Source organism: Ovis canadensis, chromosome 19 (assembly GCF_042477335.2).
Source record: "Ovis canadensis isolate MfBH-ARS-UI-01 breed Bighorn chromosome 19, ARS-UI_OviCan_v2, whole genome shotgun sequence".
In the NCBI taxonomy this organism is placed as follows: Eukaryota; Metazoa; Chordata; class Mammalia; order Artiodactyla; family Bovidae; genus Ovis; species Ovis canadensis.
The window spans coordinates 41,725,753-42,302,468 of NC_091263.1; the positions used below are offsets into that span (position 1 = coordinate 41,725,753).

The window sequence follows — 576,716 nt, forward strand, 5'->3', positions numbered from 1 at the left end:
AAATGGCACATAATCAAAAGGAATTTTAGAAATTTGCCACTTGATACACATTCATTCAATGAACATTTTAATGATTTCTGTGTGTTAGACCCTGTGAGAGGTCCAAAAATGGTTATTAGAACCTTAGGAATCAGCTGCTTTTACTCCAGTGTCTGGAGGAAGGGAAGGTTTCCTTGCATTTTGGTCAGTTGTGACTAGGTGTGGAAGCTACTCCTCCCCCCCAAGACAATGCCCAGTTATTAGCAAATAGTGGAAATGGATCTTTTTTTAATATATTTTTATAGATCAAGTGGCTATGATTAGAATTATGATAATTACTTTGTGCTATTTTTAGTCTGGTGGGCTCCAGTCCATGGGGTTGCAAAGAGTCAGAGGAGACGGAGCAACTAACACTGCTCATTTTAGTGTTACATTAAGTTCATAAAGAAAAAAGCATTTCAATGGGGTAAACTGGCTGAAATGTAAAACAATTTCTTACATTTCCTTTTTCAGAGCCTAAAAGACTCAATTCATACAGATGGCTATAAATGTTGTCAAAATATTATTCACCATATTACTGTGTAGGCTTATTAGGATCTGAGGAGAGCAAATAAAGCGACACAAACTTCTTCTTCTTCTCCTCTTTTCTATACAATGGTTTCTATATCTAGCATAGCACTTACTTCATGTCATTGTGATGCACTGGATGTGTCCTCCCAAAATTCATTTGCTGAAATCATAACCCCCAATGTGATGATACTGTGCAATGAATGAAAGAAACCTCAACTAAAACTGGAGTCTGTGCAGGTTTGTAGGGGGAGCTCTCATGCCTGCCATGCATGGTCATTTCCTACAAATAGGAAAAGACACATGCCTGCATCTCAGGGAGAAAGGCTTGCCTACTTTACTGTCTAACAGGGAGGAGACAAGTGAACTCCACCCTAAGACAGCCCAGCCAATCAGAAGGTAGCAGCTTAACCCATGTAAAGCCTCCATACTTTGTACTCCCAGCTTCTCCCAAAGGACCATTTGTTTATTACCACCCCCCTCCCCCAACAATTCCCCATTAAACTGACTTCCTCTTCCTTGTTCTCCGAATTTGTCTGTTATCTTCCATAGTCGAGGCATTCTGAGTTGTAATTTCTCTATTCTTGAATAAACTCACGTTTACTGGTGAAGTAACTGCCTGTAACATTAAAAATTTGACATTAAGAGGTAGAGCTTTTGGGAAGTACTTAGGTCATTAGGGTGCGCCCTCATGAATGGGATTTGTGCCCTAATAAGAAGAGAACAGAGAATTCTTTCTCTCTGTGTGTCAGGTGAAGATACAGCAATAAGTCATCATCCACAAACCAGCAGGAGGGCTTTCTAGAACCCAACCATGCTGGTATCTTCATCTTGCATTTCTAGCCTCCAGAACAGTGAGAAATAAATGCCTGTGGTTTAAGCCAGCCAGTCTCTGGTAATTTGCTTTAGGACACAGAGCTGACTAAAGCAACCTTTGCTTTCATTCTTTATTCTGCATCCAAGATACTTTTTCAGTTAATACTAGTCATCCTCTATTCATTAAAAAAGTGTTTTTCATTCTCAAATTCCCTGTAAAGAACTTTATTTCACCATAAGTTTAGAAAAACACCCTTTGTCTTACCACATTAGCTAAGCTTTTTAGACATATAAAATATTTCAAAGATACAGACAGAGAAGAAAGCCATTTTTAACATCAAATACTTATTATTGTCAAAAATTTGCATCATAATAATAATATGAGCAGAATTAAAATATAAAAGGATGTTTTTCTATATTTCAGCATGTGAAGAAAATCATTTTATCCAAGAAATGTTGGCAGTCTTGGGGAAAACATTTTAGATAGATACAGTGATAAAATATTTATTGAAGCTCATAGTTAAAAAAAAAAAAGGATGAGGTAAATTAATGAAAGGCAAGTTACTTTGTGCAAAAGCCCATATTTTCAATGAAGGGACATATGTACAAAAGCTCCTTTTTGAAACATGATCATATTTAAATATTTAAATGTATGCCCATTAATATAGGGGCAAAAACCCCCTATAAATAGAGTTACTAAGTGGAGAAGGCAATGACACCCCACTCCAGTACTCTTGCCTGGAAAATCCCATGGACGGAGGAGCCTGGTAGGCTGCAGTCCGGGGGTCTCGAAGAGTCGGACACGACTGAGGGACTTCACTTTCACTTTTCACATTCCTGCATTGGAGAAGGAAATGGCAACCCACTCCAGTGTTCTTGCCTGGAGAATCCCAGGGACGGGGGAGCCTGGTGGGCTGCCGTCTGTGGGGTCACACAGAGTCGGACATGACTGAAGTGACTTAGCAGCAGCAGCAGAGTTACTAAGTAGGCAACTTATAGTTATAGTATAACTTATATTTATAAGTAGGCAACTTATACTATTTGTGTATAGTCACACACATTAGGGGGAAGGGCTTTTATATGCAGTAGTCTTTATCATGCTATGTAATAGGTTATCAATTCAAGAGCTCTGAACTTCAAATGGCCTCATTTCTTCCTTAGGGTGCAACAACCTCATCTCTACCAAAGTGCAATTGCTAACTACATTTGTGCATACTCTCTTCACCAACTCTCTTAACCTTGTCAGTCTGTTGCTGTTTCAAATTTCCATGCAATCTACTTTTAAAAAACTGATCAAGAGGAGTCAGGGCTTTCTGATCAAAAACAGGACAGGTGGTTGCCATTTCACCTCTGCCACCAGTGAACTGGGAAAAGTTACATAATCTTTCTGTGCCTCCGTTTCTTCTTCTGTAGATAGCTCAGTTGGTAAAGAATCCGCCTGCAATGCAGGAGACCCCGGTTCGATTTGTGAGTTGGGAAGATCTCCTGGAAAAGGGATAGGCTACCCACTCCAGTGTTCTTGGGCTTCCCTTGTGCCTCAGCTGGTAAAGAATCTGCCTGCAATGTGGGAGACTTGGGTTCGATCTCTGGGTTGGGAAGATCCCCTGGAGAAGGGAAAGACTACCCACTCCAGTATTCTGGCCTGGAGAATTCCATGGACAGTCCATGGGGTTGCAAAGAGTCAGACACAACTGAGCAACTTCTTCCGTATAGGAAATTAATATTCTTTAAGATTTTACTTTGGACTAGTCACTGTTAACCTAGATGAAATAATTCTCAGTAGAACTCTGTGATTTCATACCTATTTAAGGAATTCCAATATTGTTTTTTAACTTCCATTAATTTCCATCCCTAAGGTTTGAGATGTGCCAATTGGATGGTATGTTAACATGAAAACATAGTTGTTCAAAGTATGGTTTCTGGATCAGCAGCACAAGCATCATCTGAGAACTTGATAGAAATTCAGTCTCAGGTCTTATTCCAGATGTGCTAAGTGAGAATCTGTGTTTTAACCATACTTCCAGTTGCAGGCACATTAAAGTTTTACAAGTGCTGGACTAGAATAGGTAGCAAAATCCACTAAAACTCATAGGAATGTACAGAAAGGAGAGTCTAGCACCAGACCCCCTCAATTCAAGGCCAAACCTTGCTACTTTCAGCTTGTATAATCTTCAGACAGCGAGCTTCCAAGTATATGAATTCATTTTTCTGTCTTAGTGCCTTCATCTGTAAAAAAGAGGTTAAAACAACAGTTACCTCCTGGGGTTGTTTTAAGAGTTGCAAGGTACGGGGTATAAGCAATGAATACCTGGCACAATGGAAATTCTTCCAGTCATTAAACATTTATGGTACACGTATCAGGTATAGGTCAGATATGTACTGGGAGCAGTGAATGCCACAGTAAACAAACAAAAAAAGACCCTACTTTTGTGCATCTTACATTCTATCGAGGGATTCTGGCAACAAAAAACATGTAAAAAAAAGTCACATAGGGCTATTTTGTGAAGTAAACACAATGACAGCATAGCTATTACAGAAATTTTGGCAATCACCTTCAGAGGAGAAAAGTGAGTTGTTGTTGTTCAGTCCCTAAGTCGTGTGGCTCTTTGTGACTCCAGAGACTGCAGCATACCAGGCTTCCTTGTCCTTCACTATCTCCCAGAGTTTGCTCAAACTTATGTTCATTGAGTCAGTGATGCTAATCAGCCATCTCATCCTCTGCCACATCCTCCTCTATGCCCTCAATCTTTCCCAACACCATAGTCAAATGAATTAGCTATCTTAACCAAACAGAAGCTTCAGGTATATTGATAGGCATTTTTATATGCATTCATGTTTTCAGAATCCTCCAGTTTGACTCTTCCAATAAAAGTGGAGAAATTGCTTGAATAAGACATTTAAGGTGAAAGTTTCATGGAAGAATGTTTGCTTGCGTTATCCAGTTATTGTGACAACTAGTTTTTACTCTCATTTGGAATGCTGAAAGCTCTTTAGTCTGACTCAAGGAATTTCCTAGAACCACCCACCTCAGCCCTAGAGATGACAATTCTGTATACTCAATAATACAATCTCTATATCTAGCTCTTTACTTGGGGACAGTATCATGGGAAAGTTCATAGGACTTATCTTTCCACCTATGGAAACTAGAAGACTCCTCATCTCTTTTTACCGAAATGGATGTTTAACATGGGGCTTTCCAGGTGGTTCAGAGTTAAAGAATTCACCTACAATGCAGGAGCCTCAGGAGATGCAGATTGGATCTCTGGGTGGGGAAGATCCCCTGGAGAAGGAAATGGCAACCCACTTCAGTATTTTGCCCAGAGAATCCCATGGAAAGAGGAGGCTGGTGGGCTACAGTCCAGAGGGTCACAAAAAGTCAGACACAACAGAAGTGACTTAGCACGCATATGTTTAACTTAGTAACTTGGCTACATTCCGATTTACACTTTTCCCTCAGAATGTCAATCTCTGGGTTTAGTAGGTATTTTTCTTCATTTCCTTCTGCTTCACAATAAATAGGCAAACAAATAAATGTTACGCAGTGTCAGTGGCATGAAATAGCTTCTATATTCCAACACAGATGGGGTATCTTAATAATGGGAAGATGATCTCACACTTTAAAGTGCTTTGATATAAAAGGTGCCATATAAAAAGGAAGTTATTATTCTTAGTTATAATCCCCTAAAAAAGGGGGGGGGGCTTGCCATATAAATGGCTGCTGAAAATTAACTGCAGAATTGCTTATAATGCTACAATCAGTTGAGGCCAAATTCAATAAAAACTCCATCCGGCATTCACAGTGAGAAGACCCACATGTGCCTTTAATTTTTTTTTTTTTTTTAATTTCCTGGGCTTCCGGCCCAGAAATTGGATGGAAATTTTATTTAAACCTGCTCTTGTGTATCAACTTTTGGTAAATATCAGGTTTTCAGTTGACTCACATTATGCTTTACATTTTGAGCAAAGGGAGGAAATAAAATGATGCATATCTCTTTATATACATATATTTACACACCTCTTACCTCTTCTGATTATGAAACTGTGGCTCACACAAAATGCTCATCATTTCTCCTGCAAATTTAGGGTGTCCCCCTCTCTGCTGCAACCATAGTTTCAAAATTCCACTAAATTTCTTTCCAGCGCTAATCAGCTTTCCCCAGCACAGGCAATGTAATCTGTGTTTGGAAATGACTAATTATTTGGAGACAGCAGTGGAGGGTTCAAGTTTGGATTTCTCTCCGTCTAATTTAAAGCAACTTCTGTCTTTTCCCCATCATTTTGCTGCCTGGGGCCAGCTCCCCCTCCTTGATAAAAATGCTCTTTCCCTTCCCATTAGACAGGGTCTGTGTTTATGTATGTATGAGAAGGAAAATGCATTGTGAGACATCAACTTGAAAATATTAAGAGAAGAGGCACTCCTGTGATGGATGTGGGCCTGGCAGTAATTGCACCTGCTAGGTGAAGGCATGAACATAATTTGCATGGAAAGTTTCCTCAGTTCCTTCCAGAATACACCAGTTCTACCCAATAAAACATGCTGTCACACTCAGGGGGTTTGCCAACATGTTCCCAGATTGCAAGCAAAAAGATTATTTACAGTAACCAATAACAACTGAAACGACCATAAACCACCATTGGGTAGCTGTTCTATTTTTTTCTTTTGCTAAGTAGAGAGACCTTAAGGAGTCCAAATTTACTGCAATTTAATTCTGATAGGGAAAAGCACATTATTTTTATTTATAGCAGTGAGCTCTATCTATGCTTGCCTCCCCTCTTTTGAAGCATAAATAATTCCATCTTCTTTTTTTTTTCATTCAGCCATTTCTTTGACAGGGAAGAATAGTTTTCCTCATAAAGTGAGAGACAGGGTTAAAGTGGGCACGATCAAAGTTACCCAGTATATCCCAGGACCCTGCTGTGTGCTCAAGGGGAAAGGAGGCATAGCTGCTCAAATAGTTCTGGGGTACACCGTCTCACTTTGAAGCAGTTTCTTTCTGCCAGCAGGGAGGACTGGAGCCCTGCGTGTGGGCTTCACTGAAGGGAGCAGTGCCCTGCATCTTACTGACCTGGGTTCTACCTGTTGTCTCGTATACCTCCTGAAGGAGTTTTCCAAAAGCTTAAATTACTTTCTGAGTTGTAGGGGACTAAACAGAAACACATATTTCTGGGAGAAGTAAGCAAAAATGAGAAAGAACAGCCGAGCAGCCATTTTCCTTAAACCCCTTCTCAGGTCTTTTTGGCCCAGGTCACTGCCCTTGACTGGAAGTTGTGTTCCTCTGACAGTAGGGATCAGAGAGAGGAAAGGACAGGAGAGGAGACAGGGCTCATTTAAGTGTAAATTTTTTAAATAAATTTATTTATTTTAATTGGAGGTTAATTACTTTACAATATTGTATTGGTTTTGTCATACATCAACATGTATCTGCCACAAGTATACATGCGTTCCCCATCCTGAACCCCCTCCCTCCCCTTACCATCCCTCTGGGTCATCCCAGTGCACCAGCCCCAAGCATCCAGTATCATGCACTGAACCTGGATTTTTTTTTTTTTTTACTATAAAGGAAAGCAAATTTATGCTACACTTTAAAAACAATGTCAAATAATTATAAAATTCAGTCCCAGTTTCAGTTTTACTCACAAGGACTCTTGTTATCAGTATCTTGGGACATCCTTCCAGAAATGGTGAAGGCATAAATATGCATGCACACATGTATTATGAGCAAAAAACTGAAAATACTTTTCCTGAACCCTTTTTCTCCTAGTAATACCTCTTGAAGGTCATTTCATGCCAATATTGGTATACGTACTTCCCTCTCTGTAGTTGCTGCATTATATTTTACATCCTATGCCTCCACTATGTTTTAACTAGCTAGTCTCCTAATCATGGTAGGCTGTTTCCTACAGTTTTTCAATTAGAAGTAAAGCTACACTGAACAACCCTTGCACAGGTAGGGAAGTAAGTCTAGTCTAGCTGTTCAAAGCACGGGTTTAGGACTTCAGTAGGCTTTCATTCAAGGCCAGGTTCTCCAAACACTGCTATTTAACAAAATAAAGGTGATAAGACCTACCTCACAGGGTCCTTGGAAAAAGAAACCGGCCCCCCCAAGGGGGGAATTATTTTCATAACTGAGTCAATGAAGCCTTAGTCAAATTATTTCCTCATCACTAAAGCAGGGAATAATAATAGATCCAGGGGTGCTCTGGGGACAAGCAATAACTAATTCACTTCAACCGCGCAGTCTACTACCTGGTACAGAGAACCCTGAGTATATTACTGACTTCAATATTAAAATTGTCCATCTTTGTGCACTTGTAGGAGCGAAGCAGCAGGAACCCCCTACCTTTAACCCCGTGCTCCCTGGAGCCCAACTGTGCGCGCAGGAGGCCACCCAGTGGTGACACGTTGACCGCCTCCCCCCCCTCCGGCGCCGCGCCCAGGGCCCTGCGGAGGGCGAACGCACGCGGGCGCACGCGGCCCGAGCGCAAGGCGACGCGGGGTCCGGCGGGGCGCAGCGGGGAGAGCCGGCGGCGCGAGGCGCGGGACCTCGTTGGCTGCTCCGCAGCGCTCCCCGCCCCTCCCGCCCGCGCGTCTCCCCTCCTTCCCGCGCCCGCGCGGAGAGGCGGAGGCGCAGGCAGCGCTTGCTCGGCGCCGGCAGCAGCCACAGCAGACTGGCGCGCGGCGGCCGCGGCTGTCGGGCGGGCGCCGTGGGCTCGGCTGGGAACAGCGCGGACCGGGACACTGCGGCGGCGGCTCGCGCGGGCGCGCACTGCTGCCCGGCGGGCCCGGGCTGTCGGTGGCTGGCAAGTTGGCGGGGCTGGCGCCTGGTCAGCTAGCTGCAGGGGCCAGGTAGGTTCTGGCATGCCCGGCTCCTCGCGCCGTCCGCGTACTGGGATGAGCCATCCGCTAGGGCAAACTTTCCTCACTGGCTTCATGGCTCCTCAGCTCCAAAGTTTGTTTGCGGAGAAATACACCTGAAGGGTCGAGAATAAAAGCTGCCTCTCCTGGCTGCTTTGCTTCAGGGGGGTTATTTTGCCTTTTCTCGGGGGAGGATTGATTTCCGGATAGGAAGACGCCGCATCCCTGGCAGGAGCGTGGCGAAAAGCGAGGTGGGTTCCCCTGGCTTATCCTTTACGGAGCGGTTTTGGCCAGTGAAAGTTGGGAGGAAAAGTTATGAACCATGAGGGTGCAGAGGAAGAACCCCAGGTCCATGGTGCAGACAGTGGAAATGGGAAACCTTTTTTTTTTTTTTTTGCCAGAACCCTCCTTCTGGCTTCCAGCTCTGAGCAAGCCAGGGTGGAGGATGCTTCTATTAGCAATCAAGTTTTCCAGCTGCATTCTGTTTGCACTTTAAAATCTGCAGTCTTGGACGGAATCCTCCGTTGCGTTCATTTGCCAGGTTTTCTCTGATGGGCAGTGATCCAGTGTAATTGAGATTGGGCCGCTCGTCTTTGGATGCTTCTCAGTTCTCTGAGGAGCCCTGCGAAGCTCCCCAAGCAGGTACCAGAATACTGAGATCAGAAAACTAGGAAGTGCTAACCGGGCAGTCCAAGTCATAGCACCTTGGGGGATATTTTGTTTGTTTGTTTGTTTGCTTGATGTGAACAGGTTCTGGGCTCTGCTTCTGCAAAGCTCCACGGCCCGCCAGTCCTATCCTTCCCCGTATCCTTCCCTGTATCGCATTTGTTTATTGATTTACAACACAGAGATGCGCCCGGAGGAATGATTTAATAACAAACGGTGCCCGCTATGGGAAGGAGAGCAAATCTCCGTTCTGAGCCTAAGGGAGGAACACAGACAGAGCTCTGGGAAAGGGGTGGCTAAATCTGTTCATCTCAAACCAAGATGTGCGGAAACAGCTAGAGAAAGCAACAGACAGGAGATGTGTCATGTGCAGGAGGGAGGTCAGAAACCCCAGCTCATATGGTGACTAGCTAAATGCAGAAATAATTTAAAGATGATTAAGCAAGAATAACTGGGGGGGAAAAAAAGTAGGAAGACTGAGTGCTGTGGTCTCTGTCTACCCCCACAGAGATGAATATCATACCAGCTGAAAAAGAATTCTGATCTGTAAATAGATTAAAAACAGGAATTAATCAGAACAATGAATCAGAGCCCTTCTGAGATTGAAAGGAGGAGTAATTGCTTTTGAAACAGCTGTTATGTCTCAATACTGAAGTCAGATGTGTTACTTTTTCCCTGTTAGCCCTGTTTACTAACAGTAACCCGACTTTGGCTGCTGTAACCTGGCATCTGAGTTTGTGGTTTTAACCCTTTGTGGGTCAAGGTACTAGCGACCAAGTTGTCTGGGGTTAATATCCATATCTGTTTGAACAGTGCTTGCAAAATGCCTACTATGTGCCAATTACTAAGTGCAATAAGAGGTTCTCCCAAGTATTATTCATAAAAGATGTCTGATAGGTTCAGCTTTCTTAATGGGAAGACTGCAAATTATAAAATTAGGGGCTTCAGGGATTACTCATGTTTGAATGCTTGCTTGTAATCTGTTGAGAGTCAACATGTGGTTTGAGGACCCCTGAAAGAATCCATATCCATCAGGAACATAAAGCCAATTGCTGCACATTTGTTTTTACATGATTGGTGGGATTATATGCATGGGCCTCCTGTCTAAAGATGGGCTATTGGAGGCATTGAGTGGCTAATTGATTTGCAGCAGAATAGATTCAGGCACTGCCTGCCTCAGCAGACAATAACATTCAGCCCCATGCCCTACTTGCTATCTGGATGTCGTTAATGGCAGCCTGAAGACATGAAGGCATTAAGTTCATTTCTGCAGGAGAACGCTAACTTTTAAATATCCTTTACAACACAACCAGATAGCCCAAGTGTTCCTTCAAATGGGAACAAAACATTTAATAGGATCAAAGTGCTGAGCAGTTTCAACTCGAGCAAAAGATTAGCTGCGGACAACAAGCTGTGGCCTTTCTGTTGCTGATTTATGTTCAATTTTATCATTGTCACATTTCATATATGCCTACTTATTACAAAACAATAACCTCTTCGCTCTGCTGGCAAGGTATGTCTTTCTCTTTTATAAGTTCCTAACTCCTTCTCATCCATTTAGTACACATTTTCCAGCTTTGTTTTTACTGCATAATTTAAGTGTCCAATTTGAAGTTCTCATTAACTCTTAATATGTTTTGTGCTGAAATAGTATATAGATATAATTGCCCCTTTCAAACTGCCAGATCTATATATAGCTCAGTGCATTGTTGCAATGCCACCAAGCAGAGAGGCTCTATTTCCCAGTCACCAGTTAGTAAGTTGTTGGCAGTCAGGTAATGTTATCTTCTGCATTAGGAGATACGCAGATGGCAGGAGAATTTGTTGATGCTGTGCATGTTTGCTTGCCATCTCTGATTTAATCATTACCAGTCCAACTTTAATAACCCTTCTGATCTTAGGGAGGTACTTTGTTTCCCTGAAGATGGGCGTCTCTGAGGTGCTCCTATAGTTTTATTAGTCACTTAATGCTATTGGGCTACTCCTTTCTTACGCTTGAGATTAATGCATTGGATAACACCCCTTTTTGCAAAGATGTTTGGCAGTAATTAGCATGCTGCAGCCACAGAATATTTTAAAATAGAACATTGCTTGAGATCGATGGGTTACAGATCTCAGTCTCAGATCTAATTTGTATAAAAAATTCAGAATTGAGTATCGGATCATGTGTGTGAAATGACTTTTGTGTCCACTCCCCTCAAGTGTTCTTTGCCCCTTAGTCCCTTTCCCCATTGCAGCTCAGTATGTCTCCTAAACACGATGGAATATTCCTTTTGAAAATTTGCTACAGGAGAAACGCACTTTCTCTTTGAAACTTTGTATGCCAAGTTTCAATCCACAGTACAGTTTTATTTCCCCCCCTTTTTATGTACATGTTATAAACAAGAAATAAGGCTTTGTAATAGAAGTGCTGGCAGAACTTTATTGCATCTCAAACAGCTCTGCTACTTGGAATGTAAATATTTGTAGAATCTTTACTGTGCAAGAAGCTGCCTTGCGAAAAAAAGTGAGAAGAAATGACTATTTTATTAAGTAGGATAAAATAATTCAGAAGGTATGCATATTCCTTATGGCAGACACATTGACATTTTAAGAAATAGATTATGTATGTTATAGCAATTCCATAGCACTCTCTTAGGTGCCTTTAGAACTCAGACTATAAATTTTCTGTGTTCTAAAATAGAACAGATTTGTTTTTCTAAATCGTGACTCTGAATGCCTTGCAAATGTTAAGAGATGAGCTCTGTAATTCAAAAAGCACTTTGATTATATAGCTGATAAATGAGCCTGACAGTATACTATTTTTAATAGAAGAAAGAATTATTGGGATCACAATACTTGAAAAACTCTTATTTTGGGAACTAGTGCAACTCAGTTCTCATGTGTCCTTTTGATTATAACTCTAAAACATTTCTCCAATTTGCCCACTTCCCTCCAGTCATATCATCCTACTCCAACTCACCATCTTCTCTCCTGAGACAACTACACTGCCTTCCCTGCCTTCTTTCTTGATTCTTTCCCCCAATTCTTCTCACACAGCTGTCAGGGCAGCATTTTTCTTTTTTCAATGTAAATTAAATTGGTACTTCTCTCCTCCAAGCACTTAGATGGCTTTCTGTGGTGTTCAGAGCTGTTTGTGATAAGAGAGTCCTGTAGGATTCAAACACTACCAGTAAGAACTTACTAGGCTTAATTTTTTATGTCTGTGGTTTTGTTGACCTCTTTCCTGCCTTAGGGCTTCATCTGTCCCGTTGTCTGGTAGCTCTCTTTAGCCTTTACCCCCAACACACAAACACATGAAGACACACACACACACTCTGAAGATTTTGCCTGATGCTCATTCCTTAGGTCACAGTTCAAATACCAATTTCTAAGAGAGGGCTCTTTTACATTTCCTTTCTTCTCTAAATTAGGGCACCTCTGTTAGTCTTTTCCTGTTCATATCCTCCATAACTTTCTGTTCATGTCCTCCTTATTGTTAACTTGGAACTGTTTCCTCATCTAATACCTGTTGACTGTTCTGTGAGCCATCTTTTTTTTTTTTTTTTTGTGAGCCATCTCATAAGCAGTTGTTGTTCAGTCGCTCAGTTGTGTCCAGCTCTCTGTGACCCCATGGACTGTAGCACGCCAGGCTTCCCTGTCCTTGACTGTCTCCTGGAGCTTGCTCAAACTCATGTCCATTGAGTCGGTGATGCCATCCAACCATCTGGTCCTCTGTCATCCCCTTCTTCTCCTGCCTTCAGTCTTTTCCAGCATTGGGGTCTTTTCCAATGAGTTGAGTCTTTTCAAGTGAGTTGGCTCTTTGTATCAGGTGGCCAAAGTATTGGAGCTTCAGTATCAATCATTCCGATGAATAGTCAGGCTTGATTTCCTTTAGGATTGACTGGTTTGATCTCCATGCAGTCCAAAGGACTCTTAAGAGTCTTTGATAGCACCCAAATTTGAAAGAATTGATTCTTCAGCACTGAGCCTTCTTTATAATCCAACACCCACATCCATGTGTGACTACTGGAAAAATCATAACTTTGACTCGACAGACATTTGTCTGCAAAGTAATATCTCTGCTTTTTAATACGTGGTCTAGGTTTGTCATAGCTTTTCTTCTAAGGAGCAAGACTCTTTAATTTCATGGCTGCAGTCGCCATCTGCAGTGATTTTGGAGCCCAAGAAAATAAAGTCTGTCACTGTTTCCATTGTTAACCCATTTTTTGCCATGAAGTAATGGAACCAGATGCCAGGATCTTAGTTTTCTGAAAATGGAGTTTTAAGATAGCTTTTTCACTCTCCTCATTCACTTTCATCAAGAGGCTCTTTAATGCCTCTTTGCTTTCTGCCACAATGTTGTCATCTGCATATCTGAGGTTATTGGTATTTGTCCCACCAATCTTGATTCCAGCTTGTGCTTCATCCAGCCCAGCATTTTGCATAATGTATTCTGCTTACAATCTTAATAAGCAGGGTGACAATATACAGCCTTAGTGTAGTCCTTTCCCAACTTTGAACCAGTCTGTTTTCACATGTCTGGTTCTGACTTGCTTCTTGACCTGCATACAGATCTGTTAGGAGCAGGCACATTATTCCCATCTCTTCAAGAATTTTCCACAGTTTGTTGTGATCCACAGAGTTAAAGGCTTTAGTGTAGTCCATGAAGCTGTGGTAGATGTTTTTCTAGAATTCTCTTGCTTTTTCTGTGATCCGATGGATGCTGACAATTTGATCACTGGTTCCTCTGTCTTTTCTAAATTCAGCTTGTACATCTGGAAGTTATCAGTCCATGTACTGTTGAAGCATAGCTTAAAGGATTTTGAGCGTTACTTTGCTAGCATGTGAAATAGGTGCAATTATGCAGTAGTGTGAACATTTTTTGGCATTGCCCTTCTTTTGGATAGGAATGAAAGCTGAGCATTTCCAGTCCTGTGGCCACCGCTGAGTTTTCCAAATTTGCTGGCATATTGAGTGTAGCACTATAACAGCATCATCTTTTAGAATTTGACATAGCTCAGGTGGAATTCCATCACCTCCACTAGCTTTGTTCATAGTGACGCTTCCTAAGGCCCACTTGACTCCACACTACAGGATGTCTGGTTCTAGATAAGTGATCACACCATTGTGTATATCCATGTCATTATGATCTTTCTTGTATAGTTCTTCTGTGTATGCTTGCCATCTCTTCTTAATCTCTTCTGTCCATACCATTTCTATCCTTTATTGCGCCTATCTTTGCATGAACTCTTCCCTTGGTATCTCAGATTCTCTTGAAGAGATATCTAGTCTTTCCCATTCTATTGTTTTCCTCTATATTTTGCATTGTTCGCTTAGGAAGGCTTTCTTATATCTCCTTGTTATTCTTTGGAATTCTGCATTCACATGGGTATATCTTTCCTTTTCTCCTTTGCCTTTTGCTTTTTTTTCTCAGTTTTTGCTGAGACCTCCTCAGACAACCATTTTGCCTTTTTGCATTTCTTTTTCTTGGGGATGGTTTTGAACAGTGCCTCCAGTACAGTGTTATGAACCTCCATCCATAGTTCTTCAGGTACTCCATCAGATCTAATCCCTTGAATCTGTTTGTCACTTCTACTGTATCATTGTAAGGGATTTGATTTAGATACCTGAATGGTCTAGTAGTTTTCCCTACTTTCTTCAGTTTAAGTCTGAATTTTACAATAAGTAGTTCATGATCTGAGCCACAGTCAGCTCTTGGTCACTTTTTTTTTTTTTTTTTTCTTCTGACTGTATAGAGCTTCTCCATCTTTGGCTGCAAAAAGTATAATGAATTTGATTTCAGTACAGGCTTCCCTGATGGCTCAGATGGTAAAGAGTCCAATTTTGGTATTGATCACCTGATAATGTCCATGTGTAGAGCCATCTCTTGTGTTGTTGGAGGAGGTTGTTTGCTATGACCAGTGTGTTCTCTTGGCAAAACTCTGTTAGCCTTTGTCCTGCTTCATTTTGTACTCCAAGGCCAAACATGCCTGTTACTCCAGCTCTCTTTTGATTTTTTACTTTTGCATTTCATTTGCCTATGATGAAAAAGACACCTTTCTTTGATGTTAGTTCTAGAAGGTCTTGTAGGTCTTCATAGAACCGTTCACCTTCAACTTCTTCACCATTACTGGTTGGGGCATAGACTTGGGTTACTATTATGTTAAGTGGTTTGCCTTGGAAATGATCAGAGAGATTCTGTCATTTTTGAGATTGCACCTAAGCACTGCATTTTGAACTCTTTTGTTGACTGTGATGGCTAATCCATTTCCTTTATGGGATTCTTGCCCACAGTAGTATATATAATGGTCATCTAAATTAAATCTACCTGTTCCCATCCATTTTAGTTCACTGAGTCTGTCGATGTTCACTCTTGTCATCTGTTTGACTACTTTCAATTTACTTTGATTCATGGACCTAACATTCCAGGTTCCTATGCAATATTGTTCTTTACAGCATCAGACTTTACTCCCACCACCAGACACATACACAACTGGGTGTTGTTTTTGCTTTGGCTCTGTCTCTTCCTTCCTTCTGGAGCTATTTCTCCACTCTTCTCCAGTAGCATATCCAGCACCTACTGACCTTAGTTCATCTTTCAGTGTCTTATCTTTTTGCCTTTTCATACTGTTCATGGGGTTCTCAAGGCAAGAATGGTGCAGTGGTTTACCATCCCCTTCTCCAGAGTACCACATTTTGTCAGAACTCTACACCATGACCTGTCCATCTTGGGAGGCCCTACATTGCATGGCTCATAGCTTCATTGAGTTAGATAGAGCTGCAATCTGTGTGATCAGTTTGGTTAAGCAGTTACCGCATCTGTTTTCCTTGCTACTGCAAGGCAGCTTCTGTCATAGTACCTGGCTCACAGTGAGTTTGATCCACCCATGCAGCCTGCTGTTGCTGTTTACTTTCTAAGTTGTATCTGACTCTTTGTGACCCCAAGGACTCTATAACCCTCCAGGCTCCTCTGTCCATGGGATTTTCAAGGCAAGAATACTGGAGTGGGTTGCCATTTTCTTCTCCTGGGGATCTTCCTGACCCAGGAATTGAACCCCTGTCTCCTGCTTGGCTAGTAGATTCTTCAGCACCGAGCCACTAGAAAGCCCTGATCCCACCCATGAGAACTGTGCTTTGGGGGCATCGAGTTTGCAACCTGTGACTGAGCACGCCTCTGACCAAGGATTCCGTGAAGATTCTCCCTGTTCAGCAAAAGTCTGCAGCTGGCTTTCAGAGTATTCTCTCTGTGGCATTGTGTATAGTCTCTTAGATCTCCTGATATCTACTACTTCAGACTTATTTTGTCAATATGGCAGTCATCCTTTTTCTTCTCAAGCTGGTTCAGATTTGGATGATGTCTTCTTTCTTTGACTCTCATCATGGTCCTCAAGGCATGTGGCACCAGAGGTCTTTGGCATCATCTTCTTCCTTTGTTCCTGCAGGTAGTCAATTGTTTAAAAATACAAGAACTTTCATTCAGGTTATTATGCACCAGTGTAGTGTCCGAGGGCTTCCTTGGTGACTCAAGTAAAGAATCCGCCTGCAATTCGGGAGACCCAGGTTTGATCCCTAGACTGGGAAGATCCCTTGGAGAAGGCAATGGATACCTACTCCAGTATTCTTGCCTGGAGAATTCCATGGACAGAGAAGCCTGGTGGGCTATAGTCCATGGGGTTGCCAAGAATTGAACACAACTGAGTGACTAACACCTTCGCTTTAGGGTCCAAGCACTTAATTTCCTGTATACGTTTTACCTAAATACGGCAGGTTAAGAAATGATCTTCCTTCCCACACTCCCTTTCTTGCTCCAGTCTTTCCAACCCATGGTGTTGTGTTAATCCATCTTGTGTCATTGGACACTCACTGCTAGAGAAAAAGTGCCACTGATGCAGCCTGTCTACGTGAGACTTCTTCCCCTGGTTCCCCCCACATAGAGCATTCCCACTACAGGCATCTTTCCTTACAATTCACTGTGACACGACTTCAGGGTCTCTGCACCCAGGGGTTCCATCTCAAGCCCCTCATTCCCATTTCAGTTCATCTCTACCCTCAATTCACTGTTACCTCTGACAGGAAAGCTCTTTACTTTCAGTCCTACCATTTATCCAGTCATGCCCATCCATGTCTCTTCAAGAAGTCTTTCTTGTCCTCCCAGACTAGATGTGCCCCGTGCTGTCTGCTCTTTCCTGTGTTTTAAAATGTTCTTTAGAGAGACAATGGATTAGAGTTTAACACTGTTCATTTTTTAACATCTGCCTTTCCTGATAGGCTGTGAGTAGAATGAAACCTACATATTAGGATTTTGGTAAGTATTTGTGGAAGGAAAAAAAAGGTAGATTAGTTATATTAGGGCTTCTTTTTTTGAACTTAAAATTATTTTAGTGTATATGTAAATATTTTATTTTACTTTACACAGGGTGACAAGCCATTCGTTGACAGTAGATGAATATCTTGATAATGATCTGAATTTAGAAAATTCTTTTAACAGACCTGTACCCTAAAAGAACCATAAGCTAAAGGTTGTCAGTATCATGGATTGGTCCTTGGTGTAATTGGTTCATTTTAGTGCAAGGGGATAATTTGGAATTCTCAAATTTCATTTTTTTATTAGAATAAAACATTCGGATAAGAAATAACTAAATGACTACATTGCAAGAAATCAAAAGCATTTCTTCCTGAGCTATAAGTAATTGCTTATAAATGGATGAAAGCTTTATGAGCATTAAGCAGTCTCACCAGTTATCCTTCAAACAGAAAGCCCCTTTTATTGTGCTGAATATACTCTTTTTTCACTGCTTCCCAGTTAATTATCTTTCTAGAAACATGGACTGTCCTTCTTGAAATAATGGAAATCCCTTGGCTCTTACAGGACTTTTGGAGTTACCTGTGGGAGTGAGTCTTGGTAACCTACATCTTAAAACTTTTTGTTTTGAAGTTATTTTACTCATAGCAAGTTGCAAAGATAGTACAAAGAGTTCTGAATATCCTTCACCATCTACCCGTGATGGTGACATTGCCTATAGCTGTAGTATGATACCAGAACCAGTAAATCGATCCTAGTATGTTACATTAACTAGACAACAGATCTTATTCTGGTGTCACTATTGTTTTAACCTGATTGCAATAATGTGTTTATACCTCTGTGCTGTTTTATGCCATATATAGGTTCATGAGTCTAGAATTTTAATTTAAAGGACAACTATCCTGAGAGCTGCGGTTTCCATGTGAGCTTACACTGATGTAATATTTTTCAAGTTATCTTTGAGGTGTCAAAAGTTCCACTTCTATAGACCTTTTTCCATGCAAATATTTGTCTTCTTAAATATCATGCAGTTCTTTACCTTGGAGTTGCCTGTATGTTAAAAAAAATAAAAAAGTTGCTATGGAAATGGAAATCTTGGCATTTTATAAACCAGGATATGACATTTGGCTGGTTCTCTGTGGTCATTGGTTTCGGAATCTGTGTTGACTTTCAGTACTACTTTTAACAAGACCTGCAGGTAAACGTGTTTGTTTAATCAGAGTTGGATAGCACTTTTATGCCACCAGGATGAAGACCCAGCTGAATGCGTTCTTGTATTTAAAAACTGAATCAGAGTCCATTTTTATTTCTTACATAGAAATAGTCACTCTTTAAAATAACTTAACACGTTGCAGTAGACGGTAATGACCCTTTACAGGCAATTAAAATCAACCGAACAGTGTAGCTAGGGATCTAATCTTACGGCTGCTACTCACTTGGGCTGGCTGCCTCTGTGAATGTAAAGCAGCAGAAAGTTGCTGATTACCATTCCTTGTTACTAATTCTGATGAATATTCTGAGGCCTCTAGAATATAGATAAGGCACAGTTGTACCCAAGTTGGGTGCATAGAGCAGTAGACAGTACCTCCTTACCCTCACCCATTCCCTATACCTACAAAGGCGTTCACATTTATATATTAGGCAGTTTGCCATTTTTCTCAACTATTCTCAGTGACTCTTTACTGGGACTTCTTTTAGTTTTGACAAGCAAAACCAACTAAGTGCTGTGTATACCTGCTGTGCAGTTTGGAAACTTGAGTCTTACGTGTCAAATATTTTCTCGCTCATATTCTCATGCCATTAAATAAAATGTTTCTCATATGCAGTGGAAAGATAATACATGTTTATATTTAGTGCTAATTTACTGAATTGTTATTTCACTAATATTAAGCAGTAATTGCCTCTGTGGGGTTGTTGTTGTAGTACTCATTAGAAATATTAGTTTTTAAAAATAACAAAAAGGTCTTAGTATATAGGTTTTGTTGTGTCATGAAACAAACCATATATTCTGTAAAGGTTCTTATACATGGAGGGTATACATATCTCCAAAGATGAGAAATGCTAGATTTACAGGCATTATTTCTTTTTAATCTAATAGGGTTATAATTGTCTGTTGCTGTAAATGTTTTTGCATTACAACTAGCTTGGGAATACCTTGTCATTTTTCCAGAAACTTCTTATGGAGTTTTCTTTCTGAATCTTGATTTTCTTTTTTTAAATTATGATTCCATCTGATTATTAGTAATCTGATTATTTCTTTGTCATTCTTCCCACCCACTTTGATTTATCTACCCAACACACCTTACCCAAGACATAGATTAGAATAGGGAATAGATTAATCCCAAATCATAAAGTCATAGGACTTCCCAGGTGGTACTAGTGGTAAAGAGCTCACCTGCCAATGCAGGGAACGTAAGTGATGGAGGTTTGATTCTTGGGTCAGGAAGATCCCCTGGAGGAGGGCATGGTTACCCACTCTAGTATTCTTGCCTGGAGAATCCCATGGAGAGAGGAGCCTGGTGGGCTGCAGTTCATAGGGTTGCATAGAATCTGACAGGACTGAAGCGACTTAGCCTACGCGTGTGCGTGCGCGCGCGCGCACGCACACACACACACAACTTCATAGTGTAAGAAATGCATCCATTTTTTATGCGTTCAAGCAGAAGAGAATAAAATCTAATGATGGGGAGGCTTTTGCAGTTTTATATATAGGGTTAAATGTCAGTGTTATTTAAAGTTAGTATCTTCTTCCTCCTTTCTTTTTCATCTCCCCTTCTCTTTATTTCCTTTTCTTAGTTTTATTTCTTGCTTTAGGGTCATATTTTTGAACTGACTCTTCTATACTGACCCCTAGTAGGTAAATTTTTTCAGTTGTCTGTAATTGAAAAAATTACATATGTTTGTAGGTGTCCCCCACCCCCCACCCCCAGGGTGGGGAAAGGAAAGTCTAAACTGTGTCTGTCAAGTTTGATTGTCAGAGAAAAATAACTTTAGAAAAAGATAAAGCACACATCAGCCCTGTGGGAGACTGTCTGCAAAGATGGCTGCAATAACACTGTCCTTGGTACTCTGCTCTTTCTTCCCTTTAAGCAATGAATCTATTTCCCTTCCCTTTGGGCTAAGTTATAGTATTTGAGCAATAAAATGTGGATAAAGTGAAGTGTAGGTATGAATGTAAATGCTGATCCTCAATCTTAAGACACTGGGAGGTTCCATTCTTGCCATGAGTTGTTGTTTTAGTTGCTAAGTCACGTCTGACTCTTTGCAACCCATGGACTGTAGTCCGCCAGGCTCCTCTGTCCATGGGATTTCCCAGGCAAGAATATTGGAGTGGGTTGCCATTTCCTTCTTCCAGGGATCTTCCAGAACCAGGGACTAAACCTGTTTCTCCTGCATTGGCAGGCGGATTCTTTATCACTGAGCCCCCTGGGAAGCCCATCTCTCCCTGAGACCACCATGTAAAAAGTCCAGGAAAGCCTTGTAACAGTGAGTAGCCAGATAAAGGCAGAGCCAATAGCCAAAATTGGTAATCAGTCATGTGAGTGATCAGGTAAGCCATCGGAAGATTAATATTACATGAATGACCCCAGGCATAATGGCAAACCAATTGCTCAGGTTAACTCATGTCAAACGCATAATAATCAGCAAATACATGTGGTTAAGTGATTCAGTTTGGGGGTAGTTTATACAGCAATAAAACACACATTCTAATTTTTAAAACATATTACAAAAGATACTGCTGCTAAGTTGCTTCAGTCGTGTCCAACTCTGTGCAACCCCATAGATGACAGCCCACCAGGCTCCGCCGTCCCTAGGATTCTCCAGGCAAGAATACTAGAGTGGGTTGCCATTTCCTTCTCCAATGCATGAAAGTGAAAAGTGAAAGTGAAGTCACTGAGTCATGTCCAACTCTTCGTGACCCCATGGACTGTAGCCTCCTAGGCTCCTCCGTCCATGGGATTTTCCAAGCAAGAGTACTGGAGTGGGGTGCCATAGGTAAATGTTAAAAACAAAAACTGGTCACATTTTAAAAAAATGTGGGATCTTATCTCTTTTTTGTTATTTTATAAATATTTTTAGTCAGCTTTTCTTTTATAACTATCTGAAAATCTCAAGGGTTTCTAACGATAGAGTCCCCTCCCCTCTGTTCCCTGTGAGCAGAGGGTTGGCTCTGGGACGGTCTGGCTCCCTTCCATTCTGTGGAGTGACTGTGCTTCTGCCCGAAGTTGCTTTCCATTTTGGAGTCCAGGTTGAAGGCCCAGCTGTAGTGGATACTGTGGTGCTCTCCCCAGGTCCACCTCTTCAGGGCCGATGTATCTACCCATGTCTGCTTTGAAAACCAGCTATCAATGGCCCTCAGCTTCCTCTCTCACCTAGGAATTTCTTTTTGTGTAGGGAGCTGGCTCAGCCAAGTTTATGCCTTTTCTTGGGTGGTGGCTCATACAGGTGACTGGCTGATACAGGGACAACAAACCCTGGTTCCCAGGTTTTGGCACAACTCTGAAGGATCATCCCAACTCCAAAAGCCTTTTAGGACCAACTGATGCCTCCATTGCAGCTACTGTACCAGTTCCCCTCTGGCTGTTCTTGCCTTTTTTCTTTTTTTAACTTCCTAATACCTCCCCCCCCCACACACTTTTTTCACAATCATTTCTCCGTTAAACCTTCTTCGTCTCAGATTTTGTTCCTAGGGAATTCAAGTTAAGAAGGGTCCTTATTTCGGCTATATTGTCATGGAAGGGAATAGAAACCCAAGGGGCTTACCTGAACTGTGCAGTTGCTTTCAAAACTTTGGTTAGAACTGGTCATATATCTGGTTTTCTAGCATTTCATTGGCCAGAAGCCACCATATGGTCAATAAAAAGATAAAGTAAATGTTTACAAATAATAGTAAGTCTACCATATTGTACCTCATGCACACAAAGTATGCTTTTAATCACATGTATACAAATTTTGCTCACTCCCTCTACAAAAACTATACCCCCAAAGTCTTATCTAATCATATCATCAGGCTAGAAGTCTAAGATTTTAGTAAAGTCCCAACATCTTATGAGACTAAACCAGACCCTTCCTAGCACATTACAGTTTCTTCCGGGTCCTGGTGTATGTCTCATTTCTTAATATTCTATCAAAAAACTGCATGGGCAAGACAATGGGCAGAAACGCATTCCACATATAGGTCTGGGGGTGAAGAACTATTTGTGAATCATGAGTACAGTTTACATGTATGATTGATTTATTGCCACAATGATTCTACATAAATAGCAACCAGAAAATTTCAGTAGCCTCAAAGAGAAATTTATCTAGTTTTCACGTTTGCAGGTTGGCTGGGGTGGCTCTGCTGAACTCAGCTACGCTTGCTCATGTTTTTGTGGATGAGTTGAGGGTTGGCACATCTTGACTGGGCTTTGCTCAAGCTGCAGGTCTGGCTGATTCAGGTGTTTCCACACGTTATTCCGGGGTGCAAGCTGAAGGAGAAGCTCCGTGGTGGAAACTATTCTCATGCCAGGTGCATGAATACAAAAGGATAAGTAGAAACACAGAAGGTCGATTACAATCTTGGCTTGAAACTAGCATGTCACCTTTGTATGTTCTGTGGGCCATAACAAGAAACACGGCCAAAGCCAAATTCCAGGGAATGGGACTATCCTCTGCCCCTTAAGTGGGAGGAACTGTCACATGGCCAAGGCACAGGTAGGGAGGGTTGGAGAATTCTGCCGTACCAGCAAGCCTCATATCCATTAAGCATTGTAAATGCCCTCTAGATTTTAGTTGCTTTTCAAATAAGGAACAGGAAATGTAAATGGCAGTTTATTGCCTTTGAATGAATTATAACTCTTTAATTGCTGCCTGAGTGGAAGAGTTCAGTATGAGGTGCAGTAATAGAAAATATAATGAAGGCTCTAAGGGAGCATACAGTCCAATGGGAGGAACTGGCATGTATTTAGAAACCTAGTGAACAATATTATGAAATTGTGCCTGTCATAATGCTTGTGCGTCTTGATCCAGGCAAACTTTGTTTACCACTTAATAGTCTGTGACCTTGGCTACATCTTTAAAGTTGGAATATTGATTCCAACTGTGTAGATTTGTTGTAATAAGTATAGGAGGTAAGGACCTTAGGGGAGAGTCAATAGTTCTGCTACCTATCGATATTTGTCTTTGTACAATATTAGTGGTGGTGTCCTTAGTATTCTCTATTTGCATTCTCTCTCTCTATATATATAAATTCATAGAAAAATGGAAATGTGATATATGTGAAAAGACAAGGGGGTTCAGAAGATAAGGAATCTGAGCTGACTATCAAGCAGAATGATCAGGGAAGGCCTCCTGATTGTTGGGAAGAGCTGTCCTGGCAAGTTCTTGAACCAGTAGATCATTTCCATGCTTGTTGCAGTGGAGAACATGTTAGGTGGATAGTTGGCAGGTTGTAAATTGTGACAGGGGAAGATTTTGCTTTGGGTGGAGTGTCAGGTATGAGAGCATGGAAGTAGATTGGAGGTTGTGTCCTGTTGTGAATCTCAGGTACTAAGAGACCAAAGGGAGGGGTGGATCTAGGTAAAATCCCTCTTTGTATTGCTTTCATGTTAGGTCCAAAAATGCTTATACAGCTTAGCATCTTAGATTATATTTTACTAGTGAGACCAAAAAGATTCATTGAATACCTTAGGTCAAATAACAGATTAACAGCCTAACCAGAAATGGAATCTGCCTGTCCCATGTCCAGAAGCAATGCATATTTTACCCCAGAACAGCCTCCACTTATAAGAAAAACTATATATATATATATATATATATATATATAACTGTAAATGAGAGCTATTGCCTTGTCTTCCATAGTGATAGTGAGTGAACTTTTCTACTCATCTCAGACCCCAAGTAGACTCATTTTTCTCTCTATGTAAAATTTCATCTCTGACTAAAATTAACTTTATTTTTCAGGACCTATTTCAGCTTCCTTTCCCAACTTCCCTTCCCAGCTTAACCCTGTCATTTCCCTTCTTTCCAAGGTGGTCTGCTCTTTCCTCTTTTGGTCATGGAGACTTTGATTGGCTCCTTTTCCTTCTCCCTCAAATGAATCATTTACTTTTCTCTCCCCTCTTTTCCCCCTTCATTGTAAAGAGAGGTATGCAAAATCTAATGAAAACTTTCACCTGTCACTGGTGCTTTCCTCTCCATCATCCCGCATTAATATCTGGAATCCTCTTGATTTTTTTTTCTTTAAGATTTATTTATCTATGGCTACGCTGGGTCTTCTTTGCTGTGCAGGCTTTTCTCAAGTTGTGGCGAGTGGGGGCTGCCGCTTGTGGTACACGGGCTTATCATTGCAGTGGCTTCTCTTGTTGCAGAGCATACGCTCTGTGGCACACAAACTTCAGTAGTTGCAGTTTGCAGTCTCTAGAGTACTGGCTCAGTAGCTGTGTTGCACAGGCTTAGTTGCTCTACAGCATATGGGATCATCCTGGACCAGGGATCAAACCAGTATCCCTTGCATTGCAAGGCTGATTCCCAACTAGTGGACCACCCAGTAGCCCTTAATGATTTTCCTTCTTCTGTCAAAATAATGTGCTATGCTGATGAGCACAATTATGAGTTGCTCAGTCATGTCTGACTCTTTGCAACCCCATGGGCTGCGGCCCAACAGGGTCTTTTGTCCATGGAATTTTCCAGGCAAGAGTACTGGAGTGTGTTGCCATTTCCTGCTCCAAGCAATCTTCCCCACCCAGGGATTGAACCTGCATCTCTTGCGTCTCCTGCGTTGGCAGGCAGATTCTTTACCACTGTGCCACCTTGGAACCCCCTTGAAAATCATACCCATCTTTTAAACAATTCACCTTAACATCTCCCTTCTCACATCTCTGTCTCTCTCGCTCTCTCTAGTTAGTTTAATCTAAAAGTCTAAACCTATTTATCTTAATTGTTTGCTTTATTACTGTAAGAAGCTATTGATAATCGTTTACCCCTTCTGAAGGAAAGGATGATTTCTTTCCTGCCCCATTGTTGATGGCAGGCTTGGTCCCTTGACTTACTTTGGTCAAAGGAATGTGAACATCTCACATTTAGTCCCTCCCTGCAGAGACTCCGGGAGCCCATCTGTGGTTCTGTGTGTCCTCATCTGCTTCTGCAGCCATGAAAGCCTGAGCTTAGATGGAGTTTCCGTGAGCCTCGGAGCTGAGTGGCTGCCCTGAGCAGAGCCCCCTGTGGACTTGCAGTGGACATCAAATATGAGCACGAGTTGCCATCTACAGAGATTTGCAAGTTGTTTGTTGGTATAGCATAGCCTCCTTTATGCCGGTCAGTATACAATGTCTACTTGGATGTTTCAGAGCCCTTCAGCCTTGATATGTAGAGAGCTGACCTTGTCAAGCCAGAGTCCTGGCCAGAGTTACTTTTCTACCAATGTGTTGTCCATTGTGCCCACAGGAAAACAACACCAGAATCAAGTCAGTTGCTCAACCCGAAAACCTAGGATTTCCTGCTGACTTCTTCCCCTTTTTTGAGGCATAAATTAGCAATAAGTCCTGTCTTTCCTATGTCCAGAACATCTGCTGAAACTGCCCAGTTCCCTCCACCTTTAATGCCAACAACTTCAGCTAAACTACCATCATCATTTTTCTCAATTATTGCAAAAGCATACATTCTGGCTTCTGTCTCCAATATCTATTCTTGACTGTTCTGATTCTGTTTTCACACTGCATCATGTGTTTTAAATACAAAACCCTGTTGAGATGCTTACCAAAACTCTGATAAATTTCAGTTGATCTTAAGTTAAAGTCCAGGTTACTTGACATGAGTCCTGAGGACTCTGTGTGATCTCTCACCCTCCTGCCCCCTCTGGGCTTTATTATGGGGGAGGTCCTCCTTGTGCTTTTTGATTCTAACAGTGATGGATGTCTTCCATTTCTTTTTTTTTTTTATTTTTTTTAAATTTTTTTTAATTTTAGTTTTTTATTTTTTAAATTTTAAAATCTTTAATTCTTACATGCATTCCCAAACATGAACCCCCCTCCCACCTCCCTCCCCATAACAACTTTCTGGGTCATCCCCATGCACCAGCCCCAAGCATGCTGCATCCTGCGTCAGACATAGACTGGCGATTCAATTCACATGATAGTATACATGTTAGAATGTCATTCTCCCAAATCATCCCACCCTCTCCCTCTCCCTCTGAGTCCAAAAGTCCGTTATACACATCTGTGTCTCTTTCCCTGTCTTGCCAGACCTTTGCATATACTGTTACAAATGGCTGGGTTACACTTCCCATTGCTTCTGCGTCACCTTCACACATATCAATAGGTTCATACATACATACCCAGCAGCCATTGCCTGACTTACTCCTCCTCCTCTTAAGAATTTCAAATTAAACAGCATTCCTGAACAGGTTATGATCTTTTGCTCTACCTTTTGTATCTCTCATTATTCTTATTTGGTGTGTATTTTCCAGATTGAGTAGTTTGAGAGAAGGAAACATGTCTTTATTTTGGCCCCTCTGGGTTATACTCCCAATGGGCAGAGAGTACCCTCTCAAAATTATTGAATCAATTAGAAAAAAATCTGCAAATAACCTGCAAACCACTCATGAGCGTTCCCTGTTTGAATTCTCGTAACTCTTTGTATAGTTGAGATTTTTCAGCACTGTTTAATGTGGACTAATTACGTGCTAAGTGCTATGCTAACCACTTCATTTAATCCTTACAAAAAATGAGCCACTTTTCTTATGATGCTTATATTGCTTCAACATAGTTATTTCTAGATTTAGAAAAAAAATCTCCATACCTTTATTTTAACTTTGTTATTTTGGGCTTCCCAGGTGGTGCTAGTGGTAAAGAACCCCACCTGCCAATGCAGGAGACTTAAGAGACATAGGTTTGATCCCTGGGTAGGGAAGATCCCCTAGAGGAGGGCATGGCAACCCACTCCAGTATTGTTGCATGGAGAATCCTGTGGACACAGGAGCCTGGAGGGCTGGAATCCATGGGGGTCACATAGAGTCAGACACAACTGAAGCAGTTTAGCAAAGGGCAGCACATGATAGCATTTGGCATTATATATTATCATTGGCTTTTTTTTTTTTGAGTTTTTTTGAAAAGGTTTTATTTTTATTTTTATTTTTTTTAGTTTTTTATTTTTTAAATTTTAATATCTTTAATTCTTACATGCGTTCCCAAAGCTTTATACCCCTCTACACTATAAAATTTTCTACCTGCTGGTCACCTGTTTGTGGCATACAATCGGTATCTTTGTAGCCATTCCATATTCATTTAATGAATTAATAATCATGCTTAAATGCACATTATATTGTTGATATTACATGATGAAGAGGTCTGACAGAATGTGGTCCACTGGAGAAGGGAATGACAAACCACCTCGGTATTCTTGCCATGAGAACCACATGAACAGTATAGGACAGGATAGGACACTGAAAGAGGAACTCCTCAGGTTGGTAGGTGCCCAATAAGCTAATGGAGATCAGTGGAGAAATGACTCCAAAAAGAATAAAGGAATAGAGCCAAAGCAAAAACAACACCCAGGTGTGGATATGACTAGTGATAGAAGCAAGGCCCCGTGCTGTAAGGAGCAATATTGCACAGAAACCTGGAATGTTAGGTCCATGAATCAAGGCAAATTGGAAGTGGTCAAAAGGAGATGGCAAGAATGAACGTTAACATTCTAGGAATCAGCGAACTAAAATGGACTGGAATGGGTGAATTTAACTCAGATGACCATTATATCTACAACTGTGGGCAGGAATCCCTTAGAAGAAATGGAATAGCTTTCATAGTCAACAAAAGAGTCTGAAATGCAGTACTTGGATGCAATCTCCAAAATGACAGAATGATCTCTGTTCGTTTCCAAGGCAAACCATTTGATATCACGGTAATCCAAGTCTGTGCCCTGACCAGTAATGCTGAAGAAGCTGAAATTGAACGGTTATACGAAGACCTATAAGATCTTTTAAAACTAACACCCAAAAAAGATGTCCTTTTCATTATAGGGGACTGGAATGCAAATAGGAAGTCAAGACACACCTGTAGTAACAGGCAAATTTGGCCTTGGAGTATGGAATGAAGCAGGGTAAAGACTAATAGAGTTTTGCCAAGAGAACGCACTGGTCATAGCAAACACCCTCTTCCAACAACACAAGAGAAGATTCTACACGTGGACATCACCAGAAGGTCAAGGCCAAAATCAGATTGATTATATTCTTTGCAGCCAAAGATGGAGAAGCTCTATACAGTCAGCAAAAACAAGACCAGGAGCTGACTGTAGCTCAGATCATGAACTCCTTATTGTCAAATTCAGACTGAAATTGAAGAAAGTAGGGAAAACCACTATACCATTCAGGTATGACCTAAATCAAATCCCTTATGATTATACAGTGGAAGTGAGAAATAGATTTAAGGGACTAGATCAGATAGACAGAGTGCCTGATAAACTGTGGATGGAGGTTTGTGACATTGTACAGGAGACAGGGATCAAGAACATCCCCAAGAAAAAGAAATGCAGAAAAGCAAAATGGCTGTCTGGGGAGGCCTTACAAGTAGGTGTGAAGAGAAGAGAAGTAAAAAGCAAAGGAGAAGAGGAAAGGTACACCCATTTGAATGCAGAGTTCCAAAGAATAGCAAAAAGAGATAAGAAAGGCTTCCTCAGCAAACAATGCAAAGAAATGGAGGAAAACAATAGAATGGGAAAGACCAGATATCTCTTCAAGAAAATTAGAGCTACCAAGGGAATATTTCATGCAAAGATAGGCTCAATAAAGGACAGAAATGGTATGGACCTAACAGAAGCAGAAGATATTAAGAAGAGATGGCAAGAATGCATAGAAGAACTGTATAAAAAGGATGTTCATGACCCAAATAACCATGACGGTATGATCAGTCACACTCACCTAGACCTGCACATCCTGGAATGTGAAGTCAAGTGGGCCCTAGGAAGCATCACTATGAACAAAGCTAGTGAAGGTGATGGAATTCCAGTTGAGCTATTTCAAATCCTAAACGATGATGCTGTGAAAGTGCTGCACTCAATATGCCAGAAAATTTGGAAAACTCAGCAGTGGCCACAGGATTGGAAAAGGTCAGTTTTCATTCCAATCCCAAAGAAAGGCAATGCCAAAGAATGCTCAAACTACCACACAATCGCACTCATCTCTCATGCTAGAAAAGTAATGCTCAAAATTCTCCAAGCCAGGATTCAGCAATATGTGAACTGTAAACTTCCAGATGTTCAAGCTGGTTTTAGAAAAGGCAGAGGAAGCAGAGAACAAATTGCCAACATCCTCTGGATCATCGAAGAAGCAAAAGAGTTCCAGAAAAACATCTATTTCTGCTTATTGACTATGCCAAAGCCTTTGACTGTGTGGATCACAACAAACTGTGGAAGATTCTGAACGAGATGGGAATACCAGACCACCTGACCTGCCTCTTGAGAAACCTGTATGCAGGTCAGGAAGCAATAGTTAGAACTGGACATGGAACAACAAACTGGTTCCAAATAGGAAAAGGAGTACGTCAACACAATATACATCAAGTATATTGTCACCCTGCTTATTTAACTTATATGCAGAGTGCATCATGAGAAATGCTGGGCTGAATGAAGCACAAGCTGGAATCAAGATTGCCGGGAGAAATATCAATAACCTCAGATATGCAGATGACACCACCATATGGCAGAAAGCAAAGAAGAACTAAAGAGCCTCTTGATGAAAGTGAAAGAGGAGAATGAAAAATTTGGCTTAAGCTCAACATTCAGAAAACTAAGATTATTGCATCTGGTCCCATCACTTCATGGGAAATAGATGGGGAAACAGTGAGAACTGTGTCAGACTTCATTTTTTTTGGGTTCCTAAATCACTGTGGATGCAGCCATGAAAATAAAAGACACTTACTCCTTGGAAGGAAAGTTATGACCAAACTAGACAGCATATTAAAAAGCAGACATTACTTTGACAACAAAGGTCCGTCTAGTCAAGGCTATGGTTTTTCCTGTGGTCATGTATGGATGTGAGTGTTAGACTGTGAAGAAGGCTGAGCCTGAAGAATTGATGCTTTTGAACTGTGGTGTTGGAGAAGACTCTTCAGAGTCCCTTGCACTGAATGGAGACCCAACCAGTCCATCCTAAAGGAGATCAATCCTGGGTGTTAATTGGAAGGACTGATGTTGAAGCTGAAACTCCAGTACTTTGGCCACCTGATGCGAAGAGCTGACTCATTGGAAAAGACCCTGATGCTAGGAAAGATTGAGGGCAGGAGGAGAAGGGGGCGACAGAGGAATAGATGGTTGGATGGCATCACCGACTCATGGACATGGGTTTGGGTGGATTCCGGGAATTGGTGATGGACAGGGAGGCTTGGTGTGCTGCGGTTCATGCAAGTGCAAAGTGTCGGTATGCCTGAGCGAGTGAACTGAGCTGATTATGATTATTATTAACTTTTTTTTCTCTGTGCCTTGTAACTAGTAGATGTCTCACTGGAAGGAAATATTTGTTCATTAATTCTTTTGTAGAATTAATGTGCGTGGAAATGACACGGTGTTGAATTCAATTATAAATGTATCGGTTACTTTTTGCAGGGTAACAAATCATCCCCAAATTTAGTGGTTTTTAAAACAGTCACTTTATCATTTACAGCTCTGTAAGCGAGATATTCAGTCAGGGTTCTTCAGGCACAGCGCATCTTTAATCTGCGTCTGGGTCTGGGAATCTAAGATACCTTTACCCCCAAGTTTGTTGCCTCCTGGGGTAACTGGACTGACTGGGACCTGGACGGGTTGCTTTGTCATTGTTACTGTTACTGAACCTGTCATGGTCAGTAAGCTAACCTTGGTTTCCTTTACTTCCCGTGAGAGTGAAAGTGGAAACCTCTCAGGTCTAGCCCTGGACGGAGCAGAATGTCCCTTCTGCTGTGTTCTGTTGAGCAAAGCATGTCACCAGGCCAGTCCAGAATCAAGAACAGGCGATACATACTTGATGGGAAGAAGCAATGTGGCACACAGCATTCGGAGGAACTGTTCTGCTTTAATTAGTTATTTATTTATTTGTGGCTGTGCTGGGGCTTTGCTGCATTCATTCTTTCTTTAGTTGCAGCAGGCGGGACCACTCTATAGTTGTGGAGTGTGGGCCTCTCTTTGCGGCGGCTTCTCTTGTTGCAGAGCACGGCTCTAGGGCTCATGGGCTACAGTAGCCGGGGCACTCTGGCTTAGTTACTCCTAGGCATGTGGGATCTTCCCGGCCCGGGAGTTGACCCTGTGTTCCCTGCATTGGCAGACAGATTCTTAACCACTGCACCACAGAGAAGTCCAAGAATTGTTGACTGCTATATTTTCAGACGATTTTCCACTCTAAGGGAACTCTGTATCTTCTAAATTTTCTTCTAGAAGTTTCCAAGGTACTCTTAAATGATATGGGGTGTGGGAAGTCTATTCTGTTAAATTCAATGTCTTGTAATTTATTGAAAGTTAATATTTCTTTTTTGTAAAACCTGAGGTAATTTCTAAGACTTACCCATTCTATTTCTCTCATTACCACATTTATTTTTAGTATTGCTAGACGTGTCTAACTTTTATGATTAAGAACAATATACAGAAATTAATCCTGGTGAGTGAATTAGAATGAGAAGTGTCACCTGCGAAGATAGCTTTGAACATGGTAAACTTGTTTCAAATATGTTGTGATGATATTTGATTGGTTTTAAAATTTACATATGCAAAGTGCAAACTCTGGAAAAAGAAACTCCCAAGTCCATTGTCATGTAAGTATGAAAGAAGTATTCTTCCTCTATGAGCGCTACTCTAACTTTATCTATTTAAAAAAATAAATGTACTGATCAATGCCATGAATAATTAAGTGAAAGGAGTTGTGGGATTTGGGGCTCTTTTCTTTTTAGTAATTGTAAATTCCATTTCACTAAGCCGCAGCTCAGTAAGTAGGCGGAACAAAGTCTGGGTTACTCCTTAGCCAAAAAAAAAAAAAAAAAGAACCAACAACCAACTCCCCAGTAAATTTTAGTTGTAGGCAGATTTTCGCTTAGAAAAGAGTTTTGCTTATAGATATTTTTCCCATATGATTTTAAATTATATGAAGAGGTTTATATATCTAATGAAATTATTCTTCCATGGATAACGATGAAGTCTTTCTTTCTTAAGTGGTTATAAACAGTGGTTTTTTGGTTCAGGACCAAACCTAGTATAAGTCTAATTTATCAGCCCTTGTATACAGTCAATCTGCACTGATGATTCCCGTCAGACCTTTGAACTGATGAGACGGTGAATGGAGTCCTCTTATCCTTCTCATTACTTTGCTGCTTTAAAATTCTCTGTAAATGAAATGGATGGTATATTTAAATTGTCTGCTTCTCCTGCAAGTAAGTATACCTAGGAGGATGGGAGGAACATTAATTCCAGGGCAACATTGCTCATGCATCCGTTGAAGGGAAAAGGATTAATTCCAGGTCCATAAGGTTCATATTGATGCCATGTTGGAGACAGAACTCTGCCTCATAAACAGTAATACCTTGTAGTGAAAGAATTATAGTTTTTCCAGCTGGAAGGACCTTTGGTACTCAAGTCCATTTGCTTTCTTTATTTTGCATTCATTGACTTGCTCAGGATATGGGATCCATGGATTTCAATGTTGATGCTATTAATACATTGTAGGGTTTTCTGCTGTTGTTTTGTATACATTGTTTTAATGCTTTTTTGAAATAGGAGAGGTTGTTTAGAATATGTAACTACAGTACTATTTTTTTTTTTCATATAAGTGTAGGCACTGATGGAATTGCCCACTGCAAACATCCCTATAACCTAGCACACCCACGTGGAGTGCACTAGGATATTTCCAACAAACCAGATGCTGATAGCCTATTGAGAGGCTGCCTGTGCTTCTTAACTCACCCTCATCTCTCATTTCAGTTCAGTTCAGTGCGGTCGCTCAGTCGTGTCCGACTCTTTGCGACCCCATGAACCACATGCCAGGCCTCCCTGCTGCTGCTCCTGCTGCTGCTGCTATGTCGCTTCAGTCGTGTCTGACTCTGTGCAACCCCATAGACAGCAGCCCACCAACCAACTCCCAGAGTCCACCCAAACCCATGTCCATGAGTCGGTGATGCCATCCAGCCATCTTACCCTCTGTCGTTCCCTTTTCCTCCTGCCCTCAGTCCCTCCCAGCATCAGGGTCTTTTCAAATGAGTAAGTTCTTCTCATCAGGTGGCCCAAGTATTGGAGTTTCAGCTTCAACATCAGTCCTTCCAATGAACATCCAGGACTGATCTCCTATAGGATGGACTGGTTGGATCTCCTTTCAGTGCAAGGAACTCTCAAGAGTCTTCTCCAACACCACAGTTCAAAAGCATCAATTATTTGGCACTCAGCTTTCTTTATAGTCCACTTCTCACATCCATACATAACCACTGGAAAAACCATAGCCTTGACTAGATGGACCTTTGTTGACAAAGTAATGTCTCTGCTTTTCAATATGCTGTCTAGGTTGGTCATAACTTTCCTTCCAAGGAGTAAGTGTCTTTTAATTTCATGGCTGCAGTCACCATCTGCAGTGAGTTCGGAGCCCAGAAAAGTAAAGTCAGCCACTGTTTCCACAGTTTCCCCATCTATTTCCTATGAAGTGATGGGACCAGATGCCATGATCTTTGTTTTCTGAATGTTGAGCTGTAAGCCAACTTTTTCACTCTCCTCTTTCACTTACATCAGGAGGCTTTTTAGTTCCTCTTCACTTTCTGCAATAAGGGTGGTGTCATCTGCATATCTGAGGTTATTGACATTTCTGCCAGCAATCTTGATTCCAGCGTGTGCTTCTTCCAGCCCAGCATTTCTCTTGATATACTCTGCATAGAAGTTAAATAAGCAGGGTGACAATATACAGCCTTGACTCACTCCTTTTCCTATTTGGAACCAGTCTGTTGTTCCATGTCCAGTTCTAACTGTTGCTTCCTGACCTGCATACAGGTTTCTCAAGAGGCAAGTCAGGTGGTCTGGTATTCCCATCTTTTTCAATATTTTCCACAGTTTATTATGATCCACACAGTCAAAGGATTTGGCATAGTGAATAAAGCAGAAATAGATGTTTTTCTGGAATGCTCTTGCCTTTTTGATGATCCATTGGATGTTGGCAATTTGATCTCTGGTTCCTCTGCCTTTTCTAAAACTGGCTTGAATATATCTTGAACATACCTCTTATTGGGCAGCATAAAATGTTCCCCTGAGAGTTTCATCTCTGCTCTTCCATGTGTCTTTGGCCTTTTCTGTCTTCTCTGTCTTCTGAAGTGCTCTCTCTCTTTCTCCTCTTCTAGAGAGTGAACTGTCAGGCACTCTGTTCATGTTACCCTACTGTATTGTGGCTTGGTTGTGAGAGGATTTGTGAGAAGCTATATAATATTTGATAATTCTATTTTATAAGGATTTTTAAGTCAATGACACAGCTTTTACTCTCCAGGGCTTCCTCTTAGCAGATGCTCAAATAATAGAAATAGATGCTAATATTGATTCTACTGGTAAAACAATACCAACCAGCGAACTGGGTCAAAGCAAGGTTTTTGCATAGGTTCACACCCCCAAGTGTGTACACACACACACACACACACACACACACAGACACAGACACACACACACACATATATGCACATACACACATGCATTGTGGGTGTGGGGGCTTTCTTGTGTGTGTGCGTATATAGATATATATGAATATAGTCTTTAAAGTCATATATGTGTGTGTGTGTGTGTGTGTATCCTATAAAATCTCCTTGTCCAAATTAAAAATAATATGGTTTCTGGCACAGAGTTAATATTGGCGCTTGTAACCACTCTGCTTAAATAGCAGTAGTATTTTCTTAGCATTAATGAAAATACTTTCTCTTCCTATGGGCACATAGACTTTATAACACCACTAGGAATTCTGGACTACTGTGTTATATTTTTGGAAATTTAAAGTCACATATAGTAATCTTCTTTAACCTTCGAAGTCTCTCTATTGTTCTTTGATGTTCAGTAGCAAATCACCTTTGCACCAGAAGTTGTTGTAAAAGAGAAGAGAAACTGGAGTTTCTGTTCTTTCAGCCACTTACATGCATTGAAATTTGAGAGCAAGAGATGGTTCAGTAGGATATGAGGAGAAGCTATCACAAGGGTAATGTATTATGTATGTGAAACCACAAAAAAGTCATTAATTAGCCACAATATATTTTGGACTCCTTGTCATAAATTGTTCTAAAGTAAAAACAAATTTGCCAGGCTATGAAACTCTCAGCTAATTTGCTAGTCAAAATTTGTGAGACTTCTAAAAACAAAAACAAAATTCAATAATAATAAGTGTTAGACTATTGAGTCAATATGCATAATCATTTACTTTTTTGGAAGCTAAGTTATTTTAAAGCTCTATCTATGCCTGAAATCTACTAGCCACTCAATGGTTCCTCCTTTTATGAAGTGATTAAAGGTAACAATTGTTGATGTAGTAAATTATACATGTTTTTTTCTGTAACCTTACTAGAAAGAGATTTCCTAGAGAGAATTTATGAGCAGTGAGACATATGGATCCAGAGTTTTGTTTAAGCTCTTTGAAAAATAAGTTTATTAAGAACACTGGAGAGGTAAAGCTTTAGTTAGGTGTGACCCACAATCATTTGCTGTGAACAAAATTGCTATTAAGAATCTGTGTTTTACCCTCATTTTTGTTCAGGAAAGCAAGGGAAACAGTGATCCAGAATGTCAGTCCATCTCACAGCTAAGCCACATGGGGCAGCCACTTCCTGAAGTCTGAACGCTTTGAAAAAGTGTGTGTGTGTGTTAGTTTCTTTGAGAATTATTGGATATGATTTGTATATGTCTCATTGTGTTTTTCTTTTTGCCACGTGATGCATTTTCGAGTAGATGCATTTTTCCCCTGAGTTCTCAGTTTTGGATTAAAGTCCCTGTCTGTACTGATCAATGTATCTTTTCATCTTCCGTGTGGAAATCAGTAATCAGTGACTTGAGGTTTCTTCCTGTTGCCCTCTTGTACACTGCTGAGCTTCTAGAACGTGTGCCCTGTATGTGCCCCCTTGATTCCTTGTCCTCTCTGGACTTGGATAGCCTTCCTGTCTGCCTTCTGATCCCACGCTTGTACAAGTGGCATTTCTGTAATCACAGGTAGCTTCTTTAGGTCAGGTTCAGTGGTTGTGTCTCAGTGCTTGTTTCCAAGCTCTCAGTGCTATTTGCTGCTGATCTCTCCCATCACTTTACTTCTTTTGACTTTCATACCACTGAACTTTTGGAGTTCTTTTCTGTGTCTGCTCCATCTGGCTGATTTTTATCCTTTCCTTGCTTGTTGTGGATGCTCTCTGAGCCTCAGCTGTTGGCAGTCTTTTCTCTTTCCTCCCCCTCTCTTCCATTAGAGTCCTTCCATCCTCTCTGTAACTCTGTTTTCCTGTGTGCTGATTAGGTCTTGTCACTCTGGTCCCAGTTTCCCCAACCATTAACCACCATTTCCATCTGAATGTCTTACTGTTGATTTAAACTTGAGTATGTCTGAACTTGAACTCCTGTTTCTCCTCATCTTATGACTTCTTGACTTATTCTTCCCTATTTCTGTCTCTGGACCATCAGTCTTCCCTGCCAAAGGAGCCAAAAACCTTGGATTTCCCACTGATTCTTTCCTCACCTCCCCACCTCCCTAACCAGGCACAGCATGCTGGAGTCATCTTTGCATTGTTCCTCAGATCCGTCTCCCAAGCCATTGCACTGGTTTAGGCTTTTATTTTCATGTTGCCATGACCACAACAACGGCCTCCTGGTTTCTTCTCTTCTGCTGCCACCCTTTGTGGTACCAGATCAGTTATCTTTGAGCATAGCCGTGTTCATTCAGTTTTTTCACGGCGTGACTGTAATACCTTTCTGCTGCTTGTAAAAGTCCTTAACCTGGTATCCAAGGCTTCCTGCATTTTGGCAACAGTATTATTCTTTCAGTTGCTCTCCTCAAAATCAGTGGTTCTCAACAAGCATACATATGAACTCGTATTTTGTAACATCCCCTTTATATATTGACATGACATTATGGTTAATACAACAGAATTATTCACATGGTTTCAAAAAGGCCAGTGTAAGACCTTATGTATGATTAAAAAAGAGAAATACAAGGAAATTGATTTACAGTTTGTTGTTTGAAATTATAATGGTTTTCTATTTGTAATTTATTTGTTGAAATTGATTCATGATTCTCTTGTTTTAGTCTTCCAGTGTTTTGTCATGCCCACCCCAGAAGATAAGGTTGTCTGTGCTTGCATGTCTTATAGTCATTAAGCTTGGATTGAAGAGACACTAGACAGTAGTCAGCTAAACTTTAGCATTGTCTTCATATTTGACATTAACGTGATAACTAAGTATGTATATGTGAATATAATCATAAAATCACTGAATGTGGTGGCTCCAGCTGCAGACCGGTTACCTGTGAGTCAGATTGTTGACTGGGCTCCCGTTATGGATGTTGCCCCTGGTGATGTGGTAAATGATATGAGTGACAATTCTTGGTATCATCTGAACATTCATTGCAAATTTGATCTTCCTTTGATTCACACAGTATTTGCATCCTTATATATTAAGAGCATGCAGATTCTTCTTCATAAGCTCAGGTAATGATGGATAGGTTTTTCCTTACATAACCTTCCCATATGAAAACCCTCTGTGAATTGCATTACAAAATATCTAGCTTTCATGGCCTCTGCTTTCTAAAGACCCTGGTATTCCCCGGTGAGAGAACCAGAATGCCCCCAGATGTTTTCCAAAGTATCCGCACAGTAAGGTGAGGGATGGTGCCAAGAGCCACCACTCTGGTCTCTGCACAGGCATCTCTACCTCTGTGCTATGCACTCACCTTTACCTGTGTGTGCCCCTCTCCTGGGAAAGTCTGCACTCCTCTGGTTGCTTCTCAGAATCAAATCCATGCCTAAACCTTACACTCTGACCTCCCGTCTGCTTAAAAGTGCGTTGTGGTAATTTAGCACCTGTTGTGTATGCTTATTTATTTATTTTTTGTACATGAATGGTACCTCATTTGTAGTAGAAGGTATATATTTGGTTGCAAAAGTCAGATTTGCAACTCAGACTGGCTCAAGCCTCTACCCTCTACCCCCTCTAAGTGCATCAGCCCTCCTTATTGAAAAGTCCAGGACTCATTTACTGGGCAGAGTGAAACCAGAAGTTTATCCATGGTTTTTGGCTTGCTCTGCCTGTATCTCCCTCTCTTCTTTTTGCTCATGGATTCATCTGGCAGGCTAAGTCCTCATATTCACTATAGCTTCATACAGTTGCAGCTTACGTCTTGCTCATGCTACATATCTAACCTAAGCAGCAGATGGAGTCTGCTCATTGTGGTTACTTAGGGACCCATGTTGACAGAAACGCAATTCTGACTTGTGCCTCTGTTCTCACAATGACGTGGAAAATGGAGCATGGCAAAATGTGTAGTTGTCTCAAAGCCTACAGGAAGTACAGGTCACTTCTGCTCACATCTCACTGACTAAAACCGGGCAGATGGGCATGTCTGTATTCAGAGTGGGAGTGCAGTCTTATCCTGTGCCTGAACTGAAAGAAAAAGCATAGCATCTGTGGACAGATAAGCCCTGATTTGAACACGTGGGTTTCTTTTGCATTGTTGTTATCTGCCTGCACTGTCTCTACATACATACTCCTTCCTCCATGCTTTACCTGACTCCACTGTTATCTTTTAAATGCTTTTTTATTTCTCCGTGGGAAAAGAGGTCATTATCTAATTAATAGAGACCAAGTTCTGAAATAGACTTTTTGGAGCCAAGTCTGGGCCATGTGTGTATCCTTGAATCTTTTTTGGGAACCAAGGAAGTGGGAAATGCCCCGCCTGAATTATAAATGGGGAGAGTAGCTGCGGAGGGAGGAGAGGTCTGGGGAGAGTAGCTTGGGGGTGCTACTCATCACAGTAAACTCGAGGCAGAACACATGCAAGACAAAGGCAAGCAAATGCCGTGGCACTCCTGTGTTCCCTGTTAGATTCATCATTTCTTGAACAAAGATGCTTAATGCTTTTTTTAAAAATATGCCATGGGAAGTGTTTAAGATAGTCTCTTTCTTAAATTGTTGCTTATTTATTCATTCATTTTAATATAATTATGTTAGTATTATTTGTTATTGTTGTTTAGTCACTAAGTTGTATCCAGTTCTTTTGCAACCCCATGAGCTATAGGCCACCAGGCTCCTCTGTCCATGCAATTTCCCAGGCAAGAATACTGGAGTGGGTTGCCATTTCCTCCTCCAGTGGGTCTTTCTGACCCAGAGATCCAACCTGGGTCTCCTACATGGCAGGCGGATTCTTTACTGACTGTGCCAGGGTTTTAAACCCAGTAAGTGCAGCTCTGTGTTCCACCAGTATGATTATTTATTGAGCGGCCACTGGATGTATTTTGATACATTTTCCCTCAAACTGTGCAGTATATCTCTCATCATTAATGCAGATTGAAAGGCAGAGAAGGACTGTTAATTCCACAAGATCAAGGGGAGTGTTTCTGTCAGTCAACCCAAGGAGAGAAGTTAATGGTGTGTGTGTGTGTGTGTGTGTATGTGTGTGTATAGTTTAATATTCTCCTTCCATTCTTCCATGTTATTAATGACCTCTGTATGTTTTCTTGATGAAATACCCATTCCATGTTTGGTTGAAAACCTCCTCTATCGCTAAGAGGAGCAAATATTTTGATAAGTGGTTTTCTCAGATCCTGAATCTCTACAGAGAAACCATTGCCCGAGGCTACATGCCCTACTTTGTTTGCTGTCTTGTCCTGTGCCAGCCAAGATAAGGGTATTTTGCTTTCCTTTGTAGTTTGAAGACATCTAGCAGCTTGTCATAACTTAGAGAATCTTTGAGGAAATGAAGTCTGAATACCAAGACAGTAATTTTACCATTATCCCAGTGGGTCGGTGTTCAACTTGATACATTGTAATTTTAACAAGGAAGTTACGAGAAAAGAATTTCATACTGTGCCTCTGTAGCAAGGTGAAATAAAATAGAATGCAATTCCCATTTGTTCTTCTGTAGCTCATTTTGACAGCTAAAAGAACTCTTAAATGGGCACAGATAGATCCCCTTTTAATCTGTTTATCTGATATATTAAAATTACATTTTTAGTTTTGTTTATTTCAGACAGTACAATCATTAGGTTTTGTTAAGAGGGCCATTTAGTATTTCAAGATGATAGGTACTATAAAGGTTTTTAACTTAAAGAGTTTTAATTTTACACTGTGTTTTAAAATGTATATATACTTAATGTTTTGGAGAAGGCAATGGCACCCCACTCCTGTACTCTTGCCTGGAAAATCCCATGGACGGAGGAGCCTGGTAGGCTGCAGTCCATCGGGTCATGATGAGTCGGACACGACTGAATGACTTTACTTTCACTTTTCACTTTCATGCTTTGGAGAAGGAAATGGCAACCCACTCCAGTGTTCTTACCTGGAGAATCCTAGGGATGGGGGGAGCCTGGTGGGCAGCTGTATATGGGGTCTCACAGAATCGGACACGACTGAAGTGACTTAGCAGCAGCAGCGTACTTAATGTTTAATGATCAAGTCAGTATGTAATGTTTTTGGTATGTCTTACAAAAGGCAAATGTTATTCTATAAGAGATTTTGGGTCAATTGCAAATATGACATTTAATTCAGCTTATTATACCGTAAAGGGTGGTCAGTTGTATGTAGTGTTCTGCCTGTCTAAAACCTGACTTCAAAATAAGAAATCTAATGCAATATAAGCCCACAAATGTCAGTAAATGATTAATTCTGTAGTTTGCAAGAACTCAATTTCCACAGTTCTTTTGCAGAAAATCCAGGGAGTTTAGACTTATACACCATTATTATTTAACATTGAAAGTAATGTGAATTAGATACTCCAGTTCTGTTTCAATCATACATAAGTGCAGTCTGGGATTTGCAACTTTTAATTTGATTCTTCCGTTGCTCCAGCTTGGATTCATTTGTGCAGGTCCTCACTTGTGACTTGCAAATATGGACCCATCAGAACCCTTCAATCTAATGACTCTCAATGCATGTAAAAATCTCAGCTACAATATTTTTTTTTAAAGCAAGATAGGAGAAGGAAATGGCAACCCACTCCAGTGTTCTTGCCTGGAGAATCCTAGGGATGGGGAGCCTGGTGGGCTGCCGTCTCTGGGGTCGCACAAGAGTTGGAAACAACTGAAGTGACTTAGCAGCAGCAGGCCACTTCCTACCTTCTTCCTTTCAAAGGAATTTGAAAATGGGGAAACCCTCTTTGTGTGAGTAATTCAAGTGGTTGGATTAAAAAAGAACAAAACAGAATGGCCCTCTTTCTTCCTTCTGGACTTTGGATTCTATATAAAGATGTGATATCCAATCAGAGACAGCCATCTTACGATCAGGAGGGGGATGAACTGTTTTCCTGAGGCTGTCAGGATGGAAAGATGGAAAGTATCTGAGTTCTTAATGAGAAGGTTGAAATTCTTACTCTACCTCTTATCCACTTGCCATCTTTGAGCTTGGTACTTGTTTGAGCCTCAGTTTCCTCAAATGTCAAATGAGAATAATGATAGGATCTATTTAACTGGCCTGTTGCAAGGATCACATGCAATAATATACATAAAACAGATTGTAAGTACTGTGCCGCAGTTCATAGCTTTTGAGAAACAAGATAATATAATGACATGTTATATTCCTGTATATTGTCTCATTTGGATGTCAACAAGTGTATCAGGTGTCACATTCTATTATAAAAAGTAAAATACAAAATTTACATATTACATATAATAATCATATATTACAATTTTATTACCTCTAATTATCCATCCTGGAGACATGTTTGGTAAAGGTTTTATTAACAATATAATCTTTACTGTGACTGTGGTTATCAGCTATCACCTCTGTTGCATTGTTGCCAGAATATTTATGTAAATTAGAAATAAGTATTGTTATCCTTTTTGTCAAGTGAAAAAGCTGAGGCTTTCAACGAATAAGTACCTTGGTAAAAAGTCACAGAGATTTTTGGATAAGAACCAGAAACAAGAGCCAGGACTGGAAGTTAAAAGTCTGGAAAACCTCCACTTAGAACTACTGTAATTGCCTCGTGCGTGCATGCGTGCTCAGTTGCTTCAACCTTGTCTGACTCTTTGTGAACCTGGGAACTCTAGGTCTCCAGGTCCCTCTGGCCATGGGGATTCTCCAGGCAAGAATACTGGAGTGAGTTGCTCTCTTCCAGGGGATCTTCCCTATCCAGGGATTGAACCCGAGTCTCCTGCAGCTCTTGCACTGCAGGCAGATTCTTCCTGCTGAGCTAGTGGGGAAGCCCTTTATTGTCTTCTTCAGTTCAGTTCAGTTGCTCAGTTGTGTCTGACTCTTTGTGACCCCATGAACCGCAGCACGCCAGGCCTCCCTGTCCATCACCAACTCCCGGAGTTTACCCAGACTCATGTCCATTGAGTCCGTGATGCCATCCAGCCATCTCATCCTCTGTCGTCCCCTTCTCCTCCTGCCCTCAATCCCTCCCAGCATCAGAGTTTTTTCCTGTGAGTCCACTCTTCGCATGAGGTGGCCAAAGTACTGGAGTTTCAGCTTCAGCATCATTCCTTCCAAAGAACACCCAGGGCTGATCTCCTTCAGGATGGACTGGCTGGCTCTCCTTGTTTTCTTATTGGACTCTAAATAAGGATACACATGAAAAGTAAGCGATAAAAATAGGGCGATTCTGTGCTTTAGATTTCTCATCTTCCTTAACAGATTATGTTCATTTTAAATAGTTGAAGCATAATTAACATGCAATTAAATGTATAGGTCTTACATGTTCAAATTGATGCCTTTTGACAATTAATTACCCTCAGGTTGTCACAAATGGATACCGACAACAATATATAGGACACTCATGGCCCTTCCTAGTCAATCCCAAGCCCCTCGCCCCCTGCCACAATAGATTTTTACCTGTTCTTAGACTTCTTATAACCTGAAGCATCATGTATATATTCTTAATAATACGGCTGTTTTGTTCAGCATCATGTTTTTCAGATTTATGTCAAGTAGTGTTGCATCTACCAGGTTTTTTTTTTTTTTTTCTTCGATTGAGTAGTAATCTTTCACTACAGGGATATACCATAAACCATTTATTCATTGGTCTCCTGATAGACATTTGGTTTGCTTTCCATGTTTCCAGTCTTGGACTATTATTATTCTAACTGTGTTTTCTTAGGTTCTGTTATTTGTCTCTTTGACATCTGTTAATTACAGAGCCAAACTTCTGGCCAGAGTTGTTTATAACTCCCCTGTGATCCACCTCCTTTATCTACTCTGAACCACCTCCTTTATCTACTCATGCACCAAGCCAGTATTTCCATGGCCCTAGATCAATCCAGATTCAGGTGCCAGGTACCTGGGGACAGTCCCTATTCCACAGAGTCCCCCCTTAATTATTCAAACCAGCCAATCCTAAACTGATGCAGCCCTGCCATGCCCTCTCCCCAAAAAGTTCAGTTCAGTTGCTCAGTTGTGTCCGACTTTTTGTGACCCCGTGGACTGCAACATGGTCAGCCTCCCTGTCCATCACCAACTCCCAGAATTTACTCAAACTCAGGTCCATTCAGTTAGTGATGCCATCCAACCATCTCATCCTCTGTCCTCCCCTTCTCCTCCTGCCTTCAGTCTTTCCCAGCAAGAGGGTCTTTTCAATGAGTCAGTTCTCCGCATCAGGTGGCCAAAGTACTGGCGTTTCAGCTTCAGCATCAGTCCTTCCAATGAATACTCAGAATTGATTTCCTTTAGGATGAAATGGTTGGATCTCCTTGCAGGCCAAGAGTCTTCTCAGTCATGTCTTACTCTTTGCGAACCCGTTGACTGTTGCCTACCAGGCTCCTCCGTCCATGGAATTTTCCAGGCAAGAGTACTGGAGTGGGTTGCCATTTCCTTCTCCAGGGGATATTCCTGACCCAGGTATCAAACCCATGTCTCCCACATTGCAGGCAGATGCTTTACTGTCTGAGCCACCAGGAAAGCCCTCTACTCCAACACCGCAGTTCAAAAGCATCAATTCTTCGGCACTCAGCTTTCTTTATAGTCCAACTCGCACATCCGTACATGACTACTGGCAAAACCATAGGTTTGACTGGACAGACATTTGTTGGCAAAGTGATGTCTCTGCTTTTTAATATGCTGTCTAGGTTGGTCATAGCTTTTCTTTCAAGGAGCAAGAATCTTTTAAAAGCATGGCCACAGTCACCATCTGCAGTGATTTTGGAGCCCCCCAAAATAAAGTCTGTCACTGTTTCCATTGTTTCCCCATCTATTTGCCATGAAGTGATCGGACCGGATGCCATGGTCTTAGTTTTCTAAATGTTGAGCTTTAAGCCAACTTTTTCACTATCCTCTTTCACTTTCATCAAGAGGCTTTTTAGTTCCTCTTCACTTTCTGCCATAAGGGTGGGCCATATGCATATCTGAGGTTACTGATATTTCTCCTGGCAATCTTGATTCCAGCTGAGTGCTTCATTCAGTCCAGCGTTTCTCATGATGTACTCTGCATATAAGTTAAATAAGTGAGGTGACAATATACAAGCTTGGCATACTCCTTTTCCTATTTGGAACCAATCTGTTGTTCCATGTCCAGTTCTAACTGTTGCTTCCTAGTCTTATACAGCTTTCTCAAGAGGCAGGTCAGGTGGTCTGGTATTCCCATATCTTTTAAGAATTTTCCACAGTTTGTTGTGATCCAACAGTCAAAGGCTTTGACATAGTCAATAAAGCAGAAATAGATGTTTTCCTGGAACTGTCTTGCTTTTTTAATGATCCAATGGATATTGGCAATTTGACCTCTGGTTCCTCTGCCTTTTCTAAGACCAGCTTGAACATCTGGAAGTCCATGGTTCACATTCTGCTGAAGCCTGGCTTGGAGAATTTTGAGCATTAATTTGCTAGCGTGTGAGACGAGTGCAGTTGTGCAGTAGTTTGAGCATTCTTTGTCATTGCCTTTCTTTGAGATTGGAATGAAGAGCAACCTTTTCCAGTCCTGTGGCCACTGCTGAGTTTTCCAGATTTGCTGGCATATTGAGTGCTGCACTTTCTCAGCATCATCTTTTAGGATTTTTACAGCATCATCTTTTAGCTCAGCTTCACAGTGCTGGAGCGGTGGCTGTGCCACGCTGGAGCAACTTTGAGGAGATACCCCATGTCCAAGGGCAAAGGAGAAGCCCCAGCAAGACAGTAGGAGGGGAGAAATCTTGTTTAGAATCAAACCCAATACCTGCCAGAGATGCTCAGAGGGCTCAAACAAACCTTGTGCGCGTCAGGACCCAAAGACCCCACAGAGACTGAGACAGAACTGTGTTTGAGTGTCTCCTGTGGAGGTATGGGTCAGCAGTGGACTGCTGCAGAGGTAGGGGCCCTGGGTGCTGCAGACTTGAGTATGGCGTAAGCCCTCTTAGACGGGGTTGCCATTAACCCCACCATAGAGCCACAAGAACTTACATAGGACTGGAGAAATAGACTTTTGGAGGGCACAAACAGAACCTTGTGCACACCAGGACCCAGGAGAAAGGAGCAGTGACTCTGCAAGAGAATGACCCAGACTTGCCCATGTGTGTTCAGGAGTCTCCAGGGGAAGTATGGGTCGCAGTGGCCTACTGCAGGGTCGGGGCACTGAGTGTAGCAGTGCCTACATGGGACCTTTTGAAGGAGGTTACCATTGTCTTCAGTATCTCCACCATAGTTTGCTGCTAAGTCGCTTCAGTCGTGTCAACTCTGTGTGATCCCATAGACGGCAGCCCACCAGGCTCCCACGTCCCAGGGCTTCTCCAGGCAAGAACACTGGAGTGGGTTGCCATTTCCTTCTCCAATGCATGAAAGTGAAAAGTGAAAGTGAAGTCACTCAGTCTGTCTAACTCTTTGCAACTCCATGGACTGCAGCCTACCAGGCTCCTCCATCCATGGCATTTTTCAGGCAAGAGTCCTGGCCTGGGGTGCCATTGCCTTCTCTGTAGTTTGGCCCCAGGTAAATAACAGGGAAGGAACATAGCCCCACCCATCAACAGATAATTGGATTAAAGATTTACTGAGCATGGCCCCGCCCATTAGAACAAGACCCAGTTTCCCCCTCAGTCAATCTCTCCCATCAGGAAGCTTCCAATAAGCCTCTTATCCTTCTCCATCAGAGGGCAGACAGACTGAAATCCACAATCATAGAAAACTAACCAATCTGATCACATGAACCACAGCCTTGTCTAACTCAATGAAACTTAAGCCATGTCCTGTAGGGCTACCCAAAACGGACGGGTCATGTGGAGAGTTCTGAGAAAACGTGGTCCACTGGAGAAGGGAATGGCAAACGACTTCATTGTTCTTACCTTGAGAACCCCATGAACAGTATGAAAAGGCAAAAGGATAGGACACTAAAGATAAACTCCCCAGGTTGGTAGGTACTGAATATGCTACTAGAAATCAGTGGAGAAATAACTCAAAAAGAATGAAGAGACAGAGCCAAAGCAAAAACAACACCCAGTTGTGGATGGGACTGGTGATGGAAGTAAAGTCTGATACTGTAAAGAGCAATGTTGCATAGGAACCTGGAATGTTAGGTCCATGAATCAAGGCAAATTAGAAGTAGTGAAACAGGAGAAGGCAAGAGTGAACGTCGACATTTTAGGAATCAATGAACTAAAATGGACTGGAATGGGTGATTATAGGGGACTGGAATGCAAAAGTAGGAAGTCAAGAAACACCTGGAGTAACAGGCAAATTTGGCCTTGGAATGCGGAATGAAGCAGGGCAAAGACTAATAGAGTTTTCCCAAGAAAATGCACTGGTCATAGCAAACACCCTCTTCCAACAACACAAGAGAAGACTCTACACATGGACATCACCAGATGGTCAACACTGAAATCAGATTGATTATATTCTTTGCAGCCAGAGATGGAGAAGCTCCATACAGTCCACAAAAAAAAAAAAAAAAAAAAAAGACCAGGAGCTGACTGTGGCTCAGATCATGAACTCCTTATTGCCAAATTCAGACTTAAATTGAAGAAAGTTAGGAAAAACGGTAGACCATTCAGGTATGACCTAAATCAAATCCGTTACAATTATACAGTGGAAGTGAGAAACAGATTTAAGGGTCTAGATCTGATAGATAGAGTGCCTGATGAACTATGGAATGAAGTTCGTGACACTGTACAGGAGACAGGGATCAAGACCATCCCCATGGAAAAGAAATGGAAAAAGCAAAATGGCTGTCTGGGGAGGCCTTACAAATAGCTATGAAAAGAAGAGAAGCGAAAAGCAAAGGAGAAAAGGAAAGATATAAGCATCTGAATGCAGAGTTCCAAAGAATAGCAAGAAGAGATAAGAAAGCCTTCTTCAATAATCAATGCAAAGAAATAGAGGAAAAGAACAGAATGGGAAAGACTAGAGATATCTTCAAGAAAATCAGAGATACCAAGGGAACATTTCATGCAAAGATGGGCTCGATAAAGGACAGAAATGGTCTGGACCTAACAGAAGCAGAAGATATTAAGAAGAGGTGGCAAGAATACACAGAAGAACTGTACAAAAAAGATCTTCCCAACCCAGATAATCATGATGATGTGATCACTAATCTAGAGCCAGACATCCTGGAATGTGAAGTCAAGTGGGCCTTAGAAAGCATTACTACGAGGAAAGCTAGTGGAGCTGATGGAATTCCAGTTGAGCTATTTCAAATCCTGAAAGACGATGCTGTGAAAGGGCTGTACTCAATATGCCAGCCAGTTTGGAAAACTCAGAGTGGCCAGAGGACTGGAAAAGGTCAGTTTTCATTCCAATCCCAAAGAAAGGCAATGCCAAAGAATGCTCAAACTACCGCACAATTGCACTCATCTCACATGCTAGTAAAGTAATGCTCAAAATTCTCCAAGCCAGGCTTCAGCAATACGTGAACCGCAAACTCCCTGATGTTCAAGTTGGTTTTAGAAAAGGCAGAGGAACCAGAGATCAAATTGCCAACATCTGCTGGATCATGGAAAAAGGAAGAGAGTTCCAGAAAAATATCTATTTCTGCTTTATTGACTATGCCAAAGCCTTTGACTGTGTGGATCACAATAAACTGTTGAAAATTTTTAAAGAGATGGGAATACCAGACCACCTGACCTGCCTCTTGAGAAATCTGTATGCAGATCAAGAAGCAACAGTTAGAACTGGACATGGAACAACAGACTGGTTCCCAATAGGAAAAGGAGTATGTCAAGGCTGTATATTGTCACCCTGCTTATTTAACTTCTATGCAGAGTACATCATGAGAAATGCTGGGTTAGAAGAAACACAAGCTGGAATCAAGATTGCTGGGAGAAATATCAATAACCTCAGATATGCAGATGACACCACCCTTATGGCAGAAAGTGAAGAGGAACTAAAAAGCCTCTTGATGAAAGTGAAAGTGGAGAGTGAAAAAGTTGGCTTAAAGCTCAACATTCAGAAAACAAAGATCAATGCATCTGGTTCCATCACTTCATGGGAAATAGATGGGGAAACAGTAGAAACAGTGTCAGACTTTATTTTTTTGGGCTCCAAAATCACTGCAGATGGTGACTGCAGCCATGAAATTAAAAGACGCTTACCCTTTGGAAGAAAAGTTATATACCAATCTAGATAGTATATTCAAAAGCAGAGACATTACTTTGCTGACTAAGGCCCATCTAGCCAAGGCTATGGTTTTTCCAGTGGTCATGTATGGATGTGAGAGTTGGACTGTGAAGAAGGCTGAGCGCCGAAGAATTGATGCTTTTGAACTGTGGTGTTGGAGAAGACTCTTGAGAGTCCCTTGGACTGCAAGGAGAGCCAACCAGTCCATTCTTAAGGAGATCAGCCCTGGGATTTCATTGCAAGGAATGATGCTAAAGCTGAAGCTGCAGTACTTTGGCCACCTGATGCAAAGAGTTGACTCATTGGAAAAGACTCTGATGCTGGGAGGGATTTGGGGCTGGAGGAGAAGGGGATGACCGAGGATGAGATGGCTGGATGGCATCACTGACTCCATGGATGTAAGTCAGTGAACTCTGGGAGATGGTGATGGACAGGGAGGCCTGGCGTGCTGCGATTCATGGGGATGCAAAGAGTCAGACACTACTGAGCACTGAAGTGAACTGACCATTATATCTACTATTGTGTGCAAGAATATCTTAGAAGAAATGGAGTAGCCATTCGGCAACAAAAGAATCCGAAATGCAGTACTTGGATGCAAACTCAAAAACGACAGAATGATCTCTGTTTGTTTCCAAGGTAAACCATTTAATATCACAGTAATCCAAGCCTATGCCCTGTCCAGTAATGCTGAAGAAGCTGAAGTTGAATGATTCTGTGATGACCTACAAGACCTTCTAGAACTAACACCCCTAAAAGATGTCCTTTTCATTTTAGGGGACTGGAATGCAAAAGAAGGAGGTCAAGAGATACCTGGAGTAACAGGCAAATTTGGCCTTGGAGTACAGAATGAAGCAGGGCAAAGGCTGACAGAGTTCTGCCAAGAGAACATGCTGGTTATAGCCAACACCCTTTTCCAACAATGCAAGAGAAGACCCTACACATGGACATCACCAGATGGTCAATACCAAAATCAGATTGATTATATTCTTTGCAGACAAAAATGGAGAAGCTGTATACTGTCAGCAAAAACAAGACAGGGAGCTGACTGTGGCTCAGATCATGAACTACTTGTTGCTAAATTCAGACTGAAATTCAAGAAAGAAGGGAAAACCACTAGACCATTCTGGTGTGACCTAAATCAAATCCCTTACAATTATACAGTGGAAGTGAGAAATAGATTCAAGGGATTAGATTTGATAGACAGAGTGCCTGAAGAACTATGGACAGAGGTTCGTGACATTGTACAGGAGGCAGGGATTAAGACCATCCCTAAGAAAAAGAAATGCAAAAAGGCAAAATGGTTCTCTGAGGAGGCCTTACAAATAGCTGAGAAAAGAAGAGAAGCAAAAGGCAAAGGAGGAAAGGAAAGATACCACCATTTGAATGCAGAGTTCCAAAGAATAACAAGGAGAGATAAGAAAGCCTTCCTCAGTGATCAGTGCAAAGAACTAGAGAACCATAGAATGGAAAAGACTAGAGATCTCTTTCCCTGGAGAAGGCAATGGCAACCTACTCCAGTATTCTTGCCTAGAGAATTCCATGGACAGAGGAGCCTGGTGGGCTACAGTCCATGGGGTCACAAAGTGTTGGATACGACTTTGCCTCTGTGTACTGAACTGTAACTTCCTCCAATTTTAAAGTAAAACTGGAGAAGGAAATGGCAACCCACTCCAGTATTCTTGCCTGGAGAATCCCAGGGACGGGGGAGCCTGGTGGGCTGCCGTCTATGGGGTCGCACAGAGTCAGACACGACTGAAGTGACTTAGTAGTAGTAGTAGTAGTAGTAGTAGTAGTAGTAGTAGTAGTAGAGATCTCTTCAAGAAAATTAGACATGCCAAGGGAACATTTCATGCAAAGATGGGCCCAATACAGGACAGAAATGGTATGGACCTAACAGAAGCAGAAGATATTAAGAAGAGGTGGCAAGAATACACAGATGAACCGGACAAAAAAAGATGTTCATGACCCAGATAATCATGATGGTGTGATCATTCACCTAGAGCCAGACATCCTGGAATGCAAAGACAAGTGGGCCTTAGGAAGCATTACTATAAACAAAGCTAGTGGAGGTGATGGAATTCCGGTTGAGCTATTTCAAATCCTAAAGGATGATGCTGTGAAAGTGCTGCACTCAATATGCCAGCAAATTTGGAAAACTCAGCAGTGGCCACAGGACTGGAAAAGATCAGTTTTCATTCTAATCCCAAAGAAGGGCAATGCCAGAGAATGCTTCCTTAGAAAGGCTAAGTCCTATGCCTTCACCACCATCCTGCTTCTCCTTCCTGTCCAAAACTGGTTCTTCCCCATGTGCGTTGTGTGGCCTGGCTTGTCCCCTTCTCTTGGAATATGTAAGCTGTGAGTTTTCTTTCAGTGGCATTTCCCTCTCTGTGTCTTCGCTCAGTCACCTTCATCATTTAAAATCCCACAGGTACAAATGGGACAGTTTGAACTATGTTTTGGGCTTCCTTTTTGACTCAGACAGTAACGAATGTGCCTGCAATGGAGGCGACTTGAGTTTGATCCCTGAGTCAGAAAGATCCCCTGGAGAAGGGAATATCATCCCATTCCAGTATTCTCGCCTTGAGAATTCCATGGACAGAGGGGCCTGTCTGGCTAGAGTCCATGGGCTTGCAAGAATTGGACATGACTGGGTGACTATCACCATGGAAACGTGTATATCATTCATTTTGAGTGCTTGCTTTAATTTCTCTGAGTTAAATACGTAAGTGTAGAACTTCTTTGTCCTTGGGTCATGCATGCATGAATGCACAAACACACACACACTTAGTTTTCTAAAGTGGTTGTACCAATTTGCACTCCCATCAGGACTGTTTAAAAGTTTCTATTACAGTTCTTGTTTGGGATATTTCTGTCAGTCTTTTTATTTTAGCCATTTTAGTAAAAGAAAAATTGTGTAGTAGTATGATTTTAATTTGCATGACTAATTGCTGTTAAGCATCTTTTCATATGCTAGTTTATCATTTATACATCTCCTTCTGGGGAGAGTTTGTTCAAGTCTATTGCCCATTTTTACAAGGCTTTTTATATTTTTATTTTTTACTTACTTATTCAACATACAAGTTGACTACTAGTGTTTTTCCTGACTGGCTTGTCTAGTAATATTTTAAATGACATTGTGATGAGAAATTTTTAATTTTGAAGAAATCCAATTTTTAATTTTTTTTTAAGTTGTTGAGCTTTTGTGTATCCTGCCCATGGTCAGAAAAGTATTCTCCTATATGGTATTCTTGAAGCTTTCTGGTTTGATGTTTTATGTTTAGATGTATGCAAGTGAAAGTGAAGGTCACTCAGTCGTGTCCGACTGTTTGCAACCACATGGCCTGTACAGTCCATTGAATTCTCCAGGCCAGAATACTGGCGTGGGTAGCCTTTCCCTTCTCCAAGGGATCTTCCTGACCCAGGAATCTAACCGGGGTCTCCTGCATTGCAGGCAGATTCTTTACCAACTGAGCTATCAGGGGAGCATGAGCCATGTTAGGTCTATAAGCCGTGTCAAATAAGAGTTTGTTGATGCAATGACATAGGTTTTGAGGATTTTTAATATATAGTTATCTGTTTCTGCAATAACATTTATTAAAAACACTTCCCCCGTGAAATGCCTTGGTACCTTGTTTTAATAACAAAAACGTTGACCTAACATATGGGGTCTGTTTCTAAAGTCTGTCTTCTCTTTAATGATTTATTTGTCTATCCATGTAAATTCAACACTGTCTTAATTGTAGGTTGAAATCAATTAGTGTTTTTAAAATTTGTTCTTCTCTGAAATTTGTTTTGGCTATTCTAGATCCTTTGCAGTTGCATATAAATTTTAGAGTCGTCTTATCTGTTTCTTCAAAAGGGCCTGTTGGGATTTTGAAAGGAATTGCATTGAATCTATAAGGCACTTTAGAATGAATGGACTTCATAACAATGTTGAGTCTTTAAATCAATGAGCGCTGCATAGCTTTTTATTTAGGTCATCATTAATTTAACTCACCAATATTTGTGGTTTCCAGTGTAGAAATATTACATATACTTGTTATATTTCTTCCTGGATATGTTGATGGTTTTACATGCTATTGTAAGTATAATTTTAAAATTTCATTTTCCAAGTTGTCATTGTTATATTTAGAGATACAATTAATTTTAGTATATTGACCTGATATTCTGCAACATTGCTAAATCACATTTTAATCTAAGCAGTTGTGTGTGTGTGTAATGTGTATGTATGTGCCTGTTTTGTACATTTATGGTGTTTTCTAAAACACAGTTACAATGTCTGTGAATGAGAGTTTTATAAATATTTCCATCTGAATGCCTTTTATTTTCTATTTCCTTTGCTTGCTTTATTACATTGTCTAGGATCTCCAGTACCATGATAAATACATGTGGTTACAGAAAATATACTCTCCATCTCCTTGATGGTATGGGGAACGGGTTTAATTCTTACCATTAACAAAAGTGCTGTGGGTTTTTGTTATAGATAGAGGTTTTTGTCCGTGGTGGTGGTGGTGATACTGAGTGTATTTAGATGATTGCTTAGTATTCCTACTTTGTTGAAGGTTTTATTGTGGTGATCATGGCTTTTGTTTATATGCATTTTCTTCTTACATTGAAAGTGTTTATTTTATTAACATGGCAGTATTACACTGATTAGTATTTTGAATGTTAAACCAATCTTATCCTCGGAGGTAAACCACATATTTTTCATGATATTGTACTTTTTTATATATTGAATGTTTGACTTGCTAGTACTTTTAAGGAGTTTTGCATTTTGTAGAATCTTAAGGGATTTTTTTTTTTTGTATGAGAAAATATTGGTCAGTACCTTATAGTATTTCCAGATATTTTTAGTAACATGATAATACTACCTCATAAAATGATTTAGGAAATATTCTTCTTTCTCCTATATTCTGAAACAGTTTGTACAAAATAATTGTTATTTTCTTGATATTAGAACTCCTCAATGAACTTATCTGGCCTGAGGCTTACTTTGTGGGAAGGGTTTTGATTTCTGGTTCAATTTCTTTAATAGATACAGGGTAACTTAGATTTTCTGCTTCAGCTTGCATCAACTGGTATATTTTTGTTTTTGAAGCAATGTATCGTTTTCATCAGATTTTGTGAATTTATGGCATGAAGTTGTTTGCAGTATCTTCCTTTATTATCATTTTAATATTTGCAGGATCTGTTGTGATACTGTTCATTTCATGTCATGTTATTGAACTTTGTGTTTTCTCTTTTTTTTTTTTTCATGTGTTGAATTACTGGTAATTTGTCTATTTTATTAGTATAGTCAAAGAAACAGTGTTTTACTTTGTTGATTTTCACTGTTGTTTGTGCCTTAAAATTTCATTTATTTATGGTCTTTTAAAAACATTTTCTTTGTTACATTCATTTTGAACTTCAGTTGCTCCTCTATTTTTGCTTCTTAAAGTAGGCTCTCAGATGATTAATTCTGAATCTTTCTTCTTCTCTATTGAGACTTAAAACTATATAGTTATAAGGATGGAATTCTCTATAATACACAGTTTTGATAGGTTAATTTTTATTTTTTATTTTAAAGTATGTTCTATTTATATTTAATTTCCTCTTTAAATTTGTGGTTTATTTTAAATTATCATGTTTTTTTCCTGATATTTGTGGATTTGTCAGTTTGTCCTTTTAAATTAATTTATAATTTAATACTTTAATTGTCAGAGAAGGTAACTACTTATTATTTCAATTCTTTGATGTTTTCAAAACTTAATTTATAGAGCCATGTGTGGCCTGTCTTCATGTATGTTCCAGGTGCTCTTGAAAAAGATGTATTTTATGTTGTTATATTAGAGATACATACAGACTGGTTAGGTACAATAGGCTGATTTCTGTTTTTCAGATTTTCTCTGTCTCTAGGAATTTTTCAAAGAGACAAGTAGGGTCTACTTGTTCTACCTATAACTGAGAAGGTTCATTTAAAATCTTCAACCATTACTATAGATTTTTCTATTTCTATTTTTGATTTGCCAGTCTGTGCTTTTCTATATTGAAGCTCTGTTATGTGCTCACTTACTCATTTAGGACTGTTCTATCTCCCTAATGATGTGATCTTTTTATCATTGTGGAATGCTTTTTATTTTTAGCAATAGTCTTTGGGTTAAAGTCTACTTCGTTTGCTATTGGTTTGTCACATTAGCTTTCTTAAGTTTGAAGTTTGCATGGTAACCTTTTTTTTTACCTATTTACTTTCAGTCTGTCTGCCATCTCTATCTAAAGTGTGTTTCTTATAAGGAGCATATAGTTGCTTCATTTTTATTTAATATAATGGTCTCTGCCTCTTAATTAAAACAAGTAGGCTGCAGTCCATGGGGTCGCGAAGAGTTGGACACAACAGCAACTTCACTTTCACTTTTCACTTTCATGCATTGGAGAAGGAAATGGCAACCCACTCCAGTGTTCTTGCCTGGAGAATCCCAGGGACGGGGGAGCCTGGTGGGCTGCCATCTATGTGGTTGCACAGAGTCCTACATGACTGAAGCGGCTTAGCAGTAGCAGCAGCAGCAGTCTGCCTACATTTAACTGTTGATATGATTAGATAAGAGTGTCATATGTCGATATACATGAATTCACTCCTGATTCCTGTTGAGGAAGGGGACAAAGTCACCATTTTAATTTTCAAAATTTACTTATTTAATTCATTAACTTTGTTGAGATATAATCGACAAACTTGAGATTTTTAAATTAAAGCTGCTGCTGCTGCTGCTGCTAAGTTGCTTCAGTTGTGTCCGACTCTGTGCGACGTCATAGATGACAGCTCACCAGGCTCCCCCGTCCCTGGTCCCTGGGATTCTCCAAGCAAGAATACTGGAGTGGATTGCCATTTCCTTCTCCAACGCGTGAAAGTGAAGTCGCTCAGTCACGGCTGTCTCTTAGCGACCCCATAGACTGCAGCCTACCAGGTTCCTCCATCCATGGGATTTTCCAGGCAAGAGTACTGGAGTGGGGTGCCATTGCCTTGGTAACCCTTTTAAAACCAGATAAAGCTTTTGCAACTAGTGATTAAAACCTTGTGATTTTTCTCCCCTCCCCTATGTCTTTTCCAGAACACATAGAAAATGTAATGAGTCCTGGGGCCCTTTATGGAAGGGCCCTACATTTTAACCTTTGTGGAACATGCTGCTTTAGCCAACTATGAATTGTTAATGATTCCTGATTTCTTGATGGAATACTCTGAGGGTTAATGAATGCACTTGTAAATGAAGTTGCAGCACTGGCTTATAGAGAACAGATGTCCGCATTCCACTCTGTGGAAGAACAGTACTTTAGTTTAACTCTAGATGACCTGCCAACCTTTCATAGAACATGATTTCATTAATTCACTGCTGGAAGTGATGCATTGCATGAGAATCTCTTTTGTGTGTGATTTGTAATTTTTTACATGAATTTCCAACAGTGGAGAAACCTTTAACTGTGGTATCTGGTAGTTTAATACTGAATTTTATTTTATGTACTGTTTTCTGTAGTGTTTTTATAGTTTCAACTTTTTCTTTCATATTTTACAACCAAAATCTGGTTATAAGGCTGTTTGATATTCTACCTCTGTTGATAACTTGCTTAACACAAATGGGAATTTTAAGTATACAGTCATTTAGGCTTTCTTTAACAGGAAGTTCATAAATAGCATTAACTTTACCTTATAAGGAAGTTGCTATTTTTGTTGTTTAATTTGCAAATTGGTATGGATTCATCAGAAGTTTATTGTAGTAGAAATATGGAAAATTTAAATATATATATCCTTTTCTTAAAAAACTCTAAAATGAAACTTCCATCAGTTAGGCATTCATTAGTAAAGTTAACAAATGTGTGTAAAATTCCTACCTTGAGCCAAGCATGTTTCAAGATTCTGCAAACTGCATATGTATTGATAACGTAATTAATATTAAAATATCTAATCATAGGTTTCTGTCAGTAACATCCATCAGTGGTTCAGGAGAAAACTTTTGCCTAAAATTAATGCTAGCATTTGACCAGGTCTTCAGCTTTCGCCAATGTTATAATGCTTATTTTTTGAAATACTCGACCTTCTTTTATTGTAAAGAAAGGTGATGGGTTACAAATGCTACTAATCAAGAATGGAAATGGCTTTTCTTTTTTGGGTGAGTGGGAACATATGGATGGTACTGGTAAGGAGTGATCATGAATAATTTAGAATAACTTGAGCTCTTGTGTGGTAGTAAAAATGAAATATGCATTGGTTAAATGAGAGAGAACTATGCTATTTGGGTTTGAGGTCGTTGCAGTAACATACACGTACTATAATTCTTTTTTTTCCCTCCACTGTTGAAAATGTGTAATAGAATAAGTAATGCTGTGAAGCCAATCGAGGAATGAAGCCAGATGCATTTTAATGCAATCACTTGGGAAGTTTGAGCAGTTAGAAATCACAACTTCCAAGAAAGAAATTGCTGATATCCCTTAGATTAACGACCTGTTTTAGTGAAGGATCTCTTCATTCTTATAGTGCATGGAAGCATTTGATACTCATTTGATATTAGTTTATCCATTCATCTAAAACATCTTTGGCATGGTTCCCTGCATGGCTTTTCTCCTGACTTTAGGTCATGAGGACTTGACTTTGTACTCTGACTGTAGTAACCACATCGTTTTCTAGGAAGCAGTGTGCTTCCTGAATGAAGTAGGGACACAATAAACTTCCAGGAGGTGTTCATTTACGTTACCCCGCACAGAGTCAGACACGACTGGGGCGACTTGGCAGCAGCCGCAGCCGCAGGTATAGAAGAAGTCTGCTTTCAGTTGCTCTCCTGCTTCTCCTTAGAAGGCCAAGGATGGTCTCTGAGATTCTTCAGGAATTGTTGGTTAATCTGAAAAGTAACATCACCCTAAAAGTGGGAGTTAGGATTTAAGGGTTTCTTTGAATTTGTTTCATTAAAAGCATGAGGATGAGATGGTTAGATAGCATCACAGACTCAGTGGACATGAATCTGAGCAAACTCTGGGAGGTAGGAAAGCCTGGCGTGCTACAGTCTATGGGGTGACAAACAGTTGGACACGACTTAGCAACTAAACAGCCACAACATTAAAAACATACACTTGTTAAAGGAATTCCCTGGTGGTCCAGTGGTTAGGACTCCATGCTTTCATTTAGGGGACCTAGATTCAATCCCTGGTCAGGAACTAGAAGGATCCTGCCAGCTGCACAGTTAGCCAAAAACAGCCACACACACACAAAAGCAAAAAACCATACACTTGCTTAAAGCCAGTACTGTGTAGGATTGCTTTTTAATTTTTCTAAATAGGAAAAAACATCATTAAGCATTGGGGTGTACCCCCCCTTTTTTTTTACTTAGTATAAGTTCATATCATGAGGAAAAAAATTTTTAAAGAGTAGGTACAGTTTAAAGATGTCAGTTTAAGGATGTTATGATAGAATCAGGTATGATTAGCTTAATTTTTATCTCAACCATTAAAAAACCTTTTTTGTTTTACAATAAATGATTAATGCAATTTCAGTTTCTATAGATTTATGAAACTGTTTCCTTTTTGCTTTTGGCTAGGTTAAGGATTATTGGTTTTGTACATTCAAAATATGGTGTTTTGTCTTGTTAGGTTTTGGGGATAAAGTTTTCTTGTTCCATTTAACTAGACATATTGTATGTGATACTGAATTTTTTTCTTTTTTAAATGGGAAGGATGAGGCTAGGCAGGTTAGCTCTCCAGCTTCTTTCATTTTATTGATGAAAATGTTGGAAGCTTATTTGTATGCTTAGATCAGAGACCTGTGTTTATCTTCACATACCCGGATGGCAGGATAATTTCTGAAGATACAGATTTGTGTGTGTATTCCTACTGTTCCTTTGCACTGTCTCTCAGGGAAAACGTCAGATTCTGGCAATGATGGAAGGATGAAAAGGAGAGAAAAGAGAGTAGGGAGGGGAATGAGTTGATAAGAAGCAGGAGAAGGACGCTTAACATTAGAAGGAGGTGGAGGTCTGGGGTGTTGGAAGGAGCAGTGCCTGTGGCCAGTCCTGCGCAGGTGGTGGAGTCTCCCTGGGCTTGGGGGTGCCTTGGTTGAGACAGCAGTACAGATGGGGGCCTTAGGGAAGCTGGGCTCTGGGTACCACCATGGCCACCCTAGAGACAGTTTACCCACCCAAGCTCGGCTCTGAAAAAGTAAGGAGACGTGCTGGCTTCTCAGAGCCCTGTGGGCTGAGATAGTAGGTATTTCCATAGTAACTCAGTGAGCTGAGAAGCCGCTCAGAAAGATTTCACATGGTTTAAGTCAGGGACACCCCAAACTGAAGGAAATTAGGGGAACAAAGCCAAACACTGATATATCTCCTTAAATCAAGGAGCCACAAAAGATAAGGCTGTACAGTTTGAAACACTGTGTGTGTGTGTGTGTGTGTATGTGTGCATATGTGTGTGTTGTGGAGAGACTGAAGGGTCAGTGATTCACAATTACATATCTTAAAAATTAATCACTTTATTTTTAATAGATAAAAATTCTGACAAAACATCTATTTTTATCACGATTATCAGTATGCTGTCTAGTATCTCATATTCACTTTCTCACCAGCAGTTTTAATCTTTTTTCAGAGGTAGAACTAAGTATAGGGAGGTATTGTTCCTCCTTCAGGAAATGTCTGGTATAAGCTGATTGTTCCAAAAATCTTACAAAAATAGGTTAATCTAATTTGGTAGCATCTGATTCCCCAAATTATTGGTACTGTTGGAATGATTGAAAACATAGGTGTGACACTGGGAAAAAGAAAAAGCTTGTTAAAGAAAAGTGACATGAATTCTATTGGAAGATCTTGAAGTTCAAAAGCCTAAATGGCTTTGGTTTCATCACAATGAAACATAGCCAGGAATTAAAGAACTTTATTTAGCTTTGTAAAGACGTTCTAAGCAGTATTCTTTTCTTTAAATGTAAATCACATATTGTTTAATTCCCTGAAGTGTCCACTTCTGTGGGTTTCAGTATACCCAAAAGGAGGGAAATTGTAAGAGTTGTGCAACCATCACTACTATTTAATTCTAGAAAATTTTAATCACCCTGAAAGAATCCTATACCCATTGCAGTTACTTATTCTCCCTTTCCTCCAGTTCCTACCAATGACTAATCTGCTTTCTCTCTTTATGGATTTCCCAACACTCGAAAGTCCATATAAATGGAATTATACAATAAGTGGCCTTTTGTGTCTGGCTTCCTGTACTTAGCATAATGTTTTCCAGGTCCATCCTTGTTGTAGAATGTATTGGTGATTGTTTTTATGCCATGCTATGCTATGCTAAGTCACCTCAGTCGTGTCCGACTCTGTGTGACCCTATAGACGGCAGCCCACCAGGCTCCCCTGTCCCTGGGATTCTCCAGGCAAGAACACTGGAGTGGGTTGCCATTTCCTTCTTCAATGCATGAAAGTGAAAAGTGAGAGTGAAGTCGCTCAGTCGTGTCTGGCTCTTAGCGACCGCATGGACTGCAGCTCACCAGGCTCCTCTGTCCATGGGATTTTCCAGGCAGGAGTACTGGAGTGGGGTGCCACTGCCTTCTCCAGATTGTTTTTATGGCTAAATAATATTCCGTTCTGTGCGTATAGTTCTGTTATTTTGCTGATTCTTTAGGATTATCTGCATATAAGAATGTGTCATCTGAAAATTCTGTTTTCTTAGACTTATGATAGAAAACAAAAAATGGCATGATGCTTTTAGGTCTGGCACATATATTTAAATCATTTGATCTTCAATAATCCATGTGGCATGTTAAATAAATAGTATGATTTTTAAATAAGTATTGCATGCTTATATAATATAAATATAAACAATCTTACCTCTTGACATATGAGGAAAACTGAGACCCAAAGAAATTAAGTGAATTTCCCAAGGTCACATAGCCAACAAGTAGTCAGTCAACCCAGAAACTGAACATTAATAATCTGGCTTGACAGCCCATGCTTCTAACAATTGTGCTCTTCCAATTAGCAAAGAGAGGAAATAGAGTATTCAGTAAATTTATGTTTCAGTTGTTTCTGTATCATTAAAATTTGATACATACATATGTTTTGTGTAGTTTAGCTATTTCCATGTCAATATAGATTGTGTATAAATTTATATGCTTTTTCAAAATGAGAAAATATTTCATTGTATTATGAACTTTTTGTATCATTTAATGGGGATTCTTGATTAATGATAACATGAATAGCAGTAGTTGTTATTTACTGAAGATTTACTCAGACCCAGGCAGCGTTCTGAGGTGTGCATGTATGTAGTTTAATTCTCACAACAGCCTCCAAAAGTCTGATGCATTATAATACTGAGACACAGCTTAGGGGTACTGCTAAATTCTTAGCTAACAGAGTGGGTGGGAGATTTGCTGATATTTCCACAGATCACAAATGCAGTACGCTAGACTCAGTCCTAGGCTGTCTGCTGCAGGATACCTCTGTTGAACTTTATCACTTCTTGTCTCTGTTGAGCAGTTTTCTATGTTGAACAATCTATATCTCCACTACCCCTTTAAAAGGCACATAATACTGCAGTGGTGAGTATACTGTAGTCTATTAATCAGTAGATATATATAAGGGTATATAAGTTGGGTATAATTTTTGCATGCCTTGAACCTTTGAAAACATTTTCTTGTGTAGGTAGGCCATAACTCCTAGACTTAGTTTTTATGGCTTGGCTTAGGCATTAACTGTTCTAAAGTTTCATTCCCATCAAAGTTATCTTTGATAATCAGAATACCAGTGGTGATTTGTGACTTATCGTGTAGATTCGGAAATATAAGTGCAGAGGAAATACACTGACCTAACTCTGTGGCCGCCTGGTATTTTGGAATGGGTGCTTATGAAAGCGTGCACAGTTAACGTCTTTCATTTATTTGACCTGCCCTATCACCCACCCCTATCTCATGCCACCGTCAGACATAGTCTGCTGTGTCTGTCTCTTTATGTCCTTTCCCTGAGACTTGGGGTGTCCTGCAGGTTGAATAGGTCCTTCCCAACTTAGTGGTGTGCTGATGGATCCCCTCCATTGGTCTGGGTAGAAGGCGAGCTGCTCTGGGTTTCAGGCATTTAGGCAGGGAATCGTGTGCCCTGTGGAAACTGCCATCCCAGCTTGCTCTGTGAAGATAAAAAGGAACTTCCATTCTCTTCAGTCCATCTAAGACTAACTGTATTCCAACATGGTGATTTAAATATGGCTCTTGGAGTCCCCCGTAGGTACTTTTGAGGGGAGCTACTTAAAAGGTAGAATAATTTAGACTTTTCTCATTCCCCAGATTACAGATATCTTTCCATACATGTAGACAGGTACCTCGTACCTTGGCTTCTCCTAAAAGTTTTCACTTATCACCAGTTTAAGTGCTGCAAGGGGAAGAGAAAAATAGAGGTCAGTTCTTATTTTAGAAATAGGAATTAGTTCTAATTTTAGAAATAGGAATTAGTTCTTATTTTAGAAATAGGAATTTAGAAATAGGAATTTTATAAATATATATGTAATTATATAATTAATATATATATCCTTTAATCAAATTCAAGTAGTATAGATAAGATTACCCACCATTCTAGGGACAGTCAGATTTAAGGGTTTCATTTGTATATTGTGGGCCTTTTACACATATACACTTGCACACACACAGAGTAGTGTCCTATATTGTTTTAAAAAGAGTAAGTTCATAATATGTCCTCTTGCATCATCCTTTTATCACTTAATATTATGTTGTGTTGTAGGTAGATCTGACTCTTGCTTTTATTCCATAGTGGAATGTATCATGATTTAATTAGCCATTCCCTTTCTGCTAAACATTTGTGTTGGTTCCAGATTTTTGTTATTGGTCCCAGAGCTGCAGTGAATGTCATGGGCTGTGCCTCTTTCTTCAAATGTGGGAAGATTTCTCTTACATTAGATATTCAGAATTAATTGTTGGTTCATCAGTAAGTGTATCATGCAAAGATAAGTCCATTTTAAATTTTGATAATTTCCAGTTGCTGTTCAAAGCGGTAACCCATTTCATTCCCTCAAGCAGTTCAAGAGACTTCTTATTGGCCTCCTTTCTACCAGTGTTTGACATTACCAGGTTTTGAAATGTATGTTAACCTGATGGGTGAAAAGTGGCATTTTCTTTTAGCTTAGCCTTCCTTGGAGACCCAGGGAACTAAAATTCATTATGTGCATTGGTTGGTGACCTTTGGGTATGGCCGTTCTTAGTGAAGAAAGTAGTAAAGCAAGGCATGCCGCTTTCCCTTATTTAGAAGTAACTCAGAAACACTAAAGAAGTTGATAAGATTTGCAAAGACTTGGAGCCTGTGGCAGGTGGAGCACAGATGGTGGGGCAGTCAAGACAGGTCAGTATATGACCCAAAGCCACCAGCGAAATGCTTGATATTATACCTTATTTGACAGCTGTGAAAGACTGCAAAGCTAGGAAGAGAAAATATGAACTTGGGCAACTAATAGTTGGACAGGAAGAAGTGAGAAAATATATTAACATGGGATTTATAATTGGCATTAGGCAAAGAGAGACTTGAGTTCTATAAGTTTTGTTTCCTAGTTTCAGACTGTAAAATGATGGTTTCTAATGTGTATTATCTTAAGGAATGACTAGGTTATTTTGACAAAAGCCATCAGTAAATATCTAAGTTCATGTTTCCTGTTGTTGTAGGTTTGTAATATGTCTGAACAATAGCTACCACTTTAGATCATAGAGGGCAGGTCCTTTGCTAAGTGCTTTATGTATATGGTTTTCCCTGGTGGCATAGTGGTAAAGAATCCACCAGCAATGCAGGAGACCGAGGTTCAATCCCTGGATTGGGAAGATTCCCTGGAGAAGGAAATGGCAACCAACTCCAGTATTCTTGCCTGGAGAATTCCATAGACAGAGGAACCTGGTGGGCTACAGTCCATGATGGGCAAAGAGTCAGACACGACTGAGTCCTGGTGGGCAGAGTCAGACACGAATGAGTGACTCACACTTACATATATTAAGGTATTAAGAGGTTTTGAACTTCCCTGGTGGGTCAGATGGTAAAAGTGACTGCCTACAGTGTGGGAGACCTGGGTTCAATCCCTGGGTCGGGAAGATCCCTTAGAGTGGGATCCCACTCCAGTACTCTTGCCTTGAAAATCCCATGGATGGAGGAGCCTGGTAGGCTGTAGTCCATGGGGTCGCAAAGAGTTGGACACGACTGAGGGACTTCACTTTCATTTTCAAGGCATTAAAGCTTCATCATAATCCTATTATGGAAGAGTTCTGTAAAACAGACAGTAAAATTGTACCCATATTACCATGCATCAGGGTGACATAACAATGAAAGGCCAAGTTGTAGCTCTGAACCACCAAGCTAAGCACCATCTTCATAAAAGTCCAGGCCACATCCCAGGTCAGCCACATTAAAATCTGGGTGCATGGAGTGGGTGTGAGGAAGCAAGCATGCCCAGGTAATTTAAAGTTCCCCAGATGATGGAATGGTCAACCCAGGGTGAAAGTCACTGATTCCAGTGCTACTGCTGATAGAAACATTGTTTAAAATACAGCAATGCTTCTTATATGCCAGAGACCACATTAAGCACTTGAGATGTATTAAATGGCTTTCAAATTGCTTTTGCTACAATCTGTATTATGAAATGGGCTTCTCTGGTGGCTCAGACAGTAAAGCATCTGCCTGCAGTACGGAAGACTTGGGTTCCATTCCTGGGTGTGGAGATCCCCTGCAGAAAGGAATGGCTTCCCACTCCAATATTCTCATCCAGAGAATTCCATGGACAGAGGAGCCTGACAGGCTGTACAGTCTGTGGGATCACAGTCAGACATGACTGAGCGATTAACACATAGGATGAAATGTATTTTATATTGTAACCAAGCACAAATATACAGATATACAGTTTCTAAGTTACACTTTCATGTGAAAGCAGTTATCCATGCAGATGTGACACACGGTGATGTTATAAATTATGTTAAGAATGCCTTAAATTCAAATATGAATAAATGCTCCAACATCCTGTACCCAAGGAAAATGTTCATTATACAAATCAAATCCTTCTCAGAAGTAAGAAAATGTATTCAAGTTCAACTAAATTAAAATCTGCAATCAAATTCCTTGTCTTTCAGTTACAATTTCAAAATCTTAAGTAACAGTTGACTCCAATTCCATTCCCTCTAATTCATTTTATGCGATGCCTCAGAAAATTGGTAATCCTTGAGCTCCTGCAGTCTGAGGAAGACCTCAGAAATTGAGGCCAAGACTTTGATGCCTTTTCCTTTTTAAGAACCAGAGAGTTAATGTGATACACAAAATTATTACACAACATTGGCTCCACTACAACATAAGCTGAGTTAAGAAAAAAACAAAAACCTGTCTCTAGTCTCCAGAGCAGTTATCCCAGGCAACATATGTTTGGAGAACCCAGCATTTAATGTTGCCAGAAGTCCAGTGCTCCACTGTCACAAGGGGCTAATAGAGAGTATCTTGATTTCACCTTCCTTTGCAGAATCTTCCTCATGAGAAGAAACTCTGTCTTCATGAGAGCTTAATATTGACGCTATCCATTTGCCATACCTGGGAGAAAAATCCACCTTTACATACTGTTTTCAGAGAATGGTATTTTAGACTTAAGCCTGTTTTGCAAAGTGTAGTAAGCAGGATTGCAAGGTAGCCCCAAGACTCCTGAGCCTCTGCTTTATTATATCATCTAATTGAATATGGATGGAGCTCTGTGAATATAATGAGATCTCACTTTATGCTGCTGGTACTTTATAGGACAAAGAGATATTATCTATGTGCACCTGATCTAATCATGCAAGCCCTCTGAAAGCAGAGCAGTTTCTCCAGCTGGCTGTAGAAAGATGTGCTTCTCTTGGCTTGGAAGGAAATACCCATCTGTGTTTTGGACTGTCCTGGGTTTCTATGTGTCAAGGACTCAGGTGCAAACTCTAGGAGCAGAGAGTGGTCTAGTTCTACAACTTCAAGCAATTAATTGTGCCATCAATCCAAGTCACTGTGGAAGAAGTCTCAGAATCTCAGGTGAGGTCACATCCCCTTCTGACACCTTGAGGTCAGCCTGGTGAGACCCTGAGCAGAGGCCGCAGCCAAAACGTGCCTGGACTCCTGACTCACAGAAGCTATGAGAGCCTAAATTTGTATTGTTGTAACCAGTGAATGTATGGTCATTTGTTATGCAGCTACAGAAAATTAATAAATAAATAATAAAGGTTGCTCAGTCATGTCCAACTCTTTGTGACCCCATGGACTGTGGGGTCCATGGAATTCTCCAGGCCAGAATACTGGTGTGGATAGCCTTTCCCTTCTTCAGGGGATCTTCCCAACCCAGGGATCAAACCCAGGTCTCCCACATTGCAGGCGTATTCTTGACCAGCTGAGTCACAGGGAAGCCCATGGAAAATGAGTGAAAAAAAGCGCAGTGACGGTAGCTCTGATTAGTAGGTCTTATTTATCTTACCCACTAGATATGTCCATTTTCACTCCACCCACCCCTGAGTGGAGTGTGGGCTTTATCTTCTGACGTATCATCTCTTGTGATATTATACATTTTCACTTCCCTACCCCCATAGCCCTCCTACTGCCCCAGTGTCTCCTGGGGAAGATTTTTTCTGCATCTTCTCCTGCGAACTTCCTCTAAGCTGATCCTAGGACTGGAGGCTGCTGTTGATGCTGCTGAAGCTTGTACCTCAGGAGCTGTTGAAAACCAGTACTTCTGTTTGAAGACTTTATTTTGAAGTTCTATTTATTTCTCCATCATGTTCCCTCAGGGTTCAGACCTTACTTATTTACCCACCTCAGAGGTCATAATTAGGTCATCACTTAGTCTCTGAGTGATTTAAAAGCTCTTTATTCTTGAATCCATGGACCAGCAAAAGGACTTTATCTCAACCTTACTAAGACTTCCTGCCTGCGGCCCAGAATACAGAATGGTTTCTAGGGCTCTTGACTTAGTGCAGCTGTCCTAGGTCTCGTGCTCTAGTTCTGTGTGGCAAGTGGAGCAATGCTATTAAACATTGTAAAAATTGTTGTGCCTCTCAAAGCCTACAAATGCTTTTCTTCTGCTCAGTAAAATCTTGACCGCAACCTTGCCTGCAGACAGTGGTGTCTTCTTAGTCAACTACAGCAGCTAGCCCTTGAGGCTTGAAGCTACCCACCTCTCCTGGTTAAGAGACAGTGCTGCTTTCCCCACCCCCGCTCCCCAAGCCCCTGCCCTCAACCCCCCCACTGCTGTCAGACTTGGCTTACCTGCCTCTGTACTTGTGCTTAAGACCTGGGCTGTGCTTTAGTTCCTGTCTCCATGTACACAGCTACTCACTTGGGTCAAAGCTCTGATGTCTCTTAGGCTGGACACCCTGACGCTGACTCCTAGGTGAGTACTTTTGTATTAGTGAGTTTTTGAGGAAATGCTTCCAGAAGGGGCTGGTAGAGAAGTAAGGGTCAGAGTAAGAAAGGGGAAGCAGCCAAGCCATGGGCAGATCCAGGCCAAGTCCTGGCTGATCTTGCTCCTGCAGGGAACTTGGGGTGTAAATTACCCCTTGAAGTCTGTCCTATGTTAAGTGGAGGAAGCTGGGCCATTTTTTCTCCCATGCTTCTTGGCTTTGGGTTATGCCATGTGATATAATTCCCAGCCATTTTTTGTTTTGTGCTTAGAAAGGTGATCCATCTCTAGGAATACAAGGAGAGATCTTTAATGGATGTTACAGGTAAGAGGAATGAATATTTATAAACACAAAGCATATAGAAACTGGGAGTTAGATACGCAGGACCTGTCACATGGATCCAAGCGGATCTTGGTAGAATATCAGTTATTTCCCCTAAGTCTTCCAAGTTCAAGATACCACAAGCCCCAGTCATGAATCCCCTTTCTCAAGGCATGGCTGTTTAACCCCCTCTTGGCCTTACATAAGGTTTATCCCTCTTTTTTTTTTTTTAACCCATAGTCTAAAGTTTAAGACCCAGCCATCAAAATGTATTTCCTTTACCCATATGATAAAATCAAGACTAAAAGCCACAGGTTTTAGTGTCTGATAGCACCATGTGCTTCACCAACTTTGACACTTTGATGTGTACTTCACAGTACCTGAGATAGTTCCCCAAAGCCTGAAGGCACTGAGAGGGTCCTCAATAAATAGAATCCCATTCACCTACTTACATTCTGAAACAGTGGAAAATAACGACGTCTATGGAGCAGTTTTAGTGCTGTGGGCTAAGTGGGCTTGTTAAGGCTGAACCCTACAACTAGCGCAGTGTGTCCATACTCTTACAAGCAAAGATGGACAGGGTCTCACTTCTCAGACTCTTGTTCCAGAAGAGCAGGAGAATGAGCATGGAATCATAGGATAGCAGCATGGAGTGAGCTGAGCATGTTCAATTTGTTTCCAGCTGGATCAGGCACTTGAATCACTCCACATCTCCGGGAGCAGGGGAATAAGAAGGTGCAGTGTTAGTAAGATTGTGTCCACATAGAAAGAGAGGAGGAAATTGTTTTCCCCAAACACGTATACATATGCTCCCATTCAAGTGCAAACACATGTATTTAGAATCTGTACTAGACTTTCTGTAAATGCAGATGAGAAAATTTCCATTTGCCATCATCAAATCACTTAGGAATCACTACTCAAATGTCACATAACTTTTTTTTTTTTTTTAAGTTGTTAGATACATGAGTTTCTTTGTTGGATAGCACTGAGAGAATATTGCCTTTCAATCATTAAGAATTGATATTGATGATTACTAAAATGCTTAACAGTTTCTTTCTACTTTGGTTTAGAAAGTTACGAGGCTGCCGTGAGGAATGTCCCTGAGAACAGTCACCAAATGGGCTTCAATTGCTAACTCCTAGTTTACAGAGAAAGACCGAGAACTACAAGAACTGTTCCAATTTTGCTAATGCAAATATTCCTCTAGTTATTTTTCATAGATTGACAATTTTTCAAGGAGAGGAAATCCAGTAAATTATAACCAACGATGAACTGAACCCAGCTAATTGTTCTCTCATTTGTATTCTCTTAGCTCTTTTACATACTCTTAAATTTCCCATCAAATTGTTTTTGTTTAGCTGTGTGTCTCCTCCATGCAACTCTAAGCATCTTGAAAACAGATACCCAGAAGCAATTGTCAGGCTATCAGCAGAGGAAAATTATCTTGTGAAAAAAGCCTACACCCTTTATTGTCTCAAGATTCAAAAGGGTCTACCTTGTGGAAATTAGGCAGGTGCCTTCTGTTTCCCACCAACAAAGTCGCTGCAGGTGCTGTATTTCGGATTTTGTCATTGCTCTAGTGCTTATCATGGTATGTGTTGCACAGCAGGAATTCACACATGCTGAACTGCTTTCTACTAATACACATTTATCAAATGTTCAGAAGCCACTCGAGGTGCTGTGTTGCTGAAGGTCCCTTTGGCAGAGACTTTAAGTGCCCCCTAGTGTAGATTCTGTTTCCTTCTTCATCCTACTCCAGTCTGCTCTATGCCCTGAGGGATTAACTTGTATGGATTGGTCTAATGGACTTTCTTGCTGCTCATTCCCCCATTTCAGTTGACACCAATTAGTCCGTTGACGGCAGGACATCAGAGGGTGAGGAGAAGGTAGTCACAGTGGTTGTTCCATCATCTGTATCCGTGTTGAGTCATCATACATTGGCTTTGTTCCTATACTGGAGGCTACAGCTTTTCATATGCTGTGTTCTCTTAAGCTGGAAGCCCTCTCCAGTACCTGGTAACCTCCCCTTCTATTGAGGGTTGGATTATGTTCCCTCAAAAACAAATTAAAGTCCTTACTCCCTGTACCTATGAAGGTGACCTTAGTTGAAAACAGGATCTTGGCAGAGGTAATCAAATTGAGATGAGGTCATGCTGGATTAGGATGGGGGCTCCTAAATAACCCAAGGGCTGGTGTCCAGCCTCCTTATAAGGACAAAGAGAGTGATGTAAGTTGGAAGCAAGGAATGGAGTTATGATGGTACATACCAAATAAGGCTGAGGATTGCCAGCAACAACCAAGAGCTAGAAGTATGGGAGGGTTCTTCCCTTGAGCCTTTAGAGAGAGCCTGGTCCTGCCAGCACCATAATTTTAGATTTCTGTCCTCCAAAGCACTGAGAGAATAAAGTCATTATTTTAAGTCAGCTGATTGGTCGTGTTTGATTATGGCAGTCCTAGGAGACGTTCCTCCTTTTGCCCCTCCCTTAGGCCTAAGAGTGGTAAGCGCTCTCCATTGTTGCTAATCTTAAGATAATATCCCATAATAACTTCCTCTATCCTTATTCATATTGTGGTTGTTCAGTCGCTAAGTCGTGTCTCTCTCGTTAACGGCCCCATTGACTGCAGCAAGCCAGGCCTCCTTGTCCTTCACTATCTCACAGAGTTTCCTTGTTCATACATTTGTGACTAGTCTGTCTATTGAACTCAGTCCATTTATTGAACTCAGTTACAGCTTTTGAATTTGCCCTCTCCTACTGAAACAACCCTGACTGACACACCCAGTTTCCATTCTGCTCATCTTCCTTTTAATTATAGAAACCCTTACCCTTTACCATTATTATTAAGTTTTGGCCAGGCACATGTTCACAGGGTTTTCTGAAATGTCCAGGATCCCTTGCAGCTATGGATAGCTATGTGGCTAATTTTAAGTTGGTGAGATGTGAGTGAAAATGATAGGTTCTGCTTCTGCGGTCCATTCTGTAGTTGCTTGAATGATGGTCAAGTGTGTCTATGTCCTAATCACTGGAATATGCATCTTGCTTTCTGTGGCAAAAGGAACTTTCTATATGCAATTAATTTATGGCTCTTTAAATGGCATCCTGGTTTATCCCAGTGGGACCGATTGATGACAAAAGTCTCTATAAGAGGGCTGCAGAGAATCAGAGTCATACAGATGTGTTATGGAAGCCGATATTAGACTGTTGGTTTTGAGATGAAGTGAAGGGACAGAAGCTGAGGAATGCAGGCAGACTCTAAAAACTGAAAGAGCCTCCAGAAAGAAGACTTTTGGCACCGTTAGTTTAGCTTGTAAGATCCATTTTCCACTTCTAACCTCCAGAACTACAGGATAATAAGCTTATGATATTTTAAGCCACAAAGTTGGGGAGTCTTTTATAGCATTAGTGGGAAAAAGATCAAAAAAGAAAACTACTCATATTCCACTCAACTGTTTTTCCTTTTCCTCTGGTTTGAACTGTAAAAATAGTGGCAATTGAATTGGACCTTGCAGAAGAAGATGATGGAAAAAGCTCTAAGGAACCCAGATCCCCAGGTGACCTCATGGCACAGAGCTGTTGATGTCTGGATTATTCAGGAAAAATAAGTGTCTGTCTTATTTGGGTCACTGTATGATGTGTTTCTTTGTACCAACCTGTACTCCAACCATCATATATCATTGTTCTCCTCTGGCCATATTTGTCAGGATTCTTAATTTGTAGGCAATATAGGTTAACTCCACCTCTTTAAGCAGAAAGGGGAATTTATTTAAAGGATGTTTGATAAATGAAGGAGAAAATATCTGAGATCCGAGAGCTAGGCCAATAATTTACACAGACAAAAACCATGGACCTCACACCTTGTGTCATAAATATCATGACCAATATAAGCTCCAGTGCTAGAATCACTGCTGTGTGTTCTCTGGGAAATGATCGGACCTACCAACATAGCCCTCACTCTCCATTGAGAGGTGACTGTAAAGTGGGTTTCATTCTTACTTAGCAGTAGCACCCTGAAACTTGGCACTTGCAGATGTAACCTTTTCAGTAGACAGTGATGTGTCTGTTTTTAGCTCCCACTGTTTGAAGAGCTACTGTGGATTTTTTTCCCCTTTGGGCTTATTTGATTTCAAATTTAAAAAAAGGTATTCTGTAGAGGGGAAATAAGAAGACAGAAACATCTGCAACTTGGCAACCAAAAGGAGAATGAAGAAGAGGTGGGTTGAGTAGTGGAATGTGTAGAAACAAATAGATGGAACCCAGCAGCTGGTGGTGGGTATGCTGCTTAAAGCCATTCCCCCAGAAGCAGAGCAGGGGGGCAGACTGTTATGGAATTGCATGATGCATTGGAACGTTGAGCTAATCAGGCAATCTAATTGACTGAACATCTGCAGCTGCCTTATCATTATCCTCAAATGGGCGTACTGTCTTTGCATGCCGGGGATGCCTCAGTATCTCCTAGCTTTTCTAATAGAAGCTCACTGTGGGGTTTACATTTCAGCTGTTTTTAACTGCACTGAAATTCAAGACATGAGATTTAAGGTCAAATACAGTAATTTTTTTTTTTTTTTCTTTCTCTCATCTAAACTGCTTTGAAGGAAAGGATTAGAAAAGTTAAAGTGTCCTGAAGGGAAAAGTACTCCCAATGACTTGAGTGATAGTGCTCTGGAATTGTTACTATAAAGCATCCAGAGTTCAGTGCTGAGCCAGGGTCTCAAAGGGAGAGGTAGAGAGGAGGAAGCATTTACAGCCGGTGTTTTCAAGATTATAGACACCTTCACCAGTTTATGTTGAACTCATTAAAAAAAAAAAAAAAAGAGTTTACCTTCCAAGGCCCATCATTAGCCCTTTATTTTTTTTCTTTTGAGTTTATTATCTGAATATAATTTGTGTTAATGCTCAAGTCCTAATTATTTTCAATAATCGTGTTCTGGGTGCTGTTGCCATAGCATTTAATTCTTTGGCAAACAGAGAAGAAATAACAATGATGCGTGAGCTTTCCCTTTAGATACCAAAAGAAATATTAAAAACGGGAAGTAAACACACAAAAATGAGAAATTTAAAAAGAGAGAATGGTATTATTTTGGGAAATTATGACTCTTAATACCAGATGCAAGAAAAGCAGGTCTTCATTTATTTCAACTTGGATCTGACTTTGTAAAACTGAATGTTTATTTTCCTAGCTAGTCATACATTCTAGAATCCATTACCTGCAAATATGTTAACAGTTTTTTTGTTTGTTTGTTTGTTTCGTGTTGTCAATCATTGCTGCTGCGAATGAGAATAAAAAATGATGTGACTGGTTGGAAATACGGGGGAAATGCCAAGAGGCTTATAGGATCTCAATCCCAAGGGTTTAGGTGAATTACTGTCCTGGATGAGTCAGGTTTGTGAGAATAGCTTACTTCATATTTTCTGGAAATGTTTTCTAAGGATCATGCAGAGGTGCATTTTGAATGCTAAATCCAATAAACTCTTTCTTACTTGTGCAATAGATGGTCAGTAGAAATAAAAATAAAATGCATTTCTGTAACAAATATGACTATAGGTTCTCTTGGTGTGTAAGTCATTTCCTCTATAAAAATGATATAGGGAAATTGTTCATTTACAATGTACCTGATTACTGTTAACTGTGCCTGAAGTATGGTAGAAGGTACTGAGGATGCGATGGCTGTTTTCAGTCCCTTTCTCATGGAACTTCCTTGCTGATGGAAAGGAGGTGAACAATAAGTGTAAAAATAGATGACTTATGAACCCAGGGAGTGATAATGAATAGGAGGATGATACAAGGTTTTGTAATGGGAGAGCTGAGGGACAGAGGACTCTTATGGAAGGAGGCTTCTCCTAATTGGAGGCCAGAAACATGAGAAGAAAAGCCAGCTGTGGGATGCTGGGGCAGAAGAAATATTCTAAGACCTAATGTAGCAAGTGCAGGTGCTTTAAGGAAGGAATAAATCTGTCTTTTAGTCAAAGAGTAGAAAGAAGACCACTGTGGCTGGAGTGTAGTGCAGGAGCCTGAGGGTAAAAGAGGAGGAGGTCAGAGGGAGAGACAGGGTCCAGATGTGAAGGCTCTTGTAGCCCAAGATCAGGAGTCTGGATTTCATTCCGTGGACAATGGGAAGCTGTTGGAGAGTTTGAAACCAGGTACTAAGTGCCAATTTGGGTTTTGAGCATTGGCTTCTAGAAGAAGAATGAAAAGAAGGAGGGCAAGAGTAGAAGCAGATTAGTTAAACGTCCTTTTCAGTAATCCTTTTAAGAGATTAGTTTGCACAGGGATGATAGCCTGAATATGGGAGTCATTGATAAATTATTTATAAGTTTCTATAAATCTTTGTTTGCATACATGTATACACATAAATGTATACATGTGTAAGGAGATATAAGTATCATTCTGTATTTTATTTTATATATAAAATTTAAAATTGCAATGCATTTATACAAAAGTGAGGCATTGGAGGCATGTCTGAAAATATGTGACTTATGTTGAGGTTGTCATCAATAATAACATCACACATAATAAATAATAACCCTTTTTTATTATTCTAGGAGTAACAGGAGTTTAGGAGTGGACCCAAAAATATATTGCTGTGATTTATGTCAAATAGTCTTCTGCCTAGGTTTTCCTCAAAGAGTTTCATAGTAACCAGTCTTAGATTTACGTATTTAATCCATTATGACTTTGTTTTGGTGTATGGTGTTACAGAATGTTCTAATTTCATTTCTGTACATGTAGCTGTCTATATTTCCCAGCACCACTTACTGAAGAAACCGTCTTTTATTGTGGCATATTCTTGCCTCCTTTGTTGTAGATTAATAAGCCGTAGATATGTGGGTTTATTTCTGGGCTTTCTATCCTGTGCCATTGACCTATATTTCTGTTTTAGTGCCAGTACTATACTGTTTTGATTACTGTACCTTTGTAGTAGAGTCTGAAGTCATCTTTGTTAATCCACCTACTAAAGTAATGAAAATAAAGAGAAACAAATGGGACCTTAAACTTAAAAGCTTTTCTCAACAAAGGAAACCATAAATGAAATGAAAGACATCCCAGAGTGGGAGAAAATATTAGCAAACAAAGGGACTGACAAAGGATTAATCTCCAAAATATACAGCCAGCTCAGAAGCTAAATATAAAAAACACACCAAAAAACCCAACCTAATCAAAATGGACAATTATCAAAATAGACATTTCTCCAAAGAAGACATACAGATGGCCAAAAAAGCACTTGAAAATATGTTCAACATCATGAATATTGGAAAAATGTGAGTCAGAACTACAATGAGTATCACACCATACTGGTCAGAATGGCCATCATTAAAGTCTACAAGCAATAAATGCTGAAGAGGGTGTGGAGAAAAGAGGACCCTCCTACACTGATGGTGGGAGTAAATTGGTACAGCCGCTATGGAGAACAGTATGCAGTTTCCTTAAAAAACTAAAACTAGAACTACTCTATGATCTAGCCATCCCACTCTGGGACAGATACCTGGAGAGAAATATACTTCTAAAAGATACATGCACCCCAGTGTTCTTTGCAGTCCTATTAACAATAGCCAAGACATGGAAAATGGGTAAACAATGGAAACAGTGACAGGCTTTATTTTGGGGGGCTCCAAAATCACTGCAGTTGGTGACTGCAGCCATGAAATTAGAAGACACTTGCTCCTTGGGAGAAAAGCTATGTGGACATCATATTAAAAAGCAGAGACATTGCCAACAAAGGTCTGCCTAGTCAAAGCTATGGTTTTTCCAGTAGTTATGTATGGATGTGAGAGTTGAGCTGTAAAGAAAGCTGAGCACTGAAGAAGTGATGCATTTGAACTGTATTAGTGGAGAAGACTCTTGACAGTCCCTTGGGCTGCAAAGAGATCAAACCAGTCAATCCTAAAGGAAATCAGTCCTGAATATTCACTGGAAGGACTGATGCTGAAGCTGAAACTCCAATACTTTGGCCACCTGATGCGAAGAACTGATTCATTGGGAAAGACCCCGATGCTGGGAAAGATTGGAGGCAGGAGGAAAAGGGGATGACAGAGGATGAAATGGTTGGATGGCATCACCGACTTGATGGGCATGAGTTTGATTAAGCTCCAGGAGTTGGTGATGGACAGGGAAGCTTGGCATGCTGCATTCCATGGGGTTGCAGAGTCGGATGTGACTGAGTGACTGAACTGAAGTGAAGACATGGAATTAACCTAAATGTCCATTGATAGAGAAATGGATAAAGAAGATATGGTATATATGTACAGTGGAATATTATTCAGCCATAAAAAGAATTAAGTAATGCTATTTGCAGCAATATGGATGGACCTAGAAATTTTCATAATAAAGGAAATAAGTCAGACAGAGAAAGACAAATACCTTATGATATTGCTTATATGTGGAGTCTAAAAAATGATACAAATGAACTTATTTATAAAATAAAAACACTCAGATTTAGAGAATAAATTTATGGTTACTAAAAGGGAAAGGTGGAGGGGATAAATTATGGGATTGGGATTAAGGTATACACACCTCTCTATATAAAATATTGATCAACAGGGACCTATTGTATAGCGCAGGGAACTCTACCTAATATTCTATGGAAACCTATATGAGAAAAGAATCTGAAAAAGAATGGATGGATATATGTATAACTGGATCACTTTACTGTACACTTGAAACTAACATTTTAAATCAGCTGTATTCCAATATAAAATTAAACATACATTAAATTTTAAAAATAGCCCTTATCAGGCGATCACCCTTTATTGGGTGCTCTGTTCAGTGCTCCATAGCTCATACAGTTCTCAGAAGGGAGGTGCTGTTGTAACTCCTGTTCTAGAGGAGGAACTGATGATAGCTGGCCAGTGAGGTCACTGCTGAGATCTGTACCCAGGGATTTCCGTCTTTAGAGCCTGGATGGTGCTGACACTATACTTGCATCATTTATAGTCATCCAGTCCACATTAAGTGAGAAGAAAAATAACAGGCTTATTGAATTTCACTCTTTGAGTAAATGATACAAGATCTTACTTTTCTTGGCTATGCACGTTTTAGACTAGGGGATTGGACTTCCAGATAATTTGAGTGCCCCAAGGTCTTGGACTCTAAATTCCATCATAATTGAGACAGTTGTCTTCATGATTCTGGTAATGGATCCCTGAAATATACTTTGTGGAGCCACAGAATCTCTGTATTATTACATCAAATAATTGCACCATGTGATCAGGAAGCCATCTAAAGAGAAGAAAAAATCAAAGTAAAATTAGGATGACTTCGTTTCTTCTAAGGAGGCAGACTGCTTTCTTTCTTTTCTGTTTTTCTCCTTTGTTTTTCTGTACAAGTGCTAAAATATTGCTCACTGTTGGTTGTTTTTTTTTTTCTTTTCAGTTCAGGTTGGTTGTATGTGTGTTTGTCTATTTTAATCTTCTGTGTTTACCCTCCAGTTCTGTCAGGATGGGCTATCAGCCACAAAGCTCCCTGCTGGCCTAGGTATGTAAAGTCACAAGCCACTGCCACACGCCGAAGTCCCTGAGAATGAGGGGTCCTCTGAGTTCCTGGGGAGCCAGGCTCTAATGAGGCCCCAGAGGAGCAGGGGTCGCCAGTGCCTCTCCTTGACTGCCATGGAGTCAGCAGCATCCCCAGGGTTGTTAATACTGAAAAACCCACTGATGCAAGTCATTTGGGTCTATGTATCCAAAGAATCATGGTGTTTTTATTTTCTTTTTTTGGAGAAAATAGCTCAACAAGTCTTCCTCTGCTTTCTTCATATTGCATTTAAGGAAACTGAGGTGTAGGCTAGACAAAGAAACCTGATTAAGCTTTAACAGTGTCAGGATTGGAACGTAAACTCACTTCTATGAGTTTTTTTCCTAGTAATTTTAATTATGAAAATAATACATAATTTTTATTTAGCTCTGTTGTTCATTACCTTTTGTGCCAGGGATTGTTTATTTCTTAAAATGACTCCCTGAGCACAGTTCCTTTTATTTAATCCCATGTTATAGGTGAAGAAAATAGCATATGTGTAGTAAGTAATTTACCTGAAGTCAGAGACAGTAAGTAGCAGAGTAAGGACTCAAATTCAAGTGCCTCATATCAGAGACTATGCAAATCATCTGTAGGCTGTTCATTTTTTTTCCTTTGATTTTGAAATGATATATATCTGATTTTTTTTTTTAAAGAAAAGGACAACTCAGATCATCATTTTTAATATATCGCTTAGGAATATAGGGATATGTCAGTCACTGTTGTTGAGTTGTCTCACTTGTGTTTCCTGCAGTTGGGGTCATGAATGCTTCATTCTGAAAGAACCACTGAATCCACTCCTTGTGTTGAATACATCCACTTGGTGCTTTCTAATAGGTTTTGGAAACAGATTTTCCAAGATTCCTGTTGGCTTTATTTTTGAAGAAATTTACCAAAACATTTGGTCTAATTAGGGGACAGCCAGTGGGACAAAATGCATTGTTTATCTCTGCATTTGGCCTCTAAGTATAAAATCTGTATATCATTATACAGATAATATATTAAAAACACTAGATTCTCTTTGAATGGCATTTCCTTCTCTACCGCCTTTTATTATAGGCCATCTGGCATGAGGACCCTGAGGTGACAAGGTGCAAACTGTAAGTTAAAGTTCAGTGGGACTCTGGTTTTGTCCTCTGGCAGAAATGTTCCCTCTCTAGTAACAGATTCTTAAACGATCAGTTTCAGAAAATCTAAAGAAGAAAATTTTGATGTGAGTTCGAGTCACGAGTGAGGCTACTTCTGCTTCCATTCATTGGTTCATAAATGTATGTGTTTTCCTTATTAAGGACACAGCACCATAGGGTGGTCATTGATTTAGGGTATATTCTGTGCACTAGAGAATTCTTATACACATTCTTGCAGGGAATGCTCTACAAGCTGATGCTGCATTGGACCTTGGAAATGCGATTGCAATGCTGGGACAGCTGGGTATCCATATGTAGAAGAGGTTAGACTGCTACCTCACTCAGCAGGCCATGCTATTTCAAAATAGGTGATAGACCTAACTATAAGAGCTAAAACCATAACATTCTTAGAAGAAAAGTATAAATACTCATGGATTTGAAATAGGGCAATGGTTTCTTAGATAGGTTGTCTAAGTGTAAAAAAAGACACCGGTTGAGTTCAGTTGCTCAGTCATATCCAACTCTTTGCAAGCCCATGAACCGCAGCACGCCAGGCCTCCCTGGCCATCACCAACTCCCGGAGTCCACCCAAACTCATGTCCATTGAGTCGGTGATGCCATCCAGCCATCTCATCCTCTGTCATCCCTTCTCCTCCTGCCCTCAATCTTTCCCAGCATCAGAGTCTTCAGATGAGTCAGTTCTTTGCATGAGGTGTCCAAAATATTGGAGTTTCAGCCTCAGCATCAGTCCTTCCAATGAACACCCAGGTGTGGTCTCCTTCGGGATGGACTGCTTGGATCTCCTTGCAGTCCAAGGGACTCTCAAGGGTCTTCTCCAACACCACAGTTCAAAAGCATCAATTCTTTGGCACTCAGCTTTTTTTATAGTCCAACTCTCACATCCCTACATGACTACTGGAAAAACCATAGCCTTGACTGCTGCTGCTGCTGCTAAGTCACTTCAGTCGTGTCTGACTCTGTGCGACCCCATAGACAGCAGCCCACCAGGCTTCTCCATCCCTGGGATTCTCTAGGTAAGAACACTGGAGTGGGTTGCCATTTCCTTCTCCAAAGCATGAAAGTGAAAAGTGAAAGGGAAGTCGCTCAGTTGTGTCCGACTCTTAGCGACCCCATGGACTGCAGCCCACCAGGCTCCTCTGTCCATGGGATTTTCCAGGCAAGAGTGTTGGAGTGGGGTGCCATTGCCTTCTCTGATATAGCCTTGACTAGATGTACCTTTGTTGGCAAAGTAATATCTCTGCTTTTTAATATGCTATCTAGGTTGGTCATAACTTTCTTTCCAAGGAGTAAGTGTCTTTTAATTTCCTGGCTACAATCACCATCTGCAGTGATTTTGGAGCAAAAAAAAAATATATATATATATATATATATAAATAAATCAAGTCTGACACTATTTCCCCATCTGTTTCCCATGAAGTGATGGGACTGGATGCCATGATCTTCGTTTTCTGAATGTTGAGCTTAAAGCCAACTTTTTCACTCTCCTCTTTCACTTTCATCAAGAGGCTTTTTAGTTCCTCTTCACTTTCTGCCATAAGGGTAGTGTCATCTGCATATCTGAGGTTATTCATATTTCTCCCGGAAATCTTGATTCCAGCCCAGCGTTTCTTCCATTCCAGCTTTTCTCATGATGTACTCTGTGTATAAGTTAAATGAGCAGGGTGACAATATACAGCCTTGACGTACTCCTTTTCCTATTTGGAACCAGTCTGTTGTTCTATGTCCAGTTCTAACTGTTGCTTCCTGACCTGCATACAGATTTCTCAAGAGGCAGGTCAGGTGGTCTGGTATTCCCATCTCTTTCAAAATTTTCAACAGTTTATTGTGATCCACACAGTCAAAAGCTTTGGCATAGTCAACAAAGCAGAAATAGATGTTTTTCTGGAACTCTCTTGCTTTTTCCATGATCCAGCAGATGTTGGCAATTTGATCTCTTGTTCCTCTGCCTTTTCTAAAACCAGCTTGAACATCAGGAAGTTCATGGTTCATGTATTGCTGAAGCCTGGCTTGGAGAATTTTGAGCATTACTTTACTAGCATGTGAAATGAGTGCAATTGTGCGGTAGTTTGAGCATTCTTTTGCATTGCCTTTCTTTGGGATTGGAATGAAACTGACCTTTTCCAGTCCTGTGGCCACTGCTGAGTTTTCCAAAGTTGCTGGCATGTTGAGTGCAGCACTTTCACAGCATCATCTTTTAGGATTTGAAACAGCTCAACTGGAATTCCATCACCTCCACTAGTTTTGTTCATAGTGATACTTTCCAAGGCCCACTGGACATCACATTCCAGGATGTCTGGCTCTAGATGAGTGATCACACCATCATGATTATCTGGGTCGTGAAGATCTTTGTTGTACAGTTCTTCCATGTATTCTTGCCACCTCTTCTTAATATCTTCTGCTTCTGTTAGGTCCAGACCATTTCTGTCCTTTATCGAGCCCATCTTTGCATGAAATGTACCCTTGGTATCTCTGATTTTCTTGAAGAGATCTCTAGTCTTTCCCATTCTGTTGTTTTCCTCTATTTCTTTGCATTGATCACTGAAGAAGGCTTTCTTATCTCTTCTTGCTATTCAAAAGTAGATACATGTTAATGTGCATTTGCCAAAACCCATAGAAGGTACAGCACCAACAGTGACTCGTAAGGTTAACTATGGATTTTGGGTGATAATGATGTGTCAGTGTAAGTTCATCAGTTGTAAGAAATGTACTACTCTGGTGTGGGATATTTATAGTGGAGGAGGCTGTGTGTGTGTGTGTGTGTGTGTAGGCAGGGAGTATGTAGAAAATATGTTAAAACTTCTAAAAAGAAAGTCTCTTTTAAAAAGTGGCTATTATATCACTTTATCAGGCTGACAGCTTCTTGATATTGTGGAGTGTGTTAAGATAGTGGCTTGGGTACCATTGTGCTCTCTTGGCATCTCCATGGCTTCAGAGTATTCTTTTTCACCTTATGTGCTGTATGTGATCTCATGTTGGATGATTTAGATACCCTGTAAGCGCTTTTATAGTGGTGCTAGCCAGGACACATGGGCAGAAAAGGCAAATCTGTATCTGGTTAGTTACTTAGTTCAGTCGCTCAGTCGTGTCCGACTCTCTGCGACCCCATGAATTGCAGCACGCCAGGCCTCCCTGTCCATCGCCAACTCCCGGAGTTCACTCAGACTCACATCCATCGAGTCAGTGATGCCATCCAGCCATCTCATCCTCTGTCATTCCCTTCTCCCCCTGCCCTCAATCCCTCCCAGCATCAGAGTCTTTTCCAATGAGTCAACTCTTCACATGAGGTGGCCAAAGTACTGGAGTTTCAGCTTTAGCATCATTCCCTCCAAAGAAATCCCAGGGCTGATCTTCTTCAGAATGGACTGGTTGGATCTCCTTGCAGTCCAAGGGACTCTCAAGAGTCTTCTCCAACACCACAGTTCAAAAGCATCAGTTCTTTGGTGCTCAGGTTTCTTCACAGTCCAACTCTCACATCCATACATGACTCCTGGAAAAACCATAGCCTTGACTAGACGGACCTTTGTTGGCAAAGTAATGTCTCTGCTTTTAAATATGCTATCCAGATTGGTCGTAACTTTTCTTCCAAAGAGTAAGCATCTTTTAATCTCATGGCTGCAGTCACCATCGTATAGATGAATTTCCATCCAGATAAATTACTGCGCCTTCCAGTAATAGAAGGAGTTTGATGTAATCAGCTCATTGCCAAGTTGCTTGTTGTTTGCTGGTGGGATAGTGCCATTTCGGGGACTCATCACTGGTTTCCTGATGGCACGGTGCCCTGACTTTGATGAGTGGGGAGACCATGGTTTTGGGCCCATCCATAGCCTCTCTCTGTGCTGCCAATCCATTCATACACCTGGTGTGCCGGCTGTTTGGTGGATGATGGCAAAAGTGGCTGATAGCGTCAGGCAAGCTGTTCTGCCTGAATTGGGTATTAGGTGTCTCTCTGTTATGTTCCTGGTAGCTCACCTGGTAAAGAATCCACCTGTATGCAGGAGACCCTGGTTTGATTCCTGGGTCGGGAAGATCCGCTGGAGAAGGGATAGGCCACCCACTCCAGTTTTCTTGGGCTTGCCTGGTGGCTCAGCTGATAAAGAAGCCACTTGCCATGCAGGAGACCTGGATTTGGTCCCTGGGTTGGGATGATCCCTGGAGAAGGAAAAGGCTACCCTCTCCAGTATTCTGGCCTGAAGAATTCCATGGACTGTATAGTCCATGGGGTTGCAGAGAGTCAGATACGACTGAGCGACTTTCACTTTCACTGGTATGTGTGAAATTGTAAGGTCTTCACATTTTATTTTCACTCCTATTTCTGTTCACAGGACTGTTCCCCAGGTTACCTTGTCTGTGGCCTATGATTTTTTTTGTTTTTGTTTTTTCAGGCTCCTGACCATCTTAGCCAAACTATTTACCATTGCTTGTCAGCATATTTCTTCTCACCTTGGGATACTTCTCTTTTAACAGAAAATGGATGCTCTACCCATTGTGGAAGTTTTCCTTCACTGCTTTCTTTCAGGGTGACCTATGATATGAAGATGTGGTACAACGGTTTACTTTTGGTTTGTACCCATGTACACAACTGCCTGGTCTGGCCCTGTTCATGCCTGACCCCAGGAATACCATTTTCTTGTTATGATGGGTTTCGAATGTGCCTGCCTGACTCTTTGATTTAGTGGGTTTGACTGAACCCAAGTTGTGATGGGCAGTTCTGTTGGAATGGTCATATCATGTCCCATATAATGTCAGACATCTCTCTTTACTGGAGCTTAGTGGCATTCCAGGGACCGTTGTTCAACTGGTGTATCATTCTTCACTGCAGATGGCATGTACTTGTTCCTGGACCTGGAGGGGATATGCTGTGATTCTCTTACTGGAACTTGCCAGAAACTTTACAGTGCATCTACCCGCCACTGATATCTCTAAACCCATAGCATCTGCCAGGTCATTTGGCCCTAGGAGAAGGGCTTGCTGCAGAGTCTTTTACTACTCTGGGCCTACTCAATGTTGGCAACCTTTGTATTACATGACAAATAGGTCAGAGTAGTAGTCCTAAGACAAAGAGAACAAACTGGTAGTAGAAGATTTGACATATAATAATTTGTCCTTCAGTCTGGTGAAAATGTCCTCACTTGTCCCAGATCATTGAATCATTAAAAAAAAAAAAATTACAGTTCAGCTATGAGTAAGACCCCTGAATGTTGATGAGATTTTCCTCCCACCTCCTGGAACACATGTATTATATCAGGGCTTTTAATATGCTTGACATATCTTGCTCGTTTGGTCTGATTAACATGATTTTATTGACTTAACATCATTTCTGCAGAAGATCCACATTGTCTAGTTCCCTTGAAACTATACGGTGCCAATAACTAGAAGAGTTACTGTATCTTAGGGCAAGACCATAAATACATACATATGGTTGTCTATCCCAAGCAGATGCCCTAGAAAAATATAGAAAGCTCTGCAGTTCATGTTGTGAATCCTATATAGCTTTAATGTCAAAAGCTGTTGAAAGAAAGTGAAGTTGCTCAGTCGTGTCTGACTCTTTGTGACTCAATGGACTTTAGCCTACCAGGTTCCTCCGTCCATGAGATTTTCCAGGCAAGAAGACTGGAGTGGGTTGCCATTTCCTTCTCCAGGAGATCTTCCCGACCCAGGGATTGAACCCGGGTCTCTCGCAAACATTATTATGGTATATTAAAAGGAAGCTACCAAAATACATGTGATTTTAGGAAAACTAATTCTAACTCAAATGTAAAAATTAGAATTGAGATACTAACTGCTGGAATTTAGTAGTATGTTAGAGAATAATAATTCTGACCAGGGAAGGTTTCTTCAAGGAAAGGAAGAATATTTTACTATGTCATCAAAGTCAACAAGTTATTTTGGAAAAATCATGTGACCATGGTAAATATATAGTGAAAAGCCATTTGATAGGTTTCGGTTGTGATTCCTCATTTAGTACATAGATAAAAGAGAAGAGACAGTATTTAGATACAGTAAAAGCTATATAGCAAAAACTATGAACAGTGCGTATTTTGGCCAAAATGGCCAACCATTAATGCTAAATTAAGAAATAGACAACAATGCCTTTTGATCACATTATATCTGAAAACTTTTTTAGGGATTCCCTGGTGGCTAAAATGATAAAGAATCTGCCTGCAATGCAGGAGACCTGGTTTCAATCCTTGTGTCAGGAAGACCCCTGGAGAATGGCAACCCACTCCAGTATTCTTGCCTGAAGAATTCCTTGGACAGAGGAACCTGGTGCGCTACAGTCCATGGAGTTGCAAAGAGTTGGACATGGCTGAGTGACTAACACTTTTACTTTAACGAATCTGTAGGATTTGACATAAGAATAGACAGATAGATTTGTGGACTATAATATAGAATCAGAAATAGATACTAGTATGTGTGGGGATTTAATATATACCAAAGGTGGCATTTTAGTGTAATGGTATATGGATGATTCCTTTAGAAAGTAGTATTGGCACAGGTGACTATACACCTGGAGTAAAAATTAAGGTGGGGCCCTTATCTTACTATATGGGGTGTGTGTGTGTGTGTGTGTGTGTGTGTGTGTATAAGATAAATAATTAGATATGAATTCTGTATGGATGAATATGGACATTTAAGAGGCTCCAAGTTTAATTTAATGGTGAGAAAACAATCCTTAGTGAAACAGCAATCCAGAAAAAAAAAAAAAACATTTTCTATGTAACACTTAAGACAAATTACTTACATAGAAAATATTAGCTATCTGAATCAACAGCTTATCAGAGATTAGAGAAATGTTTAGGACAGATTTCTATTTAGAAAACTTTAAAGTAGATAATAGAGATTTAAATTGTAGTTTGGGGTAATAGACACTAATAGCTGTCAGTTAACTAGTGAGTATTTGAAACAGTTGTCCTACAAGGCAAACACCCCAACAGTGTCTTGGAACTTTTGTCACTTTGTATATGCTCTTTAAAATAAGCACTCCAAGGGATTCTGAAGGGGATAGTTTAAGACATATCTTTCTAAAGGCACCATACATTCTTTATTTTAGAATAGAAGATTGTCTATATTCACCCTCTCAACTTTAGAAAATTCGCCATGGACTTATAAATAGCTATTCTTAGAAAAATGATGATGTCTGACCATCATTAAATAACTTTTAGTTCAAATACTAAAAACCTGTATTGCAAATACTATATTAGAAGCAAATATTCAGGCATATGTTCAGTGAAGAGTTCAATAAGATGATCTGAAAATGAATAAAGCCTCCTTTAAGCTTCAAAGTTTCTCAGAGTTAACCAGATTATCCTCTTGAATGTCCAGTGTGTATTGTTTTATCATAAGGTTGTGAGTTCATATTATAATCTATCAAGAAGAAATTCTAATAATGCCTTTCCCCTTTCAATGCCAGCCTGACCTCCCATGTTAGTTGCTTCAATTTATTTCCTACCTTGTGGTCTGTGATCAATATAGAAAAATCAGTCTGTTTTCTTTCTGACTTTTGAATTCCTAGAGTTGCTGATGAATTTATCCTCAATGGCTCTACAAACTCCACCACTGCAAACTGAAAGTTTAACTTGAACTTCCCAGTCAAATATGAGGAACAACCATTTGCAAAGAAACGTTAATGTTCTTTTGTGTTCTTTGAGCTATCTTTGTACTTGACCTTCCTTTCCTCTGGAAAAACTCTTAAGAGGACTTGATGATCACATGCTGCTCTGTCCAGTTACACTCCCCATATTGTCTCAGTTGTTCTGCCCGTCCTTGGCATTTCTGTGATCTTCTGATTGGAAGAGTGAGGCAGTGGCTATCAGGTCATTGTTAAGGTAACCATGGTCCAATCACAGGTTTGACTGTACATTGCCTATGCTTGTGCAGTTGCTATGATGGAAATGTTCCTCTAAATTTGGGGGAGGGATGGAAATAAAAAGAAGTATCTGTGCATAAGATATGAATGATAACAATATCTTCCAGGTTAAATTATGTAACAATTTTGAAGGTCTAATGTGTAATACTTATGACCTTCTACTATATTAATTTATATCATTCAGTTCAGTTAGGTTCAGTTGCTCAGTCGTGTCCAACTCTTTGCGACTCCATGGACTGCAGCATGCCAGGCCTCCCTGTCCATCACCAACTCCTGGAGTTTACTCAAACTCGTGTCCATTGAGTCGGTGATGCCATCAAACATCTCATCCTCTGTTTTTCCCTTCTCTGCCTGCCTTCAGTCTTTCCCAGCATCAGGGTCTTTTCAGATGAGTCAGTTCTTTGCATCAGGTGGCCAAAGTATTGGAGTTTCAGCTTCAGCATCAGTCCTTCCAATGAATATTCAGGACTGATTTCCTTTAGCATGGACTGGTTGGATCTCCTTGCAGTCCAAGGGACTCTCGAGTCTTCTTCAACACCATAGTTGAAAAGCATCAATTCTTTAGTGATCAGCTTTCTTCACAGTCCAACTCTCACATCCATACATGAATACTGGAAAGACCATAGCTTTGACTTGATGGACCTTTGTTCACAAAGTAATGTCTCTGCTTTTTAATATGCTGTCTAGGTTGGTTATAGCTTTTCTTCCAAGGAGCAAGTGTCTTTTAATGTCATGGCTGCAGTCACCATCTGCAGTGATTTTGGAGCCCCCCAAATAAAGTATGTCACTGTTTTCACTATTTCCCCATCTATTTCCCATGAAGTGATGGGACCAGATGCCATGATCTTAGTTTTCTGAATGTTGAGCTCTAAGCCAACTTTTTCACTCTCCTCTTTCACTTTCATCAAGAGGCTCTTTAGTTCTTCTTTGCTTTCTGCCATAAGCGTGGTGTCATCTGCATATCTGAGGTTATTGAAATTGTGGCAATTTCAGTATCTTGATTCCAGCTTGTTCTTCTTCTAGCCCAGCGTTTCTCATGATGTACTCTGCATATAAGTTAAATAAGCAGGGTGACAATATATAGCCTTGATGTACTCCTTTCCTGATTTGAAACCAGCCTGTTGTTCCATGTCCAGTTCTAACTGTTGGTTCTTGACTTGCATCCAGATATCTCAGGAGGCAGTTCAGGTGGTCTGGTATTCCCTTGTCTTGAAGAATTGCATGGTTGTCTGAGGAGGCCTTACAAAGAGCTATGAACAGAAGAGAAGTGAAAGGCAAAGGAGGAAAGGAAAGATATATCTATTTGAATGCAGAGTTCCAAAGAATAGCAAGGAGAGATAAGAAAGCCTTCCTCAGTGATCAATGCAAAGAAATTGAGGAAAATAATAGAATGGGAAAAACTAGAGATCTCTTCAAGAAAATTAGAGATACCAAGGGAACATTTCATACAAAGATGGGCTCAATAAAGGACAGAAATGATATGGACCGAACAGAAGCGGAAGATACTAAGAAGAGGGGGTAAGAATACACAGAAGGAGTATACAAAAAAGATTTTCATGACCCTGATAGTCACGATGGTGTGATCACTCACCTAGACCCAGACATCCTGGACTGTGAAGTCAAGTGGGCCTTTCGAAGCATCACTATGAACAAAGCTAGTGGAGGTGACGGAATTCCAGTTGAAATGTTTCAAATCCTAAAAGATGATGCTGTGAAAGTGCTGCACTCAATATGCCAGCAAATTTGGAAAAGTCAGCAGAGGCCACAGGACTGAAAAAGGTCAGTTTTCATTCCAATCCCTGAGAAAAGGCAATGTTAAAAAGAATGCTCAAACTACCACCCAATAGCACTCATCTCAGATGCTAGCAAAGTAATGCTCAAAATTCTCCAAGCTGGGCTTCAAGAGTACATGAACCATGAATTGCCAGATATTCAAGCTGGTTTTAGAAAAGGCAGAGGAACCAGAGATCAAATTGCCAGCATTTGTTGGATCATTGAAAAATCAAGAGAGTTTCAGAAAAACATCCACTTCTGCTTTATTGACTATGCCAAAGCCTTTGACTGTGTGGATCACAACAATTTATATCACTAAATCTGAAAAATCTTTTAGTTTATTCAAATTAATTCATATTTCCTGTGAATGAATTTTTTATATTGTCCCTTTTGGATCTCAGAATGTTTTCAATTTAGCTACTTCTTGTAGAAAAACAATGTGTCATAACCAACTCTTTGCCAGGAGTATTATCTCCATAGTCTTAGGTTGACTACATCAATTTTGAAGTATCCTCAGATCTGTTACCCTTAGAGTTCATTGTTCCCAGGCAGTAAATTGTTATTTTAAACTTCTCATCTGATAACATTGTCTTCTTAAATGCCCATGTGTTCTTTTTATCTTGAGAAATGTGTTCCAGTTTTCCACACATTTCATGTGTTTTCTGCCTGTTGAATACTGTGAAACTTAATACACTATTTTCAACTATCAAGTCAACTTCCGTATCACTGAAACTGTATTCTTTTAATTAGTACTTTTTATTTTATGAAGAATACATAAAGCCATCAAACAACCTTTGCAATTTTAAAAGTAGAAATAAATAGAATTGAAATTAGTGAGTCTTTTGCACGCTATTTAAACAGTGTGTATGATTGACACATTTAAACTGCTAGCTACAGTGAAGATTATATGATTACTACTGACTCATATCAAATTGGAACAGTCACTGTTTCTGGTTCATCATATTATCTAGTACTACTCAGTGCATTTTAGATGAATAATTAATGATAAATAGGTGATTCTCAAATAGCTATATGGATCAGAATTGCATTAAGAACTTTTTCAAATGTATGTTCCCAAACCTTAGATTTTTCTTGGATAGAGCAACACATATGGATTGCAAAAACTGTGCCTCACAGTAATCTTCTGATTCCGTGATCTGATTTATCTTATTATAATCTTGCAAGTAACTACCAGGTTGATTTCCCTAAAGCACTTCATTATTTATTTATTTGTTCATTTTTGGCTGTGCCATATGGCCTGTGGGATCTTAGTTCCTCAAGCAGGGATTATACTCAGGCCCCAGCACTGGGTCCTCACCACTGGACTGCTAGGGAATTCTAAAATCACTTCTTTAAATAGAAGACCTTTAAATACATCTTTATTCCAAGGCCTGTGTGAGTCCCCATATTTATAGGAGAATATTTGTAGATTGCTAAAGAAGGAAATGGCAACCCATTCCAGTATTCTTGTCTAGAAAATTCCATGGATAGAGGAACCTGGTGGACTACAGTTCATGGTGTTGCAAAGAGTTGGACACGACTTAGCAAGTGAGCACATTCAGATATTGTAGTGCTTCCTTTATCCACTCCTCACCCTAGAGAAGGCTAGAATGTGCTACAAATGCAGCCTTAATTCTAACTGATATCAAGCAACAGAAATCCCTGGCACTAAACTCTTGGGTTCCACTTGAACCCATGGTGTACATTGGCAATGAGGCATGACCTTCCTTCCAGATGAATTCGGTTTTGGTCTGAGCATCTTTAACATAGTTTGACAGAAAGCTATAGCCAAAGAGTAAGTTGGCATGTAAAAGCAATTTTCCATCACATTGTACACTTTACACAGTGAATTTATATTATTAAATTAAAACCAAAAGCTTTGAATATTTTAAATGGAAAAATGTAGACTATAGGACAATCCATATGTTATCATTGCAAACATATAAATTATATGTACCAGCTATCTGTATATATGTGTATATATAGTCATACACACATAAAAATTTTTCCATGAGGTCACAAAGAGTTGGACTGAGCAAATTTCACTTCACTTCACACTTGTAAAATAGGTGAATGCTTAATTATTATTATTTGATTCAGTAGAACCACTTGGCAATGTCCTTTATTCTCTGTATCCTTTTTGTCCTAGGGATTAATTTTGCAGTTTGGGTACAGAGAAGCAGAAGAAAGTCTTGGGCAGATTAGGAGCCAGTGTAAAGCAGTGGGGATAGGGAGATAGAACTTTGGGGATTGCCTACCAGTTATGTCACTAATTAGCCAAGTGCAAATTGCTTAATCTCTCAAACTTAAATTCCTCAAAACTCAAATTCAAATTCCTTAGTGTAAGGAGGACCCTAATAATGACTGCCTTATGTGTCTGTGTGAAGTTTAATTGATAAATCTGTATAAAACACTCTCTGTAGAACACGGTATGGAGTCAGTGCTCAGCAAACTTAGGTGAGCATCTGCTTGGAGGATCAGGATGTACCTAAAGAAAATAACAGTACAGGAAAACAAATACTAACTATCAAAAGCAAAATGGTACATCATTTATGATCTAATCAGTGTTCATAGAAACTCATTTTTAAGGATGCAAGTATTAACTGTTAAGCAGTACATGAAGGGGAATCCCCCAAACTGTTCTTTATTGTTTATTTGTGCATAGCTTTCCCCATTCCCCCATCCCTTTTATTGAATAACCAATGAGGGGAATCTCTGAAGACAATCTCCGGAAAAAATATGAACAGAAATAGAAACCAGAGAGGAATTACGATGTTCAGAAAGCTGGCCTTCTAATTCAGGTATCTACTTCTTGGAGCATGGATGGCTGCCAGATCTCTGCGAGAGAAGCGTTTTGCTAGCCATGCACTTCCCTAGTTTTTAGAAACTTCAACCGCTGGAGTGGTAACCTTGTGGAAGATGAGCTTCGCTAATGCTGGTGTGACTGGTCATGCTGGTCTGGATTTTATGTGCAGTGTGGTTCTAGAAGGCTCTCTGCCAGGTCATTATTCTGTCACCTCTTAAAGCAAAATGGAGCCAATTTTCTGAACAAATGCATTGTGGTAGTGGGGAGTAAAGCCTTGATGTTTAGACTGTGGCGAGGGGCTTTGCATTGTTCTGATATGTTCCTTTATTCCTACTTCTTTCCCATCTTAGTTCACCCACCACCCCCATCCCTTGCTCAGAGTCACAAATGGGCAAGGAAAGTACAAGCATGTCAGTGAACTCAAATATAAAAATATAAAGAGGTGGTAGCCATTACTTAACAAAAAAGCAGCACCAGAATTCCACAGTGGAAATATCTGTGCAGCAACTGCCTGGAGGATGATGTCTTAAATTACGATTTTGTTGCCATTCTATCCCAGAAGGAACAGATGTTTTAAAGAGACACATGGCTGTTTCAGGAAGTGGAAATTTAGTAGCTCAGTCTTAAAATTCCACTGGAGTGGACTCCAAACCACTTTTCTGTAGCTGTGTGATGATGGATATATTACTTTACTCTCTTAAGCCTTAGTTTTTCCTCTCTAAATGGGAATAGTCAAAGCCCTTCCCTGAGAGGGCTACTGGGAGGATTAAATAAGCTCAGTGCCAGGCACATGGTAATCATTAAGTGACAGGAATCACTATCAGTATTTGCCAATTAATACATAAAAACATCTCTTAGGACCACTATTCAATATTAAATATTAATACAATAAATTGAATTCTGAAATTTCAAATTGACAATCCTGCCACAAAGAGCACATTAAATATCTGGATCTCACTGTTACCGTTCATTCTGCACTTGGTGTTTCTTTCATGTCAGACCCATCGCCATGGGAGATGCTGTACTGAGAGGAGAACACTGGGCTCACCAAAATATTCATTCAGGATTTTCTAGAATATCTTATGAAAAACCCAAACTAACTTTTTGGCCAGCCTAATATCTTGGTGCACATTGAAATTAATGGGCAGCTTTCTTTTTAAAACATTAGGAAAAGATCATTTGTAAACTCCCATGTAATGTGAAAAATCCACTAAATTATTTTTTAATGTAGTGAGAGTGATAGTCAAAATATTAGGAAGGGTGTGGCATTTCCCTATCAGAATGCACAGCAACTCCATATAATACAGCTACGGCTGTACTGTGCACACCTGAATTAAACAGCAACCTTGAACCTGGCTTGGAGAGTTTGGGTTGTGGCTGCAAATCTTTAGCCATTTCCATTTCCAGTCTTTTAGTAACTAGTCCCTATAGAGCCAGCAGTTTTGTTTTTGATTTGTTTCCACCATTCCTGCCCCAGGGAAGCTCCTCTCACAAAAAAAAACATACCATCTACCAAGGAGCTGAGTATCCACACATCCTTTGTATCGTTTATATCATAAAGTATGTAAGTTCTCAAAATGGCCAAATAACAATAAACATTATCTATTCAAATACATGTGCTGCAATATAATAGAGAATCCCCCAAATGAAAATAAAACAGGAAGGTTTTTATTATGATACACCAGAATCTTTCTTGTTGTTCCTTGAAACTGTGTTTCAGAGCACCAGTTTTGCTAAATAAAATTATAAATGTCTGACCCTACAGATAATTGGGCTCAGGAGGAATACATGGGGAGAGAACTTTCACTGAAGTTCAGCCTTCTCAGCTTTTGTAGCTTGTGATAAAACCTTAATCACTTTGCTTTCCCGCTGCAGAATTAGTAGATTACGTAACCAAAATAAGGAACATTCTTATTGCACCAGTCAAATTGTTTCACAGTTACTAATTAATCTGTGCAAACTCCTTTCAACTAAGCATCACCCCTGAGTTTATATAAAAAGGCTATTTTAGACAGGTGTTAGGGGTTGATAGGGATTCCCTGGTGGCTCAAACGGTAAAGCATCTGCCCGCAATGTGGGAGAGCTGGGTTTTATCCCTGGGTCAGAAAGATCCCCTGGAGAAGGAAATGGCAACCCACTCTAGTACTCTTGCCTAGAAAATTCCATGGATGGAGGAGCCTGGTGGGCTACAGTCCATGGGGTCACAACTGAGCGACTTCACTTCACTTCTTCACTTCAGGGGTTGAAATCTTGACACCCCTCCCACCCTTGCACCCAGGTTCATATGCTACAAAGAACTCTGCTTCCTATATTTTTGTAAGTCAACTTCACTGTTTGCCTTTTTTTTTTTTTTTTAATGGCATACTCCATTCTGCCTCCCCAGGTATTGTCTTATATTTGCCAGAGTCATCACAGAGCCCGTAACTTGTGAACTGGGTGAGAATGAGCAAGGCTTGGAAGGATGGATCGTGGGTCATTTATCCATTGAGGCTGTCTCTCTCCACTGTCAGTTCTGGTCAGGCTGCCTGTCCCAGCTCCCGTTTCTTAGAATCTTTTCCAAATTCACCTCCCTGAGAGCTCTAGGTAACTGTTTCTCTCTTGAGTCCAGTCACCCTCCTGTGGACTTCCAGACCTCCATAGCTGGAAGGTATTCATGTATTTCTATCCTTTTGTTGAATCGTCTCAATATTTTCTTGGGAACAGCTTGTGCTTTTGGAAACAGTTTGTTGGGAGGACAATTTTAACTTTCCCTCCTGCCTCCTCCTTCCTTGTGATAAAGAATCACAGAGCTAGCAAAAGGGGGAGATTCAGGGGAAGCAAAGCAAGTTAAAAATATTAATAACAGCCCCAGAACTGAAGATACCTTTCAATCTTGTCTCTGACACTAGGGCTAGAATGTGGAGGCTCGCTGAGTCCTAGGCAGCGGTTCCTGTATGCATGGATGACCCTGAAGCAGCATTACTTTGTGAAGTTAAAAAGAAACAAACAAACAAACAAACAAACAAGCAGTTCTGGGCCTGGTGCCTGGAAGTTCTGGAGCAGTGGGACCAGGGGAATCAGCATTTCTACACAGCTCCCCCAGATGGTCAGATATGTAGCCAAGTGTGGCAGCTACTGCCCTAAATCTGACGTTCATTATTTCCACACATATTGTTTTGAGTGTCTTCTGTGAACCAAGCACTGCGGTAGGCTTTTGGGCATGCAGTGGGGCTGTGCACAGAAACAGGTAGGCAGACAGTATGCACAACAGAGCTCATCTCTGTGTGAAGAAGAATGTCTCTCTTAAGAGGATTTTTGTTATTTTTCTCCTCCCCCCTGCCCTCCCCCCCCCACCCCCCGCCCCCGGAACTGTATCCAGAGGACTTATGTTCCTGGCCTAGAGGCTACATCACATATACAGTTTTCTTAGGACAGTCCCATGTTAAAAACAAAAAAAAATCACCAACATGAAAAAACAAAAAGATTAGCAGCTATTTTCTAAAACTGAGAAGCAGCTGTCCCTTTTATTGGGTAGCCTTTCAGCAGCTCCATGCCAACCCCACCTGGCGTTTTCACTAACTTATAATGTCTGCCTGTTCTTTAATATCCTGACATTATGAGGATATTAAGAAAATTGTATATGTGTTCATGAAAACTATCACTTGTTATTTTGAAATGTGAGGATTCAGTGAACAGAATTTGTTCAGGATCTACAAAATGAAATGTGTCCTCAAATGTCCACGTAATGCGACTTTATATGGAGGATCTAGAGAACCAGTCAATCCTAAAGGAAATTGTTGCTGAATACTCATTGGAAGGACTAATGTTGAAGTTGAAGCTCCAATACTTTGGCCACCTGATGCGAAGAGCCTACTCATTGGAAGAGACTTTGATGCTGGGTGGATGGAGGGCAGAAGAAGGGGGCAGCAGAGATGGTTGGATGAGATGAGGTGAATTGTTGTACGGCATCATCGACTCAATGGACATGAGCTTGAGCAAACTCTGGGAGATAGTGAAGGACAGGAAAACCTGGTGTGTTGCAATCCATGGGGTCACAAAGAGTCAGATAGAGAGATTGAACAACTAGAGAACCAGGAAGTAAGCATCTGTGCTCTGAACAAACCAGAAATCTCAGAAGTCCATTCCTAGAAGCATATGTATTATAAATGTATTCCTCCAGGCAGAATTCTCGGTGCTGAAGATAAGCAGGATCGGTATTCAGAATTGTACCTTTACCTACAGATCTGCATGTAGCCTTTTGGTAAATTCACTTCCATCTCCTAAATCAAACCGTGTGGGGAAATGAAACTACAGTGATGACTGTTGCGTGAACTAAACTGTATCAACTCTTAGCTGCAGCTCATAGTCTTCATTAAGGTCTTCAAACTTTTCCTGCCAGTGGTTATAAATGCTTTCCTAAGATCTCCTGTGTGGCATGCATAGAAATGTTAGTATCTATGTGGAGCATCTGGGTAGAAAAAGGAGTCTCCTTGTGACAGAGGTAGCCTGGGTTCACAGAGCTGAGGAAATCTCCATTGAGGGCACAGTCTTTGGGACACTTTGAACTTTTCTTGCAAAGTTTTGGTTCTTAGGCTTGAGGTCATTAGTGGGTGATTGAGAACCATCTCAGTGAAGAAAACAGGAGAGTTTCTACATAACAGAGATCTCCTGCTCTGGAAAGTTGGGGAGATGTAACCTCTTCATTGTCATACTTTCCCCAGTGGGAATAGGAGACAAAATTTTTTGAAAATGTGTTCCTCGTTAGAAAAAAAATATTAAAGTGTTTTTGGTATGCAGTGTTGTATATTTCTCTGGGAGCAATAGAGTGATCAATTATGCTTTTCAGAATTTTAATCAAGAGCATGCAGTTTGGTTGGAGGTTTCAAGATGGATTGTATCTAAATTGCAGATATATTTTGTTTGGTCAACACAAATGTTTTGACGTGATGGTTTTAAATAGTTGCTTGCTAATATTTGAAAACTAGGAGATTTTATCGAAAGCTCTGTCTGTACAGGGTTCTCTTTGCACCAGTAGGCAGCCCCTGAGGCTGAGTTAGATGAGCACATGCATTCCTGTTCTCCAGCTCCACCCCTCCTTATGACTTTATGTGTGTACGGTCCAGATTATTCCATACAGGCAGTCAGTTTGTGGTTTATGGGCTTCATGTGAACCATAATTTACTTGTTTGATAACAAATAGAGGTTTGTTGCAGTGGAGGAGGGGGTCCAGGATGCTTTTCCTTTGTCTCCTCAGCTGAAAATGATACTATGGATGTAAATTCAAGCTTCTATCACAGTTTGCTTCAGTTTAGATTTACACTTCTGTGTTGATAGAGTGGATGTTTTACACACCTAAATACAGCCCCTTGTAGGTGTGAATGCTAAGCAGATAACTATTCATAGCCACGATTAGCATTTCCAAAAGGTGTCAAAATCACTCCTTTCCTTGGTTGTGATAAAGCAATTTTAAAAAACACAGTTAAGCAAAACAAGTGTTTAAAAAAAAAGATGTAAGCAGTCCATGAGGTGTTAATGTCTCTTTAAAATGATTTAGAAACCTATGTTTGAGTTAGTACTTTATTTAAGTCTTTGATTTCAGTGAAGGTGTTAATTATATTTAATATCTTTGAAATAATAGCAGTAACTATCATGTCTTGCATACCGAAAGTTGGTTCATCATATAATCACAATCATATTTAATTCTTATAGTAAACCAATTATGTGAATATTTGCCACTACCATTTTACAGCTACAAAATTCAAAAGCAAAAGAGGTTTAAGTAACAAGTAACTTGCCTGAGGTTATACAGCAGAGTGTGTATATACAGATATATTTATGTCACATATATGTGCACACACAAATACACATATACTGTGTTTAACCACAGTTAATTCTGCCTGTCATGTTTTTTAACTTGTTTTGACCTCCATTCATAGTAAGAAATACTAGTTATTTCAGAGTTTAATGCTTAATATGTCACCCTTCCATAGTGTCCTTATACAAACCAGTTCTAGTCCTTCTTTAAATTTAGTGCGTTTTGATCATTTCTGTTTTATTCTGTTCTCTCATTTGCCCCTATAGCAAACACACGGATGTTTTAAAAGCCCTGTGTCTAGTCCTCCAAATGGGATGCAACCTGAAGTTTATAAAACACTGACTTAGAAGGTAGATGTCGTGGAATCAATTCCTGATGACGAGAATGAGATGCTTTTAAACTGAGGGCAAATACAAGAGGTTTTGCGGTTCAGTAACTTATCAAGACATGCATTTTCCTCTGTATATGTGTTTCATTTACATTAGAAAGGTCTTTGTTTTATTTTACAATCGAGTAATTCTATATTAAAATATTTCACAGTGGTTTTAATGTATGCAAATTATACCTTAAATAAATAAAAAGTAATAATCAGGTGGGGGTAGGGTGAGTGGGGCTATAGAAGAAACAAGAATGGCAGGTTATTGATATTTGTTTGAAATTGAATTGTTATATGGGGGTTTATTATCCTATTCGCTTTACTTTGTATGTGATTGAGATTTTTTCACAACAGAAGGATCTTTTGACAAAGTAGGAGGGCCTCCAAGACCTTTTATTCTGTTTTCCCACAGGCTCATGGTTGTATGAGAGCAGGACTGTGTTGGTTGAAGGGTGACCTTTATTCTGTAAAGTTTTGTGAACTTTGTGTAGCCAGGCTGGACAGATCCTGGTTTTAAACTCTTCTGCTGCCAGATTGCTGTAAAGTTAGGCTTCTAATTTTGAGACGATTGACATTCCAAGTTGGATAATTCTTTGTTGTGAGGGACTTTGCTGTGCACCTTAGAATTGTAGTGCACCCTTCCCCCACCCCCCACGCAGGCAGGTGGTACGTGCACGCCCCTCCCCTTCCCAGCAGTGACAACTGAAAACCTCCTCACACAGGGACCAGTGATGTCCCCTGCAGGGGGCACAGTCACTCCTGGTTGAGAAGCACTGCCCTAGAGCCTGTGCCCACCTTGTATATATGTCTAGCTGAGCTTTGAGCAATGGAACAAAACTTCATAAAATTACATTCTGCCTGTGTCTTAGGTAAATGAGGAATCCATCAGGCAGAATCATCACTACTAGGGATTGACTTAAGAGATACCAGATTCAGGAAGGATCACAAGTGTGAATGGACACTTTGCTTAACTCTTCTCTACCTTAGTTCCCTCATCTGTAGAATAGGGATGGGTGACAGACAGCTCCTTTGTGATATTACATGAGTCTTGCCTGGAATACATTAAGGGCTTGCTGTTATCACCTACCTAGAACTTGTGCTGGAATTGTGGTTTGGGTAGTTGAGGAATGAAGGGATTCTCTGGAAAGTGAAGGGGCTTCCCTAGTGGCTGAGACTGTAAAGAATCTCCTGCAATGCAGGAGACCCAAGTTGGATCCCTGGTTCAGGATCTGTATTAATATCATATTTAGGTACTAGTGTTGCTCCGTGTATCTCAGTGCTTTGAGACTGTTTACTTAGAGTGTTTAGTCTGAGTCATGCTCTGCACCCTCTGGAGACACTGATAAAAAACTCACAGTGATGAGCCTGAAATGCTCCAGAAAGTGTCTCCACTCCAGAAGTTCACCTTTTGGTCACTGAATAGTGGTGAATCATTGCTCTTTCCTTTTCAGCATCTATTTTGAATCTTACTCATGTGATTTTTGGCTGAGGTAGAGTCATTACCATGCACGTTCACTTCAGAAGAGTCTCTCCTCTGGTAAAATATACCTGTCGTTTTCTGTAGTTTAAATTCTTCCCCTCAGTCTATAAATATGCCCAAGAATTTTTCAACTTAAAAATATCCTTCATTGACTCTGTATCGATCGACCCTCCAGCCATCTCCAACCACAGTCCCATCTCTCTCATTCTAAATTATTGAAAGAATAGCTGATTCTAGCTATTTCCGCTTCCTCACCCTCTATTCACACTTCTGCCACCACAGTGAGGCTGACGCTCCCCCAGGACTCTGCTGAAACTGGGCACGATGACATCACCAGAGGCATTAGGAGTCCTTAATTTATAGCCTCTCTTTCTCTTTCCCCTCCTGTCTCTCCTTCTAGTTTTTTCTTGCTCTCATTCTCTTTTTATTTCTGCCTTTTTTCTTTAAATAGCTTTATTGAGGTAAAATTCACATACTATAAATTGTACTCATATTATTGTGCAACTCAGTGATTTTAGTAAATTGACAGAGTTGTACAGTCATTTCTACAGACCAATTTTAAAATACTTTCATCATCCTAGAAAGAACCTCCCTGCCTATTGTCAGTCATGTCTGTTCTATTTCCAGCCCCGAGCAACCTGTTTCCTTCTGTGATGTCCATCAACCCCTTGGAAAACAAAACGCTCTGCGTGCACCCTTGGCTTTCCTAACCCAGACACGCAGGAGTTGCGTGGGACCTCTAGGCATGTTCCTTTTCTGTCATCCTCAAGAATTTGAACTTCTGCCCACGTCCTAAACACTGGACTTCTTCATCCTGCTGTTTCAGCCCACTGCTGTCTGGATTTTCCGTGAGCCATTTCTCTCACTCCAGTGAAACTAATCCATGGTGTTAGATTTTGCCAGTGCTGTTCACTTCCTCGTACTCATCTCCTTCCTTTCCACCCAGATAAGCCCTCACTTTTCTTTTAAGAATTACCTCAGGTGCCACCAATACTGTGAAGTCTTCCCATTTTCTAGCCACCATCCCTACTTCTTATCTACAGCTGTACCTAAAGAAATACAGCTCATGAGCTGTGACCCTCAGACAACTGTGTTGTCTCTCTTTGTGCTCTTAGAGTCTCTCTTTGGATTTCTTTCCTTCGTTCCTGGCTTGGCCCTGGAATAAAACCCAAGCAGCCCTGTCCACTCCACTTTTGATGATGCTTTAGGTATCTGACATCATTTCAATCAAAAAACTAATGTTCTTGTCCTGTATAATCATTACAACTTAGAACTTCCCTTAAAGATAAGCCAAATCTCCCTCCCCAGTGCCTCACTGCTGGAGAAGGGAACTCTGCAATCAGAGAAAGAATGTTTTGGCCTCTTTTCTCACCTAATATGTCTACACCTTCTCCTCCTAACTTGTTTCCAATTGTGCTTACTGAGTTGCAGAAGAAGAAAAAGGGAACTGCGCCTTTAACCTGACTGATTCCATTGTTGTGAGTTAGGATCATGATCAAGGGCTAACCAGGAATGTAGAACTGGTTTCTTTTAGTGGTTCTTCCCCTAGATGCCCTAGCTTCCCTCTGGAAGGTTTTCCCGTACCCCTCCCCGCCAACACACAGTGGTTCTCTTGCCTGGATGATTGACAGCTGTGTCCCCTCTAGGTACTCCCAGGTGTGGGGGGTGTGTCTGGCTCACAGAACACACCCTGCGTTCTGTGCCCTTAATGTCTGAGGACCCCTCTCTTCATAATTGTGATCTTCCCTTAGCCTAGTCTTTTCCCTTAGTGTGACGCTATAGCCCTGCAGTCCTCAAAATGCAGCTCACTGTGGTCTCCATAGAGCATGTCCCCCCTCAGCAGGTTTAGAGGAATGCCTTCCTTTTCCCCTTGAATCAGTGGAACTCACAGGATTTCTCTCCAAAGGAGCCTTTTTTCAAATCCTCTACTCAGTCTCCAGACACCTCTGATGTGAGCGAGGGTCTCCAAGGCAGACAGATGGTTTTGCTGTATTTCCTTTGAAAATTTGTTCCTCCTTGTGTTCTGGCACCTCTGTTACCTTTAGGGTATAACACCTGCTGTGTCTTCAATGCGACGGAAGAAATTTCACATTAACATCCTGCTACAGGCCTCTCTCCTCTGGTCTAGAAGTTTGTGTTAAAATATTTCTGGGTCAGTTTGCTTCTTGAGACTGTAAGTACCTGGAGGTCAAAGATGATGATTTATTTTAAAATATTCTGTCTGTGCCTGTAACTGACATGCTTGCTGTAAGCATTCAGTGAATGTGAGGTTTTTCACCAAGATTATTCTCCATTCAAAATTACAAGATAAAAAAAATAGAATGGCCTTGCCAGAATTAGACTGCCCCCTGAGTACTGCTTCATCTGGGCCAGAAAGTGCTTTTTAAGCCCTTCGCAGCCTCTTGACCCCTTTCTCCTCAGTCCCCACAGAAGAATTATTTACATATTTTGGAACCTATCGTGATGTTAAAGGATGATTTTTTTTCCCTGTTCAAAATGTTTGGTAGTGTTTTGAGAAATCAATATGTGGACATTGTATAAAATTTAAAATATGTGTAGAATGTAGAGAGAAAAGGATTTTGTCTGTTTTCTGTTCTGAAGTGCACAGTTCTCCTCCCCAGCGACAACTGTTTCCTCCAGTCCTCAAATATTCTTTCGAACTGTTCATTGTGCTTGTAAATGTATATAGGTATATATATTTGTCTCCATAAAAAAGGCATGGTACTTATCACACTTTGTGTTGAATCTTTTGTTTGTGACTTCGTGTGTCTTTGAGCTTTCTTGGTTTAATCCCAAATAGAGTTGCTGCATTCTTTTTGATTCTTTGCTACAACAGGAATGATATGTGATTGCAGTGTATATGCTTGAAATCAAGCGGAAGGATTATTCATTTAAATTGTCCAGTGCTTTCCTGGAAGAGGAAATGGCAACCCACTCCAGTATTTTTGCCTAGAGAATCCCATGGACAGAGGAGCCTGGCGGGCTACAGTCCATGGGGTCGCAAAAAGTCGGACACGACTGAGTACTAACAATTCCCTTTATGAAAGAAATTTAATTTGTTAAAATGTAATGAAATTAACAGTCTTGGGTGTTCATTGGTAGGACTGATGTTGAAGCTGAAACTCCAATACTTTGGCCACCTGCTGCGAAGAGCTGACTTATTGGAAAGACCCTGATGCTGGGCAAGATTGAGGGCAGGAGGAGAAGGGGACAACGGAGGATTAGATGGTTGGATGGCATCACCAACTCAATGGACATGGGTTTGGGTGGACTCCGGGAGTTGGTGATGGACAGGGAGGCCTGGCGTGCTGCGGTTCATAGGGTCGCAAAGAGTTGGATGCGACTGAGCAACTGAACTGAACTGAATGAAATTAAATGAAATTTGATGTATTATCAGTTATCACACTAGTTTCAACTTCCAACCATATTAATAGAAACTTTTAAAGGTATATAAAAGATTAGGTTATACCTTATGTTTCCCTATCAAACTGATTGCTTAAATATTCCATTTGCTACATACTCAGTGAAAAAATTGAACATATAAAGGGTCTGTTTTCATTTATCTTGGATAAATGTCTTAACCCATGTTTGTCTTTATTTCTTTACCTGAAAAATGGGGTAGTAATAGAATGAGCCTCATGGATTGTTGTGAGGATGAAGTGAGTTAACGTTTGAAACAATATCTGGCAAGTTACAAACAATAAAACACAGTGATTATTCTATCAGAAGTCATTTTCCTTCCTGATATTTGGAAAAGCATTTGTATCATGTGATTATTGAAATATTTTAAAATTCTAAGTAAATATATGGTGGCAATGAATGTTGTGGTATAGACTTAAGAAAAATCCGTTGTTCCTCATCACCATGTCATGAGGTCTGCAGTAATTTCCCATCCAGTAAGAAGTGAAGAAAACCCATGCAGCATTTATAATTACAGAAATTTGTCTTTCTTCATTTTGTTTCTTGTTTAATTTGGATAATGTCAAGGATAAGTATATGCCACAGAATTTGCTTGTTATTTAGTTTTCCTGTTACCATTAAATGGGGTAGGACCCAGAAGTCTAAGGCCCTTTCTTGGGACAAGGTTCTTTTCACTGGAAGAATTAAATTTTAAAAAAAAAATCCCCGCAAGAGCACATTCACTCTGATTACTTTGGAAGAACATGAGTGTGCCAGTCTTTTTCAGGGATGAAGATTCCATTAGAAGATGCTGTAACTTTACTGAAACTTGGACTTGCTCCATAGCACAATAGTCTTCAAGGGTCATTGTTGCAGGCCAGCCCTGATTGGAGAGATGTTTGGAAAACATTGTGCCGTGGAAATGGCCACATTATTCTGAGACTTATAGTAAAGCCAAAAATTGAACTAAACCCTCTGGCAGGGATACAGAGGAGTATCAACATTGTGTCTAATATTTTGACACAGAAAATTGCTTGGCATGATTTGGTAGCTGTGTCCTCTTTAGCTTGCACTTGGATGAAATTAATGTAACCAACTGAAAAATGGAATTGTAATTTTTTTTTCCTCTGGTGATGTCGATGAGACTGTCTTTGAGTTAAGGATAGAGAGATCTCTTCAGTTGCCAGAGAACTCTCTTGAGTTGCCAGAGAAGACCTCTTTGAGGACAAAGTAAAAAGAGGCTCTGAAATCAACATAAGGTGTCTCAGAGTGTTCCGGTAGTATTTTTATATAGCTAATTAATATACTGCAATGTGCACAAAAAGAGCTCTGATGCGCTACTGCCTGTGTACACTGATTGCTAAAAGATCAAACAAAAAAAGTTAACTGGATGTGAGAAATAAGATGCCTCTCTCCATCCCAAAGACTTTCCTGATCTCAGCCTGTCAAGCTTTTCAACAGTGGCCTTTTCAAGAGCATTTATTAACAATTTTTTTTCTTTCCAAAAGAAAAGAAATTCATGTTTTATATTAACCTCCATTTTGATTTATTTTTCATTGATTTTTCATGAAAAAAGAAAGAAGAAATAAATCTGCAAAAAACATACACACACGTACACAGATACACACCCACACACATACACATACATACCCCATCTCTGTGTAATAAATATAAACATGTAAAGGTACACACAACACACACAGACAGATAACATCAATGTAAAAGAAAAAAAATCCGATGTAATAAAACAAAATGTGTACGAAACAAAAGTTATCTTATGTCAGTCTATCTGTATTTGGAATAGAGAGGTAAGTGGGTCCATAGATTTGATTTATCTCTCAAAAGGTACCTTAACCTACAGAAGGTAATCAATCATTGGTTTTTGCAGATTGTAGTCTAGGTGGAGAGAAAAGCCATAGTCTTTCTAACTATGATGGAAGGTGTTAAAAGTGTTGAGGGTTGGGGAAGGATGATAAAGGTCTGTAAGTGTTCTTAAGAACAGGAGGGGGCTTGCAGCTGTCACTTGCCTTATTTGCTGATTTTGCTCCTGTAAGCACAGAACTGTTGGTGTGAAGATAACATCAAGCTGGGCTCATTATATTCCCCCCACTTCTTAGCTGCTGGACACTTAGAAATTGTAGGGAGAATATATGTGGAATTGTCAAGAATCTTGGACGTAGAGCCCAATGTTCATGTAAATTTCATCCTCTGCTTGTTCATTTTCAGCAGGAAAGAGGTTGAGCATGCAGAGTGGATCAGATACATTTTTGGAAAATGTAGAGATCATGAATGAATGAATAATTATGAATGTAAACCAAGTGGTATATGAAGCCTAATTTCTGAACTGGCATGATATGCAATCTTATCAAGTAGTAAACTCATTTACTAGCTGACTACTGTGGTCGTATGTTGCACACCACAATGGTGAGGTAATTTCTCTATAAGACTCAAAATACAACACCATATTCATCAGACTTTTATGTATTAATGATTAAACATTTTGGTCTGCTAAACGTCTGTAATCTGCTCAAGGTTTTTTGTGGAGGCTTTTGATATGGGTTGGAAATAATGTATATTCATGAATAGACTTTGTTTCTCAAATATCAGAGTTGGAGGTGATTTTTTTTAGATGTGAGAAATGTGTTAAGCAATGTTTCTCAACAAAATTGCTATAGGGTTTGTCTCTTTGAAGAGGAGAATAATCGTTCGGTATCTATTACTCTGATAGAAATGGAGTCAAGTCATTCTCACACCAAAACTTTCCACTGCATGGAGAAACTTAACTGAGCATTTGTGACGACTGCATTCAAAGTTGTGTGTATGCATTTAATATTATCAAATATATATCAGTATTTCATATCCACAAGCTTAGTAGTAATTTTATAAAGTGTATGACTAAAGTCACAAATTGTCTCTTCCTTTAGAGCATTCAGGAACTACTATTTAGGGCATTTTTGGTTTTTAAGTCCAAGGTCTAGTATTTTTAACTCAGCTGACAATATGAATAGATAGTGCAGTTGTTAATATATATGAATTTGGGGGGCCTTTTAAAGACCACCATGAGAAACGTGCTATGAATATATTAAACTTAAGCCACCAGATGCAAATGTCTATTAACAGAGAAAATTCTAAAGGGTATCTCTTTTTTTTTCCTTGATTTAAAACATTTCTGTGACTAGTAGAATGTTTTTATTATAGCAGATGACATTTTGATTTGTATTTGCCTTGCTTTATTAGCTTCCTTTGTGTTTATTTTGACATGGTGATTTCAGAAGGGAAATGAACTTTTGTATGACCCTCCTCTCTGTGACAATACTTGGCAGCACTGACAAGTCAGGTCATGATTGTATTAATTACCTTCATTATTTATAAAGTCAGTGCCCCACTTAGCAATGATTAAAAATGAGCAACACAATTTTTAAAAATAATATTCTTGAATGAGGTTTCTTTTTATCCTCAACTTTATACAGTGTGTGCCTATGTATGTATGTGAGCATATATAAGAATAATGGAATATACTTATTTCTTCTCTTAAATCAGATAGTTTGGTTAGTATGGTCTAGTTTCTGATTTCTATGAATCTGCTAGAATGAAATTGGTGTCTTGCAGAATGTATTGTCTTTTTACCCTTTTAAGCCTGGTACAGATTATAATATGTCTGATTCAAATGTTCATTATAAATCTGATCATGTTAGCTCCTGGTTAAAATTGTGTCTTGTATTCTAAGAGCTTTATCTTGATACTAATATTCTTAGCCAGACACGGAAGCTTGACCCTTATTATATATCTGCTGTCTCATTTCACCCCACGGTGAACTTGGCCATCTGCATTCCATCTCATCAGTCTTCTTTCTGTTCTTACAAGTCATGAACGCTGAAGCCATGGGGCCTTTGCATATTCTATCCTTTACAGTGAGAGTTGATTGCCAGAGCGTTTAACCAGCAATAGGGCACGGCCACTGACCAACTGAGAGAGAAACGGACTAAAGCAGGGTTCTGGAAGGCCCCTGCTGAGCCAGTCATTAGTCTTTTAGGTGATGCATCTCGGTTTGTGGGCTGGGGTCCTGGTCCAGCCTGGGAGGCAAGGTGATAGTTGATGGGAAAAGGTCCAGACAATGGCTCCTCACCAGCCTACTTACCAACTGAAGGCCATACTAAGTCTTTGTGCATACCTGGAAAATTTCTTTCTGTCTTCACCTTGCAATACATAGACAGTCTGATTATATCATATCATATTTTGTTTTCTTCCATTTCCCTTCACTTCTTCAGAGGAGCTTCCCCTGACCTTCCTGATGAAGGTGATTCTCACTGAGGTTTTCATTAGAAACTCTTGTCTCTTCACATTGTACTTTTCACAGTATCTTTCACAGTGGTCAGTTTACAAATAAACCTTGTAAGTAATTGAATCATATGTCACTTCTGTTAGTTTGTATAATCCAGGAGGGCAGGGGTCATCCGTTAACTGACAGTCCCATCTCCTCCAGAGTTAAAATTTCAACACCTAATAGGAGGTAAATATTTATTGAATGAATGCTTAAAAAGACTTTAGAAATTCTTTGAGCATGTTTATATTTTGCAGATGCAACTGATATGCATGTTACTTGTGGGATGCATTGTTGAGTAGATAACATTTTTTTTAAGGGGCCATATTCTTAATGCCTTCTTGCACAATTTTCTGAAATAACTTTTTAAGTAGTGGTGGCTATATCCCATGCTGTTATTTATCTTTTCTTTTCAGTAGAAATGCTTCTCACTCACTTGATGTCCGGTGAAATGATTTAATCTTCAGAGCTGATTTATTCATTTTCCTTAAAGCTCAGCAAGAAAAATTACTTAAAAGCCTACAATAATGTACAGGGTGTTGGGAACATTGGAACAGCTAGTGGTGGATTGGCTGTGGTCCTACCTTCAGAGACACTTCAGTCTAGTAATTTTCTCTTTATCCCATTTATAAGCATTTATAATACTTCGTTTTCCCATTGCTGTATTAGCATGTAGACCATATATTTTGCTCTCTGCAGACCATAGAGCAAACTTCGTGTTTATTTGGATGCATTTTAATGATTGTGATAATCTTTCCAGAGGCTCTTCTGCTAAAATTTATCCTTGTTTTCTTCTTGAAAATTCCAATAACCTGTTCTTTTTAAGTCTACTATTTTGTTATTAACAAATTCTTTGTAAGTACATTTAATGTATAAGCTGGATAGCTTTAACTTCTCAAAGAAGGAAGTATTATTTCAATCATTGTTACATTCCTCAAGGCTTCCTGTGTTTGAGACTTAACCGTTGTCCCCAGACTTTAATATTCCTTGCAACTGTTCCCTAACTTTTTATGAAGATTTGACATTTCATGTATCATATTGTTGCATTTACTGTTTCCAATGCCTTTTATGAATAACTGTCATTGTATTTATTTGAAATGTTATTTTTTTTTCAATTTTCTACTGTGTATATATTTGTATAGTGCAGAAATTGTGAGAAGAGTGACATACACACTATACTATCCTCACCTACATGATTGTTGTTGTTCAGTTATTGAGTTGTGTCCAACTCTTTGCAGCCCCATTGACTGCAGCACACCAGGCTTCCCTGTCTATCACCATCTCTTGGAGCTTGCCCAAACTTATGTCCATGGAATCAGTGAGGCCATCCAACCATCTCGTCCTCTGTCATCCGCTTCTCCTCCCTCCTTCAGTCTTTCCCAACATCAGGGTCTTTTCTGGTGAGTCAGCTCTTCACATTAGGTGTGAAAAGTATTGAGCTTTAGTTTCAGCATTAGCCCTTCCAATGAATATTCAGCATTGATTTCCGTTAGGATTGACTGATGTCATCTCCTTGCAGTCCACAGGACTCATGCAAGGCTGTCATAAGTGTAATGTAGAATCATTAAAGTTATTATTCATGTTAATGGCTGAAAATAAACAACACAGGGACTTCCCTGGTGGTCCAGTGGCTAAGACTCTGTGTTCCCAGTGCAGGAAGCCTGGGTTCAATCCCTGGTCAGGGAACTAGATCCCACATTTCAGAACTAAAGATCTCACAAGCTGCAGCTAAGACCCAGCACAGTCAAATAAGTAAATAAGATATTAAAAAAATTAAATATCTTACTGATTGAGCAGAAAAAATGAAGGCAGCCTAGGTAACTGAAACCCTTTGGTCCAGGTAGGGGAAATCAACCACTGGAAAGCTTTGAGAAGCAATGATTGAATGAGGTAGAATATGTGTCCTTCTTTCTATACTTAAATCATTTCATGATTTTGGGCATAAATCTCTTGGAACTGAATGCTATTGAAAATAGCTTCAAAACATCTCAGCTTCATATGCACAGTGTGACAGACACCACATGTGACTCATTCATATTCTCTCCTTTTTTGCTTCAGTAGACACATCACTTCCAGTTGCCACCTAATGCCTTTTTTGATTGGACCTAATAGCCTTTTTTGATTGGACCTAATAGCCTTTTTTGGGGGGGAGTGGTTCTAGGGCCATTTTGCTGCCCCTTTGAGAGGCTAGAAGTGCTGGGTCATTACTATTCCCTGAAAACAGCCTCCAAACAGTGACTCCTGGGAGCAGGTGTATAAATACCTCAGCTCCCTTGCCCCTTGACAAGAATAACTGGACAACTCAAGTGTACCTCTGACATTTCTCTGAGGCATATATTCTACACAAGCTGGACTTCAGAGTTTCCCCAGAAGGAGTAACCTCTGCTTAGCTCTCACATCTTACCCTTTATTGGCTGTCTTCCTTTCTCTTTCACTTCTCCATGTCCCAACTGATTTTATTGTTCACCTCTCATGTAAACTGCTTGCACTTGAATTCTCTTTTGCAGTATCTGCATTAAGGGGAACCTTAATAGTGAAAAATGGTCACAGATCCCGTGTTGGTGTAAGTTGTCAACCTGCAGTTCTTAGAGGAGTAGTGCTCAATTGTATTTCCATCTATCTCAGATTCCCATAGGCCAAGTCAAAGTTATGCCTAAATTCCAGAATTCTGCTGCAGTTCAACCTCTGCCTCCCCCAAGAATTGTATTGTAAGTGAACAGGAGCAACGTCATATAGCAGTAACTGATTTAATAACTTGTTTCAAGTATGTAAGTTGCAAGATATCATGTTTTTACTCTTGAAATTATTATTTGGGATACACAAGTCTAATTGAATACATCACATGTCATGGCAAGATCCTATAGTTAAGCACTGCTGAGATTGCTTTCCTTTCTTAGCAACAACTAAGATAGCCCAATCCATAGCAGCTGCTGACTGAAAGTTATACACATTCTCCGCTAAAATGGCTGACATTAGAATCATTAATTCTCCTGTGTGGAACCAGTTTGAGTTTCGGCAATCGAAAAGTGATTCTCTGATTTGATGCGTGTGTGCATCTAGCCTACTTGATCGTTAACCATGCAGTTGAGGTAGTTTCAGATGGCCACCAAAAATGACACAGGATATTCACATACTTATCTACTCTTAGCCAGCACATGCAAGTTTATGAAAATCCAAGAAAGCAAAAAATAAGGTAGTTCCATTTGCAAGATTATCTGACTGAACAATTTTCATTGTTAGATTTTTATCTCTTTTATGAAGCATATGTAATTGAGGGCTTTCTACAGTTGTTCCTGAAAAAAAAAAAAGGCTTAGGATGATCGTTGACAATGTTATTTATATGCCTTATGAAGGATTAAGAGACTATGAAAAGCAGTGCTGCAAGATATCTACTGATTTGACTCATTTAGTTTAACCAAAATTATTATCATGAAAGAAAATGAGAAAAGCTTTAATTTCAAGGCCATATTTTATTTGTTATGACTACTATCAAGCAAAGTTTTAATGTTTAATATTTTAGTTTTGTTGGACATTTCTAATTTTGTGAAGCTTCCTCCGTATGCCTATCAGTTATGTAAAGAGCTTTTTAAGTATCTACATATCATATATATTTATTTGCATCAAAAAGATTCATTTCATTTGGGGATTTTGGGTGTTGTGAATGGTACAGTTTTATGAGAAGAAGAAAATCTACGTTTTAAAGCAATTCATTTTTTTAAAGTCTGACTTCTTTGTATATATATTTTACAGATTAAAGGATTTACCTGAAGACTAAGCATTCTATTCATCAGAAACTGGACAAGAGTTACTCTTGCTTTTGGAAGTTAAAGATGTTGTTGTCATGGAAGCATTTGATCCTCCTCCCATTCATTGGCTGCCTAGGAGGTAATAATAAACTGTATTTTCTAAGTTGAAGTTAGAACTACACTTGAGTCATATGTTAAATAATTTTTAAATGTTGAACAATATTCCACAAATCTTTTTTTTTCCCAGAAAGAAACTACTTTTCTGATAAATGGAATCTTGTTTTGCTTCCTAATTTTTGCAAGCTATTTTACTTTCATCACAAATATAGTGTCACTTACTAAAACAGATCTAGTTTAGTGTTATGAATATAACAATCAGAACTTGAGAATAGTAGTGTATGGCATTTTTTCCAAAAAGTCTCAATCTTGTAAACTTTAGTATAAAGGAAGAATATAGATTTTTAGGAATTTCAGTATTTTCATGTCTAATCTTAAAAGCAATACAGTTTTTCTTCTCCAAATAACTTATTTAAGGGAGTAAAAATAAAGATAGAATTTTAAATTTTCAAAATTTGAAAATTTGTAGCTTGGAACAAAACAGAAAAGGGAAAGATTCTCCTATATCCACCATACAAAAGCAACTCATAAAATGTGTTTCATTTTGTTCGTTTTGTTTCATTTTCTGGAACAGTAAAGGAGTAAAGACAAAGATTGCTTTAAATGAAGTAATATATGTACAATGATTAAATTTTTTTTGCTTTTTCATCTTATTGCTTTATTTCTTTTTATTATAAAATTTCTCTGGTACCTAAGCAGTTGAAAGAATGGTACGATGAATACCCACATACACACCATTTTATTGTATCTTTAATTATTCTATCTATATACATATGTGTATGCATTTTCCATTTATTGATAGATTGAGTACACCACTTGAAAGTAGGTTACAGAAGTTTTCACCTCTCACCCCACACAATTTAAGCATCTGTCTCCTGAGAAGATGACCTATTTTCTAGACGAAGAAGTTCTTTTTGATACTTAGGGAAAGTGGCCTGTCATTTTTCTTTTCTAAGAGGAGGAAATTGGTGTGGAATGAGGCCAAATGCAGTGTCAGGTAAAACATATGTTACTTGAAGACATGTTTATATTGGAGTAGATTTCTGAGCCCTTAAGTCAAATTTTAAACATTCTTAAAGTATTTAAATGATACTTAAACCTCCAACTTTTAAAATAAGCTTTTTTTTTTAAGCAGGTTTTTCCCTGATGCCTCAGTTTTGTTTCCTAAAAGATTTTCTTTGCCATTAACCTAGCACTGAGCAAAAAAGGAATAATTATTTTAAATTTTTACTGTTTTAAATAGTCTTTGGAGATGATCAACACAGATATGAAAGCAATCTTTTTCTTGCGCTATTTCCGTCATTTAAAAAAAATTAAAATTTGATTTCTGTTGTCAAAGGAGAAAAATGAAAGGAAATATACTTAAGCAGTATTATTATTCACAATGTCAACTTTCATAGAAACAACATTGAAATTTTACAGTTACTTAGAAGCAGGTAGATATACTGAGAAAGTAGAAATATAGCTAAAGGGAGTGAGATTAGTGTGTCAAAGGTTTAAAATTTTAAATTGTAATTTGGCACTATGTACAAACTGTATTGCTTGCTTTCAGTAACCTAGAAATGTGTTACACTTACGATACTGCTTTCTTATAGAGAAAGCAGTAAAAGCAGTATTCATTTACAAAATATTAAGACATTATTTAAAAAGTTTTAAAGGAACACTTGATTGTCTAGGTATGTTAAAAAACTATAAAAGTTGGTAAAGGAGAATTGGATTAACATATGATAAATTACATATAGAGTATTACTTATAGAATTGGTAATCTTTACAATTACAGTATGGAGAAGAATTTGTCTCTGACCAATTTTCTAAAGAGTATTGATTGCATTACAGTTCTTTATATACTGAATATTGGTAGTCTTTTTGCATTTATATAAAATTTAGATTCAAAAGCTAGCTTGTGAGTATGATATTCTGTTAACCAATATTGGGTCACTTTTTAAATATTAAATTTAAAATCTGTTCATGATGTAGTAGGTATCTATAAATAAATACCAAGTAAAGACATATTATGTGGATTCACTACCTAGAGTTTATCCCAAGACATTAACTCAATAATTAGAGCAAATGCTTGATAATTTTGACTTTCTGTTTTCTCAGACCTAAGCTTTCTGTCATCCATTATTTTGTGCATTTTAAAAATGATTTCCTTCTATTGTTTTGTCTCTGCATGTTTCTCTCTGCAGCAAAGAGGCAAATTGCAATTTTGAGCTGGCATTTTTTCCTAAGATGAACATGAGCACTTTTTCCTCAAGAAAACCAGGCTGCATTCATTCTTTAAAAAAAATATTTATTAAGCATGTATTATATGTTGTACATTGTTTCCAGTGAAGGAAAGGGACAGAGATCTGTGTCATGTAGGTTGTGGTAAAGAATCACACTGAGTTAGTAGATGATGGCGCTATGAGGAAAAATAAGCCACATAACATGAAAGTTTGGGGGGCTGGGACATGAGTTACCATTTTAAATGAGGTCTTCAGATTCATCCTCATAGAGAAGATGATGTTTGGCACAAAGACTTAGCAGTGAACGAGCTGACCTTGTGGGTATTTAGGGAAGAGAGCTTCAGGCAGAGTCAGCAATCCATGCAAGTGTTTAATATATGACATGCTGAGTATTTCTTGAAATAGCAGGAAAGTTAGCCTGGTTGGATATGGAAGAGTTATGGAAAAGAAGTAGTAGGTGAAAGTCAAGAAGTAATGTGGAGATGGATGCAGCAGAAAATGAAGGCCTTGTGTATCACTGAAAATATTTACTGCTCTTGCTTTGAATGCCCTCAGGAGCCATAGTGTGATTTGATCAGAGCAGTGATGTAATTTGGCGTATTTTTTTTTTAAGGACCTGGCTGGATGTTGTGTTGCAGATTGATTGTAGAGATACAGGTGAGCAAGCAGAGGCCGCAGTAGGAAGTTAATGCCGTAATCAGGGACGGGATGTTGGTAGCTGACTTCAGGGTGGTAGCAGGGGTTGTTGATGTTCAGTTGCTAAGTTGTGTCTGACTCTGTGACCCCATGGACTGCAGCATGCCAGGCAGGCTTCCCTGTCCTTCACTGTCTCCTGGAGTTTGCTTAGACTCATGTCCATTGAATTGGTGATGCCATCCAACCGTCTCATCCTCTGTCACCTCCTCCTGCCCTCAGTCTTTGCTAGCCATCAGGCCTCGGCTCTTCTCATCAGGTGGCTAAAGTATCAGGGTGGTAGTCAGATTTTGGGTATATTTTGAATGTATGTTCGTGAGGATTTGTGGATGGGATGTATGTGGGATATGAGAAAAAAGAAAGGCTTGAAGGTGACCTCAAGGCTCAAGTGTCACCTTGAGTCCACTTGAAGAGGTTTACTTTGTGAATGAAATGAAGAACCGGCAGAAGACAGGGATGAGTTTTCCAAACTGAAGGTCGTTATGAAGTAAGGGATTAAAAGATCAATTCTTTGGATCATGTCAAGCATTTTTATTAGAATAAGTGAAATAAGCATAAAGTATAATGTATCAGCATTCACTGTCATTTAGTAAATATAGTCTGCTGAGCACTTCTAGGCATTTGGGAGATGCCTGTGAACAAAACAGACAGCATCCCAGTCCTCCTAGAGCGTCCCTGTCCTCTTAATATATGTGAGTTGAGTCTTGTTCTTACATACGTTTCTTACTGAGTTGCTCTGAAAAAGTTGAGAACTATGTAGAAAACAGAGAGTTAGAGATAAGAACCCTCCAGAAGTCTAAGAAACCAGAAAAAGAAGCAACCCTCAGATGAGGAAAATAATAGTGAAGACTTCAAAATTAGTAATACTAACAGTACTCATTAATGGATGCTTAGGCACTGTGGAATATATTTACTTAGGTCATCTAATGAACAAAAATACAGTGAGACAGATATTATTTCTACTTTGGAAGTGAGGAAATAGTCCCTATGAGTTTAAGTAACTTGCCCAGTGTGTGTGTTTATACACACATACATAGGCTTTCCTGTGAGGAGACAGTCCCTATGAATATAAGTAACTTGCCCTGTGTGTGTGTGTGTGTGTGTGTGTGTGTGTGTGTGTACACACACATACATAGGCTTTCCTGGTGGCTCAAACAGTAAAGAATCCACTTGCAATGCAGGAGACCTGGGTTTGATCCCTGGGTCAGGCAGATCCCTTCGAGAAGGGCATGGCAACCCTGTCCAGTATTCTCACCTGGAGAATCCCATGGACAGAAGAGCCTGGTGGGCTACAGTCCATGGGATCACAAAGAATCAGAAACAACTTAGTGACTTAACACACAAGTTCCAATCTTTATGGTTATCTCAAGATTTCTTTTTATCTTTCCAATCAAAATATAGCTCCCTAATCACTAGAATTTATCACTTCAGTAGTTGGTCTTTTAGAATGAAGTCAGAGGTATATGCCATGGGTTAAAAATTACCAGGACCCAAGGAAATCATTGTTTTCCTCCTTCATTACCTAGTAATTCATTGCTTAGCTGTTTTAGATACTTTTTTATGTTCACTGTCTGCCAAGCCACTAGCCACATATGCTAGCTGAGCACTTAAAATGTACCTAGCCCCAAATGAAATGTGCCCCAGTGGAGACTGTAAAATGCATCCAGAATATAAAAGACTTGTTACTCAAAATATTGAGTTAAAATAAATTATTTAAATATCTCAATAATTTATATTGGATTAGATGCTGCATTGATAATAATTTAGTTATATTTGGTCAAGTAAAAGCATTATTGAAATAAATTTAACTTGTCTCTTTAACCTTTTTAATGTGATTACTAGAAATTATTATATTTATATGTATAACTTGTATTATATTTCTGATGGACAGCACTGCTCTCGATATTTTTAAAATAGAAACTTGACCATCTTGCAAAGGTCTTCCAATATCTAATATCTCAAAGTAGCTTACATCTAGGAAACTAATGAAAGCTTTCTAATTTCCCATGAAAAGTTATAAATATTTCCTGAGTGTTAGCAGCAAATACTCAATCCTTTGTCAGATGAGTTCAGATTTCAGGTATCATTGCTTCGTGAGAGTAGATAAGATAAATCCTTCATCAGTGCATGTGAAAATTCTAAACTTTGCAGAGAATATTCCATTTTGTTTTTACTTAACCTTCCAATGGGTCTAGCAAGGTTTATAGGTGTTTTGAAAAGAGAAACATCCTTGGATAATGGAAATTATTGTTGATGCCTAGTTTAAAATACCACCCTGGAAAATATCATATTTCTGTAAAAGTTCTAGTGTTCTTATCTCATCAGATTATTCGCTTAGATTTGTAGTCAGCAATCAACATATTGGAATCTATTATTATTTTGATAGTACCTAGAAATTACCTAAGTAGTAATTAGTGAATGAATGTAAGAAGCCATCAGTCCTAGAAGGGATTAGTCGTAGAAGGGAAGATGATATTTAGTTGTCCTTAACTTTCTTGTAGTGGATATTCTGTTGGTGTCTCCAGTATCAACTGTTCGCTGCTGTCATGAAACAGCCCTGAAGCCTGGAGAATAACCCATGCAGAGCTCTACAGATAGATCCCTCTGATTTGCCCCAGTGATTGGCCTAAGCCGCTGAGCTTAAGGGTTTTTTTGTTTGTTTGTTTGTTTGTTTTTTACATAAGATTTGATTAAATCAAGGACATTTTGTTCAAACTTTAGGAAAAGTGCCCTTTCTCCTAGTGTATCTGAATGAGGAGTCCTGGCATCCTGGCTGCGTCAGGTGTCCAGCCTACAATCACCTGGGAAGCCAGTCTGAGGGCAAAGCTGACTCTGTGCATTCAGATCAGAGAAATCAGAAGGCACCAGCCCCTTGATGAAATCATGTTGATATGCCCCCTCTGGCTTACACGTCATCCAAAGCAAAAAACACCCCTTCTCTAGCCCCTGTGACCTGGCATAACCCTTTTGCCACAGAGCTGCTTGACCTATGAAATGTATGTTTACCTCTTCAGGACCTACCAAGGCAGTGAAGGTTGTGTCCACTCACAGGTATCCCTGAATGCATTATAAACTGAGAGAAGACTTCAGCTTTATGAGAAGATTTAGATCATCTAGATTAAATCATTTTAAAAAATTGTTGGTATTATAACCAACAATTATAGGCTGAGGCTAAAATGTGTGATCATTAGGCATGAGCCTTGGCTTCCTTTAACAGTATAGATTTAATAATGGACAGCATGTACAAAGAAAATTCACATGTTTGGGCTGCATTTGCACATCATAAACTCTGCCTGTTTTAAAGCCAATAGTTTGTGTGCAAATACAAACCAAATTGAGCTTCTTGGCAAACATCGTAGAGTGCCCTCAGTCATAGATTCCATCCTGTTCTTTGTCATCTTAACATGAAAACTTTCTGCACTAGTCTTTCATCCAAATAGTGATTAAGGAAAGTTTGGAAACAGAATACACATTCCACGTTCTCTTTGAGATAATTGAGAAATATTGTTCAATTGGTTTAATAACTGCCACCCTTGAAATCATTGAGAAAATGAGTTTGTGGTATTGGATGTGGTGCTTCTAGTAAACTGTTGCCATAAACTCAAATAGCTGTCGTTTTTCTGTGTGTGTAATATGACGTTATAGCATTGATACTGGTGAAACGGAGACGTCACTGATCTCTGCTTATAAATCTTGACGTCGGCCATGATTTCACTAGTAAACTTATTTCAGATCATTCCCTCGGTTGCACCATCCTAGATCTTGAATTGCTTTTCATTTGTACTATTTATATCTTGACAGTTTATCAGAGTATGCATGTGAAAATCAAGGAGAGGAAAGCAAGCGTCACTGGTGTGTTTTGTTCCTGTAATCTTGATCTCCAAATAATGGATTTTTGTAAGCTTTGTGGTGACTGAGAAGGCTTTGGCGGGGGGTAGGGGGGGACTTAAAAAATAACGTATGTTGGAAATGCTGTTAGAGTTCAACAAGCACATAAGGTTAAATAAAACCCACAATTTTATTTAGCTGTTAAAATAGCTATTGTCTCAAAAGTTTCTGTTGATTAGTTCACTGACTCCTGCAAATAAAGTGCTCATTCAAACCAATTTAATTGACTATTGCCTAAGTGGTAAGCAGTCTTAAAGTACTCATCACATAAAAGTGTTTTTAAGTACCCCTGTGCAAATTATGTCTTCTATGAATTGTGTTAGCAGAGCTAAATGGTCTGGGGATGTGAGAGTGCATTCTTAAGTATTAGCTCATGAATAATGTTGAGCTTTGAGTATAAGACAGTCACACATGTATGTATACATTTATACAAACCACAGCAAAAGGAATCTTGATTCTAGTCAATAACACATTTCTTTTTTTCTTTTGCAAATATGCCTGTAAGCAGAGAGAAGGCAGGGTTTATGCTGTTATACTAAATTATACTTCCTCTTCATTGTCCCCTTTTCTCACCTTATCCCTACTCCCACTTTAGTATATGTTACCATGGACAGCTCTTGTCTTTATTATCTCTCATCTCAACTATTGCCCTGGCCTTGCTCCTCCTCTCTGTGCCTGCTTTTCCTTCCTTTCTGCAGTGCGTCTCATACAGTGCAACCAGAGTTCCCTTTTTGTGCAGCCATCCTGCAGGCATTTACGGAGTGTCTGCTTTGTGTGAGGCATTGCGATAAGTGCTTTGGAGGAGTCCAAGATGAATCAGTCAGGTTGCCTTCTGTCTGAGACTGAAAGAAGGCATATGCAGACAATGAGAGGAGAAAAAATGCCAAGATTTTTGTTCTTCAGTCACTCAGTCATGCCCGACTCTTTGCGGCCCTGTGGACTGCAGCACGCCAGGCCTCCCTGTCCTTCACCATCTCCCAGAGCTTGATCAAACCCATGTCCATTGAGTCAGTGATGCCATCCAACCATCTTGTCCTCTGTTGTCCCCTTCTCCTCCTGCCTTCAATCTTTCCCAGGACCAGGGTCTTTTCTAATGAGTCATTGTCTTTTCGCATCAGGTGGCCAAAGTATTGGAGCTTTAGTTTCAGTATCTGTCCTTCTAATGAATAGTCAGGATTGATTTCCTTTAGGATTGACTGGTTTGATCTTTCGGTCCAAGGGACTCTCAAGAGTCTTCTCCAACACTGCAGTTCAAAGCATCAATTCTTTGGCGTTCAGCCTTCTTTATGGTCCAACACTCACATTTATACATGACTACTGGAAAAACCACAGTTTTGACTATATGGACCTTTGTCGGCAAAGTGACATCTCTGCTTTTTAATATGCTTTCTAGGTTTGACATAACTGTTCTTCCAAGAAGCAAGCATCATTTAATTTTGTGGCTGCAGGTTTAGGATCCTATTTAAGAAAAGTGGGCTTTCCTGGTGGCTCATACAGTAAAGAATCTGCCTATACTTCAGGAGACCTGGGTTTGGTCTCTGGGTTGGGAAGACCTTCTAAAGAAGGGAATGGCTACCCACTCCAGTATTCTTGCCTGGAGAATTCCATGGACAGTGGAGCTTGGTAGGCTACGGTTCACTGGGTTGCAAAGAGTCAGACATGACCGTTGAAATGAATGGACAGAAAGTGTTGCCCTAGAAAGACTGGGCTGCTGAAAGGAAAATGATGCCTGTGACATAGAGCCACTTTGAATTCAAAAACTGTGAGGCTTAATTGGTATTAGCTTGCTTAGAATTGCCTTGATGGGCCAGCTGGCTGAGGGATCACATTGCTGTTCCTAATAAAATTCTAGCCCTGGCCTCTGTGTTTATCTCCTTTGCTTTCCCTCTTGAGGACTGTCAAGTGCTTTCCTGGAATAGACTGTAGACACACACTAATGTGTATTGCTTCAAGTGACTGCTGATTCATCCCACCCATCGCTGAGTGTTGGGAGCTGGGTTCTTGAGTGGGCTGTATGTACCCTCTATACTGTGCCTGTACCGTCTTGCTAATCCGTATATGAGCCTGACTGGAAATGCCCACCAGTGTGGAAATCAGCTGTTTCCTCACAGATATCAGTTGTCAGTGCCTCTGAGCTTACCTAAAAATTATGACCGTCATTGCTTGGCTGTCCTCAGTGCTAGGCACTGTGCAAGGTATTTTACTACGTGTTTCTGTAATTCTCACATCATTTTATTTATTTGTGACTGTGCTGGGTGTTCATTGCTGCCTGCATGTGGGCCTTTCTCTAGCTGTGGCAAGCAGAGGCTACTCTAGTTATGGCGTGCAGGCTTCTCATGGTGGTGGCTTCTCTTGTTGTGGAGCACTGGCTGTACGACCCATAGACTTCGGTAGTTGTGATACATGGGCTCAGTGGTTGCGGCACTTGGAGTTAGTTGCTCCATGACAGGTGGCATCTTACTAGCCCAGGGATTGAACATCTGTCTTCTGAATTGGCAGACAGATCCCACTCCAGTACTCTTGCCTGGAAAATCCCATGGACAGAGGAGCCTGGAAGGCTGCAGTCCTTGGGGTCACTGAGGGTCGGACACGACTGAGCGACTTCACTTTCACTTTCATGCATTGGAGGAGGAAATGGCAACCCACTCCAGTGTTCTTGCCTGGAGAATCCCAGAGACGGGGGAGCCTAGTGGGCTGCCGTCTCTGGGGTCGCACAGTGTCGGACACGACTGAAGCGACTTAGCAGCAGCAGCAGCAAGCCATGAGTGAAACCTTCTCATATACTTTCTGTCTTTCGTTTTACCTCCATTTTAAAACTTCTTTTTCTTTTGCTTAATATATCATTTGGATCCCATGGCAGTGAAAAAAATCACTGACAGGTATTCCATGGGGATCCTTTTCTCCACTTCATCTTTTCCAGTGACACCCACATCCTAGTACCCTCGCTGTTTCCATACATGCATAGCTTGGTCATAAGAAAATGTCCATGCAGAGGGACTGTTTTTTCATCCATATTACTTTCAAGGGAAAATTCTCACACAAAAAACTGCTGCATATTTTAATTGGGGAAGTGGCATGGCTGCTTGTTCCATTTTGTTAGTGAACCCTAAGGTACCCTGTCTATACTTCCTCCTCACCAAAGATCATACAGATCCAATTTATCTTCATGTCGCAATTTATTTTGCACGTCACTTTCTTTGAACACCAGTCCTCACTTTAAGTTTGAGACAGTGTCAAGAGACAGAACTCTGAGTAGACATGCAGCACTGTGTGCTTACTTGCTCAGTCATGCCTGGCTTTCTGCCGCCCCATGGACTGTAGCCCACCAGGCTTCTCTGTCCTTGGAATTCTCCAGGCAAGAATACTAGAGTGAGTTGCCATTCCCTTCTCCAGGAGATCTTCCCGACCTAGAGGTCGAACCTGGGTCTCCTGCACTTCAAGCAGATTCTATACCACCTGAGCCACCAGGCAATGCATGCAGCCCTAGAGGTTATTTTACAAAAAAATAGTTTAAATTTAAAATTATTTAATGAGAACAGTATGTGGTAGGGAGCAATTGAATTATGGATACATCTTTACATGTATAAGTATCTGTGTGTATAATTTGAAGAAACTATAGGAGAAGATAGATTTTTTATCTGTTTGTTTGTTTTTTTTTTATATATAGCTTTCCATGAGCTTAAAGCACTATCACATTATTGAACAACTTTTGGACGTTTTATTTGCCAACTGTGGAGGTTTAGCTTTTTTTTGTGTGTGTGGTTGGTAATTGTCCAGTGATTGCCAGTTTTCTTTTGTTTTTTTACAGAAGGGTAACTAACAATGCCCACAAGAAACACCACATTTATTGCTTTGAAGGTTGTCAGTGAAAATAAGAAGGCAAATGACATTTGTAAATGGCTGAAATGTTAGAATTTATTTTTCCCTCAGTAGATAAATATAATTGTTCAACATCCTTTTTTATTTATTATTTCTTTTATCTTTCAAGTAAATGGCATAATAATTGGAGCCTGAAATAACTGCCATTGCGTTACCAAAGAATTGTGCAGTTTTGCATCACTGTGATACTTCTACTTATAAAATTTCATGTTAGAAGGTTAAGATCAAAGTATTTCTGATAATAAAATGTTTGTTCAATGTTCTATTCATTTTGAAAAGCATCTGGTGAATGTGAAGTACTGCTTTTTGGTCAGACTATATTTTGGGCATTTATTGTGTAAAAAGGAGGAAAACAACAAACTTGATCTTGGCAAAAAAGGGAAAGACAAAAAAAATCTACTTTATCCCTACTAGATTTACCAATGCAAATGTGCTTCCTCTTCCAACTTCTGCCTGGCAGCTGAGGAATTAAGCTCTTATCTTAGTAGGATAAGAGTCACCAGTTAGGTTTACTTATTTATAAGATTGCTGGAGACAAAGGTAACGTTCCCACCTGTCACTTAAACAGGCAACTTGTTCCTTTTAGCTAAAAGAACAGTTTGGAAAAAAAAAGAAAGAAAGAAGTGAGGGCTTTCTCAGGTAGATCTGATGCCTGGCTTGTGTTGAGTGACCTTGGGAGGCTATTTCAAGGAAGAAGTGGCTCTTTTCTTGGACTTACTGTATAGTCACTGAGAGCCTCATCATCTGTGGTCAAGAAAGAAAATTCAAGGGATGGTGTGAGATGGTCTGGTGGCTCATGAATTCACATTCTCTGAACACTTGACTTAATTCACTTTTTTTTTTTTTTAACTTGAGAGTGGAATTTGTAAGCTGCTATTTTGAGTGGCTCTGATGACTAATTTAGTTAATTCCAAGCATGTGAACTTTATTTGCTCCTCTGATCTTACAAGCAAGGAGGGGTGGTGAAGGATACTGTTGGCTGGACTTAAGGCATCCAGCAGTGCTGGGATTGGTCACTACCATTGTGACATTGATTGCTACTGCCTATGGACATGGGCTTCCCTGGTGGCTCAGATGGTAAAGCATCTGCCTGCAATGAGGGAGAGCTGGGTTTGATTCCCGGGTCGGGAAGATCCCCTGGAGAAGGAAATGGCAACCCACTGCAGTAGTCTTGCCTAGAAAATTCCATGGATGGAGGAGCCTGGTGGGCTATAGTCCACAGGGTCGCAAAGAGTCGGACACGATTGAGGGACTTCACTTTCACTTTCATGGACATGGGGCATTGGTAAGTTTCAACAGTTGTTCAGAGAATACATGAATACTGGGAAGAGAATTTCCCTGTTCTTCCCTCTTCACTGTGGCAACATACAGTCTCTTGTTCTAAGAATCTGCCCACTCAAAGGGCAGTCTCATGTGCCACCCAGGTAAGTTTAAAGAAGAATGGCAGTTTTGTGTTTTCCTGTGTGTGTGAATTTTTATACTAGCATTAAGTTTTCGTAGCAGGATTCCTGGAATTTTAGTCTACACCTACTTGCATAACTACATGTTCTTTCACAGGATATTAATATGCTTTGATTTTTTTGACTCTATAGGAAAACAGCTTTTCATTCTGATCTCATGAGTATGTGTGTGTGCGCACACTTAAACATGATATTTAAACTCAAACATTTGTGTAAGAAATATAGAAAAGTGGTCCATGCAGAGCATAATTATGTAGGTAATTATGAAATATTGGATATTGAACAATGTGATGCATGGGTTTCTGAGGGCCCATCTATCTTTTAGTTAAGAAATAATATTTACTACAGCATATTCAATGCCACACAAGTCTTTTTTATGTGCTTGATTACACAGCAAAGTAAAATGAGGATCCTCAGTGCTGTGGCAGTTGTTTCTATTATGGGAGAAGAGAGAAGATACACATCCTGCTAACAGCAATATAAGAGAATCCCGTGGTTTTTTTCTGCTTCACGGGGTTTTTGAATGCTCTTTGCTGTTACCTTGTTGAGTTTTCCATTGACACTTCATTGGTGAGTAATTATTTGAAGACAGAGTGGAAAGTAAATACTTGTTGGAGAATTGTCTCTCAGTGAGAACTGATGTCATGCATGTCATGAAGATTCCATATTTTAAAACTTTTTGAAGTAATCACCCTCTGCAGGCACCTTTTTTCTTTGGAATAATACTTGCAATTATTTGCTCAAACCAGGTAAGTGAACAGAGGTGCCAGTGTTCACAACCATCATGAAAATAAGGAAAATTTCATCCTATTTTTCATGCCATGTAGATATGAGACTCTAATGAATGAAGTCATTTATTAGGCTACCTTCTCATAAATTACTAGTCCTCAACCAGAGATAATTAAACATTTGACATGAGGGCTAGGCAAAAATATGCAGTAACAATACCATTTATGATACTGCTGCTTGCTATATTAAAATTTTTTGCTTATCTTTGCATCAAAAGCCCTATAATATTGGTATCATTCCTGTAGAACAGTAGAGAATTCAGGGACTCAGAGAGCTAAAATGACTTCCTAAACCTAGATAGAAGTATTATAAAATAAATCTTGTTTCTCACAAGGCAAAGTCACTCTTCTGCTAGCAGACGTGGCTTTTCCTAAAGCTGTGGTCAGCATACTTTTTAATAGAATGTTCAGATAGGATGTATTTTGGGCTTTGCAGTCCATATGGTCTCTGTCATGACTACCCATCTCTGCCACTGTAATACGAAAGCAGCCATAGATAGTACCTGGCTGTGTTCCAGTGACACTTTATTTATGGACATTGAAATTTGAATTTCATATATTTTTCATGTGACATGGAATATTATATTTTTGATTCACAGGCCATAACATAACAGATGGCTGTTGAATTTGACCAATAGGCCGTAGTTTTCTGATCCCAGTTCTAAAGGATGTTTTTTTTTCAGATCATTTTTTTATCAAGCACTTATTATGCTATCATGGGCAAGGTATTTTGCTGTGTGCTCTAAGGGAATAAAGGAGAAGGAAATGGCAACCCACTCCAGTACTCTTGCCTGGAGAATCCCATGGATGGAGGAGCCTGGCGGGCTACAGTTCATGGGATTGCAAAGAGTCAGACATGACTGAGCAACTTCACTTTCTAAGGGGAAAAAAAGGCAGTCAGTTGAGGAAAAAGAAGGAAACCTTCATGGAAATTACTAAAATATAGATGCTTTGGGAGAGGTATAATCCAGTAGACTCCATTGAATTTCTGATAAAGTGGAGTTAATTTTGGCTGGACTATCAAAATAAGACTCTGTGTCTTGAAGGACAGACTGGGGAAACATTCCAGACAGAAGAATGGCATAAATCAATTAAAGATAACTTATTTAGTAAACACAGTTATTCTGCATATAATTATAGATGACATTCTTACTGACAGCCCTGAATGTGTTACTGCCTGTAGGACTGCCTTCAGGGGAAGCTGAGAATGTGCTCTGTCTCTGTGACAGTGCCCAGACAAGGAGGGCCAAGAGACAGAGAAGGCCTAGTATTGGCTAGACCTCCAATTTTTTTCAAAGGTGAATTTTGAATTTAAACCTAATACATTTCAATTTTTAAATGAGGTCAAACTAAAGATTCCAAGTATATATGATGGGTCACATCATACAAGCTCCATATAATTAAAGAATCACAGATTTGCTGAACTCCGGAAAGACGATCTAGCTCGGGTTCTATCTGAAAAGCAAACATGACTTCCTAAGTCAAGCTCAAATTCTGAGGTAAAGAAAAATGTGGAGCATGTTCAGGCATTCAACAGGTGACTGAAATCCTAACATTCCACCCTAACCTTAGAAGCTTTAGACTAAAGTACATCAAGGCTGTATACTGTCACCCTGCTTATTTAACTTATATGCAGAGTACATCGTGAGAAACACTGGGATGAATGAAGCACAAGCTGGAATCAAGATTGCCAGGAGAAATATCAATAACCTCACATCTGCAGATGACACCACCCTTACGGCAGAAAGTAAAGAATTAAAGAGCCTCGTGATGAAGGTGAAAAAGGAGAGTGAAAAAGTTGGCTTAAAACTCAACATTCAGAAAACTAAGATCATGGCATCTGGGACCATCACTTCATGGCAAATAGATGGGGAAATAGTGACATACTTTATTTTGGGGGACTTCAAAATCACTGAAGGTGCCGACTGCAGCCATGAAATTAAAAGACACTTGCTCCTTGGAAGAAAAGTTATGACCAACCTGGACAGCATATTGAAAAGCAGAGATATTACTTTACCAACAAAGGTCCATTTAGTCAAGGCCACGGTTTTTCCAGTATTCATGTATGGATGGACTATCAAGAAAGCTGAGTGCTGAAGAATTGATGCTTTTGAGCTGTGGTGTTGGAGAAGACTCTTGAGAGTCCCCTGGACTGCAAGAGATCCAACCATTCCGTCCTAAAGAAAGTCAGCCCTGAATATTCATTGGAAGGACTGATGCTGAAGCTGAAACTCCAATACTTTGGCCACCCGATGTGAATAACTGACTCATTGGAAAAGACCCTGATGCTGGGAAAGATTCAAGGTGGGAAGAGAAGGGGTTGACAGAGGACGAGATGGTTGGATCCATCACTGATTCAATGGACGTGACTTTGAGTAAACTGTGGGATTTGGTGATGGACAAGGACGCCTGGCATGCTGTAGTCCATGGGGTCACAAAGAGTCAGATGTGACTGAGGGACTCAACTGAACTGAACTGAAAAATTTAGCCTGAAGATTTAGACTAAAGGCTGATTATGTGTTAAGGAAATTTGTGATTCACGTGTGTCACAGATACATGTATCAATGTATCACAGATCTGGGGTTGTTCTGCAGAGAGATCTGTCCCATAGAATGGTCAAACTTGTGCAGATGCTAATGTTTTGAAATTCTCTTGAAACCTCTCTTAAAAATAACATAAAGCATAAAAAACTTCCTTAGATATCTGTGTAATAAACAGTCCACCAAAAGCTCAATTAAAAAAAAAATTCTGGTGGCTATTCAAACGAGTCATTAAAATTCAGAAATGGGACTTTGCTTCAGCACTCAGAGTTTATAAATGAGATTACTAATAAAGTGTTGTTGCTTTTAAAGTGATCATCATGTGTGGCTTTAGGAAAACAACTCCTGTGTAGTATTTGTATTCTCAATACTGCAAAGGAGTGTGGGTAACGTCGATGGCCAAGCTCCTACAAATTGCCCAAACAGAAATAGCCACCCAATAATAGTGAATGCTTCTACTATAAGAAAGGGAAAGATACAAGCAACTGAAAGAAGAGTTCCAGAGAATAAAAAGGAGAGATAAGAAGCCCTTCTTAAATGAACAGTGCAAAGAAGTAGAGGAAAACAATAGAACAGGAAAGATTAGAGATCTCTTCAAGAAAGTTAGAGATGCTAAGGAAATATTTCATGTAAGGATGGACACAATAAAGGCCAAAAATGATAAGGACCTAACAGAAGTAGAGAAAATTAAAGAAGTGGCAAGAATACATAGAACTATACAAAAAAAAAAGTCTTAATAAGCTGAATAACCACAATGGTGTGATCATTCACCTAGAGCCTGGAGTGTGAAGTCGAGTGGGCCTTAGGAAGCATTACTATGAACAAAGCTAGTGGAGGTGATGGAATTCTAGCTGAGCTATTTAAATTCCTAAAATATGATGTCATTAAAGTGCTGTACTCATTATGCTGGAAATGTGGAAAACTCAGCAGTGGCCACAGGACTGGAAAAGGTCAGTTTTCGTTCCAATCCCAAAGAAAGGAAATGCCAAAGAATCTTCAAAGTACTGGACAATTGTTCTCATTTCACATGCTAGCAAGATTATGCTCAAAATCCTTCAATTTAGGCTTCAGCAGGATGTGAACCAGGAATTTCCAGATGTACAAACTGCATTTAGAAAAGGCAGAGGAACCAGGGATGAAACTGCCAGCATTCGTTGAATCATGGAGAAAGCAAGAGAATTCCACAGAAACCTCTACTTCTGCTTCATTGACTACATTTAAGCCTTTGACTGTGTGGATTATAACAAACTATGGAAATCTCTTCAAGAGGTGGAAATACCAGACTACCTTACCTGTCTTGGGAGAAACCTGAATGAGGGTCAAGAAGCAACAGAATTCGATATGGAACAGTTGACTGGTTCCAAATTGGAAAAGGAGTGCAATGATCTATTATATTGTCACCCTATTTACTTAACTTCTATGTAGGGTATACATCTGAAGTGCTGGGCTGGATGAATTACAAGTTGGAATCAAGATTGCTGGGAGAAATATCAACAACCTCAGATATGCAGGTGATACCAATGTAATGGCAGAAAGTGAAAATGAACTAAAGAGCCCCGTGATGAGAGTGAAAGAGAAGAGTGAAAAAGGTAGTTTGAAACTCAACATTAAAAAAAACTAAGATCGTGGCATATGGTCCCATCACTTTATGGCAAACAGAAGGAAAAAAAGAGGAAGAAGTGACAGATTTTCTTTCCCTGAGCTCCAGAATCACTGCAGATGGTGACTGTAGCCATGAAATTTAAGACACTTGCCTCTTGAAAGGAAAGTTATGACACTATACAGAGCGAAGTAAGAAAGAAAAACACCAATACAGTATATTGATGCATATATATGGAATTTAGAAATATGGTAACGATGACCCTATATGCGAGACAGCAAAAGAGACACAGATGAAAAGAACAGACTGTTGGACTCTGTGGGAGAAGGTGAGGGTGGGATGATTTGAGAGAATAGCATTGAAACATGTATAGTCCAGGTTCGATGCATGAGGCAGGGTGCTCAGGGCTGGTGCACTGGGAACACCCTGAGGGATGGGATGGGGAGGGAGGTGGGAGAGGGGGTCAGGATGGGAAACACATGTACACCCATGGCTGATTCATGTGAATGTATGGCAAAATCACCACAATATTATAAAGTAATTAACCTCCAATTAAAATGAAAAAAAAGAAAGTTATGACAAACCTAGACAGTATATTAAAAAGCAGAGACATCATTTTGCTAACAAAGGTCTGTATAGTCAAATTGTTACATATGGATGTGAGAGTTGGACCATAAAGAAGGCTAAGTGCCAAAGAATGAATGCTTTTAAATTGTGCTAGAGAAGACTCTTGAGAGTTCCTTGCCTGCAAGTGGATCAAACCAGTCAATCCTAAAGAAATCAGCCCTTAATATTCATTGAAAGGACTGACACTAAAGCTGAAGCTCCAGTACTTTGGCCATCTGATGAGAAGAGCTGACTCATTGAAAAAGACCTTGATGATGGTAAAGATTGAGGACAGGAGCAGAAGGATGTGGCAAAGGATGAAATGGTTAGATAGCATCACCGCCTCAATGGACATGAATTTGAGCAAACTCTGGGAAATAGTGGAGGACAGAGGAGCCTGGTGTGCTGCAGTTCATGAGTTCTCAGAGTCAAGTTGACTTTGTGACTGAACAACCACTACTGTAAAAACATAATGATGGTATTTTTAAGAGTCACAGATGTAGTCATTCAGTTAGCTTATAGGAATAAGCTCCTGTTTTCACAAAGTGAATTACTTTTCAGTTAGACATACATATTCCAGGTGGAGATAGAATATTTGCTTATAGATTTATCTGAGAATGGCTATATTCTTTCTTTTGATCCTCTATTAGCATTTTGTAAGTTAAAGCCCTTTGCAATGAAGCGTAAACACACACATTTCCTTTCAAATACTAATTTTTCAAATTATCCAATATATACAATATGATAGGGTTGCTTAGGGGGTAAATATATATGTTGAATATAGTCATTGTCTTCTAAAAGTTTAAAGACTGGTGATGGAGAAGTTATGAGTGGAAAATAAGTGTAGGTAATGTGTAGTATGCTACAGAAATTGTGATGAATAAAATATAGAGAAATTGTTCTAATAATTCACAATGGGAAAAGATTGCTACTAAATGGTTACATGGAAGAAGAATTAATGAAATAATTTAGTGAGTTTCTTTAGACTTCCTAAATGACTGTAGCTTCTCATGTTGTTTTTTAGTTGCTAAGTCGTGTCTGACTTTGTGACCCTATGGACTGTAGCCCACGAGGCCCCACTGTCCGTGGGATTTCTCAGATAAGAATTCTGGAGTCGGTTGCCGTTTCCTTCTCTGTGTTATTTTCCCAGACCAAGGATCAAACCCACGTCTCCTGCATTGGCAGGCACATTCTTTACCACTGAGCCACCTGGGTAGCCTGTAACTTCTCATGCATATCAGCAAGATGTTCTTCAGGATGGTGGTACCAAAATTCTAGAGAGATGTAACTCATCCTTTCTAGCCCTTAGGTTTATTATTTATAATCTGTATCAGTATTAACAATAACAGTAATGTTCAACTGAGTACTGTTTTTTATTCAGTATTTAATATTCACTTATAATTAGGTGACTTGGTGGATGTAAAGTGTCTAGAGTAGGGCCTGATCCTCAATGTTTATTTTTTTCTTTGTTAACTTTTGAGACTGTGCATGTGTTTATATGAAGTATTTATGATGAGGGATTTTTCTCCATATTATACAGAACTAAGGAACTATGTTTTTCAGAGTAAAATTTGTTTCCTTCATTTGACTGCCATTAGGACACAATATTGTTTGTTCTTCCCAAGCCTACAGATATAATAATTTTGCCGATTTGGAGAAGGCTCACTTGTCACCACTACCTCTTGGGACCACAGAAATTCTTTCCATGTTGAATGTGGTTTGTTCTTTTCTTCATTGCCAAGATTCTTAAGTGAAGGAAATGAAAGAAATACCTTGCATTCATTACAATTTTACTCCCCTCCCCTAAAATAGTAATCTTGGACCCTGGGGACAAGAAAGGATGGTTCTAGACCATGGATTATCAAATTGGGAGTAGAAAATGAATAGAATAAAAAAAAAGTGCTATGATTCAGCATGCAGTAAGAATCAGTACTATTTCAAGAAACTTTTTAATCAGTTGTATATGTGACTATATATACATGCACACTGTATCTACAATAAATCATGATGAAAAGTGAATCTAAGTTGTAGGTCAAATGAAAAATAATTTGAAAAATTATTTAACTATTCATGTTTCTGCAACTCTGAGACTCACCCAAGAGTACCCCATAGTTCCAGATACAGTTTTGGGAGTGGTTATTCAATGTCTTGCTTTCTTTGATCTCTATACCTACCCAATAACCTAGTTTAGTTCCCCACTTATGGTCTAGAAATATACAAGCGAGTGCCTGTTTGGGAAAAGAAGTGGGAAGAGGGAACTAGATGGCATCTCATCTACTCAGATATTTACAGACACGATTCCTGCTTCTGCTTGCTGATGTGCAGGCAAGAAAAGAATATCTTCTCTTCTGCTTTATGAGATTACAGCTGCAAAAATACTACAAAATGCAATCACTGTTTCATATTACTTCTTAATAGCTTCTCCTTTATAATCATTTTATAATAGGGATTTTTTATTGTATAATTATTTTTTCATAGAAACAATAGCCTTCAACTAGAGTTTGATATGAAACATCCTTATTAAAATACACAAAGAGAATCATGCCTGAGCCCCAGAGAGCCTTGACCCAATCTCTTTGGTAAAGAATAGAAACCACAAATACAACCAACTCTATTAAACTCTCCAAGAGAAGTTTACTAAAGAAATTTTTTAAAATTGATTAATGAAATAATGAAGTCTTTTCAATTCAACATGGTTGGAGAGAACCTTGTGAATTTGCATACTTCAAAGATATTCAGTGGAAGTTGGTATAATAGAAAGCGGGGATATAAGTGTTTTTTTTTTTTTTTCATTTTGAATAAATGAGCCATGAATTGGGTACTCCTGAGTGTATTGTACACATTTCACACTGTATCTTTCAATAGCATTGTAACATATTTATCATGTTGAGTTGCTATTAAGCCATCTATCAAGAAAGGTATAATTATGGGTTGGGTATTATGGAACTATGTCAGAGACATTCAAAAGCACTAGAATTCACATTCATAGAAGATAATAACGTATTTAAGTAAATAAAGGGACAGTATTAGGAAAACATTTTAATCTACAAAGACTTCGACCTATCTCCTCTATGTTTGTTTTGTTCCTAATACATTATTTCTTGTCATATGACTCTAAATTGTTTAAACATCTTTCAAATGTAAAGAATATTCCACAAATCAGAAATACAGCCATTGGATTAAAAGCATCAAGATAAAATACCATACTCTCAGAGATATACCCAAGTTCTCTAATATTACTTGGCTATATTATATATTGAATATTAATCCATCCAGTGAAATAGATAGTATCTTTCATTAAAATCGGTGATTGGTTTACTAAAGTGCCAAAATCCAGATATTTAATCTTAAACATGACTGTTACGTATATAAATGTATCTGTGTGTGAGCCTTATTACTTTTTTTTTAAGGCAGGTTGCAGTGGGAGGAAAAAATGCAATTTTTGTTGAAAAAACTTTTTGCTGCATTGAAAGGTATCTGCCAGTTTATGGAAGAACGTTCATTTATGTGAACATTTATTTCCAGTACTTGTAAAACTCAAACAGCTGCTTTCAGTTCTAATTCTCTAACTATTGAGCACTGCTTCCCTTGCAGTTTTTCCATTTTGGGGTATGAATGAAGCATGAAGTAAAGATTGAGCAAATCATGTAGTAAGCTGTTAACTTACAATTTAAAGAATTTTTATCAGTTTCTCTGTCATGCTGTACTACACCAAATATATGTCATGCTCCAACATTTTTCCTTTTAACCTAATTGCTGGATAGCATTTCCAATATGGAAAATGGATGAATTGGCTATTCTTCATAAGCATTTTATTGGCCTTTCTCATCTAAAGTATGCTGTATTGTCTTACCCCCCCTTTTTTTAGTGTGTGGGTGACAGTAAGTTCAGCTCCAGGTGGCAGCAATGCATTAAAGGCTTATTTTCCCAGCACACAATGTTTAGAGTTAACGTAGTTAACTTGTTGCTTGTTGCTCTTGTTGCTTCAAGAGCTCAAGGATGTGCGGACTCTTTTCTAGAAGATCCTAGCAGATTGTCCTCCACCTCTTGTGGCTTAGCTGGTAAAGAATCCGCCTGCAATGTGGGAGACCTGGGTTCGATCCCTGGGTTGGGAAGATCCCCTGGAGAAGGGAAAGGCTACCCACCCCAGTATTCTGGCCTAGAGAATTTCATGGACTGTATGGTCCATGGGGTCACAAAGAGTGGATACAACTGAGCAACTTTCACTTCACTTGTTACTGGTTGAATTGTATTGCCTGAATATTTGTTATGTTGAAGCTCTAATCCTTAGGACCTCATAATGTGACCTTATTTGGACACAGGGTCATTGCAGATATCATTTTTGAAGATGAGACCTTCAGGGCGGACCCTAATCCGTTATGACTGTATCCTTATTAAGAGGGGCAGTGTTTGAATTCAGGCATAAAGACTCACTCAGAGGGAAGATGTGGTAAAGAGACACAGGGAGAAGGTGGCCAGCTGCAAGCCAAGGAGATGGGCCTGGAACTCATTTTAGGGCCCTCCAAAGAATTCAGCCCTGCCCACGCCTTGATTTCAAAATCCTACTCTCCAGACTGTGAGATGAGTTAAGTTCTGTTTATTAAACAACCCAGTTTGTGGTACTCTGTTACGGCAGATGTAGCAAACTAACGTACCCCTTTGTCGTTGTTCCTGGTCTCATAAGTTAATCCCCGCTGTCTGCCCTGCTCCCCAGTCAGAAACTGCAGAGATCTGGAAAGGCAACATATCTGGTGCTTTTCATATCTCAGGTGAGAGGCAGGTTCTGTTGGCGGGGAAAAGAGTTGCGGAGGAACTGTTGAGTAGACAGCCGACATTATCGGCCACAGCTAATTTTTCATGTGGAGCACATGTCTGGCATTCAGATATTTGTTAAAGAAATAAATTATCTTATTGAAATTTTTCACCTTTCCTGACTTTGGAAGAATATTATTGAGATTGTATTTCAATCATTTTTTGCCTTTTTCCCTAGCATTTCCTAGCTGTAAGCCACCAATGCCAAAATCAATGGTGATGTCCCACTGCTACAAAGTGCTGCTTTCCATCTTAAATTCCCTTCCCTGTGGAATAATAGAGCTTGTTATAGATCTTGTATCGTTGGTGGCATATATTTTTTTTCCTTTCTCTGACTTGCACTAGACATCCTTCTCTTTGGGTTGGGTATCTCTTTTAAGTACATTGAAAATTCCTTTCTAGATCTACTGTCTCTTAAATTCTTCCTTAAATAGCACTACCATCCTAACTCCCTGTTGGATTGACCTTCATTTCCTCCTGTATTGTGCTGTGTAGCTATGGTACAAGTCTGCAAGGGGAAATGGGGAATATGCTTTCCTTTTCTGTGTGAATTTCAGGAGTAACATTACAGTCTTTTAGGATTTTCATTTCTTCTAGTAAAAGTAATGCAACTGCCTGCAAGCCTTTGTCTGTTTCTCTCTGTCATTCTTCATAAAAATTGTATAGAGTATGACCATTAGAATTGATTTGCCACAGTTTGATCTTTTAGTGATATTACCTTAGGAGCTCATAAAGCTTGTACTTACATTCAAAGGCAGTTATTCCTTGTAGCCTCTGGGTGTTTGGGGAGAAAAAAAACACCCTAGGATTAGATTTTTCGACTTATTAGTCCCATTCGGAAATGTTATATGCCCTTTATTTTAGGTTGTAAACTTAAAATGGAGCTTGGAAGCCAGGCCAACATATCAAAAAAAATGCCCCGTCACAAAAAGTAAAGTTTAGCATCAATCCAAATGTTACATTGAATCCCTTTAGTTAGGCATGAAGCCCCCTTCTGTTTTCAGTCAAACTGCTTTCTGCTGGTTACGTGTGAATAGTCAAGGTTTTGTCCTTTGGAGGATCAAAATTAGCTTTGAAGAAATTGTTGGATAATTTCCTTTAGGTTAGTGAAGACCTCAGAATTTTTTTCGTTTTAAGCTTACATTGCCAGCGGGAGACTAGAATATTATAACCCAGCATCTCTCATCACCGATTTCATTCCGGGGAAACAAGATTGAGTAGCCTTTGTCTCTTTTCTGAATGTAAAGCATGAACCAACCTGTCATGTTTGATTATTATTTGCACTTACGTTTTAGGAGTCATTGGAGACTCTGGAGTGGCTGCTGGTGGTCTGAAATGCCCTTAGGAGCCTTAAATTTCAAAAGTGCCTGGCATGTGCCTCAGAAGCTTGTAACTCTTGTGTGTCATCAGGAAATGTGTGCTCAGTTGCTCAGTTGTGTCCAACTCTTTGTGACCCTATGGACCGTAACCTGCCAGGCTACTCTGTCCACGAGATTTCCCAGGCAAGACTACTAGGGTGGGTTGCCATTTCCTTCTCCAGCAGATCTTCCCGACCCAATGATCGAACCCATGTCTCCTGCATTGCAGAAAGCTTCTTTACCACTAGCACCACCTGGGAAGACCACCATCAGGAAATACTGAAGTTGACAAAGCAAGCTGATGGTTAGTTTTCACCTTTGACCCTATTTAGAACAGTGTAGTTAAATGGAAAGAGAAACAAACCAAGAATATGATCACCCAGCTGTGATCCCAGGTTTCTCAGCCAAAAACTGTGTTACCGTGGTTGGTTATTTACCCTCTCTGGGTTTCATTTCGTCTGGGGAGGCTAAACAACTATAAGGTGAGAATATAAGCTATGGAATTAAAACCTTAACTTTATCATTCACCAGGTGTAAAATAATATCTGTCTTATGTTGAGTTATTACGAGAATTTCTTCATCTTAATCATCCGTTCAGCAGACAGATATTGAATAGCTGCCATGCTCTAGGAGTTGGAGGAGCAGCAATGAATTAGATACAAAATAAACAGCAAGCACTTATATGAGTGTGTCTAATATTTATAGATAGTGAGATACACAGCTGATGTCTGTGACTGGTGGAAGTGAGGGGTGACTCATGACATAGTTGGGGGAGGGGCAGTCTTATTTAAGTTGAGAAGATGACATTTATGCTCTGTTCTGAATGACTAAAGGAAACCAGACCACAAGAATAAGAAGAAAGGTCAACCCAAAGCTCAGGGTGTCTGAGAGCCAAAGACAAGGATGATGGTGCAGCTGGACCTCATAAAGTAGGCAGTGGGGCAAATACAGCCTGGGAGTAAGGGAGACAGGCTTGTAAATGTCTGAGTACAGTGCCTGGCTCATAAATGTTAGCAAATTTGCTATTGTCACCCCTCTTTCAAAAGGGTCTCAGAAAGAAATGCTTTTAATTATTTAATACTGTCACCTTAAATTAATAGCAGTCTCTGGAGCAAAATTAGAACATCATTTGGGAATTTGACTTTTACTAAATTACGATGTTTGTGTTTTCATTGTGGTCACTTGTAGGAAAATTAAAAAAAACAAACAAACCTCTATTTATCTTTCTTTAGCAGTATGTCCTTGTTGGTTATCTTTTTAAATATAGCAGTGTGTGCATATCAATCCCAAACTCCCAATCTATTCTTACCCGTCTTCACCCTAGTAACTGTAAGTCGATTCTCTAAAAACACCTGTCTTTTTCATTGAAATCACCCTTTTGGTGTATACCCAATTTTCCTTTTGTTGGTTTCCTTCCCCAACTTACCTGTTGGCTTCAAACATACACTATTATGTTAATAAAGTATTGCTTTCAAGCCCTGCCAACATCAGTTGGTCCGGACAACACTGCTATACCGTCTTCTAAATGAGTAAAATATATGCCACTCAAAATATTCAGAAGCCATTGCGCTGGAAAAAATACTATGAAACAATCTATCTTTTTTGTAAATATTTATAGGCAGACTTTGTAACAGACGGAAATATATTCAAATTTCTAAGACAGTAAATATTAATGATACACTTCTTTTTTTTTACTTTTATGCAATAAACTGAGGGGGAAGATTCAAGAAAATGACAGCATTGGCTCTTTTTAATTAAGAGCTATTTGTTTAGTACCTGTTTCAAAATCCCTTTCTTCTGGAGATTGTCCAAAGGAAAAGTAAGACTTTTTTCCCCCTTGTGACATTTTCCCCTTATATATAAATAAAAACCAGGGACTTCCGAGGACAACCCATGACTTTCTTAAATCATTGTGAGCCATGCTGCTGCTGCTAAGTCACTTCAGTCGTGTCCGACTCTGTGTGACCCCATAGATAGCAACCCACTAGGCTCCCCTGTCCCTGGGATTCTCCAGGCAAGAACACTGGAGTGGGTTGCTATTTCCATCTCCAATGCATGAAAGTGAAAAGTGAAAGTGAAGTCGCTCAGTCGTATCCGACTCTTTGCGAGCCTATGGACTGCAGCCTACCCAGGCTCCTCCATCCATGGGATTTTCCAGGCAAGAGTACTGGAGTGGGGTGCCGTCGCCTTCTCCGTCTTACAGGTTAAACTATCTGAAACATTGGCTTGAGCTCTGCCCACTTCCCACAGACACAGCATCTGATGTGCTCTTTCTATTGACCATTTAAGTAGTAATCAGTAACTATTTCCTCAGGGTGGGAAGGTTCTTCTCCAGCCACTTTATATTTTTGGATATGATTTCCAGAATAATTTGAAATATATTTCGATGTGATCCTTGGGCCTTAAGAGATTCAAAGAACAGTTCCACTTCCTGCAACTCATCCTTGGAAGAAAAATGAGGTGTTGTACCAGAGATGGTCATTCTTTGTGGGCCATAGTAAGGGTTAACTGTGTGGTTTTGTTTCCGTAGAAGAGGGCTCAGAGTTAGCCAGAGTTTGAAGTTTGACTGCGCAGTCCCCAGACTGCCATTTCTATCATCAACTGCACATTCTGAACAGCTGTGTGTACTTTCCTGTTTCATGTACCCACTTTTGGATTCAACACTTCTCTTCTGTACATTGGGAATAATTACAGTACTTACCTCACAAAGCACTGTGAAAGTTAAAGAACAGAGGTGGACACATGGAATTCATATGGTGGCTTTCATTGTGGCTTTTTCATCATTTCAATGATTATTTTCAGTACTGTGTTATTTTACTATTCCTGTTAATATGGGAAATGTTTTGTTAATGTTATAATGCTATTACTTCTTAGGTAGCCTAAATTGTTTCTAGGCTTGAATGCTTTTCCATTTAATTTTCTTTGTCACCTCTTCAGAGGTTCTCTTTGTCTCCTAGTCTGGTTATTTATTTATTTTTTCCTGCAGTTTTACTGAGCATTTCAAGATAGGAGTAAGGAATTTGGTTGTGTTTTTATTTTTTCCTGTGAATGTCTTTGTTTTCAGAATGCTCTGCCAGTGATTATACAATTGCAGTGGCATAAGCTGTTGGTGATGGCATTATTTCTTTCCTTTCTGAATTCATCATACAAAGACACAGGTTTCTATTTGTGTATATGTGGAAATTCTTAGAAAGTTCAAGTTCTCTTAACAAAAGTAAAAGCACTTTTTAAAGGACACTTGTTCAGTGTTGTATCCTTCTCTTTAATTTGCTAGTAATCAAATGGAAATCCTACCAAATATTGAGCATTTTGAGGTCGGAATGCAAAATAACATTGTCAACACTCAGATTTGCATGCATGGCAAGTATTATGAGAAAGACAATACTCAGGGATTCAAGTGGTTTTGAATACAGCTTTAGTTTTGTAAAGAGGCTTATGATAGAAAGACTTCCTAGACCAGGTAATTCACCAATGATCATTTAGGTAGAATTTATATTATAAAAAGTGATTAGTACAGCCTTATTTATTCTTTTAAGTAATCTTATTAATATGACAGTGGTTTTGATAGTAATTTTCATTTTCTTAGAAGTGTTACTAGGTTGCAAGGACAGCTTCAGTGATGCCTTGTAAACAAAGTAGTGCCTACAGAGCATCTTTGTGGAAAAGGGAAGAAGCAGTGTCTGCTTCCCTTTTTTTAAAAACAGCACTAGAGACACTGGTTGGTTGCTTTTCTTCTTTAATTCTAGTGTGCAGCTGGTACAGTACCTTTTACTTATTATGATTATTTTTTGGATGTCTTCTACCCATATAGGTGAGCTGCTCTTACAGGGCCCAGTGTTTGTCAAAGAACCCAGCAACAGCATTTTTCCTGTTGGCTCAGAGGATAAAAAAATAACTTTAAATTGTGAAGCACGAGGCAATCCTTCACCTCATTACAGGTACAGTGGAAAGTTTGAAAATCCATGTTAAAAAAAATCAATTTGGCAACTATGAACTTATTTTTTTGCTTCAGTATACTTGTGCTATCAGTAAGTTATAGTACATGAAGCTATATTCAACAGTCATACCTAAACATTTGGGTCCATATTTTGTATATTTGATTGATTGTTTCCTTTACAGTAAGAATTATTGATTAAAGAAAACATGATAGAGTCTCTTAAATAAGCAATGTCTTTTCATTGATTTGTGGTAGAAATTAATGTATAAACTTGGATTTACATGTAGTTTTTGGGAACACATCCATTGTAGGGATGAAATTAAATATGTTGTAAAAGTATGTAGCAATCACAGTTTTAGAAAAAGGTAATAGCATCTATTCTTCTTCCTTTATTATTTTACTGAGTATGCATTAGAAGGTTCATACAGTGTAGAAGAATAAAATACATCCCTACTAAAGTCATACTATTTTTGAAGGGAAAATAAATTTTATTGTATTTTGCTCATGTGAAAGTATACATTTTTCAAACAATATAAATAATAACTTTTCACTAGAAACCTTCCAGCAACACAGAAAGGTATAAGGAAAAAAAGAAAGAAAAAAGAAAACTGAACTCTCATCACCTTAAGATAAAAATATAATATTTGGTGAGGTGATGATAGTTTATTTGGACGTGATGGGTATATACTTTATTAAATAATACAGGATTAACAATTTTTAACTTTTAGGGTTCTCAGGGGACCCACATTAATGAAGACATGAATTATTTATAAACAGGATATGCTGCTTTTATTTAAATGGTTATGAGAAGGTGCCTGAGGCACCTTGAAAACAGCATGCTCTTTTGAGTACTGCAAGCATTTGTCTCAAACTCCCTGTTTGCAATCAACTTCGCCTGGCAAAACCTTTTCTATAACCTGAAGAGCAAGCAGACTTCAGCCTTTATTAATGAAATTCTTAGTGTTTTGAGTAGTGATGTAGATCCTATTGAACTCCTGTTGTTCTCTTAACCCATGTCGATAATAGTAGCGAACAATCATTATTAACTTGGGTCAGTCTTAGGTTAGAAGGTTAAGTTGACTTCAGTTCAGTTCAGTCGCTCAGTCATGTCCGACTCTTTGCGACCCCATGAATCGCAGCATGCCAGGCCTCCCTGTCTATCACCAACTCACGGAGTTCACTCAGACTCATGTCCATCGAGTTGGTGATGCCATCCAGCCATCTCAGCCTCTGCCGTCCCCTTCTCCTCCTGCCCCCAATCCCTCCCAGCATCAGAGTCTTTTCCAATGAGTCAACTCTTCGCATGAGGTGGCCAAGTATTGGAGTTTCAGCTTCAGCATCAGTCCTTCCAATGAACACCCAGGACTGATCTCCTTCAGAATGGACTGGTTGGATCTCCTTGCAGTCCAAGGGACTCTCAAGAGTCTTCTCCAACACCACAGTGCAAAAGCATCAATTCTTCGGCACTTAGCTTTCTTCACAGTCCAACTCTCACATCCATACATGACTCCTGGAAAAACCATAGCCTTGAGTAGATGGACCTATGTTGGCAAAGTAATGTCTCTGCTTTTGAATCTGCTATCTAGGTTGGTCATAACTTTCCTTCCAAGGAGTAAGCATCTTTTAATTTCATGGCTGCAATCACCATCTACAGTGATTTTGGAGCCCAAAAAAATAAAGTCTGACACAGTTTCCACTGTTTTCCCATCTATTTCCCCTGAAGTGATGGGACCAGATGCCATGATCCTGGTTTTCTGAATGTTGAGCTTTAAGCCAACTTTTTCACTCTCCACTTTCACTTTCATCAAGAGGCTTTTTAGCTCCTCTTCACTTTCTGCCATAAGGGTGGTGTCATCTGCATATCTGTGGTTACTGATATTTCTCCCAGCAATCTTGATGCCAGCGTTTCTCATGATGTACTCTGTGCATAAGTTAAGCAGGGTGACAATATACAGCCTTGCCATACTCCTTTTCCTGTTTGGAACCAGTCTGTTGTTCCATGTCCAGTTCTAACTGTTGCTTCCTGATCTGCATATAGGTTTCTCAAGAGGCAGGTCAGGTGGTCTGGTATTCCCATCTCTTTCAGAATTTTCCACAGTTTATTGTGATCCACACAGTCAAAGGCTTTGGCATAGTCAATAAAGCAGAAATAGATGTTTTTCTGAAACTGTCTTGCTTTTTCCATGATCCAGCGGATGTTGGCAATTTGATCTCTTGTTCCTCTGCCTTTTCTAAAACTAGCTTGAACATCTGGAAGTTCACGGTTCATGTATTGCTGAAGCCTGGCTTGGAGAATTCTGAACATTACTTTACTAGCATGTGAGATGAGTGCAATTGTGCGGTAGTTTGAGCATTTTTTTGTCATTGTCTTTCTTTGGGATTGGAATGAAAACTAACCTTTTCCAGTCTTATGGCCACTGCTGAGTTTTCCAAATTTGCTGGCATATTGAGTGCAGCACTTTCACAGCATCATCTTTCAGGATTTGAAATAGCTCTACTGGAATTCCATCACCTCCACTAGCTTTGTTCCTAGTGATGCTTTCTAAGGCCCACTTGACTTCCCATTCCAGGATGTCTGGCTCTAGATGAGTGATCACACCATCGTGATTATCTTAGTCATGAAGATCTTTTTTGTATAGTTCTTCTGTGTATTCTTGCCACCTCTTCTTAATATCTTCTGCTTCTGTTATGTCCAGACCATTTCTGTCCTTTATTGAGCCCATCTTTGCGTGAAATGTTCCCTTGGTATCTCTAATTTTCTTGAAGAGATCTCTAGTCTTTCCCATTCTGTTGTTTTCCTCTATTTCATTGCATTGATCGCTGAGGAAGGCTTTCTTACCTCTTCTTGCTATTCTTTGGAACTCTGCATTCAGATGCTTATATGTTTCCTTTTCTCCTTTGCTTTTTGCTTCTCTTCTTTTCACAGCTATTTGTAAGGCCTCCCAAGACAGCCATTTTGCTTTTTTGCATTTCTTTTCCATGGGGATGGTATTAATCTCTGTCTCCTGTACCATGTCGTGAACCTTCGTCCATAGTTCATCAGGCACTCTATTAGATCTATTCTCTTAAATCTATTTCTCACTTCCACTGTATGATCATAAGGGATTTGATTTAGGTCATACCTGAATGGTCTAATGGTTTTCCCTACTTTCTAAGGTAGACCTTTGTATTTTTGCACTTGCAAGTAAAGGTCAGTTTCTGTCAACAGTACTCAACAGCATATATGTTGAGCACCTGTTGAGTATTTTCAACACAGTAATTGTAATGATCCTGGTTACTGGTCAGAATTGGCTGAGGTGATAGAAGAGTTTCTTCTCTCTGCCTGTTCCTTAACCTATAGAAATAAGAAAAGTTGTCAACATGATTAAAATCAAACAAAAAGCTATTTTATGAGCTTCTTCAGTTAATCAGACACAGTACATGCAACAGGTGGAAATATTTTCTTCTTTGGAGGGAAGATGAACAGATCCACTTAATAGGAAATTATCCTGGAAACATTTTCACCAGCGTTTTTGTAGGACATTCTAACACTTTCTAAATGCATCTGTTTGTTTCTCTGTGAAGTGGAATATTATCCTTTTAGATATGACTGTAAATATTTTAAAGAATCAATGTGAATGACTCATGTGTGGGCTGGTTTTTTTTGGTTGTTAGTAAAGTTATTTCCTGGCATTTTATCTTGTGAATAATTTGGTGATGAATGTGTTGAGCTGAAAACTTGTCAAGATGTAACATATAGTCACATAGGATTTTATTTTTAAATGAATAGATTAATTATGTTGGTAAAGTTTAATCAAACCTCAAGAAGTCTTGAGCTTAGAAATTCAGAAATATCTTTTTATTGTGTTTACTTATGAGATACTTATTTTAATGTCAGTGTATTACAATTAGAGTAAATACAATTAAATACCAGGTATTTACAAAATGCTGTTGTATAGACATGATATATGTGTTTAAATCCTGATAACATATATAAAATGTTGATAAAGTTCTGCCATTTATACAGTACTTTTTATGTTTTATTAAATGTCCTGAGATACTATATGTTGCATTTAAAAACAAATCTGTACCTGAAAATAGCTGTATAACTGAAATTAATTAATCAGTTTTAAGTTTGAGAAATGAAGAAATTTTACATGCTAGGTATTGTTTTAAAATAGTTGGTTTATAGGGAAATGGAAAACACTTTATAGCTCTAAAGATACTCTGAAGGTAAGACTAATGACCAGTATAAAATTTCACTTTAGAGTTATTAGAAATTGAGACCTGGAAGAAGCATGAGGAAACCTCTTTTCACTGTGAAAATATTAGGTTTTCCTATAATAAGCAATGATTCCTTATTATCCATGTTATCTGAATCAGTAATTATGCCGATGAGTAGATGGGATTATAGACTACAGTGGGTTGTAATTATAACCTCATCTATTTAGATAACACCTTCACATATGGCCTGATTTTTCTCCTAGTTTTTGATTTTAATAGTCAACCAGGTAATAATATCCTGCATTTTTCCTTTACCTGTTCCAGAAGAAAATAAACTTGCTGGTTCTTATTTTCTGCTGTCCTTTAAAAATTATGAATAAATAGTGCAAATAGGTAATGACTTTGAAAGTGAAAGACAGTGTTGGTTGCTCAGTCGTGTCCAGTTCTTAGCCATCCTATGAACTGTAGCCTACCAGGCTCCTCTGCCCATCAGATTCTCCAGGCAGGAATACTGGAGTGGATAGCCATTTCATTCTTCAGGGGATCTTCCCAGTCTAGGGATTGAACCCAGGTCTTCTGAATTGCAGGCAGATTCTTTACCATCTGAGCCATCTAACATGGGGATAAATATATATTTTACATTAATTTACAGAAAGGATATGTTTTTGTAATTATTTATAAATAGAAGCACATAGATAAGAAAGAGAAAAAGGAGGGAGGGAGGAAAGAATGAGGGAAGGGAGGCAGGGAGGGGAAAAGAAAGTTATCAAGGAGGAAATTAACAGTTCATTTGAAAATGTAAATTAAAAGCAACCCAAACACATTCTCTAAGACTCAGAGTAAAGTCTAAGAGTCTTGTAAAGGAATATCCTTTTGAAAGCCCAGATCCTGTCTTGTAGACTGAGGCAAACTTTTCTGATGAGAGATCTTGTCTTTGTTATTATACCACTGGGTAAAAAGAACTCTTAATTGGCCATATTAGAAATCTAAAAGTTCAGAAATTCTCAAGAGAAATTACCCATCTTAGGGTTTAATTGAGAATTTTATTCTTTCTTTTGCCTCTTCCCGCCTGAGCCCCAAAGCTTGTATTTAAAGGTTAATTAGTATTCAGTCTGGTCGTAATTGCTGATGATGCTGAAAGAGGTTGCCCTGAGGAAGTATTAATAACATTTTTTTAAATGGGAAGGATTTTCTCTAACTTCTCATAGGGTTAAATATGCCCATCATTTGCTAAGATGAAAGACCCCAAATAGGAAGTTCCCTGGTCACTTCAACTAATGCCTTTCAGCATTACAAGGCTCATATTGGACTGACCAGGGTATAATATGCAAATGTCAGTGGGGACTAGGCAAGTAACAGACCAAAAGAGGCGGCCCTTAATAACATGTAGACACATCGAATCATGACGAGAGACTGTCCCACATTTAGCCAGAAGTCCATCCAGGGGCCATGATTGCTTCTGAGCACTGGCCAGTTGTTATCATCCAGGAATCCTGGTCCACTACTACAAAACCTTTTCAAGAGATGTTTAAAATTGAGAAATTTTCTTTTTTTGAGTCTCTGTACTTCTATTGTTGACTCTCGCTTTTTAAACATAGTAAAGGCCAAAGATGATAAGCCTTAATTGTGAATGTGGGCCAGGTGGGTTTTGTGTTTACAACATTGAGTCTGGCTCAAGACTTAACAGGTTGTGCCGTCGAGTATGGTAGCCAGAAGCCAAGTGTGTCTGCATATGTTTAAATCAGTTCAACTAAGAATTCAATTCCTCAGTCATAGCAGCCTCATTTCAAGTGCTCAGTAGCCACACGTAGCTAATAGTTACTGTATTGGACACACAAATGGACATTTCTGTGCTTGCAGAAAGTTCTGCTGGACAGCAGTGCTCTACTTTGATCCTTACTGGATCCACAGCTTTTCTATAAATGTTCTGTTTTATTCTCAGCACAAGGAAGCAACCAGAATATAATTCTTTTCCAGCTTTATATAATAAGTAGCAGAGACATTACTTTGCCAACAAAGGTCCATCTAGTCAAGGCTATGGTTTTTCCAGTGGTCAGGTATGGATGTGAGAGTTGGACTGTCAAGAAAGCTGAATGCTGAAGAATTGATGCGTTTGAACTGTGGTGTTGGAGAAGACTCTTGAGAGTCCCTTGGACTGCAAGGAGATCCAACCAGTCCATTCTGAAGGAGATCAACCCTGGGATTTCTTTGGAAGGAATGATGCTAAAGCTGAAACTCCAGTACTTTGGCCACGTGATGCGAAGAGTTGACTCATTGGAAAAGACTCTGCTGCTGGGAGGGATTGGGGGCAGGAGGAGAAGGGGACGACAGAGGATGAGATGACTGGATGGCATCACCGACTCAATGGACTGGGAGGAAACAGAGGCAGTTTGGGGTTAGGTTTTATTTCAGGAGTCAAGAGTGTCATGAAGCATCACAGGAACAGAAGCAATCTATAGATTGTTCTATAGGATATTCTTAAATTTGGATTGAGCCCTTCTTTATGGCTCCATTTTAAGACAGATTGCCCCTGAAGTGGCAAAAATGACTGCCTAGGTCTGCTTATATCCTCCACAGAATATTAACTGGAAGAAGAGGAGATCTTTCCTATTAATGTGTTACCAAAAGCTCTGAATGGTGTCAGAAAAACATGAAATAAAAACACAGCTAATACTGTCAGTAGTCAGAACCCAGGAGAAATGTAGAGGTTAGATTTTAGATATTAAAGGTGGTAGTTGAAAAATTAACATATTTTTGTTATTGTTATGTTTTTGTCATGAGGGAAGAAGGAAGGAAAACACATACTGATCAAACACTAGTTAAATCAACTGCATCACAGTTGTATTCCTAACTAATCTCTAAGGCCTGAAATGAGGAATGGTCCCAGTGGCCATGCCTGGGTCCTGGGAGGTGTGGCCTCTCCAGAGGAGAATGAGAATGATGCTGCCAGTAAAAGCTGAAATGGAAGCAGAGATGGCAGAAAGAGCAGTCATCTTCTTTGATTCTTCTCAGAATAATATAAAGATAATCGCTGGTCAATATGAGCTAGGGTTTACCTATATAAACTGAAGAGTTAAATTGTTTTTAATCCCAGTGTAGGTCTAATCTCTTTTTATGTCTTTTTTTATTATATATGATTAAAATTTATCAATGAGTGGGAGTCTCTGTCATGAAACACATTTTAGAAACTTGATTTTTAAAAACGCAGCATCACAATTTAACTCATTTGTATCTTCACTAATTATTGCTGAAGCCTAACTAGTTATTTTTGGATAAAGTATTGAATATGCAAATTCAGGCATTCATTCTTTCAAGGGCTGCAATTATTCTCATCACTTCAGTAAACATATTAACAAACATTGCATTTGAACACAAATGCATTTGCTTATTAACTTGAAAGCTGCATCCAAAACCACAAATTGCTTCTGTGATTAAATTCCTAATTTTCCTGTCAAACCCTAAATAAAGTATTGCCTGTTGATTTAACAAGTGTTTAATGTAGGCATATTTTCAAAACCCAGCCCCAGCTTCTTAAAGAATTTAGTAAATTATTTTGCCTTTTTCTTGGTTTTTCATCGAAGTCTAATATGTAGCATTTGGTTTTCTCTGGAATATTGTTTATGTTTCCATTTTTCCTGACCAAACTTTATAAGTTAGTGCAGATACCTTGAAGGATAATACAGTCAACCATGAGATGAATTACATCCTGAGATTATTTTGAAACTCCCTGATTGTCACTCAATTTATTGTCACTGAGTTTTGTTAGTTTCGATTTCAAAGGGTGATATTCTCTAACCTTTTATTACAGAGTTTTAGTGGAAGATCCAAGTTAGGATTTAGTGCCTTAAATTAAACTGACAACAAGATACATCTATGTTTATCTTCATGATTCTCATTCCATACTAGTGTGGTTTTTTGTAAAGAGGTTGCCATATCCAGTAATAACTAGTGTGGTAAATAATAACTAGATGGGAGTAAAAATAATTATACATTCATTCCATGTCTTTGAGATATTTATTGATAATATGTTTGACCACAGTGAGAGGGGTGACTGTTGAAGGTTGGAAGCTAGGAGGCTAGGATGGCTAGGTTAGAGGGTAAAATAAGATTACTTCATTCAGGAAACTTCTGTGAGCACCTAGTATGCTCACCTGCCTGTTATGACTGATGGAAGGAATTCAGCAGAGATTGATAGTGTGAGTATATGGCTTGAAAATACCTTTCAACACTTAGAATCTAGCTTTTTATGTTAATTTAACTCATTGTTACATAAACTTCTGTTGGCACACAAACATACACAGAATCTTACACATAGTTTCTTCTCTGTATTGGAAGGCAGTGATTCATATACTCCCCATGATTGATGATTATGTTATTTCTTAGAAGTCACAATTACTGTTTCCATCATTTAAAACTGATAACTGCCAGTTGAAATATCCCCGCCTTATGCTTTATACTTAAGATTCAAAAACTGTTAACCCAAGGGCCTGTACAATATCTTAAAGAAATTGTAGGCCAGTAAAAGCTTCCTGTTGTATAGAGTGTGTAACTGAAATTTAGAAATGGACCAATCTAATCCATGCTACCTCAGATCAGCTGGCAGAGTAAGTAGCCCAGGACTTCTTCTGGAACTGCAACTTCTTCCAGAATCTGAACCTTGAGTTATTGACCTAGAAACAAGTTCACATATAAGCTCCACACCAAGCAGTTTAAGGGGTTGAGAGCCTATTGCTTGAGAATCAGAGTTGTGAAATATGAAAATTAAACCATTTCTCACTTGTGGATTCTAAAAGCAAATCCTAACTCATGTAGAATGAGCGTTTGAACACTGAAAGCTGACAGTGATCTTACAAGATCATTCAAGAGCGTTACAAGATGATGATTATGCAAAGGCACTTAATCTTGTGACATTTACCACTGAACTAAAGCTACAAGGTTAGTCTGCTCCTAGAGCACAGTGTAAATGTTATATGATTGAAATGCTTGTGTACATCACCCCAAGAGCCCCAGAGATGTCTTCTTTTGCTCCAAATCACTGCATGAAGCTTCTCGGAATGAAATTGAAATATGCAGATTTTACTTTTATGAAGTTTTAAATGATTTCCATATTTCAAAAAGTATTTCATTCTGAGACTTTAAAGTCCTAAGGAACTTCAAAATTCCTTCATAAAAGTAGACATTTTTAACTTTCACAAAGGATTCTGCATGTTCAAAGCTAAAAGGCAGTGTCTGCTTCTGAAAGCTTCCCAAATTTATGACCTAAATGCACCATTTACCTGTCACTGTCTTACCACTGGGCATGATGTTCATGAACTCTGGACAGTTGGATTACAATTTACTGCAAAGAAGTGTAGTCTAATTTGTAGATTTATTGGATGCATTCTTTGTGGAAAGAGTATGTTTGTGTGCCTTCAACTTTCCTGATTATTTCCTATACAAAAGGTTGTATTGAAAATATTCAGAAATAAATTTCTATATTAGGAAGTGAAGTGCACTGTTTTCTCAGAATAAAATAACATTTGGATGCCCAGGCTCACGGGTTGCTTACACATTGCAGAGTTTAAAAACAACCCTTTTGAATCAACATAGTTTTAGCAAGAAGAAAAGCAATCCATGTATAATAAGATATTGAGAAATTTTATATCACCTGGGGATGAGTTCCATTTAATGATGAATAATATTAAGAAGGAGAGAAATATATTGCTTTGTTAAAAGAAAATTAACTATCTTCAGAGTATCTCAAGTATATCTTCACTCTGATGAATTTACTAAAACAAATGCAGTTATAATTTTGTTACAGCAGAAACATATGTACAAGAGCAGTTTTGGCCTTTTTGCACAGTAAAATAATTTAGAGATTGTGTCTATATGACAAAGAGTGAGATAACATAAGTAAGAAACATTCATGCATAATGTAAGAAATGTTTTCCATTTTGGCTCTTCAGTCAGAACTTAGAGATATGATAGCTTTTACATCTTAGATGCTTACAGAAATAAGATGTTTTCCCACATATTTTATGATCTCTTAAATCTTTCCAGCTATTAAATAGACAAGAAGAAGTGCTTCTATATATTTTTATTTATTTTTACAATTTGCCACATAGCCATTGTACCTTTATTATTCATCAGCTAAACACAAAAACAGAAATTTTCAAATGAAGCCATCAGGCATGCTTCATCAGGCCATAAACATTCTAGACTTTGGAGCTGAAACCTTTTTTCCTTGATACACACTGTTCTTTGTAGATAACAAAGCCACAAGTACCATTTGTCATGAGAGTTCTCTATTCAAAAGTGTGTGAAATTAACTGCATTTTTCCTGCTTTGCATTTAGAGGAGTTCTCCCTTCTTCCTCCACAAGCCATCAAATAACTTAGTAACTAGCAAACCGTTTGCAGCTTAAAAATTCAGCCCACCTACTAGTGATTTACTGTCAGATTTATTCTTTGAAGGTCAAGCCCAGCATGTGTTTTGTCCCACGTTTCACTGACTTCTAAGTCAGGTACAAATGCAGACAAACCATATGTGGAAGACACAGTTCATTCCGCATGAGAGGAGATGACCCAAAGCATTGAATCAAACAGGTTGCATTTAACCAGCATACACTCTATGAGGATGGAAGAAAAGGAAAACAAAGGAAACGGACAGACTTGCAGATTTGGATGGAAACCCCTCCCATGTTAACACTTGTGCCTACCTATTTGTTAGATGACTACCATGAGCCACTGGTTTTATATACATTGTTTAAATAAATTGATTGATTGATGGTTGTTGTTGTTCAGTCGCTCAGTTGTGTCTGACTCTTTGCAATCCCATGGATTGCAGCATGCCAGGCTTCCCTGTCCTTTACCATCTCCCAGAGCATGCTCAAGCTCATTGTCCGCTGAGTCAGTGATCCCATCCAACCATCTTGTCTTCTGCCATACTCTTCTCCTCCTGCCTTCATTCTTTCCCAGCATCAGGGTATTTTCTAAAGAGTCAGCTCTTCGAATCAGGTGGCCAAAGTATTGGAGCTTCAGCTTCAGCATCAGTCCTTCCAATGAATATTCAGGGTTGATTTCCTTTAGGATTGACTTGTTTGATCTCCTTGCAGTCCAAGACACTCTAAAGAGTCTCCACTAACACCACAGTTCAAAAGCATCCATTCTTTGGTGCTCAGCTTTCTTTATAGTCCAACACTCACATCCATTCATGGCTACTGGAAAAATCATAGATTTAGCTATATGGGGCTTTGTTGGCAAAGTAATATCTCTGCTCTTTAATATGCTATCTAGGTTTGTTATAGCTTTTCTTCCAAGGAGCAAGCATCTTTTAATTTCATGGCTGCAGTCACCATCTGCAGTGATTTGGGAGACCAAGAAAATAAAGTTTGTCACTGTTTTCATTGTTTCCTCTTCTATTTGCTGTGAAGTGATGGGACCCAATGCCATAATCTTTGTTTTCTGAATGTTGAGTTTTAAGGCAGCTTTTTCACTCTCCTCTTTCACCTTCCTTAAGAGGCCCTTTAGTTCCTCTTCCTTTCTAACATAAGGATGGTGTCATCTGCATATCTGAGGTTATTGGAACCTCTCCTGGCAATCTTGATCCCAGCTTGTGCTTCATCCAGGCTGGCATTTCACATGATGTACTCTGCATATAAGTTAAATAAGCAGGTTGACAATATACAGCCTTTACATACTCCTTTCCCAATTTGGAACCAGTCTGTTGTTTCATGTCCCATTCTAACTGTAGCTTCTTGACCTGCATAGAGGTTTCTCAGGAGGCAGGTAAGATTGCCTGTATTCCCATCCCTTTAAGAATTTTCCACAGTTTTTTGTGATCCACACAGTCAAAGGCTTTGGCATAGTCAATGAAGCAGAAGTAGACGTTTTTGTGGAATTCTCTCACTTTTTCTACAATCGAACGAATGTCGGCAATTTGATCTCTGGTTCCTCTTCCTTTTCTAAATCCAGCTTGAGCATCTGGAAATTCTCAGTTCATGTACTGTTGAAGTCTAGCTTGGAGAATTTTGAGCATTACTTTTCAAGCCTGTGAAATGAGGGCAATTGTGTGGCAGTTTGAACGTTCTTTGGCATTGCCTTTCTTTGAGATTGCAATGAGCAGTGACGTATTCCAGTCCTGTGGCCACTGATGAGTTTTCCATAATTGCTGGCATATTGAGTGCAACACTTTCACAGCATCATCTTTTAGGATTTGAAACAGCTCAGCTGTAATTCCGTCACTTCCCCTAGCTGTTGGTAGTGATGCTTCCTAAGGTGCAGTTGACTTTGCATTCCAGGATGTCTGGCTCTAGGTGAGTGATCACACCATCATGGTTATCTGGGTCATGAAGATCTTTTTTGTATTGTTGTTCTGTGTATTCTTGTCACCTCTTATTAGTATCTTCTGCTTCTGTTAGGTCCATACTGTTTCTGTCCTTTATTGTGCCTGTCATTGCATGAAATGTTCCCTTGGTATCTCTAATTTTCTTGAAGAGATCTCTAATCTGTCCCACTCTATTGTTTTCCTCTATTTCTTTTCATTGATCACTTAGGAAGGCTTTCTTATGTCTCCTTGCTATTCTTTGGAACTGTGCCTTCAGATGGATATATCTTTCCTTTTCTCCTTCACCTTTGTTTTACTTCTTTTCTCAGCAGTTTGTAAATAAATCGATAGAACAACCGTGTGGGGAAGATGATACTGTCTTCATTTTACATTTTGAAATCTTAGGTTTAATGGAGTTTGGTTAATTGCTCATAATCACATGATGAGTTCAACCCATAAACCAAGGAGCACTTGGTTATGAATCTCATTTCTGTTCATTCTACTGTTAATGGTAGGGTTGGATAGAGACTGGGGCTAGGCACGGGGGGAGGGACAGGAACTGAGAAACAGAAAAAAGGCTTCTAGCACAATGTAAGCTCCATGAAGGAGCTTTTTCACCCCTTCCTTAGAGCCTGGAAACATAGGCACTCAGAAGTGGCTCAGATGGTAAAGAATCTGCTTGCACTGTGGGAGACCTGGGTTTAATCCCTGGGTCTAGAAGATCCCCTGGAGAAGGGAATGGCAACCCACCCCAGTATTCTTGCCTGGAGAATCCCATGGACAGAGGAACCTGGCGGTCTACAGTCCATGGGGTTGCAAAGAGTGGGACACGACGAGCAACTCACACTTTTCTCTTAAGTTTCAAATATTTTTTTGCTAAGAAGGGATGAAGGGAAAGAGGGAGGAAAGGTAGAATGAAGAAGGAAAGAAGGAAGGAGGGTTGATTTTTCTAATAAGAGTTCTTGAAAATGAAATAGGATAAATCAAGATTGGATAACTCTTATTTCTGTCCCTCATAGGCAGTCCATGGTTACTTCTTGGGGATATTATAGACCAGTTTTTCCAAACTGGAATGGGCCTATTAAACGCTGGCAGCTCTCAGATGCCCATTCTGTTTTAGTAGACCTGAATAGAGTCTAAGATTCTGCTTTTTAAGCATACTCTTGGATGATAACGAGGGTGCTCATGACCTTGGTGTGCAGACCACCTTGTGTATCAAGAGTGCAGAGTATTAAGAAAGAATGTAGATGAACAGTTTTCCTTAATTTCCTTTTCTGAGTTTCCATAGTTCTAGGATTAGGGCAGGAATCAAATGAAGAAGGATTAACAGGTGTTTACAGTCCCACTTCAAAATTCTAAGGGCAGGATTAAAGTCCTAATAGAAGAAAGTAATCTAAAAGACACGTGCAAATATAGGCTTGCCTTGGGAAGGATCATAAGAGAGTTACTGTACAAGCCAAGCCAAATCAAACCAATAGCAAAAATCTGCCACAAATGAGAAAGCAGTTATGGTGTTTTTCTATTTCTTTATCATTTTCTTATTTTTAGCTCAAAAGAAAAGACTTGAGGCCTCCAGATTTTCCTCTTAATTTCAGAATGTTGCTTTAAACCTAGGAGTCTTGTATGTGAATATAGAAAGAAAAATCAAGGAAGTCTTAATTTTTAAGATGAGCAAATGATACAATGCTACTTTGATCAATAGAAACTAAACTTGTAAATTTATTCATTTCTTAGCATTAATTTTTTTTTATACCTACTCTTTCAGGTATAGAAAATGATACAAACATAGAGGCAAGTGTAATGATGAATATCCATGTAAAAACACTATTCGGTTTAGGAAATCAAACCTAAAAAGCTCAGTTTCCACTGTTTGCCCTGTAACCCTTTCTCACTTTTCGCTCCGTGAAAGCTCTGCTGCTGCTGCTGCTGCTGCTGCTAAGTCGCTTTAGTCGTGTCCGACTCTGTGCGACTCCATGGACGGCAGCCCACCAGGCTCCCCCATCCCTGGGATTCTCCAGGCAAGAACACTGGAGTGGGTTGCCATTTCCTTCTCCATTGCATGAAAGTGAAAAGTGAAAGTGAATTTGCTCAGTCGTGTCCAACTCTTAGCGACCCCATGGACTGCAACCTACCAGGCTCCTCTGTCCATGAGATTTTCCAGGCAAGAGTACTAAAGTGGGGTGCCATTGCCTTCTCAGGGAAAGCTCTAAGATACCTTAAACTTGAAGTGTTTTGTTTTTATACATTTAAAAACATGTTTAATACTTCTTTAATATTACTTTATGTCTTTAAAAACTTTATGTACATAGTATCAAACTGCATTTTGCAAAAAAGTTTTCACCTTTGCAAGGCTTTTCTATGTTTATAAAATCTCATACATTTTTCACAGCTATGTGATATTTCCTTTAACTTTATGTACTTTGATTTGTGATAATGTTCACATTTCACAATACTTTATGTGCTTTCACAATGCTACTATTTCCAGGTTAAATATTTGGTGTATTAATACAGTTTTTATATGACCCAGGACATGGTTAAAAATCTCTGGGCCAGCATTCAAATGAATAGTTCTGATCTGTAACTAAGAGTTTGGAGAAAGTTGACAACAGTTCACTCAGCTGTTTTACTGAAATTCTCATCTGTGAAGTGGGTGTTTTATTACCCATTTTCTGAAAGTTAATATAAAGAGGAATTGAGATGATTGTTGCCATAATACCCTTAAATTTATAGACCGGATACCAGTGTAATTTTCTTATAAAATCAAACTTCTGGCAGGTCGATGGCTTTATACAATGGATGTACTCTTGAGATTGTGGGATATTCAATGAGTTTTTAAACATAATGTCTACTTTTAACTTTGATGTGTCTGGTGTGCTTACTGTTTAAAAAAAATTCTGGTTTTTCTGTTTAAAAACTCTTATTTAAAAACCGACTACTTTGTTTTTCTCTTTTGGCTTCCCATTGATAAATATGACTCTCAACTTAGTGCCTTTACTGTTTCTGACCCTCTAGGTGGCATTTAGGGTCTTTTACCACAGTGTACCATTTAGTAAATAGCTCTGTGATGGCTTAGACGAGCCGAAGGTGCCTCGGGGACAGGTTTTTACCCAGACAAATTGAAATGGCTAGTTGAACACTTACCCAATTAATTTATTAAATGTGCTCAGTCAGTCTGGATAAATCAAAGAAATGTGCTTCCCCCTCCTTCATCAGCAGCATGAGACTGGCCTGAAGTGTATGAGATAATGACCTCAACTTTCTACTCCATCTTTGCCTATGCAGACCTAGACTAATTTTCCCCCTAGTGAACAAACTAAATTATTTTCACCTCTTCAGAAAATCTTGAAAACTTTCAGCTTTTAGACACTACTCTATTGTGCTTTCTACTATAATTCAACCTTTTGTTTCTGTTTTTTAAAAAAAAACAACTGGGACATCTTTGATTTCCAGTTATATAACAATTGAATGATATATTTGTCCCCTTTTATTTATAAGAGAGCTGATGTTTAAAGTAGATTCTATAAGATAGGTTGTTTTTTAAAAAAATTATACTAAGGGAGAAATCCTGGACATTTGTTTTACAGATGGCAGCTGAATGGAAGCGATATTGATTTGAGTATGGAGTATCGTTATAAGCTGATCAGAGGAAATCTTGTGGTTATGAACCCCAACAGAAATTGGGATACAGGAAATTATCAATGCTTTGCTACAAATTCAGTCGGGACAATTGTCAGCAGAGAAGCTAAGCTCCAGTTTGCCTGTAAGTGTATGTTTACACATGTAACAAATCCAACAGTTAAAAATATATAACTGACTTTGTGTGGTCATTTTGGATTTCAGAAACAGTATGAGGATTTTTATTAATTAAAGAAATAGGCTGAGAAATTAGAGGCAGTCTTTCTTCCTACTTCCATTTGGTCCTCCCATTTTTATGCTTAAAACTTTTAGTAGGTTAAAAAGCAAATTTTGTCCAAAGTCAGCCTTTATACACACATGTCAGTTGATTACCCTGAATTTGCAGAGGTCAGATGTACTCCTTTGATCTACAGGGGAAGGTGAAGTTTCCAGTCTTAATTTTGTATTGCCAGGAGTCTTTCACAAAATACATTATTTCTTCTAACTGTATTTAAGTAGGGGTTTCCTTGGTAGTTCAGCTGGTAAAGAACCCGCCTTCAATGCAGGAGACCCCCATTTGCTTCCTGGGTCAGGAAGATCTGGAGAAGGAATAGGCTATCCGCTCCAGTATTTGGGGGCTTCCCTGGTGGCTCAGCTGGTAAAGAATCAGCCTGCATTGTGGGAGACCTGGGTCCAATCCCTGGGTTGGGTAGATTCCCTTGAGAAAGGAACAGCTACCCACTCCAGTATTCTGTCCTGGAGGACTCCATGGACTGTCCCTAGGGTCACAAAAGAGTCAGACACTGAGTGACTTTCACATATTTAAGTATATTTCTTAATACATATAGAAATACTGGAGTATATTTTTACTGCATGCTATAATTTTCCAATATCTGAAAAAGTATCATTAACTTACAAGTTTTTCCTTAGTCTGTTCTTCCAATATCTGAAAAAGTATCATTAACTGAAAAGTTTTTCCTCAGTCTATACTTCCTGGAGAATGTAACTTGTTTGGAAATAGTTCTGAAAGTATGCCATGCCTCTTGCAGTCTGCCCCTACTTCATGGCCAGTAATTTATAGGCAAAGTGGGATAAAGTGGGATAAAGTTGTTGAGTCTGGGATTTCATTTTACCCCACTTAGAAGCTAATAAGCTAGCCTGTTGCTCTTTTATGGATGCTACCAGAAGACATGATTTCCTGGATCAGTAACGAAGAGGTTTATTATTCACCACATAGCAAGCTCCATGCTTCAATTCCCCTTGCCCCCAGGTCCCACAGAGGTGATAGGCTTTAGCCAGGATGGATTCTGCATTCTAGGAGGAGCATTGAGATTAGGGAATCCACCTCTTTTATAGCAAGCAGTAAGCAAGCCTGCTTTTCCTAGAGGGAGAGCTTGTCTTATCCCTCCTGGTTGCTCTCTGAAAACATATTCATGAGAAATGGGCCTGGTAAAGAATGATTGGGCCTTTCATTCTTGTCAAACCCAGAATATCTTACAAGGAAGCAAGAGCACATGGAGTGGATGGCTTCTCCCAACCGAGTTTTTCTATTTTTGGCTTGGTACTACTGTCCTTGAGTTTCTCTTTTGGGTGCATCCCTTCAGGATAAGTGTGGGGAGTAAGGTAGAGAATACCTTCATACTTCTGTTGGGATTTCTCTCTTTCATAAAGAAAACCCAGAATGTATCATTTAGTCCCTTGGGTTTCCCTGCAGTTTATCCTCATCTGCCTCATGAGTTTTATTTGCTCATATGCTTGGCATGTGATTGCTCTTGTGGTTTTTGACATATAGTGAGATTCTTTAGTCTTGTTTGCTTTGTAATTTTTTTGATGGTTTCACATGTGGTTTTTGGAAGTTATGAAGAGCAATATTGGGTATTCTTAGCCTGATGTCTGATTGAGCTAAGAAGATAAAAATGATTTTTTTTTTTTAAATTCTCAGCCTAAGGTACAGGCTGAGATACAGGTTTCTGGTAAAGAAGCCAAAAAAGGTGGCAAAAAGTGGAGAATATTTAATACATCAGAGTTCCAACTTACAAGGCATTGGAAAGCATTGCTTTCACTTGGAGGCCTTGAAGGGATGTAATACATTCACTGAAAGAAGGGGTTAATAAGGAGACTTGTATTTCTCCAAGTATATCTTTTTAGGTGCTTATGACTCCAGGGGAGCCGTAACTGGTTTTTTCACAGGTAAACAATTAATGAAGTGTTGTTGTTGAAAAATGTTCTAATTGTTCTGTGTTTGCAAACTTAGTAATACTTCTTTGTTTCTGTCAGCCATGGAAAAATATATTCCAAATGTTCTTTGTGGAGAAATGAATAAATAACATTATCTTCAATGCACCACTTTTAACACTGATGAAAATGCAATGAAATTTTATCTTAGTGTTCCAGATGCTTAAAAATAGTATTTATAATGAAATGAAGGTGAAAAGCTCATTCATAGTTTAAGCAGCCTGCTTTATGTAAGCATTCTTTATTCCTTTTAACAGATTCTTTGTGGAATAATCACAGAATTTAGAGAGGGGAAAAATACATGAAGTAATGCAGTGTTTGAATTGTAGACATTTTCTTAGTGATTTGCTGTTATGTTGCATGTGTATGATTTTTGAAGCTTTTAAAATATGTTTCCAGGTGTTTTTGACAGAATTTTAATTCCAACCACAAAATGTTAGGACAGTAAATCCAAAACTTCTTTGTTGACAATTAGTTTTACTTCTCTTACTCTTGAATTTCCTGTTATTCTTCATTAAAATGTTTTCATTTTACCTATTTCAAGGTGCAATACATTTTAATCATGAATTATATTAGACATGCAAATGGTATGGAGAAAAGTATAAAGAATGCCTATGTAGCTACCACTTAAGATTTAAAAATTCAGAGTACAATTAAACTTACCTGGTAACTCACCTTGATGACATTTCCTTCTCTCTTAAGCTCCCTCTGAATAGGTGGTCACTGTTCTGAGTTATATGTTTTTTTTTTTTTATTGTTTGAATAAATATGTATGTGTTTTTTAAGCAACAGATAAGATTTTTACCTTTTTAATTTCTAAACTTTTATGTAATGACATCAAGCAGCATTCTTACATCTATACTGCTTTTCACATCAGCATATTTGTAAATATCTGTTGATATTTGTCAACATTTGTTATTGTTCTATATTTTAAATTGTGTGAATATTGAATACAAAATTGTATTTCACTTTTCAGTTTGCATTTTTATTTTTAAATTAAAATGTAATTTTGGTTTTAATTTGCATTTCTATAATTACAGTGAAATTAAGTTCATTTTAAGATATTTGTTGACCACTTTTATGTTTCTGTTATTTAAATACTTTTTCACTGTAGGGTAGTCTTTTTGTTTTTAAACTTAAGAGTTCTTTGTATATTCTGGATTAATCCTTTGCCAGTTATATATGTTTCTCCATTTTAGTGGCTAGGTTTTTTACTTTTCCTTGATGCTGTCAAATGATGAGCAGATGTTCTTAATTTTACATTAAAGTGTTGATTTTTTTTTTATAGCTCATGTTCTCTCATGAGTTGTTTAAATTTTTTTTCTTCCTTACCCTGAAATGGTAAAAACATTTTCTTAAATGTACTTATAAAAGTTTAATATTCTCCTCTTTGCATTGAAGTCTTTAATTACCTAGAATTGGTTTTGTATATCTTGTGAGCTAGATTTACTTGTGTATTTCATTTCAGAGGGGAAATCAACTCTACCAGCTCAGTTGATGGCCATTCTTAACCAGCTGGAAAGCAATGTGTGGTCATGTCTCTGGCTTTTTTGGAATTTTGTGTCTGGAAAATCATGTTATTTGAAAATAGTGATAGTGTGAGTTTTTGGCTCCTTTTATAGCTTTTATATTAGTGCACTTTCTCTCACCTAGTACAGTGTTGAATAGGTATTTTGAATGTGAATATACCTATCTTGCTCTTGATTTTCAAGAGTGAATAAGGTTAACATTTCACCATTTGGTATAATGGTTACTCTGGATTTCACAGATACTCTTTATCAAGTTAAGGCAGTTCTTCTCTGTTAGTTTTTAATCAGGAATTCTTTATTATTGTAAATGCTTTTCCTACATTTACTGAGATGGTCATTCTGTTTTTCTCCTTTAACCTGTTAATACAGTGAACCATTTTTAGTATTAACCAACCTTCTAGTCCTGGGATAGTTTCAGATTGGCTTTTATGCTTTTTAATACTTGGATGTTATTATCTGTAAGTATTTTGTTTAGTATTTTGCACATATATCAATATAGGAGATTTTCTTTCCTTCTCTCAAACTATGCTTTTTTGGCTTTAGTATCAAAGTCATTTGTCTCTATAAATGAATGAGGATTACTTCTTATTTTATATTCCCTATAAGATTTTGAAAAATATTGGAATTATCTACTTCTTGAATAAGAAGTAAAACATACAAATAAGACTATCCGGGCCTGGAGTTCTCATTCAGGAAATATTTTAACTATTGATTAAATCATTTGAATAGTTGTAGGACCAACCATACTATCTCCTTCTTTGTGGTATGTTGTATTTTTTCTTCTCGGAATTATATCCATTTGGTTTTTGTTCTCTAATGAATTGTCCAAAAGTTGTTTCAAAGCATCTTCTCAATCTTCTTGTCTGGGCTTTATCAATAGATACATTCCCTATTTCATTCTAAGTATTATTTTAGTATCTTACCTTTCAGAATTTGATGTTATTCCTTGCTTTTGAATTTTTATACTGTATCTCATTCATTTCACTCATATGTTTACTGTTCTTTCCAACTTCTTGGATTATTTGACTGTTCTTTTCTTAGTCCCTTAAATTGTGTAGCTAATGTCTTTCATTCCTACCTTTCTTCTGTTCTTATTTAAATATGTATGACTTTAAGCTTTCTCAGAAGCACAGCTTCAGTTGTAAACCAGTGTCCTGACTTGGAGCATATTTAGTGGTTCAGTGTTACAGCTTTCCTGGTGGCTCAGACAGCAAAGAATCTGCCTACAACGTGTGAAACCTGGATTCAACCCCTGGCATAGAAGGATCCCCTGGAGAAGGGAATGGCAGCCCACTCCAGTAATCCTGCCATGAGCAGAGGTGCCTGGGGAGCTACAGTCTCTGGGGTTGCAAAGAGTTGGACATGACTGAGCAACTAACACTTTTCACACTGTCTATAAATTTTATGATTTCATTATTACTTTCTCTTGGATCCATGAATTGTCAGATGTGTGTTTTAAAAGTTCCAAACATATGGAATTTTTCTAGCCATCTTTGGTTACTGATTTCTAACCTAGTGGCCTATTGACAAGAGAGGTGTCTTCCTTATGTTCTTTGAATTAAAGTTGGCAATTGTGTTCAAATCATATATATCATTAATGGTGCTTTATCTAATTAATCTATCAGTTTCTCTCACGGTGATGGTAGATTTCTGTTTATCCTGATATTTCTGTTTATTTTGCTTTTTGTAATTAATAAATTATTGATGTATGAAAGTTTAGAATGAGTATATTTTTGGTCAGTATGAGATGACCCACTATCTCTCATAAAGCATTTTATAGATAAGTGGTGACCCACTTATCTCTAATAAGGCATTTGCCTTATAGTTTAAATATTAACATATTAATACAGAAATGTTAATATTTGTGTTCTTTCCTTGGACTGATTGAGAATTTATTTTTCCTTCAGTAACATCAATGTAACAATGTTATATACTCTACTTATTTTCTTATAGTAATCACCCTAGAAAATTTACTAAGGATATTTAACAAATTCTAAACTTAATGTCTCCAACAATAGAAAAATTTCCAATATTTTAAACTGTATTTCCCTCCTCCTGGATGTTATATTAATATTATTGTTATCCAGTAGTTTAGTTAAAATTTTTAATACCATTAATTAGATATTACTGCTACTGTTCCTTTTATTTTCTAGTTTTTCTTTTATATCTGAAATAATGTAAGCCTATGCAAACTTCTAAATAGTTTGGGAGTTTCTTGTTTGTTTTCAAGAAAAATGTCAGACTTCTGCTCATATCCTTTTAATTTCTCCTTTCCTAGAGGGAACAACTTTCAACTTTTTGATTGGTTCTTATCTACTTCATGTTTTGAAATAGTTTGCTTATTTGCTACCTCTTGATTTTTCAATTTTAAGTATTACTTTTGGCCACCAAATTTGGTAACTGAAGCTCTAACACTTTCATACTACCACCTTGCCACCACAGAAATGTAAGGTTGCCTTTCAATGAGGTTTATGAAAATAACAGCATTTTTTAATGCACAGCTTGTACAAAAACACAAAAATTAAAAATAGGGAAATCCACACTATATTCCATTCACTGTACTTTGATTGGATAGAGTGATGACAAGCCCATTCTTCAATCCAATCCCCATTCAAACCTCCACAGAGAATAAACATTTCACCTGCCTCCAGTTTCCAGTGGTTAACATTTGAATATGCATTAATTCAGGGCATTTTATTACAGGCGTTTATTGGGTCAGAATTTGAATTAGGTCAATATTCAGTATTTATATTACTCTGAATTTGTAAATGATATTCAGAGCTGACTTTTATAGCACACTGTAATTATGATTGCTTTTCCTTCCATGCATAATTATTTTCCTTCAAATTAGTAATCTTACTTTTTAATTTTCCATTTTTCTATGGTCTGATATTTATGTCTGGAGAAGGAAATGGCAACCCACTCCAGTATTCTTCCTTGGAGAATCCTATGGACCGGGGAGCCTGGCAGGCTATAGTCCATAGGGTCACAAGAGTTGGACATGACTTAGCAACTAGAAAGAGAAAGAGAGAGAGATACTTACATCAGCCAAAATTTTGGACAGTTTTCTGAATCTCTTCTCAAATTTTTGAGAGGCGTCTAGTATTCTATTTTACCTTCTTGGAGGAATCCTTTTTTTGGAGGTTTGGGTGCTCCAGTTTGGATTTGGTTTTCCTGCACATTAGGGGCAAGGCTGTATTTCCAGGATCTTCCTTCAGCTACAATCCTGTTCTTGGTGTTCAATATCTTAGAGCACTGTGTCCTCAAGTATCTCAAGAAAGGATGAAGGATAGCTGTGATTGTTCTGGAGCATATGTTCTGAAAGTTATTATACCGGCATGCTTGATTGAGAGACAGTCCAAACGCCCCCTTGGATGATGAAAGGCTCCATTGGCATTTGGAAGCCTGATGGGAGAAGAGGCTTAAGAGACTGCAGCATCCAGTGTGTGTACATAGATATTTACTTAAGCCACCTGTTTCCTCACAAGATCCTCTATAAAATCTGCCTAGTGACCTGTTGTCATCCTATGTTTTACCCTCTTTAGAGAGTTAAGCCTGCGATTCATGAGGTCACAAAGAGTCAGACACGACTGAGCAACTGAACTGAACTGAACTTGGGGAATCTCTCAGAGGAAGAGAGAAAGTATAGATGTGTGTGTTTGCCCTAGGAGACTTATTCTTGTTTCATATCATCAGGGTGTGTGTGTTTTTTTTTTTTTTTCAGATTTACCCACATGTATCATTTCCTTTGTGCACTCTCATTCATGCATCTATGACCTTTTTTATATTCTAGAAGTTCATTTTGTGAGTTTCTATTGATGGTCAGTACTCTTTTGTTTTTCTTCTCTTCTTTCTTTTGGTCCCAGAGAGTGTGTTACTTGCCCTTATTCTTCCAAAAATAATTCTGCTATAAAATGTAATTTTAAAGATGCAGAGACTAGAGCCAGGCTGCATGGATTCAGATCCTTCCTCTTAACGGCCATGTAACTTTGGACAAATATTGAACCTATTTTTCCAACTTTTCAGCTGTAAATCAAAGATAACAGTAGAATTTACTTCATCAGGTGTGAGGGTTAAATAAACTACAATATTGTTCAGCATCTGGAGCAGTGCCTGGCACACAGTGCATGCTGTTCAAAGATAAGCTGTTATCATATTTAGACAATTCTAGGTTATGATTCCTAGATCTTGAAATACATGTCTTATGGTAACTGATGGTTTCATAGCTGTTATCTCTTCCAGTTGTGTTTGTCTGCTACTTTTACTCCTTTTGGTTTTCCTTTGTAAATGTATACTGAAATTTCTCATTTCTCCATGTCTGGTAACCTGTCTTTCATGTTTTCTATCTCTAATTACTTAGTTCTTGTCTTCAGTTCACTAATCTTTCTTCTCTGCCTAATTTACTATTTAACTGTCCTTTGTGTTTTAATTTCAGTGGTTATGTTTTTCTTGTCTAAACTTTCTGTCTGATTCTTTTCCATATGTTTCTGTTCTCTCCTTAGAGCATCCTGTTTTTTTTCTGAGGATTTGACACCCATCTTCATTTTCTTATTACTCCAATTGTTTAAAGTTTATTTAGGTGTTCTTTCGTTGTGTTGTTCTGTAAGCTCAGGATACCATTGATGTTAACCTGTGATTTGTTGGTCTGTTCACTCTCATTTGTAGAACATATTACCATTTTTGTAATGTTTGATGTGAATCTGATTTTTAGGAGAATTTCCCCCTCCCATGTCAACATGAGTTTGTTCTTAGCCTTGGTTGAAGAAGTGTCCATACCCAGCAGCTTTTGTGGTTTTCCCCAGGAACCAGGGATATAACCAACCTGGAAACTGTATCGTGTTAGTGTATTGGCTCAATGTGGCCTACCATGTATAGTCAGTTTTTCTTATCAGTCACCTGTAAAAATGAATTTGTAGATACTACAGCATCACTTTTAGGAAAAGTAGGGTTGGCAGGTTCCTGCAAACCTTGGGTCATATGGTTTTCGTCCACCATTCAATACCTAACCTTGTTTTATGGATGTTTCTGTTTAAAGGCATCTTATGTCATAAATATTGTTGGTTTGCTAACATTAACCTCATGGTCAGGAACTCTGTAACTCAAGCCTGAACAAAACTTTCCTAACATGGGTTTTTCTCCATAAGGCCAGCACGGCCTCCTTGTGGTTGAGATTAGATAACATTTCAGTGTTATACTTGAGTTCTGATTTAAACATCAGAGTCAACAGAAAGTACAAAGATGCCAAAAAAACAAAAAAAAAGGCACCAAGTGTGTAGAAAAAGGGACCATTTTTTACAGTTAGAGCACTGAAACAAGGCAGAGAGCATTGCTGCCTTGCGCCTCAGCTGGAAACGTGCACCTGGAGTGATTTGGACTTTTCACCACTTTGAGCATATTTGAGAGTGACCACAAAAGTGCACAAATACTAATTAAGGCTTAACAAATACATTTTAGGGAACAGGTGAATTCACAAATATGATATCCACAAGTGAGGGTCTATTATATGTAAAATGCATATGAAACCCTGAATCATATGAGATATATGCCCCTACTCATAAATTCTCCATTGAAGTAGCTGTTCCCTCCAAGTCTCCTACCTAACTGCAACCTCACTCCAAAAAGTAAATGAAGGCCAGAATAACCCCATAGCCTTCTCTCTAGGTTTGTGGGTGGGTTTAAGTGTGAGTGCAGCCCTTAAAGCATGCATGTGTGTTCAGTTGCTCAGTTGTGTCCAGTTCTCTGCAATGCCATGGACTGTAGCCCACCAGGCTTCACTGTGCATGGAATTTATCAGGCAAGAATCCTGGTGAGTGTTGCTATTTCCTCCTGAAGGAGGTTTTCCTGACCCAGGGATCAAACTTTCATCTCCTGCATTGACAGGCATATTCTTTACCTTGGAAACCCAGCCATGTGCGAAAGGACTCCTTTTCAAATATCCAGCCCCTAAGCCCAGGACTTCTTCATCTCCTGTTTCCACAAGGGCAATTAAACCTACGCTATCAGATTGCCGAGACTGATCTCCCATTCCCTCCCCTTCCCACTGCCCTGGCTGTCACAGCCTAGGTTCTAGAATTAATCATTCTGCTTTGCAGCTTACTTTGTTTGCTCAGCTTTACATTCAGCTACATTTTTGTGTTATTTTAACCAGCATTGCAGAGCAATTTTTGGAACTCAAGATCTCCTACCATTTTTTTGTGCTTCTTTATATTTCTACTCAGTTGGATTACTTAGGAAGATAATGTTCATGGGTGAAGCCATCTTTGCGTAAGCACTAAGGATAGTGAGATCTGGAATGGACCAGAGACCATGACGTGCTCTTCCTATAGGGGGTGCTCACTGTACAGCCATCCAGTCTTTTGTAAATAATGGATTCTGGGTTATTCTGAAAAGCGATCAGAATTTCAATCATTTGGTATTCATGAGTGAAATAATGAATAAAATAATGAATGAATTATTCATGATTTCCTGAGTGAATTAATGAGTGAAATAATGAGTGAGAAATGCAGAAAGAGTGTTACTGTTGGGCTGCAGCCCACAGGTCTACAAATCCTATGCTTGCCCAGATTCAAGACCCAAGAAAGAGCCTGGAGTCAGTGACAGAGACATTAGTAGTTTACTGAATGGGGGATCTGACATGTCTGAAGCAAAGTCCTGGAGTGATACCCGCAATGTGCTGCAGAAGGCAAGCAGGACTTGGTGGGAGTCTTTACTCCTGGTGAGAAGAGGAGATTGCCAGTTATAGGGGAAATTGATGCCAGGTTGGCTTTTCGGTCACCAGGGAGACTAGCATAAGAGCAAACCCCTCATCACTTCTTTGATAAGTGCAATCTCTAGTTGGGGCCTGGGCCAGAGATGTCAGTCAGGAGGATATAGGAGAATCAGGCACTGGTTGAGCTGGGTCTGTACAGAGAGCAGGAGAATAGCCTGACCGTACAGTTACCAAAGCTGATCGCTTTTTAGAATAACCCAGAATCCATTATTTACATACAGTGTTTTGACCTTTTATGTATTAAAGACTAAGTTTAATTTTTATGAAAATATTGCATGGGTCAACCCTATCTGCAGCAGACAAGTGAAAGTCAAATATAGCCCAGGGGTTGTCATTAATGACTTCCAACCTAAATGTTGAGAATAGATGCTCTCATCACATAAAAAATGTTACACAGGATTATGAAATGTTCTTACCTCTGTCTCTTTAGAAGATATCTAAGAGCTCATTTCTTCGGCCCAAAGCTTCTTTTTTCCTTTTTTATTCCCTTTTAGCTGCTGTCCATTTGCAGTCTTTGTATAAAACATAAATTGACCATATTCCCGCTACAAAAGGTTACTTCTTCCTCTTTAAAAACACATAGAAACTTAGAAAAGTAAATTTGAAGAAAGATGAAAGAAGTACAGAAATTTTGAGGGATGAATCTCAGAGTGGCTGGCTGTATCTGAAAAGAAAAATTACTAAAGACTAATTAGCTAAAATTGTTCTGTTATAATTAGTAGGAGCTTAGTTTGCTGTGAGTTACAGGCAGTGCTATTTCTTGTAACTAAAAGTGAAGCTAAAAAAATAAATTTCATCTTTGAACATAAAGACTTTGATGAAGTTCAAAGCTACTTTGCTCTGATGGTTTAACAACAAGTTAAATTTCAAACAGAAGGCTGTAACTTTATCAGTAGTATGTTCATTCTCTGTGAGTTTGAAGAGCAAAATGTTTTAGTCAAACACAATACATTTCAACCTAGTCACACAGGAAGGTTGTGAGTTTTAAAACTAAGATTCTCTAAAAGTCAGTGTTTTTTCAGTAACTTCTCAGTCTGTTTTATGTTTTTCCATGTAAATGGAATATATTTGTTGTTTGCCTTTGAATCATAAAAAGGTTTCAGTTTATAAAATAACTGCTGATATCTTAGGACATTTTTGAAAATATTATTTCATCTCTACATTTTGGGCCAAAGCTAGTTGGAAGATTGCACTGACAAGTGTCTTAACCTAAGTTTCCACTGGGTTTGCTGTGTTTGCAATTCAGTTCTCTTGTTTTTGAGGAGCTTAATGTGAAAATGTTTACCCCTATACCACCAACACAGGAAAGCTATCACAAACCTAGACAGTGTGTTGAAAAGCAGAGACTTTAATCTGCCGACAAAGGTCCGTATAATCCAGGCCATAGTCTATCCAGTGGTCATGTATGGTTGTGAGAGCTGGGAAGGTAGAGTGCCAAAGAACCGATGCCTTCAAACTGTGATGCTGGAGAAGACTCCTGAGAGTCCCTTGCACAGCAAGGAGATTGAACCTGTCAATCTTAAAGGAAATCAACTCTGAATACTCATTTGAAGGACTTATGCTGAAGCTGAAGATCCGGTATTTTGGTCAACTGATGTGAACAGCCAACTCATTGGAAAAGTTCCTGATGCTAGGAAAGACTGAGGGCAGAAGGAGCAGAGGGCATCAGGGGACAAGATGGATGGATGGCATCACTGATGCAATGGCCATGAACTGGGGCAAACTCCAGGAGATGGTGAGGGGCAGGGAGGCCTGGTGTGCTGCAGTCCATGGGGTCGCAAAGAGTTGAACACGACTATGTGACTGAATAACAATGTGAGAATGAGTGAAATGGAGCAGGTGGGACATATCTGATGAACATTCTTGATTTAATCAGAATGTTTCCCAATCCATTTTATCCTAAAAGCATGTTGATATGAATTTTCATCCCAGAACATTCTTTTGTGTTGGAATACTGCATTGTAGCATTATCTGTACCACTGAGGTTGAGTTGGACTTGGAATCTTCATCACTGAAATCTTTGTTGCATGAGAATGGCATGATTTATGATTCAATCAACTGACTTGTGATAGATAGCTTCCCAGTTGTAGATAAGGTGTTTTCACTGAAAAGTTGTAATAGTAAGAGTGAGCTGCCAAAACAGGTTACATATATGCCATGGCTAAAGTTCATTCGTCTATTCAGTGAGCATTTATTGAGTATTTGCTATTATTAGATATTTTACAAGTGATCAGGCATTCTGGAATGAATCTTATTTTCCTGGAACTGAGGATCTAACGGAGAATAGAATTGCATCAAATGAATACAAAATATGTACCAACTTTGATACTCTAAAGGAAAACAGTAGCCTCACCTTTCCCCATAATCTGTCTTTAGTACTTGAAGTTCTATACTTCAGTCTTCATTCTTTAGCCTTAAAGAACATGAGGTCAGAAAGAGCTTAGTATGATGTAGATTTGAATGAAGATCAATTCAATGTAACTGGTGAAGGGGAAAATGACATGAGATGATTGGACAGAAGTATTCATAGACTGGATCATTCTTGTCTATGTAAGTTGTCCTTTTCCAAGCACTTTAGAGGCCAATAAACAAGATTACATGTTTTGATGTATAAAGATCAAATGGCTGGCTGTTTTGTAGCAATTAGATCAAAGGGTGTCAAGAATGCAAATCTAGACTCAGGAAATGATTACCTATATTTACACAGCCTACGAGTATTGAAGGAGACCTTGCATTTAGAAGGTTTGAGATAAAAATTATATAACTTGGTAAGAGATTGGATGTGGGGCTATGGAATATTTTTCTCATAGACTTGAGTGGCTGGAGGTACACTTCACCAAGATCAGTGACATTAGAGGACCAGGATATTTTGGGTGGTAGGAGGAGGTCTCCAGGGAAATCATGTGTTTGTTGTTAAACATATTAATTTGACTATAGCTCACATCATGAATACCTTATTGCAAAATTCAGACTTAAATTGATGAAAGTAGGGAAAACTAAGAGGTCATTCAGGTATGACCTAAATCAGATCTCTGATGATTATACAGTAGAAGTGACAAATAGAGTCAAGGGATTAGCCCTGATAGAGTTCTTGAAGAACTATGCACAGAGGTTTGTAATATTGTACAAGACACAATGATCAAACCCTCCCAAAGAAAAAGAATGCAAAAAGGCAAAACGGTTGTCTGAGGAGGGCTTACAAATAGCTGAGAAAAGAAGAGAAGCAAAAGGCAAAGGAGAAAGGGAAAGATATACCCATTTGAATGCAGAGTTCCAAAGAATAGCAAGGAGGCATAAGAAAGCCTTCCTAACTGATCACTGCAAAGAAATAGATGAAAACAATAAAATAGGAATAACTAGAGATCTTTTCAAGACAATTAGAGATACCAAGGAAATATTGCATGCAAAGATGGGCTTGATAAAGGACAGAAATGGTATGGACCTAACAGAAGCAGAAGATGTTAAGAAGAGGTGGCAAGAATACACAGAAGAACTAGATAAAAAAAGATCTTCATGACCCAGATAATCATGATGGTGTGATCACTCACCTAGAACCAGACATCCTGGAGTGTGAAGTCAAATGGGCCTGAGGAAGTATCACTATTAACAAAGCTAGTGGAGGTGATGGAATTCCAGCTGAGCTATTTCAAATCCTAAAATATGATGCTGTTAAAGTGCTGCACTCAACATGTCAACAAATGTGGAACACTCAGCAGTGACCACAGGACTGGAAAAGGTCAGTTTTCATTCCAGTCCCAAAGAAAGGCAATGCCAAAGAATGTTCAATGTACTGCACAATTGCACTCATCTCACACACTAGCAGTGGCAACCCACTCCAGTATTCTTGCCTGGAAAATCCCATGGACGGAGGAGCCTGAAAGGCTGCTGTCCATGGAGTCGCACAGTGTCGGACATGACTGAAGTGAATAAACTGCAGGAGCAGCACACACTAGCAAAGTAATGCTCAAAATTCTCCAAGCTAGGCTTCAATAGTACCTGAACCGAGAACTTCAAGATGTTAGAGCTGGGTTTAGAAATGGCATAGGAACAAGATATCAAATTTCCAACATCCTTAGGATGATAGAAAAAGTGAGACAGTTCCACAAAAGCATCTACTTCTGCTTCATTGACTATGCTAAAGCTTTTGACTGCGTGGATCACAACTGGAAAATTCTTAAGAGATGCAAATACCAGGCAACTTTATTTGCCTCCTGAGAAACCTGTATGCAGGTAAAGAAGCAACAGTTAAAACCAGACATGGAACAATGGACTGGTTCAAATTGGGGAAAGAGTATGTAAAGGTTGTATATTGTCACCCTGCATATTTAACCCTCTTCCAGCAACATAAGAGAAGACTGTACACATGGACATCACCAGATGGTCAACACCGAAATCAGATTGATTATATTCTTTGCAGCCAAAGATGGAGAATCTCTATACAGTCAGCAAAAACAAGACTGGGAGCTGACTATGGCTCAGATCATGAACTCCTTATTGCCAAATTCAGACTTAAATTGAAGAAAGTAGAGAAAACCATTAGAACATTCAGGTGTGACCTAAATCAAATCCCTTATGACAATACAGTGGACATAGGAAATGGACTTAAGGGACCAGATCTGATAGACAGAGTGCCTGATGAACTATGGATGGAGGTTCATGACATTGTACAGGAGACAGGGATCAAGACCATCCCCAAGAAAAAGAAATGCAAAAAAGCAAAATGGCTGTCTGAGGAGCCCTTACAAATAGCTGTGAAAAGAAGAGAAGTGAAAAGGAAAGGTATGCCCATTTGAATGCAGAGTTCCAAAGAATAACAAGTAGATATAAGAAATCCTTCTCTGGCAATCAATGCAAAGAAATAGAGGAAAACAATAGAATGGGAAAGACTAGAGATCACGTCAAGAAAATTAGAGATACCAAGGGAACATTTTATGCAAAGATGGGCTCAATAAAGGACAGAAATGGTATGGACCTAACAGAAACAGAAGATATTAAGAAGAGGTGGCAAGATTACACAGAAGAACTGTACAAAAAAGATCTTCACGACCAAGATAATCACGATGGTGTGATCACTCCCATTCATCTAGAGCCAGACATCCTGGAATGGAAAGTCAAGTGGGCCTTAGGAAGCATCACTATGAACAAAGCTAGTGGAGGTGATGAAATTCCAGTTGAGCTATGTCAAATCCTAAAAGATGATGCCGTGAAAGTGCTACACTCAATGTGCCAGCAAATTTGAACAACTCAGCAGTGGCCACAGGACTGGAAAAGGTTAGTTTTCATTCCAATCCCAAAGAAAGGCAATGCCAAAGAATGCTCAGACTACCACACAATTGCATTCTTCTCACACTAGTAAAGTAATGCTCAAAGTTCTCTAAGCCAGGCTTCAGCAATACATGAACCATGAACTTCCAGATGTTCAAGCTGGTTTTAGAAAAGATAGAGGAACCAGAGATCAAATTGCCAACATCCGCTGGATCATCAAAAAAATCAAGAGAGTTCCAGAAAAACATCTATTTCTGCTTTATTGACTATGCCAAAGCCTTTACTGTGTAGATCACAATAAACTGTGAAAAATTCTGAAGGAGATGGGAATGCCACACCACCATCCCTGCCTCTTGAGAAACCTATATGCAGGTCAGGAAGCAACAGTTAGAACTGTACATGGAAAAACAGACTGGTTCCCAGTAGGAAAAGGAGTATGTCAAGGCTGTATATTGTTACCCTGCTTAATTAACTTATATGCAGAATACATCATGAGAAATATTGAGCTGGAGGAAGCACAAGATAGAATCAAGATTACCGGGAGAAATCTCAATAACCTCAGATATGCAGATGACACCACCCTTATGGCAGAAATTGAAGAAGAACTAAAAGCCTGCTGATGAAAGTGAAAGAGGAGAGTGAAAAAGTTGGCTTAAAGTTCAGAATTCAAAAAAACAAGGTCATGGCATCTGTTCCCATCACTTCATGGCAAATAGACGGAGAAAGTGGCTGACTTTATTTTGGGGGGCTCCAAAATCACTGCAGATGGTAATTGCAGCCATGGAATTAAAAGACGGTTACTCCTTGGAAGGAAAGTTATGACCAACCTAGACAGCATATTAAAAAGCAGAGACATTACTTTGCCAACACAGGTTCATCTAATCAAGGCTATGGTTTTTCCAGTAGTCATATAGAGATGTGAGAGTTGGACTATGAAGAAAGCTGAGTGCCGAAGAATTGATGCTTTGGAACTGTGGTGTTGGAGAAGACTCTTGAGAGTCCCTTGGACTGCAAGGAGATCCAACCAGTCCATCCTAAAGGAGACCAGTCCTGGGTGTTCATTGGAAGGACTGATATTGAAGATGAAACTCCAATAATTTGGCCACCTCAAGCGAAGAGTTGACTCATTTGAAAAGACCCTGATGCTGGCAGAGATTGAGGGTGGGAGGAGAAGGGAACGACAGAGGATAAGATGATTGGATGGCATCACCGACTCAATGGACATCATTTTGGGTGGACTCTGGGAGTTGGTGATGGACAGAGAGGCCTGGCATGCTGTGGTTCATGGGGTCTCAAAGAGTCAGACACGACTGGGAGACTGAACTGAACTGAACTGATGTAGAGTACATCATGCAAAATATGAGGGTCGATGAAATACAAGCTGGAATCAAGATTACTGGGAGAAATACCAATAACCTCAGATATGCAGATGACTCCACTTTTAAGGCAGAAAGCAAGGAGGAACTAAAAAATTCTCTCTATGATATTGAAAGAGGAGAGTGAAAAACCTAGGTTACAACTCAACATTTAAAAAATGAAGATCATGGCATCCAGTCCCATGTCATGGAAAACAGGTGGGGAAACAATGGAAACAATGACAGAGTTTATTTTCTTGGTCTTCCAAATCACTGCAGATGGTAACTGCAGCCATGAAATCAAAGATGCTTGCTGCTTGGAAGAAAAGCTATGATCAAACCTAGACAGCATATTAAAAAGCAGAAACATTACTTTGCCAACAAAGGTCCATATAGTCAAGGCTGTGTTTTTTCCAGTAGTCATGTGTGGATGTGAGAGTTGGACCACAAAGAAGGCTGAGTGCCGAAGAATTCATGCTTTTGAACTGTGGTGTTGGAGGAGACTCTTGAGAGTCCCTAGGACTGAAGGAGATCCAACCAGTCAATCCTAAAGGAGATCACTCCTTAATATTCATTGGAAAGACTGATGCTGAAGGTGAAACTCCAATACTTTGGCCACCTGATGCCAAGAGCTGACTCATTAGAAAAGACCTTGATGCTGGGAAACATTGAAGGCAGGAGGAGAAGGACGACAGAGAACAGGATGGTTGGATGGCCTCGTCGACTCAATGGACGTAGTTTGAGCCAGCTCTGGGAGATGCTAAAGTACAGGAAAGCCTGGTGTGTTGCAGTCCATGGGGTCACAATGAGACAGACTCTACTGAGCCACTGAACAGCAATAACAAATTTATGACATCTTCTGTAAGTAACTTGAAAAGTATCTCTTCCATCTGGTGTGATAATAGAGCAGTCTATCAGCCTGATTGTCATGCATGTTTGTTCAGGCCAGGCCTTGCCCAGAGGCACTTTGATGAAGTCTAACTAAGGCTTCCTTTTCCACTGAGACAGGCTGCTCTTGATCTGGCTGGATCTGCATGGAGGACAAGGTGACTTATTTTCTTGTCCAGAAGAGGGAGCTTTGTAGAGTTCTTAGACAGACACTGTATATGCTGGGATGGTTCTGTCAATAGCTAGGGGTGTTTTGAGTTGAGACAATGGACAGATTTAGTTGATATTATTGTATAACTGTTTCACTGAGATATAATTCACATTACCATATAATTTCCCATTTAAGGACTATAATTCAGTGAATTACAGTATATTCACAGAGTTTTAAAATATATAATTGCATTCATGTGTTGTGTGTGATATACATGTTCACCACCAGCACAGTCAATCTTAGAACATTTTTATAATCCCCCAAAGAAACTGTACCCTTTTAGCAGTCATTCTCCATTTCCTCCCAAGGGTCCTCCTACTGGTAATCACTCATCTACTTTCTATCTCCATGGATTTCCCTGTTTTGAACATTTTATATAAATGGAGTAATACTATACATGCTCATTTTTCATTGACTCTTTCTATCTGGTATAATGTCTTGGAGCTTCATCTATATTGTAAAATACATCAGTCATTCATTCCTTTCTGTTGCTAAATAGTATTCCTTATGTGGATATACCACTTGCTGTTTATTGTTTCAGTAGTTGATGGTCATTAGGGTTGTGTTCACTTTAGGGATATTATACCTAATGCTGCTGTAAACATTTGTGTACAAGTTTTCTTGTAGACAGTTTTCATTTCTATTGTATTTGTAACTAAGACTGAAATCACTACACTATATGATACCTCTATATTTCACCTGAAGGAGATGTGCCATACTATTTCACAAAGTCACTGTAGCACGTAACGGTCCCATTAGCAGTGTATGAAGGTTCCAATTTTCCCCAAACTAGCCAACATGTGTTATAATTGTCCTTTGGATTACAGTGGTCCTAGTGGGTATGAAGTCATATCTCACTGTGGTTTTGATGTTCATCTCCCTGATGACTAGTGATTCAAACCTGCTTTCGTGTATTTATTAGCCATTTCTCTGGCTTGGGAAAAGGTCTATTTATAGCCTTTGCTCATATTCTAATTGGGTTATTTGCCTTACCAAGTTTTATGAATTATTTATACATACTAGATATAAGAAGTCCTTTGTCAGATTCATGTAATATTTCCTAATATTCCATTGATGAATTTTTGAGTCACCTCTTTATTTTTATTTTTCTGTGTTAATTCACTTTAGTTTTTAATTTATTTTTAATTGGAGGATCATTGCTTTATAATATTGTGTTGGTTTCTATACATCATTAAGTTTCTGAGGTCAGTGGTAGAAATGTGTAATTAGTAGGCTGAAAAGGTTGAAAGTCATCAGCAGGGTTAAAATGAGATATTTCAGATACTATAGTAATCAAACAATGTGATAAAATAGAATTAATTCAAGATTAGATGTGGAAGATCTTGGTTCTAGTTCTGGCTCAGCCACTATGTGGGAGTCGCTTGACCACCCTGGGCTTTAATTGCTTTATTTGTAAGGAAGAATGTAGCCCCTAAAAGACTCTCCTTCTTTTGTATAATTCTAAGTTTAGAAGTTAAGCTGAAGAGAATGAACCTAGTTTTCCTTTCCAGGCAAAGATTCTAACTTCGGGATTTTGAAACAACTGAGAGTTTAGATGGACTATCTTTCACCTCTTCTTTTTTTGTTGAGAACTCTCCAAATCTCAGGGTACTACAAGGGTTCTTAGAATCCCCTGGCATTTCTCCCTTCCAGGGAGTCTTGTTGAAACTAAGAACCAAATAATAGGCTTATAAACTGTTTCTATAAAATGATTCACAGTTTGAACAATAATGTTAAATTCCTCCAGAATCTATGGTCTCAAGGAGACTCATCTGTCATGTGGGGGCTGACTATTGGAAGTGGCTCTTGTTTGCTATAACCACAGGTTGTTACTCTGGAAGGTCTAGGTAATTCTCTCTTCCTGTATTGAAATTTAGTAGCATTCTTGGAAATCCAGTTGATGGTTAATATATTTTTCTTTCTTTCTTTTTTTTTTTTTTTTGCTTTTTTCTCAGCTGTGGTTTGTCTTATCCAGTTAGTTTTGGTTAATGCCATCATTAAAAAATTTGACCAGTTAATTGCATGAATTCAAATAGAATATTTCCGTCAGACATGTTACTATTGAAATAGAGTCATCTCATCAGCATGGGCCAATCACTGGATGTTATATAAAATTCATTAAGTTAGACTCTTTGATAATGATGAAAATATATCTCATGCGTGAGCATCTAAAAGATTTCTAATCTCTTAATTACATATACAGTTTAGTTTTTATTACATTTTCTAAAAAAATAATTTAAATCTTTTATATTAAGCCTTGGTTGGACTTTAGTCCCCTTCCCTTTTTTGTCCATTATCTGTCATGGAAAACTTCTAGACCCAAGATTTTGCTTGAGTAGCAATAGCATTTTAACTTGCTATAAATATTTTTGAATGCAAAGCATGTTGATTACATCATGGTAGGGATCAAAGAAAAAATGCTGCTTAACTTTAAATGAAGCTGATTCAAATTGCTTTCAAATTAAATGCAATATATTCATTATATAGATGCTATATATATATATATATATGTATGCTGTAATATATGTGCATATGCATATGAAATCCTGTCTTGTCAGAATGCAGTATCCCGGAAACTTGGAAATTTTTCAAAGCTGGCAATATCATCAGCCCATTTGGCCATTGGATTAACTGGCATTCTTTCATATGATTTTTTTTCTGTTCATACAGTACCATTACGGTAGGAGTAGATTGGATATTTCTCTGGATAGATCAGTTTTATTTCCTTGAACCTCAGAGAAGTGCTTGCTTAGAAATCATCTGCCTGTGGTTTTGTTTTACTTGCCCTCTTTGGTCACTATAGGAGAGTTCCTTTATTGCTGCTCTGTTGGGATTTTTTTTTTTAATCACTTCTTCTGAAGGACTCAGAGAGCAATTTCCTGTCTATAGTAGAACTGTTATGGTTTGTCTGCAAAAGAAAGTGTTGCCTGGTGAAGGAAGCAGCTGCTTGGGTGGTGTATTTAAAGTGAAAACCAAATGGCTTGTGAAAAGACTGGAATTGAACTCATTTAATTTAGGATAAGGCACTATTATATGTGTATGGTGTTTCATAGTATATCGTGTACTATAATTTTTAGGCTGTTGTATTTCCTTGCTGCAGCATGCTAAAAATATTCTATAATTTCGTCTTCTACAGGAGCATCTATTTAATTGAGTTCTGGTTTAATGCTCATCCATTATACTGCTGTGATTCTGTTTTGCAAATGTTGAAAAATGTCTTTAAAATCATACCTGAAATCCTGTAATTTTCAGAGTAATGATCTCTTTTGGAGGATTTTGCTCTTCTTCCACCTTTCATTTATTTTTGTTCAATTTGGAGTTATGGCTTTAAAAATCAAAATAGCTTTTATAAGCATATAATTCTTCACTGTACATATCTTTATTATTCTAGTTTGGTAAATCATCTCTTGTCAGTTTTAAAATGATTTGATTTGCAAAACACATTATTTTTTTTGTTTTGTGAATTTTCTGCCCTAATTTTTCTGTGATAGAGGAAATAATATGCTATTTAAGAGTTGATTATATCTTTTTAAAAATTTATATTTGCTTATAAATCATACTTAAGAATGTTTTATTTCAAAATCTCAAAGGATAGTACTTTATAAAATGTATTATTTTATCACTTCAGTTATTTGATTTGGTAAAACTATTGATAAAAATTTCCTACTGTGAACATTGATCAGTTTTTCTTTCTTATATGTGCAGATTATGATTAACAATGCTGTCTGTCACTTTCACACTAAATTTGTATCCCTTTCTTCTCAAAAACACTAATATGTTAATGGTTTAATATCAATAGGTAATGTTCATTTCTTTAGCATATCTTTTTTATCCATAGTATCTTGATTATGACTTTATCAAGTTCACATTTTTTAATGGTAACTAACTTCTCATATTATTAAATGTTTTAATGTGTACACTGAAAATGTTTCCTAAAAATCTATAGCTCCAGATTTTTCAGTAGATAACTTATTAATAAAATGTCTCCCTCAACCCAGGATTTTTAGATAAGTTTTCCCCCATGACAACTCATTGAGACTTGAATCTCCTATCAGAGGAGATATTAATGATAAGGTATATAACTATACATATTATAATTTTCTCACCCATCAAAATAGTTATGTCTCCTAATGAATAGTAATAGTTACACAGCATAAATTTTAGGAGGTGATCTCAATTTCATTATTATATTTCCCTGTCTTTCTTGATTATGAATTCTTTGTTAGTAATGTTTTAATCATGGATTTTTTTTTTTTTAACATTGTGTTTTGCTAGTGTCAGCAATTCAAAATCCTTTTGCCTTGAGAAGATCCTGAGTTCCTCTGCAAGGAGTTCAGTGTCCAGTAAGACTAATACTATGCCTCTTACCATGTTTATCTTTTCCTGTGTCTCGTGTGTGTATGTGCGTGTGTTTCTGCTCAGTCATGTCTGACTCTTTGTGACCCCTTGAACTGTAGCCTGCCAGGTTCATCTGTCCATGGAATTTTACTTGAAGAATCCTGGAATGGGTTGCCGTTCCCTCCTCCAGGCAATCTTCCCAACCCAGGGATTGAACCCGCCATCTCCTGCGTCTCCTGCATTGCAGGCAGATTCTTTACCACTGAGCCACCAGGGAAGCCCCTGTTGTCTATCACTGCTCCCTAACTGGCCTCTGCTCCTGCCAGGAGTCTCTTGCCTTCCCACCAAACTCACTTGGCACTCTCTATCATTCTCTCCTGCTGCCAGTGTCTTTCTATTTCTTTTCAGACCCCACTTATTTTAGCTTGGACTCTTTCAGTGACAAGTGGTACAAACTCAAATCAGAACTGGCTTAAGCTCTGAAGGGGATTCTTGGCTCCTGCAGCTGAAAAGTCCTAAGTAAATTGGCTTTAAAAAGTAAACCCTTTTTAAAGGTTTCAAATGATGCCCTGCAAGCCTTGGTTTGCTCCAATGTCGCCTTTCCTCTCTGTTGGCATCACTCTGGGTCATCCTCTGTCTACTCCATGTCAGGATCACTGTCAGAATCCCAAGCTTAGCGATCTCAGGAGAGAGGATCCCAAATGTAAACCTTACCCACCTTGAATAGGAGGCCTTTCTCTCTTGGACCAAATCTGACAAGGTGGCTGGAATATACCAATGGGTAAGCCTCCTTCACTCTTTTTACAGTGAGGCATGAGAGAGTGCAGGTTGGGAAATGATTTGAAAGGAAATTAAAGGTTCTGTTACCAAATGAGGGACGGAGGCTGCAGAGGCTAAAATGAGTGTACCATGGTAACCATTTTCTTGGATGGAAATGTATTTTGTGTGTGCAAAGATGGTTCCTGGACAAGGATAAGAAAGCATTTAATGCCCTGGAAACAATCACCACTTTACAGTGCTTTCTAGATTCTTCCTTTTAGAGAAGCAGCAGGAGAAAACAATTTCAGAGGTAGTTGGTTAATTGAGGCTGTAGTCAAGTTGTTTGCTTTTTCCCCTAGAACTTTTTTACTATGTAGTTATTTTTTCTTTCTTAAATAATGTACCAGTCACCACCCCCGCTAACTGATTGATGAGCCTAATAGCAGTATAAGGACCTTTATTTTTTTGTGCTTTTTGTCTCTATGCCCAGCACTTAGTACACTGTGTGGGATCGTTTTATAGACTTTTTGTCCTCAGAATGGTACACAGTGCCTGAAGGAAAATAATTTTGATAGCTTAACAGTTATGAGGGCCTTCCATATACCCATTGCTTTCTTAAGTATCTGGGAAAGCATTTTAGGATCAATGGGATTTCATAGGAAACTGATGTCAGAGGATGTTCTTAGAGAACATGTATTTAGAAACAGTAAAATGTGGTACGTATGTGTTCTTGACTGGAAACACCATTTTCCTCTGTGGACTGTTTTCAAATTCAACAGTTTTATCATATGGATTTACCGAATAAGATAGGCTTTTCCCCTGACTTGGCACTTTTCACATACTGTCCTCTGGGTTCAGTGGTTCCTCAGTAAGTGGTTTTGGTGGGCCTCCTCTTGCCTGAGGTATAAGTGCTATGGTCTTTGACAGCTGATTTTTAAGCTGTCAGCAGGTTCTGCTACTGTCGTTCTCTCCTTTAAATCCCTCTTCTTATGTCATGCTTTAGCACCATTTTCTACACCTCTGCTGTTATATCTGCATATACCATCAAGTATTTCAGCAAAGAAGAAATCACAATACATTAGTTTGGGTCCCATAACCAAGTTTACTTGGGGGCCAATAGATAATATGTTCACTTGAGAATTTTCAGTGCTAGTTAATAAAACATAGTTTATGGTTTTTTTTCCTTTTGTGTGTTTGAGTACACATATGTAAAGCATTTATTGTGAACTTGCATCCTGGTGACTCAGGCAGTAAAGAATCTGCCTGCAATGCAGGAGACCTGGGTTTGATCTCTGGGTCAGGAATATCCCCTGGAGAAGGGAATGGCTACCCACTCCAGTATCCTTGCCTGGAGAATTCCATGGACAGAGGAGCCTGGTGGGCTATAGTCTATGAGGTCGCAAAGAGTCAGACATGACTGAGTCACTACCACTTGCACAGTTCTAATGAAGTCATCTGTGTGGTCCTGTCATTTAATTCTTATAACAACTCTATGAGGTCACACAGCTTGCAAGAGGAGAGCCACATTTTGAAACCTAATACTTTTCATGCAAAGTCCATGCTTTAACCACTAACTAGATTGACTCTAGGGGAGAAAAAAAAAAGAACAACTATGGAAGACATTTAAGGCCCAGCTAGGTTTAGTGGGAAACATTGTGAAGGGATTCTTAGGGAAAGTTTGTTTAGCCGTTTCAACTGGATCAAACGTAATAAAAACAGTAAAACCAGACACATATATCTTTGGCTGGAAACTACTGTTTCTTGTCCCTGTGGATTTTTGTCTTCAGATTCAACACTTGTGTAATATGGATTGATTTAAAGATGCTAGTGGACAAGACAGACGATTATTTAGACAACAGCATCGTTTCATTAGAGAGAAAGTGAAAGGTGTGAATAAGACATGCTAGCTCTCCAGGAGATGTTGACCTGAGAACAAAACAACAACACAAGACATGTTTTCTCAGCTTTCCCTAAAGGACTGACCAGGAAACCAGCTAAAACAGTGTTAAACTGGAAACATGTAACATTTCTGAGATAGTCTGGTCCCTGCTGTGAGATATGTCTGCATGAGGTGCAAACTCATTTGACATCTTATGTAGGAAATCTGGAATCCAGAAAACCAATTAGTTCCTCCTAGTGGCATTCAGGAAGGGAGTCGGCTTTATAATGAGAGAAAGAACCATGCATTCTAACAGCAGGCTACCAGGATAGGTATGCCTCACTCCCTCTCTACTCTGCCGAGAATCCTACAGAGTGAGCTTTTAATCGTCTACTTGGTAACTGAAATTCGTGTCTAATTGTATTGATGCTAGCTATCAATCATTTGCAGGTATTCAGAGATATTAAACATTATAGGCGAGACAAAAGGGACATGGCACATACTCATGAGGTTTCCAGTCTTTTGCCATAAAAGGATATACACAAAATGCAAATCAGCTAAGTCAAGACATTGTAGAATCTAACACTTAATGGATCAGAGCTGTTACAAATCTTCATTGAAGCAGTGATCCTGAGCACATTTAATGCTTTATATAAATTAATAATTCTTTATGAGCAAGTTCTATGTGCCAGTCTTTATGCGAAATATGTGGGATATAACGGCATGCTTCCATGCCCTAAATTGACTTATAGCTTACCAGAAAAGATGAACTTATCTGCAGGTAGCAATTTGAAGAAATTATTGAAGTACAGACTAGGGAGAAATTAACTAATTCATGAAGGTCTGGAAGGTTGTACTTCAGAGATGCCAGTTATTCTTGGACTTCAAAGACTTTGCAGGTCTTTCTTAGATAAATAGAGCACAGGCTTTATTATAGGCATGGTAAAGACATTAAAGGTAAATCTGAGAGCTCTTAATTCAGGATATTTACATATTAAAAGGGAAAATGACATACGCCTTAACTATTGAAAATGGAATGAGGTGATACTTTAAAGTCTACACAGGGCTCTGGGAATCTGGAGGAATAAATATACATTTTGTAGAGGAAGTAGCTCAATACATAGTTTCCCAAAGAATGCTGAGACTTGGCAATCAGGCTGCTCTAAAACTTATACCAACTCTCTCCTCCTCTGGACTCTCCTTTTTCTCCACCAGGTGGCCTCTGTCTTTTTTCTCCCCCATCTCTTCTCTATCCAACTCTGTGAATCTCTGTGTGTTCCAGACGGTAGAGAACACCTAAGGAACTGGTTACTGGCAGGATTTGTCTCTATCCTACTCATTCCTCTCTCTTATCCTCCTGGTCACCTCTGTCCACTTCCTCCATCTCCTCTTCCCCGTATAACTCTGTAAATACCTCTGAGCGGTCCAGACTATAGAGCGCACATAAGGAAGTGACTACTGGCTAGCTTGCTCTCTCCTCTCTTGATCTCACCGCATCTCATTCCAGTTACCTCTAACTACCCCCTCCATCTTCTCTTCTCCTTGTAACTCAGTGAACCTCTCTGAGTGTCCCTCAATGTGGAGAAACTTTTCATCTTTAACCTAGATGTTTTATCATCGGTGCTGTATAGATGGAGTAGTCTAGAGGCTACTGTAAAAATAAAACTGAAAACCAGAAGCAGGAAGCTTAAATCCAAAGCCTGAAAACATTAGAGAACTCTTGAATTCAGGGAACATTAAGCAATAGGAGCTCATCAAATGCCTTCATACCTACACCGAAACCAAGCTCCACCCAAGGGCCAACAAGTTCCAAAACAAGACATACCACGCAAATTCTCCAGCAACACAGGAACACTCCCCTGAGCTTCAATATACAGGCAGCTCAAAATTATCCCAAAACCTTTGATGTCTCATAACCCATTACGGGTCACTCCACTGCACTCCAGAGAGAAGAAACCCAGCTCCACCCACCAAAACTCCAACACAAGCCTCCCTAACCAGGAAACCTTGACAAGCCACTGATAGAACCCCACCCAAAGTGAGGAAGCTCCATAATAAAGAGAACTCCACAAATTACCAGAATATAAAAAGGCCACCCCAAACGCAGCAATATAACCAAGATGAAGAGACAGAGGAATACTCAGCAGGCAAAGGAACAGGAGAGTTGCCCACCAAACCAAACAAAAGAGGAAGAAGTAGGGAATCTACCGGAGAAGGAATTCCGAATATTGATAGTGAAAATGATCCAAAATCTTGAAATCAAAATGGAAACACAGATAAATAGCCTAGAGACAAGGATTGAGAAGATGCAAGAAAGGTTTAACAAGGACCTAGAAGAAATAAAAAAGAATCAAAATATAATGAATAACGCAATAAATGAGATCAGAAACACTCTGGAGGCAACAAATAGTAGAATAACGGAGGCAGAAGATAGGATTAGTGAAATAGAAGATAGAATGGTAGAAATAAATGAATCAGAGAGGAAACAAGAAAAACGAATTAAAAGAAATGAGGACAATCTCAGAGACCTCCAGGACAATATGAAACGCTCCAACATTCGAATTATAGGAGTCCCAGAAGAAGAAGACAGAAAGAAAGATCATGAGAAAATCCTTGAGGAGATAATAGTTGAAAACTTCCCTAAAATGGGGAAGGAAATAATCACCCAAGTCCAAGAAACACAGAGAGTTCCAAATAGGATAAACCCAAGGCGAAACACCCCAAGACACATATTAATCAAATTAACAAAGATCAAACACAAAGAACAAATATTAAAAGCAGCAAGGGAAAAACAACAAATAACACACAAGGGGATTCCCATAAGGATAACAGCTGATCTTTCAATAGAAACTCTTCAGGCCAGGAGGGAATGGCAAGACATACTTAAAGTGATGAAAGACAATAACCTACAGCCCAGATTACTGTACCCAGCACGGATCTCATTCAAATATGAAGGAGAAATCAAAAGCTTTACAGACAAGCAAAAGCTGAGAGAATTCAGCACCACCAAACCAGCTCTCCAACAAATTCTAAAGGATATCCTCTAGACAGGAAACACGAAAAGGGTGTATAAACCCGAACCCAAAACAATAAAGTAAATGGTAACGGGATCATACTTATCAATAATTACCTTAAACGTAAATGGGTTGAATGACCCAACCAAAAGACAAAGACTGGCCGAATGGATACAAAAACAAGACCCCTCTATATGCTGCTTACAAGAGACCCACCTCAAAACAAGGGACACATACAGACTGAAAGTGAAGGGCTGGGAAAAGATATACCACGCAAATAGAGACCAAAAGAAAGCAGGAGTGGCAATACTCATATACGATAAAATAGACTTTAAAACAAAGGGTGTAAAAAGAGACAAAGAAGGCCACTACATAATGATCAAAGGAACAATCCAAGAAGAAGATATAACAATTATAAATATATATGCACCCAATATAGGAGCACCGCAATATGTAAGACAAATGCTAACAAGTATGAAAGGGGAAATCAACAATAACACAGTAATAGTGGGAGACTTTAATACCCCACTCACACCTATGGACAGATCAACTAAACAGAAAATTAACAAAGAAATGCAAACTTTAAACGATACATTAGATCAGTTAGACCTAATTGATATCTATAGGACATTTCACCCCAAAACAATGAATTTCACCTTTTTTTCAAGTGCTCATGGAACCTTCTCCAGGATAGATCACATCCTGGACCATAAATCTAAACTTGATAAATTCAAAAAAATCGAAATCATTCCAAGCATCTTTTCTGACCATAATGCATTAAGATTAGATCTCAATTACAGGAGAAAAACTATTAAAAATTCCAACATATGGAGGTTGAACAACACACTTCTGAATAACCAACAAATCACAGAAGAAATTAAAAAAGAAATCAAAATATGCATAGAAACGAATGAAAATGAAAACACAACAACCCAAAACCTGTGGGACACTATAAAAGCAGTGCTAAGAGGAAAGTTCATAGCAATACAGGCATACCTCAAGAAACAAGAAAAAGTCAAATAAATAACCTAACTCTGTAACTAAAGCAACTAGAAAAGGAAGAGTTGGAGAACCCCAGAGTTAGTAGAAGGAAAGAAATCTTAAAAATTAGGGCAGAAATAAATGCAAAAGAAACAAAAGAGACCATAGCAAAAGTCAACAAAGCCAAAAGCTGGTTCTTTGAAAGGATCAATAAAATTGACAAACCATTAGCCAGACTCATCAAGAAGCAAAGAGAGAAAAATCAAATCAATAAAATTAGAAATGAAAATGGAGAGATCACAACAGACAACAGAAATACAAAGGATCATAAGAGACTACTATCAGCAGTTGTATGCCAATAAAATGGACAACGTGGAAGAAATGGACAAATTCTTAGAAAAGTACAATTTTCCAAAACTGAACCAGGAAGAAATAGAAAATCTTAACAGACCCATCACAAGCATGGAAATTGAAACTGTAATCAGAAATCTTCCAGCAAACAAAAGCCCAGGTCCAGACGGCTTCACAGCTGAATTCTACCAAAAATTTCGAGAAAAGCTAACACCTATCCTCCTCAAACTCTTCCAGAAAATTGCAGAGGGAGGTAAACTTCCAAACTCATTCTATGAGGCCACCATCACCCTAATACCAAAACCTGACAAAGATGTCACAAAAAAAGAAAACTACAGGCCAATATCACTGAAGAACATAGATGCAAAAATCCTCAACAAAATTCTAGCAATCAGAATCCAACAACACATTAAAAAGATCATAGACCATGACCAAGTGGGCTTTATCCCAGGGATGCAAGGATTCTTCAATATCCGCAAATCAATTAATGTAATTCACCACATTAACAAATTGAAAAATAAAACCCATATGATTATCTCAATAGATGCAGAGAAGGCCTTTGACAAAATTCAACATCCATTTATGATAAAAACTCTCCAGAAAGCAGGAATAGAAGGAACATACCTCAGCATAATAAAAGCTATATATGACAAACCCACAGCAAACATTATCCTCAATGGTCAAAAATTGAAAGCATTTCCCCTAAAATCAGGGACAAGACAAGGGTGTCCAGTTTTACCGCTACTATTCAACATAGTTCTGGAAGTTTTGGCCACAGCAATCAGAGCAGAAAAAGAAATAAAAGGAATCCAAATTGGAAAAGAAAAAGTAAAACTCTCACTGTTTGCAGATGACATGATCCTCTACATGGAAAACCCTAAAGACTCCACCAGAAAATTACTAGAGCTCATCAATGAATATAGTAAAGTTGCAGGATATAAAATCAACACACAGAAATCCCTTGCATTCCTATACACGAATAATGAGAAAGTAGAAAAAGAAATTAAGGAAACAATTCCATTCACCATTGCAACGAAAAGAATAAAATACTTAGGAATATATCTACCTAAAGAAACTAAAGACCTATATATAGAAAACTATAAAACACTGATGAAAGAAATCAAAGAGGACACTAATAGATGGAGAAATATACCATGTTCATGGATTGGAAGAATCAATATAGTGAAATTGAGTATACTACCCAAAGCAATTTACAAATTCAATGCAATCCCTATCAAGCTACCAGCCACATTTTTCACAGAACTAGAACAAATAATTTCAAGATTTGTATGGAAATACAAAAAACCTCGAATAGCCAAAGCAATCTTGAGAAAGAAGAATGGAACTGGAGGAATCAAGTTGCCTGACTTCAGGCTCTACTACAAAGCCACAGTCATCAAGACAGTATGGTACTGGCACAAAGACAGACATATAGATCAATGGAACAAAATAGAAAGCCCAGAGATAAATCCACACACATATGGACACCTTATCTTTGACAAAGGAGGCAAGAATATACAATGGGGTAAAGACAATCTCTTTAACAAGTGGTGCTGGGAAAACTGGTCAACCACTTGTAAAAGAATGAAACTAGATCACTTTCTAACACCGCACACAAAAATAAACTCAAAATGGATTAAAGATCTAAATGTAAGACCAGAAACTATAAAACTCCTAGAGGAGAACATAGGCAAAACACTCTCGGACATAAATCACAGCAGGATCCTCTATGATCCACCTCCCAGAATTCTGGAAATAAAAGCAAAAATAAACAAATGGGATCTAATTAAAATTAAAAGCTTCTGCACAACAAAGGAAAATATAAGCAAGGTGAAAAGACAGCCTTCTGAATGGGAGAAAATAATAGCAAATGAAGCAACTGACAAACAACTAATCTCAAAAATATACAAGCAACTTATGCAGCTCAACTCCAGAAAAATAAACGACCCAATCAAAAAATGGGCCAAAGAACTAAATAGACATTTCTCCAAAGAAGACATACGGATGGCTAACAAACACATGAAAAGATGCTCAACATCACTCAGTATTAGAGAAATGCAAATCAAAACCACAGTGAGGTACCACTTCACACCAGTCAGAATGGCTGCGATCCAAAAATCTGCAAGCAATAAATGCTGGAGAGGGTGTGGAGAAAAGGGAACCCTCCTACACTGTTGGTGGGAATGCCAACTAGTACAGCCACTATGGAGAACAGTGTGGAGATTCCTTAAAAAATTGCAAATAGAACTACCTTATGACCCAGCAATCCCACTGCTGGGCATACACACCGAGGAAACCAGAATTGAAAGAGACACATGTACCCCAATGTTCATCGCAGCACTGTTTATAATAGCCAGGACATGGAAACAACCTAGATGTCCATCAGCAGATGAATGGATAAGAAAGCTGTGGTACATATACACAATGGAGTATTACTCAGCCGTAAAAAAGAATTCATTTGAATCAGTTCTGATGAAATGGATGAAACTGGAGCCGATTATACAGAGTGAAGTAAGCCAGAAAGAAAAGCACCAATACAGTATACTAACACATATATATGGAATTTAGGAAGATGGCATTGACGACCCTGAATGCAAGACAGGGAAAGAGACACAGATGTGTATAACGGACCTTTGGACTCAGAGGGAGAGGGAGAGGGTGGGATGATTTGGGAGAATGACATTCTAACATGTATACTATCATGTAAGTATTGATTCGCCAGTCTATGTCTGACGCAGAATGCAGCATGCTTGGGGCTGGTGCATGGGGATGACCCAGAGAGATGTTATGGGGAGGGAGGTGGGAGGGGGGTTCATGTTTGGGAACGCATGTAAGAATTAAAGATATTAAAATTTAAAAAATAAAAAAACTAAAAAAAAAAACAAAAAACTTATACCAACCAGTGGGATTTATTGGCTGACAGTCAACCTGTTTGTTGGCCCCCATGTCACACAGCTCATCAAATGCTTTGAATATTGACGAAGCTTTCAGTTTTTAGAGATAACATTATAGGCAGTAGTCCTTGTTAAACAAAGTACAGACATATGGATGCAAAGAAACAGGGTTTTTTGTTTGTTTCTTGAGAAAATTTCGCACAAAGGAGACTAGTGAGAAATAAGATTAGATGACATAGGTCTTATATGAAATTGTATGGAATTTGGGGCTTACTTTATAGTCAATGGAAAGATATTAAATGTCAGAGTTGACAAGGTGACCAGGTATGTGTTTTTAGATGTGTGATCTGTGGTTTGGAGGTGAAGAGGTTAGAAAAAGGAAGGCTGATTAGATTGCAGTTAGACACAGCGGGCGGAGAAGGCAATGGCACCCCACTCCAGTACTTCTGCCAGGAAAATTCCATGGATAGGGAGCCTGGTAGGCTGCAGTCCATAGGGTCGCGAACAATTGGACACGACTGAGCGACTTCACTTTCACTTTTCACTTTCATGCATTGGAGAAGGAAATGGCAACCCACTCCAGTGTTCTTGCCTGGAGAATCCCAGGGATGGGGGAGCCTGGTGGGCTGCCATCTATGGGGTCACACAGAGTTGGACACGACTGAAGTGACTTAGCAGCAGCAGCAGACACAGCAGGAAAAAAATTGATAAAACACGTTCAAGATAGTCTGGATTAGATCTGAGTAATGAATGAAGAAGCAAGATGACTCTGAGGCTGATTCTTTGCTTTTACTTTTGTGTAGGGGAAGAATGAAGAGTGCTGTGATAGCCTGAGAGGACTGGGTAAAAAATCATTTTTTTTTGAGAAGTTTATTATTGATATATTATTCAGCTGCCAGTGTTTTAGTTATGTGCTAGGGGAGAAAAGTGTTTATAAGCAAAGTCCTTCTTATTGTTGCTCTCCCCATTACATTCTAGATTAGGAGGATAAACTATACTAGAAGAGCATGGGAGATTGATCATTTGAAGGATAGGATGCCTTCTCAATAGGCAAGTTGTCATTATCTGATTTCTTATAGTTAAGAAGTACAATTGAGTGGCAAAGTGACTTTAAGAAGAAAATATTCATTAATAAATTCAGTTCAGTTCAGTTGCTCAGTCATATCCGACTGTTTGCGACCCCATGAACCACAGCACGCCAGGCCTCCCTGTCCATCACCAACTCCTAGAGTCCACCCAAACTCATGTCCATTGAGTTGGTGATTCCATCCAACCATGTCATCCTCTGTTGACCCCTTCTCCCCCCTCCCTCAATCTTTCCCAGAATCAGGGTCTTTTCCAATGAGTCAGCTCTTCAGTTTCAGCTTCAACATCAGTCCTTCCAATGAATACCCAGGACTGATCTCCTTTAGGATGGACTGGTTGGATCTCCTTGCAGTCCAAGGAACTCTCAAGAGTCTTCTCCAACGCCACAGTTCAAAAGCATCAATTCTTTTGCACTCAGTTTTCTTTAGAGTCCAACACTCATACCCATACATGACTACTGGAAAAACCATAGCCTTGACTAGACGGACCTTTGTTGACAAAGTAATGTCTCTGCTTTTCAATACGCTGTCTAGGTTGGTCATAACTTTCCTTCCAAGGAGTAAGTGTCTTTTAATTTCATGGCTGCAGTCACCATATGCAGTGGTTTTGGAGCCCAAAAAAGATAAAGTCAGCCACTGTTTCTACTGTTTCCACTGTTTCCCCATCTATTTGCATGAAGTGATGGGACCAGATGCCATGATCTTTGTTTTCTGAATGTTGAGCTTTAAGGCAACTTTTTCACTCTCCACTTTCACTTTCATCAGCAGGCTTTTTAGTTCTTCACTTTCTGCCATAAGGGTGGTATCATCTGCATATCTGAGGTTATTGATATTTCTCCCAGCAATCTTGATTCCAGCTTGTGCTTCCTCCAGGCCAGTGTTTCTTATGATGTACTCTGCATAGAAGTTGAATAAGCAGGGTGACAATATACAGCCTTTACATACTCCTTTTCCTATCTGGAACCAGTCTGTTGTTCCATGTCCAGTTCTAACTGTTGCTTCCTGACTTGCATATAGGTTTCTCAAGAGGCAGGTCAGGTGGTCTGGTATTCCCATCTCTTTCAGAATTTTCCACAGTTTATTGTGATCTACACAGTCAAAGGCTTTGGCCTGGTCAATAAAGAAGAAATAGACGTTTTTCTGGAACTCTCTTGCTTTTTCAGTGATCTTGGACTGCAAGGAGATCCAACCAGCCCATTCTAAAGGAGATCAGCCCTAGGTGTTCTTTGGAAGGAATGATGCTAAAGCTGAAACTCCAGTACTTTGGCCACCTCATGTGAAGGATTGACTCATTGGCAAAGACTCTGATGCTGGGAGGGATTGGGAGCAGGAGGAGAAGGGGACGACTGAGAATGAGATGGCTGGATGGCATCACCGACTCAATGGACATGAGTTTGAGTGATTTCCGGGAGTTGGTGATGAACAGGGAGGCCTGGCGTGCTGAGATTTGTGGGATCACAAAGAGTCAGACATGACTGAGCGACTGAACTGAACATTAATAAATTAAGCACTTATAAAAGCATTCCACATTGAAATATCCCTCCTTACTAATACCCCTAGTGTCAACTATGACCTCTCCTATTTTTTTCAAGCCATCTCAATGATAATTCAAGTATCCAATAATATAATGCGGATTAAATGCAAAGAGATTGAAAAGTGGAATTGCAGTTTTATCAAAACTCCAGAATGATGGAGATTAATGCATCTAGGTAGAGAAACAAATAATATCTGAACCTACTGATCAATTTTAACATCCACACAAAGGAGTATCCAGAATTATGTGCCTCTCGATGTGATCCTATGGAAAATACATAGTAAAATCTATAAATGATAGTTAACTCAAATAAGTGAAAAATAGTGACTCTAATTAAGTTTCTAAGTCAAACTACCAGTTTAGGGGTAGAAGTTGAAGTTAAAAGAAATCACAGGGATGCAATTAGTCTGTATTATAATCATTTCAGCAGCACACATGACTCATTTCCTTCAACATATAAATGACACGAAGAAAAAGAGAAGGAACAGGAAGAAGGGGAGGTAAAACACATCAGTGAAACAAAAAGCTTGTTATTTTAGTTCATTTGGGCTACTATATGAAATAACAGACTGGGAACTTATAAACATTAGACATTTATTTCTCACACTTCTGGAAATTGGAAGTCAAAGATCGGGGTTTCAGCCTGGTCAGTTGAGGGTCCTCTTCACAGAGGGTCACAGACTTCTTATATCCTTACATTGTAAAAGAAGTAAACATCAACCAGTACATTTAGCAGCATGATACACAAGAAAAGTCATATGATCATGTCACATATTTTATCACCCATATGTGATAAAATCTCTCACCAAGTTAAAAATACAAGGGAATTACCTCACTGTAGTTAGCAGGGTATTTAATGGTGAAAGATTGAATGGTTTCCATTTAAGATCAGAAATGAGGCCAAGATGTTTATTCTCACCTTTCTTATTCAGTATAAGGATAATAAAGTCACTAAGTCATGTCCAACTCTTTGTGACTCCAAAGACTTAGCCCGTTGGGCTCTTCTATCCATGGAATTCTCCAGGTAAGAATACTGGAGTGGGTAGCTTTTCCCTTCTCCAGGGGATCTTCCTAACCCAGAGTTCAAATGCATGTCTCGCTCATTGCAGGCAGACTCCTCACCATCTGAGCCACCAGGGAAGCTCCTATATAGTTAACAATGTATTTAATGGTGAAGGATTGGATGGTTTCCATGTAAAGACAGATGAGGCAGAGATGCCCATTCTAACCTTTATTATTGAATATAGTACTGAAAATTGTAGCCCCTGCAATAAGTAAGTCATGGAAAAGAAAAGGCATACATATTGGAAAGTAAAAAGAAAAAAAAAACCCACACAATTGTATTTACAGATATATGTAAAATCCAAAGGAATCTACAAAAATTTCTGAGAGCTAAGTTTAGCAAGATCAAAGAAAACAAGTTCACATGAAAAACAATCATGTTTTTATATGATGACAAATGAACTCACTAAAATCAAAATTGTTACAGGTGCTTCAAGGAAAATGAAATCCTAGAGACACAGACTTTGCAGAATACATTCAACATCCTTATGCTGAAATTTGTATAATGCTAATGAAGGAAATTATATACCTAAATAAATGGAATGAAATACCATGTTCATAAAACAGAATACCATCATGTCAGTTCTCCCCAAACTGATCTGAAGGTTTAATTACATTCCAAAAGGAAAAAAAAGTGAATTTTATTTTGATTTGTTTTGTTTTATATAAAATATATAAAATTATATATATAATATAGAAAAACTTCCTCTAAAATTTATATGAGGCACAGACTTTGAAAGCACTCCTAAAAAGAAGAATAGAGTGTGAGTAATCACTCTGATTCCTGGTATTAAGGATTTTTTTTTGAACTTTTAAAAAAAAATTTTTATTTTTTATTTATTTTTTATTTTTTTAACTTTTTATTTTTACTTTATTTTACTTTATAATACTGTATTGGTTTTGCCATACATTGACATGAATCCACCACGGGTGTACATGCGATCCCAAACATGAACCCCCCCCCCACTTCCCTCCCCACAACATCCCTCTGGGTCATCCCCGTGCGCCAGCCCCAAGCATGGTATTAAGGATTAATATTTAACTACAGTAAAGAAGACCATTGTATTGGAAAATGGGTAGCTCACAGAAGAAGGAGTAGAATAGAGGATCCATACCTCGATCTACACATATATTCTAAACAAAGATGCTGAGGCAATTCAAGATAATATAACCTTTTAATAGATTGTGTTGGAAAAATTGGATATGTCTAAGCAAAACAGTGACTCGATAGAAACTTCATACTTTTTACAAAAATTGACTCAAAATTAATCATGAACGTCAGTGTAAAATGCAAAAATATAGAACTTATAAAAATAGGAAAAAAAATTCTTGAGACCAAGGACTAGCTAAAGTGTTCTTAGGCTTGGGCCCCAAAGCATTATTCATAAAAGGAAAAATTTTAAATTAGACCTCATTAATTAAGAATCATTTTTTGCCCTATCAAAGACCATGGGAAGAGGATGAAAATCTACCCTATGGACTAGAAGAAATTATTGCAAACATTGTGTGTGCTAATGGTAAAGCTCATATGTTAACTGAATGAAATGGGTTGTAGCTATTAGAAATAATACTACAATACACTTGTGTCTCTGTTTCCAAGGGGATTGGTTCCAGGATACCTCCCCACATACCAGAATCGCCCCATGTTCGAGTTTCTTATATAAAATGGTATTGTGTTTCCATATAACCTATCCACATCCTTCATTATACTTTGTCATTTCTAGTTTGCTTGTAATACCTAATACAGTGTAAATGCTATGTAGATAGTTGTAAATACAATGTAAATAGTTGACAGCTCAACGCAAATTCGAGTTTTGCTTTTTGGAAGAAACCTGGTAGAACTTTGTTTTGAATATTTTCAATCTGTGGTTGGTTGGATCCCAGGATGCAGGAGCCATGGATATGGAGAGCTGACTCTATTTAAAATAATGAGCTGTTCGGATTTGCTTTAAAGTACTCCAGGAAAATATAAAAGTAGAATGCATGAAACCTCAGTAAAAATGTGATGAAAGATGGACGTGATCTTGTTCACGAACTAAATTTAGGCAGGCTACCTTCAAGGTTAAAGACAGCTTTTAACTGACGACTAATGGATGAATACAGGGTGAAGACCCAAGTAGAATGATTGAAGAAAAGTTTCAACAAAGGGAATGGCATGTATAGAGTCTTAGTGGTTGGAAAAGCAGCAAGCATAGGACATGCCAGGGCCTGAGAGTACTTTGATGATTGGACCCTAGAATTTATAGAGATTGCTGGAAAGAGATGAGGCATGCAGGGCTCTCACACGCCTTGGTAAGAAATCAGTCAGTGGGAAGACATTGAAGTGGTGTAAGCTGGGAGGTAGGAGAGTGAGATTTGCACTTGGATGATTGTGGAGGATGTTTGGTAGAAGAGATTGATCATGGTGGCTCAGATAAGGATCATAACCCTGGAGGTTCATGAGGTAATTAGAAGTGTCAGAACTTGGTGATAGATTGAGTGTAAGGAAGTATAAGTGGAAAGTAGTAGCAAGATCTTTCTGGGTCTGGCAAAACAACGGGGTATGAAAAGGCAACATGGAGTAAAGAGAGCAAGCTCTACAGAGGGAACTTTGCACAACCCCCTGTTACAAGGCAGAGAGCTGAAGATTCGAGGAACGCTGTGCAGTCCAGTCAGTGTAGGAATGGCTGTGGGGTTCTAGGTCAGTCAAGTGGACAAAGGCTTTGGCTGATCTTCACATGAGGCAGATGCACTTCGCAGTCTTTAACTGAATAAAATATAGCTCTTGCATTAAATGGTATGTGAATAGAGACTGCAGATTTACAGCTGCTCTGTAGTTTCCAGCTGGAAGAAAACAGAACTGAAAAGACACAAAACTGTGTTTTATTGAGTCTGGATGGCTGCAGAGTTTGGAACCAAATAGATCTTTTTTCTCTCCCTTAATTATGTAGATCGCACCATTTGGTGTATATAGATGTACAGGTGTTGACAGCTGCATGATGGCACAGTGAAGCACATTTTCTCCAGCTTTCCATTCTAGTCCAATTTCCAGTATCCCTTACTTTTGGCAACCTCTGATCTCTTCTCTGTGTATATTGTTGTGCCTTTTCCATAAAGCCATATAAATGGGATTTAAAGTACATAAGCTTTTGAGCCTGGCTTCTCTGTGGACTATATTGGTCTCTGTCCATTCATACTCAGTTCCCCCTTTGTAGTAGATACAGCCATAGAAAATGTATAGATAAAATGGATTTAGCTGTGTTCCAGTACAACTGTCTTTTGGCACTGATTTTTTTTTGTTTATTTGTTAAATGTCATGAAAGAGAAGTCTTCTTTTCATTATTTTTTAACTAATATAGCAAACAATAATAACAAAAACTAGGTGGCACGCTGGATTTGGCCTTTAGGCAGTAGGTTGCCAAATCTCATACCATTAACCTCAGACACACTGTAAATCCTAGAAAATGTTAACTACTTTTATTATCGATGACTATATAAGTCTTATGATCTCCATTGCTGATTAGAAGAGGATAAGGTATATATTAACTCCATCAGAGAGTTGTGTACCTGGACTTCATCAAAGTACTAGCCACTCTCTTCCTCCGTCTCTGAAGAATTAACTTACTGATAAATTCAGCAAGGATGACCACTGATGTCAATTTGCCTGGGGCATTTTTAACTTAGATCTATTTTCCCTTCTTGGTACGTTTTTGTTGTTATTCAATTGCCAAGTCGTGTCCAACAGTTTGCCACTCCCATGGACTGTAGCCCACTAGGCTTCTCTGTCCTCCACTGTCTCCTGGAGTTTGCTCAAATCCATGTCCAGTGAGTCAGTGATGCCATCTAAACATCCCATCCTTTGCTGCCCCCTTCCCCTTTTGTCTTCAATCTTTCTCAGCATCGGGGTCTATCCCAGTTAGCTCTTCACATTAGGTGTCCAAAGCATTGGAACTTCAACCTCAGCAGCAGTCCCTCCACTGAGTATTCAGGGTTGATTTCTTTTAGGGTTGACTGGTTTGATCTCTGTACAGTCTGAAAGACTCTGAAGAGTTCTCTCTAGCACCACAACTCTAAAGCATCAATTGTTTGGCACCAAGCCTTCCTTACGGTCCAACTCTCATCCATATATGACCTCCAGAAAAACCACAGTATTGACTGTATGGACCCTTGTTGGCAAAGCGATGTCTCTGCCGTTTAATATATTTTCTAGGTTTGTCATAGCTTTTCTTCCAAGGAGCAAGCATCTGCATGGGTATTTAGTGCCTATTTTCACGTTCAAAATTGTCTTGAGGTGGGTGATGTTATGTGGTCAATCCAGAGCTCATCAGCCTATGTGGAAGATGCTGTGAGAAATAGCTGTGAAACACTCAGAAATACCAACCGTTCTCTGTATGGGAACATTTAATATCAGCTACAGTTGTGTTTCACTTGTGGAATGAAAAAAAAAAATCTTTCTGGACATAGTACATTGTTGAACCGAACAAATGTTTGCTCTCTTCATAATCATTAGAAAGCGCAGAATGAAATTTATGACTAGAATGTAAGAAGGTAGGACTTTATGCAGTTCCTAATTCTCCATATTTTATACCACTGCTTTTTCCTTTTTGCACTTTTTAGATCTTTCTTATTATTTTTTTGTCTTGTCCTTCTGAGTTATACAAAACTTTTCTTAAAAAACGCAAGGCATTTAAAATTTAATGCATTTTAAGTTTTGTCATGCTTTCTTTATACATAATAAGTGTAAAAGATTTCTTAGTTTTGATAGTGAGTGTAAGAAGTCAAAGTAAACATATGGAGTGAAAGTAATTTTTATTGGCCTAATTATTTTTAAAGCCAGTAGGAATAGTGTTCTTCCTACACCTACACCTTGTTCTACAAATAATGTTTAAATTTGAATAGTGTTGTGTTTTTGTTTTTTGTTTTTTGGTTTTTTTTTTTGATTGGGAAAATTCTCAGAGGGCTATCTTACTTAATTTGGTTATGGTAAATGGTATTATTCTCTTATTCCTCTTTTCCTGATGAGAATACTGAGTCTCAAAGACTTCAGGTGATATGCTTTAGGCATACAGATTATGATAAACCTCGGCTACTTACCTGTAGCTGAAAGGCTGTTATGCATACCTAACTTGTAAATTTTTGTCTTTATGCGGAGTTATTTTCTGAAAACTGTTACCCATTTGGTGTACATTAAACCTTTGCAAACAATTAAAACAGTTTTTAATTTTTCTCACTCTTAATGTTAAATGATGATTTTTTCCACTAAATTCAATTGTATAATTTTATCATAGGCTTCTGCAAAAATATCAGATTTTATAATATTAAAATAAAAGACTATTAACTACTAGAATATTAATTTTACCATAGGTATTTACAAAATATAATATTTTATGAAGGTAAAGTAAACTCTGCCATTAACATGGCATATTTGTGGAAGGAGAATTATTAATATCCTTTGTGTTTATTGGCCTTAAGAATTACTTTGTTTTATTTTTATAGTATGCAAAGATAAAAATTCTTCATAAGTTGATTTTATTTTTCCCTTGAATGTGTCCTAATTTGCTATTTCAACATAAAAGAAACATTGTAAATGCTCAACCAGATGAAATGAACACCACGTGTTCATCTACCAAGAAAGTTTTAACCTAAGTCATGAAAAGGGAAATTGAAAAAGTTTTGTGTTTTATTTAATGGCAAATGCAAAATCACCTACAGTGTAACTTCCTACCAGTCATTGGCTTCCTATATAGCAAAACATTCAACAACCCAACTGTTTTTAATAATTTACTTTCCACCTCTTGACACCTGCATGAATATCAGGTGCTTTTACCAACGCATACCGCCTAATGCTAAATGAGCAGATTATCTCTTTCAGTGTTTTCATCTGTTCCTACATGCTGACATTATGTTCCTATTTTAGTAGTGTACTTTACTGCTCTAAAAGAAACAAATCACTTTTTATATCTATACCACTCATCCTGAACCCATTAATGCAATATGATTCTAACACGTTGCCAAAAAAGTGTATAAGTGGCTTTAGGGTTCTCCAGATTGCAAATTTTATGCTACTGCAATAACTTTGAAGTAAGATGCTTCTAGGCAAGAAAGATGTAGAGGGGCTTTGTGAGTCAGTGGAAAAGTAATTAAATTTTAATATTGTTAATTTTTTTCAATCAATAGATCTTCATTTTTAAAAGTAGCCTGCATGCCTGCTAAGTCACTCAGCCATGTCCAACTCTTTGCAACCCCATGGACTGTAGCCCTCCAGACTCCTCTCTCCATGTGATTCTCCAGGCAAGAATGTTTGGGTAGGTTGCCATGCCCTCCACCAGGGCATCTTCCTGACACAGGGATTGAACCCTAGTCTCTTATGTGTCCTGAATTGGCAGTTGTTACTGCTAGTGCACTGGGAAGCCCTATAACATGTTAAAGGTTTGTATTGATAAGAATGTCTCTTTCCTACCTCCATAACTTCGGTTGCCAGGCAACAATTCCTGTATGACTATTCAAGCATACATAGGTTTAAAATAGTAACACCCCGTTGTTCAGCACCTTACAATTCCTATTTAGTATATATTGGATATTGTTTCCTATCAGAATATATGGCTTTCCCCCACAGAGCTGTGTAACAGTCCACGCCATAGACCACTATATTCAAAGCATAGTTCTTTCCGACCAGCAGTATCAGCTTCACCTGAAAACTTATTGCAAATCCAAATTCTTGGGCTCTACCTCAGACCTACTGCATCAGACAGTTTTGGGTCAGACCTGAGAAGATCTCAGGAGATTCTGATGCCCATGAAAGCTTGAGATGCAGGGCTTCAGATGAATCATCTTCTTTATAGAGGTGTCTATTAAAAATCACTTAGAATTTTTCTAGCCTTTTCCTTTCATGAATAGTACTGCAGTGAAGATCCTTATATATAGACCTTTTAAGGAGATTGATGGATCTTTGTTAAACTGCTTTTCAAAGTTATACCAATTTACATCCCCACCAATAATGTATGAGATTTTTCTAAGCATTTCTAAAACAGTCTTTCTTGAGGTTTTCTTCTATTTTTGTAACTTTTAAAAATTAGTGTTGATAATAAATGAATGGCTAAGAGGGCTAGATAAAGGATCTGTCGGGGGAAAAAGCCACCGAAAAAGACTGAGAAAATATGATCCGATAGATAGGTAGGTGATTACAGTAGGAGAGAATGTTAAAAGGGCTGTGGAAGATTGTATGTTTCAGGATGGCTGACCTACAGTGTTATATTAACATTCCTCCCGAAGAGAAGTAGTAGTATCTGTGCAACCTTCTTGAATCTGGGCAAGCCTATAACTACAGTGGAAGTGATCATATGTGATTTCTAAGGATGAGGTCATCAAAGGCAATATTGCCTGTCCATCCTCCTTTGAACCGAGCAACTATGCAAAAAAAAAAAAACAAAAAAAAACAAAGCAAAACAAAACCATGTCATCCATTGAGAGAACCAAGGTTCTTTGCTCTCAGCTCTGACTTAGCTCCCTACTGACTGTCAATGTCAGCTTGCTCTCTTTGAAGAAAACCTTCCAGTCCCAATGGCTGCCCCACCTGATGTCACATGTAGCAGAGATTATTAGAGTTCCTTGCTGAACCCTGTCCTGGTTACGTATTTGTGAAGAAACAAATTATTATTGTTATTTTAAGCCACTGATTTATTTGGAATGATTGTTACACAGCAGTAGAAAACTGGAACAAGGGCTCTGTAAGATCTAATAGGCTTCTAGCACTCTTAGAGCAGTGAAGGTAGAGGCAGATGCTTAAAAACAATAGGTTCAAAATTAAGTATTTCTTGTTCTGCGTTCTCCAGTCAAACAAGCTTGGAACTGAGCTTTTGGAATGAGCAAGTTCTTAAATTCAGAATAACTTATAGACTGCACACATGTATAATTAGTCTACAATATTGGGTTCCTGGTATGCATAGGTAATTAAACACATGGTATATGTCTGTATGCTTATAATTGGAAGATTCAATGGTTTTTAAAAACTGTATGTCAAAGAATTGTACATATGTAAAATATATTTCAAATAGTTATAAAATAGAATAAAAATCTTCCCTACCATAGAGTAAGATGCTTTTGTAGAAATGGGGTAACTTAATTTTCATAAGCTTTCAAGTGAAGGGTTTTCATTCTTAGATAAGGGATGAGGGAAATATGCTCAGTATATTTCATTCTCTTGTGACTAAATTATTATGTAACTACTTAAGATCACAGAAATTATCGTGAAAGTAAGAAATGTATTTTTAACATGCTCTTTTGAGAAATAGGGAGTTAAATTGCCTTATGTGTCCAGAATTTTCAAACACTTCTTATGTTTAATGACAGTATTCCAAAGATATTCCTATGGATCTTAGGGTCCTGGGTACATATATTTTACTTACTCTATAATGGAGTAGTCTTCTATTCTTTTGGACATTTGGGAAAAGACCAATTAAGGCCGCATAGCTTTTGGTAACTGTCAGAATCAAAATGACATCAGTCAACCCAGGCTTACATTTTAATGAAGGGTAAGTTCTGTCAGCAGGTTTTGCTGCCTGTCAAGTAGATTACCCCTTTGTGCAAAATATTAAAATGTGTGGCCCTCAAATCACTAACCATATGTACCTATTTCATATTTATATTTGTATTTGTGGTTTCGATCCCTGGCAGGAAGATTCCCTGGAGGAGGAAATGCCAACCCACTCTAGTATTCTTGCTTAGCAAATCACATGGACAGAGGAGCCTGGTGGGCTACAGTCCTTGGGGTTGCAGAGTCAGACACGACTGAGCATGCATGCGTGCACATGTTTTATATTTATTAATAATAAATCCAAAAGCCTCCCCCCCGCCACTGGCAGAATCAGAATCTTTAGAGTTGGGGCCTGGGGATCTTAACTTTAAGCATACTTCTCTGCTGATTATTATATACCAGAGTGAATTTTATTCTTCTCTCTATTAAAAATGATGGCTGGTTTTCTTTTTAATTGAGCACAGATGACTAAAGAGATTAGTGTTCTAAAAGAGCATATAAATAATTCAGGTTTTAAACTCTTTGCTATAATGGTATGATTAACTTAAAACGCAGAACCTCATCCAAAAATGATTTTTCAGTCCTTTTCTCTTACTTTGTCATTCTTGTGGTAGGATGTCCGTTGACAATGAAATGGCCTTAGAGCAGGTGCAATAAGCAGCCACAGTGGATCTCCATTAACTTTTATTATAAATATGTAGATATTTCTTCATGATTTATACTGATACTTCTGAAAAGACTAGAGTTGGCTTGCAGAATAAAGTTAGTATGAAACAGGACAGCCACAGATAGTAATGGATGGAGACCATTTGAAAGACAGAGGCATCTGGGAGATGTTGATTCTAACAGCTGGAAAGTATCCTGATCAGTGCCACCAAATGAAACATGCTGGATTATACATTTTTAGTCATGGTTATACAAAGCATATATGACTGTCAGAAGAGGCTAACTTTTTTTTCTTTGAACTAAATAAGCAAGTGTGAATGTGGGCTGTATAGTGATGGATATTGTATAACAGAGAAAATAAGAAATGTTTTGCAAAATATAGAGAAAAATATTTGTGAAATGTATCATTCTGGTTACTCTGAGAGCTTTGCATTAAATACAGCCATTAAAGACACTTCTTGTTTGGCTAATAGTGAAGCAAAGTCACTCAGTTGTGTCCGACCCTTTGTGATCCCGTGGACTGTAGCCCACCAGGTTCCTCTGTCCATGGGATTTTCCAGGCAAGAATACTGGAGTGGGTTGCCATTTTCTTCTCCAGGGGATTTTCCCGACCTGGGGATCGAACCCGGGTCTCCGGCATTGCAGACAGACACTTTACCATCTGAGCCACCAGGGAATTTGGCTAATACCTTATAATAATAGATAACATTTGGTGTTTGTCCTGCCCTGGTATGTGGTTTTTCATTTAATCTTCAAAAAAATAAAAGCCAGAAGTGTGTATAATATTGTTCTTCTTGTTTTACATCTTAGAACCTTAGGTGTGTGTCAGGAGGCTGAGTGATTTGAGTTGCTTGGGTTACCAAGTGTCACCCTGACTTGAGAGTCTCGTATTACACTTTATGTGCTTATCAAATTCATCCAAGTGGTTTACCTTCTGCTGTCCTAAATTAAAATAATAAATTGTGCATATTGGAGAATAAGGATGAATAGTTTGTAGTTTCATTATTTCAGCCTTTCATTTTCTAGACCAAGACAAATTACCTTAATCCCTTTATCTAGTGTCCTGAGATGAGAATGGTGTCTAAAGATTCTGTTGTTACTTTATATTGTAGGTTAAAAGAAGCCCATCTATTTATGTGCTTCTTATGGCAATATACGTGGCAAATGTATGTGTTTGGAATGGATATAAGCAAGGAAGGAAAATGAATTTGCCCTCTTATTCTCACCTAAACTCTGGGCTTACCAACTGCAGTGTGGGTGTGTATCATGGGATTCATGATGGTAGTATAGTGAAAAGATTCTTTGTCCAGAGGAAATCCATGGATCATACTGAGTATGTGTGCAAGCAATTCATTAAAAGCCCTGGAGTTCTGCCCCATGTAGTATAGAAGACAAAACTTTAACCTGGAAAATCTTAAAGCAGATGTTCCCAGCTGAGTGCCTCATCCATAAAGTGACATCCGGCAGTGGGCTGCAGTGGATCATCCAGTTTGAAGCTAGGCTGCATCCTGATGGATCTGCCAGAATGAGTTATTCTCCAAGTAACTGGAAAAAAAAAAAAAAAGACTTACTGAGATTGCTTTCCTCTCTTCATTATATACTGCATCATGTTTTTCAAATAGAACAATTTAATTTGAGATCTAAATTATTTTCCTCCTTTAAAAAACCCAGAGCAGTGAAAGTCCTACACTCTTCACCTAAAGGATAATAACACCTGAAAAGTAGATCATTTATCCTAAGAAAGTTAATGGTAAATCTTGAACTTGAAAATAGGACAGGTGGTGAGAGTATTATTGTGACCTCACTTGTGACAAAAATGCCAGAGCCTTTAACTAAATTCAATTTCAAATGTTTGGGGGAGCATCTTAGCATGTCTTAGTTTCCCTGTAATTACTAATCTCTTTATTTAATTAATTGACCAGAGAATAATGAAAAAAGAATAAAAACAAGTTGTGCTAGTTGTCTTCCATCTGTCCTTCCAGATCCATCTTCCACCCTGTTTTCTGCCCCCAGGAGACCCATATGGACCACATCAGAGGGTTCCTTTGCCATTTGGCTTTGGGGGTAGGTTCTGGCTAATGAGAGACAGTGTAGGAAGTTGGAGAGTGGGAAGAGGAAAGGTCGGGGTATTTACTAACCCAGCTCGCTGGCTGCTAGATCATGGTATATTGTCTAGGAGTCTTCCTACTAGAGGCTACAGCTCCGAACAGTACCTGTCTCCATATGGTTGCCATCTCTGGGTTTTGGAAACCTCCAGTCCTCTCACTGTTCAAATCTAAGCATGTTCTTGTTCCCCACTGTCACCAGCCCTGCAGTTCTGCTTCATGCTTTATCAGCTTCCTTATACCCTGCTCTTTGCCAAACTCTCCTCCAGTTGCCCCAGTGAAGTGTGCCCCCTGCACGTTGCAGGAGGCTTTATGAATACACATTTATGAAATAATTGTAAATAGACCCAAATGGAAAAAAATGTCTTTGGAACTTTCAAACTACTTATATTATATTCATATAAATAAGACCTGGTGTGGAATATTTATGTAGAGAATAGTAAGGTAAGATTTATTGGCATGCCCTATAATGCAGGTCTTTCTGACTAAAAGTCAAAATCCATACATTCTGACCCTAATTTCTGGAAATGCATTTGTATTTTGGCTTCCAGATGAAAAATACTTTTAAGCAGCACTGTCGAATAAAAGTATAATGCAAGTCACTCTTGTAATATAAAATGTCACAGTAGCCACATTAAAAGGAAAAGGAAATGGATGAGATTAATTTTAATAATATATTTTATTGAACACAGTATATCCTAAGTTTTGTTGTCAACATGAATTCAATATAAAAAATTATTAGTGAGTTATATGATGTTATACCAGTAGATTTTATTAATGCTGCTGCTGCTGCTGCTGCTAAGTCGCTTCAGTCGTGTTCGACTCTGTGCAACCCCATAGACAGCAGCCCACCAGGCTCCCCCGTCCCTGGGATTCTCTAGGCAAGAACACTGGAGTGGGTTGCCATTTCCTTCTCCAATGCATGAAAGTGAAAAGTGAAAGTGAAGTCGCTCAGTGGTGTCCGGCTCTTAGCGACCTCATGGACTGCAGCCTACCAGGCCCCTCTGTCCATGGGATTTTCCAGGCAAGAGTACTGGAGTGGGGTGCCATTGCCTTCTCCGGATTTTATTAATGAGGCATCTAATTTTTTTTTTAATACAAAATCTTTGAGATCCAGTTACAGTATACCGCAGTCCAGACTAGTCACATTTCTAAGGCTCAGTAGCTGCATGTGGGTAGTGACTGCTGTACTGGGCTGCAACAATTAATGTTTGTGAAACACTTAAAGCAGTGCCTGGCGCTTAGTTGTTGTTCAGTCTCTTAGTTGGGTCTAACTCTTTGTGACCCCATGGACTGCAGCATGCCAGGCTTCTCTGTCCTTCACTATTTCCGGGAATTTGCTCAAACTCATGTCCATTGAGTCAGTGATCCAACCACCTCATCCTCTGTCACCCCCTTCCCCTGCTGTCAGTCTTTCCCAGCATCAGGGTCTTTTCCAGCCAATCTTTTGCATCATTTGGCCAAAGTATTGGAACTTTGGCTTCAGCATCAGTCCTTCCAGTGAATATGCACAGTTGATTTCCTTTAGGATTGACTGGTTTAATCTCCTTGCTGTCCAAGGGACTCTCAAGAGTCTTCTCCCCAACAGCACAGTTGAAAGCATAAGTTCTTCAGTGCTCAGCCTTCTTTGTAGTCCAACTCTCACATCCATACATGACTACTGATAAAACCATGGCTTTGACTAGATGGGCCTTTGTTGGCAAATTGATGTCTCTGCTCTTTAATATGCTTTCTAGGTTTGTCATAGCTTTTCTTCCAAGGAAACCTGGGTACATAGTACAACTTTGTATATTTTTTTTTCTTGTTGTTACTGGTTGTCATTAAAATCTTCTTACGGTATTCTACGGAGAAGGCAATGGTACCCCACTCCAGTACTCTTGCCTGGGAAATCCCGTGGGTGGAGGAGCCTGGTAGGCTACAGTCCATGGGGTCACTAAGAGTCGGACATGACTGAGCGACTTCATTTTCACTTTTCACTTTTCACTTTCATGCATTGGAGAATGTGCAGGATTCTCACTTGAATTACCATCTGTGCAGCCGTGGGTGGCAGCCCTGAATTCAGGTGCATATGTACCCCAGATCAATAGGCAAATTACTAGAGTTCCCTCTCTTAAAAAAAATAATAAAGCACTAATGAAGAATATACTCTGATGCCATCACAGAGGCCCTGACTTTTCCTGTAATTCTTAATCACGAGGAAACACATCTTTCTCCACTAGCATGACTATCATATCCCTCATTTTTGTTGCCCTTGTTTTGGCAAGACACATTAAGGAGCTGCATAAAATGTATTGCTTTCCAAATTCATGCCTTAGTAGTGCTGCTTTTGCCTACTGTCAAAGTTAAACACATATCTTACTAAAACATTTCTCTTTAATTTCATTGATTCTAATAGAAGGCTTTCATAAAACAAGAGTAGTTTTTAATGTTTCCGTATGTTACTGTCAGAAGACTGTGACATTCTAGAAAGTGTTGCGTTGAAAACATCAGCTAACCTCCTAACTAAAATATATCATGAGTGCTTTAAATATTATGAATGCTGTTAGAGGCATCAAGCATACTGAAACACAGTATTCATCACGGAGTAATACTACAGTAGCTGTCTAGACAATATAGACTTTATTGAATCTGTTCTGTTTGTTGACTTCAGGAAAGATAGCTATATTTAATTTCTTCTAGGTATGGTTTTTATCATGTTTCTGTATTAACATGTATCACAGGTAAGATATCTTGGTGGTATGTGAAAATATTCAGAGTCATCTATATTCAGTATTACCTAGTTTTAACCATTTGTGGATTTCAATTAAAATTAATTGTTTCTGGTTGATAATGTCCCTTTATTGAGCAGTAAAGAAATAGGCTATATTCCGTTAGTTCCTGATAGGTTTATAATGGAGAAAATTTTAATTGTTGTTATAATAAAAATACCTGAATTAAAATTAAAATGGTTTTCTTAGAGTGTATCAAAATTTAAAGTAGTAATTTAAAAAAAGTTTAAGTGAAGTTATGCTGCATTTAATGTGCCAGTTGTGTTGGAAGTAGACACCACCAAAAAAAAAGAGTATTTGCTAAAAACTGGAAAGTTGGTTCTGTTTGACATAAAAAGAATCTAAAGAAAACTGTCATGCACTTGAAGCTTGTGATTAAACATACTTCATTTTCTGAGAGGTGAAGAGTTCTGGGAAGAGACATAAAAAGTGTGGCTTTCAGTAAGATATCCACTGAAATATGCATAAAAGAAAAATACCCAAGTCTCTATTCTTGAATACCCTTTCTGCCCCAGACATAACATTTCTACTTGCTGCATTTATTATATTGTTCACTACCTGTTGTGGGTTGAATTTTGTTCTCTCAGAAAAGCTACATTGAAGTCTTAACCCAGTACTTCAAAATGTGCCCATATTTGGAAATAGGGTCACTGGAGATGTAAATAATTAAGATGTGGTTCTGATGGCTGAGATGGTAAAGAATCTGTCTGCAGTGGGTTCAATCCCTGGATTGGGAAGATCCCCTGAAGAAGGGAATGGCAACCCACTCCAGTATTCTTGTCTGGAGAGTTCCACGGGCAAACACTACAGTCCACGGGGCTGCAGAGTCGGACATGACTGAGTGACTAACGCTTTCACACTTCCTATGCTGGAGTAGAGTGGGTTCCTGATCCAATGTGACTGATGTGTTTATAAGAAGACATCCTTGTGAAGACAGACACATACAGGAAGAAGGCATATGACTATGAAGGCAGAGATTGGGGTGATGTATCTACCTCCTACCTGATTATGTAATCATTAAACAAGAAATGATTTTAATTAGAACAGAAACAGAGATCTCTGGGTTTGAAAAGTAGAGCTTATAGAATATATGGGGTCCCAAGTGACACTGGTGGGAAAGAACTTGCCTGTCAATGCAAGAGACATGAGTTGTGGGTTCAATCCCTGGATTGGGAAGATCCACTGGAGGAGAAAATGGTAATCAGACAAGCACTCTTGCCTGGAGAATCCCATGGACTGGTGGTACAATCCATAGGGTCACAAAGAGTTAGACATGATTGAGGCGACTTAGCATACACTCAAGCATAGAATATATACTTAGGGAAGAATGGTAGCCTAATGTTTCATATTGGTTAAATGCAAGAGAGGGCTTATTTATGGATAGAAACATCATCCACAGCATTGATGGAGTGCATTTCTTCCACCAGCTTCATGATTTCTGGCACCTTTAATAAACAGGTCCAAAGGGTAATATAACCCATTAAATAAGTTGTCCCATTTATTCTAACAGTAATATATATACATTTGTCCCATTTTCACTTTATTTTACCCTCTGCATCAGCACATTTGCCCTAATTGCATTCTAATTTGTATACACATTTGTGCTTTAAAAATTTAGACCAATAAAACCTTTTTCAAGAAGTCTTTAAGTACTAAAGTGTATGTGTGTGTGTTGGGGGGGGAGTGTCTAACAGACTAATGGATCCTTATGTCACCTACTATCCTGTGTAATGGATTTCTGTAGCACAAAATTGCACTGTTGTTCTTTCCTTATTCTTGAATTCAGATATAACTTACAAAGAAAACAAGTAGTATAAATTCATGCTTGCTTTCTTCAGAGAAACATAGGCAAATGCATATTCAGAGGTTGACTGATAGTGATGTTTCCATGGCAACAAGCAGACTATCATAATATTTATATCATCTATTATGCTTTAGTTTATTTTAGGGTTCAGTGTTTAGGGTACTATGACAAAATAACATATACCCTTATTTTCTTAAATAACTTTATATTAGGTTGCCTTTTTCTGTGTTAAGTGGTTTTGAAGACATCATGAAAATTAAGAAGTTATTACATGTGTAGGTTTTTTTAAATTAATTTATTTTTTATTGGAGGATCATTGCTTTACAGAATTTTGCTGTTTTCCGTCAAACCTCAACATGAATCGTGTAGATTTTTATTATTCTCTATTTTAAATTATATACATTTATTTGTTTACAAAAGTTTTCAAATAGATGTACACAACACAGTAAGTCTGACCTGTATGAAAATTAGGGAGAAATACATACATAACTTTAGATTTCACAATATTTGGGGGGAGTTTTTTTATAGCTATTTTGCTTCGTAAGCTTTAACTTAATCATTCAGGAGATACGTAGCAGAACAACAGAAGTCAGCTGTGTACAAGGTATTGATCTAAGGTATTCTCAATCTTGCAGCAACATACAGGAATTAGTTTAATTGTGTTGTTAATATAGGGGCATGGAAAATGAGAACTTCTATTGTAATCCTATGATAACATTGATTTATGTACTTGACCCATAATATATCCAAAACACTGATCTGTGTGCCTACTATTAAAATTAAGCAGAAGAAAGGCTTCCGTTTTGTAAAGTTTACTTTCTACCCAGGAGTGAGGGATGGTTGGGCAGTAAATGAAGAAACAGTAAATACATTCTACAATATTGTATAATGACTTCGAAGAAACAGAAAGTACAGAAGATCAAGAGATTGATGGCAGATGGGCGCATTTACAGCTAAATATGTTGTTATCATTTACACTTTGAAATCTGTTTCATTGATCATCGCCTTTGATCAGTGTATCAAACCCCAAGGGATTCCTGGGTGGGTGTTATCCCTCCTTGTTTTGAGAGAGAAAACCAAGGTGCTGCATGGTTAAAAACTGAGTTGGCAAGGTCCACAGGGCGAGCACATCTTCTTCAGTGTCTTGTTGGCACATAGTAACATTTGTTGAAGAATTAAATGAGCGATTGAAAGAATGAACATACCTTATATAAGGCTTGTGAATTATCCATTTCAGTTTTCTTTGGTAGAATTTCTAAAGACTGAAGAGAATCAGAAGGTACACTTTAATTTGGATGTGATATTCCTCCTTTTTTCTCCAAGTTAGAAATCAGAGGATATGTCATCTGTCTGGCCCTGATGCTTAATTAGCAGTGTGACTTTGGGTGAAATCTAACCTCTCTTGGACTTGGCTTGCTCTTGTAGAAATTGGGAATAATGATATATGCGTTGCCTGTCTCACAGATTGTTTCTGAGAATCTTGCGATAAGATGTGTCAACCTCAAGAGGTCTGTGCACATGCAAGTAATTTTGATTCTTTAGAAAGTAATCTTCATTTAGCTTGAATTAAGTATTTTTTTCAGGCACTCCCTAACTAGTCTTTGATGTCTCTCTCTTTTTCTCACTTTGATGAAAATGGACAGTATGAAGTGTTCATACAATTAAAGAAAAATAAACCTAATTAGCTTCTTTCTGTGTTAAAAAAAGGTGATCTTTAAATGCCAGACCATAGGAGTTCTTATCACCTGTGAGACCTGCTATTAGTCTGCAAATGTGCTGCTGAGTGACTCATTAAAAAACAATAAGCTATTTATAAATAAGGGTAAGAATTCAGTATTTTATATTTTTTCTTATAATGTTGGAGGGTTATTGTATTATGCTAATTTATTTTTATTTTTCTTTATTCCTATAATGGATAGAAATAAGCATATAATATAACACTATATATTCATTGCTAAAATCACATGTGTCTTAATGGCAACTGTTCCATGAAATGTATAAACAGTCTCAGTGACTCAGCCAATTTAGCAAATAACAGGAGCTTTTTAAAAATTCACTTCATGTGTTGAATTTCAATAAATACTACTTAGCAACTACTCTACTAATTGCAGGAGAAAAGAGTAGAAATTATTATGTTCCTGGAGAGAGAGAGACATGCCTGTTAAAAGCAAGAGACCAAGTATAGATAAATTGGAATATTGTTAAAATCTTCAAAAGAGAAAGGAAACTTTTAGCTGGGCTTGAATGACGCAGGTCTGGGCTGATGAGTATGTAGAATTTATCCTTGGCTGGGGAGGGGAAGCAGCTTGGTAATACTTACTGAGCACCTAATAAATTCCAAGAATTTTGTATTTATTTTCTCATACAATCCTCTTAGCAGCTTTCTAACACAGGTCATATTATCTGGATTTTTCAGAAGAATCTGCTTATCAAGAGCCTGAGTAAACTGTCTAAAACCACAAAACTTATTTTAGTAGCCAGAGACTCTAACGGAAATCTAACTTAGGTTCTTTGCTGAAGAAGTCACTAAGCCATTTTAATCTAGACTGTTGAAAAGCTTTTTTAAAATGTTTGTGATATTATTAAGATAACTGCATTGAAATTATGTGATTTGTTCCGATTTTCAGAATATTGTCATTTTATGTGATCTTTTTATTTCCAAATTGGCAAGTAGGTGTTTCTAAGTGAAAAGATCAAGCACATCTTTGTATAACTAATCATTAGAATTCCTCTGTGACACACCCCAAAATGGTTAGTTTTTGAAATATAACATTTTTTAAAAGTCTTGAAAATAGTTTTCTGTATTTGGTACTGTTTTGTATAAGAGCACTGGCTTCAGTGGCCCTGTAAAAATCAAATTATCTTTTAAAGGATGGTTCTCATGCAGATTTTCTGAATTATCTCAAACCTCTGGCATACCTGGAGATCTTAGTTTCACAGAAAAGGAAAATGATTTATAATATTGCCACACACATTTTTAAAAATGTGGTTTTAATGACAAAGCTAGCTTTTTAAATTATACATGAAGCATAAGAGGAAAAAATTTTCAGAAAGTAAGATTTATATTATTCTTCAGTTTACATTAAACTGTTCATGTTTTAAAATATAGTATTACAGGTGAAATTAATATCCACAGTCAACTGGAAACAGTTTTTTGATTTTCTTTTTCTTAGATTTAATGTACTAGAAGAGTAGAACTGTTAATATCAAAAAATCATAATTTTTCTCGTTTGATTTAAAAATCTAACATTTACTTTTCCCCAAATACATAGGGGGCTTTGATATAGTCAGGACCAGTAGTTGGACTATTAGTTGAAAAACTCCTTAATAAATTAAAATAGATAATCATTTCAAGAAAAAGTATCTGTTTATTATAAAAATTTTATTCCTGCTTCAAATATGAATCTATATATGTCTTCTGCTTTCTGTTTTTAGTTTTCAGTGTGGTGCCAAGCACTATTCTTTGATGGAAAGTATTATTCATTACATTATTTGTATAAACCATACCTCTTACGAATTTGCTATGGTTTCCAGCTATTGTTTTTCTTTGAATTTAAGTGATAATTTTAAAAATATTTCTTAAGAAACCTGGGTATGGAAATAGTCTACAGATTTTTATCTTGTATTTATAAGCTTCTATGGTATTTTACAACATGTATTCCATCTATTTTAGCATCAATCTTGGGAAAGGGTGAGTTTCTTTATTGAGTTTTTCAAAAGTTAAAAATTCTCTTTATAAGCAACAGTTCTATTTTTTCATACACTTATGACATCAACATTTTTAGTGTTTCACGAGTAATTTAATTTCAGCAACAGCAAAGAAATGTAACAAGGGTGATCAGTTCTGTTAACAAATATAAGCAGTTCACCTGGTGGAAGCAGAAGGGCATGCTAGCAAGTACCTACTAGGTACAAGCATTCTGCGTGCTCTTGACAGCGGACAGTATCTTTCTTAGAGGGGAGTAAATCATACTGCTTGAGTGGGAAGCCATTTGTGCTGGATAGGTGCTCTTTGAGGTCTGCAGAAAGCAAAAAGAGCAGGTGGAGGAGGGCCTAACCAAAATCCTTAGTCTGTGAGAGCAGCTGATCTAAAACACAATTACTGTATAGTTCAGAACTATCTGAGAACTCTTCTGTCACAAAGGATGAGTATTTTTAACTGGACCAAGATGATGGTATTTAAGTGCTACCCTCAATATGCCAGCAAATTTGGAAAACTCAGCAGTGGCCAGAGGACTGGAAAAGGTCAGTTTTCATTCCAATTCCAAAGAAAGACAATGACAAAGAATGTTCAGAATACCGCACGATTGCACTCATCTCACATGCTAGTAAAGTAGTGCTGAAAATTCTCTAAGCCAGGCTTCAATGGTACGTGATCTATAAAATTCCAGCTGTTTAAGATGGATGTAGAAAAGGCAGAGGAACCAGAGATCAACTTGCCAACATCTGTTATATCATAGAACAAGCAAGAGAGTTCAAGAAAAATATCTTCTTCTGCTTTATTGACTATGCCAAATTTGACTGTGTGGATCACAACAAACTGGAAAATTCTTAAGAAAATGGGAATACCAGACCACCTTACCTGACTCCTGTGAAACCTATATGCATGTGAAGAAGCAACAGTTAGAACTGGACATGGATTAACAGACTGGTTCCAAATTGGGAAAGGAGTACATCAAGGCTGTCTATTGTCACCCTGCTTATTTAACTTATATGCAGAGTACATCATGTGAAATGCAGGGCTGGATGAAGTACAAGCAGGAATCAAGATTGCTGGGAGAAATATCAATAACCTCAGATATGTAGATGACACCACCCTTATGGCAGAAAGCAGAGAAGAACTAAAGTGCCTCTTACTGAAAATGAAAGAAGAGAGTGAAAAAGCTGGCTTAAAACTTAACATTCAGAAAACTAAGATCATGGCATCCAGTCCCATCACTTCATGGCAAATAGATGGGGAAACAATGGAAACAGTGACAGACTTTATTTTCTTGGGCTCCAAAGCCCACTGCAGATGGTGACTACAGCCTTGAAATTAAAAGTCTGTAGCTTCTTGAAAGGAAAGTTATGACCAACCTAGACAGCATACTAAAAAGCAGAGACGTTACTTTGCAACAAAGGTTCATCTAATCAAAGCTATGGTTTTTCCAGTTATGTATGGATGTGAGAGTTGGACTACAAAGAAAGCTGAGCACAGAAGAATCTATGCTTTTGAACTGTGGTGTTGGAGTAGATGCTTAAGAGTCCCTTGGACTGCAAGAGGATCCAACCAGTTAATCCTAAAAGAAATCAGCCCTGAATATTCATTGGAAAGACTGATGCTAAAGCTGAAACTCCAATAATTTGGCTACCTGATGCAAAGAACTGACTCATTGGAAAAGACCCTGATGCTGGGGAAGATTGAAAGCAGGAGGAGAAGGGGACGACAAAGGATGAGATGGTTGGATGGCATCACTGACTCAATGGACGTGAGTTTGAGCAAGCTCTGGAAATTGGTGATGGACAGTTAGGCCTAGTGTGTTGCAGTCCATGGGGTCGCAAAGAATCAGACATGACTGAGTGACTGAACTGAACTGAACTGAGATGTGGAAACTTACCATAAGTTAAAAGAAGGATGGGGAATAAGTAAAGTTTTAGAATCAGAAATACTCTGAATGACAAACCATGCTCTCTTATCCCAATACCGAGAACACAGGTACATATTTCACACATGCATACAGACACACACACATATATTTACGAATATAAACATGTCTGTCTAATGAATGGCCAAATGTTAGGACAAGAAAACTGACTTCATCATCTAGGCAATGAGAGACTGATGTAAAATTTTGAGCAGGTATTAAAAACCGGAAACGTGTTTTATGAAGAAAGCTAAAACTCCAATACTTTGGCCACCTCATGCAAAGAGTTGACTCATTGGAAAAGACTCTGATGCTGGGAGGGATTGGGGGCAGGAGGAAAAGGGGACGACAGAGGATGAGATGGCTGGATGGCATCACTGACTCGATGGATGTGAATTTGGGTGAACTCCAGGAGTTGGTGATGGACAGGGAGGCCTGGCGTGCTGCGATTCATGGGGTCGCAGAGAGTCGGACACGACTGAGTGACTGAACTGAACTGGAACTCAACTCTATGGGCACATAGATGGATTGATGAGAGGGTGAGACCACAGCTGGGGAGACCAGCCCAAAGGTTAGATAAGCTTCTCACATGGTGTAAAGATGAAAAGAACTGGGTTTGAAATCAGTGCAAGTGGCTCTGCCACTTACTGTGTCACCTTTGTCAAAGTCCGTAACTGCTTTGAGCCACAGCTTTTTTAGAAAATGGAAAACTATTACATTTAAATGGAGCTTTTGTGAAAATTAATGAGTTCAATTCCACAAAATTCTGTCACACAGCCTTGTAAATCCAGTCATCCATTAATCCCTTCATGTATCGATTTAGTGAGTTTTGATAGAGCATATTCTTATGACAGTGGGGCTGCTGAGATATAAAAGACAGACTTGGCATATTGGGGCCGTATGCTTTGTATACCCCAGGTGAATTTGCATTCTAAAAATTTTCCAATAAAATTAAAATGGCGATGGTAAGAAATTAAAGAAGAATGCAAAGAAAGAGGATGACCTTAGAAAAACATGAACAGGATAAAATTGAATGAATCAAACAAATGTAGGAATGATGATTAGCAAATTACATGGGCGTTTTAGTAACAACACAGTACAGAAGTTGTAGGGTTTTGTAACGGTCACTGTAAGAACAGGAAAATGAAATGTTGACTATGAGATGGCATTTAGATTTCCAAAATGTATCCAGAAGGCAAGCAGAAAATGCATGTTTTGAATCAAAATTTTGTTCAACACAGCATTGCTATAGGCACAGTGGTAGAAGCATCACGAGTTCTGAGAAAATGTAAAGAAAAATGATAGTTATCACTTCTGAACATTTCTATGTTATACACTGTTTTAAGTGAATGATACGGCATATCTTATTTCTTCCTCAGGACAATAGCAGAGATAATTTCTATTATTATCCTCAATTTACAGATGATGAAACTGTGGATCAACAAGTGAAGGAATATACCATAGGTCAGGCAGTTTCAGGAAAGGGATTTGTGGCTGGGTTTGTCTGACTCTTGAAGATACAGACTTGAGTTTAACCCAAGTTTAACAAGTGGAAGGAAACAACGAGGTGGTCAGTGGGAAAGGGAGCTTATTTAAGAAAAGTGGAGCATGGGAGTTATTGGAAGATGTATTTTGCTTTTGTACATATGATCTTTGCATGTTTGAAATCATATATGAGATGATGAAAGAGACTGAAGTACAGATAGTTGTAAAAACAGAGAGGGAGAGGACATATGTATACCTGTGGCTAAGTTGATGTGCGACAGAGGCCAGCACAATACTGTAGAGCACTTGTCCTCCAATTAAAAGAAATAAAATGCAAAAAAACCCAAAACAGCAATATGAACGCACCAGCAATTTCCGTACACGGTGATGGACAGGATGCCGCAGGAATAAGCCCTCCTGTGATTTCTGCCCTGGCACCTGGTTTCAGGATCTAGAAGAATGAGAGCTATTGTCTTGGGTACCTCATCAAGCTTTCTGATTGTGAACATTAAAATAATTGTGAACATCTTAGATTGTTATTGAATAATTTAAAATATATAAGTGCTGGAATATTAGGGGGAAAAGAGATTCAAAAGGAAAAAGGGAGTCTTGCACTTCTAGAATTCTTTTTATTTGTCAAAGGGCTTGCAGGCCTGTGATGCTGGAGATTCCCTCTCAAAAAGCCTGTGAGGTTCAGAGGGCAGGTGTTGTCCACAGTTTACAAATGAAAAACTGGGAGGTACAGACTAATCCCAAAAATAGGCAATGCCAAAGAATGTTCAAATTACCACAAAATTGCACTCATCTCACATGCTAGCAAAGTAATGCTCAAAATTCTCCAAGCCAGGCTTCAATAGTATAGGAACTGAGAATTCCTAGTTGTTCAAGCTGGATTTAGAAAAGGCAGAGGAACCAGAAATCAAATTGTCAACATTGGATCATAGAAAAAGCAAGAGAATTCCAGAAAAAAAAAATTTGCCTGTGTTTCACTGACTATGGTAAAGCCTTTGACTGTGTGGATCACAACAAACTGTGGAAAATTCTTAAAGAAATGGGAAACCCAGACCACCTTACCTACCTCCTGCAAAACCTACGTGCACATCAAGAAGCAACAGTTGGAACTGGAGATGGAACAACAGACTGGTTCCAGATTGGGAAAGGAGTATGTAAAGGCTCTATATTGTCTGTCACCCTGCTTATTTAACTTACATGCAGAGTACATCATAAGAAACGCTGGCCTGGAGGAAGCACAAGCTAGCATCAAGATTGCCAGAAGAAATATCAGTAATCTCAGATATGCAGATGATACCACCCTTATGGCAGAAAGTGAGGAAGAACTGAAGAGCCTCTTGATGAAAGTGAACGAGGGGAGTGAAAAAGTTGACTTAAAGCTCAACATTGAGAAAACTAAGATCATGGCCTCCGGTCCCATCACTTCATGGCAAATAGATGGAGAAACAGTGGAAACAGTGGCTGATTTTATTTTGGGAGGCTCCAAAATCACTGCAGATGGTGATTGCAGCCATGAAATTAAAAGACACTTACTCCTTGGAAGGAAAGTTATAACCAACCTAGATAGCATATTATAAAGCAGAGACATTCCTTTGCCAACAAAGGTCTGTCTTGTCAAAGCTATGGTTTTTCCAGTGGTCATGTATGGATGTGAGAGTTGGACTATAAAGAAAGCTGAGCGCCAAAGAATTGATGCTTTTGAACTGTGGTGTTGGAGAAGACTCTTGAGGATCCCTTAGACTGCAAGGAGATCCAACCAGTCTGTCCTAAAGGAGATCAGTCCTGGGTGTTCATTGGAAGGACTGATGTTGAAGCTGAAACTCCAATACTTTGGCCACCTGATGCAGAGAGCTGACTCATTGGAAAAGACCCTGATGCTGGAAAAGATTGAGGGCAGGAGGAGAAGGGGACAACAGAGGATGAGATGATTGGATGGCATCACCAACTCAATGGACATGGGTTTGTGTGGACTCCAGGAGTTGGTGATGGACAGGGAGGCCTGGGGTGCTGTGGTTCACGAGGTCACAAAGAGGCAGACATGACTGAGCGACTGAACTGAACTCAACTGACCAATATTGCTTCCGTTTTATGTTTTTATTTTTTTTTCATTTTTGGGGGACCATGAGGTTATCGATTTTTAGCTCCCCAACCGAGAATTATACCCATATCCCGTGCATTGGAAGGGGAAGTCCTAATCGTTGGACATCCACGGAAGTACCCCCCTTCCCCATACATCTTTCAAACTGACAGTTCTAGGAGGCATTTGATACACTTACCAGAGGTTCATGCACAATCAAGCCCTCATTGACTGTAGTAAGTAATGTACCACGTAATGATTTTTCCTCCATCCCTTTTTTACTCACCTCAGACTCTTACTTCCTGAGATAATCATCCATATACACTCAGTCACTCAAGTCTTTCTTGGCTCTGCTTTTGGGGAAGAAAAACTAAGATACTGTTGACTTTGTTGAGTAAGCCGTTGTTTTTACAGAAGGAAACACTTATTTTCCCAGGACATTCATATTGCCTGCCATGATAGAATTTTCCCTTAGAAACTTCAATGTTGATTAAACATTTTGAGAATTTGACTAACCTGTTAAGTAGGAAAGGGAGCAAAAGAGGAGGAGATGCTTTAAATTTGGAGGTTGGCATATAGAGCAGAAAATAATGGTTAAGTTTATGTCCTGCTGATACTGATGATGATTAAGAGTCAGTGGGTTCTGTGTTATATGCACATTTGGGCAGCCTTCCAGAAGCTTCAGCTTTTGTCAGGAAAAAGGAAAAGTCGTGATCATCCCCTGAACCCTAGTTTTCTTTTTCTTTTTGTAGTAGGGCATCCTTTACTGAGATTTTTCAGCTAATTGTAGTTTTACCTGTGATCGTGGAAGCTGGATCATTGCATGGGATTCTTCTTTATTTATAACATCTGATATCAGAGAGATTCAGACCAAAATCTTCACTGAACTGCAGTTTTGATCTTTATTGTCTTTTTGGATGTGTTCATTGTGTTTTTTTTTCCCCAGCTTTTTACTAACACGGACGACTTCTCTTAATGGAAGCTTTGTGATTCCTTCAAAAGCAGTCTTGTCATTGACACTGTTCGGGTAATGATTTAATTTGGTAACTGTAAACCATTAAGCATTTCAATATTAAACTTTAAAGGGATTTCAGGAATTATATGTAGATTTCTATTATGTTGCTAATATCTGTATTCCATTTGCAATTTAACTATCACTATTGGACAGTATTTTGCATTTTAATTGAAAAAGCAACATGTCACCTCATAGAATACAGTAGGGTTGTGTTATACAAGTAGTAAAGCTCACATGCAGTTTTCAGTGATGCTGATTTTATTAGCTTCTGGTGTTTTAATTGCAAGTGATCACAAGGTGTTTTGAGACTGAACTCTAAAATTTTAAACTTTAGGTCCATTTAATCAGCTGGCCACAGTTTCAGATTTATTGCTACTTGTATGTTCCATTTTAATCCTCTTAGAGGAATTTTTTTCCCCTTGGCATCTCTTATTGTCATTTTTTTGTATTTATGACATACTCAACTGCACATATGTATATCCAGTTCAACATATGACCTTTTCCACCATTTCTCATAAAATTATCTATACAGAATTCTTTGGTCAAAAATGTATAGGCCATTCTGTAACATCCATCCCACCATAGTAGACCTTACCAGTGCATATTTTATTTTATTTTCTGTCTGCCGTATTGTACTTGATGTTTCTCATTTCGCTTAGCTGAACACATCTTGTTGCTCAAGAAACAAGTGCTTTTTGTTGGGAAATGGTAGTCATTCTTTGGCTAATTTTAAGTCCTACAGCGGTAGAATTATGTACTCTAAGCCTATGAATCCACATAGAGAAACCAGCATCAGTGATATGTAGCCAGTAGACTCAGACTCCAAACTGAGCACGTGCGTGTCAGAGGAAATCGGAGTCACCCCTCACTCCTCTCGGTGGGCACTGCTCCTGTCTTGTGGCCTTGTCTTCCTCTCTCTGGTGTGGTGAGATCAACTTGAAAGTGAAGTGTGCAAGCAGCCCTTAGAAAACCTGACCCAATATAGAAAGTTAACATGTGTCAGGGTGAACTGCTTTATACACCAAGAACGGCCCACGTGCATATTCACAGGGAAAGCGATTAGAATCCGGAGTGTATCTCTCCCGGCTCTGCGTTCCTGCCTTTAATGTCAGTTTGGGAGTTACTGTCTCCAGGGTGTGATTAGAACTTGAGATGTCTTAGAGCTGCAAAGCGCGTGGCCAGAAAGGCAGTCAAAATGAGCCACTTGTGGGCTGTAGGTGGTGTGGAAGAAGGCGAAAGAAAGTGAAAAATGTGGAGAGGTGGCTTTTATCTTTGTTGTGGTATCTTAGTTCCTTGACCAGGGATCAAACATGCACCCCCGGCGCTGGAAGCGTGGAGTCAACCACTGGACTGCCAAGGAAGTCTCTGTCTTTGATTTTTAACTCAGATTTCCCCAGTTGTATATACACTAATTTTGTGTGTGTCTGTGTATTTAGTTTTATACAGTGATCACATGTAGTTTTATATCCACCTCATGGTCGAGATCCCTCACAATGCCCTTTTATAACCACTCCCATAGTCCTGCCCCCAACTTCCCTAAACACTGGCAACCACCAGTCCATCCTCTTTCTGCAGTTCACATTCAGCTTTGGTCCTAGGTATAGTTCTTTTTAGGTGCTCCTTATCACGTTGGTTTCTTGAAATCTGGCTTTGGAGGCTTCAGAATAATGTCAGAGTTTACAAGAATTAGGAGATAGGAAGAAAAATCTGAGAAGTTTCTACCAAATAATGTCTGGCATGATTTCTTATTTATTTTGACTCCTAGACAGGCCTTGTTCTAATACAGTTCTTGTCAAGATTGAACCATATGAAGCTTTGACTTGAGTTTGGGGTTGTATGTGTAATCTGTTGGGATATATCAGTAATCTGAAACTTTGGATGTTTATACTGCTTTTATCTCTATACTCCCTAAGATTCAAAAAAAAAAAAAAGAAAGAAAAAAAAGAAAAAAAGCTGGGAAAACACTTACAGTGCTACAGTTATTTTTTCTTTGCTCTTCCTGGTGCATATTCTCCATGAACTGGCCACCTCAGGTTTCCACAAATAATGTACCTTGCCCTTACATACTGTGGGGCTTCCCAGGTGGTGCAGTGGTAAAGAATCTGCCCGCCAGTGCAGGAGAGGAAGGAGACACAGGTTCAGTCACTGGGTCCGGAAGATTCCCTAGAGGAGGGCATGGCAACCAACTCTAGTATTCTTGCCTGGAGAATCCCATGGACGAAGGAGCCTGGCCAGCTACAGTCCACAAGGTCTCAGAGAGTCAGACACACACACGCCTTTATATACTGTAGAGACAGTGTCACTGCAGAGCAAGGGACGGACATAGATAGTGTTTAGGCAAAAGAGATTTTCACCTTTGGAGGAGAAGAGACATTAGTTTCTGTAGGAGTTTTATCTTTTTTGGTGTATTCTAGGTAAAATCAGTGGTGAATATGTTTTCTGATGTGAAGTTATATGTAATAGGAGAGAACAAGGAATTGGACAAGAAATCAGTAAAAATTATGATACATACTTGGTTGTCAGAAAATAACGATTTGAAACTTTTTCCATGTATGGGCTAACATTCTGATATGATGTACTCTTCTATCTAGTCTTCAGAAAACATTCCGGTAATGCAGTTTCAACTCAGTTACATTTCAAGAGCCTTACTGTTTTGGTAATGCTGCTTTGGGTTATAGATTTAAGATGATATAATGCTATGTTATATGATGTTTGTAGGGTAAACTCTGAATAAGTCCCTGAACACTATATTTTCTCCTTCTATAGTCACACATATGATGAGTTTTGCTGATTGTTTTATTCCATGTGTATAATCTAACAATTCAATACTATTTTTGGTAAAAATAAAATGAAATAATGTAGGGTTCTTATTTCCCTTTGATGTGTTGATTTACAGTGCTTAGAATATTCATATGTGTCTACAGTTTGTAGTTTTAGCAATTTGAAGGTAGTTGTTTCGGTTTTTGCATTTTTCAAGGCAAAGTTGAAATTTTTGAAGTTGTATCTTAAAATTCATGCTCTGCCTTACTTTTCATAGTCACCACATAGGCAATTTATATCAACCCTTAAAAGCTATGAAGTAAGTATATTCTTTCACAAATTGACAGTGCAATTGCGCTGATACAGAAAGTGACACCTCATGGTGTATTAACTGTGGAATCTACAGTATTTTTTTTTTAATCAGAGTTTAGAGAAACAGATTTTTCTTCTCTTTCCTCATAGTCTTAAGCTTTGTTCAAAATGAAGCCCATAAATTTTCTCCATGCTATAAGCTGAAGAATATGAATTAGAACTTGCTATTCTGGATTATTATTAGAAGAAATCAAATGGTTTTTAAAAATAATCACTGGTGGTCAAAATAGTATTTGCCTTAGTTGCTTTATTAAATACTTAAAAATAATTATGTGGGCAGTGATAAAAGCAGTTTGTATTTTTTTCACTATAAATAAAAAGAAATATGTGAATTTAATTTACTGGATTAGTGAGAATAGTTTTTATTTTTATTACTGACTTTCTAGAAACACTAATAAATCAAAATCCAAAGTTTCCTTCTCAAAGCAAATGCTGAAAGTTCTAAGGTTCCTGAGAGGGATTTTTTTTTTTTTTAATTTTCCTATAAAAAGAAAGGAATGTCTCTTGTACGAACATTTTAAATTTATGGTCCTTTCTGAAATCCTGTTTTGTTTGTTTTCAAATCAGATCTTGAAAATTTTAAAACCAAAATGAGAAGCGCAGTGTCGGTGCGCGAAGGCCAGGGAGTCGTCCTGCTCTGCGGCCCCCCGCCACACTCTGGAGGTAACAAGTGCTATGTTTTTGCTTCTTATATTTATTAAATAAGTTTAAGGGCAAGACCCACAGCATATGTGCTCTTATTGCTTCCATAAGTTACTTTGAGAAACTTGATAATCAAGCATTGTTCTGTCGGCTGAGTTGGAATATAAGAAACTCAGCAAAACATTGTGTATCTAGAGAAGTTTACAAACGTGATTTTCTCATTCCAACAAAAAAGGTCTAAAGGCAGGCAAGATCAAGTTCATTTCAGTTACCTAATGGTGCTGAACAATGCTTCATCCTTACACTATTATCATTTGTTATTCAGTTTTAAACCATGACATACATTGGTGTCTGTGGGGTTTTTCCTCTCTTTCCCTCTCTTTCTTTCTGTCTCTCCCCGCTGCCTCATACACACACACTTATTGATATATGCTGTTGGACCTCTTGATATATATGTAATATGTATTGAAAATGAAATATGTTTATATATCATATCATTTTTATTGAGGTGTTGAAATTGCAAATTTTATGCTACATTGGTATAAATTGAAATATCGCTGGAAATTCAGGACCTTAATGAAATAGCTGCAAGAGTAAAAATGAACTTCTGCACATATGAAAGTAATTTAATAAGCTCTGTTCCCCGTTAAGAGCTTGGAGTGCTGGTTGGATTTTCCTCTCATGCTCCTGACCAGAGGGGAGACTGAAAAGTTTTCTCCCAAGAAAGTAAAGCTTATTTAAATGAAAATATGCTAGACTTCATTTGTTTCATGACATCTGAACCAAAGTCCTTGTGGCCCTTTGGTGAGCTGGCAGTTTAAATCACAAAACCATCAGCCCAGTAAAACAGACATTTCCCATCTTTAGTATCTGATCATTTGAAATGTCTAAGCCAGCTGCACACTGCAAATTTGGGGCATATCTGCCTTGCCTGCACTCGTGTTGGTGGGTATGAGTTTAAATTGGGCTCCCCAGTCTAATTCAGCAGTATATATTTTGCTGACATTATGAAGTTCCATCAGATCTTTGACTTTGAAGGGAAGCATAGGTTCTTTTGATTAGCAAGAAAAGTAACTGATCTCAAAATGACTTGAAGAAAATAGGGGCATTTACTGGCTCATATAACTGGGTTGATGACGTGCTATCTATAGAGCTGTGTGGTTAACATGGAGATGCGCCACCCAGAACAACTCGCTGCCTCACTGTGGGTAGTGGGGTCAGCCAGTGGCCTCCTGCTCTCAGCTCCTTCCCAGTCTCCTTGGCTGCAGGAGCCACTTGCCTGTGGTCTCACCCTTCCAGGTGCTGTGTGCATCTGGTGTCTGAACAAGGAGAGGATGTCTTGGGCTCAGCCACTTCTGCCTGTTAACACTGGGCAGTTCTGGTGGCCAGTGCTCTATCCAGAGCTACTTGCCAGGATGACCATGGCTTTTTTGGATGACCCCAATTTGACCTCTTTCTGATCTCAGATCCTGCTTCTGCCTCCTTGTTTTCACAGGATTTGATCATTAATCAAAATCTTTTATCCCAGACTCTAGTCTTTGCTCCCTGAGAACCGAAACTACTGAACCTACTCGTTTAGCCAATTTCATAAGCAGTTTATCTTTCTTGGTATTTTTTGGCTCTGCTTCCCTCCGTGTTGATTCTGTTGTTCTGTAGACTTCCTGTGTAGCACAGGTGGCCCCTGGCAACTCGGCTCGCCTGAACCTTGATGCTAAAGATCCTCTTGGACCAGGCAGCCTGTTGCTCAGTAGCTCCTGATTTTAATTGGACTGGCCTTGCTTATGAGAGTTTTCCCTCCAGCAAAGGGCGGAAATCAGCTCCATCTAATGACAAGCACTGGGATAAGAAAGACATAGTTTTCAAAGGAACAGTGTTTCATTATGAGAAAAAAAAAAGAAAAACAAGGGAGAGGGATGTGTTAGATACACACTAACCACTAAAACAGTGTTAGAATTACAGCTAGTAAGCAAGTATCAAAATAACTAAAATTTACTGTTTAAATCAACATAAAATAGTAGCTGGGCAGTCTTGTTTATGATGTATTTGGGAAATGTTGACCCGATTTTTGAGCCTGCCTAGATGATCTTCTTTCAGTGCTTTTATGATGTACTCTCTGATGACAGAGGAGGGGCTTTTTTAGTTGCACACAGTGAGGATGTCTTAATAAGCTGTTGGATAAAACCTATTACAAAAGATGAATCATTTCTATTGTCATAAAATTGGAGAACTGCCCGCCAATCACAGCTCTTCTCATGTAATGACATCCTGATTTCTCTCTGCCTTTGGTGACTTCATATAGTTCTCCTTTCATTTTTAAAGCTCACAGTCTGGGCTGACCATGGAAGTCTGTAGAATTGTTGGCAAAGAAGGAAAGAAATCTGCCTGGATATGGTGCATCAGCTCTTAAGAACTCGGGGCATGCACGGGAGAACAAACAACTGAACAAAAGCATACTTTCCTTCATGCTAGGTTGTGCAGGGAAATGATAGGGACCAGAGCAACAGATTTAGACACCGAAAACAGGATTGTCATTGATCTAGGTCTAGCTAATGCTGTGCCTGCCAAAACGCAATTTATATCCACTGCTCTGCCCCTTGGTTTGGGAGCATCTTGAAGACAGAGCCTATGTTCAAGTTTTCTCTGCACCCAAGTGCCCAGCACAAGGCTGGTTTATAACAAGCAGTCAGTAATTAATAGTTAACAAATGAACATATTCATGAAATGAATAGAGGAATCTTTTTAGATTTGGCCAGTGATAAATGCTCTTTGAGAATGTACTACAAATCCTGTTTCTAGAGATAGACACATTTAACAGCTGATATGCCCTGGGCACTAAGAAGACAGGTGCAGACACGGACAGATCACAGCAAACTCTGACCACAGCAACTCTATCTGCCCTGCTTCATTTTCTTGTGGACTGGGAGACTTCTAATCCAGGGGAGGATATGAGGCAGCTTAGAGCAGCTAAAGCTATGACCTCAGGGTTTATCAGCACGCATGATGTGGGGCACTGGCCGCCCCACTGTGATCCATTTTGTCTTTTTCCCACAAAGTCCCATTGTCCCTCCAGGACACGAGTTTCCCTTTTCTGTCTTCATCACTGTGTTATTTTTATTTACTTTGCCATGTTTCTTCCATTCTGCTTGGTCTCTTCTCATTGGTCAGGAATGTTTAATGTCATTGTTACTTTCTGATTACCGAAGATCCCCTCATATTTTATTCATCTGTCATATGCTCTAATAGAGTCATAGCCTGGCAGAGTAGACACAGGGGCAAAATAATAATAGAAGTCATGACAGTAATAATAACAGCAACAAATAATAGTACTCCCTATTTACTGAGTACTACTTAGTTGCTAAGCAGTTTGCTGGCTCTTGGTGGAAATATATCAACTTCTAGGAGATTCTTTTGATTGAAAGTGTGAAGAGGAACTGGATAAGTGACAGGGAGATAGATATGCAAGGAGAGAGCCTCAGCAGGAGTCCCAAAGTGTGGACACGGCATATGTTCCTCCTACTCCCTTAATGAATTCATGTATGCAGATAATTTATAGGAAAGTAGCAGCAACCTGGAGCTGCTTTGCTGAAGAGCAGTCCCCATTTATTTGATGCCATAAGAAAGAAAAATTGTTTCACGATGGGTGACAATTAGAAATGTTTCTTGGGAGTCCACATGATTCCTAAGCAATGCAGGCTACTGTCATTTGACAAGACTCTTATCTCTCACTCATTGTGTGACCTTTCTGCCACTTCCTATTCATCATCATCTCTGCAGAATAATCCAGTACTTCTTTAAGGCGAAAAGGATTTGTATACTCTTGAAAATTAGTTGGAAGATCAGGAATTTAGCAAGCCAAAAATAAGGTACCAGCCAGGGATTATCTGTGGCTTAATTATTATTCTAGTTACCAGTAGTGTGAAAAGCTGGGAATTAGTATAATTACCTGTCAGTTACTGATTTCACTACAAGATCATTAGAAATTCAAATGCACACAAAAAATTATCCTAGTATAAATAAAGATACAACACTGGTTTATGAGTCCTTTATGCTAAGTACTAATTAGACAGGAATTCATAGGTTAATCAAATTATTGCATACACACATGTTAACAAAGACTTGATTTTTGTCCAACCATGGCTGATGAGATTTATTCTAAGTAAATAATAGACCTGAGTGTTTCCCAGTGTTTCATAAGCAAATGACTTTGGTGTCTGATTCAGTTTCCCATGTCTGTGCTCTGTGAATATTCTTGCAATAACAGCCCTGGACACTGTCATCCACTTACAGCAACACAGCCTCTGAGATGTGAAAAGGAGAGTGTGAGATGCCAAACAACAAGTAGTGGAGGTTAAAGCAACTTCATCCTAAAAATTGCTTTGTAAATCCTGGTGTGACAGAGGTGAGAACTGTCAGTAACATAACCATATGGCATGGGATTTACACCCTCTGTAGCAACATCTTTCCCCCCCCTCACCTTTACTGAGGACCAAAACCCAAAAGCTAACTCAGATAGTTTAGCTGGGGGGACTTAAAAAAAAGTTTCCAAGTAGTAATGTTCTGGAAAGATTCATCCAGCTACTAGACTTTGTTTCAAGGGAATGAGATATTGCCAAGCATTTTCAATGTGATTTTGACCCCAAACAGTAATTTCCCTAAATACCTTAATGTGTACACTCAGCACTGTCTTGTCTCGGGCACTCATTTTTCCTTGAACTACACCTCTCTACTGTTCAGGTTCCTAATTTATGGAAACTTAGTAGCTGGATCCCAGGTGGCTCAGTGGCAAAGAATCGCCTGCCAGTGCAGGGGATGTGGGTTTTATCCCTGGGTCCGGAAGATCCCCTGGAGAAGGAAATGGCAATCCACTCTAGTATTCTTGCCTGGGAAAGAGGGGAGAAAGAGTTGGTCACAAAGAGCTGGACACGATTTAGTGACTAAACAGCAACAATAGCTTTTTACAAAACTTTGAGGTAAAGAATACGTAGATTGCTCATGGGCAAGATGTGCTTTCTGCCTCCCATGCTATTTGCATCACTGGTCACTGTATAAAAGGTTTTTCTGAGAACCCAGCAATTTCCCATTACCTAGAACAGTGTATCTGAAAGTTGCGCCATGCACGCCTTTATACTGTCATAGTTTGTGAAATCAAAATACAACGGATGATTGGTGGGTTACTGAGGAGTAAGCCTCTATCTACACCACAAAATATCACTCCTCATTTAATGCCCCTAACCCTGAAAAGCAGAGGTATGTTAACATGTCATGACAAAGAGTTAAGAGAATCCATCTCTAGACTGACCACATCATATTTTTCAATTGTAAAAGTGTTTTTTGACTGTATGCTAATGTTGATGTGACTGTCGACATTTATAGGAGTCCAAATGTTAACAAATTCCTAGCGACATTTAGACCAGTATGTTCTGAATCTGTTGACACAAAAGCCTCAGTCACTACTTATGTGGAAAACAATGAAATATTTTGATCTCTCAAGGAAGTGTCTATTGTAGTAAATACGCTTATTCCTGGACATTCATTTTGTAGTTGGAAATGAAAAATGCCCAGTTTCTCCAAATTACTTAAACACAGAAACTGTGAATTAAAAATATTCCTTGAGGGGGGTTCAGGATGGGGAACATGTGTACAGATTCATGTTGATGAATGAATTTATGTTGATGAATCCTTGGCATATTCATGTTGATGTATGGCAAAACCAATACAATATTGTAAAGTACTTAGCTTCCAATTGTAAAGTACTTAGCTTCCAATTAAAACAAATAAATTTAAATTAAAAAAATATTCCATCCAGCCTTCCATCTGTTCACCTACCCATCCAACTATTTTATTCATGTTTTGATTTATTCATGCGTTCCTCAAGTATCTGTTGATGTAGGAAAGGTATTTATATCTTATAATACTACTTTAACAATAATAAATATAGCCATTTACTCGAACAATTTTAATATTAAAGAGAATAAAGTAGAAAGCATTACTGATAAGCTTGATAGTTCAGTTCAGTTCAGTCGCTCAGTCGTGTCCGACTCTTTGCGACCCCATGAAGAGGAGCTGAAAAGCCTCTTGATGAAAGTGAAAGAGGAGAGCAAAAAAGTTGGCTTAAAGCTCAACATTCAGAAAACGAAGATCATGGCATCCGGTCCCATCACTTCATGGGAAATAGATGGGAAAATAGTGGAAACAGTGTCAGACTTTATTTTTGGGGGGCTCCAAAATCACTGCAGATGGTGACTGCACCCATGAAATTAAAAGACGCTTACTCTTTGGAAGAAAAGTTATGACCAACCTAGATAGTATATTCAAAAGCAGAGACAAGACTTTGCCGACTAAGGTCCGTCTAGTCAAGGCTGTGGTTTTACCTGTGGTCATGTATGGATGTGAGAGTTGGACTGTGAAGAAAGCTGAGTGCCGAAGAATTGATGCTTTTGAACTGCGGTGTGGAGAAGACTCTTGAGAGTCCCTTGGACTGCAAGGAGACCCAACCAGTCCATTCTAAAGGAGATCAGTCTGCGGTGTTCTTTGGAAGGAATGATGCTAAAGCTGATACATTTGTATCAGTTCAGTCGCTCAGTTGCGTCTGACTCTTTGCGACCCCTGAATCGCAGCAGCCCAGGCCTCTCTGTCCATCACCAACTCCCGGAGTTCAATCAGACTCATGTCCATTGAGTCACTGAGGCCAGCCCGCCATCTCATCCTCTGTCATCCCCTTCTCCTCCTGCCCCCAATCCCTCCCAGAATCAAAGTCCTTTCCAATGAGTCAACTCTTTGCATCAGGTGGCCAAAGTATTGGAGTTAGCATCATTCCTTCCAAAGAATACCCAGGAGTGATCTCCTTTAGAATAGACTGGTTGGATCTCCTTGCAGTCCAAGGGACTCTCGAGAGTCTTCTCCAGCACAACAGATCAAAAGCATCAATTCTTCAGCGCTCAGCCTTCTTCACAGTCCAACTCTCACATCCATACATGACTACTGGAAAAACCATAGCCTTGAGTAGATGGACCTATGTTGGCAAAGTAATGTCTCTGCTGTTGAATATACTATCTAGGTTGGTCATAACTTTTCTTCCAAGGAGTAAGCGTCTTTGAATTTCATGGCTGCAGTCACCATCTGCAGTGATTTTGGAGCCCAAATAAATAAAGTCTGACACTGTTTCCACTGTTTTCCCATCTATTTCCCATGAAGTGATGGGACCGAATGCCATGATCTTCGTTTTCTGAATGTTGAGCTTTAAGCCAACTTTTCCCTCTCCATTTTCACTTTCATCAAGAGACTTTTTAGTTCCTCTTCACTTTCTGCCATAAGGGTGGTGTTATCTCCATATCTGAAGTTGTTGATATTTCTCCCGGCAATCTTGATTCCAGCTTGTGTTTCTTCCAGTCCAGCGTTTCTCATGATGTACTCTGCATATAAGTTAAATAAGCAGGGTGACAATATACAGCCTTGATGTACTCCTTTTCCTATTTGGAACCAGTCTGTTGTTCCATGTCCAGTTCTAACTGTTGCTTCCTGACCTGCATATGGATTTCTCAAGAGGCAGGTCAGGTGGTCTGTATTCCCATCTCTTTCAGAATTTTCCACAGTTTATTGTGATCCACAGTCAAAGGCTTTGGCATAGTCAATAAAGCAAAAATAGATGTTTTTCTGGAACCCTTTTCCTTTTTCCATGATCCAGCGGATGTTGGCAATTTGATCTCTGGTTCTTCTGCCTTTTCTAAAACTAGCTTGAACATCAGGAAGTTCACGGTTCACATATTGCTAAAGCCTGGCTTAGAGAATTTTGAGCATTACTTTACTAGCATGTGAGATGAGTGCAATTGTGCGGTAGTTTGAGCATTCTTTGGCATTGCCTTTCTTTGGGATTGGGATGAAAACTGACCTTTTCCAGTCCTTTGGCCACTGCTGAGTTTTCCAAATTTGCTGGTATACTGAGCGCAACACTTTCACAGCATCATCTTTCAGGATTTGAAATAGCTCAACTGGAATTCCATCACCTCCACTAGCTTTGTTCGTAGTGATGCTTTCTAAGGCCCACTTGACTTCACATTCCAGGATGTCTTGACAGGAGTGTATCAAATCAATATTCTTTGAACCCCAGCCAAACTGCTCCCCAAATGAAATGCAGTGCACTCATACTATAGGAAGTAAGAATCCATCTGTCCTCAAGGGCTTATGGCTCCACTGGAAGGGAGAAAGATGGGGTTGCTGGTGACTGGTTAACCCTGTACTGACAATAAGTGCTGTTATTCAGCTAGACACTGAGCTTATTTTTGATAGCATCAAGGAAGGGAGTATCACTCTCTGCACCAACCAACTGAGCCTCAGAGCAGTCAGGTGATTTGTCCAAAGACACACAACAGTAAATTTGACTTCAGACCCAGGTCTGTTGCTTTTTAATGGAAAATTTTCTTATGCTTACAGAAATTGCAGGCTTCAGTTTTCCGATTTATATACTGTCTGCATTCTGGGACATCATTCTCCAAACCCTTTTCATAGATCCACTGATATAATTAAAATATTTGTTAAGCACCACCACCCAGTGTACACAGATGCATACACACTGAGACAGATGTGCAGGTGCAGGGAAGTCAAACCAGGCATCTAAGAACTAACGTCTGAATCTCTGTTTCTTATGTGTAAGGGAATAATCACAGAACTTATAGGGTGGTTGTGAGAATTTATGAAAATAATGTATATGAATTTATGTCTGATTTATTTATATAGATCAAAATATACTATAATGCTAATATGTTTACTGTGGAGAAAATGTGAAATTAAAATATCTAAGTACATTTATAAAGAGGGTTTATTTTTATTTTCTTCTTATACCCCAAGGTACATTTGTACATTTATCTGGAATATTGGTAACCCGTTTTAGAAAGCATGGTTCTAGAGAGTGGGTTTCCTGCTTCCAACCATCAGGGTCAGATTATCTGTGGTTGGAGACTTTAGACTTGCCTGCGTGTTGCTTACCAACACAGTGATACTTAGAGGATTAGAGATGACTTTGAGGTGCCCGGCCTGTAAAAACATCAGTGACTGTCTCTCCTCCTGGGGATTCCCTCCTTCACCTCCACAGCCTAGACCTGCACCTAGTCTGTTCCAGCTAGTCTCAGCTGGTTAGCCCAGAGAAGGGCCAATCAGCTACTCTCTCCTAGAAGTTAGAAAATTGACCTGACAGGCTACCATGTTTGAATTTGGAGATTTGAGGCAGAACTTCCCTATCATGCTGAGAAAGCTGATGCACATAGAACAGAGAAGCAGCCCTTCAGAGACTGAAAACAGAGACCAGGGACAGAGTGAAGGCTAAAGACTGCCTGGCTGCCGGCCTCCAGCCTTCCTACCTTAGCAGCTGCTCTCTTACCCTTTGTCGCCATGAAACAGCCCCAGTCTAGGGATATGTTTTCTGTTCCCTTTATTATTTTAAGCTGAGTCTACTGGGTTTCTGATTTTGACATCCAAGGGCTCGAGCTAATACAAAGGGCATTATGGTTAGGGCTATGCCAGTGTAGAGGTCGAGAGGTAATATAACTGATGCAAGGAGAAGAGGAAATTTAATGTAAAAAGTAAGGGAAGAGAAGTTACATGTCTGCACAAGAGCCCCTGCACTGTTCTAGCATCCTTTTGTGATTGAAGTCAGCACAGAACATACCATAAGTGGTCCTGGAAGGAGATAGGTCACAGAAGACAATTTGAAGAAACTGCATTTAGGGTTATTTACCTGTTCATTCTATGAGTAGGTTCCCTGAAAATTTTAGGACTATCTAGGACTGCTCTGCATATATTTCATCACAGCAGCATAAATTCAGGCTCACTCCACCTCCCATTTCATTCTCAGATCCCATAAATGGTCTGCTATAGTCAGTGAGAAATCATTTTCTCCCACAGGAAAGACCACATAGTTTTCCTTGCTGTAATTCCATCCACTCACGAAGAGAAGTCAGAAAGAGCATTATGCTCATGAAAACAACAAAAAAGTCACATGTGTAAGCTGGAAGTTTCTTCTATAAGAACTTAAAGATAGCAGAGCTCTGACGTTTTCTGCTTTAAGTGAAAAATGCATTATTACTTTAGTACAAATCAGGGATAGTAAAGGCTTTGATTCTTGCCAGCTTAAGCAGAAATTAAGGATAATTACTACTTGGTGGGTTTTGTCAAAAACAAAAACACAGTAACATTAGGTGAAACCTAAGAACTAATTTGTGTGCTAGCAAGAGAGTTAAATGCTCATTGATATGCCATAAAAATGCATTTGTATGTACTAATGTTTTAATTAAGATTACATGAGCTACTGTAACAAAAAAATCTGAAAATATATTAGCTCAAACCAAATCATATTTCTTGCTCAAAGTCCACATCAAGTGTTTTTGATCGTAGGCCCCTGGCTCCATCTGTTTGTGCCTCTCCGTTTCAGTATATAAAATCCATGGTCACTACCTCTGTCTTTGTAGAGTTGACAGAGAAAAAAGGAGGGGAAAGTCCCATGGATGGTTTTTATGGACCTCTGACCCCAGGAGATGGCACGTCACTTAAGTGTACTTTCTGTTGACTGGTCCCCAGTCACACAGTCAGAGCGAGATCAAAGGAGGACCACTGTATGTCCCTGGGAAAGTGGAAACAGGTCTCTCTGCCACACTTAGACACGTACTTTTGAAAATAAGCACAACCATGTTAAAGACACATGAGGTGCAGAGTGTCTCAAAAGTCTGTATTTCATGAACTCTAGTGGCAACATAAGAAGCTCATTTTTGAGAACTTGTTAAAAATGTATATCCCACGATCCCACTCAAAGATTCTCACCCCTTAATGTGGAGTCTTTCCAGGGAATCTCCACTCTTTGGAGCTTCCCAGATGGCTCAACAGTAAAAAAAAATCTGCCTGAAAGTGCAGGAGATGCAAATTGGATCTCTCGGTTGGGAAGATCTCCTGGAGGAGGAAATGGCACCCCCACTCCAGTAATCTTGCCTTGGAAATCCCACGGACAGAGGAGCCTGGTGGACTGCATTGAAGCATTTCAGGAGTTATATTTTGTTAAGTAGGACATGTTGGACTTTAAAAGGAAAGTGGAATTTTTGCTTTGTATAGGACAGTGATGTTCATTTATTTATAAGCTGGACAATTCCTATCTCAGCTCAATTTGTCCTTCATTAACATTGATCCTCTTAGAGAGTACAGCTGCCAGCATGCCTAGGTGCATAGCAGAATATTCCCTGGAGCTCATCCACTTTCCCACGTGTGGAGCAGTTGATAGGTGCCAGGCAGTCAGCTGTGCTTGTTGATAATCACAGGAACTGTGCATCGGTTAAGTCTGCAGAGCTCTCAATCCTTGAGCATCTTATTCTTGAGCAGTTTAGATTCGTTTATTGTTGTTATTGTCTGTGTTTGTGTGTGAGTGTTCATCTCAAGGGGATGTGCCCATCTGGAGTAGAACCTAGGCTGATCTTATCAGGGAGGAGTTTTAAAATCCTTCACCTTCCTTTTCCCTTTTAGGTCTGGCTCTTATTTAAAACCTATTTTTCCCTATTAACTTTAGGAACTTTGACTTTAGAGTGATACCAGGATTGAAAACCAGGAAATTCTAAAATGATTATTGTGAAGTTTTCAGTTAGATTATAAGAATCAGTAGATAACTGCATCCAAAAAAAAAAAAATCACAATGATCTTTGTATATTCTCAAAGATCTACAGGGACCAGCCAAGTGGTTCAGAGGAATGGGCAGGGCCAGATTTTGAGACTTGGACAATTTTTTCCCCAGTAGCATATTTAAATCACTTAACAGCATCATTTATTTTATATGCAGTTTTAAAAACAGAAAATGCAGTTCTTTTCTGAGTTTATGGTTCCAAATAGGAAAAGGAGTACGCAAGGCTGTATATTGTCAGCCTGCTTATTTAACTTATATGCAGAGTACATCATGAGAAACACTGGCCTGGATGAAGCACAAGCTAGAATCAAGATTGCCAGGAGAAATATCAATAACCTCAGATAATGAAGATGACAACACTCTTACGGCAGAAAGTGAAGAAGAACTAAAGAGCCTCTTGATGAAAGTGCAAGTGGAGAGTGAAAAAGTTGGCTTAAAGCTTAACATTCAGAAAACGAAGATCATGGCATCTGATCCCATCACTTCATGGCAAATAGATGGGGAACAGTGGAAACAGTGGCTGACTATTTTTCTGGGCTCCAAAATCACTGTGGATGGTGTTTACAACCATGAAATTAAAAGACGCTTGCTCCTTGGAAGGAAAGTTATAACCAACCTAGACAGCATATTAAAAAGCAGAGACATTCCTTTGCCAACAAAGGTCCATCTAGTCAAGGCTATGGTTTTTCCAGTAGTCATGTATGGATGTGAGAGCTGGACTGTAACGAAAGCTGAGCGCCAAATAATTGATGCTTTTGAACTATGGTGTTGGAGAAGACTCTAGAGAGTCCCTTGGACTGCAAGGAGATCCAGCCAGTCAATTCTAAAGGAGATCAGTCCTGGGTGTTCATTGGAGGGCCTGATGTTGAAGCTGAAACTTCAGTACTTTGGCCACCTGACGCAAAGAGCTGACTCATTGCAAAAGACCCTGATGCTGGGAAACATTGAGGGCAGGAGGAGAAGGGGACGACAGAGGATAAGATGGTTGGATGGCATCACCGACTCAATGGACATGGGTTTGGGTGATGGACAGGGAGGCCTGGCGTGCTGCAGTTCATGGGGTCACAAAGAGTCAGACATGACTGAGCAACTGAACTGAACTGAACTCTGAGTTTATGGAGAGTTTATCAGACATACTTTCCATTTTCTGCTTATAGTTCTTACTGTGGCTTTTTTCCTAATGTCCTCTTAAGTTAAAGTCATTAGATACAGACACACTTGGCATATTAAACACATAAAAATATTTTTTCTTTATTTATTTGAAATTTGCTCTATATCAGTCAAGCTTTTACTAAGTTCTGTTGCAGTAATACATGACTCCAGAGTCTCAATGGCTTATAATAATTTAGATTGATTTCCAGTTTTGTAGGCTCTATGCTGGGGGTTGGATGCCACTATATTCCATGAAACTGAAAGTCGCTCAGTCATGTCCCACTCTTTGCGACCCCATGGACTGTACAGTCCATGGAATTCTCCAGGCCAGAATACTGGAGTGGGTACCCTTTTCCTTCACCAGGGGATCTCCCAACCCAGGGATCGAACCCAGGTCTCCCACATTGCAGACGGATTCTTTACAAGCTGAGCCACCAGGGAAGCCCAAGATTACTGGAGTGGGTAGCCTATCCCTTCTCTAGTGGATCTTCCTGACCCAAGAATCAAATCAGGGTCTCCTGTATTGCAGGTGAATTCTTTCCTAGCTGAGCTATCAGGGAAGCCCATGGGACTTACTTAATTTGGGAGAAAGCAGCCCCCGTCTGACATTTGTCTTTTTTTTTTCTTTTTTTTTTAGCTGTAGCAAGTCTTCATTGCATCATGCAGGATCTTTCTTGGCAGTACACCGACTGTCTAGTTGTGAGGCAGGCTTCAGTAGTGGTGGCACGTGGACTCTCTAGTTGTAGGTGTGGCACTGGAGCTTAGTTGCTCTGAGGCATATGGGACCTTAGTTCCCCAACCAGGGATGGAATCTATGTCCCCCACATTGCAAGGAGGATTCTTAACCATTGAACCAACAAGGGAAGTCCCTGGGATATGTCATTCTCATGGGAGAAAAAAGAAAATTGTAGGACCCAATCTTCCTGTTCACAGGTGGTATATACATCATTTTTGCTCCCATTCTGTTTTGCAAAGCATGTACTATGGCCAATACTGATCAAATGGGCCAGAAACCATTCTGTCACAAAAGGAGCAACAGATAACTTTACTAACAATGTAATTGACCATATGTTCTTATTGTTTTCTTTAGCTTTTTGGCCTTGTGATCTCTCTTTCAGTTTCCCCAGATGTAATGACACCTAGATCCAACAGCCAGTTTAAGATACCCACTTTTTCAGCATGAAAATGTTTAAGTACAACAATAAGTCATGATGAAAAATGACACACGAAAGGCTCAAGCCACCCAAAGTATTCAAATCTTGCTCATCTCCAGTTGATTATTTCCATGGGGAATGCAAGTATGGCTAGAAACTATATGTTGGCAAAATTTTCCAAAATGTTAGCAATGTGGATCAAACAGTACTTGGTCTGAGTGTGCCTTTAGCCTGTGGGTTGTAGTTAGAACTCTCTTCCTCAAGGACATTCAATTAATGCTAATTTTTAAAATGTCTCATTCACTCAATAGTCCAAGGGGATGTATGTCTAAGAGAAAGTTGAAAGTATTGTTTATAGCCTTTAAATATTCATCTTTTATGAGATTTAGGAGTACATAAAACAATTTCAAACATGGCTAATTAAAACAGCTAATTATGGGCTCCTGGAGGCCTGCAGTGTTGGAAGTAACACCTCAATCCTTCTTTAAACAGTTTTCCAAATTCACTGTATATCCATTTTCTGAAGCACTTGAGCATTCTTCCCTTCTAGTTTGTTTACATTATTACATTTATTAGCAAATGTTTTATGCCCCCAAAGTGGGGATAAACCAATCAACTATACACAGCAAAGTCATGAGGGTCTAATGTGTGAGGTTTTATTAAAGTAGAAATTTTGTAATTTTTGAGATTCCATTTGGTTTTATCTGAAAAGAAATGAACTTGGAAAGTCAGTGGTAGATGTCAGCTAAAGTTCAGTTGCCATATAGAAGCACTGGGTTCCCAAGAGTAAACATGATAATTCAGCAGTGTTTGTGTGCTAAGTCGCTTCAGTCTTGTGTGACTCTTTGTGACCCCATAGACTGTAGCCTGCCAGGCTCCTCTGTCCGTGGGATTCTCCAAGCAAGAATACTAGAGTGAGTTGTCATGCCCTCCTCCAGGGGATCTTCCTGACCCAGGGATTGAACCTGTGTCTCCTGTGTCTCCAGCGTTGGCAGGCGGGTTCATTACACTAGTACCACCTAACTAGTTCTTCTGTTGTAACTATGAGTATATCATTTTTATTCCTAATGTAAATTTTTATGTACATGTAAAAAGCTAAGAATTTTTCAGGCATTCCCTGACAGGACGGTGGTTAGAACTCCATGCTTGCACTGCTGAGATCCCTGGTTCAGTTCCTCGTCTGGCAAACTAAAATTCCACCAGCTGAGCAAAGTAGCCAAAAAAAAAAGGAAAGAAGACATTTTTTTCTTATGTTTCTAATACGATAAATGTTTTTAGTGATATTAGTGCACTTGAAAGTATTATGTATTTTGCAGCCCACTTCTATCACTTCTTTTAATTTTCCCTTTAATTTTCGTACCACATTACACATGCTGTCTGCTCTCCCTAGTCTTGATCACCCATCTCAAATAAGGAACCTTCCTGTGCATTGCCCCCCTGCCACGACCATCTGATGTGTAGCTTGACAGATTATATACACTGGGTAGAGGTACTTTCTGTGTACCTGCTATAGACTCCTTATTTTCTCTTGTGGTTTTATATTTTTACTCATAGACCATTTGTTTGACACTGAGCAAACATTTTTCACCATGTGTTCTTGTGGAACAGGAATAGGCATCAGATAAAAGAGTGAGGCAGTTTACAAAAAAAAACCACAACAACAACAGAAGTTTGCAAAAATCCTAGGAAAAGCAAAAGAAAGTATCTTTTATTTCTCAGAGCTTTTAATAGCACAGTGTTGATTTTATGTAACCTAGAGGAGGAGTCTAGCGTGCATCTTCTCCCAAACTTACTTGACAAGAGAACCATTTATGTAGCATCTTACAAGACCAGTTATTCTGAGAAGTACACTTCAGGAACCACTTACGTAGCCTAAAGACCATATATACCAGAAAAATTTTCAAAATATCCTCTGCAAAATACTCTATGGGTTTGTGAAAGTTTGGGATAGCTTAGTGTACAGACCTCACATTTCCCCAAAAGGGAAAGTGAAAATCACTCAGTCATGTCTGACTCTTTGCAACCCCACGGTCTATACAGTCCATGGAATTCTCCAGGCCAGAATACTGGAGTGAATAGTCTTTCCCTTCTCCAGGGGATCTTCCCAACCCAGGGATCAAACCCAGGTCTCCTACATTAAAGAATAATTCTGTCTTTACCAATTTTAAATGTTGTAGTTACACAAGAATATTCTTTAAAGATAGAATTCTGTACTGACATATTTTAAAAGAAAGGGAGGGAGAGAGAAAAGAAGGGGGAGAGGAGGAAAGAAAAGAGAAGAGCAGCGGTAGACGACACGTATATCTTATCAGTGAGCAGGTGCAGTCAGTTCCCTGAATTTTTTCTGATTAATCTTGGCTGTAGAATTGTTAATGTACTAGGGGGCGGAGTCTTCATTATATCATTATGAAAACTGGGGGAGAAAAATAAGGGTTGCTTTGACTAGTTAATATACTGCTAGCATTTAATAAATTCGATTAATTATGTGTGGATCACATTACATCTGTTACAGTAATAACAACAGGCTGGTGTTTTCTGGTGAGAAAACGAGTCCATCAATCATCTCTAATCATTGATCTTCAGATAAGGGGGTCCATGCTGGCTGGCTCGCAGTAACCATACTATGTTTTGAAGACTACTACCAAAACATATTGTATTCCACAAATCTCTTAAGAAGGCCTGTTCTGTTTCCACTTGTGATTTGAAATGACATTTGAAGTGGTGATGTATGTAGACTTAAAGCAATCTTTTTCAATCATTATGCCTTTAAGCACCACTAGCGCCCCTCAGGATTCTTTGACCTTTTTTCTCTGTATTATGCTTTTTTGACAGCTCAGAGAGAGAAGTGGTGTACCTGACATCTGGTGTAAACATGAAATGTTAATTCATAGCACATACTTAATATTGCCAACTGCTTTCCAATACTCGTGTGAAATATTTTGCTTTTTTCCCATGGCTATAACACATAATCTATATGAGTTTTCTTAAACTAATGCTGGTATGCAGTAAAAGTTATTTCTTGGTTTTCCTTAGCTGTGGTTCGGAATCTTGGATTCCTTAGTGTAGATGAGTTGAGTGGCAGAGGTTCGAGAGTCCTTAGCCATACAATGAGAGAAGTTTGTACTTTACAGTACTAGAGTGGCTGGTGCATGCGTGCGTGCTGTCACTTCAGTTGTGTCCGACTCTGTGTGATCCTGTGGACTGTAACCCGCCAGACTTCTCTGTCCATGAGATTCTCCAGGCAAGAATACTGGAGTGAGTTGCCATGCCTTCTCCAAGGGATCTTCCCCACTCAGGGATTGAACCAGCATCTCTTGCATCTCCTGCCTTGGCAGGTGGGTTCTTTACTACTAGCACCATCTGGAAAGCCCCAGAGTGGAGAATAAGGAAGGTTAAAGGAATATTAGAACAAGATGCAAAAGAGGGTAAAATCAAGACATTCCTGATCTTTCTATTATGGAAGTAGAACAGAGGCACAATTACATATCTCCAGTAGGCATTGGAACGTATCAAGTGATGTGAAGTCGCTCAGTCGTGTCTGACCCTTTGCGACCCCATGGACTGTAGCCTACCAGGCTCCTCTGTCCATGGGATTTTCCAGGCAATAGTACTGGAGTGGATTGCCATTTCCTTCTCCATAGGATCTTCCCGACCCAGGGATCGAACCCGGGTCTCCTGCATTGTAGACAGACGCTTTACCATCTGAGCCACCTAAGTGCTCATGATTTCTTTCTGATTCTCAGTGAAGTATTTTGGAGGTATATATTCCAAGCTACAAAGAATCAGTAAGAATCTTAAGCTTAATTGAAAGAAATGCTGATTTTCTAAAGCCAAGTCATTATGATCAGCCCATTGTAATATAATGAAGGAAATCTTGAGCAAGTGAAAGGAGTAGATGAAATGCAAAACTCGCTGAAAATCCAGGTATCTGCAAGTTGGGAGAACTTGAAAACAATGCACAAATTGGCTAACTAGTCAAAGGAAGGAAGCATTAAAGAGATAGCCTGGGAATTTCCATTGGAAATATTATGTAGAGAAAATTTAGAACTGAAAATGTGAGAGAGTTTTGTCCAAAGAACAGCATCTGTGTATATCTGCTGTTATATTTGTGACCCCCTGAGTCTTATGCACATGATAAGAGACTAATTCCTTGAATCTCTTTTAATAGGAATTGAGACAACTAGCAGTGGGTTGGGCTTCCCTGGTAGCTCAGACAGTAAAGAATCTGCCTGCAATATGGGAGACTTGGATTCAATCCCTGGGCTGGGAAGTTCCCCTGGAGGAGAGCATGGCAACCCATTCTAGTATTCTTGCCTGGAGAATCCCCATGGACAGTGGAGCCTGGTGGGCTACAGTCCATGGGGTTGCAAAGAGTCGGTCACGACTGAGCGACTAAGCACAGCACACAGCACAGCAGTGGTTACTAGGACTATGATAAGACATCCTAATATAGGATATAACTTAAAACCGTATATATATATATATATATATATATATATATATGCACACAAATTTATTTAAAAATTTGTATCATATAAAACTGATTCTTCTAAGCTCTGTGCAAGCCAAATGAATGAGAACCTTTATACCTGGAATTGAAAAAATATAATGGAGATGATAAATGTATAGACAATCATACTCTATCTTATTGCTAGTAGAATCCTAGTAAGAGCTTAGGGAAATAACCTTCAAATGGTCTTTTGAACAATGGGGTGTTTCACTGGAAAACTGAAGGACAGATGAGTTCTATGAAAATTCTTTTGGAATCGGAGAATGCAAGAGCCTGCTTTGCCGGATAATTGCCCTGGCAAAGGGAAAGGAATTCTTTAACAAAGTCACGTACACAATTCCACGTGGGAAATGAGGGACATTCTCCAGAGAATTGCAAGTCTGTTTACAGAGGTTCAGCATGATCTCTGTCAGGATAGGGGTGCGCGGTTTGAATGTGCCTTTGGGAGAATGTGTCCAACAATCTGGCCCAGTTTGGAAATGTGTTGAGACATTCAAATTGCAGGTTGGTTTCAGGCCTCAGTTGTGTCCCCTCCAAGGACAGGCAAAACTTCCAAGTACAGTTGAAAGAATAACATGCACTGCCTCCTGAGCATGCCCTATTATTGTCTGTCTTATTTCTGTGATACCCTTTAAAAACCAGCCAGTTACTGTACTAGGGAGATAATCCAGGGATAAGACTTACTCAGTGCAAACCTTTTATTAAAGGCCTACAGTGCTTCATTCTAGAGAATTTTGTTTTCCTTTTTTTAAACTCTTAGATCAGATTTTCAAAAGCACATCAGAAATATTCCTAGTCTTAAATCCAGGGATTTATATAACACAAAGTTGCAAGACCAGTGGGAAATTAATTTCCTTTGAAGTACATGAGCTTGAAGTTTGCATCTTCCCACCATGGAGCGAAATTTATTCAGGCATTGTTGATGACCTCTTAAGGTCCTTCCTACCCCAAGTCATAAGCTGACTGCAGGAAGCCAATGATTGCCTGGGCCATTCTGGCTAAGCTAGAAAACATCAGGTCAAAGAAAGGTTAACTAGAGACTGGTCACGTTGCTCACAAACACAGACCCAGTACACAAACACAGTACATTGGAAAACGTGTCTTGTATGTACATGGCATCTATAATATGCATCCTCTATAGTTAGGAGGGAAAATATGATTCCTTTAAATGTCGACAAGGTATTATATTTTATCAAGCTGTTGTTGTTCAGACCCTAAGATGTGTCTGACTCTTTGTGACCCGTGGCTGCAGCATGCCAGCCTTCCTGTCCTTCTCTATCTCAGAGTTTGTTCAAACTCATGTCCATTGAGTTAGTGATGCCAGGCTTCCCTGTCCTTCACTGTCTCCCAGAGTTTGCTCAAATTCATGTATTGAGTCAGTGATGCCATCCAACCATCTCATCCTCTGTTGCCTCCTTCTCCTCCTGCCCTCAGTCTTTCACAGCATCAGGGTCTTTTCCAATGAGTTGGCTCTTCACATCAGGTGGCCAAAGTATTGGAGCTTCAGTTTCAGCATCAGTCGTTCCAACAAATATTCAGGGTTGATTTCTTTTAGGATTCACTGGTTTGATCTCTTTGCTCCAGCACCACAATTCAAAAACATCAACTTTTTGAAAGCCATCATTTTGACTATAGGGACCTTTGTCAGCTAATTGATGTCTCTGCTTTTTAAATATGCTGTCAAGGTGAGATATTTTGTCAAGCTGAGATATCTTTAAATGGATATCTTTGAATGGATACGATGTGTGTTATATTTTACCATCAAGTATTTATTTATTTGTATTCCAAACTTGCTACTTAAAAATCTTCTTTGGGCACAAAAAATGCTGGGTCTTTTGCAAAGAACATTTGGCATGTATTATTCTTCAGTTTATTGTTTCTCTGAAATTCCATTTATCTTGAGCTTTACATAGAAAAGTATAACAAATTCCAGTTGACCACTGAAACTGAAAAAAGACATCCGTGTTTAGTTGTAAAGCAGAATACAGGACTCCTTTCACTCTACCACATTTTTCTGTAAACCTCAGATCTGAGAATGGGATGCTGAGCACAGAACTTTCATTTTTCTTTTGTGCCTTTGTATGTTTTTCAAGATACACTGTAGGAAATGAAGTAGAGTTGTCATTTTAGCCCTGAAAAAGAATTAATAAGTACGTGTTCACTGCTAAAATTCTATATATCTTTTCTTTATTGCTTTCCTCCTCTGGCAGAAAAAAAATAATTACTAACGATAAGAAATAATGTAGCTGTTATAGTTCAGCTATTTATTTTCTTCCTATGTGCATGTGCACACATCACTTTTTTTTTTTGCAAAATTGTAGATTTGCTAAGGAAAGGAATTGTCTGGATGCAGGAGAATGGCATGCATAGAGAAAAGGAGGTATTTATTGACATATAGTCTCCACTAAATATAAACTAAGGAGCATATTGAAAAGTAAGATTTTTAAAGTAAACCCAATTTTTCCCTTGAAGATACTTAAAAGAATTTGTGGGGTTTTTTTTTTTTTAGGTGTTAAAATCAATGGTGCTTGTTATAGAACACAGGAAATTCAGCAGGTTTAAATCACAGAGGTAAAATTACCCATATTACCAAAATAGCCATCATTTTGGTCTATTTATTTTATTTTCTCTTAACATATTTTGTTTCATAATAGAGAGCAACTGCACTGACTTATTTACATTTTTTATTAATGTAACATTTCCGTGTTAGTACGAACACTTTAGAAACAGTATTTTCTTATTGAAAATCTTTAATATAAAAATAATTATTTAAATCATTCCTTATATTTTAAGATGAATATCATTTTATTTGTCATAGACGGCACATTTTTGTACTTATCTGATTTGTTACCTTTTATTATTTTATTTAGTTGGTTTCATTTTTGTTTCCTTATTTTGCTTTATTAGAGTATCAAAAATTTTATATAGTAAAGCCCCTTTGGTTTACATACAGTGTTCTGCCTCGAGTGTCATTTTTGATAAAGTCTCCACGTTATAAGTGTGTTCAACTAAATATCTATTTTTTCAGATCTTTATGCTGTTTTTAACTGTAATACGGATCTATCTAGAATTTCTTTGATGCAGTGTGTGAGATAAGGATTTAGCATCATTTTTGTCACACAGACAGCTATTAATAGTTATCTCAACACACTTCAATTTCTAATCCATTCTTTCCTCTACATCTTGGAAATTCCATCAAAATTGTATTAAAATATCATGTAGATTGATACATGCGTATATACATGCATGAGTCAATTTTTAAACTCTTTATTCTACGTTACTGTTCTATTCCTACAGTATCACCATGGTATTTAAATGCTCTATTTTAATTTCATAATGTTTTAATAATTTGTGGGACAAATGCTATTATACAGTTAGCCAAAAAAGGAAAAAAAAACACATTTTTCAAACACATTCTTCTAAGTGCACATCAGAATCATTACATTAAAATTTTTTTAATTAACATATTAAAAAAGAAACATGGTGACTAAATTAAAGAAGGCTACCTCGTCTTCCATATTTATTTACAAATTTTCTGGCCACTAAATTGGTGTCAGTGAATTCTTGGGTGACACTCTTGTGTTCCCAGAAGATACTATCAGAGCCATCTTTGAAATACACCTGGAGGAGAATTCCATTGCTCTGGAGTAACTAGGGCTACGCTTTCTTTTGTTCTAATAGATAATCTCATCACGGTTTTGTTTGGTCATTTAGATTGTTTGGACTTCTGCTGTTATAATGCTGTGATGAATAGCTTTGAGTGTAAAATTTAGTTCATATTTAGGGTTATTATAAAAGATTTTTCTATATTTGAATTCCCTTTCAAGACCACAAGTAATGAGCCTGATGATACAATTTTTGTAGTTGAAATACGAACCATTCTTGTCTAATCTATCTTTTTTTCTCTTCTTTTCCACTAGTTTAAAAACATCCCAACAAACAAGCAAAAAAAAATCAATATCTCAAGCAAACTATATTGTTTCACAACCACATCAATATTTTGCAGGGGTATGCTATAGAAAAGTCTAGTTACAGATGAGGAATCTTGAGATCTTTATAGACTGATTTGAGCAGTTACATAGTGTATGTCAGAGCCCTAGTCAAACTCAGGTTTTTTGATAACTCTGAATTATTCTTTTCAGTACAAGGTGCTGTCTCCTGGGTTCTTTTAAGAACATGATGAGTACTGTAAGGAAAAATGTGTGTTAAGCTTTTCTTAAAAGGAAACAGACTTCAATTTTAGTTGGGAGGAAAAGGTAACATTATAGTCAAAGAGAGTCAAGCATGGAAATGATTTATCATATTCAAGGTCCCCCAGTTAGAGAAACCAGAATAATGGACATTGAGGAGGCTTAGCCATCCTCCTTTCTTTTATCTGTCCAATGAGTACAGCATCTCTGTCTTACTGAAAAGGCGTAATAAATAATTACTGAATTAACAAATGTTTGTGAGTTCACTTTCACCAACTTCAATTAAGAAAGAAAATTCCTGATCCCTTGGCATCTTTTCTAAAATGGAATGGACCTCTTATAGAGTAAACTTAGCTTAAAAGTTAGGTAATTGTTTACTTTGTATATATTTATTTTTTGCATTTTGTGTGAGGGGAAAGGATCTTATCAAAAAGATAAATTAGAAATAGTTTCTAATGTAAGCAGGAGGCTTAGACATTGGTCTAAATAAGGAAAGACAGAGAATGGTGAGCCCATCAGAGCCAACTGAATGAAAGTATTGGGTTGACCAAAACGTTCAATTGGTTTTTCCTATGAGAAAAGGAAAAACCCAAACGAAGCTTTTGGCCAACCCCATATTAGGAGCTGAGAAGAGGGAAGATTTCAAGAAGGAGGCATTTTGTGAAAGATTGTTTTACTTGATGAGAAGTAGGAGATTCCTAGCAAAGTGACCTTGCAGAATTAGGGCATGGAGTATCAATAAATCTAGACAGAGAGAAAAGAGAATCAGAGAATTAATTGAACTCCCCACATTAATGGGTTTAATGGCAAACAAGAAGAAGGAAGTCAGAATATTTCTGAAATCCCAGGAACTTCTGTTTGATTTCATGACCACCTAAACAGGCTTCTATTTCCTGTGACATTTTTCTGAGTACATGTTTTTTGAAAAAAAAAAAAAAAACAAACCTGAAATTATGTGATATTGAACACCCACTGCTTTGTGGTGTGTTGGGGATGGTGATAGAGGACAGTCAAACATCAGGTTAAGATTGAACTAGACTTTTGAGTTCTTTCTGATTGTATTGCCTTGCTTTCTATTGAAGAACTAGAATTTTTTAACTGATCAGTTGACCTCAAAAAGTTTGTGGGTGGAGTCAAAATTCTTTCAGTCCTGATTAAACCTCCTAGCACCTTATGACCTTGCATGAGGTCATCATGGGACCTCCAGACTCCTCAGGCTGAGAGAATGCATGTGAGGTGTGCTATGTTCTTCTCTACCCTTCATCTGACCTTAGCAATTCCACTCAACAATGGCTTGGTCATCTTTTAAGTTCTCCAATTCTGGAAACTGCCAGTGTCTGCACCTGAGGAGTCTCCTCTCAGATTTCCCATTTCCACCAGAGCCTCTCCCTACAGTCCTTGTCCACAGTAGCCAGTTATGGCTTTAAAATGTAAATTCAGTCACCTTACTCTCTTGTTTAAAGCCCTTCAGCAGCTGCTTATCACAAAGTCAAGTTCAGATTCTTGTCTTCCCCATGCAGCGTGGAACATCTATCAACCCAGGTTAGGACCCTCTCCCATTCCCCTCTCCAATGTTACCTTCTGCCCAGACCTGCTGTCCTTTACTCCTCAGAACCGCCAGCATTTAGGGCTGCTCTTTCTGCCTGTAATGTTCATCTCTCTCTCTCGCTCTTTCTGAAAAGAGGAGAGGAAAAAAAGCACAGACCTGAGGGGTTCCGGGACATAGCCATGGGAAAGCAAGCATAAACCCAAGAATCCTTTGAAGTCTCAGATCTTACTTTGAAGATTCTTGCAGCTTTTGCCTCCTGCGCCAGAGTGTATCCACATAGTAAAATAGATACCCTTGGAAGATGTGCAGCGTGTGCCCCAGGGCCTCACGTATCCCCAGAAGCCAGGTTTCTGCTTCTGAGGAGCATACCCTTCAGTCTAAGAAAAGATCTTGTATCTTTTGCAGAGTTTACCCTTAGGAGATGAGCTTGCTTCATAAGAGCTTCCCAACCACAGCCTGTTGCTTAAAAGTAAATACAGAATGCTGATTTATTGTTGTTCAGTCACCGATTCGTGGCCAGCTCTTTGTGACCCCATGGACTGCAGCACACCAGGCTTTCCTGTCCCTCACCGTAGAAAGATGATACGAAAGCTTAACTATTGAGGAAAGATGAGCACGGTTAGAAGAGTGGGCTCGTCTGGAAAAATGACTCTGAGTAACAGAGTTGTGGGGTGTGTGGACATGACAGGATGAGGGACAGGATTAGGGAGCATTGGGAACATTCATCACAGCGACTTCAACTCTGTCCCTGTGGCTCCCTGGAGCATCTCTTAGCATCAGTTTATTTCATTATGTTAACTAATGCTTTTGCTATAAGAGTTGTGTTCCTCAGACTCAGTATACTAAGAGAGAGAAGCATGTCATACATGTTAGAATGGTTCTTACAAATACTGTAATATTTAATTAGGCTCCTAAATCAGCTTGTTTCAAATAACTGCGGTATAAGATTAAAGCATTCAAATTCAGCTAGATGGATTAATGACCTGTGGCTTAGAGGTAAATTGGTTAAAAAAAAAATTCTTTAAATACTGGTTTCCTATCTCTTTTTGATCTTGAGCACAAGCTTTTATGAAAACTAATTTGGTTACAGTAAGGACAGTTTGAGTCCCTTTTTTAGTATAAGCAGTTTAAAAAGTTGTGATTAAAGAATGCATCCTGGGTAGTGATTGAGCTTCAAGAATAAATTAAGTTGAATCTTTTTTTAAGTAGTGGAACCAAAATACATGAAGCCTTTGTTCTTGATATTTTTGTTAATAACTGAGTTGGTCTCATGGTAGTCAGGCACAAATAACCTTGGAGTTAAGATTTTTTGTTTTCTTTCTATTACAAGGTCAACAATTAACCCTCTTGAGTTTTTCTCCTCTCCTCATCTTACATGAACACTAATAGATCTTTAAGAGAAGTGTTCAAACGTCTGGCTGTCTTCTGATTTGGAAATTCAAGGTAGAAGGAATCTTCCTTTGCTTTGTTCTCATAACAGGCACTGAATACTGATCCATAAACTTATGGAAACAAATATTATAATAAGGTTCCCTTTGGTATGTAGATCAGTCCTTAAAATATCATTGTCATTGCTAGATTCCTATAGGAATCTATATCTAATCTAATCTAATGTTTCCCAAGGAATTACATTTTTATGTATACCTATGTAATCTGAAATAATCACTAGCACTGATTTACAAAGCTGAGTACCCAGAACTTCTATCTTCTTCTTTGTAAGGTCATTTGGTATAGCATACATGGTAATCTGAATCCTTCAATAGTGTCTAATTCTTTAAGAGTAAACAGCTAGAAAGGGACACATTGTGTTGTCATGGTTGCAGAGAATTGTTGATCACGATTACACTTTTAAACCTGAAATGGCATGGTGATTTTCACAATGGCCTGCGATTACACGTTCGTATAAAACTTCCCAAAATAAATCTTTCTTGAATAAAAATTTTCCACACTGGAGCAGTACAAAGGATTATTATTTTGTAAGCTAAAGAAAATGTGTTAATTACTTGGAAGCAGATTCTAACTGAAAGAGCAATGGAAGGTATAGGACTTCTATCATGACCCCAGCTGGGATGGTGCTCTTGTTTGAGAAAGCAATTTCACAGCAGCTCTGAACTTCAGTGTTCCCATCTGTTAAATGGATATGATTGTGAACACCTCCTGTTTGAAGATAAACAAATGGGAAAGTTAAAAGAAAAAGTAATGGGATCTTTGAAGGAGAAAGGAAGAGCCTTATGTTAAATTGGAGAATCTTTGTGTAAAATTTACTTTCAAATTTTAATTAGATGCTTCATTCAGAAATTTATGTTTAACCATTTAAACCCAGTTATAAGTCTCTGTCCAGAGCAGGTTAACTTTTCTGGTTTTGTGATACAGTCAGGCATAAGCAGATGAGTCAGGAGGTTTTGAGATTTCTCCAATATCACTTGTTCGTTTAATTCAGCAAGTGTTTTTTGCTCTGTGCTGGGTTCAAAGGATATAACAGTAAAGAAGACATAATTGTTGCATTGATGCTGCTCATAATCTAGGGATAGAGAAACATGTTAAAAAGAGACCTTTAAGCCGCATGATAAGCAGTGAATGGAGGCATTTACGAATTGCCCTAGGGGTGGACAGGTGGGACTCACAGGTTAGCAAAGGACTAAAGTTTCACCTTTACACAGCATTCTGTAAAACCTCTCATTGTATGACTCTTCATCATAGAAACTCACTATACCAAAAGTTAATTATTTAAGAATAAATTTAGAGATGCACATTATAGCAGTCCAGCTAGATCACTTTTTAAAGGGTAGACAGCAGCAGTAGGGAAAAAGAGGTAGTGCTTTTTGAACCTGCATGCTAAATACTTTTTTGTTCATTTCCATATTTTACTCCTGACAAAAACCCTGTTAAGTAAGAAGTATTCCATTTTTCAGATATAGGAAACCCTGGCTCAGAACAGTAAAAAAAAGTTGCCCAAGATTGACAAGGTAATAGCCACCATAGGTCTGGCCTAGCTTGGCTTTTGTTTGTTTTTAAATAACTCAAGCACTTATGTAAGCCTTACTAAACACCGGACACTATCATAAATGTTTAATAAAAATGTTTGTATTTATTAGGAGTCAGACTCATATGTCTTGCTCTGATTTCAGTGTCTTTCTAATTTCCATGTATTTGGGTTTGTGTGTGTGTGTGTGTATAATAGAGTAGGCAATGATGGATGCTTAGCATACTGACAATTACAGAAAAACTGAATCAAGCCAATTTTGGTTTTATTTTTCAAAGCATGTGTGTTTCCCTCAGTTGCTCATTGGATAGAGCAGTTCAAGTGCATGAGTTCATATGTTTCCCGACCTCTTACCCCATCCCATGCTCTGGGGCCACAGAGGTGAGGATGCTGCTCTTGATCTGAGATGCTTAGAGTCCAATAGGAGAAACAGAAAAGGACATGAACAATTTTCAGGAAAACAGAAAAAAACAAGATAAGCCTGTGTAAGCAAGTGTATCTAATCTAGACTTCTCAGGCCACTCAGTTACTTACAGTTGTTTTGATCATTATATCAATTTAGATTATTTGCATTTTTATCTTATTACATTATTAACATATATTTCATCTTCATAGTACATTAAACATTTTCTTTTATTATTTGAAAGAATGAGAGTTCTATATTTATAGATTCTTTTTTTCTATGAGTTCAAAGCACTTCCATGCATATCAAATTATTAATCATCACTGCAGAGTTACAAGGAGTGATTAAAATCATATCTTCTTTTTAAAATTAGAAGCCACTGTTAAAGATGAGAGAGGAATCAAAGGTTTTCTTAATCGTGATGGTTATTTTAACATTTATTGCAAAGGCTTAAACACTATCTTCACCCTTTATTATTCCACACCATCTTTTCAAATCAAATAGCTATACAAGAGAGATTAACTTCCCATTTAATATTTGAAAAAAATGATTTATAAAATAAACGTAAATACGGGGGCTTCCCTCATGGCTCAGCGATACAGAATCTGCTTGCCAATGCAGGAGACGCAGTTTCAATCCCTGGTCTGGGAAGATCCCCTGGAGAAGGAAATGGCAATCCACTCCAGTACTCTTGCCTGGGAAGTCTCTCAAGGAGCCTGATGGGCTACAGACCATGGGGTCGCAAAGAGTCAGACACAACTGAGCAACTAAACAACAAACATAAATATGCTTATCTCCATGTTTACTCTTCTCTGATTCTTCTTTTTTTAGCCATGCTTGTCATTATCTTCATAATGACTTTTTACTGTTGGCCAGACATATTGACACCCCACTCCAGTACTCTTGTCTGGAAAATCCCATGGATGGAGGAGCCCAGTGGGCTGCAGTCCATGAGGTCGCTAAGAGTCGGACACGACTGAGTAACTTACTCTCACTTTTCATTTTCATGCACTGGAGAAGGAAATGGCAACCCACTCCAGTGTTCTTGCCTGGAGAATCCCAGGGATGAGGGAGCCTGGTGGGCTGCCATCTATGGGGTCTCACAGAGTCGGACACGACCGAAGTGACTTAGCAGCAGTAGCAGCAGCAGCAACAGACATATTGAGGTTACACGTGTCCCAGTGTCAAACAACAAATTCTTTGTTACTTTATTCTCTGCTGCTGCTGCTAAGTCGCTCAGTCGTGTCTGACTCTGTGTGACTCCATAGATGGCAGCTCACCAGGCTCCCTCATCCCTGGGATTCTCCAGGCAAGAACACTGGAGTGGGTTGCCATTTCCTTCTCCAATGCATGCATGCATGCAAAGTCGCTTCAGTCGTGTCCGACTCTGTGTGACCCTATGGACAGCAGCCCACCAGGCTCCTCTGTCCACAGGATTCTCCAGGCAAGAATGCTGGAGTGGATTGCCATTTCCTTTTCCCGTTTCACTCTCTACCAGATTAAAATAATAAATCTTCTATTTCTGTTCTCCAGGAGCCTTAGAATACATTGCTTCTGAATCACATTATTTTTATATTGCTAGATGCTTAATTAACATCTGAAAAGTTAATATATTTTATTAAGACTATATAATGTTCTCACTAATCAGTCCCAGGCTTGTTTATTTTTTTTAAATAGCTATTAACTTACTACCCTTTAGTACCCTTTGAGTTTTTACTTAAAAATGAGAACAGTTTGTCCTTAAATTTAAATCTCAAAATCCCTTACCTTGTGTAGACTCATTTCAATAGTAATTTGAGGGGAACATCTCCACAGACTGGTCTAATGAAATAAGTGTATTATTATTATTATTTTCAGCCTTTCCTGTGAGGAGGAAGCAATTTTCTGAGCTCTCTCGGTGGTGTGTCTTAGTCTGCTACACAAATTCTCCTCTACCTGATTTGGAATATTTTTATTATTAAGATTATTTTAGAATGCACTTTTATGATGTTCTAAATGCTTAGAATCACAATTGTTTTACTGGGCTTCCCAGCTGGTGCAGTGGTAAAGAATCTGCTTGTCAGTGCAGGAGACACAAGAAATGCAGGTTTGATCCCTGCATTGGGAAAATACCCTGGAGGAGGAAATGGCAACCCACCCCAATGTTCTTGCCTGGAGAATCCCAGGGACAGAGGAGCCTGGTGGGCTGCCATCTAAGGAGTTGCACAGAGTCAGACAAGACTGAGCAACTAACACAACATTTTTATTACTATTAACCTCTTGAAGGTATATCAGCTGCAGTTTTGCTTGCCGTATTCCATTCATTGATGGCAACTAAAAGGTTAGGTTCAACATTAAAAATTCTGCAAGTGGAACAGGAAAGCTGCTCTGTCTGGCATATTTTGAATCACGTGACTATTTCCAGCCCTTTCTCCATCTCTGACCTCATCTGCTTTCCTTCCCCCTGTTCCCAACCCATTCCCACTGTGTTTGAGCCACACTGGTGAACTTCCCTGTTCCTCTACACAGCGGGCCTCCGTCCTGCCTGAGGGCCATTGTCCTCTGCCTGCTCCTCCCCTATCTTTTCAGGGTCTGCTCCTAGGTGTTAATCACACCTCAGCTTGTATTACCCCAATAATACTCTTACAAATCATCACGAAGGGGACAGCCACGCACTTTGAAAAACATACCCCAGGAAAGGAGTCATGAGTTTAAGGGAGGAAATTCAGAGGCTTTAGAGTTATGTGAAAAATTTTCTAAATTCTGAGATGTCAGGGGATGTAAATATACAAAACAACAGTCAAACGTGCGGTGCTGGTGGGAGTGCAGAGTGGTATGTGTTCTGGAAAGTAGTCTGGCATTGATCAAATTATTCTTCCTATAGATGCTTCTACTCATGATTTCTCTTTAATGTTTGAGGATGTGTCTTTCCGTGTTCTTTAGATGGCCGGAAGCAACCTTAGACCTGTTACCAGGTTAGAGGATGAGTAGAAGTTCAGTTGATGCACAGCACGGAGTATGTACAGAGGTTAGAAAACATAGGTAAACAGTGTAGTAGAGAGGTCTTAAAATAGTGCCTGGTGAAAAAAAAAGGGATATATAGCATGCTACTTCTTGGAAGAAAAGTTTTGACCAACCTAGACAGCATATTGAAAAGCAGAGATATTACTTTGCCAACTAAGGTCCATCTAGTCAAGGCTCTGGTTTTTCCTGTGGTCGTCTATGGATGTGAGAGTTGAAGAAGAAGGCTTAGCGCCAAAGAATTGATTCTTTTGAACTGTGGTGGTGGAGAAGACTCTTGAGAGTCCCTTGGACTGCAAGGAGATCCAACCAGTCCATTCTGAAGGAGATCAGCCCTGGATGTTCTTTGGAAGGAATGATGCTAAAGCTGAAACTCCAGTACTATGGCCACCTGATGCAAAGAGTTGACTCATTGGAAAAGACTTTGATGCTGGGAGGGATTGGGGGCAGGAGGGGAAGGGGATGACAGAGGATGAGATGGCTGGATGGCATCACTGACTCGATGGACGTGAGTCTGAGTGAACTCCCGGAGTTGGTGATGGACAGGGAGGCCTGGCGTGCTGCAACTCATGGGGTTGCAAAGAGTCGGACACGACTGAGCTACTGAACTGAATATCATTTATGAAAAATGAAAATACATGAACCAAATCTCTGGACATGTTCTGGACTTTGATCTTGGTGATAGTGGCACAGATATATATAGATATAAAATGCACCCTGCTGTGCATTTAGAATGCTGCACTCTGTAGGTGAATGCTAAACCTCAGTTCAAACATTAGGGAAGTAAACCCTGTTCCTGACCACCCTGCACCCTCTGAGTTCTCTCTCTCTTACCTTCTGACACTTTCTTCATAGTAGCTCTCATCAAATGATATTCTGATACAGATTTTTATGTCTGCTAGGAAAATACAGGCTCCCTAAGAGCAGAGTATTCCTCTAACTTGTTAGTCACCATACACTCACACTTCTGTTGCCACTGAATTTCTCTGTCTTCATGGACTTTGCAATATCCTCTCTACCCGATACCTACCTAATCTTTCTGCCTATGTTACTGAGGTTTATGTAGTGTGTATTTTTATGATGTTCTGAGGGTTTAATGATTCCCGAATAAATGTTTGTTGGTTGAATGGGAGGAAAGAAGGAGAGAAGGAATGTGGAAAGGATGGAGGGTAGGGGGAAGTAGGAAAGAGAACGGAGTAAAACAAGGAAGGGAAGAAAGAAAGGATGAGAAGGACGAAGTGTCAGTAGGACAAGCAGAGCTGTGGGCCTTCTACCCTCGCCTGCTCACCGCTAATTCTCTTCACCAGCAGCTCTTCTTTGCCTGAGCACAGCCCTTTCCACTGGAGTAATGCTTTCTAATTAATGTCTCCTGAATTTAATATTCCACGTTACTGGATCCTGATGTAGACTCTCATTTTTTCCCCCCTCGGTCCTTCCTGAATTCCCCTTCCTCTTACTTTGTCTTCATCCCTTTTTTCCATTCCTTCTCATCTCCTCTCTGTCATTCCACACCCCATCTCTAATTACATGAGTAAAGTCACTTAACAATCCTCATGAAAATTAGAGGGTGTTGTTCTTCTCACCAATCGAAGTAGGAGAGTGCAAAATAATAATGCAAAAAAATAGGCTAATAGCTACAGTTTATTGAGCATTTAATTTGAACCACTGAAGTACATTATTTAATCTTCACAACAACCTCATAAAGGTCAGGTATTATTTTCTTCATTTCACAGTTGGGCATGGAAGCTCAGAGGTAGTTGATGAGCCGCAGAGTCAGAGTTGATGCTCTTCAGCGCTACTTAAAACTGCCTCCTAACCCAGGAAACAAATATTTACTGTTTATAGAAACATCCACATTCTTTGCAATTTTATGCCCGTGATATGATATGCCTCCGTATGTTCTTTAATCTGAACCCATATCACCCTATGGAGGAAACATGTAGTTAGGCGAGCATAGATTATTCACGTGCAGCCTGTTTCCATTAAGCAGGACTGCTAACTTCAGTGTAAATCCCAAGATGATCATAATGTTTTATTGGGCTGCCAAACCCAAAGTCATTAAAACACCTTCATTCATATCACAGGCTGTTACGTGTTTAATTCCTCTGGTAAGACCCATCTCCGGTAATTCATGACCACGAATGGGCTCTTATTATACTTTAATAAATAGCGTTGTGGCAGAGAAGCTAATAAATGTGAGAGGAAATGCTTTCAGAGCACAGGATGCCTTTATAATCCTACTTGTTCACCTAAACTAGCATTTGTATCATATCTCTGATTGCTCAGTTACGTTTACCCATTTGTCTGAACACTACTAAATTCTGACTTTTATTGTTAGCCCATTACCAACTTTACAGTGGGGTAATTTGTGTCAGGAAGACGTCTGGAAGTGTTAAGTGGGAACCTGAAGAACAGGTGAGCGGGTGGATACTGTGCGCTAGGAGCCCATCAGGCTGGCCCAGGTCGCCTGGTAGGCGGCGGCTGGTCTGATCCAGACAGTGATGACCGTGCTCAGTCGCTTCAGTCATGTCAGCTCTTTGTGACCCTATGGACCATAGCCTGCCAGGCTCCCCTGTCCATGAAATTCTCCAGGCACGGAATACAGTGCTGTGCTGTGCTTAGCCGCTCAGTCCTGTCCAACTGTTAGCAACCCCAAAGACTGTAGCCCGCAGGCTCCTGTATCCCTAGGATTCTCCAGGCAAGAATACTGGAGTGGGTTGCCATGCCCTCCTCCATGGGATCTCCCAAACCCAGGGATCGAACCCAGGTCTCCTGCACTGCAGGCAGATTCTTTACCGTCTGAGCCACCAGGGAAGCCCCAGAATCCAGTGACCTTGTGCAATTCTCAAAGGAAGGACTCGTCTTCTGTGACTTCTGCTTTGTTTCCAGTGCCTGATTTTCCAACTGGGCTGGAGCTTCTAAATGGGTTAAGTCTGTATCCTGATTTCCACCCCCCCCCCAACCCTACCCCAATGGAGCTTAGAGCTTTCTGAGGCTTCATGGAAGAAAGAACATTGACATAGAAAACTGTGGAATCAGAACCAATTATTCTGTCATTAAATGGCCCTTTCTCTAGAAAGAGCAGACTCTCAGTAGAGAGGGAAAGTATAAAACGGCACGCTGTTAGGGTTGTTTAACATTTTTCTTCTATTTAGTCAAACACTTTGACAAAAGCTGGCGTTCTCGGCCCCTGTGCCACCCTAGTCAAATACTTCAGGATCTGGAAATCCAGCCCTGTTAGAGCTCTTAAGTTGACAGCTGGAGTAATGCTCCTTAATGAGATCGCTAGGCTAATAAATGCGAATTTTGTTTTGAGTACTTCACAGAGTACTTTTTGAAGACCATTGAATGTAATTCTCAGTACCGTTTAGCTACAGTGAGAGGTGAGGGAGACATGTGAATAGGGGATCAATTCAAAAGAAGAGATCTGAAGAAAGGCAAGGGTATATGTTGACTCCTACAAGTCATTATCATGCTTGTTCCCCAGAATCTTAATTACATCTTCCAGGAGTTCATTTTTTATTTCAGAGAGAATAATAAGGTTTCCTTCCAAGTCGTTAGGCTTGGAATCTAACTTTTAGGCCTTCATTTTCTCTTTTATCTTTGGCATATGGAACAGAGCTTGGATTAAAGAGGGAGAAGGGGTAATGATGACAAGCCTGAATTAGTGGATATGGAGCAGCTTAGATTTTGAGAGCAGGGTCTCGGGGACCAGGCTGGGTTCAAGTTTACTTTAGTCCCATACTACATATGAGAACTCATTTAATTTGGGGACCTCAATACTCCCCTCTGTAAAATGGGATTAAAATGATAAGACTCTCTTCTCATTTATGTAATACTTCTCAAACCATAGCAACCAGCACAAAAATAATGTCATGGTCCTTATGTGAGTTTTTATAATGTTTGTGAGAACTGGGATTTTTTTGGTTTGGGGTTCTTTTTTTAATATTTATTTATTTGGCATGCAGGATCTAGTTCTCTAACCAGGGATAGAACCTGGGTGTCCTGCATTGGGAACATGGATACTTAGCCACTGGACCACCAGGAAAGTCCCAAGAAGTATTTTTTAAATAGACTATAAGAGTCAGAAATATTCTTCCCATAAGAAAAGGGGATACCTGTTTCCTCTCATGTAACTCGTAAACTCTTACTTTATTAAGCAGCATGTTGATTTCCCAAATTAATCCAACCTGTTGATTCAGTGACAATATGAGATTAACTTAGTCTTTCTGTAAATATATCTGATTCCATAGGTTTGTCTGTAGATTATCTATTTGAACATACAATAGTTGAAAGATAAGGCTCAATAATTAAAATTATATTTTATATGCCTTAATTTCTTCTAACAATAACTTGCATAGAAAGTCACTTGCTTCATGTTCACAGACTGAATCCAAACTGAAAAATTAATCAGTTGTTTAGAAAAAATGCCAGGAGTATATATATATTGACCTTTAATATGGAAAATTGTGAGAATTAGCTTCAGTGATCAAATTAAAACTTGGTAACTAACCTAAGAGATGAAAAAGAAAAAAAAACAAAAGAAGAGGGTCTAATGGAATAGCCATCTTTTCTCTGAAGTAAGTATAAGGATCAATCCTTATAAAATTTGATTTCCTTGATTTTTATCCAAGACTTTCTGCCAAGTGGCCTACAAGAGTGCCTTCTTTGTTAAGGTTATAAAGGCCAGTCAATTTTCTCTTGCCTGTGTGCCTGTAGGCAATTTTGTGAGATGTACTGTGAAGAAAAATGTGTAACCTATGTTGTATATCCAAAGACTATTTTAGCTTCCCCTTAGAATACAACTTTAAAGGAAAAAATTTGTTAAATGTAATAATTAGGAAATTAGGATTTATTTGAAAACCTTTTTTGTGGGATAGGAAAGTTTTTAATAAAGATAAACTTTTGCTGGGTTTTAAAAGCTATTTTCTGTTTTTCTTTGTTTCTTTTTTTCTTTTAAGCAATTATGAAACATCTCTGAGCATTCATATGCTAGAATTTTTCTGGTACTAATTTTTGAGTCATATTTAAGATACTTACCAAAAGTTAATGACTTTATAGCCACTCAATTTGAATATATCTGATCATAATATTATGTAATTAATAATTCTAAGAGGCTTTAAATACTTACCTTTCTGGCACATTAAACTTTCATAAATATTTACAATGTAGAATTTTATTTAAATTCATGTTCCTTTTAAAATTTGTCCATATTAGCTTATTAGGGACTATTCATTAGGTGCCTACCTTTTGAGAAACACTCAGCTAATTTTACTTCAGTGATATAGTTTTTATCAGAAGTCACCCTGGCACTGGAATGGGCTATTGTCTGGCTATTCAGAGAGCCTAGAATAAACCATCCTGACTCAGCCATCAGTCAGGAGAGCTAATTTGGGCTGATCATCTGCCTTTAAACTTTCTCCCCTTAACCCCAGGGTAAGAATTCATCAACTAAAGAATAGTAGAGAGCATTCTTAATTACTGGGGTCTCATTTTATGTCTGTGATATTAGAATGTTAAATATAAATTGTTTCTTTTCCTACCTGTGTCATTATGCCATCATTAAGGTTCACCAGTTGAGTGGGATGGAGATCTGTTCTCTGTTTCATTTAATATCTGTATGCCTCCCAAAACAATAGCACACATGTGAGCATTTAATTAACAGCCCTTCTAATTTTAAAGGCAAATCCTCTCTCAATATCCTCACAGAAATGTGAGGAGATATTTCTATGACTTAAGATAACAGAGAGTCAGCTGACATTTAGAAATGATTATTCCCATTTGGAAATAACTCCAAGAGCAACTTAGAAATAGAACTGCAAATCATTGCTAGCTTTCAGTGCTGAGCAGAGCAGGGTACCCACTCCCCAACTCACTTGGCACCATCTAAACTGTGAACCCCTGCTTTTGTGGCATACTTAGTTCATCTGATTAATTGTACAAAAAGGATGCTGCATTTTGTCTTGCTTGCATCGTGACTGTTTCTCAGAATCAATGTTCAATCCTATCACCTTTGTTTTAAAGTGAGACCAGTTGATTTTTTTCAGAATACTTAGCTTAGCTTGTATTTTCTCTTAAGAGTGACTTCCCAGGTGGCCCTTGTGGTAAAGAACACATCTGCCAATGCCGAAGACATAAGAGATGCAGGTTCAGTCCCTGGGTTGGGAAGATGCCCTGGAGGAGGGCAATGCAACCCACTCCAGTATCCTTGCCTGGAGAATCGCATGGACAGAGGAGCCTGGTGGGCTGCAGTCTACAGGTTTGCATAGAGTCAGACATAACTGAAGTGACTTAGCACGCCACAGACAGAGTGTGGCCCATCTCAGAATCTCTCTTTCTCTCTCTCAAGAGTAAGCTGTAATCTTGGTTGTGCTGTATAATGATTTTAATCTGCTCTGTCCAGTTCTGTCAGTTCTTTTGTTTGCGAAGTTTATTGCCAAGGTCTTGTTCTGTTTTTCAAGTGTGATTGTAGTTAAATATCCAGAAGTACATATCTCAGTGTCTCCTTAAAGTGCATCAAAACACCATCAAAAGCAACTCCCACCACTCAACCTAGCTGGTTATAGGAGTCAAGTATCTTCATGCACACCATCGTCTTAGAGCTTGACATCTGCTGCCCGCATCTTAAGCTCCTCCAGTAGGTTTGGTCTGCTCCCTAGGTCTGCCAGTGAAAATTGTATCTTTACTCTTTGAATTTGGGTGGGCTGATTCATTGCAGTCTCTGAGCTGTGCAGTCCTGCCTTTCTGTTTCCTCCACAAAATCTGAAGTTTGCATATTTAGCTTCTTTGTAGGATCCCCACAGAGGACAATCAAACAAGAGGAAAACAACAAAAACAATAAACACAGACATTTATTGAACCTTCACTAATTATCATGCATGACTGTAAATACTCTGTGTTTTCTTAATTAATCCAAACACCAAACCTATGGGATATCTCTATATTACAAATAGGAAACTGAGGCATTAAGAAGAAAAAAGCCTTGCCCTGGGTTACATAGCTATAGGGACAGAACTAGGGGTGGACTCTAGTCATGGTTTATGGTTTAATTTACCAGGAACTTTTGTTTTTAACCTCTACCCTAGATTCTCTTTTGTTGAGATAAAACTTATAACAGAGGATATTTAAAGGATAAAGGGAATCTGAAACACAAATAGTCCTCAACCCTTTTGAATTTATGGATTCATCTTGACCGTGAAAACTTTACTGCTGTCACGTGATTTAGACACCACACAGAGAAGACAGCCCTGTATCATGGGATCGTCTCTGTTCCACATTGTGCTGTGCTTAGTCACTCAGTCGTGTCCGACTCTTTGCAACCCTCTGGACTGTAGCCCACCAGGCTCCTCTGTCCATGGGGATTCTCCAGGAAAGATTACTGGAGTGGGTTGCCATGCCCTCCTCCAGGGGATCTTCCCAACCCAGGGATCGATCCCTGGTCTCCTGCATTGCAGGTGGATTCTTTGCCGTCTGAGCCACCAGGGAACCCCCTGTTCCACATTGGGTGCTGGGTGCTAAGTCACTTCAGTTGTGTCCCACTCTTTGTGACCCCATGGACTTATGGTAGTCCACCAGGCTCCTCTGCCCAAGGGATTCTTCAAACAAGAATACTGGAGTGGGTTGCCATTCCCTTCTCCAGGCCTTTCCACGTTGCATGGATTCAAATCCTTCTAACACTGTTTATGACTTGGAACTTCCTTCATTGTCCTGGTTACCAAGTCTGTGTAAAAAGTATGTAGACTTGCCTTATAGACTTTTGTGAAAATTAAATAACGTAATATGTTTAATTTGCTAACATCAGTATCGGGTTCAAAGTAAATACTCAGGTGATTTTATTACTTTTTGTATTTCTGAGAGAGAGAATGCATGATACCCAAAAGTCACAATGACTTCAGTAACACTTTTTAATTGAATGTATAGTTTTGTTAATTACCATATAACTCACATTTTAAATAGCAGAACCTTTTTATATATTTTGTAGTACATCATGTGTCCAGTCTCTCCATCATGATGATGCATATGTATTTTCTAGTCTTATGGCAATTCCACAAGTCCCAAAGAACCCATATCCTATAGGTTAGCAACCAGAGCAATCTCATAAAACCTACAGGTTGGCAGGCAGGGCAATCTTATGCAACCCTCTCATTTTTCATGTAAGGGGAAAAAACAGGCCAGATATTTTAAGTGAATTTACCAAAGGCACATACCTAGAATGAGAGAAAGTCAGGTATAAATCCCCATCCCATGATTCCAGTTCAGAAATCCTTTTCTTCCAAAGATGCCTCACACAGTCAAAGCTTATTTCAGGTTCGTTTCACAATCAAAGACATAGCTTGGTCAAAATTTGTGTCATCCTTAAACAATATTTCAAGCTCTCTTAGTTTCCATTATCCGTGTTATATTTACTCCTTCTCCTTGCTAAGCAGTAGAAAAGCTTCCCTTTGTATCTTCTTGTATGAAGCTGAAAGGAAATTTGGAGAAAAGACAGAACAGTTTCCATCCTGTGTAACTGTTAACCATTGTGAGTCTTCTGACTCCTAGGAGTTGATGACTGAATCCTCAGTGTTAAGATCTTGCCTTCTTACATGTTCTCTGTGAACAAGTGGTGCAGAAAGAGAATTCTGACTGGAATTCAAAAATCTTTTTCTAAAGAGAAGAGATAAAATTTATTTTTTTTTTATTGGAGCCCAAGTAATTTAAGTGTCTGTGAGCAACAGAAATAAAATATAGCTCTGATCCAAAACATGGCATGTTAAATGTTCTTTGATTTAACACATTCACATTGGAAGCTAGGAAAGTCGTTCATTGCATGCGAGCTGAAGGTCAACTAATTGAATTAATACAGTAAAGGAGTGAGAGAAATAACCATTCTTATAAATTTCCCAGAAGATATGTTGTTAAAATAAAATGTGGTATAAAACAAATATAAGCTGTTTGAATAATTCCCAGAGCATTAAACAAATGGTCTCAAATAAGACAGCAAACCTTTCTAGAAGCAGAGGACTAGAATCCTACAGGGTAACTAAAATAAATGTATTACTCTTGCTTATAAGAGAGTATTAACTGCTGAAAAAATAATTGACAGAAGAAATCTTTATATCACCTCAGGTAATGTGAAAGGAAAAGAATCAAAGAAAGCTGGGTAAATCAGCAGGACAACTTGTTTAATATGAATTTATTCTGAAAATAAAAATGTAATATTGTTAGGGAAATAAATAGAAGACATAATATTGAATTAGAAGTTGAAGGAATGAAGCTCGGTATCCTTCTCAGTGAAAGAGGATCAGTGAACATTTATGTCAAACAGATTAAAATTTTTAGATATATTTATTCTTGACTTTGATCAAGGCCAGATCTAATACTCTTATACTGCAGATCTGCATATTTGCTTCTTAGAAACAAACAAGCAAACAAACCAAAAAAAAAAATTTTTTTTCATTATATCAGCTGAAGAATAGCTTACATGATTGCTGCTCTTCCTTTTCAAAAGGAAACCTCTCTCCTTTATTAGAAACATTTTGCAACAAAATGTTTGAAAAAGTGAGCAGGTGGTGGTTTTGTTTTGCATTTCTTTGTATTGTTTCAGTTAAATATATTGAGCCAAATAAAAGAGTCAGTTGCTCTTAAAGCTTTTATTATAATTGTTTCTTCTTTGAAAAAGTAAAAGGAAAGAAATTAATTAAAATAGTAAACATAAAATTTACTTCGTTTTGGAGACAATTGTCGGTAGTACCACTAGCGGCAGACTTCAGAGATACTTGCAGGTTCAGTTCAGATCACAACAATAAGCAAATACTGCAGTAAGGTGAATCACATGATTTTTTTTATCTTTTCAGTACATATAAAAGACTTGTTTATACTAGACAGTAGTTTATTGAGTGTGAAATAACTTTATTTTTTGAAATGAGTGTTTTAACCTTAATTAACATTATTGCTGGGAGTTCCCTAGTGATCCACTGGTTACAACCTGGGGCTTTCGTTCTGTGGACTCAGGTTTAGTCCCTGGTTGTCGAGCTAAGATCCCATGAGCTGAGCGGTGTGGCCAAAAATAAGTAAATAAATAAACACCTTGTTGCTAAAAAATTCTAACCTATCTATGAGGCTTCAGAAAGTTGCAGTCTTTTGGCTGGTGAAAGACTTGCCTTGGTGTTGATGGCTCCTGACTGATCACGGTGGTGGTTGGTGGAGGTTGAGATGACTACAGCAATTTCTTAAAATAAGAAAACAATGAAGTTTGCCTCATCAACTGGCTCTTCCTTTCAAGGATGATTTTTTGTAGCATGCAGTTCTGTTTGATAGCATTTTACCCACAGTAGAACCTTCAGGATAAGAAAACCTTCTGAAATCTTCTGAAAAGGCAGATTTCTCAAATATTACATGTTAAAGTATGTAATATTCTAAATCTTTTATTGTTGTTTTAACAAAATTTACAGCATCTTTACCATGAGTAGGTTTTGTCTCAAGAAATGACTTTCTTTGCTTGGCCATAAGAAGCAACTCTTCATTTGTCAAAGTTTTATCACGAGATTGCAGCAACTCAGTCACACCTTCAAGCCCCACTTCTAATTCTCTTACTGTTTCTACCACATCTGCAATTACTTCCTTTACTGAGGTCTTGAACCCTCAAAGTCATTCATGAAGGTAGGAATGCACTTCTTCCAAATTCCTGTTTGTGTTGATATTTTGACTTCTTAAATCCCATGGACAGAGGAGCCTGGTAGGCTGCAGTCCATGGGGTTGCAAAGAGTCTGACACGACTAAGCAACTTCACTTTCACTTTTCACTTTCATGCCTTGGAGAAGGAAATGGCAACCCACTCCAGTGTTCTTGCCTGGAGAATCCCAGGGACGGGGGAGCCTGGTGGGCTGCCGTCTATGGGGTCGCATAGAGTCAGACACAACTGAAGCGACTTAGCAGCAGCAGCAGCAGGAATCATAAATGTTCATAATGATATCTAAAATGGTGAATTCTTTCCAGAAGATTTTCAGTTGACTTTGCCCAGATCGGTCAGAGGAATCACTATTATGGCAGCTGTAGCCTTACAGAGTGTATTTCTTAAATAACATGTCTTGAAATTTGAAATTACCCCTTGATCAGTGGGCTGCAGAATGGACATTGTATTAGCAGGCATGGAAACAGCAAGACTCTCATACATCTCCATCAGAGTTCTTGGGTGCCTTGTCAAGAAGCAGTAATATTTTGAAAGGAGTCTTTGTTTCTCAGCAGTAGGTCTCAGAAAGTATTAAAGTATTGTCAACCCTTTTGTCAATAGACGTGCTGTCGTCTAGGCTTTGTTGTTCCATTTATAGAGCACAGACGTAGCAGATGGAGCATAATTCTTAAGGGCCATAAGATTTTCAGAATCATCAGTGATTGTTGGCTTCAACCTAAAGTCATCAGCTGCATTAATCCCCAGCAACAGAGTCAGCCTATCCTTTGAAGATTTGAAGCTGGGCATTGACTTCTCTCTAACTATCAAAGTCTTAGATGGCATCTTCTTCTAACATAAAGCTGTTTCACCTACAGTGAAAACCTGTTGTTTAGTGTAGGCAGTTTCAATTATTATCTTAGGTAGATCCCCTGGATAACTTGCTGCAGCTTCCACATCAGTCCTTGCAGCTTCATCTTGTGCTTTTATGTTTTGGAGATGGCTTCTTTCCTTAAATCTCATGAAACAAGCTCTTTTAGCTTCCAGCTTTTCTTTCTGCATCTTCCTACTTGACTCAGCCTTCTTGGAAAGAAAAGAAGTTAGGGCCTTGCTCTTGGTTAGGCTTTGGCTTAAAGGAATGTTGTGGCTGGTTGATCTTCTATCTAGACCACAAAAGTTTTCTCCATATCAGCAATTAGCTGTTGGGCTTTTTTATTTTTAATAATCCATGTCTTCAGTGGAGTGGCACTTGTAATTTCCTTCAAGAACCTCTCCTTTGCCTTCGCAACTTCCCAACTGGCACAAGAAGCCTCACTTTCTGCCTGTCTCAGCCTTCCACAAGCCTTCCTTGTTACTGTGTGTGTGTTAGTCGCTCCGTCTTGTCTGACTCTTAGTGACTCAATGGACTGGAGCCTCCAGGCTCCTCTGTCCATGGAATTCTCCAGGCAAGAACACTGTAGTGACGTGCCATTTCCTTCTCCAGGGAATCTTCCCGAGCCAGGTATCAAACCCTCGTGTCCTGCGTTGACAGGCAGATTCTTTACTGCTGAGACACCTGGGAAGCCCTCTTGTGGCTTGACTAATAATTAAATTGGCACAAGATAGATTAACCAAAGGAAAAGAAACACATTTTAATTCATGTGCACAGAAAGTGAATTCAGAAATGGCCAAACAGGCCACTGTTATACTTTTTAGAAATAGAAACAGTACATTTGTGAAGATTTGACAGGACAAAGAAACTGAAGCTTTGGGTTCTTAATAAGTGAAGAATTTAAACAAAGTATGGGCTCTGGGTAGTAAAATAAGGAAATAACAAGGTTTGTTTATATGAGCTTCTTGGCCCCAGATTCCTATCTGTGGTGATAAGGATGTCCTTCTACCTCCAGACACAGGGAGCACATCTTTCCCAGGAGACATTTCTTTCTTTCTTTCAGAGAGACAGAAACGAGGGTCAGAGTGTATCTCCTGCATTGGCCGTTTGAGTAACTTTAATTCAAAATAATCAATATACCATTCAGTCATATTTTGGGTAGCCTTTCCTGGCCCCCAGCAATTTGCTGTCTTAAGTGGATGCTCTGAACACTTACAGCAGTAATGTGAAAGGTCAGTGATCACAGTTCCCCATAATAAATATAATAATAATGATAAGTTTGAAATATTGATTGCAAGAGTTACCAAAATGTGACACAGAGACAGAATGTGAGGAAATGCTGTTGGAAAAATAGCCTCAATAGACTCATGTAACACAGGGTTGCTGCAAACTCTCAGTTTGGAAAATAATAGGGTATCTGCAAAGCAAAATAAAGTGAAACTCAATAAAGTGATGTATGCCTTTATACATGTGTTAGGGAGCAGAGAAATGTGAGGTGGTCTAAAAGCTATTTTTCTGACTCTGTGTTCTATCACTTTTCTGAAAGCCTGCAAACTTCTATCTATATTTGACTTGAACCTGAGGCTGCTATGAAATCTCCAGAGCATACCCTTTAGTGCCTACAGAAATTGGCATTTATAGAGCCCTGCAGATTTGAAGGAAGGGAATTACTTTTGGTGATTGATTTCTTTGGCTCTTGGTTTTTTGTTGTTGTTGTTATCATGTTTATTTAACTTATTCAGGCATAATTGCACATCTTGCCATAATCAAATATTTATTTGATTTGGATTCATTTGATTTTCATTTGATTTTTTTTAATGAGATGACTTAAAACTATTTTAGTAGTATAATTTATCATGGAGCTACCACTTTTTAAAATCTGTCACTCAGAAAAGCTAGACCAGGAAGGGTGAAGATCCATTTTAAAATGTTTTTTTTTTAATGGTATTCACCCTATTTTGATGAACAGTTTGATATGTTACTAATGATAAGTAGTAGTACTGTTTGTGTGTGTGAGAGAGAGAGAAACATTAATGTCTTTACCTTCCTAAGAACTCATTTATTGTCTTCTGTACGAAGACCCTTGTGATTTGACAGAATGACTTCATCTCCTACTAATAACCTGGTTTCTATTTACCAGTGAAAATGAACATTTATTCTGCTTAAAAAAAAAATCACCTAGATGGTAAGAAGAGAAATATCAAGTCCTCAACACATTCCTTAAGAAAATCATTTTAATTTTCATAAAAGAAAATGAGACTTGATGAGGAATGGACAGAGTTATTGTGATGCTGCTCCTTTGTTAACTAGCCCTTAATTATTTCATTTATTTTATTGTACATTTTCCTCCTCCATAGACTTCTTTTGTATCATTTGCAATCCCATGAAATCCCTGTCTGGAATTAGCTTCTGAGGTTTGATGTGGGAATTACAGCCCAAAAGCACCACCTTTAGATTCATTAAAAGGCGGCCTTCCCATAGATAGCTTGTACTAAAGACAATTTCCATTTTGCAAAGGCAGTGTAAATTTTGCATATCATTTTAATAAGCAAGGCAGGTCAATCAAACTATAATTGGCTCCAATTAGCACTCCCATGAGCTGTAGGACTCTTTACCTTCTCTTGGGCTGCACTTAAAAAGAAAATGTTATTTACTGTCACTGAAGTCATTAAAAATATCCATTATTCAGTGTAAGTGATGAAGCAAGTGCAAACCTGGGCAAAAGGATATGGCATATATTTAAGATCTGTGCACCAAATGCACACTATATCAAGCGTGTGTGTGTGTGTGTGTGTGTGTGCGCGCGTGCACGTGCGCGCGCGCGCTAAGTTGCTTCAGTTGTGTCTGACTCCTTGTGGCCCCATGCACTGTAGCCCACCGGGCTCCTCTGCCCATGGTAGTTTCCAGGCGAGAATACTGCAGTGGGTTGCCATGCCCTCCTCTAGGGGATCTTCCCGACGTAGGCTTTGACTCTTGTCTCTAATGTCTCCTGCATCGGCAGCAGGAGTTCTTTACCCCTGGCACCACCTGGGAAGCCCGTATCAAGTGTAGCAGTGTTCAAAAATGTGTTTGTTACAAAGCATTTTCTTTTAGCATGCACAAGCAAGTAATGACAATGAAACTTCCATGTCATAGCATTTGAGCTAATCATAAAATCACTTTTTAACATTTTCAAAGTATCTAAACTCTCTGAAAAGGTACATTTTTATAATAAAGATGAGGGAGTCAAGAAGAAATGAATTATATTCCCCAAAGTCTCTTTTTTCTTAACTTCTGACTACCATTTTGTGACTCTCTTCCTGAGTGTCATTGTAATACCAGCAGTTCTCATACAAGCTGGGGGATGAGTAACTGCTGATTGGGTTTGTGGCATGAGAAGTCTTGTCATATCCTCATAAAGCATCATGATGACTCCATCCTGTCCTTGTTAGATCTCATTTTCTATGAAAATCTGAACCACTTTCTGTAGCAATATCCTTTTTCTTTAGCACCCTTGCAAAGGAACTATGTCAGTAAATGCCTTGCCAGTGTTTTTGCAAATCCATCTCTAAATCTGTCTCCTCTTTTACGCCAGCTCATTTCTGGACATTAAGTATTGAATGTCACTGCAGTTGACTCCCACTTGTATTACCTCTTGAGATTGCCTTGTAGCAAGGAGAAAGTCTCACCAAAATTAACTTGAACTAAGGATGAGAGAGAGGAGGTTCATTGAAAAAATAAATAAATAAATGTTCTTGAGAAAAAGGAAGAATGCATATATAGAAGCGGGCTTCCCTGGTGGCTCAGATAACAAAGAATCTGCCTACAATACAGGAGACCTGAGTTCATTCCCTGGGTCAGGAAGAACCTCTGGAGAAGAGAATGACCACCCACTCCAGTCTTCTTGACTGGTGAATTCCATGGGCAGAGGAGCCTGAAGGACTGAAGTCCATGGGGTCACAAAGAGCCAGCTGCCACTGAGCTCCTAGGCACACACATGTATGTAGAAAGAAAAATAAAAAAAATAGCCTCTAGAGAGGGCAGTGCACATTTCTGCCTCAACAGATATGGAGGAAAGAGTGTCACTTTGGCACCAAATCAATTTTAGCAGCCATGATACCCAGAAGGCATTTGTTAGGATATGAGCTTCCCTAGCAGAAGCAATAAAAATGAAGACAAGGATGGCAATGCCTAGTCAAGTCAGAATCTGATGGAAGATACAGGTACCCACTGAAAATACTCCCCGTTCCTAAAAGAAAATAGTAGAGTCAAAAGTAGTGGTCACAGAACCACATTATTCCTTGGAAGTTATTACACAATGGAATGGCTGGTATATGCTTCCTCATGGTACTGACCAAAGCAAGAGAGAGAAACAAAGAAATGTGAAGTACAGGGGGCTAATGGGCTAGCATGAGCTCTGTGATTCTTTTTTTTTTCTGCTAAAGAAGAACATGACAGCCCTATAAAGAAGGGAGGAGTGAAAATAAATAAGACCACTAAGAGGTCGTCAAACTCATGAGTTTGGTCTAGAGATAATATTAACCTAAAACAAGAGTCAACAAATTAAAGAAAAAAAAGATCAGATAAATCTTTGAAGCTTCCTGAGCCATGTAGTCTTTGCGTCAGCTACTCACTCTGCTCTTACAGCCTGCAAGTGGCCTTAGACGATGATGACTGAATAGGTGTGAGCATGTTCCAGAAGATGTAGTTCACAAAGCAGGGAGCAGTCTGGGCTTGACCTCCTAGCTGTTCCTTGGTGACCTGTGGCCACCTGGTATGAGAGGAGGAAAGAAATGTCACCTTCAGTGTTTTTCCTCCCTGATCATTGTTCTAATCCTGGGACCTTCGCAAGCCAAGCCTGTAAGCCTGTAAATCAGAATGGATTGGAAACCTGTATAAGTAATATTGTCACCAAAAGATATTACGAAACAACTTTTGAAAGACAAGATATTGAAATGTTAGGAGTGGCCATAGATGCCTTCTGCTTCAAGGTGCAGACTTTTCTATCCTAATCCTCGATCCTTTGAAACTCAGATTTTCACTTGTCTACCATTGCTTTAGATTTTTATATATGGTATTTGCCCTAGATCCTCTGTCATTGTGCTGTCATGTGTAAACTAGCAAAATTTCCTTCTCAACTGCATGAATCAGTGTTAAAAATCTTGAGTGACATCAAGCAAGCTCTCAGACCCTTTTAAATGTCTTATTTTAAAGTAGGTCACACTTTCCACTTGGCACCACAGAAAATCACCTAAGTTACTTGCACAGACCTGCTCAACTGCAATTCTGTTTGACAGAATTTCTTCTAGAAAATGCCTATACAAAGGATTGGATATCTCTCATAATAGAATTTTATAATGGAACCGGAAATAAACCCTTCAGTGTCAGTAATATGGGTATTAATGTATCTCCAGGTAAACACTGAGGTGACATATTTCATGGTAAGTTGACTGGCCTTACACTTAAGTGACTCAGGAAGGCATGTGATTGGAGGAATGATGTCATTCATCAAGTGTTACTTTTTAGAAAGCTGAGGTTCAGTACAGCATTTTGTTAATTTATGGCTTTGATTGGTAAAACCTCTTTGTTCTCTAATAAGAAATATTTCTCATTCCCAATATTCATGTAACATTGTTAATAGAAAGCCCAGAGGCCAAGAAGTTTTGGCATAATGGGCTTGTGATTTACACAAGAGGTTGGGAAAGGTTTCATAAAGCCTAGCTTGTTTGAGTATATAAAATTATCATTTTTATTATAGCTTTGTATTTATCATCATGCATAAAATGATGTTGAAAAGTCTCCAAAGAATGCTGATTTGATATACATTTTACTTTGCAGTATGCAATTAACATTTATTGCAAATGCAGATTTTTGTGATGAATAAAACTCTGAGAGTATTATGCCATGCCAGGTACTTTTTTTTCTTTTTTCAGAATACAGTGAACTGCATAATTTTCTAACATTTTTAATCAGAGTGGCACCGTATATATTTTAACATAGACATACAGGCAACAAATGAAATAGTGCAGATCTTCTTTCTCTTCATTCTAAGACATAAAAGTTATATTTTGTTCCATTTCAATGAGAAAGTCTGTAAAGAAAGGTAGGTTGGTGCTAGAAAATTCTGTGTACCACTCATGACAGTATATACCATAACTATAGGTTTGATTTCTTTCCATAAATCTTTGAGGGACTGAATCTTTATATAGAACACTGACTAATTCACTTGCCTTGTGGTTTCATTGTAGCTTAATATCTCTTTTGGAATTACCCCTCCCTACTTGTATTGATCATATAAACAGATTGTGTAAAAGCTATTTCTTCCTTAGTCATTAGCCAGGTAGGCTTTCTCCACTCTTTGTCCCTGGTTGTTTGCTTTTCTTTGAAAATTGTATCTGTAGCATTGAGTGTGCCTAACACATAGTGAACACTTCATTGGAACTGTCATCATCATTTGTATTAGTTTCCTGTTGCCACTGTTACAAATTATCACAAATTTCATAGCTCAGAATGTCACAAATTTATTATCTCACAATGCTGCAGGTCAGAAACCTGTGGAGAAGGAAAAATAGTTTTCCTTCCAGCCTTCCAGTCTCTTGGCTTAGATACCCCCCACCCATAATAAGAGACCAATGAACAGAAGAAAAGCAAGCAGAATTTGAATATAAAACACATATATTATATAAACACACTATATGATAGCCCAGGTGGTGCTAGTGGTAAAGAATCCGCATGCCAATACAGGAGATATAGGTTAGATCCCTGGGTCGGGAAGATGCCCTGGAGAAGGAAATGGCAACCCACTCCAGTATTCTTGCTGAAAAAATCCCTTGGACAGACGAGCCTGCTGAGCTACAGTCCATAGGTTTCAAAAAGTCAGACTCGACTGAGCATACATGCATATATCTCATATGTATGTTGAAGAGACCCAAGAAAAATGAATAACTCCCTGTAATGGCCAGAGTCACCACCTTCACTAACATTTCCAGATGAAAGACAGAAGGAAATGTGGTTGGGGAGGAGGACAGCTGTTGCGGGAGGTGGTCAGGAAAAGTATGGAAGTATGGTCAACAAGATGAAGACCGTTATGTAGATTTCAGTTCTTAAATTCCACATTGATTAGAGCTTAGTCATCCTTTTCTTCCTGGCACAGAGAGAGATTCCCCTTATCAATGTAAACATTTCTTACAGAAGGATAATTTCTACTCAGTTTTCAGAGCTTTACCTAAGTACTGCTTCTTAAAAATGACCAACTTAAAGTGATCCTTATGCCAAACAGACACATTGTGAGGTGCTATATTCTTCTCTCCTTCAAGTCCAACACAGGTCTCACTGGGCTAAAATAAAGGGCTGCGTTCACTTGCTTCTGCAGTTTCTAGAGGCTACCCACGTTTGTTGGCTCTTGGTGTCAGCCAGCAATCCCATCACTGTGTTCTCTGCTTTCCTGGTTACAGCTCTGACCCTCCTGTCTCCCCGTTTTGCTTGTTAGGATGTTTGGGATTACATTTCAGCATTCCAGATCCATCTAAGAGTCTCAGCTTGATCACATCTGCAGATTTCCTTTGTTGTTTGTATTATTTTCCCTCTTGCTGCTGTAATGAATCACCATGAATTTAGTGGCTTAAAACACACAGATTTCTTCTATCTTAGTTCTGAAGGTCCAAAGTCCAAAGCCAGTTTCACTTGACTAAGAATCAAGATGTTGGCAGATGTGCTTTGCTTCCAGAGGTCCAAGGGAAAAATCTGATTTCTTGTCTTTTCCTGCTTCTAGAAGTCATTGCATTCCTGGACTTGTGGCCTCTTTCTTCATTTTCAAACAAAAAATTTAGCATCATGAAGTAATCTTTCTCTGACTACAACTTCTGCCTCTGACATCACACATCCTTTCAATGACTCTGACCCTCCTGCTTCACTCTTATAAGGACCCTTGTTGTGACAGTGGGCCCACCCAGATAATCTGAAATAAATGTCCCATCGCAACACCCTCAATGTATTAACATCTTCAGAGTCTCTCCTGCCCTACCAGCTAGCATAATCAGAATTTAAGGATTAGGATGTAGACATGTGCCAGGGTCCAGCCTGGGTGGATCCAGGGTAATTCGAAGGGGAGACGGAATCAGCGTCCTAGGAAAAAATTTATTTAATTACAGATATAGAGAGAGATTAGAAACGGATAGTGTAATGAGAAATATTAGTGGAGAAAAAGAGGCTGAATAACTTGGTTTACGTGGGATACCAATAAAGCTTTGAGACAAGAAGCTTGCACCACCTACGTAGGCCACTGGTGCCCACTTGAATATCGGAGAGTGCCCTACCTTGGGCTCCCTCTCACGTGGAACTTAAATGCCAGGGCAAAGTTAGCAGGCTTGGTGAGCACCCACGCTCCAGATGGGAATTCAGCCAGAAAAACAGGGAACAAGAAGGAACGACACGGGGGAATCAGTCTTTCCAGAAACTGATCCAATTTCTTTATTTTTAGATTTGCTTATATACCTTTTGTTACACATAGAGACAAATGGAAATTTTAAAGTCACGCGGGGGTCAGCAGTCCTGACCTTTGTCAAAATCAGGTGCTTCATATAAATGTATACAAAAAGGTCTTAGGGGTTTTACATCATCTTCTCGCCATGAGGCCTGCTGATATTTTATGATCCTTTCTTTCTGATAACGGTCAGCCAAAAAACTTATTTTCCAGGGGTGATTTTTCTTAAACCAGGCACTACCCTCTGAAGGTACCAGATAAAGTTGCATTCCTATAGGGTGAGGGTGTAGTGGGTTACAATCAAGAAAGGAATTTACTTAGCCTAAAGTTTAACATGATTAATCTTAAAATACTTATTTCTCCTATATGCTAGTTATATTCATTATAAGGACAGGGAATATGGAGATTTAGCAGCAAATATTGGCTCAACAAATGAAAAACCCTTCACCAATATAATTTCTAATCAACCCACTATACTATACTAATAATTTTCTGACTTCTCAAAAGATTCTGTGTTTAGAAAGTTTTAAAGCATCTTGTGCCTCTCACGGTTGGGAGGCTGTAAACAATCACATGTGGCTTGACGAACCTGCTCAGGCAGGCTAGAGAACCTTCAGAGGAGTTTATAAGTTGAAACACTCTTGTCACACCCAGGAATTTTTATTAACTGGAGCTGCAAATTAACTCCTTCTCCGAGAGAGGTGGTGGCGGGTCAGCCCCCCGTAAAGTCCAAGGTATAGGTGAGAGCATAAAACAGTAAAGTAGGCACTCTGGTTTTGGGGGTAGATGCTCGGGAACAGGGGGTCTCCTGAGGCTCAATCTCACCTTTGCGTAATGCTGAGCCTCCTTCCTCATGACCCTTGCCAAGGGCGGAGTTCCTTACGCTGGCTCCTGGCAGACATGTTCTAGAGTAAAAGTATATAAACTCAAAGAATGCAAACTATCCTGTCTACCATTATTAAGCCCGGGCTCTCTTTTTAAACTTTTGTTTACTAGGTTTCTGCCCATGTGTTAGGCATTTGCTTCTAAGTTATCTTCCTAGAGTCTCAAAATCTTTTCTTCAGGACAACCTTTTTCCTATCTCCACAGTGGTATTTCTTTCTGATTTTCCTATTTCCTCTGCTTATTCCAGCTCAAAACCTTAGCGTTAGTATTTTGTGTTGTTAGATTTTTTTTTTTTAATCCTTCTTAATTTTCTGAGGATGTCTTTGGAGGAAGCAGTGGAGGAAAACCACTGTATTATTCTAGTTACATCATATTCCAATAGGTGGGTTATTGTACAGTGGTTTAAGGCTACCAAAATCAGACTGATTATGTTCTTTGCAGCCAAAGATGGAGGCACTCTATCCAGTCAATAAAAACAAGACCTGGATCTGCTGGTAGGTCAGATCATGAGCTTCTTATTGCAAAATTCAGGCTTAAATTGAAGAAAGTATGGAAAACCACTAGACCATTCACATATGACCTAAATCAAATCCCTTATGATTATATGGTGGAGATGACAAATAGAATGAATGGATTAGATCTGGGAGACAGAGTTCCTGGAGAACTATGAACGAAGGTTTGTAACATTGTACAGGAGATGGTGACCAAAACCATCCCAAAGAAAAAGAACTGCAAGAAGGCGACATGGTTGTCTGAGGAGGTTTTACAAATAGATGAGGAAAAGGAAAGAAGTGCAAAGCAAGGGAGAAAGGGAATGATATATGCAGCTGAATGCAGAGTTCCAGAGAATAGCAAGGAGACACAAGAAGGCCTTCTTCAATGAACAGTGCAAAGGAAAGCAATAGAATGGGAAAGACTTAGACATTTCATCAGGAACATGGGAGAGATCAAGGAAACATTTCATGCAAGGGTGGGCACAATAAAAGACAGAAACGGCAAGGACCTAACAGAAGCAGAAGAGATTAAGAAAACTAGGCAAGAATACACAGAAGAACTATACAAGAAACGTATTAATGACCCAGATAACCAAGATGATTTGGTCACTCACCTAGAGCCAGGCATCCTGGAGTGTGAAGTCAAGTGGGCCTTAGGAAGCATTTCTACAAACAGCTAGTGGAGGTGATGCAATTCCAGCTGAGCTACTTGCAATCCTAAAAGACGATGTTGTTCATGTGCTGCGCTCGATACGCCAGCAAATCTGGAAAACTCAGCAGTGGCCACAGGACTGGAAAAGGTCAGTTTTCATTCCAATCCCCAAGAAAAGTGATGCCAAAGAATGCTAGAGCTACCACACAATTGCACTAATCTCACATGCTGGCAAAATAATGTTCAAAATTCTCCAGCCAGGCTTGAACAGTATGTGAACCATGAACTGTTGCACTCGTATGTAAGAAAATTTGGAAAACTCAGCAGTGACCACAGGATGGGAAAAAGTCAGTTTTCATTCCAATCCCAAAGGAAGCAATGCCAGAGAGTGTTCAGACTACCATACAATTGCACTCATTCCACATGCTGGCAAGGTTATACTCCAAAGCCTTCAAGCTAGGCTTCCACAGAATGTGAACCAAGAAATTCCAGTGTACAAGCTGTGTTTCAAAGAGGCAGAGGAACCAACATCCATTGGATCATCAAAAAAGCAAGAGGATTCCAGAAAAACATCTACTTTTACTTCATTGACTACGCTAAAGCCTTTGACTGTGTGGATCACAACAAAATTGTGGAAAATTCTTAAAGAGATGGGAATACCAGACCACATTACCTGTCTCCTTAGAAACCTGTATGCAGGTCAAGAAGGAACAGTTAGAACCGGACATGGAACAGCAGACTGGTTCCAAATTGGGAAAGGAGCACATCACGGCAATACGTTATCATCCTGCCTATTTAACTTATATGTACAGTACATCATGTAAAATGCCAGGCTTGATGAACCACAAGCTGGAATCAAGATTTCTGGGAGAAATATCAACAACCATAAATATGCAGATGATACCGTTCTAATGACAGAAAGTGAAAAGGAGGTAACGAGCCTCTTGATAAAAGTGAAAGAGGAGAGTGAAAAAGCTGGCTTAAAACTCAGCACTCAGAAAACTAAGATCATGGCATCTGGTCCCATAGCTTCATGGCAACTAGAAGGAGAAAAGTGGAAGCAGTGACAGGTTTTATTTTCTTGTGCTCCAAAATCATTGCAGACAGTGACTGTAGCCGTGAAATTAAAAGACACTTGCTCCTTGGAAGGAAAGCTATGACAAAGTTAGACAGTGTATTAAAAACCTGAGGTATCAGTTGCCAGCAAAGGTCCGTATAATCAAAGCTATAGTTTTTCTAGTAATCAAGTACATGTGTGAGAGTTGGACCGTAAAGAAGGCTGAGAGCCAGAGAATCAATGCTTTCAAACTGTGGTGCTGGAGAAGACTCTAGAGATTCCCTTCTACAGCAGGGAGATCAAACCAGTCATAAAGGAAATCAACCCTGAATATTCATTGGAAGGACTGTTACTAAAGCTGAAACTCCAATACTTTGGCCAGCTGATGTGAAGAGCTGACTCTTTGGAACAGACTCTGATTCTGGGAAAGATTGAAGGCAAATGGAAAAGGGGGCAGCATGGAAGGAGATGGTTAGATAGCATCAGTGGACACGAATTTGAGCAAACCCAGTAGAGGACAGAGGAGCCTGGCATTATGCAGTCCATGGGATTGCAAAGAATTGGACACAGCATAGTGACTGAACAATAAGAAATCAATAACTAAGCCCAAAAAGATTGCATAAATGGTGGAAATTTTTCTTCTTTGAGGGGGCATGAGTTAGGTATCGAGATAGGCTTACACTGACTCTGGGATACTGATTTGTCTGGACTTCTCTAGAGGACGGGTACTAAGAGTATAAGTGGAAAAGTGAGAGAGAAAGTCACTCAGTTGTGTCAGACTCTTTGCAACCTCATGGACTATACTCTCCTTGGAATTCTCCAGGCCAGAATACTGGAGTGGGTATCCTTTCCCTTCTCCAGGGGATCTTCCCAACCCAGGAATCAAACCCAGTCTCCCACCTTGCAGGTAGATTCCTTCCCAGCTGAAACTCTAAGAATAAACCAAAGATCAATTTGTAAATTTGAAGAGCTTGGGGGATGAGGAGCAGGACTCTCTTGATGGAAGTTGTGGAGAGGGATAGTTTCCTGAAAGAAAGTGAGTGAATGGAAATGTTTCCTCCAGATCTGACTGGAGAGGCAGTTTTTAAATATCCCTCAATAAAGGAAGATAGTGTGTTGCTCAATTTCAGCTACACTGTGTGAATTCACGTTTCCTAAGAGACAGACTACAAGATGGGATCAGAGAATCAGACATTAAAAAAAAGCATAAACAAGCAAACAAAACAGAAAAAGTGCCTGTGAAGGATAAGGAGGAAGGGAGCAGCAATGGGTCAAGGGAGATTCAGCCTGAGATTCAGCTCTGAAAGCTTTGAACAAAGATAGGGAAGGAAGACTTGGGCAGGCAGAATGCCAGAGCACAGTTCTGAAAACATCGTGGCCGTTCTGGTGGGGAGTCCTCAAGCCTCAGTCGCCCTTGTGAGGAATCCTGCAAGGATGGCAGCATTAACACCCTAGGGGAACTTCGTTAGCTGGAAGCAGCCTGTTCTGTCAGGGAGCAGTAGAAGTTTTACTCTCTCTGGATTAAAGAGAGAGGTACAATCATATTGATTTCATGAATAAAACATTTCAAAAAGCAGAATAAGATTGCTTTGCTTTGCTTTCTTTAAAACAAAGAAAGCCTGATTAGTCATGTCATGTCCTGATTCTTTGAGCCCCCATGGTCTGTAGCCCGCCAGGCTCCTCTCTTCATGGGATTCTCCAGGCCAGAATACTGGACTGGGTTGCCATTCCCTTCTGCAGGGGATCTTCCCAACCCAGGGACTGAACCCAGATCTCCTGCATTGCAGTGGATTCTTTACCCACTGAGCCATTAGGGAAGCCTACAACATTGTTTAGCTCTGTAGTTTATTTAGTACTAGTACAAGAGAAAGCACCATCAGGATAGGCAGGAGACCAAGTGTGGAGTGGGTGTTGGAGATACATTTTTGTTTTCATACAATTTAACAAACAAATCACATGACTGAGTAGAATTTCATGAAACACTCTGCTGATATGATAGCCCGATGTAAAGCTCACTCAGTTCACGATTACAAATCAATGTTTCTGAACATCTGCACAGTTTGACATTGAATTACTAAGCTTTAGAATCGTCCAACATTCCCAGTTGCTTTGAAGGCAGAAGAGAGACAGTCATTTTTCATTTTCACCAGGTGCTTGCTCTTCACCCTGTTTGCCTTTTACATGCTCTTTTCCCTCCCTCAGGAGCACTTTTATCCCTTCATGTCAGAATATTCTCCTGTTTTTTAGGACCTGTTCTTCAGTTATAAGAATGTCATCTCTCCTTCCTCTGAAACCCATAGTAACTCTCACCCAGTCTCCCTCTAACAAGTGGAGAGACCCTACACCATTGGAATTATGCCTTTAATACATTTCTTTGAGTTTGTTATTCATTAAAATTGATTTTTATTGCATCTGGTCTTTAAAGATGCTTTTGGAAGGCATTACAGTATGAAGCAGTGCTACAAAGTTAGTGAAACTGTAAAAGAAAATACCGCCACAGAAAGAAAAAACTAAATAAGCCAACTACAATAACTATACTTACATAATGACTTGCTTCTGAAAAACATGAGCATCTAGAACAAAGCAGCATAATATTTAGCCCTTATTATCACAGAGGAGGAGAACAACAGTTCCTTTAGGGAGAGTTGCCTTGTTCCCAAAGTTCAGGAAAACTAATGTTGGACTTGATTTAGATATTAGTAACATAATTTTATCTTAATTAACTCAATAAATATTTATCGAGGACAGTTAGAAGTTTTTGGATGTTTCCATTTGCTAATTTTAGAAGAGGAAGGCAAGCAGGATTAAAATTTGACATCTCTTTTTATTTGCCAAGTGGTGGGAGGACAGATAAGTAAATAGATCATTATATAAAAGTGACAAGTAATTTAAGTAATATCAGCATAGAGTTGCTCTGTATAGAAGCACTTACTCAGAATGAGAGATAAGGAAGACTTCTCTGAGTAGGTGATTCATGATGTTGGAACCAATCTTCGAAAAACAGTTATAAGTTATTTCGACAGAATGAGCTTTGGGTGTTGAAAGGGGAGGAAAGCCTTGAACAGAGCAAAAGGACAGTACAGGCTCTGAGAGCAGCATGTATAAAGGAAAGACCCACAAACAGGAGACATTCATAGGCTTCTCAACTTCTAAGGCAATAAGCAGGGGCTTAATCATGCATGGTCTCATTTTCAAGGTAAGCAATTTTTCATTATTCCAAAGAGTACCGAGTAATTGCCGGAAGTGTTATAGCAGGAGGTGGCATGATGAGATTGATAATTTTGAGAAATCATAGAGCATGTAGTGTGGAGACACAAATTAAAAGGGAGCAAGACAAGCCAGAGAAACTTGTTAGGAAGTATCTAGAGTAGTGATAATGAGGCCAGTGATAATATTGCTCCCACAAGAATGTGGGTCGACAGTGACCTCCATAGAATGCAGAATGAACACAGCATCATGTCATGTAATGGTTTCTCTCCATGACCTGCAAGAAAACACTAAGTGTTGCTTTGCAGTAAAGGTGATTTCAGATATTTTAAATATATTATAGAAGGTTTTCCTTCTTGATGGAATTTCTTTGCTCTAAAAATTTTACTAGAACTGTCATATGCTTGGATCTTCAACGAATATCCGTCATTTGTCGAAGAAGATAGTCGGAGATTTGTCTCTCAAGAGACAGGCCACCTCTACATAGCCAAAGTGGAGCCGTCTGACGTGGGCAATTACACGTGTGTGGTGACTAGTGCAGTGACAAATGACAGAGTGCTGGGCTCCCCAACGCCTTTGGTGCTTCGTTCTGACGGTAGGAAAAATTTCAAGGGGCAAGTCTAACTGGAAACGCCGTTGCGAATACAAGACAAAACAAATTAGGAAAAGTGAAAAGTATATCCTGCAGAATTATTTTTATTTTTTCAGAACAAAAAATATTTATGAGTATAGTAGCTAAAATGATTCCATCAACCTGTAATGTAATTCTTACTCAGAATTGGCTTCCCAGTTTGCAGGGGCTGGTACTGACTGAAAGTGAGGAACTGCTTATAAAATTTTTTAAAGAATTTCAAGATGGTGGCACTATGCCTTTAAACCAAATATGAACCCTCCAAGCCTGGGGGTCACCTTGTATTCTCATGATGTCACCCATCTTGACTTTCGCCAGCCTGAGATTATTAAAGTTCTAGATATTTTGTTATAGGTTAAAAAGCATCTATAAATAAAATTAAAGGGGAAAAAATTGTACATTAGATCCCTAGAATTTATTCATCTTATAATTGAAAGTTTGGTCAGTGTATCTGACCAACATCACCTCATTTCCCCTACCCCTACCAGCATAGGGATTATAGTAATGCTGTGTTGTGTACTTGAAATTGGCTTAGAGAGTAGATCTTAAATATTCTCACTAGAGAAAAAAAAAATATTTTTAAAAATTGAAAATAGTAACTATGCGAGGTGTTAAATATGTTAACTTGACTGGTGTTATTATTTCACAATGTATACATGTATGAACTCATCATTTTGTGCACCCTAAAAAATGACATTATCCAGTCTTTATTTGTCAGTCATACCTCACTAAAACTTGAGGGGGAAAAAGGAAAACATATGTTTCTTTAGCCCCTCAGTGATTGTTTCAAGGGAGCCCATGAACTGCAAAGCAGATTTATAAGCCTGGGTACTGTCCCAGTTACACAAAACAATATCTGATACAGCACAATGCCATGAACACAAAGTATCTAAGTACTTCTTTCCAGTCAGGTATAATTGAATTTGACCTTTCTTGTTTATTACATTACCATTTCTTGACTTCAGGGAGCTATTTAATAAGTTTAAGGTTGGTGTCTGTGCTACCAGGGTACCATTAAGTAAATTTCCTCCCATAATTTTTGCTCTTTAGGATATTTTAAGAAGTCATAATATATTGTATATTGAAGTTTGACTAGGAATTTCCAAATTGAATACAGAATAAAAAAGCCTTCCATTTTATATAATGTAAAAAAGGTCTAGTTGTTTTCTTGAAACTCCTCTGTAAGCTGTAACTTATAAATCATGGAATCCAAAGTTTCCACATGTTTAATGATATTGTATATTTGGCCCAAGGTAACACAACTTCTAAAGGTACCTACCAGATGGCAAGTCAGTAATTTAAATCATTAGGAGGAAGTACTTCAAAATAGAGCAAAAAATTTTTTATTTAAGAAAAATGGGAGAATTCCAAAGGAAACATTGAAACCACTAACTTTGTATTGTGTGCTTACAGGTGTCATGGGTGAATATGAGCCAAAAATAGAAGTTCAGTTTCCAGAAACTCTTCCAGCAGCTAAAGGTTCAACTGTGAAATTGGAATGTTTTGCCCTTGGAAAGTAAGTTTTATAACATTTACACCGATATGCAGAAACATTTGGTTGCTGTGAGAGATCAAGATAGCTTTTGACAGACTCTTCTTTTCCTTATTTTCTAAACATTTCTTTCATTTAGAAGTAAAGGAAAATTAAAATAGAGGGGAAATTCACATATATAATTTAGTTTGAAATTTTAAAGGCAATTTGCAGTAAATGACTGTGCCTGCCTAATTTCATAAACTAAATTGGTGTTATTTTTCTTTCGCTTGTTCATTTGTTGTATTGTAATACTGTGGGAATGCATTTTCTCTAAATTATTAATTAACTCGAGAAAATGCAAAGTTTATTTTATTAAAATATCGAGTTAAAGAGTTTGCATTTGCAGGTTTAGTAATTGATAGCTGACTGTTTCTACATTTGAAAAATCTGTGCCATTTTTATTCTATCCTAACAAAACTTTTATTTTGTCAAGCCTAAAAGGCTTCCAGGCATTGCTTAAATAGCAAATAACTTGATAAATTTCTTCATAGTCCTGTACCCCAGATTAATTGGAGAAGAAGTGATGGACTGCCTTTTTCCAGTAAAGTTAAGTTAAGGAAGTTCAGTGGTGTGCTTGAAATTCCCAACTTCCAACAGGAAGATTCAGGTTCCTATGAATGCATTGCTGAGAATTCACGAGGGAAAAATGTTGCCAGGGGGCGTCTCACTTACTATGGTAAGCCCTCACTTTCAGCATATTGGATTTTTACCTTTTGCTCTCTCTATAAATTATTAGTATTGGGGTTGGAGGCTGGGTAGAAGATTTTAGCAGAATCTCAATGTCCAGCTTGTTCTGTTCTATATTTTGTTAAATGGGGATAAATATTTATCATAAAAGGAATTAAAAAGAAAGAAAATTTTGCAATGAAGTTGGAGACATAATATATTCTTACTGTATTTTAAACTGATTCATATGATAATGAAATATTCACTTTTTTTGGGGGGGTTAAGAATAGCAATTTACTTACTTAACCGAATCAAGGAGAGATCTCCTTTCTGTCTGCTACTACCTCTAGAAAATGGGATTTTATATCTTTCTCTGTGATCTTTACTAAGCAGAAAGAAACTGTCTACTGGGAAAACTTGCAATTACTGCATTAGTCCAACCACATAAACTCAGGCTTGCTGGACCTCTTCAGTAGTATTCTATGCTTTCCAATAATAAAAATATACCATGTTTGCTGCCTTTAATTTGTAGTCACATTTATTTTATGTACTGTTAAATTTGGGTAAGAAAGGTTAATACAATTACCTTTGTTTAGAGTCTATTTTTAGGAAAATTCAGGTCAGTTCAGTCACTCAGTCGTGTCCGACACTTTGTGACCCCATGGACTGCAGTGTGCCAGGCCTCCCTGTCCATCACCGACTCCCAGAGTTTGCTGAAACTCGTGCCCATTGAGTGGGTGATGCCATCCAACCATCTCGTCCTCTCTCGTCCCCTTCTCCTCCTGCCTTCAATCTTTCCCAGCATCAGGGTCTTTGGAAAATTAGATTATCTTTTTGTTCCCAAACTTGTTTTCAAATCACTTTTATTTAAAAAAATAATATTAAGTATTGTTATGAAAGTATGATTTAGAAAGTAGAAATAAATCATTTTATAAAATGTACTATAAAATATGTGAAGATGTAAACTCAGTGAATGTATTTTTGCAGTTTAACCATTAAAAACATTGTAAAATGAATGAAAATTGATCACTTCTGTGAACGGAAAATGACAATATAGTCTATTTATTTTAAAAACTTAAAATTGAAATAATTTGCAATGCTAACTTGTATAGTGTACATAAATATTGCAAAGAGGAAAAATTTTGCCAAGACAAGTATACAGACAAGTAAACCCTCTTCAAAAGGATGTGAACTTTGTAAGTGCATTACATCTGATTAGATTGACACTTGTTTTATTGTAAGTTTATAGGATCTGCCAGGAACAAAACGGAGGTGTGGATTGATAGCATGAGCCATTCTGTGTTGTAATTCTTTCTTCTAATTATGAGATTTGGTTAGAATACACAGCACCAAGTTGCCGTTTCCCAGATGCCATGTTCTACATATTGGTGGGATGATATGGATATGTGTTGGGGGCACCTAAACCATGTGGTTATATGGCTCTAAGTTGACCACAAACAAGTCCAAGCTTAATTTCTCCTTTCTAAACGGCCAGTACCTGGCCCACTTAATGTTTTAGTAGGAATGTTTTTAGCTCTGTGGAATGGCAGTCCTGCACTAATAATAAACCCTTGTTTGCTTGTTTGGCAAGACATTCAAAGCTAAGCTGACATTTAAGTGTCTTATAATCAGGCCCTGGCTCAATTTCTCTGTGGTGTTTCTTTCTGCCCTTACCTTTCCCCTTCCTCTGCATGTTGATTTCCCTGACAGTCATAGAATGGCTACCAGCAGTGACCAGCACATTAGTTCTTGTGCATGCTTCCTTTCTCTAAAACATCTTGCAGCTCACTTCTCAGATCTCATTGGCTGCGTGTTCATTCCTAAACCAATCACCAACAAGGCGAATTGGCTTAAACAACTTACGAGCCTTTTTTGGAACACAGAATATGGTCAGGTTTCCCTCGATTTTGTAGAAGAGAAGATAATTCAATAAAAAATTAGGGCATCTTAGGAATAAAGAAGAGAGAAAATGGATACACGTAGGCAACAAACATCATCCGCTATACTTAGTAAATGACGCAGATGGTTGCTTTAGTCCATTTTTATATGTACCTAAGAAATAGAGGGAACTCCTGGTGGTCCAGTGATTAGGACTCTGCACTTTCATTGCAGGGGTCACAGGTTTGCTCCCTCATCAGAAAACTAAGATACCATATGCAGTGCAGTGTAGCCAAAAAATAAAATGAAAAAAAAAACTCAATTAAAAAAAAATCAGAAATCAATTAGAAAGTTTCATGAAAGTTACTTTAAAATTCTGTCTGAAGTCTAGTATATTCAATAAATGCCTTGCAGTTCTCTGATTATCTGCTCTGATATTTCATGTAAAAAATGGTCCAGTAGAATATTTGAATCTCATATGATGGAATAAGGGGATAAATCACATTATGTGGCAATTGCAATCTTAGGATTTGCTTAGTCCAGCAAATTATCTTTCCATTTGAAGAACAGTACCATGAGAAGCCAGTGGACAATTTTACTAGAAACTTGAGCCTCAGTCAAGGGATCATATGTGAGTCTATTGTCGTCTCATCCCACCTAGGCTGATTAATTCCTGAAAGAAGACAGTGTGTTTCAATATAGAGTAGAGAGGAGTGATTTGGGACTGAATTATCCTTCAGATTGGGCAAGCCATTTATATTTTATAAAAAGACAAAATAAGGTAAAACTTCGATGGGTACATTTTCTCTAAAAGCTGAATAGCTGTAGTTTCTGTTTCATTTATAGAAAAGGCAATTTTATGAGATATAAACAGAAAGACAAATCTTCCCATGGTTGAAATTAAATAGAAATAGATAAAATCTTTCTTCATATGGAGGATGCAAATGTGAACCCCGAAGTACACATCACATGTATAATGCAATGTGGAACCGGGAAGACATCTCACCTCCTAGTCTCAGAGCTAAAACATAGACTGAGATTTGGCTGAATATACTTTGAATGTTGAGTGACTTTCATTGTGAGTGGTATGTTGCTTTCATCTGTAAAAGGACTTCCCAAGTGTCTTCAAAATGTAAGTAAAAATGATAAATCCACTTGATGCAACTGATTTGCATACATAATTTAAAGTTGCATGAGTTACTTCTTTTTCATAAAAAATCGTTTGATTCAAATTGAATGAATTTATCCATCTTTCCCTGCTTTCATTTTAATTTGCACAGAGGTTCATAAGATGTTCACTGGTTTGTATTTAATTAAGAGTTATTTCTAACTTGAAGGAAATATTTTTTTTTCTTCTGCTATACAAGTTTCTCTTCTATTGATGCTGATTTTTAGTGCATAATTAAGACTGGTATCTGCCGTCATTCACATATTAAGTTGTCATCAGTTGTGAGCTCATAATTCAAAAATGTACTTGGACAAGAAAATCTATATAGTTTGTGTACCTGCATTTTTCTGCTGATATCTGAAGAACGTAATACAGTGCCCAGAATTTTGAAAACAGAAAGCATAATGAATTTGACTCAGGAAAGGGCAGATTGTAACATCCATTCTCAAATCTAGAAATGTTTCACATACCAACTTAGTAAATACCTAGTGAATTAAATACAATTTAGCCACTTACATTACATTAGTTTACATTAATCTGTTATTGCCCATAGTCATATCCACTTATATTTATGTAGATAAAGTATTTGTTTTTTATTGTGGAGTGGTTTGAATTTCTTTTTTTTTCATTGCAGCAAAGCCTCATTGGGTTCAACTCATAAAAGATGTAGAATTAGCAGTGGAGGACAGTCTTTACTGGGAATGTCGGGCTAGTGGTAAGCCCAAACCTTCCTACCGATGGTTGAAAAATGGAGAAGCCCTTGTGCTTGAGGTAAGGTCATGTGCCTGGTTAATACGCCTTTTTCCCACTTTGTATAAATGCCTTTTCTGGTACCAACTGCCAGAGTAAACTGGTGAGTTTGCACACATTCATCTGAAGAGTTTTTATCACATTCATCTGAGAAGTGGTGCAAGGGAAAAAAGGATAAAATCAAGTACCCAGTCTTCCAAGGAGGAAATATTTTCAGTATTGAATTTCATTGGAGAAAGATTATTTTATGAATTTAGTTCATGATATAAAGTCAACCTATGAACAATGCAAGTGTTAGCTCTTGTATAATTTATAATCAGTTCTCTGTGTCCCTGATCCATGGATGCAACCAACCAGGGACTGTGAGGTCCTGTAGTATCTGCAGTTTTCAATGAAAAAGTATGCAAGTAAGTGGACCCCCCCCATAGTTCAAACTTTGTTGTTCAAAGGTCCACTGTACTTTTTTTTTTCATTTTGAAATTAGAGAAGGCTTTATTTTAATCATACATAGAATGTGATTTCCATTTTTCCTGTTTGATAACATGGATGGCCTCTGGAGAATAAGTGTATCAGTTATATCCTTACCTTGTTAAATGAGTATTTTCTCAGTCACTTCTCAAGCCACGTAATTTTTGCACTTTTTAAAAATTGTTGTACTAAGTCACTTATGTTCCTTCAAATTTCTCCACATAACCATTCATAATACCTACAAACCTTAAATAGATATATGTTTTCCAGCACCCTTTTTAATACACAGAATTTATTATGTCTTCAATTTGCATGATTTTATTTTTATTTTTTAAATTTTTTTTAAATTTTACTTTATTTTACTTTACAATACTGTATTGGTTTTGCCATACATCAACATGAATCTGCCACAGGTGTACATGAGTTCCCAATCCTGAACCCCCTGCCACCTCCCTCCCCATACCATCTCTCTGGGTCATCCCAGTGCACCAGCCCCAAGCATCCTGTATCCTGCATCGAACCTAGACTGGCGATTCATTTCTTACGTGATATTGTACATGTTTCAATGCCATTCTCCCAAATCATCTCACCCTCTCCCTCTCCCACAGGGTCCAAAAGTCTGTTCTATGCATCTGTGTCTCTTTTGCTGTCTCGCATACAGGGTTATCGTCACCATCTTTAAAAACTGGTGAAAACCTTTCCAGTTCATGGGTTGGAAACCTGGTACATTTCTTAAAATCTGCAACTTTATCCATAGGGAAAAATGAAATAGTTGCAATATTTTCCATTTATGCTTTGTTATTTATTTTACTTATATACTTTTTGACTGCAGTAGATTTATGAGTATTTTTAATGTCTAGCTGTTAAGTCATTCTCAGCATTTCAAATAAGGGAATCATTTAAATTTCAGGTCAGATTGCCTAATACTATGAGGGAAATTAAGGACACTGTTGCATGATTGAAACAATATTCAGTGGTTATCATTTTTCATCTAAAATGGTATATACATTTATATGCAAGGCATTTTTATTATTGTCTAGGAGAGAATACAGATAGAAAATGGTGCCCTTACAATATCAAACCTAAATGTGACCGATTCTGGCATGTTCCAGTGCATAGCAGAGAACAAACATGGTCTCGTCTATTCTAGTGCTGAGCTCAAGGTCATGGGTAAGACCAACTTTCTCATCTTAATTTATTTTTCTTAAATCCTCCATTTTTGCCAGAAGCAGAAATATTTACCTTTCATATTAGATTCCTACATCTAATAACCTTTTCAGTATCGCAGCAGAATCATGCAGAGTTTTTAATCGAGGCATACAATTTAATGATTTCTAAGGAAAAGCAGCAATTACGGCCAGAATTAAACCCAAAGTTGGAAATAGAGAAACAATAGGGAGAGAGTGTTGAGCTAAAACATCCTTATCCAGCACCAATAGTATGAACTAATTAGTACCTTTTAGGAGAATAAGTGACTCTGGTGTTCTCAGTTGCTGGTCCATAAAATTAAATATCAAAATTCAAATCAATAGTTTATTGATCCAAAAGGAGTTGTTGTCTTTGTCTTTAATAACTCTGCTGGAAGCTTCAAGTTTGGGGCACACCAGAGCTTTAACTAACCGAGGCTCAACTACTTAAGAAAGAAAATGTTATGTTTAGACCCATTGTCCAGAAAAGACACTGTAAGGTGCAAATGACTTCAAGTCCAACCAAAATTGTCAGGGCATAACATATAGTATAGATAGGAAAGAAAGAGAGGAGGAAGAAAGGAAGGGTAGGAGGGAAGGAGGAGGGAAGAGAACAAGGAAGAGGGTGGGAAAGAGGGAGAGAGAAGGGGAGTGGGGAAATTTATTGTTCATTGTAATTAAAATAGAGAATTTGGATTTCAGTTTGATTTGACTCAGGGTTCTAACATCATCACCACTCTCAGGCCTCATATGATGATCCCCAGGACATTCAATTTTCATTATCAGAGTCAATCTAGTGAAAGAAGGATAGCTTTCTTAATTGCTTAAGTGCAAGTCACAGTCCTGATTGATCTAACTCAGTGCTTCCCTACTGGGGACGGTTTTGCACCCTGGAAATAGTGGGAAATGTCTGGAGACATTTTTGGCTGCCACAGTGTAAGGGTATAATAACAAAGGATGGAGCCTGCATATGCTCCTGGCATCTTGCAGACAGATGCCAGAGAGACTGCTCAATGTCCTTCAGTGCCCAAGATAGCCAAAATGTTATATGTTTCATGGAAAAACACTGGTTTAAGGAAAACAGGTGTCTCTTGGTGCCTGGAAGTTAGAAACACATCACCTGTACCAAGAAGACTAAAGCCTGGGAAGAGCAGATCATCACCTGAAAATCTGGCTGGTATTATCCATGACAGAGACATATGGTATTACAACAGACAGGAGGTGGAATGTGCACATATCTGACGTTGAAGCCTGCTGTACTCTTAATTAGTCTTATAAACCATAGTTGATTCATCTTAAACCAAATCAATCTCTGCCTAGTGTTGCATGGGGTTTTTGTATGGGAAAAAAATATGACCTATGTTTAGAAAGAGATTATACTAATATATAAAGATATTTTTGGCTTGTTTTAGTAAAAATTATTCTCTTAGACTTGGAGAAGGCAATGGCAGCCCACTCCAGTACTCTCATCTGGAACATCCCATGGACGGAGGAGCCTGGTGGGCTGCAGTCCATGGGGTCGCGAAGAGTCAGACACGACTGAGCGACTTCACTTTCACTTTTCACTTTCCTGCATTGGAGAAGGAAATGGCAACCCACTCCAGTGTTCTTGCCTGGAGAATCCCAGGGATGGCGGAGCCTGCCGTCTATGGGGTCACACAGAGTCTGACACGACTGAAGCAGCAGCAGCAGCAGCAGCATTCTCTTAGAATCTTAATTTTTAAGGCCAGCAACCTCCAAGATAACATATCTTCTTTATCTGCAATCACATATAGGTATCATATAATTCATTGTATGATATCCAGTTATTAAAAAATAAATTATATTCCCTGGGATATGCCATAGGAAAGAAGATTAGATATTTATAGAAATGTACTGAGTTCTTAACTTTTTTCCACATTTGCAGTAAAAGGAAGATGATTTTCTGATTAACATATACTTTCCTTCAAATGATATATCATTTTGTCTCTTGAATGTTCAGAGACATTGTTTCAAGATAAGCATTCCATGCATTATTAGCAAACGTGTTTTCTACAGATGATAGTATTTAATGGAATATTGTAACATAGTGTAATAATGCATGTTATACTTCTCCAACTTTGAAGTAAAAGCTAACCACATGAAAATTTTATAATAGATCTTAATAATGTTTATAATAGATCTTGATAATGTTTATACAAGAGAATAAGTGTTCAGCACTCAGCCTTTACTCAATAAACATTGCTGAGTACCCACTGACTGTCAGGCACTGCGCCACACACTGTCTTTGAAGTCACGAGAGAGACTGACCCTGTTATCTTTATGGAACTTTCAAGAACATTCTATGATAAATGTTTTTAGTGTTATTAAATTTGTGATTGAGCTATTTTAAAAGCTCATGGTAAACTTAAAATTTTCATATAAAGTAACTGTCTCAAGAATTAGGACTTGCCAGAAAACACAATAGTAGGAATTAGCTTTTGAGCATTGAAAACATCTTGTAAGTGGTCCCCAGTCAGTCAAATAAATCATGTAGTAATAGCTCACCTGTCAAGAACCTTTAAAAAAAATCATTATAAAGTCAACCTTTGGAATTTATGGGAATTTAAAGAAATAAAATCAAATTCATATTCTTTCTTCTTTTTCAGCTTCTGCTCCAGATTTTTCAAAGACCCCAATGAAAAAGTTGATTCAGGTGCAGGTGGGCAGTGAGGTCAACTTGGATTGTAAACCCAGAGCTTCCCCCAGGGCACTCTCCTCCTGGAAGAAAGGAGAGGTGATCGTTCAGGAAAGTGAAAGGTATTCTGTTGCCCATAAAGGTGGTGATTTACCTGCTTCTTGCCTTCCATAGCAATGCTGAAGGAGGCTTTCAACATGAAATGAAATACAGTAGCATTTCAATAAAATGTGAGGTGTTCAGGAACCACAATAGCAGTATTTTTGTTTGTGATACTCTTGAGATGATACTAATCAGGTTTTGAAATATAAAAACAGATGTACCTCACCTCTTCCAACATAGAGTATTTTAGAAATGAGTTTCTTCCCCATTTGACTGGTAAGACTCAAAACTGGAATGACAAAAGAATGCAGGCCCTGGACCCAGGCTCTCTCTCAGCTCCTGGTGGCCCAACGTCTCAGGGCAAAGAAAATAGAAGACAGCAGCATACGCCCGATGAATATCAATCTTGTTGCCCTATGTTGAAGTAATTTTATGGGTATTAGTTTAAGCAAAGGCTCTCTTGATTTCCTGACTGCTATGATAACATTTAAAATGAAGAAGCAGAATAGGGCTTAGTTAAAAGCACAGATTTTGGAGCAAGACTGTCGGGTTCCAATCTGTATTCTTTTACCAGATCAAGGAAGTGACTTACTCTTTGTGTGTTTTGAGTCCTCATTTGTTAATTAATAGAATTAGCACATATATCACATTATGAGGGTTGGTATGTGGATAAAACCCATAAATATCTATACTGCACTTAGGTCAGAACCTGGCAGAGAGTAAACATAAGTATTGGGTATTGTTATTATTGATTGAGTACTTCCCCTTGGAACCTTGTGCTGAAAGCTTCTGATAAGTGGAATGATAGCCACAAACATGTCCATGTCCTTCTTCTGGAGAATTTGATTATATTATGTCACATGACAAAAGATAATGAAAGTTAAAGGTGAAATTGAGGTTGCCAACAACTTAAAATGGGGAGATTATCTTGGATCCTCTGGTTGGGCACTTGAAAGGGGAAGAAGATAGCACAAGTGTTTGAAAGAAATGTATGATAATGAAGGAAGGTGCAGGAGAGATTTCCAGCATGAGGGAGACCCTAATTGGGACTGCTGACTTTGAAGATGGTGGGAGGGGGCCAATGTGCAAAGGAATTCCAGATTCCTCTATCAATTGGGAAAATCCTCAGTTGACAGTCAGCAAGGAAATAGGGATATCAGTCCCACAACTTTAATGAAGTGAATTCTTCCAACAATATGAAGGAGCAGAAAATGATTTCAGAACCTTCCAGAGTAACACAGGGCTTCCCAAGTGGCTCAGTGGTAAAGAATCCACCTCCCAATGCAGAAGACATTCATTTAATCCCTGGGGGATGGCAGGGGCTGGGTGTGGGGTGGGGTCGGAGATCCCCTGGAAGAGGAAAGGCATCACACTTCGGTATTCTTGCCTTTGGAAATCCCAGGGACAGAGGAGCCTGGCAGGCTACAGTCCGTGGGGTTGCAAGAGTCTGACATGACTTATCGATTGAACAACAACGATGACAGCAAAAAGTAGCACAACACTAACAACACCTTGATTTTAGCCCGCTGTGACCCATACTGGACCTCTGACCTCCAGAACTATAATATAATACATGTGTGTTGTTTTAGGCCACTAAGTTTATAGTAACTTGTAACTGGAGAAAAAGGAAACTGATACAGAATGCCACACATATTATTTCCTTTAAATATTTCTGCAGCTCTGTGCTATTTATATCATATTATTATCTCCTTGTCACTAATGAAACAACTAAAGCTTAGAGGAATTATGTAATTTGCCTAAAGTCACATAGCCAGAGTGAATTCCATAGCTAGGGCATAACCATGAAGCATTTTCAGGGCAACATTGTGTATAGAAAACACAGAATCTGAGAGGTGGTCTCAGCCTTTGAAGTCATGGGGTCCAAATTATTCTTTTTGGAGATGGAGGAAAACAAGAAAGCAATTTCTTAGACCAAGAAATGTAAATTTACTTTTCCAAAACTGCTAAGGCTTACTGCAGACAGCCAGGTTGAACTGCTTTTAGATTATAGTCCCAAAGTTATTTTTGTGAGTTGGTTAGGATAACACAATCTGCTATTTCTATGATACTTTGTGGGGGACTATATGATACTTTATGCCTCAGGCAGCCACAGCAGGATGACAAGGCAAAATTGTGAACTGAGCCATTAGGAAACACAATCTAACCAAGTGCTAGGCAGTACAGAATAGATTTCTGGAACAGAAAAGTAATTAGTGATTTTGAATTTAGTTGTCCAAGCCAGTTTAAACAGGTCAAGATACAAACTATTTAATTTTTACAATGCTGCAAGTTAAACCTTTCTGTATAAATGTTGACATTTTTGTTGTTGAAAGCATTTTAAGGACTTCTAATTGTATACATAAATTAAATAGTAATTATGTTCCAAGGACTTAAATGCTTTGCACAATAATAAACACACTTGTTCTCACAGTAGTGCCTATAGTAGGCAGAGGTTTTAATCTTAACATTAAAAGAGGACAAAAGATTAGCAGGTTTAGCTGAAGGCACACAGGAGAGATTTACTCCCACTTTAGAAAATGGTGGGCTACCCTTGTGGCTCAACTGGTAAATAATCCAACTACAAAGCAGCTGTAGGAAATGGGTACCCACTCCAGTATTCTGGCCTGAAGAATTCCATGGACTCTATAGTCCATGGGATCCCAGGAGTTGGAGATGACTGAGCAACTTTCAGTTTACATAATGATGGGATGATGTACAAAAAAAATTAAGGTCTAGAATCTCACCTGGTATTTCTTACTTGGCCACTTGCTACATGAGTATCACTAGGTCACTTCTCTAATACCTATAAACATTAATATCCTCATATATAAGAGAGAGATAATAATTCCTACCTTCAGTTCAGTTACTCAGCCATGTCTGACTCTTCATGACCCCATTGACTACAGTATGCCAGGCTACCCTGTCAATCACCAACTCCCACAGCTTGCTCAAACTCATGTCCATCGAGTTGATGATGCCATCCAGTATCTTATCCTCTATCATCCCCTTCTGCTCCTGCCTTCAATCTTTCCCAGCATCAGGGTATTTTCCAATCAGTCAGTTCTTCCCATCAGGTGGCCAAAGTATTGGAGTTTCAACTTCAGCATCAGTACTTCCAATGAATACTCAGAGTTGATTTCCTTTAGGATTGACTGGTTTGATCTTCTTGCAGTCCAAGGGACTCTCCAACACCACAGTTCAGAAGCATCCATTCTTCAGCGCTCAGCTTTCTTTATAGTCCAGCTCTCACATACATACATGACTACTGGAAAAAACATAGCTTTGACTAGATGGATCTTTGTCAGCGAAATAAGGTCTCTGATTTTTAATATGCTGTCAAGGTTGGTCATAGCTTTACTTCTAAGGAGCAAGTGTCTTTTAATTTCATGGTGGCAGTTACCATCTGCAGTAATTTGGGAGCCCAGTGTTTCCATTGTTTCCCATCTATTTGCCATGGATTGATGGGACCAGATGCCATGATCTTAGTTTTCTGAATGTTGAATTTTAAGCCAGCTTTTTCACTCTCTTCTTTCATTTTCATCAAGAGGCACTTTAGTTCTTCTCTGCTTTCTGCCATAAGGGTGGTGTCATCTGCATATCTGAGGTTATTGATATTTCTCTCGGCAGTCTTGATTCCAGCTTGTGCTTCATCCAGCCCAGATCTCACAGGATATACTCTGCATATAAATTAAATAAGCAGGGTGACAGTATACAGCTTTGATGTACTCCTTTCATGATATGGAAAGTCTATTGTTTCATCTCTGGTTCTAATTGTTGTTTCTTGACTTACATACAAATTGCTCAGGAGGAAGGTAAGGTGATCTGGTATTCCCATCTCTTGAAAAATTTTCTACAATTTGTTGTGATCCACACAGTCAAAGGCTTTGGTGTAGTTAATAAAGCAGAAATAGGATGTTTTTCTGGAACTTTCTTGCTTTTTCAAAGCTCCAATGGATGTTGGCAATTTGATCTCTGGTTCCTCTGCCTTTTCTAAATCCAGCTTGAACATCTGGAAGTTCTCAGTTCATGAACTGTTGAAGTCTGGCTTGGAGAATTTAGAGTATTACTTTGTTAGCATGTGAGATGAGTGCAATTGTGAGGTAGTTTGACAATTCTTTGGCATTGCCTTTCTTTGGGATTGGAATGAAAACTGGCCTTTTCCAGTCCTTTGGCCACTGCTGAGTTTTCCAGATTTGCTGGCATATTGAGTGTAGCACTTTCACAGCATCATCTTTTAGGATTTGAAATAGCTCAACTGGAACTCCATCACCTCCACTAGCTTTGTTCATAGTGATAATTACCTAAGGCCCACTTGATTTCCCATTCCAAGATGTCTGGCTCTAGGTGAGTGATCACACCATCATGGTTATCTGGGTCATGAAAATCTTTTTTGTATAGTTCTTCTGTGTATTCTTGCCATCTCTTCTTAATATCTTCTGCTTCTGTTAGGTCCAACAATTTCTGTCCTTAATTGTGCCCATCTTTGCATGAAATGTCCCCTTGGTATCTCTAATTTTCTTGAAGAGATCTCTAGTCTTTCCCATTCTAATGTTTTTCTCTATTTCTTTGCACTGATCACTGAGGAAAGCTTTCTTATCTTGCCTTGTTATTCTTTGAAACTCACATTCAGATGGGTATATCTTCCCTTTTCTCCTTTCCCTTAGCTTCTCTACTTTTCTCAGCTATTTGTAAGGTCTCCTCAGACAACCATTTTGCCTTTTTGCATTTCTTTTTCTTTAGGATGGACTTGATCACTGCCTCCTGTACAATGTCACGAACCTCCATCCATAGTTCTTCAGGCACTCTATCAGATCCAATCCCTTGAATATATTTGTCACTTCCACTGTATAATTATTAGGGACTTGATTTAGGTCATACCTGAATGGTCTACTGGTTTTCCCTACTTCCTTCAATTTAAGTCTGAATTAGGCAATAGGACTTCATGATCTGAGCCACAGTCAACTCCTGGTCTTGTTTTTGCTGACTGTATAGAGCCTCTCCATCTTTGGCTGCAAAGAATATGATCAACCTGATTTCAGTATTGACCATCTGGTGATGTCCATGTGTAGAGTCTTCTCCTGTGTTGTTGAAAGAGGGTTGCTATGACCAGAGCATTCTCTTGGCAAAACTCTGTTATCCTTGGTCCTGCTTCATTCTGTACTCTAAAGCCAGATTTGCCTGTTACTCCAGGTATCTCTTGACTTCCTACTTTTGCATTCCAGTCCCCTATGATGAAAAGGACTTCTCTTTTGAGTGTTAGTTCTAGTTGTAGGTGTTCATAGAACATTTCAACTTCAACTTCTTGGGCAGTAGTGGTTGGAGCATAGACTTGGATTACTGTGATATTGAATAGTTTGCCTTGGAAACAAGCAGAGATCATTCTGTCATTTTTGAGATTGTACCCAAGTACTGCATTTTGGACTCTTTTGTTGACTATGAAAGCTACTCTATTTTTTCTAAGAGATTCTTGTCCTCAGTAGTAGATAAAATGGTCATCTCAATTAAATTCACCCATCCCAATCCATTTTAGTTCACTGATTCCTAAAACATTGATGTTCACTCTTGCCGTCTCCTGTTTGACCGCTTCCTATTTGTCTTGATTCATGGACCTAACATTCCAGGTTCCTATGCAATATCGTTCTTTACAGCACTGGAATTTATTTCCATCACCAGTCACATCCACAACTGGGTATTGTTTTCACTTTGGCCCTGTCTCTTCCTTCTTTCTGGAGTTATTTCCAGTCTTCTCCAGTAGTATACTGGGCACCTACCCAGCTGGGAAGTTCACCTTTCAGTGTCACATTTTTTTGCCTTTTCATATTGGGAGCAAGATGGCATAATAGAAGGACATACATTCATCTTCTCCTGTGAGAACTCCCAAATTACAAGTTGCTGCTGAACAACCATCAACAGGAGAATGTTGAATACCAACCAAAAAAAAAAAAAAGTGTGTCCAAGGCAAAGGAGAAGCCCCACAAGACGATAGGAGGGGCACAATCATGTTTAGAATCAAACCCCATACCCGCCAGATACACTTGGAGGGCTCAAACAAAACCTTGTGTGCGCCAGGTCCCAAAGACCCCACAGAGACTGAGCCAGACCTGCCTTTGAGTGTGTCAGTATCTCCTGTGGAGGCACGGTTCAACAGTGGCCTGTCCCAGGGTCAGGGGCTCTGGGTGCGGCAGACCTGGGTCACAAAGCATGTGGCATAGGCCTTCCTGGAGGAGGTCACCATTAACGCCACCATAGAGCCACCGAGCAGATGACCCACAAACTGCAGAACAATTGTACCAAATAAATTCTCACACTGTTAAGAAAGTTCTAGGACCCACCACAGATTTCCCATCCTGGGGATCTGGCAAAGGGACTAAGAATGCCCCCAGGGAATTTGACTTTGGAGGCCAGTGGATTTGATTACAGAACTTATGCAGGACTGAGGAGACAGACTTGGAGGGCACAGACAACCTTGGGTGCACCAGGACCCAGAAAAAAGGAGCAGGGACCCCACAAGAGACTGACCCAGACTTGCCTGTGAGTGTCCAGGTGTCTCTGGTGGAGGCATGGGTTGACCGTGGCTTACTGCAGGGTCAGGAGTGCTGAATACAACCGTGGGTGCACAAGACCTTTTGAAGGAGGTGACCATTATCTTCATTACTCCTTCCATAGTTTGGTCTCACATCAAACAACAGGGAGGGAACACAGCCCTGCACATCAATAGATTAAATATTTACTGAACATGGCCCCACCTATCAGAACAAGACCCAGTTTCCCCCACAGTCAGTCTCTCCCATCAGGAAGCTTCCATAAAGCCTCTTATCCTTATCTTTCAGAGGGCAGACAGAATGAAAACCACAATCCCAGAAAACTAATCAAACTAGAACTATAGCCTTGTCTAACTCAATGAAACTACAAGCCATGCCATGTAGGGCCACCCAAGACTGACAGGTCATGGTGGAGAGTTCTGACAAAATGTGGTCCACTGGAGAGGGGAATGGCAAACCACTTCAGTATTCTTGCCTTGAGAACCCCATGAACAGTATGAAAAAGCAAAAAGATAGGACACTGAAAGATAAACTCCCACCTTATACAGTTGCTATAAAGTAAGCATTTACCATGGTACCCACTGTCTGTAGATACACCGATCAATAGGAATGGGGTAGTGGTTGTTGTTAGCATTGTTCAGTTGCTAAGTCATGTCTGACTTTTTGCAACCCCGTGAGCTGCAGCACACCAGGCTTCCCTGTCCTTGACGGTCTCCCTGAGTTTGCTCAAACTCACATCCATTGAATCAGTGATGCCATCCAACCATCTCATCTTCTGTCACCCCCTGCCCCTGCCCTCATACTTTCCCAGTATCAGGGTCTTTTCCAGACAAATGGTTCTTCTCATCAAGTAGCCAAAGGGTATTGGAGCTTCAGCTTCAACATCAGTCCTTCCAATGAATATTCAGGGTTGATTTCCTTTAGGATTGACTGGTTTGATCTCTTCGCTGTCAAAAGTCTTCTCCAGCAGCACAGTTCAAAAACCTTAGTTCTTGGGTGCCAGCCTCCTTTATGGTCCAACTCTGACATCTGTACATGACTACTGGAAAAACTATAGCTTTTACTATACAGACCAATGAGGTTAAGTCAGTTCAGTTCAGTCACTCAGTCGTGTCCGACTCTTTGTGACCCCATGAACTGCAGCACGCCAGGCCTCCCTGTCCATCACCAACTCCCGGAGTTTACTCAGAGTCGCATCCATCGAGTCAGTGATGCCATCCAGCCATCTCATCCTCTGTTGTCCCCTTCTCCTCCTGCCCCCAACCCCTCCCAGCATCAAAGTCTTCTCCAATGAGTCAACTCTTCGCATGAGGTGGCCAAAGTACCAGAGTTTCAGCTTTAGCATCATTCCTTCCAAAGAAATCTCAGAGCTGATCTCCTTCAGAATGGACTGGTTGGATCTCCTTGAAGTCCAAGGGACTCTCAAGAGTCTTCTCCAACACCACAGTTCAAAAGCATCAATTCTTCGGCACTCAGCCTTCTTCACAGTCCAACTCTCACATCCATACATGACTACAGGAAAACCATAGCCTTGACTAGACGGACCTTAGTCGGCAAAGTAATGTCTCTGCTTTTGAATATGCTGTCTAGGTTGGTCATAACTTTTCTTCCAAGGAGTAAGTGTCTTTTAGTTTCATGGCTGCAGTCACCATCTGCAGTGATTTTGGAGCCCAAAAAAACAAAGTCTGACACTGTTTCCACTGTTCCCCCATCTATTTCCCATGAAGTGATGGGACCGGATGCTGTGATCTTCATTTTCTGAATGTTGAGCTTTAAGCCAACTTTTTCACTCTCCTCTTTTACTTTCATCAAGAGGCTTTTTAGTTCCTCTTCACTTTCTGCCATAAGGGTGGTGTCATCTGCATATCTGAGGTTACTGAGATTTCTCCTGGCAATCTTGATTCCAGCTTGTGTTTCTTCCAGTCCAGCGTTTCTCATGATGTACTCTGCATATCAGTTAAATAAGCAGGGTGACAATATACAGCCTTGACATACTCCTTTTCCTTTTTGGAACCAGTCTGTTCTACATTATAAATAAAACTTTGGAAGAAGCAGTGGCTGAAAGACATAGAAGTTTTTGTTGGTAGGTTGGGCTACTCATTGATTGGTTGGTCTCTTGAAAGGTTGGCAGTTAAGGCTACCCAGAGTCCACATTTATCAAAGATACATACCTTTTTTATCTTGTTGCTTCCAGCTTCCCATCGTGAACCAGGCTGGCTGCTGGATGGCTTCAGCCTTTCAAAGACATTCTTTCCAGTGTCATCCCCTGATGACAGGAGAGAGGAAGGTAGAAATCAAGGTCTTCCTTTTAAGAAACTTTCCAGAAGTTCCATCCAACAATTTTCCTCATGGAAAATTAGTTCCCTGACCCAGTTTGTCAAAGTTAGTTCCCTAGCCAAATGTAGCTACCATAGAGATTGGGAAATACAGATTTCTTTCCTGGATGGGAATATGCCCAATGAGAAATTGAGATTATGATTTAAGAGGAAAGGGGGGAAAGTGGTGGTCACTCCAACCCTGTCTCATGTTTATTAATGTTTCTCTGACCTCTGTATCAAACCTGGCTTTCCTGCATTGCAGGTGGAATCTTCACCATCTGAGCCACCAGGGAAGCCCCTTTAAGCCTTCTAACCTTCTACTTTGTATGATGTATTTCTTTTTTTTAGTTGTTTTATTAAGTGCCTTTATTTTTAACTGGAGGATAATTGCTCTACAATATTGTGCTGCTTTCTGCCATACATCAACATGAATCAACCATAGGCATGCATATGTCTTCTCCCTCCTGAACCTCCCATTTGAAGTACTTCTAACATCTCCTCAGTGAATAAGGAAACTTTCAGGTATAAAAATGAGGTTAAAAAGAGGAAACACATTTAAGGCAAGGGCACATTTGGTAACATTTAAGGCACTTTTTCACAGGTATCTTAGTTTGAGATTTTACAACAAAACGCCATAAACTGGATGGCTTAAACACTGGAAATTTATTTCTCACAGTTCTGTAGGATGGATGCCCAGAATCAGGGTGCCAGGATGGCTGAATTCTGGTAAGGACATCTGCCTTCTCATTATCTCCTTGACAAGGCAGAAAGAGCCAGAGAGCTCTCTGAGGTCTTGTCTATAAGGGCACTAATCCTGTTCATCAAGGTTCTATCTACCCTCACGACCAAATCCCCTCCTAGAGGCCCTGCCTCTGAACACCATCACATTGGAGACTAGGATTTAACATAAAAATGTTGGGGAAACACCAAAACTCAGTGTATGGCACCGGGGCTGGTGGTTTGGATTTTACTTTTATCTCTTTGGACAGCAACAGCACTGATAAGCCAGGGCCTCGATGCTTAGGGGAAAAGCTGCTCGAAGCAATTATGGAACAAGTTGCAGAGCTGAATCTTCTCCAAGTTCATGTGAAATTGGAGTGGGTCTCAGCCATCACTTGGCAACAGAAACCCCATATCTATCCCTCTTGGTCTGCAGCCTTAAGCCAAATTGGGGAAGCACTTTAAATGATAGATTTATTGTGGTTGTTCAGTCATGGGCTGTTCCAGCATAATACACGCAGATTCAGATCTCATCTTGGGGACAAATGAATTCACTGATGAATTTAAAAATATAAGATAAGGCAAAAATTTTTTTGGTAACATATTTATGGCAAGATTTTCAATCCATTTCTTACTTAGTTACTTTGGTTGTACTTTGTTTTTTGTTTTGTTTGGTGTTTTTAGGTAAATTACGATGGGTTTGTCAGTGAATAAGAAACTTAGGTTAAATAGGAAAGCTTTCCCTAGCCTAGCTCAGGGATTGTTGACAGTTGTTCTTTCATTAAACCTCTATATACATTCTGAGGTGATGCTAGCGGTAAAGAACCTGCCTGCCAATACAGGAGACATAAGAGACACAGCTTCAATTCCTGGGTTGGAAAGATCCCCTGGAGAAGGGTAAGGCTGCCCACTCCAGTTTTCTTGCCTGGAGAATCCAATAGGAAGAGGAGCCTGGTGGGCTACAATCCATGGGGTCGCAAAGAGCCAGACATCACTGAAGTGACCAAGCACACACACACACACATGCATAAACACATGTCTATATTTATATCTAGTTTGCCGACTAAGGTCCGTCTAGTCAAGGCTATGGTTTTTCCTGTGGTCGTGTATGGATGTGAGAGTTGGACTGTGAAGAAAGATGAGCACCGAAGAATTGATGCTTTTGAACTGTGGTGTTGGAGAAGACTCCTGTGAGTCCCTTGGAGTGCAAGGAGATCCAACCAGTCCATTCTGAAGGAGATCATCCCTGGAATTTCTTTGGAAGGAATGATGCTAAAGCTTAAATTCCAGTATTTTGGCCACCTCATGTGAAGAGTTGACTCATTGGAAAAGACTCTGATGCTGGGAAGGATTGGGGGCAGGAGGAGAAGGGGACAACAGAGGATGAGATGGCTGGATGGTATCACTGACTCGATGGAAGCGAGTCTGGGTGAACTCTGGGAGTTGGTGATGGACGGGGAGGCCTGGCGTGCTGCAGTTCATGGGGTCGCAAAGAGTCGGACAGTACTGAGCGACTGAAGTGAACTGAACTGATGCTATAGAGACATAAATGTAGATATCTGTGTATTTATATAGGTACATAGTATCATTCAAACCCTAACCAGAAAAATAAATTCAAGGATTAAATGGAACGCATGTAGGAATTAAAGATTTTAAAATTTAAAAACTAAAAAACTAAAAAATAAATAAAAAAATAAAAATAAAAATTGCATAAATTGATAGATATACCCAATGAAAACCACACAATATGTTTGAATAATTATAGTTTATGTGGTGTGAAGGTTTTTGTATTAGCATAGTAACAGCTTTGTAGTTTTGCATCAGCCATAGTATTGTGGATCTAAGTGAGTGAGACACCTGAATTACAGAAAAGTTTTAAAGAAACCAGTGTTAGTGCTTTCAAGTAGAGAGAACCTTTCAAACTAAGGTAATAAAGAGATTACTTCACAACAGAGGTCTTAGTGAAGCTGGTCTGAATAGATAATAAGGGCTTATAATGGAAATAATGGTTCCTGAGCTCTTAAAATTAAGTGCTCATTCATTCACTTGAAATATTTTGAATACCTACTATGTGCTAGGCACTAGGTTTAAATTTCATTAGAGAAGTCCATCCCATTATTTGTAGCTTTACAGGGTATGAAGACAGATATCAGAGGACAGTTATAATAAAACTCAAATGGCAAAGTACAGAATGTTCAGTGATTAGCTGAACAGGCCCCATCTTCTAATTAGAGGGTAGAGCAGGCTTTCTGGCAGATGTAATATGTATAGCAAGACTTGAACGATGACTAGGATACACTGGAGAACAGTGTTCTGGGCAGGAGGAACAGCATGTGCGAAGGCACAAAGGCCATAACAGCATAGGCATTTGATATTCAGTGAACCTGTTCAAGTGTAAAGTGATTTAGGAGAGAAGGCTGTGGAGAGAGGCCGTGGAGGTGAGCAAGGACTTTATTGTGAGTGGCACAGGAAACCAAATGAAATAAACAGTTCCAGCTTTATTTCTGATGAAAGCAACAAGATAAAATAAAATAGTAAATAAAATATCATATTTATTTATTTTTAAAATTTTCATTGAAATATAGTTGATCTACCATATAGTGTTAATATCTGCTGCACAGTAAGGTGATTCAGTTCGCATGTATACACGTCCTGTTCATGTTCTTTTCCGTATGGCTTATCATAAGACACTGAATTTAGTTCCCTGTGCTGTATAGTAGGACCTTGTTGTTTATCCATTCTGTTTGTAATAGTTTGCGTCTGCTAATCCCAAACTCCCACTGCATCCCTCTGCCCCTCTCCTCTACCTTGGCAAGCACAGGTTTGACTCTGTGAGTCGGTTTATGTTTTGTAGATAAGTTCGTTTGTGTCATATTTTAAAGTCCACGTACGTATGGTATGGTATATATCTTTCTCTGTCTGACTTACTTTGCTTCGTAAGATAATCTCTAGGTCCATCCATGCTGCTGCCAATGGCATTATTTCATTCTGTTTGAATGGCTGAGTAGTGTTGCATTGTGTGTGTTTGTGTGTGTTTATGTATGTATACATATGTGTGTGTGTATGTATTAAGAATTCTTCTATTGATGGACATTTACATTGCTTCCATGTCTTGGCTATTGTAAATAATGCTGCAGTGAACATTGGGGTACATATATCTTTGAGAATTACAGTTTTCTCTGGATATTTGAGGGCTTTCCAGACGGCACTTGTGGTAAAGAACCTATCTGCCAAAGTAGAAGATGTAAGAGACTTAGGTTTGATCCCTGGGTCGGGAAGATCCCCTGGAGGAGGGCATGGCAACCCACTGCAGTATTCCTGCCTGGGGAATCCTATGGACAGAGGAGCTGGAGGGCTACAGTCCATAAGGTCAGAAGCAGTCAGACACAACTGAAGTGGCTTAACACACATGTACCCATTAACTGGGTATATGCCCAGGAGAAAGAGAAAATTTACGTTCTTAAAAAATCACAATGGTGGCAATAGAGAGCATGAATTGAAATCATTGCAACCTAAGGCAACAATCCCAGTTAGCAACAACTGAGCAGTCTGAGCAAGAGAGAATTGGAGCCCAAACTAAGAAAGAAATAGCAAAGAGAATAGAGAGGGTTGTGAACCAGTTAAATTAACAGGGCACAGGATTTTATTCAATTAAAGATGAGGAGGGAATATGCTAGTAAAAGTCAAATCCTAGATTTCCATTTCAGATATCAGGATTGTGTTAGACCTAGTTAGTAATATGGGGATCAATACAGAAAGAGTGGAGGTGAGGGCAAATGTGATACATTCAATTTGAAACTTTCGGTTTGATCTGCTTGTTGACAAACCAACTGGATATATCTATGTGGGTTTAGAGATTGACTGTTTGAATCTGGAACTCAGCAATGAGGCCTGAGCTATAGACAGAAATTTAGGTGTTGTGTGTGTATAGATGGTAGCTGAAAGCATGGCAGTGGATAAAAGTTTCTAGGCAGGTACCTATCATTAAGTAGTAAATCATTTACTTAAAAGAGAGCCTGTATCTTTAATTCTGAAGCTGATGGAAATTAAATGTAAGTAGAGGATGCCTAGTTTTACAACATCATTTAAATGACTAACAATCACAATTGATTTATATAGTAATTGATTTGTTAAGTAAAGGTCTACTTGTTGATTGGAACACAAATATTCTAAACTTTTAAATTACTAGTATTAATTCTGATAAAGTTTTTCCCCTTCTTTTTTTTTTATATTTGTATCATCCAGTACTAAGAAGAACTATTCTGCTTTTTACCCTGTAAAATGGAGGTTTTCTTTATAAACAGAAATGCTGTACCCTTTCAAGCATACAGTGGTATTTCAGTAAATGTCAAAATTTTAGTGCTTTTATATTCATTTACTTAAATTCACATATTTTCAAAAGATTTCAATTAAAACAGGATGTTTTGTCTCCTTTCAGCCAAGAAGAATTGTAAAAGATGCTTGAGAATGTGAATAGGCATGGTATGCAAGAAGAGAAAGCCAGCTGGCATATTTTAGAGAATGTTTAGCTTTTTTGTATCACTTAGTGGTACTTAAAACACATTAGCCAATTATCTTTAAAAATGGGGTTTTCTCTTGAATGCTATTGCTTATAACAGTAAATATTTTATTACAATAGCCTCAGTTCAGCAGAGAGTCTAAGAATGACCCATTACTTCTAATTAAACACATTAAAGTTGTCTCAGAGGTTTTAGGCAGCATTTAATACTATAGAAATTTAAATGGTTTCTAAAGAAAGAAATAAAGATTTCCCCAAATATTAATAGCTATAATCCAGTGTTTTAAAATATACTAGCCAATTTTAGTGTATTTTTTTTTGCATGTAGTTAGAAGCTGGCTTTAAAAGACAGTTAGCCTTATATGCTGTATGATTCCATGTATACGTAATACCTGAAAAAGTCTGCTTTACAGACATAAAACAGTGATCACTGCTTGTCCAGAGCTCAGAGTGGGAGGAGAGGTTGTCTCTTTTGGGTCATGGTAGAATTTGGAGGGTAAGGGAATTGTTCTAGACCTTGATTATAACAATGGTTACATGACTGCATTCCTTCTTTAGAAGTCACTTAACTCTGTGCCAAAAAGGTTAATTATTTTGTCTATAAATTATACCTTAATATATTAAGCAAAATTTTTCATGCAATTTTAAATACATCTCCTGATTTCATGAGTAGCTTAATATAGGAGTTTTAGAGTTCAAGAAATGCTCCCAACTGGTCACTTTGCCCCTTTGAGGACACTGAATAGTTTGATGATGTTACTTGGAAGTAGCATCTAAACTTTTACCAGTAAACAAGAGAATTCGTCAGAGCAAGAACCACTTGGCCTTTCTGCCATTAGTACCACTAGTCGCCACAATCTTGTTTTGTAAAGATGTGTCTGGGGACTCTGTTACTATCCAGCAACTCTGCTAGATGGTATTTCTCTTGGCTGGAGCTTTTAGATGAAGATGAAGAATTTGTTTGCCAAATCATTTCTGTCTCCATTCCTTTCCTATTTCCTCACATTTCTTGGCTCCTCTGTCTCTTATCACACTGGAGTCGATTTTTCTTCATACTATTCAAAAATGCTGTTCTCTCTCTGCCTGCCATTGCTCCTTTCACAAAAATCCAGACTGGATTGTCTTCCTCGTCATCCTTGGTGTCCCCATCTCAACAGCGGTTCCCTCACACTGATCAGATAGGTAATGAAGCTCGGAGAATTTCAGTTCATCTACCCCTGGGCACATAAGCCAGGACCTCAAGGAACCTGCACTCCTGTACCCTTCAGTTCACTCTCTCAGTTGTGTCCGACTCTTTGTTATGCCACGGACCGCAACACGCCAGGCTTCCTTGTTCATCACCAACCCCCAGAGCTTGCTCAAGCTCATGTCCATCAAGTCGGTGATGCCATCCAACCATCTCATCCTCTGTCATCCCCTTCTCCTCCTGCCCCCAATCTTTCCCAGCCTGAGGGTCTTTTCCAGTGAGTCAGCTCTTCGTATCAAGTGGCCAAAGGACTGTACCCTTAACTCCAGGTTAATTTCTTACTGGTAAATTTACAGTAACAGAGGAGAATTTTATTTATTTAACACATGTGATGTTGCCAACTTTCAGGACCTGGATATTAGTTGTTTCGAGATTGCTGTCTCTGCTTCATGTCTGCAGGGAAGGTCCTAGGCTGTCCACTAGTTTCTCTTATCTTTTCAACATTAGGGACTAATGGGCTGGGAATATAAAGATAAACCCTCAGGGAGTCCACACACATTCTGTTTAGAATGTGGAGAATTTACCCATAAGTTAATTTGGGAGAGACTGTATGATAAAGGTGACCATACATAGTTTATTCTACAGTATGGGGCATTCTGGTGAGTAAGGGGGCCCTGTTGGTAATTCCTGCCAAGACAACACATAGAAACCGAGACTTGCCCAAGGAAATGGGACATTTCCACCCTGTCTGTCATGGAGATGTTTGTAAGACAGTAAGATGCACAGAGAAGAGTTGTCTCAGCCACTATCTCGGGGGAGTGGGCAAGCAACTCCATTCATAGAGGTATCTCAAAGGAAGTGATGATGAAGCTCCATTGTGAAGGATCTTTGAAACCAAGCAAAGCAAAAATAGTAGGGAAAACACCATCTGAACAAAATCATTGCATGGACAGGAAGTGAAGCTGCATATATATTCCAATTATGTCCAAAGTAAAGTTCTCATATAACTAGGAAAATGAGAAAGGCTAACCTGAGTTCCTTCCCAGATAGAGAACCATCTTTCTCCTTCAGAGGATGTGAACCCTGGAGAAGATAATTTTTCCTGAAAGGGAGGTTGATACACCTGGGTAAATACACAAGAATCTCAGAAAACAGAGAACATTCCTCTCCTGTCGCTGGGTTCCGCAACCCATACCTCCGTTTCTCTTATGCGTCCAGCTGGGAAAAGAAGAGGACGAAGGTCCATTTGCCACATAATCCCCACACCGTAAGAGCATAAACTACTATTTAAGAGAAGAGAGGAGACGGTGCAGCCCAAGACTAGGTTTTGAATGGGACTCATAAGAAGGGATCATAATCACTTCTCTCCTCCTTCCCATTCTCCAGCCACAAACAAGACCTACAGATCTTCTCCTCTTAACTGCAGTCAGCTTAATTTTCTGCCTATTTGTATCATTATTTACATACATACTAATTCTGTGAATATTACTCATTGTGTCAGATGAAGTTAAGTGTATATTTTATTTGCTTCTTGATTTAATTTTAGTAAGTGGAAAGAGCAGAGCATTGAAGTCAAAAAGATATTGGTCAAATTGTGACTCTGCCATTTACAACACAGGTGTGGTATTAGTCAAGTTACTTAACCCCTGAGCCTTGGTTTCCTTATTTTGTGCATTAGGGCCAGAAATTCTTACTGTGCAGAGTCAGAAGCAGTCAGTATATTAGGTGGCTTTTGCTTGGTGGCATAGCCAACTCTTTGGAAGAGGTTGGCTAAAAGACTCATCTTGGTTGACAGGTAGAGAAAGGACAAGTTACTTCCAGCTCTGTCCTGCCCCATTTCTCTTACAAACTTTTTTTTTTTAAATTTTTATTTTTACTTTATTTTACTTTACAATACTGTATTGGTTTTGCCATACATTGACATGAATCCACCACGGGTGTACATGCATTCCCAAACATGAACCCCCCTCCCACATCCCTCCCCACAACATCCCTCTGGGTCATCCCCATGCACCAGCCCCAAGCATGCTGTATCCTGCATCGGACATAGACTGGCGATTCGATTCTTACATGATAGTATACATGTTTCAATGCCATTCTCCCAAATCATCTCACCCTCTCCCTCTCCCTCTGAGTCCAAAAGTCCGCTATACACATCTGTGTCTGCTGGGCATACACACCAAAGAAACCAGAATTGAAAGAGACACAGGTACCCCAATGTTCATCACAGCACTGTTTATAATAGCCAGGACATGGAAACAACCTAGATGTCCGTCAGCAGATGAATGGATAAGAAAACTGTGGTACATATGCACAATGGAGTATTACTCAGCCGTTAAAAAGAATACATTTGAATCAGTTCTAATGAGATAGATGAAACTGGAGCCGATTATACAGAGTGAAGTAAGCCAGAAAGAAAAACACCAATACAGTATACTAACACATATATATGGAATTTAGAAAGATGGCAATGATGACCCTGTATGCAATACAGCAAAAAAGACACAGATATATAGTGGACTTTTAATTTTTATTTTTACTTTATTTTGCTTTACAATACTGTATTGGTTTTGCCATACATTGACATGAATCCACCATGGGCGTATATAAATTTATTTAAATTACTTTACAATATTGTAGTGGTTTTGCCATACATCAACATGAATCTACCACAGGTGTACACGCGCTCCCCATCCTGAACCCCCCTCCCACCTCCTTCCCTATACCATCCCTCTGGGTCATCCCGGTGTCCCAGCCCCAAGCATCCTGTATCATGCATCGAACCTGGACTGGTGATTTATTTCATATATGATATTATACATGTTTCCATGCCATTCTCCCAAATCATCCCACCCTCTCCCTCTCCCACAGAGTCCAAAAGACTGTTCTGTACATCTGTGTCTCTCTTGTTGTCTCGCATACATGGTTATTGTTACCATCTTTCTAAATTCCATATATATGCATTAGTATACTGTATTGGTGTTTTTCTTTCTGGCTTACTTCACTCTGTATAATAGGCTCCAGTTTCACCCACCTCATTAGAACTGATTCAAATGTATACTTTTTAGTGGCTGAGTAATACTCCATTGTGTATATATACCACAGCTTTCTTATCCATTCATCTGCTGATGGACATCTAGGTTGCTTCCATGTCCTGGCTATTATAAACAGTGCTGTGATGAACATTGGGGTATGCATGTCTCTTTCAGTTCTGGTTTCCTCGGTGTGTATGCCCAATAGTGGAATTGCTGGGTCATAAGGTAGTTCTGTTTCCAGTTTTTTTAAGGAATCTCCACACTGTTCTCCATAGTGGCTGTACTCGTTTGCATTCCCACCAACAGTATAAGAGGGTTCCCTTTTCTGCACACCCTCTCCAGTATTTATTGCTTGTAGACTTTTGGATAGCAGCCATTCTAACTAGCGTGAAATGGTACCTCACTATGGTTTTGATTTGCATTTCTCTGATAATGAGTGATGTTGAGCATCTTTTCATGTGTTTGTTAGCCAGCTGTATGTCTTTTTTGGAGAAATGTCTATTTAGTTCTTTGGCCCATTTTTTTTATTGGGTCGTTTATTTTTCTGGAATTGAGCTGCATAAGTTGCTTGTATATTTTTGAGATTAGTTGTTTGTCAGTTGCTTCATTTGCTATCATTTTCTCCCATTCCGAAGGCTGTCTTTTCACCTTGCTTATATTTTCCTTTGTTGTGCAGAAGCTTTTAATTTTAATTAGGTCCCATTTGTTTATTTTTGCTTTTATTCCCAATATTCTGGGAGGTGGGTCATAGAGGATCCTGCTGTGATTTATGTCGGAGAGTGTTTTGCCTATGTTCTCCTCTAGGAGTTTTATAGTTTCTGGTCTTACATTTAGATCTTTAATCCATTTGAGTTTATTTTTGTGTATGGTGTTAGAAAGTGTTCTAGTTTCATTCTTTTACAAGTGATTGACCAGTTTCCCAGCACGACTTGTTAAAGAGATTGTCATTACTCCATTGTATATTCTTGCCTCCTTTGTCAAAGATAAGGTGTCCATATGTGTGTGGATTTATCTCTAGGCTTTCTATTTTGTTCCATTGATCTATATTTCTGTCTTTGTGCCAGTACCATACTGTCTTGATGATTGTGGCTTTATAGTAGAGCCTGAAGTCAGGCAGGTTGATTCCTCCAGTTCCATTCTTCTGTCTCAGGATTGCTTTGGCTATTTGAGGTTTTTTGTATTTCCATACAAATTGTAAAATTATTTGTTCTAGCTCTGTGAAAAATACCATTGGTAGCTTGATAGGGGGAAATATACCGTGTTCATGGATTGGAAGAATCAATATCGTGATAATGAGTATACTACCCAAAGCAAATGTACTACCTTACATTCTTTTTTTGTCTCCGTAGACTCTAGTTGCAATAATAAAAATAATCAAATGAAATATATGAAGCACCCACTATGGTGGTGGCTTCTACATAGGCTCTCAAAAAAATGTATCTGCTACTGCTGATACAGATTTTTTTAATTTATTTGATAGAAGTATGTTTGATTTACAATTTTGTGTTAATTTCAGCTGTACAGCAAAATGATTCAGTTACTATTGTTCTTTAGTGGCTAAGTGAAGTTCAACTCTTTTGCAATCCCATAGACTGATTCCTGCCAGGCTCCTCTGTCCATGGGATTTTCCAGACAAGGATACTAGAGTGGGTTGCCATTTATTCCCCAGAAGACCCTCCTGATCTAGGGATCAAACCTATATCTCCAGAATTGCAGGAGGATTTCTTACCACTGAGCCATCAGGGAAGACTGACTCAGTTACACACATACCACACACACACACACACACACACACACACACGTGTGTGTGTGTATATACATATGTATGTTCTTTATATATATTCTTTTTCATATTCTTTTCCATTTTGGTTTATCACAGGGTATTGAATATAGTTCCCTGGGCTATACAGTAGGACCTTGTTTATCTACCCTATATATAACAGTTTGCATCTGCTAATCCTCACATCGACATTTTTAATACTATTTTTTCCATCATGTTACTCATATACATTAAGAGTAATAAGACTGGGTTAAAAAGAAAGATGAGCAAAGACCTTTCTTAAAACAAAACAAAAAAGACCTTTCTTTTTTAACAGCAACTTGTTTTGAGTTTTATGTTATTTAACCTCAAGTGAATAAATTCCACCCACATATTATTAAAGAATTGGCAGCTTTCTATTGTCTTCCTAAAATTATATCAACTAAATTTTGCCTATGACTCTGTGGTTCTTAAATCCATAATTTAAATTTGATTTTTATGGATGTAAAAGTTAGGGTACCTTTAAAAATATTTTGTCAGTTTATGATTTTGATAGGGGAAAGCTGGTTAATGAGTTTGAATGTGCTGGGCATTGGAATTCACTTCAGCCAGTTCTGGGTTAGAACTGGGTACATTAATTCATAACGATGCTCGGCATAGATGTTTTATTTACTGGGTGCATCTCCCCATGCCACATCTGTATGGTCATATAGATTTTCTCACTCTAGCCTCAGAATCCCATGTGCATTTGCCTACAGCCTAATCATGTTCTATATCCCTGCTTTCACTGAAAATTTAAAGAAAAACTGTTTTGTCATAGAATCCTGTCATATCATTATGTACTAACTTTGCACATTTTCTGATAATAATGTTTAAGATAGAAAAAAAGAGGAACTTTCTCTCAGAATAAGAATATTGACTCCTTTAACATTATCAAGAGTATATACCATTGCCTTTTTTATAATTCTTATTTTTTTTAAGGAGGACAAAGCAGAACTCTTATTGCAGTCTGCATATATATTCCTGAATTTATAACTCTGTATTTCCTTGGCTGGAATGTCTTTTCCTCCCAGCCCAGCAAACCCCTACTTATCAAGCAAGGCCCATCTTATTATTACTCACTATGGGAACCCTTTCCCAAGCCCAGTAGGTGAGATTCATAGCTCTTTCTTCTGCTTTACCCTTGAGACTTCTTTAGGCCCAACTGTGTCATTTAACACAGTGTATTATGGCTCTTCATGTAGGAGGTGGTCTCACCTGGGTTCTCATCTTCTCTGTCTTTGTAGCCTAATCACCGTTCCATACATGTTTATTCATTTTAGCATTCATTTACTTACCAAATATTTATTCTGCTCCTGCTTTATTGACTATGCCAAAGCCATTGACTGTGTGGATCACAATGAACTGTGGAAAATTCTGAAAGAGATGGGAATACCAGACCACCTGACCTGCCTCTTGAGAAACCTGTATGCAGATCAGGAAGCAACAGTTAGAACTGGACATGGAACAACAGACTGGTTCCAAATAGGGAAAGGAGTATGTCAAGGCTATATATTATCACCCTGCTTATTTAACTTATATGCAGAGTACATCATGAGAAATGTTGGACTGCATGAAGCACAAGCTGGAATCAAGATTGCCAGGAGAAATATCAATAACCTCAGGTATGCAGATGACACCACCCTTATGGCAGAAAGTGAAGAGGAACTAAAAAGCCTCTTGATGAAAGTGAAAGAGGAGAGTGAAAAAGTTGGCTTAAAGCTCAACATTCAGAAAACGAAGATCATGGCATTTGGTCCCATCACTTCATGGCAAATAAATGTGGAAACAGTAGACACAGTGCCTGACTTTATTTTTCTGGGCTCCAAAATCGCTGCAGATGGTGACTGCAGCCATGAAATTAAAAGACGCTTGCTTCTTGGAAGGAAAGTTATGACCAACCTAGATAGCATATTCAAAAGCAGAGACATTACATTGCCAACAAAGGTCTGTCTAGTCAAGGCTATGGTTTTTCCAGTGGTCATGTATGAATGTGAGAGTTGGACTATAAAGAAAGCTGAGCGCTGAAGAACTGATGCTTTTGAACTGTGGTGTTGGAGAAGACTCTTGAGAGTCTCTTGGACTGCAAGGAGATCCAACCAGTCCATTCTAGATGTGTATAACGGACTTTTGGACTCAGAGGGAGAGGGAGAGGGTGGGATGATTTGGGAGAATGACATTCTAACATGTATACTATCATGTGAATTGAATCGCCAGTCTATGTCTGACGCAGGATGCAGCATGCTTGGGGCTGGTGCATGGGGATGACCCAGAAAGATGTTCTGGGGAGGGAGGTGGGAGGGGGGTTCATGTTTGGGAATGCATGTAAGAATTAAAGATTTTAAAATTTAAAAAAAATAAAAATAAAAATTAAAAAAAAAATGAAAAAAAAATAAATAAATAAAGGAGATCAGTCCTGGGTGTTCATTGGAAGGACTGATGTTGAAGCTGAAACTCCAGTACTTTGGCCACCTCATGCGAAGAACAGACGCGTTGAAAAAGACCTTGATGCTGGGAAAGATTGAGGGCAGGAGGAGAAAGGGACGACAGAGGATGAGATGGTTGGATGGCATCACCAACTCGATGGACATGGGTTTAGGTGGACTCTGGGAGTTGGTGATGGACAGCGAGGCCTGGCATGCTATGGTTCATGGCGTCACAAAGAGTCGGACATGACTGAACAACTGAACTGAACTGAACTGTTCGCTTTAACTATTGCTGCATAACAAATCACCTTCAAACTTAACAGTATAAAACACCAATCATTTTATTATCTCTTGTGGTTTCTATGGGTCAGGAATTGGGGAAAGGCTTGGCTGGGCAGTGTTTGTTCAGAGCATCTCACATGGTTGTAGTCAGGCTTATGTTGGGGCTCCAGTAGCTGGGGGCTGGCTGTTCACTGCTCTCTCTGGCCAGCCCATGGCTTCTCTGTTGGGCTAGTTTGGGTTCCACATGGGCTAGTTTGGGTTCCCTCAAAACATAGCAGCCTCAGGGGAAGCTGAAATATTTTATGCCAATAAGAGCTTCAAGAGTTAATATTTAAGCAAGCAAAGTGGAAGTTTGATCACCTAGGCTTCAAAGGAGAGCATTTAGGATGGGAAGTCCTTCTGTGGCCACTTTGAGAAACGCAGTCTAGCACACTCACCACATGCCTTGCGTTGTGCTGGAATGGGAGGAAACCGCAGTGAACCAAAAAATATGGTCCCTTCCTCGTGGGACTTGGAGAAGGAGAGACCGTATTTAATAGGGTAAAAATGCAAATATATTAGCCACCAAGGGGAAAAGTTATTTAATTATATAGAATATTTCAAGAAGGCCTCTTTAAGGAAGTAACTATTGGATAAGAACTAAATAGTAAGAAGCACTGGGTCATGCCAAGATGTGCCGTTCATGAAGCGGCACTGACAAAAACAAAGGCCAGGAGATGGGAATGAAATTGAGTTATTTGAGACTCAAGAGCAAAGCCAGTGTGACTGAAGTATCATGCATAGAGAGGAATAATAATTAAATATGGGGTCCCAGAGATGGGCCGACTCGTTGGAAAAGCCCTTGATGCTGGGAAAGATTGAAGGCAAAAGGAGAAGGGAGCGGCAGAGGATGAGATGGTTAGATAGCATCACCAATTCAATGGATATGAATTTGAGCAAACTCCAGGAGATAGTGGGGGACTAAGGAGCCTGGCGTGCTGCAGTCCATGGTGTCACAAAGAGTCGGACACAACTTAGCAGCTGAACAATAGCACCAGAGATGGGCGGAATCCAGAAATGAGATCATTGAAGACCGTAACGAAACTGTTAGGTTTTATTTTAAATGGAATAATAAGTCACTGGAGATTTTAACACAGAGGTGTGTCATGCTCTAGTTAAGACCACACTGGTTATAGTGTGGAGAGTGGGTTGAGGAGAGAAAGAGGGAAAGCATGATGACTCTAGTTAGGAGGCAACTTGGAATTGTCCAGGCAGTATTTACTAGAGGCTTGATTTCAAATAAAGTGTAGGAATTGGAGAAAAGGTTACTGTGTGTATTGTGATCGAGCTGGATAAATTTGTACCTCAGATACAAAATTTCTTACCAGACCATCAGATTTCATTGGTAGTTGTGCATGAACTAAATGTACCCCCTTCAGCCATTAGATTGTAAGTGTCTAAAGAGTGGGAGCCAATCCTTACTCCTCTGTGAGTTTTTCAGCAAACTGTGTTGTAAGTGCTCAACATGTATTTGTTGAAACGAATTTTATTCTTTTTTTGGATAGTTTCCCATATCTTTAAAGTACCTATAAGTTTTTTATTTAATTTATTGCAACCATTTCTTAGAAATGGATAAAATTGATTTTTTTATAGATTTATACTTGAAGCTTCCTATTAAAATATGAAAAGTGCTGTATTTTGGTTTATTCTTCCCCCCTCTTGAAGCCCATAATAGAAAGAGGGGTGGAATGGATAGGATGGTTGAATGAATGATTAGGTGAGCTGGCCTTGCACTTCTATCAAAAAAGAAATAAGCATGTAAACAGGCACTGATGGTTGCTGCCTCCTGCATTCTTATGCTGGAAAGGAGTTATTCATAATTTATAATCTGTTACATAAATTCTTTATAATCTGTTATATAAGTTCTAATCAGTTGGTACACAGAGTTACATTTCTTACTGCCTAACAAATTTTTAAAAATTAAAAAAAATCATTTTGTAGTTTCACCTGTTTCTCATTTACTGATATTATTTGCAATGTTTTATCTTAATGTAGACTACATTAATATCTTAATGTAGACTTAATTGCTGAAGCAGTTTTTGTTGGGGCACGAGAGTATTTGACCCTTTGTGAGTCATGTAATTCTGAGAAAAAAAATCTGTAATTGAGGTTGAATATATATAATCTGTCTTGTTTTGAAGAAGTCATTTTCTTACCTTTTACATTCAAATGCTAAAGAAGGAAGCCCTTTTAACTTGAAGATTGTACCAGGTACTTGATTTTCTACAGTATTTCTTAATTTACATAATTGGCAAAATTGTTTTTAAAGCTTGATATAAAGTATGTTTTTCTAGTTTAGGTTCTTGAAACACCTTATACCTCACTAAATTTATTATTTGCTTATGACTCTACTGATTTAATGACTTTATATTTTCTAGTTAATTTCATTTCCTGACATCATGCCTCATGAGTTTGAGGACAGTTTATGAAAGTACTCACAAAGTGAACACTGAGGAGAAAAATCATGCCAGAGTTCCAGTTTCCAAGAACACAGGTTTCATCAAGACAGAAAAAATTTTTCCCAGTAAATCCTTTTTGCTTATCACAGAGCATGGTCTATAGTCCACATTCATTAAATACTTACAGAATGAATGTCTGAGGTTGATGTACAAAACATATGCCAACAGATTAATTCAGTTAGTTGAGATCCACAGTGTTGACCCAGAGCTTTTAACAAATGAGCAAAGACTAATACTGCTAATAACAGAATCCATGCTGTCTGTAAGACTGAATGAAGCCATTTGATGAGGAGATATGCAGCTCTTCCTAGGCAAAAATATGCAAATGGATATGTCCAAATTCAGTGGATTGTGATGGAGATAGCATTGAGGAATGTATAAATTAATGTACTTAAGATGAAATATGACTTTCAAAGTTTTTTTTTTTCTTTCCCATAATCCAAAGGTAACCTTGAGTTTTAAGGCTTAAAACTCTTGAGGAATAGATAGCCATTATTTTTAGCTAATTTTCCATGAAGCTTATTTGTCACATGTATGTTTTAATCTGCTTGAGAATAGGAATTATTCCAAGGTGATGTTCAGTGTCCAGAATCTTGGAGAAAGAGAAGGTGATGCTGTGAAAATGCAGAGTCAAATGCTGAGTCAGTTGGATTAATGTTAAAGTCTATATCATCCAATTAAGGGTTGATGGATTACCAGATACTGTGTCAAGATAGATAATGACGATTAAACCTCTGTGTGAGGAGGGAAAAGCAAGTTCAGGTTATTGGGGCTGAGATTTTTCTCAGAAAACTCTGCGACCTACTCCAGTGTATGAATGAACGTGGGAGCTAAGACTGTCCCTCTGTGTAATATCAGGACTCTCTTTTGTGCAAAATAATTTATAAGCAGCCAGTAATCAAATGTACATAGTCATTATAAAAAGAAAACCTCCATAAAGCACAGCTTAAAAGACTCACACTGAAATGCCTAAAACAAAGAGATTCTAAACACACCTGTGTCATCAGATGAGTTGAATTTCTTTTTTTTTTTTTATGTTTCATTTTTTGCTTTACTGTGAAATATATACATACATACACACAAAGTACAGGAAACATATATTTACAGTTTAACAACAAGAAAAAAACACTATATAAAGTGAAATTTATATAGCTACTACTCAGGCCAAGACATAGAACACTGACAAGATACTAGACATTTCCCTCCCCACCCACTGTATATTCATCTAGCTGGAGAAAATTACTGGCCTGACTTTGGAGATAATCCTTTTCTTACTTTTCCTTGTAGTTTTAACACTGTGTTTATTTTAATATTTGCTACATGAATGGTGGCATAATTTATGTGTAACATAATCACCATTGGAGAAGGAAATGGCAACCTACTCCAGTATTCTTGCCTGGAGAACCCCATAGACAAGGACCCTGAGCTGCAGTCCATGGTGTCGCAAAGAGTTGGACATGACTGAAGTGACTTAGCACGTGTACACCATATAAAGAATACAGCTTAGTGAGTTTTGCACATATATGTACCTATGTTATCACCACCCCAATCAAGACACAGAATTTCCATCACTTCAAGCTTCCTTGTGTCCTCTTGCAATAAATCCCCCCAGTCCTAACCCCCGGCTGCCACAGATTTGCTTTCTTTTTTTTTTTTTTTTAATTTATTTATTTTTTTAGTTTTAAAATCTTTAATTCTTACATGCTTTCCCAAACATGACCCCCCCTCCCACCTCCCTCCCCACAACATCTCTCTGGGTCATCCCCATGCACCAGCCCCAAGCATGCTGCACCCTACGTCAGACATGGACTGGCGATTCAATTCTTACATGATAGTATACATGTTAGAATTCCCATTCTCCCAAATCATCCCACCCTCTCCCTCTCCCTCTGAGTCCAAAAGTCCGTTATACACATCTGTGTCTTTTTTCCTGTCTTGCATACAGGGTCGTCATTGCCATCTTCCTAAATTCCATATATATGTGTTAGTATACTGTATTGGTGTTTTTCTTTCTGGCTTACTTCACTCTGTATAATTGGCTCCAGTTTCATCCAGCTCATCAGAACTGATTCAAATGAATTCTTTTTAACGGCTGAGTAATACTCCATTGTGTATATGTACCACAGCTTTCTTATCCATTCATCTGCTGATGGACATCTAGGTTGTTTCCATGTCCTGGCTATTATAAACAGTGCTGCGATGAACATTGGGGTACATGTGTCTCTTTCAATTCTGGTTTCCGTGGTGTGTATGCCCAGCAGTGGGATTGCTGGGTCATAAGGTAGTTCTATTTGCAATTTTTTAAGGAATCTCCACACTGTTCTCCATAGTGGCTGTACTAGTTTGCATTCCCACCAACAGTGTAGGAGGGTTCCCTTTTCTCCACACCCTCTCCAGCATTTATTGCTTGCAGATTTTTGGATCGCAGCCATTCTGACTGGTGTGAAGTGGTACCTCATTGTGGTTTTGATTTGCATTTCTCTAATAATGAGTGATGTTGAGCATCTTTTCATGTGTTTGTTAGCCATCCGTATGTCTTCTTTGGAGAAATGTCTATTTAGTTCTTTGGCCCATTTTTTGATTGGGTCGTTTATTTTTCTGGAGTTGAGCTGCATAAGTTGCTTGTATATTTTTGAGATTAGTTGTTTGTCAGTTGCTTCATTTGCTGTTATTTTCTCCCATTCAGAAGGCTGTCTTTTCACCTTGCTTATAGTTTCCTTTGTTGTGCAGAAGCTTTTAATTTTAATTAGATCCCATTTGTTTATTTTTGCTTTTATTTCCAGAATTCTTGGAGGTGGATCATAGAGGATCCTGCTGTGATTTATTTCTGAGAGTGTTTTGCCTATATTCTCCTCTAGGAGTTTTATAGTTTCTGGTCTTACATTTAGATCTTTAATCCATTTTGAGTTTATTTTTGTGTACGGTGTTAGAAAGTGATCTAGTTTCATTCTTTTACAAGTGGTTGACCAGTTTTCCCAGCACCACTTGTTAAAGAGATTGTCTTTACTCCATTGTATATTCTTGCCTCCTTTGTCAAAGATAAGGTGTCCATATGTGTGTGGATTTATCTCTGGGCTTTCTATTTTGTTCCATTGATCTATATGTCTGTCTTTGTGCCAGTACCATACTGTCTTGATGACTGTGGCTTTGTAGTAGAGCCTGAAGTCAGGCAAGTTGATTCCTCCCGTTCCATTCTTCTTTCTCAAGATTGCTTTGGCTATTCGAGGTTTTTTGTATTTCCATACAAATCTTGAAATTATTTGTTCTAGTTCTGTGAAAAATGTAGCTGGTAGCTTGACAGGGATTGCATTGAATTTGTAAATTGCTTTGGGTAGTATACTCATTTTCACTATATTGATTCTTCCGATCCTTGAACATGGTATATTTCTCCATCTATTAGTGTCCTCTTTGATTTCTTTCATCAGTGTTTTATAGTTTTCTATATATAGGTCTTTAGTTTCTTTAGGTAGATATATTCCTAAGTATTTTATTCTTTTCGTTGCAATGGTGAATGGAATTGTTTCCTTAATTTCTTTTTCTACTTTCTCATTATTCGTGTATAGGAATGCAAGGGATTTCTGTGTGTTGATTTTATATCCTGCAACTTTACTATATTCATTGATGATCTCTAGTAATTTTCTGGTGGAGTCTTTAGGGTTTTCCATGTAGAGGATCATGTCATCTGCAAACAGTGAGAGTTTTACTTCTTCTTTTCCAATTTGGATTCCTTTTATTTCTTTTTCTGCCCTGATTGCTGTGGCCAAAACTTCCAGAACTATGTTGAATAGTAGCGGTGAAAGTGGACACCCTTGTCTTGTTCCTGACTTTAGGGGAAATGCTTTCAATTTTTCACCATTGAGGATAATGTTTGCTGTGGGTTTGTCATATATAGCTTTTATTATGTTGAGGTATGTTCCTTCTATTCCTGCTTTCTGGAGAGTTTTTATCATAAATGGATGTTGAATTTTGTCAAAGGCCTTCTCTGCATCTATTGAGATAATCATATGGTTTTTATTTTTCAATTTGTTAATGTGGTGAATTACATTGATTGATTTGCGGATATTGAAGAATCCTTGCATCCCTGGGATAAAGCGCACTTGGTCATGGTGTATGATCTTTTTAATGTGTTGTTGGATTCTGATTGCTAGAATTTTGTTGAGGATTTTTGCATCTATGTTCATCAGTGATATTGGCCTGTAGTTTTCTTTTTTTGTGACATCTTTGTCAGGTTTTGGTATGAGGGTGATGGTGGCCTCATAGAATGAGTTTGGAAGTTTACCTTCCTCTGCAATTTTCTGGAAGAGTTTGAGGAGGATAGGTGTTAGCTCTTCTGGAAATTTTTGGTAGAATTCAGCTGTGAAGCCGTCTGGACCTGGGCTTTTGTTTGCTGGAAGATTTCTGATTACCGTTTCAATTTCCGTGCTTGTGATGGGTCTGTTAAGATTTTCTATTTCTTCCTGGTTCAGTTTTGGAAAATTGTACTTTTCTAAGAATTTGTCCATTTCTTCCACGTTGTCCATTTTATTGGCATACAACTGCTGATAGTAGTCTCTTATGATCCTTTGTATTTCTGTGTTGTCTGTTGTGATCTCTCCATTTTCATTTCTAATTTTATTGATTTGATTTTTCTCTCTTTGCTTCTTGATGAGTCTGGCTAATGGTTTGTCAATTTTATTTATCCTTTCAAAGAACCAGCTTTTGGCTTTGTTGATTTTTGCTATGGTCTCTTTTGTTTCTTTTGCATTTATTTCTGCCCTAATTTTTAAGATTTCTTTCCTTCTACTCACTCTGGGGTTCTCCAACTCTTCCTTTTCTAGTTGCTTTAGTTGTAGAGTTAAGTTGTTTATTTGACTTTTTTCTTGTTTCTTGAGGTATGCCTGTATTGCTATGAACTTTCCTCTTAGCACTGCTTTTATAGTGTCCCACAGGTTTTGGGTTGTTGTGTTTTCATTTTCATTCGTTTCTATGCATATTTTGATTTCTTTTTTAATTTCTTCTGTGATTTGTTGGTTATTCAGAAGTGTGTTGTTCAACCTCCATATGTTGGAATTTTTAATAGTTTTTCTCCTGTAATTGAGATCTAATCTTAATGCATTATGGTCAGAAAAGATGCTTGGAATGATTTCGATTTTTTTGAATTTATCAAGTTTAGATTTATGGCCCAGGATGTGATCTATCCTGGAGAAGGTTCCATGAGCACTTGAAAAAAAGGTGAAATTCATTGTTTTAGGGTGAAATGTCCTGTAGATATCAATTAGATCTAACTGATCTAATGTATCGTTTAAAGTTTGCGTTTCTTTGTTAATTTTCTGTTTAGTTGATCTGTCCATAGGTGTGAGTGGGGTATTAAAGTCTCCCACTATTATTGTGTTATTGTTGATTTCCCCTTTCATACTTGTTAGCATTTGCCTTACATATTGCGGTGCTCCTATATTGGGTGCATATATATTTATAATTGTTATATCTTCTTCTTGGATTGTTCCTTTGATCATTATGTAGTGGCCTTCTTTGTCTCTTTTCACAGCCTTTGTTTTAAAGTCTATTTTATCGTATATGAGTATTGCCACTCCTGCTTTCTTTTGGTCTCTATTTGCGTGGTATATCTTTTTCCAGCCCTTCACTTTCAGTCTGTATGTGTCCCTTGTTTTGAGGTGGGTCTCTTGTAAGCAGCATATAGAGAGGTCTTGTTTTTGTATCCATTCGGTCAGTCTTTGTCTTTTGGTTGGGATGTTCAACCCATTTACGTTTAAGGTGATTATTGATAAGTATGATCCCGTTACCATTTACTTTGTTGTTTTGGGTTCGGGTTTATACACCCTTTTCGTGTTTCCTTTCTAGAGAATATCCTTTAGAATTTGTTGGAGAGCTGGTTTGGTGGTGCTGAATTCTCTCAGCTTTTGCTTGTCTGTAAAGCTTTTGATTTCTCCTTCGTATTTGAATGAGATCCTTGCTGGGTACAGTAATCTGGGCTGTAGGTTATTGTCTTTCATCACTTTAAGTATGTCTTGCCATTCCCTCCTGGCCTGAAGAGTTTCTATTGAAAGATCAGCTGTTATCCTTATGGGAATCCCCTTGTGTGTTATTTGTTGTTTTTCCCTTGCTGCTTTTAATATTTGTTCTTTGTGTTTGATCTTTGTTAATTTGATTAATATGTGTCTTGGGGTGTTTCGCCTTGGATTAATCCTATTTGGAACTCTCTATGTTTCTTGGACTTGGGTGATTATTTCCTTCCCCATTTTAGGGAAGTTTTCAACTATTATCTCCTCAAGGATTTTCTCATGATCTTTCTTTCTGTCTTCTTCTTCTGGGACTCCTATAATTCGAATGTTGGAGCGTTTCATATTGTCCTGGAGGTCTCTGAGATTGTCCTCATTTCTTTTAATTCGTTTTTCTTGTTTCCTCTCTGATTCATTTATTTCTACCATTCTATCTTCTATTTCACTAATCCTATCTTCTGCCTCCGTTATTCTACTATTTGTTGCCTCCAGAGTGTTTCTGATCTCATTTATTGCGTTATTCATTATATTTTGACTCTTTTTTATTTCTTCTAGGTCCTTGTTAAACCTTTCTTGCATCTTCTCAATCTTTGTCTCTAGCCTATTTATCTGTGATTCCATTTTGATTTCAGGATTTTGGATCATTTTCACTATCAATATTCGGAATTCCTTCTCTGGTAGATTCCCTACTTCTTCCTCTTTTGTTTGGTTTGGTGGGCAGCTCTCCTGTTCCTTTACCTGCTGAGTATTCCTCTGTCTCTTCATCTTGGTTATATTGCTGCGTTTGGGGTGGCCTTTTTATATTCTGGTAATTTGTGGAGTTCTCTTTATTATGGAGCTTCCTCACTGTGGGTGGGGTTCTATCAGTGGCTTGTCAAGGTTTCCTGGTTAGGGAGGCTTGTGTTGGAGTTTTGGTGGGTGGAGCTGGGTTTCTTCTCTCTGCAGTGCAGTGGAGTAACCCGTAATGGGTTACGAGACATCAAAGGTTTTGGGATAATTTTGAGCTGCCTGTATATTGAGGCTCAGGGGATTGTTTCTGTGTTGCTGGAGAATTTGCGTGGTATGTCTTGTTTTGGAACTTGTTGGCCCTTGGGTGGAGCTTGGTTTCGGTGTAGGTATGAAGGCATTAGATGGGCTCCTATTGCTTAATGTTCCCTGAATTCAAGAGTTCTCTAATGTTTTCAGGCTTTGGATTTAAGCCTCCTGCTTCTGGTTTTCAGTTTTATTTTTACAGTAGCCTCTAGACTTCTCCATCTATACAGCACCGATGATAAAACATCTAGGTTAAAGATGAAAAGTTTCTCCACATTGAGGGACACTCAGAGAGGTTCACTGGGTTATAAGGAGAAGAGAAGATGGAGGAGGTAGTTAGAGGTAACTGGAATGAGATGCGGTGAGATCAAAAGAGAAGAGAGCAAACTAGCCAGTAGTCACTTCCTTATGTGCGCTCTATAGTCTGGACCGCTCAGGGGTATTTACAGAGTTATACGGGGAAGAGGAGAGGGAGGAAGTGGACAGAGGTGACCAGGAGGATCAGAGAGAGGAATGTGTAGGAGAGAGGCAAATCCTGCCAGTAACCTGTTCCTTAGGTGTTCCCCACCGTCTGGAACACACAAAGATTCACAGAGTTGGATAGAGGAGAGATGGGGGGGAAAAGAGACAGAGGCCACCTGGTGGAGAAAAAGGAGAGTCCAGAGGAGGAGAGAGTGGTCAAGCCAGTAATCTCGCTCTCAGGTAAACTTGGGTAGTGAAGTTTGGGTTTTTAAATGTACAAAATTGGCAATAAACACCTAAGAGCAAAGATTAAAAATCTAGAGTAGAGGTTGGATTTTCAAAGATACAATATTAAAGAGAAGCAGAAGGAAAAAGGAAGAAAGAAAAAAAAAGAAAGAAAAAGAATTATTAAAAAACAAACAAACAAACAGACAAACAATCAAAAAAAAAAACCATCAACAACCATCCAAAGACTATATATGGTGTTTGCCTTAAAAAAAAAAAAAAAAAGGTCTTAAAAAAAATAGTAATAATAGGTTATAGAAATAAAAATTAGAGGAGAAATAGAAGACTTAACAATTAAAAAAAAAGTTAGAAAAAAAAGCAAAAAAAAAAAAGGAATGCTTTTAAAAATATTAAATATATATATATATATATATATATATATATATATCTGGCCCTTTCTGGTGTTATGGGCCGTGTGGGATCACTTCCAAGGTGGTTCCCTCTGATTAACTTCTTCTGTTTGCTGGTTTTTTTAGGCTCACTAGTTCAGTCGCGCTGTGGGGAGGGGGGATGCTGCAAACAAATAGCACTGTCGTGTGCACACAGTATCTCTGCTCCGCTTGACCTGTCCTTTCTCGCGGCGCACAAACCGCTCCGGTTCTACGATGCTCAGCCGGGAACCGTCTGGGGCCGGCCCTAGGCTGCGTGCACTTCCCCGGTCCAAGCCGCTCAGGTTCGGCGCTCAGGCAGCCCTCAGAGGCACAGATTCGGCTGGAACTGCGCTTTGTGCCCTTCCCAGGTCCGAGTAGCTCAGGAGTTTGGCGAGCGCGGTCGCCGCGGCTTGTCACCTTTTCTGCCGCTGCCGCTCAGCTCTCTGGGTGGACCGCTGGCGCACCCCGTGAGGCAGATTGTGACTGTCCAGCACCCCCAAAAGTCTTAGCAAAGGAGCCTGCTTGCAGTTAGGTAAGTAAAGTCTCTCCGGGTCTGCAATTGCCCCTTTCCAGACCTTATGGCTCTGGCTGCCTGTCCCCGGCAGGGGATGGTCTGCAGCCGGCTTTTTCCATTCTGTCCTTTGTTCTGTGCTCGGTCCTGGCGGGGTCTTATGTTCGAGCTTTTCGCGTGGTAGCTATCCCACAGTCTGGTTTGCTAGCCCAAGTTAGGTCGTTCTGGTTGCACGTGGGGCGTTCCTGCCCGATTCTTGCAAAGCTCTGCAGCCCGCGCCTCCCGCGCGTCCCTGCCCTGCCCCCACTTCCCAATGGCGGATGCAGGCGTCTGTGCTGCTTTTCCGCTGGGGGAGTTACTGGTGGGCTTGTAATCTGTTGGTTTTAATTATTTATCTATTTTTCCTTCCTGTTATGTTGCCCTCTGTGTTTCCAAGGCTCGCCACAGACTCGGCAGGGAGAGTGTTTCCTGGTGTTTGGAAACCTCTCTTCTTAAAATTCCCTTCCCGGGACGGGCTTCCCTTCCCAGGACGGTGCTCCCTCCCCACCTCCTTTGTCTCCTTTTTCGTATTTTATATTTTATCCTACCTGTTTTTGAAGACAAAGGTCTGCTTTTCTGGTTGCCTGATGTCCTCTGCCAGCCTACAGAATTTGTTTTGTGAAGTTTGCTCAGCGTTGAAATGTTCTTTTGAGGAATTTGTGAAGGAGAAAGTGATCTTCCCGTCCTATTCCTCCGCCATCTTTCCCTCCCTCTACCTGAGTTGAATTTCTACCAAGAGTTGCTAACCTGGTGTCCACAGAAACATAAATGATGCATCCTAAATTGTATCAGATCTGTTATTATTATAGTTGTTTATGTGTGTGTGTTTTCTGCAGATGGAGTCCTCAGATTTTTCAGATATTCAAAGAACTTAGTGTCCCAGATAAACACTGCATAAAGTTGTAAATGAGCCACTTAAACTTGGATGGACATCTCTAAAAGAGGATGACTTTAGAACTGGAATAGCAGGGTCACTCAATTTGTACAAAAACCTCATTCTCTCTATGTAGAAAACTGTTTCTGAACCCTTCGCATTGGTTAAGACAGAATTTTACTGAACAGGTACGACGTGCATGGCACTGACTTCCAGGAACTTGTATGTTTTAGGGATTTGGGCACTCTAGCTGAGAAGCAATTCAAAGAATATGAACAAATTGTTAAGTAAGCTGTAAGAACTGACTTAGGAATGGACAGGAATTGAATGGCTCCAGGAATCCTGCATTGCAACATCTTGTCAGGGCAAGTGCTAAAATGAGTCAACTAATCATTATTTTCATCCTTATGTTACAAATCAAAGTCTGAAGTGGGTGAGTCCAAAGGACAGAGCCTACATGACTGTTTTTAAAAGTGTAGCCCCAAATTAGTAGCACCAGAACCATCTGGGAAATTAGAAATATAACTCCTTGGCCCCTAATCTGATGGTGGGCTCAGGAGGGGGTATTTGAAAGACCAAGTCCTCCAGGTGAATGGTGCAAAATTAGGTTTGATATGGGCAAAATAAAAGACAGAAATGGTATGGACCTAATAGAAGCAGAAGATATTAAAAAGAAGTGGCAAGAATACACAGAAGAAATATACAAAAAAAGATCTTAATGACCTAGATAACCACAGTGGTCTGGTCACTCACCTAGAGCCAGACATCCTAGAATGGGAAGTCAAGTGGGCCTTAGGAAGCATCACTACAAACAAAGCTAAGAGGTGATGGAATTCCAGCTGAGCTAATTCAGATCCTGAAAGATGATGCTGTGGCAGTCATACACTCAGTATGCCAGCACATCTGGAGGACTCAGCCGTGCACACAGGACTGGAAGAGGGCAATTCTCATTCAAATCCCAAAGAAAGGCAATGCCAGAGAATGCTCAAACTACCGCATAATTGCACTCATCTCACATGCTAGCAAAGTAATGCTCAAAATTCTCTAAGCTAGTCTTCAACAGTACACAAACCAAGAACTTCCAGATTCAAGCTAGATTTAGCAAAAGCAGAAGAACCAGAGATCAAATTTCCAAAATCCGTCAGATCATAGAAAAAGCAAGACAATTCCAAAAAAACATCTACTTCTGCTTAATTGACTATGCTAAAACCTTTTACTGTGTGGATCACAGCAAACTGTGGAAAATTCTTAAGGAGATAGGAATACCAGAAACCTCTGCCTCATGAGAAACCTGTATGTAGGTCACGAAGTGACAGAACCAGACATGGAACAACGGACTGCTTCCAAATTGGGAATGAGTATGTCAAGGCTCTCTGTTGTCACCCTGCTTATTTAACTTACATGAAGAGTACATCATGCAAAATGCCAGGCTGGATGATACACCTACTGGAATCAAGATTGCCAGAAGAAATATCAATAACCTCAGATATGCAGATGACACCATCTTTATGGCAGGAAACAAAGAGGAACTTTTCGTCAAACAAAGACCTCTTGATGAAAGTGAAAGAGGAGAGTGACAAACGAAGATCATGGCATCCAGTCCCATCACTTCATGGAAAATAGATAGGGAAACATGGAAACTGTCACAGGCTTTATTTTTTTGGGCCTCCAAAATTGCTGCAGATGGTGACTGCAGTCATGAAATTTAAAGACACTTGCTCCTTGGAAGAAAAGCTATGACAAACCTAGACAGTGTTTTAAAAACAAGAGACATTACTTTGCAAACAAACGTCCCTATAGTCAAAGGTATGATTTTTCCAGTAGTCATGTATGGATGTGAGAGTTGGATCATAAAGAAAGCTGAGCGCCAAAGAATTGATGCTTTTGAATTATGGTGTTGGAGAAGACTCTTGAGAGTCCCTTGGACTGGGGTTTCCTAAAGGAAACCAGTCCTGAATATTCATTGGAAGGACTGATGTTGAAGCTGAAGCTCCCATTCTTTGGGCACCTGATGCAAAGAACTGACTCATTGGAAAAGATCCTGATGCTGGGAAAGATTGAAGGCAGGAAGAGAAGGAGACAACAGAGGATAAGATGGCTGTATGGCATCACTGACTCGATGGAAATGAGTGTGAGCAAGCTCCAGGAGATTGTGAAGGCAGGGAAGCCTGGCATGCTGCAGTCCATGGGGTCAAAAAGAGTCAGACGTGACTGAACAACTGAACAGCAACAAACGCTTGAGGAGGGCTTCCTAGGTGGCTCGGTGATAAGGAATCTGCCGTTGTAGGAAACACATTCGATCCGTGGTTTGAGAAGATACCCTGGAGTAGAAAATGGCAACCCAATCCATTATTCTTGCCTGGAAAACCCCATGAACAGGGAAGCCTGGCAGGCTGCAGTTCATAGGGTGGCAAAAGTCTGACACGACTGAGCATGCACACGAAGTTTGAGAAACGCTGCAGCCCTGTGTTCCATATTTCCCCTTTGGCTAGGATAGGATGGGGACCTTAGTTAATATTCCTCCAAGACTGCATACAGTCTTCTTTGAAGAGAATTCTTCAAAGAAAGATCAGTGTTGGCTACTTAAGAAAGGTAAGTAGATTGTGGGCAACCAAAAATTGCCCAGCACCTTCTACATTCCTTGAGTCAATGACATTTCTCTTTTGCATACACGGTATCTTGCTTCTATAGTTATTGTTGAAGGTAGGCTCCATTCCAGGACTGCTCGTCTCTAGGAAGAAGAGCATTCATTTTCATAAAACTTGTGTCTCTCTTCAATACCTTCCCAGAGAAACCATCTGACTCCTAAAATTGGGTGGAAGACCTTGAGATTGTAGCTCAGATCTCCTCCTTCGTTCTCTGTGGGTCTGTCTGCCTGTAGAGAATGAATATATTCTGCTGTTTTCTTTACTGTACAGGAAGGGAGCTTGCCCTTACAGGGAGGATCTGTGCTCGTATACCTGTGCCAGGAAGTCTCAGTTCAGTTCAGTCGCTCAGTCGTGTCCGACTCTTTGTGACCCCATGAATCACAGCACGCCAGGCCTCCCTGTCCATCACTAACTCCCGGAGTTCACCCACACTCATGTCCATCAAGTTGGTGATGCCATCCAGCCATCTCATCCTCTGTCATCCCCTTCTCCTTCTGCCCCCAAACCCTCCCAGCATCAGAGCCTTTTCCAGTGAGTCAACTCTTCGCATGAGGTGGCCAAAGTACTGGAGTTTCAGCTTTAGCATCAGTCAGTCCTTCCAAAGAACACCCAGACTGATCTCCTTTAGGATGGACTGGTTGGATCTCCTTGCAGTCCAAGGAACTCTCAGGAGTCTTCTCCAGCACCATAGTTCAAAAGCATCAATTTTTCGGTGCTCAGCTTTATTCACAGTCCAACTCTCACATCCATACATGACCACTGGAAAAACCATAGCCTTGACTAGACAGACCTTTGTTGGCAAAGTAATGTCTCTACTTTTGAATATGCTATCTAGGTCGGTCATAACTTTCCTTCCAAGGAGCAAGCGTCTTTTAATTTCATGGCTGCAGTCACCATCTGCAGTGATTTTGGAGCCCAAGTAAATAAAGTCTGACACTGTTTCCACTGTTTCCCCATCTATTTCCCATGAAGTGATGGGACCGGATGCCATGATCTTAGTTTTCTGAATGTTGAGCTTTAAGCCAACTTTTTCACTCTCCTCTTTCCCTTTCATCAAGAGGCTTTATTTAGTACCTCTTTACTTTCTGCCATAAGGGTGCTGTCATCTGCATATCTGAGGTTATTGATATTTCTGCGGGCAATCTTGATTCCAGCTTGTGCTTCTTCCAGCCCAGCATTTCTCATGATGTACTCTGCATATAAGTTTAATAAGCAGGGTGAGAATATACAGCCTTGACGTACTCCTTTTCCTATTTGGAACCAGTCTGTTGTTCCATGTCCAGTTCTAACTGTTGCTTCCTGACCTGCATACAGATTTCTCAAGAGGCAGGTCAGGTGGTCTGGTATTCCCATCTCTTGAAGAATTTTCCACAGTTTATTGATCCACACATTCAAAGGCTTTGGCCTAGTCAATAAAGCAGAAGTAGATATTATTGTGGAACTCTCTTGCTTTTTCGATGATCCAGCGGATATTGGCATCCAGCTAGTTCCTCTGCCTTTTCTAAAACCGCTTGAACATATGGAAGTTCACAGTTCATGTATTGCTGTAGCCTGGCTTGAAGAATTTTGAGCATTACTTTACTAGTGTGTGAGATGAGTGCAGTTGTGCAGTAGTTTGAGCATTCTTTGGCATTGCCTTTCTTTGGGATTGGAATGAAAACTGACCTTTTCCAGTCCTGTGGCCACTGCTGAGTTTTCCAAATTTGCTGGCATATTGAGTGCAGCACTTTCACAGCATCAGCTTTCAGGATTTGAAACAGCTCAACTGGAATTCCATCACCTCCACTAGCTTTGTTCATAGTGATGCTTCCTAAGGCCCACTTAACTTCACATTCCAGGATGTCTGGCTCTAGGTAAATGACCACACCATTGTGATTATCTGGGTCATGAAGTTCTTTTTTGTACAGTTCTTCTGTGTATTCTTGCCACCTCTTCTTAATATCTTCTGCTTCTATTAGGTCCATACCACTTCTGTTAATTCTGGGGTGAGGTGTCAGGAAACCACAGCTGCTCACTGAAGCAGTTTTGAACTCCCTTTTCCTGTAATACAGCTGACATCTTGATTTACATTGATTTGATTCATGAACTTATGTTTCAGGCAGAGAAAAATAGTGTCAAGCATGAGGCCCCTTTGAATCGTAGTAAATATTCTTTAGGAAGTTTTCTTTGGATGCATGAGCCATCAGAGAATTGTTGGTTTGTCATGTTTGTTTGTTTGTTTGTTTTACTAACTCATTCATCTGAGTATTTGTAATTTTTGCAGATTTATTGTATGAGAATCGTAATGTTTCTAATGGGTTGTTGCCGAGGCTTCATGAATTACTTAAATAGTTTTATATAATCATTCGAAACGAAATCTCTTTTTATGGGCCTTTTGTTCTATAAATGTGAGTCCATTTTAGGAGAAGAACTGTTGTCTCTGTCATAACAATAAATTTAGCTCCAGATATGTTTGTTATGATAGATACACATTTGGAAAAGTTTTATAAATGTAATCAAAATGTTCTTTTATTGTTGATTCTCTTCTTATGACTATGGGTAAGTATTAATGTGAGAAATGCATATTTATTTTGGCTACAAAGTCAGGCCACACTGTATTATTTCTTTAGGACTTCAGGTGCCTGTTCTGTGTAACATGTGTATCCAACACAGTAACAGAGTTGCATATTATTAGCCTGATACTTACTCAAATATAGGATAATTAACTGCTGAGTCTTCTCTACTCTGTCTCTCTTTTCCTTGGAGATTTTCTCATCAATAAATCACTAAACTAACACTGTTGAATTCATAAGATGAAAGTTCCAAATGGTATAGCTAAAAGGATGAAAATGCTAATATTATTTTCCTAAATACTATTTGTAGGTTATCTTTGAACTCAGTAGAGAGACGTTATTTACCAAGCATACAGGAGTGAGATTGGTTGTAAATGAAAACATACGCTCTGTGCTCTTTGTCTCTGGCATTTATTTTCTCATGCATTTTCATCGATTTATATTTGCTTTTCTTAAATGTCATTATTTATCCTATAGTTATGCATCATGAGTACTTTTTTCTTGTTGCTAATTGTAAGCATCCTTCTCTTACAATATGTACTCAGAAAATGAAGTCCAAAATAGCCTTGTTATTTTCTATAGAGCGGTTTAATCATTACAGTCTCATGTGATCTCATCTCCACTGAGATGAGCTTCCTGAGAAAATATAGAGTTGCCGTGTGTTTGTTAAAATTCAAGTTGAATAATTTACCGTAATATTCAGAACCTAGGCAGGGGGAAAACAATGTTTTCCTGCCTTGCATGCGTAATACTCCATACTTTTTCCATTCTGAAACATAGTGTGTTTTTATGCTAAAATGTCATCATATAGTACAGGTCAGTGTTGCATAGATAGCAGTCTACTTTCTGAGCAGACAGAGTTTCTTAACAGCCATAAATTTAATGCTATCACTGAATTACAGAATAGACCATTAGAGAAGCATAAAGCAATTAAGTTTCCTTATTCCAAACTAACCATTGACTGCATGAAGTTAAGTGAAATACTTAACCTCTTTTACTACAAAAGGAAAAACCAGTAAAAGGTTTCATATAAAGGTATATTATAAAACTGATCGAGGAGATAAAATGCCACAGTGATTAAAATTACACATTTCTCAAATCAGACCAGTGTACCACATTTCTGAATTTCAGTCTTATAAATCTTCATTAAACTTTTTGTGCCAAGACTAGAGGCACTCATGATTATCTACATTTTCAGCACTACCCATTTGCAGAAAATCGTGTTCCCAGAAAGCACAGAAAGCAATTTCATTTATAGTGAAGTGGTATAAAATTTTCACTTCGAATCTCTGTAGGGAAGCATGGGTTATTGAAGGTTTTCTGTTGAGAAACAATTACTCTATCCATTTACTGAATATTGTTTATTTTTATGTTGTGTGAAATACCCTGTGGGCCTCTTAGAATTGACTGGAAGAACCAATTGAGGAAGAAAATATCCAATTAGCTCAAAATTTTACAATGTACAGAGTTTGCATTCTTTGAGAGTCAATATGTTTGTTTTGGAGTTTTTGTGCGATTCCCGAGGTACCAGCCTTGCCTTTTAAACTGTTACTTATCTTAACGTAGCTGTGAGTCTAGGCCTGCTTGTTTAGAGTCATTAAACCTCATGCACTAAAGGATTTCTAGTTCTTCCAACAATAAATAGTTCTATATTTGTGGTCAAAGGTTGACAGTTACACTAGTTTATAGCTTGAGAAGAGATCTGAAATTGCCTATCTCTGCTCTGTGGTACTCAAATGGAGAAGTTCTATGCTTAAGTTGAATATTTGTTCAGGCAACAGTAGACATCTTTATTTTATCACTTACTAATCTCAGAAGTGGTTGATTGCCCACCTCCTGGAGCTTCCAGTTCTATTTCCACCCTCCAACTCAGAACAGATAAGGTTGCCTCAGCCTTTCAATGTCTTCAAGACCTTCTGATACCATATTTCTGAAATCAACTTGATTTTTTTTCACTTGTCTGTTTGTTTTCTTTTGTTTTAAATATGAAAATTTCCAGCAAATCTCCACTTTCTTTTTAAAGAAGTGGGAGGGAAAATTTACTGAGTGAAGCTATGTTCTTTGGGGATCTTGGTCAAAAGTTTGACAAGTACATCAGCAGCCAGACTCAGTCAGGAACATTGCCCTTGTTCATTCATTCTCATTCCTTCGTCCTCCGAGACATTTCTCAATCAGTTTTCTCTCTTTCCCCACCCCCTGCCCCATTTCTCTTCCCCTTATTTTCAGTCCTTCCCCTGTTATTAGCATCTTGCTTAATAGTACAAGTGTATTTTCAGTCCTCTTACCTTAGGAGCTGTTGAATTCTCTTCACCCAGCCTTCTACTGCTTCATCTTTCCTTTTCTACATGTATATTTATGTACATATGTATAGTTGTGTATATATACACACACACCCATTTAAGAGGGCGTCAGAAGATGAGATGGTTGAATGGTATCATCAATGCAATGAACATACTCCACGAGATGGTGAGGGACAGGGAGGCCTGGCTTGCTGCAGTCCACGGGGTCGCAAAGAGTCAGAGATGACTGGGCAACCAAGCAGCAACAACATACATATATTTATATAGAGAAAAAGCATGCATATGTGCATACATACATAAATATATGTGTGTATACGTCTGCACACTTTCTGAGTTTCAGTTCAGTTCAGTTGCTCAGTCATGTCTGACTCTTTGCAACACCATGAATCGCAGCACGCCAGGCCTCCCTGTCCGTCACCAACTCCCAGAGTTCACCCAAACTCATGTCCATCAAGTCGGTGATTCCATCCAGCCATCTCATCCTCTGTCATCCCCTACTACTCCTGCCCCCAATCCCTCCCAGCATCAGAGTCTTTTCCAATGAGTCAACTCTTCACATGAGGTGGCCAAAGTATTGGAGTTTCAGCTTTAGCATCATTCCTTCCAAAGAAATCCCAGGGCTGATCTCTCCTTTAGAATGGACTGGCTGGATCTCCTTGCAGTCCAAGGGACACTCAAGAGTCTTCTCCAACACCACAGTTCAAAAGCATCAATTCTTCGGTGCTCATCTTTCTTAACAGTCCAACTCTCACATCCATACATGACTACAGGAAATACCATAGCCTTGACTAGACAGACCTTTGTTGGCAAAGTAATGTCTCTACTTTTGAATATGCTATCTAGGTTGGTCATAACTTTCCTTCCGAGGAGTAAGCATCTTTTAATTTCATGGCTGCAATCACCATCTGCAGTGATTTTGGAGCCCCCTCAAAAAAAAAGTCTGACACTGTTTCCACTGTTTCCCCATCTAATTCCCATAAAGTGATGGGACCAGATGCCATGATCTTCATTTTCTGAATGTTGAGCTTTAAGCCAACTTCTTCACTCTCCTCTTTCACTTTCATCAAGAGGCTTTTTAGTTCCTACTCACTTTCTGCCATAAGGGTGGTGTCATCTGCATATCTGAGGTTATTGATATTTCTCCTGGCAATCTTGATTTCAGCTTGTGCTTCTTCCAGCCCAGCATTTCTCATGATGTACTCTGCATAGAAGTTAAATAAGCAGAGTGACAATATACAGCCTTGACGTACTCCTTTTCCTATTTGGAACCAGTCTGTTGTTCCATGTCCAGTTCTAACTGTTGCTTCCTGACCTGCATATAGGTTTCTCAAGAGGCAGGTCAGGTGGTCTGGTATTCCCATCTCTTTCAGAATTTTCCACAGTTTATTGTGATCCACACATTCAAAGGCTTTGGCATAATCAATAAAGCAGAAATAGATGTTTTTCTGAAACTGTCTTCCTTTTTCCATGATCCAGCAGATGTTGGCAATTTGATCTGTGAACTTACTTTCTTGTAATTTGTAAAGTTCTCCGTGCCTTGAAATCTGCCTTCACTAATCCCATCTCCTCTACACTGACTCTCTAAAGGCAGGCAATCAATTTATTCATTCATCAAGCTTTATATCTGAGCATCTCTATGTACCAGAAATAGTTCAAGGCTCTAGGAATTTAGTGATGAAAAATCCTGATACTATCCACTCTCTGTGCTTCAAAAGACCTTACCATCTCTAAACTCACAAGAGGAGGAAAATATTAGCCAGATAAGTACACAGGTATATAATTGGCCAGTTGCCCATTGCTATGGCAAAGGCACAGATGATGTATAATCAGTAGAGAAAGATGCAATCCAACCCATGGGTTCAGGGAAGTGACCAAAATCTGATTGAGTACACATTTATCAAACATAGGTTTTATAAAGGCCCCAAGACAGGAAGCACAAAACCAATTAAAAGAAGGCTTGGGTGTTGAGAAAAACAAACAAAGCGTAGAATTCATGAGGCCTTTTGTAGTTAGAGAGGCAAGGTCCTGATGGGAAGATACAGCTAAGGCTTAGGATGTCATCTTTTTCCTGCAGGTAGTAAGATGCCAGGAAGGAGGTCTAAGCCAGAATTGGGCAGGAGGGAATAAGGCAGGATTAGTGATCAGATTTCTATTTCTCTAAGCTTACTCCCCATGTTTTTCCAAAGAATCTTTGTGTCTTAAGCTTTCATTCATGTGTACCTCCCTGCAGGCTTTTCTCTTTCAGTTATTATTGCACACTATTTAAGAAAATATCTGTTCTATGATAAGGTATAAAGAGTTTTTTTTTTTTTTTATCATCCCTTTGCAAAAGTGATCAGATTACATTTCACACCCAGCAAAGAGGGCAGGGCCTCTGGAAGGAAATCAGACGTAGCACCTTTTTTACAGAATCTTAGAATTTTTAACCCTTCACTGTATTTTTTCAAATTGAGATAAAATAGTGCTGTGTGTTCTCTGGTTAGCTGTCCAAGCCATTGCTTTTAAACCTTTGTATTTGAAATATACCTGGACATGTCGGAAAAAAAAAAAAAAAAGCATATAAGCAATTCACAGTCATGGGTATCTCTACTCAGGATCGTGAACACGTCCCTGTGTGTCAGCTCTGATTCCACTGCAAACTTCCCACCAAGAAAATATAACCAACATGCAAGTGAAGGTGAATCATAAGCTATGAAAAATACATACAAATTAATATATATGCACATACACACATGTATATACATATACAGCATGAATCTGTATCTTGTGTATTTTGATACATAAACTTGTCCTAATAGTCACATATTTTGACACACACCTAAATATATTTCCACAAATAGGATAATATTTAGAGATTGACTTGAGATCCTCCAACTCTGGTCTGTGGTCCCTCAGCATCTTTCCTGTCTCCTGTACTGTGTCACCCAGAAGTTGGAGCATTGTTTTTACCAGGATTTACACTTATCATGCCATGCTGATGCTGGAGTTGCAGATCTTTTAAGAAGCTTACCACTCATTTGGATAGACACTCAGGTAACAGGGATGTGAACCGTAAATCATCAAAAGTATTCAAGGCATTAAATGCATAATATAGACAGTAAAGATTTTAGGGATTCAAAGAAAAGAAAAATAATTCTGGGTAGACAAGATGGGCAATAAAGATTCATGAGTCAGACTAATGACAGGTCAGCTCTTTCTCATTCTTCTTTCTCAGTTCAAATGGCACCTTTTCTAAGAGGCTTTTCGGAAGCACTCTCTCATGGAAACATTCCCTGTGGCCATTGCTTTTATTGTATCACCCCATCTGAATCTTTCTGATTACTTCTCAAAAATCTGAACTTACCACATTTACCGGTTTCATCATTTACTGCATGTGCCACTCACTAGACTGTTCTTTCCACGAGGTAGGGATTTTCTCTCTTGCTCACTCTGTGATCTCAGAGACTCTGACAGTGTCTAGCACATGTGAGGTACTCAGTTCTATGTCCTTTGTTAATTAGTTACATGCAAAAGCCTTAAGTACTTTAAGCATACACTCAGAAATTCAAATGTGATATTCATTTACGTTGTCCAAATTCTCTGAAGTATTTCATGGGTGACCATGTGCATGTTCTTTTGCAAATTTGGATTTATACTGGGTTAGATATGACTTTCCCAAGTTCATCATTAAAGGCCAGGGAGTTTCTTGTTTCTCACAAGCTATTTCACATTTAAGGAAAATAGTGTCCTGTCTACTTTTTGTTTTCTCCAAATTGAGAAGGCTAAACCATGAGTAATCTTCACCGTATAGTTTTGGAAAACATACCACACTTATATGATAAAGGAATCCTTGACATCAGATAAAATACTTGGTATTGCTTTTAAGTAAATTTGTGTAAAAATATCGAGAAATACTCAAACTGGTAGAATGTCTTCTTTTAGTCATCTGTGTGCATGTGTATGTTAATTTTGTTTTAATTTTCTTTATACCCAAGAAGGCTAAGGGGCTGCTTTATCTTGCTTTACATATAGTAGCTAAGGGTGATACTTCTGTTAAAAAATTCTATTTACTTTGGGGAAACAAGTGTCCTCTAGATACTTATTTGTTTCATTTGTATTTCCTTTAGAACTTCTTTTCTAAATGATGGAGGGCTCAAAATTGTCAACGTAACTAAAGCTGATGCTGGAATTTATACCTGCATAGCAGAAAACCAGTTTGGGAAAGCAAATGGCACAACACACTTGATTGTTACAGGTAGGTGCCTTCCTTAAAGACTTCTTTACATGGGGATATGCTGTGTGCCTTCTTACTAAGATCAGAGGGATAGAATGTTTCTCATGATACACAGTGCACTGTAAAGGCTGGCCTTGTGTTTGGCTCACATGGGAGAGAATCTACCTGTCATGCGGGAGACTCAGGTTCAATCCATGGGTTAGGGAGATCCCTTGGAGAAAGGAATGGCTACCCACTGCAATATTCTTTCATGGAGAATTCCATGGACAGAGGAGCCTGGTGAGCTACAGTCCATGCGTTTGCAAAGAGTTGGAGATGGCTAAGTGACTAACATTTTCACACTTTCACTATCTTTAACAAGTGACAGTCGGAGAATGGTTCTTAATATTTCCTTACGCATCACAGTGTGTACCAGGAATCCACAAGTTACTAGTTGGCGTAATGGTCAATAGAACTGCAAGTAGCATGTGCTACTCCGATACTTTTATTTTGTGCTGTTCTATTATGTCAAATCTTTGGTACACTTTTTCCCTTTTCAATATCTTTAATATTTTCTGGAGATGTTTAAATCTCTGAAGTAATCCTTGGTTTAAGTAATCAGAGTTACTTAGAGTTATGATTATATTTTTGTTCATTTATTCGTCGAAGAAAAACATTGAGTCCCTACTGTGCTTAGGTTATCCTTCCCAGCTGGTGCAGTGGTAAAGAATCTGCCTGCCAGTGCAGGAGACTCAAGAGATACCATTTTGATCCCTGTGTTGGGAAAGATCCCCTGGAAAAGGCAATGGCAACCCACTCCAGTATTCTTACCTAGAGAATTCCATGGACAGAGGACCTTGGCATGCTACAGTCCATGGGGTTGCAAAGAGTCGGACACAACTGAGCAGCTAACACAACGCAACAACATTCTTGGGTTATTCAGTAAACAAACTGACAAGATGCACTGTACCTGCTTCCAGAGGCACAAAGAAAATAAGCAGTATATAAATATACTGCAAGGAATATAAAGCAAGGAAATACTTACACTGAAAACAAAATTCACACAAGCAGAAAATACCAGAGGAGTGTTTGAGAAACATAAGCTGGAGCATGAAACCAGGTGATCGGAGAAGGAGAGATGTGAGCCAAGATTTCATGGAGATGAAGGAATTCAGTTGATTTCTTAGGGACAATCCTGTAGAGGTTTTGTAACCCTTGTTAGCACTTAGTTGGACTCAGGTTTTAGTTGAAGTGAAAAGTAGAGACCGGTGCAGAGTTTTGAGCAGAGAAATGAAATGATGGAAAGTGTATATTTAAAGGTTTACTCTCACTGCTCAGTAGAGAACAGACTATGGAAAGTCAAGGGCCAAAGTGGGAGGAGTCCCGGCAGACATTGCGGTAATCCAGGCGGGACTGATAATGACCACAGTGAGAGAGGCAGCAGCAGCTGATGAACGGGAGGCCTTCAGATCTAAATATATTCTGAGTGTGGAGTCACTGGCATGGCTGACAAACTGGATATGAGTGCTCAGAGAAGCATTCCTGCAGGGTGCAAGAATATCAGCCCAAACAACCAAGATGAGAAAGGCTGAGGTGCTACAGGGTGGGGGAGGAGGAGCATCAGGAGATTGCTGTTGTAGAAAACATAGTAAATGACTCTTTTGAAGACTTTTGCTGTGACATGGAGCAAGAAATGGGGAGTAGCAATGAAAAAGTCGAGTCAGAGAACTTTGAATTCATACAAGCTGAAGGACTGTGATGACAGAAATGTGCATGTGGATATTTGCATTTGGGAAGAAACAGAAATTAATTAGCATTTTAACTAAGTATCCTACCTATTCAAAACATTTTTTTTGTAGTATCTCAAAAGTTTTGAGTCTATAAACCTTGGTAGTAGTATATTTTCCAATCATTGAAAATGCAGTGATTTCTATTTCTACTCTTATATTTCATGAAGCAATGAAACTAAAATGAAATTGATTTGGCAATAGTTTTATAACTCTTATTTACAGGTGACTTTAATTTTTAAACTTCTATTGCCTGTAGGTTTAGATATCCTAATTCTTTTAACAAGAATTTATGTGTGCAGTGAAATATATTATGGGTCTTCATCAAAATGTCTTTTAATCTTGAAGACTTTTCATTATATAGAGGTATATTTACACACACATATATATATATATATTTATACAGTCATATATACTATAAGTGAGATTAACAATCTGCCTGTGAAAATTGCTTTTATCAAAATAAAAATGCTGAAGCTTTGCTTAACACTTTATTATTTCCCCAATAGAACCAACGAGAATAACTTTGGCACCATCTAACATGGATGTCTCCGTGGGTGAGAGCGTCATTTTGCCCTGCCAGGTGCAACACGACCCCCTGTTAGATACCATGTTTACCTGGTATTTCAATGGGGCCCTCACAGATTTTAAGAAAGATGGATCTCACTTTGAGAAAGTTGGTGGGGTAAGTCATGACAATTTCCTCATGCTTTTTACACGTCTCTGATGTTTTGTCCCTATAGAAATATCAGGGACATATGTGTTGTGCCAGTAATGTTTGTTCTTTGAGACAACTAGGGTTTCAATTCTGTAGTGATCTATGATCTAACTTTATCATTGTAATTACCAGAAAGTGATCACATTTACTTCAATCTGTAAATTATAATTTTATTTAAAATTAATGTTTGTTGTATTTATGTTAAATATTACTTTAATATAAACATAAATTTGTGTTTGTGTTAAAAGTACTTTGTGATACTTTTGTCATTAGTATTCCCTTCCAGAAGGGAAGGTGTTCTTATGCAAGTGTTTATTTTCAACATAAAATGTTATGAAATTGAATGAAGTTTACATTTATGAAGTGCTTCCAATGTATCAGGGCAGGTTCTTCATCCCAGTTAATTCTTTCAGTGGTGCTGGATGTTAGTGGTAAGAATTGTCATTTTGCAGGTGTTTAAATCAAGGATTTGTAAACGTATTAATCTGCCCAATGTCACTGAGCTGGTTAGTGGTGGAGCTTAGATCCAAGTTTAAATATGTGAGTCTCCAAAACACAAATATTTTCTTCTGGTCCATTTTGTCACCTCATGCATGATGGTTCTACTTGAGGAAGAATTATAAATTTCAAGGGAAAATAGACACATTGAGGAGAACTGCTGAGAAGGGACTCAGTGTTGTGAACCACCCAGAGTTAAACAGCAGACCTCATTCCTGGCCACATGTCTGTGAATCAAGAATCACAAGGCCAGCCAGTTTGCATCGACACAAGATTTTCTTCACTCATTTTGGCTAAGATGTCAGTGGGGCATCATTATAAAGTCTGGGTTTTCTCCTTATGGACAAAACAATATGATGGTTAATTCAGCTATATGCATTTGAAAGTATTTATTAAAAGTACATATGTATATACATGGGCCTAGTAATGTGTCAGGATTGTGTGCAACGTCAAAGGATGGTGTTAAAACTTGAATGTGTGTGTGTATGCTCAGTCGTGTCTGACCCTTTGCAACCCCATGGACTGTAGTCTGCCAGGCTCCTCTGTCCATGGAATTTTCCTGGCAAAAATCCTAGAGAGGATTACCATTTTCTTCTCCAGGGGATCTTCCCAACCCAAAGTTGAACCTGTGTCTCTTGTGTCTCCTGAACTGGCCGGCAGATTCTTTACCATTGAGCCACCTGAATGGTGTCCCCTTAAAAGATCTGTTCTAATCCTAAAGCTTAGCTGTGAAATAGAATTATTAGTCTTTGTCCCTGGTTCCTAGCAAAGAGCTTCTAAAATCTTTAGACTATCTGGGGTGATGAAACCTCTTTTGCCCTAATGAAGTGAATCTGTGGGCTCCTGGATAGCTTCAGGATGGTCACAAGAAAGACCAAGCCACGATTAGAAGCCTAGAATTTCAGCACTCCCTACCCCAACCCCAAAGAGTCGGACACAACTACTGAGTGACTTCGCTTTCACTTTCACTTTCACATTACCCCAACCTCATCCTTCAGGAAGGAGGGAGGGGTTGGGGATTGAATTTATGATTGACCAGGCTTATGTGATGAAGTTCCCATAAGCATGCCAAAAGTAAAGTACTTTTCACCACAGAGAGCTTCTGAGTTGATGAACATAGCTACATGCTTCGTGGGTGACACACCCCACATCCACTGGGATAGAAATTCTTGCACTTGGAACCCCTCAGGATCTTACCCTATGCATCTCTTCCTCTGGATGTTTAGATGCATTCTTAATGATCCTTTATGGTATTAATGTTTAAAGTACCATAAAATAAATAAATACTACGCTGAGTTCTGTGAGTCATTCTAGCACATTTTTGAGCCCAAGGAGCGTGTCATGGGAACAGCAGTTTATAAGTGATTGGTGAGGAGTACAGATGGCAATCTGAGACTCAATCTGATGCTATCTCCAGGCAGTTAATATCAGAATTGAATTATAGGACTGCCTGTAATTGAATTACCAGACCTAGTGTTGGAGATTTGCCTGGTATGGAAGGCACACACATTTGGTGTTCTGAGTGTGTGTAGAGTAGTTGACCGTAAAGGTGATGCAGAAAGAGTTTGTCCTTTACACTAGTACCTCAGAATGTGACCTTATTTGGAAAGGGTTGTTGCAGAAATAGTTAGTGAAGTTATGGCGATGTCTTACTAGGATAGGATGGACCCTGATCCAGTATGACTGTTGTCCTTAGAAGACAGGGGAAATTTGTACACTGACAAACACACAGAGGAGATCGCCTTGTGAAGTCATAGACACAAGGAAGGTGGCCCCGTGAAGGTGGAGGCAGACACTGTGAGGTTATGCTTCCACAAGTCCTAGAGTTCCTGGAGTTGCCAGAACCTGGAAGAGGCAGGGAAGGGTCTTATCCTAGAAATTTTGGAGAGAGATCTTGATTTCAGATTTCTGGACTCCAAAACTCTTAAGAGGATAAAGTATGTTGTTTGAAGCCCCCCAGTTTATGTTACTTTGTTATAGCAGCCCTACTGACCCTCTACAAATGGTCTTCAAGAAATTGGAGACATTTAGATATCCAGCCACAGTTAAGTACAATTTCAATGCTGTTTCTATTTTCTGTCACCTGGCTTGCTTTGTTTTCAAAGTTCTAGTTAACCTTCCAAATTTTTCTGACTAATTCAAGACTTTTAAGAACTTCATCAGTTGCTACAAAGCATTACCATTTCTTTCACTGTTGCTTTAAATGCCTTTTTTTTTAAATCACCAGTCTCTTCTATCACAACAGGAAAAGGCATATGCCAGTATCCTCTGCCAGCTCTTTACTCCACGCTTAGGGTTTATCATTTGCCTTTACTTGGAGAGGAGGCAATGGGGAGGAAAAAAAAAAAGGCTGAATGTTACCTTCACAATAATTGCTTATCCAATCAGAAAAATGCTTCTCCTGTAACCCAGCTCTTACCCTAATTCATAAAGAATTTGATTTAAAACATTTGCTTTTCTGCATATTATAGATAACAGTATTTGTGATTTATCCTCTGGATTTTAAACTGTTGATAATATTTTATCCAATACCATGTCCTCCATCTGAGCTAATGCTAAAGAAATATATGTTGATATACTAAAAATTCAAAGTATTTTGATTTTATATGCATCAAACATCCTCAAAGAAACATTTGCTAAGATTGAAGTAGACAGCTGCTTTCTTAAGAGGGTCTTAGAATTGAGAATATTCAAGATAATAATGTTACTTAACTGCTGCTGTGCTACTGATAGGTTCTACATAAAGTATTAAGTCAGCCATCTCTCTACAAGAGGTATCTGAACCATGCAATTTCATGAATTAACCCTATCACTTGCCAATTCTGTTCTTTTTCTAATATCCTGATCACAGCCTATGAATTTTTTATTGACTTGTCACATTAATTAACTTAAATTCTCCCATCAGTGCAAAAATGGTAAGCCTTATAACATGACATTACCCTTAAGCACAGGCTATTAAATAAATTGGTTTTCTGTTGCATGAGAAGGGAGTCAGATAACAACGCTTTATCCTCTGATTGTTCATTGCAGCATTCACGTTAATATCTAGGAAGTCTGCTTTTCTTTTATCGCATTGTGTTCATAGATAGATTCCCTGTGTTCAAAAGCAACAGAATGTGAGGAAGGAGCTGGTAAGTGGGAAAGTTGTCTAGAAAGCTGGATAGTCTAAGAGCCATTCATTTTTTGTTGTTGTTGTTGTTGTTGTTTTAAGAAAAAGAGAGAAAGAATTTAAAAAATGGAAAATCAAGCATACAGCTTTAAACTGTTTCATCCACTTCTCCTTGAGACTACTCTGGGAACTCAGTATTCATTCATTTGTTATAAAAAGCACACACCTTTTGAGAAAAACCCAGAAACTCAAAACAGCTTCTAAAAATTTAGGTTAAATCTGTTGTATAGGCTTGTACATCATGCCAAAGGAGCATGATGACTGTTGGAGGAAAGGAAATTGTCATGTCCAATACAGGTCACCAAGTGAGGGTCATTGGCTTCATGCAGAAAATAAATCAAGAAGAAGCCAGAGTAAAGTGAAAGCAAATTTATATAGAGAGATAGATATTCCATAGGCAGAACAGGGACCTCCTCAGAAAGTGAGAGTGGCCCCAGGGCATGGGATTGTTGGTTTTTATGGACTGAGTAATTGCATACTGTAAGGAGTCGGAAGAATATTCTTACTATTCTAGGGAAGGATGCAGATCCCCAGGAACTGGGCTACTGCCCACTTTTTGATCTTTTATGGTCCACCTCAGAATTCTCATGGTGCACAAGAGACTGGTTTTGAGTATTGTAATGAAGATACAGTGAGCTAAAAGTCAATGACCAGACTGTTCTCCGTTCCACCTTGCATTCAGCTGGTTCCAGCCAGTTCTGTCCAGTTTTTATCACATCCTAAAGGCTGCACCCCTTCTTCATTAATCTTATTGTTGTGTCCCGCCTATATACCTCCTGTCTCAACAGCAGTTCAGTTTTCTGCTCTGTCAGAATGTCTAACATTCAGAAAAGCTTGTTAAGCTACTTGTATAAAGAAAATTGACACATCACCAAGGAGAAATATAGGTCAAATACAGGATTTGTTCTATAGGACAAATCAAAGTTGTATAACTAAGTCAACAATAAAAGGCTTCCACTTAAGTCCACTGTTGGCCAAGCAAATCTTGTTTGCAGGCGCCATGTGGTATAATTAGAGAAGCAGAGAATTTGTGTTCAGTTACAGGTGAGGTCTAGATCCTCTTGCTCACTAGATGATGCCCTTGCCTGCCAGGGTCCAGCCCTGGTGGATCCAGGGAATTCGAAGTGGGGACAGCATTGGCGAGGAAAAACTTATTTATTTATTAATATAAGATTAGATTAGGAATAAATCGTGTAGTAGGAAAATTAAGTGGAGAAAAGATGCTGAATAACTTGGTTTACGTGGAAAGCCAATAAAGTTCCAAGACAAGGAACTTTCACCATCCACGTTAGGCCGCCAGCGTCCTCTTGAATATCGGGCGGTGCCCCGCCTTGGGCTCCCCTTTGCGTGGATCTTAGAAGCCGGGACAAGTAAGTAGACATGGCGAGCCTCCACGCCCCAGATGGGAATTCAGCCAGAAATTAGAGAGGAGACACGGGGGAAACCAGTCCTTCCAATGACTGGCCCAGCCTCTATTGTCTAGGAAGGCCTTTTATACCTTTTTGATTGTACATAGAGATCAATGGGTAATACAAAGTTATGCAGCGTTAGCAGCCCAGACTCTTATCAAAACCAGGCTTTTCTCTCTGCATACCTGTCTTAGGTAATTTACATCATCTTCTGGCCAGAGGGCCAATTAACATTTTACAGCCTTTTTTCTGATAACAGTTTGTGAACCAGAAGACTTATTTGTGTTGTTCTTCTCAATGTATGGTGCCACTCTCAGAAACCACTAAATAAAGTTACATTCTTACATAAGCAAAGATATAGCAATTTATAACAAGTAAAAGGAGTACAGTAATTTATAACAAAAGAAAAGTAATTAACTCAAAAGTCTGGTGTTGCTAACATCAAAACTAGTACATATCTTTTCCATATCCCGTTTACATTGATTAACATCCTCCCAGGTGCCTAAAAGATAAATATGGAGGTCTGGCAGCAATCATTGAGTCAACAGTGAAATCCATCACCAATATGATTTTTAGCTCTTTAGAAAAGGCTCTGTATCTTAAGATGCTTTAAGCTTAGTGCCTCTCATGGTTGGGGGGGCTGTAAGCAATTCACAAGCTGTAAAAGGTCCAGGGGAAGCTGTTAGGCAAGTTAGAGAGTTATTAGAGGGGGTTTTAAGCCGAGACATTCTTTTGCAGGAGACCGAAGCCCTGAATTAACTTTTTCCAGAGAGTGTCAGAAAAGTAAAAAAGTATAATAAGGCAGGCAGATTCTTATTTTTGGGGGGGTACATGCTCAGAAAATACCAGGGGAAAACCCTGAGGCCTGATTCGCCTTGCCCATCAAGGCCTCTGCCGCATGACCTTGTCACGAGTGGGATTCCTCAGGCTGGCTCCCGGCACTTGCCTGGGATCCTTTATGTTCCCCATTTTCTGGTTTCTTTTCCCAAAGCTTTTTAGTATTTGCCATGTTCCCTCCCACCACAAGATTCTTGGTCCCTCTTCCAAGAATACTGTTCTCTTTCCTTTTGCCTGTGTCTAGATATCTTCATATGTAGTTGTGTATATGTAGGTAAGAATGTATGTGGGTTTGTGCATACACTTAAATTTCATATATGCACAGTAATAGGATGAGACACAGTCCCAATAGTATGTTTACAGTAGCATTCTATCATACACATGTTTAATCAACAGAACTCTGTTTCATTCACTCCCACTCAAAAAAAAAAAAAAAAAAAAAACAAAGAAAATAAAAAGAGAAAAGGAGAAAGAAAAAAAGAGGAATTGCATCATTCACCCAGTACCCAGTATAGCATCTTTCTTTCTCAGCTTTTAAATATACCTAAGCTTCTACTGACAAGAAAAAGGGGATAATAGCCCCAAGTACAAGAGAAATGAAAGAACATTATTGGCTGATACCTAAGGATTAAAGGGCCTGACAACTTGAGTATGCTTTTAAGAACATTCAAAAATAATTTGGCTTGCCGTGATAAGTTAACTTTTGGACTTAGACTTATTGCATAATGGAGACTGACTATAGCTTTAAATTTTCGAACCCAAACATCTCATGAGTCCCCTGTATATTGTAAGGGTGTTTGAATGAATTTGCTTTGATAAACCTGATGTGGGGCAGATAGTTTAGAAACGAGGAATGTATAGAGCCAAGCTGTAGAGCTTTATACACGTTTTGTGGGATTGGATCTGTGATGGATTAGAATGTGTGTGAATAAAAGCCACTGGAAGCAATAAGCGGTTTAACAGTGACAACCAATCTGCCACTCATCGAACTGACTGCCTTCAGTGTGATTTATCTCCCACGGGCCACAGTCACAGTCAAGTGACAGCCACTCCTTGTGAGCCTGAGTCTTGATGTATTTCCCAGCCCTCAATGGCAGGAGTGTCTTTGAAAGAAATCCTTTGTGTGTAATAACACAATATGGTCACTTTGGCTTGATTAATTTCATAGAATTATTTGGGTATGATGACTAAGGGTTTGAAAATACCGGTCATTTTATGATACAAAATTCTATAAGAGGTTTTATGTGCATTTGAAATACAGAACCGAGGCAAAGCACTCATTCCAAACAGTACCAGTGGTAATACACTGTGTTTTTAAACATCTTCCACTTAGAGTGTCATATAAATGTTATACCTTGTCCAAATTCAAAATATCAACTGACTTGGAAAGATCATTAGGAGACTGTATTCAGCAATGAGCCCATAAAGTTGGTGATTAGATCAGAAGAATTATTGTTATTCATCTTGAGCATGGTATAATAGCCCCTCACAATCCCTCCCACAAAGCTATTTAGGGATGAAAAAATAAGAATTCTCCATTGCCTGTTGGAAAAAGGGAATTGCACAAAATAGCTGAAGTTGAGCTTATTTCATGAGCTCATTATTTGCCCACCCAGGCTGATAGAGACTCAGTTCCTAATTAAGGTGTAATTAGTATCCCAGGGCTGTGTTTATTATGTACAGTGTTTATTAAGCTCCACCCCTAGTAGAAACCCTGCAAGATTTAAATTTATAAGAAGATGAACAGAAGTCAGACCAAGTAACTTGTAACTTGAGCTAAAATCCTTAAAAACAGCCAGAGTTAAAACAAAACCAACCCTGTGAGTGAAAAGATGTGCAAATACTTATCAGTTATATTTAACAGAAAAAGAAAAGGCTAACAAGTGTTAATTTCAAAAAACAATAGTAATTCAAGGCAGACCTTTAACGTAAGAAAGGAAATTTATTTTGGAAAAAGTTTGCTCTGCCATAAAGATAGTAATCATGAATCATAATAGTCCAATTAATATGCCATTAAAATGTATCAAGTCAGGAACAAAGAGAAAAGTGAGAAACAAAATTGTCACATAGTCTGAGAATTCCTCTTTTAACCATCAACAGATAGTTTGCCAAAAATTAGAAAAAAAACTGTTTCATAATGGAAGTAACAGATACATATAAAACATTGATCCTAAAATTAGAAAATGCACCTTCTTTTTAATGCTTTTCAGTTCAGTCGCTCAGTTGTGTCCGACTCTTGGCAGCCCCATGAATCTCAGCACGCCAGGCCTCCCTGTCCATCACCAACTCCGGGAGTTCACTCAGACTTGAGTCCATCGAGTTAGTGATGCCATCCAGCCATCTCATCCTCTGTCGTCCTTTTCACACCCTTGTAAATTTTAGAAAATAAAAATAACAAGACAATTATATAGAAAGGAGATAGATGAAGAAATGGAAGGATGGAGGAATGGCCAAGAGCAATGGCTGAGCTCTGAAAGACGCTAATGAAGAATAAAGCTGCTAAACAGCTAAGCTTAGAAGTGAGAAAGAACATGCGATAGGTAAGAAAGAATTAATAAGCAGCACTCCATGTTCAAGTCATATGTATGAAAACCCAATTAAATATAAACTTTTGGGGAGAATATAAATGATCAATATTTAATAAGAATTCCTTTGTAAATCCATCATCATAAAAAACTGTGTAACCCCCTGCCCCCACAAAAAAGGATTCTAAAACTAGAGTTTCACTGGTAATTTTTTTCAATTTTTTGGCAATAAATAAATTGTTATATAAGCTATTTGAAAATATAAAAAGTTTTAAATCTTTCTAATTTATTTTGTTAGGCTAGTATATTCCTGAGGACAAAACCTGGCAAGATTACAAAAAAATTAGTAAATATGAATCAATTTCACAATTATAGTATGAAAACCTAAATAAAATTTTAGCAAAAAGATCTGAGAAGTTTATTTTAGTTGCTCAGTCATGTCTGACTCTTTGCGACCCCATGGACTGAAGCCTACCAGGCTCCCTCTGTCCGTGGGATTTTCCAGGCAAGAACACTGGAGTGGGTTGCCATTTCCTTCTCCAGAGGATCTTCCCGACCCAGGGATCGAACCTGGGTCTCCACATTGTAGACAGATGCTTTACCATCTGAGCTACCAGGGAAGTCCTAATAAAATCTGAACATTATACTAAAAGAATAAACTTTATAAGTACTCAGTGATGGTTTCAGAAATGTGCATGCTTCATATCAATAAATAAAATAGACCACTGTATCCTCAATGGACATTTATAAGACATTCAATAAAATTAATGACCAATGTAGGAAGAAATAATTGCTTCTTCTACACCTCAAAAATATCTTTAAAGGGAATGCCAGGAATCCTTTTATTTAAACCGGGAACAAGACAAAATACACACCAGTACCATTACCTTGGACTCCACTGATAGCTCAGTTGGTAAAGAATCCGCCTGCAATGCAGGAGACCCCAGTTCAATTCCTGGGTCAGGAAGATCTGCTGGAGAAGGGATAGACTACCCACTCAAGTATTCTTGGGCTTCCCTTGTGGCTCAGCTGGTAAAGAATCTGCCTGCAATGTAGGAAACCTGGGTTCGATCCCTGGATTGGGAAGATCCCCTGGAGAAGGGAAAGGCTACTCACCCTAGTATTCTGGCCTGGAGAATTCCATGGACTGTATAGTCCATGAGGATGTGGAGAGTTGGACATGACTGAGCAGCTTTCACAAAGACCATTACCTTAAATCCATTTGGAGGTTTTTGGGCCAATACAGTCGATATGAACAAGAATAAATGTCTAATTTGTGAAATAAGGAGACAGAATTATCATTGAGAACAAAATGATACTGCTGCTGCTGCTAAGTCACTTCAGTCGTGTCCAACTTACTAGTGCTTCTCAAAAGCAAATAGTATCAACTCTAAAATTTTTTAAAACTAATCAACTACTGTGATACAAAATAAATTCACAAAAAGCAATAGACTTACTTATGTATCAACAATAACCAATGAAAAGTATAGTGGGACAAAAATATCCCTCAAAAGATAGATTAAAATACATGTTAATAATTTGCACAAGTACAAAAGGTCTAAATAAAGGCAGCTACAGTACTTTCTTAGGATGAATGGGTGGATGTAGAGAAAGACAGGGAAAGAATAATAAAAAAAACATCAGTGCTCCTAGATGAAATATAAGAGCTATATATCATAAGGCTTTTCATTTTTCTTAGATTTTTCCATGGTTCCAAAATGACTGTCAGTCAGATTCCACTTGGGACAATTCTGAGGTAAAGAAAAGTTTATAGTGTTCTGAAAGAAGAGTAATGACAATTTGTCAGAAGTTCCCAGGTTGTTTTCTGGAAGATATTGGTTCAGGTATGAATTGCTGGATAGGATTGGAATCATACATATAGTTACATCATTGAATCATCTGCACTCAAAATTCCAACTCTTATAACCTGTTTCATTCTCCTATGAACTGTTGTTTATCTTTCTTTGCCTCATCTATAAAACTTTTGTCTACTCATCTATAAAACTAACATGATAATAGTACTTTATTCTAAGGTGTGCGTGAAATACTTAGACCAAATTGTGTTAGCTCTTGCTGCTGCTTTTGTTGCGGTTACTACAACTAGCAGTGCTTGTAGGACTGTTTCTAAAGTATTCTCTAGGAAAACTGCAACAATTTACAGTTCCATCAGCAGAGCAGGAAGGCGCCTGTTTCCCCAGTCTTTTCACACATTTTTCCCTTGATGTTTTTAAATTAAAAAATTCCCAAGCAGATGGTTGAGAAGTGTTATCTCTTTATGAACTGTTTCTCATTTCTCAGAATAAACAATAAAATTGAGAATCTTTCCATTTTGCTTATTAGTAACTTGGATACTTAAGGAAGATTCAGAATTATAACCGACTCCTCCAAATCAAGAAAATTCGGGGCTTAATACTGACTTACAAAATGCATGAAACTTCTGCAGAAAACAAAAAAAAAAATTTACCTAATTTCTAGCTCAAGAAATTTACAAAAGCCCAGCTGCCTGAATTATTATACAGAAGAATATTCAAAAAATTATTTTAAATAGCAATAGAGAATGACTTCCCCAGATTGCAAAAGCAAAACACGTTGCTTCAAGACAACCATCAGCTAGATAAGACCTATTTTATTTCTGCTAGAAACAAAGTAATGATGTTGTTATTTGCATATAATAGATTTTTAATCTCACGTATTTTTTGTGTCCCTTAGACAGTGTTCTCCTTAGGTCACAGCAGGAAATCCCTCACTTACACACAAATTCACAGTATGTACTGGCCATTTCCTATTCCTCTTCCATACACCTTGCAGATTTGTATCCTCTGTTCATTTCTTCCATTAGAAGTCAGGTCTTTTGTTTTACAGATTTACAGTAGGTCTTTATATAGTCAGACTCTTAATTATATCTTAGTGTGATTCACTGGAAATGTCTTCTTTTAGTATGTCACTTTTGTGTTAAACTTGTCTATTATTATATCACTCAGAATAAAACTTTTCATTTTCATGTAGTCAAAAAAATCTGTATTGTTCTTTTCCTAACAGTTCTTCTAACTTTTCTTGGATTGAATGGAATATTCAAACTGTAGCAATTTGAAGAGGAATATGAAAAATTTAAAACTAGTATTCATGGAGAGTTACGTAAGAAAATTTGGGGAAGTTAGAGAGCATAAGGGAGAGAAGTTAGAGAGGCTAATGCTATGGGAGAGAAACTGTGGGAGATATGCAGATATTTACAGAATATTTCAGGGAGATTTTGCTGTGAGTTTCATATTGTTCCCCACATAACTTCTATAAAATGTCACTACTCCAATTTTTAGGAATTGAATTTTTCTCAGGGGTGGGGGTGTCTGTTGTTTACTATTGATCTTAGGACATATTGAGATTCCACCATCGGACCCATCCTCCAGTTAGCCAGTTGAAAACTATAAGCTACCACCAAAGAGATACTAATGGGTATGTTTATATATCTATAAAAATGTTTGTGTATATCCCAGCACATGAAAATCTAAATGCAGCTATGTACAGATACTTCTAAAAAATCTCTAAAGGAAGTTCTGAGTCAGTAATAATTCATTCAGTATTGCTTATAATTCTTTCAGATCCACTGTTGTAAATAACAGGTGTTTGCTTGTACCTATGATTTGCAGATTTAAAATATCTCATCTCTGGAGGTGAAGGAGTGAACTAGCAGTTTGTAATTTTTGGCTTTATTTTTGGGGTGAGGCAAAGGTTCATGAATACATTCTGAAAAAGAAAACTTGGCAAAAATAGGCTTAAATCTAACAAATCCAATAAATGAACAAATCAGTCAAACCAAATGAGGAGGTAAATGGTATCTACTAATCATAGCATTATTTTTTATTCATGATGACATTATTTTAAAAGCTTTGTTAGAAAATAATTATCATAATTCAACTATTTAAAGTGTACCATTAAACAGCTTTGGTATGTTTCAAAGAGATCTACCTCTATCATCATCATCCACTTTAGAGTGTCCTAACAACCCTTGGCATCCTATAATCTTTACTATCTCCATGCTGCTGCTGCTGCTGCTAAGTCACTTCAGTCATGTCTGACTCTGTGCAACCCTATAGATGGCAGCCCACCAGGCTCCACTGTCCCTGGGATTCTCCAGGCAAGAACACTGGAGTGGGTTGCCATTTCCTTCTCCAATGCATGAAAAGTGAAAAGTGAAAGGGAAGTTGCTCAGTTGTGTCCGACTCTTCGCCACCCCATGGACTGCAGCCCACCAGGCTCCTCCATCCATGGGACTTGCCAGGCAAGAGTACTGGAGTGAGTTGCCATTGCTTTTTCCTTACTATCTCCGTAGTTTTGCCTTTTTCCAGAATGTCCTATAGTTGGAATCACATGGTATATAGCCATTTTAGATTGACTTACTTCACTTAGTACTGTACATTTTTATTTCCTCCATATCTTTTAGTGGCTTAAGAGGTGGCTTTTTTTTTTTTTTTTTTGGTACTGAATATAATAGTGTATCCACTCACCTCCTGAAGGCCCCCTTGGTCACTTCCAAGTTTTTGACATTATGAATAAAGCTGTGTGCAGGTTTTATATGGACATAAGTTTTCAATCTGGTTAAACATCAAGGAGTAAGATTTCTAGGTCCTTTTGTCATCGTTGTTCAGTCACTCAGTCGTGTCCAACTCTTTGTAACCCCACAGACTGCAGCAGGCCAGGCTTCGCTGTCCTTCACTGTCTCCCAAAGCTTATTCAAACTCTTGTCCATTGAGTCGATGATGCCATCCAACCATCTCCTCGTCTGTTGTCCCTTTCTCTTCTTGCCCTCAGTATTTCCTAGCATCAGGGTCTTTTCCAAAGAGTTGGCTTTTTGCATCAAGTGACCAAAGTATTGGAGCTTCAGCCTTCAGCATCAGTCCTTCCAGTGAATATTTAGGGTTGATTTCCTTTAGGATTGACTGGTTGATCTCCAGGGGAGATCTCCAGGGAAATCTCAAGAGTCTTCCAGCACCACAGTTCTAGTGTCGATTCTTCAGCACTCAGCCTTCTTTATGGTCCAACTCTCACACCTGTATATGACTACTGGGAAAACCGTAGCTTTGACTAGACAGACCCTTATCAGCAAAGTTGTGTCTCTGCTTTTTAATACACTGTGTAGGTTTCTCATCGCCTTTCTTCCAAGAAGCAAGTGTCTTTTAATTTCATGGCCGCAGTCACCATTCACAGTGATTTTGGAGCGCAGGGAAATAAATCTGTCACTGTTTTCACTTTTCCTCCATTTATTTTCCATGAAGTGATGAGACCTGATGCCATGATCTTAGTTTTTTAAATGTTGAGTTTTAAGCCAGCTTTTTCACACTCCTCTTTCACTTTCATCAAGAGGTCTTTGGTTGATGAGAAATTCCTCTTTGATTTCTGTCATAAGGATGGTGTCATCTGCGTATCTGAGGTTATTGATAGTTCCTCCTGGCAATCTTGATTCCAGCTTGTGCTTCATCCAGCCTGGAATTTTGCCTGATGTACTCTGCATATAAGTTAAATAAGCAGGGTGGTAATATACAGCCTTGATGTACTCCTTTCCCAATTTGGAACCAGCCCATTGTTCCATGTCAAGTCCTAACTGTTGCTTCTTGACTTGCATACAGATTTCTCAGGAAGCAGGTATGGTGGTGTGGTATTTCTATCTCCTGAAAAATTTCCCATAGTTTGTTGTGATCCACACAGTCCAAGGTTTTAGCATAGTCAATGAAACAAGGTGCTTTTTCTGGAATTCTCTTATTTTTTCTATAATCCTACATATGGCAAGAATATGTTTAGTTTCACCTTCCTCCTAGCAGTGAATTGTTATTTTTAAAAATCTATTAGATCAATTAACAATATTTTACTTATTTATTTTCCAATGTTCTTCTTTTCTTATTTAGGCCTGTGTTTCTGGCCTTTATCATTTTTGTACTCTCTGGAGAGAGACCTGTGGTTTGATTTCAGATATAAATCTGGGAAATTCTCCATCACCACTGCTTCACATGTTATTTCTGTTCCTTTTTTTTCCTTCTTCTCCTTCTGTTCCCACCATTATACAGTTCTTAAGAATTTTCTTCTTTATTTTCAGTTGTTTCATCTTTTAAGTTTTGGAACATTTGATTGTCACACACACACACTTTATCCTCAAGCTTAGAGATTGTTTTCTCAGCCATGTTTAGACTACTAATGAGCCTATCAAAGTCATTACATATCTCTTTACAGTATTTTTGATCACTAGCTTTCTTTTGTTAAGAATGCTTTTCAAGGAGACTTTCTTCTCTACAGATCCTTGAGAAAACAGGTGCCTTGTCTTACACTGCTTCCTGTAGGTGATAGGAACTTGCCCTTCCACTTACACATTTATTTTTTAGTTTTTTTCCAGAATCTCCATTCCTCTGCTTACATTATCCATTTTTTGCATACTGCCTATTTTTTCCATTAAATACCTTAGCATATTAATCATAGTTCTTTAAAATTTCTGGTCTGATAACTCATGCCATGTCTGATGCCTGTTCTGATCTGTATTCAACCTCTTAATACTGTGTTTTTTGCATTTTAATGTGCTGTGTAAGTTTTCTCTTGAAACCCATGAATGATGTACTGGCTGAAAGAAATGCAGTGAACAGGGCTTTACAAATATAGTGGGAAAGTATGGGAGTGAGAAGGTGAACCTGTCCTCCTGAATTATCAACTTCACCAGTTCTCTGTCTCCTCCTCACCCATTTGGCGAGACAGGATGGACTGCAGCTGTGTGTTTCCTTTACCCCTTGTGGGAAGCTAGATTTGGGTATTTTTCTTAGAAAGAGGTGGTGGTGGTGTGTTGCTGTCGTGTATGACTCTATGCGACCCCATGGACAAGATTTACTAGGCTATTACAAAACCCCAGCAGGTTAGGCTCTGGTAAAATAGCTTCTTCTGCAGGCAAAATTTGTTTTTTAAGAAGAATATAGTGCTGTGGCTTGTTGCAGAATGGTTCATTTTACCTCCCCCTCCCAGAAGTATGAGAAGATCTTCCATCATTATTCACTATGATGATCCAGTTGAGTTCCTGGAGGTAAAACTCAGAAAAGTGTGGGGAACCACCTATGTCCTGGGTTCCCAGGAGTGTTAGCTCTTAGACTTGTTCTGCTGACCCTCCAGAAATTCATCAGTCACAGTTCAGATTTCTCTACTCCAATACTGGCTTCTAGGGAAAGTTCTGCTGTTGGATTTCTGCTCCAGAAAGTTGTAGTTCTCTGTATTTGCCTATTGTCTCTCCATTTTAGAGGTAGTGGTTTTATTCTGTGACCTCACTTCTCTGTCAGATTTAAGAGGAGTTGCTTAGCTTTTTACTTGTTGTCAGAACAGAGTGATGACTGCTAAACTGTTTATACACCAGGTGAAAATCAGAAGTCAAGGTGATTGGTCTGTTTTTTAATTAGGTTATTTGACTTTTTATTATTGAGTTGTAATTGTCCATAGTGGCTTGGATTTTTATGTCTCAATTTCAGAAAGAAAATTACTCTACTTTACAAGGCATAATATTTAATTATACCATATAGTTGATTTGGACATGAAAAAGAAAGTGAAGAATAAATGGCTCATTTGGGGCAATTGAAAATTTTAGACACAAAACCCAGGAATTTTAGCTATTTTTTATTACAGTAAATACTCTAATTTTGAAAACCATTTATTAATACTGACTTCAAAATTTTAGATGATGCTTTTTACTAGAAAAATAGTCTAATGATAATATTTGACGTCCAACCTTCTGTCTTTGATAGCTTACAGTGAATGATGTTGGATTCATGATCTCCAAAGAAGAAGATTTAGCTTTGGGATCACTCAAGAGCTTTTTTGTAGCAGAGTTTTATTAAAGTAAGAAAAGGGGCAGAGAAAGCTTCTGACATAGACATCAAAAGGGAGATGGAGAGTCCCCCCCCTACTAGTGTTAGCAAGGGTGTTATATACTTTTTAATTGGTTATTACAATAGATCAAAAGAATGTCTCAAGGTTGTAATGATCTTACTAGACCCACTCCCATAATATACATTTTAAGATAACAGGAGTAGTCAGAAGGTTTTCAAGAAGGAGAAACTGTCCTCAAGCAAGATATAGTGTTGTTATATAATCCTTAGTACAGAGTTTAAACGGAGTTGTTTGTTGCATAATCGCCAGTTATGGAAAACATTTTATGTGACTAATTTATGTAACATTTTAAAATGTTTATGTGACTAAGACTAAGGAATGTAGAGGAAAAAAAAGGTGTTTGTCCTTTCCTCCTCCTTGAGACCTCCTTGGGGACCCTGGACTTCTTATCAACCTACCTAGGAATTGACTCTCTTAGTCTCTCATCTTTTTGTCATATTTTTAAATGAGACTTTGAGATTTTGGAGAAGGAAATGACAACCCACTCCAGTACTCTTGCCTGAAAAATCCTATGGATGGAGGAGCATGGTAGGCTACAGTCCATGGGATTGCAAAGAGTCGGACACGACTGAGCGCCTTCACTTTCACTTTTCTTTCACTTTGAGATTTTAAAAATCTATATTTCTGGAGTATCAGGAAAACTGTTGGAATATTTTGGTCTGAAGTCGTAATAAAGCTAGCATGATCACTTTGTGAACAACTCTCCTAGGAGAGAGTATAATTTTATTCTCTCTGACTGTGGGTATCTTTTCTCTGGCTTATCACACAGGCTACTGACATGAAAGGACATCTAGATCAGGGTTGTTGGAGTTTTTTTACATCTATTTTGGTTTCTTGGCACAGTCAGCTTAAAACAACCCTGCAAGGATGAATTTTGATAAACAAAGACTACAAACTCACCATTCTCCCTCTCTCAGAACTGCTGATGGGAGGAAGCCAAGGAAAAGACAGAAAGTAAGAGGACCATTTTGTATAGTCTTTGTAGGTCACCTACCTTCAAAAGAGGCAGTATGGCAGCTACAGAATGGATCTGAAGGGACGTGGCTCATGGTGTTTTCCAAAAATGGCTACACAAGCACACGTTGCCCAACTTGCTCTTCTTTCACTAAGACTTTGACACTGTTTCTCATCAAGTGGTGAAATGAATGCCTCTCCTCTTAAACCCAGGTAGACCTTTGTGGCTGCCTTAACCGGTAAAGAAAAAATAGGAGTGAAGCTCTGTGATTGCTGAGGCTAGCTCATAAAAACGCATGCACTTCCACCTTGCTGTATTGGTACAGTTTTGCTTGGAATCCAGGCAGCATAATATGAGGAAGTACAAACAGGTAGACAGAGAGGTCTACCCTAAGAGCATGACTGGGCTTCCACTCACTAGCCAACACCACTCAACAGTCATGTAAGCTGGTCTGCCTGTCCCCATTCAAGCTGCCCCAGCTAATGAGGTTTACAGCTGAGATGAGCTGATGATCTCTGCTCAGATTACACATTGTTGAGTGGTGTAAATGACCATCATCTTTTTAAGCCACTAAATTTTGGGAGTAATTTATTACACACCAAAAGTAATTGGAACTAGGAAGTGAACACAAGATATTTGGCACAAATTGCTTGCTCAAGTTTCCATCAAACAGTGGCTTTTTGTACCTTTGTATCAGTGGATTTCATTTTTTATGTGCTAACTTTATAATTCTACAAGGGACAGATCTACTCCGAGTATATTTTAAACCTCTCATATCAGGGTAAAAACAACAAAAAGAAAAAAGACATTTGCTCTGTGAGATGTGATTGCTACTCAAGATATGCTCTTAGGTATTGTGACTTGAAACACCTTCATTCTTTGTCAGAATTGTCACATCAGTTCAGAGTAATCTTAGGGTGACTCATATTGACTAATTGTTTCTGTAGAAACCTATCCCTGTGTTGAATTATTTCAATGACTATTGGTTTTAAAATGACAACAAGTACATCAGTGCAATCTAATGTTAAGGAGATGAGCCTCGTGCTTGACCTATAGTACCTGTTTCACAAATATTACTTTCTCACCCATCCTCCAGAATGAAAATATGTACCTTAGTACTTACCTCTGCTTATAAATCCAGCAAAAACAACCTAACTTGATGATTATTTTATGCATTTATTGACTGTAGAGCTTTAAACCTAGGGAGAAGATGTTGGTGACTGTCTTGAGCCTTTTAGTTCCAGGAGGAGTGAAGATGAAGAATATGAAATCTCAGGAGTTTAATGAGTTTTGATACTAGCTGATCATTAGATTTAGCTAAAAGCTCTCCACTTCTCATCCATCCTGATTTAACTGCTCTGGGATGTAGCTTCATGAGTTCTGGTATGTTTATAAAGACTGTCCAGGTGAATTTATTGTATGACCAGTGTTGAGAACTACTGGCTTAATGATCTGAGTAGCCAAATGTTTTGCAAAGCACAGATACGCTACCCAATAGGCAACATTAAACAAAGCAGAGTAAGATCCATGCTATTTTCAATTTTGTTTCAATCATTTAGGTTAAATCAATGAGAGTAATTCAGTATGGTGTTAGGTTTGTCACGAATGATTTTCCAATTCTTGTTAATCTGCCTTTTTAATTAAAAGAGCAAAGGTCACATTCTCAGAGACTTCGAAAATGTATATCTAGTGTCCATTTATATTATTGTGGACCATGTCTATTTGCGTTATTTTCCATTTCTACCCTTTTCATTTTATCAGTTAACTATTATTTTGGTCAGCAGTGTTCCATGTTAGATAGAAGTACACATATGTCTGTGTTAACTTCTCTATAATTTAAGTTTAAGAAAGTTAAATAGTTTAAGAAAAAATTAAGTAAATAATAGAGCATTTTGTCCTGAGATGTGGCTTACCAAAAATGCAGAGGTGTCCTTCTAATGACTGAATTTTAGGAAGCATTGAGGGAACAATCGCTTTGAGAACAGACACTAGGGATTGTGAGATCACCAGCTTCCAGTAAGAAACTCCATGAACACTACCCTGACCAGAAAAAAAAAAAATCCCCAGGTCGTTAATATGAGCTTGATGTTGAAATAGAAGCTGATACCTCTAAAGTAACTTGTGTATTGGATACAATTAAATATGTATCTGAAGGGTCTTTGACCAAGCTTTTATCTTCTGTATGTCGCTCTCACAATAGTTATGATAGGAGAAGCTGATATCTAAATCCTGTAAAGGATCAGTTCAGTTCAGTTGGTCAGTCGTGTCCAACTCTTTATTTCCCCATGGACTGTAGCATGCCAGGCCTCTCTGTCTATCACCAAACTTATACTCAAAAGTTTACTTTTGGGTTTAGTCAAACTCATGTCCATTGAGTTGGTGATGCCATCCAACCATCTCATCCTCTGTCATCCCTTTCTCCTCTCTCCTTCAATCTTTCCCAGCATCAGGGTCTTTTCAAATGAGTCAGTTCTTTGCATCAGGTGGTCGTGGCCAAAGTACTGGAATTTCAGCTTCAACATCAATCCCTCCAATGAATATTCAGGACTGATTTCCTTTAGGATGGACTGGTTGATCTATTTGCAGTCCAAGGGACTCTCAAGAGTCTTCTCCAACACCATAGTTCAAAAGTATCAATTCTTTGGTGCTCAGCTTTCTTTGTAGTCCAGCTCTCACATCCATGGATGACTACTGGAAAAACATAATTTTGACTAGATAGACCATTGTTGCCGAAATAATGTCTCTACTTTTTAATATGCTGTCTAGGTTGGTCATAACTTTTCTTCCAAGGAGCAAGCATCTTTTAATTTCATGGCTGCAGTCACCATCTGCACTGATTTTGGAGCCCAGTCTGTCAATGTTTCCACTGTTTCCCCATTTATTTGCAATGAAGTGATGGGACCAGATGCCATGATCTTAGTTTTCTGAATGCTGGCTTTTAAGCCACCTTTTTCACTCTCCTCTTTCACTTTCATCAAGAGGCTCTATAGTTCTTCTTCACTTTCTGCCATAGGGTGGTGTCGTCTGCATGTCTGAGGTTATTGATATTTCTTCTGGCAATCTTGATTCCAGCTTGCGCTTCATCCAGTCCAACATTTCTCATGATGTACTCTGCATTTAAGTTAAATAAGCAGGGTCACAATATACAGCCTTGACATACTCCTTTCAAGTTTGGAACCAGTCTGTTTTCCCGTGCCCAGTTCTAACTGTTGCTTCTTGACCTGCATCCAGGTTTCTCAGGAGGCAGATAAGATAGTCTGGTATTCCCATTTCATTAAGAATTTTCCACAGTTTGTTTTGATCCACACAGTCAAAGGCTTTGGTATAGTCAATAAAGCAGAAATAGATGTTTTTCTGGAACTCTATTGGTTTTTCAATGTCCCAACAGATGTTGGCAATTTGACCTCTGGTTCTTTTGCCTTTTCTAAATCCAGCTTGAACATCTGGGAGTTCACAGTTTACATACTGTTGAAGCCTGGCTTGGAAAATTTTGAGCATTACTTTGTTAGTGTGTGAGATGAGTGTAATTGTGCATAGTTTGAGGATTCTTTGGCATTGCCTTTCTTTGGGATTGGAATGAAAACTGATCTTTTGCAGGCCTGTGGCCACTGCTGAATTTTCTGGCATATTGAGTGCTGCACTTTCACAGCATTATCTTTTAGGATTTGAAATAGCTCAACTGGAATTCCATCACCTCCACTAGCTTTGTTCGTAGTGATGCTTCCTAAGCCTCACTTGACTTCATATTCTAAGTCTGACTCTAGGTGAATGATCACACCATCGTGATTATCTGGGTCATGAAGACCTTTTTAGTACTATTCTTCTGTGTATTCTTGCCACCTCTTCTTAATATCTTCTGCTTCTGTTAGATCCACACCATTTCTTTCCTTTATTGAGCCCATCTTTGCTTGAAAAGTTCCTTTGGTATCTCTAATTTTCTTGAAGAGATCTCTAGTCTTTCCCATTCTATTGTTTTCCTCCATTTCTTTGCATTGATCACTGAGGAAGGCTTTCTTATCTCTCCTTGCTGTTGGTTGGAACTCTGCATTCAGATGGGCATATCTTTCCTTTTCTCCTTTGCCTTTTGCTTCTCCTCTTTTCATGGCTATTTGCCTCCTCAGACAACCATTTTGCTTTTTTGCGTTTATTTTTCTTGAGGATGGTCTTAATCACTACCTCCAGTACAATGTCATGAGCTTCCATCCATAGCTCTTCAGGCACTGTGTCTATCAGATATAATACTTTGAATCTATAAAGGATCATTTATTCCAGTTTATTGGTACCGAAGAAACTGAAAAGTTTTTTGATGCAAACCAATTGCTTATTACTGCCCTAAGTATGACATCTATAGATAGCTTGGCATCAAAGTTTCAGACGAAACTATTAATGAATCAGATAAACTAATACTATTTCTAGTGTTAGGGCTGATCTTCATCTTTAAGTGGTTGCCAGTTATTTCTGTTCCTTGGGTGAGCTGTGTCCATCTGTAAAACAGGTGGCTGTGTCACAGCCATTTGGGCTGTGTGGGAAATAGATGGGGAAACAGTGGAAACAGTGGCAGACTTTATTTTGGGGGGCTCCAAAATCACTGCAGATGGTGACTGCAGCCATGAAATTAAAAGACACTTACTCCTTGGAAGAAAAGTTATGACCAACCTAGATAGCATATTCAAAAACAGAGATATTACTTTGCCCACTAAGGTCCGTCTAGTCAAGGGATATGGTTTTTCCAGTAGCCATGTATGGATGTGAGAGTTGGATTGTGAAGAAGGCTGAGCACCGAAGAACTGATGCTTTTGAACTGTGGTGTTGGAGAAGACTCTTGAGAGTCCCTTGGACTGCAAGGAGATCCAACCAGTCCATTCTGAAGGAGATCAGCCCTGGGATTTCTTTGGAAGGAATGATGCTAAAGCTGAAACTCCAGTACTTTGGCCACCTCATGCGAAGAGTTGACTCATTGGAAAAGACTCTGATGCTGGGAGGGATTGGGGGCAGGAGGAGAAGGGGGCGACAGAGAGTAAGATGGCTGGATGGCATCACGGACTCAATGGACGTGAGTCTGAGTGAACTCCAGGTGTTGGTGATGGACAGGGAGGCGTGGCGTGCTGTGATTCATGGGGTTGCAAAGAGTCGGACATGACTGAGCGACTGAACTGAGCGACTGAACTGAACTGAACTGGGGGGACTTAATTTGGTTGGTCAGAAATACAAAGGTAATCACATCTGCTACCAATTCCGTCAAGGACCTTCACAGATAAAACCACCACTGAGGTTTCAGAAGTAAGCTATTGGTTACACTATTGCAAGGTTCCTGTGTATGATTCACATGCAATGTCAGGGCTTGGAAGACAACCCAGTTTCTGGGATGAATGATTAATATTGGAGTCTGTACAATAATAGGCTGTGTAAAAGTGATTTTAAAAAGAGAAGAAATTCTATTCTACCTTGCCTTCCAAATTGTTTTCAAAGTACCTTTTTTCCCGCTTAAACTGGCAAATTATGCTTCTTGGCAGCCCAGCAGCAGCATTTATATCAAGAGTGCTTACTAGGGAATTAGTTTTTGCTGAAAATTTGTTTTATTGAAAGTTCATGTTATATTTGCAGGGTTCAAGAGGTTTTCCAAGTTCCAAGGTTTATTTTATACTTTGACTTTTAGCATGCTATATATCTCGCAGTGTACTTTGAGCTTACCTGTATTTAGTGATGAGCTGTCTGCTTCCTTATCTTCACCTGGTGTGGGTTATTACGTAGTGTTTTTCTTTCAATACAGAGTGGTTTTTAAATTATATCAGAAATTTCATTACCATCATCACCTAAGAAAATATATGGGAAAATTAACAAACTTCTCTTCTAATTCATCTCATGCCCTCTGGACTTTTCCTTAGCATTTACTTCAAAGGTGATTTGGCTTATAAATCCATTTACTGTTTATACATGTAACATATTCTGTAAATATGATCTTGGAGAAATCTATGTAATTAGATGAACAAATAATTAGATAAGTAAGTAATTATTAATTACTTAGCAAAGCTCTTTGGGTTTTTTCAAGTATAATAAAAAATGTACTGTCATTAAGACATGAGTATGACCCTGAAATCAGCTACAGCAAAATTAAATGGAGCTTTTGGTAGTGGGGGAGGCTTATTCATTTGGATTTGTAAATTGATTATCCCCCTGACATACCCTACCCCTAGCACTCTCAAAGTAGACTATTTTGTCACCTGTCTTAGAGTCTCTGCATATGTGTAAGTCTCTTTTATAGACCATTTTTTCTAACCCTCTTTTGCTGGATAGCTTCTGTTCCTATTGCAGATATTAACTATCAATATATTGAGACTCCAGAAACTCATAGATTCGTCTGCGTACTTTGACCTTGCATTACACTGTACTTTTACATTGATTTGTAGTAGTCGTTTGACTAATGGCCATCTTTCAGCTGTAAGCTCCATGAACATAAGGACTGTTTTGGTTTTTTTTTTCCCTCACCATTGTATCCCCACTGACTAAAGTATAGCCATTGTTTAATGAATATTTTTTGAATCAATGATCATATTTAAAAAGATAGTGCTTTTTAGAAAGAGCTAAAATTCTTGTGACTTAGGGAAATATCTCCCTCATCTTAAAACCCTGTTTAACCTGTAGGAACAGGGCTCGTCTATTACTGAAAAGCTCGATTTTCAAGTAATGCTATGAACAGCAGCGTAGAAAAAGGACTTGCTTTCTGAAAGACTGAAATTATACTGCTGCAATTTGAGGGCAATGTTTCAAGGGAAATAGGGATAGGGAAATGAAGGTTTGCTTCTGTGTTGTTCTCATTCTAGTCCATTCTATTTGAGGTGGGGGGAAGGAGAATTTAGGAAAACTGTATAAAGAAAGACTAAAACACTGATTTAAGAGATACTGAAGTAGAAGCTATTTTTATTCAAAGAGTTATTGTGCTCCTAAGAACTTATTCAAAGAGTATTAATGTTTGTAAGTTTCTTTATGTGAATTATGTTTACACTCAAGGGATTACAAGCTTGTTTCTAAATATTTCTAAATAATAGATGTAATTTTACTGATGACTATATTGCAAAATAATCTATCAAGTGCTATTATACTACAAATAGACTAAGTCTACTTGGATTTTTTTGACATTCTTCTCCTATTATCTTTATTGTAATCAGTAATTAATTGCATGTATTTTAACCATTGACAGTGAACACTAATGAGGACAAGATTGATTTGTTCAAAGTGAAACTTCCTTTTGGAATTCCCTTGTCCTTTTTTATCTTTTTTTTTAATGTCTGGGAATAGTCATTTTCATTTAATAGGAAAGTATCAAATGGTCTAATTAGTAGTATTTTTCTTATTATTAAGCATTTTATTCTTGTGAAAGAAATAGAAGTTTAGAATTACAGCCATGTTTTTTGACCATTTCAACTATGGTCCTATTTACAGTGGTGTTTTTAGAACCATAGTTACACATTAGAATAACTGCATCTTGAGAGCTATTATGTTCTCCCCCCAAATACACAAGCTATAAATGTATAGCCATTTTCACAAAAGGAACCCATTCAGGTAAATAACAGTGAAATCCAGAAGCAATGGAACCCCTATTCCAGAAGTCCTAGTGATTGCTTCATTGCAGTACTAAATATCCCACCAAAGATAGTCACAACCCAGATTTATAATATGATAGGTCAGTATCATTTTACTCTTTTCTATCTGATTTATATCTTTTATTTATGTTGAGACTTGGCTGTGCATTATCTGTGTAGTTATAGTTCATTGATTTTCATGGTCTATTAGTATTTCGTTAAATGAATATTTCACTGCTTATTAAGCTGCTTTATTGTGATGGACGTTAGATTGTTTTCATCCTTTAGCTATTACGGTTAGTACTACCACAGACATTCTTATAAATGTCTTTGGTGAGCATATGCACACATATCTGTAAAGTATGTAATAGGGGTGAAACTGCCGGATTGTAGATTATGCTTATATCCTGCCTTAGTAGATATTTCTAAACAGAGTTTCAGAGTAATTGCACCAGTATGCACTCCCATAAGTAATAATAAGAGTTCCGGTTGCTCCATATCCTCGGTGGGACTGGAAATTTCTTTCCTTTTTTCATTCTGAGGTTGTGTATATATGGTATGTCCCATGCGATTTATTGAACCTTTATTAAATAAACTTCCATAAATTTGTAAACGTAACTTTTTTCATACATACACACACATAAAACCGTGACTTGGATTTCTATCTTAGAGAGCAGAGGTTACATATAAGGCACTTCCCTAACCTCAAGTGAATCATATATGGCAAGCATTTAATGAAATTTTGTTAAGATCAGTATGATGCTAAAGCTGAAACTCCAGTACTTTGGCCACCTCATGCCAAGAGTTGACTCATTGGAAAAGACTTTGATGCTAGGAGGGATTGGGGGCAGGAGGAAAAGGGAACCAGAGAGGATGAGATGGCTGGATGGCATCACCAACTCGATGGACGTGAGTCTGAGTGAACTCCAGGAGATGGTGATGGACAGGGAGGCCTGGCGTGCTGCGATTCATGGGGTCGCAAAGAGTCGAATACGACTGAGTGACTGAACTGAACTGAACTGAACTGACTCTTTAACTGCTTCATTAAAAGACAACAAATAAGGTGAGAGAGAAAAAGTGCTAAAAGAGGAATAATATAAATTTAGTCTACTGAGAAAGACAAAAATTAAGGACAGGATCCTTCTTAGTTTTTGTTGCATTTTATTTTTCATAAATATATTCATCCACTCAATTTCATGTTGGTTCTGAAAGAAAAACTCAATTGTTCCTTGTCTGCATGTTCATTGCTTCTGTTTCCACTCTCAGTGTAAAAAATAATTAAAAGCTATATTTCTCTTAATCGTGAGCCTGGCTATATTTCTTCAGGAAGATGGTTTGGGTATTACATAAACTAGCTAAGCTATGTCTCTCTTCACCCATCAATACCGAAATGAACAGAAATGACAAACCCAGCATCAGTCTTTTTTTTTTTTTTTTTTAACTTCTTCAGGAAACAAAACCAGCTTATATGCCTAGAAACTGTATTCATGAATTTACGGACATAAAGAAAATCCTGCTTTCAGCCCCTTTTTACCCAACTGCTTTCAAAATAAGCAAATAAACACAGAAAATAATAATAGCTTACCCTAATGCCTTAATGGAATTTAATCGTTTAACAGTTCTTACTTCACTGAAAAGAAGAGATTTCTATAGAAATGATAATCAACCTCCTGTGAGGATATGGAGCTCATAAAACCTGAGAGTTTCTAAAGGTCAGCAAGCATTGAAGGTTTTGTCCTAGGGATAAATTTCTAAATAACCCTAAGGAGAAAGAGAGAGAGAGAGAGAAAGGAAAAAGTTTAACTTGATGAAAGTAAAATGTGCAAACTTAACAGTTTCTGGATTATTATTTAATTACAGCCATCAATCACCTCACATCTGTCTATTCCCAGTACTCAAGAAAATCATGCTAAAGCCATACTGTCCAAACCATCAGAGAAAGTATAGACCATTAAGAGTCCTAAGGATTTGAAGCAATATTTAAGAAATCACCCTAGAGAAGATCTTGGGAAATTACCTAAAAACAAGATAGTGGAATCCATCTTTCAACAAATACTAGGAAAACCCAAAAGTAAAATTATCCTTTTAACGTATAAGACAAACCACTCATCGCTTCCTTATCTGTACAGTTTACAGATTTTCCGAGTAAGTGATCCTTTTCAAAAGGCTTTGCTTTCCAAATTATTTTATTTCAATACATATTTTACTAATGCATGAAACTGGCCTGCAGTTAGTCATTTTATGAACATGATTTTACATTCTTTTAAAATGAAGACTATTTGAAGTTGAGCTTTTAGAAATACATTTGTTTCATTAATTGGCACTGGGAAACGCCAGCCAGTGTCTTTATGGGCAGCTATTATTTTTTGGTTTAAAATGTTTAATTTCTTCTTATTGAGGGGTTCATACTGACTGTCCCTAAATTCTGTAGCAAAAGAATTAAACAGCATTACGCTTTTTAAGCTTCAAAGAGCTCAGAAAAGTGTCTCAACCGTGGTAATCCCCTTGTCGTGCTGCATTTATCTCCCACCAGATACCTAAATGCTTCCCTCTTCTTCTCAGGCAGATCTTTGCAGAGAGGCTGGAACAAGAGAAAAGAGTTGAGCTGGTACTGAGCAGTGGATATAAAAAGAAGTGTCACCCTAGTGGAAGTAAATAGACTCTGAGACTGTAATCTCTGCCCTTATTTATCTGTGAAACCATAAATGCTCAGGGGAAAGCTTGTCATTTATTTAGCTACAGAAACCTATGTCTGTAGTCATGTATGGTTTTTAGCTAGTTTTTATTTCCATACTTTCCATTGGAGCAATCTTCTGTTTTGTAACCACCTAGGTCTTCTCTCTAAATAGGGTTTTGTCCCAATGGTGGTGTTGAATATGGCCTTTAAGGTTCTCTGTGTTTTCTGAATAATAATATGTTCATTACCTGTGTTTTCCAACAGAGTTCATCAGGTGATTTAATGATCAGAAACATTCAGTTGAAGCACAGTGGAAAATATGTTTGTATGGTGCAGACAGGGGTGGACAGCGTTTCATCTGCTGCTGACCTCATAGTAAGAGGTAAGCATTAATGGCTCAGTGTTTTGTTTTGTTTTGTTTTTAAACATGTTAACTGAGCCTTCCTTGCTGAAGAAAAAACCAAGATGAGATAGCAATGCTATGCTAAGTCGCTTCAGTCGTGTCCAACTCTATGCAACCCTATGGACAGCAGCCCACCAGGCTCCTCTGTCCACAAGATTCTCTAAGCAAGAATACTGGAGTGGGTTGCCATTTCCTCCTCCAGAGATAGCAATATGAGCATGCAAATATAATATTGATTTGATCCCCACCCCACCCAAACAGACCAGAAGATGTACCAATGAGGACTGATGCTAATTCAAAGAAATAAAAATCTCAATTCTGTCATTCCAATAGCTCTCACAGTAATAAGCATTCTACAGCTGCTGCCAAGCTGATGTGTTTTTGAACATGTCATTAATTCAGTGATGGTGTTTAATGTGAAAGAGAATAGTGATAGAGTGTATGTGTGTGTACATCCAAAAAACCAGAATCATCCAGAATGCCTGAGAAAATTTGCCAATCTGATCTACTGTCCAAAGTACTGATTTGCTACTGGGCTGAAAAATGACCCAGAGTGCATTATAGAATAAAACAGCTCTAGATAACAAACTGGAAACTACAGAGATGTCCCAGGAGGTTAAAAAAAAAAAAAGGCTTCACACAAAAGTGAAGGTTATTGAATTTGGAAAGGTACAGGAATCCTGCCAAACAGAGGACTCAAAAAGCAGATGTCATTTGCAGTCGTGGAGTGTTATGACTTTGGAATTCATGGCTCAAAATCCAGATTAAATATCTAACAACAGGAATGCAAAAGAAAGAAAATGGTTGTTTTATTGCAGGGAAATTTCCTTTTGCCATAAGTGCTTTTGAAATCGGGATCCACTGGGGTGTCATGAGGTGTCGTGTGTCAGGAGGGAGGTTCTTCACTTTGGTTTATGGAATTGCTAACTAGAGTCAGACGTGGCTGAGTGACTGAACTGAACTGTTCTTTGCATTTTTGCCTTCCATAGGTTCACCTGGGCCACCAGAGAGTGTGAAGGTAGATGAAATTACAGACACAACAGCCCAGCTCTCTTGGAAAGAAGGTACAGACAACCACAGCCCAGTTATAGCCTATTCTGTCCAGGCGAGGACTCCCTTCTCCGTGGGTTGGCAAACGGCCACAACAGGTAAAGGGGGTGAGGCAGATGCCACTGGTACAAATGAATGAATTTCAGATCAACCCTGAGATGCGCAAACGTTTACCTCTCTGAAATATTCCTTTGTAGTGCCTGAGGTCATTGATGGGAAAACACACACAGCTACGGTAGTCGAGTTAAATCCATGGGTGGAGTACGAATTTCGGGTTGTAGCCAGTAACAAAATCGGAGGTGGAGAACCCAGTTTACCCTCAGAAAAAGTAAGAACTGAAGAGGCAGGTTAGTGTTTTTGTTTTCTGAGTCTTGGCTTCATAGGTCTTCCTCGGTGTGTGTTTCCACTTCTCTTGCCCTTGATCCCCAGGCCAGCAGGGGTTCAGCCTCAGTAATGCCTCGTTGCAATTATCTGACCTATCTCACGGCAAACTGGCCATATGGCGTTTGTCAAAAGACACACGTGCAAGTGAATCTGATGTAGTGTGACATTTGCAAGAGTTCAGTCCAGCGCCAGCCTTCATTAGTGCATGTAGAGTGACTATGTTTTTGTCACTTAAGGTTATAATTACTATCTGAGATCGTCACCCTGTTAACAGGGGAAGTGCTGTTTTCATTTATAACAAGCATTGACAAATTGGTAGGATAATGACTTTTGGGAGATCAGCTGCTAGGAAATTTCATTCTGCCCTCCAAGCTCAGTGAATGAGCTTAAGTGATTGATGAATAGGTACATTTTGGCTGCTTGAGTATTAAATTAAGAGAGAATTATTTTTAAAATTTTCATGAGGGGTAACTATTAATATTAACCATAAGACCCCTTGGTAATGCTAAAAACAGCCTAACATTGAAACTGCAGAACAGAAAGTGTGTATGGTATCACGTTATTGAGGCATCAGACAGGATTTAAGACTTTCCTTTTCAGAATCTGTAGTGTTAAGACTAAAATTATGTTTGAAATACAGCCGATGTATCACTTTGGAACAAAGCCAAGATAGAAGTCATGGAGTATATTTGAGTAATTTTAATGATGCTTTTCCACTTAGGACAATGCATAGAATGTTCGTGCCTGGGATTATGAGAAACTGGGGAGTCACATCCGTCTTGAGACTCTGTTCATTTATTCACAGAAATATGGTTAGAAAGTATCTGCTGTGTGCTGAGCACTTTCTAGGTACAGTGGGTACAGTTGTGAACACAACAAGGACCTACCTTTAGGTATCTTATGCTCTAGGTGTGTCATGAGATTTATAAAACATAAATTTCTATTAGTGAGAAATCTAATGCCTGTGTGAGATTCATAAAAGAACAGGATTTGAAGATTTCAATGTGAGTCATTTTTATATAAAGCCGGTGTTCTGAGAACTCTATCTTTACTTAGAGTAGTCACAAGTTAAATGTTCATGCTTACATGGATAGGCCTAGAGATTATCATACCAAGTAAAATTAAGGCAGAATGAAAGGCAAATTATCATATGATATTACTTATATGTGGACTCTAAAAACATGGTACAAATGAACTGATTTATAAAACAGAAATAGATTCACAGACATAGAAAAGAAATGTTCCCTAAGGGAGAAGGAAAGGGGCAGGATAAATTAGAAATTTGGGATTAACAGATACACACTACTATATATAAAATAGATAAGCAACAAGGACCTACTATATAGAGGGAACTGTATTCAATATCTTGCAATAACTATAAGGGAAAAGAATCTGAAAATATATATATATGTGTGTGTACCTATGTGTGTATATGTGTCTATAACTGAATCACTTTGCTGTACACCTAAAACATTGTTAACCAACTATATTTCAATTAAAAAGAAGTAACTTTGATGCTTGTGGAAAAAAATTTCCATGCTGGATTGATTTATCATAATCCCTCATGAAACGCTTTTTCTCATTTTATTAACCTTCATACTGAGTAATTTTTTCTTGCTGTTTGAAATATTTGAATCTTTACTAATTTTCTGCAAATGTAAATCATGTGATTATCTCCCCCAAAGATAAATCTATTTAGATATACACACATACATATTGCATATATATATGCACATGCACACATGTAATATGCCAATTGTAGAATTATTCAGATTAAAAGTAAACAATGTTGAGTCTTCCTTCAGATAAATATTACCAAATGTGAGTAGGGTTTCATTTCTTCTCTCTAACCTGTGTAGTGCCAGAAGTGCCTCCTTCAGAAGTCAGTGGAGGAGGTGGGAGCCGGTCTGAACTGGTGATCACCTGGGATGTAAGTGTCTGGGCAGCATCTGCCCCCTTAGGGTGATGGTCTTCCCACAGCCATGGCTTCCTGGGTGATGCTGGTGGTGCTATTGATGGTGTTAGAGCTATTAATACTGGCTCATATTTTTTAATGTTCACTTTGTGTTATTTTCTGTTCCTAGCATTTTGCATTTAACTTCTTTTTTTTTTAATTTTATCCTCACAACATTTTTTTTTTTTTAGGTTAAAAACACTAAGGCATAGAGATACTAAATAATTTGCCCAAGGTCATCTGGCTGAGGATGAGTCAAGTCTTGACTGTTGACTCTGGAGCTGTTCCCCCTCTGATGATGCGCACGCCACTGCTCTAGGCAATGCTGCTTTCTGGCCATCCTCTCAGCCCTTGCTTTATGTCATAATTAGGAAAAATGTTAACTAACAAAGCCAGAAGGCTCTAAAGTTGTCTTTATTTTTTGAAGATGTTGATGGAGAAATAAGAAGTCAAGAGATCATGGAGTATCAATAGAAATTTTTGACATGATGCAAATACAGCTTTGAGTTTAAAACCTTGTTTTTACTTTCTTTTTTAAAGTTTTACTCTTGCACTGAATTATCATGTCCATATATAATTTTTTCTGTAAGATCAACATTAGGGAGGAGATGATTTTTATTTAATTTAGAGATGCAGTATTTCAACTGAAAGTATATCTTTATTACTCAGAACTCAAATTGGGGCTACAGGATGCTCGAAAATCTAAATTATTATGGAAAATTCTAGTTAGTTATCTAGATGGCTATGAAAGAGTGGCATGTGTCTATTTTAAAGCAGCTCGCTGTCTCCCTGTCCCTTTTCTCCTTTCTTAATCCAGCCACTCGGTACAATGAAGATTATTATTTGATGACTTTTAGAAAAGACTCCGCATTATAGCTGAATTTATTTTTGCCTTGCCCTCATATGAAAGTGTGATTTAATATGTCTTCCCTTTATAGCCAGTCCCTGAAGAACTACAGAATGGTGAAGGTTTTGGGTATGTTGTTGCTTTCCGCCCTTTTGGAGTAACCAACTGGATCCAGACAGTGGTCACATCTCCTGATACCCCAAGATACGTCTTTAGGAATGAAAGCATCCTGCCATTTTCACTGTATGAAGTTAAAGTGGGTGTGTATAACAACAAAGGTGAAGGACCATTTAGCCCAGTGACAACAGTTTTCTCTGCAGAAGAAGGTATGGAAAGGCTATTAATGATTTTTCAACTTTACAATGATGTGAAGTGGGCCACATATTCAGTGAAAATTTTACTTTGGTTCAGTCTTTTCCTGGGCTGGTGATATGCAGTCAAATAATGTACCAGGGTGTTGGGCAGCAGTAGGCACAGCTCCTAGTTGGCCAGGCTACCACAGAGGGCAACAGTGGATACACGTATGACCATTCTCCATTTAACCATTCTCCATCCTGTTTTTCACTTTCAGTACAGTAGCTAATAAATTACACGAGATGTTCAACATTTTATTGTAAAATAGGCCTTGTATTAAATGATTTTGGCCAACTGGAGGCTAATGTAAATGTCCAGGGCCTGTTTAAGAGAGGCTAAGCTAAGCTAGAGCTTCTCTGGTAGCTCAGCTGGTAAAGAATCTGCCTGCCTACAATGCAGAAGACCTCAGTTTGATTATTGGGTTGGGAAGATCCCCTGGAGAAGGGTCAGGCTGCCCACTCCAGTATTCTTGGGCTTCACTGGTGGTTCAGACAGTAAAGAATCTGCCTGCAATGTGGGAGACCTGGGTTGGGAAGATCCCCTGGAGGAGGGCATGGTAGCCTAGTCTAGTATTCTAGACTGGAGAATCCCCATGGCCAGAGGAGCCTGGGTAGGCTACAATCCATGGGTTGCAAAGGGTAGGACATGACTAAGCAACTAAGCACACAGTACAGGCTAAACTATGCTCTTCAGTATATTAGGTGTATTAAATGCATTTTCAACTTACATTTTTGACTGACAATGTGTTTCTTGATATGTAAGCGAAGTCGCTCAGTCGTGTCTGACTCTTTGGGACCCCATGGACTGTAGCCTACCAGGGTCCTCCATCCATGGAATTTTCCAGGCAAGAGTACTGGAATGGGTTGCCATTTTCTTCTCCAGGGGATCTTTCTGACCCAGGGATCGAACCCAGGTCTCCCACATTGCAGGCAGATGCTTTACCATCTGAGCCACCAGGGAAGCCTCATCATAAATGGAGGAAGCTCTTTTTATCAGTTCCAAACTTAATAATCCAATTGTGATCCAAAACCCCAATTCAGAAGTTCTTTGTGAGTTCAGATATATTTCTTCAAAAGAGTATTTGAAGTCACAGTTAGAGTCCTCATCCAGGTAATAAAGATCAATCATGACCTGAAGTGTGAAACTCAGTGAATAGTCAGAGGGGTTCACAATTAGTTAAACATCTGTTTAGGGGGAATACATTGAATCCTAGTCTGTGAAGCAGGCAGTGGCTCTGCCTTCCAGAGCTCTCTTCTTTTGGGGGTAAGACTAAGATACTCTCTTTGAAGTGCTATAGTCTCAAGTTATACAGTGGTTCCTAAGACCTGAAAGAGAGGTTTTAGCAGACTGGAGAGGGAAGACCACAAGGATGACATTAGTGAAGCACAGAATGTGCAGGTTCAAGGATGGGGTTCACCAGTTCCAGTGGGTACAGACTCACACACATTCCACTCTGGACTCATTCCCTTTGTTGCCTTTCTGTCCCAGTTATTGCATCTCTTTAGAAAATAATAGTAGGGTTAGGAGAAGTCTATAAAGCCATTTTGTAGGTCAAAAGCAGCTGAATATTTGCTAGCTCATGTGGTTCTACCTAATTAGAATGGCAGGAGTAACAAGTATTGAATGCTTACTATGAGCCAGACATTACCTAATTTGAATTTTCCAAAGAGGAATGATGTGTTGGTACTAGGTCATTTCCCACTTACACAGGAGAAAATGGAAGCTTGATGAAAAATTAATGAGTTTGCCAAAATCCATACAGACCTATTGAGCTAGTATTTTAACTTAGGCTTTTGCTCTTGAGTAGTCTGAGCTCATGAAATACGATTTCACAGCATCTCCTCTGTCCACCAAGCCTTACAGTAAATTGCAGAAGTGGGTCCAGAGTTCTCATTCCTAAAAACAAATAAGGAAAGCTCACTTTTTCATCATATCATCACCCCCTATTTTTGTTCTTTTTCCACTGAGTTTTGAGAGAAAAAGGAAAAGGCATTATCAAAATTTTTGCAGCAGAAAGAGCTTTTAAATTCATGGCCAGAACTCTTCTCCAAGAGTTACTGAGAAGGATTATCATTACAAAGGCAGATCAGGGGTCTGGGGAGCGATGGGGAGTGACGAGGGAGTTTTGGGGTGCTGTCCACCCTGTGCATCCTGCACAGGAGCAGAGCTGGTGGCTAGGAGGGAGGCAACAGCCAGAGCCTTTTACTATCCTCTTGACTCCTGCACGTTCCTTCTCCTGTTAACCTTCCCTGCCACCACTGATGAGTCAGTTAAAGGTCTTTCTATCTGTTCCAGATGTCAGAATCTGTCTTGACTGGTCTTTGAAAAAAGCGAGAGTTATTGGAAATATCTTCAGACATTTCACTGAATCAAAGGGGGAAGGTTTTTTTTTTTTAATATAAATTTATTTATTTTAATTGGAGGGAGAGGGTGGGATGATTTGGCAGAATGGCATTGAAATATGTATAATATCATATATGAAATGAACCGCCAGTCCAGGGGGAGGTTTTGAATAGCAGACTTCATGAAGAGCCTTAATCAAGGAAGCTCTGAGCCCTCAGAAACCTAGGGCTTCTCTAGGGCACCAGGGCTGATAGACTGGCCTCAAGTCTTCCTTGTTTCTCCAAACCCATGTTCTCAAGAGAAAGGTATCTGATAGGCCCATCCTTGAACCAGGCTGTCAATATCCATCAGCCATGGCCAGGGAGCAGGATCCTTTAACATAGAAATGAACGTTGGGGGAGGAGACAGGTCTACTCAGAGCTGTGTCGTGAGATGGGAGAATCACTGCGGAGAGCCTGTGAAACCCCAGGAGTTCTCCATTACCAAGGGGATCTCTGTACTGTATAATAGCTCTGTGCAGGTTTATTTCCTTCTTCAAAAGAGTATAGGATCTCACTGAGCTTTGCCCCTCTCTGTGAGCCTGGTTAGACAAGACACTCACTAAATGCTTATTGAGTAAATGAATTCTACAGACCTTGACTCCTGTTTGGCAAGGCCAAAAATAAAAATAGGTAGCATTTAGTGGAGAGTGAAAAAGTTGGTTTAAAGCTCAACATTCAGAAAACGAAGATCATGGCATCCAGTCCCATCACTTTATGGGAAATAGATGGGGAAACAGTGGAAACGGTGTCAGACTTTATTTTGGGGGGCTCCAAAATCACTGCAGATGGTGACTGCAGCCATGAAATTAAAAGACATTTACTCCTTGGAAGAAAAGTTATGACCAACCTAGATAGCATATTCAAAAGCAGAGACATTACTTTGCCCACTAAGGTCCGTCTAGTCAAGGCTATGGTTTTTCCTCTGGTCATGTATGGATGTGAGAGTTGTACTGTGAAGAAGGCTGAGTGCTGAAGAATTGATGCTTTTGAACTGTGGTGTTGGAGAAGACTCTTGAGAGTCCCTTGGACTGTAAGGAGATCCAACCAGTCCATTCTGAAGGAGATCAGCCCTGGGATTTCTTTGGAAGGAATAATGCTAAAGCTGAAACTCCAGTACTTTGGCCACCTCATGTGAAGAATTGACTCATTGGAAAAGACTCTGATGCTGGGAGGGATTGGGGGCAGGAGGAGAAGGGGATGACAGAGGATGAGATGGCTGGATGGCATTGCGGACTCGATGGACATGAGTCTGAGTGAACTCTGGGAGTTGGTGATGGACAGGGAGGCCTGGCATGCTGCAATTCATGGGGTCGCAGAGAGTCGGACACGACTGAGCGACTGAACTGAACTGATGGACATAGGATTTCCCACTGGGGCTGAAGGATGAAAAAGAGAGAAATAATGATATAGTGGAAAGAACAAAGGGGGAAAAAAGGGAGAAAAATAGAATACCAGAAAGGAGTACCAGAAAAGAGGGTAGAGTTGTTCTGTTTGTTCAGCAAGAAAAAGCCTGTGGTTCTGATGCCATCTTTTCCTAGGAAATGGGACATGACCAAGACATGGTTCATTTTCAAATATGTTAAAATGTTTTTTTTTAAATAAAAATTTCAGTAGATTTTTTAAATTAACTATCAAAATTATAACTGGATTTCACATTCTGTTCCCAAACAGAGCCTACAATAGCTCCATCTCAAGTTTCTGCAAATAGCCTATCTTCCTCAGAAATTGAAGTTTCATGGAATGCCATTCCTTGGAAACTGAGCAATGGACACTTACTTGGTTATGAGGTAATATCTTTTAAAATTAATTAGCTTGTGTATGAATGTTGGCAGGCTACTTTGTCTGCTTTCGTGTATAAGTCTTTATAGCAATGACATCTTAGCTAAAGTCTGACTTTTGTTCAATTGTATCACTATATTGTTCCCTGTGACTATCAACAAATATTGATTTTAACTCAACCAACTGAATAAAAATAACTTTAGCATGGTAGAAAAGAAAATAATAATAAAATGAAAGGAAATAATGTATCCTGTGGGCCTAATCTTTTAGCTGGATTGACAAAAAATAAGATTGAACTGTAGTATTTAAGTTCATAGGATGATTGTGACAACAGTTAAATCAATCTCCAATGCTTTGTCTTATTTTCTTGGTGGACTTGTTGCTTCTGGGCTCTGAAGAAGCCAGCTATGTAGAATATAATTCTTGCCTTCAAATAGTTGTCTTTGGTGAAAGAAGATGAATGGTGTGAAATAGGATAACACACAACCAAATGTCATGAAGATCAGAATAGGTCACACAGAATGGTTCAGGGGTGAGAGACCTTGAAAGGCTTCATTCATAAGGGCATTCAGGTTTAACAGAAAAAGTAAGTAAACATAGAGAAAGTGGAGACATTCCAGACTGAACATGGCACTTTGGAGGAATGGAAGGAGTAGCAATCTACCTGTGGAAGCTGGTTTCAGGTGAAGAAAAGAAAGATACAGTGGAGCCAGGCCACAGATGGCCGTAACTGTTAAGAAGTACCATTCTGACTGGGCCCCATGTTTAGGAGGGAGCAGTTAGAGAGAGCTGAAAACAAATGAGCAGAGAACAGACAAGATAAAAAGTTCAGTCTTCAAATTTCTCTACTACTTTGTAGTAGCCGTGGTTGTGATTTCACCTCCACCCTCAGCCATCTGCATAGGAAGCTTCCCTCGTGCTTCTAATTCCTGATTCCGTGGCAGGTTTACATGAGCACGTGTTTGCAGTACAGGACCATGTACCCTGCCACCTGCCAACATAACCTCAAATGATTACACCAGGGTGGCCACTGGATCAAAGGCAACTGCCCATGGGCAGTTCAGCTGAACTCAGTCAGATTCTTGTAGATGTCTTGAAGCAAGCAACACAGAGGTTGTGTTTAGTGAGAGTGATGGATGCCATGATATGTCAAATTTAGGACCCAGGTCAGACTTGCCAAGTGAAAGTGAGAAAGAGTCGCTCAATTGTGTCCAACTCTCTTTGAGATGCTATGGACTATAGGGTGCCAGGCCCCTCTGTCAGTGGGATTCTCCAAGCAAGAATATTGGAGTGGGTTGCCATTTCCTTCTCCAGGGGATCTTTCTGACCCAGGGATGGCCCAGGTCTCCTGCATTCTAGACAGATTCTTTACCATCTCAGCCCCCTAGAAGCCCAGTGAAGGCCATTGGGAAATAGAACAAAGAAGCTCTACAGAGACGAGATGGAGTAGACATACTCTGATGCAACCCTAAAAAAAATGGAGGAGACAAGGACCCACGGAGCCTTAAAGAACAAAACAGAATAGCTCTTTGAGAGCATCCAGTACTCAAGTTGGCTGTGTTCTTTCTCATAATGTCGCCTTGTCCTTCTTTTCGGTCAACTTTCTTTACATGTGAACTTCCAAGAGTTCCGGGTCCTTGTAACCAAACAAGCAGTGACTTGAGTAAGCATTAACGACAAAGTCAAGAAAGGATAGGCTGGAGCAGTGGTGTTCAAAGGAGGCCCCATAGGCCATCTTTCCCACAATCTCCTGAATTTTTGCTGAAGATGAGCCCCCAGAATCCTCCCTGGACCCACTGAACCCGCACATCTAGAGAAAGATGTTGTGAATTGAATTTTTAGTGAGTACCCATAGGGAAATATCTTCGTGCGCACATATGTATAGGAGGCCCTGGTCTTGACACAGTGACCCTTGATCACAGACAGAACTGTTTGACTTAAGGAAGGTAAAATGATATTGAAGAAGCAAAACACCACATACATATAGAAGAGCAGCTTGGTTAGCATATTAAAGGAAGCCAGGAACATTGGGATGAAAAAATTCCTGTAATTCCCTAATAGTGCATGGAAGCAATGAAAGATAGTGGGCAACCAATGGTAGCTCCCCAATAATTAGAGAAGTGGCATTGGCAGGGAAGGTAGGTGGGATAGAAGGAACACGGATGTAATAGTATAGTTCTGAGGTCAAATCTGTGCCAGATTCCAACCCTGCCTTTCCCTTTGCTGGAAAAGTGATGTAAATTCTATGAGCCTTACTTTCATCACCTGCAGAGTGGGAACAATGGACCTAACCTAACCAGGATTTTGAGAGCATAAACTGTGATTAGATACTTGTGCATCTCACAGTTCCTGGCTCATATTAGTAATCAGTGAAGAACCATGAGCCATATTCCCAAAGAATTTTGAGGTATACATTTATAGATGTCTCACAGTAAATATTCTCGAACAATTCTTCAACTCTAAGCTCTTTTGCCTCAGGAGAGTTTGTGACAGCTATTAAGATGGGATTACCTGTGAGATTCCTTCCTTCCTGGCTTTGTTTCCAGAGCTCAGGCCTTTAAGCAGATTATTTCATGTATTCTAGACAGTGAGGAGAGAGAAAATGCCACAGAGGAAAAAAATGCAAGATAAATTTCAGGAAGAAACGTTGGAAGAAACAAAGATCTTAGGTTTACGAAGTCCTGTGGGTCCTATCACTTTCTCCCTGGCAGTGCCCAGGGTGATGGTGAGACCACAGAAGGGAACAGATGTGCTTCCTATACTCAACAAGGACTTTTTATTCCCCCAGCATGGCAGAATTGCTGGGCCTAAAGGGATCAAACAATTTAACAGTAAGTTATCTTGGCGAGGCTTTGGGAAGGGAACCCCAGGAGTGATTGAAGTCAAGCAGGATATGAAATTCAATGTTAAATCAGATTTACTTAGAGAAAATAAATGAGCTTATCGTACATCCCTCTAACAGGAGACTGAGGTTCACCTCCCCCATTCAATAACTTTGTCCTTTACAAACTCTGTGTGTGTGTTTCAGTGTGTGTTAGTCATTCAGTCATGCCTGACTCTTTGCAACCCCATGGACTGCAGCCCACCAGTCTCCTCTGTCCATGGGATTTTCTAGGCAAGGATACTGGATTGGCTTGCCATTTCCTTCTCCAGGGTACACTCTATGACAGGGGCATAATTCCTGACCTGGTTGTAGCTAGTGAAATAATTAAGAGAAATAAACACGAGACTATATATAAATGAGCTCTGTAGGCTTCCAAGGGCCGCAGGAATGTTACCAGTCACTATTGATTGTCAGACAGCTTGAAGGCAGGTAGATGTTGATGTTAGAATATGTCAGTTTAAGCGGATCAGGAGTCATCCAGATAAGCAACTCTATAAGAAAAGAGAATTATACCGCTGTGGCTCAGGTCAGGAAAGAAAGGTTGATTGAACAAGAGAGAAAACCAAAGAATCCATGTAGTTCCAGGATAGTTATCTTGTTAAGTTCACACCATTTTTGAATTAGACAAACCTGCATTCAAATCCACTAGAGTAGAATACGTCTCCATCAGGGACAAGAAACCCTGCCTGTTTGCTCACTCATGTATCCCAGGTGCCAGCAGTTGTATCCAGCACACAGAGAGTTTGCAGAAAGCTCATGGTGACTGAGTAAATACAATTTCAGCTCCATTATCTTACTGCTCTTTGGCCTTGAGCATGTGATGAATGTTCTCCAAGGCTCTGTTAAAATAAAGATAATGGTAAATAACTTACAGCATCATTGGAGAAGTTTTAAATGAGATAAAGCAGCCATTGTGAAAATGGGCCAAAGAGACTTTGGGAGCTTCTACGTTTCTGTTTTTGCATATTGGGCATTGGGATAATATTTCACTGGAAGGAAAATTTTGAAAACCAGTGAGGTAGTATAGAAACAAAAAGCACAATCTTGAGCATGGGACTCAATACTATTGTTTGTGTTGCTACTGGTGTTGCCATAGGTGAGGGGAGCAAAAAAGATGAGGAGGTGATGAGCAAATGGAAATTGCTTTGAATTAATTATAGCATCTTCCCTATAAAGAGTAGCAATCTTAACATCCACATAAAGCCTGAATACAGAATTGAAAGGAAACAACTAGTGAAAATTTCTCCCCCAAGGGCTTGCACTATGCTGGGTGTGCTTGGTCGTGTCTGGTTCTTTGCGACCCAATGGACTATAGCTGGCCAGGCTTCTCTGTCCATGGGATTTCCCAGGCAAGAATACTGGAGTGGGTTGTCATTTCCTCGTCCAGGGGATCCCAGGGACTGAATCTCTTGAATCTCCTGCATTGGCATGTGGATTCTTTATCACTAACGCCCCCTGGGAAGTCCCCAAGGGTTTGGTGTGTATGAAAAGAAAGAGACAACTTAAGAGAAAGATACACTCTTTGCGACAACTCAAGAAATGGTGTCTATAATTGTGCCAAGAGAGAAATACGTATTTTCATAGTCTCAGTAATGATTTAAACAGTAACCTGGAAGAATAAATGACTTAGCTGAGTATTTAATTAGCAGTCGTGCAGCTAACTTTCTGGGTTGCAGTTACCCCAATATATCTTCACAATTGTTAATAGCTCCTGCCTTCCTCTCATCTCAGTGGGGGTTGATCATGTGCCATGGGGCGTGCTGAGCACACATCATCATTAGCAGCTAGACTAATTTTTTTTTTCTGATTTGACCAAGAAGTCGTTGAGGAGCTCATTTCCCTGGGCTCCAATTTATTTCATCTTCTAACCACAACACTCAGGCTCAGATCTTTTCTTGTGCCCCTTTTTGTAGAAACAACAGATAAGAACAAGATAAAGAGGAGACAGATGGTTTAAATTCTTGGGTAGTAGGTGCCTGAGAAACAAAAGCTCCAAAGTTCTTTTTTGGTACATACAGTCCATTTCTTTACAGTCATTTTGTGTCTTGAGAAAATAAAACTTGGGAGAATAATCTTGACAAGCAATGGGAAAAGCTATATTGTGAAATATTGTGTGTGTGCTTCCACGCACGTGCACGCACACACACATACTCAGCTGTGTTGGACTCCTTGTTACCCCATGGGCAGGATACTGGAGTAGGTTGCCATTTCCTACTCCAGGAAATCTTTTCAACCCAGAGATTGAACCCAGGTCTCCTGAATTGGCAGGCAGATTCTTTACCACTGAGCCACCTGGGAAGCATTTTGAAATATTACAGGTAAGTATATTTTGAGAGGGGAGCTAGCAGTTTTTTTAAAAAACAATATTTGACAGAGGAACATAACTTGGGCAGTGAAGGGGCAGGGGACCTAATAGATTTTTGTTGTTGTTGCCAGGGTAATAGAACTAAAGAATGTATACAGAAGGCCAAACTGAAACTTCACTGATATCTCTGTTCAGCCTCCTGTTGTAAACAGCTATATGGAATATATTTAGCTCCCACTATTTTAATTAGAATAGGAAAAGATGTTAAATACTTGAATTTTTTTGAATATAAAATTTCTACTGGCAAAAATGAAAACATATAGAAAGAATCTGATTCCTTACATTCAGGCAAAGAATTAACTCTCTAGGACGATGAGTCACAGGTACATAGGAAAATCGGATAGAGACAATTCAAGCCCTTTTAAATAAATAGAAAGCTGACAAAAAATGAAGTGAGTAAATAAAAAGCAGACTGTTGGGAGGTAATGGAAGGATTTGTTATGCTGGAGAGAGCAGTAAGTATGGGTGTGAGTGAGGGTTGCCCAAACAAAGCAGGGTTTGTTATTAGGCAAATATTATCCTTACCAAACTGTGACTCACTCAGCATTGAGTGACTAAATACTGGAGCCTCTCTTACCTTGCATTGGCCCATCTCCTGGCTTCTCTGCTTCCAAACTCAGGTTTGGCTGCTCACCTCTCAAAAGCTCAAGAGACAAGTGCTGGTAGGAAAGGAAAGGTTGCTTTATTCAGGAGACCAGCAACCTGGGGAGATGGCAAACCGATTCTGAAGATTCTGCTCAACAGTCAAAGTTTTTAAAGGGAGAATCATTTGGGGAGGGGGTCAGAGCCTTCATCTATCTTTGTCACATGCAGACTATTTTCTAATTGGTTGGTGGTGAGGTAACAGGGAAGTACTCCAGGAATCTTGTGCTCATCCTTCTCCTGGGTGGGGGGAAGGGTGGTGGTTAGTTCCTGCAGAAGAACTCGGAGGCATTATTAAGCATATTTCTTGAGGACCCTGCGCCTCCACTCCACTCCCATGCACTGTTGTTTCTTTACTGCTTCTCAATAGTTTCTGCATTTCCTCCCTTTCCTGAGAAGCAACTATTTGAATCTGCCCTTTGGAAATCAGGGAAGGTCAGGGAGGTTAAATGAAACTAATTTCTACAAACAAGAAATAGGGGACACAGAAAGGATTTGTAGCTGGAGGGTCCCACAGCGTCCTGCTCCATCTCATCTCCATCCAGTGAGAAGCCAGAGGGTCAGCGAGCCTGGCATGTTCTCACAAGTCAGCCCCCGGAGACTGAGAGCCAAGCAGGGAAGAGCTGCCGAGGAACCCCTAAAGAAGAGTAGAAGATAGATCTGGATTTGTCTTCTTAAACACCATCGAATGCATTTGCCTGCCTGATATTTATTGAAATGTGTTTTGTCTGGCAGCTAAGAGGAAATATTTGTCTCCCTGAAAATCTAAAAGTATGCACAAAATAATTTCAGTCTATTAAAATTGCATTTCTAACAATACCTGTACTTTTATGGCTTAAAAAAGTGCCATTTTTCAATACATTATTTTCATAAACTGCATTTGGTTTAAGGTTAAGTGAAATCTGTGTTGCCATAATATGAAAGGCAAGGACATTAGTTTTCAGAATAACCACATTACTTGCAGGAATAGAGATAGCATTTAAAATTCTGACATTCCTCAAGTTTGCTTCTGTTTACCTACCCAGATCAAAATATATTGGCTTGTGAACTGGTATTACACTTCTAAAGAAAAGATTATTATCTCATCAAGAAATTGGAGTCCCAGTGTTTTATAGGCACATACAGTATTAGGACTAACATACATACATACATATATACATACATACATACATACATACAGTATTAACTAGCTTGGTGAATTAAAGGAGACAAAATATCCATCTCTGTTCTATCCATAGAACAGTTCTGACACGAACAATGTGGTTTTTCTTTTCTTTTTTTCTCTACACCAGCCTGTTCTCTGATACCAGCAGCTGTGCTGTGCTTAGTCACTCAGTCATGTACGACTCTCTGCAACCCCGTGAACTGTATGGAGCCCACCAGGCTCATCTGTCCATGGGATTCTCCAGGCAAGAGTACTACAGTGGGTTGCCATGCCTTCCTCCAGGGGATCGTCCCAACCCAGGGATTGAACCCAGGTCTCCCACATTGCAGGCAGATTGTTAACTGTCTAAGTCACCAGGGAAGCCACTGATACCAACTAGGTGTCCCAAAATACAATTCAATTCTGATACTATACGAGGAGTTAGCTTCAGATACTACAAGGCTTCCTGGGTTGGGAAGATTTCCTGGAGAAGGGAATGGCTATCCACTCCAATATTCTTGCCTGGAGAATTCTGTGGACAGAGGAGCCTGGCTGGCTACAGTCCATGGGATAAGAGAGTAGGACATGACTGAACGACTGACACTTTCACTTTCCTACAGGTTAAGGATTCAGTCCCACAAGACTGGCACCCACCACACACAAACATCAGATGCCATCAGTCCACGTCTCCCCCCTGATCAACAGGGGGGTTACCACAACCCCCTCCTTGGGTTTGAGAACTTGCTAGAATGGCTCGCAAAACTCAGGAAAGCACTTTACTTACCATTATCCATTTATCATAAAGGATACAACTCACGAACAGCTAAGTAGAAGAGATGCCTAGGGTGAGGTACATGAGAAGGGGCACAGGGCTTCCATGCCCTCTCCATGCCCTCCCCTCTCAATCTGTTCAGTTACTAGGAAGCCCTCAAACCTTGTCGGTTTTTTTATGGAGGCTTGGTAGCACTAGGGATAAAAAACCTGCCTGCCAGTGCAGGAGACATGAGATGTGGGTTTGATCCCTGGGTTGGGAAGATCTCCTGGGGGAGAAAATGGCAACCCACTCCAGTTTGCCTGGGAAACCCCATGAACAGAGGGGCCTGGCAGGCTACAGTCAACTGAGTTGCAAAGAGTCAGACACAACCAAAGCAACTTAGCTCTTCATTGGAAGGAAGGAAGGATTGAATCATTTACCATTAGTTAACCAAATTAATAGAGAAGGCAATAGCAACCCACGCCAGTATTCTTGCCTGGAAAATCCCATGGACAGAGGAGCCTGGTAGGCTGCAGTCCATGGGGTTGCTAGGAGTCAGACACAACTGAGCGACTTCACTTTCACTTTTCACTTTCCTGCATTGGAGAAGGAAATGGCAACCCAGTCCAGTGTTCTTGCCTGGAGAATCCCAGGAACGGGGGAGCCTGGTGGGCTGCCATCTATGGGGTCGCACAGAGTCCGACAAGACTGAAGTGACTTAGCAGCAGCAGCAACAACCAAATTAAATTAACCTTCAGCCTTGTGTCAGGAGGTGGGCCTCAAAGTTCCAACCCTGTAATTACAAGGTTGATGACTCTGGCAACGAATTTCCATCCTGAAGCTAACCAGGAAGGCACAGTCACCAGATATCTCGTTGGCATACAATGACACTTATCACTTCTGACATCCTAAGGATTTGGAGGGAGGTGTGTGTCAGGAAACTCCAGCAGAGACCAGGTACATATTTCTGCTGTATCTCTGTGATAGGAAGGAGGGAGGCATTTGTAAACTGCATGTGTTTAAGTTATTTACAAATTAAACAATATTGGGTACTTGATGTGTAGAAGCTTTGTACCGAGTGGCAGAGCTATGGTGATGACTAAGACAAATCTACCTCCTCGTGCTGCGATTCATGGGGTCTCAAAGAGTCAGACACGACTGAGCGACTGAACTGAACTGAACTGTGCTTAATTCTACTTTAGTATCCTCCCTTCCTGCTATCTGCTGTGCCAAGGAAAGCAGTTGCTACCCCTGGGGCACACTCCCTCTAGCAAAAACCAAGGCAGGGTCATCATCTACTGACAAGGGAGTGCCCTGTACCTCTCAGGTGATGAAACAGTGTTGGGAGCCACAATTCAGTCTTAATTACCTTTCTCTTTGGAGTAGCTTTGCCTTTTATTTTTGCTGGCTCTGAACTCATAGTGAAGCTACCACATGAAAATGTCTGTGTTTCTTCAGGTCTGGAAAATTCTCAGGACATTTTCTCTTTAATTGTTGGACTTTCCCTTCTGGAACTCTGGTTGGAACATTTCGTTTCATTCTCAGTGTTTCTTAACTTGGCTTTCATAATTTTTGTTTCTTTCTTCATGGTCTGGAATTATCCACTCTTCTATCACTTCCAGTCTTCAGCTCAGTTCTAGGACTGATTTCTTTCCTAACACTGTATTCTTTGGGGGTTGGAATTCTACTTGATATTTTTCGGATTTGCCCCATCTTTTTTCTTCGTCTCCTCTTTTCATATCACAAATTTAGTCTCTTCTTTAGTAAATTTGAACACTTTAAATATACTTATTTTAAGATCATTTCAGACAAGTGTGTTACAGCTAGTTCCCTGCCGTCCAGTCTGCTGACTCTCTTCCTTGTCGGCGGAGCTCTTCATGAGCTTTGCAGTATTTCTGTCTCTGCTCATCCTTTGTAGACGCTGCCTTCACGTTCTGTCAGTGTTACACTAGCTCTTTTTACACAGGTGTGTTTCCGGGACCCATTTCCTTTCTTCATCCCTGTATTGTGGTTGTGCCTAGGAAATCCAAATTAGTGTGGAGTTATATTCTATCCGCTCAGGTGTAGAATTTTTGGTCTCTTTTCATGCTTGGCTTTTCCCTCTTTAAAAATAGTCTATCCTCACATAAATATTTTGAACAAAATTTTATAGAATATAAGTAATTTATTACTTATATAATAAAAGTATCTATCTTCATATAAATATTTTTGACCAAAATGTAACTGATTTATTACTTGGAAATATATATGTCACTGCTTCATTTCTTTATGCTTTAGTTATATGCATTTTATTCAACTTTTAAAGTAAAGCTATTTGAGAAGATCATATAATCAATTCGAGCTAATACCATGCTCAATTTTTGCACTAATTTTCTCTATGATTAAATATTGATAATACTTGTCAGCAACTGAGATCTAAAAATAAATCTCTCATTCTAATACATGGAGATTGCTTCAAGTGCTTCAGAAACTGCTATTAAGAGCCTTCAAGCACCTTTTATGAATTGATTTCTAAAAGATAATCCGTATGCCAATCGAAAATTGTTTTTATCTCTTCTTTAAATCAGTCTTCTAAGAAGAGATTTCTTAGGCAACTTATATTGAGGTAATTTGCATACAAGAAGAAAGGTGCAAGGATTGAAACCTAACAAGAGGCCAAGTATGTAAGGATCCTGATTGATTATTTAATTTCAACTGACCTCTGCCCTTCCACCTGTTGAGTGACCTTTACTAAAACTCATAATTGTGTGATCTTTTCCCCAACCTATGCTATATCTCAGGACACAATTTTTGAGGTTGCCCATAATGTTTTATTAAAATTACCAATTATGTGTCATTCTTAGTTAATAACTAGACAATGCTTTCAAGGGCAGGGAGAGCATTTTATGTTTGGAGTCATCTAAACCTAGCATGCTATGATTCATGGGGTTGCAGAGAGTCGGACACGACTGAGCAACTGAACTGAACTGAAACCTAGCAATATGTCTAGTGCTTACAGTTGGTGAATTTAGAATGTATTGGGTTGTCAAAAAAGTTTCTTTGCATTTTTCTGTAAGACATTATCGGAAAACCCAAATGAGACTTTCGGCTAACCCAGTGCATGAGTTTTCAGTGGCCACTAGCCATTTGTTGCATGTGTGCATGTGCGTGCTCAGTTGTGGGTTGCCATTTCCTACTCCAGGGGATTTTCCCAACCTGGGGATTAAACTCATCTCTTACACCTTCTGCATTGGCAGATGGATTCTTTACCACTGTGCCACCTGGGAAGCCCCAAATTATTGGGTGTGACTTTATAAAAGACAATTTGGCATGTCATTTCTAATTAATAAAAAAAAATATGTGGTTTTGTTTGAGAACAGTAAATGGTGTCAGATATGTGAATTTCTTTTTCCTACAATTTTATCATCCAGTTTGAGTATGTGCTGTGCTGTGCTTAGTCGCTCAGTCATGTCTGACTCTTTGTGACCCCGTGGACTATAGCCTGCCAGTCTTCTCTATCCATGGGCATTCTCCAGGCAAGAATACTGGAATGGCTTTCAATGCCCTCCTCTAGGGGATCTTCCCAACCCAGGGATCAAACCCAGGTCTTCCGCATTGCAGGACAATTCTTCCCCATCTAAGCCACCAGGGAAGCCTAAGAATACTGTAGTAGGCAGTCCATCCCTTCTCCAGGGGAACTTCCCAACTTGGGAATCAAACCAGGGTCTCCTGCATTGCAGGCGGATTCTTTACCAGCTGAGCGACCAGGAAACCTAAGTTTTAGTATATCTAATGCTTTAAAGCTGTAGGAACTACATGTTAAGTTTAATCCTAATCACTTGGGCTTGCATCTTCTGAAAATTGGCAACTGCTTTCCCGGAAAAATGCACATAAACCTATCCATGAGCCGAGTATTTTGCATGAATTTAAGGGGTCACTGATATAAATATAAATATATAAATATACATACATAATATACATGCACATATATGGGGGAAATATCTAGCATAATATTACTGTGGCATTTTGTGATTATTATTGAAAAACCTGAGATTTTATATTTTACTTCTAATTTTTTAAAGAAATAATTTTATAGTTGATCATTTAAAAGAAAAAAACAAAACGAAACTGTAGCTTTAGGTATATTTTACTCAGAGAACTGAAATGGGTTCACCCTATGCAGCCTATAAACACATTTTGTTTGTCCACACATCGTTTTTAAAAGATGGAGCCAACTCTTCACTTAGGACAATTTGACATTAAAAGCAGGATTTCTGCTTTCTTTTATAAGAAGACCTGTAAACATTGGGTCCACCTTCTCCCCATCAGCCAGAGCTGAGCAGAGGTTCCATTACAAAGATGAGACTTGCCTGTCTTTTTTCCACAGACCCCACACATCTCTATTGTCTTCCTGACTCTGATGGCTAAGGTTTGATTGCCGTTTTCATGGTGCTCAAGCAACTGCTTACTTACTCAGATTATAGAAATGGTTACTTGTTTTCATATTTTGCTGTCAAAGTAGAACAATGAAAATCAAACCAAAGGGCACATATCACAGGAAAACCTGAGGAATAGTTTGGTAACTTTCTTGCTGCTGTTGGTTTTGTCTCTTTTTTTTTAGTTAGGAAGGGTGCAAACTGTCTACCAAACATCGCCAAACTTCATTGCATAAATTGGAGTTCACTGGGGAACATGTCTTATTATGGTTATCTCTTCTACCCTTATTTCTTTAATTTATCAAATACTCTCATACTTACTTTTATATTTTTGTACTGTGAATGTAAATATATATATTTATAAGAAGTTTCAGATCATATCACATAATTCAGTATAATGAAATACAAATGAAATATTTCAGTATACCCATAAATTTACCTACTGCCTGCATTCCTGTTCTCTGCACCAGCTCTGCCTGCACAGGGGGACTTGGTGGCACTTAGCTGTCACTGTAGGACAAGCCAGTGGACAGTCCTGGCTTTTTGACGGTCTTTGCTCTGACAAGTCTTTTTTTCATTGAAGGGATTTTCACAATCCTTTAGAGTTTAAGCATAGCTGTCAGGCTGCTGGAGTAGAACTTGGGCCAGGTTGATTGGGGTCTGAGAAAGAGGAGCAGCTCACTCTATTAGAAATGCAGATTTCCCTTCATTTTCCCATTTATAAGGCTATGGTCTAGCAGCATGTAGCACTTAGTCTTTGACTTTGTATGGTTTATTTGTATACTTAATATCTGTCTCCTCTGGGGTCCTTTTTCTTTCACCTCTGTGAGCCTAAAGCAGCACCTAGCACACTGCCTGCATTCTAAGTCATGTCCAGCTCCTTGTGAAGCCCCATGGACTGTAGCCTGCCAGGATCCTCTGTCCATGGGATTTTCCTGGCAAGGATACTAGAATGGGTTGCCATTTCTTCCTGCAGGGGATCTTCCCAACCCAGAGATTGAACCCTCCCCTCCTGTATTGGCAGGGAGATTCTCTATCACTGAGCCACCTAGCACATAGTAGGTCCTTAATGACTACTTGTGGAATAACTGATGAAGTACATAAATTACAGTGCCCATGTTAGTGAAAATCATTTAATGTAAGAATGCTGTTTTGTCAGCCTTCCGCATCTTTTATGTTTTCTGTCTACCAGGTGAGGTACTGGAATAATGGAGGAGAAGAGGAATCATCAAGCAAACTGAAAGTGGCAGGAAATGTGACATCAGCCAGACTCCGTGGCTTGAAGAGCAACCTGGCATATTACACGGCTGTCCGGGCTTTCAACAGCGCTGGTACCGGTCCCTTTAGTGCTACAGTTAATGCAACCACCAAGAAAACTCGTACGTACATTCCGATATTTTAAATGGCAAAAAAACAGACTTTCCATTTAAAAATAATAATCTTCTTTATTATTCTAGATGGACAACCCAAGTCCATAAGCCCATTGGATTCTGTAAAGCCAGGTCAAACTCAGAGGCACACATACATGTCTTCCTGACTCCCCTAAATCTTTGGTTAGAAATCCCATGTGAATATGAGTGTGCACCTTTTGAAAAATTTTAGTGTGGGCTGTTCAGTCAAGTCTGTTCACGTTTCTTTTAAAAATGTGATCACACTAATTGGTTTATTTCATGTATTTTTTTAATTTTTATTTTTACTTTATTTTACTTTACAATACTGTATTGGTTTTGTCATACCCCATGAATCCACCACAGGTTTACATGCTTTCCCAAACATGAACCCCCCTCCCACCTCCCTCCCCATAACATCTCTCTGGGTCATCCCTGTGCACCAGCCCCAAGCATGCTGTATCCTGCATCGGACATAGACTGGCGATTCGTTTCTTACTTGATAGTATACATGTTTCAGTGCCATTTTCCCAAATCATCCCACCCTCTCCCTCTCCCTCTGAGCCCAAAAATCTGCACTACACATCTGTGTCTCTTTTGCTGTCTTGCATACAGGGTCATCATTGCCATCTTTCTAAATTCCATATATATGTGTTAGTATACTGTATTGGTGTTTTTCTTTCTGGCTTACTTCACTCTGTATAATCGGCTCCAGTTTCATCCATCTCATTAGAACTGATTCAAATGTATTCTTTTTAATGGCTGAGTAATACTCCATTGTGTATATGTACCATAGCTTTCTGCTGATGGACATCTAGGTTGCTTCCATGTCCTGGCTATTATAAACAGTGCTGCGATGAACATTAATTCTACCAAAAATTTTGAGAAGAGCTAACACCTATCCTACTCAAACTCTTCCAGAAAATTGCAGAGGAAGGTAAACTTCCAAACTCATTCTATGAGGCCACCATCACCCTAATACCAAAACTGGACAAAGATACTACAAAAAAAGAAAACTACAGGCCAATATTACTGATGAACATAGATGCAAAAATCCTCAACAAAATTCTAGCAATCAGAATCCAACAACACATTAAAAAGATCATACACCATGATCAAGTGGGCTTTATCCCAGGGATGCAAGGATTCTTCAATATCCGCAAATCAATCAATGTAATTCACCACATTAACAAATTGAAAAATAAAAGCCATATGATTATCTCAATAGATGCAGAGAAGGCCTTTGACAAAATTCAACATCCATTTATGATAAAAAACTCTCCAGAAAGCAGGAATAGAAGGAACATACCTCAACATAATAAAAGCTAAAAAGCTATATATGACAAACCCACAGCAAATATTATCCTCAATGGTCAAAAATTGAAAGCATTTCCCCTAAAGTCAGAAACAAGACAAGGGTGCCCACTTTCACCGCTACTATTCAACATAGTTCTGGAAGTTTTGGCCACAGCAATCAGAGCAGAAAAAGAAATAAAAGGAATCCAAATTGGAAAAGAAAAAGTAAAACTCTCACTGTTTGCAGATGACCTGATCCTCTACATAGAAAACCCTAAAGACTCCACCAGCAAATTATTTCATGTATTTTTACGTCTCCAAAGCTTGAGGATTTTTAATAAGCATGAATAACTTAAAGTTTAGGCCAAATGATCAAAAGTGTTTTTTTTTTCTTCTTTCCTACATTATTCAAAAGAGGGAAGTGTACAATAAAAGGTTACCATCCAGAGATGTTGGTCCACATGAACATATTGATATTTTTAGAAATCTGACCAGAGATGTCAGTCAGTGTTGCCTTCAAAGCTGAATCTTTGGTAACTGTGTATTCACAGGTGCATTCACAAACACCAGTTATGAGCTATACATTAACCTGGCTTTAAGGTAGGCTACAAGAAAATCAGTGATTTGCAGTTTGATTGCTGTTCACATATATTTCCAGGAAACTGACAGCAACCAGTATCTATGTAGTCACTGTATGCAGTGCAGCCACTTGAGTACACTGTCACCATCATAGCGACGGAGAACATTTAATGTCCACACGCTTGACATGTATTTCCACATCTACACTTCAGACCTACCACATTAAGATAGGTAGCATCTTTCTTTCTTTTTTAAAGATGAGGAATGTGAGGCATGAAGGGATTAACTTTCATTTTACCATAACGATGTATTATTTGGCTTGCAGAAAACAATTTTTCTTGTAAGTATTCCAAAAATTAATTAACTCAGTAAAAATGTTTTTGAACGTGCTGTATATGGGAATGAAATAGTTATTTTGTTTGATCGCCAACTTCATTAATGATGTTTCCATATATAATTCCCAGATTTTCATTGGCTGGCTAAAACTGCTAAGAACAAAGATAGTATAAAATTTAATTGTATTGGCTAGTGTTGTGGGTAAATTAAAACATATGGTAGTCACTCAGTCATGTCTGACTCTTTCGGGACCCCATGGACTATAGCCCACCAGGCTTCTGTGTCCATGGGATTCTCCATGCAAGAATACTGGAGTGCCACGCCCTTCTCCAGAGGATCTTCCTGACCCAGAGATCTCCCACATGCAGGCAGATTCTTTACCATCTGAGCCACCAGGGAAGATCTAAGTTAAAACATATATATAAAGATAATTCTAGAAATTTCCCTGGTGGTCCAGCAGTTAAGATAGTCCGACTACAGAGAGCCATGGGTTCAGTCCTGGGTCAGGAAACTAAGATCCTGCATGCCATACAGTGCCAATACAGTATTGTAAAGTAAAATAAAGTAAAAATAAATTTTTTTTAAGTGAAAAACAAACAACAACATAATTCTACTGCTTTGGATTTTTTTTTTAACCAGTGTTAATTTGATGTTCTGATGAGATGGATGAAACTGGAGCCGATTATACAGAGTGAAGTAAGCCAGAAAGACAAACACCAATACAGTATACTAACACATATATATGGAATTTAGGAAGATGGCAATGACGACCCTGTATGCAAGACAGGGAAAGAGACACAGATGTGTATAACGGACTTTTGGACTCAGAGGGAGAGGGAGAGGGTGGGATGATTTGGGAGAATGACATTCTAACATGTATACTATCATGTGAATTGAATCGCCAGTCTATGTCTGACGCAGGATGCAGCATGCTTGGGGCTGGTGCTTGGGTTTGACCCAGAAAGATGTTATGGGGAGGGAGGTGGGAGGGGGGTTCATGTTTGGGAATGCATGTAAGAATTAAAGATTTTAAAATTTAAAAAAAAAAAAAAAGAAATGCAAAAAAAAAAAATAAGAAAGAGTTACAGAATATAATTTGATAATCAATTTGAAAAAAATGTTATGTCGATCTGAAAAGACATTTGTTGTTTAGCCAATACATGTCAAAGTGATAAAAATTTTTATACCCAAAGAACAAAATAGAAAAAAAGAAATTCTTAGAGTAATATGTTGTAAATTTTCCTAAGTTGAAAAAATACTAAAGAGGTTTTCTTACCAGCAAAAAAAAAAAAAAAAGGAAAGTCCATATGGTTACTTTTGTATTAATATTATCTATAAAAAAGAGAGTTTGGAGTAAAAGTTTAGCAATAAAACACTCTAATCTCTTTAAGCAGCATGCATTTACAAGCAGCCATCTTATGTGATAATTAATTGTCCTTCACTAATTATTAGAAGAAGCCTGACCCAATCTCTTATTTATAGCGCATGGTTGGGGCTTAGACCATGGAACATATAGGTGTGACAGTAAGCTAAAAGTATTCTGCATTTAGAACTTCTCACTAAGTATGTTTGGTATTCCCAATAACACTTGTGAATCAGTAAGATTTAAATACACATCATTATTTATATATTCAAAGCACAGTATTAATCAAAATTTCTGATTGCACAAATATACGCAAACAGATTTATCTGGTTCTTTCGTCTGACTTAATAATTGATGTGATTACTCACTAAGAAATTATGATTGTAAAAGACGGTGTGACATCATCATGGAATCAGTGAAGAGCTTCGTGCATTGGTTAGACAGAAGGAAGAGATTGATTATAAATCAATAGGAATATCATGGTAATGCACAGTGCGTGAAATAAAATTTTAAAAGAAAGCAAAACCCCTTTGAAATTTAAAGATAGCTTATAAATACCCCATCTAAAGCAGAAATTTGCAGGTTACAATAATGATGATGATTATGATTTTAATGACTAGCAATTTAAAGAGCAATTTCCAGTCACTGTTCTAAAGTGTGTTTCATGTATTGATTCTTAATACTCACAGCAACACCATGACTTGGAAATTATTAGTAGTCTCACACTTTGGAGATGAGTTTGCTAAGACATTATATAACTATGTATATAATTATATGAGAGGTTATATAACTCCATGAGATCACAGAGTAAGTAGCCAGAGAGCCATACAAATTAGTCTTAATCACTGTACTATCTTTTCTTTCAACCATGTAATTAGAATGTTCATGTCATACATAGCACCAGTATTTATTGGGAGTTTACTTCGTGTTTAAGGTGATCAGAGATAGACAGAACTTCTGTGTTCATGGAGCTGGAGCATGATGGAACGTCCAACAATTGAATAATATCCTCCTGAAAATGATACATTCCTACTGCCATAATTTACCTGGAATTTGTCTGTGGGGTTGTCAGCATTATTAAAGAAAGTTTTCTTATGCTGAATGGGAAATTCATAGAGATAATTAAAATCCCATAACTATTCAAAGATTGTATATAAAGACCATTGTTAATTTTGAAATTTTATGGTCATAATTTTTCAAATATACCAAAATAACAAATAAAATCTTTTTTTTAATTTTTTTTATTTTTTAATTTTTTATTTTTTAAATTTTAAAATCTTTAATTCTTACATGCGTTCCCAAACATGACCCCCCCTCCCACCTCCCTCCCCACAACATCTCTCTGGGTCATCCCCATGCACCAGCCCCAAGCATGCTGCACCCTACGTCAGACATGGACTGGCGATTCAATTCTTACATGATAGTATACATGTTTTTCTGACAGCTCTTAATAGTCATCCTAACCTATAATGTGGTATTAGCTTGAAATCCTAGTTAAGAACGTTGATAAGGCTTCTGTGATTATGAGGAGAATTATTGTCATGCCTCAGGCATAAAGAATGAAAATAGCGTCTTTGAATCCTTCCTTGCTATCTGTCTTCTCCTCTGGATTGTAAACTTTAGGCGGAAAGAGTCCTTCTGTGTCTTGTTCACCCAGCCCCAGAGCCCAGCATGGCACTGGGGGTTGCACGTTAAATGTTGAGTGGGTGGCTAGGTGGATGAATGAAATCTAAAGAAGCCCATAAGTGTGAAGTACTATGTGTTTCCTCTTGACTGAACATGATGAATTCAAAACTCCAAAATTTCTGGAGTCCTTCACCATCTTGCTTAGAATGTACAAGTTTCATGTACTTGTAATCAGGGAATTCTGTATGCAAGGCTTTATATTCATACAGATCTTGGGTGATATTTTTGATTAATGTAAATAATACAAGGATTCTCAAGTTAAGTACTGCACGTGTAGCTTCCATTAAGCACCTAATTTCTGATATCCAAATACTTGTATTTTTTAAAGCATTTCTAAGTTAAACACTAATTAGCATCTTTAAATAACATGGATTTTTTTTTACTGGCAACCCAAAGAGAGCTAACTCTTAAGAACAACTTTTATCTAAAGGTGCTGATGAGGGAAAATTTCAGATGGCATATAAATGATGAAATGATGCGGCTTCTGAAAGGAGATATATATATTAAGAAGTTTATGTTTGGAGATTGCAAGAAAGAATGTGGAGGCCACGTATTCTGCTTTGTATGACTGAAAAGTCAAGTGTTAATTCTGGCTTTCATTGTGGGTAGTTTCAGCTCTCCGCATCCTTGAGAATCATCCATTATCTCAAATTGATTGTCAGTCATGTCTGACTCTTTGTGACTTTATGGATTGCAGCCCGCCAGGCTCCTCTGTCCATGAAATTCTGCAGACAAGAATACTGGAGTGGGTAGCTGTTCCCTTCTCCAGGGGATCTTCCCAACCCAGGGATCGAACCCAGCTCTCCCACACTGCAGGCAGATTCTTTACCATCTGAGCCACCAGGGAAGCCCAAGAATACTGAAGTGGGTAGCCTATCCCTTCTCCAGGGGAGCTTCCTGACCCAGGTCTCCTGCATTGCAGGCGAAATTCTTTACCAACTGACCTACCAGGGAAACCCATTTCTTAAGCAAAATTATTTAAATTATTCACCCCATTTCAAACCTGGCCCTTCTACAGTATTCCCCCATCTTGGTAAATTCAATCCCATTATCTCTTTTGCTCAGGCACAAAGTTTGGTTGGGGATCACTCTCAACTTTTCTCTTTCTCTTATACCCTACATCTGATCCAGAACCTGACTTCTACAAGAATCCATCACTTCTTAAGGCATTCACTGTGGCCGCCCTGGTACCCACTGATCCACAGGAATCAGAGCAGTGGCCCCTGGTCTTGCAGCCCAGCTGCCTTTGCCTCCCTCAGCCAGCGTGGGACTGATGGTGTCGCTCCTCTGCTCTGATCCTTCCAGTCACTTCCCATCCCACTCCAGATGAATGCTAAATCCTTAAAACGTTGGACAAGGCCTGTATAATCCAACTTCAAATCCTACTTAGACTTGCTTCCTGCTATTTTCCACCTGACTCATTCCACTTTCCTTTCACGGCCACTGCACTCGCTATTTCCTCTACTGGGAAGGCTCTTCCTCTAGAGGCCCATGTGGCACCCTCCCCCAGGCTCACATGTAACCTCAGTGCCCCTGACTGCCATATTTAAAAGCGCTGCACCTCATCTCCCCACCTTCCCTCATCTTCCTTACTGCTTTCTTCCTGCTCGTCACACTTAGAGCCATCATACATGCTGTGGCATGTTCGTATTTATTTTATTGCTGTTTCACCAGTCTTCCTTGACTGAGGGGCAGACTCCTGCAGGGCAGAGATTTTCCCTGTTTCGATCGTTGCTCTATCATGACTGTCTACGTAATCATAGTTGGTGCCCTATACATATTTATTAAATCAACAAGACTCTCTGTTTCTTGGCTCTGTTCCATGGTGGCATCATTCTCACCAGATACCCTCTTCAGAGTAACAGAATTTCTAGTAAGCACCTCCAAGCCCATTTCTATCAACTCAGCATGCTGGGAAAATTGGGCAGCTCCTTCCTGATTCCTCCACTCAGAGCCAAGTTGTGGCCAGTAGGTAGAAAACCTTGTTTGGCCTGGCCTCTGTCACATGCCCAGATTCTCCCCTTGAGAAAACAGTGAAAGCAAGTGGTGAAATCAGTTTTTCACTTGAGCGTTCACATGTCCGAATGGAAAGCTCATCCGTGTAAGTTGAGCCAAAATTAACTGCTTGAATTTAAGGAAGCCAATTAAGTGTGTCCTCAGGAAGTAAAAAGGAAATGTGAATAAAACAAGCATGGAAAGAATATGAGTCAGAATGTTTCAGAGTCTGTTGATAAAATGAATATTCCTGCTTCAAATACCTAATTTGGAAATTCTAGAGTTTTTATAGGTACAATTTGATTATATAACCAACCACTCTAAGACTCAGGATGCATATATATATCAGTGCAAGGCTTCTCAAATTTTAGATGGTGATCTGCTCTCTCAATTTTTGCCATTTCTGTAGCCCTTCTCTACTAGTGTGTACCTAGTATTTTTTCTTAAAAACGAACTACTCTTCTTACTTAAATAAACTTAAAGAAAATGAAAACTAACTTCCTGTGTAAGGAAACCAGTATCGTTGGATGTTAAAAAATAAATATAATAAAAAATAAGCCATTCTCCCTTTTAAATACTAGCAACATGGTCTTGTCTGTTCAGACAGCTGAACCTGCTTCTTCTTTGTTTATGATGTTAGCACTAAGGGAATGTGAAGGACCTGTTGCTGTTTAAGTTGCTAAGTCATATCCAGCTCTTTTTTGACCCCATGGACTGTATAGCCTGCCAGGCTCCTCTGTCCATAGGATTTCCCCAGGCAAGAATACTGGAATGGCTTTTCATTTCCTTTTCCAGAGGATCTTCCCAGACCAGGGATTGAACCCATGTCTCCTGCATTGCAGGAAGGATTCTTTACCACTGAGCTACCAGGAAGCCCATAAAGGACCTGTGCGTGTATTTGTACTTATGGCCCCCAAATCCAGCTTTCTCTTGAAACCAATAAGACTAAAAGACAGTTCTTCTCCCAGTGACTAAATATTATTTGTTGGCTTTTGTGTGTATCACATACCATGTACATATGTTTGTTTATGACATGCCACAGATCACACATACAGCATTAGAATATACTGTTTACTAACAATGCACATGCCTCGGATTTAGACGTTTCTTTTCCCCAGTCTGTGGTCTTCAGAAAATTGATTCCTGATTTTTTAAGTGCTGAAGCAAGATAGCAATGTAACAGTGAATTTAATCAGGATTCCATTAGGAAGTTTCAGCTAATACAGAATCAAATACTCCCTTTGGACAAATGTATAAATCTTATGAACTTTACTTGGTAGGAGCTTTGGTACTTTTTTAAAAATTGGCCTACCTTGCCCATGAATTCTCTAAAAATTTGTGAATGTTCTAATTATAGACTACAAATTTTCATGTTGATGTTATTCTAAAGGAGAGATTTTAGTTAAGGAAATCCCCGGTCATTTAAAAATGAAGAAAGGATTTCTTCCCTGACTTTCTAGATTAGACCCCAAGTAAAGTCTTTTCTAGACTTCCCAGGTGGTGCTAGTGGTGAAGAACCTGCCAGCCAGTGCTGGAGACAAGATACGCAGATTTGATTCCTGGCTTGGGCAAATCCCCTGGAGAAGCGCATGGCTGCCCGTTCTAGTATTCTTGCCTGCAGAACACAATGGACAGAGCAGCCTGATTGTCCGTAGTGTTGCAGAGAGTTGGACACAACAGGAAATGACTTAGCATGTACACATGCAGAGTCTTTTCCAAGTTTATGCTAAGAAGCAGGTGTTTTTGTTGTTTTTTTTTTTTAATGGCATCAATTTCCTATGGTAAATAAATTTATAATTCGGTGATTTCAGGACAAATATATCTTATTACTTGGGAAAAAGTGGCTTTTGGTGACTTGTTTTCTGCACCATGTCCTATATTTTAGCAGTTTAATTACAAATGCTGATGTTTAACTCAAGTGAAATCCGAGTGGAAAGTATATCCTCAAGCTACCACTTATCATGTAAGTCAGCTCGTTACCATCAGGTAGTCAAGAAATCTATTGAGTTTTGCCTTAAGTCACAACAAACATATGTTCTTAAAATTCCATGTTTTGAAAGTCAGGGCCAACTTCCCTTTCCACACTATGAAGATATCACTACTGAAAATTCTTGACAGCAATATTCTTTAACAACCTCTACTTTTTATAAATAAAGGAAAACATTCATTGCCAAAAATTGGAAGAAAGTAGAAGAAAGTAATCACCCATAATCCTATCACTCAGAAAGTCCGTTTTAAAATTGATATTTCTTTCCAGACTTATGTTCTATAAAGTATTTCTCTTAGACAGTGGAGGTTTTGCCATGTATTTAGTTACCTGGTATCAGAACTTTCCTTAGATCATTAATAATTTTCATAAATATGTTAGTGTATGTATAACATTCCATTGTGATAATGTGCCACAGTTTAGCCATTTTCCTATTGGGAGATATGGCTTATATTTCCAGCTTTATCCAATCAACAGCCTTGTTGTAATCAGCTGTATCCAGTCAAGCAGCTGCAGACTTAGTAAAACTTACAGAGATGGTTTTAAGGAGTCTGATAAGCAGATATATGGAGGATATCATTATAGGTGCTAAAAAAATGATAATAATAAAAGCCTTTGACAATATTATTCTTGTCACATAACATTTGAAATTACTGAAATAATGTTGCAGCCTATCAATTAGTGTTGTCACTGTGCCACTTTTCTACTAGAATTAGTTTTTATCATTTTCTTTCTATTTACTGTACTGCCAATACAGTAGATTGAATTGACAAAGGAAAAATCTACAGATTATGAAAGTTGAGATATGATTACACAAATTTAAAAGTGTAGATTGTATATCAACTTAGTTCTAATAAAGTGTGGAACTCAGCCAGCCTTCTGGGTTGGGTTTCTAACCAGATGGAACTGAAAAATAAAACTGGAATTCCTAAGAGAGATGCCATCAACTCTCTCCTGCCCATTTTCACTTCAGTACCTAGCTCCATGCAGGTACAAAAATGCGTTGTGTTTCATCAGAGCTGCTTCAGTTCAGTTCAATCACTCAGTCGTGTCAACTCTTAATGACCCTATGGACTGCAGCAGGCCAGACCTCCCTGTCCATCACCAAATCCCAGAGTTTACTCAAACTCCTGCCCATTGAGTCCGTGATGTCATCCAACCATCTCATCCTCTGTCATCCCCTTTTCCTCCCACCTCCAGTCTTTCCCAGCATCAGGGTCGTTTCAAATGAGTCAGGTCTTCACATCAGGTGGCCAAAGTATTGGAATTTCAGCTTCAGCATCAGTCCTTTCAATGAATATTTAGGACTTATTTCCTTTAGGATTGACTGGTTGGATATCCACACAGTCCATGGGACTCTCAAAAATCTTCTCCATCACCATAGTTCAAAAGCATCCATTCTTCCACACTCAGCTTTCTTTATAGTCCAACTCTCACATCCAAACATGACTACTGGAAAAACCATAGCTTTGACTAGACAGACAGGCAAAATAATGTCTCTGCTTCTTTATATGCTCTCTAGGTTGGTGATAGATTTTCTTCCAAGGCCCAAGCATCTTTTAATTTCATGGCTAAAGTTACCATCTTCAGTGATTTTGGAGCCCCCCAAAATAAAATCTGTCACTGTTTCCATTGTTTCCCCATCTATTTGCCATGAAGTAATAGGACTGGATGACATGATCTTAGTTTTCTAAATGTTGAGTTGTAAGCCAAATTCTTCACTCTCCTCTTTAACTTTCATCAAGAGGCTCTTTAGGTCTTCTTTGCTTTCTGCCGTAAGGGTAGTGTCATCTGTGTCTCTGAGGTTACTGATATTTCTCCTGGCAATCCTGATTGCAGCTTGTGCTTAATCCAGCACGGCATCTCGCATGATATATTCTGCATTTAAGTTAAATAAGCAGGGTGACAATACACAGCCTTGACATACTCCTTTCAAATTTGGAACTAGTCTGTTGTTCCATGTCCAGTTCTAACTGTTGCTTCTTGACCTGCATACGGATTTCTCAGGAGGCAGGTCAGGTGGTCTGGTATTCCCATCTCTTTCAGAGTTTTTCACAGTTTTTTGTGATCCACATAGTCAAAGGCATTAGCATAGTCAATAAAGCATAAGTAGATATTTTTCTGAAACTGTCTTGCTTTTTCCATGGTGCAACGGATGTTGGCAATTTGACCTCTGGTTCCTCTGCCTTTTCTAAACCCAGCTTGAATATCTGGAAGTTCACGGTTCACATACTGCTGAAGCCTGGCTTAGAGAATTTTGACTTTACCTGCTAGTGTGCTAGTGAATGCCATTGTAGTTTGAGCATTCTTTGACATTGCCTTTCTTTGGGATTGGAATGAAAACTGACCTTCTCCAGTCCTGTAGCCACTGCTGAATTTTCCAGATTTACTGGCATATTGCATGAAGCACTTTGACAGCATCATCTTTTAGGATTTGAAATAGCTCAACGAATTCCATCACATCCACTAGCTTTGTTCATGGTGATGCTTCCTAAGGCCCACTTGACTTCTCATTAGGATATCTGGCTCTAGGTGAGTGATCACACCATCGTGATTATCTGGGTCATGAAGACCTTTTTTATACAGTTCTTCTGTGTATTCTTGCCACCTCTTCTTAGTATCTTTTCCTTCTGTTAGGTCCATACCACTTCTGTCCTTTATTGTGCCCATCTTTCCATGAAATGTTCCCTTGGTCTCTCTAATTTTCTTGAAGAGATCTCTATAGTCTTTCCATTCTTTTGTTTTCCTCTATTTCTTTGCGTTGATCATTGAGGAAGTCTTTCTTATCTCTCCTTGCTATTCTTTGGAACTCTGCATTCAAGTGGGTATATCTTTCCTTTTCTCCATTGCCTTTCACTTCTCTTCTTTTCTCAGCTATGTAAGGCCTCCTCAGACAACCATTTTGCTTTTTTGCATTTCTTTTTCTTGGGGATAGTCTTGATCACTACCTCCTGTACAGTGTCACGAACCTCCTTCCATAGTTCTTCAGGCACTCTTGTCTCAGATCTAATCCCTTGAATCTATTTGTCATTTCCACTGTATAATCGTAAGAGTTATAACCCATATAATCATAGCCCCGTGGAGTGTATAGTCCATGGAATTCTCTAGGCCAGAATACTGGACTGGGTAGCCTTTCCCTTCTCCAGGGGATCTTCCCAACCTGAGGATCAAACCCAGGTCCCCCACATTGCAGGCAGATTCTTTACCAGTTGAGCCACAAGGGAAGTCCAAGAATACCTGAGTGGGTAGCCTATCCATTCTCTAGCAGATCATCCCAATCCAGAAATTGAACCAGGGTCTCCTGCACGGCAGGCGGTTTCTTTACCTACTGAGCCCAAAAAATGAAAAAAAAAATCAAGGAAGCCCCAAAAATGAAGAAAAATTGCTCAGTCGTGTAATACTCTTTACGATCCCCTGGACTGTAGCCTACAAGGCTCCTCCTGGAGCATGCAAAATCCTCGGCATTTTCCCGACAAGAGTGCTGAAGTGGGTTGCCATTTCCTTCTCCAGGGGATCTTGCCAACCAGAGGATTGAACCCAGGTCTCCCACACTGCGGGCAGACGCTTTACCTTCTGAGCCCCCAAGGGAAGCCAGAGCTGCTTAGGGTAATGCTTCAAAGCTCTGTCAGACTGGGCTAGCATAGCTGAAGCATCGAAAATTCCCACACCTCAGATGCTTTAAACTCATAAGAGTTTCTTTCCCATTCACACTACATATCCATCACTGGTGTAGCTCAGATCCAGTCTATTCCGTCTTCATTGCAGGACCCAGACTGGAGGAGCAGCTGCTCTCCAAGTCATGCTGGTCTCTCGGCAGAGGGAAAATGCTGGGCCATGCTCTTCAGTGCCTCCTAAAGGGGTCATTTCACATTTGCTTTCCTCCCCCTGCCTGAAGAAAGCCATATGACAAAGCCTAGTGTCTGTGAGATGCCAGTGAGAAGGGGACACATGTCTTCCTAAGGGCAGGGAACCACAAAGTACTGTAGCCAAGCTGCTGGTCAGTGAGAGAGAGGCAGGGGAGCTTGATCTTCTCACAGAGGGTGAGGAACAGGATTTGCAGAGACTTTAAATAATAATACAGTCTACCCTAAAACATTTTTAGACACTGATAATCAATCCTACCAGCCAATCAGGATCATTAAAAATGTTTCTGGAGGAGCTAAGAATAAATTGCAGGTATCAAGAGACACTTAGGGATCCTTGAGTTGCTCTTTCATCCGCCTATACTGCCTGTGCCTTTGTCCTTCATATCCTGTCCTTCAGCATCTTCAACCTCATGCCTTTATAGATACAACAAGTTAATTTATTCCATCCAGATGGATTGCTTATATAAATATGTCGGTTAAATATCCCCAAGACATATAAAAATTACCCCAAATGACTCTTGATTTAGAAAGAAGAATGATAACCTCAAATGCCTTCAATGGACAGGCAGGTTTCAATAAGCAATGGTGGGTGAGTGGGGCAATCTCTTCTTCCTTCATCCCATCCTTTCTATCCATCACTGTAGGACCAGTGTTTCTCATCGTCTGGTTTTGCAAAAGAAACCAGAAGTCTAGAACTTAAATGAAACTTCCCAAATTTAAATCTTGGCACCTACCCAAAATTAAAATACAGTATTTGGATTAGACAAAAAATATTAGTTAGCTCGGTCTGGCTTTCGGGAACTTTCAGGTTGCAGTGTCTGATTTGAAGCTTTATAGTTTCAGATGTTTCACTGTCTTGTGTTTTTAAATTCAGCAATAGCTCTGCCAGCCTTTTTCCTTCTTTTGCAGTTGAGACACTGCGGCTTCTATCAGGTCAAGGGAGTAAACTCAGTACAGGTGACTTGTGAATGGCCACAGGGCATCTAGTAAGTCTGAAATGTATTAGGTAGATCTTGTCTGTGATGTTTCAGGCTTGCTGTTTGTTGGTGCACAAAGGTAAGTTCTTAACGAAGTGGCAGCACATCAATCTCATAATCTGAAGGTTCTGAGCTCATGTCTCAGAGAGGGCATAGTCTTAGGACTTCCCAGGTGGCTCAGTGGTAAAGAATCTGCCTGCAAAGCAATTTCGATACCTGGGTCAGGAAGATCCCCTGGAGGAGTCACGGCAACCCACTCTAGTATTATTGCCGGGAGAATTCCATGAACAGAGGAGCCTGGCAGGCTACAGTCCATGGGGTCCCAAGGAGTTGGACATGACTGAGTGACTAACACTTTCACTTAAAGGTAAATAGTTTTAATAGTTTGTGGAAGGAAAGGGTTACTATTTGAAGTTTGACCTTAGTAAGCTAGAAAAGAAGAACAGTTAAGGCTTAATACAAGGTACATGCCTGCTCAGTCACTTCAGTCTTGCCCAACTGTTTGCCACCCTCTAGACTGTAGCCTGCCAGACTCCTCTGGCCATGGGATTCTCCAGGCAAGAATACTGGAGTAGGTTGCCATGCCTTCCTGCAGGGGAACTTCCTGACCCAGGGATTGGACTCAGGGATCAAACCGATGTCTCCTGCATTATAGGCGGATTCTTTACCACTGAACCATCAGAGAATCCCCTAATACAAGGTAACTAAAGATGACTAAGGGTGGAAGTCGAAAGTAAGGATAAGATACTAAAGGGAAGTTTGGATCATACAATAATCAAACTTTGTTCATAATTTGCTTAATGTTTTACAATCTCCAGTCATTGAATGATTTCTTGCAAGATTTTAGTCACGTACTCAAACAACCTGATTATTATTTCCCTAATATATTTAATACTCAAATATATTTATTTTAAAAGGCTTTGTATCGTTGTTATTAACAGAACATGATTAATATTCTCTCCATTACAAGGTGGTAGTCCTAAGTTTTTTTTTTATAAAAATGAAAGCAAATCAATTATTTAAACAGAGAAAAGTTTAACAGCTAAAACTACAGTGAATAGCAAAAAGAAACATAATCATTTGCCAGAAATTTGTCCATGAAAATAAGTTTTGCAATGAGCCAATCAGAGTGTTAATGATTGTTATTAGTAGAGTGATATTCTGTTCTTGATTGCTCAATTTGAGATGAATTATTTGTAGTTAATATATCCTTAGGTCAGAGTTAATTTGAATTATGACTGTGTGTTTTGGGGTTTTTACCAGACATCTGTGTGCAACTAAAAACATCTGAGTTATTTGTTTGTATAATGCCCTTTGTTCTGTGTCATTATTTAGATCATAGTTTAATCTATGTGTTGTATTTAAAGTAGATTACCACTGATGTGCCAATTTCAGCCTCATCAAAAAGAATGATCTTTATGAATAATTGCACCCAACTAAAAGTTGGATGTAGTAGTTGTTTTTTTTTTCCCTAATATGAATATAGGCAAATATTTGCAATTAAAATGTTATCCACATAAATCATCTTAGTGGTACAAGTACTGATCTCTGGGAACCACTAACATGGTCCGTGGTTAGAAGTCAGACAATATCTTTACCTCTGTGCTCACTGTACTTAGGGGAATCTCTGACACAAAGCAAGTGCTTATTGAGTATGTAATGACTGAAAGGGATTTCCAGATAGAAACCTTTTCTGCAAGGCCTGTGTCATTCATCCAGTCTGTCTTGCCTTCCTTCTGACCTGTTCACAGATTCCAGTTCTGCCCCATCCCTCCAGCTCCACTACCATCACTTGCCTTTGGATCTTTATTGCCTTTTACACAGAGTGCTACAGTGTGTTCCCTACGGAGCTTCCACCAAGGTTTTCCTCCTTCTCCCTCCCTCTGCCCCACGGAAGACCTATGAAAGCACACAGCTATTGGCTCCACAGATCTGATCCTCCTTCAGTCTTCTGCCAATTGCCTACAAAACATTTCCTTTTCTAGTTCCTTTGACTTTCTAGACCCTTTAGAATACAGTTCCTACCTGCCTCTCGAACTGCCTTTGCTCTGATCTCTTCCCCTCCTCCTTACCTGTACTATCAGGACTGAGCTCCCCACGGCACCGTGTTAGTTCTCGGCCTTTGCACCCTGGCCTGTGTCATTCCTTTGCCTCGGATCCCCCCTGCCATGCCCGGCCCAAACCCTACATGTGAAACTCGTATCATCTTTCAAAATCCACTTGAGATGTTGGCACCTCCTTATCTGCTTTTTCCCTTAACACTTAGAACTATGTTAACAAATCATTTAAGTATTTAATTAACACACCAATTGTTTCTCTGTTTTTTTTTTTCTTATTTTTTCTTTCTGTTTCTTGTCTTCTTAGCCTCAATATGATCAGCGATATTCAAGCTCTCAAGTTGATGGTCAGCATTAATGTCCCAGTTTGGTCTTTGTGAAATTTATAGCATTTGTTGGGTAGTGTCTTGGAAGACTATCAAAATCATGGAGCTAGAAAATTCATTCTAAATCCTGTTATATTTGAGAACAGTGTCCAGCCATATGTTGTCCTGCTGACACCGTGGTAAATTGTAACTGATATTTTTTTCCTGATTCTTTACCCAATTCATTATCTTACTTTATCATTGCATGAACCATTCCTTAGGGACACGTGGGGAATAGATCAAACTTATTTTCTAATAACACTACAAAAGTTTTTTTCTTAATCCTTGTGTTGTACTTCTTGCCTTAAAATGGCCGTCAGTTACATATAAAATCTTAAGTTGACATCTACCTTTGACAAGATACTGGATTAGTGAATAAAAACTATGGACATATGGGCAAATCATTTGTCAACTCTTTCAAGAGTTGAAGTCACAGATAGTTAGCACAATGTAATAGGGGAAGCATAGACTTTGGAATTAACGAGAGCTTGTTTGAACCCACGTGATATCTCTTACCAGTTGTGCATCTTAGCAAGTTCTTTGCTTTTAATTTTTGTGATAAAAATACACATGACATAAAATGTCTATCTTACTTGTTTCTAAATGTATAGTTCCTTAGTGTTAGGCTTGGTTGTTGTGTAGCTGATCTCCAGAACTCTTTTCACCTTATGAAAGAGAAAATCTGTACCTATTAAACATCTCCTATTCTCCTCTCCTTCACCCTGGCAACTGCAATTCTACATTATGCCTTAATGGATTAAATACTCCAGCTACCTTGTATATGTGGATTCACATACAGAATGTCTTTTTGTGACTGGTTTAATTCATAATTTCCTCAAAGCTTGCCCATATTCTAACATGTGTCAAGATTTCCTTCCTATTTAGTTCTAAATAGTATTCCACTATATGGATAAGCCTCATTTTGATTACTGACTCATCTATTGATGGACACTTAGGTTGCTGAACCTTTTGTCTACTGTGGATGATGCTGCTATCAACATGAATGTAGAATCTGTTTTTATAAACTCTCTGGATCCAAGTTACCCATGTATAGAAAATGGGCATTATTATAATTCAGTATAATGAGAATTGAGTAAATTATAAAAAAAGTATATTCTACCATTCCTAACATATTTTAGGTTTTAATAAACGTTAGTTGCTATCAGTAATGGAATTTTAAATGTGAAGAGAAAGTTTGTCTGATCAAGGATTTTCCAGATGTTATTCTTACCAGTAGTGATAAGATGATTTGAAAATAGCTTATAAATATTTTTTGAAATGTAATAATGCTTCATTTATTAAATAGAATACCATAGGAATATAACTAGCATAACAAGCTCATGATTATGTGATTATTAGTGTTTAGGAAAAGGCTAAACTGTGTGGATCACCACAAATTGTGGAAAATTCTGAATGAGATGGGAATACCAGAACACCTGACCTGCCTCTTGAGAAATCTGTATGCAGGTCAGGAAGCAACAGTTAGAACTGGACATGGAACAACAGACTGGTTCCAAATAGGGAAAGGAGTATGTCAAGGCTGTATATTGTTACCCTGCTTATTTAATTTATATGCAGAATACATCATGAGAATTGCTGGGCTGGATGAAGCAAAGCTGGAATCAAGATTGCCGGGAGAAATATCAATAACCTCAGATATGCAGATGACACCACCTTTATGGCAGAAAGTGAAGAGGAACTAAAAAGCCTCTTGATGAAAGTGAAAGAGGAGAGTGAAAAAGTTGGCTTAAAGCTCAACATTCAAAAAACTAAGATCATGTCATCCAGTCCCATCACTTCATGGCAAATAGATGGGGAAACAGTGGAGACAGTGTCAGACTTTATTTTTCTGGGCTCCAAGATCACTGCAGATGGTGACCAGCCATGAAATTAAAAGACACTTACTCCTTGGAAGAAAAGCTGTGACCAACCTAGATGGCATATTAAAAAGCACAGACATTACTGTGCCAACAAGGTCCGTCTAGTCAAGGCTATGATTCTTCTATTAGTCATGTATGGATGTGAGAGTTGGACTATAAAGAAAGCTGAGCACTGAAGAATTGATGCTTTTGAACTGTGGTGGTGGAGAAGACTCTTGAGAGTCCCTTGGACTGCAAGGAGATCAAACCAGTCCATCCTAAAGGAAATAAGTCCTGAATATTCATTGGAAAGACTGATGCTGAAGCAGAAACTCTAATACTTTGGCCACCTGATGCGAAGAACTGAATTATTGGAGAAGACCCTGATGCTGGGAAAGATTAAGGGCAGGACAAGACGGGGACAACAGAGGATGAGATGGTTGGATGGCATACCGATTCAATGGGCATGAATCTGAGTGAACTCCAGGAGTTGGTGATGGACAGGGAGGTCTGACGTGCTGCAGTCCATGGGGTCGCAAAGAGTGGGAAACGACTGAGCAACTGAACTAAACTGAACTGAAAGTCAATGTTTATGTGTTTTTTTGTTCAATCAAGTTCATTTTTTGAAAAACAGTAAAAATGATGAAATGGAACATGACTATCTGATCGTTAGAAACACCAATATGGAAAATTAGTAATCAGACCCAGCACACAGCTTTTATTCCACCCCCCCTTTCCCATTTCCTTTTTTTTTTTCTTTTTGTCCATTCAAAAAGTATTGAGTTTTAGGATGCACTCATTCAGCTCGTCTGTTGATATTCTGGGACTCATATAAAATAAGACTGAATGCTAAACATGAAGTCACTTCTTCTGCAAGACTAGTGTTGGAATAAATCACTCCAAAATAAATTCCACCAAAATCACTCAAGTTTTCTATAATCTGCAAGCACATATCTCTTGACAGGAATCATCATGCTGAAGTATATTATCTGAACTGCATCAAATGGAGCCTGTCCTTTTCTAGGCCAGGGGGAATCACAGACTTTGGTAACTGTTCTCATAACAGTGTATTCATAATATTTGGATGGAGCCCCCAGAACATAGTCATTAGGAACTCTAGGCAACTGCCATTATATATGTTTTGTTATATAAGCTTTGCAACTTGAATGCTCTGAGCTGACCTAAACTTGTGAATACCAGATCACAAATTTTAAATGCAATGTGGAATAGTATAAAAGAACAGACAGTAAGCCAAAGAATCTGCAGGGAATAATCTTGTTTAGCATCATTAGTCACCTCAGTGTATGTGGGCACTCTTCCCATATGTAAGTCCAGCCACCTCTCCCTCATGGCATAAGTCAGCGATATCTAGAAATGTCTCAGCATAGCTAGTCTTTTATATCATTTTCCCATAACAAATTCAGTTAACCAAGTTAAATTTTGTGGCTAAATCTACAAGTACAATGCATTTCAGCACCATTTGGGCAATCATGATGTTGTTGCCAAATGGATAATGTTATGTTTGCTGTTTTGTGATTAAGATCCTGAGTTTTCAGTGCCCTGTGTTGCTCTTGACAAATACTACCAAACAACCCTCCCCCTACATCTAGTGTTCATGCTGCTGCTGCTAAGTCGCTTCAGTCGTGTCTGACTCTGTGCGACCCCATAGACAGCTGCCCACCAGGCTCCCTGGTCCCTGGAATTCTCCAGGCAAGAACACTGGAGTGGGTTGCTGTTTTCTTCTCCAATGCATGAAAGTGAAAAGTGAAAGTGATATTGCTCAGTTGTGTCTGACTCGTAGCGACCCCATGGACTGCAGCCTACCAGGCTCCTCTGTCCCTGGGATTTCCAGGCAAGAGTACTGGAGTGGGGCGCCATTGCCTTCTCCGCTAGTGTTCATGAGAGGAAACTAAATTAAGAATCCACGTTTTTAAACCTCAGAGAGTTTCATTAATTATGTAATGGAATTCTCATTAACGTTTTAGTGTTTTGCCTTATTTTTCTCAAAAAATTGATTTAAACTTGGAAAACGAAGACTAAAATATAGACTGTTTGCTTCCATTTTTCATGTGTGTAGCTATTACTTCATGGGAATAAATCTAAGTAATCTTTATTTTTGATTGCCTCCCATTTTGCTCATCTCATCATACATGGCTGGCTTAAAAATCATCTGCACTTCATTTCCTGCAACTTTAATCTGCTCAGTTGGCAATTTCTCTCTGCCTCTAGATGTATGAAACAGGACACAGTGCCTGCCTTTCCTGGCCCATCAACAGGCAACCCTCTAGTGGTGGATAAAAGAATTTCTTTATCTCCAGTATCAACAAGTTTTCTAAGAGATCACTGTGGTGATGGTGGTTTAGTTGCTAAGTTGTCTCCAACTTTTTGTGACCCCATGGACTATAGCCCACCAGGCTCTTCTGTCCATGGGGTTCTCCAGGAGTGGGTTGCCATTTCCTTCTCCAGGGGATCTTCCCAACCCAGGAATCAAACCCATGTCTCCTGCATTGCAGATGGATGTTTTACTGCTGAGCTACCAGGGAAGAAATGCCCTAAAGTGTATCATGAATATGCTAAAATGAATTGTCTCTCAGTGTTCTGGAAATGACTTTGTAAAAGGAAATTTAGCTATTGTTATTTTTTCTGATTCTGCCTATGCACTATGAGTTACCAAAGAGATTCTGCCTTACTTCTGCCGCCTCCTTTATCTATATGTTGTGTGTAAAATATCACTCCATGCTCAAATCTGTTTTACTTTTCTCATTCTGCATTTCAAGCTCCCAGTCAGCCACCAGGAAATGTTGTTTGGAATGCTACAGACACAAAAGTGTTGCTTAATTGGGAACAAGTGAAAGCCATGGAGAATGAATCAGAAGTAACAGGATATAAAGTAAGTGGTATAATTTGCAATGCTTTCTTTTCCCACTTCTGGTAGTACTTTACAAAGGAAGCTAGATTTGGACAGTTTTTTTTTTTCCTAAATGTTGATGGTGTGGTCTTTATAAACCACTTTTGACATACAGATATCAAGCTATATGTGAAAAGAATATTTTTCCAAAATGCCTGATTTCTTAAATATAAATTTAAGTGAAATACTTGTGCTCATATGGGAATTTTAGGCCAAATGTTGGTAAAGCGTTTGTGGTTTCCTGTTTCTAATACTCATCTATATAGTACTTAAAATGAATCCATAGTTTTGGCTCTGGTTCCTTGGTCTCGTGTTCAGGCTCAATACAGTAGGTCCTTGCCCACTCTCTGAATCCTTACAAATACCCAACCAGCTGAATGTTTCATGGAAGTTCAGCCTCCCCACCTCATTGATTTTGAGGATTTGATGATTCTACCATATGCTGACCCCTCATCTAAGATCTATGATCTATGAATGCAGCAGATACTGTAATGGGTATAGAAAAACAACTGATAAAAATGAAGTAACATCAGGGGAATAATTTTGATGAAAAAATAAAAGCAGGCAGTAAAAAAAATATATATGTTTGTTCATGCATTTCAGGTTTTCTATAGGACTAGCAGTCAAAATAATGTGCAAGTGCTGAACACAAATAAAACTTCAGCTGAACTTTTGCTGCCCATTAAAGAAGACTACATTATTGAAGTTAAGGCCACAACAGACGGCGGGGATGGGACGAGTAGTGAACAGATCAGGATTCCAAGAATAACCAGTAAGTTGGTCGAAGTCAGTGTCTCAATTCCCAGCATCAGTTATGAGCCTGCAAGAGAGAGTCTATTTGTGAGCACCCCACCCCATCTTTTTTTTTTTTCTACTCTGTCTTTCGTCTGAATGCTGAGAAGGTTTTAGAATATGAGAAGTGAGGGAAGGAGGAATTCCTCAAGAGTGCTGCTAAGTAAGGAGAATGATAAGAGCCGAAAGACAGGGGAAAAAAAAAAAAACCTTGAGAAATGTTTGCTACTGCTGCTGCTAAGTCGCTTCAGTCGTGTCTGACTCTGTGCGACCCCATAGACAGCAGCCCATGAGGCTCCCCCATCCCTGGGATTCTCCAGGCAGGAACACTGGACTGGGTTGCCATTTCCTTCTCCAATGCATGAAAGTGAAAAGTGAAAGTGAAGTCGCTCAGTCGTGTCCGACTCTTAGCGACCCCATGGACTGCAGCCCACCAGGCTCCTCCATCCATGGGATTTTCCAGGCAAGAGTGCTGCAGTGGGGTGCCATTGCCTTCTCTGGAGAAATGTTTAGTAAATGTTATTCTTTTAACTTTTGTGTTCTGAGCTTTGCATAAATTTGCCTTTGGAGTTCCATAAAAATAGAATTCTTTTTCTCAAGGGCAATCTTGAACCCACAAAACAATTTTAAGATCTTTAATATTCCAGTTGTTTGCCTCCTAGAAATTATAGACATGTTTTATCAATTCTTTACCAAGCAGAAATGTTAACATGTTTAAGGTCATAACCTACTTTTGGCCAAACTGAAAGACACTTTTTAAACAAATTCTTGGTTTCTGATTTCAAAGGAAGTTCATACTTACTTTTCCTTTCAAAATCCACATGAAGCCTACTTTATTACAATATAAAGTTATACTTTCAGAGTTGAGGGAAACAGACTTTTCATACATATTTTATCAGTGACAGTGGTAGAACGCATTTTATCTTTTCTTTAAATCTCAAGTGTGGAGTTTTGGGGCCTCATTTAAGTACCGCAGAAGCCATCCTGTCTTCATACTGTATTCTTGGTCCTTAGTAACCTAAATTACTTTATTTCCTTTCACTGAACTCTACCTAATCTATAGTCTTGGACATTCAAAATTAAAACCCTTATCTGTAATCTTGGAAAACAAAATGGGACATCTTTAGCAAATATAGAGAAAGGGAGATGTGAAAATTGGGAGGAATTTTATCTTTTCATGAAAGCATAAAAACTGCAATACCTAGACCAAAAACAAACAAGTAACCATGTGAAGAAAATGGGAAATGTTTATTTCAGAACTGAATTCTGCAATATAAAAATCTGTAGAAACCATTTAGGACTACAGACATTTTTAAAAGTATATGCACTTCAGTAGAGCAAAACCAGAAATTAATTTAAGCTTGTTATTGGTAATATTAGTGTTAGTATTTAAGTTTTAAGATTAAGATATTCTGTCCTATTCCTATGATAGCTCAAGGTTCAGAGTTAAAATTACAATATGGCCAGGTACTTTTGTGGTAATCAAGTGGCTAAGACACCACACTCCCAATGCCAGGGGCCTGGGGTTCGATCCCTAGTCAGGGAACTAGATCCCACATGCCACAACTAAGAGTTTGCATGCCGCAACTAAAAATCCCACATGGGGATGTCCTTGGTGGTTTGCATGCTGCAACTGGGAGTTTGCATGCCACAACTAAAAATACCACATGCCGTAACTAAAAGACCCTTCATGATGCCACTGAAAAATTCTGCATACTGCAACTAAAGATGCCACATGCCGAAATGGAAAAGATTCTGCATGCTACAGCTAAAAGATGCAGCATGGGGACTTCCCAGGGGTTAGCATGCCGCAGCTAAGAGTTCGCATGCCGCAACTGCAGATCCTGCATGCCACAACTAATGAACCCATGTGCTGCAACAAAGACTGAAGGTCCCATGTGCCCTCAACTAAGATCTGGTGCACAGCATGGCCACAGAGGAGCTGTCAACAGGAATAGGTTCTGTGTGTTTGCAGGAACAGACGTGATTTTATCATTTGAGGGCTGCCGACTCAAGGGTAGCCTTTTCCTCTGACGTCTGCCATCTTGCTGAGCACGCATAGGTTGCCGGTCTAGAGTGCAGACAAAGCCATCTCTAGGAAAATGGAGCTTGTTACTGATTGTTTTTTTAAGATGTTGTTTTATATTATACATAACAATTTATGCAGAAATGCACGAAAGAGAAATAAACACAGATTTTTCAGAACCCTTCTCTGATGAAGCTTTAATTAAACCATTGAATTAGCTCAAAATTGTCTGTAATGGAGTATAGTTGTTTTCAAAATGATTAAGTTGCGTTTCCACTTTCAATTAAAGTTAAATAATACTAGATAAACAAAACCCAGAATCATTTAAGAAAACTTAAGTACGTCAGGGTGTTTATAGATACCCATGGCAAATAATATCGGCTCCATTGATAAATTAAATGAAAGCTAATGTTAACTTGTGGTAGTAAATTAGGTCCCTGATATGATTTGCTTATGATTGGAAAGACTTTGCTTTTGTCCTGGTTGCTTAAATTGGTGCGGTTCTCATTAATGAGCTGTTTATCGTCTTTGACAGATATGGATGCAAGAGGTTGTACGTCAGCCATCTCCACTGTCTACCCTGTGTCAAGTTATGTCTCTGTAATAATGCTATTTATTGTAAACACCTTGTGTTGATAGTCACTTTTTAAGTATTTATTGGAAACTGAATTGGTTACAAAAGAAGTGCTTTCATGAAATACAATGATGATGCATGTGTTTTTTTTCAACTGTCTTTTTAAATTTCTACATAGGTAAAATATGAATATAATAGAAAAAACCAGTAAATCCCTTTAGGGGAATCTGAAATGCCTTAATATTTACTTGATAAACCAAAGCAATTTACATATTACATACATCCAATTTTTGATGGAGACATTCTTAAGCTATGATTTGAGGCACTGCCTATGGATGAAGACTCCCATGCTATCATGTGCACGCACATGCAGACACATACGTTGGCTGTAGTGGGGTTTTTTTAATTAATAGAGAAAAACTCGTGTAATCCAAATGCTTTCTTCCCATCGTAATAGCACTATTTGGAAGATATAATTAATATTATTTTGAAATGCTCACTTGAAATACTCAAGGATGAAAAATTACATTTTAAAAATTACCCTGTTTGGAAAAGGGTGCATGTGATTCAAAAGAATGTTGCTAGAGACGCTCCGCTAGAATTTGGAAGTGTGCTGTTTTGTTCAGGTATACTAGTGAGTGTTTGTGAGATCGTTTACAAATCACTTTTCTCGCTCTACTTCTCAATTACTCATCCATAAAATGTGGAGATAACAATACCCATCTTATCTGCCTCTGCCCCATGGATTACTTACTAAAAGATAAAGAAGGAAATCTGAAATGCTTTGTTACCCCTAATGCACTAAGCCTGCACAAAATATTAGTGTGAGTTTATTTAATAATATTAAAGTCATGAGAACCTGTCATATTTTGAAAGTTTGCACTTTAAAAAAATGTTTTCATTGTAGGTAATGCTTTCTCTTTCATTCCATGATATTATATTGACATGATCACATTCTATCCTTTTCTCAAAAGTTTTAAAAAGTGAAATAAAATTAAAAGGAATCGTTTCCTTCACACCTATGAATAAGCTTTCAGGTTTTATTAAAACCTGGTGGAGGAAATAAGAAATGACCTGAATCTTAACCCATATATTATACAAAATTCACATGATCCTTCATTTCCAATTTTTGATTCCGTTATGAGACTCTTTTTTGGATGGTGGAGATGGTTTTGTAATGAAGTCCAACAGTCTATCCGAGTGAGTCTGGCAGGATTTTTAGCTCCTGAGCTAAATTTGTAATAGAACCATGGCCGTGCTGCTGACTTTGATATGTATGACTCCATCTCTCAATGCGTTGTGTTCAAAGGATTGTCAAAGACATGACCTCATAGCAGTATGTTGAAAATACAAGAAAAGCAGCAGATTGAGTGTTAAACATTGCAAAATCAATTTTTTACCTCTTTCCAACAGTTTCATAGTTTGCAGGAACTTGTTCTTTGCAAAGATACCTGAATTTGAAACCAACAGATATCAAAAGAGAATACATATTAGCAAAATTCTGATGTCACCATAAAGCATTACTTTACATTTAGAGATTCCTTTTAAGATAACATCATTATACACAAAGAAGAAAAACATTTATAACTTTTCTCTGGAAGGTTTGTATATACTGTATATATCTAGAAAAAATCTGAACAAGTAGATTTCATATGACCCTTGTTATTTTAGGTCAAAAAGTGGGGAAACACTTTCTCCAATACCTGTATTTTATGCAACATGTAATGGAGTTGTACCTTTTTATTACTTAGTAATTCCTATATGTTCCTATAGTTTTCATTTTCAAGATGATTAATCTCTTGTTTCATGGTGTTTCTAGAAATATATCTCCATGAGATATGTACTTTGTTTCATATTGAAAAGTATGACATTTACCTTTAAATTCCTGTGTGTGTATCCTATGGTTATCTGTATGTATTATTTTTTATTATTCTAATAAAATTTATAAAAAGCAAATGCCTATGTGTGATTAATTGTGTTATGGTCAAAAAGAACATTTTAAGGGGGAAATAAGAAGGCATCATAATAGTTGTTCTGATGCTATCATTTCTTATATTTTTCAGTCTACTTTTTGTCTTTCTACCTTTTAACCTTTTATCTTTTTATAATCTCATGACAGTAGTTTGAGACAATGCCCTCTCTTAAAGGTATTTCAGCTCTGGGGAGATGGGAGAAAAGAGAAGCAGAAAAGTCTCTTACTGAATTATGGTATTTAGTTTCTTCTGATTTGATTTGGTTGATACAGCTACTCCCACTTTTTTGACAAATATCTTCTTAATATTGGTATCAATTTATCAACTCTCTCATTAAGTTTCTCCTTGGTATCAGGGTTAGAGACTTGCTTCTAAACAATCCTTGTGCTATAATATACACTAAGTATTTGAATACATGTAGTAGAAAAAGATTGATTTTTACTTAGTAAAGAGTTTTAAATATTATCATTGATGTAAGGAAAATTAGACATGAAAAAATAATTCAATCGTTTTCTTACATGAAAACCTAAGGTATATTTAGAGGCAGGAGAATTCAGTGGAAAAAGTATGTGTAGGGCTTGTGCCAGGGTGTGAGAATGCATGTGTGTGGCTATGATTTTAAGTCTAGTTGTACTGGTTGTATTAGTGGAACTTCAGCTTCCCTGGTGGCTCAGTGGTAAAGAATCCACCTGCCAATGCAGGAAAAATGAGTTTGATCCTTGGGTCAGGAAGATCCCCTGGAGGAGGGCACGACCCACTCCGGTATTCTTGCCTGGAGAACCTCGTGGACAGAGGAGCCTGGCAGGCTACCATCCATGGGCTTGCAAAGAGTCAGACATGACTGAGGGCCTGAACATGCAAATAAAGGTCAAAGAACTGGAGAATGTGCAGAAAACCTATTAGGCCATCCAGACCAGCCCCAGTGGTATTATCTTCTCAGGGCTGTCAAATCTTCAGTGACTGCTCTTGGTGGAAGTTTCCACTCTTAAGAAAACAGTGGTTATTGGTGTTACCTATTGAGAGTTAGGAAGCAAAATGATGTGTGTGAGCGCCTAGAATCATGCTCTTGGCATTCTTCTTCGCCTCAGTAGGTAACTGTATGACACTGGAAGACAAATGACAGTGTTTGAAGGTGGCCTTATGTGTGTTCAGAGCTCTCCTTTGGTCTCATTCTACTGAGAAGAAAGGTACATGAATCCAGGAGTTCCTAGAAGAGAGAGTAAAGTGATTCTAGTATCAGATTAGCTTTTCATCATCATGCAATATTGATGCTGTTAACTTGTCTTCACTCTCTAGGTGCCGGATTCTGAGGTAAACTCTTTATCTTTTCTCAGTTCATCTACACAGCATCTATTTATCTAGATACCATTATTGAGCCCTTTCTACAAATGAGGAAACCAAGGTTCAGGAAGATTAAGGATACTGTACCAGATCATCCCGGCAGGGACACCGTAAAAGGGGATTCTAGCGCAGGCAGTCTGGCTGCAGCCCCTGAGTCTGAGGCATGATTGGGTTTTTAATCTCTCTGAAAATCAGATCCATTAGATTTAGAGATCCCCAATAAGTATCTCTAATGCCAATTTGTAGTATAATTTGTTCTGGTGCTATTATTGATAATTCAAGTTGAAGAACCAAACACCTAGGAAGACTTCTTTTAGGTGAATTTTGTGAATTTTGATAGTTTCTAATTCTTACATGGAAGGCTATCCAATCTAAAATTGACCAAGTGTCAGATTCTTTTAGTAAAAATTATAAAAGTATTTGTCTGTTTTAAAAATATTTTTCAAGCTGTATGTTTAATTTTCTTCAGACATTTTTAAAATGAAAATGGTTTGTGTTGATTTTCAATAGTATTGCCATTTTCAATGAAAACCTAGGAGTATAGTTCAATTAAATAAAGAAAAATGATTAGAGTATTACAAGTTTTATTTCCTAATGAAAATCACCCCTGCTGTTTCATATACTTATAATGACATCTCTTTTTAAATTTAAAATTAATCTTAACTGGTTTCATTTTTTTTCTAAAGTATTTTACCCTTTTTAAAAATGAAAATTGCACTGAGATTCATTATCATTTGGATACACTTCAGTAAATATTGGAGGTAAAATCACCAGAACAGCAATTACAAATTTAGCAATTAGTAAATCGTACCATACTTTTGAAAGAAGATATGTAAACAGATAGGACTATAATTCATTTGAATGCTTAGGTTTTCTGCTCTTGTTTTTATTTGAACCCTGTGTCCTAATTTAATTTCTTGGTTTACATATAGGTGATAATTACCTCTTGAACTTGCACCAGAATATTAAATTTGTAAGAAAGGGTGTGTCTATTGGTTGTCAGCATTCATTCTTATTCTTGAGTCTTACTTTGCCTGCTGAAATTATCTTGCAGGCTGATGATTCTACCTTGATCAGTAATACCATGGGGAAGGAAAAGAATTAAATCCTGTATAATTGGATGTTACCTGGGAAAACTCAGAAAAAAAAACAGAGACAAGTGATAAGAATAGCAAATTAGCAGAATTATTTTACCATCCTTCAGACAGTCGAATGGGACAGACTCATGTAAATGCCCATGCCAATGTGAAGTGTTGGTGGAGACTGGCTATTGATGAAGTGAAGGATCCATGCAGTGTGATTGGTGTTTGGCTTTTCAAAGCCTTCAGACAGGAATGGCTGCCCTTGCAAGAGTAAGTTTCAGATTCACATATAGAAATGCTCATTGAGATCATAAACTGTGGCACAGTAAGTACACTCATCGTTGTATGCAGCTCCTATTTAGATGTTCAGCACCTAACAGTTGAGTGAACCATTTGTCTCACCCTTGCGTATTTTACTTGCTTACTTTTTTTTTCCTCCCATGTTGCCCCTGGAGACATTAAGATATGCCAATTAGGAGACTAACATGCATTTTAAATGTATTTGAAGTAAAAGCAATAGATCATCTCTATTGGGAAAGTTGACCACATAGTGGTTAAGAACATTTGTTCTCAGTAGTAGGTTTGCGTTGGAACCCTAGGCATGTCTCTAAAGAACTGTATGACCTTGCACATCCAGGTTAAACTTTCTGAGATACAATGCTTATCTCTAAAAGGACACCAATGAAAGGAAGGACCTGCCTTGGAGAATAGTCATAATAAGAGGACATGGTCCAATCACAGTAAGCTTTTACCATGTTTGGTTAATGGATACTCAATAAGAGAGTCTAATAATAATTATATTATGATGATTGGGTTTTTAACGCTGAATTATTCTGCAAAGGTTACTTGCAAAATACACAAACAGTATTAAACTCCAATGGTGGTTCATTTTTTCAGCCATGGTTTCAGATACTGGTCTTGGGACAAGATGTCTCCTTTTATGGAGGTTCCATGCGAGTGATACAGCAAAGGAAAGGACTAAAGAGTAATTTGAGGATGAGAAAGATACTGTAGAATGCATGCTTAAGTATTTGTGAGAACTCAAGTAATATGTACAGGGCTTATAGCAAAATACTGGGTACATGTCAGGCATTCAGTCTGTTAGTGGCAATCCTTATTCTCTCAAAACAAGATCCAAATGGCAGGTAGCTCGGAATGTTGTCACAGGTAAGTCCAGTAATACTATTCAGAGGATGTTATTCAGAAAGATGTTAGATCTCAGACTGAAATGTCACCGCTTCTGCCTTGAGTCAGTCAGGCCTGTTTATGACCTCATACTTGTTCCTCATGTAATTAACTTGAAACCAGTGTCTTTGGCTACTACAGCTTGTTTGGCTACAGAGGAGGTCCCGGATGTTAGTCTGAAGAGCAAGAGGAACTGAGAATTTATACAGAGCTTCGGCATAAAGGAATGTATTGAGTAAAAGGAAATCATGGGAAGACTGTCTGAGAGCCCCATTTTGAGGACAGTTCTCAGTTTGGTGTTCTTACCTAGAGCAGTTTACTTTCACCTGCCAGGACCACAGCCCATGAGTGACACCCTAAGTTCTGCTAGGACTGCAAGCGTCAAGGGATATTTTTGGGGGGATACCACATGAAGAAAAGCTTTCTTACTTTAGAAATTAAGCACATTTGTCTTAATTTGCAACACCTGACTAGACCCTTTCGGTAGGAAAGAAAGCCATTCTCTCCTTGGGTTTCCCCTCTCCTGTAAGAGGAGATGCTGAGGAATGCAGAGTGGGGAAAAAAAAATCTAGTTGCCATAGCTCTGGAGATTCATTGATACAGTAGTGAAATGATCATGAAGAGAGAGAGAAAAGAGAAAACAAAGATCGAGGCCAAGGTTTGAGTCTAAAGAAAAGGCACAGGGGAGAGTAAGTCCTAGGAATATTTTCCAGGGTAATACTAATTGCCTTTTCATACTGTTCATGGGGTTCCCAAGGCAAGAATACTGAAGTGGTTTTCCATTTAGGAGATCCAACCAGTACATCCTAAAAGAGATAAATATTGAATATTCATTGGAAGGACTGATGCTGAGGCTGAAACTCCAATACTCTGGCCACCAGATGCAAAGAACTGACTCATTTGAAAAGACCCTGATGCTGGGAAAGATTGAAGGCAGGAGGAAAAGGGGATGACAGAGGATGAGATGGCTGGATGGCATCACCGACTCAATGGACATGAGTTTGAGTAAACTCCGGGAGTTGGCGACAGACAGGGAGGCCTGCCGTGCTACAGTCCATGGGGCTGCAAAGATTCGGACACGACTGAGTGACTGAACTGAACTGAATACTAATTGAAAACATTTCGCTAATTTTCAGGGACATGTACCTTCCACTGAAAGGTTGTTCACTACCTTCAAAGAGAATTTTCTTTAAAACGACACATACCCATACTTCTATTCAGAGGCTTGCTAAGTTCTGTGGAGATCATTTTGCAGAGAGCCCCACTGAAAAGGCAGCTAAGTGGCTACAGGTGTTTTCAAAGGTAGATGAGCCCCAGCTGCTCAGGAGAGAAGCAAGGAGGCTGAAAGGTCATAGGCAAGCCGAAGGTGCTTGCTCGGGGGTGGTGGGGGGAAAGAATTTCCAGATCTGAGCAACTCAGTGGTGGAAAAGGACTGGTGCAGACCTGTGAGCTGAGCATCCAGTCTCGGTAGGTACACTTAAATCATGTTTTAGAAGGGTTGGTGTGGGAGGGTTTAGGAAATGATTACAATAATGTGCTTTCAAATCAGAGAGCTTGTAATGCCCGAGCCTGTCTCTCACTTGCCTGGGGCTTTCAAGCTCAGGGCTTGAGCATTCGAAATCCCTTTCCTCACCTCTGAAAAGAAGGTGGGATGTGCCTGCCTCTGGTGTGTGATAAATAAAGGAAATAATACAGAAAATGTGGTTACAGTTCTGCCTGAGAAAGGAGGCCCTCTCGGCTTTCTGAACTTAGGACCAGTTCTGCTTTTCTCTCACCTAGGCCCTGTGCACAGCTATTTGTAATGTATAGATGATATCAGTAGTTAGAAATATCAGCAAGACCCACAGTTTTCTGTATCAGGACATCAGAGGTTACTATCTAGACACTGCTGTCATGGCAGAGCATAGCATATGCATGAAAATAACTTACCCTGAGAATTTTCTTTAAGAAAAGGTTAACAGAAGGAGAAGTGTGTCTTTAGCTCTTCTTTCTCTGTTGTGGTCTTTCAAACCAAAGTATCAGAAGCGGGCTCCTCCCCAAGTGTCTTGAATCAGAGTCTCTCAGGATAAGGCAAGGAATCTACAGATTTTTGTCTAATGAGCTGATTAAAATGAACCATCAGGTTTGGTATCCAATGTTATAAAATACAAATGAGTAAAGAATATCTGAGACAAGGCAAAAGCATTTCTTAATAAGACAAATAATGTCTAAAGTAAAATCAGACATCATGATTAAGATCTATGAAAGAATGAATCTAATTAAAGTATTTATCTTTTAGCCTTAAGAATTTATAAACTGTGAGATTTACATCATAATGCTTTCTTCATAGCATAAGAAAGATATTCATTGTCTGTGAAAGAAAAAAAAAAGAACAATTTAGAAGTCCACAAGAAGGAAAACTATTAAATATGATAAATAGATGCTGAGGATTAGCATGGAGTACTTAAAAAGGAATCTGCAAGTAAAAAAATATGCAAGACAGATTGCTGCTTCATAACCTCCTTAGGAGCTTCCTGGGTTTAATCTGAAATAGGTGGAGGGTGTGAGAGACCAAAGGAAAAGGCATATCCTCCAGATTCCTAGGTGGCAGTTTTTTTAATAATAATAAGGAGAGCATAGAAGAAGGCTTATCTTGGATGGTTGTAGAAGAGAAGATCTCCTTGCCCACGAGACAGAGGTTAAATGTTTATATAAAGCACCTAAGTGGATTTGTTACTCTTTTGAGGCTGTATCCCTGGAGCAGCTTCTAGGAACAGGGAAGGTAAATTGAACACACATACCAAGACAAGGTAGGTGGGATAGAAGCTTCCAGCTTCCTGGATCTAGCTTTTGGGTCAACCAGCAGTCAAGTTTTCCTAACGGCCTCCAGTGCAAGTTTTGGGAGTTACAGGCAAATATAAAGGTGAAAAAATGAATGGTTCTAATCATGTGAAAATGTAAGTGATATTTTCAATGGATATACTTTCATTATAATACCATAGGTCTGAAAGAAAACATACTAAATAAAAATAGTAGTTATCTCTGGAATGAAGTGGCAGTATTGAAATTAGGAGTTGTAATATAAGGTATATTTAGCCTTACCCATGATAATTTTGTTAAAATATTCACCTTAATTAAAATAATGCATTCCATGCTTCATGATTTGCTTTAGTTCAGTTCAGTCGCTCAGTCGTGTCCAACCCTTTGCGACCCCATGAACTGCAGCACGCCAGGCCTCCCTGTCCATCACCAACTCCCGGAGTTCACCCAAACTCATGTGCATCGAGTCGGTGCTGCCATCCAGCCATCTCATCCTCTGTCGTCCCCTTCTCCTCCTGCCCCCAATCCCTCCCAGCATTAGGGTCTTTTCCAATGAGTCAACTCTTTGCATGAGATGGCAAAAGTATTGGAGTTTCAGCCTCAGCATCAGTCCTTTCAATGAACACCCAGGACTGGTCTACTTTAGGATGGACTGGTGGGATCTCCTTGCAGTCCAAGGGACTCTCAAGAGTCTTCTCCAACAGCACAGTTCAAAAGCATCAATTCTTCGGTGCTCAGCTTTCTTTATAGTCCAACTCTCACATCCATACATGACCACTGGAAAAACCGTAGCCTTGACTAGCCTTGACTTTGTTGGCAAAGTAGTGTTTCTGCTTTTTAATATGCTATCTAGGTTGGTCATAACTTTCCTTCCAAAGAGTGTCTTTTAATTTCATGGCTGCAATCACCATTTACAGTGATTTTGGAGCCCAAAAAATAAAGTCTGACACTGTTTCCACTGTTTCCCCATCTATTTCCCATGAATGATGGGACCATATTTACTTAGGTATATGTTCAAAAAGTGGTATAACTCTTTTATATCACAAAACAAACAAGCAAGGCTCATGGGATATAACTATAAAGCATCTTATTTTTGACTTATCATCTTGTTATTTTTGTTATTTTCTGGATTTTTTGAGATATAATTGATACATAGTAGTGTAAGTTTTGGGGCTTTCCTGATAGCTCAGTTGGTAAAGAATCTGCCTGCAATGCAGGAGACCCTCTTTGATTCCTGGCTTGGGATGATCCCCTGGAGAAGGGAGTCAGACACAATTGCATGACTTGTACTTCACATCAGTATGAGTTTAAGGTGTACAACATGATGACTTTACTTACATGTATCATTAAATGATTACAACAACTGTAGTAAACATTCATCATCTCATAAGAAAGGGGGAAATTTTTTTTTCTTATGGAGAGAACTCAGAATTTAAGAACATTCATATATACTGTATGCCATTGTTAACTGTAGTCATTATGTTATATATTGCAGCTCAGAAGGCAGGCTGAACAACTTGTCCTCAGATAATCCCATGTGGGAAACAGGCTACTGAACCAAACTTGGGTCCACTTGCCCTCATGTGGTAAAGCCAATCAAGTGTAGCCCTTATTGTAGGTGTTGTGCAACGAGTCCAGGCAGCACATGCTCTAAAAACTCAAACTGTCTACTGGGTTTCAGGGAAGCATTTTTAAAGGCAAAGTGAGGGAGGGAACGTACAGGGTATGTGATCAGCTCTGCACAGTTCTCTGACTGGTTGACGGTGAGGTAACAAGGGTGCTGTCACAGGATTAACATTGTCCATCCTCGGGCTTCAGCCAGTCTGGGGGCTGTGTGCTCATGGTCATCAAGCAGCTGACTTCTTCCATTTGATGGGCTCTTTAGCATCTGTAAAACAACTCAGGGACTGTGTATCAAATAGCGTTACCTGTGTACTTCAGGGAGGAACTAAATATTCTGTGATTTCCATGTGACTGATAGACTATTTAACTTTTCACCAATTAGGCTGGGCTAACTGCTATTCTTTAGTAAAAAGTTATTCATTTAGGGCTGAGTCTTTGTTGCTGCTCTTGGGCTTTATCTTCTTGCAGTGAATGGGGCGTGCTCTCTAGCTGTGGCATGCAGACTTCTCATCGTGGTGGCTTCACTTGTAGAGCCTGAATTCTAAGCATGTGGGCTCAGTAGTTGGGCTCTCGGCTCTAGAGGGCTGGCTCAGCGCTGGGGTGCCTGGGCTTAGTTGCCCCGAGGCATGTGAGATCTTCCTGGACCAGCAATCAATCAAACCTGTGACCCCTGCATTGGCAGGCAATTCATTGGCAGGACCACCAGGGAAGTCGCTGACATATCTCTGTCACTTCATGTTCACGTCCTTTCAGTCATTAATTCTTCAGCCAGACTTTTGTGACTCAGAAGAAACCTAGGAGACTACATCTCTTCTACAAATAAGAGGCAGGCAGAGGACATAGCAGGAGTCTGTCCTGGAAAGGCCCCATAGGGTCCTGCTCAGTTACATACACATCAATCCAATATGTTCTCAAAATACAGATGACACATAAAGTGAACTCCTTGAAGCCTCTCTCTAAAACTGAGATAGAGAGGAAGAAACAGTATCTTTCCAATTCAAGGGAATGAGTATTTGTAATTGTAACGAACAAAACCTTCCTCAAAATTCTTATTATAACTTTGTATGGAGTATATTCTGTATAAATATTGAGTCATTATATACTTACCTGGTAAAGAGAATTACACTTCAATAAAATTCAATATTTTAGGAAAATGTTTCCTCACTCATAAATTTCTTACATTTGTTTAGCATGAATCAGGGGTTTGACTCCTAAAATTAGTTTTTCCTCATGTTGATTTTTATTATTTAGTTGTCTTTTTTTTTTTTGAAGTATAGATTTGTATCACTTGGAGGTTGAGCTCCACACTCTTAAAATGTGGACCCTGTTGACGTCAGGCTTCATCTCAGATTTACATTTCAGATTCAATTATCACAGCATTGTCTTCTCAGCGGTGGTCTGAGTATGTTTCTCCTTTATGGGCTCATAGCCATGGCAGCGAGTGAAATAATGCTAATCCAAGCAAGAGAGAAAATAGTTTGTCTTCCCCAGTCCTTAGAGCCAGCAAGGTGGATTTCAAATGAAGGTTTTCTTGATTCACACAGAAAAGCTTCTGGTTATGAGTGAAAAGTTTTCCTTTACTAATCTTAAATCAATATGCCAGCAAATTTGGAAAACTCAGCAGTGGCCACAGGACTAAAAAAGGTCAGTTTCATTCCAATCCCAAAGAAAGGTAATGCCAAAGAATGCTCAAACTACCACACAACTGTACTCATCTCACACACTAGTAAAGTAATGCTCAAAATTATCCAAGCCAGGCTTCAGAAATACATGAACTGTGAACTTCCTGATGTTCAAGTTGGTTTTAGAAAAGGCAGAAGAACCAGATATCAAATTACCAACATCTGCTGGATCATCAAAAAAGCAAGAGAGTTCCAGAAAAAACATCTATTTCTGCTTTATTGACTATGCCAAAGCCTTTGAATGTGTGGATCACAATAAACTGTGGAAAATTCTGAACGAGATGGGAATACCAGACCACCTGATCTACCTCTTGAGAAATCTGTATGCAGGTCAGGAAGCAACAGTTAGAACTGGACATGGAACAACAGACTGGTTCCAAATAGGAAAAGGAGTACGTCAAGGCTGTATATTGTCACCCTGCTTCTTTAACTTATATGCAAAGTACATCATGAGAAACGCTGGGCTGGAGGAAGCACAAGCTGGAATCAAGATTGCTGGGAGAAATATCAACAACCTCAGATATGCAGATGACACCACTCTTATGGCAGGAAGTGAAGAAGAACTAAAGAGCCTCTTGATGAAAGTGAAAGAGGAGAGTGAAAAAGTTGGCTTAAAGCTCAACATTCAGAAAACTAAAACCATGGCATCTGGTCCCATCACTTCATGGGTATAGATGGGGAAACAGTGGAGACAGTGTCAGACTTTATTTTGGGGGGCTCCAAAATCACTGCAGATGGTGACTAAAGCCATGAAATTAAAAGATGCTTGCTCCTTAGAAGAAAATTTGTCACTGACCTAGATGGCATATTCAAAAGCAGAGATATTACTTTGCCAACAAAATCAAGGCTAGTCAAGTCCATCTAGTCAAGGCTGTGGTTTTTCCAGTAGTCATGTATGGATGTGAAAGTTGGACTGTAACGAAAGCTGAGTGCTGATGAATCGATGGTTTTGAACTGTGGTATTGGAGAAGACTCTTGAGAGTCCCTTGGACTGCAAGGCGATCCAACTAGTCCATGCTAAAGGAGGTCAGTCCTGAGTGTTCATTGGAAGGATTGATGCTGAAGCTGAAACTCCAATACTTTGGCCACCTGATGCGAAGAACTGACTCCTTTGAAAAGACCCTGATGCTGGGAAAGATTGAAGGCAGGAGGAGAAGGGGACGACAGAGGGAGAGTTGTTGGATGGCATCACCGACTCAATGGACATAAGTTTGAGTAAACTCTGGGAGTTGCTGATGGACAGGGAGGTCTGGCCTGCTGCAGTCCATGGTGTCACAAACAGTTGGACACGACTAAGCAATTGAACTGAACTGAATCTGTAATCATTGTTCTTGGAGCCAAGTACAACAAGAAAAGAATGGGCCCATAATTTGAATAATACAATAAAGCACTGGATAAATTTGCATATTAGACAAAGGAGCAGGGATGTGAAAGGAGGAGTTCCTTATGGAGAGATTGGGTGATTAATCAGAAGAGGTCAAAGGAATTTCTGAAATGCTTGCTTGGCTTGGAGGCCCTGAAATCATGTTAAGGTTACTAGCTGGGGCCTGAGGGAAATCTTTGTTTTGCAAAATCTTGGTGTTGTATATATCTTACTGTTTCATTTTTATTTTCCCAAATATATATGTCTATAATATGATATTATTAATATGTATGGTGCAAATAAATCATGCATTCATTATGCAATATTTATATTCCTTAACTTTTTAAACTTTAATCTCTAAAAATCTGGTATGACATAAAACAAGCATGAAAAAGAGAAGAGAATGTTGCAAACTGAACATAGAAATTATATTGAAATTCAAAAATAGTTTTTAAGCGTGGGAGTATATATTAATCAGTGTTATACAAATATCAACAAAGAGAAATATATTTGAATCAAGTGTAAGAAAGAAACTTTTAAAGTCTTATAAATAAATCTTTCAGGAATAGAAATGCTTTTGTCAAGTATTTGTGTTTACAATAATGTGTCTGTATTCCCAGCTACGTTAATTTGAAAAGATGCTTTAAATTTGACTTGTCAGTATAAAATATCGCTTGGTTTATAAGACAATTGACTGTCAAGTATTTTGCATAGATATGCTGGACATTTATAGATATGTCATGTAGTCCCTAATTTATCCTTAAGAATTATTGGAAATCAAATTTAGATTGTTTTCCTGAGAAGGGTAAACTTGCCTATTGTGAGAATAGAAAAGTTGAAACCATCTGTCAGGCAGTGGCACTTAGGAATTAAATTCAGACAATCAAGGATAAAGTTTTGCATGAGAGCATGCATTAATCTGACAGCTTTATGTCTAAAATAAATAGCAATATGGTATGAATTTGGTGAGTGGGATAAGTAAGTAAACAGTCAAACAGTAATAAAGTAAATTTTCTTGTTTCACAGCAGTTTTTCTATTTGCTTCTGAAAACTGTTTTTTGATTATATATCTATTAATATATACTAAGATGTGTGTAATTAGTTCATGAGTTGTGTTTTCAACATTTCCCTACTTTCTTATAAGAGAGCATTTGATGCCAACTGGTTTTGCACTGTTTCCTTTACTCAGAAGCTAGGTATATTTACCTCTAAAGTTTTCCGTAAACACCATCTATTATAGAAGTTATCTAGTGTATTTTTATCATTGGTTTACTTGTCTCTGCTCAAATGACAGTCACTGGGTCTAGGGCAGGGAATACATTTTATTCATCTTTGTAACTCAGAGGTAGGCACTCTTCTTGATAACTGGTAGAGAATCAATAAATCAAATAATTAAATGAATTAATAAGAGTTCTGGAATCTTCTCTCCCATCTTTTAGTCTGATGTCATCTCCTCAGTCCTGTTGCTTCTGATGCCAGTCTCTAATAACTGACACTTCTTGTGTGAATTATGGGGAAAGACATGAAATGTCCATTCCCTTAATTAACTGGGGATTCCACAGTCTCTCCAGTCTCTAGCAAGAGATGTAATTTAAACTAAGATTCATAAATGGCTAGACACAGCAGTGAAATCTGCAGTGTCTTCTTTACTATAAGCCTCGCTGATGATTTGCTGAAGTATTATTTCCATAGCCTGTTGAGATAAGAGACTCAAGATTCCCTAATCTGCAAAGTGACGACAATGGTCATCGTACCTCAGTCAAGTTGTTGTGAGAATTAATGCGGAACCCATGTAAAGCACAGTGCATGGTCTGGTGTAGCTAGGAGTGCACTGAATTAACTGAGAGGACATTTTGATAGAGGAATGTTTCTAATCAGGCTCCTGTTGAATCTGGGGACACAAAATCGGTTACATAAACAAAATCATTCTGATTTTAAGCTTTCTTATGTTTTTTCAGCATAAGAGAGTTTTTTAATTTTTGCTCTTATAATATTTTCCCTCCCTTGTCTGTCTACATTTAATAGCCGATTGTAATTATGACATTTTCAAAAAATGCCTAATTAGGACATGAGGCTTTAATTATAAAATATCTGGTTCTGTGTGTACATGCTTTTCTTATACTGTCATTATTTTATCCTTGGATCTGCAGAACTTCCATCCTTTGTGTGTATCTCATTCATTCATTAATGCCTGATAATCTGTTGTCATTGAAAAATTAATCATTTGTGGCAAAGAGATAGATAATTTTATTTGAGCCAAATTTGATGATTATAACCCTGGAACAGCATCTCAGAAAGCTCGTGAGTACTGGGCTTCCCCGGTGGCTGAATGATAAAGAATCTGTCTGCAATGAGGGAGACACAGGTTCAGTCCCTGGGCTGGGATGATCCCCTAGAAGGGCGCATGGCAACTCACTCTATTATTCTTGCCTGGAGAATCCCCATGGACAGAGGAGGCTTGTGGGCTACAGTCCATAGGATCACAAAGAGTCAGACATGTCTGAAGCGACTGAGCAGGCAGGCACTCTGTTTTACCAATTAGAAATCAAGACACAGTTATATAAGTTTTTTGAGGCAGAGGAGACTATATCAAATGACATATTATTGACAGTTTATGTAATCCTGATCTAAGTGTCCTTCTGGTGGGTCATGTGACCCCTTACAAGATCAAGAAGGAATGTTAGTTTTTTGAAGAGTTGTCTGGTTGATTCTTGTTGATGCTAGAGAATATTGGTCTTTATGGTTGAGCAGGTATTTCTGCCAGTGGAGGAGGTTCGGTTCATGTGTAATTCAGATACACAGTGCACAGACAGGGGGAGAGGGCACAGAAAAAGTTTTACATATAATTTTTTCTTGTCTTGCCAAACAATATGAATTTTACTTCATATTTCCAAACAGAGAAAGCATTTAAAGACTTTGAGGCAAGAATAGAGTTTGAACAAGAGAAAATAATATCAGATGAAATATGCAAACATCTTGTAGACTTGTCATGATAAAGTTGGATTTTATATGCAGTAAAATGGAAAACAATCTAATATTTAAGCATAAGAGTGCTATGATCCAGACATTTTTAGAAGAATCAAATAGGCCAATGTATGTTAAATGGTTTAAAGTGGGGAGGCCAGTTGGGTGGTCAGTGTGATTGTAACAATAAGACTTTCAGTTGTGCAGACTGGAGTAAAAACTGGAAAGTGTGATAAAGAGGAATGGAAATGAAATGCCCGTGAGATTCTGGGGAAAAGAATAGTAATAGTGTTAATGAATTCAATAGGGGAGGATATGGGAAAACTAGAAATACAGGATGATGTCTTATTTTGTTTTTGATTTTGGTGTCAAAGTAAAACTCCCAGGGCATTTCATTTTTTAAAAGTCTCTATAGGAGAATGCATGAGGGTAATTTTCTTTTACTGTGTATTTGGTATTCTCATTTATGCTACATGTTATAAGTGTTGTCTTCTCTTCAGATAGATTGTAGATCACTGTCAATAAAAATCAGGAAATCCATCCTACCCTACTACTAAGTTACTATTTCTGGCCTAAAGTTCATTTCTATCTATATCAAATTAATACACCTCTAGAGCTTAACTTTGTAAATTGATTTTATTTGAAAAGAGAGTGTTGAATTATTTTCCAAATAAAGCAGCTCAAGAAATCTAGATCAGGTCCTATAGGTATAATGTTCTGAGGATGGTAGGATTTATTTTTTATTTCAATGTTTGTTTGGCGATCTTTAAAAAATATGGAAAACTTTGTAGATCCCTGTTTTCCTTAGACCCTTTTTTTTTTTGGTTCTAGAAAAGTAGGTTCAATCAAATTTATTGTAAGGTTTAATAAGGTTTGTTCATCTCCAAGGCAAACCATTCAATACCACAGTTATCCAAGTCTATGCCCCAACCAGTAACACTGAAGAAACTGAAGTTGAATGGTTTTATAAAGATCTATAAGACCTTTTAGAACTAACACCCAAAAAAGATGTCCTTTTCATTATTGGGGACTGGAATGCAAAACTGAGAAGTCAGGAAACACCTGGAGTAACAGGCAAATTTGGCCTTGGAATGTGGAATGAAGCGGGGCAAAGACTAATACAGTTTTGCCAAGAAAAAGCACTGGTCATAGCAAACACCTTTTTCCAACAACACAAGAGAAGACTCTACACATGGACATCACCAGATGATCAACACCGAAATCAGATTGATTATATTCTTTGCAGCCAAAGATGGAGAAGCTCTATACAGTCAACAAAAACAAGACCAGGAGCTGACTGTGGCTCAGATCATGAACTCCTTATTACCAAATTCAGACTCAAGTTGAAGAAAGTAGGGAAAACCGCTAGACCATTCAGGTATGACCTAAATCAAATCCCTTATGATTATACAGTGGAAGTGAGAAATAGATTTAAGGGCCTAGATCTGATAGATAGAGTGCCTGATGAACTATGGAATGAGGTTCGTGACACTGTACAGGAGACAGGGATCAAGACCATCCCCATGGAAAAGAAATGCAAAAAAGCAAAATGGCTATCTGGGCAGGCCTTGCAAATAGCTGTGAAAAGAAGAGAGGCGAAAAGCAAAGGAGAAAAGGAAACATATAAACATCTGAATACAGAGTTCCAAAGAATAGCAAGAAGAGATAGGAAAGCCTTCTTCAGTGATCAATGCAAAGAAATAGAGGAAAACAAGAGAATGGGAAAGACTAGAGATCTCTTCAAGAAAATTAGAGACACCAAGGGAACATTGCATGCAAAGATGGGCTCGATAAAGGACAGAAATGGTATGGGCCTAACAGAAGCAGAAGATATTAAGAAAAGGTGGCAAGAATACACGGAAGAACTGTACAAAAAAGATCTTCACGACCCAGATAATCATGATGATGTGATCACTAATCTAGAGTCAGACATTTTGGAATGTGAAGTCAAGTGGGCCTTAGAAAGCATCACTATGAACAAAGCTAGTGGAGGTGATAAAATTCCAGTTGAGCTGTTTCAAATCCTGAAAGATGATGCTGTGAAAGTGCTGCACTCAATATGCCAGCAAATTTGGAAAACTCAGCAGTGGCCACAGGACTGGAAAAGGTCAGTTTTCACTCCAATTCCAAAGAAAGGAAATGCCAAAGAATGTTCAAACTACCACACAATTGTACTCATTTCACATGCTAGTAAAGTAATGCTCAAAATTCTCCAAGCCAGACTTCAGCAATACATGAACCATGAACCCCCTGGTGTTCAAGCTGGTTTTAGAAAAGGCAGAGGAACCAGAGTTCAAATTGCCAACATCCGCTGGATCATGGAAAAGCAAGAGAGTTCCAGAAAAACATCTATTTCTGCTTTCTTGACTATGCCAAAGCCTTTGACTATGTGGATCACAATAAACTGTGGAAAATTCTGAACGAGATGGGAATACCAGACCACCTGACCTGCCTCTTGAGAAACCTATATGCAGATCAGGAAGCAACAGTTAGAACTGGACATGGAATAACAGACTGGTTCCAAATAGGAAAAGGAGTACATCAAGGCTGTATATTGTCACCCTGCTTATTTAACTTCTATGCAGAGTACATCATGAGAAATGCTGGACTGGAAGAAACACAAGCTGGAATCAAGACTGCCAGGAGAAATATCAATAACCTCAGATATGCAGATGACACCACCCTTATAGCAGAAAGTGAAGAAGAACTAAAAAGCCTCTTGATGAAAGTGAAAGAGGAGAGTGAAAAAGTTGGCTTAAAGCTCAACATTCAGAAAACGAAGATCATGGCATCCGGTCCCATCACTTCATGGGAAATAGATGGGGAAACAGTGGAAACAGTGTCAGACTTTATTTGTTTGGGCTCCCAAATCACTGCAGATGGTGACTGCAGCCATGAAATTAAAAGAAGCTTACTCCTTGGAAGAAAAGTTATGACCAACCTAGATAGTATATTCAAAAGCAGAGACATTACTTTGCCGACTAAGGTCCATCTAGTCAAGGCTATGGTTTTTCCTGTGGTCATGTATGGATGTGAGAGTTGACTGTGAAGAAAGCTGAGCACCGAAGAATTGATGCTTTTGAACTGTGGTGTTGGAGAAGACTCTTGAGAGTCCCTTGGACTGCAAGGAGATCCAACAAGTCCATTCTGAAGGAGATCAACCCTGGGATTTCTTTGGAAGGAATGATGCTCAAGCTGAAGCTCCAGTACTTTGGCCACCTCATGCAAAGGGTTGACTCATTGGAAAAGACTCGGATGCTGGGAGGGATTTGGGGCAGGAGGAGAAGGGGATGACAGAGGATGAGATGGCCGGATGGCATCACGGACTCGATGGACGTTGAGTCTGAGTGAACTCCAGGAGATGGTGATGGACAGGGAGGCCTGGCGTGCTGCGATTCATGGGGTCACAAATAGTCGCACACAACTGAGTGACTGAACTGAACTGAACTGAACTGAAGGTTTAATAGCTTAGTTAAAATACCACTCATGGAAATATTTTAGACATCGGCAATCACAGAATGAGTAAATTGGAGGAGACTTTGTTTTCTAAGATAGACACCTATGTCTCTATCGGTGAGTTGGTTTTCCAATTTTTGACAAAAAATCTACACTGGTAAATAGTTGAAACACCATTAATATAACAATTTTGGTTGATACTTGACATTTTTAATGAACACTTGATAAGAAATACATCCATGGCATTGTTATTTTAGCAAAATGTTATTTGATGGTGTGTAGAAAAAAGGTCGAGTTTACATGCACCACATTCAGTTTTAACTTTACTTTATGAAGTACCACAAAACTTCCCCAGTGAGCATTACAATGAAAGTCAGCTTGTTGCCCTTTTACTTCTATATAACACAGTATCAAAAACATTTTATCTGCCAATATGTGATTCTAGTGACCTCTGACATTTTTGAGCATATATTCTCATGCATCATTAGAAGTTTCATGCCAAACCAATTACAAACTTCTCTGCTGTTTTCAAATGCCTCCTAAAGCAAAAGGTTAATGATCAATAAAATGCACTGACATAGTTCTTTTTGCTGCCATACCTCATCTATTTCTTGTTTCACTTAATCTGCACATGCTTTTAATATATTTTCTGAGTAGTTTTTGTTTTTTTCATTAAATGAAGAATAAATGATGTGCCATTTTGTCTTTATGAAGTAACAGTCTACTGGGATTCTATCCACGGGGGCCAGTTACATTCAAGATGCCTTTTATTTGCCCTGTGATAGTGTTTTACCCATCATTTGACAATTGTGTGCCTTTAGAAATTAAAAGTCTCTGTGAAATCTCTAGTTTGCATGAGTTTGTACAAGGATATAAAGTTCATGTAAATGTTGTCTGGCTTAGGGGACTAGGAACTAGTGTTGGATACTAAAAAGTGACCTATAATAAGGCTCAGCAAACAGAACCCTTACGTGATGTTGACCCACACTGTTTTTTTTTTTTAAATAAAGCTTTATTGGAACACATCCATTCCTATGAATTTACATATTGCCTTTGGCTGCTTTCATGCTACAATGACAGAGTTGAGTAGTTGCAGCAGATATTCTATGACCCTCAAAGTTGAAGATATCATCTGGCCCTTTACAGGGAAAAAAGAGATTGCTGATTCTCGGTTTAAATAAAATCAAACCTGTTTCTTTTTGAAGCTACAAAATCACAAGAATATATATTATTGACATTACATAGATTGTCAGATTTGAGGTGTTTGTCGTACAGTTTGAGGGTCTATAGAAAGTAAAACTTGCAAAGAAAAATGTGGACTGTTGTCCCTTTTTAAAATATAGAGCCCAGTGTTAGTCAGTGGTTATACATGCTTCAAAAAATATACCAGCCTCAATAAATGGTTATACTTTAGGAGGAAAAGAAGGAATTTTGGCTTTTTTACTGCATATACTAGCATACTTTCAGAATTTCTGTATGGTAGGCACATGACATATCAGGGTACTTTTACTTTAAATAGGTTTCTATATTACTAGACTCCTTCCATAGCTCTGTCACAACCTCTGTAATTATTATATGAGACATATACCTCAATTGAGAATTCTTAGGATTTCTGTTAAAATATAATTTTTAATAATACTACTTTAAAATTATGTGAAATGTAAAGGATATTGTAGTCAACATTTCCCTTGAGCTCCATTGCAACCCAGTAAAATGGAGCCAGTATTTTAACCACTTCCAAGTCAGCAAAAATGATGCTTTGGTATATAATCCCTGTGTGTGTACACAGATGATGATGATGAAGGCCTTTCACAGTGGCTCTGATGTTAGGATAATTGCTTAGAACTGCCTAATGAAGTTAGTGCTATTACCCCTGCTTTACAGAAACAAACAAAAGGAAAACAGGCTTTGAGTGTCTAAGTGTTCCGAGTCTAGATAAGTATCTAGGTGTTTCACGCCAATCATGGATGCTAGCCCTCATGGCACCTCCTAGTAGGCTGAGTGAGTACGTTTAGGGTAGAATGAGTTGATCAGGACCATTTATGGAAGTTCTCTATATAAGAGGTGTCAGTTTCTGTGCTTTTGAGGAATTAGTTAAGATGAATTTGATAGTCCACATTTGACCCTCAAAAAAATGAATTTGAACTTCTGGGAGCCACTTACATGGGGATATTTTTCAATAGTAGATTCTATAATGCTACATAATTTGTGATTGGTGGAATAGGTGGATTCGGAGGAACAGAGGACACAGAAGTACCTCCAGGATCTACAGGGCTGACAATACATGAATATTTGACTCTCTGGAGAGTGGGTGCCCCAACCCTGATATTGCTCAAAGGTTAAGTATGTATCACACTCCTTCTAGATGCTGGGACTAAAATTTTCAGATACTTTTTAAATAGTCACTTTACTGTAATCCTACAAATTTGAATAGAGCTAGCCATGTGTCTTTTTTCTTTCCTATTACAAGTGTTACTTTTATAAGTATGCTGGCCAACCTGTATGCATGTCTGTAGGCCTACCTTCTAGAAAGGAGATGGCAAGGTCAAAAGATAAACAATAGTGGTAATAGATTTTGCCAAATGCCCCTCCGAAATGGTGTACCAGAATGTAACCATCAACGTTTCACCAGGATAGCCATTACCTACAGTTTAATTTTTTACTAAGGGAGCTCTTAGATTAGAACCACTAGCATACCAGCTAATAAATAATCACCTATCAGTACACAAAGGACCTACATCTTAGTTCTTGACTATGCTGAGTTTTTTAACATGCTATTATGTGTCTGTTTATATGGGAAATAAAATGTACCTAATATATTCAACTAACAATGAGTGGCTACATTAGGGCACAAGTGTGTTCCCATTTTATGAGGAAGTACCTTCTGAGATAGCCGTTAGAAAACATGGTTGTCTATCCTAACTTCTGATTTCTTGCTTCATTTCTTTTAATCCTGCATAAACCAAGTCACCTCTTTGCTCTTCTGTATTCCATCTGTCAAATGACTGTAGGATCGGATCATCCCTAAATATTCTTCTAGGTTTAACTTGTCATTAATGTGTAAATGTGGATATAATGAATAATGTATTACTACTCACTGTTAGTTCTTGATTTTTTTTTTTTGCTTTCTTTTGTTTATCTAGTAATTTGTGATTTAATCCTTTCAAACAGAAAACACAAATCAAAGACCTAGATCTCTCAGTTTTCACCTGCATGAGTATAAGCACTGTTGTATCTTTAACACATTGTGCTTATAAGGCACACTGGGCTTTTGATGGATGAATAATATAATTGGGACCCTTTTAGCTTGACTGGCATAGGGGAAACCATTCAATAGAGCAAAACCTTTTTTTTTTTTTTTTTTTACCATACTCTAGGAAGGTTTTCAAAAATTACGGAGGAGGCAATGGCACCCCACTCCAGTACCGTTGCCTGGAAAATCCCATGGACGGAGGAGCCTGGAAGGCTGCAGTCCGTGGGGTCGCTGAGGGTCGGACACGACTGCGCGACTTCACTTTCACTTGTCACTTTCATGAGTTAGAGAAGGAAATGGCAACCCACTCCAGTGTTGTTGCCTGGAGAATCCCAGGGGTGGGGGAGCCTGGTGGGCTGCCATCTATGGGGTCGCACAGAGTCAGACACAACTGAAGTGACTTAGTAGTAGTAGTAGGAAGGTTTTCAGAAATTATGGTAGGTTATTTAAACAATTCTTAAATTTCTTTTCTTTTTTTTGGCCACTCGGTGAGGCGGGTCTTCCTTGCAGCATGCGGAACCTTTTCCTTGTGGCTGACACTCGGGGTCTTTTCCTGGCTGCACCCTGGCTCCAGAGCACACGCGCTCTGTAGTTGCAGCGCAGGCTTCTCTCTTGTTGAGACGCGGGGACTCCAGAGCTCCTGGGCTCAGTAGTTGTGACACGCAGGCTTAGTTGCCCTGTGTCATGTGGCATCTTAGTTCCCCAACCATGGATGGAACCCATGTCCCCTGAATTGGAAAGCGAATTCTTACCAACTGGACCAGGAGGGAAGCCCGTGCTTCAGGTATTTCTGAAGTTGATAATTAAGGGCTTTCCAGAATCTAAGCACATAAAATATCGGTATGTAATATTTCAAATTTATATAACTTGATATTTTTGAGGATATACCCTCTGCTTTGGCTTTATTAACATTTACAGTGATAGTCCACTCGTTGAAATATCACCAACGACTTTCTCTAATACTTTATTTGAACTTTGACTCATTTATTCAACAAAATCTGATGAGCTTTTATAAGCTAAGCACCACTCTAGGTGCTGGGAAACACATCCAATAAACAAGACCAAAAAAAAAAAAAAAGCCCTGCCCTTGTGAAGTTTACATTCATGAGATTTTATGTCAGGAAGTGCAGTGATTAAACTTCATACTGTTTTGTTCTTTTAAAATGCCAAGACTTGGCTACATCAGAGTACTTTTTTCTTTTTTGTTCTGGTAAAAGAGAATTATGTTGATCAGAAAAATAACTTGATCCCAAACAGTGAGTCCATCTTTGCTTACGATTGTGATATTTGACCTTTATTCACCTCAGCCACTTTAATTATCTTTTGGGAGCCGTGATCATTCAGCAAGGGGGAACAATACATTAAGGCCTGTAAATCATAATTTTGTACATACTTTCCAAAAGCATGAGACCTTCTTTTAGTCCATCCACAGAGCTGAAAGCTCTGACCTAGAATACCCATTTGCTAAGTTAATAGGATTAAGAATAATGTGCTATTTGATTTGAGCTATTTTAAATGTATAAATCTGTTACACATTTTATTCATTCAGTGGTTGATTTATTCCACATATATTTTACTAAATACAGATGCTCTTAGGTGCCAGACACTGTCAGGCAACACTATTATTCTCAAAACACTTTTATATGATTACTTAACAAGTGGATTTTGTCGTAAAACCAATCAGTGAAGCATCTTGATTGAACCAAATTTTATGTAAAATTTACAAGGAAACATTCATGAATTTACTAAGCATTACCTCTTCTAGTTTTTATCAGAACTTAACACGAGGAAATTTTCATCTTATTTTTATCAGGACTTAAGCAACATGATTTGATTATGTAGTTGTTAGAAACCTATATTTCACACAAAATAAATAGAACTGAAAATAAACTATTGGTTTACTCTTGGTACATTCCAGTGTGTTTCCTTTGTGAAGTCCAAGATTATGCATAAGATGAAAAGAAGCAGCTTCACTCACTGAATTCTAAAAGATGAGTCACTGAAGCCCTTATATGTCTGTCAAGTATCTGTACTGATTTGAAGTATCATATTAAATACTGCATATTTTAATTATCTAACATAGTTTAATTTGTCCAAGTGGCATTGGTAAGTTTTAATGTAATAAGCATTACCAACTTGAGATTAGGTCTTGTGAGACCAAATGACACCAGAATTATAAGTAGAAAGTGTCTGCTATGCAATTATGCATTGATTTAAAATCAACATGCTCGAGGATCTTATGGTTACAAATGAGATCTTAGGTCCAGAATGGCCTCTTTGTGACTTACTCTTTACATCTGTGTATTATTCTTGTCCATGACTAAATGCTATAGGAAACACAAAACTTTCCATTTGAGATTACTGAAAGTTGTAATCTAGAGAGATTGTCACTTACCAAGTGATACAGCTTTTTTACTTTAGAAACTAGCATAGAGTGCAAGTCTCTGTGTGGGCCTGTCAATAAATCATTATCCCTTAGAATATTGAGAGAAAATTATTGAGCTTCTATAAAAAGAATAGAAATCCATTAACAGGGAAAGATTAAAATAGCTTAAATTTCTTCTTTGAATGTAAAGTTATGAGATAATCCATGTCATCTATAATAGTCTCTCCCCAGGTAAATAATAATGCATATCATTGAACTTTTAACTATAAAGTTTGAATAACTGAATGGAAATTAGTGAAAAACTTACCCTCTGGTTCCATTTCTAGCAATGTAGCAGGTGAGGATCTAGGACCAGTCTTTCTTCCAAAAACAGTAAATAAAATGTACGTGTAGTCTAGCAAGAAAGCAAAAAATTTAAAGCAATAATTAAGTGAAGGCAAAAACCCGAGAATAATTGGAAAACTGCCACCCGCTTTCACCTTGAGGGCACATTTGAATCAGATTTGCTGAGTATCATTTCTTGTTATACTTTTTCACAGGACTGGAAAAGGTGCTGGCACAGAAGGAAAAAAATTCTAAAGCTAATCCAAAATGAGAAAGGGAAACAGGGATCCTCTTTTCTTATAGCTGGGTCTCAAAAGGGCTACACTCTCCATCTAAACTTGAATTAAAAGTAACTATGTATCCACATGAAAATGCCTGTACAGGGGAATTGCCTGTAACCAGAAGCTGATATTTGAACCAGTCTATGACATAAATTCATACTATGTTGTCAGGGTAAAACCACTTCAGGCCAGATATTTAGATATGTTTCCCAAGTAATAGTGCATTTAAGACCCATGCCAGGACCAGATGACAAATCCCCTTAGGAGGTACCCACCTGCATCCCTCATCTCAAAAGATGTTTCACATGTAAGTCTATGAAGAAAATGAGCAGCAAACAGTTAAAAGTCGATAAACACAGAAGGAAATAAGGCAGCATGAGTGAAAGTCAGTAGAAACAAGAAAAACAAACTCAGCTTTCTTATAAAGTGTACATTTTCATTTGGGATAAAAGTAGTAACTCATTACCTTAGAAAACACTCGATTATCTTAGAGTCATAAACGTTTCATCGCTGTCTTTTCTCCTTGGAATGCCCAATGCTAATGTGTCCTGGTAAGATAGTATTTATTGTAACATACTTATTGAAGGTTGAGAATGGTACATTTATTAGAAAGTCTGCGGTACCTGAGAGACTACTTTTGTTTCTTTTTTAGGAAAGAAATAAAAAGACTGAAAATATGGGCTCAAAATCCTAGTAAGGCCTTTTACCCTATAACACATGTATGTTCGAAGGCCCTAGCTAGTGGTGGTTTCTTTTGTTTGTGTTTTAGGTGTGGCACTTGGGATGGGTTCTCCGATCTTTGTTGCAGCACGCGAGATCTTTAGCTGTTGCATGAGGAACTCTTAGTTGTGGCATATGGGATCTAGTTCCCCAATCGGGAATCTACTCCCAACTCCTTACATTGGGAGCACAGAGTCTTAGCCCCTGGACCATCAGAAGCCCCTGGCAATGTATTTAAATTTGAACCTTTGCACTATTCATCTGAAAAATAGTCTTATTCTATCCGTATTCCCAATACCCACCATGAGTTGCTGTGAGAATTGAGAAAACACCTGTAGAGCCTGTATCATAGTGCAGCATATTAATCTGTTGATTGTTAGCGGTTTTACCCATTCCTCCTTTTCCAGGGCTAGTCCCATGAGCCTGAGTAAGTTACTCTTCTGTGTCTTTCAGAGGAGAACGATCATCTGTCCCCACCTTTATCAGGTGTAACGCTCTTCAGTTTTTAGGTGGGTGAATTGGGCCTTTAATCTGTACCTTTAAGTCTATGTATAATTATGTGCTAAGTCTCAGGGAAATCTAAGGATTCATCTGAGACTCATCTATTGGCTAGCAATGTAGTTTCACTGCCTTGAGTAATAAGATATTAGAATTTTCCAAGTGCTTCCTCATTGCCCTCTCATAAAAGGGAGCACCTGCTTACTTTCTGTGGCATTTTGGTTTCTGCACTTTCTGACAATGAGAATCCCAGCCTCTACATCCTTTGAAGTGTTGGATTGACCAAAAAGTTTGTTTGAACCTTTCCATGTTATAGAAAAATCCAAGCAAACTTTTTGACCAACCCAGTATTTACTTATTTGCTCACTCTGCTTATGTGTAACCAACATAGAATTGCCACCATCACCTGCTAAAACCCTTACCACCTCTCCTTTCCCTGTCCACATCCCAGTTCCTCATGCCAAGAACTGCACCCCCAAACATCCCCTAACTATATTCTCCTCCTGCAGGGATGCCTTTACCACCTAGATAAAGTCCTGACACCCTGAATCAAGTTGCTTTCCCGTGTGGATGACAGCTTTAATCTGCTTGGGCTCAGGTACCCCTGTGGCAGGCCGTCTTCCACATGCATGCCCTCTGAACCCCTCTGGGGCTCTTAACACCCCACACTTGATAGCACTCTGTACCCTGCTAGGACTCTGACAGTACCTCCAGGCTATCTGCCAGGCTACCTCCTCCACCCCATTCCATACTTGCTCAAGAACACCCCTCTTCATCTCTGATCTCTGGTTCCCCTTGTACCTCCCATCCCCAGAACCCCACCTGGACACTTACTTTGCTCACCTCCACCTAATGACTTTAGGCCTGAACTCGTTGAGGAGGGAATACCGTGCTAAATTGAGTCCTGAGAAAAGTGAGGCTATCAGCTACTACTGAAAACAAAAAGGCCTTTGTTTCTTGAATTCTGGAAGATACCATCTTCTACTTGCTGAAGTCTCCCAGATATTGTCCAAGTATTGAAGTCTCCTTTGTCTTTGAGAATGTTAGGATAAGACAGAATTTGTAAAAGCAAATACAATGTAATATGCACAGTTCATTTCTATAAATACATGTATACACCACTCTCAAAGAACCCCAGATTTTTGAAAATTAATTTCCTTTTCCATGATGTATACAATTTCTTATTAGAAAGAACTACAAGATAAAATTACAGGGTTGCCTTAACAGGACCTAATATTTGAGATTTGCTAGCTGATTTATCAGAGAGATGGTTTAACCTCATAACTCTTTTCACTTTGTCAGACACTCTGAGATCTAAAGATTACGTAAGTAATAAAGACATTGTATTCCATATCCCTAGAAGAAGCTTTTGAGGATGAACCTCCTTAGAAGGAGGATACTTAATTGGACAGTATACTTAATTGGACAGTATTCTCCTGAATGCTCAGAGAAGGCAATGGCACCCCACTCCAGTACTCTTGCCTGGAAAATCCCATGGACCCAGGAGCCTGATAGGCTGCAGTCCATGGGGTTGCTAGGAGTCAGACACGACTGAGCGACTTCACTTTCACTTTTCACTTTCATGCATTAGAGAAGGAAATGGCAACCCACTCCAGTGTTCTTGCCTGGAGAATCCCAGGGACGGGGGAGCCTGGTGGGCTGCCATCTATGGGGTTGCACAGAGTCAGACACGACTGAAGCGACTTCAAAGCAGTAGCAGCTCCTGAATGCTGTAAGGAAGGACACCTAAGACATTTCAGTGTGCTTGCTTTGGGATGTAAGGATTATGATTGAGTAAAGAAGGGTGAGGACTCCCAAGAAGAAGTAGAAATCACTATGTGTCAGGTAAAATGAGTGATGCCCCTTAGGCATATCCTGGTGTTTTACATAACACAGAAAAAGTCAAACCATTCTTAGGTAAGGAATAAATATAAGTAAAAATATTACATTCTTCCTCTCTGAACTTCTTCTGAGAACAACGTTTTAAACTTGGCTGTATTTCTCTGAAATTTTCATTTGTAGCTAAGGCTGTTCAGTACAGATATAGGAGCTGTTAATACCCAGGTTTTTAGTGAATTACACACTGCATCTCCTGGGTAGAAAAGAAACCATTTGCAAAGACTGTTCATTGCATTACATAATTTCACATGAAATTCCTAGAATAATTCTCTTTTTATTACTCAGAACTCATTAAGGAAGACATGTGCATTAAAACAGTATGCATGTGGTGAGTGGTATGGTTTTCACCTTAAAATAAGTAGACACCTACTTGAAACCTTTTATACCATCAGTTTGACACCTCCATTGGCTCACAAATATGTTAGGCTCTTAATCAGTTTCACTCACATTCATAAAAAAAATCTCTATTTGAATATTTCCTGACTATTTTTGGAAACATAATTCCAGGGCTTTACTGTAAGTTTTCAACAGCTTTGCTATATTTTATTTTGGTTCAAAAGAAGAAGATGATGGAGATTTTTTACATTCTCATATAAATATGATATCATGAGAAACAGTCCATAGGATTTATTAGAACTGCATAGATGATACCTTTTCTAAATAATTTACAGCTGGAAAATGAACTGAATATCTAGGAGAGCCAATCATTTTTAAAGACATTTCACTGCAAGTAGATGCTGCTGCTGAACAAGTGGCTATAATTCTCAGTAGTTGCATTTAGTCTGAGAAAATGATTCTTTCTTTGGCGACTCAGTTACATTTTTCTCAAAACACCAAAGATCATGCACAGAAGCTTTTATGAAGGTGGTATTTCATATACTGGTATTTAATCCAAATATCTAATTTCATTGAGACATATGATGTCACGAATATTACGAATTCTTACAGATAAGAATGATTCTGAAAATACCACGTTTATGTGGCCAAGATCTCTGGTTGGAAATTATGCAGTCTAGAGTTCACGGAGAAGGCAATGGCACCCCACTCCAGTATTCTTGCCTGGAAAATCCCATGGACAGAGGAGCCTGGTAGGCTGTAGTCCATGGGGTCACTAGGAGTTGGACACGACTGAGCGACTTCACTTTCATGCATTGGAGAAGGAAATGGCAGCCCACTCCAGTGTTCTTGCCTGAAGAATCCCAGGGATGGGGGAGCCTGGTGGGCTGCCATCTACGGGGTCGTGCAGAGTTAGACACAACTGAAGTGACTTAGCAGCAGCAGCAGCAGAGTTCAAGTCGTAGAAATGCTACTTACCAGCTGGATGGCCCTTGGCTGTTTTGCTTGAGCATATACTAACCTTAAACTTGTTTGACTGTAATTAACAAAGTATATATGTTTATAATATGAAAGTAAGTGAAGCAACTCAGTCGTGTCCAACTATTTGCGACCCCATGGACTGTAGCCTACCAGATTCCTCTGTCCATGGGATTTTCCAGGCAATAGTACTGGAGTGGATTGCCATTTCCTTCTCCAGCGGATCTTCCTGACCCAGGGATCGAGCCCAAGTCTCCTGCATTGTAGACAGACGCTTTACCATCTGAGCCACCTGGGAAGTCCTATATGAAAGTAAAATATATCTATTTATAGGCATAGGTAAATATATACATAGATAAGTACAGGCTAGTCATAAACATAGATATAGATATAGATCATAAAATATAGATATATCTTGCCTCTTAAAGTGATTAAATTGTAATGCACTTTAAATAATTTACCCAAATTACCCAAGTATACAGTAATTTCTCAATCAAGTGTAAGTCTTATAAGTGACAAGTCAGAAGCCAGAGTGAGTTTGTCCAATCAGGGATTTAAAAAGAAGGAAAATGATCATGTTAGAGAAACATTATGACTAATCATAGCCAATTTAGCAATTTATATTAAGATACTCTCTTCCAAATGTGACTTTGTTATGAAGCTATACTTTCCTTCAGCAGAGGGAAAGAATATCTCCCAGGCTGGCACAGGGAAGAGCAAGGTATATATAAAAGATGAAAAAGGTAATGATTTTCTTTGTATAGAATGGGTACTTTTGGTGCTGAGTTAATATTCTGAGAATTTTGCTTACTGCTTCGCACTGAAAGGAAAAGTAGATTTCATAGATAGGACTCACTGGCTCTGCTGATGACATCTGAACAGACAGGGGCAGGAATGGTTACAGAGCTGATTCTTGCTAGAATCAGTGCTATTTATCATAGAGTTTAATCCCACAGAAATCATTAACTAAAGTGCCAGGCAATTAGAGTGAAAAAGCAAAATGTATAAAGAAGTCTCCAGAGCAAGATGGAGCTACTGTGTGTTTTGATTATTGATCCCTTTGAGTTTAGCCTCCTTATCCAGCCTCCAGTCAGTTAGTCATCTGAGCAGAGCCAAATGAAAATCCATTATGTTTATTTCTTTGCTTTCAAGATACAGACCAAGTCAACCATAAGGTCAAGTTTACTATTATGTGAACACTTGTGGATTGGAACTGGAAAACCATGAAAACAATAAAGTAGTTCCTAGGCTAGCTCAGAGTCTTTCGCTGGTGATTAACAATCTCTTTGGTTCTGCCTCCCAGGCCTTGGAATCCAAAGCCTAAACTCTCCTCTATGCTATACTGCTCCTGCAAATGTTAGTGACCAACATGATTAAGTTTAATTTTTATGAACTCTAGACTTAGTGAGAGCTACGTCCCTATGACCTATCCTTATGAATGCTGATAGGCGTTGAGAAAAAACGGAAAATGAATGCTTGATCTTGTTACCAAATCCAAGCTTGCCCTGCTCACCACACGATAGGCCGACAATTGGGAGATGAGGTGTTATGGCAGGAAACAGAAACTTTATTTGGAAAGCTGGGTGTCTGAGATGTTGACAGGTTAGCATCCTAGAGTACCGTCTTATTGGGACCTGGATGCCAGTTCTCTTACAGAACAGAGAGAGAGAAGAAGTAAGCAAGTAAAGTAAAAAGGTCATAAATCTTGCAAAATGTCTCCTGGCTTGGCCAACATCGGGAGGAGATGTGTCAATTTCTTCTTTTCTGCAGACTTTAACAGGTGGGCAGGGTCAGAATGTCTCCCTTGAGCTGAACAAAGGCATTTTAGTTTAACATTCAGGCCAAAGGGAAGAGTTCCTAAGACAGACCATTTTGTATGTTTACAGCTATAGACACTATGCTTTCAGTGATGACCATATCAAAAGCAACAGAGAGCAAAGGTTAAAGGAAAAGGAACAGATCCAATATGGACAGATTCTGCTCTTCCCTAGTACAGTCTCCCCTGACTCTGAATATGGAGGAAATGACATCACTACTTTAATCCTTATAATACCCTTTACCCCAATCCCTTGTATTCACGTCACCACCAAAGTATCTTGATTATTTTACCTCCTGAATGTATATCAAATGTGTCCATGTTTTTCCATGTTCACTACCATCATTTGTGTTCAAGCCATCCTATGTCTGGCGTTAAATGTCTACAAGGATTGTTTGTTTCCTTGTTAGTCCTATCCAAGACAGTATTCACACTGTGACCCAAGAGATCTTTATAAAAATGGAATCTGCTATATGACAGTTAATTTGTAAGTCTTCAGATCTTTTCTGTTGTTCTTTAAATCTTCAATGAGGTCACGAATGCTGGACCTTTCTGCCCTTCCCCCACTATGTTAGGTCCACCGTGTAGGGCTTCTCTGCTGGCTCAGGTGGTAAAGAATCCACCTGCAGTGTGGGAGACCTGAGTTTGATCCCTGGGTTGGGAAGATCCCCTGCAGAAGGGAACGGCTACCCACTCCAGTATTCTGACCTGGAGAATTCCATGGACTGTATAGTCCACAGGGTCACAAAGAGTCAGACACGACTGAGCGACTGTCACCACATCCACGTAGTGACTTCTTTTCCTGCTGTGCATAGTAGCTTTTCCAAGTCAAGGCTTCTCATCCTTTTCTTCTTTCCTTGCTATTCCCCAGTTCATATCTGACCCTCGTGACATATGTCATGAGGACAAGAATTATATTATATATAATATTATATGTTGTTCATCTCTAGCCCTGGTACCTAGCATAGTACATGGTACTTAATGATTTGACTAAAGGAGAGTGAAAAGAGAAGATGACAGAAGTTTTTAAACCATTTGTTTCACATTGAAGGAGCTTTTTATGAGGTACACCAATTGTTTCTTTAAGGACCAAATGGAGAAAAGTGATTAAATTTAAACTGGCATAATTTACACATGAAGAACTTAGCCAACAGGGACGGGAGGAAAATCTGTCCAAGACTTGACTAAGACATTCCCCTGGATATCTGTATTAGTGCTGCTTTAGAACATCTTTAAACCCAATGATTATCTGAAAACATATGGTGATGACAAATTCTCATGCATTCATTATTATGTCATATGGTTATATATGAGACAACTTTCAAATTATTGTTGACATTTTCATCTCACTGAATCATTGAGATGGCTATGTCCCAAATCTAAATCCTCATCTGCTTGTCAACACACTCTGATTCTCTAAAAGTAAAGAGAGCACCCTGAAATTAGGTGCATTCATATCAATGCAGGAATTTCCCTCTTAGATTCCTTTTGATCTTTGACACAGTTGGACAAGTCTGGGAGATTTGAGAGCCTCAGGAATTCACAGAAACTTCAGGTTGTTCCATGGTGGGGGAAAAAATAATCCACCATGCCTGCAGCAGGCATAAACAAACTTGTCAATTTTTTTAGCATGTCTTCCATTTCCCTTCCTCTCTGGATAAGGTGGGCTGTGATTGGTCTTGGACAAAGGATATATTCTCTGCATTTTAAAACAAGAGTGATGATGGCTTGAAAAGATTGGGAGCTCCCCTCCCAGGCTAGGTATTAGCATCTGACTGCCGAGTTCATGGGTAGGTTGAAGGGAGTTGTGTGGGTAAGGAAGGGAAGGGAAGGATTTACTTCTTTCAATGAAGGTCTCCAGAAAATGACAGATTACTATATGTCATAGACATTTATAGGTTCCCAGGTGGTGATAGCGGTAGAGAACCCCGCCTGCTAAAGCAGGAGACTCAGGAGACGCTGGTTTGATCCCTGGGTCAGGAAGATCCCCTGGAGAAGGGCATGGCAACCCATTCCAGTATTCTTGCCTGGGAAATCCCATGGCCAGAGGAGCCTGGTGGGCCAATGTCCATGGGATCACAAAGAGTTGGACACAACTGAAACAACTTAGCTTACATTCATAGTCACTGCCAGTTGTCAAAATCATGAAGTTTAAATCTCTGAATGATGGTGATCTACTGTAGACTATAAAAGTGCTCAATTTAAGATGATGAGAGTGGTTTTTTGAAGGTGTAATAATAGTAGGATCTGAGATTACATTCATATTGACTTTTTAAAAGTAGCTAAAATGGTACTATCATACTTAAAGGCACTTTAGAAATCAGGTGATTATTGTACCTGGGAAGGACATACATTTAAAAAAAACTAAAAAACTCACCACCTCTGGGTCATTATGTTGTCCTCAAAATGTGCTTGCTTGAAAAAGATTATACTTAGAGGGTAAAGATTAGATTCCAAATCCTTTTCAAAGGAAAATGATAGATATGGTTTTTTTCAGGTCGCTTTTGAATTCATTAAGAGTTCAATCATCTCTATCCAATAAAGGGTCCCTGATTCAAACATCACCACCTGCAGCAGCGAAACACTGAGTATTCGGTGGTTATCCTTGCTCAAGCTCAAACTTTGTTTTGACATGTTCCTATTATGTATTCATTTCTCTTCTTGAAAGGTATATTCTAATTACATTTCATCTTCGCTTCAGTTTGTGCATAGAAATTATAGGTTAGCAATAGAAATAGAAAGTTCAAGGCTAGAGATCCAAGCTTTTAATAGTTCATAAAAACAAACATTGACAAAGGACTGGATAAATATGCTCATCTCAAGGTATTAATCATGGGTCTAGTGCCACAATGGGTGTGGGAATGTTTGGGTATTTATTTGAAGTGCCTCTGTTCCTTTACGTGATTTTCTTCTCAATTATGAGCATGTTCGCCTCCATTGTGTTGTGGAGAGGCGAACTGTCCGCATGCCTCTGTGTACTCACTGCCTTCTGAAGGGGAACAAAGGACTCTGGTCTCCACTTTGCACAGATTCCGTCATTGCTTATAACGAAAGGCCCGATTCCAGCCCTCACTATAGTCGCTGCTGCACTCAGCCTAGGGTGTTGGCTCTCTCTGTTGTCTGCCCAGAGCCTTACTCTCCATAGAAAAATCACCCCTTCCTCCTTCCATGTGTGTTGCTAGGGCCTGGGCCTCTGCTATGGCTATGCAAGTGGACAAGGATGAAATAAAGGCTTGAGCTTCTAGCTCCAAGCCCTGGGCCCACAGGCCTGGAGGAGGAACACCCTCTTGATCGTGCCCCATAGAGAAGGCCTTGCTTATTATTTCCTTAAAAGAATTGGCAAGGCCATGTTTCCTGTTTAAAACCACAGACAAAGATGAAAACCTTAAGCCTCTTCATCACTTTATGTGACGGTAACAGTAGGAGTTTAAAACCAGAGAAGGAGCCCTCTGCCCCGTCCCATTTCTTCCCATGCTCTACCCCCATGCGGGGTCGGGGAGAGGGCTGGGCCTTCGCCTGCTGATGAAGCTGCAAACAGAGGGCTCTGGCAGCTTTGTGGACCCTGAAGATGAGGTCAATGGGAAGGGGAAGACCTCAGAATAGTAAGATGCTGGGTGTGGAGTCCCTGGGAGCTGACCCCTCCTTATCAGGGGGCCTCCGCTAAGGTACCTGAAGGAGACATCCGCCTGAGAACTGAGATAAAGAGTCCAGGGGATCAAGACTCTGGAGCTGGAAACGGAAATGTGTGAAGAGCCTGACCTGATCAGGGGCCTGCGCCCTCGACTGCAGCCGCTTGCAGAGGCTGCACGCCTGCATCTGATGCACAGCTCTGCACTGGACCTGCCGCCTGAAGCCTTTGCAACTGCCACGGTCAGGCCTGAAAACACACTACTCAGGACTTTCACCAGGAACCAGACTCCTCAGTAACCCTGTCCTCTTCTTGACGCTTTCATATTCAGGCTTGTATCCTGAAAGCTACAGTCTAATACAAAAGATCTTAAATTTTCATCTTATTTTTTCCATTGTTTTATGTGTTATAGAATCCGATCATTCCCTTGGGAAAGATGGCCTTTTTTGTCATTTACCACCAAAACAACACCTTTAAAAAAAAAAAATCCTGTTGGTTAGTTATGTTCCTGGCCTCAACCACTGATATTTTGTAAGAATAAACTCAATGTAAACCTGCTAGGTTGAAGTGTCTAACACAGAAACGGGCCCTTCCTCTTTATTTCTGAGACATAGATTCTGTCCATTCTCCTTAGTTGCAGATAGGTTTCTTTTTCTGTTGTCAAGTTGGGCATGTATTATATGCTTCAAAAACACATATCAACTTAAATCAAGATGACTCCTATTTTTGAAAAAAAGAAGCAGCTGCCATTTCAGAGTCAAGTAAAGGAAAACTTAGTGAAATACTGAGTTGTACAGAAAACTGCTGTAAATTAGGAATCCAGAGAAGAAACAAGAATGTCCTCAAGAACTTGGTAGCAGTGAAACACCTTATGATGCTGTCTCTAAGGAGGAGACGCAGACTAGTTTGAATTGTCCACTGACCTTGCTTGCTTTTGTACATGACTAGGGAAAGTATTGGAGAAGGCAATGGCACCCCACTCCAGTGCTCTTGCCTGGAAAATCCCATGGACGGAGGGGCCTGGTGGGCTGCAGTCCATGGGATCGCTAGGAGTCGGACATGACTGAGCAACTTCACTTTCACTTTTCACTTCCATGCATTGGAGAAGGAAATGGCAACCCAGTCCAGTGTTCTTGCCTGGAGAATCCCAGGGATGGCCTGGTGGGCTGCCATCTATGGGGTCACAAAGTCGGACATGTCTGAAGCGACTTAGCAGCAGCAGCAGGGAAGGTATAGAAAGAAAACCACATAAACTAGATAGCTGGATGTGAGGAGAGAGAAGGGTAGAGAAGGAAGCAAAGATAATGAAGGATTTCAAGCCTCAACTTAATTAGATGTTGACTCTGTTAGTGTTGAATTCTGACTCTGCTAACAATCATTGCTATGCATAATGAAGATAGGAAAGGAAAACAGCAAATGAAGGCATTTGTTTGTGTACTGGAGACAGAGACTTGCACAGTTGGCCAGCATGCTAGATTTTAGGGAAAAGTGAGAAGTAGAGGAAGTACCCAGCAGGCAGTGTGAGGTGTGAATTAAGAAGAAGGTTCGGAGATGCTGATTTGTATGAACATCCATATAATGAGCATCTTTAAGTTGGTGAACATGTAAACACACACACACATGCACACAACCACTACCACTAACAGTAAAAGATGAAATGACAAAGGGGAATATCCACATAGTCCAATTTTGTTGTTGTTGTTCAGTTGCTAAGTCGTGTCTAACTCTTTGTGATCCCGTGGTCTGCAGCACACCAGGCCTCTGTGTCTCTCATCATCTCTCAGAGTTTGCCCAATTTCATGACCATTGAATTGGTGATGCCAGCCAACTATCCCACCCTCTGTCACCCTCTTCTCCTCCTGCCCTCAGTTTTTCCCAGCATCAAGGTCTTTTCCAGTGAATAGCCTCTTTGCATTAGGTGGCCGAAGTATTGGAGGTTCAGCTTCACCATCAGGGGAGAGTCTCTGGACAGCAAGGAGATCAAACCCATCAATTCTGAAGGGAATCAACCCTGAATATTCATAGTCCAATTTAACTGACATGTAAAAACCAAAAGAATATGCCATTTATAAATAATGGTGAGTATCATAGAGATGCTGTTTCATTAAGAATTCCACCTAGTACATAATCTGCAGAGAAGGGCACTTAGATAAAGACTATAAACATACTTCTGGTTTTGGCTTTAAGACATGTGAAAATAGGAGTCAGTTTCCAAGGAAGGACAATGTAAATGAGAAAATATATCTTATTTGAAAGTAAACACAATCAGATAGAGAGGGGTAAAGGCAAGGGATTATATTCCAGACTGACTGTGTTTCCCTGTCTTGTAAATATATATATTGCATTGGGTTGGAAAATGCTTGAAATTCATTGGCTTAAGAGGGAAAAAATAGAATTGAAAAGTACTCTTGGGCTCTTTGTAAAAGAAAATATCTTCCCTTGATGATTCTTTTACATAAGGGTAAATGTAGTTTTATGTATTTCAATAAAACACGTTTTTGTTGTTGTTGAAGGTGTTTTAATCTTTTACCTTTGTGTTAAACTGATAAATCCAGCCTCTATCAATCTAGGTCATTGTCTCTCTGGGAAGGGTTATCTCTTGTCTCTTGGTACACACCAAAATTATGATGTTGTCTAACCAGTGAATCGTTGCATCCCTTGATGTCAGGAGAACTTGTCACCTGTGTCACCAAAATGTTGTCTCTGCCCTCCCTGAAATTATCAGCTTTGTCCACTCTGATTGTAGGAACAGTATTTTTTCTCTGTTTAGAATTTAGGTTGTTCCTCATATAGTGCAGGTGTGATTTATTTGTGTTTGTGGTACATCATGGTGTCTTGTGTTTATAAGTCTCCTTGTTTATCTCCTCTTTCTCATCAACCTATGGCTTAGAGTTTTCATCAGAAAGATCAAATGAAATGTACAGCCGAGAGAATTTCTTTACTTTCTCTAGATGGACCCACTTGCCTGTCTTCGAGAGAAGGACATGCTAGATTGTACTTAGGATATGATTGCCTTTCTAGAAATGGAGGATGTAGCGAGATTAGTGATAGAAACATCTATTTTTCATATTCTCTGTTAACTTTTCTTCTCAAGCGGGCCCTATTTGGCACAAGATTCTGCAGCAACTCATCAATATCTGTCCTCAGGGTTGGACCCTGTCAGTATCACACCTAAAGTTCACTAAAGACAACATATAAACTCTTCTAAGGTTATTTATAGTTTTAAGTCTCATCTTCAAAGTAAAAATGAAAAGTTTTGACCCTGTCATGGAATTTCAAGATCATTTCAATATTGTGTGCACCATAATTTTGACTTTACTATAATAAAATTATGTTTCCAGCACCAGAACGGGCCACAGAAGTGCCTCTAGAACAATTTAAAAGTTTAAATTCTGTCTCTTTCCTACTCATCCTATTAAATATATATATATGTATCTATGTATGTATATATATATATATATATAGAGAGAGAGAGAGAGAGAGAGAGGCATATATATATATATTTATAAAATGGGGATCTTGTTTCTTTCTTTGATTTGTCAAAGCATACCTCCTTCTGAGAAAATAAATATTTCCAGCTATAGAGACTTAAAGTTGCTTATTGTCAATTTTTAACTGGTCAACTATAACAAAGAGATTCTATGTGCACAAAAATATCCTGGTTTTGTAATTTTTATAACATGAAGGAGACAATTCAAATATATTACTACAGATGTATTTGTTTTTAGAATAAACAGTACTTGACTCCTTGCGGGAAAAAACTAAACTGAGAATTCTACTTCACAAAATGCATCTAAATAAGCTCTAAATGGAAAAATTCCAAATCAAAAAATATATGAAAATGAAAGTCACTCAATGGATTCCAACTCTTTGTGACGCCATGGACTGTAGCCCACCAGGCTCTTCTGTCAATGGAATTTCCTAGGCGCATTGACAGTGACTAGCTGTTCTCTTCTCCAGGGGATCTTCCCAACCCAGGGATTACCCAGGCCTCCTGCATTGCAGGCAGATTATTTACTGCCTGATTATATATATATAATATTTAATAATATATGAATAATAATAAAAAATATATAAGTAGGTAACAGAAAGGGAAAGTTTTTTCTAAGTAGAAATGCAAAGAAAGAAAGCATAGAGGAAAAATTATATATATAAATACATAAAGTATATACAGATATTAATAAAGGCTATCATCTATATATGATAAATAGTAGACAAAACAGAAAAAATTTGCCACATGTATTCTACAATAAAGTTAATACCTGCAATATATGAAGAATTGTTAGTAATAATAACAAGATGAATAACTCCATTGAAAAATGAGCTAAAAATAAAAAAGAAGTTTTTCACAGGACTAATAAATGGAGAAAGAAACAAGGCCACTTCACTAGTGTTCTGAGAAATACAAACTAAACAAGAAAAATGTAATTTTTTTGCCTGTCAAATTGGTGAGCCCTTGGTATCAAATTCACCTACAATGAAGGAGACCCTGGTTCAATTCCTGGATTGGGAAGATCCGCTGGAGAAGGGATAGGCTACCCACTCCAGTATTCTTGAGTTTCCCTTGTGGCTCAACTGGTAAAGAATCTGCCTGCAACGCAGGAGACCTGGGTTCAATCCCCGGATTAGGAAGATTCCCTGGAGAAGGGAAAGGCTACCCACTCCAGTATTCTGGCTCAGAGAATTCCATGGACTATCTCTAAGAGTCAGACACTATTGAGCAACTTTTACTTTTCTATAACATGTTGCTTAACCAAAGAAAAAGATGCTCTATATCAACCCAGTTGGAAAGGCTAACTGGGTTTGGACTTACAGAAAGATTACATGTTAGACTTTCCTAACATCCTTCCTTCTAGAGGAGATTTAGCAGAGCAGTCATGTGTGTGTGTGTTTGTGTGTGTATGCTTATAATTTTATTCCTTCTTTAAAACTGTACCTTTTAAACTACTCCATTGAGGTATTCTTGGTAAATAGAAAGCTGTACATACTTAATGTATATAAGTTTTTGAGTTTGGAGATATTTTTAATAAAAGTATAAAAAATATAGAGAAGAATATAGTAAACCACCATATACCCATTAAATAGATTAAATATTTATCAAGATTCAAAGGCAATTTTGATCAAAAACCTTTTTAATTGTTTTATGACCTATTCTTAGATATGACAACAGCAAATGGTAACTATCAAAAGACTTTATAATGTGCAAAAATTTGACTCTGCATGTCAACCAGTAGGATATTATTCTAAAACAATTATCTAGGACTTGAATATAACCTATTTTTCAGATGTTAAGAATGATAGAAAATGGCTTACACATTTACTTTTCCTAAATGAGCCTTTATACTATTTATGAAATCAGAAATAGTCACTCTTCTTAAATTATCTGGACTTAGTCTAAACCATTAGACTCCATAAGCTCTGCTCTTTTCACCGCTTCCAGAAACTAATGGGTCTTAACCCCACATATGGATCAGCCTCAGTGACTTAATACGAACACTCGCATCCTTATGAAAGCTCTGAGGTGGTTGTTATAGTTACTCCTGTTTCCCAGATGAGGATGAGTAAATGGCCTGTTGTTCACACATTGAGATCATGCTAGCATTGGGGCATCCAGGATCCAGAGATTCTTGTTAAAGCCCTGGACGATTACTGCAATGCTGAGATAAGAAAATGGAACTGGTTTAAGAAATGAGTCAATAACAGCTGAATCCAGAATGCTGAGTCCTGAAAACATGCACGATATTTATTCTGCCGTGTTTTTTTTTTTTTTAAGGGTATTCATTTTTCTTTTTAATGTGACTTTAATATTGCTCCAGTAAAGTAAATGCCTTAGACATATTTGTAAAGAGCCCAATGTGTAGAAAAGGTAATATTTATTCTCTTGTGTAGAACCACACTGTCCTACCAGATGTGTTTATATATTTTTATAATAAAATAAAGGATACGTTAAAGAAAAACCACACAAAGCAAATGTATGCCCTAATAAATCTTGCATGGCAACTATGACCAGGATGAGAAATAGAACTTGGCCACCTACCCCAGTACCTTCCATGGACTGTTTCTCAATCACAACCCCTCCCCCTTCCATAAGTAGTAAGTAATCATTACCTTGGTTTATAGTAAACATTTTTAATGTATTTTGTTGTTGTTATCACCCAGATGTGCAGCAGAGACACTTGCATTTTGTCTTGCCTCTTTATTTTAAGCATTTAAGTCTCTCTTAATCTATGGGTTCTCTCTCCATCCTTTTTCTTTTCCTTATAATTTGTTAGCATAATGTTATTTTTAAAAATCATCAATTATAGGTGGTGACATGCTTTTCCTGCAGATAAATTCAGCCATTGAACATGAGTAGCTATTCTGTGTTCAAAGAAGCTGAAGCTAAATCACTCTTTAAACCTCAACAGATGATTCTTCCAGATCCTCCAATGTTATTTTTTCTCAGTGTTTCTTTTCATGCGGCTTTAGTAGTAGTAGTGTTAGTCGCTCGTTGTGTCTGACTCTTTGCAACCCCATGGGCTGTAACTCACCAGGCTCCTCTGTCATGGGATTCTCCAGGCGAGAATACTGGTATGGGTTGCCATTCATGTTGCTTTGGGGAGGGAAATTGTTTACAGGTTAAATGTAAAGTTTGTTTTAAGGAATGAAATTGATTGAATAGGTGAAGTGGAGCTTTCTAGGTTCTGCTAGTTGCAGATAGCCAAAGCCTACTGAACTAGAGGACAAAGGGTGCAGATGACAATGACCTGAAAGCATTGCAGAGTCAAAAGCTTGGACTGATCGGCTATCAGTAACAAAGTGTGTCAGATACTCACATGCCTACAGATCATCTGAGGATTTTCTGAAGATGCAAATTTTGGTTTAGTAAGTTTACGGTGGGGTGAGAGATTTTGTACTTTTAATGACCTCTTAGGTGAGGTCAATACTGGTGGCCCGTGGAATATTCCAGTAGAAGAGACCAGTCATCAGTTGTGGTCAAAGGGGTGTTGTCATGCTTACGACCATAGAATCTCCCATTGTATTCATGTGTCAAAATATAGGGGAATAAATGTATATGCAAAGGAGTTGGAATGCCACGTGTGTAAAATAACAGGTACATGCTGCAGGACCCCAGGATGGAAACCTCAGAGACATTTTGTTTTCGTTGAGCACAAGGACATGGGCTACCAGAATCTGCAGAGAAATCCTGAAAATTAACAGCCTTCCCCTCCTGGCTCCGTGTAACATCTTTCCAATATCCCTGTACACACCTTCGTCCCTAAATCTGCCCTGTCATTCTATAAAATGAAGTTCCTAATAGCCATTGGACACTATCTTGAGGGAGCTGATACATCTATCCTATCGCTTCCCCTGTAAATGAATAATCATTATTTAAATTTTGTGGATGAGGTAGAATGTTAATGTCATAGAGCATGCTGGGCTGTCCTGAGTTTATTATTTAATCCTAACTTGGTCTCCTAATTAAGCATGTATTGTTAAATGAGGTAACACCCAGGCTTCAAAATTACCAAGCAGGTGTTTAAAAAACATCAGTAAGCATTTCTGCAATAGTCTAATTAGTGTTCTAATACATTTTACAGTGCACTGTCATCATATTTCTTCTTCATTAGTTGCCGATATATTGGATAATGCATTTTATGGAAATGTTTCAGACAAGTTTCAAAAGATAGGAGTGCACCCAAGGAAAAAATGTCTGTTCCTTTAAACACCACACTCACCAACAGCCTGTAATCTAGGCTTAATATTTATTTATATACAATAAAATAAACTTGTAAATATTTATATTGTGCAGTTCTGTTTATTCTGTATTGAAGAAAAGTACTTTATATAGTTAAAAGAATGAGCCACAGTCATTGTCATTTTTATGCTGACAACTACTTAGCAATAAAATGACATGCTACACTATCTCCACACCCCATCCTACCACACACATACACACACAACCACTACCCACCCACCTACCACACACACTGGGTAAAAATGCTGGGTGCTGTGTAAAAATTCAGCCATAATAACATATCCTCTGTTACATGTATTCTTTTTTTTGATGGAGATTTCACATATATATATATATATATATAACACTGTATAAATTTAAGGTTTATAGTGTAGTGATTTGATACACATGTATTGCAAAATGATTACCACAATAAGCTTAATCAACACTTCCATCACCTGATTACCACATATGTGTGTGTATATATAGTGTGCATGTGTGTGAGATGAAACCGTTTAAGCAATTTTCCAGTTGTTAGTACAGTTTTGTCAATCCTTGTCACCAAGCTGTTTCTTAGATCCCTAGAACTTACTCCTCTCATAACTGGGAATTTGTAGTCTTTGACAAATGTCTCCCCATTTCACCCCTCGCCTCCCAGGCCCTGACAGCCTCCATTCGACAGTTTCAATGAGCTTGTTTTGTTTAGATTCTGCATATGAGGGAGGTCATAACAAGATTTGTCTGACTTATTTTATTTCACATAATGCCTTCAAGGCCCCTATATGTTGTCACAAGTAACAAGATTTCATTCATTATTTATGGCTCAATAATATTCCATTGTCTGTGTACACTGTTTCTTTATTCATTCATCCATCACTGGACACACAGATCGTTTCAATGTGGCATACTGCTGCAGTGAACCTGGGGGCTAGCACAAACCTGTATATTTAATGGATATGTGAGCTATATTGCACTCTCCTTAAGGAGAAATTAAAGTTTAGTTTAAATCAATTGTATTAATCCATTTTACATAAATTTAAATGTCATTTAATTTTTCTTCTGAGGTGACGGGAAGAGTTGATAAGGAAAAAAAAATTTAGAAACACTGCTGTAGCCTATATAGATTTAAAGAACTGAAACTGCAAATTAATTCAAATTGAAAATTCAGGAAATATTTATCTGTCAAGTTTGGGGCACTGTATTGAATACGTAGGGAAGTGTTAGAATAGCTTCGTCCCCCTATACTACTGAGAATGTAACTTCCTTAGGATGGTTTAGTTTTCCTTATATAACTTCAATTAAAAATTGGTTAAAACTAAGCACATGTATTATCGTGTCTTCTGTCCAGTGATACAGCAGCTGCAGGGGAGGCGGTATGAGTAGATCAGTAACATCATCAAGGACTTGGGTTGTTCCATTGTCTTTTCCTTCATGAAGTGAAGTCGCTCAGTTGTGTCCGACTCTTTGAGACCCCATGGACTGTAGCCTACCAGGCTCCTCTGTCCATGGATTTTCCAGGCAACAGTACTGGAGTGGGTTGCCATTTCCTTCTCCAGGGGATCTTCCCAACCCAGGGATTGAACCCAGGTCTCCTGCATTGTAGACAGACACTTTACCATCTGAGCCACCAGGGAAGTCCTCTTTTCCTTCATGATGGCTTATTATTCTAACTCTGTAAATTCTGTTCTGTGATACAGATTAAGTCAGTTGTAAAAACCTGAATAGTCATGAGTTTACGTATCAAAGTTAAGTAAAGGTTGTGAGTTTTGGCTTCTGTTGGTTGCTTTCATATTAGCTGCTACTCCCCAGATACTGCAGTAAAGACAGGAATCCTGCATCTTTCCTAGTGCTTCTTTCTTAGCAAAAGAAAAAAAAAATATTTCCCCAAGCCCCACCACCCTCCCCTCACTTTACCTCAAGCAGAAGTGAGATCACAAAAGATCACAAATCTTCTACATCAATCATTAGCAAAGAGAATGAAATTTCCATAATGGAATTAAATCATCTCAGGTGTGCTGTCTGCTTTTAGTAGCTTTTAATTTTGTGTTTGTAAACTTAGTTGAATTGACAGCTTTACACACACAAAAACTATATAATGAACGTATTTGAGAATTTGCCAAGTAAATTCTGTAATACATGGTTTATATTTATCATCCAAAGAAATAATGGTCAATAAAAATAGCAAGTGTTTTAGAAGATTCAGAGGGAAAGTGTATGAAAAGAAATAGATAATATAAGCAAGATAAATGAAAAACATCTAAATCGTATATATTTGGTTTTTTTTATTTTTTAGTTTGCCCATTGCCTAACTCATGAAAGGAAGTGCTCAAATGCTCAAACTTAAAATTTTAATATATTTTCATTTTTTTGAAGTATTTAATTCCAAATTTTTATTTGGCTTACTGTTTTAATTACAATATTTTTACATAAAGGTAAAATCAAGTGAATTTTAGTTTCTCTAAAAACCCTTTAGAGAATAAAGGAAATTAATTTTACTGGAAACCTGGGGTTATTTTTCAGGAGCTGATATTTTATTTTTAAACTTCCTTGCAACTGATTTTAGCTATGTCTCATAATGGTCATTGATGTTCCTGTGAGGGGAAAAATTGAAAAATTAGTGAATTTTCAAATTGGAAATAGTAGAAATTCCAAAATTGTTAGGATTTAAAAGATGGCTGAAGGTTTTAATTAAAAAATATTTTTAAATTATCATAGCACACATAATGTACACAGATTATCAGCTATGGTTCATTTCAATTCATTTGCCACAAAATGAGCCCATTCATGTAACAAGCACCTAGAATATCATCAGCTATTAGTGATCTTGCTTCCAGAATGCTTCTACCGGTTTCTGTCAACTTGCTGATGTGTAGCCTCTGGCTTAAACTTATCATCTTTTCAAAATGAGCTACAGTTTTCATTTCGTAAAACTGAAGGAGAATAATTAATTCCACCAAAAACAAAAACAAAAAAACAAAAAACAGTACACAGTAAATTCCAAAGGAGAATTTTAAAAACCTTTCCCTGAAATAATGCTTTTCACATTGTACTTGTGAAGACATATACCCAACACATACCTAAAACCTAAATTGTCTAATAATAAACTATTTTTTTAACCTCAGCAAGCCTGCCTCCTCTCTTGAATTTCTCAACTATATCTCTCTATTTCTTGAGGTAGACGGTTCAGACAAGTCTAATCTCTTTTCCTGTGACTCCTTTAAACTTTACATTTAAACAGTCCCAGTTTCTTTCAGGAAACTTCTTTTGAGTCTGTTCGCTGTTCTCTGCACCTTGTATCACTGCCTTCATTCAAGGGTTTTTCCCCCTTACTTAGATTTACCTAAGTTCATTGTCTTTTCTTCTTACCATGGCTTTGTCCCTACTTCAGTGTCTTTTCTGTAATATTGTTAAGAATAGTATTATATTATTTGAAGAATCTGGGGGTGCTTAGTAGTAGGTACATAGGCTATGCTGGAGGGGCCCAGGCTGGAGATATAGTGGGTAATGACATTGTATGTATCTGTTCCTCACAGTGCCTGAAGCTGCTGGGGTCTCATTTCACTCAGTATATTATACGTTTCCCTGTTATTGGCTGAATGCATTCTCCATGCCCTCAACACACCCCTTTCCTGCCCACCACCCCCAGCCTTATTATTTTCCGTTCTATTCCTGTGTACAGTCTCCATCAACACTAGGTTTGTCATGATGTCTTTTTCAAATCAATTATGCTTTTGCTATTGTTATTGATATCCCCTCTGATATTGACATGGCTCACTTGTTCATTATTTTTCAGGATCTGCTGAAATGTTACCTTGAGAAAAAGGACTTCTCAAAAAAATGATTTTTTAAAATTAATTTTTCTTGAAGTATAGTTGTTTTATAATATTGTGTTAGTTTCTTTTTTAATGATATAGCCACTATGGAGAACAGTATGGAGTTTCCTTAGAGAACTAAAAATAGAACTAGCATATGACCCAGTAATCCCACTACTGGCCAAATATCTGGAAAAAAAAAAAAAACACAAAAACATAATTTAAAAGATACATGCACCCCAACGTTCATAGCAGAACTATTTACAACAGTCAGGACATGGAAGCAATCTAAATATCCATCAACAGAGGATGCATAAAGAAAATGTGGTACATATATACAATGGAATATTACCCAGCAGTAAAAAGTAATGAAACTGGTTCTTTTGTAGAGATGTAGATGGACCTTGAGAGTGTCAAATGATCTTTTTTTTTGGTACAGTTCTTCTGTGTATCCTTGCCACCTCTTCTTAATGTCTTCTGCTCCTGTTAGGTCCCTATCTTTTCTGTCCCTTATTGAGCCCAACTTTGCATGAAATGTTCCCTTGGTATCTCTCATTTTCTTGAAGAGATCTCTAGTCTTTCCCATTCTGTTGTTTTCCTCTATTTCTTTGCATTGATTGGTGAGGAAGGCTTTCTTCTCTCTCCTTGCTATTCTTTGGAACTCTGCTTTCAAATGGGTATATCTTTCCTTTTCTCCTTTGCTTTTCACTTCCCTTCTTTTCACAGCTATTTGTAAGGCCTCCTCAGACAGCCATTTTGCCTTTTTTGCATTTCTTTTTCTTGGGGATGGTCTTGATTCCTGTCTCCTGTACAATGTCACAAACCTCCATCCATAGTTCATCAGGCACTCTGTCTATCAGCTCTAGTCCCTTAAATCTATTTCTCACTTCCACTGTATAGTCATAAGATATTTAGGCCTGGTGTGCTACAGTTCAGGGGGTCACAAAGAGTCGGACACAACTGAATGACTGGACTGAACTGAAATAGGTCTTAGGTCCCCTTCAGGCCTATTGACTTTGTATTCTTAGCTGCCATAAGCAAGTACCTGGTATATTATATTTGCTGTCTGTTTTCTCCTTCTTCCCATTAAACACAGAGGCTTTGCTGTGTTGTGTACACTGGTATATTTCTAAGCACTTTGAAAAGGTATCATCACATAGTAGTTTTCAGGTATATGAATCTATGAATGTATTGGGAACTGATGGTAAGGATGAGATGACAGGTGCTCATTACAGAGTTGCTTACAAGAAGATGAGGTAAAAGGCAGAATAAATGAACAAAGTTCTCATATTCTAACTAGATATTTAATAGTGTCTCACACTGATAAATCTAGGAATATCAATTTAAGTGTACTGATTAGTATTTGGAGGTAATCATTAAAAGACCTAATATCAAATGTTTACAAGAAGTTGATTCTGTTTTGGGGGATAGGGAGGGGGATACAGTAGAGCTGGGCATGATGGCTTCATTTCTGATGCTTTGACTTCATAATATGTGAGTAGTCTTGATGTTATTTTTTAGTCTGAGTGTTCTCCAAGATTCATATATACACCTTTTCTTTCCTTACCACCATGATCCATTTGGAAAAAATAATACATCAAAAATATGGGGAAGGCAAAGACATTACTTAAAATATCTTAAAGACTCCACAATACAAAGAATTTTAGTCCCTCAGTCATGTCCGACTCTTTGCAACCACATGGACTGTAGCCGGTCAGTCTCCTTTGTCCGTGGAATTCTCCAGGCAAGAATACTGGAGCCATTCCCTTCTCCAGGGAGTCTTGAATGACCCATGGATTGAACCCAGGCCTCTTGCATTTCAGGCAGATTCTTTACTGCCTGAGATACAATATAAAAAAATATGGGGAAGACAAAGACATTACTTGAAACATCTAAAAGACTCCACATTCCAAAGGGAGAGAACAAAATCCTTAAAGGAAAAAAGGGAAAATTTTGATGTAACTGGATATATGTCATAGTAACCTTTACAGAGTACACTGGTAGAGAGAATAAGTGAACACACAAATTCAGACTAAATTGGTAAGGTCGTTTTGAATCATCCATGGTAAGACATTGGCATTGAAGTGGAGTGCCTGGCATAGTTCCAGTTAATTCAGTTTTTTAGTCTCTTCCTTTATAAGCCTCTGCAATGTCTATAAAGCACTTTGCAAGGATAACTTTTAAATAATCCCAATTATTTAAGATTATATCCCCAGACATAATCTTGTCAATGTGCATTAATAATTCAGAGACCTATATCTATGTTGAGGAAAAAAGTTACATAGAAATAGAAACTGAGGTTCATGAAATCAGAAACTTGAAGACAGGATCTAGTGAGGGTACCCGTGGTGCAGAAGATAATAAAGCAGTTTAGTAGATGAGGCATGACAATCTGTTTTTTGAAATTGTTTGCAATGGATCCCTGGATTTGACAACTTGTTAAAAATAGGCTGGGGAACAATAGAGCTAATATTTGGTCTTGAGACTCATCATTCCAGGAAGCTAAGGTCGATAAGTAAAAGCATGACACCACATAGAAATGTCACTCAGTGAAAACCAGAACTGAAATAGCCATTTATTTTGACGTGTGTTAGACACTAAAGAGTAACACTTGGTTGTTCAGTGTGCAACGCATTATTGAATGATGTCAAACAGTGTAATATCAGAGTTGAATGCCAGCAAACCTCCTGACAGGCTTTTGATTATCAGAGGAGGAATGCAAGTCCATTTACAATGTGTAGCATATCTTTTAAGCAAAGAGCCCTGTTGACTTACACTAAAATATGCTTGTGCAGTGGGCAAGTGGGCAAACAATACCGAATAATGAGTGTGGCATATGGAGAATCAGTTTCCATTGTGAACATATTTGAGAGGAAGGGATAACTTGCTGGATATGCAAAACTGTGACTTCTTACCTTCTCTATCTCTCAAAACGGCAGAAAATGTCACAACTTTCTTAATGGGAACATTGTGGCATATAAGCAGAGTAAACTGAAAAGGCAGTCTCACATAGTTGAAAATAGTTTAATGCGTGGACGTTATTTTTGTATTGACATTTGGGACATCCCATGTACAATTAGTTGTGTGTGAGTTTCAATTTGTGCTTGTCTGGAATGTTGTTGACTCTGTAAAGTAAGCTGATTGACCTATTTATCAACTAAGTGTAGGAAAGCTATTGTGCTTTATGACCTCTGAAATTATGTCCATCCATGTTAATGAACCATGAAGGAGGGTTTAAAAACCTATTAAAGTAGCACTGCATTGCACACATGATTGTTCCTGAATGACAAGGCCTATTCTGTAATAGATGACCAAGACCCCAAATATTGAAAATTCCTTTCCATTACGCAGCCTAAAATAGCTTGAAGATATACTTTGGCTGTCAAAACACCCAAGTGAATATCCGAAGCTCATTACTTTATGACTTAATCTTACAAGATATTTAGGAGTGCATGTTTTCAGAGTTGTATATCACCTAGTTCAAGCCTATTCATTTTGCACAATTAAGAATCAGTTGAATGTAATTAACTTCGAAAAGGTGGGACAGACTTAAAAGTGGGAGTGAATGGTACATCGTATCATGCTGCTTTTGTTTTTCTTACTCATATCCTTTTAGGCATCAGATGAAGCTGGGAACTTCAAGACTCTTAGCTCTTCGGGCCCCAGATTGAGCTTTCCCTCTCCCAAGAGATATTTTACCTTCAGGATCTTTGAAACCTGGAGGTGTAAAGAGAGTAGTAATGAAAGAAGGTTTGTATCAAGTTCCCAGCCAAAATGTCCCCTACATTTTATGAGAGTCTTATCCGGGTATAAATAGCCCATGACTCTACTGCCCACCTGGGAAGACTCACCTGGTCTGTTCAACCTAGTAGACATCTTTTTTTCCCTTCATTAGTACAAAAGATGCATGCTTTCACTTTCAAAATCCAGAAAAAAATAAATAAAAAATAAAAATGCAGAAACAAGAATGTACTGACAGTTTTCCTCTTGAAGAAAAAAATGTTAGCATAGCATCCCAGACCTTGACTTCCCTCTCCCAATCCCTGGAGTTGGCACTAAAAGCTCAGGTTCCTAATCTGTGACCTGTTCCCCTTGGTTACCATGTATTGAGCCAGGATTGATACTGTGACCCATGTTAGGTGAATGAGAGACTCCTATTAATGTTTGAATTCAGAGACACCTGCGTTTTCTAGTTGCTTAAAGTGAGACTGTGTGAGCATGGGTGAAGTGGGATGTTCAGTTTCTGCTACACACACCCAGAAGCAAAGAAAGCCAGTCTGGAGAGCAGAAGGAGATAGGTGTTCAAAGGAATAGAAGATACTGTCCAAAAAGTCCTGAGGAAAAAGATTTCATGCGTGTTACCATCTCTCTGGTTTCCACTGCCATCTCTCCTGAAGCCCAATTCTACTTCCACCCTTGACTGCATTTACAGACCCTTTGATCCTCATGATAAATTCACATTTTATGCTTAAGCTAGACGTAATACATTTCTCCTTGCAATCACAACAGTCTTTTCAAAGAAATTCCCATAATCCTTTTATTCAGCAATAACCAAAAACATCTCTCTATATATTGAAATAGAACTATAGAGTCGTATTATACATATATTATACATAATGTTTAGTGTCTTGCTCCATTTTATATACTGTAAATATTTTTCATGGTATATATTGCTCTGTGAAAACATTTTAAATGGCTTCAGAATATTCCATTGTTTAAGTAATAATTGATTTACCCACTTTTATTTTGGATACTTACTTGCATTCCAATTTTTTACTATTCTAAACTGCATTGAAATGTAACAAGCTGATCACATTCAGCCATTTAGGAAATAGGTTTAAAATTAACCTTGCTGTTGGAAACAGCGTAAGAACTTTTAAACCTTGGCAACATGCTGTCACATGTTTTAGAAAAATTGTACAATCCCAACAACGCTATTTTTATTTGTTGGGAAGGGGACCTGATATGAGAGAGATCAATAATAAATGGAGCTCTAAGTATGTGAAGGGGATTCAGTTTGAACTTACAGATTAAAAAATAGCTCAGTATGGAAATTATAATATTGTGAATAAAATCAAAAGTTATCTACAAATAGGACAAAGACTGGCAGTAGGAAAAAAAAAAAAAGATGTTGGCTTAACTCAGACTCAGATTTGAATCCCAGCTTGGCATGTTATCACTGTACCCCTGCCTCTCAACTGGAAAGTAATGTTAATTGTGCCTACCTGAAAAAGTCTTTGTGGAGATTTAATGAGAGACATATGCAACATACCTAGTACTGAGACTGTGCCATTGTTAAAGTTCAATTTATTTATTTATTTTAAATATTAAAAGACAGACTTTATTTTAAGAACACTTACCTTTAAAGGAACAAATAAAACATTAGAGCTTTAAGCATAATAGAGGAAAGAGGAACAGTGATCACTCCTATCGATACAACAGAATCTAAAACAGTCTACTTTCGGATATATGACTGATGTTTTGTTTAGGGATTTAAATCTTTTTTAATAATTCCTGGGCTTTAGAAATCAACTGATTACTTCAATTCCAGTTTAACTCATCATCCCTACATTTAATCACACATGGAAATTTTGTTAAGGATAAAGAATTAAGTGGCTTAATAGGGACCCTGTCCCGAGGCTCACCAAGATCTTAATGAAAGTGGAGGCCTCCAGTTAGCTGGTTAGGGTTTGGTCTTAAGTGAAGACCTCTTGTACATTTATTCTCTGAGCAGTGTCAGGTATCATTTACTGAGCGTTCACTCTCTTAAAAATTGTATTAGTTTTGAGGTTTATGAGCAAGTATCTGGCTTGGTTTTGCTACATTAGTTACTTTATCATATAATGGTTTTGTTGTCCATATGTATTTTTTTTTCCTCCAAGTTTTTGCTAACTTTCAGTGATTTGTTTTCAATAATAATAACTTATTATATTAACCCTGAAAATATAATCTCTGGGGTTTAAAAAATGAGGTGGCAGGAATAAAAGTATTCTTTAGAAATCTTAGATGTTATTTGTTGGGTTACGTGTGTGTGTGGACAGTTACCAAGGCTAAGAAAATAATGACACTCTGATTGGGTTAGGCTAAGCTCACATGATCCACTTTTGAGCTAAGTGAGAAAAGAGTTGGTTACTGAGAGAAAAATCTGGGTACATTTATCAGAAGAAAGTTGGATTAATGCTGGATAGGAAAAGCATATGCCCTGAGTGAATGCTACTTGGAAACCCAGAATGACCCTGATTCATCTTTTTTAAGAAGACTATTCTTCTTTTGATTATGAGAATTACCTTATTTTCTTCCAGTTGACTTGTGTGCATGTATGTGTGTGTGTGTGTGTGTGTATACATGCTCATATGCTTATTAGATGAAATTTCTTTGTGTGGCCTGAAGTCAAGAAAGTCACATGAATTTGCTTTCTTTCTGGTGATTCTTTTTATTCTTAAATTCTTCCTTATGATCAGCAACCTTCATTTTTGCTCTTCACCCAAATTTCAGCCAGAATCCAAAGGCAACAGGAAGAACTGATAGTATATACCAGAACCCACCAAAAAGACCTGTTGTATTATATGTGTTCTTTGGTTTCTCAAAATTTGCGATTCTTTGTTTAAAACACAAGTGGCCTATCCAGCTCATCTCTAATTTCCTGTGTGTAGCTTTTGAGTTTTACATTTTAGAGCATCTGAAGCTTTTCTTTCTATCACTGTCAAGATACTATTCAGACTTTGGAAGTCAAGTGCAGGATATTTAAAACTTTCTATGAAGTTGTTGATTTAAATCCTATTTCAAAAATAATAATTGAGGTGAGAAAATTCTCAGCTACAAAAAGATTGTATCTTGTGATTTCTAAAATTCTGTTTCAAACACTAACCTAAAAATGCATTTACCAGAAAGTAACAGAACACTACCTCGTGTGAAAAATGTGGTGTTTTGTTACCATGGTTTGGGGCCAGTAATGCTCTATCAAGTTCTAGGCTTTATATCCTTTTCATAGTGTGGCCAACTTTCCTGAGAATCAATTATCAAATGTCTTTCAGCTTATTTTGAAACAATAATTAAACAGGCATTTTCGACCTTAAAGACAGATTTAACTTTTTGTTTTTGACTCATGATTTTGTTGAAATACCTCTTTTGCTGGGTGAGTTGTTTAACTTGAAAAACCAGTACCATCAGTGTAATCCTTGGAATCTAATAAAGATTGCATCCGTGTAAAATTGTCATCCTTAGGCAGAAAGAGAACCAATTCAATTATGATGTTGGCTGAAAAATTGAAAGGCTTTCTACCTTGAGGGTGGAAAAGTTGTAGTACATATTAAAATGGTTAGTACAAAATTCGTGCATCTAGGCTAACAAATGCTAATATGTTCTTTTGTTACCCTCTAATTTATATGATTCATGTAAGCCTCCAGCCAGTGAAACTTGTACTAAATTTCATGTGCATTAAAAAATAGCAAAGCAATGAATTGTAAAGTTATTAACATTCGTGTCTACTTGCATTATTAAGCCATACACATCAAATCTGGTAGTACAAGGAGGGAAATGTCATAATGAAGTACAACAGCATTTAATCAGAAGAATTTCTAAAGGTCGTCAAAGCATCCTATGTTACCCATTCATGCATAACTGCAATCTGAAACAAATATCCAGTATAACATAATAAGGATTAGTTTAATAACTGTCCTATGGCCTGTTTCTGTTAATGAACGGATTTACCATTGTAATGTTGGGAGATAAAACAGATTCTAGTCCCCAGTCATATGTGCTGCTCCCTAAATAAATTGTAGATTAACAAGGAGATAAGAGAGCACAAACACAAAGGAGATTAATCTGCTTATTTACCTTCTACCAATGAGTAGATGCCTGGCCAGCCCAACCAAAAAGCTATTTCATCATTTGGGGGAGCCGCAGGCTGCACAATTTAAGTGTCCAATAATTTATTAATATTTTCCAACTTGTAATGGTGTTTTATGTGCTTCAGGACAGCTGTTCACATTTTCATACTTAACAGCTGCAAACATTTGACCCCTCTAAATATTTTACATGAACATTCCGTGGAAGGACTAAAACAATTTCTCACTTTGTTAGGAGGCTTTAGTGGGAAAAGAATAACAAAGTCAATGCCCATCTAGCTGCTTGGTTCTAGACATAGTCATATATCTAATTTTTAAGATTTGGAGATTTTTCCAGCGGCTTTAAAGGCGTTATAGTTTGCGCAGTTGGAAACACCAACAGAGGAATAGAACATAGTTTAAGATGGTTACCGTGGGTTTGTGGCTGGAACTGCTGTTTATGGCAGCTGTCACTTTTCATCGTGGCCCTTCACACGTGATTTTGACCCTGCAGTCACAGCCAGGGAAAGCCTCCTTCATTTCTCTATAGACTCGTGCCTGGCTAGACTGTCTCTCCTATATCTGGGGTCTGGTGCTGCAATGCGATGAGTAACTGGGCTCCAGCATTTTTTTCAAAGGCCTTGATTTACTTCTCCTGCTCCCTGCTCACCCGCTGCTCCCATCCCCAAAATACTTGCCCTGTTTTACTGATAAGACTGTCTCATGTGTATGCATTACCCTTTTCCCAGATGCAAATCAGAAGAGTGAAATTCTTAGCTTATGTTACCTAAATACTATAAAATGTCTGCTTAAATAAGCTTACAAGTGCATGGCTGAATATATAAAGTTGGGTATCCGAATTAGTGTTTTTGGTTAAATAAGGCTATTTTTAATTGTTAGTATTTCCTCCATGCAATATATGTTTGTTATATAGTTATTCTGTTCAGTAATCAATGCATTATGTCATTAGCATTTTAAAAACTTTTTCAAAATATAATACACATACAAAAGGGTATACATATCATATATGAGGAACACAATGAGTTTTCTCAAAGTAAAAGTATCCATGTAATCAACAGCTATAGTTTCTTAAAAAGAGCATCATTGGTGTCCTTAAAAGCCTTGACTTGAACAGCTTTAGATTGGTTTGCCTCTTATTCTACTTTATGTATGTGGGTTCATTTGGTACATACTCTTTTTTGTCTGATTTATTTTACAGACCTTATATGGAAGATTCATCCATGATGTGTGTAGCTGTAAGCCCTTTATTCTCCTTGCTGTATAACATTCCGTTACATGAGGCTACCACAGATTATATATCCATTTTAGTACTGAAGGACATTTTGCTATTTTATAGTATGGCAGTATTATGAATGATGCTGCCGTAGGTCTTTGAGGATCCTTTTGTTAAATATACTAACACATGGATGTAATGGGTTTAAACTGAAAAATGGAATTGCTGGGTCATGGGCTATGTAATAGATAAAAAAATAGAGATCATTTTCACAGAAGGAACTGGGCTAAGTCCCCTTAATAGCAGTGTGATATGTGAACTCAAATAAAATGGCAACTGGGAAAACATCAAAGTAGATGTTAGTTACATTATTAATTAAATTTTATTACTTTAATTGAAATTCTGGTGAAAACTAGGACTAGAATTAGACTGACTGGGTTTAAATCTTGGCCCCATGAATTTCAGAAAGTTATTGATCACACTGTGCTTCATTTCCTTATTTACAAAATGGGGGCAGTTGCAGTTTACCTCGTGAGTATGTCATGGAGTTAAAGCAGATAATGCATGTAAATTGCTTGAAATAATTCCCAAGTTATTAAAAATGTGAATTTCAAAAGATTGTTTCCCAGAACTTCAAACTCAAAACAAAATGGAGTTTAGTTATAATAACTTGTACTTATGATGTGATATAATCTAATTACCAGATTCTCTGAGAAAGGCTAGAATTACAAGTGAGTTCATCAGGTAACATAGGAAGGAGTAAAATTATACCTTTTGTCTTTTCAATTAAATCTCCTAAATGTGCCCTATATATGTGACCTCCTTTATGCATCTTGGAAATCTCCTCCTCCATGAAGTCCCTGTTAAGCCCCAAACTCCCATCCCCACTTCCTCTTCTCCTCCCTACATAATCTATAACTTGTATTCAGTCTATCCTTATTCTTTTCTCACTTTATTGCTGTTATTAATAGTTACATTTGCTTCCTAATTTCATCTATGATCATACAAACTGCAGTATACAAAGTTCCAAGTAGAATCGGTATTTAATAAGCTTGAACTGAATTAAAAAGGTAACAGAACTTTTCAATAGCCAGCAGCTTGATCTTTCTTTACACTATATTGCTGGTGGAATTCTTGACTCTAATACTGCTATAAGTCATCACTATTAAGGAACTTAGGTTTGTTTTCCAAAAATTTTTAATATGTTGCTCAATAAAAGTTGTATATTTAATGGTTGATTATAGTTGAAATAATGCCATGTATTTCAGCAGCATATCTGACTTAGAGTCGTATAGATTGATTGTAGATATAACCTGTAGTTATGAAGTGAAAAATGTGTTCCAACATAGAAACGATTGCCTTCAAGTTGAATGTCTAAAGACTTATTTATAACCAAGTTCTCATTGACTGTATGCAACAGAAAATAATATTTAATTGAATGGAATTTGGACACAACTTATATAATTTAGTGTTTTTTGTTTTTTGGTTAGTTTTGCTTTTTATACCACTCTTTCAACCTGAGCATCTTAATATAAAACTAGACCGTGATAAACTGCTTTTCTTACTAATTCTGAATTACTATTAATGTAGAAGTCCTGCTAGCAGTTCTTAATTAGATTAAATCATCTCTGACACATGGTAGATTTCATATAATGAAAATATTGAAAACAATACAATATCTAAGATCATAATAAAGTGAACTTGGGAAAATAAGCCTGCAAGATTGTTTCTAACATGTTGTAATATTTACATTATGAATTATTGGTATACTTCTATTATGATTCTAGCTAGACAAGGAACAACTGAATCCCCTTCCTTTCAAAGGGGGAGAGAATAAAAAAACTATTTTAGTAACTGTACATTTTATATAATTTTAAGGAATTCTTTAAAAATTTATTTTATCTTTTTATTGACGTATACTTGATTTGCATTGTTGTATTAAGCAACTCTTAAATGTTACTGAAAAGCGATGAACACATGCAGTTCCTTATTTACAGTACAACTGAAGATTGAGCTTAATCAGATTTGAATGTACATAATTGTTAGTGCATTGCCTAAGGTATTATGTTTGAAGGGAGCAAAAGCCTCCTTGCTGTCCCCAAAGAACAGAACCTATGTAATGGCCAGTAGCCATTAAAAAGAAATGCCAGTCACCTGGTTTGTTTCATGTTTGCTGAAGAGCTCACATGTTTGAAGGTAACGCTATCCATTAAGATGATCAACCTAGAAGCTGTTACAGAGTGAAGTAAGTCAGAAAGAGGAAGGCAAATACCGTGTATTAATGCATATACATGGAATCTAGAAAAAATGGTACTGATGAACCTATTTGCAGGGCAGGAACAGAGACACAGATATAGAGGGTCGGCTTGTGGACACAATGGGGGAAGGAGAGGGTGGGATGAATTGAAAGACTGTCATTGAAATATATGCATTACCATGGGTAAAATAGGTAGCTAGTGGGAAGTTGCTATATAAGACAGGAGCTCAGCCTGGTGCTCTGTGATAACCTAGAAGGGTGGGATGGGGTTGGGAGTGGGAAAGAGGTTCAAGAGGGAGGGGACATATGTATTCTTATGGCTGATTTACATCTGAAACTAACACAACATTGTAAAGCAACTATCCTCTAATTCAAAATATATATTTTTAGAAAGGATGCAGTGATCAGTGTTCATATTCCTAAAAGGAGATGGGGTGATTTTTTTACATGGGATTTTTTTTTTTTTTACTCTATATTTAACATAACGGGGCTGGCTCTAATTTATAAACGTATGGTGTGATCTGAGAGAAGCGGTAAGCCATGATTAAGTAGTCTTTAATTTTTTGAGATGGGACTTTCCTGGCACATGTGCATTTGCAGACGCACTCCGCACGAGGATGAGCACGTTCAGATCTCAGTCCGTTTGGGCTGACAGTATTAAAGACAGCTGAACAGGCAGATTCAGCATGTTTGTGGTTTATTTGCTCTGTGGCACCGAGTATTGATTAATGACATAATAAATCTTTGAGACTACTTTCCGCCGTGAACACACCATCCTGAAATGAGAGCTACAAGCATGAGTAGAGGTGATGAGATGTATGTCAAATAAGATAAGTTGGTCTGGGCTCGTGACCGATGAATAAATGCTTTGGGGAAGTTACCTGCTTGCTTTTCCTCAACGTTACAGGGTAAAAGTGTCTTTCAAAGCCATCCTCATGCTTTCATTAGTTTCAATTGCATTTGTTTGGATATAAAACTTTCTACCATGTCTGTATACTCTTAGGGAACACATTCAAAAGGTAGATACTATAAATAGATGATTCTATTCATTCAAGGACTGTTAAAGTTAACTCAATCTGAAGGATAAAAAGTATAGATGAAGATTTAGGAAAATCTGCACTGAAAACTGGCTTCTGTCTCTTACTAGTTGTGTGACTCTGAATTGAACCTTGGTTTATCTACAAAATCTGATTCTGCCACAATGTGGCAGCTAGAGTAATTGTGATAATGTGTGTAAGGCGGATATTATAGTGCCTCATACATAATAAAGAGTCAGTACATAGGGGATACATTTCACCCTTCTCAACAAAGGTCACAGTTTCTCCCACCCACATTCATTCATTTAGCCATCATTAATGAAATCTCTCTAATATGTTAAGCACTGAGGTAGCTTTTAATATCAGATAAAAGTTTTCATGGGATAGCAGGAATGGGAAAACCCTTTACTGTGGGCTCTAATATTCTAAACATGCTATTCAGTTCAGTTGCTCAGTCGTGTCGAACTCTTTGCTACCCCATGAATCGCAGCACGCCAGGCCTCCCTGTCCATCACCAACTCCTAGAGTTCACTCAGATTCATGTCCATTGAGTCAGTGATGCCATCCAGCCATCTAATCCTCTGTTGTACCCTTCTCCTCCTGCCCTAAATCCCTCCCAACATCAGAGTCTTTCCCAATGAGTCAACTCTTCGCATGAGGTGGCCAAAGCCTACTGGAGTTTCAGCTTTAGCATCATTCCTTCCAAAGAAATCCCAGGGCTGATCTCCTTCAGAATGGACTGGTTGGATCTCCTTGCAGTCCAAGGGACTCTCAAGAGTCTTCTCCAACACCACAGTTCAAACGCATCAATTCTTCGGCACTCAGCTTTCTTCAGAGTCCAACTCTCACATCCATACATGACTACTGGAAAAACCATAGCCTTGACTAGACGGACCTTAGTCGGCAAAGTAATGTCTCTGCTTTTGAATATGCTATCTAGGTTGGTCATAACTTTTCTTCCAAGGAGTAGGCGTCTTTTAATTTCATGGCTGCAGTCACAATCTGCACTGATTTTGGAGCCCAAAAAAATAAAGTCTGACACTGTTTCCACTGTTTCCCCATCTATTTCCCATGAAATGATGGGACCGGATACCATGATCTTCGTTTTCTGAATGTTGAGCTTTAAGCCAACCTTTTCACTCTCCTCTTTCACTTTCATCAAGAGGCTTTTTAGCTCCTCTTCACTTTCTGCCATAAGGGTGATGTCATCTGCATATCTGAGGTTATTGAAACTTCTCCCGGCAATCTTGATTCCAGCTTGTGTTTCTTCCATCCCAGCGTTTCTCATGATGTACTCTGCATACAAGTTAAATAAGCAGGGTGACAATAAACAGCCTTGATATACTCCTTTTCCTATTTGGAACCAGTCTGTTGTTCCATGTCCAGTTCTAACTGTTGCTTCCTGACCTGCATACAGGTTTCTCAAGAGGCAGGTCAGGTGGTCTGGTATTCCCATCTCGTTCAGAATTTTTCACAGTTTATTGTGATCCACACAGTCAAAGGCTTTGGCATAGTCAATAAAGCAGAAATAGATGTTTTTCTGGAACTCTCTTGCTTTTTCCATGATCCAGCAGATGTTGGCAATTTGATCTCTGGTTCCTCTGCCTTTTCTAAAACCAGCTTGAACATCTGGAAGTTCACGGTTCACGTATTGCTAAAGCCTGGCTTGGAGAATTTTGAGCATTACTTGACTAGCATGTGAGATGAGTGAATTGTGTAGCAGTTTAAGCATTCTTTGGCATTGCCTTTCTTTGGGATTGGAATGAAACTGACCTTTTCCTGTCCTGTGGCCACTGCTGAGTTTTCCAAATTTGTTGGCATATTGAGTGCAGCACTTTCACAGCATCATCTTTCAGGATTTGAAACAGCTCAACTGGAATTCCATCACCTCCACTAGCTTTGTTTGTAGTGATGCTTTCTATGGCCCACTTGACTTCACATTCCAGGATGTCTGGCTCTAGATGAGTAATCACACCATCATGATTATCCGGGTCGTGAAGATCTTTTTTGTACAGTTCTTCTGTGTATTCTTGCCACCTCTTAATATCTTCTGCTTCTGTTAGGTCCATACCATATCTGTCCCTTATTGAGCCCATCTTTGCATGAAATGTTCCCTTGGTATCTCTAATTTTCTTGAAGAGATCTCTAGTCTTTCCCATTCTCTTGTTTTCCTCTATACTTATTGAATAATACAACCAATTATGAAATACAGTGTTTATAGAAGGGCATGAGGCCAAGGAGTTGGTACTTTAAAAAGTGATATAAGAGCTACTCCAAGCCCTCAAAAAACATAAGGCTAGAGCAGTAGTTCTAAGTCAGAGATAATGTCCCCCTAGGGCTGTTTAGCAGTGTTTGGTGACATTTTGGTGGTTATACAAAGAGAGCAATGTATGCTACTGGCATATAGTGACTTGGAATGCCACTAAACATTCCACAATGCAGAAGGGAGCCACCATCAGCCAAAAATTAACCATCCCCAAATGTCACTAGTGCCTAGGTAGAGTAACCCTGTGCTCCATGAAGCAGGAAAGCGAGCACTTGCAGAATTGAGCCACAAAATACGTGACCAGCAGCTATTTACAAAAATACAGGCAACATTTGGCTTTAATTATAGCAGCCACCAACATTATTCATGCCCTTATTACCTGCCTATATGTCTTAACTCATTCTCTAGGGGGTTGTAATTATTAAATTCACTCCACAGATAAGGAAACTGAGTTCTTGGGAAACTGCATTAATTGTTGAAGTTGCAAAGTTAGTATGTGATACAGTCAAAATTTGAACCTAGGACGTCAACTTTCAAAAGCCTTCCATCTTAACCCATTATGCCAATTCTGCAAAGCATATTGGGATCTCTCCTAATAAGAACAGGAACTTTTGTGTTAGGTGGAAGTTGAGAATATGGACTATAGTTTCATTGTGGCTATAAACTCTGCGAGACTCAATACCCAGAGGAAAGGGTTACATTCTGTCGGTTGTACTGTCACCTTAAAGCTCTTCTTCAGCTCTAAAATAGTATTTTTCTGGTATTGAGCAGATAACATCATTTCAACAAACTTTTGAATGCCTCATATGATATAGGCAACAGCTGGGTGCTTGGAAAACTCAGGAAAGATATTATTCTATGTGAAATAAAAGATGATAAAATAATATTCCTGGACTCAAAGATTTTAAATACTCGATAACAGTCTAATTTCCATCAGAGGAATTTTGACAAACTTATGTGCACATGTAAAAAAAAATGGCTGTAATTGATGAGGCTGCAAAATCCCATTTTCCCAATGAAAAAGTTGAAGGTCAGAGCATTTGAATGATATCACTTGTAATACAGATCAGATTTTAGTACTTAACATACATTATGTTTTAAATAGTTTCCAAAGAAATTATGCATTTACAATTTTGAAATTCTTTGTACTGTAGAATTATATAAGTCATGTGAGGGGGTGGTTTTAAGATGAAAGTGAAAGAGGAGAGTGAAAAAGTTGGCTTAACGCTCAACATTCAGAAAACTAAGATCATGGCATCAGGTCCCATCACTTCATGGCAAATAGATGGGGAAACAGTGTCAGACTTTATTTTTCTGGGCTCCAAAATCACTGCGGATGGTGATTGCAGTCATGAAATTAAAAGACACTTACTCCTTGGAAAGAAAGTTATGACCAACCTAGATAGCATATTCAAAAGCAGAGACATTACTTTGTCAACAAAGGTCCATCTAGTCAAGGCTATGGTTTTTCCAGTAGTCATGTATGAATGTGAGAATTGGACTGTGAAGAAAGCTGAGTGCCGAAGAATTGATGCTTTTGAACTGTGGTGTTGGAGAAGACTCTTGAGAGTCCCTTGGACTGCAAGGAGATCCAACCAGTCCATCCTAAAGGAGACCAGTCCTGGGTGTTCATTGGAAGGACTGGTGCTGAGGCTGAAACTCCAATACTTTGGCCACCTCATGCGAAGAGTTGACTCATTGGAAAAGACCCTGATGCCGGGTGGGATTTTGGGCAGGAGGAGAAGGGTACAACAGAGGATGAGATGGCTGGATGGCATCACCAACTCGATGAACATGAGTTTGGGTAAACGCCTGGAGCTGGTGATGGACAGGGAGGCCTGGCGTGCTGCAGTTCATGGGGTCACAAAGAGTCAGACAGTACTGACCGACTGAACTGAACTGAAGGTGAAAATAAAGCTGAACTATGCCTAGTTAAATTTACCCTTGAAAATTCCTTGTATTTCCTCTCAAATATGGGATACTTGGTATTATAGTTGGGATTGGGGGCAGGAGGAGAAGGGGACGACAGAGGATGAGATGGCTGGATGGCATCACTGACTCGATGGAGGTGAGTCTGAGTGAACTCCGGGATTTGGTGATGGACAGGGAGGCCTGGCGTGCTGCGATTCATGGGGTTGCAAAGAGTTCGACACGACTGAGCTACTGAACTGAACTGAAGGCTAAATGTCACAAACTCAGTGGCTTAAACCAACCAAAATGTATTCTTTCACAGTTCTGGAGGGTAGAATTCCAAAATCAAGGTACCATGCTTCCTCCGAACATTCTAAGAAAAACCTTTCCTTGATTTTCCAGGCATCCAGCAAGCTGTGGTGTTTCTTAGGTTGTAGCTGCACTACAGTCTCGGGTTGGCTTCCTGTGGACTTCCTGTCTGTGTGCATCTCTGTGAGGCCCCCCCTCTTCTTATGACGACACTAGGCATTGGATTTAGGACCCACCCTCATTAGTATGACTCCTCTTAACCAGTCACACTGGCAAACACTATTTCCAAATAAGTTCACCTTCTAAGGTTTCTGATGAGACTTTTGAATGAGACTTTTGCAGGGATTTCTCTTCAATCCACTATGCGTGATAGCATATATATATGTATACACACAATGCTGTATGAGAAAAGGGATGTTTTCATGTAAAATGCATACCCAGGAGGAAATGTTTTTGCAAAAAGAACTTCTCCAGCAATGTTTCTTTAAACACTAGAATCAGATGCAACATAATGAGACACTTAAATTATTAGTAGCTGTAAGAACTAACTTCTGTTAACGACCCCAACTCATGCATGGTAAGCAGCAGTGCCCACGCATTTTTTTCTTCTCATGCTCTCTTTGGTGCATGGTTAATTCCATTTAACTAAAATGACATTTGATGTGTATTTCCCCAAGAAAAAATGATGAATCACTGTAATTATTTTACCTTTTTGTGATTTTCCTATACATCTAAATTATCTTATTAAAATAAGTATATCTATTTTAGATAGATCAGAATGTCTTAACCTTTTTTTTTTATTGCATGTTTCAAAATTATTAACCCTACTGTCTATCATTGTTATAAAGTTCTGTTTTGGATATTTGACATTATCACTGTAAAAAAGTGTTTATTATAAACTCTAACAGAGTCATAGAAAATCTCCCAATATTCATATGCATGGCTGTTTTTTAATAGTTTGAATTCACTAAATTCCATCAAGCCGCTAAAAAACATTGAGAAAACTTAACGTACACGTAACTAAGTGAGAGAAGCTAATCTGAAAAGACTCATTCCAGTTCTATGACGTTCCAGAAAAAGCAAAACTATGGAGATAATAAAAAGGTCACTGGTTACCATGGGTTGGGGATGGGCAGAGGATTACATGCACAAAGTACAGAGCTGTGAAAATACTGTGTAAGATATTTTAAAAACGGGTGCATGTCATACCCCCAAAAGTGTGTACCATCAATGAATGAGCACAAAGGTAAACTATGGGGTGAGTAATTATGATGTGTCAGTGTAAGTTCAACTGTAACAAATATTCCATGTGAAGGGTGATAATGGGGGAGCCTCTGCATGTGTATAAATACATGGGAAATCTTTGTACCTTCCTTTTAATTTTACTGTGAACCTAAAACTGCTCTAAAACACTGAAGTCTTAAAAAACACAAAATGAAACAAAGAAGCAAGGAGGAGTGACTCATGAACTATTGGATTGGCCACAAGTTTCATTTGGATTTTTCTATAAAATGTTACAGAAAAACCTGAATGAACCTTTTGGCCAACCTAAGACAAGGGATTCTCAATAATTTTAATATTGAGAGTCTCATCAGTAACCAAGGAAGTTAAAATTGCTTCTTATATCACTAGGAAGTAGAGAAGTAAAAAATGGGGTAAAAGTCAGCTTTCTGGCTGAAATTAAGAGAAGAATTGGTTTTGACTATGACCTTGTGATTGGAATTGCTTGTAGTGGTGAGAGCAAGATTAATATACCATCTAAAGAAATGAATCACCTAAAATAATATTTCACTTCTGAATTTTATCATTTCATAAATCATCTCCCAAATGCCTCATTGGACTGAAATTAGGCCTAATCACTCATATCACATGCTTATTCTTACTAGGACAAGTCAAATTAAGGCAAATAGCCTACACATGACAGATTTTATTTTAGTGGGCTCCAGAATCACTGTGGATGGTGACTGCAGCCATGAAATTAAAAGACACTTACTCCTTAGAAGGAAAGCTATGAAAAATATAGACAGCATATTAAAAAAGCAGAGACATCACTTTGCTGACAAAAATCCATATAGTCAAAGCTATAGTTTTTCCAGTAATCATGTATGGATATGAGAGTTGGGCCATAAAGAAGGCTGAGTGCCGAGGAATTGACACTTTTGGATTGCAGTGCTGGAGGAGACTCTTGAAAGTCCCTTGGACTACAGGTAGATCAAGCCAGTCAGTCCTAAAGGAAATCAACCCTGAATATCATTGGAAGGACTGATGCTGAAGCTCTAATACTTTGGCCACTTGAAGTGAAGAGCCATCTCATTGGAAAAGACCTTGATGCTGGGAAGGATTGAAGGCAAAAGGAGAAGGGGTTGGCAGAGGTTGAGATGGTTAGATAGCATCACGGACTCGATGGACATGAATTTGAGCAAACTCTGAGAGAGAGTGGCAAGAACGAGCCTGGTGTGCTGCAGTCCATGGAGTTGCAAAGTGACAGACATAACGACTGAACAACTGCAGATGGCTGCTGTGTTGGAATAGGCGTGTATTAAGCATTGGACACAAGCTGTATAGATTATTACAACTTCAGAGTTTTATTTTTTAGAACTCTCATGCTTCAAACTCTTTTATTGGTCATTTGTTTTAGTACATTATTGATATATATGAAAACAGAATTAAAAAATCCAAAAAAGAATTTCATAACTTAGAAAGTCCTGCAGTTAAAGAACTTTTCTAAGGTCAAGAATGGAGAATAGATATAAACCATAACTAGTCAAGTTCAATCCGTTGAAAACCTGGCTTGACTTCAGTTGATTGATTCCATCCACATGAGAGAGGAGTAACTGTCTTTTTGTATGTATGTGGTCAGCCCAACTCCTCTTTATGAGGGAATAAAGCATCAGTGGTTTTCTTAACAATACAAAGTCTTTTCATAAATCTTGGTCTGAGTCTCATAATGGCCCCCATCATCTCAGCTTTTATGCACTTCAGAAGGGATTCCTATTTCATTTGGAAGTCTGATTTAACTTCTATAATTCCCATTTGAGCCTTTGATTGGTTTTGTTTTAAATGGTTTCCTATTTGTAAGTTTGGATTATGTCCCCTCAGACACAGAGTGAGGATATGAGTGGTTCTTCACCTCCATCCTATTTCGTCTCATCTTACACACAGCACGAACTTCCTGTTATTTTGACTATGAGTCACAGCTGTTTGAGGCGAGGGGCTGTCCTTCACCTCCTAATTCTTCCTAGGAGCTAATACAATTTGAGGCAAAAAGGTACTCAAAATTTGCCTGAGTAAATGAGTAGCTGGACTTTGTGTATAAAGAAAATCTAATCAGCTTTGGAAAGTTGGCTGTCTTTTTTCTGGGCTGTAGTTTCTTATTTTCCATATATATATTAGAGCTTATTTCCAGCAACCCATCAATATCCTGTCTGAATGTGGAAATAAATGTATCACTTCCTCATCAGTAAAATGGAATCAAAATAGCATTTACTTGTTAGGGCTACTAAATGGATTAAATAATTCAGTTTATGGGAAGTGCCTGTTATATTCATTCAGTTATTCTACAGATTTGAGTGAGCACCTACTGCTAGAGATACATCAGTGAAAAAGGCAGCAAAAAATTTTCAACTCTTGTGTGGTTTACGGTCTCATAAGAATATGAGTATAGTGTCCTGAGTATACAAGTGGACTTGCTACCAAGCCAGAAAAATCCAAAGTAACATTATGGAAGTCTGACTCCTGAGAACATAGAAAAGGTAGTAGTGATGATTGCTTAAAATGACTGTATATTCAGTAAAAAAATTCTCCCTGTAGACCCAATTCATTCCGTTATATTTTTGAGGCCAGTAAACTGTAAAAGTGACAAATATAATGACCTGCTCTCAAGTCTAAATATTCCAGCTGTGCAGTCATAGAAATGGTATTGTCATTTAAAACACCTTGTGTGGAAAGCCTTCAGGAGTTTAACTGACCACAAGATCAATAAGAGGAAGCAGTATGATATGGATAGAAAAAAATAAGTAACTTGTTTTTAATTCTAAGGCTATTATGTGTGTGTGCTTAGTTGCTCAGTCGTATTCGACTCTCTGCAACCCCATAAATTGTAGTTTGCCAGGCTCCCCTTTCCATGGGATTCTCCAGATGAGAATACTGGAGTGGGTTGCCATGCCCTTCTCCAGGGGATCTTCTCAACCCAAGGATCAAACCCAGGTCTCCTGTATTGCAGACGGATTCTTTACCATCTGAGCCACCAGGGAAGCCCAAGGCTATTATAGAAATGTACATTCCAGAACAAGTGCTGTAATATTCTGGCTCAATTCTGCACTTAATATAGTATGACTCTTACAACTCTGAAAGAAGTATGAATAAACCAGAATGCTTCTAGCGAAGAACAATCAGTACGTATATGAATGGGTGAAGAATAATGCTGTATGGTGAAAGAGGAATTTTTAATGAAACAACAGATATCAGATGCAGAGATCTGAGAGGAAAATAAGAAGTGAAAGATCACACGGAGAAAAGGAATTCAGACAGAATTAACATCAAATGAATGAATCTAAGGAAAGGAATATTTGAACTAAATATGATTAAGAGCAGAAAGAAAGTTCACACACCTGTGACATTAATGAATTTAATACTTATAGAAGCAGTCCCTTTACTTAGCACCTATAGAAGAGTTCTCCTTTATTTTCCTGGGCTCCAAAATCATTGAAGATGGTGACAGCAGCCATTAAATTAAATGACCCTTGCTCCTTGGAAGAAAAGCTATGACAAAGCTAGACAGCCTATTAAAAAGCAAAGAGGTCTGTATAGTGAAAGCCATGATTTTTCCAGTGGTCATGTATGGATGTGAGAGTTGGACCACAAAGAAAGCTGAGTGCTGAAGAATTGATGCTTTTGAACTGTGCTGTTGGAGAAGACTCTTGAGAGTGCCTTGGACAGCAAGGAGATCCAACCAGTCAATCCTAAAGAAAATCAGTCCTCAGTATTCTTCAGAAAGGCTGAAGCTGAAGCTCTAATACTTTGGCCGCCTGATGAAAAGGACTGACTTATTGGGAAAGACCCTTATTCTGGGAAAGACTGAAGACAGGAGGAGAAGGGAATGACAGAGGATGAGATGGTTGGATGGCATCACTGACTCAATGGACATGAGTTTGAACAATTTCTGGGAGTTGGTGATAGACAAGGAAGTCTGGCATGCTGCAGTCCATAGGATCATAAAGAGTGGGACTCGACTGAGCAACTGAACTGAACTGAGAAGAATTCCCACAGAGAGTGGATGAAGACAGTGGCCAGCTCCAACCAGTCTGGTGTTTTATTTTGAAAGCATGTCCCCTTTTGACTTTTGTCTCATTGTTAAGATCTAGGGGCTAATTTTCTGAGCAAGTTCAGATAGACTCAAAGAATTTTAAGTTTAGAACAAAGAAAAATAAATGTAGATAGATAGCTCAGTTCATAAAGAATCTGCCTACAATGCAGGAGACCCTGGTCCAATTCCTGGGTCAGGAAAATCCCCTGAAGAATGGATAGGTTACCTACTCCAGTATTCTTGGGCTTCTCTTGTGGCTCAGCTGGTAAAAAATCTGCCTGCAATGCAGGAGACCTGGGTTTGATCCTTGAGTTAGGAAGATCTGGAGAAGGGAAAGGCTAACCACACTAGTATTCTGGCCTGGAGAATTCCATGGGCTGCATAATCCATGGGGTTGCAAAGAGTTAGACACAACTGAGGGACTTTCAGCCTTCATAAGAGCAGGTTTTATTATTACTACTTCTAAGAAAATATTTTCTCTTGATAATCGATCAAACATATTATTCATAAGTTGGTTGTTGAAGCTTGAAATTCATTTTTCCCTTAAAAAGTAATGTCTTAAATCTTGATTAATTATCCCACAGCCTCTTTAAATCATAAAATCGATGAAGATTGAGATCAAGAGATTAAGAAAATCCTATAAAAGAGCAACCCTTTATTGAATGCTGTGTTGACATTAGCAATCTTCTCTGCAATCAATTCCACTGAACTGGAAATGACTGCCTAGTTATCTGTGTTTAGAAGGATTCTGAAGCAGATTGTTTCATCACCAGGGAAACAGTGCCGTGATTAGCATTGTCTGTCATTTGCACAGTTATTATCTTGCTACACACATGTCACATGGCATGAAATGAAGAGAGTCATTGGTCTTGCTGGGTTATAGTTCATCCTCTCAGGTTTCTGTTTGTGCTTGACACCACACCTCATATCCAGCCTACCCTTGTGGAGGCCAGCCTATCTGATCTGCACCAAGTGAAACCCAAAACCAGATACAGAAAGCATAGCCTTGCGTGGACCTAACCTTGCATGGACCTAACCTAGCTCTTGCATTTGCATAATGTCCTATCCTCATACATGGCTCATAGTAGTCCTGTTCTGATCAAACCCTCCCTGATACAGTTGACAAATACCACACATACGATGGGATTCAATGTGAAAAGTTGAACCAAGTGTACAGTATTTTCTTTTGGTTAATAGTCCCTAATAAGAATAAACACTTAATGGTTCCATATATCAGATAAGCCATTGACAGAACCCAGGAGCCTTAGTAGGTTGTTGCTTTTGCCAAATGCTGAGTCAGACCTTACTGTTAAAGATCACTGTGTGACTAGGAATGGGAAATACCGACAGAGCACTTTAGGTGTTCTAGGTTGCTTATTTCTTGGGATTAAGTGGAAATGAAATGCTCTGTGCAGCTTTATTGCCAAGGGTTTATTTGGAGGTGCATTTTCAGGAAATCTATGTGACCTGTACAGTGTTGAAGGTGCCTTTATTTATTTATTTTTTTAATGCCTCTATTTTGGGGGAAATGTGAGCAAATCTCTTTGTCTTATTATTGTGACACGTGAGAAACATTTATTATAATAAAATCTGTAAGGATTAACTTTTTAAAACTTCCATGAAAACATGAAAATAGTACCTTAAAGGATTTTTTCTCTTCAAATTTCTTAATTAAGGAAATAATAGATACACATAAAAAATAATGTGTTTTTCTTTTGGCTTCCTAATAGTTATGGAGGTGACTGATTAAATAAATCTCTCTCTCTCTCTCTCTCTCTCTCTCTCTCTCTCTCTCTCTCTCAGTCTCTCTTTCCAAGTGTCTAATTTGTATTTATGCAGAAAAAAAAAATTGAGGAAAGCCCCTAAATTAACAAATTAAGGCAACTCTGTCTATTTGATAGAATGAAAAACTTTTATAAATGCAGTCCCTCCTCTTCTTCCGAAGATCTAAGATCTTACAACATAGAAGCATTCTCATTTCTATCTAAAGCCATTGTAAAAAAAAAATTCATAAGAAACTACATTTCTTCTCGCCTATATGCAGCTCAATTTCTACAGCTGTTTCAAAGGGGATGCCAAAACCCATATCTGAAAAAGAGGCAAATAATGGTTTTCCTATTCCTGAAGTATGTACATAACCCAAACTCAATTTTGACTGAGGGACAAAATGGAATTCAGAGCTCACAGTGAGCTTATTTGATCAATGCAGCAGCGTTTTTACATTTTCATTGTATGCTCAATTTCCTACTTTAAAATATCCTAAAATTCATCAAGCATTAAGCCCTGCTGGGTAGTGACAAGGTGTGGGCACAGCAGTGTCTATAAGGCTGCCTGAGTTTTTCCCTTAGGGATGATCCTAATTAAAAACTGGCTGGGGCCTGCAAGTGGCTTGCATTGCTGTATAGAGAGATCACCATGAACTTCAAAGTTCTACAGAGGTGAAGCTGTGGCATGCTGAAAAAGGAAAAACCTATTCCAAGTGGAGAAAAGTGAATGTGTCTCCTAGATAGACCAGGTAAAAAGGGAATTCAAAATTTTCAGATTTAATATTCTTTCTCCTCTGCTTAGAATTCAGTTTTTTCTTGATCTTTACAGTTCAATGTCTTTTAAATATCAGGATGCATCAGAGTTACCTAGAAAACTTGTAAAAATGTACAGATTTTGTAGAGCTCCCTCCATTCATTCTTAACTGAATCCAGAATAAGTCCTGGGAATCTGCTTTGATACCAATGTCTTCAGAAATTATGGCACCTGGTACCGTTTGAGCACAACAAACCACAGTGCAACACTTTGAATCTGTAATATGAAACTGTAAGGTAAAAAATACAAAAGACATCTAGTGAAGAATTAATCCAGTATCGTACCACAAACCCACACTCTCCGTATACTCTGCAGGCTTAGTAACCATTAAGGAAGTAGGTCCTCATACACTTCTGTGTGTGACCAGTGCCAACTCTCTAAGAAAAATGCAGATTATCTGGCCTCACCATTTTCCCTAGAAATTTGAACACATCCAGCCTTGAACCCAGGAATGTCTACTGTTTGCCCACACTCCACGTGGCCCTGTTGCACGTGGTTCTCAGAGTACACTTGCCAAAATTCGGTTTAAGAAATGTGGTCGACATAATATGGGAACCAAAGGTGTGATTACAACAGCAGTAACTTTATACAATCACAAATTGAGAAGCAATGAATCCACATTACTCTATGAACTACATAGAATTTTCTCACAAAGTGCATGAGCATTGGGTATTTCTGTTAGCATCTTTTCTATCTAGTAATAATTTTATGTCACTCTGGGTTTATTTGTATTAATAAAAAAGAGAACCACTGGCTTTTGAATTTAAAAAGTCCAGTGTTAGCTTTGCCTTCAGGCATCAAATTGTTCCCACAGAACTGTCTATCCCTAGGTGTTTGCTCTGCTGCCCACATGCTAACTTCTTCCTCTAATGCCAACCTCTGTACTTTGGTGGACAGTTGGTTGCAGGAGCTCCATTCTCACAGCCCCTTGGGTTCATATCCAGTGGGAACAGCTAGAATCTTGTCAGCTAGCTCTGCAAAATCTTGAGAGTTGCTATTGGGCAAATGTAGCTCATGTGGCTAGTGGAATGTGATTGGTTTAGCCTTGGTATACGTGTTCCTGGGATAAAAACCTCCAAGACCATACTTATTGAGAGAGATTAAGGGTGGGGGGAGGGGGGTGGATGGTGCCCACTAACTGACTGCGCTTGCCAGGAGTGGGATGGATCTGGGAAGAAATCTCTGGTGAACATCCCCTGTGACACTGTGTATGTATAGATGCAATCAGAAATAACCTGCAGAGTTAGTGCCTGGAAGGTTACCTGATGTCTGGTATTGAAAGAGGCAATCTAATATTTTGAGCTCTCTTGCTAGAAAACACAGTAAAGAGAAGTCAGTATTTGTGGTTTCTAATTAAGCCAGTTTGTTACCTTGTTGGGATCTTTAGTTTGTATTGATGCTTCAACTCTTGGCTACTGCCCTGCATATGGCAGGAATTACCTCTCAGAATCTCTGTATATATGTGTGGAATCCTTCTTTGGGGGAGGCTCTTACCTTGTTTAATCTTCACAGAAACTGTACCACTACTATCACTAGCCCTGTTTTGAGGAAACTGAAGCTTAGAGAAGTTGAAAAACTTGCCCCAAGTCACGTAGCAGGTAAGGGTTTTGAGGCCAGAAGATAAGGTTTCAGATCTCTCATTCTTATGGCATAATATACTGTTGATTTTTATCAATAAACTACCCTATCACATATGCATATAATGGAAGTATAGGCATTTCTGCCTAATGTGCATGTCCACACAGAGTTTTCTTGCGTGCATCATTCTTATTTTTCTGGTTGAATATCCTGACTGCAGACTTGATGTTCATGTTTCTCTTCTAGGAGAATGTAAACTTTTAGTTAGAAATAGCTGATGAAGTAAATATTCTGAAATATACCTGAGATCTTTACCATTTCCTGCTCATACTGACTCTCTGACATCAGTTATTTTCCAACATATCATCTTGAACTAGTGCTAGGGTAACACAGTTTGGAAGTAGCAGACCTGTGTTCAACTTTAACTCTGTTCTTTGCACTTTTGAAATTAAGCTACTTACTTACTCCAGACCTCAAGCTCCTCCTTCGGAAAAAGGGATGATCCCTGCTCAGATTTAAACCTAACAAACTTAGGTATATTTTGAGTTTTCTAACTGTCTCCACTGCTATTTGATTAAATTTTAGAAATATGAGATATGGGCACCTTAATACAACAGGTATTGTGTCTCTTTTCGTCTTTTGAAAAATGGCTTCTTCTCGACACTCCTAAGAAAGGAGAGGCTTATATATGACAATTTTTCCTGGTGTCATTATTTCTATTCCACCTTGATAATTCTTATCAGATTAAAGTAGCATCTCCTACACTGTTGGTGGGAATGCAAACTAGTACAGCCATTGTGGAGAACAGTGTGGAGATTCCTTAAAAAATTGCAAATAGAACTACCTTATGACCCAGCAATCCCACTGCTGGGCATACACACCAAGGAAACCAGAACTGAAAGAGACACATGTACCCCAATGTTCATCGCAGCACTGTTTATAATAGCCAGGACATGGAAACAACCTAGATGTCCATCAGCAGATGAATGGATAAGAAAGCTGTGGTACATATACACAATGGAGTATTACTCAGCCATAAAAAAGAATTCATTTGAATCAGTTCTGATGAGATGGATGAAACTGGAGCCAATTATACAGAGTGAAGTAAGCCAGAAAGAAAAACACCAATACAGTATACTAACACATATATATGGAATTTAGGAAGATGGCAATGACGACCCTGTATGCAAGACAGGAAAAAAGACACAGATGTGTATAACGGACTTTTGGACTCAGAGGGAGAGGGAGAGGGTGGGATGATTTGGGAGAATGGGAATTCTAACATGTATACTATCATGTAAGAATTGAATCGCCAGTCTATGTCTGACGCAGGGTGCAGCATGCTTGGGGCTGGTGCATGGGGATGACCCAGAGAGATGTTGTGGGGAGGGAGGTGGGAGGGGGGTTCATGTTTGGGAACGCATGTAAGAATTAAAGATTTTAAAATTTAAAAAATAAAAAACTAAATAAATTAAAAACAATAAATAAATAAAGTAATAAATAAATAAATGGTAAAAAAAAATAAAGTAGCATCTACATAAAAAATATTATTGAATTGATCCACTTTTTCTTAAGTGATTAATTTATAAAGAAAGCATCATTTCTGTAAACTTACTAGGTAGATATAATTTTTTCTTTACTACATTAAGATAAATAAAAAAGCAAAATGAAAGTCAACAGGAATGGCCACTCATATTACATCATCTGGCAAACCAAGGGTGGTGTTTGTAATTCCATGCTGGCTTAAGATTGGGCTCTGAATTGGCCCTCTATCAAACCTCCTCTAATTAAAGTTCCTGGCATGTAAAGGAGTCATCTGCTCACTCACTGTAATTTACTCTGATTACAGCCCTCTCCAATTAGGGGCTTCCCATTGGCAAGGACTCCAGCTGCCAATGTAGGAGACACAGGGGACATAAGTTTGATCCCTGGGTTGGGAAGATCCCCTGGAGAAGAAAATGCAACCCACTCCAGTATTCTTGCCTGGAGAGTCCCATGGACAGAGGAGCCTTGCAGGCTAAGTCCTTGGGGTCATGAAGAGTCAGACATGACTCAGTAGACATGAATGCTCTCCAGTTATACTCATGGCTTTGACTGCATGGCATTAAATGTGTAGTTTTGACCATGGTTAGGAGCTAAGGGCAAAGCAGGCCATTGGCAAAATTATACAACAAAAATTTATCTAACTTCAGCATTGCCTCTTCCTCCTCCATTTTTCTTACCTCTTCAAGAATTCTAGCTGCCCATATGCTTTCGGTGTCCACCCCATACTGAAAGTCTATTGATGGTTTGTCCTCTATAAGCAGAGTTCTTGGAAGAAAGCATTTTCTTCCATCTATAATCATTTCCTCTGTGTTGACTCAGAACTTCAGAACACAACTTTCCTGGGTAATCTCTCCAGTACATGGTTGATAACTCTCTAATGTAATATACTGATTCTTGCTGAGCTTTCTAATTGATAATAATGTGGCCAGATTTCTTCATCTGTGCTAGAGAAGAGGGCTTCCCTCATAGCTCAGTCGGAAAATGATCTGCCTGCTGTGCAGGAGACCTGGTTTCAATTCCTGAGTTGGGAAGATCCCCTGGAGAAGGAAATGGCAATCCACTCTAGTATTCTTGCTTGGAGAATCCCCTGATAGAGGAGAAGAGATTTGAATTTTAATGGAGAAGTAGCCTTGACTAATTCTCTTTTATTCTAAAATGATTGAGAGAGAAGTTTAATCTTCTTCCTGGGCTGATTTTTCTTGAGCAGAGAGCTTTCCAACATCATCCTGCAGATCATACTATCTAGTGTAGAAATTCTAAATTTTGGGGAACTGAAGTCCCATTAGTCTTGCTGTAAAAGAGTCTGGAATCTTCCAAGAAATAAGCAAGAAATTTTTTTCTTTAAATATTTTAAAGTATCTGTTACTGTTCTCATTTTCAGTAAGCTTTATAAGCATAAAGAGGAAGCAGAGTAGTTAAAAGCAGATTATGTAGCAACTTGCTCATCATTATTGTGAAAATCTAGTGTGTGGCTGGTCTGTGTGAGTTGCAGCCTACGATAGAGATGCTATTGGCTAGGAAAGCCTGAGACGTCACCTGGGCTCCTGCTATTGGGTGTGAGGCCCACACACATTTCCCAACGGGAGCCACAGTTGTGGCTGGACCAGCCCTTATGATTCTTACTATATAGGTCCTTGTTGGTTATGTATTTTAAGTATAACAGTGTGTACACAGCAGTCCTTAACTCGCAATCTGTCCCTAAGTCCTGGAGGGTACAGGAGACGCCTGAGGGTCACACAGTGTGGTTGTGGGTTGGGAGGGTATGGTGGGGAAGAGGGAGAGAGGGAGTGAAAAAGAGAAAGAGGGCACGCCTGGGTTTCTGTCTCTTTATTGGGGTCTAACAATGGGGTGCCTCATATTTTGTGAGTTCACTCTTTATTGGTTAATTTAAAATGCAAGAGAGAGAATTGGGATACAAAGTGGGAAAAGCGGGATCACTCAAACAGCAGTTACGTAGGGCACTCAGGGCTTCCTAAATGGGGAAATTTGTGAGTGTGGGTGGCCTAGTTCCTTATCTGGCTGATTTGCTAGTAAATGTGTTAGTGTTATACAGTTGGCTATACCTTTAATTGAGATGGACTGTCTTTGAAATGGACACTTTAGCAATTAAAACCTTATTGCTCGGCACTCACACACCCTGGCCCACACTAGTTTTGTGTCAACAAAGTGTGGCCTCAGGGTGCAGTTGACAAGCACAGAGGCTGAACAGAGGCACAGTTGCTGTGAAACTAGTGAAGCTGAGTGAAGCTGCACGGATCCGTGTGTACACGGCCCCCCGCCAGATTGTAGGAAGAGTCCAACAAAGTATACACTATGGGTTGATCATGATGTATTCTTGTAAAATTTGCAAAAACAGGACATTGTGATTTCAGTTGTTTAGGACCACTTTTGCCCACCTCTAAAATGCCTTCCATCTCATTTCTTCTCCTGTGAAGTGACTTTGGCCAGTTATACATAAAATTTGCTGAAGAGGTGCAGTTGAGGTGTACACTTAGCTTCACTTTGGAATGTGGGGGAAGTTACATGAAATGCATGGCTCATAGTCACTTCCATGTATCTGTGTGAGGAAATTATGGCCAACCATCCTGGATTATGAATATGACTCCCTGGTATTCTACTGCCAGTTTCCCTGACATCTTGACCCAAAGGTGCAGCGTCAGGTTTATGTCAAGATATGAATTAAATGCTATGAAGCTTTTCTCTGAATTTTGGGCTGTTTGTGGCATATGTTAGGTTTTTAACATTCTTAATCAGTTGTGGTTTCTTTTGTCACTCCAGGTAAACATTCCCTGTTAGTTTTCATTAGCAATTTTTTTTTTTAATCGCTTGGTGAAAGGCCCCAAGCTGTCCATGCTTCAAGCCCTACAATTCTACCTTCAGGCATGAGCTTTACAGGTTGTCCTCCAACTATGACTAGTAAGACCACTTCGGCAGACTGCGCCCCTTGTGAGATGAGTACTGCCACTGTATTTGGTTTCTGGAATATCAGTGACTCCATTATGATGTTAGTAATTCTTAGCCGAAATGTGCAGTGTTATTCACAACTTCTACCACCACCTGTTTCAGCAAGAATGTGGCCCACAGTGATGGCTCTCTGTTTTCCTTTTATTTTTTCCTCCAAGAAGTTTTCATTTAGCTTTATTTCCTTCATCCTTAGGGCACTCCTCTTAAACTAGTCCCTTTGATATTCGCTCTCCATCTTCTATGCCTTGGAACAATTTCCTCAGGATTTAATTAGCTCTCGCCTCAGTGAAGCTGTTCTTTGCTTTGGTGCCTCTGTCTGTAAACAGGAACGTCTTTCATCTTTGGCTGCCCAGAGAATTTGCTACTCAAGATCCATTTCCCCATCCAGTTTATTACTTCTTGAGTTCAGAGTTATGCATACGTACGTTTTTGCTCATAGCTACCTTATCTCAGGGGGTAAGACTCAATGACATATATGGCATCTTCCACTTCAATATTGGATTTGTTTTTGGAAAAATACCCAAAAGACTTCACATCTCATCTCCAGCTTTCATTACTTTGTGGCTTCTGTAGCTCAAGGATCTTTAAAAGAATGAGGAATTTTTCAGTCTTTCTAGATGGTTCAAATGCCATGATAAGTGTCCATTTTACCAATTACTAATCAATGGGCTTAAATTTTTCTTTTATAAATAGTGCTTTATTTCATCATGTTGATTTGTTTATCTTTCTTCTTATCTCTTAAAATCTTTCCATCTCTTACTTAACTATTTCAGCAATTATAAAGCTTGGGAGGATGTAATACAAAAATCTTTTGTATTTACCTTCAATAAATCTCAATCTATATTTAATGAAAACAGATTGTTTAGTTTAACTTGCTTAACATGAAGTTTCTTTTAATGTTAAGATTTATTGTTGAAGGTGATTTTAAAACAGATGTTTCTATTTTCTTTTTTGATCATGTTTACATGATCTAATTAAATTTTACTTAGTGTTTGAGGACTTTGTTGCACTTAAGGTCATTTTTCTGATCCTCATCAATTCCAATTGAATGATATTTAACAGAGATGGTAAATGTCAAAAGGACAGGGTCCAGAGTTGAATCTGGAAATGAGTTGGAAAGTAAAAGGAAATCATATTTCTTATCTCAGTTTTTCCTAGTATATTAGTAGATTAAGAAAACAATAACTATGAATTATTAAAGTGTGAGTTCTAGTTAGAACTTGATTTCCATATACTAATTTTTAATACACCATATTTGCCTTCTAAATTACTTGAAGCCTAGTACTGAAATGGAATTTGTTTCTGTTTGAGCACACTAAAGAGTGAAAGGAAAAGGAAACTGAAAATATTCTGGTTAATCTTTAACAGTCTGACTCTGATGCATGAGATCTTAACTGCTAAGCTGTTCTTCTTTCCCCAAAGTTTCAGTTATAAAATAATGAAAATAGCCCTGTACATTTAGGTGGTACTTTAGGTTTTTATGCAGCACCTTTACATCCAGTATTTGATTTCCTTTTTACCATGGCTGTATTGAAGAAGGAGAGGAGATAAAATATCCTCTTTACACAGATGATAAAATGGATGTCTTGGCAAGTTGATTGCTATTAATACATCAGAATAATGATTATTTCCAAAGGTAAATGCAACTATGGATTTAATGTGGTGTACTGTACATAATTCAAGATTATAGAAAGTAAAACTAGTCAGTCTAATCACACTAGGACCACAGCCTTGTCTAAATCAATGAAACTAAGCCATGCCCGTGGGGCAACCCAAGACGGGCAGGTCATGGTGGAGAGGTCTGACAGAATGTGGTCCACTGGAGAAGGGAATGGCAAACCACTTCAGTATTCTTGCCTTGAGAATCCCATGAACAGTATGAAAAGGCAAAATGATAGGATACTGAAAGAGGTCAGGTCAGTAGGTGCCCAATATGCTACTGGAGATCAGTGGAGAAATAACTCCAAAAAGAATGAAGGGATGGAGCCAAAGGAAAAACAATACCCAGCTGTGGATGTGACTGGTAATAGAAGCAAGGTCCGATGCTGTAAAGAGCAATATTACATAGGAACCTATAATGTCAGGTCCATGAATCAAGGCAAATTGGAAGTGGTCCAACAGGAGATGGCAAGAGTGAATGTCAACGTTCTAGGAATCAGCGAACTAAGATGGACTGGAATGGGTGAATTTAACTCAGATGACCATTATATCTCCTACTGCGGGCAGGAATCCCTCAGAAGAAATGGAGTAGCCATCATGGTCAACAAAAGAGTCTGAAATGCAGTACTTGGATGCAGTCTCAAAAACAACAGAATGATCTCTGTTCATCTCCAAGGCAAACCATTCAATATCACGGTAATCTAAGTCTGTCCCCCAACAAATAATGCTGAAGAAGCTGAAGTTGAACAGTTCTATGAAGACCTACAAGACCTTTTAGAACTAACACCCAAAAAAGATGTCCTTTTCATTATAGGGGACTGGAATGCAGAAGTAGGAAATCAAGAAACACCTGGAGTAACAGGCAAATTTGGCCTTGGAATGCGGAATGAAGCAGGGCAAAGACTAATAGAGTTTTGCCAAGAAAATGCACTGGTCATAACAAACACCCTCTTCCAACAACACAAGAGAAGACTCTACACATGAACATCACCAGATGGTCAATACTGAAATCTGATTGATTATATTCTTTGCAACAGAAGATGAAGAAGCTCTATACAGTCAACAAAAACAAGACCAGAAGCTGACTGCGGCTCAGATCATGAACTCCTTATTACCAAATTCAGACTCAAATTGAAGAAAGTAGAGAAAACCGCTAGAACATTCAGGTATGACCTAAATCAAATCCCTTATGATTATACAGTGGAAGTGAGAAATAGATTTAAGGGCCTAGATCTGATAGATAGAGTACCTCATGAACTATGGAATGAGGTTCATGACATTGTATGGGAGACAGGGATCAAGACCATCTCCATGGAAAAGAAATGTGAAAAAGCAAAATGGCTGTCTGGGGAGGCCTTACAAATAGCTGTGAAAAGAAGAGAAGCGAAAAACAAAGGAGAAAAGGAAAGATATACGCATCTGAATGCAGAGTTCCAAAGAATAGCAAGAAGAGATAAGAAAGCCTTCTTTAGGGATCAGTGCAAAGAAATAGAGGAAATCAACAGAATGAGAAAGACTAGAGATGTCTTCAAGAAAATAAGAGATACCAAGGGAACATTTCATGCAAAGATGGGCTCGATAAAGGACAGAAATGGTCTGGACCTAACAGAAGCAGATGATATTAAGAAGAGGGGGCAAGAATACACAGAAGAACTGTATAAAAAAGATCTTCACGACCTGGATAATCACGATGGTGTGATCACTCATCTAGAGCCAGACATCCTGGAGTGTGAAGTCAAGTGGGCCTTAGAAAGCATCACTACGAACAAAGCTAGTGGAGGTGATGGAATTCCAGTTGAGCTATTTCAAATCCTGAAAGATGATGCTGTGAAAGTGCTGTACTCAATATGCCAGCAAATTTGGAAAACTCAGCTTGGCCACAGGACTGGAAAAGGTCAGTTTTCATTCCAATCCCAAAGAAAGACAATGCCAATGAATGCTTAAACTGCCGCACAATTGCACTCATCTCACATGCTAGTAAAGTAATGCTCAAAATTCTCCAAGCCAGGCTTCAGCAATACATGAACCGTGAACTTCCTGATGTTCAAGCTGGTTTTAGAAAAGGCAGAGGAACCAGAGATCAAATTGCCAACATCTGCTGGATCATGGAAAAAGGAAGAGAGTTCCAGAAAAACATCTATTTCTGCTTTATTGACTATGCCAAAGCCTTTGACTGTGTAGATCACAATAAACTGTGGAAAATTCTGAACGAGATGGGAATCCCAGACCACCTGACCTGCCTCTTGAGAAACCTATATGCAGGTCAGGAAGCAACAGTTAGAACTGGACATGGAACAACAGACTGGTTCCAAATAGGAAAAGGAGTACATCAAGGCTGTATATTGTCACCCTGCTTATTTAACTTCTATGCAGAGTACATCATGAGAAACGCTGGACTGGAAGAAACACAAGCTGGAATCAAGATTGCTGGGAGAAATATCAATAACCTCAGATATGCAGATGACACCACCCTTATGGCAGAAAGTGAAGAAGAACTAAAAAGCCTCTTGATGAAAATGAAAGAGGAGAGTGAAAAGGTTGGCTTAAAGCTCACAACATTCAGAAAACAAAGATCATGGCATCTGGTCCCATCACTTCATGGGAAATAGATGGGGAAACAGTGGAAACAGTGTCAGCCTGTATTTTTCTTTTGGCCTCCAAAATCACTGCAGATGGTAATTGCAGCCATGAAATTAAAAGAAGCTTACTCCTTGGAAGGAAAGTTATGACCAACCTAGATAGCATATTCAAAAGCAGAGACATTACTTTGCTGACTAAGGTCCATCTAGTCAAGGCTATGGTTTTTCCTGTGGTCATGTATGGATGTGAGATTTGGACTGTGAAGAAGGCTGAATGCCAAAGAATTGATGCTTTTGAACTGTGGTGTTGGAGAAGACTCTTGAGAGTCCCTTGGACTGCAAGGAGATCCAACCAGTCCATTCTGAAGGAGATCAGCCCTGGGATTTCTTTGGAAGGAATGATGCTGAAGCTTAAACTCCAGTACTTTGGTCACCTCATGTGAAGAGTTGTTGACTCATTGGAAAAGACTTTGATTCTGGCAGGGATTGAGGGCAGGAGGAGAAGGGGATGACAGAGGATGAGATGGCTGGATGGCATCACCAACTCAATGGACATGAATCTGAGTGAACTCCAGGAATTGGTGATGGACCGGGAGGCCTGGTGTGCTGCGATTCGTGGGTTTGCAAAGGGTCAGACACGACTAAGCGACTGAACTGAACTGATACAGTAGAAAGTAAATCTCTGTTTCTTGAACTTCATACATCTAATTTATTTTCCCCAGAGGCAGCAGTTGCTTCTGGGTCTTGGGTCCCCTTCAGGAGCCTGTCTTTACCAGAGGTTGAAAAGCTGCAGCCCTCAGGCCACATCTGATCAGCTGCCTATTTTTGTGATAAAGCTTTACTGAATCACAACCCCACCCATCCATGTATGCATTGCCTATGGCTGCTTTTGTGCTACAGCAGATTTGAGGAGTTACAACAGAAAGGATTAGCCGCAGAAAATGTTAGCCAGTTTCAACTTTCAAGGAGTAAGTGTAAGATAGGGTGTTTGAACCCCATGCTTGTCTTACTCCAAGGCTTGCATGCTGGTAGTGGGCAATTTGTAAGCTATTTTTTGAACATTGACTGAATCAGAATAATGCTGTGATATGTATACCCCATCCAGGTAGAGAGGAAAGTGTAAGTTGGTTATGGACTTGCTTTTCTAAGATGATGCCCAGATCTTGAACACTGTGGGTTTTAAACACACTCAGTCAGTTGATTTCAGCCTTTTCAGTTTAATCTCTAGCTTACAATTTTCACATTGTTGGTCATTTTCCTCCAGAGAAAGCCTCAGAAATGCCAGCTATCCAGAAAATACTTTTACCCTTCCCCCACAACCCTCTCCCCCCTGCTGCCCCGGAGGGAATGGATGAATCTGATGGCTATGGCTATGGATCTGATTCAGTTCAGTTCAGTCGCTCAGTTGTGTCCGACTCTTTGCGACCCCATGAATCGCAGCACGCCAGGCCTCCCTATCCATCACCAACTCCCGGAGTTCACTCAGATTCACGTCCATGGAGTCAGTGATGCTATCCAGCCATCTCATCCTCTGTCATCCCCATCTCCTCCTGTCCCCAATCCCTCCCAGCATCAGTCTTTTCCAATGAGTCAACTCTTCTCATGAGGTGGCCAAAGTACTGGAGTTTCAGCTTTAGCATCATTCCTTCCAAAGAAATCCCAGATTCATGGATCTGGTTATGATAATTAAATTAAAACTTCTCAGATGCTCAAAGTCTCAGATTATATGATAAAGTAAAAAAGTACACATTGCTAAAATTACCTGTGAAAATCCATTCAATTTCCCATAAAGTACAGTGTACGGGCATATTATTTCCCAGTAGGGCCAACATGATAAGTTCTTCCTTTGGTGCTATTTTGTTGGTTGAGGAATAGATGAGATGATAATAGATGTTTAGGAGAAATATTGTATGCAAATACTTAACCTTCTTTGGTAGAATCATTGTTAAGGTAGGGAGATGCTCACATTCTTAGAAGTCACTGAAATGTAAGGTCAGGAACGAGCATTTTCATTTCTTTAATCTTATAACCATTTTAGCACATGATTTACTGATTAGAAAGAGTGTAAATGATTAGTGACTCTAACTAAAATGCTTTTCTCCTTCACTTTCTCATGCTTTTCATTCTTTGTGTAAGTACACTGCATGTATGATTCAACTTTACCCACAACTTCCTTTGCAATTTTTTTTTTTTTAAACTCACTGTTGCACTTTTTGTAGCCAATTAATGCTATAAGCTCACCTAAATGTTTAGGACTTCAAAGGAGGGAGGATTCTCCATGCTGAGTGCCACTTGCACTCATGGACTGTTTCAAATGTCTTAAAAAAAAAATAGAAATTCTGCTCATTTTCTAGCTTGCTTAAACTAGACAGACAGAACCCCCTTTTAGGCATAAATAAAACAGAAGACATCAGAATTCCTAAAGCCTCTTCCTAGAGTCTAGGGAATACAGACTTCATAGCATACAAACAGAATAATTTTTGAGGTCATTCTGTGACTGTTAATATCATCATCTGGTATTTCAAATTCAGGGAAAACAAGCATTAGTTAAGGTACAGTGTAATATCATTCTAATGAAATTACTGATTAAATTATTTCACAATAAGGAATGCTTGCAATAATCTGCTATAGGTGAATGATGACAATATTTTCTCCATATCTCAAAATGTAGGTTAAAATAACCTCTCTTGTCCACTAGTCCATATGAACAATAGGCTGTGTTTCATCATAATGAAAAGGCGTTAACATACAAGAACACTTGGAAGAGTTTCAAAACTCCCTTAGGCACAGCTTTGCTAATCAATGTGAGCAGAGTTGGAGGAAATCTGTTTGCTTTGCTAAAATAATAATTTGCTTACAAAATACTTGAGATATTGATGAATAATAAATTTAAATTATTATGAAATATGGTACATCACAATTTTCTTAGGAACAGGACTAGAAAATACCATTCTAACTTGCATAACATTAATTTTAAAAACTTTTGATGTTGTCAAAAAATTATTTTCCTCATTTTATTATAACACTTTTTACATGATCCATGTTATCAAAGGAAAGAAAAATAGCTGGCTATGTTATTTTTATTCTGTGTTGCTTTTCATGCTTAAAAATAATGCTGCAGTTTTTACATATACATGCAGAAAGATTTTGGTGCAAGATACTTTGGTTTTGTTAAAGAATCTGAGGAACAGAATTCATATCCAACGAGAAAAAAATACTTTTCTTTATGAGAAGGACCCTACTAAATCATACCCATGCCTGCTACTATGCATGCCTACTTCTAGTACTATACAGGCCTACTAAATCAAGTTTCAGGTAACCTGGTTTCCGCTATGAATCATTTGAAGCTGGTCAAATAAATCCCCTAGGTCAACATGTAGAAATTCAAAATCAGAGTTACAAGATTGAGAATGTTATGATAGTGTCTGCCACTACAATTCTGCCAGAAATATCTTTGTATGCGAATGATAGCTGTGATGAACGCAACTAAAAAAGAGCTCAATAAGTACAGTTTGCTGGAGCATTAAGATCCATGGAAAAAAGCCTGGACCAGCTCTCAGGAAAGTTGTATGCTTGTTTTTACTGTAAATGTAGCAGACACAGTGATCATCAAATAATCCCATGTGTCTGTATATTTCCCAGTCTGCCTTGTAGTTAGGTCAAGGTCACAGGACTTCTCCTGGTCAGTGGACTATGGTCAGAAGACACATGTGTCACTTAGGAGCCGAGACAGTTAGGAGATGTGCTTCCTGCCTCTCTTCCCTGTCTTTGCAGCCTCAGAAGCCACAGACAGCATATATATAAGATGGAAGAAGGCCATCCAACCCTCAGTAGACTTTATGTCAGAGACAAAGGGATGTAGAAGCCACTGTGTTTTGTAGGTTTGCCTGATGTGGTAGCTAATACAATTTTCCTCTGATTCAAACAACATAAATCATAGATTCTATTTTTATTCAATTTTTATATGAAGGTAGCTACTTGCTTATTTAAAAGATAGAATAATTCCTGTAAAAAATAGTTGGCAAAACTGAATGCTAGTAAATTGCTAGCCCAAAAACTTTGGGATAAGTTGGTTTAAACTGTCACAGGTAAAACAATATATCTGCACAAATGTGATCTCACAAAGAATTTAGTGCTGAATTTTCACTGTTTGGCTATTTACTTTGTATTTCTCCAGCCACAAATTAAGGCCTTCATAATTTGTCTGCTGCTGCTGCTGCTAGGTCACTTCAGTCGTGTCCAACTCTGTGTGACCCCATAGACAGCAGCCCACCAGGCTACACCGTCCATGGGATTCTCCAGGCAAGAACACTGGAGTGGGTTTCCATGTCCTTCTCCAATGCATGAAAGTGAAAAGTGAAAGTGAAGTCGCTCAGTTGTGTCCAACTCTTAGCAACCCCATGGACTGCAGCCTACCAGGCTCCTCTGTCCATGGGATTTTCCAGGCAAGAGTACTGGAGTGGGTTGCCATTGCCTTCTCCTCATAATTTATCTAGCTTCTACTAAATGATAGGAAAATCTGTTTGCTAACCTCAACAATAAAAAAAAAAATCTTTAGATGTTTGAAATAAATACTTTTAACTCAATAAAAATAATAATTTATCACCACTTTTACTGTTATCAAAATAATCCTATAGGGATATTATTTTCTCAATCTTTTCAGTTTGCTCTGCTCTCCTCAATCCTGGAGCTCAGAATAATGTACACAATTTATTAGTGATGGATTCAATCAGAACCTATGGTTTTGATCTTTAAGGTATATCTTCACATCACAATTAAGATGGCTCTAAATTAATGGTTCATTTTTGGTTTATAACCCTGGAACAATTCAATCTGTTTCTTTTTAAAAAAACAGAACTGGAATCTTATCTGAATTTATATTTTCTCTTCATTTTTTCAAACCTTAATTTGAAACCAGACTGTAGAGCAGGAAAATTGGTGAGAATCTGATTTGGTTTAACAGTATTTACTTATTGTTATATATAGATATATGATACACACACACACACATACAATATATATACACACGCATAGTATACTTACTGTTATGTATATGCATATATACTGTTATACATACCTCGGATGTACTAAAATAGACTCAATTTGCAGCATGAAACAAATTATTCAACTTTTTATTTTCCTATGTTTCAATATAAATTGCTATAAGGTGAAATGTACGCTAGCTGTGAGGAAGGTGCAGTACAAGAAAAAAAAAATAATTAAAGACTGAGATTGTGTCCTCCAAGAGCCTGCAGTAACTGGTACAGATTTTTATACATGGAAAATGTTAAATTACAGATCATGTGATTGAGCTAAAACTGTGAAGGAGTCACTAAATGCCTCTGAAAGTTTCAATTGTAGAGTCAGACTTAGGCTTGAGTTTTGATCTCAACACTTAGCAAAAGAGGAGGATATTGATATATTTATTTTAAAGAATGAGTTAATGAGCTTAGCCATTAGCCTAGAGCAGTTACTCAATGAAAACAAATAAAGGCAATAATAACATCTGTGTCAACATTACAAGACAAAAATGGGTACATGTGTTTGTATCATTCACTAATTCAATTATTCTACCAATATGTATTGAGCATTTGCTATGTTGAAGGCTTGTGCTGGTCTCTCTGGGCAAAGCACAATTGTATCAGCAGGGCAAGGATGGCTACTTCCTTTAAAATGTGCGCTCCCACTTCTGTCCTGTGACATTTCTGCTAGGCTGCCATATAGCCTGAAACTACACATCCTCACCTCTGTGTTTCCATGTGACTAGTTCTTGCCAATGGAAAATCAGAGCAAGTGTGACTTCTGGTCCTTTAAAGAAGCATGTATATTTCTTATTTATTTCCTTGGCATTAGCTAGTTGCAGAGGGCTCTCAGGCCCTGAAAGTATGCAACCACAAGAAAGACAAAGTTTGGGTGTTTGAAGATTGACAAGGACAAAAGGCTCCCATATTGGACTATTAGATAAACAAATCAACATTTGCTGTTTTAAGCCATTGACATTTGGGGATTAATTTGTTATAGTAGATAGTACTAATCCTCACATAATCAGATAGAACTTGACCTAATTGAATTTAGGATCTGAAAGAAAATACCTGTTGGAGCACGTTGCCTTATTCTTGTGAGTTGGTGGCTGTGTGTAAGCCAGTCAAGCCCTTTGGAAATTCAAGATTTCATGGCCATAACAAGACAGTTTCTGCTTCCTTTTCCCTCTGTCTTGCCTTTATTTTCCCTCTGGTTAGAGAGACATGAAACGAGATGAAGGCATGGATTTTTGTGTTTGACTTTTATCTTTTCTCCTATTTTTCACCCTCCTGTTGGTGAACTCAGTGCCAATCTGTGAATAGTTTGACAACCACTTATCACCCTTGCTGTTCACTGTTCACTCTGCCATGCCGTTTTGTTCTACACTGAAACTGGTCTGAGATTTAAATAAAATTTAATTGATAGAGTATAACCAGGGAGTCTAGATTTCCAAAGACTGTGAATATAAAATGACATCAAATTAACTTTTAATGTTTTACTTAGAATGACTCAAGTTATATCTTAAAACGGCCCTTACAAAATATGTCTTATGTTTTGGTTTTAACTGATGCAAAAAAATCCTTTGAGACTTTAAATGCCGTTTCCAGGATGTGCCTGGCATCTGCTTCCAATCAGCTATAAGTGCTTTGTATTGTTACAAACTCTCCTCACAGTGACTTGGCAAATGGTCCCCTGTAATTTGCCTCCATGACTTTTTATATGACTTTCATTAACAGTCAGGTGGCATACAAAAATAAACATTGATTTCTCCTGTATCAGTGCTGGTCTTGGTGTGGTTCACTCAGACATGTGAGAGCTGGCATGAGGCCAACGGCTGCAGATGGGGCTTGGATGGGAACACTCATTTCTGCCCCATGTCTCCCATCCCTTCCCTTGGAGCGGTGGGTCAGCCCAGGCACATCCTTCTCTTGGCCATGATAGAAGTATGAGAGCAGAAACCCAGTCTCACAAAGAATTTTCAAGCTTCTGGTTACATCATGACAAGCTGTGCATCAAAGAAAGTCAGGGATCAAATCCAGATTCAATGGGTTGAGCAATATACTCATCCTCTTTTTGGGAGGACATGCACAGTTATGCGCAAAGGCATGTCCTTAAAAACATGAAGTATTGGTGTCATTAAGGTAACTTACCATAATCACCCTGTCTTCCCATCAGAAGACAGTAATTTTCTAATTCTCACTCCCTTCTTAAACACAGGCATTTTCCATTTGAAGCTAAGACTTATTTTATTAATTCATTAAGTAAAAAAGTCTATGTCCTTAACCCGACAGATAACATAGGAGGCAGCAAAGCAGTATTTTAAAAGGAATTTTGAGTAAAAAATTGCAGCCAATAGCAAAATTTATCTTTCAAAGAGCATATGTAAATATGTGTTCATAAATTTATTCATTCATTCAACAAATATTTGTGGCACTGATAATTTGCAGAAAGTCGAAGTGCTTCAAGGAACAAAATACTAATAAGACAATATCTCTGCCTTTTACAATGAGTTATATCAGAAAAATGACCCCTCCCTGGACACATCAAATAACTCATAATAGTACATAAGTCCAATAAGGCAATTGATTTTTTATGTTTGTTTTGTATTATCTGTTTCTCATCACAACTTCCACTAAAAAAAGTGCATATTATTAGTTATGTTACTACATATGCTAACAATCGATGATACTGGGTAAATGGCATTCCCCACAGGACTGTGTTAAAATGGAAGAGGGGAATCAGATAGAAATGGTGAGCAGCACTGTGTTTACCTGAGAAGTTGAAACGAGTCTTCTGTAGAAAACTGTAACATAATAGTCCTGAGATCGCTATCCATCAAGAGGGCCACTTCTATTGTAAACCCTTGGATGGCGTCTAGGAACCCAGATATTAAAAGAGTTCCCACTATGCCCAAGGCTTCCCTGGTAGCTTGGACCGTAAAGCGTCTGCCTACAATGCAGGAGACCTGGGCTATGCCTAGAGATAACAATGACTCACTGTGCCTAAACTGTTGATGCAAACAGTATGATATATGCTGAATATCTATTTTCCTTCAAGGAGTCTGCAATTTTGGTATGGGCTAGGCAGCAAGTAACTGGAGAAGGAAATGGCAGCCCACTCCAGTATTCTTGCCTGGAGAATCCCATGAACAGAAGAGCCTGGAGGGCTACAGTCCATGGGGTCACAGAGAGTCGGACATGACTGAGTCACTGACAGGCAGCAGGTGCATATGTGACAAGCCCTCAGTAAAACTGTGAGCCCAGTGAGCTTCCCTGGGAGACAGTGTTTCATATATGTTGTCACATCTGCTGGAGAATTGAGCATGTCTTCGTGACTCCACTGGGAGCCGGTTCTTGGAAGCTTGCGTTCATTTTCCTAATAACCTGAATGCATGGCTGATTGTGCTCTGTGACCCTTTGTTGTAATAAATCATAGCTGAGAGTACAGTTGAGTCCTGGGAGTCTTCCTAGGAACTCATCAAACCTCGGTGGGATCTTGAGGACTCTTGACCAAAATGCAATCTTCTGTTCCTTTGTTCCTGGATATCAAAGGTGACCTTGTATGACAAATGCACTCATCCTTTCCATGGGAATTTACTGAGCACTTACTATGCAGTAAGCATCATGCTAGATTGAATCTGGGAGTCAGTTTGTGAATAAGGCCTTCGTGGTCCCTACATTCATGGAATTTGGGTTCATCAGGGATTGAAATAATAGACTAAGACAAAGATAACATTATTTTCAGCTTATCCTTCCGTTTAAATTTTTTTTTCTAAAATGGAAAACATCCCCACGAGTTGTAAAATAGTAAACAAAGGACCTAATCCTTTAATAGAACAGTTCACTAAAAGGTAGTGCTTGGTTTCTCTGTTTTTCTTAGGAAAAAAAATGGATTATGTTGTTAAGAGTAGCATATGATTTTAAAACTCAATAAAGATATAAAGATAATTGTTAGATAAGCACTGTCCAGTTATGTACAGTCATTTAGGATGATGTACAGTTAAGTTGGATGATGTTAAAATGGTTACTGTATATTTTCTTAACAAAGTTTGCGAAAGTACTTCAAGGATTTCACTTCCAAGAGAAAATAGCAGATGTCATACATGTGTTAAAACTGGAAACTCTATTACTATGAATTCTGATAGCAAGTTCAAACAATGAATTTGTAAGTGGAAACAAAACATACTGGGCATTGTAATTGATTTTTTTAAAGTGACTTCAGCATCCTTGCAATAATTAGGTCAGATGTAATATTTGAAATATGTGTGGATTTCAAAAGGAATCAGATGAAGTGAAAATGGCAGCATTATTATCCCTTTGAAAATTAAAAAATTGCAGGGACATATTGGAAATTTAAATTCCTTGCTTCTTCAGTTTTATGCACAGTTTTTCTTGGTGCAGATCAGCCTCCAGTTTTTATTTTAAGATGTGCTTAGAACATATGAACCAGATAAAGCTAGCTTCCATCTGCACAGAAGTGGGAAGGTTTTACTGCCTGGTGTATCGACCGCAAATATTTTCTCTTCTTATATCAACTTCTGCTGGGAGATTGAAAAAAGAAGATGGAATAGAAAAAAGTAGCATCATGATCTAATTTCTTGCAATCACTTTGAGTCTTACCAGAGAATATGTCTTATACTTTATGGACACTCATTTATCTCCTGTGCTTTGATGCTTTTGTAATCGCATCATTAACAATATATGAGCAGAATAGTTCTTCAGATTTAGGTGTAACCGTGACTTGCTCATGGCTGCCAGCACACGGCAGGTGGATTAGCTTTTGTTATGAATCATTTGTGTGCATGATTTAATATATGTTTGGGCCATAAGTCGGGCTTTGATTTTTAAACATTTGGCAGGTTGAGTCAATCTTGTGTGAATATAAGTCAAATGCAGTGTGCACTCAACATTATCTCCCTAAGCATCGGTTTTTCAGGCGGGTAATCATTTGAGGTCATGGCTGTTGTGAATTCACAATCATTTAAAATTATACTTTAGCCTGTTTTTGTTGCTCCAAATCTTGAACAGAATTGTTGAGATAGTTTGAAAAAAAAAACAAAAACAAAAAACCGTTGACCTAAGAAGCAATATAAGCATTACATTTAGTGATAAAAGAAAATGCGTTTGTCAAACAGAAGGATCTGGGTTGAAATTTCTTGACTCTTTGTATCACTCATACTTGGATTGATTCATCAGCTTTCAAGAACTTATTTCTTTATTTGTAAAATGAAGTTAAAAACAGAATCTGCTTTATGAAATTGTTTTGAATATTAAATGGTACAGTGCTTGAAATGTGGTTATTTCCATGCCTCAATAAATATTACCTATGACATCGAATGTAAACATTTGTAGTTTCACATACATAAAGAGAAGTGCATAAAAACCTAACTGTATTAGCTCAGTAAATTTTTCAAAAAGGAAACATATCAGTCTAGATAGCACTGGGATCAAGAAGTGGAGTATTCTGACATGTTCCTTGCAGAAACTACTTCTTACCATTACCCAGGAGTTATTGTTAACGTGACTTTCTTCATTAGAGATAAGTTTAGCTTATTTTTAAACCTCATTTATTGATTCTTTCAGATTTTTTCTCCAGATACTCTCATGTGTCTGTGAACAAAGATGTATTTTTCTTGGCTAACTTTTCTTTCACCCTTCCTTCAGTGTATTGGATAGGAGTTTCAGAACAATGGTGACCAGAAATGGTAAGAGCAGTCATCTTTCTCTTAACTCTCTATCTCAAGCAGAAAGCATTTCATAATTCATCATTGTGTATAATTTATGCTTCATTTAAAACTGATAGCATATTCAGAAAACTCTTATCTATTCCACCTTGGCCAAGAGTATTTGTATTTTGGGGATTCCCTGGTAGCTCAATTGGTAGAATCCACCGGCAGTGCAGAAGACCTTGGTTTGATTCCTGAGTCGGAAAGATCCACTGGAGAAGGGATAGGCTGCATACTCCAGCATTCTTGGGCTTCCCTGGTGGCTCATTTGTTTTGCTGTTAGTAAAGAATGTGAAATTTAATCACAAACTTTATCAACATTCATAGGATTTGCCTTTCTTTTCGTGGTTAATGTGTTATATTACATTTTTTCCCCAAATGTTAACCAAGTTTGCATTCACAGAACAAACCTCACTTAATTGTGGTGTATTATCCTTTCTATATATAAATGAATTTGATATAACACTTTATGAAGACTTTACATCTATGTCAGTGAATAAGAACTGCCTGTAATTTTTCTTTCTTGTAATGCCCTTATCAGGTTTATGTATCAAAGATGTGCCTCATTAACCACAGGAGAAGCAGCCCTCCTTTTTTAGAAATTCACATTTTCTTCCTTAAATATTTGGAAATGCTCATTGCTAGAACCATCTGGACTTAGGGTTTCATGTGTTGGGTTTCATAATCAGTAGTTTTAAAGAATGATACACTTTTCACTGAATTACCAAATTTGTCTTTTCTTCTCTATTACTTCCTTCCTACACTTTCTTAGGATTAACTTGCACTAGAATCTTTTATTTTCTTTAGATGGATGCTTGGTTTGTTCTCAATCTTTATTATTTTCTGATAAATGCATTTTATTAGACATGCCTCTAAATACTGTGTCAGATGTGTATCTCCAAAGATTTCATATATTATACCTTTGTTAGCATTTAATTCCAAAGATTACTTGATTTTCTTTCTGATTTCTTTCTTGACCTACATCTTATTTTACAATTTATGGGTTAATTTCTAAGAATCTGGGAAATATTCTGATTATTTTTATTGGACTAATTAATTATCATATATCCCCAAAACATAATTTGAATGAATTAAATTCTGTGCAATTTGTTTAGGCTTATTTGATGGCTTATCACATATTCTGTTTTGGCAAATGTTGTCTGCGGACTCACAAAGATTGTCTATTTTCTCATTGTTGGGTACAGTTTTCTATAAATGTCAAATTACGTTAAAAGTGATGTTCAGATCATCTACATCATTGATTCTAGTTGTTCTGGGTGGAAGTGCTGGTATCCTGACAGTGATTTCATCCTATTTTTGAGAAGGAGTCACTAGTCTATAATTATCTTATTTCTGCTACTTAATTTTGGTGAAAGATGTCTTAACTTTGGCAAAAATTGTCTTCATATGCATGTTGATGCTTGAATATTGAATCTTAATATCAATGGATGTGATTTAGAATTCTCATTCAGAGTGTCACTTTACTTAGTTGAAAAGCCATCTGAATTCTTATTTTTTATTAGCTTATTAATTTAATTTCTCTAGAAAACATTGTCATAGTCAGAACATTTTCTTTGGCTGGAAGAAGCCCAAGCTGGAATCAAGATTGCTGGGAGAAATATCAATAACCTCAGATATGCAGATGACACCATCCTTATGGCAGAAAGTGAAGAGGAGCTAAAAAGCCTCTTGATGAAAGTGAAAGAGGAGAGTGAAAAAGTTGGCTTAAAGCTCAACATTCAGAAAACGAAGATCATGGCATCCAGTCCCATCACTTCATGGGAAATAGATGGGGAAACAGTGGAAACAGTGTCAGACTTTATTTTGGGGGGCTCTGAAATCACTGCAGATGGTGACTGCAGCCATGAAATTAAAAGACACTTACTTCTTGGAATGAAATTTATGACCAACCTAGATAGCATATTGAAAGCAGAGATATTACTTTGCCAACAAAAGTCCATCTAGTCAAGGATATGGTTTTTCCAGTGGTCATGTATGGATGTGAGAGTTGGACTGTGAAGAAAGCTGAGTGCCAAAGAATTGATGCTTTTGAACTGTGGTGTTGAAGAAGACTCTTGAGAGTCCCCTGGACTGCAAGGAGATCCAACCAGTCCATTCTAAAGGAGATCAGCCCTGGGTGTTCTTTGGAAGGAATGATGCTGAAGCTGAAACTCCAGTACTTTGGCCACGTCATGCAAAGTGTTGACTTATTGGAAAAGACTGATGCTGGGAGGGATTGGGGGCAGGAGGAGAAGGGGATGACAGAGGATGAGGTGGCTGGATGGACTCAATGGACATGAGTCTGAGTGAATTCTGGGAGTTGGTGATGGACAGGGAGGCCTGGCGTGCTGCAATTCCTGGGGTTGCAAAGAGTCGGACACAACTGAGCGACTGAACTGAGTGGAAGCATTAAGTGTACAGAGATGTGCATTTAACCAGGGGTGTGGTTTTGCCAAGAGAATAGAGAGGGGTGATACGGTTGCAAGAAAATCTATGAGCAAATGTATGGCCACTAATACAGCTGCCTCAGTGCTGGGAAATATTTTTAACATTTTAATTCATGTACTTGGTACAATATTAGTTTGGGAGTTTAAACTTTCTTATTATGTACTGTAAAACTATCCATTAACTGAAAGGATATAAGTCATGCCAAAATGTTGCAATATTTATTTGCCAAGTTTTCTTTCTTTGTAATTATCTTGTCTTTCAAAGTCAAGAGCTAGAATGAATGAAATGGGTTTCTATTAGAATATTCTAAACAATTCCTGATTAATATTGACCGTACCCAAAGCCAGTGGTGTAACCCTTTTCAAAAAGTGAATGATTGCTATTTTGCTCTAATCCTAAAAGCAGACATACTTTATTTTTCACGAAGTATTAGATGTTCAGTTTCACTTTTAACTTCTAAGAGCTGAAACTGAAGCTGCTTAGGAAAAGTTGGCTGAATCACTGACTGAATCACCATGCTATACACCTGAAGCTAACACAACTAACACAATACTGTAAATCATCCATCCTTTAATTAAAGAACAAAGAACAGTTGGCTGTTGAGTACTGCAGTTCTCGCGAGGCAGTATGAGAAAGGAAAATTATACACAACAGAATAGATGCTGATTATAAAGAGAATGTGGAATATTAGAGAAGTAATATTTTGAGGCTATTCATTTCCGCCCTGAATTTTGTGATTAAACATCCTTGTTTTACTTTCTGTCCTATTTTAACTGTGAAAAAAAGAAATGTTTTGCATCCAGTTTCTCCCAAAGCAAAGTGGGCTTTGATATTCAGAGATAAACTACATGATTTCCATCAAAGAAAAGAAGCTTAACATTCAAAGGCATCAGAACACAGTGATCATATGCTTGATCTTTAAAGAAGTATTTCGAATGCACATCATAGAATTGGCCACACATACATTCTTAGTTCGTTTCCTCTGCAAATGCCATGACTGATATTCCTCCTACGCATATTAGAAAACGTGAATGAAATAGAATGCTCTTTAGTGTTCTTTACAATATAGGTAAAGCTTGTGTTTTAAGCATTAAGCTGTTTTGCTTTTTCTTTCTTCTAAGGTAAAATGCACAAAGAAAAAAAGTATGAAAATCTTGTAAAATTAGGGTAAAAATACAATGTGGGTTATTTTATTTTCAAAATAAATTTTACCTTAGCTTACAATTCTAAGGCTAGACATCACCAATCTAAGGCTAGATTGGTGAGTGGATTCTTACATAAGATTTAATCTTTATACCAGTATTTATAAATTGGAATCCCTCCTCCTCTAGTATTAGATTTACCAGAGTTATTTTTCACTATAGAATCTCTGTGGTTTTTGGATTCTTTATTTACTATTAAAAATGCATAAGGATGGAAGCCATGATGATGAGGATAAATTGATAGCTCTCATTATAATGATTTTAAAGATTCTAGATAACCAATTACTATATTATTTTTATAACATGATTTGTTTTCCTAGATGAGTATAATAAATATTATATATTTATATTTTAAATTTTTAAATGTAACTTTAGTAATTATACAATGAAAAGTCATATATGGAATCCTTACAGTATATTATTAAAATTGTGATAAAATATAAGTAACATAAACATTACCAATTTTAAACATTTTAAGTGTATAATTTGGTGGCCTTCAGTATATTCATCCTGTTGTACAATCATTACTGCTGTCCAGTTTCAGAACTTTTCATCTTACCACACAGAAACTTCATTTGTGAAACAGCTCCCCCATCCTCTCTTCCCTCGGCCCTATTCCACTTTTTGTCTCTCTTAATTTACCTTTTATAGATACCTCATATAATTGGAGTCATACTATATTTGTCCTTTCCTTACTTATTTCATATAATGTATTTCCAAGGTTGATCCAGGTTTTAGTATGTGTAAAAATGCCTCTCCTATTTAAGGCTGAATAGTATTTCATTTTAATAATATATTGCATTTTATTTACTCATCTGTTGATAGACATTTGGGTTGCTTCCATCTTTGGGCTATTTGAACCATACTGCAATGGACATTGGACTTCCCTGGTGATGCTAGTGGTAATCCACCTGCCAGTGCAAGAGAAGTAAGAGACTCATGTTTGATCCCTAGGTCAGAAAGATCCCCTGGAGGAGGGCATGGCAACCCACTCTGGTATCTTGCTTGGTGAATCTCATGGACAGAGGAGTCTGCCAGGCTACAGTCCATAGGGATGCAAAGAGCTGGACATGACTGAAGCTAATTAAGCACTCATGCAAGCATGCAATCGGTATTAGTATACAAGCGTCTCACTGAATCCTTGCTTTCAGTTTTTGCGGGCTATATATAAAGAGGATTGCTGAACCATGTGGTTCAGTTCAGTTCAGTCACTCAGTCATGTCTGACTCTTTGCAACCCCATCGACTGCAGCACGCCAGGCTTCCCTGTCCTTCATCAACTCCTGAGTTTACCCAAACTCGTGTCCAATTAGTCAGTGATGCCATCCAAACATCGCATCCTAGTTGTTCCCTTCTCCTCCCACCTTCAGTCTTTCCCAGCATCAGGGTCTTTTCAGATGAGTTGGCTCTTCACATCAGGTGGCCAAAGTATTGGAGTTTCAGCTTCAGCATTGGTCCTTCCAATGAATATTCAGGACTGATTTCCTTTAGGATAGCCTGGTTGGATCTCCTTGCAGTCCAAGAGACTCTCAAGAGTCTTCTCCAACACCACAGTTCAAAAGCATCAATTCTTTGGTGCTCAGTTTTCTTTATAATCCAACTCTCACATCCATACATGACCACTGGAAATACCATAGCTTTGACTAGATGGAACTTTGTTGGCAAAGTGATGTCTCTGCTTTTTAATATGCTTCTAGGTTGATCATAACTTTTCTTCCAAGGAGCAAGTGTCTTTCAGTTTCATGGAGCCCCCAAAATAAAGTCTGTCACTGTTTCCATTGTTTCCCCATCTATCTGCCATGAAGTGATGGGACCAGATGCCATGATCTTGGTTTTCTGAATGTTGAGTTTTAAGCCAAATTTTTCACTCTCCTCTTTCACTTTCCTCAAAGGTTCTTTAGTTCTTCTTCACTTTCTGCCATAAGGGTGGTGTCATCTGCATATCTGAGGTTATTGATGTTTCTCCTGGCAAACTTGATTCCAGCTTGTGTTTCATCCAATCCAGCATTTCTCATGATGTACTCTGCATATAAGTTAAATAAGCAGAGTGACAATATACAGCCTTGATGTACTCCTTTTCCTATTTGGAACCAGTCTGTTGTTCCATGTCCAGTTCTACCTGTTGCTTCTTGACCTGCATAGAGATTTCTCAGGAGGCAGATCAAGTCATCTGGTATTCCCATCTCTTTAAGAATTTTCCGCAGAACCCTGTGGTAGTTCTGTTTATTTGTTTAAAGACCCACCAAGCTGTTTTTCATAGCAGCTGCAGCATTTTATATTGCCACCAGCCATTGAAAAGGATTCCAATTTTTCCACATTCGCACCAACGTTTGTTGTTTTCTGTCCTTTTTTGATTAACTATCCTAATCAATGTGAGGTGATATATCTTTGTGGACTTGATTTGCATTTTTTAAGTGACTAGTGACATCGGTCATCATTTCATGTGCTTGTTTCTCATTGTGCATCTTCTTTGGATAAATGTTCTAGTCCTTTGCTCATTTTTGAATTAGGTTAGTTGGTTAATTTTGTTATGGGTGAGTTGTAGGAATTCTTTGTATGTTCTGAATATTAATGTCTTATCAAATATATTATTGGGAAACATTATATGCCATTCCTTGTAGCTCAGTGGGTAATGAATCTGCCTGCAATGCAGGGGACCTGGGTTTGATTCCTGGGTGGGAATCTAGAGAAGGAAATAGCAACCTACTCCAGTATCCTTGCCTGGAAAATCCCATGGACAGGGGAGCCTGGTGGGCTTCAGTACATGCGGTTGCATGAGGCAGGTAAGTCTTAGCTACTAAACCACCACCACCATCTGCCATTCAGGAGGCAAATTGCCTTTCATTTTCTAGACAGTTTTCTTTCTATGCATGAACGTTTTAAATTTTTGATAAAATCCAGTTCATTAGTTCATCCAATATTTCTTTTCAAACATTTCCCTTGTTGTCCTCTGGGTATCTGGTGTTATATTCAAGCAGTCATTGCCTGGTTCAATATTATGAAGGCTTTCCCTGTGTGTTCTTCTATGATTTCTTTAATTTTAGCACTTAAGGTCTCTGATCTATTTTGAATTAAGTTTTTTACATGGTATTAGGTAAGGGTCCAACTACATATTTTTTGCATCAGTTCAGTTCAGTTCAGTCACTCAGTCGTGTCCGACTCTTTGCAACCCCATGAATCGCAGCACGCCAGGCCTCCCTGTCCATCACCAACTCCCGGAGTTCACTCAGACTCAAGTCCATTGAGTCAGTGATGCCATCCAGCCATCTCATCCTCGGTCGTCCCCTTCTCCTCCTGCCCCCAATCCCTCCCAGCATCAAAGTCTTTTCCAGTGAGTCAGCTCTTCCCATGAGGTGGTCAAAGTACTGGAGTTTCAGCTTTAGCATCATTCCTTCCAAAGAAATCCCAGGGCTGATCTCCTTTAGAATGGACTGGTTGGATCTCCTTGCAGTCCAAGGGACTCTCAAGAGTCTTCTCCAACACCATAGTTCAAAAGCGTCAATTCTTCGGTGCTCAGCCTTCTTCACAGTCCAACTCTCACATCCATACATGACCACAGGAAAAACCATAGCCTTGACTAGACGGACCTTAGTCGGCAAAGTAATGTCTCTGCTTTTGAATATGCTATCCAGGTTGCTCATAACTTTTCTTCCAAGGAGTAAGCGTCTTTTAATTTCATGGCTGCAGTCACCATCTGCAGTGACTTTGGAGCCCCCCAAAATAAAGTATGACACTGTTTCCACTGTTTCCCCATCTATATCCCATGAAGTGATGGGACCGGATGCCATGATCTTCGTTTTGCATATGTATATGCAATTTTTCCAGCACTATTAAAAGAGTACATTTTTCCACCTTCTGTCCTTGACACTGATTTTGTATTAATAAATCAATTGACAATATATGTGAAAGTTTATTTCTGTGATCTTTTCTATTCTCTTGGTCTGTATATCTTTTGTTATGCCAGAACCACACTATTTTGATTAATATAACTTTGTAGTAAGTTTTGAAACTAGGAATAATGAGTCCTCCAACTTTGTTACTCTTTTCAAAATTGTTTGGCTGTTTATAGTCCCTTGATATTCTATGTGAACTTTCAGGTGGAGTTTTCTGTTTTTAAAAATCAATCTTGGAATTTTCATAAAGATTGCATTGAATTTATATATTTTTTGGATTGTATTGCCATTTTAGCAATATTAAGTCTTCTAATCAATGAATACTCATTGTCTTTGCATGTATTTAGATCTTTAATTTCTTCTAGCAGTGTTTTGTAGTTTTCACTGTACAAATCGTTTGCCTCTGTAATTAAATTTATTTCTAATTATTGTATTCTTTCTGATGTTACTATGAATAGAATTTTCTTTGTTTCCTTTTGCATTGATTCTTGTTAGTGCAAAAAAATGGAACTGATTTTTGTGCATTCAGTTTTTACTTGCTACTTTGTTGAATTTGTCTATGAGCTCTGATAGACTTTGCCTGAGTGTATGCGCCCAGAAATGTGTACTCTTTAAGACTTTCTACATACAAGATAGTGTCTTCTGAGATCAGAGAAAATCTTGCTTTTGGCTTTTAATTACTTTTGCTTGCCTAAATGCTCTGAGTAAAATTTTAGTACTAGCTGATAGAAGTGGTAAAAGTGAGTATCCTTGTCTTGTTCCTAATCTTAAGGGAAAAACTGTTAGTGTTTATTCAGTATAATGTTAGCCATAGGTTTTTTTTCACATATGCAATATAAGAAATGACTTTTGGGGACCTACATTCCTGAATTCATTTTGCTAATGAATTGTATAAATCAGTTAAGTTCTATCAATTCAGTAGGGAGTATACTGAGTTGTATACTCCCTTCTGAATTCATTTTATTAATGAATTGTATAAGTTATGTAAGTTCTGTAAATTCAGTATACTGAGTTGTATACTCCCTACTGAATTCATTTTATTAATGCATTGTATGTTAAATAAGTTCTGTAAATTCAGTATACTCCCTACTGAATTTATAGAACTTAAATAACTTATACAATGCATTAATATAATGATTTTGGGAATATAAGTCCCCAAACATCATTTCTATAGTGGCTTTATGTATTCATTACAGAAGACTCAAATAAGAATGGCTTAAATAAGACTTGGGTTTCTTTTTCTTTTATGTCACGTCAGAGCCTGAAGTCTTATATAGTAGTAGTTTTACAAAAACGTTAGGAGGCAAGTTTCCTGACATTTGGTTCTCTGTAGTTTTAGGACAGCATTGTACTTATAGAATGTAGGTACCAAGACTATTTGGGTCAAGGGGCTAAGATACTTTCATGATAAATTTCTTTGGAAACCCCATCTAATCACTTCTCTTTTATTGATAAAATAGACTTATTTTTTGTTCATAGAAGAATTTGCTAATATAGTTATAAGAACATGTGCACGTGTGGTTTACTTTTTTTTACAGTGTTAGTTTCTGCTGTATCTTGAAGTGAGTCATCTGTGTATACACACACACACACACATACATCCCCTCCCTCTTGGATCTCCCTCCCACCACCCCCGTATCCCACCCAGCTAGGTCACCACAGAGCACCAAGTTGAGCCCCTGTACTATAGAGCAGGTTCCCACTAGCTCTCGGTTTTACGCAGGGTAGTGTATATATGCCAATGCGAATCTCCCAATTCATTCCACACCCTCTCCCCCAGCCTGTATCCACACATCTGTTCTCTACATCTGCATCTGTATTCCTGCCCTACAAGTAGATTCATCTGTACCCTTTTTCTAGATTACACATATATGTATTAATATACAATATTTCTTTTTATCTGACTAACTTCCCTCTGTATGACAGTCTTTGAGTCTGCTTACATCTCACAGGCTGGAATCTATTTGCATGGACACCTATATAGGCAAAGAATGCAAGACAGTGCAGTTTTGAAGGTGGTTAGTTCTTCAAGTCAAAGAGGAATGATAAAATGGTTAGTGTGAGAATAACATCTATTCTACGTCATTTTGCTTCTTCGTAAAACAGGAAGAGAAGAAATATCAGTATCAAATTCATGTGTGCATATACCTGCTTTAAAATAAAATATTTATGCAAAAAGTGAATTAACTGCATATGAAGTTCTTGAAGTGAAAATATCAGAAAGTTGCTTTCAGCCATACATTCCATTTTGCTTTGAGAGTAATATTAACAATAACAGAATTAACAGCTCTTTACATTATTCAAGTGAAAATGTTGCATTTGCCTGGTTCAAGTGAGTGGAAAAACTTAATAAACCTCCCAGTGTCACTCTATAGTCCCATTATTGTTTCATTCAACATTAAACAATTAAGCTTAATAGAAAAAGATAGATTGAAGGAGGTATATTTAAGAATATACACATACACAAATATTCATTGAAGGATTTTGTATCTCAGAGTTTTTTTATTTATATGGTCTATTGAAAATTTACCCCAGTTTCTCATTTCCCCTACAATTTCATTAATATAATCTAAGCCAGGAAGATTCTGGGAAGGCAGTGCCTTCCAGTAGCCAATCATTTTTCACTTCAAAAATTAAAACACTATTTACTCTTGCTTTTTACATGCAGTCATTGAGGAATGCAAATTACACAATTAGATGCATTTTGTTGCTCAAATGAAAATTCCATATGCCAAAATCTCAGCTCAAGAGTGCCAGTTGGTAAAACCCAACCTCAGACCCTGCACTGCATACTAATTTGTATTTTTGCTTAAATCTTTCCTACTTGAAGGTTTAAAGTATCACACTTCATCGTAAGCATTGTTTTCTTAGAATGGTTTTGATTTCTAACTAAGTGGTGAGTGATGAATTGAGGTTAGATAGATTCACTGAGTGCTGAAATGTTGCTTCCTACTGTTTTCCTTTTACATCACAAGATAAAAATGAATCAAAATGAGAGATACGGTAGAACATGAGAAATTGTGCTACTTTAAATGAATCTCTCAGTACAAATCAGAAAATCTCTTTATAAATATATCAAAAAATTTTCAAATCCTATAGAATAACAGAATTGAAATCTTTTCACCTATTATTTCTGAAATTCTGTCATATCAGGCTCAGATATTTTATAATTGTATTGCAATGGCAAATATTTATTGAACATACACTTAGAATATTTCCTCTTTAAAATGTTTACCTTATCACACTTAATCTTTATAAAAACTCTATAAGATAGGCAATTTAATCTCCATTTTATAAATGAATTTACTCAGCCATAGAACTACAAAGTTAATAGATGATTTGGATCCAGGATTGGACTGCAGATAATCTTTACTTAAAACTCATTATCTTAACCATTAGGTTATATGTATTCATTGGAATACATATTGTATTAGCTGAAATACACATACACATATTTGCACATGTAGTAGTTCCTATGTATCTGTATACCAAACACAGGAAAACTCTTCTTAGCATGTATTAAGATGCAAAATTAATTAACAGAGAAAGGTTTAAAACAGTAATTTATTGACATTTAGGTCACTTAGACCAGTGTATAAATTATATCATTCAAGAGACAAGTTGATGCACTTATTAAAAGTTAATACTTAGAGACCCAAAATCAAAAAATATTGATTAGGATTGGTTTAAGTCAAATTGAATCTGACTATGTCTTCCTTCATTCTTTAGTGATATGAAAAATGTTGCTCAAGTAACAGTAAGAATAAGATTTAGTAGAGGATAATTCTATCTATAAAATTCTAGACTCATGTATATTAGACAAAAGAAAACCTGGTTTAGGATAAAAAAGTTATTCCAAGGAACTGTATTAAAAATAAAATTATATCTTACCATAATATTCTTTACTAAAAAGTCAAATCTTCAAGTAGTTGTATTTAACAAGACCCATCTGGTATAATTTGCTAAACTACCAACAGATATTTTTCTTTCTAAATTGGTGCCATTATTTTGGGCCTTAAATCTTGCCATGCAGGATGAAATATGACATAATTTTACAAGAAACATTAATCCTTTCAAAAATTTGAATCACTAACAGAGCTTAAAAAAACTGAAAACAACGGGATGGTTAGTGATCTCAAAGTTTTCACATGATAGAGGATATATTTTAACCTAGTTTATCCCCATACAAAGGTAACCATTGCAGACCCTATAGTGTGTCTTGTTGTAGCCAAAGTCTAAATTCCTTCTTACTACTGATTAGATCAGTGGTCTCCAACTTTTGTGGCACCAGGGACTAATTTCATGGAAGAATTTTCCTCCGAGTGGGTTCTGGGCGCGTGGATATTTTGGGGGTGATTCAGCTACATTTAGAGAAGGCAATGGCACCACACTCCAGTACTCTAGCCTGGAAAATCCCATGGATGGAGGAGCCTGGTAGGCTGCAGTCCATGGGGTCTCTAAGAGTCAGACACGACTGAGTGACTTCGCTTTCACTTTTCACTTTCATGCATTGGAGAAGGAAATAGCACCCACTCCAGTATTCTTGCCTGGAGAATCCCAGGGACGGGGGAGCCTGGTGGGCTGCCATCTATGGGGTTACAGAGAGTCAGACACGACTGAAGCGACTTAGCAGCAGCAGCAACTGCATTACATTTATTGTGTGCTTTTTTTTTTTTTTAATATCAGCTCAAACTCTGATCATCAGACATTGGATCCCAGAGGTTGGGGACCCCTGGACTAGATCATATTTTAACTATAGTAAAGGAAACATTACTTCAAGCAGCAAAAGTCAAAAATTTCAGAGAAACCACTATGAACTTAATATATTTGCTTAAAGGACAAACTAACTAAGAGGTATTATGACCAAGAGTCACTCTTTGTGGTTTCCAGACTTTGCCATCCTAACAGCTGGGCAATCCAAAGGAAATCCCCTCATAGTTCTTTGCCTCACTTTTCCTGACTACCAAATGGGGATGGTAATGGTCACCTTTCTATGAACATAAATTAGATAATGTATAATTTATTTAGATATCATTTCAAATATGTGCTTTGATATCTGTAATTATCTTTTTTATCAGCTATGCAGAATCTTCAAGATTGATATTTTCATTTCCTTGTCTGAATTTTATTTACTTTGGTCTTCAAAAACCCTGGAGAAGGCAATGGCACCACACTCCAGTACTCTTGCCTGGAAAATCCCATGGATGGAGGAGGCTGGTAGGCTGCAGGCCATGGGGTCGTGAAGAGTGGGACACGACTGAGCGACTTCACTTTCACTTTTCACTTTCATGCATTGGAGAAGGAAGTAGCAACCCACTCCAGTGTTCTTGCCTGGGAAATCCCAGGGATGGGGGAGCCTGGTGGGCTGCCGTCTATGGGATCGCACAGAGTCGGACATGACTGAAGCGACTTAGCAGTAGCAGTCAAAAACCCTACAGTAGAAATGTAAGCTGTTTCAGTGTACCTTGGTACAAAGATGTCTTCATCTTGTGAAGATGAAACATCAAAAGGATTTTTAAATCATGTTAGATTGCATCTTTGCTGAAAGTCCTTAATTATTTGTTCATTCATGCATACATTAATTCACTTATTCAATGAAGACCTTTTGAGTGACATTCACCAAAGACAAGGTATTTCATAAGATCAGCATGGTTTCTACTCTCTTGGAGTTTAATATCCCAAAAGCAGAGACATTACTTTGCCAACAAAGGTCCATCTAGTCAAGGCTATGGTTTTTCCAGTGGTCATGTATGGATGTGAGAGTTGGACTGTAAAGAAAGCTAAGTGCCAAAGAATTGATGCTTTTGAACTATGGTGTTGGAGAAGACTCTTGAGAGTCCCTTGGACTGCAAGGAGATCCAACCAGTCTATCCTAAAGGAGATCAATCCTGGGTGTCCATTAGAAGGACTGATGCTGAAGCTGAAACTCCAGTACTTTGGCCACCTCATGTGAAGAGTTGACTCATTGGAAAAGACCCTGATGTTGGGAGGGATTGGGGGCAGGAGGAGAAGGGGACGACAGAGGATGAGATGGCTGGATGGCATCACCAACTCGATGGACATGAGTTTGGGTAAACTCTGGGAGTTGGTGATGGATGGGAGGCCTGGCGTGCTGTGATTCATGAGGTCGCAAAGAGTCGGATTATGACTGAGCAACTGAACTGAACTGAATGGAGACAGATATTACACATTGATCACACATGTTGGAAATCAGGAGACAGCCTACAAATCATAAGGAACTAGTGAGGAATTTTAACAAAGAGTCACAACTGAGATTGAAGGGGATATTTTTCTGAGGAAGTGACATCTAAGATGTCATCTAAAAGATGAGTGAGCATTTGCCCAATAAAATTATTTCTAGAGGCAGGAACAGAATGCTCAGGAGTTGTAAGGCAGGAAATCAAAGTGGAGCAGTGTGAACGGAGCATTACAATACACGCGGAGGAGAGTGTGGATGGATTTGTTGGGAGTCTAGACAAGGCCAAGTCTTGCAGCCCTCATAGGGTGAGTTAAAAAAATAAAATTTTCCCCCTGTTCACATTAGGATGTTACTGCAAGGCTTTAAGCTGGAAAAAGATTGGATAGGCTCTGCCTTTTAAAAAGGCATCTGGCTGCTTTATGGAGAATGAGTTACAGGCATCAGAGTGCAATGCAACAGGAAGCCGTGACAGTTGCTGGATAGGAGACAGAGTCTTGGATGCTTAGCTGGAGGTACTGGCATTGTAGATGAAATATGAGGCAGAAAAGAGACATGGTTTGGAGCATGTTACTAGTGGTGAAATAAATGTAAGACAGACCATTTTATAGAACGTAACGGGTGTGTCTGTTTCCCGCATTCTCTGTTTCCTTCTCTTTGATACAGAGAGTTCATTGCATGCTCTTGCCTTTCGGTACCGCTAGTAATGATTCTTAAATCTTTGCCTCCTTGAAGAGTTTTTTCAAATGCTACCTTTTTTCCCATGAAATCTGCTCTTAGAGGTAACTCAGTCCAGTAGGCTCTGCTTTTTGCTGCATCTTAGGGTTAGCATTATGTTACAGTGTCACATTGCCATCTGTGCGGGAGCCTACCTCCTCCTTCTGCCCTACTTGTAAGCATCTCAAATGCCACAGCTCTATCTTGGTCACACTAGGCAGCAGATCGTATTACTTAGTATTCAATAAATATTTCATCAATTGATTTTTGTCAAAAGGTTGGAAAAAGAACTTTGAAGGATGGAAACCCAGATTCTGTATTTTGGAGGAAGAACTTTAAGAATAGCATTAAAACAAGTGCATAGTATAAGGATCAGTATATATTTGATTATCTTCTATCTAGCTCAAGTTTTACAAATCAATCATCCAGAGACACTCGTTAAACATTTCTTGTATTTTAAGTTCTGCTCGTTTTAGTTCAGTCCTGCTCCCTCCCACATTATTGTTTAATTCTTTTACCAGAGTTAATTCTGTGAATGACAATGAGACTGTATATTTTTTTAAGAACAGAAAACTCATTTTTCTCTGCATCTGCCAAGATGCCAGTCCAAATTCCTGATGGTATTTTCTATCTTCCTGAGTCATACTGTGTTACTACAACACTAGGCAGTCTTTTTGTACCCTCCCCTAATCCCCAAATTTCTTTTTGGAGCCCCACACCCTGGCCTGACTGGAAGAGTGTACATTCTCTATCCTGTGTCCTCATACCAGTCTTCTTTGACTCTTCCCATACTCTTTGAATCAACAATTGTTGGCTTAGTTGTTTCATATTTACCAGTTTCTGCTGGAGCCATTCAATGATTAATTTTTATATTACAACCTTGCCACATGCCCTGGAAGATGAGTACATCTGCCTTTGGCTGTCCTCATGGGGATTTTACATCTTAACTATCTCATGTGTGATACAGTTCTCAGCATATGCATGTAATTTTATGGCTCAGTGATCTAGAAAGAAAGATAATGGAGAAATATCAAACAGTCAATTGGTACAAAATTCACTTTTCCACCTCCATTAATGTTTGTGCCAGAAACTGTTGGTTACCTCTCGTATCCTTTCCTTTCTTCTTTAGTAACAGGTCTTCTCAGTTGTTATTGGGCCCGTGGCCAAAAGTTAAAAATTGTATCCACTAGCTGTGCTCTTTCAAACTGACAGGGTCATGCAAAGAAATACTCCCTCTGGCCTGCAAAGGAAAGTGCTCTGAATGTTTGCGTCCTCCTAAAATTTCTATATTGAAATCCTAACACCCGAAGATGGTGGTATTCTAGGAGGTGGGGCCTTTGGGAGGTGCTTAGGTCATGACAGTGGAGACTTCACGACTAGGATTAACGTTCTTGCAGAAGACACCCCAGAGAGGTCCCTGGTCCTTTCCACAATGTGAGGACACAACGGGAAGGATCAACCAGAAAGAAGCGCCTCACCAGATCCTGACCACCTTGATCTTGGACTTCCCAGCCTCCAGACCTGTGAGATAAAAGTTTCTGTTGTTGATGAGCTCCCAGCCTGTGGTATGTTTTATAGCAGCCAAAGTGGGCTGAGAAAGAAAGTGATCTGTGCGACTTCTCAGCCATGACCTCACAGCACAGAAACACGGCCACTTCTTGAAATACCACAGAAGTGAACTTGGCATCAGGACCCGGGCAACCATTTCAGAACACAAAACGGAAGCCATCCCTCGACGCTCTCAATGCAAAAAGAAGCCGATTAGACCCTCAGGACCAAGGTGCTACCCCTGCAGCCCTGAATACATTAGGCTAATATCCAAAATATACTTTAAAAACTCAAAAATATAAAAACTCATAAAACTCAGTAGTCAAGAAACAAGCTACCCAGTTAAAAATTGGGCAAGAGAGCTGAATAAACATTTTTCCAGGAAGACATTCAGATGGCCAGCAGACATGTGAAAAAAATGATTAGCATCATTAATTATCAGGGAACCGCAAATCAGAGCCATAATGACATGTTACCTCACACCTGTGAGGATGGCTATCCTCAAAGAGATGAGAGATACCAAGTGTTGGTGAACATGTGGGGAAAAGAAACCCTCGTACACTGTTGGTGAGAATGTGCTTTGGTATAAACACTATGGAAAATAGGATGAAGTGTCTTGAAAAATTGGAAATAGAGCTACTGTATGACCCAGCAGTGCATTTGGGTTTTTACTCAAAGAAAATGAAAATACTAACCTCCAATGATATAGGCACCCCCATGTTTATTGACACATTCTTTGTAATAGGCAAGATATGGAAATAAGTATCCACTGATGGATGAATGAATAAAAAACTGTGTTAACTGCCCCCCATATAATGGCTGAATTATATATACATATATAATTATTTAATATATATATTCATAAATGTAGTAAATATAACAAATACATATATGTGTGTATGTGTATATATAGATACACACATATATATGGCTAATATATATATATTAGCCATAAAAAATAATGAAATCTTGTTATTAGTGACAATATGGATGGACCTCGAGGGCATTGTGCTGAGAGAAATAAGTCAGAGAAAGACAAGTACTATATGATTTCTCTTATATGTATAATCTGGGAAAGAAAAAACAGCTTGCTCATGGATAGTCCATATTGGTAGTTGCCAGAGATGGGGGTTGGGGGATGGGAGAAATGGGTGTATACAGTATAAATATATATATATATATATATGTATATATATAAAACTTTAATAATATTTTTTCCCAAGTAACAAGCAGAGGCAATGTCTTTGGAAAAGTATAAATTGCTAAGGTAGAACATATCTTTCCATGAATTGGATATATAATTTATTTCTTCTTAGTTTCTATATATAAACAGAAAATAAGAAAAAAAAGAAAATCAGGAAGACCTCTACTGTAGGATAAGTATTTTTTGCTTTTGAGAATCTTAAGAAACATTTTCAGTTCAGTTCAGTCGCTCAGTCATGTCCGACTCTGCGACCCCATGAATCGCAGCATGCCAGGCCTCCCTGTCCATCACCATCTCCCGGAGTTCACTCAGACTCACGTCCATCGAATCAGTGATGGCATCCAGCCGTCTCATCCTCTGTCGTCCCCTTCTCCTCCGGCCCCCAATCCCTCCCAGCATCAGAGTCTTTTCCAATGAGTCAACTCCTCGCATGAGGTGGCCAAAGTACTGGAGTTTCAGCTTTAGCATCATTCCTTCCAAAGAAATCCCAGGGCTGATCTCCTTCAGAATGGATTGGTTGGATCTCCTTGCAGTCCAAGGGACTCTCAAGAGTCTTCTCCAACACCACAATTCAAAAGCATCAAGTCTTTGGTGCTCAGCCTTCTTCACAGTCTAACTCTCACATCCATACATGACCACAGGAAAAACCATAGCCTTGACTAGATGGACCTTAGTTGGCAAAGTAATGTCTCTACTTTTGAATATGCTACCTAGGTTGGTCATAACTTTTCTTCCAAGGAGTAGGCGTCTTTTAATTTCATGGCTGCAGTCACCATCTGCAGTGATTTGGGAGCCTCCCAAAATAAAGTCTGACACTTTCCACATCTATTTCCCATGGAGTGATGTGACTGGATGCCATGATTTTCTGAATGTTGAGCTTTAAGCCAACCTTTTCACTCTCCTCTTTCACTTTCATCAAGAGGCTTTTTAGCTCCTCTTCACTTTCTGCCATAAGGGTGGTGTCATCTGCATATCTGGGGTTATTGAAACTTCTCCCGGCAATCTTGATTCCAGCTTGTGTTTCTTCCATCCCAGTGTTTCTCATGATGTACTCTGCATATAAGTTAAATAAACAGGGTGACAATATACAGCCTTGATGTACTCCTTTTCCTATTTGGAACCAGTCTGTTGTTCCATGCTCAGTTCTAACTGTTGCTTCCTGACCTGCATACAGGTTTCTCAAGAGGCGGGTCAGGTGGTCTGGTATTCCCATCTCTTTCAGAATTTTCCACAGTTTATTGTGATCCACACAGTCAAAGGCTTTGGCATAGTCAATAAAGCAGAAATAGATGTTTTTCTGGAACTCTCTTGCTTTTTCGATGATCCATTTAAGCTAAGTCACTTAGAAATATGATGAGGATGTTACATTTTGGCTTAGGTAAATATAGTGGTAAATTAAAATTAAAAACTGGGCATGTATATATTCTCAATTTCTTTCAAAGTACCTTCCTTTTGAATTTTTAAAATAGCATGCCTATAATTCACATTTATTAAATAACCATTAAAACAAACCTAGAGACTATATTCAAAAACAGAGACATTATTTTGCCTAGAAAGGTCCGTATAGTAAAAAACCAGTCCAAATACTGGTTTTTCCAGTAATCATGTACAGATGTGAGAACTGGAGAGTAAAAAATGCTGAGTGCCAAAGAATTGATGCTTTCGAACTATGGTGTTGGAAAAGACTCTTTTGAGTCCCTGGACTGTAAGGAGATCAAACCAGTCAATCCTAAAAGAAATCAGTCCTGAATATTCTTTGGAAGGACTGATGCTGAAACTGAAGCTCCAATATTTTGGCCACCTGACACGTAGAACTGACTCATTGGAAAAGACCCTGATGCTGGGAAGGACTGAGGGCAGGAGAAGAAGGGACAACAGAGGATGAGATGGTTGGATGGCATCACCTACTCAATGGACATGAATTTGAGCAAATTCTGGGAGATGATGAAGGACAGGGAAGCCTGGCATGCTGCAGTCCATGGGGTCGCAAAAAGTTGGACACTAATGAGCAACTGAACAACAAAAACAACAGCAAAACAAAAGGAGAAGGAATAAATAATAAATTTTTTACCATCCAATTAGTTGTAGACCACCATTGTTAACATATTCAGCTATATATTAAAAAAAAAATGCTCTGTAGCCAACTTCAAGAAAATGGAAAGAGGATAATCTTTAAGTATACAACTGGGATTATCAAAGAAAAAGATTGAAAGTGGACACAGCCCAAGCTGTTATCTTAACTTTCAGTTGAATCAGTAGTTATTGGGCACCTAGTGTGTAAGGCATAATTACAGTACTGAGTCTTGAGTATACGTTCAGGGAAGAGTGGGTACTCGGGGTGACTCCCACTCCTAACATCTAAAATGAACTATCAGGGAGCAGTATATTTATAAGGCAACATACTCAGCTGAATATTGTGATAATGATGAGCATGAAGTGAAAATATTTCTTAGTTAACCATGAAATAATAGCATAAAGACCAAATAAAAAAGGAATAGTCATTTTCCTTTTCTCAAAATGTGGAACAGAAAAGAGTGAATCTTGAAAATATTTAAAAACAAAAAATTTTCACATAGCAAATGGCTAGCTGTTGTTCCCAGTAATAAATTGGAATCAATACAGATTCTTTTTAAAAAATGTGGTATTTGTGGTTCTGTGTATTTCTGTATTCATTTTAATCTTTAGAATTAGTGCATTTAAAGTATTGTAATCACTGATAATTTTGGCATCTCAAACTTTCTGCTTGAGGCAGGTTCCTCACTTGCCTTATAGAAGAGATGACTCTTCCTGACTTAACCTTGAAGGAAAGTCATTTATCCACCAATAAACACCTAATGTCATTTTACCTAATAGCTTCAACCTGGGCCTCATGCTTGACCCTGTATGTCAATAACAAATTAGTTCTTTATTTTATAAGATAAAATAAATTAGCTAATCTCTGATTTAAAATTATCTTTCCCACAAATGATGCAATAGTTTTCACGGAGGAATTTCAGAAACAGGGCATTTGACCTAGCATGTAGTTTTCTCTGAAATAAGGGTGTGTCTGCATATTCTGGATCACTAATTTCAGTTGTTTTCAAAATAAGTTGTTTTGACCTTACATGCTTTGTAGGACCCTAGAATTGTGTTTGTTTCCTTTTTAATTGTATTATCACTTTAAGCTGTTGAAAACCTCTAAATCTTCAAAATATGTGCATTTAAGCCAATTGTTAGTTTTTTGGATTTATTGTCACTTCCACAGTTAAAGTTAATAGGAAGCCAGATGTACATAAAATATACATTTGGCTTTAAAAAATCATCTAAATATGTCTTGGAATTTGACAAGAAAATATCATTTTCCATTTAACTTAATGTTCAGAAGTTTTATTATCTACATGACTAAATTTTATATAAAAGGGAATATATTAGCAAACTCGAGTACTCTTCTATTTTTCTCATTTGTTTTCATTCTCTACATGGACAAATTAACTTGAAACTTCTATAAATTTATCTTTACCAAGCCCTCGTGGGAACAGATTGATGTCCTGTGGTTAATGCTGCACGTTTCTTACTCTTTGTCAAGGACCTTTCTTTAATATCTTATGGTCCAGTGTGATTATCCATCATCACATTTAAACCTCAGAAACTGAACTCTAGCAAATTCCCTATATCATTGTTAGTCTTGGGCCTGGTAGGGTTTGTCATTTTTATCACACATGAAGGATAACTAACTTGCCATTTATCTGAGAGTAGAGAAGATAATTTAAAGAAAAACTATGGATTAAATTCCAAGACTCTAAGCTCATTAAGAAAATAGCCAGTCTTTCATCACTTAAACCATGGCTAGTTTTTAAATACATATGTATTTTAGTATACACATTTTCATATGTGTATTAGATATTATGTATATATATGGACTATCTCTTATATATGTGTATATATATATATGCCCTTAAGTAATAATATACCAAGATTATATGAATAGGGATTTTAAAAGTTTTATTTGCTCTGCATTTTACTAAACTCCATTCTTTTTCAGTACATAGGTACAGCCTCATTTACAGTTACTCTGAATCAAAAGAGAGACCGAAAGTGGTTAAAAAATTAAAGCTGAAAACCAATTCCAAGAACTACTTTTAGAGTTAGAAAAGCTAACCTAGAGAATAAGAAATAGAAATATAACTCCAATACGTCTCAAGAATGTTTGAAGGGCGACCACACAGTAGGGCAGGCATAGTTATAAATTCTGTCAGTTGCTGGGAAAGAGTGGTGTTTAGAGGCGTGTATGTGGCGTTCAGTTGTGTCTGACTCTTTGTGACCCCATAGACTGTAGCTCAACAGGCTCCTTCTGCCTAAGGAATTTCCCAGGCAAGAATACTGGAGTGGGTTGCCATTCCTCCTCCAGGGTATCTTCCCAACCCAGGGATTAAACCTGGTTCTCTTGCATCTCCTGCATTGGCAGGTGGATTATTTGCCACTGAGCCACCTGGAAAGCCCTTTAGATAAATATGAGAAATTAAATTGAGTATAAGTATAAACTGCCTTCTTGAAAGGAATGATTGAGTTATTAATTTTTTCTAGGAGATTTATTAAAATTATGGCATGGGTTTTAAAAAATATCTTAAATTTGGTTCTACACAAAAACTAATCCGTAGTGATATATTGAAGTCACCTTTAGAAGTTTGAGTTTATGAGAGTAAGAAATCCAGTCCCCAAGCTCCTTAAACTGAAGTATTGCTATAGCAGTGTCTAAGAAAAGAAAGCTCTAAACATCATTTTAAGAATTTGCAGTGATAAAAATCAGGAAATAACATATCCTAAATAATGACTGTTAATCCCACTAGGAAATAACTCATTGTTTCTCTTTGGCACTTTGCAATTTCGATTTGGAAATAAATCTCTGGCTGTAAACATTATTCTAACTTTATTTTTTAAACTTTGATAGGACATAAAATTTAAAAATTCCATTGGAGGATAGATTTCCCCCTCCACCCTCTTTGGTGATTCTGTGCGCATTCCTTACTTGGAATATATGAGTATTCTTACGTGATTTAAATACTCAAAATTCTGTTCACTTACTATTATTGGTGACATCACCACTCTATCTTATGGGCAAAAAAAATATCCAAGTGCTAAAAAAGAACAGTATGTTAAACCTGCCTGAGATTTGAAGGATCCAAAACGCCCAGGAGGGATTTGAAAAAGTGATGCCTTAATGAAAATGTTTGGAGTTTTTCCTACTCTTAATCCCAAGTTTTGGGTTTTTTCTGTTCATTTGTTTTTTAAACCAGTGTCACTCTTGGAATGCCGCAGCAAAGTATGGTAATGTTCTGATGGTGTATGTGTACTCATTATGTTTCTGAGTTTTGAGGGGTTTTTTTCTTTTTTCTATTTTTGGGGGTTACATTGCTGGTCTAGATTTAAATTGAACTTGTCATGCTGGAGTGCATATGTCCTGGTTCTGAATCTCCCCTGTTCTTGTTGCTATAGTGACCAGCAGACATCAGAAGCAAAGTGGGAAAGAGGAATCTTCATTTAAACAAGCATGTCCATCTGGCATCGCTTTAAACAGCAGTTCTCTTTACTGTAACTTTCAAGGTTAATGTGGCCAGGGGAGCCCTATTTTGCAGTTTCAGATTTTATTCTCACAACTGTTAAATAATAGGTTCGTGGGTAATTCCAACAAGATTATTGTAACAATGCCAGAATTTAAGGACTGAGACAAGGCAAGATATTTATATTATGGAGTTTGGGGAAGGAAAATATTTTCCCCTGCCCTGTCTAGGTTCTTTTGGCTGTTCTAAGAATTAAATTAACCTAAGAACAAGTTTAATCTTATGACTACAGGCCCCCCGTAAGAGAAATGAGACCAAGGAAAAGTTAGGCAGTTGAAGCTTATATGTCATTTGAAAGAAAGAGAGAGGGGTAGGGTTTTGAGACTTCCAAAAGGAGGAAGGTAATTCACATGGAGATGGGAAACTAGATGTTTGGTAAACAGGTGTTTGCTGTGCCACAGAGACAAACAGGAATACAGAGAAGCATGTGGTCTCCTGCCACTTCTGAGCTTGCTCTCCCATGCTTAGCCCACATTCTTTGTAGACCTCTCTGGTGATAGTGCTTTCCTAGACCAGGGTCTTCAACTAAAATGTTTTAGGCAGTTAAGGGGGAGGTAAAAAGAACAAATTCTTGAGTCTTCTGTTTCTTAAAAATAGCCTAAAATAACCCTCATGCCAAGGAGACACATTTAGGCATGGCAGATTTTGCCCCTGCCCCCACTGGCTTTCAGTTTTCACATTACGTTGGTAAAATGTGTTCCACATATTTCACTGTTTTTATTTTAGATTTTAAAGCAGTGGTTCTCAGCCAGAATGGATTTTGTGCCCCAGGGGATATTTGGAAATGTCAGAGACATTTTTGTTTCTTACAAAATGGGGGGCTGGGTACTGGCATCTAGTGGGTACAGTCTAGCGCAGTTGTTGAACATACTATAGAGCAGGAGAGTGTCCTCTACAGCTGCGAATTATTTGGCTCAAAATATTAATAGCACTGAGATTGTGAGATAGTACTTTAAAGCAACTGTGTTCATTTTTTAAAATGATACCACACTGTGAACCTTCTAGGTTGACACATTGACAAGTCTGAATAAGGGCTGATATTCTAATTCTTGGTGCGGGATGGGCAGAAGATAGACAAGATGCTGAGGCAGCTATCTAGCATATTTCTCTGTATACCCATAATTCACGGAAAGACATAGCTTCTACAAAAAAATTTGAGCATTTGACTGTTTCATTCATCAATTCTCTTTCTTTAATTCATGTAGTCTTGTAAATGTTTTTTCTTTACTTAATAAAAATCCAATACAAGACTGAAAAAATAGATGAGATTCCACTTTTAGTCATGCGACTGCTGTCTCTAGGATGTGAAAAGAAAACGAAATTGGAAGCAGTATTGTCAAGAGCGCTCTCTAGAGTGGAGCTGGGGGCCACTGTGAAAGTAAGACTTAAGCAAGTCTCCTGCTGATGGAGTCTGAGTTCTGGCCACTTACTGTCTTAGTACACATGCTCAGGACATCTGCACAATGTTCCAGAAGCTCAAGCTGTTTATCGGGCCCCTACCCTAGATAATTCATGACAGCCTGCCCCATAAGGACAAATATTCATTTGTGCTTCAGAGACAATCCTAATTCTTGCAAGATAGCTTTAACAACTTCGTGGCTTTGCCTTCACAAGTCCCTGACCCCTTCTGGTCTCCAGAACATCCTTTTAGTTTTTGAATCTGTCTCTAGAATTGCCATCCCTAAGTCCCCAAATAATGCTCTTTGTTCCTCATAGCCTTGACACTAGCTACTGTTTGACAGGTTCCACCCTGAATTTCTGGCAGTTAGCGGTTATGCTAATACAGAACAGTTCAGTTAAGTCACTCAGTCGTGTCCGACTCTGCAACCCATGAATCACAGCGTGCCAGGCCTCACTGTCCATCACCAACTCCCAGAGTTCACCCAAACTCATGTGCATTGAGTTGGTGATGCCATCCAGCCATCTCATCCTCTGTCATCCCCTCTCCTCTGGCCCCCAATCCCTCCCAGCATCAGGGTCTTTTCCAATGAGTCAAATCTTCGCATGAGGTTGCCAAAGTATTGGAGTTTCAGCTTTAGCATTAGTGCTTCCAAAGAAATCCCAGAACTGGTCTCCTTTAGAATGGACTGGTTGGATCTCCTTGCAGTCCAAGGGACTCTCAAGAGTCTTCCCCAACACCACAGTTCAAAAGCATCAATTCTTCGATGCTCAGCTTTCTTCACAGTCCAACTCTCACATCCATACATGACCACTGGAAAACCAAAGCCTTGACTAGACAGACCTTTGTTGGCAAAGTAATATCTCTGCTATTGAATATATTATCTAGCTTGTTCATAATTTCCTTCCAAGGAGTAAGCATCTTAATTTCATAGCTGCAGTCACCATCTGCAGTGGTTTGGGAGCGCCCCAAAATAAAATCTGACCCTGTTTCCACTGTTTCCCCATCTATTTCCCATGAAATGATGGAACCGGATGCCACGATCTTCGTTTTCTGAATGTTGAGCTTTAAGCCAACTTTTTCACTCTCCTCTTTCACTTTCATCAAGAGGCTTTTTAGTTCCTCTTCACTTTCTGCCATAAGGGTGGTGTCATCTGCATATCTGAGGTTATTGATATTTCTCCTGGCAATCTTTATTCCAGATTGTGCTTCTTCCAGTCCAGTGTTTCTCCTGATGTACTCTGCATACAAGTTAAATAAGCAGGGTGACAACATACAGCCTTAATGTACTCCTTTTCCTATTTGGAACCAGTCTGTTGTTCCATGTCCAGTTCTAACTGTTGCTTCCTGACCTGCATATAGGTTTCTCAAAAGGCTGGTCAGGTGGTCTGGTATTCCCATCTCATTCAGAATTTTCCACAGTTTATTGTGATCCACACATCAAAGGCTTTGGCATAGTCAATAAAGCAGAAATAGATGTTTTTCTGGAACTCTCTTCCTTTTTCCATTATCCAGCGGATGTTGGCAGTTTGATCTCTGGATCCTCTGCCTTTTCTAGGTCCAGCTTGAACATCTGGAATTTCATGGTTCACATATTGCTGAAGCCTGGCTTGGAGAATTTTGAGCATTACTTTAATAGCATGTGTCACTAGTGAAGTCGCTCAGTCGTGTCCGACTCTTTACGACCCCATGGACTGTAGCCTACCAAGCTCCTCTGTCCATGGGATTTTCCAGGCAATAGTACTGGAGTGGATTTCCATTTCTTTCTCCAGGGGATCTTCCCGACCCAGGGATTGAACCCGGGTCTCCCACATTGTAGACAGACGCTTTACCGTCTGAGCCACCAGGGAAGTCGAGATGAGTGCAATTGTGCGGTGGTTTGAGCATTCTTTGGCTTTGCCTTTCTTTGGGATTGGAATGAAAACTGACCTTTTCCAGTCCTGTGGTTGCTGCTGCGTTTTCCAAATTTGCTGGCATATTGAGTGCAACACTTTCACAGCATCATCTTTCAGGATTTGAAATAGCTCAACTGGAATTCCATCACCTCCACTAGCTTTGTTCATAGTGATGTTTTCTAAGGCCCACTTGACTTCACATTCCAGGATATCTGGTTCTAGGTGAGTGATCACACCATTGTGATTATCTTGGTCATAAAGATTTTTTTTTGTACAGTTCTTCTGTGTAATCTTGCCACCTCTTCTTAATATCTTCTGCTTCTGTTAGGTCCATACCATTTCTGTCTTTATCAAGCCCATCATTACATGAAATGTTCCCTTGGTATCTCGATTTTCTTGAAGAGATCTCTAGTCTTTCCCATTCTGTTCTTTTCCTCTATTTCTCTGCACTGATCACTGAAGAAGGCTTTTTTTTTTTTTTTTTTAATCTCTGCTTGCTCTTCTTTGGAACTCTGCATTCAAATGCTTATAGCTTTCCTTTTCTCCTTTGCTTTTCACTTCTCTTCTTTTCACAGCTTTTGTAAGCCCTCTTCAAACAGCCATTTTGCTTTTTTGCATTTCTTTTCCATGGGGATGGTCTTGATCCCTGTCTCCTGTACAATGTTAAAACCTCTGTCCATAGCTCATCAGGCACTCTATCTATCAGATCTAGGCCCTTAATTCTATTTCTCACTTCCACTGTATAATCATAAGGGATTTGATTTAGGTCATACCTGAATAATCTAGTGGTTTTCCCCACTTTCTTCTATTTGAGTCTGAATTATGCAATAAGGAGTTCATGATCTGAGCCACAGTCAGCTCCTGGTCTTGTTTTTGTTGACTGTGTAGATCTTCTCCATCTTTGGTTGCAAAGAATATAATCAATCTGATTTCAGTATTGACCATCTGGTGATGTTCATGTGTAGAGTCTTCTCTTGTGTTGCTGGAAGAGGGTGTTTGCTATGACCAGTGCATTTTCTTGGCAAAACTATTAGTCTTTGTCCTGCTTCATTCTGCATTCCAAGGCCAAATTTGCCTGTTACCCCAGGTGTTTCTTGACTTCCTACTTTTGCATTCCAGCCCCCTATAATGAAAAGGACATCTTTTTTGGGGTGTTAGTTCTAAAAGGTCTTGTAGGTCTTCACAGAACCATTCAACTTCAGCTTCTTCAGAATTACTGGTTGGGCCATAGTCTAGGATCACCATAATATTGAATGGTTTGCCTTGGAAATGAACAGAGATCATTCTGTCATTTTTGAGATTGCATCCAAGTACTGTATTTCGGACAATTTTGTTGACCATGATGGCTACTCCGTTTCTTCTAAGGGATTCCTGCCCACAGTATTAGATATAATGGTCATCTGAGTTAAATTCACCCATTCTAGTCCATTTTAGTTCACTGATTCCTAGAGTGTCAACATTCACTTTTGCCATCTCCTGTTTGACAACTTCCATTTTGCCTTGATTCATGGACCTCACATTCCAGGTTCCTGTGCAATATTTCTCTCTATAGCATCGGACCTTGCTTCTATCTCCAGTCACATCCACAACTGGGCATTGCTTTTGCTTTGGCTCCATCTCTTCATTCTGGAGTTATTTTTCCACTGATCTCCAGTAGCATATTGGGCACCTACCGACCTGGGAAGTTCATCTTTCAGTGTCCTATCTTTTTTCCTTTTCATACTTCATGGGGTCCTCAAGCCAAGAATACTGAAGTGGTTTTCCACTCCCTTCTCCAGTCAACCACATTCTGTCAGACCTCTCGACCATGACCTGTCGATATTGGGTGGCCCCACGTGGCACAGCTTAGTTTCATTGAGTTAGACAAGGCTATGGTCCGTGTGATCAGATTGGCTAGTTTTCTGTGATTATGGTTTCAGTGTGTCTGCTCTCTGATGCCCTCTCACAACACCTATCATCTTACTTCGATTTCTTTTACCTTGGACGTGGGGTATCTCTTCACGGCTGTTTCAGCAAAGTGCAGCTGCTGCTCCTTACCTTGGATGAGGTCGCCCCTCCTGACCTTGAAGGTGGAGTAGCTCCTCTCAGCCCTCCTGTGCCCTCTCAGCCCCTGCTCCTTTACATGGGCTTGCTCCTCTTGGCCCCCACCCCACACAGATAGCTATTAATCTCAGAAATCCACCTTGAAATCCTGAATGCATTCCCTTTTGGAAAACAGTCTTTATCCTTAGAGAGCTTCTTTTCATTGTTCTAGTTACTTGAAAACAGTGAGTGTAAGCATCTTCATGTCAACAATAGGTGAGTAAAGGAGATAGTACTTATAAAAATTAGCACTTGGCCATGCTCAGAAGAGATGGATTTCACAATGAAACAATGCATCCAGCAAAATAAACACTTAACAAGTAAGGCTTCCCACAGTGTGCCTGAACACCTAACCCTTCCTTGACCCTAGTTTCCTCTTTAAGAACCATACTTTTGAGATTTGTGATTGAGAACATCAGACAGTTTCTGTTTGCTCAAATGGAATTGATACAATGTCTATGTGTTGATAGCCCAGACAAGATTAAAAAAAGAAAGAAAGAAAGAAAGGAAATTGATGATGCTCCAAACTGGTTTCTCCTGAACTTCTCAAAGATAATTGTAATATCATACATTTGTTTTCAAAACAAATAATTTAGGAGCCTTTATGGAGTATTATTTTGCCTCTACCGAATTTGTATTTTCTTCTCTGATGTCAAACCTTTGTTTATCCTTTGGGGAAATCCCATTCCTCTCTTCTCACTGTATGTAGTTTTAGCAAAATTGGCTCCATCTTCCACTGGAACCCAGATGTTTGTTGATTTTCCAACAAACATCTTCTTCAGCAAGGAATTTGATTAAGGCAACTGAAACAAGACAAGTCAGTGAAACATATACAGGAAATGTATTGATTATAATGACCCATTATGAAGTGAAAATTTAGCTAAAAATTTAGGCAGCAAGAGAAAACGTTTGGCCTGGAAAGGAGGAAGACCATTTCTTACATAATCTGGGCATCTGGATACAGCCATGCTTGAAGCCAGACACACCTGAATATTTTAGCTATGTGTACCAATAAATTTGTCCTCTTTTCTTTTAAAGTTAGTTTGATTTTATTTTCTGCTGCTCATAACCAAAAGTGCTAAAGTGTAAGAAGAGAAAAAACTGAAATGTGAAACAGCGGAAAATCAGTAGATACTTGTGTGTTAGAAAATGATGATCTTATTTCTTTTATCTTCCCTTTAGTATGTAAACAATTTTAAAGAGATGTTTCAACCAATTTAGCCAATTTATTTCTCATCTGACACATTTTTTTCCTCTGCTAATGGATGTGTTACATTTTGAAAGATTGACTCTGGTTCCCTGGAGAGTTGATTTTCTTTGTTCTTAATATCATGAAATAGCCTTCCAATGAATAAAAGAAAAATTTATTTCAGTGCTACCCATTGTATAGTGAAAATGATTGACTTACTAAACACCAACCACAAGACCAGTCTATATTGTTGATTCAACAAAAATATCACCTGCCACTGAGAAATCTTTTCAGCTCCTGGAGCTAACTTGCAAAACATTTGTACTCATCATGCCTAGAAATATTGAGCATAGTTAAGATTCTTTATTTCCCTTATTGAGTAATGATTTGAGAAATAAGAAACAAGAAATTATTGCATCTAAAAAACAAACTTGAACAATAAACAGTATTTAAGAACAAAGAATTGTTGACATTTCTGGGTGAAGAGACTTAGCAGTCTTTCTGGATTTCTCAGACCATTTGTCAGTTACAGATCTGTTGCAAATTAAAATGAGTATCATTGGAATTTTAGAAATTGTTTAATGTCATCAGAATTTGGAAATTTAACCATGAATTTTTTGGGGTAGGATTTATTGAGATTTTTCAATACCTAAGTTACCAGGAAAACCTCAGTGGTAATCAGTAATGCAAAGTCTGGGGACATGTTCCCGTTTGAATGCATGTGGTTATCATCTTCAAGGCTCTGATCATCATCTTCAAGGCTCTGATCATCAAATGTGTCTATTTATTGGAATCTCCTGAGAATTTAAAAAGTACTGGTAACAGAAATATATGATATTGAAGTACCAATTTTACATAGGGATGTTTAAAAGCCTCTCTAGGTGAGTCTAATGTGCAAAGTTCGAGAATCATTGTTGTAAGACACTACTTCTATCATTTTAATGGTCATGTAAATCACTGAAAATGAAAGTATTAGTCACTCAGTCCTGTCTCTTTGTGACCCCCTGGACTGTAGGCCACTAGACTCCCCTGTCCTTGGGATTTCCCAGACAAGAATACTGGAGTGGGTTGCCATTTCTTCCTTGAAGGGGCCTTTCCAACCCAGAGATGGAACCTGTGTCTCCTGTGTTCCCTAAACTGCAGGCAGATTCTTTACCATCTGAGCTGCCAGGGAAGCCTCTAAGGATGTTTGAATTAGCTTATGATGCATTAGGATTGGTGGGGGGCTCAGTTCAAAATCTGCATTTTGAACTTTTCAGATGTTGCTGGTTAAGTTTCACACTGAGTAGCAGGGCTCTAAAGCATGGGTTGTATTTTTGGAGTAACTGTGAATAAGGAAATTTTCTAGTGTTACCCACTGCCCATCTGGAATGAAAACTGGGAATCTCTTGCACTGTGGATGTTTCTGGCAATCCAGTTTGATCTGTGGAGGACGTTCTATTATTATAATGAAGACTAGTGAAGAGTTGTTATTCCTGAGGGTGGTACCACCTTTGCAAAGCGTGGGAGAAGGAACTGGGTGTACTTGAGTCTCCTGCTTTTCACAGCCTCTGGTCTCTGTTTTGGTTAAGCCTTGGGCAGAATGGCAAAGCTTGACTTTCACACCTCCACCCACTCTCTCAGCACTTCCGTCTGTCTCCTCCTTGTGGTCAGCTGGCCCAGTCATCCTCCTCCTCCCTGCAGGCTGCCTCTGCTTCTGGGGCTTTGGCTTTAACTGATGAAGAACACGGTTTTGAATAAACCACGACTCGAACTCTCTTCCTCTAGTCATACCACAGCATGAGCCTTTTAATGAGTCCTTGGTTGACAGGCCTGTTTCTGGATAATTTGGAAGTGGAAGTTTCCAGTTCCACAAACTGAAATTTCCACTTCAGTTTGGAAGTGAAATGAAACCTTCTTTCTTCACCTTCTGTTCAGTGTTCTGCTGATATTTCATCACTTCCCACAGTGTAATGAAATACCTCCTCTTCTGAAGTAAGGTGTGAGAGCAAACACACCTTAGTCCAAGGAACTAACATCAAAAAAGACCCTGATCTCTAACTCTCAAAAACCCTAATTTCAAATCTTTTTTAGTGTATTTTTGAATATCAGCATATATAGGGTAATTTTTATTTATTTATTTTTTGCAGAAAAACTATCCCAAGGGAAGGACCTGGTTTCCTTGGGTGGACATTTTGATCAGTTTGGGTCAAATAAGGGATGGAGCCTTTCCAGGGGCATGCTTGAGAAAATAAGTAGTATACTCTAGAGTTAAATAGAGAGCACTTGTTTTGCCAAATGAGGCACAGAAGTTGCAAACAAGAGCTGAGAACAATAGACAAGAATTTTGGCAGCTCAATCAGGAAGAGGGGAAGGAGACGGTGTTACTAGCAGTAAGAATTTTTTTTTTTTTTTAAGGGCAAATGGAGACATTGTCATGGAAGGGAATTTTAATACATTTCCTCCATGTGATAGGCAGTAGGAATCCTCTTCTTGTTTCCTTATGGTGCCTCTAGCAGACTATCCATTTTTCATGAACACATTGGGATATTTGGTATCTATTTTGTAATTTTAAAATACAAGTTAGATCATGCTACACTACACTCAGAACTTTCTAGTAGCTCTCCGTTGCATGCAGAGTGCAAGTTGATGGCTTTGCAGTGATCCAGAAGGTGTGACATGCGCTCATCTTCTGGTTCTTCCAGACCTCTCCTCTTTTCTCTCCAGCCCACATCTCACTCTTCTTAGAACACGTGGCTATGTTTCCTTCCTTGTGGCCTTTGCCATTCTTCCCTCTAGAAGGATGGGTCTAGAATATCTACAGGGGTCATTTCTCCCCCTGCTGCCAGCCTTTCCTCAAATGCGTCTTTCTCAGCAGCTGAATTTAAAATGGAAACCTCCCTCCTAACCTTCCAACCGTTTATTATGCTCTTTCTTTCACAGCACTTCTCTTGGTGTGCTCAAGAATGTATTTATTCGTTATTTTAGTCTCTGCTCCCAAATGTAAGCACCATGAAGATAGGGGTTCATGTCTTTTTTCTGTTGACAGAGAGTCAGCATCTAGCACCTACTCACTGAAGAAATGAAAGTAGAGAAATGCCGATTAGACTTCCAAGTTGCCCGTAAGAAGTTACTCATAACCAAATTACTTGGACACTACTTGTCATGGGGCTTCTCAATTCAGTTCAGTCACTCAGTCGTGTTGACTCTTTGTGACCCCATGAACTGCAGCACGCCAGGCCTCCCTGTCCATCACCAACTCCCAGAGTCCACCCAAACCCATGTCCATTGAGTCTGTGATGCCATCCAACCATCTAATCCTCTATCGTCCCCTTCTCCTCCTGCCCTCAATCATTCCCAGCATCAGGGTCTTTTCCAGTGAATCAGCTCTTTGCATCAGGTGGCCTAAGTATTGGAGTTTCAGCTTCAACATCAGTCCTTCCAATGAATATTCGGGACTGATTTCCTTTAGGATGGACTGGTTGGATCTCCTTGTAGTCCAAGGGACTCTCAAGAGTCTTCTCCAACACCACAGTTCAAAAGCATCAATTCTTTGATGCTCAGCTTTCTTTATAGTCCAACTCTCACATCCATACATGACCACTGGAAAAACCATAGCCTTGACTAGACCAAGCTTTGTTGATAAAGTAATGTCTCTGCTTTTCAATATGCTGTCTAGTTTGGTCATAACTTTCCTTCCAAGGAGTAAGCGTCTTTTAATTTCATGCTTCTAGTCAGTGGCTAATAAATTAACTAGATGGAAATACGTGAATTATTCCTCCATAATCGTCCCACCCCAGTTCTAATCTCTTTTGCATCACCCAGTTTCACTGTATTCAGTTTTAGAATGGATTTACTTGGAGCAGTAACATTAAGTCCTTAGTGCAAATGTGAGACTCCCCTGGCAGGTGTTTATGCTGCACCTATACTCTCTCCCTTTTGTCCCCACAACTCCTGTTGACTGCCAGCCCTTCCCTCAAAGGTAGATTCTGCAGCTCCTGCCTCTTCAGCCAAGCACCAGCTTCTGAATTCTCCTTATTTACCTCTTTGAATTCGTCCTACATTTGGCCTTGACAAAGATTCTTTGCTTGACCTAGCTTGAGTCAGTTTCCTGAACCTTTTCCTAGGTCCATCTCTGCGCTTCCTTGGAAAACCAAGTTTTAGCAGAAACATACTGAATCAGTTGAATCAGAACTCCTCACCCTTGATTCCTGACTGGTCTCCTCATCTTCCACCAGTGGTGTGTCATTAAGCTGGTTGGTTTTCAGCAAGGTTCCTTTTCAGTTGAGCCCAAATCTCTCCTACTCCTGGTATTTCCTTTTAGTAATTTCCCATCCACTGACCTCCACGCTTACTTCTTGAATGTCAGTCCCCACCTGCCTATCTGTATTCAGTGTTGAGCCCAATCTCTTTCCCACACTGTAAAATTCCTTTGCAGTGGTTCATGTACCTTCTGTGGTGTATGTGTGCATGCTCAGTTACTCAATTGGGTATGACTCTTTGTGACCCCATGGACTGTAGCCTGCCAGGCTCTTCTGTTCATGGGATTATCCCAGTAAGAATGTTGGAAGAGATTGCCATTTCCTCCTGTGGGGGAATCTTCCTGATCCAGGGGTCGAACCTGCATCTCGCACAGCTCCTGCAATTGCAGGTGGATTCTGTACCACTGAGCCACCTGGGAAGCCCCACCTACTGGGATGATCCTGAATGAATTTAGTCTGCCTTGCCAACTATAACAGGTGTCATTGAATATTCTTTTTCTTTAACAGCTTCCCTGTCTCTTTTCCATTAGCTCTACATCCACTGTTTTTCCTTCTGCTCAGGACCTTTGCTTAGAGTCAAAAAGATCAGAGGTTCAGCTGAGGGTCTGCTATTATATGACTGTGTGGTATTAGACATACTATTTGTGTCTTATAGCTTCCCTGGTCACAAGATAGTACAGAATCTGCCTGCAATGCAGGAGACCTGATTCGATCCGTGGGTCTGGAAGATCCCCTGGAGAAGGAAATGGCAACCCATTCCAGTAATCTTGCCTGGAGAATCCCAAGGACAAAGGAGCCTGGTGGGCTACAGTCCATGGGGTCACAAAGGGTTGGACATGACTGAATGACTAACACACACATGCACACATATACATATTATATATACTTATAAATATGTGTGTATATATACACACATATATTCCTACTGGTGGCTCAGAGGGTAAAGCGTCTGCCTGCAATGCAGGAGACCCAGGTTCGATTCCTGGGTCAGGAAGATTCCCTGGAGAAGGAAATGGCAACCCACTCCAGTACCCTTGCCTGGAAAATTGCATGGACAGAGAAGCGTGGTAGGCTACAGTCTATGGGGTCACAAAGAGTCAGACACGACTGAGCGACCTCACTCACTCATTCACTCATACACACATATACACTCTAAACCTCAGTTTTCATGTCTGCAAGATGGGCATGTAATATCAGGTTTTTGTTCCTTGTACATAAGATAGAAATGGAGATTTTAACCTAATGGGCAATCTTGACCTTATGGTGAATAGTGAGATGTTGCATAAATAGTGTTCTTAACTGGGTGGCCAATAAATTTTAATATTTCCCCCCTTTCCTCTCCTTCCTTTTACTAGCTTCTGTTAAATCATTAAATCTTTACTTTGAAAGAGATATTAAGGGCACTTGATGCACCTATTTATCTACATATCTATTCTTTATCATCTTTGAAAGTCACTGTCATCTCTGGTTGAAACTTTTGTTTCCTGTCAAGGCAGTCTAATCTTTCCAGTGTAGACATTGTTAGGGTTTCTTGTGTATTGAGATTGAACTTCTCACCCTAAAACTTCCATTTTTAACCCTTGACCAAAAGTTAGACAGATCTAACTTTTACTTCATGGTACTGTGGAAAATTCTGAGAGAGATGGGAATACCAGACCACCTGACCTGCCTCTTGAGAAATCTGTATGCAGGTCAGGAAGCAACAGTTAGAACTGGACATGGAACAACAGACTGGTTCCAAATAGGAAAAGGAGTACATCAAGGCTGTTTATTGTCATCCTGTTTATTTAGCTTCTATGCAGAGTACATCATGAGAAACGCTGGACTGGAAGAAACACAAGCTGGAATCAAGATTGCCGTGAGAAATATCAATAACCTCAGCTATGCAGATGACACCACCCTTATGGCAGAAAGTGAAGAGGAACTAAAAAGCCTCTTGATGAAAGGGAAAGAGGAGAGTGAAAAAGTTGGCTTAAAGCTCAACATTCAGAAAACGAAGATCATGGCATCTGGTCCCATCACTTCATGGGATATAGATGGGGAAACAGTGGAAACAGTGTCATACTTTATTTTTTTTGGACTCCAAAATCACTGCAGATGGTGACTGCAGCCATGAAATTAAAAGACACCTACTCCTTGGAAGAAAAATTATGACCAATCTAGACAGCATATTCAAAAGCAGAGACATTACTTTGCCAACTAAGGTCCGTCTAGTCAAGGCTATGGTTTTTCCTGTGGTCATGTATGGATGTGAGAGTTGGACTGTGAAGAAGGCTGAGCACCGAAGAATTGATACTTTTGAACTGTGATATTGGAGAAGACTCTTGAGAGTCCCTTGGACTGCAAGGAGATCCAATCAGTCCATTCTGAAGGAGATCAGCCCTGGGATTTCTTTGGAAGGACTGATGCTAAAGCTGAAACTCCAGTACTTTGGCCACCTCATGCAAAGAGTTGACTCATTGGAAAAGACTCTGATGCTGGGTGGGATTGGGGGCAGGAGGAGAAGGGGACGACAGAGGATGAGATGGCTGGATGGCATCACTGACTCGATGGACATGAGTCTGAGTGAACTCCGGGAGTTGGTGATGGACAGGGAGACCTGGCGTGCTGTGATTCATGGGGTTGCAAAGAGTCAGACACGACTGAGCAACAGAACTGAACTGAACTGAAACTTTCAGAAAGTTGAGAATGGTTACCCTGTCTTTCCCTGCTTTTAATCATCCGGACTAATTTCCCAGAGTAATATTGATCATTCAAAAAACAGTATTTTGATTTCTTTCTCATCCTGATCGTTTCTCTGGGCAAGTCTATCTTGTGAGGCAGTGGTTGAAGATGCAACTAATGTTTGAATCTCTTCAGTCTAAGTTCTCCTTTGTTAGCTGAGAACTTGGAGTAAATGTCTCTAAATGTTTGTATAAAATGGATGTTAATGAAAGGTCTTCCGTGCACTGGTTGGGGGAATCAAGAGGAGGGTGCCTTCTGTGTGCTTATCACAGTGCCTGGCCTACGGCTGTTGCTCTGGAAATGGGGGTTTGCAGTTGGGGAGCTGTTTTGCTGAAAGTTTTTACTTTCACCTCAGGTTCAAAGGATTTGTTAACAAAATAAGCCACTTGTCATATACATATAAATAATACAAATATTTATTAGAGAATTATCTAGCTTATTTTCAGTACACTAACATTAAAAAAAAAGAGAGAGAGATAGAAAGAGCAAAGAATACGTCACCAAGTTGGATTTTGACCAACATCCAGACTTAAACAGCGCTGGGGAGTCCTATGTAACAGCACATATGGAGTCCACAGGTAAGACTTCGGAGATTGCAGTTCAGGGTACCTGCTTATAATCCTAAAACAGACGCACACTGATATCACCATCAATCTGTGACCCAATTGCAAACCTGGTTTCAGGTTAATGCTGTTTGTTTTATAAAACTTGGAATGTTGCTAAGCCTGGAGCTTGGTTGGCCAGGCCCCCTTCAGGGGTTCAACAATTCAACAACAAGATTCCTCCCCCATCTTATCTAAGGTGCAACAAGTCTTTCACTCCCAGCAGGCAGTCACTTACAGTCACTCAAGTCAGGGCAGTGTCCAGGCAGGTTAGAAGCAAGGTCAGAGGCCTGCTCTGCTTTGTCTCTGATACTTAAACAAGAATATATATTTTTTAATTTCCCTAACAGGACCCCAGCCTGCCAGATGGAGCCTGATGGGGGTAAGGGGCAGGGCAAAGTTAGATCAATGATGGCCCCTTTGTTCTGGAAACTGTAGTTTTGCCTCTGTAGTCTTAGATAGACTGGGATTTTGCTGACATCTTCATCAGTCAACTCACACTCACTCCATTTAGAATCAATAACACTAAGGATATAAGTAACATGTTCCTAATGAAGCATTACAAATGCCAAGAGAATAAATAGAGATTCCACTAAAAAGTTGAAAAGACTTTATATATTAAAAAATTAATTTTACTCTACATACAGGGAAATCACATGTTAAGAAAGTAATTTAGAGGTCAGTAAGAGCACATTCATTCATTCATTCACTTTTTCACTGATATTTATTTAATCACAACTGTATTCCATTCACCAGGCTAGGAAAGAATATCTTTCCTCACTTCCCTCACTATTATATTTTTGGTAGTGGTAAGTACAACTCCCCAGGTCTGTAGGTGCCCAATATGCTACTGGAGATCAGTAGAGAAATAACTCCAGAAAGAATGAAGAGACAGAGCCAAAGGAAAAATAACACTCAGTTGTGGATGTGACTGGTGATGTAAGTAACGTCTGATGCTGTAAAGAGCAGTATTGCATAGGAACCTGGAATGTTAGGTCCATGAATCAAGGCAAATTGGAAGTGGTCAAACAAGAGATGGCAAGAGTGAACATCAACATTTTAGGAATCAGCAAACTAAAATGGACTGGAATGGGTGAATTTAACTCAGGTGACCATTATATCTACTACTGTGGGCAGGAATCCCTTAGAAGAAATGGAGTAGCCATCATGGTCAACAAAAGAGTCTGAAATGCAGTCCTTGGATGCAATGTCAAAAACAACAGAATGATTTCCATTCATTGCCAAGGCAAACCATTCAATATCACAGTAATCCAAGTCTATGCCCTAAACAGTAACACTGAAGAAGCTGCAGTTGAATGGTTCTGTGAAGACCTACAAGACCTTCTAGAACTAATACCCCCAAAAGATGTCTTTTTCATTATAGGGGACTGGAATGCAAAAGTAGAAAGTCAAGAAATACCAGGAGAAAAAGGCAAATTTGGCCTTGGAGTACAGAATGAAGCAGGGCAAACACTAATAGAGTTTCACCAAGAGAATACACTGGTCATAGCAAACACCCTCTTCCAACATAAGAGAAGACTCTACACATGGACATCACCAGATGATCAACACTGAAATCAGATTGATTATATTCTTTGCAGCCAAAGATGGAGAAGCTCTATACAGTCAGCAAACACAAGACTGGGAACTGACTGTGGCTCAGATCATGAACTCCTTATTACCAAATTCAGACTGAAATTGAAGAAAGTAGGGAAAACCACTAGACATTACTTTGCCGACTAAGGTCTGTCTAGTCAAGGCTATGGTTTTTCCTGTGGTCATGTATGGATGTGAGAGTTGGACTGTGAAGAAAGCTGAGCGCCAAAGAATTGATGCGTTTGAACTGTGGTGTTGGAGAAGACTCTTGAGTCCCTTGGACTGCAAGGAGATTGACCCTGGGATTTCTTTGGAAGGAATGATGCTAAAGCTAAAACTCCAGTACTTTGGCCACCTCATGAGAAGAGTTGACTCATTGGAAAAAACTCTGATGCTAGAAGGGATTGGGGGCAGGAGGAGAAGGGGACGACAGAGGAAGAGATGGCTGGATGGCATCACGGACTCGATGGACATGAGTCTGAGTGAACTCCGGGAGTTGGTGATGGACAGGGAGGCCTGGCATGCTGCGATTCATGGGGTCGCAAAGAGTTGGAAACGACTGAGTGACTGAACTGAACTGAACTGATTCAGGTATGACCTAAATCAAATCCAGTGGAAATCAAGTGGTTAGATCTGATAGACAGAGTGCCTGAAAAACTATGGGTAGAGGTTCATGACATTGTACAGGAGGCAGGGATCAAGACCATCCCCAAGAAACAGAAATGCAAAAAGGCAAAATGGTGAGGAGGACTTAGAAATAGCTGTGAAAAGAAGAGAAGGGGAAGGCACATGAAAAAAGGAAAGATATACCCATCTGAATGCAGAGTTCCAAAGAATAGCAAGGAGAGATAAGAAAGCTTTCCTCAGTGATCAGTGCAAAGCAATGGAAGAAAACAATAGAATGGGAAAGACTAGAGATCTCTTCAGGAAAATTAGAGATACCAAGGGAACTTTCCATGCAAAAATGAGCACGATAAAGGACAGAAATTGTATGAACCTAACAGAAGCAGAAGATATTAAGAAGAGGTGGCAAGAATACACAGAAGAACTATACAAAAAAGATCTTCATGACCCAGATAATCATGATGGTGTGATCATTCACCTAGAGCCAGACATCCCAGAATGCAAAGTCAAGTGGGCCTTAGGAAGCATCACTATAAACAAATCTAGTGGAGGTAATAGAATTCCAGCGGAGCTAATTCAAATCCTAAACGATGATGCCATAAAAGTTCTGCACTCAATATGCCAGCAAATCTGGAAAACTCAGCAGTGGCTACAGGCCTGGAAAAGTCAGTTTTCATTCCTATCCCAAAGAAAGGCAATGCCAAAAATGCTCTAACTACTGCACAATTGCACTCAGCTCACATACTAGCAAAATAATGCTCAAAATTCTTGAAGCCAGGCTTCAACATTATGTGGACCAGGCACTTTAGATGTTCAAGCTGAATTTAGGAAAGGCAGAGGAACCAAAAATCAAATTACCAATATCCACTGGATCATCAAAAAAGCAAGAGAGTTCCAGAAAAAAAATCTTCTTCTGCTTTATTGACTATGCCAAAGCCTTTGACTGTGTGGATCACAAAAACTGTGGGAAATTCTTCAAGAGATGGGAATAGCAGACCAATTGACCTGCCTCCTGAGAAATCTGGATGCCGGTCAGGGAGCAACAGTTAGAACTGGACATAGAACAACAGACTGGTTCCAAATCAGGAAAGGAATACATCAAGGCTGTATATTGTTACCCTGCTTATTTAACTTATATTCAGAGTGCTGCTGCTAAGTTGCTTCAGTCATGTCCAACTCTGTGCAACCCCATAGACAGCAGCCCACCAGGCTCCTCTGTCCCTGGGATTCTCCAGGCAAGAATACTGGAGTGGGTTGCCATTCCCTTCTCTGTATATTTAGAGTATATCATGAAAATACTGGGCTGGATGAAGAATACAAGCTGGATCAAGATTCCTGGGAGAAATATCAATAACCTGAGATATGCAGATGATACCACACTTATGGCAGAAAGCAAAGAAGAACTAAAGAGCCTCTTGATGAAAGTGAAAGAGAGAGTGAAAAAATTGTCTTAAAACTCAGCATTCAGAAAACTAAGATCATGGCATCTAGTCCCATCACTTCATGACAAATAGATGGGGAAGCAGTGGAAACAGTGACAAACTTTATTTTGGGGGGCTTCAAAATCACTGCAGATGGTGACTGCAGCCATGACATTAAAAGATGCTTGCTCCTTGGAAGAAAAGTTATCACCAACCTAGACTGCATATTGAAAAGCAGAGACACTGCCAACATAGGTCCATCTAGTCAAAGCTATGGTTTTTCCAGTAGTCAAGTATTGGATTTGAGAGTTGTACTATAAAGAAAGCTGAGCGCCAAAGAATTGATGCTTTTGAACTGTGGTGTTGGAGAATACTCTTGAAAGTCCCCTGGACAGCAAAGAGATCAAACCAGTCAATCCTAAAGGAAATCAGTCCTGAATATTCACTGGAAGGGCTGATGCTGAAGCTGAAGCTCCAAAACTTTGGCCACCTGATGCGAAGAGCTGATTCATTTTCAAAGACCGTGATGCTGGGAAAGATTGAAGGTGGGCGGAGAAGGGGATGACAGGATGAGGGGGTTGGATGGCATCACTGACTCAGTGGATATGAGTTTGAGTAAACTCCGGGAGGTGTTGATGGACAGGAAGGCCTGGCGTGCTGCAGTCCATGGGGTCACAGAGTTGGACGCGACTGAGTGATTGAACTGAACTGAAGTACAACCAAACACTAAATTCAATTTTTTAAGATGTATTTTCCTCCATAAACTTAGATGAGAGGATAGAATACAGTGTGGCTCTATTTGGTTTAATCTTGATTATGAAATTTAAAAGCATAAAACATGAACATATGAATAAAGTCTGTATTTTAAAAATAGAAGAAAGATGAGTCTAAAATTTTTAAGTTTCTCAGACTTGCAAATGTCCATGTTAAGTGACCTCTTGACTGGGCCAGTATTGTTGCCATGCAGGAGCGTTACTTCATTTGTCAAAATGAGACTTAAATTATGCAAGTTTTGACTTGTGGAAGGACATTGGAATACATTCTCCATAAAAAATATGTGATTCTCCCAATGTGGTCATCAAACCAATTATTACCTAAAGTGAACGTGAAGTCACTCAGTCGTGTCCGACTCTTTGTGATCCCATGGACTATAGCCTACCAGGTTCCACTGTCCATGGGATTTTCCAGGCAAGAATACTGAAGTGGGTTGCCATTTCCTTCTCCAGGAGATCTTCCTGACCCAGGGATTGAACCTAGGTCTCCTGTATTGTAGGCAGATGCTTTACCATCTGAGCCATTACCTAAAGAGCTTCTAAAATGTGGGATTTCTGACAGAAACAAAATATCCCATAAAGTATCAATAAGACATCAAAAGATGATATAGAATGAAGACATTTAGTCGTGATCAGTTGATGGCAAAGCAGTACAGCAATAATGTCAGCCTCACGGCAGCCAAGAGGTGCCAACATGTAGAATGGTGAGAGAGATAACATTTTGCAAGCATTCTAGAGACCAGGAAAAATAAATCTGTAGAGAGACTTTTGATTCTGTAACAATGGACCAACTGGAACAAGCAAAGGACATTGAGAGATTTGTCTCTGCTGTCTTAATACTGACTATGCTAATCACAAGAAGTACCTTGCTCTTCGGTTTAAACTCAGTACTTCGACAATAAACATGATATGTACATGAAGGAAATTTAATTAAAATATAAACTAAATGCACATAATTGTTAAAAGAACTTTGACATGAGGACTGGCAATTTCCTTCCATTGTGATGCCAAGGTGTGATCTCCTGGAGGAGAAAAAAACTATCGGATTCCAACTTGGTGAAAGGTTAAACAAGGGAAATCATTGCAAATGAGAAATTTGATTTTTAGAGTAGAAATTTTATATATGCTCTGATTAGAGTTCCTGTGTTTTGCCATCTCTGCCCTTGATACGCAGCATATGGAAACTGCCAGTTTTGTTTTTTGATGTGCAAGGAAAAGGACTCTTAATAGGCATGATTCAGAAAACATGAAGTCTGTGTAACTTCAGTGAAGGATACAAGGCCAGTATGGAGGCCTGGGTTTTCTTTTGTCTTTATTTCCACTTAATATTCAAATGGACAGAATGTAGACAAGAAAGAGTTATGTGTAAATTTATCTGTAAGCATGGAGAGTCTGGTCACAGCTTCCCCCAGCAAACACTTCCCCCAGCAGTGTATTTTAGTGATACAAGTGTGTCCCAAGGAACCAAATTTCTCAGGTGGATATCCCAGCTATAATCTTGGGATAATAATAGTATACCTACCTCATAAGGCTATTGTAAAGTTACATTCATGCATATTTAAAGCTGAGAACAGTGCCTGACACATATTAAACAATAAATGCAGTCTGTTATTCCTATATCCCCAAATGAAATAGAGCCAGGTCACATCTCTGAAAACATTGCCTATCTTGCCTTCCCAGCTTCTCTCTAAAAGTTAAAAGAGGAATAAATTCTGTAATAGAATAGAATCGATTTCAAATAATCAATAGCAAACACTTTTCTGGGTAAAGACGGTAAAACGAACACAGTCAATTGAAACCTTTCCAGCCCACACACTCTCACTTTACCATCCCTAATTCTCAATGAACTCACGAAATAATAAAGACAAGCATGTTAGAAAATACATTGGTTTTCAGCCCACATCCCCAATTTTATGGGATGTCTAATGACCGCATGAATTGTAGCCCACCAGGCTCCTATTTCCTCTCCAAAATAAGAGGGTTAGGGGCTAGTTAGATGCAGTCGACAGAAGAATCAGTGGGATCATCAGCAGGTCCGGGCACCACTCAGTGTAGAAATCTTTTCTCCACCACTGACGAGCAAAGCAACCCAGCCTGAATGGCTGCCTAGAGGAAGACCAGCATTGAAGCAGCAACAGATGGGTTGCTTTCAATGGAATCTGCTACAACAATGTGGTAAACAACTCCCTCCAGTTCATTTGCCACTGTTGCTATCTTTGCTGCCTTTAGGAATGACAAGTATTTCCTATGCTGTTTCTGACAAGACCTGTTCTCCCTTCTTTTATCTTCAACAGACATTACTCTCCCTCCCCTTTGAGATCTCAGCGTCCTTCTGAGACCTCTTACCTGCTCAGGCCAGCTCTCTTTGTAGTCCGCAAGGGAAAGTAGTCGATAAACAGATAAACTCTCTCTTCTGGGAATGTTGGAATCTGCTAAGTTCAGTTAAGTTAAGTTCAGTCGCTCAGTCGTGTCCAGCTCTTTGCAACCCCATGAATCACAGCATGCCAGGCCCTCCCTGTCCATCGCCAACTCCCAGAGTTTATTCAAACTCATGTCCATCAAGTCAGTGATGCCATCCAGCCATCTCATCCTCTGTCATCCACTTCGCCTCCTGCCCCCAGGCCTTCCCAGCATCAGGGTCTTTTCCAATGAGTCAACTCTTCTCATGAGGTGGCCAAAGTATTGGAGTTTCAGCTTTAGCATCAGTTCTTCCAATGAACACCCAGGACTTATCTCCTTTAGGATGGACTGGTTGGACTTCCTTGCAGTCCAAGGCTCTCAAGAGTCTTCTCCAATACCACAATTCAAAAGCATCAATTCTTTGGTGCTCAGCTTCCTTCTCAGTCCAACTCTCACATCCATACATGACCACAGGAAAAACCATAGCCTTGACTAGACGGACTTTTGTTGGCAAAGTAATATCTCTGCTTTTGAATATGCTATCTAGGTTGGTCGTAACTTTCCTTCCAAGGAGTAAGCGTCTTTTAATTTCATGGCTGCAGTCACCATCTGCAGTGATTTTGGAGCCCCAAAAAATTAACTCTGACACTGTTTCCACTGTTTTCCCCATCTATTTCCCATGAAGTGATGGGACCAGATGTCATGATCTTCGTTTTCTGAATGTTGAGCTTTAAGCCAAGTTCTTCACTCTCCTCTTTCACTTTCATCAAGAGGCTTTTTAGTTCCTCTTCACTTTCTGCCATAAGGGTGGTGTCATCTGCATATCTGAGGCTATTGATATTTCTCCTGGCAATCTTGATTCCAGCTTGTGTTTCTTCCAGCCCAGCATTCATGATGTAACCTGTGTATAAGTTAAATAAGCAGGGTGACAATATACAGCCTTGATATACTCCTTTTCCTATTTGGAACCAGTCTGTTGTTCCATGTCCAGTTCTAACTGTTGCTTCCTGACCTGCATACAGGTTTCTCAAGAGGCAGGTCAGGTGGTCTGGTATTCCCATCTCTTTCAGAATTTCCCACAGTTTATTGTGATCCACACAGTCAAAGGCTTTGGCATAGTCGATAAAGCAGAAATAGATGTTTTCTGGAACTCTCTTGCTTTTTCCATGATCCAGCGAATGTTGGCAATTTGATCTCTGGTTCCTCTGCCTTTTCTAAAACCAGCTTGAACATCTGGAAGTTCACAGTTCATGTATTGCTGAAACCTGGCTTGGAGAATTTTGAGTATTTCTTTACTAGCATGTGAGATGAGTGAATTGTGCGGTAGTTTGAGCATTCTTTGGTATTGCCTTTCTTTGGGATTGGAATGAAAACTGACCTTTTTCAGTCCTGTGGCCACTGCTGAGTTTTCCAAATTTGCTGGCATATTGAGTGCAGCACTTTCACAGCATCATCTTTTAGGATTTGAAATAGCTCAACTGGAATTCCATCACCTCCACTAGCTTTGTTCATAGTGACGCTTTTTAAGGCCCACTTGACTTCACATTCCAAGATGTCTAGCTCTAGGTGAATGATCACACCATCATGATTATCTGGGTCATGATGCTTTTTTTTGTACAGTTCTCCTGTGTATTCTTGCCGCCTCTTCTTAATATCTTCTGCTTCTGTTAGGTCCATACCATTTCTGTCCTTTATCGAGCCCATCTTTGCCTGAAATGTTCCCTTGGTATCTCTAATTTTCTTGAAGAGATCTCTCATCTTTCCCATTCTGTTCTTTTCCTCTATTTCTTTGCATTGATTGCTAAGGAAGGCTTTCTTATCTCTTCTTGCTATTCTTTGGAACTCTGCATTCAGATGCTTATAACTTCCCTTTTCTCCTTTTCTTTTCACCTCTCTTCTTTTCACAGCTATTTGTAAGGCCCCCTAGACAGCCATTTTGCTTTTCTGCATTTCTTTTTCATGGGGATGGTCTTGATCCCTATCTCCTGTACAATGTCACGAACCTCCGTCCATAGTACATCAGGCACTCTGTCTGTGAGATCTAGTCCCTTAAATCTATTTCTCACTTCCACTGTATAATCATAAGGGATTTGATTTAGGTCATACCTGAATGGCCTAGTGATTTTCCCTACTTTCTTCTGGTAAGGGAGCCTTTAAAATAAAGTGCTTTAGCCAATGGAATGAGACTTCTAGTATGTAATGCACTCACCCTACTTTCTAGGTGCCGGAGGTCTAGTGCAGATCCTAAAGCTCTAGCTGTAGCTGCATTGATAATTCTAGATTGTTGGGAACCACCACGTTTTTCCTTACTTCTATGTTGATTTTCAGGCTGTTTGTTTTCCTTCTTTTCTACTCACATCTACCTAAGGAATTTTTTTTTTTCCCCAGAATAGATTTCTTCTAGCAGTAGCTCTCCCTACTGATCTTTCTGATTCAGACCAGAGTTCAAAAATATCTTCAAATAGTCTTCTGAGAAGGAGATGGTGTTGCCTTTACCCCTGGTTTAATATTTTTGTTGGTTTGTCAGTAGCTTGTTAGAGACCCACCTGGTAAAAAAAATCCAGGTGGGTCTCTGACTTTGGCCCTTTGTGAGGAAATTTATAATGGTATTTGAGTTTGACTAGGTGGTGATGCTTAAAATGTGTGACAAGTGGTAGAGAGCTTAACTTACCTGGGTTATCCTTTGTTCCAAAATTGATGTTCCAGCCATGTACATTTTTTAAAGTTTTATTGATGATAAGCTGAGATGATGTTCAGAACAATCTACCACACAACTTGGGTAGCTGGTCGAAAAATCAAATTGATGCCAGGCAGACTAACAGGAGAAGATGAAACATTGCATAATATGCATGCATGACAGAGAACTAAACAGCTTAGGAACTCAACCAAATGAGGGAAACCTTCACCCTGAATACCATCTTCAGCTAAAGATAGAGGAGGATGTTGGGGATAGGGATTTGAGACTTCAAAGCAAAAAAAGGCATTTGACCTGGAGATGGAAAAGCAAACGGCTTACAAATGTTTGCTGGGCCAGGCAGAGCTGCTGGGACACACAGCGGACTCTGAGCCCTAGGCCCTGCGAATTTACTCACCTCATTGAGCCTGTATGCTTGGCGTATATCTCTAGTGATAGCTCTATTCTGGCAACAGGCCCTCCATCTAAGTTCTTTCAGACAGTGAAGGGGTAGACAAAAGGAGATTTTTATGAATCTTCTGTTTCTTAAAAATACTCAGCCTAAATTAATCCTCATGCCTAATGAACATGCTGGGAGGGGGCGTCATGGCAAACTTTACTCTCCTACACAGTAATACTGCAATCACATAGTTTTTTGTTTTTTGTTTTTTTAAATTTTTGAGTAGGAAAATCTCAGTTTAAAAAAAAAGCAGCCAAGAAAATGCACACATGAGCGCGCGCGCGCACACACACACACACACACACACACACACCCAGAGAGAGAGAGAGAGTGAGTGAGTCACAGAACTTAATTTGAAGGTATTTAGGTCTAATAGGATAGCTTTTTGCTCCAACATTCATTTGAACTTGAAAATAACAATAAAATGTGCCAAGTCAAAGGAATGATTTTCCTTCTCTCTCTCTCTTTAACTAGTCATCTTGGTTTTAAAACATGAGATACAAGTCATCAATTTCACTGTGACTTAGCAGTTTATTTACACAGTTTTACTGCTTTGGACATAACACAGTGGAGTTTCGAGCTTGATGAAATATTGTTATCCACATAACTCATTTTCTGCTGCTTCAACAAGGTGTTTGGATTTGCGGGAACTCCCATTTGAAGTCAAAATCGAATTGAAAATTCATGTGAAGGCTATACAGATAAGGCAAGTCTGAATATCAGGGAAGTGTCAATTAAATTTACTCTCTAGTCTCTGACATAAAAACCTGCTCCCAAGGCCTTGGAAATATCTCTCATTATCATATTGATTCAAGTCAACAAGTATAACTCATATCTAAGGTGAGCATAAGTTTATTTCCAGATACTTATAATAAATTTCTTTTATATATTGGTCACATTGAGTTTAGTGTAAGTTATTGATGCTTACCATAATGATCTATTGGTTCTTTATGGGCAGTCCTTATTTATTAAAGATGTTCTTGATTGTACTGAAATTAGCAGTTCCCCATTAATTCATAATTCATCTTTCAGTGGTAGTCATAAAACAAAGGCAGCATCGATCATAATTTAGAAACAGATACAAAGGTAGAAATAAGATAGCAGCAGCTGTTTTCTCACAGGGGTACCAAGTAACATCACAGCACAAAAAAAATTTGAATAGAAAAAATTACTCTTCTCCCCTCTGTTTCCTTTTACTTAAAGAAATGGGAGGCAATTTTCTCTAGAGGTTGTGGGAAAAAAACTCTCAAAAACCTGTGAAAACCCAATTCAAGTTATTTGGAGAATCTTTAGATGGTATTTCAGCATCAAAAAGGGAAATATATTTTTTTCTTCAGAAAATAGGGCTGAATTAAGGGTTCTCAGAAAGGAAGTTTTAAAGCTCTCCGTTGGCAATTCTTTTGGTAGATCATAGCTTTAAATTAAAAATCTCAACTTCTTACACTTGTAGGCAAGAGGGAAAACTGGGCAGGGCTATTTTCCAATATTTTGCTGAAAATGTACTGTTGACCAAATGTACTATGAGATTTATTCTGCTTTGGAGGTGAAACTGCTCATTCATTCAAGGCAATAAATGTAGCCAAGTGACCCATATACAAACTACAGAACAAGATAAAGATCTTAGCAGAAAAGACAGGGATGAAAGAGACACTGCCCATTCTTCTAAGGAACCTATAACCTAGGGCTTGTATTCATTCCTATCCCAAAGAAAGGCAATGCCAATGAATGCTCAAGCTACCACACAATTGCACTCATCTCACACACTAGTAAAGTAATGCTCAAATTTCTCCGAGCCAGGTATCAGCAATACGTGAACTGTGAACTTCCAGATGTTCAAGCTGGTTTTAGAAAAGGCAGAGGAACCAGAGATCAAATTGCCAACATCTGCTGGATCATCAAAAAAGCAAGGGAGTTCCAGAAAAGCATCTACTTCTGCTTTATTGACTATGCCAAAGCCTTTGACTGTGTGGATCACAATAAACTGTTGAAAATTCTGAAAGAGATGGCAATACCAGACCACCTGACCTGCCTCTTGAGAAACCTGTATGCAGGTCAGGAAGCAACAGTTAGAACTGGACATGGAACAACAGACTGGTTCCAAATAGGGAAAGGAATATGTCAAGGCTGTATATTGTCACCCTGCTTATTTAACTTATACACAGGTTACATCATGAGAAATGCTGGGCTGGAGGAAGCACAAGCTGGAATCAAGCTTGCCAGGATAAATATCAATAACCTCAGGTATGCAGATGATACTACCCTTCTGGCAGAAAAGGAAGAAGAAGTAAAGAGCCTCTTGATGAAAGTGAAATAGGAGAGTGAAGAACTTGGCTTAAAGCTCAACATTCAGAAAACGAATATCATGGCATCTGGTCCCATCACTTTATTGGAAATAGATGGGGAAACAATGTCAGGCTTTATTTTGGGGGGCTCCAAAATCACTGCAGATGGTGACTGCAGCTATAAAATTAAAAGACGCTTACTCCTTGGAAGGAAAGTTATGACCAACTTAGACAGCATATTAAAAAGCAGACACATTACTTTGCCAACAAAAGTCCATCTAGTCAAGACTATAGTTTTTCCAGTAGTCATGTATGGATGTGAGAGTTAGACTATAAAGAAAGCTGGGCACAGATGAATTGATGCTTTTGAACTGTGGTGTTGGAAAAGACTCTTGAGAGTCCCTTGGACTGCAAGGAGATCCAACCAGTCCATCCTAAATGATATCAATCCTGGGTTTTCATTGGAAGGACTGATGTTGAAGCAGAAACTCCAATATTTTCACCACCTGATGCAAAGAGCTGACTCGTTTGAAAAGACGAGGGAAAAATTGAGGGCACTGGGAAAGATTGAGGGCAAGAGGAGAAGGGGACGACAGAGGATGACATGGTTAGATGGCATCATCGACTCAATGGACATGAATTTGGGTTAACTCCAGGAGTTGGTAATGGACAGGGAAGCCTGGCATGCTGCCATTTACGGGTTCGCAAAGAGTCGGACACGACTGAGTGACTGAACAGAACTGTATTCTCAATGGAGGAATTTTAACCCCCAGAGCATCTTGCATGTGTACATGCTTAGGTACTCAGCAGTGTCTGACTCTTTACACCCTCATCGACTATAGCCCACCAGGCTCCTCTGTCTGTGGAATTCTCCAGGCAGAATTACTGGAGTGAGTAGACATTCTCTTCTCCAGGGGATCTTCCTAACCCAGGTATTAAACCCGGTCTCCCACACTACAGGCAAATTCTTTACCATCTGAGCCACCTAGGAAGCCTCCATGAAGGCTCATAAAAGAAAGGAAACAATTCAGTGATTTCTCTATATCAACTGCAAACTTGAAATATTCATATATGAACATAAAAAATGAAAGTGCAAGTAGAGATAGGTGACTGTAACAAGTATTAGGTACAAGAGAAATGAGTGAAATATCTTTATTATCCTGCCATAATTGGAAGTTCTTCAAAGATCAGTTCTTTTGATGCTTATGGACAGATACAATTTTCTATAAGAAACTCCTAATATAAAAATCTACCTCACCCTTTTTTTGGTGGTAATTTCTGTTAACTCTTTTCAGCATTTTGAAATTGTAGGTTAAATACATGGGCCATGTATCCATACCCATCCTGAGGAGTTGATAACAATATATATCTTCATGAAGTTTAAAAGTCAGTACTAGTCAGTTGCTAAAAATGTAAATTCATGCTGGCCATAGTCCAAAAATAAGGTTAATGGAAGTATGAGAGCTTCAGGCATGTTGCATCCAGAAAATCAAATCATATTAGGACTCTTTTTTGTTGACTGAAGAGACAAATTGCTAATAGACTCATCAGCACTTTATATCAGGCTTTCTTATGTATTATATGGGAAAGAAATCTCACAAAGGTCATGGAGAAAGTTTTTCTTCCTATCCCGTTCTAGTAAAAGTTTCCCAGCTATATCCAGGTAACCACTGAATGTTCTGCATCCATTTCTGAGCCAGTCATTGCAGTCAGAGTGCCAGAATTATACTGAATTATACAGATTTAAAATGTCTAGTTAAAGTCTGATTCTGGCAAGGCTTCTGAGCATGGCCCCCTTTCTGAGATGCTTATAGTTTGAATAAAGTTCTGGCACTTTGAAAACTAACTGAATTGCTATGGGACTTAATAGGAGAGTAGAATATGTTACCTTTAGAGAAATCATAACTGTTTAAATGCAGTGCTTAGAAGTCTTTTTGAAACATAGTTTCTACCACTCTTATCCTTTATTGTAGAGAGATAAAACAGTATTTCAAGATGAAAGCAAGAGCACAAAGTAAATGAAAACCTGTTAAGGTCAGTGAAGCAAGAAAAGGAAGAAGCAGAATTTTTTTGAATGCTGATCTGCAAAAGGATGTTTGTTTTCGAAGTGCAAAGTTCAGTTCAGTTGCTCAGTCCTGTCCCACTCTTTGTGACCCCATGGACTGCAGCACACCAGGCTTCCCTGTCTATCACCAACTCCCAGAGCTTACTACAACTCATGTCCATCGAGTCAGTGATGCCATCCAAGCATCTCATCCTCTGTCATCCCTTTCTCCTCCTGCCTTCAATCTTTTCCAGCATCATGGTCTTTCCCAATGAGTCAGTCCTTCACATCAGGTGACCAAAGTATTGGAGTTTCAGCTTCAACATCAGTCCTTCCAATGAATATTCAGGGTTGATTTCCTTTAGGACTGACTGGTTTGATCTCCTTGCTGTCCAAGAGACTCTCAAGAGAATTCTCAAACACCACAGTTCAAAAGCATCCATTCTTCGGCACTCAGCTTTCTGTATAGTCCAGCTCTCACATCCATACATGACTACTGGAAAAATCATAGCTTTGACTAGATGGACCTTCATTGGCAAACTAATATCTCTGCTTTTTAATATGCTATCTAGGTTGGTCATGGCTTTTCTTCCAAGGAGCAAGCATCTTTTAATTTCATGGCTGCAGTCACCATCTGCAGTGAATTTTGTGCTCCCCCCGTCCCCCCCCCCACCCCCCGGCAAATAAATGAAGTCTGTTACTTTTTCCATTGTCTCCCATCTATTTGCCATGAAGTGATGGGACTAGATGCCATGATCTTAGCCACTTTCATCAAGAGGCTCTTTAGTTCTTCATCGCGTTCTGCCATATGGGTGTCATTGGCATATCTCATGTTACTGATATTTCTCCCAGCAATCTTGATTCCAGCTTGTGCTTCATCCAGCCCAGCATTTTGCGTGGTGTATTCTGCATATAAGTTAAATAAGCAGGGTGACAATATACAGCCTTGACGTACTTTTTTCCTTATGTGGAATCAGTCTGATGTTCCATGTCCAGTTCTAACTCTTGCTTCTTGACCTGCATACAGATTTCTCAGAAGGCAGATCAGGTAGTCTAATATTCCCATTTCTTTAAGAATTTTCCACAGTTTGGTGTGATCCACACAGTCAAAGGCTTTGGCGTTGTCAATGAAGCAGAAATAGGATGTTTTTCTGGAACTCTCTTGCTTTTTCGATGATCCAACAGATGTTGGCAATTTGACAACATCCTGGTTCCTTTGCCTTTTCTAAATCCAGCTTGAACATCTGGAAGTTCATAGTTCACGTACTGTTGAAGCCTGACTTGGAGAATTTTGAGCATTACTTTGCTAGCATGTGAGATGGGTACAATTGTGTGGTAATTTGAGCATTCTTTGGCATTGCCTTTCTTTGGGATTGGAATGAACACTGACCTTTTTCAGTCCTGTGGCCACTGCTGAGTTTTCCAAATTTGCTGGCATATTGAGTGCAGAACTTTCACAGCATCATCTTTTAGGACTTGAAATAGCTCCACTGGAATTCCATCATCTCCACTAGCTTTGTTTTTTAGTGATACTTCCTAAGGACCCCTTGACTTTGCATTCTAGAATGTCTGGCTCTAGGTGAGTGAGTACACTATCGTTGTTATCTGGGTCATGAAAGCCTTTTTTGTATAGTTCTTCTGTGTATTCTTCCCACCTCTTCTAATATTTTCTGCTTCTGTTAGGTCCATACCATTTCTGTCCTTTATTGAGCCCATCTTTGCATGACAATTTCCCTTGCTATCTCTAATTTTCTTGTAGAGATCTCTAGTCTTTCCCATCTATTGTTTTCCTCTATTTCTTTGCACTGATGGCTGAGGATGTCTTTCTTACCTCGCCTTGCTATTCTTTGGAACTCTGCATTCACATGGGTATATCTTTCCTTTATTGTCTCTTCTTTTCTCAGCTATTTGGAACGCCTCCTCAGACAACCCTTTTGTCTTTTTGCATTTCTCTGAGCATCTCTGGCGGGTATGGGGTTTAATTCTAAACACAATTTCATCCCTCCTACCTTCCTGCTGGGCTTCTCCTTTGTCCTTGGACATGGGGTATCTTTTTTTTTGGTGGGATCCAACATTCTCTAGTGGATGGTTGTTCAGCAGTGAATTGTAATTTTGGAGTTCTTGCCGGAGAAGATGAATGCATGCCCTTCTACTCTGTCATCTTGGAAGGTACCTTGATGTGCAAAACTCAGCCATTAAAAAACAAAACAAAACATGCAGCTGCCTCCTCTCGTGTCTAGAAACTTCTCCACCAGCAGTAGCTGAGACACTCATCCCTCATTTCTCAGCCTTTGACTTTTGTTGATTTCCCCAGGCTTCTGCATTCCCTGGACACCCATATCAGCACAGTCATTCTGTTTCCTGTCTGCAGGTCATCCTTTAAGATCTTTCTAGCTTTCAAATGCCTTAGTGATGTTCAGACCTCTTTCCTCTGGTTGAATGAAGAAATGGAAAGTTTACTAGATGCAGAGTCACCTCCTGGGGGCTTGAGCAAGACTGTTTTTCTATCTTAGGAATTGAAAGTTCATTTTTTTCTACTTGTGTAGAGAAAACCCCAGTTCTTCCCTTCTTGTTTCTTCCTTGTGAGTCTCCTTTTCTACTCCCACAAAATATTCCATTTTGGATCACCAGATATGTGGACGTTTTCCCCACACCAAGCAGTCCTCTGTGACATGAGCTGGGTGTCTTCTAAGGCAACTCATGTCTGACACTGTTGACCAGGAGATAGCTTCAGAGCCCACAGGTTAAGGGCTCAGTCTCAAAAGACTGCTGCTGCTGCTGCTGCTGCTGCATCGCTTCAGTCGTGTCTGACTCTGTGCGACCTCATAGACGGCAGCCCACCAGGCTCCCCCGTCCCTGGGATTCTCCAGGCAAGAACACTGGAGTGGGTTGCCATTTCCTTCTCCAATGCATGAAAGTCAAAAGTGAAAGTGAAGTCGCTCAGTCATGTCTGACTCTTAGCAACCCCATGGACTGCAGCCTACCAGGCTCCTCTGTCCATGGGATTTTCCAGGCAAGAGTACTGGAGTGGGGTGCCATTGTCTTCTTTCAGTCTCAAAAGACTACCCCTCCCCAAATCTTTACCCCCTCCACTGCATTCCTCAGCAACACATACCTCAGATAACACTCAAAAGCCTGGGTTATCATTTGTGCTTCTGACCAACCAGCTCTAGGTTGGAGGTTTCATGATCCCCTCCTAGAGTTGGATTAATTTGAAAGAGTGATTCACACAACTCAGGGAAACACTCATGTTTACCTGTTTGTTAAAGGACAGAATAAAGGGTACAGATGGGCATCCACATGGTGAAGGAGCACAGAACCTCATAGGTATGAGGGGTGTGTGTGTGTGTGTGTGTGTGTGTGTGTGTGTGTGTGTGTAATTTCCATGCTCTGTCCCAGCACCTCCACATACTCACCCACCTGGCAACGTACCAAACCCCTGTTCTTTATGGATTTTCCCAGGGCTTCCTCACATTGGCATGATGGGTTATTATTGCCATTTCCAGCCCTTCTCTCTACTCAAGGGAATGGCAAGTAGGGCTAAAAATGCCATACTTCTCACTGTGGCTTATCTTTCTGATGATGAGCTCTAATTGAGGAGCCAACTCAGAGTCACCCCCATTAGGATGAAAAATACTCCTATCACTGAAGAACTTGCACAGATTTTAGGAGATGTGGGCCAGGACTCAGGACAGATACCAGTACATTTTGTGTTATCCCATACACTTGCCCTTTTTTTGGAAGCGGGGGTGGGTGGCTTATAAGAACAAAATAGACAGCCCTGTGCTCCCAAGTGCTCCATTCCCTAGGTGCTCTTGTGTTGCCTTGGATCCTCTCCCAGGACCCTCAGTATGATCCAAAATCCTATCACTAGAAGGTGAAGACCAGAGCCAGCCATGGACCAGAACTGCATCTAGAGTCCGTCCTGCCTGCCCTCCTAGCCCTTACAAAATTTCCAGAAGTGAAATTGCTGAATCATGTGTAGCTCTATTTTTAACTTCTTGAGGAATTTATATACTGTTTTCTGTAGTGGTTGTACCAATTTACATTCCCACCAACAGTGTAGAAGGGTTCCCTTTTCTCTACATCCTTAAAGACATATGTTATGTCTTGTCTTTTTAATAATAGCCATGCTAACAGGTGTGAGGTCATATCTCATTATGGTTTGATTTCTAGTTCCTTAATGGTTAGTATGTTGAGCTTCTTTTATGTGCCTGTTGGCCAAATACATGCCTTCTTTGGAAAAATGTCTATTCAGATCCTCTGCTTATTTTAAAATCAGATTATTATTTTTATTTATTGATTGATTTATTTTTTGCTGTTGAGTTGTATGAGCTTTTTACATATTTTGGGTATTAATCCCTTTGCAGATATATGATTTACAAATATTTTCTCCTGTTTTGTAGTTTGCCTCTTCATTTTATTCATGACTTGCTGTATAGAAGCTTTCTAGTTTGATGTAAAAATATGATGTACATATTTTTGCTTTTGTTGCCCTTGCTTTTGATATCAAATCCAAAAATTCATCATCAAGAGACATGTCACAGAGCCTACTATTTTCTTTTCTAGGAGTTCCTGGCTTCAGGTCTTACATTCAAAACTTTAATCCATTTTAAGTTAGATTTTGTTCCTGGTGTAAGATAATAGTTTGGTTTCCTTCTTTCACATGTGGCTGTCTGATTTAATTAATTTTGAATGATATTTTATATCCAAATATTTTTTGAACTTCCACATAAAAGGAGAAAGGACTGTTTATTAAATTTTATCAATGAAAGAAACTCATATCTATGTTCTTATATTTATTCTTCCACCCTTAGTTCCTGAGCAAGTTTTTTCATGTCCCTGGCTTCCTTCTCCCAGCAATGGTTGGGGCTCAGGATGAAATCCCATTGATGGATTGCTACACTGTGTGGTCTGGCCAATGTTCCTCTATAAGAAGAGTGAGATGTAAGCTCAGTCTTGGAATATCTTGCAAAGAGTACAGATTTTTGTGCCAGTTCTACCATTTTCAGTTTAGATTCAGGTCTCAGAGCTTTTGCAAAGCTTTCTCTTCATGTCCTTTCCGTTAAAGCAGAGCTGGCTTTTTTTTTCGGATGTACTGGGTCTTTGTGGCTGCCAGGGCTTCTGTCTAGCTGTGGAGAGGAGGGGCTGCTCTCCAGCGGCGGTGAGCAGGCTTCTCACCACAATGGCGTCTCTTACTTTGGAGCGTGGGCCATAGGGCACAGGGGCTTCAGCAGTTGCAGCTCTCAGGCTCTAGAGCACAGGCTCAGTAGTTGCGGAGCATGGGCTCATTTGCTCCATGGCCTATGGGCTCATTTGCTCCATGGCCTCTAGGCTCTTCCTGGATCAGGGATCAAACCTGTGTCTCCTGCACTGGCAGGCAGAATCTTTACCACGGAGCCACCAAGGAAGCCCAGGGCTGCCTTTTGATTGGTCCAACTTTCACAAGACTTTTCCGTTAGAAGTTGGCCCATATCTGTCATTACCATATCTTCCCTAAACCTACTGTAATGAGTCGAGGTCTAAAAACTACTGACCCAGCCAATTATAAATACAAATTCAGAAAAACTGAAAGAAAAAAAAAAAAAACTGTTTTCTGATCAAGTTATGCCAACCTATATTCATGTGGCAGATGCTGTGTGTATAAGGATGAGTAAGACCCAAAATGACATCCACCTGAATGGAACTTAAAATATAAGTTTATATTTATAGTATGTAACTTAAATTCATGGGAGAGTTTATATAAAAAAAATGCACTCGAATGTAGTCAGTATAACTTTTCTTTTTTCCTAAGGGGAAATAATTGTGACAATCTGAAAAATTCTTCAGTAGTGCTGATAAGCACTTTTCTCTTTTCTTCCTCTATTCCGGAGCAAGGTAGTTATACAGAAAATTTGAAATTTCATGAAAAGAGAAATCATTTATTCATCCACAAATAGGTTTTGAATGCCTAAGCTATTCCAGATGCTGTTTTAGGTGCCAGAGACACAATAGTGAATAAAGCATTCTATGGTTGAGTGATGGAAGTAATGAATGAATGAATCGTGGTGATGAGTGTCATAAAGCACACAAAGCAGAGAAAGGGGGTTCTGAGGGAAGAGGGTGTAACTGTACAGGGTGGATGTGAAAGACCTCTCTGATCGGGTGACATTTAAGCCGAGAACTGACAAATGTACAAAGAGAGCATGAAGGAAGAGCATTCTGTACAGAGGGAACAGAAACAGGGAGCCAGGACCCCTGAAGTGGGAGTGTGTCTGACCTGATGGTGATGAGTGTAGAATTCCAGGTGATGTCTTTGGACCAGGCAATAGTGGAGGTGGCAGGAAGGGGTTGTATTATACCTGCGTTTTGATGACATTTTGTGGCTCAGTTGAATATGTGCTGTGAGTGCAAGATAGGAGTAAGAATGACTCCAGATTTGAGATGTAAACAACGGAAAGTACGAATCTGCCATTTACTGAGAGGCAGAAACCACATGAAAGTAGTCGGTTTGTTTGTGAGGTTCATTATCATTAAAAAACAACAACATAAAAAAATTTTTTTAATAGTAGCGTCACAATTAGTACTGACAAACAAAGGAGGAAAGAATCATATCATGCTTCCCATTGTCTCTAACCCATGGATGGCAGGCAGGGCTGCAAAGACTATTTCCACCCTTGTTCTCTTTGTAATGTTATTGTGATAAATGTGTAAATGAAGCGACCTCTTACTAGAATGACACAGCTAGAAGTAGGAAAAAATACAATGAGATGTACTTGATGTACACTACTATCTCTAACTATCCCTTGTTCCACTATATTTTATATTTACAATGTTATTCATTTGGTAGTCCCTTGACATAAATCCCTTGACAATGTCAAAATTTCTCCAAGGCCTGTGCTTCTGGAAAATCACAGTGGTCAAGAAATTGCTTTGCACTTTTGTGTTATGGGAAATAGCTTACTGCAAAGAACTACCCATCCCCATGTGACTTAGATAAGATTTTCAGATGCCTTGTTCTTCCCCCTTCTTGTTTACAAGGCCAGAGACAGACCTCCCAAATTCTCATTCTTTCTTTTATTGATGATTAGATGACTTTTTGCCCCCACTATCCAATCTGGAAAAAATACATGCTAATTTGACTTGAATAAACTAATTAAAACAAGCCTTGGAAAGTAGAACAGCACCTCCTTAATGGTTCCTACTGAAAACAGACTAACCTCAGGGAAGAACATTCCTGATGAACTATGCAACTATCCAACTACACACACACACGCACGCACACACGCACATGCTCATGCATACGCACACGCACACCGCCTAGTTCTTTCTAACCTTGTTTACCCCTTCCTATGCCAGACTAATCTTTCTTCATGTCCTTTGAGATACAGACCTTACATTCAGAGTCTTTTCTCTAGAACACCAGCTTCTGTTCCCCAGTTGCAATATGCTCCTTCTGCACCTGGCAATAGTATTTTTGAATTAATTCTCTCCTTATCTAATTCCAGATTCGTTCTCCACTTGACAACCTTTATTAATCAGCAGCTTATTATTGTCAGTTTATGTGCTTATTCATTTATATTCAACAACCATTTATTCGATCTGTCCTCTGTGTGCATTCCTGGGGATAAAGCAGCGAACAACAACAACAAAAAAAACATAGCCCCTTTTCTGTTACAGCTTGCATTCTAGTTTAGGGAGACAGATAAATAAGTGAAACATTTAACAAAGAGAGTGGTTGAGTTTGTGTGCTGAATACCTTCTGTTTATTCCTTTAGATCCACTGTCCACCCACTGTCTGCCCAGTATACTGAAACTGTGCAGAGTAAGTCAATGGGCTCCTTTGCTCACCAAATTCAGCTTAAGTGTGGGCCAACACCCTACCAGGAGATTGGTGAAAGGGAGGCAAGAGAATACAGGTAGTAATTCCCTGGCTACCTCCCAGAAAGTTTGCCTTGGACTAGCTATGAACCTCCTTTGAAGGTAATTCCCCTCTCAAGATGGCTTGATGAATAGGACTCTTCAGATACCGTAATTTCTTCCCTTTCTCCCCACCCATTCAGGTCAAGGGTTGTTAACAGCCCAGATAGGTTCCTGAACTATCTCTTGTCTTCCTCTATACCCACCCACATGTTTAAATAGTCCCCTTGTGAATTAACCTTTGTCTAATTATTCTAAAAAAAAAAACAAAACACAAAACAAAAATAAGAGGATGGTACTTCATGCTATAGAGAAAATTAAATCTATCAAGAGAGAGATGGGTTGGGAAGATTACATTCTTAAGCAAAGTGATTGGAGATGCATTTAGGTTATTTCTGCATTTCAGAGCAGGAAGAAAGTGGAGAGTTTGGGTCTCTAAATCTCAAGTTTATAAATGGTAATTATTGAGGTTTCTGAACAACAGACTGGTTCCAAATAGGAAAAGGAGTACGTCAAGGCTGTATATTGTCACCCTACTTATTTAACTTATATGCAGAGTACATCATGAGAAACGCTGGGCTGGAAGAAGCACAAGCTGGAATCAAGACTGCCAGGAGAAATATCAATAACCCTTACGGCAGAAAATGAAGAACTAAAGAGCCTCTTGATGAAAGTGAAAGAGGAGAGTGAAAAAGTTGGCTTAAAGCTCAACATTCAGAAAACGAAGATCATGGCGTCTGGTCCCATCACTTCATGGGAAATAGGTGGGGCAACCGTGGAAACAGTGTTAGACTTTTTTTTTTTTTTTTTTGCCTCCAAAATCACTGCAGATGGTGATTGCAGCCATGAAATTAAAAGATGCTCATTCCTTGGAAGGAAAGTTATGACCAACCTAGATAGCATACTAAAAAGCAGAGACATTACTTTGTCAACAAAGGTCCACCTAGTCAAGGCTATGGTTTTTCCAGTGGTCATGTATGGATGTGAGAGTTGGACTATAAAGAAAGCTGAGCACCGAAGAATTGATGCTTTTGAACTATGGTGTTGGAGATGACTCTTGAGAGTCCCTTGAACTGCAAGGAGATCCAACCAGTCCATCCTAAAGGAGGTCAGTCTTGGGTGTTCATTGGAAGGACTGATGTTGAAGCTGAAACTCCAATACTTAGGCCACCTGACGTGAGGAGCTGACTCATTAGAAAAGGCCCTGATGTTGGGAAAGATTGAGGGCAGGAGGAGAAGGGGACGACAGAGGATGAGATAGATGGTTGGATGGCATCACCAACTCAATGGACCTGAGTTTGGGTAAACTTTGGGAGTTGGGGATGGACAGGGAGGCCTGGCATTCTGCGGTTCATGGGATTGCAAAGAGTCTGACATGACTGAGCGACTGAACTGAACTGAGCATAAGTGATGCTCCAGTTGAGTAAGAAAGCCCCCTGACTCTTTGGGAAAATTTATTTAGAATTGACTGCTTTGTTTCAAATCAAGATCATGGAAGTGAGAGTTAAGATGTTCAGAGTAGAGTTCTTGAGTTCATAGCATTGCTCCCAACCTGATGTAACCAAGAGACGTTCCCATTCCACATGCTTCAGGTGAGCATTGCACTAGCAATAAAAACGGGTGTTAATGGATCATCTCCAGCCAGTTTTGGATTTTATCATTCCCAAAGAAAACTGTGTCCCAGTCTATTACCAACAGACCCAAAATAAAAATTAGTTGATGTTTTAGGAAGTCATCTATTCTAGCATTTTCTTGAGTCACTTTTTTGAAGTGAAATGTTTCTGCAGGGTTTTGACAGTGTTTTCTAGCATTGCAACTTACTTAAGTAAAACACTCTCCTTTAAATGCTCTGTGTTATACATCTGTCAGATTCTGAGACAGTTTAAATGTTTTAAAAAATGACACTGTGACTCAGTGCAGGTTGAAAGCTTTTTGTTTCATGAAAGCAAAACGGATGAAAATTTGAAGGCCCAGAGGCCATATTTATAACTTCATTAAGGTTATTTATAATTAGTACTTGGTATTTTCTCAAAAGACCCATCAGTCTGTAGCAGACAGTGTAAATCAAATGAAGATGTAAAGATTGAGTATGTCCAAGGGTCCCCAAACTGAGACAATAAATCCCAAGGCAACATTAACTATTCTATATTTCTTTTATAAAGCCCAAGAAAATAGCCTGGGTAGAGCCTAGGTATTTTTTCCCATTATATCTGGCCCAACACTTTCCATCAGTGTCTAATAAATTTCTCATAACTGGCTGTAAAAATCACACTGCAAAGCTTTCAAATGGGTAGCACTCAGAACAAAATGGATAAATTGGAAAGCTTACATCAAATCTAGTAGGTTGCTCCTCTTTGGTACAGATGTTCAGAGATGTAGCTACTCCAACTCCCAACACTTTTAAGGTAGCTATTTGATATTTAAACTCATTCTGCCATTATATCCCAGATCACCCAAGAAGCAATAATACAAGGTAATCACTAAGTTATTACATTTTGCTGCCCCCCCAATAATAGTAAATTATACAAACTGCTGAAATAGTTCAATATTAAGTTGTCAGTAAATGACAGATTTGTTTATAATGCTTGACACTAAACTGAAGCATTGTAGGGTAACTCCTGCCTCTTGGAATACTTGTAACCATTATGTATAATTACTTAAGCTTATCCTGGTATTCTAGCTATTAATAATTGGAAGCAGGGTAGAAATAATACTCTTACTTTAAAAAGCTAGTTTGGAGATGCTTTTTGGAATTTTATATTTTGTTCTTATAGAAATCAGATTCAAACACTGGGGACTTCTCATTTCCTCTTCTACTGTCTTCCTGTATGTAGAAAGTGAAAATGAAGTCACTCAGTCGTATCTGATTCTTTGCTACCCCCATGGACGGTAGCCTACTAGGTCCCTCCATCCATGGGATTTTCCAGACAAGAATACTGGAGTGGGTTGCCATTTCCTTCTCCAGGAGATCTTCCCAACTAGGGAATGAACCCAGGTCTCCCACATTATAGGCAGACGCTTTACCATCTGAGCCACCGTATTTAGAAAGACACATAAATCATCAAATTATTCATCTTCACTCACCACCGTTGTCTGAATCTGTATGGTTACTTAAAGCAGATGTTGGTAGGTTGATGGCTGAGCAGATGAGCAGATTTTAATTGGCTAATTTGATTCAGCCTTCAAAAGACTTTTAAGAAATTCTAAAATACAATATAATTTCTAGTATATCAATTATTTAGACAGTCAATTGGATTATCTTCTGAGCAATTGACCAATTGAACAGTTATCAACCTGGGAAATAGAGCTTCAAGTAGTCAAGTATTGACTGTGCAATGATGGGCACAGTTAGAGTAGAACTTGAAATTAAAAATGGACTGAATCATTCATTGATTGATGGATTGCATGGAAGTCCATGCCATTCACATGACTTCCTGAAGGGTGGGGGTGTTTAAGAGAGAGTAGTATCTCCTCCTACTTCTTCTTCCCTGTGGCTCAGTGCTAAAGAATCCACTTGGAATGCAGGAGACTTGGGTTCAACCCCTGGGTAGAGAGATCCCCTGGAGAAGGAAATGGCAACCCACTCCAGCATTCTTGCCTAGAAAATCCCATGACAGAAAAGCTTGGCAGGCTACAGTCCATGGGATCATAAAAAGTCAGACACAACTCAGCAACTAAACAACAACAACAAAAGTATCACTTTTCATTCACTCGTGCTAGTGATTATTACGGTTTCAAGACGTGATGTGTGATGCAAGACTGGAGCACAGTTGGTTGCACCTAAAGTAAACCACTTTTCTCTGAGTATTTTTCAAAGAGAATGAATTGTACTAAAAGCAGATGCCTGCAAAATCCCACCTGGTTTTGCTAATTGCAGCAATTTTCTGCGGTTTCTCACTGGAATGGCTGTTTGCTTTGCTGATACAATCAGTTTGCCAATGGAAAATCTGCCATAACAGATTAAATTCCCAGCAGCACAAACATTTATGTGTTCATTCATTCAACAGCAATTATTGAGGACCCATTATGTAAGAACAGTGTGGTAGGTACTGGGGACAAAAACATAAATAAGACTCAATCCTAAAAGAACTTCTCCATCTGCATGCTTAGTCGCTCAGTTGTATCCAACTCTTTTGCGACCCCATGGACTGTAGCCCGCCAGGCTTCTCTGCTCATGGGTTTCCTAAGGCAAGAATACTAGAGATGGTAGCCATTCCCTTCTCCAGTGGATCTCCCCCTCAACAGGGATTGAACCCAGATCTCCTGCATTGCAGATGGATTCTTTACCACACATGTAAATAAGTGAACATGTACAACTGACTGTAATATTGCTCTAATGTAATTGCTCATCCTGTAATAATTGCTATCGTAACATAAAGTCTAGATGAATGGGAGCTAACTACAGGTTCACCCAGTGAATCTTGGTTAAGGAGGACTTCTCAGGAGAAGTGGCATCTAAGCTGACCGATAACAGGAAAATAAGTAGGAGGCATTCAGGTAGAAGTGGGAGTATAGAGACGAGTGTTTTCCACCCAGGATGGCCACCATGTGCCAAGTTCCTTACCTAAGAGGGAGCATAGAGTTGTGTCAGAAAAGTTGCCCACCATGTCATTATTATGGAGTTTGGGGCTGGAGAGTCCCTGGGGCCACATGACAAAGAGCATCATCAGACATAAAAAGCACACATGAATTTTATGCAGAGTTTAGTCAAGGACTGTTGAAAGTTTGTATGCAAAATGTTGGAACCACAGAAACCTTAAGGGTGGGGATGAGAAAAGAAATTTATTAGGAAAACTTGCAAAAGAGAAAGCCCTTTAACTTTTATTTTAATCAGATACCCATTTACTAGCGTAATAAAATACAGCCAGCTGAGGCTTAGAGCTTATCATATGGATATTCCACATTTTCCAGCAGTGTGAAAAAAGTTATTGTGACTAATTATAGTACGTACTTGAATGCAGTCATGCCCCATATCGCATGAAGAGTTCTATCTCTTCTGCATACTCAAAGAGACAGCCAAATAACAGCTTTGTGTGTATAATTTCTTCCCCATATTTAAATTTTAAAATAAGTGAGTGAAATTGCAATAGCACAGTTCTTCTCTCTTCTGCTATGGGAATGAATTTTGTGTTTAAAAATTTCAGCCAAAAATGTGATAGTGAATAATTACAGTAAACCTGACCTTACGGTGTACATCTGGTTCTTTCCATGATTGCTTTAATTATGGAGTGAAATCCTGAGGAAACAGAAAAAATTTATTGAAACAGATTATATCATAACATTCTGTGAGCTTCTGAGGTTTTGTTAAGTTATTATTATTATTCTTTTGTTCATGCTTACACACTCAGATCTTTCAATGCTGAGTCTGTTGCAGCACATTCAGGATATTCAAGACACAGGTTCTACCTCACTTTAACAAAGTTCCCAAGACATCACTTTGATGCCTTTTGTTAGAAATGTGACTCCTTAAAGCATAAATCCTCTTAGTCCTATCTCAGAATAGGGCCTCATCAAAGATACTTAGTCCAACAGCTAAAGTAATTTTAAAAGAATCCATTCCTTAATAGATAATATAAAGGAGGACTGACAGATTTGAGCGCAGGGTAAGTACCAAATGACCCAACATTTGGGACATCCTTACATTAAAAATTATTTGTTGTTTGAAAGTCACATTTAACTGAACATCAGTATTAGGAAAAACCCAGTTTTCCCTCCTGTGTCTACTTACTGCTTATTACACAACACTTAACTTCTGATCTTTGTGGTCACCGAATGGGAGGGAGCGATTACCCCACCAAGCAATTTTCATGACACCGACTGAATGTTCTTCAGTTCAGCTCTGTTGTGACACTACCAGCCTGCAGATAGCATCAGATCCTGCTGGCTACGGGCTCAGTTGTATGAGACCTCTCCTACCCGACTTGAGGTGACAGTTGCAATTCTGGGTTGTCACCTGTGCTTCTGTTAGCCTCAGGGTGCCATGACTTCCTCCTTAGGTTCGTTTAATTTGCTTGAGATTCTTGCAGAACTCAGAGAAACACTAATGTTTACCAGTTTATTAAAGGATGTGAGAAGGGCACAGATGAACAGCCAGATGAAGAAATATGCAGGCAATGGTGTGGGAGGGTCATGAGCACAAGAGCTTCTGTCCCTGTGAAATTGGGGGGTGTTACCCTCTCACATTGTGTTCACCTACATGCGAGGTCTCTGAACCTTGTACTGTGGGCATCTTATGGAGACTTCCTCATGTGGGCATGATCAACCATTAAGCCTGTTTCCAACTCCTCTCCCCTCTCTGGAGAATGGGTGAAAACTCTAAGTTTATAGTCGTGGCTTTATGTCTCTGGTGACCAGTTTGCATCTAGGGGCCATCCAGAAGCCCACCCAGAGTTGCCTCATTAGAACAAAAGCTGTTCCTAGTGTTGTTACCACTTGGGAATCTACAGGATTGGGGGGAGCCTTTTGTTAAGGGTGGGGTCAAAGACCTCGTATCAGAAAAAGAGAAAACACTCATTCCAGGGGGGTGAACTCCTTTTCTGTTATCCAGCAACAGCCCTTGTATTTTTTAATAACCATACAAAAAAGGAATCTAGGACTATTTTCCATGGAGCATCTAATATCTCCTTTTCTCTTATACTCAATTCTGTCACATGTGCTAGATAGGTTTTCAGAATTTCCCATCCCTAGAACATGTAGTCCTTTCTAGATCTTTCCATTGCTCCCTCTCAGTCCACTCCTGTATGCTATAGGTTGACCTAGCTTTTCTCTAGTGGAATGAGATGTTTGCTCTTTAGAAAGGAGAAGAAGGGAGAAGATAGTTGTGCTAATTATGAGACTCTCAGAGGAGGAAGGGAGAAAAGACTGTGAATATTCCCCAATTAATTTGTGTCCCATTGCATACACAGAAACTCTAATACTTGTCAGTGGGACTAGATTTTTCATTTCTAAGATATCAACATCTTTTGTACAAATGTCAGTGAAATTTAAAAGTAAAATAAGTTTTGTCAAAATGAGAAACTAGTTCTATGATTGTTAGACAGCTAAATTAGGTCTTTGGGCTTAGATTGTTTCCCAGTCTGCTTTAGATTTTATCACATTGTTTTTACTTTCACTACATATGCTATTCTAAACCTTAGTGCAGCTCCTTTTCTTAGAAATCAAAGCTAAGCTTTGAAATTACAGTTAATTATGTTTCTAATTGTCAAACAAAAGAATTCACCTACAAATTAAAACAGAAGAAAAATGTGATCACTCAATAATACTCAGAGTTCAGAATTACAGACAATATTCATTAAAATATTGAAAAGAAGCATAGCTATCATAATGCTAAATTTGGTTCTTGAGAAAAACTCAAGAACACTGTCTCTCTAATTCTTTATGAATTAAAAAGGGGCTTTGACAGCTGATTGTGTTTATAATTCATAAAAAATTTCAGGTTTATTGTTAGAAAATTATAATACTGTGGGCAATAATGGCAAAGCCAGATGTTTACCATATAATTACCATTCTCCTAGTAAATTTGTAGTTAGAAAATTAGACAAAGAAACTCTCAAAAAATTATATGTGTCAAAAACCTCTGTCCAAAGAGGAAATAATAGCAGCATTTCACAATAATCATTATAATTTTAAAAAGACAAAGATCTTTGACCCCTTGTAATCATAATGAAGAGGGTTTTATTAGTAGTTTGGGGGGACATTTTGGAAGAAGGCAGGTTAATTGATGAGTAGAAGAGATATCAAAGGATAGAGGTCAGTGCTCTAAGATTTAAAACATCTGTCTCAAAATCTACGTTGATTTCCCTGTAGACTCCTCCTTTAGATGTGCCAGCTGCCCTGACCATTCCAATTACCACAAGCAAGGGAGATGTTTTCTTCATATTCTTGGATTATTGTGATAACATGGTGCCTCAGCTTGAACCTCTCCCCACCCAACTTTTACTCTACTAAAAGACGAATTTGTCTAAATGAGTGCTTTCCTGGTATGTAATAATGAACTTTTATATTGTACTTCCTTGCTTCCATGTGTACACCTCATCCTCTCTCTACTGATGTGGAACTTATCCCTTCTGCAGGAGTACCAGCAAGTCTCCACTGGTACCACTGACAGACAGAAACCACTGAAAGACAGACAGAGCTTTGGACCAAGAGTTAGAAAGCCTGGTCCTAATCTTTCTTGCCGTATGAACGTGAGTAACTCACTGTCTTTCTGCCTTACTTTCCTTATCTGTAAAACAGTCATAATAACTCCAATATCGCAAAATAACTGCAAGGAACAGCAAATGAAAGAGTTTTAACATCAATAAATATTCCAGTCAAGATGATTATTTAATGATTTTAGATCCTTTTAGAAAAGCTTTCCATGGCACCCCATTACTTCCTAGACCCACCAGGTTCTGATTCTGAATCACGAAATTTTGAACCTCCTGACTATCTGGCTATGTGTGACTGAAGCTTTTAAATCATCATTGATAATTACCAAGTACGTATTGTATGGCAGGCACTATGACAAACTCTTTGTACCCATTTTCACATTTTGACATCGCAACCATGTTATTAAAAAGTGCTATTTTCATCATGTCTTTTTATGGATGAGGAAATGAGGCTCAAAGAGGTTAGATAACTAGCCCTATATGAAATGGCTGGAACTAGGCAGTCCAGTATCAGAATGTGATGTTTTAACCACTGAGAAATACTCCACAAAGAAATTTCTCTTCGGGCTGGGCTAATTGTTGTCACTGAATAGACTGTATATATTTCTGTACCTTTTGTGTACTCCTCAAAGCCTATCCTGTTCTCTTTCTCTTTACATCTCCAAATTATATGATTATGATTTTGTGTATTTTCCATTTCCTGCTGTATAAGTACACTCAAATCTAAACTCCCTTGTATTCACTGAGCACTTTCGTATCGTACTGACCAGAACCATACTGGATTGTGTTAGCTTGTATGTTCTCTGATCCATTCATATGTTTGAAAGCTGATATGCTACATCTTCCCCAGGAGGGAAGGCCATTCTTCTCCCTCTTTTGCACATCCTAATATACACTGAAAAAAAAAACAAAACAATGGACTATAGACAGCATGCAAATACATAGAAAGAATACTAGTTGAATTATGTAATAGTCTTTTGAGACTTGCAGGCTTACATGGTTCTGGAGGCTGTCTATTCAAGTCCTGTCTCTTCAGAAGCAACTCTTCTCTTCCTGGAATAAGTCCTGGTTATGCCAAATACCCCTTCATCTTCTTAAGCCACCATTCTGGTTGCACTGTTTCCTCCACTAGTCATGACTAACAGAGCTATAGTACATCACCTCAACAAGGTTATTAGCTTTGATGCAGTTGAGATGCAGAACATTTCCTTTGCCAAAGGATTTACAGTATAGGTCCTCAATTTAAGGCCCGACATGGTGTTGTTTCAGAGAAGGCAATGGCACCCCACTCCATTACTCTTGCCTGGAAAATCCCATGGATGGAGGAACCTGGTGGGCTGCAGTCCCCGTTCCTGCTTAGCCTTGAGCAGTGAGCTTTGGTTCCCTGGCACCCGTGGATTTATTCAAATAAGCCAGTCACATCTCTACATTGGAACGAAGTGTCGTCCAAAACTCTCGATACCACAAAAGCCTCCTACAACCTTTGGTTGTTCACTCCGTTTTCTAGAGCAACGGCTGTGTGGGCGAGTGTGGTGCAGTGTCTTCCTTCTCTGGGCTCTGACTGCATGAGACTGATAAGCTTCTTTTGATCTCACTTGTCCAGGATTGGATGTTAGGTGTTTGGCCATCCCCATAACCCCAGGGCAGGAATCTGTCCTTCACTAATGGGGTAAAGAGGAAGTGATTAAAATAGAATTCCTCATGTAGACTTTTGTAACAATACTGCTTTCCTCTCAAGCCCATTTGCTTCTTAATCTTTGGTGGCCAAAAGTCTGTTCTTCATTTATATATATATATATATATATATATATATATATATATATATATATATATATATATATTTCATTTCAAGAACTTTAAATGGAATTATACAATGAATAATTTGTTTGGATTGGCTTTTTTCACTCAGCGTAATTCTCTGGAAATTTATCCAGGTTGCTACATCCATCAATATTTCATTCTTTTTTACTGCTGAGTAGCATTTCAGGTTATAGGTCTATCAGTGTTTGTTTAACCATTCATTATTGAAAGACTTCTGGATTTTTCCAGTTTGGGGCTTTTATGAATAAAGCTGCTGTAAACATTCATGTACAGTATTTGTATAAATGTAAGTTTTCATTTTCCTGGGATAAATACTGGAGAGTGCAATTACTGAGTCATAGTGCAGTTGCTTGCTTAGTTTTTTAAGAAGCAAGTAAACAGTTTTCCATAGTGGCTTTAACCACATGGTCTTTAGCAATTTGTTAGTTACTTGGTTCTTCCTCATCCTCACCAGCCTTTGCTGTCCTCACTACTGTTTAGCCTTTCTCATAGGACTACAGTTATGTCATTGTGGTTTTAATTTTCCTTCCCCTAATAGCTAATAGTATTGAGCATCTTTTCAATGTTAGGTGTTTATCTGCCATCTCTGTGTCCTCTTTGGTGAAATACCTTTCCATATATTTCATCCATTTTTGAATTGAGTTGTGTGTGTTCTTTTACTGTTGGGTTTTGAGAGATTTTTTTTAAAAAATAAATTTTTGTTACTAACCCATGACAATATATGTGGTTTGCTAATATTTTCCCCCATTCTGTACATCAAATAATTTTTTGAGTCACCTTTTAAAATTTCTGGAGTCAGTTGTAAAAATCTTCTGTATCTAGTAGATTAAAAAGCACTGCCTTCAATTTTTGTTTTGTTTTTTTGTGGGAGGATGTTAATTTAGTGCCACTGTCTTTAAGTATAAATTTAAGAATAGCTTTATATTTATTAAAAAAAAGAACATGCTGTATTTTTATAGGAATTTCATTATTGTATATAAATTGGGGAAAATTGACATCTCTGGTATGTTAAATCTTCCGATCCAAGAAATGTAATATCTCAGTTTATCTAAATCTTTTATTTCCTTTATTAGTGTTATAATTTTCAGCACATAAGTTTTATTAGATTTACACCTAAGCATTCTGTTTCTTTGAGCCATTGTAAATGGTATTACACTTTTAAAAATATGGTTCCCAAGTGTTCACTGTTATCTTATTCTATATCCTGTAACCTTGCTGCTGCTGCTGCTGCTGCTAAGTCGCTTCAGTCTTGTCCGATTCTGTGCGACCCCATAGACGGCAGCCCACTAGGCTCTGCCGTCCCTGGGGTTCTCCAGGCAAGAACGCTGGAGTGGGTTGCCATTTCCTTCTCCAATGCATGAAAGTGAAAAGTGAAAGTGATGTCGTTCAGTCCTGTCTGACTCTTAGCGACCCCATGGGCTGCAGCCCACCAGGCCCCTCCGTCCATGGGATTTTCGAGGCGAGAATTCTGGAGTGAAGTTCTCATTAATTTTACCTTTTTTTTTGAGATTTTCTTGAAAATTTCTATATAGACAGTTATGTCAACTGTAAGTAAACATAAAGGGACAGTTTCACATCTCATTTCTAATTTGTGTGCTTTTACTTCCTTTTCTTACTCTTTCCTTGCCTTGCTGGCTAGAATTTTCGACACTGTGATGAATCAATGTGGTGAAAGCGAACCGAATTACATTGTTCCCAATCATAGAGGTAAGTGAAAAGTGACAGTGAAAGCGAAAGTCACTCAGTCTTGTCCGACTCTTTGAGACCCCATCGACTATACAGCCCATGGAATTCTCCAGGCCAGAATACTGGAGTGGGTAGCCTTTCCATTCTCCAGGGGATCTTCCCAACCCAGGGATCAAACCCAGGTCTCCCGCATTGCAGGTGGATTCTTTACCAACTGAGCCATCAGGGAAGCAATCTTAGATGTAAAGAATTTGTTAAAAATGTCAGTTGAAGGTTTTTGCAGATTTTTTTTTTATTGACTTGTTATAGTCCCCCCTCTGTTTCTCCTTTTTCTGAGAGCTTGTATCATGAATGTGTATTGCATTATGTCAGATCCTTTCTCTGTAATGATTCATACTATCTGAAAAAATTTCTTCTTTAGTAATATAGTGGATTATACTGATTATCTTTCTAGTTTTGAAGCAGGCTTGCATCTGGAGAATAAATGCCACTTAACATGTTGTATTATCCTTCTCATACATTGTTGAATTCTCTTTGCTAACTTTTTAAAGGATTATTTTTGTCTATATTGATGAAGATGTTGACAGGTCATTTTCCTTTATTGTGCTGTTTTAGACTGGTTTCAGTATCAGGATAATACTAGCTTCATAAAATGAACTGGGAAGGGTTTCTTTCTCTTACACGTCCTGGAAGAGGTTATTTAGAACTGGTGTGTACATGTGTGCTAAGTCACTTCAGTCATGTCCGACTCTTTGCGACCCCATGGACTGTAGGCTGCCAGGCTCCTCTGTCCATGGCATTCTCCGGGCAAGAATACTAGAGTGGGTTGCTATGCCTTCCTCCAGGGGATCTTCCCAACCCAGGGACTGAACCCACATGTCTTAAGCCTCCTGCACCGCAGGCAGGTTCTTTACCACTAGCACCACCTGGGAAGTCTTAGAATTGGTACTAATTCCTTAAACATTTTGTAGAATTCTCCAGTTAAACCACCTAGGCAAGGAGTTTTCTTGGGACATTTTTAATAATGAAAGAATTCAGTTTACTTAATAGGTATAGAATTATTAAAATTATCTATTTCATATTGCATGTGATGTGGTACACTGATTTTTTAGAGGAATTGATCTGTCTCACATAAATGATCAAACTTGTATGTGTGCATAGTGTTTTGTACTATTTCCTTTTTTTTTATTTTGATTTTTGATCTGTAGTGATGACTAGTTTTTCTCCTGATACTGAAATTTTTGTCCTCTTAATTTTTTTCATTGCTAATCTGGTTAGTTTGCCAATTTTATTGATCTTTGAAAACAACCAGTTGTTTATTTCATCAGTTTTTTTCTGT

The 576,716-nt window shown here is 38.9% G+C and overlaps 1 protein-coding gene across 1 annotated transcript; it reads left to right on the plus strand.

The window, feature by feature from the left end:
- The first annotated feature begins 7,987 nt into the window (after positions 1-7,987).
- CNTN3 (contactin 3) lies at positions 7,988-411,822 on the plus strand. The gene is made up of 23 exons (XM_069562133.1): positions 7,988-8,209; positions 109,716-109,850; positions 137,492-137,618; positions 153,709-153,884; positions 219,656-219,751; positions 276,991-277,194; positions 278,644-278,746; positions 279,256-279,440; positions 283,111-283,247; positions 284,735-284,864; positions 287,509-287,659; positions 334,140-334,267; positions 336,522-336,697; positions 364,550-364,667; positions 365,678-365,836; positions 365,936-366,085; positions 367,982-368,052; positions 369,015-369,249; positions 373,333-373,448; positions 386,837-387,023; positions 408,176-408,288; positions 408,910-409,078; positions 411,660-411,822. The coding sequence occupies exons 2-23, from the start codon at positions 109,796-109,798 to the stop codon at positions 411,758-411,760; spliced, it is 3,087 nt and encodes a 1,028-aa protein (XP_069418234.1). The 5' UTR covers positions 7,988-8,209; positions 109,716-109,795; the 3' UTR covers positions 411,761-411,822.
- Positions 411,823-576,716: the final 164,894 nt, after the last annotated feature.

Coding starts and splice junctions, on each gene's coding strand:
- CNTN3 (XM_069562133.1), top strand. CDS start 109,796: ATGTTGTTGTCATGGAAGCATTTGATCCTCCTCCCATTCATTGGCTGC. Junction 279,441..283,110: donor GGGGCGTCTCACTTACTATG/GTAAGCCCTCAC, acceptor TTTTCATTGCAG/CAAAGCCTCATTGGGTTCAA. Junction 408,289..408,909: donor CAGAAGTAACAGGATATAAA/GTAAGTGGTATA, acceptor CATGCATTTCAG/GTTTTCTATAGGACTAGCAG.